The sequence below is a fragment of the Topomyia yanbarensis genome, chromosome 2 (genome assembly GCF_030247195.1).
Source record: "Topomyia yanbarensis strain Yona2022 chromosome 2, ASM3024719v1, whole genome shotgun sequence".
Lineage (NCBI taxonomy): Eukaryota > Metazoa > Arthropoda > Insecta > Diptera > Culicidae > Topomyia > Topomyia yanbarensis.
This window is the reverse complement of record NC_080671.1, coordinates 162370239-162913309: the sequence shown is the minus strand read 5'-3', so window position 1 is coordinate 162913309 and position 543071 is coordinate 162370239. Positions and strand designations below refer to the sequence as shown.

Below are 543071 nucleotides of genomic sequence, written 5' to 3'. Positions count from 1 at the left end.
GAGGTATTTACAGTATAGGATAAAACAGCGTCTGCTTCCTCTGTTGAAGCAACACGACGGCCATACGATCTTCTGGCCGAATCTGGTTTCGTGCCACTCTTCAAATATTGTCCTGGAGTGGTACGAAGCCAACGGTTTCACTTTCGTGCCTAAGGACATGAACCCTGCTTCCCCCTCGATACTGATACGGAGATACCACATTAAGAGACTTACTACGATCATGAAAAAAAATCTTTTTACTAAAAACCTGGCCAAAAGTCGAAAATTGGATGGTAGTACTTTGGGTTCTAGTACATATATTGTCCTTCAGATGATGCTGCCGCATGCTATTTCAAGTGAAACGTTCCAAAATTTCCATATTTGAGGTGTTGGTACACCCAAACAGTTTAAACCATCGCGTTTTGCTCATATTTTTAATCGATTGCTCGAAATAACAGTACAGGCCATATTCGGTTATCCGTAACTCGGTTATCCGTAGAAAATGATTCGATTATCCGTAGTACGACAATGCGAACAAATTGTTTCGATTATCGGCACATTATTTTTTCTCAAGCTACATCACACATTTATAATTTATTATTTGTTACCAACTACAGTTTCTGAAAGAATAAGTATTTTCTAAAATATAATGAAAGCTTCGTAGAAATACAGAAATTTTAATAATTTAACATATAAATTTGAACTCGATACGATGACTTACATATTTTCGTACACCAATCAATTACAGTTTTTGGAAGACCAGAATTTTATGTTCTCATAAAATATTCACAAAAATACGTAGAAATACAGAAATATCGCAGCTACGTAGAAATACAGAAATATCGCAGCTACAATTCCTGCCAGTCACAAAATTCTAAACTCCCGTAAAAATTACAATAATTTGGGAAAATAAAGAAATTTCATATAATCGATAAATTTTTCAATTCAGTGCAGTGTCCTATAAAATTTTATGCACCTAATAGATTGGCTACAAACTATAATTTCCTGTAGATGCCAGCTATAATTACTAGAAGAACAAAATTTTAAAATCTGTGATTTTTTCTATAATTTTTAGAATTGAAGATTGACAAAATCTGAATATATATGTTTCATATTGATTGGGACTATCTAAAGTATGATATAAAACCCCACTCAATTCTTCGGAAGCCTTTTATTGCATCAGTTAAAAAAATCGAAGCATTTTAATCACCTTAAGAACATCGACATTTTGAATTATTAGCACACTTAAGTGAAAGGCTTTTGCTTTAGTCCTAACATGTAACATAAGAGAATCAAACCACAAGACTTTGTCTTAAATGTGGCTGACAAAATCAGGTCAAAAAGCTATCAAATTCGGAGGCGGACAAACACGGGGTCTCATAAAATAGGATCTTCACTGTAGAACAGCGCTAATAATTCGTTACGAAGTAGATGCATTGAACATCCTTTAAGTGACTCGGCTACGTAGAACGCCGAACAATGGCCAAATGAAGATTATGGATGATGTTTTCACCAAGCAAACAAGCAGGGCCGGCGGAAAGCGTGGATAGTATGGGTAGTACCACCCACTCGAAAATAACCGAGTGGGTAATTATCCACTCGAAATTACAAACATTTGAAAACATCGATGTGCCACAATTCCATTAGCATAAATGAACGTGATTTAATGAGAATGTAATGTAAGCGTGCGCATTTCGAAAAGGGAAACAATCCTTACTAATGGACACCTCACCCTATGCTTTCTACCCACTCGGGCGTAATGTGTTTCGCCGCCCCTGCAAGCAAGAGAAAAAAGTTTACTGTGCGACGATGTATAACATGCTGAATCACTCAATGCGTTTGAACATATTTATAGCTAAAAATTTCCAAGAACCAAGAATCTAGTTTCTGAGAGGCTCTCCAAAGCCCTCCAAAGCGCATGACGACGATGATGATTATGCGGCTGATTGAACAACGTACGATCCTTGGCGTCGCGCATAAAAAAGTTTTTTTTACTTGTAACATGTGCAAAATCATCCTCTTAGAAATCCATGTTTTAAAATCGTCCAATGCTGGTCTTTCGTTGGACCAACGTTAAGCGACGCCCAACAGATCGTTCAGCAGGCGTACATTATTGGACCTGTTTTGGACGGCTTTGAAAGAAATTTTTAGGCTTCTCAGTGGAATTTCTTCGCCCTCGCTTTACGCTTAAGCCAGGTTTAAACGTAACGGTGAACCTGGTTTAAACGTTAAGCGAGGGTGAAGAAATCGGCCCATAGAGGATTCCCAAAGTTTTGTTGCTATATACAAACCAGTTGTGCGTAATCATAAATTCAGTTGTTATTTCTGTCTGAATTTACCGAAACCATCTTTATTGATTTTCATCTTTTTTCTGTTGGTTTAAACCAATTTGAAAATAAAGTTAAAACTAATTATTAGGTAACTTATTAGGTAACTTAAAAAATGATAATCCCAATCAATCGAACACAACACTTTAAAATAAAATAACTTGGCTATATAATGGGGCTGTTCATATATCACGTGGACAGAAATAGCTTGGTTTTTTGACCCCCACCTCCCCCTCTGTGGACAATCTCTATACCCCTACCCTCCTACCCACGATGTCCACGTGGACTTTTCCCATTTTTGTCCGGTAGTTTCATAAGAGTTTTAAATTCCAGATAATTGTGGATTTTTCATCTGTCCTGGGCTACTTTGATACTAAATGTGATCCTTAAAACTTATATTTCGTTTAAGCTTTGTCCACAGACTTTTTAGTTTTTTTAGTTTTGTAAAAATATCTTAATTTTAAACAAAATGAGTTATAAAAACTACAAGGGGCAGCCCTATGGGGTTGCACGAACTGTAGACGTAGGACTATACTTCTTAATGTAAAATATTTATTTTATTAGTACTTAGTGTGTGGGAAAAAACACCCGAACCGGTGAAGAAAAATTTTAGACAATATAATCACATCTCATGTATAGAACAAGCTTTCTAGTTGCTCTCAAACAGATCCTAAAAATTCAAACACATAGATTCATAGATAACCCCAAGTTTATAGATGTGTTTCGATGCCACAGGATTGTAAAATGGTTAATATTACGTCATAAAAATTCAATTCTTCCGTGACAATTTTTTGCCTGCAAAATGCCCTGTGTGTGTGCAAAGCTCATGATTTGTTGGGATATTAGCATTGATCGGAAAATGCTTTCCAACGCTGCGCATTGCATACATACAGGACATTTTGCAGGTCACCAGAAGCTGTTCATTTTACCACCGCCACATGTTCATTTTACCCACTCGCCATAAACATTTTGGACATGTTTAGAAATCAAGAAAACATTTTGGACATGTTTAGAAATCAAGAATCATGTTTGAAAAAATGTTTTCATGACGAAATGTTTTTACCAGATATGTACAAAACATGTCTAACAAGAAACATAAGGTGATTGTAATATCTCATTAGTTAGAAAATAATGACTTTGCTTAACGTGTTCATTTTACCGCCAGTTCCTCTACCTACCAACACATTCGCACCAATCATTGAACCCAAGCGTACAATGCAAAATGAGTCAACGCTGATGATGATGGGTAGAGCGAAAGAGACAACTAGTACCACCACGACACTATTAGCGCGTTTCACCAAAATTCCACGCGGCCTTTCCCGATTGAAAGGAACGGCCGCGCTTAGCCCATCTGTCATAATATCGTGATTTTGCATAGCGAAGGGCTGAATGATTTTGTTACAAGAAACAGCCCTGCGTTATGCAACACTTTGTGCAGGTTGATTATACCAGTTGCAAGTGGGGCCAAATTCACCAAGTTCCGTAAAATTCCTTTTAAATTACAGAATTGATAAAATTGCTTAGATAAGCTAAACTAATTAATCAAATCCTGTTTTAAAAACTGACCTTGCGTTTAAACCAAAATGGGAAGCTTATTACTACCACTACATTACTTAATTTCAAGCGCAAATAGCAAATACATGTGCTAGTTAAACCAAAAATTTACAGCGGCATTTAGGAAGCAGTTGGAGTGGTCGCCTGTTGGACGACACAAGGTAGCGTCCCTCCACAGCCAGTGTAACGGACTTCTAGCTCAGCTACACTGGCTGTAAAAAACACAGCGCAGTGATCTGCTTCGCCAGCCGTTCAACAGGGAACTGAGCGTGTCTGGCCAAGTCCGTTCTTTAAATAGTCGATGATGACGTCATTCATAGAAGCGTTGCGCGCTAGGTACACCAATTCGTCGTACAGGGCTTGGGAAGCGCTATCTTCTGTGTGTTAATGCGCGATATTTTGACAAGGTTGTATATTATTTAATTTTTTAATGCTATGATATCAAAAATCTTTGGATTTATCTATTGGAATCAATTCTTAGAAGTATTTCGGGGCGATTTGTTCAAAAAATTTGAAAATTTATCTTGAGATGGCTGAATTATATGCGTTTAAAATTGGACCACTTTTCGTTACATACCATTTTTGTAGAATTTGCAGAGTGCACCCCCATATCGAAAACAAAGACGTAGTCCTACGTCAAAAAGTTTTTAAAATTTTTGTGTCTGAAAGACACATTTTCGCATCCATTATAATGGCGCAAAATGGAAGTAACACAGGAATAGTTGAATTGCGTCGTGTAACAAGTTATCAAATCCAAAAAATCAAATATTTCTGAGAGCAAAATTATGTGATGTCCGTAAACAGCATGTGCGGTTTAAGTGTTTCTTACTATTGGAAAAAAAAATTGGAAGGAAAAAATCAAGCGCTTATGTAGATGATAGTACAAATTTGTTATACATTTCATTAAAGGAAAAAATATTCAAGAGTCCACGTGGACAATTATCATACCCCTCCCCCCTCTCCATGGACATTGACTTTCCCGTACCCCTACCCTCACTTAAACTATCCACGTGGTATATGGACGGCTCCTAACTTATTTTTCTTATTACATGTCTTATTATCACTTTATAGAATATAAAGTGATCGATATTCGTTATTAAAACGGCTTTATCAAAAAAATGTTCCATGGATCAAACATTCATGCATGTACCTTAGATACTGTTTTTCAACATATAACAAATATATTTCATGAAGAAAAAAAACATTTGTTTTGATTCGATTATCCGAAGCGAAATTTTTCTGCACCCTACGGATAATCGGCCTGTATTATTCAAGTGTAGCTAGATTTTGATAAAAGTGCCGGTTTCAAATTTGAACTAATGGAAAGTCATGATGACGGTATGTACATTATTTGTATGTATTGATGTCTTAAGATATTATTTTGTTTGTTTATAGAAAATATCAGCCACTTTCACGGTTTTGTAGCAGAAGGTTTCAACACACGTTTTTGCTAAACTCTTGAAATACTTTTTTTTGTCCACGTATATCCACTATGTTTCAAGGCTGTTTGTGTTCCTCTAAGGATTCTCCATTTGGAACACTATATAAAGCTTGCCCGAATTTGCTCGTTTTTGAGCAATCTTTGATTAAGTAGAGACGGTGACGGATTATAAGATTTTTAATTTAAAACTTGAACTAGTTCTTTTAATTATTGCTGCGCCTCCGACTGTTGTAAAGAGTCGCACAATACTGCATTTTGATCAGGAAGAATTATGTACTTAGTAGTGAAAATTTCATCGAGATGCATAAACATTAGGGCAATTTATACCTCTTTTTAAAAGAAATAACCTTAGTAAGGTACTGGGTCATTTTGGCCCCAAAATCCTCTATTTTGAATAATTTTTCTGCTTTGTGATGCAAATCATACATATTTTGCAGTTTTTCTTATGTGAAAAAATCTCAGAAATCGAACGGAACCTTTTTAACCTTTGTCCGAATACGAGAATTTGGGGTTAAAGGGCGTTTTGTCATTCATATTAAATTTTATCATTTTCTCGTGCATATACCTCTATTATTCTTCAATCAATTTTCATAAAATGTCACTTATTGAACGTAGAAAATTCTTAGGAATACAACAAAAATAGATTCGTTAGCGGTATAATTCAGAACCATCAAATTTTTTGACACTAACTCTACAAATCACATTTTTTTCATTAAATATCCTAATACCTCAACTTCCCCTTTTTTCCAGGAATGAAACTTTTCTCATATGATTTGTGAAATAAAAATTTTGTTGTTAAATAGAGTTAATATGTGCGATTTTTTGCTAAAAATGTGAAGTCGATACTATGTGTCAGATAATGTGATGTTTCTGAATTTTACCGAAAACGAATCTATTTTTATTTTGTTCCTAAAGATTTTCCACGTCAACAAGGTACAATTCATTAAAATTGAGTGAAGAATAATAAAGATATATGCACGAGAAAATGATAAATTTTAATATGAATGACAAAAGGCCCTTTAACCACAACTTCTCGTATTCGGACAAAGGTCAAAAAGGTTCCGTTCTATTTCTGAGATTTTTTTCACATTAGAAAAAAACTGCAAAATATGTATGATTAGCATTACGGAGCAGAAAAAGTATTCAAGATAGGGGATTTTAGGGGCCAAAATGGCCCAGTACCCAACTTTCACTTATTTTTCTAGAAACAGAAATATCTCCATTCAAATACTAAGGTCCTTTAAAAAGAGGTATAAATTGTAATTTTCTGATTGCTACTTCAAAAGTTATAGCATTTAATATATTTTTCCTCCATATTTTCCCATAGTACCCATAGTAATCATACAGAGTGAATAATAATTGTACAGAGAGTTTAAAAGTTTGTGTAACTATGTTGTATAATATATCAAAATAAATAGTTTGAAGTGACTAATGACATCAATTCCCATAAAAGCTTGTAGCTTCTAGAGACTTATACAATTTACTTATATTTGGATTTAAATGTCGGCCATTTTGTATCCACCATTTTGAATTTTGAAAATCAGACATCAAAATCGTAATCTGCACCCCAAAAAACCGTGATATGTACCTTAGTAGGTCAATCAAAACCATTTTCGACTTTTGACCAGGTTTTGAGGGAAATCCGCCACTGTGCACTGGACGATACAACTAATAGGAAAACGGTACCTAATATCAAAACCAAGATGTTTCAGAGGGTGGGGGCAGGGCCGTCGAGAGCCGCGTTGGGCTCCAAGGCTTGTATTACTGTCGGGCTCTTTTTAAACTTGAGCCTATAGTTCAGCTTGAGCTGGTACCTCTTCAGCCATGGGAATCTCGTAAGACCATATCCACAGATATCGTGCCAAACATGTGAATTTCGACAGGTTTCTTTTTTTGCCTTTATTATAGACGCTTTAATCAAATATTGATTAGTGAAAAATTTCCAGGACCATAATATCGTACATTTCATTCGGAATAATCACTAACTTAAATATAATATTTTAAATTTCATCCATTTATTTCGTTTCTTTAAGAAAGTCCAACAGTTTGGAAATTTCTCTTTCGTCATTTCCCAATACCACGCTCTTAGAGTTATTAGGGTTATATTTGTTTCTCTCTTGATCATACTCCCGACAGTCTATGAGAATATGTTGAACAGACAGCGGAATACCACAGGTCGTGCACATCGAACAGTCAAGTCCTCCCATCAAATGGCCATGTGTTATTCGAGTGTGCCCAATGCGCAACCGGGTCAAAACTACCTGTTCCCAGCGATTCAGCCGATTGGATGTAATCCACCTACAAGTGGTCGGTTTGATTCTTCTTAATTTTTGTTCGCTATGCCACCATTCTTCTTCTCAAAAAAAGACGAAATTTCCGCTTAATTTCAGCACAGACTTCTTTCCACGGGAGTTGAGTACACAGGACTACGTCGTGTTTGGTGGCGGTTCCGGCTTCTTCATCAGCAGTTTCATTTCCAATTATACCAACGGGTGCTGGGACCCAACATTGCACGATGTTTCTATTTTGACGACATAAGGAGGCTATTTCTTTAATCAGAGGGTGTTCTGGTCTTCCATTCATCATCGCTTGTAGAACACTCATCGAATCAGTAAATATCACAGCTTTATCATCCGATTCAATTGCGTTTTCAATTGCCCAGTAGATGTCTTGTGCTTCGGCGGAAAAAATAGAAGATTCGTCTGGCAGTTTCGCTCCTTTGTTCCATTGCTGAGAAACTGCGCTGAAACCAACTCCTAGCGAGGACTTTGAACCGTCTGTGAAATATTCTTTACAGTTTTTAAATTTCGTTTGTCTTATCTCGATGAATTTTATTCTGGATTCCGTTGCGCTTCTATTTTTAATATGAGGATTCCGTAGATCAAGGCATACTCTTGGTTCCGAAAATTTCCATAGATTATCATCTAAGCTTCTGCGTGCAACTTGCTGAACTGAAGTCGTCGTGTCAAACTGATGTTTTGTGCTCTCTTTATCACGTGGCTAGTGGTAGAAACAAATGTCATAGGACATGCTTTGCTCTTTACTTCAAAGCAAATCCACTTGATTTCCATTTGCAGTCGCAAAAGAAGCACTCCTGCGTCGACAAATACGCTGGTTATGCACCCATGGTAGATTGCTATGCGCGAATTCTGAAAAAAGACTCTGCACCACGGAAAACATTGTACAAAAGCAGCCAAGAAAAGCCCGCCTACTATAACCGTAAACATCACCCCATTATCTTATGCCAAACAACTAACGGCTACAAAACCAATATCTACGGATCGGACAGGAACAAGTATTCACTCAACAACAATCGCTCCCAGTGTCTCCAATCCAACAACCGGCACCACCAGCAAAGTATCGAACGTAGAAGACGACGGATGCGTTTGTCCGCGTTTGTTTCGATTTCGCGTTGGACAGCTGCGCTCGTTCAATTTTTTAGCTTTGCACATCTCAGGAAGTTATAAGAAAAATTGGGTCGGGAATTCGAAACGAACTTCGAAGGGGTACCGACCATTGGATAACGCTTACCAAAAATGTATATAAAACATGATATGTTGGGGTTCCTATATTTTGAGACCAACAATGCGAGACTCCTCAGCGAAGAGCAAGTAAAAGTAATTTAGGAAGCTACCGAGGGTAGTAAAAGAGCATTGGATTGTTATTTTGATGTATCGGGAGCTTGGATATATCCTCGGAAAGATGTATAGTACAAAACGGTGTACACGTATCGTTAGGCTACAAGAAGTCATGAAAAGGACAAAAAATTGATGCCATTTCCAATAAGTAAAGTGTTAACAACAGACCATACGACTGGTAACATTCATATATTCGTACTAAAAATTTTGTGTCGTATTAGAATGAGGTCGAATGGAGAATCATATAGAATTATTCGAACGATTACCTCAAATTTAGCAATGGCTGGAACTAATGCACTATGTATGAAGTTCAACTCACTCCGTAAGCACTGTTCAATATTTATATGCCTGTGCTCAGTGAACAAGACTACTGAGGATTAGGATACTGTCGTAAAACTTGTGATAATTCACCTTTGTGCATCGCATGTAGCTAAAATGTTATACGCTTTTATTAATAATTATAAAACTGATGTAAATGATCCTGGCAGAATGCGATGCGTTGCCTTCTATCAGTTATGCATGATATTAGAGATTGCAACGAAGTGTTCGTTCTTTTTCGGGATACCAAATTGTCGAAAGAGTCGACGAGAAAAAGAATATGAATATAACACTTCAAAGCTATTTCAAAAACTATAATGAAATAACAGTATATGTAAACACCGGCGGGTTAGTTGAGGCTGAAGTGGATAATAATACCTCAGAAGCCGAAAATGAAAAATCAGTTTACAATTTACTCACAAAGTCCGTTCTACCAGAGAGGATATAATGAATTCAAATCAATTGCAGAACAAAAATCAAGCTCCATATCCGTACTATAATTAAGGATATCAAAAAACGAGGCAAACTCTCAAAAAGAGTTCACTTAAAAGTGAAACCGATGGTCTCAAAAACAAAAGAACAAAATACCGAAGGGATCTTTTAGCTGCGAAAGACATGGAAACATATTTTGAGACAAACGTAACAACTGAAAATTTCCCGTCATCGAGGCTTTGTTCTAGTTGTGATAAGTCCGATAACCGAGTCAACACCAGCCTGTCTCATTCGAAAACGAAATGGACTATTCACTACGGCAGATGAAAAATGTATCAGATGATACCACTAAACATCGGTTGTCTACAATGGCCGAAAAGGCACTGAAATATTGTCAAATATTGTCGCATCACATGAAATGGTTGAAAAACGTAATGTTTTCGTTTAAGCGCAGCACAGTCCGCTTAAATCGAAAATTACATTTGTTGAATCAGACTACGATAAAAGTACTATTCCTTTTGATGATATATTCGAGGGGCTCGATTCGGTCGCATTTAAAGGATTTAGTAGTATTCTAGAAAATAATCTCTTTGCTGATACACTTTATTAAACCAGAGAGCGATCAAGTAATTGTGATGGTTCTGTGGATTTTGTTAAAAAGTAACATGGTGATTAGAAAACACTTTGGTAAAACAAGTGGACCTAAAAAAAGTAGTTAAAATGTACAATTATTTTGCTCGAGATTACGCATAATTTTTTGACGCAAGAAAACAGCTCTGCTAGCTCAAGATGTAAGAGGTACAATCAGGGTTACCAAAAATACAGAATAATCTGTATTTATACAGATTTTTCAGCCATTTTCAGACCAAGAATTTGTGTGTACAGATATACAGATTTTTCCGTGTATGTACAGATTTACAGATTTTTGAGAAATGATGTTACAAAAACTATTTTTAGAAATATGTTTTAAGTTTCAGTAATACTTCCTCTCTGTCTCTCTCAGCTTAGCCCTCTTTATTAAAATATATTTTCACTTTTGAGATTGGTCGCTCACTCTGAAAGGTAAAGGTTTGCAATACACTCAGGTTAGCACCCAGAAAACGCCTGGCTGAAAGCTACTTCCAGAAATGTTAATTGTAATGCTCTGTGACTTTATTTTTTATTTTTTTCCGAAAATTCGACAGCTACATTGGTCGACTAAATGTTTATAATATTATATATCAACAAAAGTCATTAAATGAAGAAGAAAATTATTTTTCCATTGTGCACATCGATAAAGTTCAAGTTTCTGGATGTAAAATATCAGAACGACTTGTAGACGGCGCCGGTGGTTGAGTGGTAAGCGTTACCGCAACTCATTCCAGTTGTCTGGGTTCAATTCCAGCCGAGGTCGTTGAGATTTTTCTGAGGTGAAAAAGTCTGTGGTCACGTCTTCCTTCGGAAGGGAAGTAAAGCCGTTGGTCCCCGGTCTATGAGTTTGGTGGATCGATATCTAGTCCAGATAGTGAAGTCACCTCTCTGGCGTCGTTAAGGAAGAAGTAGATCCAACTTCTATACACTTACTAACAAAAACATCCTCCTCCTATGATACTTGTGGAGTGCGCAGTAGTATATTCGGCCTCTAACAAAAGCAAGTATCGGACTAACCATTCCTTCCCTTTCCTTCCGCGATCTACGGTCGGGCTTGGCCGGCGCCGGTATTGAACAATAAACACTTTAGGATTATCAGGAGTTGCACATTGAAAGATATTTCGCTACTCCCAAGCATAATTATCTACTTATTCTCTGTTCAACTTCAGCTAGTCAAGATCGATAACGGAGTAGCAGCCAAAGGTGGTCGCACAAGCTCAAGTTCAATATCAGAACGACTTGTAGTGTTTTTTTATGAAAATGTAAACAGTCCTTGCTTGACTGATTTAAACCACAAGAATTAATCGATAGATAATCCAGCAAAAGGTTAAACGACTCAACTGATTCGATACAGATATCGACACAGAATTTTCGAAGAGTAAATACAGATGAAAAGATTTTTCAGGACAAAAATACAGATTTAATATTGGCAACCCTGGGTACAATTTGTGTTCCTGAGGTAACCCCTAGTCAAGCGTGATGTCCCGCAAGAAAAGGAGTTCTGATGAAGCTGTTAGGAATGCACAAATTTTTCGAATCTGAACTCAAAGCTCATACAGTGACACAATCTCATATTCGTACACCTCTAGTGTTTATGCTTAATATTATTTCCTAAATGTTTGCGCTATTTAATATAGGTATTGTTTTGCAAATGTGGTAGTAGAATCATCATCTGTCATTTTCTTATCATTTGTAATCTAAAGTGTGCAAGTTTCCGTACACTACACATAAAAAATCATGACTTGGTGTGAAAATGGCACAATTTCATATTCGTACACTTTTTAAAAGTCAATTAATTTGTCAATTTTAAGGCCTGTTATTTCTTTATTTTTTGTTTTACTTAGAAAAATAGATTTTATGACTACAGAAATGTGTTCATTGGCACAGTTTCCTCTACACTAGTTTAAAAAATTCCCCCAAGTTAACGTAATGGTTAAAAAAGTAAAGTAGCTGCCATTATGGGAGAAAAACTAATTATTACTCACCAAAATGAAGGTAAACCACTTCATGAAATCTTTGAAATTGTTCAAAGGCTGCGTCCCACTATTTAAAATGTCGTTAACAGCTTTGATGTGGTGAAACGTAGAGCAGATATTGCGAAAAACTTGAACTGTAAACAATTTACGATGAGGGATAAACGATTTTTAATTTGAAAAATTTGGGAAAATCGAGTAATTAATGTTATATACATGATAAATAAATTGAATCATAGCATTTGAGTATAAGTCTGCACTGGTACGGATCGTAATGTATGGAGAACGGACAATTACAATGCCTGTGTTCTGATCAAGAAGCTATCAATGAGAAAAACAAAGAATTAATTTTTTATTTACTAAACAACATTGAAACATTTTATCGGAATATTGCAAAGATTGTAAACTTTGTCTACGAGTCCAAATTCAACATCTTTGACTCAAATGGCTGTTGTTTCAAGTGGAGAAAATCAAACTCAGACCTGGACGTAATAGTCTTATAACAGCAACCAAGCGCAGAGACAGTGGATTTTTTTGTATGGGGTATTATATGTCCACTAGAAGTGCTATAAATATGGTCTTCATTGATGGAATGATGGATCAGAATGTGTATTTTAATATGAATATCTTAAAATAAATTTTAAAGCAAAGCTTCCATAAAATGGTACTTTTACTAAGAAATGGTGGATATTGGAAATTCGATCAGGAGAAGAACCTAAAGCATAAGGCGTGCAAAAAGCGTTTAGATTAAATTTATAATTGTTTGAATGTTATGGATTCTCCACTGCGGAACCCGTTTATTAACTGATTAGAAAAATAAATGGGAGTATTTGGACAAAAAGTGCGAAACTATCCGGATTATAAAGAGAATGATCTTAGAAACTAACTATTTAGAAGAATGGGATAAAATTTAAGTTGAATACACACAAAAACTAGTGGTTAGCATTCCAATACGATGGAAAACTGTAATTACAAATAAAAACTAGCACATTGAATATTTATTATATAAATTTCAATTGATTTTTGAAAAAATATGTGTGCTGTACGAATATGAGATTGCGTGTATATTTGACTATCTTTAGAATTATGATTATTTTTTAAAAAATGAGCATTTGTAGTACAAAGATAATTATTGTATCATTCCTATGCTGTCTAGTAAACTATTCTACATATATAAAATGTCTCGTAAACTTAATTTGGACTTGTAAAATGCATATAAGTATTCCACATAGCGGTGTACGAAAATGAAGATGTGTCACTGTATTTATTTGTTCTTTTGACCTCCATGTGCAAACCACACAATGCATGTTAATTGAATGTCATTTGACAATGTACAACAAGAAAACATTGCTCAGAACCCTTCATCAATAACTGCTCATATTCTGTAGCTGTAGGGGAAAATCGGCTAATACGGACACTGTGGGTAAGACCGACACCTTGCGTTACTCACAAACTGCAAAATTAAATAAAAATTTAATGATACGGTAAAATTTCTAAAAGATTGCAAATGCTTCTGAAGGATACTGCAGTAATCAAGGAAGAGAAGTATAAGATATACGAGCAAAACAATTTGATTTTTCGACAGCGTGGTAATGGACATCATTTTTGACAGTAGAAAATAACGATCAAAACCTGAAAATCGTTGATCTCGGGAAATATTTCTAAGTGGGCATGAGATACTGGGTATTTAACACTGGATTGGCGAAAATACAGATACTTTACATAATCATTCCGAATATAGACACATTTTTTAAAAATTGTTTTCATGTTGGGTATGACGGACACAGTAGGGCAGGGAAAAATGTACATACAGTTAACTCTCTCTATGTCGATATCTTTCTCTATCTCGATTATTTCATAGGTCCCTTCAGATCGCACGTACACCTGTGTGCAAAATAATAGCACCACTGCTAGGTTAAATGAAGTTTTTAGTACAAATTACAATTTTATCATATTTTCTTTTTATTCTCTACTGATTTTTGACTATTTCAACTTGCTGAGTTCATTGTTATTTTATTTTGTTGTTTATAGTTACGTTGTTGTTAAATAATTTGTTTAATCTGAAACAATGTTATTTTTTTGCTGTGCAAAAAAATAGCACCAAACGGGAAATCAGAATATTTTAAATCCATATGAGCGAAACGCATCATGCAAACCACGAAGAAAGTTTAATAGTTTATTGTATAACCTTTTCCGGTTATTACCGCTGCGCATTGTCTTGGCATTGAATCGACAAGGGCCTGGCATCGTTTTACAGGAATAGAGTACCATAAATCGCGCACTACCGTCCAGAGTTGCTGGACAGTTGATGGTTTTGCTTTGAAAACAGCCTGTTTAATATCAGTCCATAGGTTTTCAATAGGATTTAAGTCAGGGGACTGAGCAGGCCATTCCATAAGTTCAACATTGTTTGAAGAAAACCAAGACTTCGCGAGCTTACTGGTATGCTTCGGGTCATTGTCTTGCATCATTACCCATTTTAGTGGCATCTCTTCTTCAGCATAAGGCAGCATGATGTTCTCCATTATTTCTACATACACTTTCGCATTCATTATTGGTTTTATCCAGTAAATCGGACCAACACCGTAGTATGAAAAACCAGCCCAAACATTAATTTTTGCTCCTCCATGTTTTACCGTTTTCACGGTGTACCGTGGATCATATGCAGCATTTTCTGGCCTTCGAATATATTGCCTTCGTCCAGACGACCCAAAAAGAACCACCTTAGATTCATCCGTCCAAAGAATGTTGCGCCATTTTTCAATTGGCCAGTTGAGATGTTCTTTGGCAAATTTCAAGCGATTTTGCAGGTGCCGCGGTTGCAATAAAGGTGTTTTCCGTGGACTTCTACCGAAAAGCTGAGCTTCGCACAGTCTTCTTCGGATCGTAGAAGTACTGACAGGAAGCACCAGTTCTTGTTTTATACGAACAGACGTTGCAAAAGGGTCGTTTTTGGAAAACCTCGTCAGCTTTCTCACTTCATATGAACTACACGCAGAAAATTTTAGCATATTTAAAATAAACATATTTGTTTTCAATTCAATCGATTTCTATTTATTACTTTAAACGAATAAAAAAATTGTGCCAAAAATATTTTTTTATTAAAACAAAAATAAATGATTCATTTTAATATAATTTATTATTGAGAAGGTAGCGAAAATAATTAGTGTGTATTTTGTTTTTTTGCGTGTACACCTTATACGAAAGACATTCTGTCGGCCATTTTAAAGTGGAAAAAATGTGTTCGAAGCAGGAAGCGGAGTTGTCGGACCTAACCGTCGAAGCGGAGGTTTTAGATACGGAAGAAGTGGCCGTGGTAGACCTTCTCACCTCATTTGGATTATCGTTAGATGTTATTGGTTTGTTCATAGGTGAGTAAAATACCTTTTCTGTGAATAATACATTCAGCACAAAAAAATCCACCATTTTCAGATAACCGCTACACTCTCGAGTCGTTGAAAATTGTGGAAAGGAAGGAGCTGGAGGAATTAATCCAATCTCCACATCTGGCTGAAAGATCCAAGTGCATTTTTGGGTTAAATTCTTGGCGAGAGAAACAGGTAAGAAGTAGGAGAAATTTAATTAACTATTTTGTGATTTTTGATGTCACCATATAAAACACTATCCGTATCCGTTTATTAATTAATCGATTTTATATAGGGAATTCATCCTGTCACATGCATAAAATGTCAGCATTCGTCAACGTCTGCTGCAGCTGACCTTCCACCGGAAATATCTCGTGAAAAGTGCACAGCCACTTATTTGTTGAACACGTCTTCAAAAGGTCGCGGGATTATTGAAAATTATAAACAAACTGGTTATCTGACCCGGACGAACAAGAAGGCTATCACTCACATCATCATTGACGAATTCAAGGATCGGTTTTCAAAATTAACACCAGTTGAACTCTTGGGCAGGTCATTGGAACTGAGCCAGATATTCCCGAGTGAACCACAGGTAATGAAAATTGTAATGTACTTGATACAATAACATTGAACTAGAAATACTGCCTCCATGAACATCGTTGTACCCTCTCTAGATAATATAATCTCATGGATTTACTTCCCAGTAAGTCCAGCCGGAAAATGAGCCGAAACTCTGGCTGGTATCAGTTAGTATTCCAGCTCCAGTGACACAACCGATTGTAATTAGAATCGGTTGAGTCATTGGAGTCGGAATACTACTTAGGACCAGCCAGGATTTCGACTCATTTTCCGGCTGAACTTTACTGGGTTAAAGAAACTAAAAATAACCAAGTGAAGACGTTTTATTCAGATTTCTAATTCAGCTGTTAAACTGAATTAGCTTCATGCGGAAGTGTCGATAAAACTATTTGAATATATTTTCATGATTCAGAATTTCGGTTGCTTTCTGTTCGAACTCCGGCTCAAATACAACAATCAATTTCGACCCGCCGGAAGCTGTTCTTTTCTTTAAACCGGAACTCTGGCAGATATCAACTGGCTGGAGTAACCCGGTCAAACCATTCGGAATTTGATTCGGAAACCTGTATGGAGTCAGTATGGATTCCAAATCAAATGCAACAACCGATTCTGAGTCGGAATCGGTTGTTGCATTTGATTTGGAATCCATAATGACTCCATTAAGAAATCCGAACCGGTTCCGGAATGAGTTTAACTGGGAATGAATGAATTTCACCTCAAATGCAACAACCGATTCCGATTGAGTCTAATTGCATTTAAGCTGGAATCAGGATTCCAACCCGATTCTGCAACGGATTTAACTGTGTTTGCCCCACATTACCACGGCAGATGGCTAGCTAATGGGAGGCGTGATGCCCCACTTACCAACACCACTTGCCGCAATACATGCAGGCCAGTAACAGGCGACCGAAATGCAAGCTCAGATGCAACAACCAGGCGGGTGGCTACATTCTTTCCCAGTTAAACTCATTCCGGAACCGGTTCGGATTTCTGAATGGAGTCATCATGGATTCCAAATCAAATGCAACAACCGATTCCGACTCAGAATCGCTTGTTGCATTTGATTTGGAATCCATGCTGACTCCATTCAGGATTCCGAATGGTTTGACCGGGTTGCTATGAATATTGGCCACGCCATTTGCATTCGTATGCCATCCGGTCAATAATCAATAAGTTTTTGATTGAAGAATTCAAAATCCAATGATTAAATCAAAACATTCTAGAAATCAAACATATAAAAATTCATTCATTTAATTTAAAAATTTAATGATTTTACAACTAAAAAAGTATAAAATTCAAAATTCAACTATTTAACAATTGGGTCATTAAGCCATATGCTGTTTTTATTTTTTCCGGTGCAGCTGATATTAAAGATACCTTGACGAACTTTTTTTTCCCATTTTTTATGCAAAATAACAAATAAATATTTTACAAAAGTGAATTTTTTCGACCACACCTTGCATTGAACTACCTTGATCCCTATCCTTTTGCTGGGATAACTATTGACCATCTATCACAACCACCCTTATTCGTAGTAAGCCCATTTGAATTAACTGTCGTAGACGGGAATACAAAGCACTTTCGAACGAATCTCTCATTCGTCGTAAAAATGAATAAAGCCAAACTAGAAAAGCGATGAAAAACAATCTTATAGAAAATTGACGATTGCAGCTGCATTGACGAAATCGGTTGCAATTCAACCGGCTTATTTGTTTCAACTAAATCGAGTGTCGCTGATAATTGTTTTTCCTCAGTATATCAATCGGCGAATTGAATTAGAGATGATCCCCAAAACAAACAACTCAATTCACTCGATTGTGCCGACTCGAATGGAAATCGGTTTTTTTTTATTTTCAACGGAAAAATATACAAAATTTTAATTTGACGTTCAACGTTTTAGTTGAGAACAGAAATAAACGCCTACCGTAATGTGAAAATTGAAACTCATCGACAGCTTGTCAAAATTGACAAGACTGATTATTTGTCAAAATTGACATTGGACGGACGACTTGCCAAAGTGGGGTGCGGATTTGGGAACGCAGCCTCCAATAAAAAGCTGAATACAAAAATACAATAATATAAAAATAAAATAAAACAATATAAAGAATTCTAAAATTCAAAAAGCAAAAAATTCAGAAATTCAAAAACATAAAATTCAGGAATTGAAAAATTAACAAATACTCAAATTCTAAAATTTAAAAACTGGGAGATTCTAAGCTTCAAAAATTCAGAAATTTAAAAATTCAGGAAATCTGAAATTCCATACCTCAAAGATTCAAAAATACGAAATACAAAAACATAAAAATAAAACATAAAAATGCAAGAAGAACAAAAATATAAAAATACAAACAAAAAATATAAAAATACCAATTGAATAATATAAAAAAATGCAGAAATACAAAAATACAAAACTATAAAAAGACAAAAATACAATAATGCAAAAATGCTAAAAAACAAAAATATAAAAATCCAAAAATTTTAAAATACTAAAATACAAAAATGCTTAAATATAAAAATACAAGAAGTACAAAAATGCTAAAATACGAGAATATAAAAATAAAAATTCAAGAAATACAAAAAAAAACAAAAATACAGAAATACAAAAATAAAATAATGCTAAAATATAAAAATATAAAAACTACCAACTACCCCGTAAACCCATTCCTGAACCGGTTCGGAATCCTGAATAGATTCAGCATAGATTCCAGCTTAGATGCAACAATTCCGACTCAATTGGTTATTATATTTGAGCTAGAATCCATTCAGAATTCCGAACCGGTTCCGAAATGATTTGGCTGGGTAGAGGTATAATTTTGTCGGCCTTTTAGAAATCTCTATGTGATTCGTTGTCAATTCAGCCGAACTCAGCCACTAACAGAAATGGCGACAGTAGCGCACCGGTGAAGATTTTCCAACTACCCTTAAAAACGTTTGCGAATTTTACATAACTTGAATGCTAGAGATGGACGTCTGCTCTCTGTGGTTGTATCTTATAACAGTATAAAAAAATTTGAATCCTATATCTTTCTGGTTGGTAGACACTAAAATAATGCATACGCCCAATTTGCCTTCCAGTCGTGATTTTACCCTTTTTCTTAAATTGTTATAGGATACTTGGTACCAGCCTGCATCAAAATATAGCAACGGTCAGACAATCAAAAAACGCAAGGTGGCTAGAGGTTGCTTGTACGATCGGAACGTGAACTATAAAGGGTGTTCCAAACACTTGGCTTCGTTGACTGAGAGTGAAGGTTCCTCATCACGGGTAACTAACGAATCCATCGAGATTTTTTCGGAAAATCAATGTAAGAACATTTTTAACTTGATAAAAAAGACACTAATATAAAGATTATAACAGGTGCGGAATACGAGAATGTTAAAAAATGGTTTTTGCATAACATCGATGAATGGGAGGAGTTAAAAAAAAGATGGAAGTCAACTAGTGCGATTCGATTGTGGGAACTACTCAAGCTATCAATCCGGACATGCGAAACCATTTTGGCAGAATATCCTACTCTCAATAACAGTTGTGGATATCAATTGGTTCAAATCGATTTCGAGCATAAGCATCCGAATAAAGTGACACTTCTTTTTGAGCGGTGGGCGAGTTTTCTAGAGGGGATTCGGCCAATATTTGATCTTGAAATCTCCGATGCAGATGGAAGAGCATTGTTGGATTCAATAGATAAGGGGGAGTTATCAGAAGGTTAGTGATATAGGTCCGATCTGTTACTGGAGTTTTGCAAAATAATATGCTGATATCTAATATCACATGCTAGAACATGACATTCGATTTTAATAATCCTAACTTTTGAAATTTCAGATGCAAGAGACGTCGCATTTGTTCAGTTGTTGGCACACCTGTTACCATGCATGCACATTTCTGGAAAAGCATTCGGCAAAAAAAGGTGGAAACCTTCTGTTCTAGAAGCGAAAGAGAGCATTGCAATCAATATTACTAATTTTGTACAGTTGGATGAAACACTGGCTCGGTTGTCGAATAGCTGGTACGAGAAGAACTTGTCGCCAACTCCAATTATCATCGTACACGGAACAACATTACAGAGTCTAACTGAATTCACTGTGTGGCATAAGTCTGTATCGTACAAGTTTCCCAGCTTCGTTAAATCTTTGGACATATGTATAAAGCTTTTTAAAGTGTACGGAATACATTTTCCACCTCAATCGCACTTAGTTTGGGAATTCATTGCGTCATTCATGTTCGACTTCAAGCCAAGTGCTGATCACGCAAAAATAGTTACTCTGTGCTCTGCAATTCGTTCTAATCTAAAATGATCATTAAATGCATAGTAAGTGGATGTAAATGGTCGAGCCCGGAGCCAGTCCGGTTGTATGAACACATCAACAGATTTCACAAATCATTAGACGTATACGCTTGTAACATTGGTCGATGCATGAGAAGATTTAGCATACGATCATCATTTTTCAGACATTTGAAAAAGCATTTCACGCAAGATCATGCAGACATTCGAAACGAGTGTAGTAACGATAATTCAAATCCTTGTACGAGTAAGGTACATTCAGATCTAATTGAATATGCTCATGTATCCGACAATTCATATAAATCGACGGAAAACGAAATTGAACGTCATGATTCCAGTGACATTAGCTCTATTATTAATAAGTTTAATGAAGTCTCTCTAAGTGGCATCAATCTTTCACTCAAATGGTTAAATGCTAACACATTACCCAGAAAAACAGTGTTCTCTGTTCAACATGATATTCAAAAACACATATTTAACCCATTAAATGAAATGCTTTCAAGCCTAGAGAACACAGGAAGTATAAGCGAAGAGATAAAACTAATGCTCAGCAAATTATTCAATGTATTTGATGGATTACACTCCGAATATACTTTTATGCAAACATTAAAAACAGCCGATTTATATGAACAACCGCAAGAATATACGATACCGATTACGAAACATCTCACTGAATCTAATCTTCTAGACGAGAATAACCAAGTAATGAATACAATCAAAGGTACACTCTAATCAAATGATGTTATACAAAGATCTTAACATTCATTTCCTTCTGTAGGGGTTTTAATGCCGATCAAGTTTCACCTGAGGAAATATTTGGAATGCAACGATGTCCTAAAAACAATAATTGATCATCTGGCGCCATCTCGGGATGGCATTATACGTAGTATCGTAGACGGCACGATATGGCAACAGAGAATATTTGGCATGTCATCGAAAATCATCATCCCATTGAATTTGTTTTGTGACGATTTTAATACTGGAGATACCGTTTCACCACATTCTTCTGAAACGTCGATTTGTGGTATTTACTATTATATACCATGTTTACCAAGTTATGTTCTTGGTAAATTAGTAAATATTCTCGTGGCAGGCTATATTCTCACACAGGATAGAAAAACGTTAGAAAATGAAGATTTGTATAACAATTTGATAAATATTTTTATTGATCTTGAGGAAAACGGTCTTGAAGTTCATTACGAAGGCAAACTAATAACGGTATATTTCATGATAGGCTTCATAACAGGTGATAACTTGGGTCTATCCAGCATCTTGGATTTTGCAGAATCAGCTCGAGCAAATTATTACTGCCGAATTTGCAAACGAAATAGATTGGAGAGAGAAAAAGACACAATTGAATTTAAGGATAGTTATAGGACTACAGAAAACTATGCCGAAGATGTAGATTTACAGGATGTATCACGCACTGGCTTGAAAAGAGAAAGTGTTTTTAACAAAATTCCTTCTTTCCATGTTACTTATAATTTTTACTTCGACGTTATGCACGACCTATGGGAGGGCGTTTGTATATATGGACTCGTACATTGTTTAAATTATTTTGTTTTAAAAAAAAAATATTTTACTCTAGGCGAGTTTAACACCAGAAAAAATTCGTTCATCTTCGGGAATTTAAATTCCGACAATATTCCAACTGATATAAAAGACGTCAATCTGATTAAAAGCAAAATAAAAATGACAGCGAACGAAGTAAAAAATATAATATTATTTTTACCTCTTATAGTAGGAGATCGTATTCCACTATGTGACGAAGTTTGGGAATATTTCTGTACTTTGTTGAAGATATGTCACATACTCATGTTACGTGAGATTTCGCAGAAAGTAGTTGAAACGTTAAAGTGCCTAATTCATACACATCATTCAAGGTATCAATCTCTATTCGATGATTGCCTAAAACCAAAACATCATCATCTTGTACATTATGCATCATTCGTTGTATATTCAGGTACACCACGGCACCAGTGGGCCATGCGGTGTGAGGCCAAACATCGGGATGCTAAGCAATATTGTAGAACTAATAACAATAAAACAAATATATGTAAATCATTAGGAATTAAAACAGCATATAAGTTTGCATTTAATATTGCTAACAATGTTTTTGTTCAACCTATTGTAGACCTTGGCGACTCAATAGCTACAGTTAAACCGCTTACTCTAGAATTAGATTCTCTTAACGAAAAATTTCAAGATCATAACGCTATTCAATTCATAAGCAGTGTAATCATAAAAAATGTTTTATACACGGCTAATACAATTTTCTTTGTAGGTATTGAGTTGGTTAAAATATTCGAGTTGAATTCAATTGCCAGGGATAAAAATAATGATATAACACTAATTTGTAAGAAAATTCGATACATTACCTTCAATGCCCATCTGCAATCGTTTCAAGTTTCAAGAACAGATGAAATTATCGCTTTGAACAATATTGATAAGTTACAAATGCAAGTTATTAATCTGCATACATTCAATGGAAAGGAATATTTCAGATACTGTAATTTCATTCGCATAGATTAAAATTAATTACTATAATTACTATAGTGTAATAAAATTACAACAAATACAATAAAGTTGATTCTTATTCCGAAAATTTCCGAATATGTATCTAAATCTATTAATCTATCAATATATAAACCAATAATTTATTTTTGTTTATAAATAACTATATTATTGTTTTGATCAGCGCTTCATTATTATATCAATAAAAAGTATTATTGTTTTGCTCGACAGCTTCTTTTATTGCACAAAAAATACTATTATTTTGATAAGGACACCATTATTATATCAATAAAAATATTGTAAAATCAATAAAAATAATGATTTTAGAAACAATAATATTTTAAATAAAAACAATAAGTTTGTTTTATTAAATTCAATAAAAAATATTATTGGTCGGGAAACAATAATTTTTTTTATTGAATCCAATCCATAATTTTATTAAACCTATAATTCTTTTTTCTGCGTGTAAGCTTCCTTTTACGCCCGCGTGTTTCTTCTTTGTCACTCCATTTCTTTGCGTTGCTAATCATTTTATTAGAACATCCAAGAGTTTCACCGATGAATCGATAAGATTTTCCTTCGGAAAGTAGTTTAAGAATAATGTCTCGTTCTTTTGCAGTGCAATGAGCTGCACGACCCATTTTCTACAAATAAAAATAAAAATCATGCTTAATTTTGTTTGGAATTACATCACACAACATTTTACAATGTGTTTTTCAGTTAATATGCTTTAATTTGCAAAGAAACAACTAAATGATCACACTTTTTTAAAACGGTGCTATTATTTTGCTACGCAAGAAAACGTATTTTGATCACACACGAACGATTGACGTTTAGTGATTTGTGAAAGTATTGAAATATATACTTTAATTTTGACTAGCAGATGTTGCTTCATCATAATTCGGCACTAGTTAACATGTGTACTGTTCACATGAGAATTATAAGCTATCATATTATTTTAATTACGACCGGTGCTATTATTTTGCACACAGGTGTATAAAAACTCCTCTATGTCGATATTTTCTCTATCTCGATATCTCCCTATCTCGATGTACCTAGCTTTATATTTGCCTGCATTATTCTCTCTCTATGTCGATGTGTTTTTTTTTCTCTCAGGACATCACAAAACATATACATAATGAAATGAAAATTGGCGATCAGGGCGCTAAGTCCTATATCAATATTCTGCATGTAGGAACAGAAAAGACATGATTTGGGATGAAGTGGATATTCAATGTTTTCCCACGAGACTTTGTAAAACGAATTCATCTTAATCTGCAACTATCGAGGTTTTCTAGAAATTATGCATTTTTAGGTTCAAAATTTTAACTTTAATGTGCTATAAAAATATTCAAAATGCAGCCATCTGTAGCACGGAAATCATTCTTTCGTGGTCAAAACAATTTTTAAATTAGGGTAACATGGAGAGACTTGACCAAGCGCAGAATTCTATTATTGGCTATGACGTGTTCTATTAGGTTCTTAAAAAAATTTCAAAAATATTTTTATACTAGTTTCGGTCCGTCAAGGTAATTTTAAAAGTTTGGAATGAAAAATGCTTTCCTTATAGAAAAGATTCCGTATTTAATAAATTTGCGTTAAATGATGTAATTTTGTATCAAACTTTGTATGGACATAGACTACTCGTCTAATAATTACTTCTAAAGTACTCATACATTATTTTATACTCTATGAACTAGTGAAATGATTTTACATAAATCGGAACATTGAAATAGTTATTACTAAAATTTGCACGAGATTGAACGAAATTGTTGTAATGTTGGGGAGACTTGACCAAGATTTTATGGGGAGACATGACCAAGTGGCAATAAGCCGAAGAAAGATAAAAAAATTCTGATATTTACTATGCTGTCGTACCTACTGTTAGTTAATCACGTCACAAAAAAAATCCCACATCAAACATCAGTCTATATGTTTTTGTACTAGTAAACAATGTAGGTAGGAATATGGCTGATTTCGTGACGTGTTAATATGCAATGTAAGCAGTACAGTTAATCCTTAAAAGGAAATGCATTAAACACAGTCGAAATTTATGAAATTCAACCCTTTTATATTTTTACTACTACCTAATGACCTCGACAATATGGAAAAAAGGATTACAGTATTATTTATGTCATTATTTTTTGTTCTGATTTTTCAAAATTCTCTTGGTCAAGTCTCCCCAGGCCTTGGTCAAGTCTCCCCACAGTGGGGAGATTTTACAAAAAAAAAACGATCTCAGACAAACTTTTATAACTTTTGAAAAAGTAAGTTAAAAATTCCGCAAAAAATTATGAACACGAGTAATACCTTTATACATTATATCTCAATGACTTTGGAAGGATTGAAAACTTTTTTAGAGATTTATGCAGGTTTATCTGAAAACCTGGTCAAGTCTCCCCATGGTCCCCTACATGTGCGGCAGAATGATAAACAGCAAATAAGGGATTCCTTCTCAAACATCAAACTTGATATTTTACAGTGCGAGTGCACTTTACCTCGTCGTCTGCTACCCTACTCCCCCCAATACGAGCATCTATATTCATTTCCCGATATGTATTATGATGTCCTGAAGGAAAAGTTGTCTCAAAGAAAATCATTGTGTTCTATATGTCGATCTCTCCCTATGTCGATGGTCCCTTCAATATCAACATAGAGAGAGTTAACTGTATTTCTTATGCCAATAGAAAACAGAATGACGTCAAATTGCATACCCTTGGGCTATTTTTGTTATCGCTACACTGTGATGTACTGACAGTAAACAACATTTGTTGGTCGAGAAGCGTCTCACTCTCCCCTTATCCTATGTCCATCTTTACCAATGCTGCATGTTCATCTTAACCACCCCAGGTTTCCATCTTTTCCATACCACTTTTATAATGACGATTTTGGGCCTCTTTTTCAAAACCATTTTAAATATATTTCTGTTGGAAATTTTATTAGTATAAGTTCTTATATTAATTTGGCTGAAAATCACAAGTTAAGCTAATTTTGAGGTGCTGAGCTCATTTTTGATGTCAAATATTAAAAATGTATAAATCCATTGTATAACGTGTTGGTTTACTGTAGATTGTCTAATTATCTTACACAAAACACCATGCGTCTCCATTTCAGTAACAAAACTTTTAAATCTCCTTAACCGTTGTGTGTCCAACAAAAAAAAACACCTTTAACAGGCCGACGTGGATACCCGGATACCCACAAATTGAAATGTTCATAACTATGGCTCTCTTCAACCAATTTGGACACTTTTAGATGTTTTGGATTCAGAAACTTGTTCATTTTTCGATTATGTGAAATTGAACCGGATGAATGGATCTGCACACTTAATTTTTTCTGCCGAATCTCAGCTTTTTTCTCATCTTTTGCCGAAATCTCAACAGCTGAGATCTCAGTAAACAATTTTTTGGCTGAGATCTCAGTAAAAGTGACGTTTCATAGCTGGATACTCGGAAAATATTTCACTGAAAATCAGCTAACAAATCTCACTTTACTGAGGTATCAGTTTCTAAATTTGCTGATTACACGGCTGTTGGGAAATTGCCGAGCCGAATTGAGTGTGTGGTTCTTGGCAGTGCGGATTTTCCGGAGTAATGTTCCATTACTAGGGTATAATTGTAACTAATATCTTAGCAATATGAGTATCAAAATGCTTCAAATTGTCTCGGAAGTCTGTTATTTATTGTTACGGGACCCTATGCTAATTTGATAAACGGAATTGGAATGGAATGGCCACTCGCGGCCCCACGGGAACCCGCTCCGGAATGTCCGCTACGGGGTCAAATCACCAAATGGCCCCAAAACCACGATATATAGCCTGCTGATGCAATTCCAAGATTTTTGGTACCCATATTGCCAGAATTCCATTGAAATTCACAAATAGTATCTTGTTGTTATGAAACCACCTGAGAATTGAATTCGGAACGGTCATTCCGGAACAGATTGGCGTAGGGTCTATAAGCTATAAACGGGTTTAAATGAAACTATAGAAATATGCATAAAAATTCTTGATTTTTTTAGGAAAACTTTTCAACTTTATGGGACCCGGAATGTTCATTCCGGAACAGATTCCGTAAGTAGAATCCATTTACTTATTTGAATAGAACCTTAGCTATATGTGTGACAAAAAACACAACCTTTCGATTGGAAATAGTATGCATTTCAACAGATCATTTTGGGCATGTATGTGTGTAACCGCAATATTATGATTTTGTTTGACAGTCGTATTAGAAGTTCATTGGAGATAAAACGAGAATTATTTCGAAAATCCTGCAAACATGGAAAAACTCGAGCTCAGTAGACGCAGACAGTGAACAATGAAGCGGATGATGATGCATTTGATGTTGCACATGATTTGGAACTTGTTTCAAAGGACGATGAACAATACGATTCTGATGAGTTTCATGATGAAGTACAGATGATCTTCGACATCACAACAAAGGACGGAACGCAGTGGAGTTCAAACCCGTTACCAACTTCCCAAACACGAATGCAAAACATTCTTCGGCAGAGAGGAGGAGCTCCTAAATTCTCAAATATGTACACGGTAACGGAAGTTTTCAAAACTATTATTACACCGGAAATGATTTCAATCATTTTGATAGAAACTAATAAAAAGGCTTCACAAGTGTTGAATAGAAACGAGGATCAGAAAAATCACGTTCCATTTACAGAAGAAGAGGTAGATGCTTTTTTGTCGTGACTAACGACTTACCTTTCAATATAGGGACCCCTTTTCAAAATTTCGGAAGAAAAATGTTGTAAGATTTTGAACGCTTATATCTTTTGTTGTACTGAATGGATTTAATCAATTTCTTCGGCATTTTGTCGAAAATATTTGTACCAATGTTGTATTAAATTTTGGAATATGTAGGACATTCATTATCAATGGAAAAATAGTGTTTTGAAAAATCTTTCGAAAAGGACTCGGAAAAGTGAAAATTTTCAGCCCATCCCGCACAGAGCCGTCAATATGGTGCACCAACCGAACAATAAAATAATGAAAAGTTTATATATAGGTCCACTACATATTTGTTCCTATGATTATTCGTATTGGGTTGCTTGACGAGAGCAGTTGGTGGGGGAAAGCCGGCATATTAGTTTTGGTTATGCCATTAGAAGCCGGACGGAAAGGAAAGGCTCATGCACGCCACGAGAACGAGCGAGAAAGCGATAGTAGTGCATATTGGCGAAAGCGTTACGTACATTTTGAGCCTTAATAACTTTTCTTCTACTAAACGGATAGACAATCTTGTTTTATAAATCGGAAGGAAAACGTTCAAAGCTTGCTACCGATACGTTGTTTGCTATACAAAATTTGTTTAAATAGTTCAAAAACTACTTTAAATGAGAATCAACATTAATGATAAAACCTATAAATAGGGGTGTCGCAGCTTTTCTCAAAGCCATACGTGTGTAAGACGCAGTGCATAACAGACGTGCGTGGTCGTGAGAAGCTGCATCGGACGACCAATCAAATCGGCTACCACCGGAGAGAAGAAAAACGTTGGTGGAGGTGGTGGCGGTGAGAAGGCCAAATAGCCAAAGGCTATTTTTTTAAGGCCACGCAGTCCCTGAAAAGGCGGTAGTAACTGCCACTAAAAATGCCACCAAAACATCGAAGGCTGCAAAGCGTACTCATTCGGTGTGAGCTGTGAAAGGGGAAAGATCGTATGTATGTACGCAGTAATCGTCGGCAAGGTTTGAATTGTTTCAAAAGATTCTCGTCTTGTATCAACATAGTTATCTACAAACCGTCCTTATTAGGACGAATGAAAAATGGAAAAAGATGGGTTGGTAATGTATATGACATAACAGGGGTGTCGTGACCACACTTCGAAGTTATTTCAAATCTCGCAAAGCATAAATTGACATAATTTAAATGATTGTTCCTATATGAATGAAATGACAAATTTTCAGGTTAACATGGCAATAACTTTGCAATTTATAGAACAATTTTATATTTTTAGTTATCATATAATAACTGTCATCTCTTCCAAACAACTTAACCCTCTGCTGCCAACCCCGTGGTTTTGCAGGGTTAAGGAGAATCATTGTAAAATGTCCAATACACGATTATGTGTTGTTGCCACCACTAAAACCACTTCAAAACACTCCCACCTGTCATACAAGTACATTGTCTGCTTGTTGAAATCACCTGTATTCAATGCGGAGAACTCGGTAATAAAATTGTTTTACTGAATAGATTAACGAGCGGGAACCCCAGGAAAATTTTGCTGAGCCCGGTGAATCGAACTTAATGCGTAAAATTTAGCACTTTGAAAGAGATACAAGCAGAATTTTAAGAATTTTAAGAATATGATCATCGCGGTTATGTCCCGGACATTAGTCGCCCCTAGTTTTTCGCTAAGCGTGATTCATTTCTGTACGCTAGGACAAAGATTCCGATGGTTGTTTCGAGAGATTTTAGCATTGACATTTCAAAGCAAGAAAATATGAAATTTGTTCATTTCATGAATGAATGTCTCAACGAGCTTAGAATCCAGCGCATCCCCTATCAACGCAGACGCCAACAACAAAGGTTCTTTTCAGAACCATTATAATTATTGTAAAGAATAACTTGAAACATTCCCATATATTTCATTGAGTATCATTCGATTTAAATTACAAGCCAAACGAGTAGTCACGACACTCCGCTTATGTCCTAGACATTACCCATCCATCTTTTTCAAAATCTTTGCAATACTTACAGATTATCTTTGGTCAGAAAGAAGCTCAAATATGGTCTAATCGAGTTCAATGTTTTTAATCGGGAAATCGGAATCTGAATCTTTTCAGGAGAGTTTATTTATGCCCGGGCCTAGAGCCCACAGGATAGTAATGCAAACATAGACATGTTTAAAGACATTCTTTAAACCTTTACATCTGAAGTCTCTCTTCGGGGGATTCATGTTCACCGCGGCCTATTTGCTGACAATACTACAATGGCTTTGTGGCCACCGCCAAAGAAGAGCGGAGCCATTTCCACGTACACACGTTATAATCGGTCATGATCCCAGGAGTTACCTGATCAATGTTTTTCATTGCCCGTATTCGAACAGAAGCTAGGCACAGTAGTTAACTGGAACTAGTCAGCTGGACAAAATATTCGTTTTGTTGGATAAGCGGTAGAAACGGCCAGCGAACATCACCTTTGCGAACAGAAGCAACATCCGGCAAGGATCAGCATTTCGAGAAAAAACGGCGTTCCAAGAAAATGGGGAGGTGGAGGATCTACCCCGAGGGATACTTTCGAGGATAGAAGAGGTTGTGGTTACGAGAGCAGATCTCTCGAGCGCACCGTGCCAACGACGGCATCCTTCGATGGTTTTAACTGCGGATAGGTATTCGACGGTCTGGATTCGGGGTTCTCCGCCTGAAAATAGTGCATGGAATATCATCTAACGCAGATGAGACTCCAGCACACGTTGTTTCGAACGACCGAAGAATACTTCTACCACCCAGTAGAAGGGGCCTCGAAAGAGCTAGAAAGTGCCAGAAAGGAGAAGCTCAGGAAATGGCTGGGTGAGGATATCAAATTGAAGCTTAAAAATAATGAGGCTCTTAATTGATATATACCAGAATGCTGGTACTGCCACCATGGTGAACATGCGGGATCGAATGTACACCATAAAATACGAGAATAACGAGAAATCGTCACAGATCTTCGACGAGTACGATCTCCTCATTCGCCAGCTGGATCATGTGGGATCGAAAATGACAGCCTTGGAAAAAGTCCACGCTCTCTATTGATCTCCATGCCAGACAAGTATCGACACGTCCAAGGTGTTATGTTGATTTACCGATTGAAGAACTCTGTGCAAAGCCGATCATGAAGATTTAAAGAATATTCATCGATTCTAAAGCAGAGACACAGGCAGAGACGAAAAACGTTGCGTTGTTTTCTAAGTTTAAGCCAAGGAGAGAGGTAACCCGATGCTTCACTTGCAACGAAACTGAATATTTTGAGAACAAATGCCCGCTGATGAAACGAAATTTTTTTGAAGCATTGAAAGATGAGGCCAAAAAAATCATCAAGAGAATTAGATCGGCTATTGACTCGGGGTACCATGTGGTACCATATAACGACGTTCAAGAATGGGAGAGGCCGATCACCAACGCGACGACGAAAGCAGATCAGAATCTAAAGGCTACGAAGATTGGTTTAAAGACGTTGCGGATAACAATGCAATAAACGACTTGGAAAGTCAAAGATTTTTAAGCTACGGCCACATCTTTCTATGCAAGACGTATTTTCAATGCTAACTGGTGACAATGTAGGAGAGGACATATGAGTAAGGAATTTCAAGGTCATTGCAAAAAAAAAGAAATACGAATTACATTCACAATACTGATTACCAAGAATGGGAACACGCTATTCGAGAAGAGTTTGGTGCAGTATATCTAAATGGCACTTGGACAGTGATGAACTATTTGCCAGAAGGAGTGAAACCAAGACATTCAAAATGGGTTTCCTTCAATGAAAGAAGATGGAAGATATAATGGACGATTGGTGGCAAAAAGGTCCTGGATTCGATTACTATGAAACATTTCTCGACAAACATGTGATTACGGCCTAAAAGCCAGCTGTCCACTTTGAATGGAAATTCCAGACAAACCGTTACTAGTCGAACACAGTTCACAACAGTTTATGAAAGAGGAAACTTTTCTCTTTCGTTTACTACCAACATCTGTGATTGGCGTGTAACGGTTTGTCCGAAATTTCCATTCAAAGTGGATTTTGACAGTTGGCTTTTAGGCCGTAATCATATGTTTGTCGAGATTTGCACCTGTCGCCAAACTGGAGTGTTCGGTTAGCCCTAGTGCTTGCAAACGAGCATAAGTTGTTAGTACTTCATGTCGATTAATTATGGAGATCCGTTTCGGCTGAATCCGACAGCTTAGTATCAGTACCAAACTAGCACCAGATTGACGCTAACTTCAAAAACGGAGACTCAACTTGCGTTACTGGGCAAACAACTAGTTATGCGTGATGTCCGGCAAGAAAAGAAATTTTGTTAAAGTTGATGAGACCAGTGAAAACGATACATGGTTCTGCGTAGCAAGATAATACCAACCGTTATACACTGAAGTTTTTTATGCGACTTTTTTATGCGGATTTTCAAAGTTATTCGATTCTTTTTATGCAGCCTACTTTCAATTTTTAGAGCATCACCTGAAGCGAATTTTATGAATGCACATGCGCAAACAAAAGACATAAAATGGTCATATTTTTATTTTAGATCATTAATTACTAGTCTTTGGGTTAAGGATATGGGGAGCATTCATGATGTCAGTGAAAATAAAAACAGAAAAAGACTGAAAACAATTTTACCTTTCTTTTAATAAAGGTTATGTAATCGGTTGTAGTTTTGACTTTTTAGCCGAGGCCCACAGGGCCGAATATTTTATACCATTCAACTCAGTTCGGCGAGATCAGAAAAGTCTATGTGTGTGTGTGTATTTTTTACTTGGTGATAAAGCGCCAACCCAGCACACGTTCAGTGGTTAGACCATACTACCGATTTCGTCCATCGTGTGCCAGAGTGAGGGACTCTGAACAGAGAAAATAACTCTGAACCCTACTCCTCTAAACTCCACCAAGAAATCCGACATTTGCCTGTTCCCCCGAACTCCATTTGAAATGACTACTTCGGGGGGAGGCGTGCTAATACACTTCACTTGATTCCAGGTCTAGCTGGTCGTGCTAGATTTCGCTGGTCTCATAACCACCATATCAATCCTGCACGGCATGATATTCTACATGCCCTCCTCTCTACGTTGACCAGTTGGATGCCGTGGTCGATCCAGCGATTCCGATTGGAGGGTGGCTTCTGGTTCACTGGTGCCCCGACGACCCTATACTGGTGGTTTGTCGCGTTCGGTGCTACTCGGCGTAGTCCCCGACGGTGGAGAGTTCCCCGACAAAAAAATGTCTCCCGCAACCGGTGACGGACGCGTTATTCTTCCTTCGATGCAGTCCGGCAGAATGCCGAGGTAAGCCCACCGATTCCGGGTGGAGGATTGCGTCCGGTTCACTGGTGCCCCGACGATTCAAGCCGGCGATTCGCTACGGACTACTCATAATAGTTTCAAACGGTGGACCTTTCCTACTCCGACGAAGAGTTCCCCGGCAGTGGAAGATCTTCCAAAACCGATACTTCCCGGGCAGATGCCTAGGTCGATCATGCGATTCTGGATGGAGGGTGATTTCCAGTTAACAGGCACCCCGACAACCATTAGCCGGTGCTACTTCCCGATCTACTCGAACTAGTCCCCGGTGGTGGGCCTAGTCTACTCCGACGGAGAAATTTCCCGACGTTGAAATTTCTCTCGAAATCGTTATTTCGATGCTGGTCGGTTAGGTGCCGAGGTCAGTCCTGCGATTCCGGGGAGTCACTTTGACTGTCCAGGCATGCCGCTGACTCAGGTGATTCGCATTTAATGCCAAAAGATCCTTACTCCTGCGTTACAGAAGACAAAGAGTTAAGTAGGCGGGAAACTCTAAGCTTGCCCATATGAGCCTACTCCACGCTTTTCTAAACTTTCTTACTTCAAATCCTTGCTGTTCCTTGAGTACTATGGCTCTTAATATTGAAAAATATTTCACACCTTATGTGTTTTTATACGGATTTTCAAAATTATGCGGATTTTCAAAGATATGAGGTTTTTTATGCGGATTTTCAAAGTTATGCGTTTTTTTGCGGTACGTATCCCCCGCATAAAAAAAACTTCAGCGTATTTCTCGCCAAGCGGAAAGATTTGGGTGAAAACCAATTTCCCCTAAAGAGAAAATTGGGGAGCGTTTATCTACGTAAGCAGATAAAGAATGGTTGAATTTTTGGATTGCCAAAATTGAATTTCTACTGATTGTCCGATCAATTTCGTATAGCAAATATACACTCTTCTCGTGCTTTTAAGGTATTTTTTTCATTTTGTTTAATTTCTATAGTTTCGCAGCGAAAATATTTTTAGAAATGTTGAAATAAACGTACTAGTAATTAAATATATAAAAAGAGTTTCAACACGTGTTGATCTCACTCTTTTTTCTGAAATGATATTGATTGTCTCATCAATTATGCACCACAGTACATCTATAACGCATATTTTACGAATCATTTATTCTTTTTATATGAAATCGTCTGTGCACATTTGTGACACATTATACATATTTTATCATCAATACACACCATTGACAAGCATGCGAGCAACTTTAGTTTACATTTTAAGAAAATACTGTCGATATAGCCAACCGATCTTCACATAAATCGAGAGATTCCCGCATAAATGGGTACCATATGCCAACCATTGCATCAAACGTTTAAAAACCTTTTCCAATATGGTTAGTTCAACAATATATTCATCATTGCTTGGTACAATAACTAACATAACCATTATCGTTTTCCCATTCTTGACCATACAAACAACGGGTTGTTAAGAACGGTCACCATACCAAAATATGTTCTTTTCCATATACATTTTGACAACATACCATTCAACAACCATACAGTTTTTGGTGACATGCATATTTTTGATCTAGCGATGCTTAAAATATTAAGTGGAGAAAAAAATCTCTTCCTTTCATCTTTTCGATTCTATCGATTCATGAAGTTTTATTTCGCTACACACCATCTTCTGAAGAAAGTTAGCTACGATGATACTAAGCGGGCTGACACTCTATCCAATTGAGCTATGGCCACAATATTGTAAGACGAGGATATTTGATCATGTTAAACTACAGCTTTTTTGAGTAGGGTGAACAGATATACGAATAACAGAGACCACCAAAACAATACTAACGTCTGACACAAAGGACAATGTAGTATACAAATCTTCAACATAGAATACACGGAAGATATTGAGAATGGTAACCAAAATCAGTGAGTGAGATCCGAGTGGAGTACTCGGATATTGTATCAGCAGCATCCAAGTTCAAAGCATCGTCATCTCTCGGGCCAGATGGTGTCCCTGCTTGAAAAAGTGTATATCTGGTTTGGTGGAACCACTCTGTCAACTATTCAAAATGTCACTGACAACCGCGATTTTTCCTTAATTGTGGAAAGCAGCTTTCATCTTTCCTGTCCACAAAAAAGATGGGTGGGTAATGTCTAGGACATAACCGGAGTGTCGTGACTACTCGTTTGACTTGTAATTCAAATCGAATGATACTCAATGAAATATGTGAGAATTTTTCAAGTTATTCTTTATAAAAATTATGGTGGTTCTGAAAAGAACCTTTGTTGTTGGCATCTGCGTTGATAGAGGATGCGCTGGATTCTAAGCTCGTTGAGACATTCATTCATGAAATGACCAAATTTCATATTTTCTTGCTTTGAAATATTTTTTTTATTCAAATCGTTTATTTGATAAGGCACGTTGCGTTAGCTTAAAGGTGCCAATTTTGTTTTGTTTTACATTTTAAATTGCTTAAAACTAGGGGATTACATATTGATTTTTTAAAAATGAAACTAATGCGATTTTATAGCTATCTTATATATCTACACAAGGGGATAATATTGTTTTCGTAAGATTAGGGGGGTCATTTAGTTTTTGTGGCAATATGGTTTGACATTTTTATCAGTGAGATTATTGGAGCAAATAATGTTTAATTAAGGGGGACAATTTTTTACGACTAACTTAAAACTAGGAATAACTAGAGGGCATGATTGAATTTTGTAAAGATTCGTAATTATAGTTATTTTTGTGGGTAGTAGAGTTGGGCAATTTCAACGAGATTATATAATATAATAGTTAAAACTAGAAGAGACAAGAAGAGCTAAATGCTTCGTGATGATATTGGGGGGGGGTAGGGGTGTTACTTCTGGGTATAAGAGTCAGGGGAGGGAGGGTAGACAAAGATGGCAGGGAGAGAAAATTATTTCAGTTTCAGGCATCGTGAGATCAACGGATGGATTACAAACTCGGGTGGCCTTCATCAGGGGAATCATGTATTGGGACGCCGGGTGGTCCTCCTCAAGATGGCAGGGGTTTTTCCAGACGATTTCGTAGTACGGCTCAGATGTGGATCGGCTACATTTCGAGTTAAGCGTGTTATGTTCGTGCCGTAGGTCCCGTGTTTGTTGGCTCATTCGATACAGATGGTTTGATACAGGTGGAAGAGCGTTCTGAGAATGATAAGGAGATAACAAGGGGCAGTTAGACTTGTATATTGATGGTTTTCACAAAGGTGTATATAAGGGACATATAGAGAACATCGCGGCTTGCCAGCACATCTCGAACCGGGACGTTGGTTGGTCTTCCTCGGGCCCGCAGGGTATCCATTAGCCGAGACCTAGCGGAACTGTACTCGGTGCACGCCCAGACAATGTGCTCGATGTCGTGATAGCCGTCGCCACAAGCGCAGATACCACTATCCACGAGCCCAATACGCCGGAGATGTGCATCCAGCGTGTAATGGTTTGCCATGAGTCGGGACATCACACGAATGAAGTCACGACCCACATCCATCCCCTTGAACCAAGGTTTCGTCGATACCTTAGGGATTATCGAATGTAGCCACCTTCCCAGCTCTCCACTGCTCCACGAAGTTTGCCAACTTTCGAGGGTTCTCTGATGAGTAATACTGAAAAATTCGCTGAAGCAAATTGGTCTTTCGTAAACGTCTCCTTCTAAGGCACCCACCTTAGCTAAGGAGTCTGCCTTCTCATTGCCCGGAATGGAGCAATGAGAAGGGACCCATACCAAGGTAATCTGGAAAGAGTTGTCAGATAAAGCACTCAGTAGCTCCCGTATTTTCCCCAAAAAATACGAGGAGTGCTTGCCTTGTTTCATCGAGCGAATAGCGTCAATGGAACTGAGGCTATCCGAAACGATGAAGTAATGGTCTGCGGGTAATGTTTCAATGACTCCAAGGGTATACTGAATGGCAGCTAGTTCTGCGGCGTAAACTGAAGCAGGGTCACTGAGTTTGTAGGAGGCGGTGAACTTTTGATTGAAAATACCGAAGCCAGTGGATCCTTCGAGGTTTGATCCGTCAGTATAAAACATCTTAGAACAGTCGACTTCTCGGAATTTATTATAAAAAATGTTTGGAACCACTTGTGGGCGTATGTGGTCCGGAATTCCACTAATCTCGTCTTTCATGGATGTGTCGAAGAAAACAGTAGATTCAGAAGTATTTATGAAATGCACACGGTTGGGATTGTAAGAAGAAGGGTTAATATTCTGCGCCATGTAGTCAAAGTACAGGGACATGAAACGGGTCTGAGAATTGAGCTCAACAAGCCTTTCGAAATTTTCAATCACGACCGGGTTCAAGATATCGCATCGAATGAGCAATCGATATGAGAGTTCCCAAAATCGATTTTTCAACGGGAGAACGCCCGACAGCACTTCGAGACTCATCGTATGGGTCAACTGCATGCACCCTAAGGCGATACGCAAACAACGATACTGAATTCTTTCGAGTTTGATGAAATGTATGTTCGCGGCGGAGCGAAAGCAGAAGCATCCGTATTCCATTACCGACAGTATCGTTGTTTGATACAACCTAATTAGGTCTCCTGGGTGGGCACCCCACCATGTTCCGGTTATTGTACGAAGAAAGTTGATCCTTTGTTGGCATTTCTGTTTCAGATACCGAATATGGCATCCCCAAGTACCTTTCGAGTCGAACCAGACCCCTAGATATTTTACTGTGAAGACCTGAGCGATAGTTTGACCCATTAATAGAAGCTGTAGTTGTGCTGGTTCACGCTTCCTTGAAAATACAACTAGCTCAGTTTTCTCCGTGGAGAATTCGATACCCAGCTTAATAGCCCAAGCAGACAAATTGTCCAGGGTATTCTGTAATGGTCCTTGTAGATCGACAGCTTTGGGTCCCGTAACAGACACCACGCCATCGTCTGCAAGTTGCCTTAACGTGCAGGAATTGTCAAGACATTCATCAATGTCGTTGACATAGAAATTGTATAAAAGGGGGCTTAGACATGAGCCCTGGGGAAGGCCCATGTAGCTAAATCGTGATGTCGATAAGTCACCATGCGAAAAATGCATGTGCTTTTCCGACAACAAGTTTAGTAAAAAGTTGTTTAAAGTCGCTGAAAGACCATGCTGGTGCAGCTTCTCTGAAAGAATGTTGATCGAAACTGAATCAAAAGCCCCCTTAATATCTAGGAACACTGATGCCATCTGCTCTTTGCTAGCATAGGCCATTTGAATTTCAGTTGAGAGCAACGCAAGACAATCGTTCGTCCCTTTGCCTTTGCGAAAGCCAAATTGTGTATCTGACAGTAAGCCATTTGCTTCGACCCAATTGTCGAGGCGGGATAGGATCATTTTCTCGAACAACTTCCGGATACAGGATAGCATTGCGATCGGACGGTACGAATTGTGGTCGGAGGCGGGTTTTCCTGGTTTTTGGATGGCGATGACCTTCACTTGTCTCCAATCGAGTGGGACAATGTTAGCCTCGAGAAACTTATTAAATAAGTTCAACAAGCGTCTCTTGGCAGAGTCAGGCAGATTCTTCAACAAGTTGAATTTGATTCTGTCTGGCCCCGGAGCTTTATTGTTACACGACAAGAGAGCAAGTGAGAACTCCACCATCGAAAAAGGTGTTTCGTTCGCGCTATCGTGAGGAGACGCGGCGCGGTAAATCTTCTGTGCCGGGGCGGAATCCGGACAAACCTTCTTGGCGAAATCGAATATCCAACGGTTTGAATATTCCACGCTCTCATTAGTACTGTTTCGATTTCGCATACGTCGGGCTGTTCCCCAAAGAGTGCTCATCGATGTTTCTCTCGTTAATCCGTCGACGAACCGGCGCCAATAATCGCGTTTTTTGGCTTTCATCAAACTCTTCATTCGCTTGTCTAACGTCGCGTACTGTCGAAAACTGGCGGGTAACCCGTCGTTCCGGAAGGTCTTAAACGCGGCGGCCTTCTCTGCGTACACATCTGAGCACTCTTTATCCCACCAGGGATTGGGAGAACGTTTTTGTATGTTCGCGCCGGGTACTGGCCTAGTCTGAGCTTGATTCGCGCTGTCGAGAATCAAGCCAGCCAAAAAGCTGTACTCTTCCTCCGGAGGAAGTTCTTGGGTAGATTCGATGTTGTCGGATATCGCGGCAGCATAGCTCTTCCAATCGATATTTCGTGTGAGGTCATACGAAATATTGATTGATTTCAATGGCCTTGAACCGTTATTGATTGAGACTACAATCGGCAAATGGTCGCTGCCGTGGGGATCAGGAATTACCTTCCACGTGCAATTTAACCGCAGCGATGTTGAGCAAAGGGACAAGTCTAAGGCGCTCGGGCGCGCTGGAGGAGCAGGAATCCGTGTCATTTCACCCGTGTTTAAAATTGTCAAATTGAAGTTATCGCAAAGATCCTGAATTAAGGAAGACCGGTTATCATCATAGAGGCAACCCCATGCTGTACCGTGAGAGTTAAAGTCTCCTAAAACTAGTCGCGGTGCTGGCAGGGATTCTAAGATGTCTTGTAGCCGTCGGTGCCCAACCGCGGTGTTGGGGGGAATATATATGGAAGCTATGCAAAGGCTTTTGCCTTTGATTGTTACTTGACAAACGACAACTTCAATACCTGTTATCGAGGGAAGGTTAATTCTGTAGAAGGAATAGCACTTTTTGATCCCCAAAAGCACTCCTCCATAGGGGGTGTCTCGATCCAGGCGAATAATATTAAAGTCATGGAAGTTGAGATCTATGTCGGAAGTTAACCAAGTTTCACATAATGCAAATGCATCGCAACTCAAATTATTTATTAAAATTTTGAAGGAATTGATTTTCGGGATGATACTTCTGCAATTCCACTGTAGAACAGTGATCAAATCCGTGACCTCGTTCGATGAGTTAGCCATCGAAGGATACAATCGCTAAGAGGAGGGGCCATTTAGCAGTCAACTGCTTCAAAAATGTTCTCACTGTAGGGAGAAAAGCTAACATAAGACTTTTAATAGGATCAGTAATATTGAAAGTTTTTATTATCCAGTCCACTATGTCCGAGAGTTTTATAATTCCAGTGCTGTGATTACTCTCGAACTGAAACAAAGGAACACTTGGGATTTTTGATGTTCCTGGAAGTGCTGGGAACTCCTTCTCTGAGCTTAATCCTCCGAGACCAGGAGCTAATTGCTTCGGTTTGGTTGCAACACTTCCAACAGATGTGACTTTCGGAGCCCCCTCAAGGGACACCTTCTGGCCTTTACAAGGAACTTTACGAGAGGAAGTGTTCCTCCTCTTCCTATAAATTCTAGGCACCCTAGTAGATGTTCCCTCTTGTGGGTTACCAGCCTCGCCCTCGTCAGGAGGCAAGTGAGTATAGATGTTTGCTGAGGATGGTGGCGTAGCATTCTTTAACATTTCTGCGAAAGAATGTTTGGATCGTCCCGCAAGGGAACGTTTCAGTTTATCCCCGCGTAGTTTGTATGCGGGACATGCCGAGACATCATGCAGACTCTCCGCACAGTAAGGACACTTTTCGGCTTGCTTACTGCACGAATCATCTAGATGATTCTCCCCGCATTTTCCACAGCGGGCCTTATTGCTACAATGGGTGGCTGTGTGACCCAGTTGTTTACACTTTGTGCAATTCATGACCCGCGGCACAAACAGACGCACAGGCAGACGAACCTTGTGCAAGAGGACGAAATTTGGCAAAGCGGTACCAGCGAAGGTCACCCGATAAGAGTTTGATTGGAGGTACGTTTTTGAACCATCCCCCGCAACTACTACTGAGTGCAAACGTTTGCACTCAAGTATTTTAACTGGCTGAAGTAAGCGGTCTCTGAATCGGCCAACCCCGTACTTCAGCAGATCCTCGCACGTCAAACTCTCATCGGTTACGATGCCTTCGGATTGTACTCTTACAGCCGGAATATACACGTTATAATCCCGCGTAAAGTGCTCACAGCAAGCAATATCGTTTGCCTGCTTTGAGTTGGCTAGCAACACCCTTATCTTGTCCGAGCGGACCTTTGAAATTTCGGTCACAGCCGAGAACCGTTCCGTCAGGTCTCTAGAAATCTGAAGAAGATTCAGTGATTTAGTCTTGGGCCGAAAGAAGACCACAAATGGACCAGTTGAGAGTTCTGGATAGCATTTGGGCCGGGGGGGAGCCTTAGAAGTTGAACCCGATTCAACTTCCATTTGACCATCCGGAGAGGGAACCATAGAAAACGTCAACGCACGGGGTCAGCGCCCGCGCAGACGGAAGAAAGCAATAAATGTGTTACAAAAGACAAAAACCACTTAGCTTTAAACTGGTGTCCAACGACGAACCGATCCAGCTTATACAGCTGGCTATTGTTTAATCCTCACACGCGAACAAAAGACTGAGGACCGAACCGAACTGGCAAAATAACCTTGAATGCGGATTAAAACTATTCTTTATCGCCTCACACAGCACTACGGACTAGAAAAAACAACCTCTGTCTCGATGGAGAGCTCGAAAACGAATGAGGCTTGCTTTGAAATATCAATGTTAAAATCTCTCGAAACGACCATCTAAATCTTTTTCCTAGCGTAAAGAAATGAATCACGCTTAGCGAAAAACTGGGGGCGGGTAATGGGCGGGACATAACCGCGATGATCATATTCTTCAAATTCTGCTTGTATCTCTTTCAAATGGCTCAATTTTACGCATTAAGTTTGATTTCGGGCTCAGCGAAATTTTCCGGGAGATCCCGTTCGTTAATCTATTCAGTAAAACAATTTTATTAACGAGTTCTCCGCATTGAATACAGGTCAATAATTTCATATAATGATTTCAACAAGCAGACAATGTACTTGTATGACAGGTGGGAGTGTTTTGAAGTGGTTTTAGTGGAGATAACAACATAAAATCGTGTATTGGACATTTTACAATGATTCTCCTTAACCCTGCAAAATCACGGGGTTGGCAGCAGAGGGTTGTGTTGTTTGGAACAGATGACAGTTATTATATGATAACTAAAATATAAAATTGTTCTATAAATTGCAAAGTTATTGCCATGTTAACCTGAAAATTTGTCATTTCATTTATATAGGAACAATCATTGAAATTATGTCAATTTATGCTTTGCAAGATTTGAAATAACTTCGAAGTGTGGTCACGACACCCCTGTTATGTCGTATACATTACCTACCCATTTTTTCCATTCAGTACAACGGCAGATATTCACGTTTAAAAAATCGGGTAAATTTCCGGCAGAAAATTTTGAAACGGGATTCTATATTGAAACGTGAGTATTCTACTTCAAAACATTTTCTTATGATTTACTGGTAAAAGTACAGAATTAACAAGCGCAAACTTAATACTAGTTAATAAAAGAAACTTTCTAATTAAATTCTTGTTCCATTTTGCATTCGTCCTAATAAGGACGGTTTGTAGATAACTATGGTGATACAAGACGAGAATCTTTTGAAACGATTCAAACCTTGTCAACGATTTTTTTCTATTGCGTACATACAAACGAACATTCACCTTTCGCAGCTCACACCGAATGAGTACGCTTTGCATCAAGGCATTCCTATTTATTAACTTTTCGTTGCAAATGGAAGGCCATCCTTTTGTGCGATAAATGAAAATATTTTCATCATTCGTTTTGGTGTAGCTTTCGCTTAGTGGCAGAGTTGCCACATTCACTGATTTTCTTGGAAGGATTTGCATAAATCTTCAGGTTTGTAGATTAATTTGAAAAATATTTTCTTATATAATTATTTTTAATTATACAAATCAATAAAAGGAACTTCCTAATAAAATTCTTTTCCCATTATATATTCATCCTAAGGACGGTTTGCATATAACTATAACATAAATCCATCTACAATTAACAGCGCTAATGGAAAATAAGCACCACTAATTCTTTACAAGTATTTTGTTAGACCTGAAAAGGACTGTTGGCAACATTAGAGACGCGTAAATTAACTTATCTTCTTCGGACAGTTTTCTTGGTAGGTTTGGCGGCCTTCTTTGGCTTTGGGGTCTTCGGCTTGCTCGCTGCAGCCTTCTATGTTTTGGTGGCATTTTTAGTGGCAGTTACTACCGCCTTTTCAGTGACTGCGTTTCTTATCCTTTGGCTTTTTGGCCTTCTCACCGCCACCAACTCCACCAACGTTTTTCTTCTCTCCGGTAGTAGCCGATTTGATTGGTCGTCCGATGCAGCTTCTCACTACCACGCACGTCTGTTATGCACTGCGTCTTACATACGTCTGGCTTTGAGAAAAGCTGCGACACCCCTATTTATAGGTTTTATCATTAATGTTGATTCTCATTTAAAGTAGTTTTTGAACTATTTAAACAAATTTTATATAGCAAACAACGTATCGGTAGCAAGCATTGAACGTTTTCCTTCCGATTTATGAAACAAGATTGGCAATCCGTTTAGTAGAAGAAAAGTTATTAAGGTTCAAAATGTACGTAACACTTTCGCTAATATGCACTACTATCGCTTTCTCGCTCGTTCTCGTGGCGTGCATGACCCTTTCCTTTCCGTCCAACTTCTAATGGCATAACCAAAACTAATAGGCCGGCTTTCCCCCACCAACTAATCTCGTCAAGCAACCCAATACGAGTAATCATAGGAACAAACATGTAGTGGACCTATATATAAAATTTTCATTATTTTATTGTTCGGTTGGTGCACCATATTGACGGCTCTGTGCGGTATGGGCTGAAAATTTTCACTTTTCCGAATCGTTTTCGAAAGATTTTTCAAAACACTATTTTCCGTTGATAATGAATGTCCTACATATTCCAAAATTTAATACAACATTGGTACAAATATTTTCGACAAAATGCCGAAGAAATTTATTAAATCCATTCAGTACAACAAAAGATATTAGCGTTCAAAGTCTTACATCATTTTTCTTCCGAAATTTTGAAAAGCGGCCCCTATATTGAAAGGTAAGTCGTTAGTCACGAAAAAGGAAAGGAAAAAGGATAAGAGGAACCTTGACAATTATCGAGGAATTTCGGCGCTCTGTGCCATTTCCAAGCTCTTTGAGTTAGTCGTAGTGGAGTCAGTGTTTTTTCACTGTAAGGAATATATTTCTAAAGACCAATACGGATTCATGCCGAATCGATCGACGTCGACGAATCTACTATATCTAACCTCTTTTGTGTCCGAAGGGTTCGATGCGAATCAACAAACTGATGTTATGTATACTGTACTTATCTGCAGCTTTCGACAAAATCAATCACGATATCGAAATCGCTAAATTGGAAAAACTTAGCTTCAGTGGATCACTCCTGCGATGGTTCCAATCCTATCTCGTTGGCCGTCAACTCAGTATAAACATAAGTGATGCATACTCGAAACTGTTCTCCGCAACGTCTGGTATTCCGCAAGGAAGTCATCTCGGACCATTCCCGATCAGAACGACATAACAGAAAGCTAACAAATTTATATCTCATGTTGATATTTATTACTCGCTGTGTTATTTTTGTGATATCCCAATCAGCAAGGCAAGCAAACTTATATCAAGATTATATCTTCTGGTGATATCATTGAACGGCTAATATGATTTTAATGTATGCATATAACGATGATGTTATAATATATTACATATTCTTTCACAATTATCATTGAACGCTAACTGTAAACTGTAAAGCGGGCAAAGGACCAGTTGGTTAAAGCCCCAATAAACAAATCAATCAATCAACTGTGAATGATTGTTATATTACACAAATGACTGTCTATTTGCTAATACGCTGAAGCCTCTTTTTATGCGTATATTTATTCAACTTTTTAAAGCAAATTTTCGAAGTTTTTATTGATTTCCTTATATTTGCGTTTTCCACAATTTTGAGAATAGATAAGTTTTAGGAAAACTTGAAAGTAAGGTGTTTAACTTACTTGGTTGCATTTTGATTAAGAGATTATCTATGTTCTGGGACACTTGTCTGACACACAATTTCGAATATGTGGCATATGATTTCAATGTTGAAACCTTTATTCAAAAAGTTTTGGAATCGTAAAGTTATCAACAAGCTATTCTAAAAATTATAATTTTCATATAAAACTTATTTTAAAGAAGATACATGAAGTATCAAGCACTCCAAATGAAATAAAGATAAGCGGATTCAAATAAAAAAGCATGTTTTAAACTATTTGTTATAGTTTAGTCATATGATTATATAAATAATTTTCATTTAATTAATTATGCATATTGCGAAAACGAATTTTCAGGACTTAAAAAACTGATATATACTGATTTCCAAAATACCCTTATGAATTTTGAGGATCTTCGAGGATCTTTAGTCCGATTTCTCCAATTTATGCGGGTTTTTCATAAACAACCGACACTTGTCCAGTTTGTGGGTATCTGATTTTGTGCGTTCTCCGAATTACCAAAGCATTGAATTTTTTTTATTTAAACCCCCGCATAAAAATAGTTGAGGTTGAGATTGTTGTATCTTTTCATTCCACCTAAGACAGTTTGACATTTACAATGAACTTTGAATGCGCATATGTACTAATGATTCCGTTGTATTCGATAGTGCTTCGTTCGTTTAAAAAAAAACATCGAACTAACAAATTTTCGTAATAATCAAGATTCATTTTGTAGAAAGTTAGAAAAAGGAATAATGCGACCTGTTCAAATTGTTGAAAGATTAATATTTGTGAGTATGCTGCATAACGCTATCAATATTTCGAAATGGCCTAGAAATCTCTGAATATGTACATATCCCAGCTGGTATTATTGTTTGCTGTTACAATTTAAATATGTGTTTTAGATAGTGCTTGAAATAGCTAAAAATGTTAATGTAAAAATATTGAATAGTTTCCTCCTTAAAACTAAATAAAATTTAGAAAAGAAAATGTATTTTAGAAAACATGAAATATTCCAAAATTCGTCACACCGAAGAATCCTCAACAATTTCTTGAATTTTATGATTATCTGTTATAATATTCGCAGTTCATAGATTGAACTATTGTAAATAATTGTATTTGTTCGAATTTTTTAGATGTGAGATAATTGTACTGGTTCGCTTGATCTTCCCCATATTAAAAATGCCAATAACAAAACCCCGAAAGCGACTTTACTTGAAATCTCAAAATGCAAGCCTCAAAACTTTTATATTTGTTTCTTTGAATCTATTCAGAATCATAAGTAACATTTGTCGTATTCTTCGTAAAATAATGTAAGTAAATTATCCGCACAATGTTACCATATCGCATCGACATTATTTCTAAAAATCGTGTAAATCATGTTAACGTACAAGAGAAGCACCGAAGCGCACTATTCAGAATCTAAAAATAGCTCCACTTCCTAATCTGAAAAGATGTTATAAAGCTATTCAGTCTATCGTAATATAGGCAGCTGTAATAGTGAGCAAAACTGCAATGAAAACAAAGCGTATTATACAAGGAAAACAAACAGTCCTTAGGCTTTGGAAAAGTTCAATGTGTGCGTTCTGAAAACATCTTCTTCATCTATAATCGTTTTGTCCTTGATGAATGCGTAGAATATTATGCTAACATTAAACATCGGTCGAAAGCAACGTCGTTGGTTCATGCAGGAAGCTTCCCCATAAAACTCAGAATACCCCGGTTCAAATCGCTATATCCACAAATAACAACAAAAGCGTGTCATATATTCATAATAACAATCAGCCAGCATGTATGCAATCATTTGACAAAACTATAAAAAGCTTTTGCTACATGAAGCTTTTTGCTTCCAAACGAAAAACGCCTTAATGTATGTTATATTTTTCTATTCTATTCTATTTTTAGACTTGCACGCTAAATTCGTTGTTACTATACAATAGGTAATAAAAGCTAGATTGGCCGTGGGGGAACCTAACAAAATTTGTTATAATTCTGATAGAAGCCTATCACAGGTTGCCATATTTTTGATACATACTAGAAGATTTTCTGTTATGTTTTCTGTTATTTTACCAACTAACGAGACCAAAGTTATAACACAACTTGTTATCATAACAAAGTAGCTCAGCCTGTAATAATTCTGTTATTTCTTTCTGATCGGGTTCATATTCACTCTCTATTTCAACGATGTAAACTATCAGCTGAAAGGGCCACGGTTGTTGTATGCAGATGATCTAAAAATTTTCAACAGAATTAAGAGACGAACGGATGCACTTTATTTGCAGCAGCAATTTGACACTTGCAGCAGATGGTGTGAAAACAACCGAATGATTCTGAATCCGACGAATTGTTCTGTGAGATCGTTCTCCAGAAAAAAAAAGATCCCATTGAGTTTGAATATAACTTGTCTGGAGCTCTTGTTTCCCGGGTGAGCTGCATTAAGGATCTTGGAGTGCTGTTAGATTCGAAACTTACATTTAAGAATCACATTTCGTATGTTGTTGGTAAAGCATCCCGATCAGAAAGAAATAACAAAATTATTACAGACTGAGTTACTTTGTTATGATAACAAGTTGTGTTATAACTTTGGTCTCGTTAGTTGGTAAAATAACAGAAAACATAACAGAAATTCTTCTAGTATATATCAAAAATATGACAACCTGTGATAGGTTTCTATCAGAATTATAACAAATTTTGTTAGGTTCCTCCAGGGCCAATATAGCTTTTATTACCTATTGTATAGTATCAACGAATTTAGCGTGCAAGTCTAAAAATAGAATAAAATAGAAAAATATAACATACATAAGGGCGTTTTTCGTTTGGAAGCAAAAAGCTTCATGTAGCAAAAGCTTTTTATAGGTTTGTCAAATGATTGCCATACATGCTGGCTGATTGTTATTATGAATATACGACACGCTGATTGTTATTTGTGGATATAGCGATTTGAACCTGGGTATTCTGAGTGTTATGGGGATGTTTCCTGCATGAACCAACGACGTTGCTTTCGACCCATGTTTAATGTTAGCATAATATTCTACGCATTCGTCAAGGGCAAAACGATTATAGATGCAGAAGATGTTTCCGAAACGCACACATTGAACTTTGCCAAATCCTAATGACTGTTTGTTTTCCTTGTATAATACGCTTTGTTTTCATAAAGTTTTACTCACTACTACAGCTGCCTTATTACGATAGACTGAATAGCTTTATAATATCTTTCAGATTAGGAATGTAGGGCTATTTTTAGATTCTGAATAGTGCGCTTCGGTGCTTTTCTTGTACGTTAACGTGTTTTACACGATTTTTAGAAATAATGTCGATGCGATATGGTAACATTGAACGGATAATTTACCTACATAATTTAACGGAGAATACGACAAATGTTACTTATGATTTCGAATAGATTCAAAGAAACAAATACTAAAGTTTTGAGGTTTGCATTTTGAGATTTCAAGTAAAGTCGCTTTCGGGGTTTTGTTATTGGCATTTTTAATATGGGGAAGATTAAGCAAACCAGTACAATTATCTCACATCTAATAAAAACGCAGAAATACAATTTTTACAATAGTTCAATCTATCAACTGCGAATATTATAACAGATAATCATAAAATTCGAGAAATTGTTGAGGATTCTTCGGTGTGACAAATTTTGGAATATTTCATGTTTTCTAAAATACATTTTCTTTTCCAAATTTTATTTAGTTTTAAGGAGGAAATTATTCAATATTTTTACATTAAAGTTTTTAGCTATTTCAAGCACTATCTAAAACACATATTTAAATTGTAACAGCAAACAATAATACCAGCTGGAATATGTATATTAGAGTGGGACATGGTTATATGAAAAAAATAAAATTTTGCTCCGAGTAACTTTTTGGGTCCTATTTAGCTCCCAGAAGAACTCTGCACGTTTTTAGCTCGATCGGATTTCGCAAATTCTTTTGCAAATTAATTCTTTCAAGAGTCACCCGTTACCTCCTAAAAATAAGTAGATGTCTTATTTTAATAGGAAATTTGTCAAGGAAGCAAAGTCTAGAAGACCGCGAAACGATGTGATGCTTGTAGAAAAAGTTATTAAGCAAAAGCCGATTGATGCCACAATATATACACATTTTTTAACTTTCTCTCATTATGTACAAAAGAAGATTCAATTTATCCCTCAAAACTCTTGCGAAGTGGCCAAACAGTATAGATAAATGATTTAGACACATTATGAGAAGATTAAAACAAAATTTCGTATAATTAGACAACCAACAGCAGTGGTGCTAGAAAACATGAATATTTTATTAATCGTCAGAGCATCAATCGGTTTCTCCTTAATAACTTTTTTCTCAAGCATCAGATCGTTTCGTGGATTTCGAGACCTTGTTTCTTTGTCAAATTGTCTATAAAAACCCCATAACGATTTATTTTTAGGAAGTAATGGGCGACTCCTAAAGGAATTATTTTGCGAATGTTAATTTTTCCATACAAAATCTCATGTAAACTTTAAACAGTGGGCGCAAAAATATAGTTTCAGGGATCAAACTAAGAATTTGCACAGTTGTTCTAGGACCAAAATGGGACCTAAAAAGTTGTTCGGAGCTTGAATCTATTTTTGTCCCACTCTAGAATATATTCAGAGATTTCTAGGCCATTTTGAAATATTGATAGCTTTATGCAGCATATTAATCTTTCAACAATTTGAACAGGTCGCATTATTCCTTTTTTAACTTTCTACAAAATGAATTAGGTATCTTGATTATTACGAAAATTTGTTAGTTCGATGTTTTTTTTTTTAAACGAACGAAGCACCATCGAATACAACGGAAACATTAGTACATATGCGCATTCAAAGTAATTGTCAGTTCATTGTAAATGTCAAACTGTCTTAGGTGGAATGAAAAGATACAACAATCTCAAACTCAACTATTTTTATGCGGGGGTTTAAATAAAAACAATACAATGCTTTGGTAATTCGGAGAACGCACAAAATCAGATACTCACAAACTGGACAAGTTTCGGTTGTTTACGAAAAACCCGCATAAATTAGTAAAATCGGACTGAAGATCCTCGAAGGTCCTCCAAATTCATAATGGTATTGTGGAAATCAGTATATATCAAACAGTTTTTTAAGTTCTGTAAATTCGTTTTTGCAATATGCACAATTAATTAAAAGAAATTTAATTGACTAAACCATAACAAATAGTTTAAAAATGCTTTTTTATTTGAATCCGCGTTTCTTTATTTCATCTGGAGTGCTTGATACTTCCTGCATCTTCTTTAAAATAAGTTTTATATGAAAATTGTATTCTTTAGAATAGCTTGTTGATAACTTTGCGATTCCAAAACCTTTTGAATGAAGGCTTCAACATTGAAATCATATGCCACATATTCGAAATTGTGTGTCAGACGAGTGTCTCAGAAAATAGGCATTCTCTTAATCAAAATGCAAGCAAGTAAGTTAAACACCTTACTTTCAAGTTTTCCGACCACTTGGATCTAAAACTTATCTATTCTCAAAATCATGGAACTTTGAATATCTATGTGGAAAACGCAAGTATAAGGAAATCATTAAAAGCTTCGAAAATTTGCTTTAAAAAGTTGAATAAATACGCATAGAAAGAGGCTTCAGCGTATTAGCAAATAGACAGTCATTTGTGTAATATAACAATCATTTACAGTTGATTGATTGATTTGTTTATTGGGGCTTTAACCAACTGGTCCTTTGCCCGCTTTACAGTTTACAGTTAGAGATCAATGATAATTGTGAAAGAATATGTAATATATCATAACATCATCGTAATATACGTACATTAAAATTTTATTAGCAGTTCAATGATATCACCAGAAGATGTAGTCTTGGTATAAATTTGCTTGCCTTGCTGATTGAGATATCACAAAAATAACACAGTGAGTAATAAATATCAACATGAGATATAAATTTGATAGTTTTCTGTTATGTCGTTCTGATCGGGATCGCGAAGTCTGTTGCTTCATTGTTCGTACGGCTAAATCCTTCACAGACATGTATTGTCTCAAAAGCCTCTACTGCTCTTTAGTGCGCTCCACGCTGGAGTATTGTTCGGCAGTCTGGAACCCGAATTACATGAACAGCAGCGATCGAATTGAAGGCGTTCAACGAAAATTTATACGGTATGCTCTTCGACGCCTGCCTTGGCGCGATCCTGTTCGTCTACCAAGCTACGAGAGTCGGTGTCAACTCATCTAGCTCGATACCCTTCAGCGTCGTAGAGAAATTGCAACAGCCTTATTCATCTCTGATCTTCTGTCAGGACGCATCGATTCTCCAGATTTACTAGAGCGAGTCAACATCCAAGCAAGGTCCAGAACGTTACGCGGAAACGTTCTTCTGAGAGTGCCGATTCGACGAACTATTCAAACAGCTAATGCCGCTGTCACGGGACTACAACGGCTCTTCGATCGTGTGTCGCACCTGTTCGACTTTCATTTGTCTCGGATATCTTTAAGAAAGAGATTTCTGCAGTTTTTAGATGTAATTAGTTAAAGTTTCCATCATTGGGCAGAGTGCGGCCTGTTGATGTGTACGATAAATAAATAAATAAATAACCCTCATTAACAGAAGACAAAGATTAAGCCCGCATAATATTAAGCCTGTTCTAATGACCCTGCCACTTCTAGTTTTCCGATCTGTTTACTTCACATCCTTGCTCTCACTTGAGTACTATGGCTCTAATTTTCATAACTTTCCTTCCCAGTAATCTCTAGCTAATTGAATGTCGTTAAAATGTAATAAATAAATAAATAAATAAATAAATAAATAAATAAATAAATAAATAAATAAATAAATAAATAAATAAATAAATAAATAAATAAATAAATAAATAAATAAATAAATAAATAAATAAATAAATAAATAAAATAATAAATAAATAAATAAATAAATAAATAAATAAATAAAAAATTAGTATGTAGTTTAATAGTTGAATTATAATGAGGGAATATATCAGTAGCATTCCAAATACGGTGAGTATTATATGAATAGTTTAGAAATTGGTCGACAATGACTGGGCAGTGCGTAAGCCTCTTGTACCTGAAGGCATAAAATAGACCCCACTTGCGGTCCTTAGCTTCCTGCCCAGTAACTCGTAGCCCTGGCCTCCTCGTGGCGTCGACTGGGATATGAGTAACCTTAGTGAAGATCGGGTAACCAACCCCGGTGGGAACTTTGGTCGTATGCTGGCAGGGAAGGGGGGTTACCCTTCTTCGGAAGGTGTAAACCTGTCCTGGTGTCCAGGTGGGACCTTAAGTAGTCCTGGCACGACGGCCCACCGGCGAGACAGGTGGTTGGCGTAGGCCCTATAAGCCGCCCCTTAAAAAACCCACATAACGAACAATACAGAAGAGAATACGACCCAGAACAATCGGCAACGACCCAGGCGACAAATAAAGGATCACGATTGGAAACTCGGAACATGGAACTGCAGATCGCTCGGCTTCGCAGGATGTGACAGGATAATCCACGACGAGCTACACCCCCGCATCTTCGATATCGTGGCGCTGCAGGAACTCTGCTGGACGGGACAGAAGGTGTGGAAAAGCGGGCATCGAGCGGCTACCTTCTACCAGAGCTGTGGTACAACCAACGAGCTGGGAACCGGCTTCATAGTGCTGGGCAAGATGCGCCAACGTGTGATCGGGTGGCAGCCGATCAACGCAAGGATGTGCAAGTTGAGGATCAAAGGCCGTTTCTTCAACTACAGCATCATCAACGTGCACTGCCCACACGAGGGGAGACCCGACGACGAGAAAGAAGCGTTCTACATGCAGCTGGCGCAGACATACGACGGTTGCCCTCTGCGAGACGTGAAAATTGTCATCGGCGACATGAACGCACAGGTAGGAAGGGAGGCAATGTACAGACCGGTGATCGGGCCTAACAGCCTGCATCCCGTATCAAATGACAACGGCCAACGATGTGTGAACTTCGCAGCCTCCCGTGGAATGGTAATCCGAAGCACCTTCTTCCCTCGCAAAGATATCCACAAAGTCACCTGGAGATCACCGGACCAAGTAACAAAAAATCAAATCGACCACGTTCTAATCGACGGTAGATTCTTCTCGAACATCACAAACGTCCGCACTTATCGCAGTGCGAATATAGATTCGGACCACCACCTGGTTGTAGTATGCTTACGCTCAAAACTTTCGACAGTGCATAGCTCTCGTCTAAGCCGAACGCCGCGGCTAAACATCGAGCGGCTACAAGATGGCAGAGTGGCTCAAGAATACGCGCAGCAGCTGGAAGTGGCACTACCAACGGAAGAGCAGCTAGGCGCAGTTGCCCTTGAAGATGGCTGGAGAGATATCCGATCCGCCATAGGTAGCACCGCAGCCACTGCACTAGGTACGGTGGGCCCGGACGGAAGAAGCGACTGGTACGACGGCGAATGCGAGCAGTTAGTCGAAGAGAAGAATGCAGCATGGGCGAGAATGCTGCAACACCGCACGAGGGCGAACGAGGCGCGATATAAACAGGCACGGAACAGGCAGAACTCGGTTTTCCGGACCAAAAAGCGCCAGCAGGAAGACCGAGATCGCGAAGCGATGGAGCAGCTGTACCGCGCTAAAGACACACGGAAATTCTACGAGAAGTTGAACCGCTCGCGCACGGGCCACAGGCCGACATGTGCAGAGATACAAACGGGAATCTTCTCACGGACCAGTGTGAGGTGATCCAGAGGTGGCGGCAGCACTACGAAGAACACCTGAACGGCGATGCAGCAGACGACGAGGATGGAAATGCCGCGAGTACAATGTGCCCACACATCATTTGTTCATCGACTTCAAAGCCGCATACGACACTATCGATCGAGATCAGCTATGGCAGATTATGCACGAGTACGGATTCCCGGACAAACTTACGCGATTAGTGAAGGCGACGATGGATTGGGTGATGTGCGTAGTACGTGTCTCAGGGACGCTCTCGAGTCCCTTCGAATCACGCAGAGGGTTACGGCAAGGTGATGGTCTCTCGTGTCTGTTATTCAACATCGCGCTGGAAGGTGTAATAAGAAGAGCAGGAATCGACACGAGTGGTACGATTTTCACAAAGTCCGTTCAGCTACTTGGCTTCGCCGATGACGTTGATATTATTGCACGAAACTTTGAGAAGATGGAGGAAGCCTACATCAGACTGAAAAGAGAAGCCAAGCGCGTCGGACTTGCCATCAACACGTCGAAGACAAAGTACATGATAGGAAGAGGTTCACGAGAAGAGAATGAGAACCGCCCGCTTCGAGTTTGCATCGGTGGCGACGAAATCGAGGTGGTTGAAGAGTTCGTGTACTTGGGCTCACTGGTGACCGCCGACAATGATACCAGCAGAGAGATTCGTAGACGCATCGTGGCAGGAAATCGTGCTTACTTTGGCCTCCGCAAGACACTTCGGTCGAACAGAGTTCGCCGTCGTACGAAGTTGACCATCTACAAGACGCTGATTAGACCGGTAGTTCTCTACGGGCACGAGACCTGGACCATGCTCGTGGAGGACCAACGCGCACTTGGTGTCTTCGAACGGAAAGTGCTGCGTACCATCTACGGTGGAGTGCAGATGGAAGACGGCACATGGAGACGGCGAATGAACCATGAGTTGCATCAGCGGTTGGGGGAGCCGTCCATCTGTCATACCGCGAAAATCGGACGACTACGGTGGGCCGGGCACGTAGCCAGAATGTCGGACAATAGCCCGGTGAAAACGGTTCTCAATTGCAATCCGACCGGTACAAGAAGACGTGGCGCGCGCGAGCACGATGGATCGACCAGGTGGAAGACGATTTGCGGACCCTTCGCAGACTGCGTGGCTGGCGACGCGCGGCCATGGACCGAGTGGAATGGAGAAATCTTTTGTATACGGCACAGGCCACTTCGGCCTTAATCTGTTAATAAATAAAAAAACTTTAGAAATCGTATTTCTCTAAAAGTGCTAAATGGCGCTTGTCATAAGATAGTACAACAGCGACGAGTTGATCTGACTGCTTTAATGAGTGTGTAACATACCTGTGTAACAATCTTAAATATTGCCAAGAAAAATAGTGGGAGAATGTCTATCATTTTCCAGGATCATTTCATGTACTAGCTGTTCATGTTTAGACAGGACTAGATTAAACCATTTTTAAAATGGTAAAAATCGATGAAAATAATGGAAAAATTGTGGGCAATCATGAATGATTTTGCAGAATTTAAATAATCATCACTATTTTTACTAAATTGATAAGACACACTTTACAGGCATATGATGAATTAACTGTACCTATTAACGAAAATACATCACTTTAAAAATACGCCTAAAATAAAACAAAATCATAACATTCTACTGGGGTGGTGAATACTACTGAGGAGCGAAGAATAGTGTTTTTCTACTATTTTACACAAAGTGACTGCAAGTCTATAAGCAATCATTTATATTCACGGTGAAGCGCATCTGATTTTGATTTTAAGATAAGCTCCTTGGAGGTAATTTTTCATGTTCCTCACTAATTTAGAAATATTTCAAAAATCAATGTCTGTAGCAACCTATTAATATCTTCCCAAAAAGTAATCATCCATCCGCCACCAAAAAACCGATAAGGCAAAAGCTACTTAGCAAACAACAAATACCGTACGAACCACTTCCCCTTGCCCTTCCTTGTTAGGTGCTGTTTATTGCCTGCCGCAGCCAGCAGCATCTAGGAATTTCAAGTTGACGACGAGTAGCGGAGCAGTTAACTGACTGTTTGAATGACTTTATTAACTTTCCCGGAGATGACTAGGGTTAGTATCGGATGGTACAGGATCGGACCAGCAAGGGCCAAGGACGAATGGCTGGCGCACAATTTATTGCTCGGGGATGAATCAGCCGAATAGACTTCATTGGGTGGGTGGGTGGTATGGTTGCTGACGGTGTTTGCCAGCCGCATCCAACCGATTCACCCACTTTGGTGCAGCTCATCGGCTTCGCCCGGGTGTAACGATGGGTGGAAATTCATATTCTATGTGGACTTGGGATAAAGTTTCGAGATAGGTATGAAGCATTTACGGTAGAGTGGCAATCAGCAAACACTCGACGGCGCTTGGAACGCGTGTCGGTTGCGCGATGAAGAGAGGAAGCGATCCGAGAAAAAAACTTTATTTTGCGATGTCTAATCACTCATTATTATACAAAATAATGAGAAAACTCAGACGTTGGTTCCAATGGCCGTAGGAGCTTATTGGGAAACGATACCAGCATGATATAACGAAACTGGAAAATTTTGTTTTGATTTACCAAATAATAAGCTTATGAGATTTATTTAAGTAGAATTCTAATTGAAGAAACTGCATGTACACATTTTTAATCACATAGATTTTATACACAGGTATTAGATACGTTTTTCGTCTTCAAATGTACAAGTCGTTTGATGAAAGATTGTAACCTTTGCCTCCCTTCAATGTCATGCATGCATCAATTTCGATACTCAATCGAAAATCAGTTTTACAATTTTTAACAGATTTTAGCCATAGCACCTGCAAATGATCGGAAATTTATTGAAATTTCATTGGCTGTATATGTTCATCAGATAATCCCATCGGATATGGAACCTGAGTAAGTGTGCAAAGTAGCCTCCAGCTAGTCCATATAATATTTTAAAACGCTATATGAACAACTTTTTTATTTGTGAACCAATTCTGCTCATATTTGGCATAAACAATACATACACGATGACGATAAGTCTGTGCTGATATGATACAAATCCATCGATCATTAAAGGAGTTATAATTCGTCAAAATAGAAAAGAAGCCTCGCACGACGGTAATAGGCAATATTCTGGATATATTTCACCTGGAGATCCCTCAGCTAGATGGATTACAAAACTCCATTGCTGGATTTGAAAATTGCGATTTCTTCGAAAGCACTCAAATACTACGGTCCCGGTTTCGTTGCCACATTTAGTAGACTTCACATTCAAGCTGCGCCTTCTCCGGATTGATTAAATCTTTTGTTCTCCTGATTGGGAGACTTCTTGCTAATATCCAGTTTTCAGTTTCAACAGCAATCTTTACGGACCTTTTCATGTTAATCCTGTATTGTTGTGATTGTGGTTTGCTTTTGCATAAAAGTTTGATTTATTTCTCAGCGAAAGAGTATCTTTCATCAAGTGATCCGGTAGAAGTGAAGAGGCTGGTAAAAAGCGTCGTTTTGGATGTTAAGATCTGATTAGAAATGAGGTATTTTCAGTTTTCGAGCTCATTTAACATTCCTCACTCATAAATGAATTTAAAACATAATCTTCACAAAAAACCTTTTTATTTTATTTTTTTTATAAAGAATGCTGTCTTAACATATAATCTTGAATATTCATCATAACATTTACTAAGGTAGGAAAAATTGGAAAAGAACGCCATTAGTTGCATATTCTAGGAAACTTCTTCTCTCTCGCAATATCGTAGTGTCTCGCGCCGTTTTGTGCCAACCTTGATCAGTAACTATTTTTCGTCAGAGGTTTGATAAAATACCAAGAGAAGCAAGGATGTATTGCGATTAAACTGCAATAAGTTGCTTTGATTATAAGTGGCGGTTTACCCACTACATAATCGGGCTCTTATTTACCCGACAGACCCTTTTGTCAGGGCGGCCTAGGCGCTCCTACCGAAATTTCGGGTTTTCGTATGTAAATAAACAAAATTAACTAAATTCACTGATTTTTATATTCTCCAAATCTCCTTTGATTCACGCTGCTCGGCGATCTTCTGCTGTTGGCGAGAAGGCGACAGTTTCGTCGGACCGAACGGGACAACAAAGGCCGCGTTCTCCTTTGGTCGTCGGCTGCTTCGGTAGCGGTCCTTAACAATTAGCCAGGGAGGTGAGCTTTGTTCCTTCGTCGGAACCTCCCTAGCGACAGTGGTGACGAATCATCGGATTGTTTGCTCCCCGCAGAGAATTCCGGAAGACACCTCAGTGTTCTTCTCAGGCGAAGCCGTTGCTCTGCCTGCTTCCCTCTCCTTGACTTTTAGCTGTAGAGGAGAACAAGGCGACTTATCCTCTACAGCGAGAGGGGCGGGTGCTTCGGATCCTTTACGGTTAGCTAGGGAAACGAAAACTCCTTTATAATTAGTTTCCCCCGACGGCGATCCCGCACTACAAACACTATGAGTGCCCAAACCACGGGCCGGCACTATCCAACGGATCTCTTCCGTCACACGTGCACTTCGCACAATTGCTGTTGTGGCTGTTAACTGTCCTGGAACGGCTTATCGAGGACGTCTTGTCTTTACTGTGGTCTGTCACTAACTAAAAGTGTACAATGGCCGCCTTCTGCACTCCACTAAAGCAAACACATACCAGCCTAATCACATCTGTCATCGCCGATGCGCAGTATTATCAGCACACATTTTCCAGTAAAAGGAAAGCGATGACCTATCTAATCCCTATGTTACTTAATCACGAAAAATAAAACAAAATTATCTAACCTATCTGCACGAGAAAAACCGTTCACAAACGCGAAGATGTACACAAATTTACAACTAAATGTGAACGGTACCGACCAGCTGTGAGCATAATTTTACGTAAACAAATACACTCTACAGAGTGTTTACCCAAAAAATTGTAATTTCCACTCAGTGCTAAATTTTTACCCTGACGAGTTACACGATACGATCTAGGGTACAGTATCCGACCGCATCAAGAAATCTATTATGCATTTTACTTAGCAGGATTGCCAAAATGAAATCTGTAGTTTGTCCTAAAAAATCTTTTCATCTGTATTTACTCTTTGAAAAATCTGTGGCGATACCTGTATCGAATCAGTTGAGTCGTTTAACCTTTTGCTGGATTATCTATTGAAGATGTTAATTCCTGTGGTTTAAATCAGTCAAACAAGGACCTGTTTACATTTTCTTTAAAAAACGCTAAAAATCATTCTGATATTTTGCATCCAGAAACTTGAACTCTACCGATGTGCACAATGGAAAAACAATTTTCTTCTTCATTTAATGACTTTTGTTGATATATAATGTTATATACATTAAGTCGACCAATGTAGCTGTCTAATTTTCGGACAAAAAATTGAGAATTAACAAAGTCACAGAGCATTACAATTAACGTTTCTGGAAGTAGACTTCAGCCAGACGTGTGCTGGGTGCTAACCTGAGTGCATTACAAACCTTTACCTTTCAGAATGAGCGACCAAAAGTGAAAATATATTTTAATTAGACTGTGCACGCAGACGAAGTCGACATAAATAATGACTTTTGCTGTGAGCCGTAATGTAACACTGCCATTAAACTGTGAAGCAATGTTTGTAAACACGGCTCACAATAAAAGTTATTTTTAAGTCGATTTGGTCAGCGTGCACAGCCTAATATAGCGTGAGGAGAGAGGAAGTATTACTGAAACTAAAAAAAATATTTCTGAAATAGGTTTTGTAACATCACTTCTCAAAAATCTGTATATCTGTACATACACGCAAAAATCTGTATATCTGCACATACAAATTCTTGGTCTTAAACTTGCTGAAAAACCTGTATAAATACAGATTATTCTGTATTTTTGGTAACCCTGTTACTTAGTATGTTGAAAAATCGCACAATAAATATGTTTAGATATGTTTCCAATAAAATAATAACAGAAGATGAAACGCATCTATGACCAATAATAGTTTTTGAAACTAATCAATATTTCGAGGCAGTCGAGGGAGTTCGTGGTAATGATCGAGTATGTTTGTTACAACATACCGACGACCGTGCACAAGTTACTATTACATGGTCATTACAATCTAAAAATGTCAATTTTCCACGAATTATTTACAATTGATATAAAATAAAAATTCATTGCACCGCCGACTAACCCCGCTCTCCTCTTCAGAAGTTTCTCGTTAAAATCACTAGTAATTTTTTAAATAACTACCCTCCAAGAGTGTGTGCACATTTCTGTTAACTAAGAGTAAATAACGTTTCCACGATGTAGCAAGCAATCACGGTGCAAACTGTGTGACTCTGTAGAAAACTAACAAATTCCTTCGATTGTTGAAATAGTTGAGATTGAAACAAGCATCTATACCCGTTTTAGCATGTGGCTTCTTCCAGTGAACTTCCGTGAATGCAGTGCACCGTAAAGTCATCGCAGGAATGGCACGTTCGGAATGTGATCGGTGATTCAAACGGCGGCCCTTGTTCGAGTGCTATATAAAAACTGCGAACCGTACGATTCGGTTTAGTTTACATATACTTTCAAAAACAACCATTTTTTTCTATCAACAATGAAAGGTAAATCATTCGTCCCAATGGGGTGTTAAGTTTGTCGTTCTAATAATGTCAATTTTTTGTCTTTCTCAGGTGTATGGTTGAGCAGTTTTTGTCTGTGCTTACTGCTGATACTCGCTAATGGTCAGATTCTTGACGAGCACGCCGAGGACACACCAACAGGAGATAAGGTTGAGCTAAGTGAAGCATTCATCTTGAATCCTCCGACACCAATGCCAAATTCTGATGCTTCCAAGTCTCCGGTAAGTGAAAACTGGATAACGTCTCCTGAACCCAGAATCCTGGCAGTACCGCAGCCAGTTGTTCCCGTTTCTGGTCCCGTAGAACCCAAAATATGCTCACCGGTACAGGTGTTGTACCAGAAGATCCAAGAACAACTGGCAATAATTATTCAGGAAATCGAAAAACTACAGGAAGAAGGCCGACAGAAAATAGCGGAGAGCGAGAGGAAACAGCAGGCCAACACCGTTGGGCTGTTCCAGCTGTGGACTTTAGCTCAGCAATTGCAAAACTCCCGTTTGTCGCCCGGGCAAAGCATGCAGCCACCGATGGGAGCCAATATGGGGAATGTTCCATGAAAGATGGTTGCAATAATGGAAAATAATGTGCGACGCATGGAGTGAAAAATCTACCACCCGAGCGGAATGAAGAGATATCCTTGGCAATAAAATTAAAAGATGAACTATTGGATGGGCGTGTAGTCTCAGCGGTACTGTTTACCATTGTTTTCTTGGTTAGTGATGAATCTGTTTTATTATAAAACATTCCCGCTTAGAGTGCAAAAGGAAATATTTAAGCAGTCGTGCAAATTATTACCTCCAACATGTGCAAATAAAAAGAGAGCCTTGGATGATAACGAAAATGATACTGACGCCTGTTTGGAGATGACGTTTCTAGTTCAGCATTCCTGGTTATTGGCTGTAATCCCACCAAATAGTTTGTTAAACGTTTTATTTTCTCAGTCAAAATTATGTTCCGTTTTAGACTTCTCCAGTTATCCATTTATCAAAAAGCTTTAAACATTGAAAATGTCTAATGGGACTAGCTTGGGTTAGACGCTATTCTAAAACCTATCGGTGAGACCTATTTGCGGCACGCTTTTCAACACTGCTTCCTCCGCTATTTATTCGTAGATTTTCGTCGTGTGCCGTCGTGTAAAACTAAAAAAGAAATCACTGTTAGACAAAAAACGACTGTTGTGACCGCTTTCGTAAAGTAGAAGGAAATTGAAGAAAAATGGCAATTCCTGTTTGTCTCTTAATTTTAAAAATAATTTTGTTACAAATCACCCTAGAAGTAATAGTAGAAAAATAGCTGTTCGGAGACTTGCTGTCTTTATCAAAGTTATTGGGAATAGAGTTGTAAACAACTTTGTTGAAGACATGAGTGCTATATGTCTTCAGGGCATCGAAATATATTAGGTTATTTGCGAAAAACGCCAACCTTCTGCAAAGTTTTATAGAATAACGGAATATTTATTTATATCCATGGAATGAGTATTCAAAATTTACTATAAAGTAGTTATAATGAAGAAAATTGGATTTAATTAAATTTCATAAATATTTTCTATATATATAGAGCTCTTGTGTCTTCGGCAAAGTTCTCCCCGTCCCTATTGTATTTGGTTAAAATCAAATCTTTTTTTGGAGAATTGTTAATCACTAACATTGGGGTCACCGAAGGATGAAGGCGCACAAGAGAAAGAAGCAAAACGGTTTTTAACTCCATCAATTAACTATTTCTATTTGTATCTCCAGATACTGCAACAGTAATACTTTGTCCCCTGCCTGTACCCCACATTACCTTGAGTTTAGTTAACGCAGTTTCGAAACGAATCCAAGAATAAAATGAGGAAACTGCCCAACGGTGGGTTCAAATGGGTAATTGTCAATGTTACAGCAACAATGGCTTTACTGGAAGAGACTGTCACAAACTTCTAAAGAATAGATTTATGATACCAGCAGATGGATCGTTTGGAATGCTTTGAACTGTGAATAATTTTACTGCTTGTTGCATTATCAGATTGAATAAAATTTTAATATTCCAGGTGCTGGACCGGTTTCATGTTGTTTTTTTAAACATTTTTCCAGGAAGAATTGTTTCAACAATACTCTGATAACCATAAAGATTTTGCTACAAGCTGGGTTAGAAACAAATCTACCCAATTAGTCGAAATTTCATATTTTGAAGTGTCATGTACAAGAGTTTGGCGAAGAAACGAATTCGGCATTGGGAAAGCTTGTCGAGCAAGCAAGGGAACCCTCTTACCACTCCCCCCTTTATCACTACTCCCCTTGGACCACCCTCACACCCGCATTCCCTTCATCCACGCCGGGTACTGAAATAAAATAAAGGATTTCTGACGCATCCTCCACTCTCACTTTACTATCCAAATTTCAAAATATGATCACATGTAGATAACATTGAACTCATGCTGATTGAGCTAATTAAATATTATATTTTTTTTGTTTAGTGTGTCAGTGTCGACTTTTGCGGTAGTCATGCGATACGTGCCAAGTATAATAAGAATGTGATAGCTATTTTTACAATTATATTGAACACAACCAGCTAATGAATCATAGTTTGGATAAATGAGAAAGGTACATTTTGGCACATTTCTTCTTTGTCTTTGGTTCCCCTTGTTCAGATGTAAAAAGGTGTGAGCTTTATTTGCCTCTTTAGGAAATACTATATCAGGACAGCTAGACACTTTGTAATGAATGAGTTTGTAGCGTAGAGAGTAAAGCGGTACGCATTCCCAGAATAAAGAAAATAAGTTGTAGCTCTGATTCGATCATATTATTTTGCTATTAAAGTCGGAGTTGTCGATAAATAAGACATACGCGCAACAGTACATCATCTTATTAGAACAGCGCAGTGGCATATAACCTTTGAATTCCCATTAGGGCGGACTTTGAATGTAGTAGACATTTTTGTGGTGGTAACTTTACAGTAGCAATAATACATGCATAATTTAGCGTTTTTATTTTATTCTGAGTTCGTTACAAATCGACTGCGTCGAATTATGTCAAATATTGTTCCAGGCTGGTTCTGAGACAAACATTGTCTCAGAAAATCATAAAATTGAAACAAAATATTACAGTCCACGTTTTGGATGTATAGTTTTAAAAAGCAGTAAAAGATGTCTGTAAAGTCACACTTTTCCTGATCCAAGAGAGCAGAATGATTTTTGTTAATGAGTGGCGTAGCTCTTTCTAGTATTTCTGCAAAAGAGTGCTTAGGCGTCTTTGAAGGAAACGCTACCGATTCTTCGGACACTGTTTGTATACGGGATATGGTAATACAGCATGTAAACTCTCCCCACAATACGTACACTTTTCAACAATCTCAATGCAAAAGTTATCCTCGCGGTTATCTGCGCAATTGACACTCTGGACCTTATTGTTAAAATGGCACATTTTCTTGTTGTATTTAGTACAATATGGTAATGCATGACGCGCGGTATGAGCAACCGAAGAGGTAGACGATCCTTTTTTGCCTTTCCCATATAGAAAGGTTATGCAATCACTCTGAAAATCGTTAACCTAATCCCGGCCCGGAGGGCCGAGTGTCATATCCCATTCGACTCAGTTCGTCGAGATCGGAAAAAGTCTGTATGTGTGTGTGTGTATGTGTGTATGTATGTGTGTGTATGTGTGTGTATGTGTGTGTGTATGTATGTGCGTATGTGTCAAATAATGTCACTCATTTTTCTCAGAGATGGCTGGACCGATTTGCCCAAACTTAGTCTCAAATGAAAGGTGCAACCTTCCCATCGGCTGCTATTGAATTTTGGATCGATCGGAATTCTGGTTCCGGAATTACGGGTTTCAGAGTGCGGCCACACAGAAATTTCGCATAAAAATTATAGGAAAAATTAAAAATAGAATTTTTATTTTTGATGCTAAATGTATTCAATGTGCATAAAACGTCGAGATTTGATGCAAACACGAAAAAAAATTGACGAAGATTCACTTTTTTGGATTTTGCACATTTTTGCCTTTCTCATATAGAAAGGTTATGCAATCACTCTGAAAATCGTCAACCTAATCCCGGCCCGGAGGGCCGAGTGTCATATCCCATTCGACTCAGTTCGTCGAGATCGGAAAAAGTCTGTATGTGTGTGTGTATGTGTGTATGTGTGTATGTATGTGTGTGTATGTGTGTGTGTATGTGTGTATGTGTGTGTATGTATGTGCGTATGTGTCAAATAATGTCACTCATTTTTCTCAGAGATGGCTGGACCGATTTGCCCAAACTTAGTCTCAAATGAAAGGTGCAACCTTCCCATCGGCTGCTATTGAATTTTGGATCGATCGGAATTCTGGTTCCGGAATTACGGGTTTCAGAGTGCGGCCACACAGAAATTTCTCATATAAACTATAGGAAAAATTAAAAATAGAATTTTTATTTTTGATGCTAAATGTGTTCAAGGTGCATAAAACGTCGAGATTTGATGCAAACACGAAAAAAAATTTGACGACGATTCACTTTCTTGGATATTGGCACATTTTTGCCTTTCTCATATAGAAAGGTTATGCAATCACTCTGAAAAACGTCAACCTAATCCCGGCCCGGTAAATTTTTTTTTCGACTCGCATAAGGTTTCTGGATTTTAACAGGGGCGTAGTTGATAGTTTACGGAGAGGGGTTACACCCCCCCCCTCTACTGTTCACTCCCCTCCTTTAAAAATCTCCTTAAATCAGCCCTCAGACCACCACCCCATCCAGCCCTCATACCCCTCCCTTTCAACCCCATCATCTTTAAACCACCACTATCACAAAGCATACCAATTTAAGCTGGGGAGTCGTTCGTTCATGGGACTTTCGTCCTTCTCACATACCCACCCCCGCATGACAAAATGAGTTAGCAAGCAGATAACATTGATCTAATGCTGATTAGGCTAATGGAGTATGATATTTTTTTTGTTTCAAGTGTTTCACCGTCGACACGTAGCTCATCAAGTTCGTGGCTGGCATGCCATTGTGTATAAGTGCAAAGTGTACTAAGAATGTAATGGACATTTCCACAAGTATGTTGAACATAAAAAGCCTCCGTGCCATAGTTTAGAGAAATGAGAAAGGCACAATTGCACCGCTAGGTGGATTAAAACAGGTTTTTATTTCGATTATGGAGGTTTTAACCTTAAGGTCATTTGCCTCTTCGGGTTAGAAAAATCTCTTATGAAAAATTTCTAACCCTATGTGCGGGCTTGGGACACGAACGTAGATGCGCTGCATACAAGGCAATCGATTTACCAACTACGCTACGCCCACCCCTAGAGACGATCCTTTTCGAAGATGACGTAATTAAGGGGATCCTGGATTCGGCAGAAAATAAAGCAATATGTGAGATTTTTTTTGCGAAAAACCGAAAAGACATACGAGCTTCTGCTTTTGATCTTTAATTTGTTATTTATCGATAATTAGAAAATGATTTTTTTTTCGAAAATTCAAAATGGCAGTTCTCGTTGGCCTTTGCAAGTGCAGGGCCTCTCGTAGTTAACTGATATGAGAAATGAATATAATTTATCAAAATAGATAAAATTTCTTTATCTTGATTCAACCTTCCATAACTCGAACTAATTTTGGATTTGATTTGGATTTATGTTAGGGACCATTCATATACTACGTGGACCAAAATACCTTCATTTTGACCCCCTCCTCCCCTTGCGTGGACATACCACTCACCCCATAATGTCCACGTGGACTTTACCGAATTTTTGTCAAGTAATATTATAAAGAAGGTTTCTAATGTTATGAATTCGTATTGTGTTCGACTGTTTTGATACTGGGTGCAATCTGAAAAATCGAATAAAAACATAATTCAAACGCTGTGAGTTTTCTTAGACATTTGTGAAAATCACAAAAATTAAAAATTTTATGCCTAAACGACACTTTTTTGCATCTATTGTTTAAGCAAACTTTGAACTTCAATTGGCCCATGTAAAATCAAACGGATGATTTAAAGTTCTAAAATAGCTGCTGAAAACCACGCGCCAAAAATCTGATTTTTATCGGTGACGTAATTCTAAATTTGCCACAATCCACCAAACTGTGATTGACAGAATGACGAAATATAATCATGTTCTGTTTAATTTTACATAAAAGATGTACTTTCCATGCGCAGTGCCATAAAATTACACCCTTCAACATTTTAAACAAACACCACATGTGGAGTAAAATTATTTGACTCGAAAATTTCAACGACATGTAGAATTAAATTCAAACGTAAAACTGTCATTTTTGATTGTATATGTCATGGTCAGGAGACGTAAATTTATTTTTTCTAGGTGTAGGGGAAGATGGGGTAAAACGCACCCCCGGGGCAAAATGCACCCCTTGCTTAAATCGAAAACTGCTGAAAAGTTTGATAACCGTACATCAAGAGCAGCTCGAGAAATTATCAAAAAACAATAACGTGCTCTTCTCATGTAATTATCGTGGCTCGTGTAACAAGGATTTTCAGCTCTTATAAATGCTGTTTTCCTATTATATTAGTGCATTACAGTTCCATTTATACCGTTGTCCATTATTCTGTCGCACTATATGTGAAAAATCTATTATTTAGTTAATTTTTTGCTAAATTAATATCTCTGTTTCATCGGGGGCAAAATACCCTCTTCTTTGATTTTGCTGATTTTTCAATCGAACACAGAAAAATTGTTCTGAAAACTTACGCATTGCATAACCTAAGGCTATTTAATGGCACACTTTTGTGAAATCTCGTCAGAAAACAAAACTACATGCTTGGTCACCGAGCATTCTGCCCCATTGTTTTGGTGCATTTTGCCCCCGCGTTTTGTCCCGCTTATTTTTAAAAAGGTGATTTTCAATGATTTTGAAAAATTGAGTATTTTTAATGTTTTTGAATATTTTACAAAGCGTTATGATTGTGATTACAGAGAACAATGTTGGCTAAACGATATCATTAATTAAATTCTTCAAATTGATGTTCCATATCTGAGTTATGATAATATTTCCCCCTAAGGTGCGTTTTACCCCATCTTCCCCTACATATAGAAGATTGAATCTAGTGTTTCTGGGAGCAACATTGTGCTCGGTGTTGATTTCCACTGAGAATGTGGTATGCACACACTATGCTATTAGGAGCTCTTTAAGTGTTGCACAGTTTTGGGATAATTTGTAGGAAAACATCAAACGCTTATGCCAATGATTCAAATTGGTTCTACGACTTCATTAGGACGAATTTCGCGCCAAATCGTATTCGGAGTTGGCAGCACCCTTTCAGATTCTAATGAAACTTTCTGTACATGAAGACATTGTCACAAAAAGCCACTTTGCATATTCTGTTTTTCCAAAAATGATCTAGACTGTTTTTTGAAAAGGGCCAAACTTTTTTTTACCAATTTTTTTCAAATGCCTATAGTCTAAAAATGACATATCCTACAAAAAAAATGTTGTAGGAGTGGTTTTTATATAATTAGTCAAATTTTCGAATAAAAATATTGAAAAAATTCTTCATTGACTCCTACACTGAAAAAAATCTATTTTAAAAATTTTAAGTCGATTTACAAAAAAAAAACATTTTTGATTTGGATGAAATTTTGTTCCAAGATAGATAATTATGTTCTCTATCTACCCTCAAAAATTCGAGTTGGGCACTTTCAAGATAAAAAAAAAATATTTGAAAAAAAATGTTCTTGTCCAAACTGATTTTTTTCAGTGTATTTTTATCGAAAACTAAACCAATGAAAGTCATAATCATCTCAGAATCCAATAAAACTCAGTTTGTGAGACGATATTGTCTAATTTAGCAGCTAAGCATAATTTTATTAAGGGGTTAACTACTTTTTCATTTTTCATGAAATCGAATTCATTTTATTACTTTTTCTGAAAGTAAAAATCCTTGAGAATGTTTTACCAAATTTTTGACGTAGGACTACGTTTTCGATATGGGGGTGCACTTTGCAAATTCTACAAAAATGGTATGTAACGAAAAGTGGTCCAATTTAAACGCATATAATTCAGCCATCTCACGATAAATTTTCAATTTGTTTGAACAAATCACCCCGAAATTGTTCTAAAAATTGATTCCAATATATAGGCCTAAAGATTTTTGATATCATGGCATTAAAAATTTAAATAATGTAAAACCTAGTCAAAATATTGCGCATTTACACACAGAAGATAGCGCTTCCCTAGTCCAGCACGACAAATTTGTGTACCTAGCGCGCCACGCTACTACGAATGACGTCATCATCGACTATTTAAAGAACGGATTTGGCCGAACAAGCTCAGTTGCCTGTTGAACGGCAGGCAGAGCAGATCACTGCGCTGTGTGTTTTCACAGCCAGTGTAGCTGAGTTAGAAGTCCGTTACACTGGCTGTGGAGGCACGCTACCTAGTGTCGTCAAAGACGCGACTGAGCTTGTCCGTTCAAATACTATGGTTTCTTTTGTGTTGTGCTCGTTTCCAGAACATTATTATGTACAATCTCGAACACAATTATTCGTACACAAAATCGCTTGTACATTCGAGTTCCATTCGCAAACACGGTTAACATAGTGTCATGCTACTAGCCGTCTCTTTCGCTCTACGCATCATCATCAGTGTTGACTAATTTTGCTTTGTGCGTTTGGGTTCAGGAATGCCATTATGCCAGATTTATCTGGCACAACCACAGTTTTTTGCAGCTTCCAGACAAAAATACAAACCTCTCAGCCTGCCAGATTTTTAAATTATAGAAGTGTTTGCACACACATTTCGGAAATTTGGGGCGTATTTTCCCAATTTTAACAAAAATCGATTGATAAGTTTCGATTACTTTGAGGTCGCTGTTAAGTGACAGATTTTGCCAGACATTTTTAGTTGATCTGCCAGATATTCTTTGAAAAATAGTGGCAACCCTGCTTGGGTTCAATGTTTGAGGAGAATGTGTAGGTAGGTATAATTTGTTAGCGGTTGTATGCGTATTAGATTGGTTCAATTTTTGACTTTTAGCTCCACCAGGCTTCATTGATTCCTTTTATGGCCCTTAGTAATTCTGCAAATTTTGATACGGATTGGTTGTGTCTACGGACCCTCCAAAAATTTCAAAGTTTATATGAATATTAGTATGGAAAATCGGTTAAAATTAAAAATAAATTCTCCTCATCAATCAATTCATGAGAAAACTATATATTTCTAAAGGTATTCTTCTACTGAACACATTCGTGGAACATTGTAAGTTTGTGAAAATTCTCTGAGAAAAGTTATTAACTAAAGAAGCAACATAGCCTCAAAAGAAGTGGATTTTATTATTAATCATAGCAACCCTGTTTTAATAGCTCCATCGTTATACAAGTGTAAACTAGGCTTGCCACCCACCGCTCCCGTATGGCAGATGCAGTTATTCAAACAGGGTTGCAATGATTAATAATAAAATCCACTTGTTTTGAAGCCATGCTGTTTTTAGTTAATAACTTTTCTCAGCGAATTTTCACAAACTTACAATGTTCCGCGAATGTGTTCAGTAGAAGAATACCTTTAGAAATATATAGTTTTCTGATGAATTGATTGATGAGGTGATTTTTAAGATTTTAATTTTAACCAATTTTCCATACTAATTTCCATATAAACATTGAAATTTTTGGAGGGTCCGTAAACACAACCGATCGGTACCAAAATTTGCAGATATACTAAGGGCCATAAAAGGAATCAATAAAGGCTGGTGGAGCTACTAGTCAAAAATTGAACCAGTCTAATGCGTATGCAGGATACGCAACCTGTGTTTTCGTTGCGCAAAGAGGAAAACTTTCTTAGCAACATATTTACGCGGATTGATGAAACCACAACGAAAGTTTATTATTTACGTTCGATCAATTCATTGATTCATTTCCACTTCGCTTCAGTCTATCCTATTTTGATTCTGCTATTAGCTACAAACTACAAAGCCCATTTATAAATGAATACACTGCCACTTGAAAAACTGTTGCAAAAACTATCTAAGTCCATATATAAAATTGAGTTCGATTCTTGTATATTTCTAGTTTCGATATATGATTAAGACTTTAGGAAAGTTACAATAATGGTAAAATATAACTAGAAAGCTTGGTCTATACTTGAAATGTGATTATATTGTCTAAAATTTGATTTTTCTTCACCGGTCCTGGTTTTTTATCACACACCATCGAAAAGTTTTTACAATTTTAAGAGCTGATCTTGTGCTGTAAAGATTTAGTTCCAGATATTAGCACGGTCACGGATTTCTGTCTTCTTTCTTCAGATCTTCTCAAATAAATTTAATAGGATTTGATCACCTACTACAAATGAAATGACCTGATAACCAAGAATGTTTGGTTCAATATGTAACATTCGATGTTGATTGGTTGTGCTTAACCCTCCAGAAGCCGCGCATATGACCCACTAAACGAGTAGCCGCTGATGCTCTGAGGCGATTTCGCTAGGGTTTCGGGAAAAAGCCATAACTCCGACAATTATCAATTTATTTTTATAAACTTATGCTTATGTTTATTTTATTGAAAAATATACTGTACCAAAATATTATAAGTTTGATGTAATGAAATCATTGCTTTATTCCTTTACATAAATTCAAACTTTCTTGACATTTTTATCACTAAAAGGTATGTAACCCCTTAATCAAGAATCCCATTAAAAAGAGTTTATGTCGTTAAACAAATATTCCATTATTACTTTTTTATTTTCTTGTTTAGTGCTGAAGAAGAATCATAGAAAGAAATAACCACCAAACATTATGTATTGAATTTTACATAATTATTTATTTATTTTTATATATTACATTTGTCTTAAAACTATCTTCGTGCATGCTATTTTGTATTATTTCTATACATTTGTTTCATCTTCTGAATTAGAATACCTTTTCGTCTCTACTTCGCCACTAGGAATAGGCACAAATAGGTGGAATTTTTAAGTTCCAGATATTGTTTTGAAGTTATTATACAGCTCTTCGAGTTCTTCTGACATTTTGTTGTACTGTTCAGTGAATATGCAGCAGAAAATTAATTTTGTGATATTTTTATCAGTTTGTTATATAACTCTCGGGGACTTGTTATGGTATTTCCATAGTCGCGAGCAAGACTGACTCTTTTTGCCATTCGCTTGAGAGTGCCACCAATAGCATCACAGGGTCTTTTTCCATGGGATGCTGCAACAAGATGCCATTCTGCGCATAATTCATACTTGTATAACTATAAATATACAAGATTCGAAAACAATGTTATATATGGACTTAGATGCGTTATTGTAACGGTTTTTCGAAATGCAATAAATTCATTCATAAACAGGCTTTGTAGTATGTACCTATACTAAGAAACGCATGCAATCGCTAACAAACAGGGATGCCACAGTGAAATTTTTGTTTCGGTCAAAAATATCTTTTTACCATCTGTGATAACTGAAACAGGAAAAAATCTGTGAAAAAATTCCGAAAAATCACAATATTTCCAAAAATCTGTGGAATGTTCATCAAAATGCCAAAAATCTACCATCTGCGAAAAAGAATCTGTGATGAAAAATCTGTGAATATGGTAACCCTGCTAACAAAGTCGATATACCTACCAACACATTCACCTCAAACATTGAACCCAAGCGCACAAAGCAAAATGAGTAAACGCTGATGATGATGTGTAGAGTTAAAGAGACAACTAGTACCACGACATTATGTTAACCGTGTTTGCAAATGGAACTCGAATGTACAAGCGATTGTGTTCGAGCTGAGTCGCGTGTTGGACAGCACTAGGTAGCCTACCTCCACAGCCAGTGTAACGGACTTCTCACTCAGCTACATTGACTGTGAAAACACACAGCGCAGTGATCTGCTCCGCTTTCCGTTCAACAGGCAACTGAGCTTGTCCGGCCAAAACCGTTCTTTAAGGTGAAGCGATGCCAAAATGACAACAAAGGTTCGGTTATGTTCGGGTATGTTCGGGTTACGTTCAGCATCTGTGTGCGTCTAGAACGTACTATGGAGATAGGAGATGGCACGCACACAAGCGTATCGTTCAGCAATCAGCTGACTGGTTTTTGTACCACATGTTTCATTTGTTTTGAAAAATAAAAAGGTTCAAATTTTCCAAACAAATTAAAATTCCGCGAAGAGAATCTATTCATCTGCATGTGCTAACATGCTTACATGCAGTGATACAATGTATAAGCAAACTGAGATAAGACATTTAAGTTACAAACGATTTTGTCTTGCGCGCCAATGCAATGTTTTGATTTTGACGATGAAATAAAAAGAAGAAGCAAAAACGACGGTATCCATTTTAGCTGCCACCTTGTGACTCTATTCAGCATGTACTTAAATAGTCGATGATGACGTCATTCATAGAAGCGTAGCGCGCTAGGCACACAAATATGTCGTGCCGGACTTGAGAAGCGCTATCGTCTGTGTGTAAATGCGCGATATTTTGACAAGGTTGAGCATTATTTAAATTTTTAATGCAATGATATCAAAAAATCTTTGGGTTTATCTATTGGAATCTATTCTTAGAAGTATTTCGGGGCGATATGTGCAAAAAAATTGAAAATTTATCATGAGATGGCTGAATTATATGCGCTTAAAATTGGACCACTTTTCGTTACATTCCATTTTTGTAGAATTTGCAAAGTGCACCCCCATATCGAAAACAAAGACGTAGTCCTACATCAAAAATTGGTAAAAAAAGTTTGGCCCTTTTCAAAAGACAGTCTAGATCATTTTTGGAAAAACAAAGTATGACAAAGTTCTCATGTACAGAAAGTTTCATTAAAATCTGAGAGGGTGCTGCCAAGATTTGTTCGAGTTGGCGCGAAATTCGTCTACGAAACACCGAGCAGACAGAAAAACTAACTGCGTTATACACATACACGCACGAGCCGCAGCACAATGCGCTTGGATCGTTCACCCTCAAGCGAAACTTATGTACGCAACTTTGCAGTCACGTTGTTATGTGTCGCTTTAGCTCAGTCAGTAAGGGGGTGTCTTTGGTGAGTCAATGATTTTCGGTTCAAATCTTGGTATTATTTAATGCGTTTTTATTTTTGATGTCAGTATGGTCACCAACACATACGTGTTATTTTAGTATGATTTGTGACCAATAGTAAATTAATCATACGCATAATTTTACACTATTGTTCGCGTTCCCTTTATGTGCAGTATAGTTAACATAATTTTACATAAATTTTTTATCTGTGCGTTTTATAAAACTGAGCATCTTGTTAGCTTTGTGAATAATTGAGTTATAATGATCAATAAAATTTAACTTCGAATCTAATATAACTCCTAAATCCCTGATTCTTCCATATTTTACTACAGTCTGATTTCCTAAGGTAATCTCAACATTCGGTGTTTGTCGTTTTCGGCTAAAGGTTGTTGAATAACATTTTTTCACGTTTAGTTGTAAGAGGCTTTTTTGACACCACGTGTGGAAAATTTGTACGTCGTTTTGAAATGTATTAATATTCTCGGCGTTTCCAAGTAAAGTTTCATATCGTCCGCATAAATTAATATTTTCAGCATTTTGAGAATGATGGAGATATCGTTCACGTATAAACCTTGTGCAACTCCTGAGGTGACTTCAATTGGATTAGATTGCTTTCCTTTAAATTTAATTATTTGCTGACGGTTGGAGATATGATTCTAACCATGTAAGTAGCCAAGCTCAATTTCTACCTTTTTCCATTTATAAAGTAACATTGGGATGTCTATGCGATCAAATGCTTTACTAAAGTCTGAGAGATAACGCGAATGAGAGATAACAGTATTGTAACGTTTCGAAAGAACACAAAATTGCCTAGAAGGATACTACTGACTTTTATCGAATTTTTTCAGTGGAACCTAGTCGGAATAAAATAGTTAACAACAAAAATCAAACAATGATTTATTGGACAAAAATATTTACGGTTCCTAAAAAACTAATCAGTTCAGTTTGAGTTGATTTATTTCATTAATATACAAAATTGTTTGAACGGTTTGAAACGATACATGTGAGTTGTATCATTTTCAATTTGAATTTGAGTTCATAAAAGGTACATTAAATGACGAAATAATCGTTCTCGATAGATGCTGAATATGTTCTGTTTTTGTTTCGGTGATTTTTTACAGGGAAACAACTTTTCGAACATTTTTAGGAAAATAATTGAAATAATTTTTTTATGGATTATTCGACAAACATATTTACGATTGCTAAAAAAACTGATTGTTGAGTTTTAGTAAATTGATGTCATGGTTATGAACAGATCGAAGAAATGCAGGAAAGTTGTGTAATTTTGAATTCAACATTGTGTTCATAAAAGGTACATTAAATCTCCCAGTAATCGTTGCCGATAGATGCTGTACCTGTTTCGAATAGACTTGATTATTGTTTAGATGATATTGTCAGAGGAAATCATCTTATCGTACGTTACTGAAAAAACTCATATGATTATAGTTACCCCGCTGGTCAAAAATGTCAATTTTTTAACACATGTAACACTTTTAATTATAATATGCACCAATTTATGCGCAGCATCACTTCCACATCCGCGAAATGTTCAAAGAATTGAAATACATCCAATATTACAGGAGTTTAATTCCTCAAAACATGAAAATACAAAAAAATGAGAAAGAAGCCCAACACAAAAATACAGAGAGAAAATAAAGCTCTTGAAATAACCGTCAGATTGTCGGATCTAGACATAACATAGATTATGTCGCCGTCTACGAATACAACTCAGCCTAAAATATGTTTTCCGCTGAAACTATGGAAGCTTGTTTCTAAAATCGACTGCGTGACGAGATGACGGGATAAAAAAACTCCCACGATTATTATGTAATCGTTACCAATTGCGGAAAAATCTGAAAAATCGATAAAAGTCTCACCCTCGGAAGCTAAGCAACAGAAAATGAACTTCTGTCTCTGGCAACAAAAGCGAACTTTCTACCACCCACCACTTTTCCCACTCAGCTTCAACTTCCCCAATACTCTCACGGTAGCAATGGAAACTGAACTGGATACAGTTGCTAGTAGTGGACGGAAATTTGTGTAAACATAATATACACAAGTGAAAATCGTCGTTGCGTAGGTGTTTTGGGGCGGAGCTAAAAACTTTGAAATGGAGTGAGTGAATGTTCGGAGTTGGGGCTTATGTAGAAAACCAGGTGCCCTTGCTCGAAAGAATCGCCCACCCAGCGCGTGTCCTTGCTTTGCCCCATCAGTAGATACGTAGTGCATTAATTTCTGCAAGGATGGTTTCACAGGATTTGCGCTAATTTTGTCTATTTATAGCTTAAGTTGTACTGCAGGAGAGAGGGTGATAGACGACCCCCAAGAAAATATCGCCCTTGCTGGAATTGTGCAGCCAATAAACTTTACGTTTGATTTTTGTTAATAAGCTCAACCAACGTTGTTTAACTTTACAATAAACGCTAGAATAAATCGATTTTAAGAATAATTGAAAAATTCAAATATAATACACAAATATGAACACGCGAGGAAATTCATTGTGCAAAATTTTAAGTAATCGAATGGAGCTGACTTTGCGAAGATCACTTGATTCACAGCTTTCAAAAATCGATTTTTTTTTCCTCCAATCGATAACTATACTATCCAAAAAATATAATCCTGAAATTTGAAAGTCGAACTGAGAATAATTTCGGAGTATGCGTCCGGGAAGCAGATCGCGGGCTGCAGCGCTAGGTGCTTGTGGCGCGCCTCTCGTGCGGTGACGTCGGTTTCTCCCGTCGCACCTCTCGTGGGGTGACGGGAATAAAATTTAGAGCGCGTTTTATCGAAACCACTTTGTTCAGTCGGTAAACACGATTGCGAACTATAGGTACGCTACACTTATTAAGCTCAACATACATTAATTTTTTAGATTAAACTCACCGCTTGTGTTACTATGAAGGTTTTAGACTACTTTGGCTGTGGAATGTATTTAACTCATACAAATTTTTTGTGTACCCGAATTTTACACTGATAGTTCTCGGTCGACAATTTTTTGCCTTAATTTTCCGTTTAAAGCGACCACAAAATTCTAGATCCTTTTTCATATTACCTAAATTGGAGGAATATCGTTGTCGTTAGGTATACGGGTCGGAGAAACTGATCGCTTTGTTCTTGCATAGAACTATTGTGAACCCCCTTAATTGTGATACCAGTGGCGTAGTAGCGGGGAGTGTTTTGAGGACAAAACTCCCCCCGAAATATTCTATCCATTGAAAAATATAATATGTTCGTCAAACATGTGCCAATTTTTTTAAATAGAATTCTCTAAGTTACTTTTGAAACAGTTTTCTTTTAAGAATATTTTATAAGTTACTTGTAGTGAAAATTTGCGCCAGGCCTCGTCACCTACCGGTAAGCCCGTTGAGAAGGCTAGGTCCACGGGCATTAGTATCGGGGGAAATTCCGCCACCGGGGAACTATCAATCGGAGTAAGGTGAGTTCACCTCCGGGGACTATCCGAATAGATCTCGACATAGCTGGGATCTAAATATCTAACATATTAGTGTACTTTCGACAGTTCTAGTGATCATTTATGATTGCAAGACCTGCGTTTCAGTCAATAAAAATCAAGAACACTCGTTGCTCTCTTTCTCCAACGTTTCGGTCCTTATTGGAACTTTTTCAAAGAATCTGTAATAATTTATTACGTCATTTTCTAAATTTTGTACCAATTCTTAACTTTACCGAGAATTAGGGTAAAAGAGTATAATACGCCCCACCGGGGCAAAATGCCCCTCTTCGATTCCCAGGATTCCTGAATTATCTAAAAAGTAAAAATGACTGATAACAGTATCGTTTCATGAAATCAACGTACTCGGTTAGTTTGGTATTTTTAATGTTGCAAAACACAAAAGTTTCAAAAGTGCTACTTTAATGTAAGCCCACTTTTTCCAATAGCATTACATCCAATTAGAAACAGTCGAATTCGATAGAACTATTTCAAGTAGCTTACTATCATATTATAGTTACTATCTTAGTTTATGGCTTGGCTTAAAACAATGTGTGTGTAGAATTATTCATGTATTCACAACAGCTCATCATCGGCCAAAACGCCCCACCCATTGTTGTGGGGCATACTCACCGATTGCTACGGGGAATACCGTCCTCTTGTTGTGGGGCATATTACACTTTCACTGGGGTCATTTTGCCCTGTGTGAAAGAAAAAACTAGAATTTAGGCATCTTTGAAAAATGTTTAATAGTGCTTGTATCAGGATGTTTTTAATAAAAAAATGAAACGGATACTTATTTCTAACTAATATAACAATAAATTAGAGTAGTTAGTAAGAAGATGATAGTGTCGAATGGTGAAATATAGCTAGTTTTGCTTAAGGGGGGCGTATTAGACCTGTTTACCCTATTTTGTGTTGTTTTGTCGTTTTGTTCATGCTAAACAATATAGACCACACACACTAACTACACCAAATAGCAACACGACAGGCACAGACACAGAATGAGAGTGAACGGTCAGCGGAATTGCATTGTAACGCGGAGAGTGAGAACTGGCTAGCGGAAGAGGAAAATAAAGGACTTCAACTTCGGCTTGTTTGTGGAAATACTTCGTGCTGAAAGCCTCGATCCAACTTTCAATGGCGATGAGCTGTCGGAAACATTAGCGAGGGCGAGTTAAGCAACAATGCCGAGGAACTGCCGGTATCCGGTATTGGTGGAACGAAAGGCTCAGCCTCCTCCATGCTGCCTGCCTGAAAGCCAGAAGACGCGATCAGAGAGCGAGATTGAGCCAGTCAGAGAAGACTGTAAGGTGACATTCCGGGCAACTAAAACCCCTGGGGCAACGCTTACTGTGTCGTGATGGCCAAGATCAACAGTCCAACGACGGCAGCTGAAATGTGCGCAGAAAACTTGAAAATCATAGTGGAGGACGACCCAACCGCATGGCACGTTGATGCAGACAGTGGAAATGCTGGCAACAATCGAGTCTCCACCCAAGTAACATTTAATGTTTTATAGCACGCTACAAGTGCAATTTAAGTTTTAAGTGACTCCTCAAGAGTGTCTTAAAACCCAAATTATTATTTGGGCAACGACGAGCTCGTTATAGTGGCGAAAGACTGAAAGCAAAGAAAACTCTTAGTCAGGACGGTATCCCCAGCGTGGCACTGAAGACCGCCACCCTGGTGTTTCGGACATTTACAGAATAGTTCTAAAAAGGCCTGGTCGAAGGCTATTTGCCGGATAGATAAAAAATCCAGAAGCTGGTGTTGGTGCCAAAACCAGGGAAGCCACCAAGAGATCCAGCATCGTATCGGCCTATATGCCTGCTGGATACTCGTGGTAATCTTCTGGAAAGGGTCATCCTCAACAGGCTGACGAATTACGCTGAAAGTAAGAATGGACTATCGCAGGGGCAGTTCGGATTCCGGAAAGGGATTTTTACGGTGGACGCCATCCACACAGTCATCGCGAGCGCGGAGAAAGCATTGAAGCGAAAGAAAACGCATAAACGTTACTGCGCCGTGGATACGATCGAAGTGAAGAACGCGCTCCATAGCGCTAGCTGGGTGGCTATCGCTGTAGCGCTACATTGAATGCGGATACCAACAGTCTGTACAGGGTCTCAAAAGTTACTTTCAAAACCGAGTACTGGTCTACGAGACGAACATAGGGTAAAGGTCGATTAGAATCACAGTTGGAGTACATTTGGATTCTGTACTCGGTCCAACGCTCTGTAATATAATATACGTAACGGAATGTTCATACTGCAGCTGATCAAGAGAGTCGGAGGAGCTTAGCAGGTGACGGAAGTGTCATCGAGACGAAACCCGCAAGGAAGTGGAGATGTTGACGACAGAGACAATAGGCATCGTGGAAACCAGAATGACTGATGTCATGTTGCCGCTGGTTCACCACAGGATGGAGGTAGTGCTGGCCAACAACCGAAAAAAAAATTCTGCGTGTTGTGATCAACGTCGGCGGACTCCATCGATGCGTGTACTGAGTCACCTGGGTGTGATAGTCAACGATCGGTTAAATTACAACAGCTATGTCGACTATTAATGCGAAAATGGCGTAACGGCCTAGGCTGCTGCGCTAAACTCAAAGTGGAACCGTACGAAGTTGACAAGCACGTTTCGCCTAATGGCTGTTCGTGTCGCTAGTGCGAACAAAAGTAAATTACGTGAAATTATCATACTGAGTCAACGGCAACGTATATTCTTTTGTCTCCACGCATCGCCTTGATAGCAAACTGCTGACACAGCTATTATCTCATCGGTTGAATTTTTGACATACGATCGCCCTTGAAGGGATGCTTATGGCATGCGGGAAGTGTAAACTTACCCTTGAAAAGGCAAATTTAGTTATATGTGACGGTTTTTGGCGACGGCTGTCGTGTGTTCCACAAGCAATGCACTGGGGTAACTGGTGATGAGTTTTACGCTTGCACTAACTCGAACATTTTTTGGATGTGCGATAGGTGCGTTGATGTGCTGGAAAATGCAAGATTTCGTAACTCAATAAGTTCACTCGTAGCCGTGCACGCCATTCGGAAAAAGAACGCGATAAGGAGATCGAAAACTTAAGAACCAGTATCGATCTGATAAATGCGTCAGTAAGAAACTTTGTTGACGTCGCCAAACCTAGTCAACGACCACTAAAACATGCTGAAAATGATTCTGCGCAAGATACAGCTGATCCCCTGTCATCGACTATGAGAGAAGCTCCACCAGCAAGTTTTCCGAATACCGAGGACAGCTTGAGTTGTTTTTGACAAATATATTGTATTGCATTGTCTTCTATTAAAAAAAAGTTACATCGCACAGACTTAGACTAAACACTAACTTATACTTATTTTTAATTTAAACGATTCTTTACTAATATGAAAATCAAACAAATGATAGACACTGTTGAAGCGTTGACATCAAACATCCAAAGGATTATTCTGGCCGTACTGCGTGCGATGTGTTGAGGTTGAGGTCAAGTTTTGCCAGAAGCGCAGGAGAGTCTATGTTGTCTGTCAGAAGGTCTAAAATGAAAAGTCGTTGCAGAAAGATCCGTCTGTTTTGCAGCGTAGGAAGATTGATGAGGATACAGCGATCTTCATGTGGAGGAAGCTGGAAATGATTTTGCCAGGGTAACCGACAAAGTGCAAACCTGATAAAGTTCTTCTGTACCCTTTCGATACGATTAATGTGTATGGTGTGACAGTTTTTAGACAATACACATCATTGAAATCACGAGTGTTGTGTTTGATGAGTCCAAGTACAGCGTAGGCCTTAGTTATAACGGAAGAGTAATTTGCGATAAAGCGTAGCTTACAGTCGAGAATGGCACCAAGGTCCTTGACGGATACGATTCGTTGTACAGGAACAGAACACATTGGGTATTTGAACTTAATAGGAGTATGTACTCGTGTAAAAGTGATTGTGCTGCATTTTTAAATATTCACACTCATTCCGTTTCTGTCGCTCCAGTCAATGATCCTATCGACGTCCATTTGCAATGCACAACAGTCTAATTTCAGATCATCAGCGCACATGACTTTAGAAGACGATAATTCACTGCAGAGGTCGTTCACGAAGGGCACAGATAGAAGAGGTCAGAGATGACTCCCTTGAGGAACGCCCGATGAAATGTGGAAAGGATCCGAGAGTGTAGTTCCAAGTTGCACCGAGGCGCTACGGTTCGCAAGGTACGAGGAGAACCAATTAGTCAGCCAGTCCGGCAGTCCAGTCCGCCTTAGCTTTTCCACAGCAAGCCGATGAGGAACACGATCGAAAGCTTTCGAGAAGTCGATGTACACCGCATCGATCTGTTGTCGTTTTTCCAATTTATCAATTATGTTGTCGTTTTTCCAATTTATCAATCAGCGACGACACGTAGCTCATCAGATTTGTAGTTGTCGTGCACTTTTTTACAAAACCATGCTGGTCCAAAGTGATGATGTGTTTTAACGCGGGGTAGATAACATCTAACAACATACTCTCGACAATTTTAGGGAGACAGCTTAAGATTGAAACTCCTCTATAATTGGTGACATCACGTACGTTGGCTGTTTTGTGGATTGGAGTTATCAAATATCGGTAGCGATGTCAACGAAGAACAGGTGCCTGATCTTGTGACTACATACCTTATTACTAGAATGTCAAGATCAGTGAAAAAACTGGTGCCGGAGTGGCAGGATGCATCGACTCTCGACTACGTTTCTTTCAAAGTTGAATTGGATGCAACTTTGAAAGGTTATCTCCAAGAACATGGCCCCGCAGCATACCGTTTCACGAGGTATCGTCCCGCACTTCCTTGAATTCCACGTCAGCACGGAAATACATTGACTGTCTTAAGAAACTAGTGAAAATAATTTTATGCGGAAAACGTATAACTACTTTGTTTGTTTAAATGTATTGTGATATTATCTTATGTCAAACAGCTATGTGTATTTGTATCTGTATTAATATTAATTAGTTGTAAGTAATTTCAATAAGACACTCCGTCAGTTGGAAAAATCAATAAAATCAAATCAAATCAAAACGATATAATCGGAGGTGGCATGCGTAACTGCCGCAATAATCCCCATCTAAATCACTCTGGCTGAAGGTATGGAATACTACCAGAAGAGAAATACACGAAATACAAGAATACTGGCCAGAGCGGACTCGTTGGTTAAGTAGCTGCAAGAGTTGAACAACGCGGAGAAAGGAGATAGACCCACCGACTCATCTCAAATATGTCCATGTTTATCCATTTAACGCAGTTTTTGTCCGGGCACAGATGCTTACGGAAACACCTGCGTCGGTTTGGACATGCTTTGTGACCCCTTTTCCCAGAGTGTTTGAACGTGCAAGAGACACCAGAACACGCGGTCTTCGAATGCCCTAGGTTTGAAGAAGTCTAAAGGGGTATGCTCGACAATATCGTCGAAAAGATGTGTGACAACGAGCATATCTGGGATGCTGTCAACAGAGTAATTACGAATATACTTTCCGAGTTGTAGAGAATGTAGCCAAGGTACCAACAAAGTAGCGCCATTCGTTGGAAAGCCGCCGTAAAACCAAATCGGATTTCGGGAGAAATTCCGCCACCGGGTAACTCTCCGCCAGTGTAGACTAAGTCCACGCCAAGGGCCAGTTGAGTAGTACGCGAACTACCGAGTTCGGGTCGTCGGGCGCCAGCGAACCAGACGCCATGCTTCACCGGAATTGCCGGACCGACCTCGACCCCCTACCGGGTCGCTCGTGATTAGGGTAGATCCACCGAAAGGGAAGAAGCAGGGAGCTAAATGACATACGGAAACATCGGTAACGAAATAAATCTACCGCCAGGGAATTCACAGTAGGGTAGATTCATCGCTGTGGACTACCCGGCTATTTTGCGTTAAAAATGGGTGCTAATTGGCTCACAAAATAGGTATCGGTACCGAGAGAAATTCTGCTACCAAGGAACTTGCAGTCGGAGTAGGGTGATCTTGATAAACCTGGGAGTGCCATGGCTCAAGGAAGCGGGTATCGGTGTTGGGAGAAATGCTTCCATCAGGAAACTCTCACTCGGAGTAGGGATCGTGATAAGAATGGGAGCTGAATGACTCTCGGGAACAGGAGCTAAATAGGGAATCAGCTTCTAAACTAAATCTATGCGGCTCACTGGGTTGAGAGTTAAATGGTGACGTAATAGATGGAGACAAGAAACAAGAGAACAGTCGAGTGTAAAATTAGTTCGAATCCTGAAATACCTCATTTCTAGTCGGATCTGTACATCCTAAGAATACTTGGAAATCTTAAAACATCAAAATTTATTGCAGGGCAGTAATTCGCCCATTTTGAGCCAGAAGGAAAAAAATTGTGATGAATATTGATTTTCGTTTTTGAAATTTTTTCTAGCTTAGCATCACTGTTCTCTGGGGCGATTTTTTCACATAATTGCTTTCGTTTAGTGTAATATTTCGATCTGCGCTTTTTCGTCGAATACTAACAAGGCTCTTAAATGCACTACTGTAACCCCAGCAACACCGTTTGTTGACTGGCAGTTTCTGTAACATAATTCGTTGATAAAAAGCGTACATAAACCATTATTCAACGGATTAGCAACCAAAAAAGCGCACCAGCAAAAGTTTATAGTTATGCAACAATCCGCGGCCATTACATGTTGCAAGTGTTGCTTGGGAAAGTAATTTACTAATAGTTTTAATTTATGCGAAAACTTCAAGAAGTGTGATAATTTCTGTAATTGCACTTCTTTAAAATATTTACCTTACAACTTTCAACTTTTTCACATTTTGATGATTCTAAGTTGATAAACGAACAGCTATTAAGCTATTTATTAAGCGCATTTATCCAAAATTTCACGCTGCCTTTCTCAATCGAAAGGAACGGACACGCTTCGTGAAACACAGCGCTTAGGCAATCTGTCATAATATCGCGTATTTGCAGAACAAAAGGCAGAACAAAAGACATGTTGTTCCAAAAATCAGCCTTGCGTTATGCAAGGTTTTGTCCAGGTTGAGTATACCAGGTGCAAGTGGTACCAAATTTACCACCGTCACCAAAATTCAGAAAATCTTTTGAGATAGCAAAATTGATAAAATTGGTTCAATAAGCTAAACTTATCAATCAAAATCGACCTTACTTTTTTTTATATTAACAGATTGAGGCCGAAGTGGCCTGTGCCGTATACAAAAGATTCCTCCATTCCACTCGGTCCATGGCCGCGCGTCGCCAGCCACGCAGTCTGCGAAGGCTCAATCCATCGTGCTCGCTGCGCGCCACGTCTTCTTGTACCGGTCGGATTGCAATTGAGAACCGTTTTCACCGGGCTATTGTCCGACATTCTGGCTACGTGCCCGGCCCACCGTAGTCGTCCGATTTTCGCGGTATGACAGATGGGCGGCTCCCCCAACAGCTGATGCAACTCATGGTTCATTCGCCGTCTCCATGTGCCGTCTTCCATCTGCACTCCACCGTAGATGGTACGCAGGACTTTCCGTTCGAAGACACCAAGTGCGCGTTGATCCTCCACGAGTATGGTCCAGGTCTCGTGCCCGTAGAGAACTACCGGTCTAATCAGCGTCTTGTAGATGGTCAACTTCTTACGACGGCGAACTCTGTTCGACCGAAGTGTCTTGCGGAGGCCAAAGTAAGCACGATTTCCTGCCACGATGCGTCTACGAATCTCTCTGCTGGTATCATTGTCGGCGGTCACCAGTGAGCCCAAGTACACGAACTCTTCAACCACCTCGATTTCGTCGACACCGATGCAAACTCGAAACGGGCGGTTCTCATTCTCTTCTCGTGAACCTCTTCCTATCATGTACTTTGTCTTCGACGTGTTGATGGCAAGTCCGACGCGCTTGGCTTCTCTTTTCAGTCTGATGTAGGCTTCCTCCATCTTCTCAAAGTTTCGTGCAATAATATCAACGTCATCGGCGAAGCCAAGTAGCTGAACGGACTTTGTGAAAATCGTACCACTCGTGTCGATCCCTGATCTTCTTATTACACCTTCCAGCGCGATGTTGAAGAACAGACACGAGAGACCATCACCTTGCCGTAACCCTCTGCGTGATTCGAAGGGACTCGAGAGCGTCCCTGAGACACGTACTACGCACATCACCCGATCCATCGTCGCCTTCACTAATCGCGTCAGTTTGTCCGGGAATCCGTACTCGTGCATAAAATCGACCTTACGTTCAAAGTAAATTGGAGGCTCATTACTACCATTACAAATATTTTCAAGCAGCAATCGCAAATATACTAAATACTAAGTACTAAATACACTAAAAACTTGCTGGCAACCTTACAGTGGCATTTAGTTAGCAGTTGGTGCTGTTTGAACGTTTCGGTGAATGTCTCAATATTCTACATTATCTACTTAAAAACATTGAACGTAGGGGAACTGGTGGTAAACTGCACACCTTCTAGTGACTTGCAAAATGTTCTGTATGTATGCAATGCTTAGCGTTCAAAAGAATTTTCCGAGCAATGCTGATGTCCCAGCGGCTCATTAGCATTGCATACACACAGGGCATTTTGTAGGCAAAAAAACTTGCCACGGAAAAATTAAATTTTCTTGTATAACAAACCAATTTACAGTTCTGTGACATCGAAACACATCTACAAACTTGGGGTTATCCATAGGTGTTTAAACTTTAAGGATCTGTTGGAGAATAGTGAAGATATAGCAATTTGAACTTAGCGATTAATTTGGAGGCTTGGTACTTGGAGTAGCAAGATGGTTCATATTACCCCCACTACAACTTGTTCATTTTACCCCCTAAGACATTTTATTTTCAAACTTGTCCTGATCCCTACTTATTGCTGTGAAATATCTGCAAGAGGTTCAAATACTGTCATGTAACACCATTTTCATAATAAAATTAAAATTTCATTACAAAAGACTCTATATTCTACATGCCGAAATTAACATCAGCGACAAACATGAGTGCCGATTTTGGTTTTCATCATATTTATTTCACATTCGACAGCTTTTTATCAAAAGAAATGATTTCAATATCCGTTGAATACTTGGCAGAGCACGTTTCTGTGAAGTTTGTTCTAAATTTAACTAACATTGACTTGATTTGGCTACCTGTTCATTTTACCCCACTGTTCATTTTACCCACAATTCCCCTACCGATGATCGCAAAACTTTGACAATAGGGGAAAGTCTGCCACCAGTAACACCAGTCGGAAATCCGTCATAGTAAACATACACTGCCAAAGTTTGATAACCGTACATCAATAGCAGCTCGGAAAATTGACAAAAATCAATTACGTGATCTTCTCATGTAATTATTGTGGCTCGAGCAACAAGGATTTTCAACTACTATAAATGCTGTTTTACTATTATATCAGTGCATTCCAGTTATATTTATTCCGTTGTTCATTATTCTGTCGCACTATATATGAAAAATCTACTAAATAGTTCACTTTTTGCTAAATTTATATTTCTGCTCCATCGGTGGCAAAATGCCATCTTCTTTGATTTTGCTGATTTTTTAATCGAAAACAGAAAAATCGTTCTGAAAACCTACTGATTGCATAACCTCAGGCTATCTAATGGCACAATTTTGTGAAATCCCGCCAGAAAACAAAACTACTTGTTTGTTCACCGAGCATTATGCCCCGTTGTTGCGGTGCATCCTGTCCCGTTCTTGTAGTGCATTATGCCCCGTTGTTGTGATGCATTTTGCTCCGCTTATTTTTCAAAAGGTAATTTTTATTGATTTTGAAGAATTGAATTATTTTCATGTTTTTGAATATTTTGCAAAACGTTATAATTGTGATTACAGAGGAAAATGTTGGCTAAACGATATCATTAATTAAATTCTCCCGATTCATATTCTATTGCTGATTTATTATCATATTCATAATCATTCCGAATATACACATTTTTTTAAAATTTGTATCATGTTGGGTATGACGGACACAGTAGGGTAGGGAAAGATCGACGTATTTCTTACGCCAATACAAATCAGAATGCTGTCAAATTGCATACCCTTGGGCTATTGTTCGTAATCGCTACATTGTGATGAATTGACAGAAAACAAAATTTATTGGTCGAGAAGCGTCTCAATCTACCTTTACTCTATGTCCATCTTTCCCATACCTCTTTTGAAATGACGATTTTGGGCCTCTTTTTCATAACTATTTTAAACATATTTCTGTATGAAATTTTATAAGTATAAGTTCTTATATTGATGTAATATGATCTCCAATCACGGTTTACGTGCAATTTGCGAGCAATGCATCCATGCATGAGTCAAGTATGCTATTTACCCTGAAGGTGTCCGTTTTAAGCACCGTTCCCCTATTGATGTGGGATGTCAAGAACTGGTTCTGTCCTGATTGATTTGAGCGTAACAAATTTTTTTAACTGCTTGACCCGTGTAAAATTCAATTTTGCACCGCAACGAAATCGACAGTGGTATTGCGCGCAAATATTCCTCTTGGGAACTATCTTGCCGATTCTTTGCGTAGATTATTTTCCTTTTTCTTTGGGTTCTCGATTAATTTTTCGCAGATTTTTAGCCTTAACTATAGATTTTTCAAAAGGGCTTACGCAATTACCTATAAATTAACTAAACTATATGTGAAAAGTACTCAGTGTAATTGGTTTAATTACCTGAATTCTGGGCTTCGAGCGGATTTTCTTGTTCTGAATCATCGAACTCCTCATCAGTCATAATAGTTCGGAAGTGCTCATAATATTCATAAATCAAAATGCCATTCAAATATGAAGGATCGCCAAAGAGTGCTCTGTTCGTTACGTCTACAATAGAATAATTTTTCGCGCTCTGCGTCGGATTTTCGAATATTAGCCAAACCAACTCGTTTTTGGTGGTGCCCACGAGCGAATAGTTTCATCCAATCTCATTAAATATTTCAACTTTGCACTCTCTTTCGGGTTTGATGTAACAGCTTTTAAAAAGAATAACTTAAGACTCGATGCGCTAACATGACGTTTCGTGTCAACGTTAATACCTTAGAAAACAATATAATCTATTATATATATTCTATAGAACTAACAAATGAAAATTAATTTTATTTCAGCTCACCAAATCGCACAGATTTCCCACTGCATGCTGAAATTGCACCAATTTTTTTTAAAATTCTCGACCAGTTCTATCGATAGGTGTCGAACCAGTATGTATTTTATTTATATTTGACGAACATGCGTTACTAATAGAAAGCTCTGAGCTCGAAGTGTAACCCCTTTGTGTAGCATATGGTTCTCCTCTTGGTGTACTTGCCGCGGAATTCATTCCCAGTGATCGCAGAGGAGGTCAAAATTTGGCACTATTTTTCAACGTCGACGATAATTCGAAACTTGAGTTCACATGTCATTCACGGTTCCGGTCTCTATGGGAACTTATAAAATTACATATTAAAATATATTTTGTAAATTATATTCCATCAAAAATTTACCATTACCACGTTGCATTAAGAGACTTTTTCCCGAAGAACTCCGATCGAGATACACACATCCACCGTCTTCCTCACTTGTAGTCAATTCAAGTCGACTGCTCGACATAAGACGAGCTGATATGTTTCGAGAATGAAACTGAAAACTCGATTGCTGTCAAAATGGACTGCTATGTTCGGTGACCTATTGTAACCACGAACATCTGATTTGTGTCGATAATGTATGGAAAAAGGCGTCGATGTTTCCACTTCCTCATAAAGTGCAACGGTCGGTTTCGAAGAAGGAGCTCTACTTATAAGACCAGTGGACTTTTAACAGTTATGTGTCCAACAAAAAAAACACCTTTAACAGGCCAACGAGGGTACCCGGGTACCCACAAATTGAAATGCTCATAACTATGGCTTCCTTTAACCGATTTGGACACTTTTAGATGTTTTGGATTCAGGAACTCGTCCACTTTTTGATTCTGTACATTAGAACCGGAATAATGGATCCGGTTTTTGGTAATCCGGATTAATGTTCCTGTACTAGGATATCAAAACTCTTCAAATTGTCTCGGAAGTCTGTTTTTTATTGTTAGGGTCCCTATGTCAATTTGAAAAATGGAATTGGAATGGAATGGCCACTCATGGCCCCACGGAACCTGCTCCGGAATGTCCTTTCCGGGGTCAAATCACCAAATGGTACCAAAACCACGAGATACAGCCTACTGATGCAAGTCCAAGAATTTTGATACCTATATTGCTAGTATTCCATTGAAGTTCGCAAATAGTACCCCTGCACAGGAACCTGCTTCCGGAAACCCGGATTCCCGGGAACCGAATGAAGTAACCCAATTCATTTTTACCAAGTCCAAAAGTGGATGAGTTCCTGAATCCAAAACGGCCAAAAGTATCGAAATCGGTTGGATATTACCTTAGTTATGGGCATTTTAGTTTTGTGGGTACCCGGGTACCCACGTCGGCCTTTTATGTAGTAAAAAAATTCAGGAGCTCCTCTTCACTCCCACCCTTACTATATCAACAATATTATTAACCCAAAAGCTTGACTTAGTGAAGTTCTAAGCTGTCACAAAGTTTCAATTTCCAGCTATGGATAAAACATAGGAATTCCATTAATTGAAACTTAAAAAGGTACCCGGGTACCGCCTCGGACACACAACGGTTAAAAAAGCAGTGCCATCTCCATTTGTTGAGCAGGACTCAGCAACAAATCAAATCCATTGCATACGATTAAGAAAACGAAACTGCAGAATAGTGTACGGATTTTTTCAACAGAGTTGGTCAGCTTAAGCATTACGGTGTACCTCAAATTAGTAAAATATTCAATATTTTCAAATCGCTTGGAATTTGTGGATCGGACAAGATCGGAAGAGTTCGAATATTTTTTGGATAGTTGGAATCTTGTTTTGTAATACTGCTTCAGGAACTTTGCTGGATCTCGCCGTTTAATATAACATTTTTATCATTCAGGTTTGGAACAAAATGTTCTAAACCCGTATTTTTTAAAGTAGTGCAATGCACAGCAACATTCAAGGGGCATGACACTTCCAATAAATTATAAAATATTATACATTTATAATGTTTTTGTAGAATTATAAGCAACATTATAATTTTATAGACTTTATGAGCATATATGCTTTCAGTATTTTCGAACTGGTTTTCGAAGTTAGTCTCAGTGTGCGGTGAATTTATGAGTTGCCATGTTTTGTTGTTTACATTTTCGTACGGTAATAATGAAAACTACAAAATGTAAATCTAATTATCAATGTTCGCTGTGCAAAACATTGAAGGCCTCTGGACCTGTGCTACAAAAAAGGAGTCCGGAACCTACATGCACCGCAGAAGAAATAATTACGGAGTAGTAGGTAGGGGAGGACAGCAAATATAGTAATCGTCAAACCACTTACTATTATTTTAGTCTTCCAAAATGTTGAACAAACTTTTAGAGGGTTTCGGAGGAGAGATTTTCTGCATGGAATTCCATGGAATTCGGCTAGTATGCCTGTAGTACTTACGGCGTGTGCTAAAACGTCGCTATGATCGCAGGGCTCTCGTTTAGAGCTGCAGTATAGACAAATCGTTTGGGACGTTCCAACTTGTACCAGAATTCGGAGAATGAAAGAACATTCATATTTTCTCAACGACTACAACGAAACAAGACGCGTGCCAATATCGATTTCATCTGAAGCACTCTGGTCGAGAGATAAGTGAAGTTATCAATGGAAAATAGCATACATTTGGAAAGAACTCGTTGTGTGTTGGCACGGCAGACCAGGCCAAAGAGTTCAAAATAAGTTTCGGTTCAGCGGATACGTTTGTGAATACTTTAGTAAAATCTCTAGCGTTATATAGAGTGTTCAATAGAATCTAAAAGGCTGTTTTACTACTAAACTGCTACACCTTTTTGAAGGAGTACAAAATATCGAAATGCCCAGGACAGTAAATATATATTTAGGTTGAAACTATCCGGAAAATCATTGCCTATCCTAAGTCGTTTTATCCTGCACATGTCTGGAAGTTATCAAGCACATATGAACCACACCGTGATACGAGGTGCTTGGTAAATAGTTCAATCAGCGCTCTAATCATTTGATCACCTTTCGATTCAACCTTTCATTCGCATCTCGTAAAAATTTTCAATCTGCAAAATATAAGCACAAATGTTATAACTGAAGGGCAACGATTGTTTATGTTTCATACCTCAAGTGCGGTATATCGCAGTTCACGTGAACTTCGAAATTGTGTGTCAGCTGCTGTTTAACTGACTGTACCTGTTAGTACGGTTGTACTACCCGTACCTCTATAAAGATGTTGAACCTAACAAGGGAAATGAATAAATTCGTGTTACAGTGCACACTCCAGTTGGTTCAGAAGATATATTACACCATCTTTTTGCGTCATTCATTGATTCCATGTATTAATACACACATAAAATACACCGTTTGAACAGTCCGTTGTCCATGTCAGTCGCCTGAGTACCGAACATTATCTGGTATCCAAATCCAATCCTAGTTAGATTCTTGCTCCACCTAAAAGGAATATTACTGTTAAATTTGAGCTGGGGTTCTGAAAGTACCGCTATGTAACACAGCCTATTTTGCTTGATAGTATTGTTTACACTCAAGTAGCGATGAGTAGACTTCGTTCAAGTGCTTGGCAGTAGAGCACCATTAAACACTACGTCTATCCAATCCGTTTCAATGACCGATCGGTACCACGCACGGACATCAAGATTCTTTCAGACATATTAAATACGAGCATTCACACTTGCCACATCGTGCAAGACATGCTCGCATATAAAATGAATGAAAGAATATTAAATTTTGTCCGTGCGCGGTACTGAACCGTCACTGAATCGGATCGGAAAGGTTTGAATTCGGCTTTAACCCAAATTTACACCTTTCCCATCCGATTCAATGATGATCATTCATCGGTTCTATGCTGTCGTCAAACCGGGTTCGATGAACAGCGAAGGAACCAACGGATTGTCGACAACAAAGTAAATTACGTATAAATATTCAGGTACTTACCATTTCTTGTTGATGCGACTCCATTTTTTGACATTAAAAATGTCTTACTCCACTATCTGGGGCTAGGTGTCATTCTAAAATCTAAACGATCTCCCATGTAACGAAACTATGTAAGGTTTGCACGCTTATAACTCCGATATTACTAGATAGATTTTAATCATTCATACACCAACCGATTCAGAAACACCTAACTTAAATATTGGTAATAATTTAATATCTCCCCAATAAAAGACGACTTTTAAAAATTGGTAAAATTAAAAAGTTCACGAAAAACGGGAAAATTACCATTCGTGATGCAGATTTCTCAGACACAGCCGTCATTAGAGGGTAGGTTAGTCGCTCAATCACACACGAAAAGTCATAAATAGAAGCAACGCATGTCCGTTTAAATCAGTTGTTGGTCTTATCCCATACGAGCAACATCTCGTACACACTCGCACTCGCACCTAAGTGACTAAACCATATACGGTTAGTTTATAAATAGAGGTGACGCGTACCCGTTTGAATCAGTTTTTGTTCTTATGTCGAACGGGTAAGATCATGGCTGCAGCGTCTAGGCACTACACTAAGCGGTAGACGCTATGCATTTTCGGCAGCGGTGGCCGTGTGCGGATTTTTCGGGTACCAGCACGGTATCACAGAATGATTTGCAAAGTGGGTGGGTGGGGTGGTTTGGATTTAATTCAATACGGTGTGTGCTGCTTAAGAGTGTTGCGTTTGAAAAAAATATATTTATTTTTATGCATGCGTGTGCATTGTAACTTGTTAATCCATGTTTACGGCGCTTTGTAGCTGCGTAGGGTAAAGAACCTATTGGTTTTCATGTTTCATATTTCGGTTATATGTTTTTTATGAGTAAGGCATCTGACAACGTGCTTCTGTAGTTATTGCACTGTTAAGCAGCGTAGTATTTTATATAGGAGAATACACTCAGGGTTTTTTACGCGGATTTTGAAATTTACGCGGTTTTCATTAACGCGTTTTTTTTTAAATTAACGCGGTTTTCATTTACACGGCCTGTATCCCCTGCGTGAAAAATCTGAGTGTAATTGTATCGGAAACAATCACATTTCCAGCAGAACTTTTTGTTTTCTAATTTCAAACACTTTTGTTTCGTACTGCACGCAACGGAAAATTTTAAAACAGAACTTACCGTCTTAGCAGCAGTTTAAGCGGGTGTTCTTTTTCGATTCAAATTCAAGCCATGTCTTAAGCGTTATTGGACTTAAAATTGTTTTCCCAGTTTATCCAGTCAGAATATCAGTCCTACCCTATGTATTTAAAACAGTTCTAATTGCGTTTTAAAGTATACAACAAATAGAACGGTTGGGTATACTAATCTGTTTTAAATTATGAAACAAACCGCTGTACTGAAGATATAATTATGTCAGTCCTATTACCACATAAAACACCTATATCACATAAAACGCTGCAGAATTCGTTTAATAATACAATGATTACACTACAGAGTTATAACACGTTTTAATAATTAGCAACAAGAAAAATGTCACCAAGATAGCATAAAAACCCGCTTTAACTGGTAGTGCGAACGTTGCATAACAATGTAATTTATCAAATTTCATTTTTTCCACCACTAATCGATCAAGAAATACTTAAACTTAAGATTGTTTACTTAAGTTCATTAGTCCATTATTGAAAATTTAAATGGAAAATGAAATTTCATATTTCATGGAAAATCTGTATATTTCCGTTGGCGGGCGTGGGCTTCCTCATCACAGCTCTCAATATGGAACTTTTCTGTTGAACAAGAACGTGAGTCGATATGTGTGATAGATAAAATTCATTTGCACGCTCTTGAAAAAAGCTGCATTTTTAATGTCACCGTGGTCGTGTCCTGTACACAACCCTTTAATTTTTCATTGTTTTTAATCATACGCGTAACTAAGGCTACTATGGTAACGGTTGTTCGATTTTTTTTTTCGAGCTTTCAACAATTCGAACACAGTTATAACTTTTATAGATAATTATAAACAAATATAAGGTGATATAAAAAATATAAAACCAGGTGAAATATTTTTATAAAAGAGTGTCACGCCCTCGAGTAGAATACTTCTAACGTTTCAATATAGGGGTCCCGTTTCAAAATTTTCTACCGGAATTTTACCCGATTTTTTAATCGTGAATATCTGCCGTTGTATTGAATGGAAAAATAAGATTATTATTTTGTATTTCACCCTTGAAGGTCTGTAAAACATCTATCTTTCGTCTTCAAGATTCAATATTATGAGAAGACTCTATTCAATTTGTTTACAAACAGATAAAAATGTTACATCAGGAAAAAATCCAAAATAATTTTTTGAGGTTTTGTCCGACTAAGAGACACTGTGCAATGGAGTAGTTTGTTTTCACAAAAGTGTACCATTAAATCGCCTTAAGTTATGCAATTGTTAGGTTTTCAGAACAGTTTTTCTGTTTTCGGTAAAAAAACAGCGAGAAAAACGTGATCCTTTGTAATAATATCGAAGTGTTTCATTGAATCGATGCACAACCTTTGGAAGAATTTGTGACAATGGAACGCCTCTTCTTTTTAAATAAAAAGTTTGTTGATTAATAAGTGAGATGCAATATTTATTTCTCGTACAATAAAACGGGCGAACATTAATCACTTTTGCTAAAGTTTTTCAAATAACTTTCTTCAAATCAGGTAGATGTAACTAAGCTGATTTTTAAAACAAATACTGGTACCCATAGATTGAAAATGTTGGGTATACTATTTCGTTTTGCTATAAAAATAAAATAACTTTGTTGTAAATTTTCATTCGTTGTTTTCGGGGTTACTTTAATCAACAAAATATGTGTACCGTAAAACGAGGTATCTTTGATCACCGGGGAAAGTTTGATCAAATGAGACTTTTTTCAGGAACGTACGATAAGATAATTTCCTCTAACAAAATCATCTACACAAAATACAAACAATATTCTAAACATGTTCAGCATCTACCAGCAACGATTATTTTGTCATTTAATGTTTTTTTATGAACACTAATTCAAATTGAAAATGATACAGCTTTCACGCATCGTTTCAATCTATTCAAAAATTTCCTTGTAGGGGTGGGCGTAGCGTAGTTGGTAAATCGATTGCCTTGTACGCAGCGCACCTGGGTTCGAGTCCCGACCCCGCACATTGGGTTAGAAATTTTTCATAAGAGATTTTTCTAACCCGAAGAGGTGAATGACCTTAAGGTTAAAACCTCTATAATCGAAACAAAAAAAATCCTTGTATATCAATGAAATCAATCAACTTCAACTCAACTGATCACTTTTTTAGAAACCGTAGATATTTTTATCCAATAATTTATTTTAAAAATCCTAGATTTTTATTGTTAACTATTTAAATTCAACTATTTTCCTGAAAAAGTTCGATAAAAGTCTATTGTATCCTAGACAATTTTGTTCTCTCTCGAGACGTCACAACATCGGGCCGTGAAATCGCCTATAGATATGCAATTTACACAACATTTGGAGTGTTATCTCTCATTTTGATACGCATAATTTGCTGATCAAAGTTACCCCGAAAACAACGAATGAAAATTTACAACTAATTTAGTTTATTTGTATAGTAAAACTAAATAAATTATTACCAAACAATTTGGACGCTTTCAATCTATGAGTACTAGTACTTGTTTTAAAAATACAAACAGTTAGATCTACATAAATCGATGAAAGTAATTTGAAAAACTGTTGAAAAATTGATCAATGTTCCCCCGTTTTACGGTATCCAAATGAGAAATAACGCTCGAAATCTCGTGTAAATTGCATATCGGTAGGCAATTTTCAGATCCGATATTATGGCGTCTCGAAAGAAAACAAAATTATCTAGAAGGATAGAGCTGACTTTTAGCGAACTTTTTCCGGGAAATAAACGAATTTGAATACCGAAAAATGGGGAAACATTGATCACTTTTTCAAAAGTTTTACGAATAACTATTCGTAATTAAATTCACGTAAATGTACCCGTTTGCATTTTTAAAACAAGTGCTGGTACCCATAGATTGAAAATGTTCAAATTTTTGTATATTTTATTTCGTTTTACTATAAAAATAAAATTACTTTGTTGTAAACTTTCATTCGTTGTTTTCGGGATAACTTTGATCAGCAAAATATGTGTATCGAAATGAGAGATCAATGTTCCCCCATTTTACGGTATGTGAAAAACTTAATCAGCAATTGTTCATAAAAGCATCTTTGTTTCATATGCTTTTGCAAAAAGATTAGTGGGTGCAGTCTGGAATATAACTGAAATGCTGTGACGGCCCTTGAACTGGTAATTCAAATTTAACAATGTGCACCGTAATCAACAATCCCCCAATCAGTTCCTAAAATTGTCTCCTCAGTACACTTGATATACGGTGCCAATATTTATTGTGTTCCTGAAGTTTCAAACCGGACACACCTCAAAAGTTTTGGTACCTCGAAAAAAAAAGTCCCCATGCAACATTTGAGCGTAATCGGTAAACAATGTCATGAAGCGTCGAGATCCTTCGCCATCGACTGATTTCATAAATATACAGTAAAAGATTTTACATGAAATGAACGACAGTCAAACATGAATTTAGTAGGAAGTATGTGTGCTATTTTCATGTACACAAATTATTGTTTGAAGGTCGAACTGAAAAAGAAAGCAAAGTAAACACCAAAGGGGCGCACAACTGAGACTTCGTCAAGCATGCCAAAAGACCACGCTACGATTTTGAAAACACCCTGCTTTCTATCTTTATAAGGTTTTAGATAAATTGAAGTGTTCGGTTATTCAGTAGGTAATACGCTGGTTTTATAAGCCAGTTGTTGTATGGTCGAGCCCTCACGAGAAAGGATTTTTAGTTTAAGTAAGAGGCACATAAGCCCTGAAATCGGTTTCAAAGTCTATCGACACAGAAGGTCAAGCTCTACAATGGAATGTAGTACCATGGTTTGGACCATCAATATAGACTGGTGACTGTTCGTGTATGCTAAGAACGAATTCACTCAAATAATTGGCCAATTGGGATGGCGAAATGTTGGATGATGCTAGCTCCGTGAATGAGTACTTTGTGGAAAGTTGCAGGCATGCAATACCATGAAAAAAGCATTACCAATCGTTTTGCAGTATCGATACAATATGAATCAAACTTTTCTACGTTGTCTTTGCAACCTGAGGTCAGCACCTGTAGAATAGCTCCACATCTTGGAACTACCACAACGTCAATACCTAATGAATTCAATCAAATATAATCCTGTTATCTCCGCAGACTTTTCCAAGTTATCGAAGAATCTTGTAGCAGTGCTTCCATTATTGGAGGAACCATACGATCGTGGTTGATCTACTTGTAACCCGAGTTCCACCATGAACCTTTCTTGGGTGTTCTTTTTGCATTATTTTACCTGGTCACTTTCAGATCTATCAACCCGCCATTTACGTGCGTCCAATCAATACGCGAAATGAAAAAATATTCAAAAAATCGAATTCGAGCATGCAGACTAAACAGCTCATACTAATACACATTGTGGTCTGGCTCCATATGCTGCATCAGAACTTTGAACGAAATTTGTTGAGTAGTGGATTTATATTATAAATTAACAAACTACATTTAAAATTATATACCTTTGGATTGGTATTCATCATTTTTTAACTTGCTCCACAAATGTAGCTTTTCTGCATCCAGGTACTACAATTCACAACATTGGCGGCTTCCTCCCAACAGAGTTAAATGCAGAGTGAAATTAACCTCAACACTGCGACCTTGGATATTTGCTTCGAAAGGGTTGCCTTTGATAATTTCTTTTCTTCTGTCAACACCTCCGCTGTTTCTTTAATCAGCTGTATACGCCATGGTCGACAATATCTCGTGGAGGATGGCACCGGGTTAATAAAGATGGGTTTCCCGAATAGGTACAATAGCTGTCAAAAAGTGTGAATCTCTACCGTCCATACCAGATGCAAATATTTGGTTGTAAATACTATGCTCGCTACACCCATCGAAACCCCATTTTAATGTCATCGTTATATCCGCTAGCTCCTGATCTCCTCTCTCCGTTGTCTTCGGCAATGTTTCTTGTGAGAGTATTTTACAAAACTTTTCCGAAGATACCATCACTTTATCTCTTCAGCTTCACAAAATATGTTTCATATCAAGATTTTAGACTAGAAAAACTTCTTCCTCAACTCTAGCTACCAGAGCCGTGGATACAACCGGATACAAATGATTCGTGCAGACGCTTATAGCATTTTTCTTTTACCTTTAAACGCACAATGAGTGGTTTGCCCGTTTTTGCCCATTCATATGTTATTAGAGAGCAAAGTAGGCCGTATTTCCAACAAAAAACGTCAATACATAACTCAAAAATGGCTCAACATATTTAGTGATTCACAAAAATGATGTATTATATTAGTTATAATGGTTATAATGAAAAAAATGATTTTTTGGTCTTTCCCAAAATAATGCTCGATACCTCAAAGACCATTAAAAATTTTAAATAAAACATTTTATTTTTCACGAAAAATTCCTCCTTTTTATGAGTAAAAACTCGCTTAATTGAAAAATTAGCTCAAAAACTCAACGTAGGTGTTAGGTATTTTTACATAGAATGTGTATGCAAGGTTTGAAAGAAATCGGGTAAGTACTTTTGGAATGGCAGGTGACGTTCTACAAAAAGCTTCACCGAGTCTTTTGTCGATATTTTTATGCATAAAAATTACAGAATGTTATTGATACACTATAACACTATTCACACAAAGTTCTAAAAACGCAAAAAAGTGTTTTTGTATCACGCTGAAACCATTAGATACCCCCGCCCACCTTAAAACTAATTTGAAAATGCATTACTGCAGCCGATTCCACTTGGCAGTGGTGGAACTATAAACCGTTGTCGATGGCATTGATCGACGGGTCGATTACCTACATATATCATGCAAGTTTGCTTAAAACTTTCATCATTTGGAAGGTATGTATGAAAATATTCATACATTGCTGCAAATACGCTACTAATGAAATAATAAGCAAACATCTACCCTGGTTGGGTGGAATTTACCACTGGGTATCAAATTTGCAAATTTAGGGTAGATATGAAGACGTGTGTACACGACGAAGCTTGAAGAGAGCTTTTACACGTGAAAAGCTGCAGTGTTCGTTCAAAAGCCCCTCGTCATATAGCTAAAAAGCTTCTCCATACAATCACTGTACTTTTATAGCAACTATGAAAAGCCGTTACAGCATTTCGGGCAATTTTGCATAAATACTAATCTGATTGACTATAAATAATTTGAAAGTAAAAATTAATCGTAGGTAAAAATGGGTCTAATTGTACTAGTTTCTCATACTAGAAGTAAAATCTTTTTTTCCAATGTACTGTTTTTAAATGATTATTAGAAGTAAGGGTATTCTCGGTAGTGTAAATCTAACCAACATCATGTGTTCTCAATAATCTTTCACACAATTCTTAAAAGTTATTAGTTATTTACTTTAGAATCAATAAATATAATAATATATCATATGAAGTGGACAGAGGACGTGTGTAAAAAAGTGTAGGGGAATTGGTGGTAAAATGTAAGTTTTTAAAATGGTAAACTTAGTCATTATTTTCTAAGTAATTAGTGATTAGAGATACTACAATCACTTTGTATACTTCTTGTTACACATGTTACTTCGACATTAACATATTTTTTCAACTATTATTGCTGACTTCAAAACTTGTTCAAAAATGAGCGTATACGTAAAATGATAGTGTGGTGGTGGTAAAGTGAATGACTGACAATGTTTTTCTACGTACGGAATGTCCTGTATGTATGCAACGCGCAATGTTGATTTGTATTTTTCGATCAGTGCTGATATCCCAGCGAAACATAAGCATTGCATACACACAGTATATATTCAGGGTAAAAAAATCGTCACGTGAAAATTAAATTTTCTTGCGTAATATTAACCGATTTTCAATCTAGTGGCATCTAAACACATCTACATAGGGTGAAGTGCCTATTTTCACCATACTAAGGAGGGCGCCTCACTGAATCATTAAATACTCGGTCTACAAACAATGGAATGCGTAAAAACTGGTATCAACAGCTTTGCTTCGTTGTTAAGTACCAAGATAATAACATACATGCGCTGAAAACAGTGAAATTCTTGTGTTTGAGCGCAACGAAAACACGAATCGAGTGCCCCCATTGTTGCGCTACCATTTGACTCAATGCGTTGAACAAAGATGGCAGACACTGCTCTAACCAACGGCTTCAAATGGGTAGCGTGATAATAGAAACATAGCGATAATGGACTCATCACCCTACTTGGTTATCCATGATTGTCAATTTTTTAGTATCTGTTGAAGAACATGAAGTTAGCGTTCCGACTAATTTTGAGGCTTGGTACATGGAGCGTTAAAATTTATCACTATTGCCCCCACTACAACCTATTCTTAAAACATTTTATTTTAAAACAGCCATGCCGAGTGAGCCATTTTGTTATGATGCCCTCTTTTTATGTTGAAATATCTGTAATAGGTTAAATTACTATGATGTTACTTCAAGTTCAGAAAAAAAAGTTAAAATTTCTCCTCAAAAGACCTTATATTCTTAATGCCTAATCAGTAGCGCAGTAGCGGTTGGTTTGGGGAAAAACCGCCCCCCCCCCAGGATATTTTGAAGAAATTTGAAACAATTGAATACGTTCAACAAAAATATGCATAATATTTTAAATGGAATTCTCAAAGTATCATTTGCATAAGCAGGCCCGTGCCCAAGAGAGGGGGGGGGGGGTTGGGTGTTCAAACCCCCCATGAAGGTTTTGAATTACTTTTAAAAATGTATTAACTTCCTATTCAGGAAAAAAATATACTGCAAACCGTTTTGATAAATAAAATGTCATTTGAGTTCGGTCACTCTAGAAACAAGTCAATGAATAAACCAAGGACGAAGCTATGCGAGGGTGGCTGGAAAGGAATGTATGTCAAGTTGGACGGCTTCTCTGAAGAATCGGTTCACGTTTCGACAAGCTTCGATATTAGCAACAGTCAGGGGCGGATCCAGAAAAAAATTTCGGGAGGGGTCTGAAATTTTGATTTTCAAATGAACGTTGCACAACTAGAAATACGTAATAACCTTATTCAATGAATATCAGTTATGTTGGACAAATTTGGTTTGAAATGATTTTGAAATAGGAACTTATATAAAATTAAATCTACTTTGAAATTTCTCAATAAATAATAACATTTCGGAGGGGGTCCGGACCCCCAGGACCCTCCCCCTGGATCCGCCACTGGCAACAGTAGTGAGTAGACAACAGATGTCGGTCAGCGGGCTAGCAACGGCAGCTAAGGAGGAAAAAACAACAAGGGGCAGCCCTATGGGGTTGCACGAACTGTGGACGTAGGACTATACCACTTATTGTAAAATATTTATTTTCTTAGTACATTTAGAGTAATAATAAATGAAATATATTTCTTACGTATAGTTTAAGCACAACCAATCAACATCAAATGTTACATATTGAACTAAACCTTCTTGGTTATCAGGTCATTTCATTTGTAGTAGGTGATCGAATTCGATTAAACTTATTTGATAAGATCTGAAGAAAGAAGACAGAAAACCGTGACCGAACTAATATCTGGAATCGATCCGGGTAAATTTGTTGCTAAGAAAGCTTTCGTCTTTGAGCAACGAAAGCACAGATTGCTATCATGCAGATTACGCATGCAACCGCTAACGAACAGGAATGCCACATTGAAATCTGTGTTTCAGTCAAATATATTTTTTTACCATCTGTGATAACTAAAACAGGAAAAACATCTGGAAAATTACAATATTTCCAAAAATGTGTGATATTTTCATCAAAATTCCAGGAACCTGCCATCTGTGAAAAAGAATCTGTTATCAAAAATTGTGAAAAAATCTGGGACATTACAGAAAAATCTGTGAATATGGTAACCCTGCTAACAAATTAGATATACCTACACGCACATTCGTTTGAAACATTGAACCCAAGTGCACGAATCAAAATAAGTCAACGCTAATGATGATGGGTAAAGCGAAAGAGACAACAAGCTACACTGGCTGTGAAAACACACAGCGCAGTGATCTGCTCCGTCTGCCGTTCAACAGGCAACTGAGTTTGTCTGGCCAAATCCGTTCTTTAAATAGTCGATGATGACGTCATTTATAGAAGCGTAGCGCGCTAGGTACACAAATCTGTCGTGCGGGACTTGGGAAGCGCTATCTTCTGTATGTGAATGCGCGATATTTTGACTAGGTTGCACATTATTTAAATTTTTAATGCCATGATATCAAAAATCTTTGGGTTTATCTATTGGAATCTATTCTTAAAAGTATTTCGGGGCGATATGTGCAAAAAATTTGAAAATTTATTGTGAGATGGTTTAATTATATGCGTTTTAAATTGGACATACCATTTTTGTAGAATTTGCAAAATGCACCCCCATATCGAAAACAAAGACGTAGTCCTACGTCAAAACACAAAGTTGGAGAAAATCGGGATATCGTTGTCTAGAGAAATTTTATCGCCGATTATTATTCCGTTGGAATGGCAGCGAAATGGATCGCGAAAATGGGCATCGCTATAGGGTGAAATACCGCCACCGAGAGGTTCTCAGCACCAGCTAGCAGATAAATAGGAACGACTAGCACCAAGAAGGGTAGGAAGTCCGGCGAAAATGGCTGTAAACAGATGTAAATCCTTTTGGTCGACACCTCCGGATCGGTTCATGCCTCAACAGTCTCAACAATAATTTTTTTAACTGACGGGGTAGAAAGTTGGTGTCTTCGACAAAGTTTCTAAAACACGTGATGAAGAATGAATGAATGATGAAAAGTTTCTAATGCACGTGATGAAGAATTTTATTGAACAACTGGAACTTGTAGGACTTAATGTTATCGATTTATAAAGCGTTTTCTAAAGTCCTCCACATTTGTTTGTAACATGGTTTGCACGAAAAGTCACAGTGGAAAAAGTTATATTAAAAAACTAAATTAAAGGGTGTTGCTATAGAAACCGCTTTATAAATCGATAACTTTAACTCCTACAACTTCAAGTTGTTCAACATGACCATCTTAAACACGGGAGAAATGACGCGGATTCCTACACCACCAGCACGCGCAAGCGCGTTGGATTTATCGCTTTGCTCGACATCGCTACAGTTAGATTGCATGTGGAAGGTGATCCCTGATCCCCACGGTAGCGATCATTTGCCTATCGTGATTTCAATTGCTAACGGTTCAAGACCATCGAAAACAATCAATGCCTCGTATGACCTCACACGGAACATTGATTGGAAGAGTTACGCGACCGCGATATCCGTTAAAATCGAATCCACTCAAGAACTTCCTCCGGAGGAAGAGTACAGGTTTTTGGCTGGCTTGATTCTCGACAGTGCGAATCAAGCTCAGACTAAACCAGTACCCAGCGCGAATACCCATGGACGGTCTCCCACACTGTGGTGGGATAAAGAGTGCTCAGAGCTGTACGCGGAGAAGTCCACTGCATATAAGGCCTTCCGGGAAGACGGGTTACCCGCTAGCTATCAACAGTACGCGTCGCTAGATAGGCGAATGAAGAGTTTAATGAAAGCCAAAAAACGCAGTTATTGGCGCCGGTTCGTCGACGGGTTAACGAGAGAAACAGCGATGAGCACTCTTTGGGGTACGGCTCGACGTATGCGTAACCGTAATAGTACCAACGAGAACGTGGAATATTCAAACCGTTGGATATTCGCTTTCGCCAAGAAGATCTGTCCGGACTCTGTCCCGGTACAGAAAACGTGCCGCGCCGCGTCTCCTCCCGATACCGCGAACGAAACACCGTTTTCGATGGTGGAGTTTTCACTTGCTCTCTTATCATGCAACAATAACGCCCCAGGGTTAGACAGAATCAAATTCAACTTGCTGAGGAATCTGCCTGACACTGCAAAAAGGCGCTTGCTGAACTTATTTAACAAGTTTCTTGAGGGTAACATTGTCCCTCATGACTGGAGGCAAGTGAAGGTCATCGCCATTCAAAAACCAGGAAAACCAGCCTCCGACCACAACTCGTATCGGCCGATTGCAATGCTGTCCTGTATTCGGAAGTTGTTCGAGAAAATGATCTTGTTTCGCCTCGACAATTGGGTTGAAGCAAATGGCTTACTGTCAGATACACAATTTGGCTTCCGCAAAGGCAAAGGGACGAACGATTGCCTTGCGTTGCTTTCTACAGAAATCCAAATGGCCTATGCTAACAAAGAGCAGATGGCATCAGTCTTCTTGGATATTAAGGGGGCTTTTGACTCAGTTTCTATCAACATTCTGTCAGAGAAGCTGCACCAGCATGGTCTTTCACCAATTTTAAATAACTTTTTGCTAAACCTGTTGTCTGAAAAGCACATGCACTTTTCGCATGGCGATTTAACAACATCGCGATTTAGCTACATGGGTCTTCCCCAGGGCTCATGTCTAAGTCCCCTGCTCTACAATTTTTACGTGAATGACATTGACGATTGTCTTGCCAATTCATGCACGCTAAGGCAACTTGCAGACGACGGGGTGGTCTCTGTTACAGGACCCAAAGCTGCCGACTTGCAAGGACCATTACAAAATACCTTGGACAATTTGTCTGCTTGGGCTCTTCAGCTGGGTATTGAGTTCTCCACGGAGAAAACTGAGTTGGTTGTTTTTTCTAGGAAGCGTGAGCCGGCGCAACTCCAGCTTCTATTAATGGGTGCAACGATCAACCAGGTTTTCACATTTAAATATCTCGGGGTCTGGTTCGACTCTAAAGGTACCTGGGGATGTCACATTAGGTATCTGAAACAGAAATGCCAACAAAGGATCAATTTTCTCCGAACAATAACTGGAACCTGGTGGGGTGCTCACCCAGGAGACCTGATCAGGTTGTAAAAAACAACGATATTGTCGGTGATGGAGTACGGGTGTTTCTGTTTCCGCTCCGCTGCGAACATACACTTCATCAAACTGGAGAGAATCCAGTATCGTTGCTTGCGCATTGCCTTGGGTTGCATGCACTCGACCCATACGATGAGTCTCGAAGTGCTGGCGGGCGTTCTTCCGCTAAAAAATCGATTTTGGGAACTCTCATATCGATTGCTCATCCGATGCGACATTCTGAACCCGTTGGTGATTGAAAACTTCGAGAGGCTCGTCGAGCTTAATTCTCAAACCCGATTTATGTCCTTGTACTTCGACTACATGGCACAGAGCATTAATCCTTCTACGTATACTCCCAACCGTGTTCGTTTCCTAGATACTTCTGATTCTACTGTATTCTTCGACACATCCATGAAGGAAGAGATTCGTGGAATCCCGGACCATATACGCCCTCAAGTGATCCCCAATATATTTTATAATAAATTCCGAGAAGTCGACTGTGACAAAATGTTCTACACTGACGGATCAAATCTCGATGGGTCCACTGGCTTCGGTATCTTCAACAATACTATCACCGCTTCATTCAAGCTCAATGATCCTGCTTCAGTTTACGTCGCAGAGTTAGCTGCAATTCAGTACACCCTTGGGATCATCGACACTCTGCCCACAGATCACTACTTCATCATTTCGGACAGCCTCAGCTCTATCGAGGCTCTTCGTGCGGTGAAACCTAAAAAGCAATTCCCGTATTTTCTGGGGAAGATACAGGAGTCCTTGTGTACGTTATCTGAAAAATCTTATCAGATTACCTTTGTTTGGGTCCCCTCTCATTGTTCTATCCCGGGCAATGAAAAGGCCGACTCATTAGCAAAGGTGGGCGCATTAAATGGTGACATATACGAAAGACCAATCTGCTTCAACGAATTTTTTAGTATTTGTCGTCAGAGGACACTCAACAGTTGGCAAACCTCGTGGAGCAATGGTGAACTTGGACGATGGCTACATTCGATTATCCCAAAGGTATCAACGAAACCTTGGTTCAGGGGGATGGATGTGGGTCGGGATTTTATTCGTGTAATGTCCCGACTTATGTCCAACCACTACACCTTAGATGCACATTTGCGGCGTATTGGGCTTGCGGAGAGTAGTCTGTGCGCTTGTGACGAGGGCTATCATGACATCGAGCACGTTGTCTGGGTATGCGCCGGGTATTTGGACGCCAGGTCTCAGTTAAAGGATTCCCTTCGGGCCCGAGGTAGACCACCCAATGTCCCAGTTCGAGATATGCTGGCAAATCGTGATTTCCCCTATATGTCCCTTATTTATACTTTCATAAAAACGATAAATATCCCAATTTAGCCCCTCTCTTTTTATTTCTCGTTTTTAGAAGTTTCCTCTTGCCGTGTGGAACCGATATGCTTCAGACTGCCACTATATAACCGCCGTCGCCCTTATCACTACGGAATCTGAAGCGAGAGCGACTCGAGGTCCGAAGGATTCCCCGCGGGTCCGAAGAATACCATCCACCAATCCGACCTACTAGACTGAGGCGCAAATTTGTTTCGCTGATCTCCCGTTTGCCCGAAAGTTGCAAGTTTTGCTCTTCTCTACCGGTCACCATCTACGCCTTCTCTCCCCTGTCCTTGATACAACTACTTCTACACCGATTTTGGAAATGACCAAGCATAAGTATCCGATAAAAAATCAAATTTGTATTCCGTATTCCTAGTTTTAAGATAGTTGTAATTTCTACTCTTTGTTAAAACTATTGTCCCCCATCTTGTAAATAGAATTGTATCCCTAGTTTTAAAACATCTGTGAAATTTTTCATAAATATTTGTTCCCCCTTTTGTGTACCAAACTATATTGTTAGTTTTAAGATAACTGTAAATATTTCCTAAAAAACTATTACTATTGAATTCCTTGTTTTAAAATTTTTCATAAAAAAAATCCTTTGCCCCCTCTCTTATATATAGAATTTTTTTTTTCTAGTCTTAAGATAGCTGTAAATTTTTTCTCTTTTATAAAAAAAATATTTCAACATTGTAACCTCCTAGTTTTAAGATATTCAAAATGTAAAAACAAAAGAATTCGGCACCGCCAAGCTAACGCATTTGTGCCTATCAAATAAACGAAATGAAAAAAAAAAAAAAAAAACTTCAAGTTGTTCAACAAAATTCTTCATTACGAGCATTTCTAAAACTTGTTACTATGTTTTTAATTGCCGCAAGGTTCTACTGTATCGATTTTGTTGGCTATTTTCGGCAAATTTGAGACTAAGAGAAACGAAAGCAATGAAATTGAAAGACGGATAGGTATTCTAGAGCGAATCAGTTATAAACTTAGAACGGAAAACTAGAACTAGGCAGGCTCATATGGGCATGATCGAAAGGAAATGTGAAGAATTTTTTGCCTTCTGCATAGTAGGAGTTGGGCGTTCTCTGACTTTGGCAACTAAAAAAAAACTTTGTCGAAGACACAAACTTTCTACCCCGTCAGTTCAAAAAGTTATTTTTTTAGTTTGATCGTAGTAAGCCATGCCTAATTTTGTTTTTTATCAGTTTTTGGGGAATATTCTCACAAACAATTCGTCCAAAGATACCATGTGAATATATTCGATGGTTTGACCTTGTAAGTAGCGGTTTACCCACTACTCGGGTTCTGATTGCCTGGCGAACCCTTCTTTTTAGGGCGGCCTAGGTGCCTCTACAGAATTTCGGATTTTCGTAACAACAAAAAAAAGTGAACAAATAAATAAATTACTTTTACAGTGTATTCTTCCTCAACACTTCACTGGTCGTTTGTTACGGTCCGCTGTTGGTGACGATGGCGGGAAGGCGGACGATTGCTTCCGACCGGCCAGGACTATAACGGCCGCGTTCTCCTGTGGTCGTTGGCTGCTCCGGCAGCGGTCCTTCGCAATTAGCCAGGGAGGTGAGCTTTGCCCCTTTCTCGGAACCTCCCTAGTGACGGTGTGGCGAATCACCGGATTCTTTGCTCCCCGCAAAAAATCCCGGAAGATACCGCAGTGTTCTTCCCAGGGGGAGCCGCTGTTCACCCTGCTTCGCCCTCCTTGGATATTAGCTGGGAAGGAGACCAAGGCTCGTTCGGCTTATCCTTCCCAGCGAGGGCGGAATGGTGCGTCCGGATCGGCACTTTCCGACGAATATCTTTCGTCGCACACGCGCACTTCATACAATTGCTGTTGTGGCTGTTAACTGTCCTGGTACGGCTTATCGAGGACGTCTTGCATATGCCGCGGTCTGTCTCTAACTAAACTATCACCGCGATGGCCGCCTACCACCCGACCAAAACAAAACCGACAAACCGTCTCGGTTCATAGCTGTCATCGCCCTTGTAGTATATCCAGCAAACAATTGATCAGCAAAAGGAGAACGGCGACCTAACTAATCCCTATGTTATTTATCTACAAACATAAAACAAAAATTATCTAACCTAGCTCCACGAACAAAACCGTTCACATACGCGAAAATGAATAAAATTTTCATGAAAAAGTGAACGGTATCGAACAGCGGTGAGCATAAAAATGTCACAAATACAGTCTACGGAGTGTATACCCACAAATAGGTATATTTCCACCCCGTGCTAAATGGGAGATCAAGCTTAGCAAACCAGTTTACCATATATTTTTACCATTTTTTGTTAACCATTTTTGTTAACGACCTATTGAGTCAATTTGTCAACAGTTGTTACGGCATTTAATTAGCAAGGGACTGGAAGGTGAAGTATATTTTTCAATATTTAGAAGCATAGTACTCAAGGGAGAGCAAGGAGTTGAAGGGAGAAAGTTTAGAAAAGCGTGGAAGGGTCATATATGCAAGCTTAGAACTCACCGGCGACTTAACTTTTTGTCTGCTACCGTAGGAGTCAGGGTCTTTTGGCATGTCACAAATACAGTCTACGGAGTGTATACCCACAAATAGGTATATTTCCACCCCGTGCTAAATGGGAGATCAAGCTTAGCAAACCAGTTTACCATATATTTTTACCATTTTTTGTTAACCATTTTTGTTAACGACCTATTGAGTCAATTTGTCAACAGTTGTTACGGCATTTAATTAGCAAGGGACTGGAAGGTGAAGTATATTTTTCAATATTTAGAAGCATAGTACTCAAGGGAGAGCAAGGAGTTGAAGGGAGAAAGTTTAGAAAAGCGTGGAAGGGTCATATATGCAAGCTTAGAACTCACCGGCGACTTAACTTTTTGTCTGCTACCGTAGGAGTCAGGGTCTTTTGGCATTAGAAATGCGAATCACCTGAGTCTACGGCATGTCCGGACAAGCGTAAAGTAACTTGAAGATGAGGGCCTATCGACACCAGCTGAAAGTCCGGGTAAGCTAAAGATAATCGTTAAGGGTATCTTCCCGAAGCACGATCCAACTACGTGGTCCCCGGCGCCATACGGCGAAGAAGAAGAAGGTGCAAACACAGCCGAGTTACAAGCGACAAACGACGAGCGCAAAGAAGCGTCGATGCGACTAAAATCAAAGAAAGATCCCGATTCAGATGGTATACCAAACGTGGTGCTGAAAACTGCGATCCCAGCATATCCGGACATGTTCAGGATTCTACTGCAGAAGTGTTTAGATGATGGCAATTTCCACGTAATGTGGAAGATACAGAAGCTGGTGTTGTTGCCAAAGTCAGAGAAGTCACCGGGCCATCCAGCATCGTATAGGCCAATACTGCAGCGCTGCACAGAAAAAAGAGACAGATCCTGAAGAGCTACTTCAAGATAGAGTGCGACTGTATGAGACAAACTTAGGGCAGAAGTCAATGCGAGTCACAACTGGTGTTCCTCAGGGCTCCATTATCGGTCCAACTCTTTGGAACGGGATGTACAATGGAATCTTACCACTGCGGCTGTCCGGGAAAGTGAAAATCGTGCGTTTCGTGGACGACGTGTCACTAACGGTGATGAGTGAGACACTTAGAGAAGTGGAGGTGTCGGTGACGGAAACAATAGACGTGATCGGTAGCTGGATGAACGGGGTCAAGCTGCAAATAGCTCACCACAAGATGGATGTGTTGTTGGTCAGCAACTGCAAAATGGATCACGGTCAAAGGGCACGTGATTGCATCAAAGCGTGCACTGAAGCAATTGGGAATGATAATCGACGACCGATTGAGCTTTAACAACCATGTTGATTGCACCTGCGAAAAGTCGGTCTGTTATCTAGTGTTTCGTCATCGATACTGTGATATGGGGTTCATGTCTGGGGTGCGGCGCTGACAACCAAGCGGAACCGCGAAAAGCTGAATAGGAAGTTCCGGCTGGTGGACGTACGAGTTGGGATTGCGTTCAGAATAATATCTTCGGATGCAGTATGCGATATCACCGAGATGATCCACATCTGCATCATCCTGGCGGAGGATATCAAGCGCTACAATCAATGAAACGTCAGAAACGTGAGGAAGATGAGAATCGATTCGATGGTGACGTGGCAACAGGAATGGGACAATACGGAGAAAGGACCTACCGGCTCCTCCCAAACCTGTCGATGTTGGTCAATATAACGCACGGAGAGATGACTTTCCACCTGAAACAGCTCCTGTCAGGTCACGGCTGCTTCAGGAAGTATCTTCTTTGGTGCGAGTACGCAACGTCACCATTGTGCCCGGAGTGTGAAAACATCGAAGAGACACCGGAGCATGTTGTCTTCGAATGTCCGAGATTTGAAGAGACGTGCAGGGAGCTACTTAAAACGGGAGAACCGGACATCAACCCGGATAATGTAGCCTACAGAATGACGGCATCGCTTGTCAACAGAGTTATTATGTAGGTTTCGAGAGAGAAATCACCGCCAGGGAACTCTCCGCAGGAATAAGCTCGATCCACCGCCTAGAACTAGTCGAGTAGACTCCAACTGAGCACCGATACCCCCTTCCGGTTATTCCAATAGAAATAAAGCGAAAACCAAAGAAGAATCGGTGTTGGGAGAACTTCTTTCGCCATGGAACTCTCCGTCAGCGTAAGCGAGATTCACCGCTGGGGACTAGACTGAGTAGACCGCGACAAGACAGCACTAGTCGCGAGTCATCGAGACACCAGTAAACTGGACGCCCTGCTTCACCACAATCGCCGAACTGACCGCGGCTCCTAGCTGATTGGCTCGTTTCTCTCGTCGGGGGACTCTCTGTCGGAGTAGGTCAGGTACATCGTCGGAACGAGATCATCAAGGAAGTAGTGCTAAATGGCACAAAACGAGAACTGACGGGTTTAAAGGAGTTGCGGTGTTAAATGCCACCGGACACGGAGCCAAAGGGCTCAAGAAGTTATGGTACTGAAACTAAAGAAGAATCGGTATCGGGAGAATTTCTTTCGCCGAGGAACTCTCCGTCTGCGTACAGTCAGATTCTCCACCGGAAACTAGACTGCATAGACAGCGACGAGACACCACCAGTCCCGTCGGGGTTCCTGCAAACCGGACGCCTTACTCTACCGGAATCGCCGAACTGATCTCGGCACCTGGCTGGTTGGATCGCTTTCGAACTACTCAAGCCGGGGAACTCTGCATCGCTCACAGTTAGCTTTCCTAGTATCATGCAGAAATTTCCACGTTGTGTGGATGGTCGAAAACTGGTAATGTGTCGAGGATGGGTGATGTAACCCTACTAAAAGAACTAACTGCTAATGTTTTCGTGGGGAGCTTTCCTGTTCCGATTTTTGGTAGCGCGTGGAGCTACTGTTCCGAAAGATCCAGTGAAAGTGATGTGTTGTATTCCAATTGATTTACTGATTTGTACTGAGGTTTCCTTTTGTTTACCGTTCCCTAGTTATACACCCGGAAAGTAGTTGAGTGCGGTATGCAACTTGTCTGTTCAAAACAACCTAATCCCATTAAGGGGGAGTATGGCATACTTTCAAGATGGGCCTTTGGGTTTTTATATGTATTTTGGATATAGATTCTGAGGGTGATACCATATTTCTGGGTCTATTTATAATGCAGAAACATTACACTTTCACTGGACTTTCGAAAAATGCGCTCAACAATATCTCTTCGCACAAGAAATATATTTTAGATATAAAATAACCATGCATCTCAAGTATTTGAGCGGCACTCACGTTACCGATATATGAGATGCAACCAAACTCTTCTAGATGGCGAATTGATAGACTACTTTTTCATAAAACGAACGAGCAATCTCGAGTTTCCATAAGACGCAAGGTGGGGTTACCCCATTTCTGACGCCAGCTAGTATTGGGATTAGCGCCATGGTTTCATCTTTTATTGCTAAAGCTAAGAAACTAAAAGTGACTTTCGAATTTCTCAAATGGCAGTACACGTGGATTAATTACAACTTTTAAAAAATACAAAAAAAAAGTTTTTCCCGGAAAAAATGTGGGTTAACCCCTTTTGGACGCCAGTCATTCAAGTGATTGAAAAGTGAAAGAACAGCAGTATACGCGTTAGGGACCATTCATAAATTGTGTGACGCAAAAATTTCGCAAAATCGACTTCCCCTTCCTCCATTTAACAAATTGTTACAAATTTCTCTATCCCCCTCCACTATTACGTAACAAATTCTTTGAAAAAAAATTTCTTCGGTAAAAACATGTTACGTGACGTACTAGCTTACTCCCCCTCGCCCATATGTCCCCATATGTAACTCGGCCCCAAAGCGGTTCCGTGGTGGTGTCCGGAGGTAAAAGCAGCTATTAAAAAACGGAGAAAAGAACTCAGGGCACTGAAGCGTATACCAGCAGAGGACCCACGTAAAGCGGATGCACTGAAAAGCTTTCAGGAATCATGGGCGGCAGCGAGAAAGTATATCCATGACGCCAAGAAAAAATCATGGGAAGACTTCGTCGCGAAGATATCTCCAAGTTCAACTGCATCGGAGATGTGGCAGACAGTGAATACGTTGAGAGGGAAACGCCAACACCACCCAACTGTCCTCAAGCGGTCCAGTGGTTACACGGATAAGCCAGAAGAAAAAGCTGAGGAACTGGCGCAACACTACAGCGAAAGATCCGCAACCTTCAGCTATTCGTCATTGTTCCAGAGGAAGAAAAAAAGGCCGAACGAAACCGCATAAATTTCTCGCCAGATACCAATGATATTTACAATTCTTACTTCACTCTGAATGAGTTGCTGTGGGCACTCGACAGAGGACGAAGTGGCTCTTCAGGACCGGACTGCATTGGTTATCCAACGCTTCAGCGACTGCCATTGTCTGTAAAAACTGCTATGTTGGAACTCTTCAACAAAATATGGTGCAGTGGTGTATTCCTACCCTGTTGGCGAACTGGAATCATCGAACCAATTCCAAAGCCAAGCTCGGATGACGCGGGTCCAACTCCTTTCCGTTTAATCACCTTAACTAGTTGTATGGCGAAGGTTTTCGAGCGAATAGTCAACCGACGGTTGACCACCGAACGGGCGTCTCGACAAACGACAACATGCCTTCAGGTCTGGTCGGGGCACTGATACGTACTTTGCGGAGTTGGAGAGGTCATTACCCGACCGTGACGAGCACTGTCTGATAGCGTCCCTAGACTTGACCAAGGCGTACGACACCACTTGGAGATATGGCATCCTACGAACACTGCAGAAATGAAAAATACGCGGAAGGATGCCAAACATTGTCAACAGTTTTCTGGCAGAGAGAACGTTCCAGGTCAACGTAGAGGAGCATTTGTCGCCAGCACATCCGCTGGAAAACGGTGTGCCGCAGGGCTCAGTGCTCTGTTACACTATTTCTCGGGGCTATCCAACCCATCTTCCACGTGGTTCCGAACTCCGTACAAGTGTTGCTGTACGCCGATGATATTATGCTTCTTATGTGGGGGAAGAAAGACCACTCGCTCCTCCGAAAACTTCAGGCCGTAGTAAAAGCCGTCGATAAATGGTCGAGAAGTGTTGGATTTACGATATCTGCAACGAACTCCAGCATCTTCTATTGCAGCCCTAACGTACGCCGTGAACCCATGCAGGCGATAAAGATAGATGGTGTAGCCGTTCCGACACAAACGCTGCTGAGAACCCTCGGTGTCACTCTCGACCGATCGCTCAACTTTAAAGCGCATTGTAAATTGACGAAGAGGACGTGTGAATCAAGGCTGCGTATCTTGAAGATGATCGGTGGTAAGTTGCCCCGTGGTCAACGCGCTTCTTTACTTCAAATCGGGTCCGCAATTGTTACCTCGCGACTCCTCTACGGCATGGGACTTGTAAGCAGAGGAGGAGATGCCGTCACCCAAGCGCTTGCTCCTACATACAATAGGATGATAAGGTTCGCACTTGGTGCATACGTCACGAGTCCAATTCTAGCAAATATGGCAGAAGCAGGAACCCTGCCATTCGACCTACTCGTTCTTCAAAATATGGCCCGGTTGGCCATCCATACGTTGGGAAAAAGCAAGGATAATGCCGATCTCCCCCTGGTACATCGAGCATCCGAACGTCTGACAGAGTTGATCGGAATCCCTCTTCCAGATATTTGCACTCGTACGCGTTTCGCTGTACGAAGATGGTACGAACCCAAGCGCCAGACTTGTGAAAGCTGGAGACCCCCCAGAAATTGTTCGACCTGCTTTTCAGGAGCTCCTAGCAGGTCGTTTCAACAGTTCGACTGTCGTCAGGCCCGACGAGAGGGGGGGTCAGGGGGGGCAACTACCCTGGGGCCCGGGTCTGTTTTGGGGGCCCGCATTTTTAACTGAATTTAATTTATTTTAATTTAATTGTTGAAGTTTATTGTTTCTGTTGGTACTGCAAATATACCACAATCAACTACGTTCCAGTCGTTCCAATGGTTTTCTGAAGTACGTGAACGTAACCCTATTAGATTCATTGAACAGTGCAATTGAACCATTCTTGTTTCATTTATCGTAAATATTTTTGAACGCGTTCGTAAAAAAAGTTTGAATACGCACAGTACAGTACAAAGTTGTATACAATTTAACATATTCTTAGCTAACTGGAAGAACGACCACTTTGTTTTCAACAGATGGAGATGGCTTTTGGTCACGGTTTTAGCCAATATTATTTTATTTGGTCTATCGCCTACGTTTCCAAGGTCTACGCCTTCATCTTCAGGGCAAAATTATTGTAACCGTTTTTTGCCCTGAAGATGAAGGCGTAGACCTTCGAAACGTAGGCGATAGACCAAATAAAATAATATTGGCTAAAACCGTGACCAAAAGCCATCTCCATCTGTTCATATTCTTAGCTAACTGTTACTAATGAAAGTTGGATATTTTCGGAATGGGGTTGACGAGTAGATGACAAAAATCAATGTATGAAGCCATATTGAAAACCAAGATGGCGAATTCCAGTTAAGATATCTGTATAACATAAAATATTGACATTTTCGAAATAAGATAATCATAGAATAGATATAGACATAGTGATTTGTGATGCGGATGATATGATTATAGAAAACTTTTCTCAACCAGAAGACACTATCTTGGCCTCCAAAAGGGCATCGCTCATTTACTCGTCAAATCCGCTAAAAATACCCTCATAGTTTATACAGAAATCGTTAGAAATAGCTCCAAGCTACCATTTCTATCATTTACTCGTCAAGCCCATTTCAAAAATTCCCAATTTTTTTTAACCCTATATGCTGGGGTCGGGACTCAAACCCAGGTGCGCTGCGTACAAGGCAATCGATGTACCAACTACGCTACGCCCACCCCAACTCCCAAATTGTTAGGGTTATCGAGATTATTGTTCAATCGGAAGTATCCATCCTGGATTTCAAAAAGGTACCAAATATTAATTTTCATCATGTACTTGTCAAGCCCGTTTCGGAAATACCAATATTGTTAGGGTTAACGATAATGTTGCTCAAACAATGAATTTTAGTAAGAATGTAAAGCGAACTTTTTTACCCATGGCTTAGTTCGTAAATGGAGGTTCCAGTGTACACATTTTATGAAGAAAAATATGGGAATTTAACTGGATACTTTTTCTACCCATTAGTTTTCACCAAAAGCTGAAACTCTTTCTCTCACAACTCTTTGTCTCAGTCTTTTTAACAGCAGACTTCGCTGTAGGATCCCAGTCATCGTCACCCTCTGAATGTCAGCGCAAATGTAACAAGCGATTCCAAAACCGATTATACCATGTTCAGAAACCGGTAAAGAAAATTCGTTCAGGTCATAGTGACAAGTGCAATAGCTGCATCTAGTACCTCAAAATCAACAGCATGTACCAACAACAAGAAACAAGCCAGCATCAGTGGTGCGAAATTTCACATTTACTTACTTATTTCTGATTAATTTGCTGAAAACAATATTCAGTTTCAACGCTCCCCTCATTCATTCACTTCCAAACTGACTGAAATTTTATGAAGAATAGAATGGTTGAGTGTACAGGAAATATAAATTCATTCACCAACCAAAGCATTCATTTGTTATTATGTGGACAGTTTGAAGGCAGAAGTTCTTTTATATTTTCGAGCATAGCTGAATTGTGTAATTTATATCTGGTGCACTTTGCTTGATAATCCCTCTCAGAGCTAGCATAGAAACAAGGTTCAGTTTGCTTCTGAAACCGAACATATGCGGACATAAATGCTTTGCGTTGCGTTGCGTTGCGAAGCACGGTGCTATTCGTAGATTGCATACTAACGATTATCATGTTGCCTATAGGTAGCTCAACTCATCTTACTTGTGAGATAAATGATCGGGAATGAACTTTATCTCTTATGAGTTCAGTAAACCAATAGCATGAGAATAGTTATTGCCGGCCACGACCATCTTCACCGATACTTAGGATAGGGTAGGAAATGTTGATGTAATACCTACTTAAGGAAGGCCCCCGACTCAGCGACGCTCCCATAGGTATTACGGAGTTGGATTGAAGGACAGGTACAGGTCTAGGATTCGCCACAAGCAGGCAATGCGACCACAAAATGAATATGTTTTATGCGGTGGGATAGTTAATCTCCGAGTACACGTATACTCAGAGCAAAAATGTCTTTAGTTATGATTTTTCTTGTGTTTAAACTCTGGATAGCCGGCCATCGAGAGTGATTTAGTTTCTTCCTAAACTACAGCAATTTCAACTCCAAACAGCCGGCCGTAGGAGTATTGCTAAAAGTGCGAGCTAGTCTGATATCAATATTCGTTTGATAATTGGGCTGTAAGAACACAAGATAAGAGTATTTTTAATATGCACTTTTAAATAAAGCCACAACTTAGTCTTTTCTCATATCGAGTCATAGCCCCCGCGGGCTGTACCTACCTCCAACCTCTAAGGCAAAGTTTCGCCGGACCACCGATCGCGATCTACTTTCAAATATCCAGTGTATGCACATATATACACACATGCACACATGTATGCATGCCTGCATACATACATATGAAAAGAGGCATGTATATATGTATACATACACACTCATGCACACATTCACATACATATATTCGCACACACCTATGTGCACATATACATATATCCACATTTATACCCACACGCGTTTAACAGCGCCAGCTGAGGGGCCATCACCGCAGCGCTGTACAGAATTAGGGTCCTCGATCTATGCGCGATCCTGAAGAGCTATTAATTGTATAACGGCACGTGAACGATTAACTTTCACCTTTTTTTTATACACGACATTCAAAGAACCGTAAAGCACAACGGAAAGCGACTACTTCTTCTGTCTCATGAGTTTTTTTAACTAAATAGTATCCACGTAGTTAAAGTCCTCGTAATACAGGTAATACAACAATAATCGCACGCGTCGCTATGCTAACCAGAATGCATCCTGCGAGGTATAAAATAAGTATAACCGATGTGTCTGAACCGAGCGACCCTGTATGTCGGACACACAACTGACGACACACGCATGTTTTATTTCTCAGCCTACTACTAGAAATAGAAACAAAACTAGAGACAAGAAGAACGACAAGAAACCAATTTGCCAATTAAAAGTGAGCATAAAGGGACCGCCAGTGTCGTACTACCTCACTACTGACCAGAACCAAACGAGATTGCAAAAATGTTCCCTGAAGCAACAACTTGAGTACATCCTGCTGATCTGCATAGTGCAATCTGTATGGATGCATATATACTGATCAATATCGACGCAGCCACAGTCCAAGATTTTTGAGTGTTGCCTTTTGCATAAAGCAGAGCGTCATTGATACATGCAACAATATAATCCAAGTTCTCACTTAAGGTTGCACAGAGAATGCGCAAAACTCGCAAACGAAAAAAGCAGCGCTCCCCCACACCGCATGTCAGATCTTCACAAAAATCAATCAGTAGTACTGTAACAACATTCTACATACGCTGATTGATTCCTATGAAGATCCGACACACGGTGCGGAAAAAAACCGCTTCCCCCGTCCGCGAATTCTGCGCACTCTCTGTGCAACCTTAATACTCAGAAACCCGGCATAGCGAATGCTCAAATGAAATATCCGGCAGTATACGCAGAAATCGCAATCACATTTAAATAGACAGTTAGAAATCCGGCTCCAATTACCATAGACTTTTCTTTGCAAATAAACACCATAAAAGGGTACCCTCCCAAGCTCCGTGCCCATAGACTTTTCTACGGCTCATGCACGCACACGTCACACGACACAAACACCACATCACCGGCTGGTGGACAAGACGGCAAAAGCAAATGGGACCGCGCTCAACCTAGAAACCGCACCAGTACCAACAAGAACTCAATTCAAAATAGGGATGCCAAGTGTTTTTCCAAGAAATCTAATAATTTTTGAAAAAGCTTGAGGATTGAATTTGAGGCTTTCAGCATCTTGGATTGTTGAAATTTCCATCTGATGCAAACTTAACAAAATTTATTCGCTTTTAGCGAACAAAAACCTTGCCATTTGTGTTTCCAGCTATTCTAAAAAGTTACAAAACTTTTCAAAATCGTAGCTCGAAAAGGTTGTTTAAAAATCAACGATGCATTCTTGTATCTCATTTTGTTATTTTTGAAATCGTCTGGATAAATCTGGACAAATTTTCTGAAATCTGGATCAGAAAAACATAAATCTGTATGTCTGGACAACGCTTAAAAATCTGGAAGAATCCAGATAAATCTTGAAGGTTGGCACCCCTGATGCAAAACCCAAATTCACACACACACATACATTTGGACGCGAAATGCGGGCCTAAAAAGAGCACAGAATTCGAGCGAACACCCCCCGCGGTGCTCACCTACAAAGCCTGAAAAAAGTTCGATTCTTCGTTCCGCATCCCTAAACATGAACATTGCACACGAATACATTAAAGAAAAATACTCCCTTCGATATTCTGTCTCCGTATACATCAGCCGTGTAATACTGTTTCATCAGCTGACTTCGTTCACGTGATCACAAACACTTATAGATGAAAGCTTTCATTTTTTTCTCTATTTCTTCCAAAGTACCTTTTGTATACGACGATACAAAAGCAGCAATTCACTTAAGTACACTAACTCATTCGAGTACTGCCATGTACTCAGAACAACCACTTAAACTTTCCCGTATTAATCGAATTGGACACTGAAAGCTTCTCAATTTCACGCGCGTCAGATGGCTTGAGGCGATGTAGCTGTGTAACAACCGAGTATAGGGGACAAACGATAGCACCAACACCAGCATCACCAGCGAAAAAGCTCTTGTAATGGCCTCACATTCTACCAATTATAATTGTTAATATTACAGATAAATCTCACGGACACAACATGCACTTCACTCAATTTCGCATGTAATCACACTTCACGTCACAATTATACAGTTTCTATCGATAAATTTCACGAAAATTCACCCGAAAATTTAACTTTTGTAGACAACTAAAATTCGCGTGCAACCCGCAACAACAGTGCTCTATCACCCCCATATGCGGACATAAATGCTTTGTACCGAAAAAGCGAAGGACGAGGGAAACAAACCAAACATTCGATTCATCGCGGCGGGCATGAATTGAATTTTGTTTCTCTTTCAAGCTCACGCAGGGATGTCAATTTTTCTAAGCTCTGATTGTGGGCAGCATTAACGATGGTAGCATTAACGTGAGTCAAGGGAGCATGAGCGATGGCGATATGGACTGTATGGCAACGCCGCAAAAAAGGATTCCAATTGCAATGGCAAGTCGGACGTAAGTCATTCTGATGGCCAGCCACAAATATTCTTTTATAAATTTTTATTTTTTCCATCTATTATATGTTTAAAATCTATTACATGTTTGAGCTAACGCATTGAATCGTGTCAAATCAACAATTTTCATAAAAAAATAGCTTAATTGAAACAATTGCATCCGTATAATTTCTCTAATCGGTATTGAAATAAGATGACTATGATAGGGCCCGTCAGTACTTCAAACCCCGAGGCCCGGCGCGGCTCTCGACGGCCCTGACTGTCGTCTACACGGATGACTCGAAAGATGACAATGCAGTAGGTGCGGGAGTGTATGGAGAATACTTCCAACAATCGGTTGGTCTTCCATCGCAATGCAGCGTCTTCTCGACAGAAGCGTTTGCAATCTGTCAATATGTCTGACTCGGCCAGTTGCTTATCGGCATTAGAAGCTGGCAAATCGCAACACCCGTGGATTCAGCAGATTGAAAATATGTTACGAGGCCATCCAATCAAGCTATGCTGGATTCCAGGGCACGCTGGCATTCGCGATAACGAAGAAGCAGACCGACTCGCAGGAGAACCCAGGGTCAATGCTCCACTTGACATATCCGTTCAAGGAGCAGCCGCTGTCAACCAGATAAAACGAAACATACGAAACCAATGGTGCCAGCGGTGGTCAGCGTCCACTGAGGTAAAACTGCGCGAAATAAAATTCGACACGAATAAGTGGACTGACCGCGAGAACTCGGCTGATCAGCGAGTGCTTACCCGGCTGCGAAAAGGGCACACCAGATTAACGCACGAGTTTCTACTAAGGAAGACGGCCCCACCTGTGTGCGACTGCTGCGGAGTCACCATGGATGTACGCCATATAACCCAAGTAACCATAAGCATTAAGCCATTGCACTATATTGGCTATATATTTGCACTAATGTTGCATTGAAACTCCATTACAGCATTAACAATGCAATGAAGGTCTTTATTAGCATCAATAATACATAACTGCACAGCCGACATATAGCATTATCGCTTGCTCTATATGCGTATATAAAGCTGATATAATGCGTACATGCTTCAAGGATCTTTAAAGCATGTAAGCTTTACAAGTGCATTTAGTGCCATTATAGAGCAAATAAAAAGCCGATATAATGCTATTGTAATGCTGTGGGTTTATTTGTTATGCAACTCTTCTTGAAGGTACCTCAGTTCGAGACTGACTAAAGGTAATTTTTGTAAAACATTCATATTATGTGAGAACGAAAACCCATTAAGGATATTCATTACAATGCATTAAAAGAGAGACAATTACGGTTTTAAACAGAACATCTTATTTTAATTTTTTTCCTTTTTGCTCATCATACCGAAAGGAAACATAAGAAATGGTTTCAAAACCATGGCGGACAATGACAGCCAACTAAAACTTTTTAATAGCATTAGTATTGCCAATATAAGGCTTTCAAAATTGACATTTGTGCGCTGGTGCTATATAATAGCATTAGTACTGCAGAAACGAGCTGTCAATCTCAGCACAGTAATAGCACTATATTTCGCCTTTTCTGGCATAATATCAGCATTATATCAGTATTTAGGGCTTCACGGCTCTTTAAGACAGCTTTATATGTGGATCTAAAGCAGATACTAGGCTACGTTATAATGCTTATTGGTTACTTGGGAATCCTTCACTGCAGGAAATACGACGAAGCCAGAGCAAAGTACGATTTCGAGCCGACGAGTTTACGAGCGGCACTCGGCAACGACAACGAAACGAAATTATTAGGCTATCTCAAAGAAATAGATTTAATGAAAAAATTGTAAAATGAAATGTAAGATACCATGAATCACTATTTTTAAAAATCTTCCTTTCGACACGAATGCACCATTTTCGGTGTAAAGTGTCGCTAATAAACAACAACAACCATATGTAACAATTTACCACACCCCCCCCCCCCCCCCCGTAACGTAATTTATGGATGTCCTCTTATTTGCAAAATCTCTCCAGTCGTTCTCGAAAAATTGACAAAGATTGGAACGGTCGAATGAGATTTACAAAACGTAGTCGCGGTTATTTTTATTCTGTAAAATCCACCAAATTACATCTAATCCAATAAATCGCAGGTACATTATGATTACCTTTACTATCAATTTAGAGTAAGTTATCCCGTATATCTTCATTCTCCACAATTCAGTCATGTAACAGAGCATGAACTAGATTTCAACCTCTTCTATTCTCCTAGACTCCGATTACAAGGTCAAGTGCACTGCACATAATACTCATGAAGCTTTCGTTCCTGCCATGTTCAGGAAGCGAAGGATAATTGAAATTTATGGAGTTTGGCACAAAATCAACAGGGATCATTACCACTGGCTTTCATAATTCCTATCCTGCATTATATATGATCCTTGAAAGTGAAGTACCTAGTTATTGACAAGTTTGCTCATCGCAGCTAGAGTCCAGTCCAATCACACTTTCAATCGCTGTTGGCTGCTGGTTGACAAAAGTTTCCAGCTTCCGATGCATTTGCTCGTTCCAAGTTCGCTTACGTTTAGGCACTAGCAAACTGTTTGAGTTTTATGTGGTTTTTGTTTGAGGCGAAACTGAGTCAGAATCTAACCTAAACTGCTGTGAAAATGGAGGACGGACGTGATTTGACTTCGGGGTCAAGCAAAACTGGCATTATTTCTTCCTGTTCATGTTGGATCGAAGCAACCACCGTTTTATGTTTGTCGCTTCAAATCAACTATAAATTGCAGATTCGGTCTAAATTTCAGCTTCAAATTTTGATTGCAGATTTTCAAAATTCAAATGGTAACTATCAGCAACATCAATATGGCTAAAGCTAGTTACTAATCGCCAAATTTATTCGAACCATTAGGACAAAATCAGCCTCACCGATTTGAGACTGCGATTCTTCGGTCCGACGTTGGACGAAAGTGTTTTCTACGGGATCGACTGTTTGTTGGATTTTTTCGGAACTAAATATAATCGTTTTTCAGAAGAAGAATTCAAATTAGCAGCAGCCGAAAGGAGCGGCACCAAGAAAGCTGTCAGCGATTTGAATCTGTACAAATCTTGCCACGATGTGAGCATTAACGCCTCAAGCTCTGGTACTGCTCCACCATCACATGAGACTCTTAGCTCGCCTAAAACTAGCAGCTCTGTGAGGTCATTTGAAAAAGATACGCTGAATAAGGTGGAAAATTCGATGTTGAGCAGCTCAGATGGTGTCAGTAGTCCTAGAATTTCTGGAACCTCCAGGGATAAGATAATTAATTCAAAGGACTCCTCGAGGAGATCGTCCAAAGAAGAGAAGATGCTGACGTTAAATGATTCGAGAAAATCGTCCAAAGAATCCTCAATATTACACACTGCCAACGGCGGCTCTAATCCGGTTCAGGAATCCAGAAGATCTTCGGAATCTTTCCGTTTAGCAAAAATGCAGGTAGATCCAACTAACTCTTCCGGGGAGAAAATAGGTTCCGAAGTCTCCAAAGATAGGATTATGATTTCCAAAGAAAAGGTTATCGATTCGAAGAACTCCTCGAGGAGATCGTCTAATGATGAAAAGATGTCTATTAAGAAGCGGTGAGTAATATCATTGGTAAGAAATCTTTTTAATCGGTTAAACTGGTTTGTGGCAATTAGAACCTTATGCAAAAATATTCCATTGTATTTAATTACTATAGGAATACGATGATTCTATAAATTATTGTTATTTAATGCAACTAACATTCAAACTGCTTTAATCTTTTCCAAATTTATAGAAGTTAAATAATTTATAATTTAAGGATTTTAAATAATTATTTACGGTTCAACTGTTTAAAAATGGTTGTAAGCACGATTTCCTGCAAAAAAATTCACACGAGCAAAAGTAAATTGTAAAGTCGCTAAACGAATGCTTTGGGGTCATAAAATTTTAAGTAAGAATCAAATTACAACAGAACATGTTATTTAATCAATTGACATATGTAGCGTTTAGAAAGAAACGTCAAAAATATCGATAAGTAGGACAATTCAATCCCAACTCCAATGAAAAATACTAATTTTACTGCGTTTTATGAAATTTCAGAATACAAACATCACCGCCATTCTCCAAGGAAGCTTTCAAACCATTTCGTTCGCCTAAACTTTCAACCACAGCAGGTAACAACAGCAGAACAAACTCGTTCTCCAATAGTAAAGGTGATTTCTTCTCTGATGTTGAAAGCTGTTACCTGTATTAAACTAATCTTCTCCTATAGTTCTAGATAAGATAAAAAAAGAACTTGTGAACAACTCCATCGCCAACATGAAAATCAGTCCTTCTGTTGCTGGTAGCACAGTTCCGAATTCTCCCCCCAGAAAACGAACGTTATCCTCCAGTTCCAACAATCGATACAATACCCCATCAAAGTTACCGGCCCAACGTCCCAAGCAAATCTTAAGCAGGTGGGCTCTGGCACGGGTGAACGAGTTTGATGATGGTGCCAAAACGTACGACATTGTCCTTGATGAGACATTGGAACAGAAACTGCCGAAGCTGTTATCGGAGTGCCCTGTTCCCGAGATTGTTTTTGCAACGCTACCGGACGGCTGTACGATCTCCTATCGATTTGAGAAGGAAAAATCAAAATGCTGAGACGGATTTCATGAAGTCTGCTGGCAGCTAAATAAAAAAATGCGTCTAAATACACTGCCTTGTATACCGAATCGTAGCGTGGTCTATTGGCACCATATACAAGGTTCCCCTGGTATCCCTTGATATTCAACTAGTCTTGCTTTTGACATTTTAAGAAAGTCAAGTTTTTTCTGTAATGTCACAGATTTATTGAACAATTTTTGGTCACAGATTCTTTTTCACAGATGACAGATTTTTGCCATTGTCATGAAATTTTCACAGCTTTTTACAGGTTTTTTGAAAATGATCTGATGTTTCATTGATTTTTGAGAAATTTTATAGTTTTTTTCCTTGATCGGTGGATCACAGACGGTAATTTTTTTTGTTTTGTTTGAAACACAGATTTCAATGTGGCATGCCTGACGCCGGGTGGTCCTCCCCGAGCCTGCAGGGACAGACGATTTCGTTGTACGGCTCAGATGCGGATCGGCAGCACGCTGCGTTACGCTTGTAATGTTTGTCGTGTAGGTCCCGTGTTTGTTGACTCAGTTGACAGAGATGTTTCGTGTCAGTTTGAAGTCGCATCAAACCATCGTTAGGACAGACGAAAGACGGTACTTCTGAGAATGATAAGAAAAATAATGGGGACGGATAAATCTGTATATTGATGGTATTTGGGAAGTTGTAAACGAGAGACATATAGAGGAGATCGCGGCTTGCCAGTACATCTCTAACCGGAACATACCGGTGATCTTCCTGGGGTCTGGGTTCCCTTTAGTGAGATCTGGCAGAACAGTACTCGGCGCATGCCCAGACAATATGTTCGATATTGTGAAAACCATTGTTACAAGTGCAGATATCGCTATTCGCAAGCGCAATGCGTCGGAGATGAGCATATAACGTGTAGTGCTTGGAGATGAACCGAGACTCTAAGGGATGATCCATGAATGACGTAGCATTTTTTGAGTGATTTTCATCACCCCCCTCCCCCTCGTAGCATTTCGTCACAAACTTCTTAATACCCCCTGGTAATTACGTAGCTTGACGGTAACTCTCCCCCCCCCTTGTCCCCGTAAATTTTTGTTAAAAATGCTATTCTATTCCCCTTTAAAAAAGCTACGTAGCATGACTTGACCCCCTACCCCCTGTCGTCACACATCATCACAAAATACAAAACTACCCCTCCCCCATATAATGCTACGTCATTTATGGATGATCCCTAATCCATTCCTCTGATATAGGTTTCGTTGATACCTTCGGGATAATAGAATGTAACCATGTTCTAACTCTCCATTACTTCAAGATGTCTGCCAACTGTCCAGCGTACTCTGAGAGAGATATTGAAAAATTCATGGAAGCAGGTTGGTCTTTCGTAGATGTCGCCTTCTAAAGAGCCCGCTTCTTCACTACCTGGAATTGAGCAATGTGAGAGAACCCAAACTAAGGTAATCTTTTACGATCTCACAGACAAAGCATGCAGGAGCTCCCAGATTTTCCCCAGAATATATGGAATGCGTTTTCTAGGTTTCACCGAACGAAAAGCTTCTACTGAGCTGAGACTGTCCGAAACAATAAGGTGATGATCGGTGGGAAAAGTATCCATAACCCCAGGGATATACTGAATAGTAGCGAATTATGCGACATAAACTGAAGCAGGATCATTGAGTTTGGAAGAGGCGATGAAGTTCTGATTGAATATACCGAAACTAGTGGACGCATGTGATCCGGGATTCTACGAATCTCATCTCTCATAGACGTGTCGATCAATACGGTTGAATCAGAAGTATGAGGGAGATTGACACGGTTTATACCATGTAATCGTAATACAAGGACATAAAACGGATTTGAGAATTTAGCTCGACAAGCCACTCGAAACTTGCAATTACTAACGGGTTCGAGATATCGCATCGGAAGAGAAATCGATATGAGAGGTCTCAAAATCGATTTTTCAGCTGAGGGACGCCCGCCAGCACTTCTAGGGACATCGTATGGGTCGAGTGCATGCAAGTCAAAGCAATACGCAAACAACAATATTGGATTCGCTCCAGTTTGATAAAATGTATGTTCGCAGCGGAGCAGATACAGAAACTCCCGTACTCCATTACTGACAATATCGTTGTTTGGTACAGCCTGATCAGGTTTTCTTGGTGGGCACACCACCATGTTCTGGTTATTGATCCTTTGTTGGCAAATCTGTTTCATATACCTAATGTGACATCCCCCGGTACCTTTAGAATCGAACAAGACCTCAAGATATTTGATAGTTAAAACCTGAGCAATAGTTGGACCCATTAATTGAAGCTGTAGTTGTACTGATGCACGGTTCCTTGAAAATACGACTAGCTCAGTTTTCTCCGTGGAGAATTCGATACCCAGCTGGAGTGTTTGGAACCTGTAATAGAGACCACACCGTCATCAGCAAGTTTCCTTAGCGCGCAGGAATTGACAAGACATTCGTAATGTCGATAAATCACCATGCAAAAAATGCCATGCGAAAAATGTATTATTCAGACAACAAGTTTAGTAAAAAGTTATTTAAAATCGGTGAGACAATGCTGGTGCAGCTTCTCAGAAAGAATGTTAATGGAAACTGAATCGAAAGCCCCCTTAATAACTAAGAAAACTCATGACATCTGCTCTTTGATAGCATAGGCCATTTGAATTTCTGTTGAGAGCAACGCAAGCAATCGTTTATCCCTTTGCCTTTGCGGAAGCCAAATTGTGTATCTGACAGTAAGCCATTCGCTTCGACCCGATTGTCGAGACGAGACAAGATCATTTTCTCGAACAACTACCGGATGCAAGACATCATTGCAATCGGTCGATACAAGTTGTGGTCGAAGGCTGATTTTCCTGGTTTTTGGATGGCGATGACCTTTACTTACCTTCAATCATGAGGGACAATGTTATTCTCAAGAAACTTATTAAATAAACTCAACAAGCGTCGGCAGATTTCTCAACAAGTTCAATTTGATTCTGTCTGTCTGTAGGGATTTATTGTTACATAAGGGGAAGAGGTGCGGTAGATCTACTGTGCCAAAGCGGATCTGGACAAACCTTTTTGGCGAAATATAATATCCAGCGGTTTGAATGTTCCACGCTTTCGTTAGTACTGTTTCGGTTTCGCATACGTCGATTGAGTGCTCATCGATGTTTCTCTCGTTAATCCGCCAACGAACCGGTGTTAGTAACTATGTTTCTTGGCGTTCATCAATCTTTTCATTCGCTTTTCCACTTTCGTACTGTCGATAGCTAGTGGAAACCCGTCGTTCCACAGGATCTTGTACGCGGTGGCCTGCTCCGCGTACACGTCTGAATTCTCTTTATTCCACGATAGGTTGAGATGCCGTCCACGAGAGTTCGCGTCTGGTGTTTAGTATGAGCCTTAATCGCGGTACCGAGAATCAAGCCAGCCAGGAACCCGTACTCTTCCTCCGGAGGAAGCTCTTGTGTGGACTTGATTTTACCAAAAAAAACGCAGACGCGTAGCTCTTCCAATCAATATTTTGTGTGAAGTTTGCAGTGTTTAGAAATGAGGGATTCCAAGAGAAGCCGGCTGACGATACGTTGTGTTCGGTTTATGAATTACCATGATTTTCTCTAACAATTGCAATATTTTTATACAAGAGCCATTTTTCAAAAGGGCGTAGATATTTCTACGTGCGTTAAATTCGATTTTTTCGTTCGATTACTGTATTTTATACAGCAAAATTTTCTGTGAACGAGTTACAGGAGATAAATATTCCTGTACGAAAAGCATATACACTGAAAATAATATTGTGCCATTTTTCACAAAAATTTGTGTTAAAAATTTAAATTGCACCCATTTTTCTAATTTTTATATTTTGCCAACAAAAATCTAAAGTGAAAAGAAGCAATTTTAATGTGATTGTATGATGGAGAACTTATCGGTAAAAAAGTTTTTCTAACATACTTTATACATGTTTTTAAATTTCATACTAACTGACATACAAAACTGTAATTTTATTACAGAATATAATTCTAAGTATCATTTTAAATCAAAATGCATTTAACAAAAATTTTCCAAAATACTATCGTTATCGAAATATTTGGAATTTTGTTCCAACAACAACAGATAATTCGACTGATTATGCACTTTTTAAAAGTTATTCGCGTTACCCCATCGTAGCATGTCGAAAATTTAATGTTTATCGTTTTAAAGACGTAAAAGAAACTTTTTCAGTGTATTTGGATCATGGAGAAGCTTTCAATAAAAAAGTTTTCCCAACAACTATTTATGACAAATTTTTATAATTAATGCTATTTGCAGTTAAAAATACAATGTTTTCGAATATGATTCTAAACGTCATTTTAAATCAAAATGCCAATAACAACAATAATCTGAAATGTAGTAGTTCTCGAGATATGTTAAATTTTGGTTTAACAACACAATTCTTTTGTTTTATTACAACCTTTTCAGAAGTACGCCATTTGAAATCTATACGAAAACAATCAAAATACTATTCAACTAAGGGGCCATGCATAAATGACGTAGCATTTTGGGGGGTAGGGAGGGTATACCAAATTTGTGACGAAGTGTGACGAGGGGGAGGGTAGGGTCAGAAGTTGTGCGACGTAGCATTAAGTTTAAAACCCATTGTTTAGAGAAAACAACTTAATGATCCTCCATTCCCAAGAGAAATAAATTTAAATTTAAACAAGTTACTTTTGACGCGGTTTTTCATGAGGTAAATTTTACGTTTAGCGGAATTACAAGTTCGCAAAAATACGAAAAGATTTTGTATGCGGATTTAACTTGCTACATTGGTTAGCTAATGTTGCCAGCTAGCAGACTTAGTTTGGTAGCTGAATTAAATTTTCACTTCGGATTCAACCAAACAAAATTTAGTAATTTAATTAAGATGAACGTATGCTTCTTAGAATCATTGGCGGCAGCAGGATTGTGAACTGAGAGAACTTCTCTTCATGCTCCCCTTGCCATATAAAATTTAAAAAAATTATTAACACTATATTTGTCATTGAATGGGCTTATTTTGAACGCAATTTGCCTTTTTAATGAAAATGTTGATAGTCAAACATGTATTTCAAATAATTGAAAAACATATGTAATTTTTTTTCATCCCCCGGCCGCTTTGCACGGGACGAGGGGGAGGGCGTAGGTAAATGCTACGTTATTTACGAGGGGGAGGTTAGAATTTTGTGACCAAATGCTACGAGGGGGGAGGGAGGGGTCAAAAATCGCCGAAAAAAGCTACGTCATTTGTGTATGGCCCCTAAAGGGTCTGATGATCAAACTAAATTGTTCGATCACATTTTGGTTGTTTTCATGCAGCTTTCAAATGGGTTACTATATCGCCTTGATGTCAAAGAAGAAGTTACAGGAAATGTTATGGGCCTTTTGGAAAACCTTTTGTTGTTGATGGAGAAACGCAAATAACTTATGAAAAGGTCGAAAGAAAATACATTTCAGCAAAAATTTGTTTAAGCATTTTGAACTATTTTATTAAAAGCTTCTCCATGATCCAAATACACTGAAAATGTTTCCGGTATGTCTTTTTTTTGCGATTTAAATTTTTAACACAAATTTTGGTTTTTTTGAAAAATGACATAACTTTTTTGACATTAAAAATGTCTTACTCCACTATCTGGGGCTAGGTGTCATTCTAAAATCTAAACTATCTCCCATGTAACGAAACTATGTAAGGTTTGCACGCTTATAACTCCGATATTACTAGATGGATTTTAATCATTCATACACCAACCGATTCAGAAACACCTAACTTAAATATTGGTAATAATTTAATATCTCCCCAATAAAAGTAGACTTTTGGAAATTGGTAAAATTAAAAAGTTCACAAAAAACGGGAAAAATACCATTCGTGAGGCAGATTTCTCAGACGCAGCCGTCAAAAGAGGGCAGGTTAGTTGCTCAATGAAACACGAAAAGTCATAAATAGAAGCAACGCATGTCCGTTTAAATCAGTTGTTGCTCTTATCCCACACGAGCAACGTCGTCTCCGGGCGATGCAATAAGCGCTATCGATTTTCGGTAACGTTGGCATTTGCACACACTCGCACCTAAGTGACTAAACCATATACGGTTAGTTTATAAATAGAGGTGACGCGTACCCGTTTGAATCAGTTTTTGTTCTTATGTCGAACGGGTAAGATCATGGCTGCAGCGTCTGGGCACTACAATAAGCGGTAGACGCTATGCATTTTCGGCAGCGGTGGCCGTGTGCGGATTTGTCGGGTACCAGCATGGTGTCACAGAATGATTTGCAAAGTGGGTGGGCGGGGTGGTTTGGATTTAATTCAATACGGTGTGTGCTGCTTAAGAATGTTGCGTTTGAAAAAAATATATTTATTTTTATGCATGCGTGTGCGTTGTAACTTGTTAATCCATGTTTACGGCGTTTCATATTTCGGTTATATGTTTTTTTATCAGTAAGGCATCTGACAACGTGCTTCTGTAGTTATTGCACTGTTCAGCAGCGTAGTATTTTATATAGGAGAGTACACTCAGGTTTTTTACGCGGATTTTGAAATTTACGCGGTTTTCATTAACGCGTTTTTTTTTAAATTTACGCGGTTTTCATTTACACGGCCTGTATCCCCTGCGTGAAAAATCTGAGTGTAATTGCATCGGAAACAATCACATTCTCAGCAGAACTTTTTGTTTTCTAATTTCAAACACTTTTGTTTCGTACTGCAAACAACGGAAAATTTTAAAACAGAACTTACCCTCCCAGCAGCAGTTGAAGCGGGTGTTCTTTTTCGATTCAAATTCTAGCCATGTCTTAAGCGTTACTGGACTTAAAATTGTTTTCCCAGTTTAACCAGTCAGAATATCTGTCCTACCCTATGTATTTAAAACACAGTTCTAATTGCGTTTTAAGGTATACAACAAATACGGTTGGGTATACTAATTTAAATTTTAAAATAAATCTGTTTTAAATTATGAAACAAACCGCTGTACTGAAGATATAATTATGTCAGTCCTATTACCACATAAAACACCTATATAACATAAAACGCTGCAGAATTGGTTTAATAATACAACGTTTACACTACAGAGTTATAACACGTTTTAATAATTAGCTACAAGAAAAATGTCACCAAGATAGCATAAAAACCCGTTTTAACTGGTAGTGCGAACGTTGCATAACAATGTAATTTATCAAATAATTTCATTTTTCCACCACTAATCGATCAAAAAATACTTACACTTAAGATTGTTTACTTAAGTTCATTAGTACATTATTGAAAATTTAAATGGAAAATGAAATTTCATATTTTATGGAGAATCTGTATATTTCCGTTGGCGGGCGTGGGTTTCCTCATCACAGCTCTCAATATGGAACTTTTCTTTTGAATATATTTTCTGGACAGACCAGCCTATTTTTACTAGATGGATCAGCCAAATAATGCCAATCACCTAGTGAGATACTTGATTAATTAATAGATTACCGTTAAAAGACCTTCAATAAATTATGTTTTAATGGAGAGGGTATATAGCGAATTGTAACATATGAAAACAGGCGAGTGAACAAGAACGTGTGTCGATATGTGTGATAGATAAAAAAGCTATATTTTTAATGTCACCGTGGTCGTGTCCTGTACACAACCCTTTAATTTTTTCAGTGCATATGTTTTCGTACAGAAATTTACATTCCCTGTAACTCATACTCAGAAAGTTTTGCTGTAATACAGTAACCGAACAAAAAATTTTGAAATTATGTTACGTAGAAATGTCTACACCGTTTTAAAAAATTGCTCAAAATAACCTTAGGGGAACTGTGGGTAAGACAGACAGGTGAGGTAAGACGGACACATGGTTATTTTAGGGATATAACATTAAAACTTCAATTGTATTGTATGTGTACCCTATCATTATGGGTAACCTTGAACTATGAAACACTTAGTAGGCCTTGAATACTGCTAAACGTGTACAATTAAGGCAAATATTGAAAATCAGTAGTACAGCTTCGTGCGGATGTAATTTTCAAGTTTCCGATCTTAAGGTTTATTGATGAAAAAATAATTTTATTCGCGGATTTTTTCCTTTATTTCGATAAAGTAACTCTTAAGTGACATATTCGTGGAAAATAACAGGTAAGTTGATTTATGCGTGATGAAGTACAAACGTTTAAAAAATATGTGTACCACTGGGGCAAGACGGTCAGTTTTGGTTAATTCTATTGATTCATCCTTATATGAACGGAATTCTAGCAGTCAAACGTAGAGAACAACCCTGTCAGCTGTAGTCTCACATGCAGTAGACTGTGGGATGTATGTTGATGTGACCGAGGCTAAATACGGAATTCCTAGAACCTAGAAAAGGTAGACGACTTTGTGCAGGTCCCATAATCTGACTGTGTGTAATCAGATGTTACCAATTATGCATTTAATATATAACTTTCCACTTTTGTGACTGATCATTGGAACTGATTGTATAATCTTTATGACAACGGCAACAACGATATCAGAAAATACATCATTTGCCTCAACTCTAAATCGAACCCCAAAACGTTATTTTTCACCTCGAATTGAACATATATATTAAGAAGAACCACAATCTGTTCAAGACATCCGTTGGAAACAGTAAACTTTAATATTTGATGTTGTGATCATCTTTTCTGCAACATGTCCGTCTTATCCCCACCATATGTCCGTTTCACCCGCAGTTTTGAAAAAGAGCAGATATTTAATCGTTTTCAAGTTCTTTAAAAATGATACTGATTTATTTTTTGTAACATAATCCCTCTGGGCACTCGAAAGCCAACATATGGAGCTACAACATAGAGTATTACATGTTGACAAAAACATGCTCTTACTATGTTATATTTCAGTATAGCATTAATATGTCCGTCTTATCCCTAGTTCTCCTACTGATTGTGAAAAATGTTTAGTCTTTCATGCCGGTGAAACGTGTAAAGTTTCATATGAATCTAAAATGGTCGGTCACGATTTCAAATATTTTCGAACGGATCTTCGTGGAACTTCTCAAATATAATAAAGTTGGCTAAGAAATGGATTGCTAATAAATCAGTATTCGGTTAGTCTCTCTCGCTTGTATATGACGTTTTGAGTCTGGGCTATTACAAAGCCATACGAAATATTGATTGTATTCGGTGACCCTGAAACGTTATCAATAGTAATTTCGTTTGGCAGAAGGTCGCTGTCATGAGGACCAGGGATTACCAGGCAACAACTTAGAGGTTTTTTAATTCATTAAAAATATACAAAACGATCACAGAAAACCGAAGAAATCAAGAATTTTTACTCATTCAGCCAATATCTTTTAAATTAACGCAATGACATTTTTCCAATGAAACTCAAAAACATTCTTCATTAATAGAAACCTGCATTGATTGCAGTCGATTGATGTATAAATATGCGCGAAGTGATCAAGACATGTGTAATCGCTTTCACCTTCACCTTCACGGATTTGAACCAATTTTAGAGGAATTGTTCATTTATGGCTAATATAACAAAATTCAAAATTTTTGTCCCGATTAAACCACCCCTCGGGCCATGGAAACACCCCCCGTTTTGACAAATCGCAAAAACCTTTGATTTTCTTTTAATTGTATCTTCGATTCTATTTACTCAAAAATCAAACCGCAAGTTGCTTTTTGAAGGAAATTGTTCAAGGGGTCTAGAAAAAATATTAGATTTTAATGGCAGTGCTGCCAACTATGCGATTTTTCCAGTTCAAAATTAAAGTTCATTTTTCTCGCAACACATAAGTTTTAATTTAATTCCATCGTATTCCTCAGACATTTTTACATAAAAACCAACTTAATCCACCTAGCAGTGAGATGAGACATTTTTTACACATATCACTGTCGGATCATTTATTAGTTTGCAGAACTCATGCGAAGTAGGAACACAACAGTTTCTAGTCCTGCACGAATAAAACCTCGGATAAACTGAATAAATTATAGAAAATCCACAAAACGAACGAAATAAAAAAAATAAGCGGAATAAAAAAATGTGTAGAATGATTAACCCATTCATGCCCATGTTGTTTGTGGACAACAACGTTTTAAAACAGCTATAACTTTTGATTGAGGCGAGATTTGCTCACAAAAACAAGTAAGGCTCATTAATGTGATTATTGCCTTTAATTTGAGTATTAACAGTTACAACGATCAGCTCTAGAACTGAAGTTATTGCAATTAGTCTGATTGGATTCCGATAGAGCAGTGCTGCCAGGGATAGTTTACGTTGACGACGGAAAATGATTTTTTCATATATCTTCGTTATGGTGCAATATTATTGAAAACTGATAAAATTTATCAATTTAGACTGTCGTTGGCTACGTTTACTACGTAATTGGACTATTGTAATTATTCTAGGAGAATTGCATTGACCATTAGAAGGAAAAAATTGACCAGCTTCTAGCACTGCCATGGAAGCACCTATCTTTATGAAAATAGGCTTATCGTGTTTCTTGACCCAACCGTTTTCAAGGAAAAATAGTTTTGAAACCCTAAATGCACTAGAAAAAAGTTGGGCATGAAAGGGTTAATATAAACATAATAATAAAATACATAAATCAAATTAGATTAGCTCATTAAATGAAAAAATTGGCAATATTTCAAAATAGATATCAAATTACTAGAAAAAAATAATTGACTCAAACTAACAAATTGAATGAAATAGATAAGTGGAATGAAATGAATAAAATTAAAGAAATGAACAAAATGAATCAAATGAATCAAAGGAATCAAAGTAATCGAAGGAATCAAAGGAATCAAAGGAATCAAAGGAATCAAAGGAATCAAAGGAGTCAAATGAATCAAATGAATCAAATGAATCAAATGAATCAAATGAATCAAATGAATCAAATGAATCAAATGAATCAAACGAATCAAATGAATAAAATGAATCAAATGAATCAAATGAATCAAATTAGGTTCTTTATGGGCACTGTTAACCTCACTTTTCTTGACAGTTCACTTGTACTGTTTTCAGGGACTAAGAAAAAATTGTGGACGACTAGATTTACTCAAAGCAAATCGTAAAGAATTTTCCTAAACCTATGTAAACAGTACAAGCGAACTGTCAAAAATGAACACTCAGTTCATTTGTGACGTCACGGTAAAGTATTCAATGAATCAAATGAATCAAATGAATCAAATGAATCAAATGAATCAAATGAATCAAATGAATCAAATTAATCAAATGAATCAAATGAATCAAATGAATCAAATGAATGAAATGAATCAAATGAATCAAATGAATCAAATGAATCAAATGAATCAAATTAATCAAATGAATCAAATGAATGAAACGAATCCAGTGAATACAATGAAACAAATGAACATAATGGGCAAAATGAATAAAAGGATTGGAATGAATGAAACGAATAAAATTAACCCATTATAACCCAACTATGTTCAAACTTTTGGTAATTTATAAAATACTTCGTGAGCCCTCATATTATGCCGAATTGAGTATAAGGAAAACAAAATAACCAGTTTGGAACGTTTTGTTGCGAAAAAAAACTAACGTATGAAATTTGATACGCTGGGCTGATATGGTATCAAACATTATTACAGAGAAAATTCGGCTCATATCCTTATATTTAGCATAAAATCGAATAATATCTTCAACCTTACGAGAAAATTCGTTCGGCAGCTTTTTTAAATGATTTTAACACTTCTCTCCTCTCTCGTGCCGTTTTGTCTCATGATTGGTTCGTTACATCAAACCATCTTTCCCTCAAACTTTGTAATTATTTTAAGAAAAAGAACATTGTCTTATGAGAATTTACATAAAAAATATTCTAGTTAGAGTCAGTCATAATTTGCAACGTATTAAGCCTTTGTTACCCTTGAATAAACTGAATCAACGAGATAGTTGTGAATCCATTTTTCGCACTGAGCCACATTTTTCACACTTTTCATGGCCATTCGTTTTCAATCCGAAACAAGAAATATTGATTTAGAAGAGAAATTTAATAATATGTGTTGTTCATATTTTGGTTTGAATTTTGTCCAACTTTGACATTCGAAAACACAATGAAATTTTGGAAAAGAAAAGAATAATGAGCATACACATTATAAATTATAGGGTATTATTTAACGTTCATAGAAGTTCGAACACGCCTTTATTGTATAACAAGTATGATTCGGAAATGTAGTTTCATACGCTGGGTCATAATTAGTTAACCAGACACCGCATTGTCTGACAATGGCACTATAACAAAAATCCGGATGCCTTTTTTCCTTGAAAAAGGCCTAAACCAAATGCCGAAACGTAGGGTAAAAAGCAAATTTTTGTTTAACTTCAAACAAGACTGAGACAGCCATTCAAAAAACGCTAAGAACTAATAAAATTAAAAAAATGAATAAATAAAACAATCAAATCAAACAAACAAAGCGAATAGAATTGATAAATGAATAAAAAGAAGAATAAAATGAGCAGAATAAAATGAATTGATTAAAATGAAAAACTAAGCGATGTTAAAATGTTTAAAAATAATAGAAAAACAATAAATTGTGTCAAAAAATCAAAATAATCTTTGAAGAGCATAAAATTAGTTATGGAATTTGCGTTTCACTTTCGTCTTATTAGAATCCGACACCAACTTAGTGACAGTTCTAAGCTAGCACCGGATCGACATTAGCTTCAAAAAGCGGAGACACAACTTGTGTTCCTCGTGTGGCCCAGTTGAGAAATTTTTATTCTATATAATATTCACAATGATAAATAGCTATTGCGATAAGAGAATTTTATTTTTAATTTTATTTATGCTTTCTCAATATGCAAAACTTTAACCTGAGCGGCAGCCGAACGGATCCCAACACATCTACGACGAGTTCACGTCACAAGAACAGAATCTTGAATTTGCGAGGAAAAAAAACTATAGCCTTTAGTAGCACGACAACCGACGGTGATGTTGTTTGTTCAGATACTGTGAGGAATCTGTCTGGAGCCAGTCAGATGACTAGCCAGTCCTGGGGCAAGCGCCCCTCACGGACGGTGCCAGTCAGTCAGCCAGCCAGTCAGAGCTGCAGTTCTCGTACAATCGACCTTGTGTAGACCGGCTGCCAAAAAAACATCATTGTGATTCTCCAAGGTACCTTATGGATACTATTCAAGCACGGATGTACACACAATGGGTACAGGGGAAGGGAAATCACGTCTGTTGCAGGATGGCTTGTGCTAAGACAATACATACTGGCTTCGAGAGCCATCACCAAAGGCTGCTGTACGGGAAGCGCAGGAATGATTACCATTCCAGCAATAAATCAAAGCTGTCAAAACAAAATACAAGTTCATCTCAACGGCTAAAGCTTCGACTAAATCGATGAGTGATTTTGTGTTGTTTTTCTCTGACAAGAGGCGCCATCAGAGAAACATATCATTACGGGCACAGTGAATATGAAATAAGTATGAAACGACTTGCATATAACTCAATATGTTTGTAATTAACTGATGTGTGAAAAAAGGGTATTGTGTGATGTAATGTATCGTTAAATTGAGTTGATTTGCCTATCGTAGGCCTTTTAGGGAGGATTTTGCACTATTTCATGGCCTACAGGCGACGGATTGCACATAAGTTTAGCTCAGCAGCTTTACTTAACTTCTAAGAAACTAAGGCGACTAAATTTCATGGATATTTTCCAACAATTAGTCAACTAGACGATTTAGATAACGTAGTGGATACGACCAACTCATTCATAGTAGCATCCTACGAAGAAGTTTGTCCACTTCGTACTGTTAAAACGACTAGGGAAACCCCGTGGTGGAGGGCTGAGCTTCAAATATTGAAGATGGATATGAGAAGAGCTTGGAACCGGCGTCAGCGTGATGATTCCAGGGCTTTCAGGTCAGCTCGTAGTGCATATAAGAAATGTCTTAGATCTGTAGAGCGAGCTGGATGGCAAAACCTATGCACTAATGTCTCTAGTCTGAACGAGGCTAGCAGGTTAAATAAAATTCTCTCGAAATCGAAAGATTTTCAGATGAACTCCTTAAAAACCAGAGATGGTGTTTATGTTACGGACGTAAAAGATGTTCTTAATTGTCTCTTCGACGCACACTTTCCAGGTTTTATCGATCCGGAGTTGAACAATGTTCACAGATCTCATTCTGGTAATTCGGACTCGTGGGCGTTAGCACGCACATTGGTTACCACTGAATCGGTCAAGTGGGCAGTTGACAGCTTTGCTCCATACAAATCACTCAGAAAAGATAAAATACTTCCCATGCTACTGCAAAAGGGGTTTGGTATTCTCAAACATGTCTTGAAAATGATCATGCTTTCCAGTCTTGCTACCGGGTATATACCGAATGCATGGCGAGAAATAACTGTTAGATTTATTCCCAAAGGGGGCGCTCAAGCTATGAAGAAGCCAAGAGTTTTAGGCCTATCAGCTTAAGTTCTTTTCTTCTAAAAGCTTTGGAACGGATAATCGATCATCACATCAGGAACGTTAGTTTAGTTGAATATCTACTGCACAAAATGCAACATGCATATCAGTGTGGGAAATCCACGATCACTCTGCTTCACGATGGTGTTTACAACATTCAGAAAGTCTTCTCACTCAAGCAATCTAGCTTAGGTGTATTCCTAGATATTGATGGTGCTTTTGACAATGTCCTGTCTATTCTGGAAGCGACGAGCGGTCATGGGATATCTACATGTATCTCGGGTTGGATAAACGCAATGCTTAGTAACCGCATTCGTTACTCGTCACTGCGACAGGCTGAAATACGGATGTTGAGTATTTGCGGTTATCCTTAGGGTGGCACTCTGTCATCTTTGTTATGGAACTTGGTTGCCGACGGCTTGTTGAAGAAACTCAATGAGCTTGGATTTCCAACCTACGGGTTTGCTGCCGATTAGCAAATACTAATTACTGGACATTGCATCGGAACAATCTTTGACCTAATGCGACAAACATTAAGGGCTGTCGAACACTGGTGACGACAAGTTAAACTATCAGTAAACCCAAGCAAAACAATGGTTCTTTTCACGAAAAAGCGAATATAAACAGGGGTTCGTTCCTTGCAGTTCTTTGATTCTGAGCTACTGTGTGCAGATCAAGTCAAAAACGTTGGAGTTATATTGGATTCTAAACTGAATTGGTCTGCTCACGTTGAGTTCAGAGTCAAGGAAGCGTGCATGGCCTTCGGGCAGTGCAGACGAATTTTTGGAAAGCCCTGGGGTCTCAAACCTAAATGCATCTGTTTGATATACACGGCAATTGTCCGTCCAATACTGTCATACGGATGCCTTGTGTGGTGACAGAGGGGAGAGGTGGTGACGGTTCAGTCAAAGCTGAACCATCTGCAAAGAATGGTACTTATGGCGCTGACTGGTGCATTTACCACGACTCCGACTGCTGCTCTTGAGGCACTTCTAAATATCAAACCATTACACATACACATACATGATAAGACACGAACTATAATTATCCCAAGAACGTTGCACTGGTGTACAAATGTACCCCACGCCTTCTTTGGAGCCGTGTGAAGACGAGAATTCGACAATTATCGACCTGGGGCCCTAACCATAATGCAATTTAGAGTTTCTAGTAAGTAGTCATATTGGTAGTGGTAGTAGTAGTGGTAGCATGTGAGTTGTTCATGGTCGCGATTCAACGAAGATTTTTGGCTAGTAATATTTTCTCAAGCAACGCTACCCTTCGATTTTTGAACTCATTAAGTGAAAATCTACCCGGATAATGATGCTATTAGCAGGTTGCCAAAATCAAACGACCTTATTCTCACTGGGTTACCATACCAGCCCACGGAGAACGTAGCCATTGTGATGCAGAATATTGCTGCGGCTCTTGGATACGGCGATGCTGATGTTCCTCTTGTTTACACCAAGCGATTGGCTCGAGCACCTATTGTTGCGGGTGCGACACTACCGATTCTGATCCAGTTTGCCTTCAGAGCATCCCGAGATGATTTTTTTCACCGCTACATCGCAAAGAAGAATTTGAATCTGAAACAACTTGGATGCTATGTGGACAAGCGCGTCTTCCTCGATGAAAATCTGCTCGTCATACCAAAGGGATTGCCTTAAAGCTGAAACATAGTGGGAGAATTCATCATGTTTTCACCAAGGATGGAATTGTTTTTGTGAAGCCGCGTGACGATGTTCCTGCGCTGCTGATTTACCATGTGGATCAATTAGTGGAGTACGGATGGAGCAAACACCGTGAAAGTAGTTAATACCCTTTCCTAAGAAATTCGTATATTCCTTCATTTATATTCCCATCATTCCGTTCCTATAGTTATCCTTGTTATCTTTCTTCCTAAAAGTCGAACATCGTTGGATCGTGATCGTGTCAATAAAATTTAAAACCGCCCTTTCCTATGAAAATCGTTTATTCCTTCCTTAGTGTGTCCATGATTCCGTTCCTTTAAGTTATCCTTGATATCATCCCTCCTAAAAGTCATACATCGCCGAACCCTGATGAATCGATTAAGCTATTGCTGTTGCTGCCGAGTTGCTGTTGGTGCTAAGTTGCTGTTGTTCCTGTTGCCCTTCTACACCATCATCGCCGAAGCAATCATTGTTGCATTTTGCTGTCTTCAATTGAATATGTGATCGAAAACCACATTTAGATGAGTATAATATTAACGAAATCTTTTGAAACATATGCTGTTTGGATCCTCAATTTAGTGCTCTCTCCATTCCCTTCCTCCATTCTATTTCCCCGGTTCATGCTCTCATTGTTGACCTTGTTTTTGTTCATCGATGTCGGTTGATCAGATAAATATTGCACGAGCAGGACAAGATATTGCCAATATACCACGAGCGGTTATGAATGTGGCATTACTTGATGATTAGGTAAGCATCTGTCATATGAATGTACAAAGTTTGTGTGCTCGTCAGTTAAGTAAATTCAACGAATTTAAGAACTGTTTTGCTAATAATAAAGTTGACATTATTTGCCTATCTGAAACTTGGCTGAATGAAAGTATAGATGATAATCTTATTGCCTTAGACGGTTACCGAGTGTTAAGGAACCATCGTGAATACAGTAGAGGTGGCGGTATCAGTATTTATCATAAACATCAAGTTTGCAAGGATAATCGAGGTTTCTGAACCGTTAATTGAACTGGAAGAGTGTAATCGAACTGAATACATCTTTATTGAAGTTCGAGCGAACAATAAAAAGTTTCTCCTAGAAACAATTTATTCTCCGCCTAGAGTCGATTGCTCCGGTATATTAGATGATAAGCTATCGGAACTATCACTTAGTTATTCCAATGTCATTCTAATCGGTGATTTTAATACTGATCTGAATAACAAGCGCTAGAACTTCGCGCTTTTGTAATATTTTGGAGAACTTTAGGTTTAATTTTATCAACAGTGAACCAACACACTTTTATTCTGGTGGAAGTTCATTGCTTGATTTACTGATAACCAACGATACCGAATTAGTTTTAAATTTCAATCAAGTTCCTGCTCCTGGTTTTTCACAGCACGATATCATTTTTTCATCACTGAACATATTACGTAGCATCCTAGATCAGCCTAGATCGTTTGGAGATTATAATCGTATTGATTACCCTCTTTTGCAAAACACGTTGACTGATTTCAATTGGTCTGAATTATATAGTATTACCGATTCCGACCTAGCACTTGAGTTCTTCAACATGCACATAGTTAATCTTTTTGAAAATTTCTTTCCTTTTGCGACAGATACGGCCTAGTCGCAATACGTTGTGGTTCAATTATGAAATACAGAATGCTATGATTAATAGAGACATTGCGTACCGGCTTTGGACTTTCACTAGAAATGAATCTGACCATAATCAGTTCAAAAGGCTTCGTAACCGAGTAACCAGCTTGATAAACAAAGCAAAATCTAAGCTTTTGGACAATAACTTAGGGGCTGCTAACTCTAGTAAAGAGCTTTGGAGGAAATTTAAACATCTGAATGTAGCCACTTAGCGTAAAAATGTCAAATACCAGTGATGAAGTGAATGCGTTTTTGGTGAAAATCCTGAGTTACCTACGATCCCTCCACTAAATTCTGGCGGTTTTCGTTTTTCCCCATGTACTGAATTGGATATTTCAACTGCAATTTTGTCAATTTCATCTAACGCTATTGGTATGGATGGTGTTCCTTTGAAGTTCATTAAGATGATCTTACCCTTTATAATAAGACCAATGTCCTACCTGTTTAATCCAGTTTTCCACGAGCATGGAAAACTGCAAAAGTCATTCCAATTACAAGTTTGAATAATTTGCGTCCAATCAGCATCTTATGCTCTATGTCGAAAGCCTTTGAAAAGATCCTCAAATGTCAGATCCAAGAATATGTTCATCGATTCAATCTGCTCAGTCCTTACCAATCTGGTTTTCGGTCTGGGCACAGCACAACCTCTTCTCTGCTTAAGGTGCATGATGATATACACGAGGTCATTGATAAAAAGGGCGTTGCTTTTTTACTTTTGGTTGATTTTTCAAAAGCTTTTGACAGGGTCTCGCATTTCAAACTACTGAAAAAATATCTCATCAATTTGGATTCTGTCGTGAGGATGGTTCCCTAATCAATTCGTACTTAAGTAGTCGTACCCAAGTGGTTGATATCGAAGGTAATGTTTCTGCTCCCATTAGTATTTTGTCAGGTGTACCCCAAGGATCAGTACTCGGTCCGCTGTTGTTCTCATTATTCATTAATGATCTTCCATCAGTACTTCAAGTCTGCATGATCCACATGTTCGCAGATGATGTTCAATTGTACCTCTGTTCAATTGATGCATCTTTAGAGGAAATGGCTCGTCTAATAAACAATGATTTAAGAAATTCGCAATGGTCATCTAGAAATCTTCTTCTTGGATTTATCCATCTAAAATGAAAGCTATGTTTATATCTAGACGACAAATACGCATGCAACCACCTAATCTAATAATAAATAACGATATAATCGAATATGTTGACAAAGCACCAAATTTCGGTATAATATTTTAAAATAATTTAGAGTGGGACTCTCAAGTAAATTCTCAATGCGGAAAAATTTATACTGAACTTCGTCATTTGAGACTAAGGGCGGTGTTACGCCCTTTGGGGAAGGCTCCTCATTCTTTGCCAGCGTTACGGACACACCCGGGGCCAACAAGAGGATTGTGACTGATTGACAGCTGAAGGACTGCTAACACGCGAGACAGGATCATTATTCTTCATTCTACAACAAATGTGTATCAAATTTAAAGCTATCTAAAATTTATTATTTTTCTACTTAAAACTACACTTAAAGCTAATGTGAATTTCTACCAACGGATTGAGTTGAAGATTATTTTCACGAGCTTGATAACTAATACTAAATCAAACTCGTTAAACTATCAGGTAACTATTTCTAAAGATTTAAACCTAGTAGCTAAATTAAACTAAATCTTAATTAAAACTAGTATTGATGATTAAAATAAGGAGCTACTCCTGCAGATCGAAATCCGGATAAGCGAGAACGTTGAATACTAAACGTGAGTTGATAAACCTAACCTCAATTATTAAAAATACTCCTAACAAATATGTACAATTGTAGGAAAAATTTAACAACGCCTGCTGGAAATATAATTGTTAAAATTTCGGAAAACTTGTTATTGATCTATTCATAACAAATTAAATTTTTCGTTTATCTTCCGGAGTACGATATCTTCTGAAACGTAGCTAGAATGCCTAAACGATCGAAAGGTGGAAAGATAATTAGTGACTCCCCTGGTGAAAACGGGGCCAGTTGTGGAGAGTGTCGAAAGCTGGACCACAGTCGGATGGTCCAATGTGATGACTGCGACGAGTGGTTCCACTACGAATGCGTCCATGTTACTGACGATATAGAGAACATGGATTGGAATTGTAGACGGTGCATTAAAAAATCGCTCGACGAAGGAAAGCGTATTCTCCAAGCAAAGGAACAACAACTTCAGCAGCAGCAGAAGAACAAGCAACAACTGCAGCAACCATCGGTTGAGCAGCAGCAGCAAGGGCTACAGCGGCAGCAGACTAGAAAAGTTGTGACAGACCAAGAATTGAAAGCACTAACCGAAGTCGGCACTCGTTCGACGTCAGGCGTTACGTCTACTCCAATATCCAAAATGAGTATAATGGAACAAAATATCCTTAGCCAAGCTATAGCTACTGAGCAGCAACGACTGCGTGAAGAAATGGATAAATCCAATCAGGAAATGCGGGAACAGCTGCAGCAGATTACTCAAGCTCTCATGAGCGAGCGAACAAAACACAAGCAACAAATTCTCACTCTCGTGCAGCAGTATGAGAATCGTATGAAACTACCGCCGATCTCGTCGTCACTCGAAGCCGGCATGTCACAGCAAAATCACACTGGCGCAATCAAGAAAAACTACAATAGTTTCCAAGATGTTGCTAGAGAGAACCAAACTCAAGGAGGAAATTTTGAAACGAAGAGTAAGGCGTCGTCCAGGGCTTCCAGAAACTCTGCTAGGTTGTATGAGCTTCAACGTAAGGCGCTGGAGGAAAAACAAGCTCTGGAGAGAAGACAGCTCGAGGAAAGATTAGCTTTGCAGCAGGAGCAAATAGAGCAAAGTGACGGAGATTCGGTAGAGGACGTTGGAGATGTATCGAAAATAGCTGATTGGCTTGAAAAGGTCAATCTCGGAGAGCATCCTAAAGAGTATTCGGCCGCGATCGACGAGTCACCGGTAGCTGAAAATCATAGAAACTCTCATTCGTCGCTGGCATCGGTATTTAGTTTACATCCTCGGCAAGGATTGGAGCCGCTGGATACCCGACACCTAGCCGCTCGACAGACTGTTAAGGATCTTCCAAGGTTTGGAGGCGACCCAGAGGACTGGCCTCGTTTCATTGCAGCGTATGAAAGAACAACACGAATGTGTGCATTTCGAAACGATGAGCTGTTGGATCGACTGGAAAGATGTCTCCACGATCGAGCTTTCAGCGCCGTTAAGAGCCTGCTATTGCACCCAGAAAATGTACCCGTGATAATCAAACGGCTGAGGACGCTATTTGGAAATCCTGAGTCAATAGTAGAAACACTAGTTAAACGGATTAGAGCGATGCCAGCACCTAAAACGGACTGGATGGAAACAATAATTGATTTTGGGGTTGCAGTACAAAACCTTTGTGCTACTGTGCAGGCATGTGAAATGGACGAGTGTCTGTATAACGTAGCTCTACTGCAAGAATTGGTAGATCATTTGCCTCCCACCATTAAAGTGAACTGGGCACTTTTTCGCCAATCCAAGCGATCCGCCTCTCTCGTCGATTTTAGTGAATGGATTGGAAACTTAGTAGATGCGCTGAGCAAAGTTACGAGACCTGCCTTTGTCGGTTCCAAGTGTAACCGGCCGATCGAGAAGCGAGGCCGGAGAGACGACGCATATCTGAATACTCATACAGATGAAAGGAAACCGAGTCTGAAAGCTTGTTTTGCATGCGGAAAGTCTTGCAAAGCGCTGGATAAATGCGAAGGATTCCTAAAGATGTGCCCAAAATAGCGATGGGCGATTGTAAAAAATAATAAAGTGTGTAGAAAATGCTTGAAGAAACATTTTAATTCTTGCGCAGTAAACAATCCCTGCAGAAAGAACGGGTGTCTGTACCTACACCACCCACTTCTCCACGATGATGAGCGGCATAAGCAACAAAGCAATGCTTCCGCGAATCAGCACAGCCCTTTGACCAGGTACACACCATCATGCAATACTCATTACTGTTGTCTTGGTACAGTTATGCTCAAATACGTAAAGGTTACAATACATGGAAGAGAGAGATCGGTAACCACATATGCCTTCCTGGATGATGGGTCGACTTGTTCACTCATGGAGCACGATCTATTGGAAGAGCTCAATATTTCGGGAGAAAATTACCCTTTATGTATCAATTTTTTTTATTCATTTCGTTTATTTGATAGGCACAAATACGTTAGCTTGGCGGTGCCAAATTCTTTTGTTTTTACATTTTGTATATTTTAAAACTAGGAGGTTACAATGTTGAAATATTTTTTTAAAAAAGAAAAATTTTACAGCTATCTTAAGACTAGAAATAAGATTCTATATACAAGAGAGGGGGCGAAAGATTTTTTTTATGAAAAAATTTTAAAACAAGGAATTCAATAGTAATAATTTTTAGGAAATATTTACAGTTATCTTAAAACTAACAATATAGTTTGGTACACAAAAGGGGGAACAAATATTTATGAGAAAATTCGCAGGTGTTTTAAGACTAGGGATACAATTCTATTTACAAGATGGGGGAAAATAGTTTTAACAAAGAGGTAAAATTACAACTATCTTAAAACTAGGAATACAGAATACAAATTTGAACTTTTTTAGCGGAGACTTATGCTTGGTCAAGATATTCAGAGGGGGGCTGTAGAAGCAGTTGTATCAAGGACAGGGGAGAGAAAGCGTAGATGGTGACCGGGAGAGAAGAGCAAAACTTGCAACTTTCGCTCAAACGGGAGGTCAGCGAAAGATTACCGCCTCAGTCTAGTAGGTCGGATTGGCGGATGGTATTCTTCGGACCCGCGGGGAATCCTTCAAAAGTCATCGGACCTTGAGTCGCTCTCGCTTCAGTTTCCGTAGTGGTAAGTGCGACGGCGGTTACATAGTTGCAGTCTGGAGCTGATCGGTCCCACAAGGCAAGAGAAAGCTTCTAAAACGAGAAATAAAAAGAGAGGGGATAAATTGGGATATTTGTCGTTTTTATGAAAGTATAAATAAGGGACATATAGGGGAAATCGCGATTTGCCAGTATATCTCGGACTGGGACATTGGGTGGTCTACCTCGGGCCCGAAGGGAATCCTTTAACTGAGACCTGGCGTCCAAGTACCCGGCGCATACCCAGACAACGTGCTCGATGTCGTGATAGCCCTCGTCACAAGCGCACAGACTACTCTCCGCAAGCCCAATACGCCGCAGATGCGCATCCAAGGTGTAGTGGTTGGACATAAGTCGGGACATTACACGAATAAAATCCCGACCCACATCCATCCCCCTGAACCAAGGCTTCGTTGATACCTTTGGGATAATGGAATGTAGCCATCGTCCAAGTTCACCATTGCTCCACGAGGTTTGCCAACTGTTGAGTGTCCTCTGACGACAAATACTAAAAAATTCGTTGAAGCAGATTGGTCTTTCGTATATATCACCATTTAATGCGCCCACCTTTGCTAATGAGTCGGCCTTTTCATTGCCCGGGATAGAGCAATGAGAGGGGACCCAAACAAAGGTAATTTGATAAGATTTTTCAGATAACGTACACAAGGACTCCCGTATCTTCCCCAGGAAATATGGGAAATGCTTTTTGGGCTTCATCGCACGAAGAGCCTCGATGGAGCTGAGGCTGTCCGAAATGATGAAGTAGTGATCTGTGGGCAGAGTGTCGATGATCCCAAGGGTGTACTGAATTGCAGCTAACTCTGCGACGTAAACTGAAGCGGGATCATTGAGCTTGAATGAAGCGGTGATAGTATTGTTGAAGATACCGAAGCCAGTGGACCCATCGAGATTTGATCCGTCAGTGTAGAACATTTTGTCACAGTCGACTTCTCGGAATTTATTATAAAATATATTGGGGATCACTTGCGGGCGTATATGGTCCGGGATTCCACGAATCTCTTCCTTCATGGATGTGTCGAAGAATACAGTAGAATCAGAAGTATCTAGGAAACGAACACGGCTGGGAGTATATGAAGAAGGATCAATGCTCTGTGCCATGTAGTCGAAGTACAAGGCCATAAATCGGGTTTGAGAATTAAGCTCGACGAGCCTCTCGAAGTTTTCAATCACCAACGGGTTCAGAATGTCGCATCGGATGAGCAATCGATATGAGAGTTCCCAAAATCGATTTTTTAGCGGAAGAACGCCCGCCAGCACTTCGAGACTCATCGTATGGGTCGAGTGCATGCAACCCAAGGCAATGCGCAAGCAACGATACTGGATTCTCTCCAGTTTGATGAAGTGTATGTTCGCAGCGGAGCGGAAACAGAAACACCCGTACTCCATCACCGACAATATCGTTGTTTGGTACAACCTGATCAGGTCTCCTGGGTGAGCACCCCACCATGTTCCAGTTATTGTCCGGAGAAAATTGATCCTTTGTTGGCATTTCTGTTTCAGATACCTAATGTGACATCCCCAGGTACCTTTAGAGTCGAACCAGACCCCGAGATATTTAAATGTGAAAACCTGGTTGATCGTTGCACCCATTAATAAAAGCTGGAGTTGCGCCGGCTCACGCTTCCTAGAAAAAACAACCAACTCAGTTTTCTCCGTGGAGAACTCAATACCCAGCTGAAGAGCCCAAGCAGACAAATTGTCCAAGGTATTTTGTAATGGTCCTTGCAAGTCGGCAGCTTTGGGCCCTGTAACAGAGACCACCCCGTCGTCTGCAAGTTGCCTTAGCGTGCATGAATTGGCAAGACAATCGTCAATGTCATTCACGTAGAAATTGTAGAGCAGGGGACTTAGACATGAGCCCTGGGGAAGACCCATGTAGCTAAATCGCGATGTTGTTAAATCGCCATGCGAAAAGTGCATGTGCTTTTCAGACAACAGGTTTAGCAAAAAGTTATTTAAAATTGGCGAAAGACCATGCTGGTGCAGCTTCTCTGACAGAATGTAGATAGAAACTGAGTCAAAAGCCCCCTTAATATCCAAGAAGACTGATGCCATCTGCTCTTTGTTAGCATAGGCCATTTGGATTTCTGTAGAAAGCAACGCAAGGCAATCGTTCGTCCCTTTGCCTTTGCGGAAGCCAAATTGTGTATCTGACAGTAAGCCATTTGCTTCAACCCAATTGTCGAGGCGAAACAAGATCATTTTCTCGAACAACTTCCGAATACAGGACAGCATTGCAATCGGCCGATATGAGTTGTGGTCGGAGGCTGGTTTTCCTGGTTTTTGGATGGCGATGACCTTCACTTGCCTCCAGTCATGAGGGACAATGTTACCCTCAAGAAACTTGTTACATAAATTCAACAAGCGCCTTTTTGCAGTGTCAGGTAGATTCTTCAGCAAGTTGAATTTGATTCTGTCTAACCCTGGGGCGTTATTGTTGCATGATACGAGAGCAAGTGAGAACTCCACCATCGAAAACGGTGTTTCGTTCGCGGTATTGTGAGGAGACGCGGCGCGGTACGTTTTCTGTACCGGGACAGAGTCCGGACAGATCTTCTTGGCGAAAGCAAATATCCAACGGTTTGAATATTCCACGTTCTCGTTGGTACTATTACGGTTACGCATACGTCGAGCCGTACCCCAAAGAGTGCTCATCGCTGTTTCTCTCGTTAACCCGTCGACGAACCGGCGCCAATAACTACGTTTTTTGGCTTTCATTAGACTCTTCATTCGCCTTTCTAACGACGCGTACTGTAGATAGCTAGCGGGTAACCCGTCTTCCCGGAAGGCCTTATATGCAGTGGACTTTTCCGCGTACAGCTCTGAGCACTCTTTATCCCACCACAGGGTGGGAGACCGTCCATGGGTATTCGCGCTGGGTACTGGTTTAGTCTGAGCTTGATTCGCACTGTCGAGAATCAAGCCAGCCAAAAACCTGTACTCTTCCTCCGGAGGAAGTTCTTGAGTGGATTCGATTTTAACGGATATCGCGGTCGCGTAACTCTTCCAATCAATGTTCCGTGTGAGGTCATACGATACATTGATTGTTTCCGATGGTCTTGAACCGTTAGCAATTGAAATCACGATAGGCAAATGGTCGCTACCGTGGGGATCAGGGATCACCTTCCACATGCAATCTAACTGTAGCGAAGTCGAGCATAGAGATAAATCCAACGCGCTTGCGCGTGCTGGTGGTGTAGGAATCCGCGTCATTTCTCCCGTGTTTAAGATGGTCATGTTGAAATTATCGCAAAGATCTTGGATTAATGTTGATCTATTATCATCATGAAGACAGCCCCATACCGTACCGTGCGAGTTAAAGTCTCCCAGAACTAGCCGCGGTGCCGGTAAGGATTCCGTGATATTACAAAGCATTCGGTGCCCTACCGAGGCTCTAGGAGGAATGTAGATGGAAGCAATGCAAAGGTCTTTACCTTTGATTAAAACTTGACAAGCGACAATTTCAATGCCTGGTGTCGAAGGGAGGTTAATTCGGTTGAAAGAATAGCACTTTTTGATCCCCAAAAGTACTCCTCCATAGGGGTTTTCTCGATCCAGACGAATTATATTAAAGTCGTGGAAGTTGAGATTTATATCGGAAGTTAACCAAGTTTCACATAATGCGAAAGCATCACATTTTAAACTATTTAGTAAAAATTTAAAGGAATCGATTTTCGGGAGGATACTTCTGCTATTCCACTGTAGAACAGTGATCGAATCGGTGACCTCGTTCGATGACTTAGCCATCGAAGGATACGATCGCTGCAAGGAGGGGCCATTTAGTAGTCAACTGCTTCAAAAATGTTTGCACTATAGGGAGAAAACGTATCAGAAGGCTTTTAAGAGGATCAGTAACATTGAAAGCTGTGAAAATTAAGTCCACTATGTCAGAAAATTTCATTAGTCCGCTACTGGACTGAGTATCTGTTTGAAAAAAGGGGACACTTGGGGTTTTTGGTGTCCCTGGAAGTGGTGGGTACTCCTTGTTAGAATTAATATTTCCAAGTCCTGGAGCAAATTGCTTCGGCTTTTGTGCATCACTTCCGTTGGATTTATTGGTTGTAGATGGCGCACTCTGAGTGGACGACACCTTGGCACCCTTACGAGGCAATGTAGGGGAGGCTAGATTTCTCCTCTTCCTGGATTCCCCTGGGTTAACCAATGATGTTCCCTCTTGTGGGTCGTCAGATTCTTGCTCAACGCCAGCCAAAAGAGCAAAGGAATTTTCGGAAGGGACAGATGGCGAAGCATTCTTTAGCATTTCTGCATAAGAGTGCCTCGAGCGATCCTTAAGGGAGCGCTTAATTTTATCCCCGCGCTGCTTGTACGCCGGGCATGACTTAAGAGCATGCGGAGGGCCCCCGCAGTAAATACACTTCTCAGTTTCTCCACCGCAAGCGTCATCCTCATGCTCTCCCTCGCATTTGCCGCACCGTTTTTTATTGCCACAATAAGTGGCTGTGTGGCCCAGTTGCTTGCAATTGCTGCAGTTCATTACCCGCGGTACAAATAGGCGAACAGGTAGGCGAACCTTATCCAGGAGGACATAGTTGGGAAGAGCAGATCCGGAGAAAGTCACCCGAATCGAGTCTGACGGAGAATAAGTTGTCTTATCATCTTCAGTTTTTGCGGAATACAATTGCTTGCATTCCAGAATTTTCACCTTTTGAAGTGAAGGGTCCTTAAAGCAGCCAACCCCGTACTTCAACAGGTCTTCGCACTTTAGACCCGGTTCGGCGACGACCCCATCGATCTCCACAACTCTACAAGGCACATACACTTTGAATTGCTTCGTAAAACGCTCGCTACGAGCAATCTGGTTTGCCTGGTCGAGGTCATTTACTATAACGCGTATCTTATTAGCTCGAACACGTGTTATCTGAGCCACGGACGGGTAGTTGGCAGTCAGCTCCCGTGAGATTTCTAGAATATTGGGCGATTTCGTGTTGGGCCGGAAATACACCACCCAGGGTCCAGTCGAACTGGCTGGGTATGTTTTAATACGGGGAGGACTGGGGGAATCAGGGGAGGGAGTAATTTCGGGTTTATCCGGTATATCCATGGGAATATCATTCCCATCCAATGTTACTTCGCCCTCGGCCATTTAGGCACGAGGATAACACGTGGTGTAAACGAGAGATGAAACTTATATTCAGGGGAAAGGGCAGAAGTAGAGACCGATCGGGGAAAGGGAAATGAAAGAAAAAAAAATACTTAGCTTATATAGCGGCGATTCCGGCTATTCTGGTATTCACTTCACCAGCCTGGGCACCGGCGAACAAAGACTGCCTCGAACAATGGTTGACCTTCACTGACAATTTATTCTTGTTCACTTTATGCACAGCACCAGAAAACGAACTGCTTCGATCGAGAGCTCGGAGAGTTATGATGATTTATGTATCAATTGGACTGGTGGACAGGCTAGATATGAATCAAACTCGGTCAAGTGCGTCGTAGAGATATCAGGGGTGAATGATTCCAGTGGCCGGACCAGTCTTTGCAAGGTTCACATGGTAGAAAGTCTTCAGTTACCGTCGCAAACGATGTCTGTTGAGGATATTTCAAAGCATTATCGACACCTCCGGGGAATCTCGATAGAATCTTATGTAGATATCAGACCTCGTGTTCTCTTAGGGATGGACAACATCCGGCTGGGACACCCGTTAAACTCGAGAGAAGGGGAAGAAAATCAACCAGTTGCAGCTTTGACGAGACTAGGATGGATCGTTTACGGTCCATGTTCTATTGCTAACGCCGACCAGCGAAAACAACACGATGAGACCTATAGTTTTCACATCTGTCAGTGCGAAACCCTTCATGCAATGGTTAAGGAGTTTTTCTCACTAGACAGCCTTGGAATCCAGACTTCCAGCGGTTCCCTAATGTCTAAAGACGATGAGCGTGCAATGGAGCTACTCATGTCCAACACTTTACTGAAAGAGACTCGGTACGAAACATCCCTACTATGGAAATTTGATGAGGTCAAACTGCCAGAAAGCAAAACGATGGCTCTAAAAAGATTTCACTGTATGGAGAAACGTATGGCACGTGAACCTGAGATGGCTACAGCATTGCGAATTATGATTCGGGACTATGAGACTAAAGGCTATATAAGGAAATTATCATCTGAGGAGGAAAATGTGCCGAGAGATCGTGCTTGGTATTTGCCAATATTCCCTGTGACGAATCCTAATAAACCAACGAAATTGCGAATCGTCTGGGATGCGGCAGCCAAAGCCCATGGAGTATCGCTAAATACTTTTCTACTTAAAGGACCCGACCAGTTAACATCCTTACCTGGAGTCCTCCATCGCTTCCGGGAGTATCGAATAGCGGTTTCAGGAGACATATGTGAGATGTTCCACCAGGTACAAATTAACAATGATGATCAGCACTGCCAGCGGTTTTTATGGAAAAGTGGACCTCAAGATCAAACACCATCGGTGTACGTGATGACTGTTATGACGTTTGGTGCAACATGCTCTCCTAGCTGTGCCCAATACGTGAAAAACAAGAATGCTGAACGTTTCGTGCACAAGATGCCTGCGGCTGTCGATGCCATCATTAACGAACACTATGTGGACGATATGCTATCCAGCGTGGAGACGGAAAAGGAAGCTGTTGATCTTGCAACAAATGTCCGCTTCATTCATGCACAAGCGGGATTCGAGATACGTGGATGGCTTTCTAATTCCAATGAAGTGCTAGCTGCTTTAAACGGACCACAAACTTCGGAGAAGGATCTGAACGTAAATTCTCAGATGGCAACCGAAAAGATTCTTGGGCTGTGGTGGAATACAAAGACCGACACTTTCACCTTCAGATTTCCCAAGAGAGCAGATGTGAAATTGTTATCCGGCCAGACAATCCCTACGAAGCGTGAAGTCTTGCGAGTCCTGATGTCCATCTTCGATCCACTAGGATTTCTCGCCAACGTACTAATGTACTTAAAAGTTCTTCTACAGGAGATATGGCGTGCCGGTACGGCATGGGATGAGCCAATAGCTAATGATCAATTCGTGAAATGGCGTACGTGGCTTGGAGTTTTGACGAAGGTGGACACCGTTTCTATTCCGAGGTGCTATCGTGTCAAAACTTCATCAATGGAATCAAATAAACTGCAACTCCATATCTTCGTCGACGCGAGTGAAAATGGATTTGCAGCTGTCGGCTATTTTCGATTTGAAGAGCAAGGAGTAATTGAGTGTGCATTCGTGGCTGCGAAAACACGCGTTGCACCCCTGAAATATGTTTCCATACCTCGACTGGAATTGCAGGCTGCGGTGATTGGAGCGCGGTTGGTAAAGACGATAGCGGAACGTCATCGCGTGACAATCAATGAACGATTTTTTTGGACAGACTCGCGGGACGTACTCTGTTGGCTAAATTCGGACCATCGTCGCTATAGCCAATTCGTTGCATTTCGTATAGGAGAGATTTTGGAGAATACGGACGTTTCTGAATGGCACTGGTTATCAACGCAGATGAATGTGGCAGACGAAGGTACTAAGTGGCAAAAATTACCAGATCTTTCTCCGTCCAGTAGATGGTTCCGTGGTTCGTCGTTTATCTGGATGCATAAGCACGAGTGGCCAGATCTGCGAGGACATGTGGGATCGACGTCAGTAGAACAGAGACACTCAGTGAATCTCCATCAACATGAAGCAGTATTGGTGAACTTTTCGGATTTTTCCAATTGGAAACGACTACTACGTTTGGTTGCTCTCGTGTTTCGTTTCACGCACAACTTAAAAGCCAAACTTAATGGAACGTCACCAACTGTTAAAGCACTGCGAACCGAAGAACTTCAAATTGCAGAAAGTTATATTTTTCGGCTATAGTGGCAAAGTCAGCCGAAACGAGCCGATTTAAGTTGCCGTCGAATAGTACAATATGTGGCTTGTCGCTATACTTGGACGATCGAGGGCTATTGCGAATACGAGGAAGAGGTAAACATTGCGCGTTTGCAGGCCCATACGCAACCAATACCATTTTACTTCCAAGAGACCACCCTGTTACTACACTTATCGTACGCTCGGTACACGATCGATATCACCACCTTAACCATGAAACTGTCGTGAACGAGCTTCGACAAAAATATCGGATCCCCAGATTGCGTAGACTCTGCAACAAGATTCACAAGGAGTGTCAAACTTGCAAGAACAGCAGAGCAAAACCGGAACCTCCAATGATGGCAGATTTACCCTTAGCCAGGCTGGCTGCTTATACCAAACCCTTCTCATATACAGGTGTGGATTATTTCGGTCCACTGTTCGTAGTTGTGGGTCGACGAGTAGAGAAACGATGGGGCGTTCTTCTTACGTGCATGACGGTTCGAGCTATCCACATCGAAATAGCACACACACTAAACACTGACTCATGTATAATGGCTATACGGAACTTCATGGCGCGTCGTGGAACACCGTTACAAATTTTCAGCGATAGAGGAACCAACTTCATCGGCGCTAGTCGTGAGCTACAAGAAGCGCTGCAGAAAATCGACCACGAGAAACTATTCAGCGAATTTGTATCGTCAGAACTAAAATGGTCGTTTAATCCGCCAAACTCTCCACATTTCGGAGGCTGTTGGGAGAGATTAGTACAATCCGTTAAAAAAATTCTCAACCAGATGCATCTTCCACGTCATCCTACAGATGAAGTCCTGAGAAATACACTGGTGGAAATTGAGAACACCGTAAATTCTAGACCGCTCACATATATTCCTATCGATGATGAGTCTGCACCGGCTATAACACCGAACCATTTTTTAGTTGGTTCTTCCAGTGGCTGCAAGCCTCTGGTCATTTTTGACGACAAGCCCGCAACGTTACGCAATAATTGGAAAACTTCACAGATTTACGCAAACCATTTTTGGCAAAGATGGGTTCGCGAATACCTGCCAACAATTTGTCGTCGAACTAAGTGGCACCAACCAGTGAGACCAATCCAAGTAGGTGATATTGTTGTCATCGTTGATCCGGACTTACCACGAAACATGTGGCCCAAAGGTCGAATTGTTGCGACTAAGAACAAGGACGGCCAAGTTCGAAGAGCAACGGTGCAAACCATGCACGGTATCTACGAGCGTCCAGTCGTTAAGCTGGCAGTTCTAGACCTCGGAGCAAATGAGAGTAAGCAGGATACGACATCCAGCGTACAGGGGGGGAGTGTTACGCCCTTTGGGGAAGGCTCCTCATTCTTTGCCAGCGTTACGGACACACCCGGGGCCAACAAGAGGATTGTGACTGATTGACAGCTGAAGGACTGCTAACACGCGAGACAGGATCAGAGTTAAAAATATTCAAATTCATTGAATGAAAATTGATCATATTCAGCCGCTTTCACTTTCAATATTCAGTGACGCAGCTGAAAATTTCAAACGAACAAGCCGCCCATTCATCCATGCAGATTTTCATTCGTCTCCGATTATTGCACGAAGCGACCATGCGGCAACGAATCAAATGCATCAAAGTAGGCCCTGGCGCAATGTAAGCGATGATGATTGTTGTTTCATATGCTTTACCGGCATTTGAAAACATTTTCCTAGATAATTAATGAAATGAATATATTGTACGATATTCAACTGAATGAATAACATGGATATTTGAATGAATATTTTTTCTATTCACCGTGAGTCACATCAGGTTCATTTTCAGCCGTCAAAAAAGAGCTTCGATTATTTTTAACTCTGGACAGGATCATTATTCTTCATTCTACAACAAATGTGTATCAAATTTAAAGCTATCTAAAATTTATTATTTTTCTACTTAAAACTACACTTAAAGCTAATGTGAATTTCTACCAACGGATTGAGTTGAAGATTATTTTCACGAGCTTGATAACTAATACTAAATCAAACTCGTTAAACTATCAGGTAACTATTTCTAAAGATTTAAACCTAGTAGCTAAATTAAACTAAATCTTAATTAAAACTAGTATTGATGATTAAAATAAGGAGCTACTCCTGCAGATCGAAATCCGGATAAGCGAGAACGTTGAATACTAAACGTGAGTTTATAAACCTAACCTCAATTATTAAAAATACTCCTAACAAATATGTACAATTGTAGGAAAAATTTAACAACGCCTGCTGGAAATATAATTGTTAAAATTTCGGAAAACTTGTTATTGATCTATTCATAACAGGCGGGTGTGTTACCAGTATCATCTAAAATCAAGCTCTTAATGCTCTCTTGAGGCCACACTTTTCCTATGGACTTGAATTGATTTTGAACGCATCTGCGTACGATGGGTCTTTAATTTATCAAGGTACGCCAGAGTAACACATTTACAACAGCAGCTTTTAGGCTGCTCTTTTTATGAATTCTTTAAACTAAGAAGCTGTATTACCTTATTCAAAATTATCCACCTGGGTCTCAACTATCTGCTTGAAAAACTACGGCCATTTAGGAGCGCTAGAGTAAGACACTATGTTGTACCGCAGCATAACTCCTTTCATTACGGTAGTACCTTCTTCGTTCGTGCAATAATTCTATTTTATCTACTGCAAGATTCTACCGTCAGTACTTGAATCGTTCTGTTTTGCTGATTTTGATTGTTGTATTGTTTATTTTTTCTAGTTTTTCAAAACAATGGCTCGCAAGTATAATTTGCTCACAGTAACTGCTGTAATAGTAACGTTGCGTGTTACCACTGTATTACTGGTTAAAAATATTTTTTTCCTTCCAATTTCCACCCCGTTTTGTGGTATTTTCCGAAACCCGATTTTTAATCTTTCGCTCTTTCAAACAATTGCACTTTTTTAAAAATATTGAAATTCGATTTTATACCATTTCTAGACCATTATTTCAACTTTTAGAATCATTTGATTTTTTTCAAACCGGTTGAAAATTCGCAGTTATAGTAATTTTTGTGAAAAAAGCAAAAAAACCGCGATTTTTTCACTTATTTTTGTTAAAACCAATTTATGTATCATTGATTAAATAATCTCCGTTCTTTCACTTACACGCCTGGTTTTGCAATTAAAAAAACAAAGAAAATGATGTACTATATATTTCTTTTGTTTGCATTTTTACCTGCGAAAATTGCGATCAAAGCGTGGGGTACATTTGTACCCCAGTGCAACGTTCTAGGGTGAAAAATGCAAGTGCAACGTTCTAGGGTTAAACGATGAGCTGGTTTTCGCTTCAAAACATACAACTAATGCTCTGGTATCCCTGAAACCCCTTTGTAAAAATATTTCCTAATGACTAGTCATCATGATTTGCCACGACGAAATACGACGAAAACTTTTACATGGTTTTATCCATATTTTCGAAAAAAAAACCTTTAAAAGTAACGTATTGATTTCTGCATTTATTTCTGGTACATACTGTAGACATACGGAATCCGGGCACGGGTTCGATGGAGACAGCTGGCAGCAATTTGGAAATCAATTAGAACGCCTATTAAATCAGAAACAATTAGCTGTCCGATGAGGTCCACGAGACAGGGAGCGGGGCAATTAAACACCATTTGTTTATACTTTCTCTGTGTATTGAGAGCTTTTATTGGACTTTTTTTGTTGTTTCTTTCCACTACCAATCTTGTATTAGCTCGTGTTTTCGTTCTTTTGCATTGACTGGCTAGAAAAAAAGCATAAAGAACGATTACAAAGCACTTTTTTCTAATACAAAATTCTACTTAGTCATGGTCTACGCTTTTTTAATAGATCACACCTCTCGTAATTCGTAATTATGGTCATGTTTGGCTAGTCACCAATTATGTTTACGGACTAAAAAGATGCGCCACTGGTTGTTTGTTGCTACATTTAAAGGGTCTATGGTTTTAAGAAATTAAAGTCGATACAAATAAATTACAAACTGCGTAAAATCTATTTACTCTTGACTTAATTTTACATTTTAATAGGAACATTTGTTTTAGAGCTTTTCCGTTTGTTTAATAAATAACAATTATATTTAGCTGTGCAAGAAGCTGGCCACCGTCAGCGGTTATTATTATGCAACATGAAATGCTTATGTTCAACGCTTAGAAACAAAAGAATATTTTTTTAAAGCATCCTACCAACTAAGAACCCCTTCTCGTAGGGACAGAGGGTTATAGCGATTACAATTGGTTATTCTAATGGCCACCAAGTATTCGTTAATCTCAGCTTATGAACATAATTTGATTATTTTATTTTTTTTCTTGTGTCGTTTCGTTCGTAGTGGTATTTTTTCTTTTATATTTTTTACAAAAATAATGTTCGACTATTCTGTTACTTCTATGTCCTACGGGGTCGCCTGTAGTTTTATAATAAATACGTTATTTCTTATCATTGAAGGTGGATACGGTTTCATGAGTGTGATTGGGGCTTACAGATCTAAATAAACTCGTGCACTGCTATTTGGCTGTCTGGTTCCGAGCCTTATTGGATCAATGAATTAATGGGTTGTAAACAGTTGGAGCACATATAGATAATTATTGAAAACACCGTTAAATACCATTGAAAGAGTTAATTCTGACACGAAATGTTCATGTTCAATAAAAAAAAGTCGTGTACCTAAAAACAAAATATTAATTGAATTTATTCATTTTTCCCAGATTCCATGTTTAAAATACGCAAAGGAACAGAGTAGACCGCCAAAGTGACCATCGGTTAGAAACTCAGCTGTCCATCACACCTTCCATATATAAGCTGCATATACTACATATATAGCAGAACCGAACCACCCGCAAACTAATCTACACGCGATGACATATTTTGCGGTGGTTTGACTCATCGCTTCCGCGCGGTGGCCTGCAATAGTGCCATAAAGTCTCAAAAAAGCGTCGTCGGGAGATCGGGCGTGCAAAAATTAATTCACAACGCAGGCTCCATTTTTTCGTAAGCGACGGTTTTTATTGATAATTTTTATAACTTCTCAAAGCTCTTTTTTCATCGCCAGCCCATGCGACTATGGTCATTATGGTCCATAACCTGTTTCGGGTGGTGTTGACCGGCACGGATGAGTCACTTGCGCAGATTTACTTAACTTTGGGGGCTGGTCTGTTCCCAACGTTTGTATATTTTGAGCTTTCCTCGCGTGTTTTGTTTCCGAAACACAGAAAAATCAAAGTAAAAATAAACTGTGTTCAATAATTTACACCCCTTGGTCGGGGAGGTCTATAATTTATTCAATATCGCTATTTACTGTCACTTCTGCTGGCTGGCATTATCTCATTCCCGCGGATGGGCGGCGTCCGGCGATAGAAGAGTATTTGACGGGGTGAAAACGGTGCCAGGAATCAGGTTACCTACCTGACGTTCCGTCGTAGACAGTCAAGCGGCAACGACGACCACGACAACGCACAGCGACTTTGGAGCGTGACTCACCGCGTTGATTAGCACCTGTTTACATACAATAATAAGATGGCGGCAAAAAGCACGCTACGCCAGCTCCAATTCGGATAGATAATCCGCTAACAAATGGCAAACGATTGATTATTGTAATGTGACATTCGATGCCACTAATCCGATAAATCTGCGCGTTGTTGATTTTTGTGCGCATCCAAGGTGAAGAAGGTGTGCCTTGGAGCAGCTTCTGTTCCGGTGAACTATGAATCAGCACCGTCGTTGTTGGTTGGTTATGTGGTTCTTTCGAATTCAACAGCGGTACAAATCGTAGACATTCCGACTATAGACAATTCAAGCATCTGCGAATCTTCAAGAAGAGATAAATCGGTACAGTATACGATTGTAGTCTTCATCGTATGTATCGTGCAGAAGCGACAGAGCTTCGTTCCCGGCATTGCAGAAAATTCTCATTTCTTAAACCTCAAAGCCCCGTTTTTATATAGTAACAAAATGTCAAATGCTCCAAATTTTACATAAATGAAACAACTTTTGATCACCGCCCAGGTAAATGCGAAGGAAAATTTCTACTCTGTTCCTCAAAATTATACATTTTACACATATTTCTTCATTTTCAACAATTCGCTGGACAATAAACAACATAAAAATATGCTCTGCAAGCATATAAAATTCCAACTCCAAACTGTGCCTTTCTCTTCCCCTTGTATTTCTTAGTCCAACTGACACATTGCTCCAAAGACAGCCTCCGACACCAGTACACGAGCACTCAATGATATCTCAAATCTTAAAACAAAACAAGACTATTAAACAGAACTAAAAACTTAAAACAAAAAAAAACAAAATAAAACCTACTCTCAATCCCACAGTTGTGCGCTGGGCCGCACTAAGACTGTCACTTTCGCGCACCTCAAACATCCCACTCGCAAAACAGCCCGCATACGCATTCCACTTTCACGTCCCATCCTTAGCAACAGCACTAATAATAGCATTAATAATAATAATAACAACAACTCTAATTCAATGGCTCGGCAATGCATTTACACTGCTTGATGCGTTGGATGCGCTTCCGGCGCAGCTGTGGCACCAGCGAGGGGCACCGCAGCGTCACCGTGATCCAAGTGAACTTTTTAGGCTTACAGAAAGCACACGAGCGAAACGCTGGCCCCGTCAAATCTTCATCCTCGAAATCCAAATCCACCTCTCGCCGACCACCACCACCACCACCACCGTGATGGCCACCGTGATGACCGTTTCGGCCGGCCGCATTGGATCCACCACCGCCATGCCGCCTACGCCTGGGCGACTTTGGAATGTAGAACGAATTGCACTGTCCGTAGCAAAAGCGATTGATGATCGTCCGACTCAGGCAGCCCTCCTCCCGAATCCGTTGCACCAGTGGTTCTGTTTTGCACCAATCCTTCTTCAGGTACTCCTTCCGCGTCACCACCAGTGCATTTTTGCTCGACTTGAGCAACTTGTCCCCTCGGTACGCTTGTAAATCAGCCAAAATATCCGCATTCGGGGAGGATCCCGCCGAGGGCTGATACTGAAAACTACCGCCGCCACCGCCAGGGCCACCACTCTCGTTGAAAGCTGGCGTTACCAAGGCGGACTGCCGCCGCCCGTTGAAATCGAAATCGATCGCTACCTCCGGCGTTTGGTACACATCACCGGTACTGTCCTCCGTCGCTTCCTCGTCCATCAGCTCGTTCTGCACCAGGTATCGTCTCTCGTCCCGTGACGCGTTCATTCTTCGCTCCGCCAGGACCCGCTCCACGTGCCGGGTGTTGATGATGTCCAGAATGGAGTCCGACAGTTGTATCCGATGACCGGATGAATAAATCAGCAGGAATGAGAACAGAATCAGCAGTTTCATTGTCAGATTCATCTGGAATGGTGGGAAAGGAGAAAAATAAAAGTGACTGTTAGTAATGGTGCAGTTAACACAAATAAACGCATGTCAAACTGGCCAACGGGCGAGTCCATTGAGAATATATTCACGCAACATTCGCGAGAGAACATGGGAAATCTAGTTCGAAGCGAAAGATCACTACGGTATTGGAATCAAATCAAGGAATTGTCGCTTTGAACAATTTTCATGGAGAAAAAACACTAACTCGCATTTTCGCCGCTAGGGGGCTGTATGCGTCGTATTATTATTGAAAGTGAAAATAAGAAATATAATTTAATTGCCTGCAACTTTGTCGAAGACTGCTAGTGAATCCGGCTTTGTTAAAAGAAGTTATTAAATTTTTAATGAAGTGATGTCTGAGTCAGTTTTGCATGGGGCCTAGCAGTGCATGGTTGTGTATCAGTACTCGATTCCCACCAACTATACATTTTTGTGAGATAATGGTTAGATTTAGCTGTATAGTATATTCACAAAAATTGTAGAACATAATAGGAGTTATGTTTTGGTTATAAAATTTTAGTTCCACCTGTGACCGCATAGAGGGCGCCAACACTAACTTTTCATAGAAGTGAGATAGAATATCAAGGTGTTCGGAGAAATTATTTAAAAAATCTTGATCTACAACTTTATGGAAGACACCTAATCTCTATCTCTTTCCGTTGAAAAGTTAGTGTTGGCGCCCTCTATGCGGTAAAATGTGGAACTAATATTTTCTAACCAAAACATGACTCGTATTACTTACTATAAATCTTCTGAACATACTATTGACCTAAACCTAACCATTATTACACAAAATGTTTAACTCGTGCGTATCAAGTACTGATCCACATCCATGCACCGCTAGGCCCCATGCAAAACTGACTCAGACATCACTTCATTAAAAGTTTAATAACTTCTTTTAACAAAGCCGGATCCACTAGCAGTTTTCGAAAAAGTTTTAGGCAATTAAATTATCTTTCTTACTTTCACTTACAGTGATAAAACGATGCACACAGTGCCGCCTAGCGGCGAAAGTGCGAGTTAGTGGGTTTTCTCCATGTAAATTGTCGAAAAATCCCATACAAACTGCAAGCACGTTGATCCGGTAGCCAGTGTTGCTAAAAGAGCGAGAAGCCAACACATCCTCCTCGTTCGCCTGCGAGCGCGAGACTCACACTGTATGCTCCCTGCTGCTGTACACACGTTTTCGAAGAACTCTCAAATATGTGACAGTTAGCACGAGCGGCAATTACGTTTGATCCATATGAGTTATCTGCCTTCGCTATAAGCTCGTGTGTCACTCGCACTCTTGTCGGCTCGCTAGATATCAGCTCTAACGAAGAGTGGGTTCCCATGACGGGACTCCTCAGCTGCGAGTTTTTGCTGCATGCCACCCACTCCCGTGTGCTAAGCACTCTTTACAGTTCTGAATATGTTTATTAGAACAGCACGTATACACTCTTTTAGCAACTGGGAGCGCTCATAAAGGAGCGAAGGGATTAGGTACGGCATTCTGATGAAATCCTAAAACAGCGCAAGCAAAAACTAACTAAACTAACAGTGCGCGCGTTCGCATTAAATTGTCATTGCATACATACGTTATCTGTCTATACAAATTTATGCCGGTCGTATTTAAAGAACAAATTAAATATATTGTTTTTTCATATTTTTTTTATTTTGATGTTTACAAGTTTGAAAATGAAAATCAACCGTTTCGCTTCAAATTAGTTATACTGTCTACATTATGGTCTTAACGCAATCGCTTAGGAAATATGCAAACATGGCGGCCACAAGGACGAGCGATCTAATTTATTATTTTGCAGATATATGAGCCACCAGAAATTTTTTTTTTCTCTGTCGGTATGGATAAACATAAGCAGCATATGTGTATGCCATGTTTAATTATTTTAACAAGCCTGCTTCTGCAATTTGACAAATAGCTCAGAGTGCGCGGAATTCAAAACTGGGCGGAATTATGTGCCTTCATGGTATTTGACAATAAAAACTGGATGTTCCTGTCATTTCATTATTCCACAAAAAAACTCAATCTTCAATATAGGTATTTTTGCGTTTTAAAGCGACCGCATTTCATTCGGATGCGTTTATGACTTCATTGTACAACAAGTGAACCGATGAATGGAGAATTTCCCGCGCAATTTCCTTTTCCGCTATACCAGTGTCATATCAACCTCAATCCATACGATACATCAGCTTCCATCAACGTAAATGTCCGCCAACGCCACGTCATCGTTCCATTAAGTTAAGTTGAATGCGTCTCTCGTTCACTCTTTCCGTACGTCAAAGCATTCCGTGCTGTTGATAATGTATGTGAATACCTCCATTTAACTGCATATAACTAATTTTGATGTTCCCTGACATGCTGTACCGGTGACGAAAGCCAGAAGTATTGTGCAATTCGATCTTCAAACAGCCGCGGCTTGGACTTTGTACATAAAATATCCGAATAAATTCATTTGCAGCATTCTTGGTCTACCACCGAAGAACGAAATGCGAGACGGAACGAGAGCGCTGGCGACTGCAAGAGTGCGAGTGAAGGCGAACGCCTTTAAGAGTGCGTGTGGATACGAGTGGGTTAAAGAGCGCGAGTGGCTACGAGTGGGAGTACGGACGAGTGGGAGCATGGGCGAGTGGGAGCTTAGGCGAGTGAGAGCAGGGACGAGTGGTAGCAGCAGTAGGAGTGAGCGCCAGTGGGTGGGTGCGAACGAAAGAGTGGGTTTCAATATGTGCAATTTGAGTGGCTTTTGACCGACTGGAACTCGCAGAAATTCTACCCGGCTGGGGAGCGAACGAAAGAAAACCATGTATGGAGAACACTCGGATACGAGTGTTGGTCGCAATGAGAACACGCGAATGAGAAATATAAGAGTTATTTTTACGAGTTCAGCAACACTTCCGGTAGCTAGACTTTTCCGATTTGCTTCAAGTTTGGAGCAAGTACTCCTGGTGGGACTAGGAATCGACTCAGGCATGGGCCGATAGGGGTAATTTTTTTCCTGTCACTCTATTGATCACGGGTCAATACGTATTGAAAATTTGCCGCGTCTGTTTTTATGAACCTAATTTCAAGCTCCGTTATTGCTAACAAGCCCGTGCATCAGGTTAACAATCCTTTATATTTCCCTTCAGTGTTCGTTATTATCGCTCGTATACTTGTATTCCACAATCTGATATGGAAAATAAGAAATACTTTCCTTAATTTATAACATCTCGCGCTATTTTTGCCTGTATAATGTGTTATCACCCGGTAGTTTTCAAGCCAATAAATATATCGTAGACAAGAAGTAGCGAATTCTGTCCAAATACTGTTACAATAAATAGTGATCCGGCCCATTACGCAGATAAGATTAGCTTTTCTAGGCAATACTCCCACGGTCGGCCGTGTGGAGTTCAAATTGCTTTTGTTTAGGGAACATAGTATACTCTCGGTAGCAGGCTGCCCAGAGTTTAAAAAGAACCAAAAACTAAACAAGATCTCTTTTTCGAGTGATCGTGCACTCGAAGACTAACTAAACAACTACCTAATAAAATATGCTTTACAATTCGCATCGCTTGCTTGGAGCGAATCCTAGACCTGATACCCTTCCAAACTACCAACTCCGCGACACCTATGGAAGAGTCTGATGAATCGTCGTCTTTTCATTAAGTAGGTGGAGCATCAACACTTCCTGTCTACCTTATCCTTTATCCTTCCCCGTGAACGATGGAGATGGGGGCGGCCGGCAATGATAGCTATCATGCTGTTGAGGTTTTAATATGGGTCGGATTGGTATGAATTCCTACTTACCATTTCCTAAGCAACTTTTATTAGATAATCAAACATGATGAAGTCAGTGTGCAATCCGCCAAAATCATCGTCACACAACGCAACGCAAGGCAGCGCAAATAATAAAAATTCGATTTCTAGAAATCCCTTGAATACATTGCGTTGTAAGTAGTACACGCAGCTCTATAAGTGATTTGTATTCTCATCTACTAGAATTCACTCACTGCTTCAAATTTAGTAATCTAATAAAGAAAAATTGGATTTTTGTTTTTAGTATTGCACTCGTCAGTAACTGACACCAACTTGCTGTCAGTTAGACGAGACATCCAAACTGTCAGCAAACTGGCGTCAGTTGGAAACAAAATCCAAACAGTTTACATAACCTATGTAAACACCTAAAATTGTATGTCTACTAAAGGTTCTTTTTCAGTATACTCATTTGTCGCTACTAAAAGGAATAAAACCCAATAAAGTGCTTCTACTATTTTTATCCAATCTTTTTATTTAGTTGCACGTTGCGCTAGCTTCAGGGTGCCATATTTTCACTTTTTAAAATTTAAAGTTTTTTGAGACTAGTAGCTAACAATTCAAAATTGTTTTAATTTTTTTTATAAATTAGACAAGGAATATAGATTGGTATTGCCAGATATATAACCCGAGCGAAGTAAAATACACTATAACCTGTTAACTCGAATGCAACGAATTTTATCATCTTCTGCGTGCTGATTGCATTGCAGGTTGGTAAATGACTGAGTAATGCGTAATATTGACCCTATGGTTCGCCACAGTGGCCCTTAGCCTCTTGTCCAGTAACTCCTATCCCTACCCCTGCGGTGCCAGCTTGGGTACGAGTAACCTTAGGAAAGATCAGGCAACCAACCCACGGTGGGACCATGGTCGTATGCTGACAGGGAAGGGGGACTCCTCTTTTCGGAGGGAGAGTCCATACGAGCGTCTGTTCCCCAGGTTAGGGGTGTCTCAAAACAGCGTGTGTTCTTCATGTTAGGGGCGGCTGATGTATCGTCCTGGAAAAGCGGGCATTGAGCGGCTACTTTCTACCAGAGCTGTGGCACCACCAACGAGCTGGAAACCGGCTTTGTAGTGCTGGGTAGGATGCGTCAACGCGTGATTGGATGGACTCCGATCATCAACGCAAGAGTGTGTAAGTTGAGGATCAAAGGCCGTTTCTTCAACTACAGCATCATCAACGTACATTGCCCACACGATGGGAGACCCGACGACGAGAAGGAAGCTGAAGGAGGTGTACGACAGCTGTTCGCAACGGGACGTGAAAATCGTCATCGGTGATATGAACGCTCAGGTAGGACGGAAGGTAATGTTTAGACCGGTAATCGGGCCAAACAGCTTGCACACTCTATCGAATGACAACGGCCAACGATGCGTGAACTTCGCAGCCTCCCGTGGCATGGTAGTCCGAAGTACCTTCTTCCCCCGCAAAGATATCCACAAAGCCACTTGGAGATCACCTGACCAACGCACCGAAAACCAAATCGATCACGTTACAATCGACGGGTGATTCTTCTCTGATATCACCAACGTTCGTACCTACCGCAGTGCGAATATAGATTCGGACCATTACCTAGTTGCAGTATGTATGCGCTCAAAACTCTCGACGGTGTACAACACTCATCGTAGTCGGACGCCAAGGCCCAACATCGCGCAAATTCAGGACGCCGGGGTTTCCCAAGAATACCCACAGCGGCTGGAAGCAGCACTACCCACGGAAGAATAGCTGGGCGCAGCTACTCGTGAAGATGGCTGGAGGGAGATCCGTTCCGCCATAGGAAGTACTGCTATAGCGGCACTAGGTGCAGCGATTCAGAATCGAGGAAACGACTGGTTCGATGACAAATTTAAGCAATTAATAGAGGAGAAGAATGCAGCACGAGCGAGGATGCTGCAGCACAGAACGAGACAGAATGTGGAGCGATACACACAAGCACGGAACAGGCAAACCTCGGTCCTCCGAAGAAAGAAGCGCCAACAGGAGGAACGAGATCGCGAAGCGATGGAACAACTGTACCGCGTAAACGACACACGAAAGTTCTACGAGAAGCTGAACAGTTCGCACAAAGGCTACGTTCCGTAAGCCGATATGTGCAGGAACTTAGACGGCAACCTTCTTACGAACGAGTGTAATGATTGAGAGGTGGAAGCAGTACTATAATGAGCACCTCAACGGTGAGGCAGCAGAGGACGAAGGCGGTACGGCAATGGATCTTGGAGCATGCGCAGAAGACAATAGGCTGCCGGCCCTCTGATCTCCAAGAAGTCAAGGAAGAGATCGGTCGGCTGAAAACCAACAAAGCTGCCGGTGTATATCAACTACGAATGCAACTAGGAATAGAATCTAGAGAATGTGGCAGTACTCTCATGCATTCTATACGAATAACTGTGAAGTTTGATTGGCGCTCGGTATTGTGTGGAACTCCTTTACAATGCCTCCTGGAACCGTATCTAAAAGCAAAACAAAGTTTTGATACTACGTTTTGGAACATGACCTTCTTTTTCACGAACGGGGCTAATGCTACGATGCTTCTGATCACTATAAATCCTTCCTGGATGAAATCCGCAAATATGAGCCCAGCACCTTATCCTCTAAACCGCCAAAGCATTTCTAGTTAGGTTTCTCAAAACTAGCTAATATGTATCCGAATTTATTTAGAAGGTTGACATTTACGATATTAATTTATACTTAGGTTATGCTAAGAAACACTTGAGGAATTCCACGAAGGTCCGTCCGAAATTACACTTTACACTATTTTATACAGTAAAACTATCTGAGAACGAGTTACAGGTAATGAATACTTCTGCACGAAAAAAATATACACCGAAAAAAATGCTGTGTCATTTTTCACAAAAACAAAAATTTATGATAAAAATTTAAATTACAAAAAACCCATTTTTTTCTAATTTTTTTATATTTTGTCAACAAAAATCTAAAGAGAAAGGAAACATTTTGAATGTGGTTTCATGATGGAGAAATAATCAGCAAAAAAGTTTTTCTAACAATAACTTTATACATATTTTTAAATTTCATACTAATTGACAAACAAAACTGTAATTTTATTACAGAATATGATTCTAAGTATCATTTCAAATCAAAATGCATTTAACAAATATCTTCCAAAATGCGACAGTTTTCGAGATATTTGGAATTTTGCTCCAACAAAAACAATTAATTTATGTAATTATGTTCTTTTTAAAAGTTATTCGCGTTACCCCATCATAAATTGTCAAAAGTCTAATGTTTATCGTTTTAAAGATATAAAAGAAGCTTTTTCAGTGTATTTGGTTCATGGAGAAGCTTTTAATAAAAAAGTTTTCCTAACAACAACTTTTGACAAATTTTTATAATTCATACTATTTGCAGTCAAAAGTACAATTTTATTTTTGAATAAGGACAGAGGGTTGTTTTCATATAGCTTTCAAATGGTCGCCTTGATGTCAATGAGAAAGTTATAGGAATTATTATGGGCGTTGCGAAAAACTAATTGTTGTCGATAGGGAAATGCGAATAACTTCTGAAAAGGTCGTAATAAAACAAAATAATTGTGCTGTTAAAAAAAAAAATTTAAAATATCTCGATAACTACGACATTTCAGAAAAATTTCGATATAAGCATTTTAATTTAAAATGGCGTTTAGAATCATATTAAAAAATAAATTTGTACTTTTGACTGCAAATAGTATGAATTATAAAAATTTGTCAAAATTTGTTGTTAGGAAAACTTTTTTATTAAAAGCTTCTCCATGATCCAAATACACTGAAAAAGCTTCTTTTATGCCTTTGAAACGATAAACATTAGACTTCTGACAATTTGTGATGGAGTAACGCGAATAACTTTTAAAAAGAGCATAATTACATGAATTAATTGTTTTTGTTGGAGCGAAATTCCAAATATCTCGAAAGCTGTCGCATTTTGGAAGATATTTGTTAAATGTATTTTGATTTAAAATGATACTTAGATTTATATTCTGTAATAAAATTACAGTTTTGTATGTCAATTAGTATGAAATTGAAAAATATGTATAAAGGTATGGTTAGAAAAACTTTTTTGCTGATTATTTCTCCACCATGAAACCACATTCAAAATATTTCCTTTCTCTTTAGATTTTTGTTGAAAAAATATAAAAAATTAGAAAAAAATGTTTTTTGGCAATTTAAATTTTTATCATAAAGTTTTGGTTTTGTGAAAAATGACACAACATTTTTTTCAGTGTATATTTTTTTCGTGCAGAAGTATTCATTACCTGTAACTCGTTCTCAGATCGTTTTACTGTATAAAATAGTGTAATCGAACAAAAAATTGAATTTATTGCGCGTAGAAACGTCTACGCCTTTTTGAAAAATTGCTCTTGTATCAGAATATTTAAATTGCCAGAAAAAAATCATGGAGATTCATAACCAATGTAAAGTTTCGTTTGAATAGACGATGGTCATATTTTGCGGTCGGCCGGTTTCTCATGGAATCCCTCATTTGTATGTTAGATGGGAATGATTCAGTAGGGTTGACAACACAAAAAGCCTACTTTTACAAAGCATCTACTCATCCGCGACTTTCATTCTCGTCCGCAATTTAACTATTAAATAAAACGATGTTTCTATCCCGGCATCCAACGATCACCGATTATACTGATCTAGTATTAGAGATACGCATTTTTTACATGATTACAATCGAGCTCGGGAATGAAATCATCACGTCATCGGGTCACCATAACCAGCTGAAGATGGCGTTTACAAGCGTATCACGACGTGAGCTCCAGACCGTATCCCTCCTCCTCTGGCTTAAATTGACACCACATCCGAGCAAAGCAAGCATCTCTACGGCGCTTATTCGCTTCGCATCGTAGCTTCCCACCCACCGCAAGTTTCACCGAGAAGTGGTTGTTGGCGGTTGTATTTAATTGCTGCTCCATCCAGTGTGGTGCCCTCCCCGAAAAAAGGAGGTTTATTACTGACTTGAACGCTTATTTGCTTACAAACAAATCGCGAAACGGCGGCTCCGAAGACGAGTGTGCAGCTGGCTGCTGATGTGGTGGTAGTTACTTCCAAAGGCGTATGTTTTATTCGTACTCTAGCGGCCCCGGCAATCGAGGATTCGTGATCAAGCCGCGTCGCTATGAGGTAGTCTAATTACAGTATTTTAACACCTTGATGTGTTGAAATATATAGACACACTCCGATAAGTGCAATTTGGTCTAATAGTCAATCAATGAGGTGCTTGTGTGCGACGTACTCAACTTAGTTGGTCGACTCTATTGATCCCACGTAGTCGTGACAGTTAGGTTCCGCTCGTTTGGGATTCTGCGGTGCACCGCGCATCATCACCATCAGCATCATCATCAACATCTCCACTTGTCCCTATACAGTGGTGTGTAGTAATTTCGGGCAGCCGCGCGAGTGTAAAACAAACCTCGGAAAGCACGTGGGTAACGCGCCGTAATCGTACAATGATGACTCTCCCACACAGTTTGATGGTGATGCTGTCGGTGGCGATAGTTGCCGGTAGGTATATGTAGAGACAGTCGGAATACGATAGAACGTCGCTCGGTCGAAGCGCGCGCGGTATCCATCACAATAATATTCAGTTTAATGGCTTACTTTTTCATTTGTGGTGCGATAATAGAAACTCATTGAGAATGATTGGGTAGCAATACCACCGCACTGTGATTTTTTTGATTATTTTGTGGCATTTTCGTTTTTGACATTGCACTACATCCGTGAAGTCGGTGTTACACTCATTCAAACATTTTTGTTTTTTTTTTGGTGCTACGCACAAAAAAATAATGAAATTTAAACGACATGTAAATCAATACGAATGTAAACATACAAAGCTTGAATCAAAAATTTGATTGAAAATTAAGTTGAATTAGATGCACTCAATGGGAGCATCAAAAAGCATATGATTTTACTCTTTCGTTTGTGGAATATTACTAGTCGCTTATTTTACAGCAATATAGGATTAAACATACATAATAGTGCATTGGATTGCTGTAATTTTCAATCAACGTGTAAAATTATAATAAAATTCAATAAAATAAAAACAAGTTGTGTGTATTTGTGGTGGAACCTAATTTTACATTTACATTCATGCTCCAAATATGTGCATGAAAATAAATTTAAAATTGCAAAATATTTTTTTCTGTGTACCGGTGTAGTGCAAAAAAGGAGCAGTTTGAGCACCGACTACCCATCGTTAGTGCCCAGTCAAAAACGAAAGAATTGTATCTGTTTTTTACACAGCATCGGTGCAGCACTATGTGACAACGAAAACGCTATTGGAAGACGAGCATTCATTTAGTACGAAACGACCAAGTCCGTCTGCCAAATGTTGATGAGACGAAATTTAAATGTGATTCCAAGTCTTACTGAAATTTTGGGCATAGGCCCTTTATATTCAAAATGGTTTTAATTCAGTTTTCAGAAGTGAGGCAAAAGTTTAGATAAGCAGGGAAGAGAACCATATGAGCGAGCTTAGACTCAACGCTTTGTCTTCTACCGCAGGTGTGAAGTTGTGTTGGTATTTTTTTAATTATTCGCACCTGCGTCTACGGCATGTCTAGATAATGTAACATAACTTTGGGCCGATTTCTTCACCCTCGCTTAACTTTTAAACCAGGTTCACCAGTACGCTTAAACCTGGAATATGCGTAAGCGAGGGTAATCCAATTAGCTAGAGATTACTGGGTAGGGAAAGTTATGAAAATTAGAGCCATAGTACTCAAGTGAGAGCCAGGATGTGAAGTAAACAGATCGGAAAACTAGAAGTGGCAGGGTCATTAGACAAGGCTTAATATCGTACGGACTTAATCTTTGTCTTCTGTTAATGAGGGTCGACCCTCATTAACAGAAGACAAAGATTAAGCCCGTTCGATATTAAGCCTGTTCTAATGACCCTGCCACTTCTAGTTTTCCGATCTGTTTACTTCACATGCTTGCTCTCACTTGAGTACTACGGCTCTAAGTTTCATAACTTTCCCTACCCAGTAATCTTTAGCTAATTGAATGTCGTTAAAGTGTAAAAAAAATGTGACTAACATAGTCGAAATAAAAAAAGGATAAAAAATACAAGTTTCAGCGCATTAAAAGTTATATTCCTTTTTAGAATTCCGTAGGGAGGATTATTTACTAACGAAAAAAATAAGACTCAAAGTTTGTTAATTCGTCATTAGACAGGCGCTTTCCATGTTGGACTGGTGTAAAAAATCATGATTTTACTAATAGTTATATTTTGAAAAAAAAAAGCTTTTGAACATTTGAGTGAACCATTTTCTATTGTTAACTCTTCAACTGTACAACGAATATAATGAATAAAATTATTAACATATATAAAATCAATATAATAAATAAAATTAATATAATTAATGCTTAAAAAAATAATCACTTTAATCATATTAATCAAATTAATGAAATTAATAAAATCAAAAAAATTTATTAAATAATAAAAGAAATAAAATTAATAAAATGTATAGGGGAGAGTAGTTGGTTAATCGATTACCTTGCACGCAGCTCACCGGAATTCGGTTCGCAATATATAGAGATAGAAACTTATCTGAAGAGATTTGTCTAACCCTAAAAATGAGACGACTGACTCTAAGATTAAAATGAAGTTTCGAGATAAAAAATAAAATTGTTAAAACAAATAACATAAATAAAATGAAAAAAATATACTAAAATAAATTAAATGATTAAAATGACTATGAAAAAAGAATGAAATGAATAAAAGAACGAAAATAATTAAAATGAGTAATGAACAAGATAGGCATAAGCAAAAACATTAAAGTTCGCCCATAGTTGCTACTCCGTTGTTGACCAGATTCAATTAAAATTGGGAATAACATGAAAAGTTAGATCTGAATACCTGAGGAAAAGTAGGCCTTGTCTAAATCTGACGCGAGAATTTTCATCATGAAAAAATAGAGGATATTTCGAATCTTCAATATCTGCAAAAGATTAATTGCTCAGTGAACTGACCCACTATGGAGTGGCTAGAACAAAATAGGGACAAAAAATTTAAACATTTTAATCAAACTATATTTTTAAAATATTCTTCAATATTTTCTACATCATGTACCATTGAAATAATAACTAAAAACTTTGATCTGAACTTGTGACACACGGCCAAACATTATTTAAGGGGTTATATATATATATATATATATATATATATATATATATATATATATATATATATATATATATATATATATATATATATATATATATATATATATATATATATATATATATATATATATATATATATATATATATATATATATATATATATATATATATATATATATATATATATATATATATATATATATATATATATATATATATATATATATATATATATATATATATATATATATATATATATATATATATTGAGGTCAGCCAAAAAATCGAAATTTTTTATTCTTCTATCGTAAAGGTTCTTAAGAATGTTACCTCAAATTTTTATAGAGATCGGAGCAGTGGACGCAAAGTTATAGCGTTTTTCATCTTGCTCCCTTATGGAGGTGTTGCTTATACTTGAAACTTTAAACGCGATTATCTCGAAATCATGATTCCCAAAAGCGACTTTGCAGAGACTACAATTGCCGGAAAAGTTTTCAACCGATCTCAAAACTTTTTTTTACTTGTTCGTAATTTAACTGCCGTGTCCTTGAACGATTCCATTTTTTCGTCAAAATTTTCATATTATTGTTATGATTTTTTAATAATTTTTTTCAGGTGAAAATAGTGATTTTTTTTGGAAAAATCGTCCCCGTTTCCAAAAAGAAGTAATTTTTTTTTTTAAATCGATCGTTCAAAGACACCACAGGTACATATACTAATGTTTTTTTAGTTTGGTGGTTTCTGTTGAGCTGTTGGACTGGAATCGTAGTCACGGCAAACCTCTTTGAAAAAAACGCGTTTTGCGGAAATTGCTATACTGCCATTATAAGCATATATGTCCCATGTTCTATGGGATTCCCTATATACATGGGACAATTATGCATAGAACGGCAGTATAGCTTCGACTATTATTAATATTTTTTTTATTTTCTCAAGTGGATTTTGCAAATTGGACATTGTATTACGCTAAACGTATAACAAGTATTTCATGAAAATATGGCTACACTGCCCATGATCGCATACTTGTCCCGTTTTCTATGGGATTTCCTATCTTTATGGGACTGATATGCGATCATAGGTAGTACATACCTTTATAAAAATTCAAACTTTTCCCTTTTTTCCCGCATCTCAACATATATAACCCCTTGAAATGAACACGTTTTTTCCTACTAAATCAGGCAATAAGAAACAGTCTCTACTAAAATTGAACAATTGAATCAACGAAGCATTATTATACTAGATACGTTGTTATTGGCCTATTCTAACACCTCTTAAACTGGACATATCGAAATAATAAAGTTAAACTATTTTGTTTTGGTAAATAAAGGTCCCTGTTTATTTTATGATTTTAGTACAATTTGCCGATTAAAAAGTTAATAAATTAAGAGAAATTACGTCAAAAGGTTTAAAGCATTCGCATCTATAGGATATTGTCAGTCTATCGTCGGCGGATACTCATCCGACCGTTCATTTGCGAGCTATTTGAAAATTGCAGTTTTTACATAATTTTAGTCCTTTTTCTCAAACTTTATAAGCAACTATAAGTCTTATTTCACTGGATCGCCTGCTATGATTTCTTATCAGTTTAGTTAATAGTTAGATATAGTTGTGCTATAGTTGTCATATATTTTCGATCTATCACTATCTACAAACCCTCACCTCCCGCCCTCCTCGCCTTAACAAACCAGCGGTAGAACTTGAAGAGATTTGGTACAAAGACTCATCGAGGAATGTTAACGTTACACACTTTTCTTGAGTAAACAGTAGAACTACTTAAAAGAACTTGTTTATGCTTTTGTTCGCAGTTGACGAATTGAAAGCTTTTGTTTATTTTACTATTTACCAAGAGAATGAGATTCTCCTAGTAATTTTCCTTGAACGTCGATAGAAATATTTTCTTTAGGCAGTCATTTACATTTTCACCTCAATCTTTGGACAAAATACACAATGACGTCTAGCCTTATTAGAATCTACGTATTTAGTTAAAGTTCACACCTTTAAAAATACTACTTTTTGCTTTGATAAATATAATATAACAAGGTTTGGAATGGTGATCAATCAAACGAGGTAGTTTATGTATTGTCCCCAATAACTAGACAAATATGAAAATTTAACTATAGCTACCAATCCAAATTTTTTCAGATAGATTAGTTTTTTTTTTAACTATTAGAAGAAAACAAAATTCTTACTGTTAGGTTAGGTTAGGTTAGGTTGTAAGGTTGTTTTTTATTGAAAATGTGCTCAACATCAATTTTTTTAGTTTCCCTTGATTTATAAATGTGACATACTACATAAAACAGCTTTTGGCCTAGTAACCCCATAGTGCGGCCGTCATTTTCAAACCAAACAACCTGATAGGTTGTTCCGTAGAAGGTAGATGCTACCAATGTTAGCATATCCGTCAAAGTTTCTCGCTCCCGCCAATTTCCCGCTGAGGACGTAATTCTATCGGTTGCCGTGCTAGAAAGAGTATATTTGTTTCACAAAGCGATGAGAAGGGTATCTTACGTCATACAGTGATGCTGTTTTCTGGGGATCATTGGTCGTCGCAAGCCCATAATACTCCGACCATAGCTAATTTTTTTAAGTCCCTTCAGTCAACCTCAGCTTTCGACACGACGAGATACCTCAACACAGAGACGCCTCCTATTGTAAGTCGCCTCTTACGACATGGTAGCAGATATCCAGTGGGTATATTCTTTGCTCAAATACTTCGAGAAATTTCAGCTCGCCGTTCACCATACGGCTTTAAAATAAGTCCAATACATTAAGTGAATAAAATAAATCAATAAATTGAATAAAATAAATGGGATTAAAAAAAATAATAAAATTAGTAACATTAATAAAATTAATATAATAAATAAAATTAATAATTTTTATATCATTAATAAAAATAATAAAATGAATCGGGGCATAGAGTAATTCGTAAATCGATTGCCTTGTACGCAGCTCACCTGGGTTCGCAGCTCACCCAACCACGTATATAGGGATAGAAATTCATCTGAAGAGATTTTTCTAACCCTAAAAGGAGGCAATTGACCCTATGGTTAAAACATCTATACTCGAAATAAAAAAAATTAAATTGATAAAACAAATAAAACAAATAATATGAAAAAAAAATTAATAAAATATATTAAATGAATCGATGAACAAAATGAAGAAAATAAATAAAAAGAATTGTTTTATTTTTTATTATAGAGGTTTTAACTTTAGGGTCATTCTCTAACCCTTTGTATGTGCGGGGTTGGGATTTGAACCCAGGTGAGCTGCGTCCAAGGCAATCTATTTACCAACTACGCTATGCCCGTCCCCTAAAAGAATAAAATTAACAAAATAAAAAAAAACAATGAAATAAATGAAATGGATAAAATAAATAAAAGGAAGAAAATAATTAAAACAAATTGAATGAACAAAATATTAAATAAATAAAATGAATAAAATTAATAAAAAGGATGAAATTAAAAAAGAATAAAATGAATTAAGGGATTAAAATGGATGAATTAATAAAATACAATACGAATAAAACGAAGAAAATAATAAATAAAAGAAATTAATAAAGCGAATGAAACGATCAAAATTAATCAATGAATAACATAACTGAATCGAATAAAAAGGATAAAATTATCAAAATAAATTAAACGAATAAAATGAATCAAATTAATAAAGTGAACAAATGAATAAGTTTAATATAGTGAATAAAACAACCACAATTAAATACATGTATAAAATGAACAATATAATTAATAAATAAAATGAATAAAATAAATGAAAAACGAAATGAGTAAAATTAAAAATATAGATAAAATTATTGACATCAATCAAATGAATGGAAGACTAAAATAAACAAAATTAATACAATTGAAGAATGAGAAAAAAGAAGCAAAATATAAACAGAATAAAATGAACTCGATGATTAAAATGAAAAATTAAACAGAATTAAAGAAGCATTGAAAATAGCGGAAATAATTAAATTATATCAAATTAATAATTTGAATTAAAGAAATAAAACGAATGACTGAAAAAATCGTTAGATTATTAAAATGAAAACAAAACTAATTAAAATTAATAACCTGGAAAATGAATGAATGGTATAAAATGAAAACAGTGAATAAGTTGTATGAATGATATTAATAAAATGCCTGAAATGAATAAACTGATCTGAAAGAATATAATGAATACAACAAATAAAATATATAAAATGAACTCAAATGAACAAAATGAATAGTAAGAATGCTGACTGAAATAAATGAAAAAAATGAAACGATCATATATTTAAAATTAAGATTATTTCACTGCTTACAATTTTGTCAAAGACTGCGAATAAATTCAGCTTTAGTAGGAGACGTTATTAAAACGACGCGATGTCTGAGTCAATCTCATCAGAATTTGACAGGACTAAGCTAGCACCGGATTAATTCCGTTACTAAGTTAGTGTCGGATTCTCAAGAGAAGCAGTCGAAATGCAAATTCCATAACTAATTCAATTGTAGGTTGTCTGCCCTTTGCGCGCAAATATGGTTTTAATCAATTTTCTCCTAAGTACCGAAAAAATAGTTTTACCTGATATATTCCCCTCAGAGAGAAATATAGCAATGTGACTATTGCATTGACCTGCTAAGACTATCAGCACCGGGCTTGGGTATAAGCAATTTACTAACCGTCATCATAACACGACACCGCACCGGCGGTTGGTAAACAGGTTGGGAAATGGAAACTTATCGTTTCGGTTTACAGCGAGTGTCTATATTTGCTAACTTCTTCCAACCGACGCCAACGTTGCTATTTGCAGAAAGGATGCAAAACAAAAGAAAATGTAAAAAATAGGATCTCGCGATAAATGTTATGCAGAAGTGTTCTGCGTGAATTTTGATTCGACTCGTGAAAGATTTTTATTTTAAATAAAATTATGGATTGAGCTCAATAAATAAAACTATCGGCTGTGAGACAATAAATTATTTAATTGAATTCAATAACATTTTTTTAAAGTTTACAGAAATTAAAACAATTATTGAAATTAAAAGTTTATTGTAACTTTAATGAAAATATACTTTCAAACCTCGATTCACACCAATTATTTTGTCGTTTGATACAATGAACAGTATTTGTTTGTATTCAATTACCCACAGTTTTGATTATGCTGTATGTTTTCTGCGTGGAAGTAAAAATTAGTGCATCTAAGCAGCTTGGATTGAACTAGAAGATGTAGCATTATGTCAAGCTGGGCATGATGTGTCCCAAGATCCGATTGATGGGATGCTAGCAAGAAGCGGAATTTCATTGGCTTTGAAGCTTGTAAAAGCCCGAAAAATTTTATATGTGGAGACCAATACGAAAGCTAATGATAGTGTCCAACGAAAATCGAAAATCGCTGCGAACAAATGGTGATGATTGTGTGGACTGTGGGAAGTAAAATTCGAGAAGAAAAAAAATGCGTGTATTTTTCCCGCGCAAAGTTTTTAATTCAGAACCAGTAGTAAAAAGAAGATCACAACGATAATGGTTTATCACACACTCTGCAGCGCTTAGTTCAAAAACGCTGGATTTAATTGCTAATAGGTACGCATGGCAGGACACAGATCACACCTGTTACATCATCACCATCTCATTTCATCCGGTGGTTCATCATATTTTCGAGGGATAATATTGTGTTGTGGTGTACAGTCGTGATTCGCTGGTTGGACACTTTTTAACTGGACCGCTTTTTAGTTGGACCTCCGCTAGTTGGACCATTGTCCAACTAAAAGGCATCTGAACGTCAAAATCTCGTGCCAAATTTACTTTGACAATCAATCTGACAATAATTAGAGATAACAACAGATGCATTTACACTGCCAACATCTCCTTTGGAGAGTTTTTGACATTTGTCAGTCGGTCCAACTAGCGAATCAAATTCGTTAGTTGGACAAGGCTGTGGCCCAACCAGCGAATCACGACTGTATACTACCCAAGATCGCTTATTTGCCCCGTTTTCTGTGGGATTTCCTATCTTCATGGCACTGACTTGCGATCATAGGGAGTATAGTGAAATGCATGAACGTGAATGCACTTGGAATTCAATTCACTTAGTCTGTAAATAAGGGGAGGGCGGGAGTAGACGGGGTTGGGTGGTTGTACTTAACTTATAAAAATGATATTTTTAATACATTTTAACATTTCTAATATTGTTCTTAGAAACAGTAACACGAAATGTTAATTAACTTTACAATTTATTGTTGGACAATGAACAATGAAATTGCTTGTTTCAAGACGTTTATTATAAATTTACTAGAAGTATTCCGCGTCGAACAATGGGGAAATGTCCTATAATTCTAGGATAGCCACTTTTGTTAATTCGTTGCAATAGTTTTTGACTTACTCCGACAATTTTATGCAAACTGTGGATACATGGATGTGGATTTGATGACCAATTCAAAAATTTTCGAACGTTCCACTGTTTAACCTACCTATGATTAAGACCCGTGTTAGGCCATGGCAAACACCTGATGATGCTTTGGCTCGTTCTAAGCACAGACAAACAAATATAACAATTCGAAGACTGATTTGGGAAATACATCGATGATATTCAAAAGAGCACATCTGAACATTACATTACATTATTGTCGCTTCAGCTCATCGCATCGATGCTAATCCATTTGACAGGCGAAGAATTTCAAATTGTTTGAGTTAAAGGTTGGAGACACAGTACGCTACTTCGAATTATGAAAAAATCTTATCGCTGACGCTAGGAATTTGGCACTACCCCGCAGGACCGTTGTTTGAAAGCAAGATTCCGTGTTATGTCATTTGCCATACTGATAAATTGGAATCAAATTTATAATTTTTGAGCAATAACCCATTATTTGATTCCATCTTTGGAATTACCGTATCGACGACTAAATGTTGAATTCAGTTAATATATATATATATATATATATATATATATATATATATATATATATATATATATATATATATATATATATATATATATATATATATATATATATATATATATATATATATATATATATATATATATATATATATATATATATATATATATATATATATATATATATATATATATATATATATATATATATATATATATATATATATATATATATATATATATATATATATATATATATATATATATATATATATATATATATATATATATATCTGTATTAACTTGCCACAAATTCGTGTGTACCAATTTGCTCGAGGGTGCGCACTTAATGTTTATTTCTTGGAGTGGATGTAGTTGTAGTTAGTATTTCAGCTCCAGCGATACAACCGATTGTAATTGGAATTAGTTGTGTTATTGGCGCCGGAATACTACACAGTTAAGCTTTTTCGGAAAATCAGCCGGAATACGAATTACGAATACGAATTAGAACCAACCAGAATTTCCGATTGAACTTTACTTTACCCATAGGTGCACGCAAAGTTCATATATCGATAACTGGAAGCCTATTGGCCGATAGTAGCGCCGGCTAGCGGCTACTTGTTGCCAAAGGCCTTGTTTATGTTATAAAGGCTCGCACAGAGTGAACCCAAATCTACCTATCGAACAATTAGATGGCTACCTATCGTGCAAAGTAAACAAATATTCTTCTTTCGAAGAACGTGCAAGAAATGTATTAGTTAGTTAATATCATGGCGAAATATTTCAATCGTCGAAACAAGACACTGTATTCAGTTTATTATGCTTTTTTGTAACAATGTAAAATAAATTACATGGAATAGTATCAAGAATAAAGTGCTATAAGCCACGAAACAGTGGGTTTTCAATTCACTCCATATTAATTTATTGTGTAACTCGGTTGAAGTCACTCAAAGTTACAGCAAAAATTATGGGTACCAGAAACAAAGAAGATGGCATCATTTTAGGCAGCGTTGCGCACTCCTCTGTACGGGACTCTATAGTACCACAGACACTAATTGTTGTTTGCTTAAAAATGATAGTTATATGTTTTACACATACAATCTGAATTGGATGTCATTTATTAATAGCAAAAGTAAAATTACTTTACTAATTATTACTGGGTCAAAATCCACATTGAGAGGAAATTCCGGAGAAACTATTGTTGGTTCAGCGCAATTCACAGCAGTCACGAAAGAGTTGACGATACTCCTTTTGTTCACGAGCACTAGATGTGTTTGGTGAATATTGGTTTGGAAATTCCTCTCAACGTGACTTTTGATAATCGTCTTTTAAGCACAAATCTCCGATCAACATGGGGAACGTGCTATTTGAACCAGTCGCTACTGGTTCCTGATTCTAGTTCTAGGTTAGTTAGATGAGATATGATTACTATAACAACGTGCTCCGTGTATCAACCTAGGAAAACAACGCATTTTACGCAAGTTAATATTATTATTGAAGCCGCACATAAAATACTATCACTTAATTATTTTTATTTTACTGTATACTGTTCTGCCCAAGTTGTACAGTAATGTTTTCATTTCGAATGGTTGCAGTCCAGCGTACCAAGTATTCATGAGTAAGCCCACTATTCTGCGATTCAAAATTGAATATACTTAAAACCCAGATATGTTTACCCGGCTATGCTGTCTACAATATGACCACAGCTGATGGACATTTAGGCTACAAAATTTATGTAAAATCAGTGTAAACGTCTATTACCTGGGGTATGGCAGTATTCTCACATACATTAACGCGCAATTTTTCTCCCATCCGAATATATTTGACTGCAGCGTCTGAAGGACGTACGTCAGATGGCTTCCGTATAATTTGGTAAAACCCAACTTTCTCTGGCTTTTCAATATAGTATTAGCTCCTCTTCAAAGGCTTCTAAATACATAAAAACGAAAGCGTATTCGAAACTGATCGTTCGTATAAACTGTTTCCGCAAAACAATCGTTGAATGGTCGTAAAGGTTCCTTCTCCGAAAGTTTGTTTGTAGAGATCCTTTTCATTACACTCCTGATTCAGAGCGGCCCACAGTGGCCGGAGGCTGGCCAAAACCTCAAAAATTTATTTTTGAAAAATTGGTATTTTATATTTTTCCTAAATTTCTCATGTATTGATTGATGTATATTCATATATATATATATATATATATATATATATATATATATATATATATATATATATATATATATATATATATATATATATATATATATATATATATATATATATATATATATATATATATATATATATATATATATATATATATATATATATATATATATATATGTACGGCCGCGGCCGTATTATGTGCTTCAGACAATAACTTCTGGGTAAACATTAGTTATTAGAATTCGTTGTACGTTCCGAACCCATAACATTAATTAAAATGGTATTAATGGTATGAGCATTTTTTTCATTGAAACAATAATTAACTTTTAATCTCAATAAACATTTCCAGTTTGAATAATTTTACAATCATTGCAATCAAATATTTGTAGAAAAGAGAACGATGTTTGTTACTGAAATGGTTTTATTGAATACAATAAATAAATATATATTCTTTCTAGCAATATTTTTTTCACTGAATAAAGTCCATATCATTTAAAAAAACGATTATTTTATTGCATGATTGCAAAAAATGTGACGTAACTATAATAACAACTACCGGTGTAAAAACTGATTATTATTTTGGCAACCTATTTACCAACGACCGGTACGAAAACGGGTGTCTAAATAAAATATTATCGTTTAGCGTAATCAAAATACACAAGCATTTGCTTACGCACCGGTGCTGATAGTCTAAGCCAAACCAAGTTTCAATTTCATTAATTCTCCTCAACTTAAACAGAACTCCTGTTTATGCTGGCCATCACAGGGTTTGCTCAGAAACACAAATAGTGTTTTTGATCGTTAGTGTCGGATTCTGATGAGACGAGGTCGAAACTCAAATTCAATGACTAACACAATTAACTAAAAAATATGTTCAAACAAATAGCAACAGAATCCATCTGCCTTCCTAAATACTCGTCTGCGGGTTTGTGATGTTTGGTGAGCTGCAATTGCTAGACCCGTTGTATATACCTGGAGTGCCCAACTGGCAAAAAAAAACTTTAAGCCGTTGGCACCAACCGACTATTTCCCGTCGTACACCTATTAAGCCCATATACGCGATGAGAATAACATCCGACGGTTGCGGCTACACCCCATGCTTACAAATGGTTTGTGATCATCGCTACAGTTGTATTAGGTTTCATTCATTTCTTCGAAAACATCCATCATGGCAGTTCGGGGGAAAAAGAAGGAGATCAAAGTTTGGCGCCTTCTAAGTTTCCACTCGCGTGAGATCAATCTGTCGCCATTCATAACGACGCGACGTCTTCTCGTTACCGAAGGCGACGGGGAAATACCATTAGCATTATCAACCGGACAGAGTAGGATTTTTATTTCCGACGGTGTCACGTGGTGGTGAACTATGGCAGCGAGTGGTGGAACTTTTCGATTCCATTGTTACATACAATGTTGAGGTTAATTGAAGCGACACATTCGCAGATCTCTTCCCCGAGTCATAGGCTGAATTCCCCACACATTCGATTCAATGTAGATCAAGTGCACTGACTCGTTAGTATTTTCCGCAATTGTGACAATGCTGATTGCCAGTGACAACACTCAGCAGCTCATTAACCGTAGCACTTCACCCACCATGACTGTAGACGGAAAAAAATCTAGAAATAATTTGCTAGATTCTTTCCGTAGTATTTTTTTTATTTATTGATTATCATAATTCGTAAATCAGTAACATGCTGTTGTTAATTTATGTCAGCAAAAAATGTTAAAATCGAAAATAACGGAATTATTTATATTCCGAGTAAATAAATGGATTTGCTACAATTATCGCTTTACCGGATTGAACAGATCCGGATATTTTTTATGTTTTTGATTTTGAACATTCACCTCTAAACTCAAGTGCGGGATGCGAGGCCATGTGAACTGCGTACAAGAGAATCGCTTAACCAATTACGCTATACCCTTCTCCAAGCACTCGAATCTTTCAACACAAAACTTTCCGTGTCCATTACGGTGAGCAGGTTGTCACCGAAGTCATACCGATTTTCCATAAATTTTTACGACACATTGCTACAGTAAAGACCCAGTTCGGCAAACCTATCCACCGAAGGTACTCTGCATTATCGCAATCTGTCTCAATTATCGCTCGTGGAATTTTAATTGCAGGTCCGCACCTAACAATGGCAATATGAGCATTCGAACAAATAAAGATATGTATATTAAAATGAGTATGCATGTAAATCTGTCGTTTATCTCCCGCATCAGTCCGCGGTCGCCATGGTGCCAGACAAAAGACCGACTGACAGACAGAGCAGCATCACCTCATCAGGTTCCAGGTGCCAGCCGGCGCAAAATCGCATTCCAGGCATATTTTTGCAATGCTCGCTCTCCGATGGTTACCGCGCAAACATCAACAAAACAAGAGCTACGCTGAGAAATGGTCCTATAAATACCGGTATGATTCGCGCCTCATTCCATGGTGTCGAATGCGTGCTAATGCGTCGGGGAGTAATTAGTGAAAGGAATAATAATATCTAAATGGACCACATTAGGAGGCAAAAAAGAAACTGTTCTTTCTTTAGAAGAGAAATAAAAAACCTAAATTTTCATAAATTTAGACACATTTGGACACAAGTTTGAAGAGCCAAAAAAGGGGGAAACTATCGTAAAATGGCGGACTCACGATTCATTCAATGAAGCGGTTCATGATTGGAGTATCTGTCATTGTAGCACATATTGTTCAAAACAAAGTAACCAAACAAGTTTCCAATTTACATAATTATATTTCGGTCGATGCAACAAGAACTCCAAGAACTGGAAAAATTATGATTATTGGAGGCTTTCTGGAAAAAAACGCGTTTTCGGAATAAAAGATCGTCTTGACTCAAACTAGTTTAATCTGTAGCGAGAAAACATTTCAGTTTCTCTTCCCGCTGTACGTACGCGGCACATGTCAAAAGCTCATGTGACCTCTCCTTACAGTAGGCAAATTTTTCAGCATTACCACCACAAGAACCAACGCCATAATCCCTCCGCTTTTCCAAGCCAAGCTCTATTGCAACAATGGGTGACAATGTGGTCCAATTGCTTACAGACCCGGCAAAAGTTACCGGATTCGAGTCCAAATGAACGGATGTTTTTTCGCCCTCCGTCAAGTCAACAGCCATGCTCCAGCAGATCTACGCATGACAAACTCAATTCGGTGACTACGCCGTCTATCTCTACTTTGTAGGTTGGTACACAGACCCGACTCTCCTTCGTAAGTGTCGTCATTTTCTTGCTTTAGACTGAAAACCACAAGTCTGGGCAGAATGGAAATCTACTGCGTTAAAACGGATAAAGTTGTGGCATTTTGGAATAAAAATTAACATTTTAGTAAATGCGGGACACTTTCCGAGACGTTATACCGTGCGGATTCCGGGACTATCCCACCTAGCCTGGAACGTCTGGTCATTGTGAACATGTTTGGGACTTGATAATGTCTGTACACATTGTACAAACGTTTGAATCAGTGGCGTAGCCAGGGGGGTCAGGGTATTCCGGTAGAAGAGATTGTATCAAGCGAGATGACCTGAAATGAATATCATGAGTTCACTCTTCAGCGCATCTGTACGGCTGTCAAAAGAAGGCTCTTCTATTCGATAAGTGGAGCGTTTGATGAAGGACAAAATGGGTATCGCCGAATATATAACAAAATGTATGAAATGTTGTAATGATAGAATTCAATAGTTCCAGTGCAGTAGAAATCGTTGTTTCACGCAATAACATGAAGCACACGGTATGAATAGTAGAGTCGAAATCCCCATCTATTATGAAGATACACCCAAAACTCGGCCGTAATACTTTTACGGTAATAAGAAAAAAATGCTCTAATAGTTTAATACTAAAACGGTCGCAACAAAAAATTCCCCAAACGGGAATACCAACACATTCAAATCTTTTCTGCATCGCACTCATGTTTCATCAATTCTTTTACAATAAATATTAACGCGTAGGATTGTCTGAACGTGTGTAGCACTTCGCTTGTCATTGTATTGCGCATCAAGCGAAACAAACACAATGCAGATAAAGGCGAGTTTCGATTTTCTCTACACGACGCATTCCGTAGCTGAAGATCGGCTCACTCACAGCTAGCTTCAAAGTACAGTCAGAAAAAAACCGACTCGCAATTGGCGATTCTACGTTGAAACCGCTCACAGATAGCGCTGGAAGCAAAGTGTTGCTGATTTGATTCTGTTCTGTCATAGTGCATATATTTTCTGTAAACATTGGTAAAAAAATAACTTTTAAACACCAAATCACCGATCAATTTGTCTATAATTGTTTATGAAAATGATGGAAAACCATCATTTTATAAGATGATGAGAAAACATCTTGCGAAAAGCGTGTAAAACATAGTGGTTTCTAATATTATTCGCAGAGCTATATGTGTGCTGTTCCGAAATGCAATTAGTTGAGCACAGTACCTGCCGCACATCATTTACCGTTCCTCCTAAGTTAAGATAAACTTTCATGAGATGGTGTAAATTCATGAAACTCTCCAGATCACGCGAGGAAAGAATATATCCGGCTAATAGGAAAGTGTCAGCTTTGTATCATACACAGCCGATCCTTCTCTCTGATAGTCATCACTGAATCTCCTACGTAGTCCAAAATATGAAGGAGTTTGACATTGGTACTGATTGGGTGTCGGTTTCGAGATGGAACTTCATTTATGGACCGATTTTTTTTAACCACAATAATACCCCGATAACAAATCGAAGAAGTGTATGAACCAAATGGTTGCAAATGGCTGTAATTTCAGAATAATCGCAAATAAAACTAAATTTCTTACTCGTTTCATTCATATTTTGGCAGTGGTAAGCTTTTTCCGAGAAGAAAATGAAGTTTTTGTTGTAAGCTACGACTCACTTGCGGGTGAAAAAAGCAAACTGTTTCACTTTGCCAGTTCATGAGCTGAATCATAGGTGTCGCATGACTAATTTTGGTTTTGCCGCAAATCGCCAATAGTGGTGGGCTATTTCGGTGGGTGTTAAATTAAAATTTCTATCACGGACGCCAACAGCAACTAACACAGTCCTTCCCGTCATGTACGGGAAGCAAGACCTACGGTTTGGATCCACGCATCCGAACCGAGGGTCCGGATCCAGACACTTGTCTGAATCTAAACGCCAAGTCTGGGCCTAGTACAGGTCCGGACCTGGTAAGGGGAAAAGGGTTGGGCTGGATCCAGGGACTGGTCCGGATCCGGGAGCTGGTCCAGATCCGGGTACTGGTTCAGATCCGGGTGCTGGTCCAGTAAAAATATTCCGGCTGATTTCTGCCAATATTGAGGCAGATTCCAGCTTGAACTTGGACAGAAATTCGCCACCGTTTTTGGTTGGCTTGACCCGATACTAACACTATCATAGAAATCGACCGAATTATCCTACATGCGAACAGCGTCGAGGTTAACACATACTGAAAAAGTCTTTGGTTGTGGGATACACATACATGAACAGCAACCGAAATTCGTCATTCCACCGTTTACTACCATTGCTGGAATATGTGTTTAATACCGCAATGCGCAATTGCGTGGTCTGTTACCGAAAAGACAATAGAATCTTATCCAAAAGTAATAGAAACATACCCATCGGATTTTGGGTGTAGAGCAATGAAACGACAAGATCTGTCTCTGAGATGATCCTATGCTGGTATTAAAAATAAAAGTCGCCATATGGCGCAGTCCTCCCTGCAAAGGACGAGAAATTGAGATCTACGGTAAACGGTGTTCGAGTGATGAGAATACAGTTGAAACACCTTATCTCTTCCTTCGTTACCCTGGATATGCCTATTCCCAAACCACAGGCAAACACAGAAACATTAGCAACAACGAGTTTACAGGAAACAAGGAATATGTTTTTACGACTGTATTCCGAAAACATGTAACCCGTCAGGGTGACAATTTAGCACTCGGTGGAAATATACCTATTTTTGGCTATACACTCCGTAGAGTGTATTTGTTTACGTAAATTATGCTCACCGCTGTTTTGTACCGTTCACGTTTAGTTATAAATTTTTGTTAATCTTCGTATTTGTAAACGGTTATTTTTGTGCAGTGCAGATAGGTTTTGTAAATTTTGTTGAACATTTGTGTAGGGTAGAGTGGGGCAAATCCGACCGTTGGGTAAACCCGACCCCCCTCTGTTACCAAAAATCAGAAGCACTACGCGAACTAATATCAATGTTGTCGTGTAGAGCATCGAATATAATCATAATGGTGGTATGACAGTATTTTATTAGTCTACATTTTGATGCTCATACGACAAAATGTGTGTTTTTACAACTTTTGATTTGACTTTTGTGCATCATTTACTACAGGATACTTCTGGTTGTTAAAGTGATTACATAATAAATGTAAATGGATTTAAATTCTTTGATTTAAGTCCTACAAAGTGCATAGATGAATTTAGTTCAACCTTTTTCATATATTTTTTATTTGCATCGTAATGAAAAATGACGCGGTGGGGCAAATCCGACCTCTAAATAGTGGGGTAAATCCGACCGCTTTTTTGCTAAGAATATTTTTATTTATCAAATTGAAATATATTTTTTTTTGTTAATATTTATTATTTTTATGCAAAATGGTTCATAATTACAAACGAAAGACACAAAAACGTGATGATTATAGCATTCGTCGAGCAGTTGCTCCGATGCAAATGAGAATATCATTACGTGCTACTGCTCGTGATTTTAGCATTCCAAGATTGATATTGAGCTCCATTTTCTTCATGTTACAATTCAATAACACAACATTCATTGATTTATCATTGAAAAACCATAAAATTTGAGTAATGTCTGCACTAAATCAACCAAAAACATAGGGGGTCGGGTTTACCCCACCATTTTTAAAAACTGCAAAAATGAACATTTTTGTAAAAAACTTGTATATCAAGATATTCAGATGATCCAAATAAAATGCTATATACCGAAAGTTGCCCAGGAGTCAAACCTTTAATTTGGTATATAAAACGACTTGATCCGATGTAAATTGAGCATTTTGCAGCCAAAACCATTTACTAGGTCGGATTTGCCCCACCTTACCCTATAATTAGCATAGGGTTTAGTTAGGCTACCGCCCTCCTCTTGCGAAAATACGTGTGCTCATCGTTGACAGCATGCGACAAGGCGGTTGGTGTTTGTTATGGTCGAGTGCGGAAGGCGGCCATCGTGAAAACGGCAGTTAGTGAAAGACCACGAAGAAATACAAACGTTCTCGATACGCCATTTCGGGATAGTTTCCAGCCACAATAGCCATAGCGCGAAATGCGCGTGTGTGACGGAAAGTTACCCGTCGTAAAATGCCGTCCCGTGGTTTGGGCGCTCGATTATTTTGTGGTGCTGGATCGCCGTCGGGGGAAGCTTATCATCAAGGAGTTTTCGCTTCCCCGCCTAACCACAAAGGATCCAGACGCACCAATCCGACCTTACTGGGAAGGATAAGCCGAACAAGCCTTGCTCTCCTTCCCAGCTAATAGCCAAGGAGGGCGAAACAGGGTGGACAACGGCTCCCCCTGGGAAGAACACTACGGTGTCTTCTGGGATTCTTTGCGGGGAGCATCTAGCTTAGTGTCACTACTCAAATGTCGATTTGGAGTGCTACGAAGCCAACGGGGTCACTTTCGTACCCAAGGACATGAACCCCCCCACAACGCACCGGAACTAAGTTCCATACTGGGAAGTTATGAAGCAGATACTAAGGAAGCATCGCAAGGAGGTCAAATCTGAAGAAGACATGAAGAAAAAGCTGGTTTCATTATAGAAGAAGCTGCAGCATAAGCATAAGCATATGCGAGCGTACTGTTATGGTGTTGAAGTTGAAATAAATATGCCAAAAGCTTACTAATGGGTTATATTTTAATGTCGGATCGGTCCACTAGGTAATTTTCTACTTCATTTTTCCGTAATGTAATTTGGGACACTCTTCACTTCGACCAGCAATACAAAAACAAGTTTTTGCTGTCCAGCTTTTCGAAACAAGATAGCATCTGACCTCATCTTTTCGGGGTACCTATAATATGAAATGAGATTTTTGCGCTTAATATAAATTTGTAGAGTAACAAAAAAAGTAAAAATCAAATACAAGGCCGAAAAATAATAACTATAATGCGATATATTCAATGTTTCCCGGCACTTTCGTTTATCACGAAGTTCAAAGCTGTGAAATTATTAAATTAGACTCAATTGTTCAATTGCCATTTTCAGCAATTTCTCGAATGGTGAAAAGTTATGTATTCTTACAACAAGGGAAGAATAAAATGTGTGATATTATGTCTCTCTTAAGGCGATCCTCTACGAATAACGCTTTTTAAGCCTTTTTGAAGATGGATTGAAGGAGAATTGCGCATTAATGCACATGGGATGGCAATTTCGGTTCGAATTGTTTATTATTTAACTTTTAACAGGAATTTTTGTTCGATGTTGTGTGACCTTGAATGAATCTCTCCCAAAAATGTAAGGTCAAACGGTTGACAGGATTTCGGTGATGCAAATCATCTGAAACAGAAAATTCAAAACGAGTTTTTTTAATCCCCTTGGCTACTATCTGACACACGGTTTTTCCAAAATCAAAGTTGTCCGGATTGTCCCGTGCTTTTGGTTAGAAAAAAAGCTGTAAGTTTTGTAGAAATGCAAAATTGATATTTGCTGTTGTCAGACGATTGCGGTTCGTTTTTCGATCATTTCTATAGTTGTTCCAAGTCTCTGAGATATCTCGCCAACCAATTTCAAAAACACGACTTTTGGGAAACCTGAAGACGCGAGTTATAGGGGCAGCGTGCAGCTCAAAGCTCCCGGAAAACTAAACGAATCCGTTAAAACCTTTTAGGAATGTATATGTAACATGTTTTAAAGTATAAAAATGCAGAAAAAGTTATTTATACTACCTTTCAAAAAGTTCTAGTACCGACAAACTAGGTGTATTATTGAAAAAAGCAACGTAATTTTTCAAAGATCGAACAATAAGCTATTGTGTGCTATTCGTATATTAACTCGCAAAGATGTTTAATTCTATCAATACACCAATCCAAGTGTACCCACATTCCACATCACATGCATGTAAGCAAAACAGATGTCTCTCGACAATTTTGTCTGATTTATATCCGCTTAAATGCCATGAATCCAAATAAGTAATTCTCAGAAACCCCTAAACGCCAACTTGAGAGCAGGGCAAACGCAAAAGAATTAGACTTTTGCCCAATCACTCCATCCTGAGTGACACATTATTACTGTGAAGTGAAAAATCCCGTATAAAACAATGCAAAATATCACACTCAAACGACAGAAGAAAAAAAACTTGAGGAGGCGCAGCAGCGCTATAAACGAAACCGTCGAAACTTCGCAGCGAGTGCCGCCCAACAACCCGAACTAAATGTAAAATTACGCAATCCGTTTGTTGTGGACATTGACTGTGCCACCGACCGTCGCTGGCCGTTTGGACGACGACCGACAGTCTACAACCTACCCGTTTTCCGTACGTGTTTGCTTACTGGCTAACAGCACCAACTGGAGCCAGGCAACAGCTACAAATGTGAGTACTTCTTTGGTCCTCCCAGCCAGGTACGGGGTAGATTCTGAGTAATCATGGAATACAGACCTAACAAGCCACACTGTAACATTCGTATTGGTTTACATCGAATCCACCGCCCAAATGATGCAAGGCTTTCAAACGTCTCTATATTGAATGGAAACCGATCAGTTTAAGACACTTCCAGAAAGTAACTATGTACCTCAAATTTGGAAGAAAATGCAAGCGATGTCAATTTTTACTGTTTGACTGAGTTCGTGAGCCAAATTTCTATTTTTATTTGATGTGCATAAATAGTTGGATGGTTCTCCATGCCATTCTAATAGCATTTTCATTTTTGACAGTGCACTGGTGTAATCGGTGCTCTACTCATTCAAACTTGGAGTCTATCATTTTTTTTGGACTACACAGATGTAGCACCGAGTAAAAGCGAAAACGCTATAAGACTCTTCTAATTTTGAACCAAGTAGGCCAAAAAATCAGGCATGTTGGAAAAAATCATGAAAATATATACAATTTATGAAAATGCACAATTTTGATTCCATAAGACGCTTATGCATTTCATAAGCACTACATGAATTTCATAAGTTCATCTTATGTAATTCATATGCGTGTGTTAAGTTTTTTATAAGGAATAATATGGTGAAAATACCATAATTCAAGACAACTTGGTTGGAGTTGCTTCAAATTAGCGCTTGTTTGCAAAGAAGTGGAGGATAAAGGTAAGCTTTTGTTTTAGCTTATTCAACACAAAACTCTTTTTTTGTATATTTTGCAGTACCTCGGATATCCTGTAACATGAAGCTCTGCCATAGTCGATTCATAGCACTCTTGGAACTATCGGGCTTCCAAGCAGAATTTATTTTGAACAGATTTTTCATCGAATATGCATGTACGTAAATTTAATCCTATTGAAAATCAGTATGTCGAGTGAAATGAAATAAAAAGTGTGTTTATATTTATGTATTGAACTAAGTGCACATTATATATTTGTGAACCTCATAAGAATTCCTATTTAAATTGCATATTTTGGCACAATCACTAATATAAGTATTATCCATAAAAAACCATAAAAATAAATTCATAAGTCTGACTTATAAAATTCGTAAGTGGTTCGATGGCCTACTTCCCCTCTAACTCATAAGACAGACTTATGATTTCTATACGCAATACTTGTGGCGCAAATTCATAAGTGATTCTTATGGATTTCAATAGGTTTTTTCCTCGTTGTAGAGAATAAACCATGGTTATAGATTCTACCACCAGGTTTTATTGGCAAAACTCATAGCGAAATTCATAAGATTTATCTTATGATGAATAGAAAAGTAACAAAACTATGTTTTCATAAGATTAATATGAAAAACATACGACTTGTATGATTACCTTAACATTTAATAAGTTATTGCATATGCCAGACGTTCGAATTTCATACGAGCATCTTATGATTCTCATAAACATAAGAGAAATGTATAATATTGTCTTATGATAATTCAAAGATGCCTTATGGAACATGAAATCATAGCAAACCGATTTGACCAAATAAATGCCGTTTCATAAGATAATCTTATGATTTACATACGTGCTACTTGTGGCTAAAAAGTATACGATATTCCTATGAAATTCGCTGTATTTTTTGCCGCGGAATTACCGCACTCGGAAGTCGGAGTTAAATCAAAATTAATTAAAATTAATCCTCGTTTACTAATTTATGAGCGTATGCGTTTAGAATAGTTATAAAAGATAACAAGGTGGATCTTAAAGTGTTTGAAAGAATGCCTTAAATTTTTGTGTTATTGGTTTTTTTATTTATAGTTATCGCCAAAGCTATTGAAAGATGACAGGTTTATTTGATTTTAATGAAGATCTCAAATCATGCCCTACTATGCTCTATTCACAGCTTCTCATACGATGCATACTGCAGCTAACCCGCTCAATACTTTTCCATTGATTTTCAATTCCAATGATGATATGAATATCTCTCCTTGTGGGAACTGACTTTGTTTTTTGTACGAAAGCATCCTGAGCATACTTTGCACTGCATGTGTATGCTTTGAAATAGAGACATGAGCGTTTTTGCATGAAACTCTCATCAATTTGAAAGTGAATTATTGAGGGAGATTTTGAATTTGATTGTTGATTGTAATACATTCAATAGGGAGTTTGCACTTGAAAATAAATGTTGCATTACTGGCCAATAACTAAAAATCGGGTAGAAAAGAACACTTCCCACACTCACGTGTTAACCTTACATCGGTCACCAGTAAAGCTAACAACCAACACCTACTAAAGAAATAGTATTCATGGAAAGATATGATAATAGTTGCAGTTAGTTTGCCTCGTTGGCTTGTATTTATTTGAATTTTTCTATACTGCAGATAACTGTGAAAATGTAGAAACACGAATCATAGTTGCAAGACGGTTAAGGCGTACTTATATTTATATCAAGGAAATAGCCCCAAACCCTGAATTTACAAGCAGCGTTCAGAAAAAGAAATCCACCGGTGAATAATAATGCAAAACTTCATGAAATCAAAAAATACCATGCGTCTCCATGAAAAAACTAATTTTGCAAATATCCAAATATCAACCTTCGGCGCAAGACCGCATTATGATTTTTGAAAACTAGATAAAATTCTACGTCAGTTGTACTAGATGAGATCCTTCAACACGCTTTTACCGATAAAGAGATGACTCTCTGAATGTAAATAAGTCCGCGTTAAACAACATAGTTATATTGATTTTATTGGTAACTTTTGAAATACTCATTATTTCTCAAATCGGAATAAACCATTGAGTTTCTGAGATGATTTTCTATTAGAAACACCTTCATGTGTAGTTAAATTATCATTGTAGTACTTATTAAAGCGAGATGAATTAGAATGAACAAAAACTTTTTGTCACTCAAATTCTTGCAGATTTTGAAGACCTTGTACGGTTCAAAAAATGTAGCACTTATATTTTTCAATCGATTAACTCAAAAATTTGGCGAATACAGCTTTGGGTAATGTACATTTAGAAAAAAAATATAAACGGTGTGAAAATCGACAATAAATTTTGGAGGTTTTGACCGGCCCGGCCCCACAGTGCCGAGGGGCCCCACGATGTATTACCTGAGTATAAAAAAGTTAATGTTTGAAATCCATTGGAGTTCACTGATATTATGTATAGTACACTGAAATTTTATATTTATGTACCAGTTTTTAGCTCTAGTTGTTTGTAGTGACAATGAAGAAAGAAAAATGTAGAGTTTTTTATACTTTGGGTGTTTTAATACCTCTTCGACAATTTTGGTGACTTTGAAAAGCGCCATTTTTGTCAATAGTATTTATAAAAGTAAGGAAATGGAAAGATTAAAAATGTAGTAATTACAAAAATTAAAAATATATAAACAGCGATTAACGGCAAAAGATAAAAAACTATAGAAAAACTAAATATTAAAAGAATGTACAAAAGAGCTAAAACAAAACAACAAAATCAACCAAATAATCAAATTAATGTCCACCGTCAAAAATGTTAAATCGGGAAAAATTAAAACAAAACCTATAAAAAAAATTGACAAAAGAAAACAGGAAACTAGAAAAACATATTGCGAAGTCCATAGCATAGTGCTTTCGCATAGGCCTGCTAAGCCAAGACAAGTTTCGGCTTCACTTGTGTCTCATCGGCATAAACAGAACTTCTGCTCGAACGGGACATCACGTTTGATCAGTCGTTTGATTGAAACACATAGTGTGTTTTAGTTTTAAGGGATTTGCGTCAAGCCGGCGCTAATCTATTCCGACAATACGTTAGTGTCGGTTTCTGAAGAGGCGAAGCCGAAACGCAACATAGTATGAAATAAGGATTTGTGCCCTCCTGTACAAAGACTGGTTTTTACCAACAAATTTTCACCCTAGTGAGAAATTTTGGTTTTTACCAAATTTTCCTCCTTAGGGTGAAATATAGCATAGTGATATTGCGAAGATTAAAAAATGTCGAACATTGTTGAACAAATGGTGAAAATAATGAAAAATCGATTGGAAAGTAGGAAAAATTTCAAGAATCAATGAAAATGAAAAAAAAACTACTAAAAAGAATACAAACATTAATATGAAAAATGCATAAAACTGAAAAACTCGATAAATCAAGAATAATAAAAATTTATTTTACATTAAAAACAGGTAATATTTAAAGCAATAGAAAAAGTAAATAGAACGTTAAGAATGCATAAAATTAGAGGAGTATATATAAAAGACAAGAATAAAATAACCATAGAGAAATTAAAAAAAATGGACGATCAGGAAAATTTTGAAAAACTGGAAAATTGGAATGATGAAAAGATAAAAAAGTAAAGAAAATTGGAAGTATTGAACAAAATCGGAGCAAACAGACAAAATGGAAAACAAAAAATAGTAGAAAAATGCCACCATGTTGGCTATAGAAACAGAAAAAGAGAAATTAACACGGAGAAAATGAATAAAATAAATTAAATGATTTAAAGAACAGAAAAATCACTAGAAATGAAATTTGAAATGAATTTAAACAACGAACTAAATGTAAAATGAAGAAAAAGTGCGCATAGTGTCAAAAAAAGATAAATCAAATGTTTTTTAGGAATATAAAAATAAAATTCAATGTAAATGTGTAGGAAAATGGTCAACAGAAAAAGTACTTTCAAAATAGGTTAAAAAGAAACAATGAAAAAATAACAATAACGAATTAAATCTTAAGAAAAAAAATATAAAAAATTAAAAAAATTATATTAAATGAACAAAACTACGAGAAACTAAAAACTAGAAAATAAGGAAGAAAATAGGAGAACGGCAAAAAATTAAATAATAAGACAATTGGAATTGATTTGAATAAGTGCAAAGTGGAAATGCAAAAAAAAATGAATAAAAGGAAATAGAAATGGGCTTTGATAAGAATAAATGTAGTAAATAGACAAATTTTAAGAAAAATAAAATAAAGAAAGCAGAATTTTCTCGAAAAATAGCGAATAAAATGAAATAACAGAGAAAAAACTATAAATTAAAGTGATAGCAATAGCAATAGAAAATAAAACAAAAGTAAGGAACGTAAAAAGATGGATAAAATAAAAGTATGGAAATAGATAAAAATGCAGAATCTTAAAATTGTAGAAATACAAATACAATCCACTACTTGAAAAAATAGATCAATGAAATTTTAACAAAATAAAAAAATATCCATGCAGGAATAAAAAATGGAAAAAAAATTAGAAACATGGATCAAATTGCAAATAAGGGTTGTGGTTGGATTATACGCTATGCTGGTTTCGAAAACATTCATTATCCTATAAAAACATGAATGATTCTTTTATTTGTGTTGGTGTGTTAGCACACCTTAAAATATTTTACAAGAATGTTGTAACTGATTTCTAGTAAATAGCTCAAAAATAAAAATAAAATCGTTACGTCCAACGTTCAAAATCTCACGCTCACTCCTCCAAAACGAAAAGATTTTGTATGCGGATTTAACTTGCTACATTAGTTAGCTAATCTTGCTAACTAGTTGATTTGGTTTGGTAGCAGAGTTAAATTTTCTCTTCGAGATCCATCAAACACAATTTAGTAATTTAATGAACGCATACTTTTTAGAATCATTGGCAGCTGCAGGATTGTAAATATTCTCTTCATGCTCCATGACATATAAAACTCAAAACAAAACTATTACCACTATACTATTATTTTTTGTGGATTTTGTAACAATGAACGGAAAACCAAATATATTAAATTTTAATTTTAAATTTTGCGATAAATTTTTGGATAAAATTCGAATTCTTTTGGTATATCAAGAGTTTTTGATGACTCATTTGAACCCGCCTCTAGTAGTACTTTGCCCACCACAGTTTTACTGAGCAGGGGATAAACTTCAAATGACACATGGGCATTAGAGTGGGACATGGTTATATGAAAAAAAAATAAAATTTTGCCCCGAGTAATTTTTTGGGTCCGATTTAGTTCCCAGAACAACTCTGTAAATTTTTAGCTCTATCGGTGAACCTATATTTTTGCGTCCACGGTTTAAAGTTTACATGTGATTTCGTATGGGAAAATTGTCTTTTGTAAATTAATTCCAAGAGTCGCCCGTTACCTCCTAAAAATAAATAGATGTCTGATTATAGGAAATATGTCAAGGAAACAAAATCTAGAAGACCACGAAACGATCTGATGCTTGTGGAAAAAGTTATTAAGCAAAAACCGATTGATGCCCTGAAAATTGATGAAAATTTAACTTTTCATAGCATCACTGCTACTGAGGGGAGAACTATATACAAAATCTTTAACTTTTTCTTAGTATGCACAAAAGAAGCCTCAATTTATCCCTCAAAACTCTTGCAAAGTGGTCAAACAGTATAAATAAATGATTTAGATAAATTAAGAGAAGATCAAAACAAAATTGCGTATAATTGGACAACCAACAGCAAGGGTGCTAGAAAAAATGCTTAATAACTTTTTCTTAAGCGTCAGATCATTTCGTAGTTTTCGAGATATTGTTTCTTTGTTAAATTGCCTTTAAAAGCCACATAACGATTTATTTTTAGTGGTAATCGGATCTTCATAATTGCATGACGTTGTTTGAGGACGAAAAGTACCTTGGCCAAGGAGAAATGACAAAGTAGGGCAGGTCCACAATTCGAACGTTGCTTAATACAGAAAAAAACATTGCTCAAACGCAAAGTCCCTTTAAACAAGGTCCTAGCATGCGTCAAAATGGTTAGTGCTAGTGAACAGAGACAGCCTATAAAACGCGGTATTGATGACGTAGACGCTACCATTTGCCTTAGAAACTGTCACACATACGAGCACAGAGGCAATTAAAATAAAGTTATGTATCAGTGCAATGTTCAATATATTTGTGCCGGAATAACGAGATATGAGGCGGTAAATGCTGGCTAAAAAGTGTTTATTTTGCTAAGTGCGTTCTGTTTTGGTTTACTACGTGAGTGAGGCGGATTAGCAGATATTTCAATAAGGTAGTTTTGTTATAATTAAAAGCTGGATTTAGAGGATAGTTCTAATTACATATGTGCACAACAAATAAAGAATATAATTTGAGCTTATTTTTGCACCCCAGTTTTAGCCAAATCGATATTGTCATTATCTCATATGCTTGGTTCGAAACCAAGGGGCACGAAATAGGTTCACAATAGGCTCTACTGCCATAATAGGCACATCACCCTAATGTTTATTTTAAGTTTGCATAACTCCTCGAGGTTCATTCATGTACCACACTCCGCAGTAGGACTAGAAATAACAGCTTTTTGAACTATTTTAACCAGCCTCCTGGCAACTCTATTCCAGCATATGGAGTTTGACAGCGTACAACATGTATGGGGCATTATAGCTATAAAGCCCCAAACAAGAAGTGTTTTTCTTCTCATTGTTTTTCTTGTTTTGATTTAAAAGTTTTGTTTTCGTTGCAGCAGTCGTATTTTATTTTTAACTTTTTATAATTACGTACATAACCATCGATTTTAAGCATTTTAAGTGCTCTTTACGTGTTGCACAAGAAGCTTTTCTGGCGAATGCAGCTGCTCGCACCAGTGAAATGTTTAGTTGGATGAAAACTGAGAGTCAATAACCGGCATAGTGGAAATAGTTGATTGCGAATTTGTGGTTTTTTCATGTTGTTTACCGTACCGGTGCTGGTGGTTATGAGGGTTTCGATTGCTCAAGATAACCAATAACAAAATGACTTCAGTTTGGCAAAAGTCTTGGCAAAGACAACCAAAAACGAGGACTTCGTGAACAACAGCTGATCCAAAATATATTAGTCGCCTTTTCCTAGTGGGATTGGAATCTGCTGCAACATCATGTTCAGATATTGTGCAAGGAGTTATAATAAATAAATAAATAAATAAATATTGTGCAAGGAGTTATCCATCGAGATATGAAAAACAAATGTATATAATAATAAATACAAATAAAAAATATAATTCAATAACAAACATTAATTTCCTTCGAAGAGGTTTAACTTAGTGAGTTTTTGGCGATTGCTGGGTTTATATGGTATCATAGTCTTTGCGTATTCGGTGATCCTGATGTCCAAATAATGCGTGATTATTTGTTTGAGCTGGTGCATTTGATGTTCTAAATCTGTAGCAAAGTCTTCGTGGAACATGTGATCGAATATATTTTTATTAATTCGTTCTGCAGATGTCTCAATACTCGACATTAATCCTTTGTAATATTTCTCAATATTGAAGTCGTGTTTTCCCTGTACAAGTGTCTGAAAATGTATGTACCTGAGAATAAGACTAATTGCAACGGTGTTTCTTACATTCAAATGAAACTCGCTGATTACACAGACATTCAAAATGTATTTCAAATTGTCGTTTGTGATGTTATGTATGCATATCGGGCATTTCAGGCAAAGAAGTAGCTTTCTCTGTACATTCATGGAATAAGTGGTAACAGCGGTAAAAATAAATTTGTCTTCTGTGATTGCACTGAAATCTACACATTCAGGAAGTGCAATTTTGATAGCTTCTAGATGACTGGATGCAGGATGGTTTTGCTTCACAATGCTGCAATCTGGTACATCAAATTCTTTGGTTGAAGGATGATTAGAGTGATGCGACTGTGATGTTCTATTGGTTTGATGAATATTCTCACATGCAGTCAATACGGGTGTATTATTCAAATCTACGTAATTAGCATTCGCTGAGCTTACGATGTTGTTACATTTAAGAAATCGCTTGTAACTCGCTTTAAATTGGCTTGCATTTGGGTTATCGTTTGACCCACCTTTAGCTCTTAGCGCACCAAAAAAGGTTTCAACGTGATCCTGGCTTAGCCTCTACGTATAAAGAGCATCGATCTGGTACGACTCGTGGTCTTGGCGATAGTCGTCTTCGCAGTCCTCTGTCTCTTCTTTTTCCTACAATAATCGATATAGAGATTACGAATACTTGTTATGTTAACTAAGAATCCCAGAAATCCAGTTTGATTACGTGAGTCTAGAATCTTAATACTGTTTTCCAGTCGTATGGATCTGATGTAACTTTCTGCATATTGAAAAGCATGGTGATATATGTCGAAATTTGTGCAAGAGAGTGGCTTCTTAAAACCCTGTGATTCATCACTCATACTGTTGAAGATATCAAAAAGGTCATTAAAAAGACTTAAAAATTCAACAGTTGCCGAGCAATCGAAAAAAGCTGGATCGAATGTTTGTAGATGCTCCAAAGCTGCAGCAACACTAATGCTAATTAGCTGGACAGCCAAAATGACTTTCATTTTTGAGTCTTGAAACTGAATATGTTTGTTGGTCAATTATCCCGCCAGTTTTATATACTGCAAATTTTGAAAATCATTTAATTAGACAATATATTCCCATTTTACAGTGCCATTTTGCGTCAGCAATACTTTTTGGGAGTAAAGCGTATTTCGAATTAATTTTACCATATGTACAGCATCGAAAATAACGTAAATGTTGTAACCGGCAACTGGATGTTTAAAATACGTTTTGAGAGCAGCATCAGTATTTGTGCGAAGATGAAAAAAAATCGCTGCTGTCATTTTTTAGTTTTGTGATTTTTCGTCGTTTGTCGTTCTCTGGAATTATATATACATCTTGCTGCCGATATTTGAAAAGGTGGTTCCTATTGCTCGTGGAAATACCGAGCGCGTCGTAAATGTGAACAAATCTGTGAATCCGGCTGCAAGCCTGTACTCCAAGCATCATCACACGTTCAGGACTTCAGGAGCGTAGGTCTCGAATAGTGCGGAATACTCAGATATAGCGGGACTGAAAGGCTTTTGGTCGGCAGAGATTGGTTGAGGAGAAATCTCTATCAAACTATCTGGAATTGTTAACACCGGATTACTATTTGTGCGTTTGAATACTGTTCTTGAGGCATGAACAAGGATAGCAGATCTACGGTCGACGTATGCTGCGCATCACCTTGAAAATAATGGTTAAAGCACTACCAGTGGAACACACAGGGCGGTTGTACCCGAAGACTGTTTCCTTTGCAGGGTATTCAAGAAAATTTGGTGAGATCAATCCAGTTTATTGTTATTTTATTATTCATTATATAGTTCATACCATACCATAATTATTATATCCACATATCCTCTACCCATTTCCCTTCCTTACTAACAAACTCCTCCATCCGTAATACCTATGAAGATTGCGTGGGTTCCCCGCATCTTTTATAAAGTAGGTATTCAACTAACATTTCCTTCCCTTCAGCGATCGTAAGGACATGGCCAGGTGTGCGGTGAACTATACCACATTTAGTATAAGTCACTGTATCAGCCACCCATGATGAGTGCGGTCGTTTTTGCTATGCTATGCTATGCTATGCTAGCATCAGTATTTGTGCGAAGATTGCAGCCAAGAGAATTTGCTGTAGCGATATTTGTTCTCGTTCCGTCGAATGTTAGAGAAACGATGTTCACTCCAACGTCTTGAAGAGCTTTGAGTACATCATTGATGACCTCATGCTTCTCTTTAGTTTTCATGCCATCAATCAGATAGTACTTTCCAGTTGTCTTCAAGACCTGTCACCAAAAAAACAAGAGCTTCGCGGGCAGCTGGCAAGTGATCAACATTTCCGTCTCGGTTTTGCACCACGCCTTCAAACACTTTTTTATGTTGATTCCATAGAATCTGCTTGCGAACGGCCATTTCGTCCATCATGAGACATCCAAACAATAGTTTCTTTTGAGCGACCATATCCTTGGCTCTAGCTTCAAGGGCGGCTAGCGCTTCCTTTGTAATCCCAGGTTCTCCGTCGATTTTGGTGTACCACCGGATGAGCGTCCTTTGATGTGGCAAACTATTGCCAAAATGTTGCCTTACGAATCTATACGCATTTGGACTATAAAAATGCAATATTGTTGCGAAACTTCGCAATCGGTCGCTAAACGGATCATTTGCTTTCCTATGCTGTAATTCTGAGAGAAGAGTGACATTTCCTGTGAATTTCTAAAACGTTCAGAACTATCTTGATTTGTATATTACATACGTGTTATACTACGTTCACACTACGAGTTAAAACGTGTTTTAACGCTATCTTGATGACATTTTTCTTGTTGCTAATCATTATAACGTGTTTTAACTCTGTAGTGTCAACATGGTATTATGCTCTGAAAGATACCTGCAATAGAGTGCTACCTGCTTCCGATAGGAGTTGGTTCTTTTTAAGTCGATAATAATCTAATAATAATAATATCTTCCATTCCGATCACTTTACCTTGTAGCCGTTTATATTTAGCACGGAGCAACTTAAGCGCCTTTTGCGAACGCGAAAGTTGAACAGTCAGCTTCGAAATAGCTGATATTGCTTCATTTGGAGCAATATTCTCCAAATCTATATCACAAGCATATCTTATTGTCCTTGAAGATGAATATAAAAAATACATTTATTCGTTTCTTAAGTACAAGTCCGTAAGTACAAGAAATTTTTACCTTTTACGGTAACTGTTGGGATGATTCTTCTGAACTGGCTCTTCCACAATCAAGCGTTCAGAATCGATCATTTCCTGGGGTCCAAAAATAGAAGGAACTGCCCCGTGTTTCAACCGCATCCGGCTTTTAGGTGTAGGACTGCTAAAACAATCTTTGGCGAAGTAAAGCGAGCATATTTGAAGCGTTTTGAAGTTTAGTGAACCGGTATCATACTCCATATTTTCGGCACTCGCGATGATTTGCAACCATTTCATTGGCCATTCCCATTGGCTGGCGAACGATTGTGAAAATCGGAACTACACGACGCAATAAAACACTTCATTATGATTTAATTTATATATTCCAACGGATCAAGAGCATCTATTTTTATTTACAAATATTTTTATTCTTCTTAGTTTCATTTTTACTTTTTATGTCAATGATGTTGGTTGCGCAAAGATGGCTTCCTTGACAGGGGGCTGATTTTAACAAGACTCGGCATCGTATCACAAACTACGAGTGAACCAGAAAGGTCCGATGTAAAAAATTCCCCAGCCTCGAGACGTTGAAGAAAGCCACACTTAATTTTGTTCTACCGAATCCCAGCTTTTTTCGCAACATTTGCCGAGTTTTACTCAGCTAACAAAGTTTTTACCGGGATCTCAGTAGAAGTGACGTTTGTTTTGCCGAAACTCGGAAAATATATCACCGAAAATCAGTAAATTAAAGCCACTTAGCTGAACTATTAGTAGAAAATTTTTGCTGACTGTTCAGCTGTGCTGAATTGAGTGTACACTGCATGGTCCGTGAGTAGGTCAAAATTTCAACAAGCCATATTCGTGTAGCTCGCGATTCACTTTTAACCATCTCAAGGCCATAGTCCAGGTAAAAGATTGTCATATCGAGCAAAAGTGGAAAATTACGCATCGAGTGCCGGACCCTGTAGCGTCTTCATCAATGAAATACTTTGAGTGACCTCATCCAATTCATTGGAAAATACTTAGTAACCCACTTTTTCCGTCCGGCTCGAGTTTGTAGTTTTGGGGTTACGATATGCTACACAAATTTGTAAAACTTTAAAATGACCAAAGAAGATGTATTTAAGATAAGATAATGATGCCCATGCGATCTCAAGAAATCGATCGAAATTTGACAAAGTCCAATTATAGCGTAATACTCGCAACGTTTGTGAGGAACACGTTTACAATTGATTCGGTTTCAACAGATTAAAGTCACATTCGTAGTTAAATGATCTTCTTCAGGTAACTAACCAGCAACGCAATGTTTGGTCTGATTACGCTGTGCTTCAGTACCGCCGCCGATCCGATCGGCCCTGGTCGTATTTATCCACCTGCGTGCACTCCGAAGAGGTTGTAAACACGCGAAATTATATCATCGCCATTTCTAGTCACATTACTATGAATATTTATGGTAAGTGGGGGGGTTGGGCCGACCGATCGTCTCTCAAGTACAGCCAACAGTGCGGTTCAACTCTGCAAGTACTCAACTCAGCCAGCGGTGGAATTGTCTCGTGACCGATTTGTGTGAGTGTCACTTCCGTCCGGTGACTCAACCAAACTTGTGGCGGTGATTCTTTTCACTTTGCAGGGGAAGGGAAGAGGCTAGTGTGGTTGGGATTCTACGCTAACGTGACTGGAATGCTCAAAGCAAGAACGAAACACTAACAATTTCAAAAATTGATATCCGCAAATTAAAAATGTATGTGTTTCAAATTGGCTATCTACCAAAATTCAGCGTTGATACAATTAAGTGAGAAGGAGCCTTTTCCCGCATTCAGAAGGTTTTTCGTATAAATTTCCCATTACCACCCTACCCCTTTGGAACCGAAGGTTGCAGCCACATCGGTCATCTTTGGTTGCGTTATCTTTGTTATTATACTAAGAAATAGTAGATACAGAACACTAGATTAGGATTGTCGCTGGCATCAGTGGTAGGAACAGCATTGCTTTGATTCCGGGATATTCCTGTCACATGGGCCAAATAAAATAAAAGCAAAAAAATAATCCTCTTTTCATAGCGACTAATCATTTTTGTTTCTTTTGGCCAGCAATACAATGGCCATTCTTGGCTGATGTATTTTCACTAATTAGAATGCACAAATTGTCTAAACCTGTACTGAATTTTGACGAATTTTCATTTCCTTGTGCGGTATATACAAACTGTTTCATTTCATAACAATAACAGTCGAAAATCTACACCTAGAAAATTCGTTATATTGAATATATTGATTTCACACATAATTTTTTCCAATTTGTAGTAGCACATAAAAATTATCTGTCACGCATAGATATCATGTGAAAACTAATGAAATTAGAATTGTATGCCACATAGAAAATTGTTTCATAGTAGATATCACATCATTTTTATGTTTGCCTATCGTTTATTCTACTGTAAATTTTATGCATTGGACATTTTCGGTGTTGAATGCATAAAATCACGGCAGAATAAACGAGACTGGAATGAAAAAGGTGAACTCTGCATTTTACTAATTTGAAGTTCAACCAAACGGTTTGTGGTTATAAGCAGGCCATGTTTTTGTGCATGTACCAAAAGTGCGGACCAAAGACTTACTAGAGAGACTTTCGATACTTTGACAGATATATACCGAAAGCAAAACAAACATGTTCCGAGACGAAAACAATGGGAACGCCAGCAACAATCCTAATCTACTGTTCTGTATCTACTAAAGATATCGATGCCAATTTCTACGCATTCTATCGATTGCTCATTACCCTACTTAAAAATCTGATTGACATTCGTTATTGAAAGAACACCCAGCTGTTTCAACACATTTGTCCCACCAAGCACACATTTATGAACAAATGCTATTCTCGGAATTTGGTGTAAAGCAACAATCCAATAATCCAAATTACAGATCTAACACCACGTTCCTCCCTCTCCAATTCTTCATTCAAACAAGATCAAGTAATTCGATGGAACCATATACCCATTGTCGCACCACGTATACAAAAAAAGGACAAGAAATTCCGCAGCGGCTTAAGCCAGTTTAGCCTAATACACAAAACAAACTACGTGTACACAAAGTACCCTACCGACAACCAATTTTACGACAAGGGAGCACCTCATCGGGAAACGTGTTTTCGATTTATCCCTTCGTACATTTTTTTTTCATTCATGTATTTACCTGCCCACTACGCTGAGTCCTACCGTGCGACCACAGGGAACCATAAACTAACAAGGCCGATTCAACTGCACTAGATATAGGACAAAGAAAACAATCCGGAAACTTCCGGTAAATTCTGCTGTGATGAGACTTCAATAAGGATCTTTTATACAGATCACTGCGCCGGTTACTGTGTACGATGTAAGAATGGTGAAATATTGCGCTGCACAGTGTCGCCTAGCTGGTCAAAACCTCAAAATTTTATTTTGTGATGTTCTTTTTTTTTTCAACTGTATCATGGGGGTCATTTATATCTCTGTCGTCGTCGCACATGTCCGGGTTATCATCGGGGTTACTGCCTTGATGCTCGTACAGGTTTAATAAAGTCTTTTCAGTATATTAAGTCTTAAGGGGGCGTCTGGTGTAGTGGGAAAAAATCGACTCCTTTTTTATCCGCTTAATATTACGTATTGAGCATCTAGAATAGTCTCCCGCAATCTCGGTGGCCAAGCTGAACTTCTTTTATTTTAAGCAGCCAGTTATTTCTCGCGCATATTTGCTATAGACCATTTACCATTTGTTTACATGGACCTAGAATTCGAACCAAGTTTTTTGTACCGGGTGGAATCAAAAATTTTCTAACACCATGTAAACAAGCTCGCTGAACTGTCATTTTTTCGAGAATTTTTACTCATATGACGTCATCTTGCAATGTCCCATAACACGCGCAGATTTCAATCTATAGGCAACAATTTTCGAAAAACTGACAGCGATAAAAATACAGTGTAAACAATACACTCTAAACTATTTCTACCCAATGGGTCATTTTCTACAGCGTTTTTTGTGATGCAATTTGATGTGGGACACTCTTTAATAGCGTTTTTCTCGAAACCCTGTTTTTCAAATTGGCGAACACGATAACTGAAAAATTAATCAATGATTTTTTTATGAGGATGTCCAGTATGTGTAGCCTGTCGATGAACGACAGAAAACTGAATAAAAAAAATTCCCCCTATTATTTTGAAGAAAAATGAGCAAATATTACAGTAAAGTATGAGATTTTTCGGTTTCCAAGAAACCAGTTTCCAAAACTCAAACGTTTTTATATTTTTATTGGTTCATCGAGTAATTACAAGTCTAAGCTTTACAAATCTTATACAATTTCCTGAGTCAGACAATTTTATTAAGAGTTATCGTGTTCGCCGCGGCGCTCTTCGACGTAGAAATGGTTGGAACTCTAGTCTTGGAACGCTCATATGTATGGCTCTGCATGACTGAAAATATTTTTTTTCGTGTACAATGAATGTATAAAGCGATCTTAACATTACACAAACGATCCATTGTTGCCTTGCCTTCAAAATTGTAAACCAAAATAACCTGCTTGGTCGACAATGACAGTGCGTAAGCCTCTTGTACCTGAAGGCATAAAATAGACCCCACTTGCGGTCCTTAGCTTCCTGCCCAGTAACTCCTAGCCCTGGCCTCCTCGTGGCGTCGACTGGAATACGAGTAACCTTAGTGAAGATCGGGTAACCAACCCCGGTGGGAACTTTGGTCGTATGCTGGCAGGGAAGGGGGGGGGGCACAGTGGGACGACTTAGAACAAAAGGTGGACTAAAGTCCAAACTTTGCCGTATCGGTTTAAATAGGACGATTTTATGTAATTTTGGTACGCTGAATTCGTTTTTGATATTAAAAAATTTCAAAAATAAGCGTTTACTATTCATTAGGGTGTCTCAAAAAATTTTTTTTTTCGATGTCCTTCTTAAAATTTGTGTATATTAATTTTCGTGTACTAAATCATTTTTGATATTAACACATGTAAAAAAAAATCATTATACGTTAGGGTGGCTAGATACAAATTTTTTTTTAAAAAAGTTTTCGTGCGCTAAATTTCTATTTTAATTATAAAAATAGAAATTAGCTTTACTACTTATTAGAGTGGATCAAAAGTAAGTATTTTGTCTTTTATAATGATTTTTTTCAATAGTAATTTTGGAATTTATTTTCCATATTGAAATGAATTAATTGACAAATAATAAGAGATGGCGTTTGGTCACGGATTTCTTACAATCCGTGACCAAACGCCATCTCTTATTACTGAAAACAAAGTGGTCGTTCATCTTTCTATCGATTAATTGACAAGTCTTTATGGGGCTTCAGAAATGACTATTTCGTTTTTATGAATCAAATAAGAAGTGTTCGACTAATTTTGGACTATTTATTTCGTTAGTGGGTTACTTGATATGAAAGCTACATTTTCTATCATTTTCAAAACAAACATTCTGAGCATCTTAGTGGAATGTTTAATTACATTCACTAATCAACAAGGTTATTAACGATTTTTTTTCGTAGGTGTGTTTTAAGTTACTTAGATTGCTTATTTCATATCATAAATGAAAATAAATCCAAAACCCTTTTTCGTGTATATGGTTCATTTTAAAATGGCCTTATTTTATTTGGATATTATCGCATACCTTTAAGCTATATCAGTGCTATGCAAATTCGGATCAAAATAGTCTCACCAAATGACTAGAACGCAACTGTGTGCACTCTATTTGACAGTTGCGCAAGTTAGCAAGAAAAAGTTCCAGAAACATTTTATACCCTATTTCAGATGGTTGATAATATTTGCTGATTTTCAATCAGTCTTAATACCTCTACCATCTAAAAACATACTTCCCACTCGGCTCCTTAGTCCTGATCACTAGTAAAACCCTTGTAGATCATGCTCTCAATGCTATTTGAAAGTTGTGCATTAGAGTGGGACATGGTTATATGAAAAAAATAAAATTTGGCTCCGAGTAACTTTTTGAGTCCCATTTAGCTCCCAGAAGAACTCTACAAATTTTCAGCTCGATCGGTGAAACTATATTTTTGCGCCCGCGGTTTAAAGTTTACATGGGATTTCGTATGGGGAAATTGTCTTCTGCAAATTAATTCTTCCAAGAGTTGCCCCTTACCTCTTAAAAATAAATAGATGTCTGATTTTTATAAGAAATTTGTCCAGGAAACAAAGTCTAGAAGACTGCAAAACGATTTGATGCTTGTGGAAAAAGTTATTAAACAAAAACCGATTGATGTTTTGAAGATTGATGAAAATTTCACTTTTCATAGCATCACTGCTTCTGACAGTCTAATTATATACAAAAAGTTTCAACTTTCTCTTCTTATGTACAAAAGAAGCCTCAATTTATCCCTCCAAACCTTGCGATGTGGCCAAATAGTGTAGATAAACGATTTAGACACATTAAGGGTGGATTAAAACAAAATTGCTTATAATTGGACAACCAACAGCAGTGGTGCTAGAAAAAATGAATATTTTATCAATCCTCAGAGCATCAATCAGTTTCTGCTTAATAACTTTTTTCTCAAGCGTCAGATCGTTTTGTGGTTTTCGAGACTTTGTTTCTTTGTTAAATTTCCTTTAAAAGTCATTTAACGATTTATTTTTAGGAAGTAATGGGCGACTCCTGGAGGAATTATTTTGTAAAAGTTAATTTTCCCATACAAAATCCTATGTAAACTTTAAACAGTGGGCGCGAAAATATAGTTTCACCGATCGAGCTAAGAATTTGCACAGTTGTTCTAGGACCCAAATGGTACCTAAAAAGTTGCTCGGAGCTGGAATCTAATTTTTGTCCCACCCTATTGTGCATGTATTCGTGTCATTATTCTAGTTATAAAGTGATTATTCAAATTCAATATCAGTAATAACCATACGTCTCCATTCAGTTTTTTAAAATTTTGACTGCTTATCGCAAGTTTTCGCAAAACTAGCATATACTCATTTGAAAGAGAAAATTAAAAACTTTCGAATGAGTATAGTGTCATCGCGGGCATGCACGGGCGTCGTTGTTGTTATCGCATTTGAAGTTTGAATTCAATAAAAATTCATGACAAACTGTTATCTAAACACTAACAAAAGTAACTAGTGACTTATTTCTGCCAATTTTATGATGTAATTTTATCACACCGATAATTTTGGTAAAGTAATGCAATGCATAAAATCAACCATTTCTTTGAAAAACGAAAATAACCGGATGTAGTTCCTATGGTCAAATGATGCAAAAAACACTTGAATTACGCCCTTAAAAAAGCTACCAAAAAATCATTTTACGTTCAAATCACTTAAAGATTCGCAAAAATATCTCTGATGGCCCAGCCGATAGGAGAAAAATACTAGCGAAAATATCGCATAACATTCATATATAGACTTAAGTCCGGGCTCGTCCCACTGTGGGGGGGGGTTACCCTTGTTCGGAAGGTGTAAACCTGTCCTGGTGCCCAGGTGGGACCTTAAGCAGTCCTGGCACGATGACCCACCGGCGAGACAGGTGGTTGGCGTAGGCCCTATAAGCCGCCCCTTAAAAACCCACATAACGAACAATACAGAAGAGAATACGACCCAGAACAATCGGCAACGACCCAGGCGACGAATAAAGGATCACGATTGGAAACTCGGAACATGGAACTGCAGATCGCTCGGCTTCGCAGGATGTGACAGGATAATCTACGACCAGCTACACCCCCGCAACTTCGATATCGTGGCGCTGCAGGAACTTTGCTGGACGGGACAGAAGGTGTGGAAAAGCGAGCATCGAGCGGCTACCTTCTGCCAGAGCTGTGGTACAACCAACGAGCTGGGAACCGGCTTCATAGTGCTGGGCAAGATGCGCCAACGTGTGATCGGGTGGCAGCCGATCAACGCAAGGATGTGCACGTTGAGGATCAAAGGCCGTTTCTTCAACTACAGCATCATCAACGTGCACTGCCCACACGAAGGGAGACCCGACGACGAGAAAGAAGCGTCCTACATGCAGCTGGAGCAGACATACGACGGTTGCCCTCTGCGAGACGTGAAAATTGTCATCGGCGACATGAACGCACAGGTAGGAAGGGAGGCAATGTACAGACCGGTGATCGGGCCTAACAGCCTGCATTCCGTATCAAATGACAACGGCCAACGATGTGTGAACTTCGCAGCCTCCCGTGGAATGGTAATCCGAAGCACCTTCTTCCCTCGCAAAGATATCCACAAAGTCACCTGGAGATCACCGGACCAAGTAACAAAAAATCAAATCGACCACGTTCTAATCGACGGTAGATTCTTCTCGGACATCACAAACGTCCGCACTTATCGCAGTGCGAATATAGATTCGGACCACCACCTGGTTGCAGTATGCTTGCGCTCAAAACTTTCGACAGTGCATAGCTCTCGTCGAAGCCGAACGCCGCGGCTAAACATCGAGCGGCTACAAGATGGCAGAGTGGCTCAAGAATACGCGCAGCAGTTGGAAGTGGCACTACCAACGGAAGAGCAGCTAGGCGCAGTTGCCCTTGAAGATGGCTGGAGAGATATCCGATCCGCCATAGGTAGCACCGCAGCCACTGCACTAGGTACGGTGGGCCCGGACCGAAGAAGCGACTGGTACGACGGCGAATGCGAGCAGTTAGTCGAAGAGAAGAATGCAGCATGGGCGAGAATGCTGCAACACCGCACGAGGGCGAACGAGACGCGATATAAACAGGCACGGAACAGGCAGAACTCGGTTTTCCGGACCAAAAAGCGCCAGCAGGAAGACCGAGATCGCGAAGCGATGGAGCAGCTGTACCGCGCTAAAGACACACGGAAATTCTACGAGAAGTTGAACCGCTCGCGCAGGGGTCACGTACCACAGGCCGACATGTGCAGAGATACAAACGGGAATCTTCTCACGGACCAGTGTGAGGTGATCCAGAGGTGGCGGCAGCACTACGAAGAACACCTGAACGGCGATGCAGCAGACGACGAGGATGGCACGGTAACGCACCTGGGAGCACGCGCGGAAGACATTACACTACCGGCTCCGGATCTCCAAGAAATCCAGGAGGAGATTAGCCGGCTCAAAAATAATAAAGCCGCTGGGGTTGACCAAATACCAAGCGAGCTACTAAAACACGGTGGCGAGCCACTGGCTAAAGCGCTGCACTGGGTGATTACCAAGATTTGGGAGGAGGAGATTTTACCGGAGGAGTGGATGAAAGGTGTCGTGTGTCCTATCTACAAAAAGGGCGACAAGCTGGATTGCTGTAATTACCGAGCAATCACTGTGCCCACACATCATTTGTTCATCGACTTCAAAGCCGCATACGACAGTATCGATCGAGATCAGCTATGGCAGATTATGCACGAGTACGGATTCCCGGACAAACTGACGCGATTAGTGAAGGCGACGATGGATCGGGTGATGTGCGTAGTACGTGTCTCAGGGACGCTCTCGAGACCCTTCGAATCACGCAGAGGGTTACGGCAAGGTGATGGTCTCTCGTGTCTGTTATTCAACATCGCGCTGGAAGGTGTAATAAGAAGAGCAGGGATCGACACGAGTGGTACGATTTTCACAAAGTCCGTTCAGCTACTTGGCTTCGCCGATGACGTTGATATTATTGCACGAAACTTTGAGAAGATGGAGGAAGCCTACATCAGACTGAAAAGAGAAGCCAAGCGCGTCGGACTTGCCATCAACACGTCGAAGACAAAGTACATGATAGGAAGAGGTTCACGAGAAGAGAATGAGAACCGCCCGCTTCGAGTTTGCATCGGTGTCGACGAAATCGAGGTGGTTGAAGAGTTCGTGTACTTGGGCTCACTGGTGACCGCCGACAATGATACCAGCAGAGAGATTCGTAGACGCATCGTGGCAGGAAATCGTGCTTACTTTGGCCTCCGCAAGACACTTCGGTCGAACAGAGTTCGCCGTCGTACGAAGTTGACCATCTACAAGACGCTGATTAGACCGGTAGTTCTCTACGGGCACGAGACCTGGACCATGCTCGTGGAGGACCAACGCGCAGTTGGTGTCTTCGAACGGAAAGTGCTGCGTAGCATCTACGGTGGAGTGCAGATGGAAGACGGCACATGGAGACGGCGAATGAACCATGAGTTGCATCAGCTGTTATGGGAGCCGCCCATCTGTCATACCGCGAAAATCGGACGACTACGGTGGGCCGGGCACGTAGCCAGAATGTCGGACAATATCCCGGTGAAAACGGTTCTCAATTGCAATCCGACCGGTACAAGAAGACGTGGCGCGCAGCGAGCACGATGGATCGACCAGGTGGAAGACGATTTGCGGACCCTTCGCAGACTGCATGGCTGGCGACCCGCGGCCATGGACCGAGTGGAATGGAGGAATCTTTTGTATACGGCACAGGCCACTTCGGCCTTAATCTGTTAATAAATTAAAAAAATAACCTTCGGTTTGAGCACCTTGCACCAGACACTCCCCTTAAGGACGAAAGTTTTATTTTCTACAGAACTTCAAAGGTGAAATAGATGATAAATTCTGAAAAAACGCTATTCAAATTTATTTATATGAATTTATCTTTTTAGTTAAGATTCCGATTAGGGTCGGGTCGGTTTCATTTGAAAGGTTACTCGCTGGACTTATACTTGTCATAAGAGTCCCATATTGAAAAACAGCAAGCCGAGAAAAACACTATTGAAGATATACATTCTTATTGAGCCTTATGGATGGGACAACCATGTTTTGGTATTTTTTTCGGTATTTTCATAACAAACCTGGTAATCTTATTTGTTCATTGTGATTCAGTGGTGATACAGAATACAATCCATCAGATAACTCATTTTCGTCAAAAATCCATATGGGACTCTCATGCTTTTATGGGCAGTTTAGTCGATACAAGCCTTTCTTCTTGTTTATACATAAAAAACAAATAATAAATCGTGCACATAATTAAAGTTGCAATGTTCAAAGTGGCTGTATTTTTTTAATCATAAATGTCACTCAGCATTATCAACAATTGAAAAAAAAATTACTACACCTAATTTTTTTATATTCGTAAATGTTAAATTTTCGAACCACCCTAAGCGCCAAAATATTGAGGTAATAAATTTAAAATAAACATCAAATATTAATTCAGCGTCACAAAATTAACTTAATGTGTAGTTTTTATCAAATTCGGACAACTTTGGAAATTTTGTCCGACTTTTGTATGGAGGTGACCACTGTGCGCTGGTTAAATTCAGATCATTTGCCATTGACATAATCGGGTAAGAGAGATCGAATATATGCCTGAAGGAAAATCCGGATCTCTCTCTCCGGGCCATTATCAAGAAGCTGAAAATGGTCCAATCTACTGTAACTCGTGTTTCGAAAGGAAAAAAAGTGGCCAAAATTAATATCAGTATAGTGTGAAGGATCATAAGCGGGTACTCGAAGCTTTCAAGAGGAATTCCAATAGTTTAGTGAGTGACGTGGCGTGGCGTCAGGCATAATGCTTAAAATGTGTTTTAGTACGAAGATTTTTATGAAAAAAATGTTTTTGAATAAAATTGTTAAGCACGTTAATTTTGCCAATTCCCTTACTGGACTTTGCAGCTTCCTAAAAATATTGTTGGTATGTTGGTCAGGTGAACAAGAAAGATTAGTTATCAGAGCCAAAATAGACTAGCTTTACTCACACGAACCAATAAGAGACGATCAAGCTATCACTCGGCGACACCTCGAAGCCTCACCGGGCGGGCTCTCACCAAACGAAAACAGAAAACGTGAAACCAAGAACACAAGAACACCAAAGGTGCTAAATCCTCCGTGGAATGTTATTGTTTTGGAATGGGACTTCCGGTTTGGCGATGGACGTGCTTCCTTGGCCTCTTTTCCACACTCTCATTCAGAAGGGTAAAGGACACGTCTAGGAGATTACATTTCAGATACCGCATCAACTGTCAGGAACACATTGGTGGATTAGCAAAGTTTACACATTTCCGATCTTCAGAGAATTTGGTTTAAATTGAAAGTTGAAAGCTACCACAAATCGTGACGCAACTAATTGATTATCCGTCACTAATTTCACTTTACGTCATGAATTCATGTCTGATGGCGCAGTATTCTACCACGCGGGCAAATGTTCAAACGGAACGTGGAACGGCAGCGGTAGCGGTTATCTCGAAAGTGAATTGTTCGCTGTTTCATTCTGGTATATAAGTGGAGTCTCGTAATAAGCAAGCTCGGGAGTATCAAATAGAACATGTTTTCATATGGTTGTCGAATACAATTATGTAAAAATTAACAGAGCTACGACTGTTGCCTTGAAAAGGTACTTGTTTATCAAGCATTTGCGATGTATACGATATTAGTACATCCAATAGACCAATCAATCAATTGCTTGTTACTATAATAACTAGTTCGTCAACGTAAGAATTTGAATTAACATAAGGTTTGTTCCTATTCATGCTAAAAAAAACTCTATTTCAGATACAAAATAAGTCGTATTTGGAAAAATCGTCACCATCGTTGCAATGTTATTTCCCAAAATGGAAAATTGGATTAAACCAATTTACGCATTAAGGGCACAAAACCTAACTTAAATTAAGTTTGCTTTTTTGTATTTCGAATTCATCTCATCAGTAACTAGCACCAACTGGGTATCTAGTTGGACGATGTATCTAAACTAGTACCCAAATTCAGAGCCGTAGCGTGCGGTTGGCCAGGTTGGCCCCCGCCAATAGCGCCAACCTTAGAGGGGCGTTAAAATCTTAACCTTGCTTTTTAAAATAAGTGAGGTTATGTCATGAAATTAATCAGGATAGGAGTATCAATCCTAGGTACACATAAAATTATTATTTGAAAGTCGAACTGAAAACAAAAAAGCCAAAGCAGACAGCAAAAAGCCGCATAACTGAGACTCTACTAAAGGCGGAAGAAGATTATGCTACGGTCCTGTTATTCCAGAATAAACAACAAAGACTTCAAATTTCGACAAAAATATCAAAAATTATTGCAAACTTTCTCCGCTCGTTTTCTTAGTTTCAAAGAAGCAAGGGGAATGTGGTCATGGGCAGTAAAGCAGGCCGCCTTTTTAAAGCTGTAGCAAAGATCGTAGAGTAAGCTAGATTAATTATCATCGACGTATCGTGAAAACTGAAGACACTTCGATGCCGGGAGGAGTTACGCAATATCACAAAGTTGCCGGTTCCCAACCTAGATCTGACCAATCCTGTACTAAATTGAATTTCTGGTTGAAATGTCACATGGTTTTTGGTGTTTCTGGAAGCGTTGGAAACTGTGTAAATAGCGCAGTACTGCATGCATGACGCGCGGCACAAACGACCGATCATGCGGACGATCCTTGTCGAAAGCTTCTCGCCGCGAGGTCATCCGACACTAGTTTGAAGGTCCGGTGCGATTGTCACTCAAAATCTTCGCCCACTGGGACAAGGGGTCATTGAAACAGGCAATCCTGTCCTTTAGTAGATCTACGCATGCCAAGTTCAAATCGATAACTACACTATCTATCTCAACATTGTGAGCGGGTATGTAAACGCGTCAATTCTTCATGAAAGTCTTGTCGCCAGTAGCATCATTTGTTTGCTTTAGACAAAATATCACAATCCTGAGCTTATCTGGACGAACTTTCGAAATACCTGGCACAGCTGAATATTTCTGTGTTTCAGAATATTAGAATACGTTTTGCAGAATAATCGGATACAGTCGAACCCAGTTCATTATGTTTGATTTTAAATGGAAGCTCGGACCTTTGGCGACGAATCTAGTTCGACATCCATTTTAGGATCATTTGGGTCAATTGAGAGCACACTTAATATACGATAGCGTGCCAATGTTAATGGTCTTCTTGAAATTTCAAATCGGACACACCTCAATAGTATTGGTACCTCGAAAAAGTCCCCATGCAAAATTTGAGCGCAATTGAAAAACAGTGTCATGAAGTGTCGAGATCTGGTGTAATATTTAAAAAATGTCATTGTGATACAAGGAATATTTTTCAATTCAATTTATGGGACTTGAGTTTGGTAATGCAGTTTTTATTTTTTTTCGCATGTTAATTTTTTTTAGAAATCAACGAAATGTCAAAATCTGGTGCAAATTCAAAAAAAGCAAGATTTTTGATTTTTATTTGAAAAACTCAGTTTAAAAATTAAAAGCACCAACTTTTGTAAAAAAAAACATTTTTATGGGAAGATAAAAAATCCGTTGTTTCATGCAGTTCTAGGACATTTGGCATAGAAAATAAATTAAAAGCAGCCTTTTCAAACCCCCGTATCAACTCAAATCCAGAATTTTCCAAGTTTCTATCTATCTTAAAACAAAATTTGGGGTGGCATTAGATCTCGACGTTTCATTACATCTTAAGCCATTTAACATAACAAATTCGAATTCAACTACGCTACTGCTCTGGTTCAAGTATGCAGGAAAAAAATATTACTTATTCAACTAATCGTTAAGGTACAATGATGTTAGTTGATCTGTTGGACTTCCATCGTGATTACCGCAATATTCTTAAATGAAAAATTCTTTCGGGGGAAAAGCCATAACTCCACCAATTCTCAATGTATTTTTATAAACTATCCTTGAAGAAGGAAAAAATGATGGGTGGGTAATGTCTGCGACATAACCGGAGAGATGTAGAATACATAAGGAACACGTTCTTCAAATATGTTGATACTCATTGGAATTTTCGGACAAAAGGTGATTTGGGCGAGGAATATTTCAAATTATTCTTTACAAAAATGGATGGTGGTCCTGAAAAGGACCGTTTTTGTTGGCGTTGTTGGCCTTGGGGGGAGGGGGATTGCTAACGATGAAATGAATTGTTAGCATGAGCAAGGCGCATAGTACTGATTCCTGAAAATTATTTTTTCTTTATTCGTGTAAATTATACACACTTACAAATCGAATAGAAGATTTCTGGTCATATTTCTGAATCATTAGTGCGAACAGTACAATGAAAGTTACAAATTTTCCAAACTCGACCTTCTGTTCCTTCCGAAATATTGAAATGGGGTGTCTATATTGAACCGTTAGTCGTAGTCACAATAAAAAAAATCTAATTGGGGATTCTTTTCCATTGCCAACTATTTCTCTTTTTTTCGAATCTGCAGCATTCTTTGAAAAGATTGTTGAATGTTATTGATGAAAAACTGAAAATGCGTTTGACAACACTGCTCACTAAATGGATGGTGGGAAAACGCACATTCGTTTTGATTATGCTAGTATTAGTAGCAGAAAGAAATGAAAAGGCACATGGCCCGAAAACGAGCGAGCGAGAGAGCGATAGTAGTGCGTATTCGCTCTACTAAACTAAAAAATTGTCGGTCGGTTTTTGTCATCATTCGTGTGGCCATCGTTGGAAGTACTACCCAGCAGAACAGCAGGAATTTTTGCGCCATGGCCCGTACCAAACAGAACGTCCGCAAGCAGTTAGCAAGGAAGGCCATCCGCAAACGTACCCCAACCCTTGGTGGCGTTGAGAAGCCAAGTGCTACGAAATAGGAACTGTCGCTACTACGGAACTACTATTCCGCAAGCTGCCCTTCCAACGTATGGTCCGTGAAATCGATGTAAAAAATATTTTTTCCCATTTTTTGTGGTTTTTGCTGAATGACAGTGTGGCCATTTACACTGCTTTTTTGCAATATAAGATTTTTTCGATTTTTTACTCTAGTATTTATCACAATTTGAATAGGTTCACACTGCTCGAGCTAGAAACATGAGAAAAAGCATTAACAGAAAACTTTCACTAACTCTTCACCCGATTTTGTTAGTCCTGAAAAGGACTGTTTTGGATACATTTGGGACGCGCGAATTTACTTCTTTCTGGCGGTGATCTTTGGGGCAGCATTCTTGATAGGTGCGCTGTGGTCTTTTTTCGCTGCAGGCTTCTTATTTCCAGTCGGTTTCTTATCCTCGACCGTCACCTTCAACGATCTGGAAGCGCTAGTACTCGTGGTTTGTGATTTTTTTTCCTTTTTGGCACCCGCATTAAAATCCTTCCTGCCTGAGAAACGAAGCCAGCCTGGCGATGTCACACATGTAGTTAGCGGCGGGTGTACTTTTGGCACGTCTGCGCTTTCCAAGCTGCTAGTTTTCTGCTGCCGCTGCATTTTCAAGCTGCTCCTTTTTTGCTTCGATTTTTTTGCTACCCCTGCTGTCGGCACTTCGGCAGCAGGTAAACGAATGACGAAAAATTCAAACAGGCCTTGTGCCTTATAATCGTTGGATTGTTTGACGTCGTAAAAAAGGCGTGGCCAACGATGAAATGAAATGTTCCCTTCGAATCACGCAGAGGGTTACGGCAAGGTGATGGTCTCTCGTGTCTGTTATTCAAAATCGCGCTGGAAGGTGTAATAAGAAGAGCACGGATCGACACGAGTGGTACGATTTTCACAAAGTCCGTTCAGCTACTTGGCTTCGCCGATGACGTTGATATTATTGCACGAAACTTTGAGAAGATGGAGGAAGCCTACATCAGACTGAAAAGAGAAGCCAAGCGCGTCGGACTTGCCATCAACACGTCGAAGACAAAGTACATGATAGGAAGAGGTTCACGAGAAGAGAATGAGAACCGCCCGCTTCGAGTTTGCATCGGTGGCGACGAAATCGAGGTGGTTGAAGAGTTCGTGTACTTGGGCTCACTGGTGACCGCCGACAATGATACCAGCAGAGAGATTCGTAGACGCATCGTGGCAGGAAATCGTGCTTACTTTGGCCTCCGCAAGACACTTCGGTCGAACAGAGTTCGCCGTCGTACGAAGTTGACCATCTACAAGACGCTGATTAGACCGGTAGTTCTCTACGGGCACGAGACCTGGACCATGCTCGTGGAGGACCAACGCGCACTTTGTGTCTTCGAACGGAAAGTGCTGCGTACCATCTACGGTGGAGTGCAGATGGAAGACGGCACATGGAGACGGCGAATGAACCATGAGTTGCATCAGCTGTTGGGGGAGCCGCCCATCTGTCATACCGCGAAAATCGGACGACTACGGTGGGCCGGGCACGTAGCCAGAATGTCGGACAATAGCCCGGTGAAAACGGTTCTCAATTGCAATCCGACCGGTACAAGAAGACGTGGCGCGCAGCGAGCACGATGGATCGACCAGGTGGAAGACGATTTGCGGACCCTTCGCAGACTGCGTGGTTGGCGACGCGCGGCCATGGACCGAGTGGAATGGAGGAATCTTTTGTATACGGCACAGGCCACTTCGGCCTTAATCTGTTAATAAATAAATAAAAAAAACGATGAAACGATGAGCATGAACATGTCGCCAATGACAGAACAGATAATATTTGGTTCCTGAAAACCAATTTTTCTTTATTCATGTAAATATTACATACTTACAAATCTAATAGAAGATTCCTGGTCACATTTCTGAATTATTAGTGCGAGAATTGTGTAATTTGGTTAAGTACATTGAAAGTTACAAGCTTTCAAAACTCGACCTTCTGTTCTATTTCTTTCGAAATATTGAAATGGGGTGCCTATATTGAACCGTTAGTCGTAGTCACAATAATAGTTGATGAAGGAAAATATTTTCAAATTTATTTCATTCGAGAGATTTGATAGCGCTGAAAGGGGCTAATTTGTTTGCCAAAGCAAATGTTCTCCAGGTGGGAGATTTTTGTTCCAATTGGCCCTGATTACTAGCATGGAGCTGCACAAATTAATACACGAAGATGAATCCTAATAATGACCTTCTCTTCCGGTGTTGACATACAGTCTTCGGACATTTGACAAGACTTGCTGTAACCGAATGAAATCACAATTCCTTCTGAGATTTGCGGCTCGGTGTATTAAATTAGCGGAATCTAATCACCAATGAGCTTCGGTCAGATGATTGAAAATCGGTTCTTTCGTGTGTCTGTGAGTGTATGCTATCTTCCAACCATCGAAAATAAAAATGATAGCTTCTGCAAGTAGCACGTAATGACCAAAACTCATCCACCAGCCTTGTACAGCTCACACATATTTTCTTCTCGGTATTGTACAGTCCTCCGTTCACCCCAAGCAGCCAAATACGAATGATAATAGAAACGAATCTGTAGCGGACTTATATTTAAAACTTTTCATCGGTGAAGTGTTCGGTTGGTGCACCATATAGTCGGCTCTGATCGAGATGCTCTGAAAAGTTTCACCATTTCCGAGTAGTTTTCGAAAGATTTTTCAAAACACATTTTTTGTTATTAGTGCATGTTATACATACTTCAAATTTTAATACTGCATAGAGGAACATATTTTCAACAAATTGGCCTAAAAATCAAATCATTCTGTTAAGTATGATGGAAGTTATTAACGTTCAAAATCTGACGCGGCGCCACAGCCGATATTTTGAAACGGGACCCCTATATTGAAAGCATAAATGTATTCTACATTAAAACAAAGACTCACGTCGAAATAAGGAATATATAAACTAGTGCTTGTTTTTTCATTGAAAAATGTATGTATTATGAAAATACTACAATGTTGATGTAATAAAATCACTACTTTACGCCTTTATACAAATTCAAACTTTCTTCGAATTTTTCTCGCAAAGGAGTATGTGTAAACATGGATAAGACAACTGTCATCAATATAATAAAATTGTTCGAGGAGCCAGTTCGAGTTTAAAGCCGGCCAGTGGTGAGTGGGGCATTGAGTGTCGGACGCCCTCAAGGGTGCATGCTGTCACCATTTTCATGGAATCTTGTCACCGATGGCTTGTTGGAAATATTAAATGAGCTTGGATTTCCGACATGTGGTTTCGCTGATGATTATGATTTCGTGCAGTAAGATTTTACCTTTTACCATTTTACCTTGCAATAGCGTTTGTTAAAATGTTGATAGGTAGAAATTTATTTTTTATTTTTTGCCTTTCTCCTATAGAAAGGTTATGCAATCACTATGTACATCGTCAACTCAATCCCGGCCCGGTGGGCCGTGCGTCGTATACCATTCGACTCAGTTCGTCGAATTAAGCAAATGTCTGTGTATGTGCGTATGTGTGTATGAAAGATACAACGCTGCTCCCATAAGCTGCTATTGGATTTCATTTAATTCCGACTTCCGGTTCCGCAGTTATGGGTTGAAGAGTGTAGCCACACAGCAAATTCACATTTTTGCCTTTCTCCTAGAGAAAGGTTATGTAATCACTCTGAACAACAATTTTATTTGACTAATATAGGTTTTCTGTATTTTGACAGAGGCGTAGCTAGAGGTATGCGGTGAGAGGTTAGGACCCCCCACACGCACACATGACATACCACCCTTCCCTAAACCTCCCTTTCCCCATCAAATCCCGTCCCATCAACTCCCCTCCCCATTCAAATTTCCTAGTGCCTCTAGAATAAATTTGAATTTTGAAATGAACGTATTACGTAATACGCAATAACCGAATTTAATAAAAACCAGTGTAAAATTTAATTTGAAATAATTTTGAGTTGAATATTTTTGGCGGGGTCCGGACCCCTCGAACTCTTCTCCTGGATCCGCCACTGGTTTCAAGTGTTTCAACGTCGACAGATAGCATCTCATGTTCGCGGCTGTCGATCCATTGTATGTATGAGCGAATCGTACTGAATATGTAATATTTTTGAGGAATTCCACGAAGGTCCGTCCGAAAATATTTAAAATCATCACCGACCATCTTAGATTCCTATGAAAATTTACACATTTCACCGGCATTGAAGACTAAGCGAAAAGAAACATTATGAATGTAATTTCATGATGGAGAAATTATCAGCAAAAAAGTTTCTCTAACAATAACTTTATACATGTTCTTAAATTTCATACTAATTGATATACCAAACTGTAATTTAATTACAGAATATATTTCTAAGTATCATTTTAAATCGAAATGCATTTAACAAAAATCTTCTAAAATGCGATAGTTTCCGAGATATTTGGGATTTTGTTCTAACAAAAACAGTTAATTCGTGTGATTATGTCCTTTTTAAAAGTTATTCACATTACCCCACAATAAAATGTCAAAAGTCAAATGTTTATTGTTTTAAAGACGTAAAAGAAACTTTTTCAGTATATTTAGATCATGGAAAAGCTTTCAACAAAAAAGTTTTCGTAACAACAACTTTTGACATATTTTTATAATTCATACTATTTGCAGTCAAAAATACAATTTTATTTTTAAATATGATTCTAAACGCTATTTTATATCAAAATGCTCATAACAAAAATTTTCTGAAATGTAGTAGTTCTCGAGATATTTTAAATTTTGTTTTAACAACACGATTCTTTTGTTTTATTACGACCTTTTCAGAAGTTTTTCGCGTTTCTCCATCAACAACACTAAGTTTTTCAGAAGGCCCATGACATTTCCTGTAACCTTCTCTTTGACATCAAGGTGATATAGTAAACCATTTAAAAACTATACGAAAACAACCAAAATACTATTCAACCATAGGGTCTTATGATTACACTAAATATTTCGATCATATTTTGGTTATTTTCATGTAACTTTCAAATAGGTTCTAATACCGCCTTGAAATCAAAAGAGAAGTTACAGGAAATGTTATGGGACTTTTGAAAAACCTATTGTTGTTGATGGAGCAATGCGAATAACTTCTGAAAAGGTCGCAATAAAACAAAAGAATTGCGCTGTTTAATCAAAATTTAAAATATCTCGTGAACCACTACATTTCAGAAATTTTTTGTTATAAGCATTTTGATTTAAAATAGGGGTTACGCGAATAACTTTAAAAAAGGCATAATCACACAATTATCTCAAAAACTATCACATTTTGGAAAATTTTTGATAAATGCATTTCGATTTTAAGTGATACATAGAATAATATTCTGTAATAAAATCACAGTTTTGTACGTCAATTAGTATGAAATTTAAAAACATGTACAAAGTTATTGTTAGAAAAACTTTTTTACCGATAAGTTCTCCATCATACAATCACATTCGAAATGTTTCTTTTCTATTTCGATTTTCGTTGACAAAATATAAAAAATTAGAAAAAATGGGTGTTTTTGCAATTTAAATTTTTAACACAAATTTTTGTTTTTGTTAATTATTTTCAGTGTATGTTTTTCGTACATAAATATTTATTCCCTGAAGCTCGTTCTCAGAAAGTTATGCTGTATAAAAAAGAGTAATCGAACAAAAAAAAATTGAAATTAAGACACGTAGAAATGTTTACGCCCTTTTGAAAAATTGCTCTTGTATCAAAATATTGCAATTGTCAGAGAAAATCATGGAGATTCTTACACCGAACACAACTTCAAAGTTTCGTTCGAATCGACGATGGTCATATTTTGGGGTCGGCCGATTTCTCATGGAATCCCTCATTCCTACCATTATATTGAACATAACCGGCCATGGGACCGTAGTTTGGACAAATGAGAAAGGCACAATTGCACCACTAGGTCTACCTACAGGTTTTTATTTTGTGTCAAGTTTGTAATATCGTCCAAGATAAAATCCTATTTTTTGGTGTGTAGTTTCATCTTAGTGTCAAAATTGTCAAATTTAAAATAATTTTACAATCACAAAGATAATACACCGAGCCATATCGAATTAACGAACTGAATAAAAAAAATGCTTTTCGCTGAACGAAGAATAACAACCGGAGCTCGTCCGTTGCAGTTCATGGACTCATGAAAGGGTGCTAGGGTAATTGATTCAAAACTCAATCAGTCTGATTACATCGATTTTAGAATCCATTGAGCTGCAGCCTTCGATCATCTTCATATCTCGACAAACATATGATTACGGCCTAAAAGCCAACTGTCAAAATCTAGTCCAGCACAGTTCACAACAGTTTATGAAAGAGAAAACTTTTCTCTTTCATTTACTACCAACATCTGCGATTGGCGTGTAACGGTTTGTCCGGAATTTCTATTCAAAGTGGATTTTGACAGTTGGCTTTTAGGCCGTAATCATATGTTTGTCGAGATATAATCTTTTATGTAACTGCCCTAGGACTAAATATTAAGAATAATTCCTAACCTAATGTAGTGGAGAGCTAGAGGCTTCATCAGTTGGGTTCATCATTCCGTCGGGGTCGACGAGTGCAGGCTATTAAATGTTTTGTAATTTCATTGTATTACGCTGTCATTTTACATTTTCCTATCTTTTTCTTTTATCTCCCTTTCCATTCCAGTCAAAAAAGTGAAGAGACGATAGGGTAAAGTATAAATCTTCGAATATCATGGGGTAGCAGCTCGTCACTGTTGTGCTATCTTATGAAAAACGCCATTTTGGGGTAAACTAAGTTAGATATGCCACATTACTTGTCTGAACAATCGCTACAAAGTGGTGTTTTCAAAATTTTGAAATTGTGCTTGGTTACTTAGATATAGCGAGAAACACGATGAGAAATAGTCAGTTTTTTGCTTCAAATCACTGTATCTAGGGATTTGCTCAAGTTATATTGAAGTGTTAGAAGTTTTTATATGTAAAAATGTCCGAGGAACGCAATGGCATAAAAAGTTTCAAAAGAAAAATACACGAGTTGTGAGAAAAACGCAGTTTACGGTTTAAACTGAAAATATAGCATATTTGGCAACACTGAAACCAAAAATAATTATTTTTCCTAGATTCCCTGATTCATTTCCTTCAAAATGCATCTCACAGATTGTTTATAGACCAAATGAACCCAAAGATATGAATAAGAGTTAAAAATTGATGATTTTTATCTATGGAAAATTTTCCATGCACGATTATGACACGTCATACAAATTTTGTCATCAATACACGCCTATGACACGTGTGAGTGCGTCTTTTGTTTACATTCATAGTAAAAACTCGCAACGTAGTAAACCGACCTTCGAAATATTTGAGAGATTAATGCAGAATAGATAGAAGCATCAATTGTCTTCTTTGGATTGTTTATACTATAAGTTTGAAAATATTCAATCTCAAACTTTAAAAATCATTTTCCTCGAAATGTGCTAAATGGCGCTTGTCATAAGATAGCACAACAGCGACGAGCTGTCAATCGAGTCAATTTATTCTGACTCTTATTTCGATCTGCAGCATTATGATTCAACGAAGAATTCATAACACGCATTGATTCAGCAAATGCTTTTGCATCCAAACTAATCTCCAATACGATCGCTTCCACCTGTCTGATCACGGGATTCCGAACTTTGGAATCGATCTTGACCTCGAACCCACATTTTCACGAAGGTTGTAAATGCTTACGTATGATTGTGATGAGCATCAATTTTCTTCCCAGACGTGGGTTCAGCGTATAAACAATAGCCGAAATAGTGATTTTCTTAATTCCTGAAATACCCAACTGACAGTTTGAAAACGTTATTTTTAGCCTGATCGGCAGGAATAGAACATCGTTGGCTGAGCGTGCGTAAGCGCCAGGAAATGATTTAGCCAAGAATGTTTAGTGGTCTACCATTTGTTGGTGGAATGTTGCTTGGGATGGGTTCGATTAAAAAATCGTGCATCATCCATAGTCACGTGCTACGAGCAAGAACGTCTGGCATTCAATTTTGTGAATGTGTGTTCGTTGACATATATATATATATATATATATATATATATATATATATATATATATATATATATATATATATATATATATATATATATATATATATATATATATATATATATATATATATATATATATATATATATATATATATATATATATATATATATATATATATATATATATATATATATATATATATATATATATATATATATATATATATATATATATATATATATATATATATATATATATATATATATATATATATATATATATATATATATATATATATATATATATATATATATATATATATATGAAGTGTTTACCGTAGACTAATGGCTATTCCCAAAAATTGTTTAATAAATAAAATATACTAACCCTTCCAACTTTTTACTCGTTATAAACAAAAACTGCGTTTATCGGTTGTAACTCAATACTCAAGTATGAATTTAAATAAATTCCGTTTCCGACCAGACTTTGTCTGCGGTTCACCAAAGCAACTGCTTACCTTTTTATTACCGAAACCATCGAACCCGATATCATCTGTGATTTGCAAAGGCGGCGACAAAGCTAACTACACGCGCTGGAACGGATGACCGTGGTTTCGTGCTTACGGTACCCGCCGAAACCATGAGGCACGGGCGACGGAAATGGTTCGAATCAAATTTCAAGATGATTTTTCATCGCTATATTCAATCCAAGTCGACTTCTTTTTGGGACGAGCCTAATTTAGGATGGGCGGCAGCACGCTCGCATAAAGAAGCAATGCACTCCGCCTAGCGCCACCCCGGGTACAACGGCAAGGTCCAGTTGGAAATTGTGTCAACCAATTGTCTTGGATTCGTTTCAGTGCGGTAGCTTACATTTCCACCATACCTATATGCAAAAGTAGCAACGGAACAGCTATACGAAAGACTTTTAAAGCCTGAGGAGCATAAACGAATTATTTTTTTTGTTTGGTTAATGGAAGAAACGACGGATGGCAGCTGATGCCGAATTGGAGATACAGTCAACGCACCGCTCGTAAAGGTAAAATATTGAGACATTTGCGAGACGCCAGTACGCCCGGCTGGGCAGCAGCGCCAGTAACAACCTCAGAGTCCCGAAAGGTTGGTGGGCGCCAAGTCTAAAGTTTTGTTTTATCGAGTGACGTTGACTGGGCAGCACCGTAGCTTTTCGGTGGATTCGCGCTGAAAGTTTGCTTCTTTGGATGTGTCGTGTATTGCTACCAGCACCTGAACTGTTTTTTGGCATTTAATTAACATGACATGCGAGAATGGAGAAACTGGTGCTATTGAGATATCATTTAGATTACTCTGCACTGTGCGGTGTTGAGTTTGTCAAAAGGTTTTTTTTTATCGAACTTAATACTGTTTGTTTAAGCATTTGCATCCGTTTATTTAGCACGGCACACTACGATTGCTTGAAGCTGCCAATTTTGTATTTTTCACATTAGAGCGACCGAAAATTAAGGGTACAAAAACAGAACATGCTTCGTAAAACCCGCTTCTAATATATTAAAATGTAAAAATCGGATATAAACTTCAAGTGTAAAAATAGGATGACAATAGGAATATCAAAGTTTTTGGATTAACTATTTTAGATCAAATTAATTTTAGAAAAACGTTTATAAAAACAACTAGATACTCCCATCGTTGCATTTCTGCAACTGGCCAACCACACTAACCCAATCACTCGTCAGCTAATCACACCGGAAAAGATCCCGGCAGTCTCTTTTCCACTTGAATAAACTCATCACAGCCACACCAGAACGTCGCATCTTCCTCGACATAAACCAATTTTCTTTCATTAACCTCACCCCCGACCGCCTCCGAGTTGCCATCAGCAGCCAGCGTAAAGGCAACAAACAACTCTCTCGATCATCGCCTACCCGCGCCACATCCCTACAGCAAAGCTTTTGACACCTTATAAAAACAAATCGGCTTTGTGTCGTTTCGGTTCGGTTCACATTCGTCGGCCCACCTTTGGGTTTTCGTGCTATTTACAACTGCTAAATAGGTACAACGTAAATACTCTTACCCATGGGGTCCGTCCGCCTAGCCGCTCGTCATCCTACCTAAAACGCGTCCCTCGGGTGACGCGACGCATCGCGTCAATATGGTTGAGCTGCTTCACGACATCCAACGCGTGACAAACCGTGGGCCCGCGAAGGCAGGAAAGATTAATCAACAAAGTTCAACTGGCGATGAGAACACATATTAACTGACACCATGACATCGTCTGTGTCGGAGGAAAGGGAGCTTCAGTACAACCGAGTTGTTAAACAATGCGAATATCACCAGGAAAACTGTCGCTTGAAAAAACTGTTACCTACCCCTTGCGACAATTTGTGAGCGTTTCAGTTTGACATTTCAGATAGCTTGATGATGTTTTTTGAAGATATTGTTCCCTAGAGTAGAATTTGCATCATTCCAAGCTCTAGCGGAAGTGGTTTGTGACGCGGTAGGAGAACAGCTGCGCGATGGCGCTCGTTGGTTCAGACGCATCACGTCGAGATTTAGCGGCGGCGCCTTATTAAGCTGCTCACACACAGACACAAGTGCACGTTTAACATACGAAAAAAAAAGTAAACAAGCCATAAAATCACCATTATTACCGACTCTTCATCATCGGAAAGATCAGCTCTAATGATATGCCTACGTCTAGATTATTTAGTCGTTTTGAGACGGCGGGCGGCGATATGCAGTTACCGAGGACGTAAGCAGAAGTACGACTCATCGGAGATGGTTTATAGATGACTATGTATATTGTTAGGGAGTGAGTATTGGATCATAACCGAAAATTCACGAATATGAATGCTGTATAGGGTTGGTAACGAATTTGTTGTAAGGGATTGTTGGATTGTTAATACTACTGGACTTTGGATTTTGTTAGATTCTGGAACAACTATTATACAACATACATACATACAATTATGCAACTGTTTTAACACGTCTACTATACATGGTGTTTGGGTCATGCCTAAGAAACTCTCGAGTAGCGATAGAGGATCATACTTGCGACATAAAATCATTCTACATATACTATCAAATCTCTACCGTTACAGAGCTATTGAATTGTTCATGTAAGTAACCTTTTTGGGTTAAACCTTGAACTCAAAAAATATAGTATGTATTTTGAATCTTTTAGTTCCATTCGAAAAGTGAAGGTGAAAAGGTGAAATTCCCAATTAAACGGTGTCCTCATATCTCTTAGCTAATAGGTTTAAGTAACAGCATATTTTAGAAGTAAAGTATTTAAAAGTTGGCGAGTTTTTGTCAATTTCTCGAAGACAAAATAACTAACTTCATCATTTATATAATTCAGATTGCTCGTCTGAAAAGCTGCATGATTTGATCTTTGACGTGATACACTTATCTCTTACAAAGTTACTTTAGTACTATATACGCCTTTAATCCATCTAAGAGTGTGATTTTCTTTTTTTTTATTTTAGTTATAAAGGTTTTAATCCCACGGTCATCCACCTCATTTTTCGGGTTAGAAAAATCTCTTTGGAAAAAGAGAAAAAGATTATTATATAGTTTTGAGGAACAAAATGTTTTTTTCAAGGCGAAAGCCAAAACTGTTATATGGTCGATATTGTTTAGTTGTGGCCTTAGTTCGTTTCCACTCTTATTTTTTTCTGTTTGAGATTTTTTGTTACTTTTCCTTTTGCTGGTTTTCTTCTGTAGGAATAATGTTTGAATTAACCGTATTATATAAATAAATTCTATTCTGTAGTACTGTCAACTATCTTATGTTTTAATACTTCTTTAGTCTTTACTTGGCATAAACAGTAGTGATCATAACAATAAATAAATCGCTCGCGGAAGTGATTGCTTAGAATCATCATTCTGTTATACTAATGCTACGGAAATAACTCAGTATTCCATTCCTGTTTTCATATTACTTTTACAATTTAATATTAATGAAAGTCCTTCTTACTACGAAACCATCATACATGTGAAGTGCTACCTATCTACAAGAATAGTAACTGACACAGGAAAAAATTAAGACGCACACAAGTACCTCTTGTACAAGGCTCCGCATTTTATTCAAACGATTGTCGGGTAAAATCAGCACCGACACAAAAGAAACCACGAAAAACTCGTCGCGTGATGGAAAGGTGAACATTACCGCTTATTAAAATATACGCAAAGCTCCTCACATTCGTCCATCCGGAGTTCAAGTTCGTATTAATACTTGTTGTAACACAGTTCATAGATGCGCAAAGTGGTGGAGCAGCTCGATTCAATAATCGAGTTCACTAGCGCAGAGCAAAACATAAGCAAGGAGTTGAAGCAGAGCCTCCTGGTGCTCCGGAAAGCTGTTCGTGTCACAAGACAGGAACAGCAGGCTTATGCCAAGAGGGTGGAATGTCGGGAGAAGTCTGACAGAGAAACCCAGACAGTGGCCTCCAAGAGGGAGGGAAGAGAGACGGTCGATACAGGTACTCAGACAATGGCCTTCACCTTCTATGGAGCAGCCATGTCGCTCGGAGCGGCGGCCGAGTTCCCCTCGAAGGAAAAAGGCAAGGCAATCGTAAGACGGCGCCGAACGCGAAGCGCCCTAGGAAGTCGCCAGGCGAGGGTGCAAAAACTGACACCACACGGCGTGCAACCGTTAAGGTCAGACGCCGTTTGGTCGAGGTAAGCGAGGGCGAGAGTGACCTCGCTGGGCAGAGCGATGGTACCAGCAATCCGGCACGACCGGGGCAGGGGGGCGTAAACCCCTGGACGCTGGTCACCAAGAAGAAGTCGGCACCGACACCGGAGGTACCGCGGCCCGCGAAGAAGGCCAAGGACAGAGGTGAGGCCTTGTGGTTAAAAACCGACAAGGACAAAAACGCCGACGTCCTAAAGTCGATGAAGGCGGCCGAAAGCCTCTCGGCCCTTGGGCAAGATGTGCGTAGCGTGAGACGCACCAACACGGGAGAAATGCTTCTGGTGCTGAAGCGAGGCGCACAATCTAGTGCAGTGTACAAGGCCTTGGCCCAAGAGGGCCTTGGTGAAGGCGCCCAGATCAGGTCGCTAGGGGCGGAAATGACTCTCCAGTGCAAGCGTCTGGACGAGTTCACGACCGCAGAAGAAGTCGTCGCAGCCATTAAGGAGCAATGCGACGTGACAATCGAGCGGGCCTCTGTGCGTTTTAGAGAGGGACCCTCTGGCACCCAAGTAGCCTACCTCAGGCTACTGAAGGCGGATGCCAAAAAGATAACCAAGAAAGGTAAGCTGAAGATCGGCTGGTCGGTATGCCCAATTAGCATACCCCAGCCGCCTTCAGTGGATAGGTGCTATCGGTGCCTTGAGTCCGGCCACAAATCCTACGAGTGCAAGGGCATAGACAGGAGCAAACTATGTCGTCGCTGCGACGAGAAGGGGCATAAGGAGCGGGGTTGCACCAAGGCGCACAAGTGCCTTATCTGCACCGCTAAGAAGCCAGCCCATAAACATGCTATGGGCGGACCTTCGTGTCCCTTCGGTGAGGTAAATAAGAAGAAGCCGTGAACGTCACACAGATAAATCATAACCATTGTGCAGCAGCTCAACAGCTGCTGTGGCAGTGGGTCTCGGAGTCGAGGACAGATGTCGCCCTCCTATCAGACCCGTACAACATCCCTGCCGGCAACGGCAATTGGGTGTCGAACGGGTCTGGAATGGTGGCAATCTGTACAACGGGACGGTTCCCGGTTCAAGAGGTAATACACTCATCCGCCGAGGGTGTTGCGATTGCCAAGATCAATGGTGTGTTCTACTGCAGCTGCTACGCTCCACCAAGGTGGCCCATAGAACAGTTCAACCAGATGATCGACAGGCTCTCGTCAGACCTAGTGGGCCGGAAACCGGTAGTCATAGCGGGAGGCTTTAACACTTGGGCAGTGGAGTGGGGCAGCCGCTGTACAAATAGCAGGCGCTTGCGAAACTCGATACTGCGCTAGCTAATAATGGCTCCGCTAGTACATTCCGTAGAAACGGGGTGGAGGCGTGGATTGACGTAACATTTGCCAGCCCGAGTCTGGTTCCAGGCATGGTATGGAGGGTAGACGAAGGCTACACCCATAGCGATCACTTAGCAATCCGCTTTAGGATCAACTATGGTGTGCAGCATCCGAGGGCGGGAGATCCCTGTCAGGTACGCGGGTGGAAGTCCAATCACTTCGACAGCGAAGCTTTCACCGCGGCCCTGGGACTGGAGGCCAACACCGACAGTCTAAGCGGGGACACGCTGCTAGCTGTTCTATCACGCGCGTGCGACGCCACTATGCCGAGAAAAACCCTGCCAAGAAACGGCAGATGTCCGATATACTGATGGAGTGCCGAGATTGCAGCTCTACGATCAGCCTGCCTCAGAGCTAGACGTAGGATGTAAAGAGCTCGCACCGAGGATGCAAGAGAGAACCGCCGTGAAGTGTTTCGAGCTGCGAAATTGGCCCTTAACAAGGCCATTAAAAGCAGCAAGAGGGCGTGTTTCGACAACCTGTGTGAGAGTGCCAACGCGAATCCGTGGGGTGACGCCTACAGGATTGTGATGGCCAAGACCAAAGGGGCTCTTCACCCCCAGAACGGTCTCCGGACCGGTTGGCAACGATTATCGAAGTACTCTTCCCGTCTCGAGCCACAAGCCCCTGGCCACCTGCACTACGAGACAGTGCGGGCACGGCCGAAACGGTGGCTCCGGTGACGAATGAAGAAGTATTCGCAGTGGTTAAATCCCTAGCAATGAACAAAGCTCCAGGGCCGGATGGAGTTCCAAACAGCGCTCTCAAGGCAGCGATCATAGCGAACCCGTACATGTTCAGGCTAGCTATGCAGAGATGCCTTGACGAGTGCCGTTTCCCCGATAGATGGAAAAGGCAGAAATTGGTGCCCGGGAAGCCGCCAGGCGACCCATCGGCGTACAGACCAATCTGTCTGATCGACACGACTGGCAAACTGCTTGAGAGGATTATCCTCAACAGGCTAACCCCGTACGCGGAAGGTACGGACGGCCTGTCAAGCAACCAGTTTGGCTTTCGGAAGGGTAAGTCCACAGTGGACGCTCTCAACTCAGTGATAAAGACTGTCGAGATAGCGATCCAACGAAAAAGGCGAGGCATTCGATACTGCGCGTTAGTGACCCTTGACGTGAAGAACGCATTCAACAGCGCAAGCTGGGATGCCATCGCGCTCTCGTTACACCGGCTTAGCCTACCGGTGGATCTGTACCGGATCCTGGAAAGTTACTTCCAGAACCGCGTACTGCTATACGAGACCGATGCCGGTCAGAAAAGGATTCCGATTACCGTCGGAGTCCCACAGGGCTCGATTCTAAGCCCGGTGCTATGGAACCTCATGTTTGACGGGGTTATGAGACTGAAGTTCCCTCCTGGGGTCAAGATCGACGTAACCTTGAAGGTCTATGGGGAGTCAATCCCTGAGGTAGAACTAACTGCAGAACACGCGATCAACACGGTGGAGGAATGGATGAGCGCGAGAGGCCTGGAGCTCGCTCAGCATAAGACGGAGGTAGTTATCGTCAACAACCGCAAGTCGGCACAACATGCAGTTATCCATGTGGGAGAAGTCGTGATCACCTCATAGCGGAGCCAGAAGTCTATTGGAGTCATTATAGACGACAAGCTGACCTTCGGCAGCCACGTCGACTATACGTGCAAGAGAGCGTCGACTGCTGTTGCGGCATTATCGAGGATGATGTCCAACAGCTCAAAGGTGTGCGCCAGTAGACGTAGGCTACTGGCAGGCGTTGCCGTATCTATCCTCAGGTACGGCGGCCCATCATGGTCAAGAGCACTGAAGGTAACCAGTTACCTGCGGAAATTGGAGAGCACCTACCGCGTGATGTGCTTCAGAGTGATATCTGCCTACCGCACGGTATCACACGATGCATCCTGCGTGATAGCGAGCATGATGCCAGTCGGGCTGGTCATCCGGGAAGATGAGGAGTGCTTCGAGCTACGTGACAATAGAGGAGCCCGCGAGCGCACCAGGGTGACATCGGTCGCCAGATGGCAGCGTGAGTGGGAGAACTCCTCGAAAGGTAGGTGGACCCACCGGCTGATACCTAACATATCGAGCTGGGTGGGAAGACCCCATCTGATACAATTCCTGTCAGACCATGGCTGCTTCCGACAGTACCTCCACAGGTTCGGGCACGCGGAGGTCCCCTCCTGCCCTGACTGCCCAGGTGTAGACGAAACTGCCGAACACATACTGTTCGTATGTCCTCGTTTCGACGTCGAAGGAAGAGCAATGCTTGACGTTTGCGCCTGGGACACAACCCCTGATACCCTTATTCAGCGGATGTGTCAATCGGTGGAGAAGTGGAACGCAGTCTCGACTGCAACCACCCAGATTGCCTGTAGGCTACAGGGAATTTGGCGCACCGAGCAACAGACGACGGGCACGACTAACTAGTTATTGGTTAGTTGGAGCGAAATAGGCCGAGCGCAAAAAAGGGAGTGAATGCCAAGATGGGATGGCCGTAGCGTAGTATGTTGGGCCTTAGCTATCGATGCCTCGTGGCGTGGCAGAGGAGCGAAAGGGTGAGCATCCAAGTCAGTCTCACACGGTATGTTAAGGGTGAGCACAAAAGTCAGCCTCACATGGTGTGTTAAAGGTGAGCACAAAAGTCAGCCTCACAAGGTATGGAAACGGTGAGCACCCAAGTAAGCCTCACATGGTATGCCAGAAGTGGGGCCTAAGAAAAATGTCCAACATGGGATGCCAGGGGGAGCGACAGGGGTGTAATAGAGTGGTACGATTGAGAGTGAACCAGGTGATAGGGTGAGCATCCAAGTCAACCTTACATGGTATGTTAGAGGCTAGCACAAAAGTAAGCCTAGCAAGGCATGAAAAAGGCGAGGACACAAGTCAGCCTCGCAAGGAACGAAAAAGGTGAGCACAAAAGTGAGAGTGAATCAAGGTGTGACAGAGAGAGTACCCAAGTAAGCCTCATACAGGACGTATGAACGCGTGAGAGAGAGTGAATGAGTACATCAAGTACAGCCATCCCCCCAGAAGTAATGCCGAGAGGTAGTCCCTGGGGGGAACAATAGCGGAGCCCAATGGAGTTTAGTCGGTATTAATGGCTGCGTCACCATTACAGCCCAACACACCCCCAGTACACCCCGTGTGGTAGCTTGGCATCTACTAATAGCAAGTGTAGTGGGCTAGTACGTAAATGTATTCTCCATTGTAAAAAAGACACTACCTAGTAAAAGCTAGATCATTTAAAAACGTGATCCAGAACAATTTTATTTTAGCTGGATTTCTACAGACAATGCGAACGGAGCCATTCGAAAATGCTTGTGTATAAAACTGATACCGGGCAGTAGGTTTAGATACAGAACAACACGATCAATCGCCATCACACCTCTTAATCGTGGTCAGTGAAGTACTAATGCAATAATTTATCCAGGCAGCATTGATATGATAAAGATTGTACCATTACGGTCAATGGTGAAAAAACACTAACGAACAACAACATTCAACACTGCAGGCGGAAGCTGAGAAAAGGGTTAGACGTGATCACAACCGACTACCGACGAGAATAAAAGTCAATTAGATTCAATCATAATCTCGCGCGCACCCCGAGTCACGCATGCGAGTCTGTTAGCAATCGTGGCAATTGATCGACCAACATGATAGAACAGCTGGATAGGACAGCAATCGATCAAAATTTCAGCAACAAATTATGTTCTTGTAGTTTTTTTCGGGTCCATATAAAAATAACAAAAATTCTCTCTACAGGGGGTAGACAAAGACTGGAAGTCTGTTTTTTACCGATTTATAAACATCACTACCACTGTGCTGTGAATCAGCTTCTATCACTGGACGGGATTTATTAGTGAAACCATTATCCAATGAAGGAAAAATGTCATACCAGCTGTAAAATAACACAGGAAGACATGAACCCAGAACTGGGACAACTTGTGCTGACTGATCCACGGTCGATGGCAATAGTCTGACAGTGCAGTGGTTGAACTTGTTTAATTTGATTTTTGCCCACAGACTCCCATATCTACATACTAAAGCACTTGCGTCCGCGCAGTGCAAGGGTCGTGATTTGGAATATTCAAATTGGCAATAAATCACTGTGCAGCAGTCACAGGCCGCACCAGTCGCAATCGACCATGTCAGAAGATACTGAAATTAGTGCGGTCGTGTAGAATAGACGTGCAGAACGCAGACTGCACGACTTTTTGTATCACACTGTGTGTGTGTGCGCCTATCAGCACAGAACCGGATAACAGATCGGAGGAATTGCAAATGACTGTCACTGGTCAAAACTGTACCCCCGGGAAATTGTCATAAATAAAATATTGATAAACTTTGCTATCGGTGGCAATTATTGAATCTATTTGGAATGCTAGTAGCCTGTTTCATCTATGGAATCATTTCTATTTTTTCTTCTGTGATGTTTGTTGAACAGAATGCGGTTTCGAGCATACAGTCATCGATAGGAACGAATTTGCAATAGTGACCTGTGGTGTTCACCGCTAACCTGATGTTTAACATAGCGCTCGAAGGTGCGATACAAAGATCCGGTGTGCAGTGAATCGGAACCATCATCTAGAACTCTCATATGCTTCTTGCCTTTACGGACAACATCGCCATCGATGGCGTTGAGCGTAAAGTAGTGGATGAGGTGGTTGTACCTTCTAACATGGAGGCAGCGAAAATCGGTGTGACGATTTGACAATTCAAAGTACATGCTAACTGGTAGAGAATGAGATATTCTCATGGTTGTTGGTTCCAAAGTGGAAATGGATGAGGTACGACCCAGACAAGAAAAAGGCGGACGAACATTGTCAGGTGAGTTGAACATTTAGACGTTCTACTCTACTCGCCGTGGCTAATTGCACCTAGAAACAAATGCCATTTGCGAAAGCTATTCGAAATCGAGACTAAATGTCAGAAAATTTGATGTTTATGATTTTTTCTGGTACCGTAAACCGGGGTGACTTTGATCACTCGAAACTTTTTTCGTAGATCGCTTATTAAACCAGAATAGTCTACCGAATCATTTTAATTTGAATTGATTTTTACTCTAAGCTTATAAAATACTGATTTGTTACACTTTTTGAGTATACTGTTCGGTTTTTGGGTACAAAAACTACAAAAAATCGAAATTTGACTTCACCTGATTTTTACGAAGCTTCGTAAAGTGTCTATTTTTTATAAAACAAAAAAATCTCAGATTTGAGCAAGAGTAATAAATTACAAGCGAGTTTTTATTTTCCTTTAGATTGGGATATGCTAAATTTAGTTTTAAGAGTTTGTTTATTTTTAATACATTTTTTGTGAAACTAGTTGCCAATAATTTCAAGTTATTTTAAGCTAAAACTCGAAACATTTTTTTTATTGTTCTATATTCCAACGTGTTAAAATGGATGAAACTTTTTGTACATTGATAAAACACTGAAACAAAACAATTTCAGCAGTTTTAAAAGTTTTCAGAATCTTTTATTCTAGTTGGACACAAATTATACGAATTTTAGTATCTTTCCAGAATCAGTTTAAACAAACATTTGAATGAAAAGCATTGACATCAATAACTTAATGTGGATGAACATGCAGGTTATCAAAGTCACCCCGGAACACGAAAACGGATTTCAACTTGAAATCATTTTTGAAAAAATAGCTGTAAACGGACAATTTTAGGTAAAACCATCCAATATTGTTCTCCATACATCAGTACATGGTTTAAAAATATTAAACTGGAAAAAAATGCTTTTCGTCTAAAAATATGTAATGATTACTTCGAAAAGTGATCAATGTCACCCCGGTTTACGGTAACGAATCTATTTTTATAGTGTTTTTGAGGATTTTCCACGTTCAACAAGGTACAGTTTATTAAAATTGAGTGAAGAATAATAGCGAAATATCCACGAGAAAATGATAAAATTTAATATGAATGACAAAAAGCCCTATAAGCCAAACTTCTCGTATTCGGACAAAGGTCGAGAAGATTCCGTTCAATTTCTGAGATTTTTTCGCATTAGAAAAAATGCAAAATATGTATGATTTACATCACGGAGCTGAATTTTTTTTTAAATGGAGGATTTTGGGGACAAAACTACCCAGTACCCCACTTTCTCGTATTCAAATACTAAGGTTACTTCGTTTGAAAGGAGGTATGAATTGTAATTTTCTTAGTGCTACATCAAAAGTTAAAGCATTTAATATATTTTTCCTCCATATTTTCCCATAGCACCAAGTTCAAAAATTTTAATCGAAGTGGGCGGGGGCGTAAAATTTTCCAAATTATGTGAAATTTGGCATCTGAGCTTACTTTGACATTTGTCACAATATGAGAGGGGGGGGGGCCTTGAAAATTAAAAAAAGTTTTTTTTTTACAATGCCCTAGCCACCAGTAAGAAACTGCAAAAGATTACGTCGATTATGAATTCCTAGCCGTCCGTACGAAAAATACTACCGACGCCCTCATTGTCCGTAGGATTTCGGCGTAACCCTCTCAGCACATAAACAAAATCCTGCCATTGTTGGCATGCTTCATCAAAATCCTAGTGGAGATGCCACCAGAGTTCTGAGCAGGATGCCATGAGCTGGATAACTAGGGTGAGTATTTAGGGCGAGTAAAAATCCAGGACAGTCGAAAGGGGACTGGCTCCCCTCGATACTTCTAAATCGTTTGCGCCTTCTCCACAGCGAGAAAGAGCTGTGCCAGAAAGTCTTTCATAGGGTTTCGATCGCCGAGCACTTTTTTCAGATGGATCGGTGAGAAGTTTTCAGCACTATACACACGTCATTTAAGAAAAACAGAAACATCAACGATTCCAAGTAGCGCTATATCTGGCAATCTCCACTGACAACCATTATCTCTCGATCTGAAAGCAAGGATCGAAATAGCTTCAAAACCTACCGTTGAGTCAAATTTCTTCATTCTATCGATTGTTATATGAAAACTGGCGTATAGGTTGGTGTAAATAATATCGTTTGAGTTTGAGCGCAACATTCCATACTCCCTGTTCTCTGTAGTATAGCCATCGGATCCTGTGTACTTCTTCTTTCTTATTGGAGATCCGTCAGCTGCAATGCCTGCTGTTACTTAGGTATGACATAGTCCGTGCTGTCTTTGATATTGATGTCGTATGGGTTTTATGATATTGATGTTGTTTGTGGAACCGACGGGTCACGATCATGCATCTGCTTTTTGTCATTTACTCTATTGTCGGTGGTGCTGGCAGTTGATTGGGAAGTAGTAAGCGAATCACAATTATCGGACAGTTCTGTTGTTCGTGCATTCGTTGGCGCCTGAACTGCAACTCCGATTGTTTGTGATTTAGTTGGTGTTGATGAGGGCTGTGTATTGGGTTTGCTTGCAGTTGATGTTATTTCGTTAGAGGTTCGTGTGCATGGTTCTCCGTAGTGAATCTTCTTGTTACAGAACTGGGGTCTGTCCTTCATATGTGCACAGCGTTATTTGAGCCTTCAACTTCGTAGTGAAAGTTCAGATATGAAGGAATAGGTTTTGTCACTCGCATTCTCACGACCTGAGCCAAAAATTCTCATACCTATTCAATGAACGACGAAATTCAGAGAATTCATTTTCGTCCTTTCCCTGCCTCTCTCGTCGCTAACTGCATGAAAAAATAAAACAATAAAGGCGATGTCCCCTCCTCTCTCGATTCTATGAAAACGAGTAGCAGCAGCAGCGACTTTCGTTTTCCTATGACAATCCGAAGTTGCAACTTCGGTTTGATGCATGGTCAGTAATTTGCGATTCTCATTCATTAAATGAAATTAATGCAATGTGCATCTAATAATACAACTAGAACATAGTTAAAATGAGAAATATGCACACCGATCAGGCTTCCGTCTTACAATACCATCATTAGCTCGCAAATCTACAGAATCGAGCATCGACAAATAAATATCATTGCTAGTGTATTTTCGTTTCCCCAGCAGTAAGGTCAATATCGAAGTTACCAATATCATTATGAATCTCAAAGCGAAAACGAGCATGCGGAGAGAATAATGAAAACGCTCTGCTACATGCTTGCTTTGTCCTAGCCCGTTGTCTCATTTTCGATTTCGCGAAGTGCTAGTGGTATGGAAAGAAGCTTCGTTCTTTCGTCTTTTTCGCCTGATTTTGGCAAATGAAAAAAACATTTTCCGACTCTGCTCACGCAACGAACATCGTTGGTAACACCTGGAAAAAAAATTCTACAGGTTTAAAACCTAACGGATTACACCATTGCGTATGCCCGCATGATGGTTGTAATGAATTTATTGGTAGTACGCGGGAATAGATCGTGGAGACGCACATCAATCTTATCGTCGTCAATTTAAACCGGTTTGCTTTCTTTTAGCACTGGCGCGGTACATATAGATAACAGACTGAAGGTAGAATCGTTCATTTGATTTAATGCACTGTTAACAAATGGATAGGGTGATTATAAATACATGGCGAAAATATGCTCATCACTCCAAAACGAGGTGATATTCATATGTAATTGGAAATTTTAGTCCGTGGTATTTCTTATGATGGTGATGTGCTTTTCACGCAATAATGGTCGCATCAATTCTATTCGAAAGCCACATTTCCCAAACTCGATTAGATATTGAAATGACAAACGTGCGCATTTCATATGTTTGAGGCTTGAATCAATTCAATAATTTTCAACACGATGTTAACGTGTTCAGTTTCTTCAGTGTACTGAACAGAATTCCGGCAAATGACATTTTATGGGTCAAAACGACTCGCAGTAGAAAGATTTCTCTGATTACAGAGAAATTTTCGGAGGTATATAGTTAAAAATTCTCATGGAAGATGTGGTATGGAGTTTACCCTCTGTGCAAAGGCCTGCTGATTGCCAATTCACCTGCTTCCCTGTTTTCCAGATTCTACCAACAACCAGCCGGGTGCTGTAGAAATAGCATAGAATAAGAGCTGCAAAATACTGTGGCAAATACTATTCAAATGATCTATTTATTTACTTCATTTAGAGTGTGTGCATCGAGTTTGTTTTAAATTTAGTAAACAATAATTACCAATCAGACAGAATTGCTGGTGTTCGATTTTCTATAGGTAGATCATATAGCTACTTATTGGATTGCAGAAGAATGTCCATTGTTTACCTGAAAATATAAAAGCGTCGATTAAAAATAGAACAGAATCCATATACAAAACGAATATTACAACTAGTTTTCTTATTTTTTCTACTCTCATTCATTCTTCTCGCAGCGGCATATCAATAACACGATGGTACAGTAATTTTGAACTTTTCGGGTAACCTGGTTTGGATTGTAGCTCTCATCAAATCCAACACAAAACTATGTTTAAAAAATGTCGTATACCCTCAAAATCTTGATTTATAGCAGAAAAACAATTTTTTTGACGATTGGAGCTGAAAAATTAGCTTTGCTGTAATTTTCAGCCGATTTTGGACAATAATTCTAAGTAGATGAATGGACATTTCCAACTGTATGCTGTGTTTTATTCTTTTGTTAGAAATATTATTTTGGGCTATACAGGCAAAAAAAATTGCTCCCAAAACCGTGAATAAAGTACTATGAATTCTGGAAGAAGTTTGGTGCGTTTTTGTTTGGTATAGCCGTCTTCTTTCTTCTTTATTTCTTCCCTAAGTATGTTAACCAGGGCCGGCATTACACTTTTAACCCGAATGGGTAGTAAGACAAGCATAAAGTGAGTGGTTTAGTACTGGGGATTTGTCGCATTTTTGTAATACACAGACACACGCTTGCATTACACTTACATAAAATCGCTTGTGGCGTGTTTGTACAAATGGAATCGTAGTACATCGAAATTTAATAAGTCCATAATTTAGAGTGGGTAATGACCCACTCGATAATTTTCGAGTGGATAGTACTACCTATACTACCCACATTATCCGCCGGCCCTGAAGTTAACTACTGGCTTGGAAATACTTGGAAATACCGAGGAAGCAGACTGAATACTCGTAATTGTATTCATCGATTTAGGAACATTCTTCAGAGTCCGGATATGCGACGTGAACTTATTCATGCTTTATTAAAACCTGCACATTATCAGGTTTTCGTGGTTGTGAATTAGTTTACAAAATCAAAACTACTAGTTTATGATTCAATATCTGTTCTCGTGAAACAGTTCACAGGATCATAAAATATTATTCATGTATTAGTGAATTGATTCATGATTCCTAGAATAATCGCAAGTCAGTCCAATGTTCCATGTGCTTCCCTAACTACATGGAACTGACTTACGATTACAGGCAGTCTATTAGTCACAGCTCACCATTCGTCAAAATGAAATAGTTTACAAAATCGTAAAATTTATTCATGGATTCGTGAGCTGTTTCATGATTCCTAGTACATGTTTCACGATACCTTCTAAATCTTCTAAATATCACAATCAACCAAGATAAGTGCTTATGATATTTAGAAGATATCCATATTCATTATTAATTTTATGCAGCTCTGCACATGGTCATGAAATATTCACATAAACCATTTCACTAAATTTGAAATTTTTCATGAAATGTATAGTTATGTCCGGCTTCTAGCGAGTAGTAATAGGTGCAAACAGCAGATATACAACGACTAATTGGACCTCGAACATCGTTATTCAATTGATAAGATTCAATGTGATGTCCAGATAAAAAACGAAAACTACGCAATGCACCAAAAGTACATTATAGAGTTCGTGATATAGTTCATGTAACAAGAACTCACGAATCAGTCAGACTTTTATGATCCAGTTCACATTATCACGCTACTTCGATTAAAAATCCTTATTCCACATATAAAATTCGAGAATGAAGTACCACGATATCGTGCAAAAAATTACGAAAATCGTGACTAAGATCCTGAAATCATGAACACAAATCACTCTACTTATGATTAAACTATCACGGCAACATAAACAGAAACTACGAAAATCGTGAATAGGGTCCTGAAATCATGAGAATAAATCACCATAGTAAACTCATGAATATCACAGTAACGTGATGAGATAGTACGAAGATCGCGACAAAGCTCCTGAAATCATGAATATCGTTTAAATGTCTATTCTTTCAGTTGATATACTTTATACAAAAAAGGTGCATCCCCAAATTACAAACAAGAATTAAAACCAAAACGACACATTGTCCAAGAAAAAACCACAGTAACCAATTGCTGAATTGCTAAACATTTTTATAAAGGATAGAAAATGATTGTTGTAATAAAAATTTGGAGTGTGAATTTGATTCCCCGTCTAACAACCTGTCAATCATACAAGTCGGTTAAAAATTTCGGAGTTATTAAATTTTCTCAAATTTGAAACTTTCTCACGTGAACTCTTAACCTTTTATAAGACCCAGAGTTTGGGGCTATTAATGAATGTATTATTAATAGAAACACGATTTTTTCGCTTAGTTTAGAGTATATTTACATTTATTTCGTAATAAAAACTGTTTTGCAAATATACTTGCTACCGCCCGTTAGAAAATGTCAGTCTTCATAATGTTTGATGTACTTCCAACGAGATTGGTGCTAACATAAAGACAAATCGAGCTGCATCATAAATTCAGAAAGAAATTAAGGTGAGTTACTGGTTATCACCTGATTAACAGTAAATAATCCCTGGATTCTATGTTGAAAAATGAGACCACAGATTACAGACGTTCATTTATTCATTTTTTTCTTTGCAATTTTCACCATTCATAAACCAAATTTTCGGATTAAAAATAGTTGTTTTTACGAGTTTGCATCACCATCTTATAGTGTCTAGAGTATTTTTTCCAAAATCGAGCCAATTTTATTGTCCAAAAGGAAATTGTCGTATTTTTTTCAAAAAAACTCTTCACTAATCTGACACTTTTCACTGTATCTCAATAAAAAGTAATAAGAAGAGTTGCCAGACTTATAACAAGTAGATTTCATAAGATTGGAACACTTCTCACTTCATATTCCCGCGGTATGAACGAAATGAAAAGGTGGCAATATAGTTGTCACCACCTTATAAATGGTCAAGGAGTTAGTCTGCCTTTGTCGTACATGATGGGATTCTATAATTACATCTGCCGTTACGTAGATTCGTTAATACCTCCGGAATTTTAAACCCGATTTTGATGATTAACAGATCGTTCAATGCGAAATCAAATATTCTGTCTAAATTTTTGTTGAAATAAAGATAAAACGGTTGAGTAATTCACATATTTCATGAGAAAATCGCAAAATGTTGGTTATTTGCACGTTGTTGTCTCGAAATCGCATAGTATTTTTAACAAAAAACATAACATAGCATACAGTTGGAAACTCTATTCTCCTTCGTTCCAGAGCAAAAAAAAAAAATAAAAATACAGAAACATGCAAGCGTACCTAATTTTTTAGTGCCATGTGTGTGTTAACCTTCTAAATTCTAATGGCCGACAGCAATATTACGAAAAAAGTTTTCTGCATATGATTCAATCACCCCATGCAAACAACTTTATATCGGCTTTTCGGTCTTTTAAATCATAACGAGTATTGTATACTGCCCGACGTTTCGGCCACTGGTTTTGGCTTTTTTCAAGGGAACATATTTCCCTTGAAAAAGACCAAAACCAGTGACCGAAGCGTCGAGCAGAATACAAAACCGGTTCTGATTTGAAAGACCGAAAAGCCGAGGAATTAAAAACAAAATTAGTAGGTGTTAGCTCTACCGATTTTCCAATGACCAATTTCAGAATGACAGAGACCTAGCGGTACATTCCGAGGCCATTTTCCCTTCGGCAAGCCCCGCTCAGTTATAATAGTTTACCAATATTATACCTGTATTATAACCAAACTCTCGATTTCGTTGCCACGAGTACGTGTGCAATGAATTGACACGTATTTAGTGCATCATAAATTTATTTACTTGGGTTCAATACTTGAAATCGTTAGGTATCTCACCTTTTTACCTTATACATACCTGGATTTAATATTAATAACGGCTGCTCAGGAAAAAGATTCAAAAAGCCAGGTCCATAATTCTAATTACTATACCATACCACCGATTCCGACTCACAGAATTTCCGCAAACGTGCTACTAATGAGATAAATAAGGCGGTTTCTACCCTATTTCTTCTCTGCTTCCAAGTTTTGGGCAAATGCAATCTGCCTTCTAGGTCTTAATAGGCTTGGCGCAATATGTGAATATTATATATTACATCAAAGCATGGCTTGTAACAACTGCTCGAAAGTGGTTAATGATTCTGATCGAATCACATGTCGTGGATACTGCGGAAATTCGTTCCACATGATATGCGTCAAGATGGATTATGATGTTCGTGACGTCCTGGGAACCCACCCACGGAATTTATTCTGGATGTGTAATGGCTGTGCTGATTTATTCTCGAATGATAATTTCCGTAGAATGGCTTCGCGTTGTTGCGATATAGTGCCTGACGACAATTCTCTGAAATCTATAAAGAACGACATAGCTGATTTGAAAGATGTCGTCAAAGCACTCTCGGTTAAAGTTGACTCTAAACCGCTATCCCCAATTATAACGCCTTGGAATCGAATTGCTGAATATAATCCAGTTTCAAACACGCCTAAGCGCAAACGCGAAGATGATTCGCCCAAAACAAAAATTCCTAATATTCGTGGATCCAAAGCTGCGTTTGAAACAATAAAAACAATTTCACCACCTGAGGAGCTGTTATGGGTTTACTTGTCAGCATTCGATCCCAGCACGACGGATGACGAAGTTTCTACCCTTGTGAAAGATTGTCTGGGGGAGAATCTGCAACCGAGAATAGTTCGTCTAGTTCCTAAGGACAAGGATCTCTCATCTTTGAGCTTCATTACTTTCAAAGTTGGCGTTAGCAAATCATACAGGGATAAGGCTCTGTCCAAAGATTCTTGGCCGGAGAACATCTACTTCCGTGAATTTGTGACCAATTCAAAAATCCAACGACCTATCATCAGGATTGCGGCGGAGAAGAATCCATCTGGTGGTGGACAGTAGCGCCAAGCTGTTCCGGATAAACTCATCTGTCCAACTTCTTGTATCCCGGCGAGCGATTCAGGTCTACCTGGCGAATCGGCGACTTCTTCTGTGTCAGGTAAAGCCAAGAATGGTATATGTCCTTCCGAAGCAATACAAGATGCTGCACCCCCTCAATGTAAATTTCACTTACAGTCTGCTGATGAACACAACTCTACCGCCGCTGTGAATCTTCAATGTCAAAAACAAAATTTGGATCCCATCGTAACGAGCTCGTCTCTTCACAGCACACTCGGCTCTACAACGATCACAGAAGGACTAAGCACTCTATGCTATGCTGGTATGACTCATCGCACCCTGGGACGCACTGCAGCTAGCACTATGGAAGCCCTTGATCCCCCTGCCACAGTCGAGCCATTGCAGCCAGCGTTCACCAGTCGTCACGGTCCTGTGTGCAGGAGTGGTGAAGGGGTCTTCCAAATCGATACCAACGACAATCAATCGCGGCATTCAAACCTACAAATATATTACCAGAATGCCGGTGGTATGAATTCAGTAATCGAAGATTATCTGGTAGCAAGTTCAGATGAATGCTTCGACATAATCGCCCTCACAGAGACGTGGCTTAGCGATAGCACTCTGTCAGTGCAAGCATTTGGTGCCAACTACGATGTTTTCCGAACTGATCGCAGCTCACGCAACAGTCTCAAGGCTACCGGCGGCGGGGTACTTGTGGCTATCCATCGTCGATTGAAAGCGCAACTGATTGACGATACTTTGGGGGTCTGTGTCGAGCAGGTGTGGGTGCGAATCAAACTGGCTGGCTACGCACTTTTTCTTTGCGTGGTTTATCTTCCACCGGACCGCACTCGCGATTCGACATTGATTGATTCACATACTGAGTCACTGGAACGGATTTCCGCTCAAGCAAGCCCGGTTGATGAGATCCTGATTGTTGGTGATTTCAATTTCTCCGGATTAAAATGGCGCTCTGCTTCTGATGGATTTATGTTCGCTGATCCCGAAATGTCATCTTTTCATGCTGGTATCACCAGTTTGCTTGACTGCTACAGTCTAAATCTGCTGCGCCAAACGAATAATGTGGTGAACGAGAACAACAGAATCCTTGATCTCTGTTTTTCGAGCAAATCTGACTACGCGCCAAAAGTTACCGCAGCACCGTTCCCCCTGGTAAAGACTGTTAGACACCACCCTCCCCTGCATATATTGCTTGAAGCCATTCGAGTGAAGCATGACTGCAATGCTTCTGACACCGTCAGCTATAATTTTAGAAAAGCCAACTATAATAGCATTATTGACTTCCTGTCGAATATCCACTGGACTGAAATTCTCGACAATGATGATGTCAACGTTGCAGTGCAGACCTTCTCCAATGTTATGAGCTATGCTATCGATCGCTATGTACCCAAAAGAAGTGGCCTTCAATCTAAGCACCCAGCGTGGCACACTGCCGAGCTGAGACGGTTAAAAGCGACTAAAAGAGCCGCTCTGAAGAAGTACTCCAAGTTTGGGGGCTACGTGCTGCGACATCACTACGTTCATGTTAACCAAGTCTATAAAAAGACATCGAAGCGTTGCCATGCCGATTACTTGCGAAACGTGCAACGTAAGTTGAAGTCCGAACCTAAAACATTCTGGAAGCATGTAAACGAGCAAAGAAAGGAATCCGGGTTGCCTTCAACGATGAGCTATGGAGGACGTATGAGCTCTAGTTTACAGGAGATCTGCCAACTATTCTCTGAAAAGTTCGCGAGTGTTTTCTCCAACGAGAAGTTGACACCGACCCAGGCTTCACGCGCGGCTCTCAATATACCTCAATCATACCAGTCTTTGAACTCTATCAATATCGACAATAATATGGTACAACTGGCGGTTAGGAAAATGAAGGCTTCAACCTCGGCAGGCCCAGATGGTATACCAACTATTATTCTAAAAAAATGCTCTGCCGGTCTAATTGAACCTCTTTGTCATCTGTTTCAATTGTCGCTAACAACCGGAGTATTTCCCGAACTCTGGAAATCCTCCTTCATGTTTCCAGTTCACAAAAAAGGTGATAAAAAGGTAGTTGACAACTACCGTGGTATTACAACGCTAAGCGCAGTTCCTAAGCTGTTTGAAATGGCTGTGTTGGAACCCATCTCCAGCCACTGCAAACAGTATATCTCCGAGACTCAGCATGGATTTATGCCGAAACGTTCAACATCTACGAATCTTCTGTCGTTCACAACATATGTTACAGATGCTATGTCGGACGGCCTTCAAACTGACGTTATCTACACGGACCTTTCAGCTGCTTTTGACAAGATAAATCACGCTATTGCAGTGGCAAAATTGGATAGACTCGGCTTTGGTACTAATATTCTCCGTTGGATGCAATCGTATCTCAGTGATCGTCGTCTAGCAGTCAAGATAGGTGATTGTGTATCCGAAGAGTTCTGTGCTTCATCTGGTATTCCGCAAGGCAGCCATCTCGGTCCATTGATTTTTCTTCTGTATTTCAACGACGTTAACTTTTGTTTAGAAGGACCACGGTTGTCTTTCGCCGACGACCTCAAGTTATACCATAGAATCCGGAATACTCATGATGCAGCTTTCCTTCAACGCCAACTGGAAACCTTTGCGGAATGGTGCGAGATCAACCGAATGACCCTAAACCCCAAGAAATGTACGGTCATTACGTTCTCGAGGAAAAAAACACCAATTCGATTCGATTACTGTCTAGCTGAATCCACAATTGACAGAGCGAATTGCGTCAAAGATCTCGGAGTTTTTCTCGATGAACAACTGACGTTTAAACAGCATATCAGCTATATTGTCGCAAAGGCATCACGCTGTTTGGGGTTCATAATGAGAATATCTAAGCACTTTTCAGATATTTACTGCTTGAAATCTCTCTACTGCTCACTCGTTCGATCAACTCTGGAATATTGTTCAGTTGTGTGGAACCCTCATTATCTCAACGGCGTCCATCGAATTGAGGCAGTACAGCGCAGATTTGTTCGGTTTGCCCTTCGTCGATTGCCTTGGAGCAACCCTCACCAGCTGCCAAGTTATGAAAGCCGGGGTTTGCTTATTGGACTCGATACATTGCAAGTGCGACGGGATCTATTCCGTGCTATGACGATTTCGGATATTTTGCAAGATCGAATTGACTGCCCCGAGCTTCTCAGTGCGATAAACATGAACGTTCGCCCTCGCGCCCTTCGCAATAATTTATTCCTCCGATTACCTCTTCGCCGGACTAACTATGGAGTGAACGGTGCCATCATTGGTTTGCAGCGGACTTTCAACAGAGTTTCATCCGAGTTCGATCTTCACATTCCACGTAGCAGATTACAATTTGACTTTTTAAATAGATTAAGAAATTATCATTAGGACCACACTGTGTCTGTTGATATTAATTATAAAATAAATATTTCGTAATTATAAAATAAATATGTTTGGAGAATACTTTGAGAAATTTCACGCGGCTGGCACGGACTGTTTTCCGGTAAAACATAGTTTTGACTTGCGCAGCAAAATCCAGTCAACCGGTCGTAAACAACGTCTACTTCGCTAATTTTTTAGTGCCATGAGTCCAAAAAAAGGGTCAAAATTTTCATGGTATATTAAAATGATCAAACTTGGTTTTGTTTTGCATCAGACCAACAATCTTTACCAGATCACTTTAGAAGTTCATTCAATTCTTCTTATTTTGTAGCACCGTACCGTGTAGTACTTATAATAGGAATAGTGCGAGTACTTTCAGATCGGGGTTCCAATATTTTACAAATTGCGTATGAGACCTGCACCTTGCAACTGTATAACAAGACCAAAGATTCTCCTAAAATTTATTCATCCATGGTATTCTACAGTCGAGCTTTCTAATTTAATAACAATTCTTGTTGCACTCGCTTAAAATGTTGTGTACAGCGACTCATATGTCTTTAACCTGAAAAACTTACTAACAAACATCTTAATCTCAGCGCCATGAAACACACAACCATCAAAACAGATCAAAAATGGTTTTATCACTTATTTTTACTTCCCAGTTATTAACAGCATCTTCTCGACCGTCCGAAAGTCGCCGTTGCCGCTAACCTCATCCTAACCATATGCAAGAGAAACAATCGAGCTCCGATGATGATGAAAATGCCGCCTTCATAGAGCTGCTCGCCAGGAACATCTGCTACCACCGGCGGCAGACTCAGTTCAGATAATTCATGAGGACCCAAAGCATCACTCATTTCAATTCGTACGAGTAACTTCTCAAGTTAGTAAAACCGTCATCATCATCATTATCAGCCGATTTGATTTGCTTCTCATCTTACACGGCTCATACCAGCAACACCTCCTGACCAGCAGCAGCAGTAGTTCCGCATACATTTACATTATTTATTTGTAAAATAATTGTATCGAAAATGAAAAATTAATTTCTGATATCATACTCATAAATACACTCTGGTTACATGTATGTGAAAGCCGGCGGCGTCGTCGTCGCCACGGCAAGTCACGCTGCGTCAAAGCCGCGCCACGATTCTCCCGCGCACTCCCTTTTATTAATATTATTGTTATTACGGTCCGCCAGTCTCCAGATACGGTTCCCCGGATGCTGCACACAGTGGGCCCGACGCACCCAATTGATGACAGAATCAAACCCCGGCGCAGACTACGACCGCTCGCGATGACTGCGCTAGCCGGCCAACCAACTAAGTCACTGGCGACGTTATCTCGTGCGCGCCAGATATACGGACCGGCAGCAGTGAAGACTGAAGAGGCCTGGCAGCCAGCCACTGTCCAAATGTGAGTACGACGCCAGCCAGTCAGCCGACTGGCTAAATAGGTATATCGGGACCACCAAAACCAACAACTGGCCTGGCTGCTGATGAGGAGACGATCTTCCCCAACGTTGAATGGCATCGGGTAACGTATGTATATACAACCTACTAGTGAACTACAGGAGAAACAAGAGCAGATTTTCGCCGTCCGGTGAACCGAGGAGGTCACATCAGGGATATCACCGTTCGGAATGAGGAGGGTGTATCCGCCGAAGGAACCCCTTCAAGCGCCACCACACATGGTCGTACGGTGACTTTACTCTCGTTTTTGGAGTGATCGAGGCGTGCGTGTAAGAGAGAGAGATCTTCAGGAATTGGTTTACCTAGCAGATAGCTTAAGCGAACATTGTCCACAAAATAAAAAAACCGGCACTGCTATCTACTATATAATAGTTAATTACTAGGCCCATCACCAGGTCATAGGATGCCATACCACTTAGTTCATCATTAAAGGTACTTCCGAACTGTACATCAACTTTTCGAAGCGTCACATATAAGATCGACGCACCAAAACAAATATGAGCGGATATCAGTACTATTCCTTATCCCTTCGATATTTTATTACCACATGTAGCTCACCCCGTCAGACACCACCAGCTGGCCACTAACCGCACGCAACGACCCAACGACCGCAAAGCGCCGTAAAGTAAGAAGGCAGCAGAAAGACAGTGATTAAAAGTTCAAAACGATCCAAAAGGAAACACCAGACAAAAATAAACTCCGCCACGAGAACGGACCCAGGAAGAGTGAATAAGAATATGCATCGAAAACAACTTGTTAAGCGCCACCGGACCCGATGGTATCGCTGCTGTGCGTGGTGGAGCACCGTGGTCAGTTTCCCCGCAACACCAGGCGATCCGGGCGCACGCTGGCAGAGGTTTAATCAAATTGCATATGATGGGAAATAAATGCTTTTCGGTTCCAGTCAGTCATCGCATCGGTGCGGTGGATCGGTTCTCGATCGTGGACGCAGCGCGCTGCACTGAGTGACGGTGCGGAATGTATGTCGACGTGGATATGTACCTGCAAACTTCCACTGCACTGCACTGACTGACTGACTGACTTGACTGACGGATGGGAAGTTGATGAGAAGATGATACACGCAAACTGCACACAACCCCACTCGATACTCGAAAGAACTGTGTGCACCGATCCATTCGACGGTAATAAATTTGACGAGGATGATTGGGTGGATTTCTGCGATTTTCTCATGACAACTTGTTGACATTTCAGGGCAAATTTAGCGTAAAGGTAACAGGAAAGGCAGTCAGAAACTTGTCCTTCCGAGACGTGATGGACTGGTGGTGGGAAAATTTTATCATGCTGCAACCCGAGCACTTTGTGTGGAATTAATGACATATGTCTAAAATAGATATTGAGCTGGAAAGGGACCGCTGAACGCGGAAACCAACTAAGTTTCACTGGAAACTAGAGGATGAGACAAATTTTCGTTCAGATTCCAGTTTTTATTAGGATTGGTCGTTTCGAGAACTTGGAGTATATTTAATGATTTACTTGATATGACAAAAATTTAGGGAATCTATTAATTATTATCTTTTAACCCGCACTTGACCTATCTCTATTTATACTCCAAGATACTTTTTTCCTTGCAAGAATTCTCTGGCGTGTGATGCTTCTGAAAACAAAGGCTTTCAGTTGTTATTTTTTCCGTTATCAACAATAAATAAAAGACACAAATGCGACATTTTTATAATAATGTTAGTTATTTTGACACGGCTTAACTGAGCCGCGGGTCTTTTATGCTTTAAAACATTTAAAAATCAACTTCCAAATTCACTTCTATAAGTCTTCAAAGCAAAATAAAATGTATCATAAACGCATCGCAGAATGTGTTTCATATTAAAGCACACATTCGAAGACATCGCCACATGTATAACACAAACGAAGAAAAAAGGTATTGCTTGCATACCTCTACCCAGTGTTGCCAATGTTTCAGATTTATCTGAAATCTTTCAGATTTTTCTCAATTTAACAGACATCCGGTGAAGCCAGATATTTTGCACGATTTTTTTTCGATTTTGCCAGATTTTACAGACATTTTGAATTCTATTGTTCTTTCACCCCTGTTCCACTAGAGATCGATCAGACTCTCAGAATCTTTTCTCGAATTATTGAAGCCATTCATGCCCATGTTGTTTGTGGACAACAACGTTTCACCTTTCTCATATAGAAAGGCTATGCGATCGCTCTAAAAACCGTCAACCTAAGCCCGGCCACATGCCATTCGACTCAGTTCGTCGAGATCGGAAAATATCTGTGTGTGTATGTGTACTGAATATGTAATATACATTTCCACCATTTTAGTGAACATAATGAGCCACGGAATCGTAGTTTGGACAAATGAGAAAGGCACAATTGCACCACTAGGTGGATTAAAACAGGTTTTTAAACAGTTATAACTTTTGATTGAGGCAAGATTTACTCACAAAAACAAGTAAGGCTAATAAATGTGAATATTGCCTTTCATTTGAGTATTAACAGTTACAAGGATCACCTCTAGAACTGGACTTATTGCAATTAGTCTGATTGGATTTCGATGGAGCAGTGCAGCCAGGGACAGTTTACTTTGGCGACGGAAAATGAATTTTTCATATATCTTTATGTTGTAATATTATTGAAAACTGAGAAAGTTAATCAATTTAGACTGTCTTTGGCCACGTTTTCCACGCAACTGGAGTATTGGAAATATTCTAGGAGGATTATATTGAGCATTGGAAGGTAAATATTGAACAGCTTGTAACACTGCGAGGGAAACACTTATATTTATGAAAAAAGGCTTTTCTTGTTTCTTGACCCCACTAAACCAGCTAAACCTGAGTAAATCTCTAAAAAACTTTTCAATCCTTCATTGAAATATACACCCAGGTTTTTTTTACGCGGGGAAATTGGAAATTGGAAAATCCACGTAAAAAAACTGCGTTAAATGGAAAATCCGCGTAAAAAAAACCGCGTTAATTGGAAAATCCGCGTAAAAACCGCGTTAATTCGAAAATCCGCGCAAAAAAAAACTCTCAGCAAAAGACTTAGAATATTTTTGGAAGTTTTTTTGCGCGGATTTCGCAATTAACACGGTTTTTAAATATTCTAAGTCCTTTTGAATGCAAAAGACTTAGAAGATTTTCGGAAAGATGGAAGAGACGGGTCTGGAAGATTCCTTATGGCCCGCACCCCAACAATATGGGTATTTTCGGAATGGTCTTGAAGAATAGGTGCCAGAAATTGATTTTTGGCGTCATTTTGAAATCCAAGATGGCGACTTCCGGTTCAGTGAAATTCACTATAACCCAATCAATATGGGTATTTTCGGAATGGCTTGGAAATTGATTTTTGACGCCGTTTTGAAATCAAAGGTTTGCCGTTTTGAAAGGTCCGGTTTTGCTAAATTCGCTATAACCCAATCAATATGGGTATTTTCGGAATGGTCTTGAAGAGTAGGTGCCGGAAATTGATTTTTGGTGTCATTTTGAAATCAAAGATGGCGACTTCCGGTTCAGTAGAATTCGCTATAACCCAATCAATATGGGTATTTTCGGAATGGTCTTGAAGAGTAGGTGCCAGAAATTGATTTTTGGCGTCATTTTGAAATCAAAGATGGCAACTTCCGGTTTAGCGAAATTCGCTATAACCCAACCAATATGGGTATTTTTGGAATGGTCTTTTAAAATTTTAAAATTCTAGATGGCAACATCCGGTTTACCGAAATTCTTGCATGAAAAATTTGGGCAATCATCTAAATCACCCTCAAATATAAGATCTAATCATAAACCAGCAAAATGAAAAAATATTTTTATGTGTTCATCCAGGAAAGTGCGGTGAGAATGGAAGAGAGAGAAGAAAGAGACGTATGTGAGTTGAGGGTTTGAATTTATTCAAATTAAACATATTGCTTAAATTTAAGACTATTTGTACTACAACTCCAACTTCCAAAAATATCAATATTGATTGGGTTATAGCGAATTTCGCGAAATCGGAAATCGCCATCTTGAATTTAAAAATGGCGTCAAAAATCAATTTTTGAAACCTACTCGTTAAGATCATTCCAAAAACACTCATTGACTGGGTTATAGTGAATGTGGATAACCCGGAAGTCGCCATCTTGGAATTCAAAATGGCGTCAAACGGGTGCCTTTTAGTTTTAAGACCATTCCGAAAACACCCATATTGATTGGGTTATAGCGAATTTCATTAAACCGGAAGTAGCCATCTTTGATTTCAAAATGGCGCCAAAAATCTATTTCTGGCACCTACCCTTCAAGTCCATTCCGACAATACCCATATTGACTGGGTTGTAGGGAATTTCCGCTAAACCGGATGTCGCCATCTTGGATTTCAAAATGGCGTCAAACATAAATTTCTAGCACCTACTTGTCAATACCATTCCGAAAATACCCATATTGACTGGGTTGTAGGGAATTTCCGCTAAACCGGGTGTCGCCATCTTGTATTTCAAAATGGCGTCAAACATAAATTTCTAGCACCTACTTACCCACCGAAAATACCCATATTAATTGGGTTATAGCGAATTTCGCTAAACCGGAAGTCGCCATTTTTGATTTCAAAATGGCGTCAAAAATCAACTTCTGGCGCCTACTCTTCAAGAACATTCCGAAAATACCCATATTTATTGAGTTATAGCGAATTTCACTAAACCGGAAATCGCCATCTTTGATTTCATAATGGCGTCAAAAATCAATTTCTAGCGCCTATTCTTCAAGACCATTCCGAAAATACCCATATTGATTGGGTTATAGCGAATTTCACTAAACCGGAAGTCGGAATCGTTGATTTCAAAATGGCGTCAAAAATCAATTTCTGGCACCTACTCTTCAAGACCATTCCAAAAATACCCATATTAATTGGGTCATAGCGAATTTAGCAAAACCGGAAGTCGCCATCTTTGATTTCAAAATGGCGCCAAAAATCAATTTCTGGCACCAACTCTTCAAGACGATTCCAAAAATACCCATATTGATTGGGTTATAGCGAATTTCACTGAACCGGAAGTCGCCATCTTTGATTTTAAAATGGCGTCAAAATCAACTTCTGGCGCCTACTCAACAAGACCGTTCCGAAAATACCCATATTGATTGGGTTATAGCGAATTTCACTAAAGCGGAAATCGCCATCTTTGATTTCAAAATGGCGTCAATAATCAATTTCTGGAACCTACTCTTCAAGACCATTCCGAAAATACAAATATTGATTGGGTTATAGCGAATTTCACTGAACCGGAAGTCGCCATCTTTGATTTCAGAATAGCGTCAAAAATCAATTTCTGGAACCTACTCTTCAAGACCATTCCGTATGCACCCATATTGTTGGTATGCGGGCCATAAGGAATCTTCTAGACCCGTCTCTTCCATCTTTCCGAAAATCTTCTAAGTCTTTTGTATTCAAAAGGACTTAGAATATTTTTTGCCAAAACCGTGTTAATGGCGAAATCCGCGCAAAATAAAAACTGCCAAAATTCTTCTAAGTTTTTTGCATTTAAAAGGACTTAGAAATTTTTTTCAGAAAATAGTCTAAGTCTTTTGCAATTCAAAAGGACTTAGAATATTTTTGCAATAACCGCGTTAATTGGAAAATCCGCGTAAAAAAACCGCATTAATTGGAAAATCCGCGTAAAAAAAACCTCGTAAAAAAACCGCGCAAAAAAAACCGCGTAAAAAAACCTGGGTGTAATGTGCAAAGGTTTTGCGCGTGTTCATGATTTTTTGCCGAAATTTGAATTTACTTTTTCAAAAATTATAAATGTTTTTCTGTGAACGCTTTTTTTTTGGTCAAGTCTCCTCATAGTGGGAAGACTTGACCAAGGCATGGGGAGACTTGACCAAGAGAATTTTGAAAAATCAAAACAAAAAAATAATGACATAAACATGCTATCTTCATATTTTTCGATATTATCAAGATCCTTAGGTGGCAGTAAAAAATATAAAAGGGTTGCATTTCACAAATTTCGACTAATGCATATCTTTTTAAGGATTAACTGTAGGGTAAGGTGGGGCAAATCCGACCTAGTAAATGGTTTTGGCTGTAAAATTCTCATTTTACATCGAATCAAGGCGTTTTATATACCAAATTAAAGGTTAGACTCCTGTGCAACTTTCTGTATATAGCATATTATTTGGATCTTCGGAATATCTTGAGATACAAGCGTTTTACAAAAATCTTCATTTTTGCTGTTTTCAAAAATGGTGGGGTAAACCCGACCCCCTATGTTTTTGGTTGATTTAGTGCAGATATTACTCAAATTTTATGGGTTTTCAATGATAAATCAATCAATGTTGTGTTATTGTATTGTAACATGAAGAAAATGAAGCTCAATATCAATCTTAGAATGCTAAAATCACGAGCAGTAGCACGTAATGATATTCCCATTTGCATCGGAGCAATTGCTTGACGAATACTATAATCATCACGTTTTTGTGTCTTTCGTTTGTAATTATGAACTATTTTGCATGAAAATAATAAATAATAACAATAAAAATATATTTCAATTTGATAAATAAAAATTTTCTTAGCAAAAAAGCGGTCGGATTTACCCCAATATTTAGAGGTCGGATTTGCCCCACCGCGTCATTTTTCATTACGATGCAATTAAAAAATATATGAAAAAGGTTGAACTAAATTCATCTATGCACTTTGTAGGACTTAAATAAAAGAATTTAAATCCACTTACATTTATTATGCAGTCACTTTAACAATCAGAAATATCCTGTAGTTAATAATGCACAAAAGTCAAATCAAAAGTTGTAAAAACACACTTTTTGTCGTATGAGCATCTCAATGTATACTAATAAAATGCTGTCATACCACCATTAAGATTATTTTCGATGCTCTACACGACAACATTGATATTAGTTTGCGTAGTGCTTCTGATTTTCGGTAACAGAGGGGGGTCGGGTTTACCCAACGGTCGGATTTGCCCCACCTTACCCTACTGCTTACATTTCATGTTCACACATCACGAAATCAGACATATTACTGCTAACTTTGTTTACTAGTACAAAAAGATATAGGCTGCTGTTTGAGGTGGAATTTTTTTGTGACGTGATTACCATTAACAGTAGTTACCACAGGATAGTAAATGTCAAAAAAATTTAATCTTTCTTCAGTTTATTTCCACTTGGTCAAGTCTCCCCAAAATTAGTTATTGTGAGAAATTTTGTGAAAATTTTAGTAATAACTATTCCAATGTTTCGATTTATGTAAAATAATCTCTCCACTTCATAAGGAATAAGATGATATATGAGTACTTAAAAAGTAATTATTATTCCAGTAGATATGTCCATACAAAGTTTGATAAAAAATACATCATTTAACGCAAAATTATAATTTACAGAATATTTTCTATTAAAAAAGTATTTTTCATTTCAAACTTTAAAAATTACTTTAAGGGATTGAAACAAGTATGAAAACATTTTTGAAATTTTCTTAAGAACCTCATAGAACACGTCATAGCCAATAATAGAATTTTGCGCTTGGTCATGTCTCCCCATGCTCAGTTGCTAGCGACCAGTAATAGGTATGAGCAGAAAATATAAAAAAAACCTGTTTTAATCCACCTAGTGGTACAATTGTGCCTTTCTCATTTCTCCAAACTATGACTCCATGGCTGGTTATGTTTAATATAATTGTGGAAATGCCTATTATATTTTGAGTATACATTGCACTTATAAACAATGCCAGCCACGAACTTGATGATCTACGCGTGGACGGTGAAACACTTGAAACAAAAAAATATAATCTTTAATTTGCACCCATTTTAATTGGTGGCATCGTTCGTTTTTGAGCGCTCAGTCGAGACACAAGTGTTTCATTGCCATTCCGTGTAGCAGTGTTTAGTGACAAAGAGTCATGCTAATACGCGTTCAAGGTTATCTTGCGCACCCACCGCCTCGACGAGGTTTCAGTATTTTTTCCCTTCGTTTGTGTTTCTGTTTCTGAGTACCGCTAGCCGGCCAGTGATCAGTGAAGCAGAATTTTTCTAGTAAGCCATCTGGATACCGTTACACACACAGTTAAGTACAGTTATTTTATACATTTCCCCTTCTTGGGCAATAGGCCCATGCACCCCTGACGGCGGTTCATCTCAAGGTGAGACGGACGTCGAAACAAAATCGGCTCCCCGACCAAAGACAAAAAGTGTTTGAATCTACTGCAGATTTCTCGAGTTCTGACGAATCGATATTCGGCCATGACAGAAATATCGTAAATTCGCCCTGATAAGCTTCGGTGATTGTTAACAGTTTAAATCAGGCAAATGGGTGTATATTCCAGCTAACAGGGTTGAAGTCAGTGGGGTCATTTCCGATTCGAGTCTGAGTTGCGAAGACCTGCTGAAATATGGGACTGGCTGTTCCAAAGACGCCATGTTTAAACCAGTAAAGATACTAGAGTGCAAACGTTTCCATTCAGCATTAGTCGCAGCTGACGGGAAGAAAATATACGTCAACTCAGAATCAGACCTTCGCCGGATCTGCTCTACCCAACTACCTTCTCTTTGACAAGGTTCGTCTACCTGTTCGCCCCTTTGTGCCGCGGGTCATGAACTGCACTAATTGCAAACAATTGGGACACACAGCCTCCCTTTGTAGCAATAAAGCCCGTTGTGGGAATTGCGGTGGGAATCATGCGGATGATTCCTGTGGAAGGGATGTCGAAAAGTGTTTCTACTGTGGGGGAAACCTACATGATCTCCCTTTATGTCCCGCGTACAAACAGCGCGAGGAGAATCTTAAGCGTACCCTTCAGGGACGCTCTACGCGATCTTTTGCAGAAATGCTTAAGATAGATACGCCACCTATCTCGACGAACATCTATAACAACTTGTCTACTGACGAAGGCGACTGTGATGAACCACATGAGGGAACTTCTTTATAATTTTTACGTGAATGACATTGATGAATGCCTTGTCAATTCCTGCACGCTAAGGCAGCTTGAAGATGATGGTGTGGTCTCTATTACAGGACCCAACTCCGTCGATCTGCAAGGACCATTGCAAGATACCTTGGACAATTTATCTGCTTGGGTTCTCCAGCTAGGTATCGAGTTCTCCACGGAGAAAACTGAGCTAGTCGTATTTTCACGGAAGCGTGAACCTACAGCTTCAATTAATGGGTCAAACTATTGCTCAGGTTTAAACTTTCAAATATCTCGGGGTCGGGTTCGACTCTAAAGGAACCTGGGGATGTCACATTAGGTATCTGAAACAGAAGTGCCAACAAACGATCAACTTTCTCCGTACAATAACCGGAACATGGTGGGGAGCCCACCCAGGAGACCTGATCAGGCTGTACCAAACAACAATATTGTCGGTGTTGAAGTATGGGAGTTCTGCTGGCGGGTGTTCTTCCGCTGAAAAATCGATTTTGGGATCTCTTACATCGATTGCTCATCCGATGCGATATCTTGAACCCATTAGTAATTGCAAATTTCGAGAGGCTTGTTGAGCTCAATTCTCAAACCCGATTTATAAGGACATAAATCGGGTTTGAGAATTGAGCTCAACAAGCCTCTCGATTACATGGCACAAAATATCAATCCTTCTTCATATTATCCTAACCGCGTCAATCTCCCTCATGCTTCTGATTCAACTATATTCTTCGATACATCCATGAAAGACGAGATTCGTGGAATTCCGGATCACATACGTCCGCAAGTGATCCCAAGCATCTTTCATAGTAAGTTTCGAGATGTCGACTGCAACAAGATGTTTTATAGCGACGGGTCTAGTCTCAATGGTTCCACTGGCTTCGGTTTATTCAATCAAAACCTCACCGCCTCATTCAAATTCAATGATCCTGCTTCAGTTTACGTCGCAGAGCTTGCTGCTATTCCGTATACCCTTGGGATCATTGATACTTTGCCCACCGATCATTACTTTATTGTCTCGGATAGCCTCAGCTCAATCCAAGCTCTCCATTCAATGCAACCTAGAAAGCACATTCCATATTTTCTGGAGAAAATCTGGGAGCGCCTGCGTGCTTAGTATGTAAGATCGTACAAGATTACCTTAGTTTGGGTTCCCTCGCATTGCTCCATTCCTGGTAATGAAGAAGCGGACTCTTTAGCTAAGGCGGGCTCTTTAGAAGGTGACTTATATGAAAGACCAATTTACTTCAGCGAATTTTTCAGTATTACTCATCAGAGAACCCTCGAAAGTTGGCAAACTTCATGGAGCAATGGGGAATTAGGAAGGTGTCTAACCCCCCCCCCCCCCTCCCCCCTGTCAGTTTTGTCCTCCGTTTCTCACCTGTCTCTGATACACAGATGTAGGACTTCGCCCCCCCCCCTCCCCTTTAAATATCTTCCCAAAATTTATGTGCCCCTTGTCTTCTAGTTTTAGTTGATCAATATATAATCTCGTAAAGAAATGCCTAACATTACCAATACTTAAAAATATCCCTAATTAATCCCCCTAATCTTAATACAAAATTAAACCACCCCTTCTAGTTATTTCTAGTTTTAATATGTCTGTAAAAATTTCTGCTTAGTTAATAATTAATTACTCCAATAATATTTCTTCTATAAATCCTAAAGTGCATTACTATACAAAAACACACAAAATGCCCCCCCCCCCAAAAATCTTTCGAATATTACATTGTCCCCTCATGTATATGGATAAGTTAGCAGTAAAATTTCTTTAGTTTCATTATATAAAATAAAATTATATTTAAATGTGTAACCCCCTAGTTTAAAATAATTCAAAATGTAAAACAAAGAAAAAATGGCACCTTTAAGCTAACGCAAACGTGCCTTATCAAATAAACGAATCGTACAAAAAAATCACTATCCACACGACATTTGTTTTGTTATAAACTTATCTGAAGGACCGAACTTTTTAGGTAGTCAAGATCACTTGATTGAAAAAGTTTATAAAGCCTAATTACACATATACACTAGCGCCACGTAGCAGCAGTGTACTGAACTAAAAGCTAACTAGACAGTGATTTACACGGCCATTTCCTTTTGAACAACTTTGCTGAAGACACGAACTATGTACGCCGTAAGGGAAACGAGATAAAACAAACAAGTTAAAATGCACAAATTCACATGCACACTAGTGCCACGTAGTGACAAAGTTCTGATGCGAACCGTGACCTTTATAGCAACTTTGTTGAAGAGAGTAGCTTGAGGATCTTGAGATATTGCATCCTGAATATATCCTTTTAAGGTGATGCTAAACTTTTCGAGGTGTTCCGATATTCAGTATGGGTGTTGCAATACTTATTGAAGCGATCCCAAACTTTTGACTGGTAGTGTATGAGAAAATTTTGCTAAAAAATGGTAGTTTCCATAAACCACTATTCTACAATTCTATACGGAACCTCTAGCTGATTTTTTAGAAAATTTATTTGATTAACAAAAATGCCTCAAATATTCATCTTTCATTCTATATTTCATTTTGAACGATTGATTTTGGTCTGCCTAATTATTATGAACTATATTGGAAAGCTGCGCTCTCACTACTAGGCGAATTAAATATTCATATTCCATCATTCATCAAACGCACGGTTGAACGCAATTCCTAATACAGGGGACAAATACAAAGTTTGGCAAAGTTCTATATCTTTGAAATGAACTAACAAACCACTTTCTGAACAATAGGCCAATCATTATTTATTAAATTCACAAAATGTTTATGCATTTGAATCCTTTGAATTGATAGTGACAAGGTTGTTTTAATTATGATTTGCCTAAGACAGATTAGTTAATATCAGTACACAAACCTGTCTGAACCACACATCACATATCTGTCAAGATGGCTGTCGAAACTATAAACAGAAACAATATAGAAGTGGATAAATATGCTCGTTAATCTAATTTTTTATCCGTGTTTCTTAAGGATTTGGCGATTCCAAAGGCGAGTATTTCTATGTTTCGTTGGTTCATCTTGAAATCTTGAAATGGTACATCTGCAACCATTCAATAGTCAAGTCAGTTCAATTAAAGCTTTTTGCACACAAGGCGACAAGACACACGCCACGTTGTTGCTGTTGCCGCGTTGGAATAGTTAGAGTAAAATCCATAGTGAATAGTGTGGCGTGTGTCCTGTAGCAGTTCTATTCAGAATAAGTTTGACAAGTTTTGATTAAATTTTGAAACCACGGAATTCGAAAACTTCAAAATAAAATGTTGAAAAAAAAATAATTCTTGTAAACAGGCAATTCCATCACCAACCATTGAATTAAGTTTTACAAAGAAAATTAAACAGATTAAATATTTTCAACATGGTAAAGTAAACATGTGTTATGTCTAAAAAAAATCAATTAATGCATAAAAAAGTGATCGAGGGCACCTCTGGTGACAGCACGATTCGGGTGCACAATTCAATTAATTGCCAGCGGGAAACGATACCATCTAACAAGCTACTAAATACCACCTGTCAGCTTTGTCTGGCTCACGCTTCTTTTGCCGCCACCCCTACCCAAGCTGCAGCATCGAATAACTTCATCGCCTTCACAATCTATCAAAGCGTAAAAAATGAGTCAAATGTTGTCCCGAAATCCAATTACAGCTGCAGAACGAATCACGGTTCTTGGCGATTCAAATGATCTCTCGATAAGTCCGTCCATCAGTCTCCATGATCCTCGCGCCAATCACGCATAAAGAATAGACCTGTTAATCCAAGACCTCCTCCTTGCCCCTTTTTTTGAAATCCGACCGACCGACGTCCAATCATCGTGGATGTCGTGGATCGTATTTTATAGGCAAAAAACTGATCGCGATTAAATCCCTACTTCGCCGCGACGGTCATTACCGAAAAAGCCGCACCGCACCATTCGACCAAACCAAAACCGCAGAAGCATAGGCGCACGGGAGAAGTGTGATGGCGCCATCAAGAGATTTGCCCAGCGCGCACACACACACACCGCTCATGATGTGATGGTTGTAAGGTACAATACAATAAAAAATATGAGAGAAAACATGACTGAATGTTTAAATATCATGAAAAGTCAATCAAACTAAGCGCCATGGAGTGAGCTGACACGCGGGATGGGGTGGCGGTAGACGGCGGCGAAAGAGAGCGGGTTTAAAAGGAAGACAAGCTCTAACATCAGCGTGCGGCATGGAGACGCCACTGACTCTGTTGCAGTTCGAGATTTCATCGTCGTCGCCATCGTCGCAACCACCGCCACCACACACCGCTGACAGCTGTGGTGATGTGTCAAGTACCGAGTGTGAAATTGGTGACGCGATCGTGTAAAATACTTGTCGCCCTTTTAGGTTGGTAAGTGAAATATCACTGAACTCAATGACTTCATGCTAATCTGTTTGGAATAGATAGGTGCATATAGAATGGGTTAATTATTGCAAAAAGTAATTAAATTAAAATGTTGGTTAAAATTGCTTTTAAATCTCGGAGACAGTATCTGTACATTTCGTTTAGGTTCCTGTAATAAAGAAAATAATATTGGTGGCGTGTGATTTACATCACACCGAGTACGACGCCGGTGACTACGGAAACAGCTAGTGCTTTGCGTATATTCTACGCACTTCTTTCTTGCAAGGCTTCACAATTGAATTGAAAATCTCATCAATCATTCCCCATTAATTCTTAACACCGGACAGCAATTGATATCTTAATACGGCTATCATTAATATTCTGTCGCACTGTTTTCCGTTCGATTCGCTGGTCGTCACTAGAAGCACCATAATAAAGTTTGCGTTTGTTATTCTTACTCGCTCCCAGCGTCTAAAAATTTGCGGTTAAAAAACGCTACACCGCTGAGAGAAGCCATAAACGCCATCGGTAACCCATCATTGAAACTAAAACTTACGCATACGCAGGATTATGGGACGATCCATAAATGACGTAGAATTTTTTGAGTGATTTTTAACACCCCCCCCCCTCCCCCATCGTAGCATTTCTTCACAAACCTCTAGATACCCCCAGGTAATTACGTAGCTTGACGGTAATTCTCCCCCCCCCCCCCCTGTCACCGTAAAATTCAAAAACAAAACGATTTTAGTTATTCTCCTTTAATACAGCTACGTAGCATGACATGACCCCATACCCCCCTGTCGTCACACATCATCACAAAATACAAAACTCCCCCCTCCCCCATATAATGCTACGTCATTTATGGATCATCCCTATGAGGTAATGCTTTGCGGTTTGTTATGCGCCTCCACAAGGTCCGGATAAGGCAGTTTTATTATCTGCTTCACCGACCAACACCGGACTTTGTGATGAATTAGGGTGGAGAAGAAACCTGCGCTTGAAGCGTTAGTGTTCGCATTTGATGTGTTGGTGTACGAAACTATTTTAGGTCAATTATAGTTAACATTTCAACATTTAATGCCCGAATCAAACTACTTTCTGTGAAATTCACCACCAAAGTTCGTTTGGTCGTTTGGTTTGGTCATACCTACATCTAAAATATCCATCTATTGTATACCTTACGGTGACGTCACAAATGAACTGAGTGTTCATTTTTGACAGTTCGCTTGTACTGTTTCCATGGACTTAGAAAAATTCTTTACGTTTTGCTTCGAGCGAATCTAGTCGTCCACAAATTTTTCTAAGTCCATGTAAACAGTACAAGCGAACTGTCAAAAAAGTGAGGTTAACTGTGTCAGTAAAGAACATAATACCTGTGCACAAATCCATCTAGAATAAGCCTTAAGCTTGATAATTAATTTTCCGTGTCTATGAAATAGTTAGGTAATTTAATTGAATTTTAGTAAAAAAATAACTTATCATGTTTATTTTATTAATTTACGTTATTGGTTTAAGTTATTGGCAATAAGTACACCATTATGGTAAAAGTTCGGAATGTATTGGCTTGGTTGGCACGTTCCACCATATTATTCAGAGATTTGGTTTTTGGAATAAAGGGCGAACACGAAATTATTGCGACACCGAAAATGTCAAGCCAATTTTCTTATAATGTTTAAAATCAAACCAAAATTTTAGGGTAGTTTTATACATATATTTACTTCAAAAATCAAAAGAAAAGTTAATCGATGGAGCCTTGAGTGTAAAATTGAACGCATTTTCGCTTGATGCCCTCCATCAAAGTCTTTCAGTGCCATCCGGTACCAGTTTCTCAGTTTTTTTTTCATTTTCTTAACATGTCCTTCTCGTCTTTGACTGTCTTCTTGCTCTTCCGAAGTTCCCGCTTCATCATTGCCCAGTACTGCTCCACCGGGCGCAGCTCCGGACAGTTTGGCGGATTCATGCTCTTTGGAACAAAATGGACAGAATTAGCCTCATACCATTCCAGGACACTTTTAGAATAGTGGCATGATGCCAAATCTGGCCAAAATAGCGGAGCTTCGTCGTGCTGCTGCAAGAACGGCAAAAGGCGCTTCTCGAGGCACTCAGATTTGTAGATCTCGCCATTTACTGTGCCCTTTGTCACGAAAGGCTCACTCCTCAGTCCGCAAGAGCAGATGGCCTGCCAAATGAGATATTTGAAGGCGAATTTCGACATTTTCTTCTTCTTAAATTTGTCGTCCACATAGAACTTTGTCTTACCGGTGAAAAACTCCAACCCCGGAATTTGCTTAAAATCGGCTTTTAATACGTTTCGTCGTCCATCACTCAGCAGCCATATTTTGTCAGGATCTTCTCGTAGAGCTTCCGTGCCCGAGTTTTAGCCGTCGATTGTTGCCGCTCATCGCGGTTTGGGAAGTTCTGTACCTTGTATGTATGTAGTCCAGCTCTCTTCTTTGCATTCTGGACGTAGCTCTGCGACATGCCGATCTTTTTAGCCAAATCACGGCTTGAGACGTTGGGATTTGCTTTAATCATCCGCTTCACCTTTCCCTCCGTCTTTTTGTTCTCCGGTCCCGGTTTTCTTCCAGATCCTTTGCCGTGGGCCAACGTCAACCGCTCCTGGAACCGCTTCAACACTCTGGAGACGGTTGAATGGTGAATGTTCAACATTTTTTTTCCAACTGCCGGTGCGACAGGTCAGGAAATTCCAAGTACTTGGAAAGAATTTGTTCTCTCGACTCGCGTTGGTTCACCTTCATTTTCGTTGAATCGAAAAACACGACTTCGAGTTTGACAGCATGTAAACAATACACATCAATGAGAAAGTGTACAAAATTTGGTTAATTTTTACCCAATGGTAAAAAAGTTATGCCCTGTTGAATGTGTCGCAATAATTTCGTGTTCGCCCTTTACTTTCGTATTCGTCTTGTGATAGTAACAAATGTCTGCTTACAACTAGCGAAGGCAACGGTCATGATTTTGATTAAACGTTTTACTACTGTCAGCGCGCTACCAATGACAGCGAACAGTCACTTCGATCTAGTGTGCATAGTGTGAAAAACAAAAGAAACCGAATGTTACTGTAACAACCGTTGTTATGAAGACCGTGCATACCTCTGTTTATCGGGTCCGCGACGTTTGGCATAAATACATTAGGCATAAGTATGTTAGGCATACATATGTTAGGCATAAGTACATTAGGCATAATGGACGTTAGGTATAATGGTCGATTGGCATAATTCACAAAAGTAAAAAAAAATATCGCATGACTTTCACTATTATAGAGATTTCAACCTTACGCTTGTTTTTTCGGGTTAGAAAAAAGAGACTGCAAAATGAAAAATAGCAAACGAGATATTTATTCATTGTAGTGAGAAAAAATCAATATAGAAGCAACAATATTCGTATATTCGTTGAATGAATAATAAAATTCATCATTCTTTCTGTCATGGGTTGATCTTCAAGGTTATATATTTTCTTCTTGGACAATTACAACATGCATGCATGTAGGATCTAATCTAAGTTAACCCTTTCATTCCCAAATTGTTTCTAACGTTCATGGGGTTTAAGAAAAAAAGGAAAAACCCGTTCTGAAAACCCGTGCTGGAGGCTGCTCAATAGTGTGTTTAGCTTATTTTAGTCATGTGCAATTTATCGGTTGTTCGCAAAGACATAAACGCAAGCTCAGGTTCCCTATGCCAAGCTTTCGTTATGCATCTTTTATATGAGTGAAGATTTCTTCAAGTATATACAATAGAATAAAATGTTGATCGAATTTGATCAGCTTTTAGAGTAATTCTACAACATCAAAGATTTCAAACATTTGTGCTATTACGGCCCGAGGCTGTCAACGCCAAAAGTGATTTCTTAACAATTATACTTCAATTGATATTGATATAATTTGTGCCTAACGTCCTTTATGCCAATCGTCCATTATGCCTAACGTCTATTATGCCTTGCGTATATTATGCTTAATGTCCATTATGCCAAATGTCCGTATGCCTAACTATTATCTATTATACAGGGTTCCAAAACTATTTTTACTTAGAACTGTTAGGGTCATGAAACACGAAAAACTTGGTTTGATCGCTTCGCCGCCATCACCGGAACGCCGTCCCGGCCCTGCGTTCGTGAAGGGTCTTCCAAACTTGCTTTACATGACAGGTCGCTTTCTAAAAATCACCATACCAAGCGTGCTACAAGTCCAAACGGATTGGCTTTATCACTTTTCAATAATATTGCAAAACAACGAAGGTTTATTGAATTTTATAATTTGAACTGTCCTTGGCAGCACTTCTGCAACGGAATCCAACCAATTCCATTGCAATAACCTTAGTTCTATCGACATTACTAACAATTGTGAGTGCTCAAATGAAAACTTACTTGTTTTTGAAAACAAATCTTGTGGAAATCAAAAGTTAGAGCTGTTTAAAGTTATGGTGCTCTACAGACACCATAAGTGGGAAAGAGTTTTCTGAAGCCCCACATTAAAGCAGCTGAAAATTATGCCGTTTTGCTTGACCCCGAAACTGAGTCAGGTTCTAACTCCAACCGCTGTAAGTTCATACATTTTGACAGCAGTGGGGGTTGAACCTGACTCACTTTCGCTTCAAGCAAAAACGACATTAGTGTAAAATGATGATAACCAACAAAACGTTTATTCCAAACAGTCAGAATAAAAATATAATTTTTATTCCGTATCCGTATCGGGGTTTGGAAGACTACGTCACTGCCCTTCACACGCGAAAAAAGAAAGCAACGCAGGCAGCAGATTCCACTTCAGCAAATCAGTTGAACAGATCGGATGGGAATAAAAACCCAATAAAAAGTGTCTGGGCCAGCAGAAAACTGAGCGCCGAGCGTGTACGTCAGAATAGATAATAAACAAATTTCCAAGCGCTACCAGACATCGGAGGGCTTGCAGAACAGAAACAGCAAGAGTAATTACTTTTTGATTGTGCCTAGTAGCTAGTTGCTGCTGCAAAAAGTAAAACTAAGAACCATCATCGTCACCACGGCTGGCCTTATGTGATGTTGGAATATTTAGGAGTCGCGAGTTTCGTTGGTTTTTGCTGATTTGAGTAAGCATAGTTCCGAGGAACACGTACGCAAATACTTTTCATCTGTTGTTCATTTCAATTTTTTCCGACCATCAAATCTGTTGGCTTATTTGGAACCCCATTTTCATGCGAATTTATGAGGTTCTGTTTATCGTGCCCAGTAGTTAGTCTATACTGATTTTTTCAACAGTCATTTTGAGGACAGAACACCGACTAAACATTGAACTTCACAATTATGAATTAAGTGATAAATATTGCACACTCTATACAACCTCTAAATGGTGTACACAATCGTTCCCAGTTAGGCGATGCCAGGATCTCTGAATCAGGATCGGATCTATGAAAAAAATCGGAAGGGACGGGGTCGGAACTTTCGAGATGAACATTGTACACTATGTAAAACGTAACCAAAATCCGTGAAAAATTTGGTTTGAAATGATTTTGAATTTTAAACTAATTTAAAATTAAAACTAATTTAAAAGTTCCCAACAAGTTGAAAAGTGTTCAGATTCTGACTCCCAGGACCCTTCCCCTGGATCCACTCCTGGTCTGAATCAAGGACAAGACGTCTAAACATTAATTAGGCTTTCTTTTCAGCAAGAAACCGAATGGTAAATATACAGGAAGCTTTAGACGGATCGAGTAAACCGCTTCGCCGATATCAGTATTCGGTTCTCCGGTTGCGGAAAACAGAGGTGCAGACGACAAAAAAGTCACAGTTTTTCCCCTCTTTGTCTGAACTTGTCCGAGCGGACAGTTCGAGGTCATGACCGATATATTCTAGCTCAAAACATAGACGACGCTGCTGGTTTTGCGCGAATTCTCGAATAATATTAAGTTCACTCCCGATTACGTCGTGTCTCGGTCGTCGTCGACTGCTGGCTGGCTGGGGCGACAGACAGACTCGTTTCCTTCCGTTCCGGTTTCTATGGTTTGTTTATTTGTTTTCATTATTTTCGTCACTGTGCGGCGCTTTTACTGTAGACTTCATACCGTAGTAATAAATCTATGATGACCGGAAGCGCGTTTTAGGATCCTGTAGCATAACTATATAGTGTAGTAAACTAGTTGATCTACTTAATAGTGTATCACTAAATTAAAGAGATCAGATGATTTGAGCTATAATGTGGGACGTGAATTCCATTGTATAAATCTGAAAGTATTTTATCGGGAAAATAACAAACTTGGTTTTTGTTGTTAGATGCGTAACAAAACGAACCTATACAAATGCTGAGTATGTTTTTTACGGATTAACACGCAATTTTGGGATTTTAAGGTCTAAACATTGCTGACAACTAAAAGTACTCGTTCAGTGAATTCTTCTAAAGTTAAACCCACCTATCCACAATTTGGGTGTATTTTCCGTTCGCAATTGTATTTTTCTTGACGTCTCAATTAAATCCCTTGAGTTAAAAAAATTTGGTTGGAACTATTTATTTATTTGTTGTATCGTCATCAACATACCCCCTTTGGCCCCAATGGTTTTGCTTGAATTAATTATGTTTAACACTAGAGCGTTCCAGTGGGGTACAAATTTACCCCACGCTATCTTTGGAGTCGTGAAAAGACGAGAATTCGGAATTTACCGACCTGGGACCCTAACGAATTCTATTTTGAGTTCATAGAAGAGCTTGAGCTTGTGCGACCCACCCCTGGGCTGCTACTCCGTTATCGATCTGGACTAGCTGAAGTTTCATAGGGGGAATCAGTAGATAATAATGCTTGGGAGTAGCGAAAACATCTTTCAATGTGCAACTACTGGTAATCCTAAAGTGTTTATTGATCAATTCCGGCGCTGGCCAGGCGCGAACGTAGATCGCGGAAGGAAAAGGAAAGAATAGTTAGTCCGCTACTTGCTTTTGCCAGAGGCCGTATATACTACTGCGCACTCCACAAGTATCACGGGAGAAGGATATTTAGTTAGTAAGTATAGAAGTTGGATTCTAGTTCTTCTTTACCGACGCCAGAGAGGTGACTCTACTATCTGGACTAGATATCGATCCATCAACTCATGGACCGGGGACCAACGGCTTCTTTTCCCTGCCGAAGGAATACGTGACCACAGATTTTCTCACCTCAGAACAATCTCAGCGACCTCGGCTGGAATTGAGCCCAGGACAACTGGAATGAGTGGCGGTCACGCTTACCACTCAACCACCGGCGCCATCTCAATTTTGAATTCATAGCAAGAGTAGAAAAAGGTGGTAGAGCCAGTTTGCTTTTGGCCTTTGTGTAAGCAGGAGCCAAGTTGGCGTGAGGTACATTTGTACCCCATTGTACGGTTGCCGTAAGTGTTTTGTTCTTTCAGTGGAAATGTTGCTCAAGTCAATTTATGTACCATTGTTTCAATTAATTCCGTACTTTCACCTACGCGGGATTCGGTTTAAGCAAACTTCTGCCAACGAAGGTCCAATTCGTTGGGCATTTGGCCTAATCCTTCACTGGGTTGAAAATATTACACCCGATTTGGATGCTTTTGAAACATTTCGTGCAGTTAGATTTCTACGGAATATTCGCTTAAACCGCATTACGGCTAACGTTAGGGCATACCTCACTTAAAATATATCCGATCGTATTGTTAAATGTACCTTACTGGGTTTATATATGCATATATGCATAATTGTCGCATGTTTCTTAAGAAGGTCTCATTTACCGCCGAAACCGACACCGAATATGTGAGAACTTGCGCGAAGAAGTAGAAAACTACGAGTTACGAGAACATTGAACTGGACCAGGGCATCAGTTATGGTATTTGCAACTTTGTCACTATCATTAGCTTCCAAAGTGAATGCTTATCTTGCAAGTCCTGCAGCGGAGAGGAGCAGGATAAGCCTTAAAACTCATGGTGAAGTGCCAGTGCAACACACGGTATGTGAGTTCGAGTCCCACTATCGGCAGTTCGTATGAAGAAAACCGCCATACTTTGCACATACTTTCACCTACACAGCTGTTTTCGCAATTAAACAACAAAGAAAATGATATATTATTAATTTGTTTTATTTACATTTTTACCTGCGAAAATTGCGATCAAACGCGTGGGGTACGTTTGTACCCCAGTGTAACGTTCTAAGGTAGAAAAAGTAAGTGTAACGTTCTAGATATAAGAATTGACAGTATTTTAACTTTTATCGAATTCTTCCTCAAGTGGAAGTCAAAGACCGTCACCACACTGAACGCTGAAGTCCGGTAACAGCGCTTAGGCGACTATAGTTTACAGAAGTTTGGCTCTCATGCCAAAAGACAAGGTTCGTTTCCCTATACTCGTCAGCGACTCAGAGCTTCTGTGCTTGATTAACCGAGACATAACTTGTTACCAGCCAGTTGCTTTAGGCGTTTACATATGTTGTGTGAACACTGTGAAGAAACTCGGCAATGGTTTTATCCCGTATTTGTCGAAAATTATTCATATCGACGGTGAAAGAGAGACGGGGTCCTGGTAATTTGAAATATACGTCATTAACCCATTCATGCCCATGTTGTTTGTGAACAACAACGTTTTTAAACAGCTATAACCTTTGAATGAGGCAAGATTTGCTCGCTAAAACAAATAAGGCTAATTCATTTGAGTATTCACAGTTACAAGGATTAGCTCTAAAACTGAAATTATTGCAATTAGTCTGATTGGATTCCGATGGAGCAGTGCTGCCAGGGACAGTTTACGTTGACGACGGAAAATGATTTTTTCATGTATCTTTGTTATGGTGCAATATTTTTGAAAATTGATAAAACTTATCAATTTAGACTGTTTTTGGCTATGTTTTCCACGCAATTGGACTATTCTAGGTATTCTAGAAGAATTGTATTGAGCACTGGAAGGCAAAAATTGAGGTGCTTCTAGCACTGCAAGGGAAGCACCTATCTTTATAAAAAAAAGCCTTTTGGTGTTTTTTGATCTCTACGTTTTCAAGGAAAAATAGTTTTGAAACCCTACTTGCACTAGAAAAAAGTTGGGCATGAAAGGCTTAAAGTAGAGGAGGAATATTACTGGACCGAGGTGGCTTCCTTGTGGGATGCCGGATGTAGCGAAGAATGGTGCAGATAGACAGTCTTCCCTATTTCCTATAAACCTTGGGGATCGACTACTGATTCACCACCATGTGCTGTTTGGCCTCATGCAAAACTGACTCAGACAAGACTTCAAAAAAGTTTAATCACTTCTCCCAAGGAAGTTGGATTGAGTATCCAGAACCGATGGAGGTTCTTGAAGGACCTATAAAATATTCAAAACACGATTGTATGTTTTCACCACTATGAAAACCTCTTCACAACATTCCCATTAATCATACCAATACATTGTTTGCATTTTGAAATCACTGTGTTGAGTAGATTCAACGTTGAAAGTTGAGCATTTGAGGAAAACGAGAAAAAACTATTTTGTGCATGGCATGCTTTTTTAAAATTTTTAGGGGGAAATGAAAAAATATTTTTAAGTTGCTAGCTTGTAGTACTCCTCTGTAGCTATTATTTTGTGAACGATGCGGAATTATTAGCAAAAAAACTTGACTCATAACATGGCCATGTTCGACATTTTTAGGGTTAAATCGTGTTAATGTAAATCGCAGTGGCGTAGTAGCGGGGGGGGGGGGTTTGGGGACGAAACCCCCCCCGAAATATTTTGGTGAAATTTGAGAAAATTGAATATGTTGAACAAAAAAATGCCTAATATTTTAAATGAAATTCTCAAAGTTTCATTTGCAAAAGTTATCTTGTGAAAATATTTCCTTGTAGTGAAAATTGGCTGCAGACTCGATACTTTCCTTTCGGCACGTTGTGGAGGCTAGCTCAACCGCCGAGGACTATAACGAGTAGATCGCGGCGAAGCGAGGATCTAGGAGCTTAATGGTTCACGAAACGGATATCGGTACCGAGAGAAATTTCGCCACATTCTGTAGTCCTTGACTGACGGCGAACATGGACTGGAGAGTGTGAGAGAAGTATCCCCATAGAGACCCCCAGGCGATTCGCTACCGCATCGGCCAATGGAACCCTGCTGCAGCACGAAGAAAGACGGGCGGCAAGCTAAAGTGGAAGACGAACGCCTTTAACGAAAACCTCTTTGTTGAGTTACTTCGGCGAACAACGGAATCAAGTACGTTGATACGGCTGACGGCTAACAAGAAGGATTGCGACGGCTTGTGACGTTACAATGTCACGAAAACTAGGGCCATGCAGTAGACGGCGTGCAGCTTACTGATTAAATGAGTAACTCAGTACGCTACACGCTGCTTGTCTTAGAGCCAGAAGGCGGGCTCAGAGCGCAAGATCGGAGACTGAGATAGGAGCGCATCTAGAAGGTAGGGACTCTTTAAAACGGGAGATCAAGCTTAGCAAGCCAATTGCCATAAGTATCTGTGCTGAGAAATAAACGTCAATCCCTGGGGGACGCGTACTGAGTCGTCATGACGAAGACGAGGGTTCGTCGACACCAGTTGAAACATGCCCGGGTAAGCTAAAGATAATCGTTGAGGGTCTCTTCCCGAATCACGATACAAATACCTGGTCACCGACACCGTACGGCGAAGAAGAAGGAGGTAACACAGTCGAGTGGCAAGTGACTAACGACGAGCTCAAAGACACGTTGATGTGACTAAAATCAAAGAAAACCCCCGGTCCGGATGGAATACCAACCATGGCGGAAGTCACCGGGCCATTCAGCCTCGAATAGACCAATGCGCGTGGCATAAAAGAATGTGGCATCCTGAAGAGCTACTTCCAGAGTAGAGCACTGCTATACCAGACGAACAAAAGGGCAGAAGGCGATGCGAGTCGCAGCGGGCGTTACTCAGGGCTCCATTCTCTGTCCAACACTTTGGAATGGGATGCACTGATAATATAAATTCGTGAATATAATGAATCATGTAATGCACGAATTCATGCGTCGTTTTCTGCACCGAAGTATTTTCGTGCCTTGTAAATAGTAAGTTTCGTTCATTTTATGAATAAGAATGGCCGTATGGTGAACGAAAGCTTTCGTAAATTTTACACATTTAATGTATGTACACTGCACGAATGTTATCGTTGATAACGACATTATTTTTCGTGAATGAAATGAAATGTTTTTTTTATTATAATAAACGTTTGTGTATATTACGAACGATTTCGTTGGTCGCACGAAATTTTTTCGTTTATCTTAGAAGTTTTCGTATTTATTAGCCTCTTATTGTTCTTTTGGGATCGATGTTTGACAAAATCGTTTTTTTTTATTTAAAAAAATCGATGTTGCCAAATCGATTTTATTGTGGTACGAAGAAATGGCCGCTTGATGAACGAAAGTTTTCGTAAATTTTACTTATTTAGTTTTCATTGCACGAAAGTTATCGACATTATATTTCGTGAAAGAAACGAAATGTTTCGTTTATTTTAATAAACGTTTATGTATATTACAAACGATTTCGTTGGTCGCATTCGATCTTTTAGGATCGATGTTTGACAGCACCGATATTGCTCCGGCAGAGAAAAACTCAAAATTGTTCATACAAAATCAACGAGCAGTTCGCGACGGCTCAATCGATTCTGTACTGCTCCAGGTTCTGAATCAACTGGAAGCGAAAGAGGTTCAAGGAATCTTCCTGCAACCGGCGGACACGGATACGACTACTAAATAGTCAGACAACAACAATTATCTGACGAATATCAACAATGGCTCCATATTGCTCTTTTGACGTGGACTGTTTGATGAATGGTGCTCGTAAATATTATAAAGATATTCGTATATAACAGCGAACGACTCGTTTGCTGAATGAAGCTGTTTCATAATAAGCCAACGAAAGTCATTTCGTAGTTTTCACGAAAAACTCGTAATACAAAATAAAAGAGTTTCGATGGAACTACGAACGGTTCATCATATGTACGAAAAATTCGTATATTTTATGAAAGTTGTTTGTACGAAATTAATTCCTAGCGATTTACGAATATATTCTATTAGTGTGGGGTCTTAACACTGCGGCTGCCCAGGAAATTGAAACTCGTTGGTTTCGTGGACGATGTGTCAATAACGGTGAGACACTTGAAGAAATGGAGGTGTCGGTGACGGAGACAATAGATGCGATCGAGAGCTGGATGAACGGGTCAGGCTGCAAATAGCTCACTATAAGACGGATTTGTTGTTGGACAGCTACTGCAAAGCGGTTCAGCGGATACAGATCACCATCGAAGGGCATGTGAATGCATCGAAGCGTGCACTGAAGCAATTGGGAGTGATAATCGACGACTGATTGAGCTTAAACAACCACGTTGATTACACATGCGAAATGTCGGGTCTTTATCTAGTGTTTCGTCATCGATACTGCGATATGGGGCTCCTGCTTGGGGTGCGGCGCTAAAAACCAAGTGAAACCGCGAAAAGCTGAACAGGACTCTTCGACTGCTGGTCGTACGAGTTGCGATTGCGTACCGGAGGCAGTATGCCTTGACGCCGAGATGATTCCCATCTGCATTACCCTGACGGAGGATATCAAGTGCTACAATCGATGAAACGCCAGAAACGTGAGGAAGATGATGAGAATCGATTCGATGGTGACGTAGCAGCAGGAATGGGATAATACGGAGAAAGGAAAGTGGACCAACCGGCTCATCCAATCCTGTCGACGTGGGTCAATAGAAAGCACGGAGAGATAACCTTCCACCTGAAACAGCTCCTACCGAGCCACAGATGCTTAAGGAGTATCTTCATCGGTGTGGGTACGCAACGTCAACACTGTGCCGGGAGTGTGAGAACGTCGAGGAGACACCGGAGCGTCTTTGAATGTCCGAGGTTTGAAGTCTTTGAATGTCCGAGCAGAGTCTTTGAATGTCCGAGGTTTGAAGTGACGTGCAGGGAGCTACTTAAAACGGGAGGACCGGACATCAACCCGGATAATGTAGCCTACAGAATTACAAGCGACGTAGGGACGTGGAACGCAGTAAACAGAGATATGATGTAGATCAGTGCTTCTCAACCTGGGGTCCGCGGGCCCCTAGGGGGCCGCGAAGTCATTGCTGGGAGTCCGCGAAGAGAAATATATTTTCCGAGTGCATATTGAATTTCAAATCTTGTTTCCTAACAAATTGAAAATAACATATTGATAGCATACAAAATTTATGTTTATCTGTGGGGGTCCACAGCAACCCAGTGTGATATCTAAGGAGTCCGTGGTAAGAAAAAGGTTGAGAACCGCTGATGTAGATCGACACCGTCTTACAGCGGAATGGACATCGAACAACGGTTTCGGGAGAGCAATCACCGCCAGGAAACTCTCCGCAGGTATAAGCTAGATCCACCGCCGAGGACTAGTCGAATAGACTGCAACAGAGCAGCGAGTATGAGTCGTCGAAACGCCAGCGAACCGGACGTCACGCTCCATGCGGATTCGCCCGACCGACCACGGCACCCCACCGGTTGTTCCGATAGAAAAATAGCGAAAACCAAAGAAGAATCGATATTGGGAAAACTTTTTTCGCCAGGGAACTCTCCGTTAGCGTACGCTAGATTCACCGCTGGGGACTAGACTGAGTAGACAGCGACGAGACACCACTAGTCGCGGGTCATCGGCGCACCAGTGCATCAGATACCCTGCTTCACCAGAATCGCCGAACTGACCTCGGCATCTAGCTGATTAGCTCGATCTCGGGAGAACTTCTCTCGCCGGGGAATTCTCTGTCGGAGTAGGTCAGGTCCATCGTCGGGGACTAGACCGAGTTGTTCGCGAACAAGTCGAGGACTGAATGGACCATCAAGGAAGTAGTGCTAAATGGCCCAAGAAGAGAACTAAATGGCTTAAAGGAGTTGCGTTGCTAAATGGCACCGGTTACGGAGTCAAAGGGATCAAGAAGTTGTGGTACTGAAACCAAATAAGAATCGGTATCGGGAGAACTTCTTTCGTCTGGGACCTCTCCGTCAGCTTACAGTCAGATTCACCGCCGGGAACGAGACCGCGTGGACCGCGACGATACACCACCAGTCGCGCCGGGGATCCAGCAAACCGGATGCCCTACTCTACCGGAATCGCCGAACTGACCGCAGCACCTGGCTGGTTGGCTCGAACTTCTCTCGCCGGGGAACTTTTCGTCGGAGTAGGCTAGATCTAGCGTCGAAAACTAGACCGAGTAGTTCGCGAACCAGGCGGAAGCTCAACGAGGAAGTGGTACTGAATGGCACAAGGGAACTGAAGGGCTCAGTAAATTAGACAGTCTGAAGTTTGCCGCCCAGATTGTCCTCGTAGAGGAAGAGCATTTATTCTATACCAACAGCTAGCTTTCCTACCTTGACTACCCAAACCCGTTCCCTGAGTTGTTGGTTTTTGAACATTTTTTTCTCCTGCTCAGAATATTTTTGAACATTTTTTCAAAGATATAAAAAAATTTCATTTTCCCCCCCCCCCAAAAAAATTTTCTTACTACGCCACTGGTAAATCGGGTTAATCTTTCGTAAGCTGGCAATATATTTTTCGACTTTCTTATTATAAAAACAATCTACACTAGCTTTTTTAAGCAAAACAAAAGTCAGAGTTAAGTTTAATGCAACCTTCTCACTTTCTAGTAAGCTCGTAGGTAGGTAGGTCAAAATTCGTTGGAACAATTTAACAAGTTACATATTTGTTTTAAAGTCCTGCCGATATACATTTTTTTAAATTAGGGGATCTGTAAACATGGACCAAATTTAGCAATTACAACGGAAAAGGAATCAGTAATGCTTGGTGGCACTTATATTCAAAAGTTAAACCAAATTAATATGCATAGTTTAATCGAACCAACTCACTGAACGTACCTCTTATATTGATTGGATCTTTTCGCTGGAATCAGCCGAGAAATTCAAATCCCGTACAGTTTAGCGTGTCAATAAACCGAATCTGCGGGGCGAATCGTAGTCGTCGTGTGCCCCCTCAATATTTTTTTTTATTCCATCCATACAAATTCGTATATACCGGGTGCCTCTTTCTATATACGCCTAGTCGAAAACTGACAGATCGAGCCAAGTGCGGTGATGACAAGAATAGGTAACGGAACACGGGGGGGGGGAGAAGGAACCGGTAGTGTATATTGCGGTTGATCGTGCGGGGCGGCAAAAAGGAGTGGGAGACTGTTAAGTGTACCACACATAAACCATTTGTCTCGTGATCACTTTTATGAATGAATGAACCACGGACTCTGTTTACACTTTTCCCCCCGCCTTGTCGCGCTAACCACTGTGAAAATGTGGTCACAATTTTATTTGCACTCCGCAAGCTGGCGACCGATTTTTTTCCAGATTTTTTAACCGTGTCGACGATTAATCGGGTTGGTGCAATCTCCGCAGTATCCGCGTGCTAGTAATAAATGGGTGAATGTTGACCCGATGACGCGCCACGACGCAGTGGGATTCGGTTTAAGCAAACTTCTGCCAACGAAGGTCCAACTCGTTGGGCGTTTGGCCTAATCCTTCAGCGGGCCGCAAATATTGGACCCGTTTTGTTTGATTTTGAAACATTTCGTTGAGCAATATTTCTACGGAATATTTACAAGGGGGGGGATTGGGTTTGAGCGTGAAAAAACACTTTTTTGCGATTTTTTTTAAACCATTGCGTGAAGCGAATTGATCAAAACTTTTGTACATTATAGTGTATCATTACAATAACATGCTGTGATTTTTCTATGTAAAATATCGACGAGCTACTCGATGATGAAGCTTCTTGTAGAATACCTCTGAAAAAACTTGAATTGCGGTGTTACCTGCCATTCAAAAACTACTTAACCGATTTCTTTCAAACTTTGCATACACATTCTATGTAAAAAAATACCTAACTCCTACGTCGAGTTTTCGAGATAATTTTTTGATAAAGGGGGTGTTGAAGGCAGAATTTTTCGTGAAAAATAGAATTTATAGAATATTTAAAATGAGTAAAAAAAACCCTTAGGAAAACTTCAAAATGATATTAACTAGCGGGCACAGCACTTTTTAAGTTCCCTTTGTGGTCTCAAATGCCTGTGCAAAATTTGGTAGCGGTTGGTTGCTTCCCGGGTTTGAGCATTGCATTCAAAGTTTGTATGGGATTTTGTATTGGAAAATCAATTATTTTGCGTTTACGTAAATAAAGATACCTATTTCACTGTATATGAAAAACCAGCTCTATAAAACTATAGTTCCAACCTTGGTTAACAATTTTATCGAAGACCGTAACTAGCTACGAGTTTTCAAAAAATAATTATAACGATTTTAAAACTTATGGTAAAACCCAAATGCAGAAATTGATTGATTACAAATATGAATCATACTACAATCTTTGTTGTGGGAAATAACATTTACAATATTTAGGATTGACACCTACAAATTGATGTGTTGTTTTTGCTTGAGGCAAAAACTAACTCAGGTCTGGAAATCGCGTTGGGTTCTAACCTGAAGTATATTTCTGGTTCGCTAATATCACCTCTGTTTTGCGTGAACCTAACTCAATTTCATAAAAAAAACGCTTGTTTGAAGTAACTATCCTGGTTTCGTTACTAGATTCTCAAACGAAAATGTCAATAGAAACAATTCCGAGACTTCAAGGAATCTAAAAATATGCATTTTTTAAAATTCTGACTATGAACGGCTAAGAAATAGGATTTTAAAATATGTAAAATAAACCGTTGTACGATTTTAAATGAGATGACAGTAGAGCCCTTAAATAGTAGCACTCAAACTTTTTGATTCGGCGGTATAAACCAGCGTTGAAGGTGTTTTCCTTATGTTATGCTAAACTATCTAAACAGGGAACTGGGGAGTACACAAGCCACACCCCCTCTTCTTTTCATTTTCTGAATACGTTTATGTTATTCAGCAATTCATTCTGAAGCTGAACATTTCACTCAAAGGTAGCAAGTCTCTACGATGGCTATATTCTCATTTATTTAAGTTTAAAGTATCGGTGTCGTGGTGTACTGACAGTGTGGGAAGAAATAATGAATTTCTGCATTTGAATTGAACCATAAGTTTTAAAATCGTCATAACTATTTTTTGAAAACTCGTAGCTAGTTACCGTCTTCGACAAAGATGTAATAGGGATGTAAAAGTTGAAATAGGGATCTTTATTAACGTAAATGCAAAATAATTAATTTCCCCATATAAAATCCCATACCAACATTGAACGCAATGCGCAAACCCAGGAAGTCGTGGTTTGACTCAGCTTGGTTTCAGCGTTTCATCTCAATTTACGAACAAATTTGGATCCCCACCAGGTATCAAAACGTGACCACTACTGTGCTGTTCTTCAATGATGCTGCTTTTTTGATGAATGTTGGAAGAAAACTGGTTACCGCTGTTGATTTGAAGTTGTACATTTGTTGCCTGGAAGCGTAGCAATTCTGTTTAATTATTAGCACTGTATAGTCAATTTGACTACCAACTGGATGGACACAGGCTCAATAGAGTTGATCATGTTTGCGAACACGACGTTTTGATCCTAAATTAATCTTAAATCGACATCATTCAGTCTTAATTTCGAAATTAACACGACAACGAAGCTATATTTTGAAAATTGGTTCAATAGTTGTTTCGACCACTAGTTATTTACTAGAAAATGTCTATCTGATTTGGAGTTCTCATCGGGTCGTTTGGAATCTATGTGCGAAGAAAAGATTTGTTCGACTCGCGCTACGGGATCTTCACCGGCGAAGGCCTTTGGATCTATTTACCACCGTACCCTGATGTATATCATCTGAACGGTCCTGATTCATCGGAACGACGTTGGAAAATTTAACAAGCAGTAAATATCCTGTCACATTTTGGTTTTGCGCCTTGCAATGACTTCTACGCTTGACTATCTCGATTTAATCGTACGACGTTTGTATGCGAATTTTCTCCACAGTCGAGGATCTGTTCGATTTAACACATTGGCACAAAAAGCTCCATATATTCATTTGGATCGTGCTTTTACAAAATATAAAAATAAAAAATAACACTATGTTTCTTCCAATAGTTTAGTGAGTGACATGGTGAAAAAACTGCATTGAAGCAAAACCATTGTGCACGTATAAAGTCGAAAAGGCCCCGAAGATCGTTGAATGGCAGGTTACGGTGGGTAAATATCGTTTGTGGAAGTTGTACGATCGTCTGTCACAAAACCACATTGTCTCTTCATGAATGAAGAGACTTATGTGAAGGCAGATTACCAACAGCTTCCTCAGCTCCTTTTCTTCACTGCAAAATCTCCAAGTTTGCCAAAATATACATGGTTTGGCAAGCAATTTACTCATGTAGAAAGCAGAGCACCCCGTAAATGACAACCGGATCGGTCAATTGGTATAGGTATACTCGAGAGAATGCTTCTAAAAGCGTCTACACTCCCTTCTGAGGGAGATCACGATTGAATATTGCTGCATCACTTCTTTCAAAATCTTAAAATAATTATCGGATTATCTTTAAATAAGAATTAAATGAGAACGTTTCCCAATTAATTCCTACAGGTGGTATTTATTGAATTGAACATATACGTATCTTATCAACTTCTTTCCGATCTGTTTACATTATCTTTGATATGAAAAAAGACAAGAACGAGTTCAATATGTATAATTTTGAACGTGAGTAGGAGTCTTCCCATCAGCTGTGTCTTTTTCGGGAGATATCATTTATGCACAGGCCTAGAGCCCGGCGCAAAGCGAAAACCTAAAGAATACGAAGACTGCAACAGAAATTACGGGAGATAGGGTTACTGCCCCCTAATTCATCTTAGCTCCTCTATTCATCCCACCCATTTGAACACATTAGTTAGAGCAGTATCTGCTATCTCTATTCAACGCATTAGCTCAAATGGTTGGATGAATAAGGGTACGTTCTACTCGACTTTTCGCTTCGCTCAAACGCGAGCATTTTACATTTTCCAAGTAAAAATTTTAACTGTATTGCTTCTTAGGAACGAAGCAAAGATACCTATTTAAGCGCAATCCAGCCACTCTAAGTCGAGTTATCAACGAAATAGTGTGACATTCTGACTAATGAGATGAATAAGGGCTCGTCTACCCTATAAAGACGAAAAACAAGTGAGGGGATAGAAAAATGAAAATGTAGTCGACTGATGGATGGCTGGATGCTACCGATTTTCATAACAACTGGTACTAGTAATTCAAATATAATGATATGCACCGTTATCAACAATCCCCCAACCAAGTCACAACTCCTAAAAGTTGTCTCCTTAGTATACTGGTATTGATATACAGTCTCCTGGATAGATGCTCCGTCCGTCGCCTTCAAACACCTAGCATCAACTGATTGCTCATCCAGTTTGTGTCATTGGAATGATATATAAATTTGGTTGTATTCACATGTTAAAATGCTCTTTTTATAAATCTCAAATCATTCTACAGGGACTACAACGTCATTACTTTCCAGTTGGATTGTCTTATAAACACTTAACTTCACATTCACCGCGGCATACTCGCTGACAATACTGCTGGCCTTGTCAAATACCAACACTAAGTGAATACACTAACATGAAAATAGTTGTAAAATAAGTATACCATTTTCAAGTACATACTAAATTATTGTTCGCAAGTCGAACTGAAATTGCAAGCCCAAACATACACCATAGGGGCCCCTAATTCAGACTCCGCCAAGGGCACCAGTTGACCACGAGACGGCCCTGGAAGCAGGCACTTCGGAATCATCCTAAGGAAGTAGATTCGGAAGCAAAATTGAGTAAAAAATGGATTTATACTCAAAAGCAAGTTGCCCCAAAGTTGTACAAGATATGGCTTTCCATAAATTCCATAAATTCGGTAAATAGAACATGGATATGGATATGACATTTGGATATGGCTATGAAATTCCATAAATAGAACACGGAAAGAGTTTAATAATGTTTTATTTTATTATGTGAAAGTTTAAAAACGATCAGTAGAATGGGTGAATTTTAATGAACTTTTTTGTGATGCAGTTTGATTCCGTACACCCTGTAAATGGATCCATTAACAACATTCTGAGAAAATGCCTAGACTGCATTTAATTTGACGAACTAATTCGCAATCATGACAACAAAATCACGATCAACGTGCAATGAATCATGAATCTGTTCACGGCGTTTAGTCGAACCGCAAACAATGATTTTAAATCTATGAATAAAATCACGATTCTACATTTGCTTTATAAATAATATTCATAAAGTTATGATGAAATCTACCAACAGAAAAACGTTATGGACATAACGAAAACAGCACCTAAAATTCACAAAAAGCAACTATCTCGATACATAAAAGTTTTATGAATGGGTTACGGATGAAAACAAGTGATTTTTGTTCTCGGTGAATTCATTGCTCTTCATTATGTCTCTTTTGAGCATGAGCGGAATTGCACAGACAATCAACGAATAGGGCCTGAGAGTAGCTATCTATTTTAAATGTGCACGTTCAGAGAGGTCTACCCGAATAGAAATGTACAGTAATGAAACCATGATTTTTACTGTGATAGTACAGTAATTTTACAATAATTTACAGTAAGTTTTATGCTACAATACAAAAACAATAAACTTTAGCGTTTTTACAGTAAATTTCAATGAAAAATAGACTTTTACAGTAAAAAGGGGGGTAGTTATGTATCTTAACCTTAAAAAAATCAGTTTTTCTCCATACATTTTTTTTCTCGAAAACAGTAAAATTTAATGTGAATTTATTGTATCAGTTTTTCGCTGAACAATAAAATTTACTGTTACATGAAATTTTATTGTAAATTTACTGTGACAACTTTGAATCGAACAATGTTGAAACAGTAATAACTATAATATTTATTGTTTTATGATTGTTTGTAGGGTAAATGCTATTGTAAAATTCTATCCGGGTATACTTCGCAATAATAATAACAGTGCGGGCCACGTCCTTACAGTCATTGGGGAAGGAAAGAAATGTTGGTGTAACGAATGTTGTTATCAACCCTCCCGCAAATTGACGTTTAGCCTAAGTTGCATGAAACCACCGTGTTTCGAATGATGTCGCCACCATAGAATGCCGTCCGCAAATTGCGATACTGTAAATTTGTATGCGAGAAAATAATTCCGTGGCGTCTTTTACGAACATGTTTTCTTTATTTACATTCGGAAGCGGTAATCAAGATGATCATTTCAAAACAGCGTAATAATTTAATGTAAATACAAACAAGTTAATTCGTCATTTTAGAGTTTCATAAAAGGATTACAAATTGTGCCGAATGTAAAATGTAAAATGCATGATTTGATTTGAGTGCACTTCTAGTGTGAACTTTTTCTACTCCCGTCGCCCTTGAAATGTCTTTCGCATATGACAATTCTCGAAAGTTTGTCGTTAATGTTAAATACATTTAGTTTTGTGATTATCATTTTTCACTTCGTATTTAACAAAGGCAGGATTGACTTCGATTGATTATTTCTGACAGCATGCGCCATTTACGGTGTAGAGGTTTCCACAAAATTCAGAAGTGATAACAGCTCATTTTCTATCGGAGAGGGAGAAAAACAGTCCAGTATCATTGTGTGTGTTGTTTACATTGCAATGCAAATATTACTACCTAATATCTTAAAACTAAATGAATATGCTCACTAACTAGCATAAGCGCCGCTTGTTTGTATGCCGATGATTCCAAAAAATCATGAATCATTTAAAAATAATGCATCGGAATAAAGATGCATTATTTTTATAATAAAACAACACCAAACCCAAAAAGTCTTCAAAAATGAATTATCGGAAGTAAAAAATATGAACAAGAAAATTTTCACTGTAAACAAGTTTAGGCTTTTTTTTTAGAAATTGCTCTTGAATAAAGATTGATCCGCCATTTTAGACCCACAGACCCAAAAAAGTGGTTTCAACGATTTGTATAGGAGCTGTCAAGTTGTTCCCCCTCAGGTTGTTATGGAGTACGTGGATTCATCTTGATATGGTCGGTGTTAAGTCAGACCGGACAAAGTCGCAAAATATCAAAAAATGAGATAATGATATCACTGGATAAAGAATTTTGTCAGCTACATTTGACTGTTGCCAGATTTGATATATGTAACAATAAACACGAATTATGCCAAACATTAATTTCTAATCATAATGTAAAGGATGCTGCGATTCAAACTTTATACTCGTTTTTCTCGAAATTAATATGTTGTCATTTAGTCCTTAACTTAGACTTAACACCGACCTTATGTGATACGATCCATTCAACTCTCAGAAATGTTATCATGTGTTTATTGACCAGTCAGCTGCCGAGAATTGATGATAGACTTATCGTTTGTTGAATTAATTTGGAAATGCTCGGTTTGTGAAAAAAGTAACTTTGCTCCGGAAAACTGACAGTTGGGAATGTCGCATATGTTTAATTGAATCGAACGGAACGTGAACGATTTTGTTATTTATTTGTTTCTTTATTCCGGAAAAACACGACATTCCATAAATATTACAATATAATAAAAAGCGATTACCTTTAATGTCTCAAGACCTTTGTCGAAATAGATATGCTGCTGTTTAATTGAAATTTTCGTAATACAAGTATTATTTATGTTACTATGTTTTAATTGCCGCAAGGTTCTACTGTATCGATTTTGTTGGCTTTTTTTGGGCAAATTTGAGACTAAGAGAAACGAAAGCAATGAAATTGAAAGACGGATACGTATTCTAGAGCGAATCAGTAATAAACTTAGATCGGAAAACTAGGACTAGGCAGGCTCATATGGACATGATAGAAAGGAAATGTGAAGAATTCTTTGCCTTCTGCTAAGTAGGAGTTGGGCGTTGCACCAAAGTCTACCGCATGGTCTATGGTAGAACATAACTCATCATCATGTTTTAGCGCCGACGCCGGCCTAGTCCTAGTTTTCCATTCTAAGTTTATAACTGATTCGCTCTAGAATACCTATCCGTCTTTCAATTTCATTGCTTTCATTTCTTTTAGTCTCAAATTTGCCGAAAATAGCCAACAAAATCGATACAAGTATTATTTATCGTATATTAATTTTGGTATTAATAAAGGAAATGAAATGACAATTATGTATTGGTTCATTTCTCCGCGAATGAAAGAATAACATGCTGATTCTTATGTTATCATTATTTGCGCGCGTTGGTATATTAACTGAAGTGCATTTTAATCGGTATAAAACTACTGAAATACCTGAAACGACGAACTTTGTATGTCGAATATACATTTGATGACATGCGCGCAGTTTTTATGCTAATTTCTAAAATATGATTGGAGACAATAATAACGAAAAAAGACGTGTGCGCAGACAATGCAGTAGAGGCATGAAACAAAGAAGAAACTCCTGGTTTTATTGCCTCTTACGTTAATAATCCAGCTATAATATTTTTTACTCATGAAAAATATGGTTAACATTCAAGGAGACCAATAAATATAATTGATTGATGATTTAAAGGACCAAAGGTAAACCAATGAATGTTTTATTATCATATTAGTATTCTTCGTGCTAAAATGACTGGCTCAAATTAGTAGCTGTTTTTCGATTCAATTCGCGCATCGTCAATTCTCAACCCTCATACATGATTCATCCGTCATCATTTCACTCAGACAAGACCATGCGTATTTTCCACAAACGCATTAAATGCCTAGTGGATTAATTCCCTAGTTGGTCAAATAAACACTAAACAAGCAAAGAAATTAGTTTGCTCAGTCCAAATAAATGTCAATTCGATTAGCGTCACCCGGCGAATACGTGTTCCCTACAATGCCATCGAATCAAAGAGCATTTAATCCTACATACGAATTAATATGTGTAATTTGGAATATAATAAAATGTAGACTACATAGTTATTTGCTATAAAATAGGATAGAAAAAATAGTTGCATAACCAAAATGGTTCATTTTCAAAGATAGCACGGTTAATAAATCACCTTGTAAAAATAGATGATAAGGATCGCGGACAAAAATAGCTGACCACCGCTATTGTTCTTTATTAGGTATCTTTTAATAAAAAAAATCGGATGACGACTTCTTTTACGCGTTCTCAAATGCAGTGAAAGTGCATCGAAGAAGGACATCTAGAGTAAGATGGACACCCTTAGAGTTTTCGTAAAAAGCATGTTTTTAAAATAATTTGCCCAACACAGTTTAGTAACTAGCAATACACAAACCCTTCTGAAGGACACATCACCTATCTGTAATAGCTAGCAACGGTCAAAAATATCAACAAAAAACAGTACAAAAGTACATAGCAAAAGTAGCATAGTACAAAAGTGGATAAACACGCTCGTAGATCTAATGTTTTATCCGAGAGTTAAAAATTAATGGAGCTCTTCGTGCAATAATCAGAGACGAATGAAAATGTGCATTGAATGAATGGGTCACCGAATATTGAAAATGAACGCGCTGAATATGATCAATTTTCACTCGATGAATTTTATGATGTGTAGCTCTGGTACTTCTATATTCCTCGCTAACCGGCTGAAAAACGATGGAACATCTACAACCACTAACTATCAGTTAACTTAAAAAGTGTTCATTGCGAGTAAGCTAAATACTCCATTGTTGGAGACGATTTTTCAGCATTAACTTATGGAAATTGTAAACATTATCGTAAGCTGCTGCAAGCGATATCAATCAATAGGACATTCAAATTTCAGGTTCCTACAAAAAGTTGTATATTAACAATATTTTCAATCAAAACGACTATGAGAAGCTAGGTTACAAATTTATTGAAATTAATACCAAACTTTTTTAAAAGCCATGTTTATGTTTTGATTGACCCCTAAGGGATTTTCTTGAAGAAACAATATCAAAAGTAAACGGAATTTCTAGTACTAGGAATAATTTCTACTTATGTTTAATGAACACTAATAGAACAATGATTCTATTGTGATGAAAATACTAATAATACCTTATAACGCGCGGAAAAGGTTCCTTCACCCTTACCCGTCGGTAACCTATTAAACACAATAAACTCACTACCAATATATTTAAATATTTTGAAATACAATAAAATCGATTCTTACCTTATCGTATTGTCTGATCCAATAAACCGAAACTGAGGTAAACTGTTTCCACTAATTATAGTGATTAAAAGCCTTCGAACTAAACTTTCAAATCCTGCTCACTGTGTAAACAAGAACTATTGAGGACAATGCAATATTGCAGATTTTACTAAATACCAGCAAAATATGTTTCATATATGCACCACAAAAAACACCGACGGTTCGCAAATGAAGATATTCTGCAACAGTCTTCGATTACAAAGTCGATCGTATTTTCCGAAATCGTTTTTTTTTGCTTCACCTCGTCTCAGCGTCTTTTTCGTTCGGAAAATGATTGAAGTTTCAATTTGATTTATTTATGTTTTTCAATAAATAACAAATTAACACTGGTCATGGATTAACAATTTCACGTTCCCCGCGCGTGACTGCCTTCGTATAGTTGTTATTGTTGTTTTTATTATTCTTCTTCCGGGCTCGATAGGATTTCAATTTGGCGCGTTTGCGTTTCTTTTCATCTGTTTCCCGAATCTAACCATCACACCGGCACGAGTTTCCCAACGCACATTTGAGTTTCCACTAGAACGTCGGCGCTGTTATCGATGGGTCAGCGCATATACCGCGGTAGAATAAACTGACTGCGATTTCGGCCCTGCTTGAAATTGGAAGTTAATAAGCAAAATATTTTTTTGCACTGTCCATTAAAACGATCCACACTAGGGCCCGCTTTTCCAGCGAGAGGAAAACGAGCGACGGGCGCAGGTTCGTTTCATCCCGGTCGGCCGCATGGGGTTTTATTTATTTTGGTTCAATTACCACTCTTCCTTTCAACTAGCGGCGTACGCATATGAATGTACCGCCGGCGGCGCCTCGAAACGGCCGTTTTACCGTAGACACAATTTCCCGTATGATTGGTTTTTCACACAGCACATCACCCATCAATGGGGAGGGAATAAAGTACACATCCGATGTAGCGAAACTTTGATCATCGACAAATTCGGCCAAAATCAGAAACGCACTCCAAGTATCAGCTCCAAAAGACAACACCAATAGCAGCTCAACGAGCACAGAACCCGAGAACGGTGCTTGCGGTTCCAACGTCGGAACACAAATGATCCGAAGGAGCCAGCGGTGATTCTGTTTTTCCATGCTTTGATTCACACTCTTGCTGCCGTTCGCCTCTTTGGTACACATGCACACATACAACCCGGTCGCACATTCTCACAAATGCGATGATCTTGTGGATGATGGAATCCTTTCGCTATCTTATACGTTACGACGTCTGCGAGGGCGGTGAGCCGACTCTAAACGCTGGGTGAGCTGATCGTAGTTCCGCGCTGCATCGAGTAGCCGGCTCACGTTCATTCTTCTCACCATTTCTATCTCTCCCTTCGCATATTGCGTTCCCTTTAGCTCACAGCTGCCACGTGTGATCAGCATCCTTTAGTGTCTCGCGTGGTGTTTATGCTGGAACATAAACACTTGCTGTGCGCATATATTCCATCGGTGGTTTGCATCTTTGCACTGCCTCCATGGAGCGAAGAGGGCATGGTTAATAAGAGACCGGGAACGCAATACTACCGGGCTATTGTTCGAAACATTTTCCGCGAATTCCAATTCATTGAGTAGTGATGGTTGGCAAATAAGAATGATTTTAGAAAGACGCAATTGAAATAAAATCCTCATTTAATCATTCTAATGTGAGATGGTACCTTCTTATATCACAATTTATTAATATTCTTGATAATGTCAAATAAAATTGTTTTCAAAGTTTATGCTTGCCAGAAAAAATTACGAAGGTGTAAATGAACCAATACTTCAGCCATAAGAGGTAATTTTTATCTCTATTGCTTGCTTAACTTGATTATTAAGGATTAACACTTCAAGCATCAAGCAGTGGCGTAGTAGTGGGTTGGTGACAAACCCCCCGCCCCCGAAATATTATGAAGTATTTTGAAAAAATTTAAAAAAATCAACAAAAATATGTCTAATATTTTAAACAGAATTCTCTAAGTATCATTTGCAAAAGTTATCTTGTGAGAATATTATGACTACAACGAGTTGATCGTGGCGAAGTGGGGAGCTAAATGGCTCCTGGTATCGTGACAAAACTGGGAGCTTCTTGGTTCACGAAACGGACATCAGTACCGAGAGAAAATCCGCCACATTCTGCAGACCTTGACTGACGGAGAACATTGACTGAAGTGTGTGTTAGAAGTATCCGCTAGCTACCGCAAAAGTGGAAAACAAAAGCCTTTAACAAAAACCTTTGAGTCACTTCGGCGAACAGCGGAATCAAGTACGTTGATGCGGCTTATTTAACAAGAAGGATTGTAGCGGCTGCAGTAGGGTGTCCCAAAATGACATCATGTTAAAAAGTCATTGGCCTCACTTCTTAAATGAAAGGTTAGGGTATTAGAAGCACTTTCTTCTTCGGAGTGAATTTGCTAAAACGCTTCCTACTGGTGGCGAATTTTAATCTTTTGAAAAATGGGCCGATTTTTGATAAAATTTCAAATTTATGCCTGTTGAAGTGGTCCTGCACTGTAATAGATTTTTTTTCAGCAATTTTTATTATTCTGGAGATCCAAATTAAGAAGTTTGGTTAGTTAGTTTGCACAAATTTTGAATTATAAGAGCGGAAGAACCACTAAAACTTAGTAAAAGGTGAAATTTTTGGTGTTTTTCAGTATTTTTTCTTCAAAACTGGGTATCTACAAAATTTTAAAAGTATAGAAAACACTTTATATAGTTGAGCTGAATAAAGGGGCGTAATTTTGCTGAAGAAAATGTGTAGCTACGGCTAATGGGGTATGAGTTATTTAAGTTTTTGTTAGATAATCTTTGACATTTTTAGTAATTCATAAAAAATAATGCTGTTCCAAAAAGTACAGTTCAAATGTGCTTTGACCACACATTGTTTTTCGGAAAATAGAAGGAAAATGATGAAAAATGAACTTTTCTGTACGTCTTTTGTATGGCAGGGCGAGGTTTAATGAGCATCTTATGATTTTTTTGTAACTTAAATTATAAAAATAATGATAACTTTGCTAATGATGCCAAGTCTCTAATTATTCTTTGAAAAGTTAATTCTCCATAATTACTTCTAGGAGGAATCTTCAACAAAATAATTGTGTCGAAAGATGCGGTGTATTCTGTTGTAAAACTTTTTCGAGGATATTTGCCCCAAATTTGACTATTTTGGAATTATGTGATCTAAACAGTAAATATCAGTTTTTCAACACTCACCTCACTCTTCTGCATTTTTCTCTACTTTAAAGTTGCTAACAGGGAAATATAACCGTATATATAAAATGTGAATACGCCAATCAATTAAGCCTTCAAATATACGCCATAACTTGCCATTAACTCGACATATTTGGTTTGATTTTAGCAGTGTTCAAAACCGCTAGGGTGCTATTAGCACAAAATATTTTTTTAAAAAACCTCAATCTCAAATGCTCATAAAAACCGATTGTGATGTACTAGAGATAAGCGAAAAACGCCATTTTTCATCATTTTTATTATATTTTCCGAAAAATAATATGCGGACTAAGCACACTTAAATTGTTTTATTTTGTAGAACAGTGTTATTTTTGATGAATATCATAAAATGTCAAAAGGTTAAATAACTCATACCCCATTGGCCGTAGCTATACACTTTCTTCAGCAAAATTACGCCCCTTTATTCGGCTCAACTATATAAAGTGTTTTCTATACTTTTAAAATTTTGTAGATACCCAGTTTTGAAGAAAAAATACTGAAAAACGCCCAAAATTTCACTTTTTACTAAGTTTTAATGGTTCTGCCGCTCTTGTAATTCAAAATTTGTGCAAACTAACTAACCAAACTTCTCCATTTGGATCTCCAGAATAATAAAAAATGCTGAAAAAAATCTATGACAGTGCAGGACCACTTCAACAGGAATAAATTTAAACTTTTATCAAAATTCGGCCCATTTTTCAAAAGATTAAAATTCGCCACCAGTAGGGAGCATTTTAGCAAATTCACTCCGAAGAAGAAAGTGCTCCTAATACCCTAACCTTTCATTTAAGAAGTGAGCCCGATGACTTTTTTAACATGATGTCATTTTGGGATATCCTAGGCTGCATTCATGCAGTAGACTGCGTGCAGCTTTTTGGTTAAATGAGTACCGTAAACCGGGGTGACATTGATCACTTTTCGAAGTAATCATTACATATTTTTAGACGCAACGATTTTTTTTCTAGTTTAATATTTTTAAACCATGTACTGATGTATGGAGAACAAGATTGGATGGTTTTAACTAAAATTGTCCGTTTTCAGCTATTTTTTCAAAAATGATTTCATGTTGAAGTCCGTTTTCGTGTTCCGGGGTGACTTTGATAACCTGCATGTTCACCCACCTTAAGTTATTAATGTCAATGCTTTTCATTCAAATGTTTGTTTAAACTAATTCTGGAAAGATGCTCATTGTTAAATAGATGTTATTTAGTATTATACAAACTATTTCAATGTACTGTAAAATTCGAGTAACCAAAATTCGTATAATTTGTGTCCAACTAGAATTGAAGATTCTGAAAACTTTTAAAGCTGCTAAAATTGTTTTGTTTCAGTGTTTTATCAATGTACCAAAAGCTTCATCCATTTTAACACGTTGGAATATTGAACAATAAAAAAATGTTGCGAATTTTAGCTTAAAATAATTTGAAATTATTGCCAACTAATTTCACAAAAAAATGTATTAGTAATAAACAAACTCTTAAAACTAAATTTAGCATATCCCAATCTAAAGGAAAATAAAAACTCGCTTGTAATTTATTACTCTTGCTCAAATCTGAGATTTATTTGTTTTATAAAAAATAGACACTTTACGAAGCTTCGTAAAAATCAGGTGAAGTCAAATTTCGGTTTTTTGTAGTTTTTGTACCCAAAAACCGAAAAATATACTCAAAAAGTATAACAAATCAATATTTTATAAGTTTAGAGTAAAAATCAATTCAAATTAAAATGATTCGGTAGACTATTCTGGTTAAATAAGCGATCTACGAAAAAAGTTTCGAGTGATCAAATTCACCCCGATGATCAAATTCACCCCGGTTTACGGTAGTTCAGTACGCGACACGCTGCTTGTCTTAGAGCCAGAAGGCGGGCTCAGAGAGCATGATCGGAGATTGAGAGAGGAGCGGAAGCGACGTTTCGAAAAGTTAGGGACGGTTTAAAACGGGGGATCAAGCTTAGCCAGCCAAGGTTGTCATACGTAGCTGTGCTGAGAAGTAGACGACATTCCCTAGGGGACGCGTACTGAGTCTTCATGACGAAGATGAGGGCCCGTCGACACCAGCAGAAATATGCCAGGGTAAGCTAAAGAAAATCGTTGAGGGCGACTGACGACGAGCTCAAATAAGCGTCGATGTGACTAAAATCAAAGAAAGCTTCCGATCCGAATGGAATACCAAGCGTGGCATTCTGACATATCCGAACATGTTCAGGATGCTACTGCAGAAGTATTTAGATGATGTCAATTTCCCCGAAATATTGAAGGTACAGAAGCTGGTGTTGCTGCCAAAGTAGGGGAAATCACCGGGCCATCCAGTCTCGTATAGGCCAATGCCGCAGCACTGCACAGAAGAATGAGCCAGATCTTGAAGACCTACTTCCAGAGTAGAGTACTGCTGTACAAGACGAACGAGGGACAGAAGTCAATGCGAGTCGCTGCGAGCGTCCTTCGGGACTCCATTCTTTTTGGAACGCACAGTGATGCTACTCATAACAAAAGTTGGCCAAAATCTCTAAATCTATCGAAATCATTAAACTAGGTTATTTTAGTACCCTGTATTCCATTCGGTACATACGGTTTCATAAAAAATGGTTTTGGATTGATTAGGGTTGTCCCTACACACAAATAGGAAATTTCCTACCAACATTGAAAAGTTTAGTTTTGGCTGTAGTGTTACAATCTTGTTGGACGGCATATTCTTCAAAACCAATAAATTTCAGGCATTTTCCTGATCTTTGCAAAAATCGTTTGTGCCACTTCCATTTTTTCGTCTGTGTTAGATATATTATATACGTCTTGTAAAACATCTCTTCTTTTGAAGAAAATTTCTATCTAATCAAGTAAACAAATGATTCATCAAAGCAAGCTTTGAAGAAGTGAAGAAAATTAATATAACTTCGGAAGAAGGAATTGCGGTTCCCGACCAGGACCGAAAGAAGAAGAAGAAGTGAAGAACGAGAGGAGTTAATTTCCGATTTTTTTCTCCTTGAAGGAAGGAAGTCAGACAGTTCCAGGACCAGACAAGCACTATTCGAAGTTCTTGAATCTTGAAGAAGAAGCATTCAAAAGAAAAGGATAAGTATTATTTTGCTATATTTTTATTTTTATTGATCACGTATTTTTTAAATTTATTTATTTTTTATTTTTATTGATTGCGTATTTTTTGTGTTTAAAATTATTCCGATCCGTTAAATATTTCTCACATAGACGGTGATCCTCTTGAGCTTATTGATTCTCAATATGATTTACCTAATGGTCAAAATTTGGAACCACGTATAAAAAATATCCTCTATCAGCTAAAGGTCCATTTTCGGTATATTTCAGAAAAAAGGAGAAACCTATAAATGTTCTCCTTATTTCGGAAGAAATATACAAACAATTTAAATCTGTAAAGGAAATTTAAAAAATTTCTTTGGACACACTAAGAATTATTTTTTCTGATTGTGATGAGGCAAATTTGTTAGTCACATCTAAGCTTTCTGCTAATATATACCGTGTTTATATTCCATGCGATCTCGTTGAGATTGATGGAGTAATTTTTGATGAAACTATTGATTGTAATGATATCATTAATTTTGGTTCAGGAGAGTATGAAAACAAAAAAAAATTCTTCAGTTCAAATATTACATAGCGAACGTCTATTTAAAAAAGCAAACGATGATATTAATCAAAATTTTATTCCTTCTAATGCAGTGCGTGTCACTTTTGAAGGTTCTGCCCTCCCTGATTTCCTGTATGTGAATAATGTAATTTATAATGTTCGAATTTTCACTCCTGTGATGCATTGGGAGACACAGAAAATTTTTGCTCTAACAGAATCAAATGTGGTAATTGTAGTGGTGACCATAGTACAGTTTCGTGTAAGAAAATCACAGAAAATTGTATTTACTGTCACGGTAAACATACTAAAATAAATGAATGTCCTTCATATAAAGATTGCAAAACTAGATTTTACCAAAAAACATTAAATAGAAGTAAATATTAATATGCTGAATTATTGAAACAGAAAATTCATTCGATATTCTTGATGATACTGATGATTTAACTGTTCCTTCTGACTCTCAACCTGGTTGTAGTTATCATCCTCCAATTAAAAGAAGAAGAAGTAATTCAAAATATAAAACAAAAGAAAATTTTGAAACTTTGAGACATAACTTTAATAATCGGAATGAATTTCCTTCACTTAAACCAACTTCTGAAATTCAAGGTTTTCAAAAAATTAATACGGAAGAAAAATCTACTGATTCATCGCAGAACCCTTCAAAATCTATTATTAGTGAAATTATTGAAAATATTTCTAATTTTTTAGGTTTAAGTGACTTTTGGAAAAACTTTATTATAAAAATTGTTCCCTTTATAACATCTCTTCTTAGTAAAATTAATTCATTTATGCCCCTCCTTGTGCAACTATTATCAAACGTTTAATGGCTGGCAACTTATCAAAAAATAATTTGAAATTTCTTTAATGGAACAGTAGAAGCATCTTACCAAAGATTGATAGACTGAAAGCGTTAATTATAAATAATAATATAGATATACTTTGTATCAGAGAAACTTGGTTAAACGAATCGATTTTTTTTTTTGTATTCCTAGTTTCAATATTTTTAGGAAAGACCGGAATGATTCATGTGGTGGTGTTATGATTGGAATTCGTCAAAATATTGAGTATTGTACTTTAAATATTCATACATCAAATTCCATTGAATGTGTAGGCTTATCAATTAAATTAAATAAAATCAAATATTCCATTTTATCTATTTATATCCCACCAAACGGTAATCTTTTATCTTCTGAATTTAATAGAATAATAGCTAATGTTCCTGAACCATATTTTATCTTTGGAGATTTCAATGCTCATAGCTCTTCCTGGGAATGGTAGAGGTGTTCTTCTTTTAGATATGATTGATAAGTTCAATTTAGCTATATGAAATGATGGCTCACCAACTAGAATTGCAGCCGTCCAGCAACAAATTCGGCTGTTGATTTAACCTTATGTTCAAGAAACTTGAATCTAAATTGTTCTTGGACTGTAGTTGAAGATTTGAATGCTACTGACCATTTACAAATCCTAATCAATTTTCAATTTTCTTCTATTTTATACAATTCTGTATAATACATATCAACAGATTTAACTAAAAATATCGATTGGTCAAAATTTTCAAATTCGATATCTATAGATATCAGTAAATTTGATAGATCGTTAAGTGCTCTTGATAATTATAAATGGTTTTGCGACACTATACTACAATGTTTACTACAAGCTCAAACCAAAAAAGTTATATGCAAAAGAATACAAAAAAATCCTACATTTTGGTGGGATACAGAATGTTCCACCCTTCTAGAATCTAAATATTTGGCTTACGTTCAACTGATTTACAAAAAGATTATCTACACTATCGCAAAATGGAAGCTATGTTTACACGGAAAACAAAATTAAAGAAATGTTTTTATTGGAGAATTTTTATTAAAAATTTAGATAGGAACAGTTCAATGTCCACATTATGGTCCACTGCTAGAAGACTTCGTAATTATAACTCTTCTGATACATCAAATTCTGAAAATTGGATTGATCAATTTGCTTCAAAAATTTGTCCCGATTTCGTTCCTAACAATTGTCAAACATTTTCGCAAACATCTTCCAGTCCTTTTCCTCACCTGGGTTCTGCTCTTTCACTAGAGGAAATAAATTTTGCTTTGAATTCTTGTAAAAATACGTACCCTGGTTTAGATAAAATAAAATTTATTGTTCTATCTAACTTACCTGATACAGGTAAAATTCATTTATTAAATTTATTTAATCATTTCATATCACAAAATATTCTTCCATATGAGTGGCGCGAAATTAAGGTTATGAGATTTCTAAAACCAGGCAAAAATCCATCATTAGTTGATAGTAGATTAGAAAAAGCTATTCTCAATCGATTAGAAATATGGGCAGAACGGGAGAACATATTATCTAATTCCCAATATGGTTTCAGAAAACGAAGAAGTACCAGAGGTTGCACAGCTCTGCTGGCATCTCAAATTCAATTATATGTCAATCAAAAACAAGACATGATTACAACATTTTTAGACATTTCAGGAGCTTATGATTCAGTATTGATTAATATACTTTCCCAAAAAACGTTTCAATTAGGAATTCCTGCTATACTTGTTAATTTTCTTTTTTCTTTCAAAATTATGCATTTTTATTTAAATGATTCAATCAAATTATCCCGACATAGTCATTTTGGATCTTGTTTAAGTCCATTTTTATACAATATTCACACTAGTGATATTATGCAAATTATTCCTAATGGCTGCATCTTCTATCAATTTGCTGATGATAAGGTCCTTTCAGTTGTTGGAAAAGATAGATACGCTATTCAAAATTCCATGCAATCTGCCTTAGATAGATTAAAAAGTTGGTCTCTAGAGAATGGATTCACTTTTTCGATTACTAAAACTCAATATATAATCTTTACACGTAAAAGATCAATTTGGAATTTTAATCTTTATCTTAATAATCAGGAAATCATGAAAGTTAATGAATATAAATATTTGGGTATTTGGTTTGATAGCAAACTTACTTGGAAAAACCTGTTTTAATCCACCTAGAGGTGCAATTGTGCCTTTCTAATTTCTGCAAACTATGATTTAATAGCTGGTTCGTACAATATAACATTATCGAAATGTCTTTCATTCTTGTTACACTTGGTAAGTATATATAAGAGCACCTTTTTGCATTCATCGCGGTATCGGTTTGAATCGGAGTTTTCTATGTGATCGCACTCCACAACCCGTAACTCCGGAGCCGGACGTCGGATGGAGATGGAATTTAATATCAGTTTCCGGGGACGCAACACCTTTCATTTGAGACTAAGTTGATCAAATCGGTCTAGCCATTTTCGAGAAACCCATATAACCGTTATTCCGAATTTGGATGCTTCCGGATCCGTCGATGGTGGCCAGTGTGGCCAAAGAGACTTTGAATGACTGTTGGTGACCTAGATCTACAAATTCAACAGTTGTGTTTACATTTTGGAAAAAAATTCACCTTTTTACATTCATCGCAAAATTCATTAGAATCGGGATTTGCTGCGTGATCGTACGTATCACCCTGTAGTTCAGGAACCAGAACTCGGATCCACACAAAATTCAACAGCAGCTGATGGACCTTTCATTTAAAATCAAGTTTGTCAAAATCGGATCAGAAAATTCCGACAAACCGATGTGGACAAATCAACAAATTTTGTTTTGTAAACATACTCTTCAACTCGTAATCCGGAACAAGATGTCGGTTGAAAATGAAATTCAATAGCAACCTATGGTAATATTATACCTTTCATTTAAAACTTAGTTTGTAAGAATCGGTTCAGCCCTCTCCGAGAAACCGATGTGGACATTTTGTTAACAAATCCGCACATACACACACATACATACATACATACATACATACATACATACATACATACATACATACATACATACATACATACATACATACATACATAAATACATACATACATACATACATACATACATACATACATACATACATACATACATGCATACATACACACATACATACACACAGATATTTTGCGATCTCGGCGAACTGAGTCGAATGTTATATGAGACTCGGCCCTCTGGCCCTTGGTTAGAAAGTCGGTTTTTGGATCAATTGCATAACCTTTCTATATGAGAAAGGCAAAAGAATAATATTTAATTAGCTTAATCAGCATGAGTTCAATGTTATCTTCATGTGATTATATTTTGAAATGTTGGTGGAATGGGTTTGATAGTGGAGGGAATGGGGGGTTAGTAGAGTGGGAGTGGAGGATGCGTCAGAAATCCTTCATCTTATTTCGGTATACGGGGTGGATGAAGGAAATGCGGGCGTGAGGGTGGTCCAAGGGGAGGGGAGTGATGAAGGAGGGAGGTGTAAGGGCAAGGCGGAGGGAAGGGGCGGTGACGCAATACTCAACTGCATATTTTGCCTTCCATTTGAGACTTGGTTTGAGAAAATCGGTTCAGTCATCACCGAAGAACCGATATGAATTTAATTGTGGAATATGCCCGGAATTCCGGACTTCCGGAATCGTCGATAGTGGACAATATATTCAAAGAATGTTTGATTGGCAATCAGTGATCTAGATCTGCGATTAGAAGTAATTTGGTGACCATTTCAATAGTTTTTAGCCTCTGAGGTATTACGATTGTACCGATTTATATGGGAAATTCCAATGTATCCATACTAACACCCCTGTAACTCCTGAAGCAAGAGTCAGAACCGAATGAAATTCAGCAGCAGTCAATGGTATTACTGTATCTTTCATTTGAAATCAAGTTTGTAAAAATCGGTAGAGAAATCGTTGGGGAATGGGTGTGATATTATCTTAGGAACTTGGCGGGTTCCCCGGAAGCGTCATGAACCGTCATAGGTGACCAAAGTGGTCAAAGCTGCTTTGATTGATCATTAGTGATCCAGACCCGCAAACTAGAGTAATGTTACATCTATTTTAATATGTTTTACATCATTTGAACATCATGGTGGTACCAGTTTATATGGGAATTTGCTATGTGACCGCACTCTTCAACCCGTAACTCCGGAACCGGAAGTCGGATCAACTAAAAATTCAATAACAGCTTATGGGAGCATTATACTTTTCAGATGAAACTAAGTTTGCGAAAATCGGTTCAGCCATCTCTGAGAAAATACACACACATACACACACACATTCATACACACACAGACATTTGCCGATCTCGACGCACTGAATCGAATGGTGTATGACACTCGGCCCTCCGGGCCTCGGTTAAAAAGTCGATTTTTACAGTGATTGCATAGCCTTTCTTTATATGAGAAAGGCAAAAATATATTGATTACCTTATTAAAACTTGTAATAGAATTAATTCTCTAAGAAGTATCACTGGCACGTGGTGGGGTGCTTCTCCTTCTAATTTAAATAACACTTTATAAAACGACTATTTCTTCAGTTTTAGAATATGGTTGTTATACTCTTGGATCAGCTTCAAATTCTCATCTTTTAAAATTGGATTAAAATTCAAAATCGCTGTTTAATAATATGTTCGGTTTGAATGCAATCAACACATACTAAATCTATTGAAGTTATTTTTTCTGTTCTTCCTTTAAAACTGAGATATCATGAACTAAATTGCAGGTTTTAAACACATTGTTTTTCTACTGCTCATCCAATAGTTCCTATTCTTGATTCATTATTTGAAATCAATCCTTCAAGTAGAATTTTAAGGCCTTACATATCATGTCTCACAGAAGAAATAGCCAAATCTCCTACCCATGTTTACTGTTCTTTCAATATTAATGTTCATTGTACAAAACCCATGATAGATACTTCTATGGTATGGTTTTCACTTTTTTGTAGTAACCGGAGGTCACCATATTGGTTTTCGAAAATGGAGTGAAAAATCACTTTATGACTACCCCTTTCATGATACCCATATTGATGATAGTTTCCGCTATTTTGCAGTAACAGGAAACCGCAAACTTGGTTTTCAAAACTGCATAAATAATCAATTTCGGACTTATTCTTTTTTGGAAACCGGAAGCCGCCATCTTGGTTTTCAAAATGGCGTCAATCATCAATTTCCGTCTCCTGCTGATCATCCCCTTTCAAATGACACCCATATTGATGACGGTTTTCACTGTTTCTTTGGAACAGGAATCCGCCATTTTGGTTTTCGAATTGGCGTCAAAAAACCAATTTCCGACATTTGCTGACCGCTAGCGCTTTACAATGACGCCATTATTGGTGGTGGTTTGCACTGCACTGCGATAACCGGAAGCCGCCATCTTGGTTTTGAAAATGGCGTCAAAAATCAATTTCTGTCTTCTATTGACCACTCCCTATCGAATGACACCCATATTGATGATGCTTTTCACTGTTTTGTGGTAACCGGAAATCGCCATCTTGGTTTTGAAAATGGCGTCAATTATAGATTTCGGACTTTTCAAATAACACCCATATTGATGGTGGTTTTCACTGTTTTGTGGTAACCGGAAGCCGCCATCTTGGTTTTCAAAATGGCGTCAAATGTCCATCCGTCCGGAACCGGTGCCGGAATAACCATAGCTTGAGGGAACTGTAGAACCGTATGATTGAAATAACTTCGCATTTCGTATAGCTATGAACCCCAATCGCTGGAATGATAGAAAGATATATACATTTTCTTAGGTTGTCCCGGAACAGTTCTCCGGTGGCAAAGATTGGTCCAATTCATGTCTATTGTGAAGGATAAATTGGAAATAGTCGTATGTAGCACATTTCAAAACACAATTACTTAAATTTATGGGATATTTCTTCAAAACTCATCCGCCATCCCACTGCAGTGCACTGGGATGCCGGATATACCCCACGGAAATTCGGATTAATTTCGGAACCGGTCCATGGATTTCAATGCTACTCAGTACATAGTACAACTGGACTAAATTCCATATCTTTTAAAGCCGGTTTCATCCAATTCGGTCAAAAATTCACGAAATGAGAGCAACATTAAAACATAATTTTCAGAAAAGTTTTAACCTGGTACTGTAAAGGTTAATTACTCAGTTAAACAATATTCCTTCACATCATCTGTTACAATTCGCCAAGCTAATTTTTCATCAAAAATGAGTTAATATTGATGAAAAATATTTCTTTTTTACTGATGGATCGATGATTGATGAAAAATCCGGTTTTGGTATTTATAACAAGGAAATCATTTATTTTTTTTCGTTTACATTTACCATGTTCTATTTTTGTAGCAGAATTAACGGCTCTATTCTTTGTATTCACAATAATAAGAACATTATAACCTCAATCTTATTATATTTGTTCTGATAGTCTAAGTTCTCTATTAGAATCACAAAATACGAACAACAAAACTCATCATTTGATATAGTAAATTCGAGATATAATAAATAAACTAAGCACAGAAGGTTTTTCAATTACTTTTATTTGGGTGCCCGCTCATTGTGATAGGGTGATGAGCTTATTTTGGCACCATTAGGGAGAGAGTCGCACTATTTTTTGAACAACTTTAAAAGAAGCCATATTATCTATAACCTTTCTCAGAATAAAGTATCAGTGTACTGTTTCTTAAACATCTATATAATGCTTATTTAGCAGAATTGCCTCAATTTTCAGCATAAATGAAAATAAATGTTCCATTCTGTGCATCTATTCCCACCTCAACGATCCAATTATCGCCTCATGGGTGTGCCAATTTCCACCTCATCGAAAAACAATCTAGTTGAAACGCAATGCCTCATATTCCATTTGCGTCGATTCTACACACCTAGAAAAAATAGTGTAAATTTACGTCTCCTGACCATGACATATACGAGCATCAAAAATGACTTAGTTTTACGTTTGATTTTAATTTTACATGAGGTTTAATTTCGTAAATCATGTAAAATTACTCCACATACAGCGTTTGTTCTGAATGGTAGGAAGTGTAATTTTATGTCATTGCGCATGTAAAGTATATGTAGCATGTAAAATTAAACGGAACACGGTAATGTTTCGTCATTTCATGAATTACTAGTTGTTGAATTGTGTCATGTTTGCCATTACGTCAACGATAAAATTCAGATTTTTTTGGTGTGTAACTAGGTATCCAGATCATGGACGCCAACGTGTGATTTGTAAAACTTCTTCTTCTTCTTCGCTTCTGTTTGGCTTGTTTGTGAAACAAAGCCCAAAATGGCACAGCATATAAAGCTATATTGCCAGTTAATTTTCGTTTATAGTCCAATGGACTTTACTTTTTGTGACTAACCGACGATAAACTCGCAGCGCCATAAAATTGGTCCACCACAGCACGAGTAATTCGCCCAATCAAGGTGAAAAAAGCGAATTATCTAGCACTCGGTGAAAACCAACATGTCGACACGTTGAAATTTTCACCGGAAGTCGATTTGTAAAACGAATCATTCTGCTTTTTTCAGCCGATCAAAACAAACGTAAACATCACGCACATCAATGAAACTCATCAGCTGTTAGTAGAAGAGCGCCCAGAATTGCGCACGCAGAAAAAAACCATTCGAAGGTTAGCAACTGGAATGACAAGTTTCACATCACACATTGCTTTCTGCCGATCCGAATTGTATGTGCAGATGAAAAAAAAATATCTGCAATCAACAATTAGTTGAATAACTTGAAGTAATTGATTACTTATACCTGAAATTACATTACATTATATTTACAAGTTCATGTTTTGGTTTGGCCGCACTGGTGATTCTTTTCTGTATGATGGATACAAAAAGTTGGTTTTGATTGTGGTAGTGTATCAGCAAAACATGCCAATAATAGGAATCCCCGTATTTAGTTTTATCCTATTATAACACTAGGCCTATTCTAGTGTTTGACGAGTGATTTTAAAGTGAAATTATCGTAAAAAGGTTCTCCAGCTAAAATAAAGGTATGTATCAGTGCAATGTTTAGTATATTTGTGCTGGAATAACGAGATATGAGGCGGTAAATGCTGGCTCGTAAAAGTTTATTTTGCTAAGCGCCGTTGCATCCAGTTTCGGTTCACTACGTGAGTGAGGCGGATTAGTAGGTATTTCAATAAGGTGATTTTGTTTTAATTAAAAGTTGGATTTAGAGGATAGTTCTAAATACATATGTGCACAACAAATAAAGAATAAAACTTGAGCTTATTTTTTCTCACCTGTTTTAGCCAAATCGATAGTGTCATTATCTCATATGCTTGGTTCGAAACCAAGGGGTACGAAATAGGGTCACAATAGGCTCTACTGCCATAATAGGCACATCACCCTATATACGGGCATGAGCAACAGATAGGTTAGCGAAATTAGGAGCATTATGAGCTTCGTTAGTAGATGGTTGCATTTCTGTAAATTTATCTTTAAGGCTGATTATGAATTAACTCCTAAAAGTTGTGGTGGTGCATTATTGAAATGAATTGTGTTTCTTAGGTTCGAGTAAATTAGATGTGTCGCTATATTTATTTGTTTACATAACAGTGAAGGTATCGAACATTTCTCGAGTACTTTTTCAAATGGACGTAAGTAACATTGAGAGCCTCTCTTTGTTTACTTTCTCTTTCGTTTATTACGACGTCATTACAACACTTTGTACAAATTTTCCAGTACATATCGAAAGCCGACGGTTTTTACTACAATATTATGCAAAGAGTAGAGTAGTAAATGTTGAAATGGCCGAGTAATGAACAGAAGAGAAAGACCTCAAAGAGAATCTCTCATTGTTACTTACGTCCATTTGAAAAAGTACTCGAGATTTGTACTTTCAAAACGTGAAAAGGCTTATTATTATTATTTATTTTTTTCCTTCGGTCTCGTTCACCGACACCAGAGAGGCGACTCTACCACCAAAACTCTGGATTTGCCACTTAGCTACCAGCGCCGTCTTTGAGATACTAATTCGTTGAATGTGAAAATATTAATACTTATTACTTATAATGTACTTCTTTGCAATCTTCGCCTCTCAGAACCGTTCACTATAAAAGAAAGCACAAAACTTCTGTCAGAATATATAACAAAAATCCACCTCACCAACAATTTGTGCATGAAGAGACATTTTTTAAAGAATCGTTCCATTCCTGCAACGAAAAATCCGAATATCTAACATGAATAAACCTAGAATCGCGCACTTCGATTCGACATAATATCGATTGATTTCAATGGCTGCAATATTCAATATTGTCATCTGTAAATGTAGTTCAATATGACTTTTTTGTATTGCTGGTAATTAACTTTTTCCAGCTGCATATCAGGAACACTAAGAAATTGAGAAAAGAATTGTATGAATCAATGTAACTTTTGTAAATCACGTAGTTGTCATCTATTAACAAGTTGAATTTTATTGGTAAATTGAAATATTGTAATGAATCGACATTGTAGTGTTGACGTTTAACCCGCCTTAATCCATCATTACTCATTTTTGACGAAGGCACTCTTCAGCCTCAAACAACATCTTACAATTATGATGGTCAGATTATAGTATATGGGGAGGGAATAGCTCAGCTAGTAAGTCCATTACACTGTACGCAGCTCACCTGAGTTCGAACTCCCACAACCGCATATAGTGTGTTATACCCTTTGCCACATTCGATAATATCTATTCAAGATCTATCAAAATCTTCCGTTTTTCGACGGTACCTGGACATTCACAATGTCACCTATAGTGATGGAAATCTAAAGATCATCCTACTCTACAGCAGTTTATGCTTGTTTAATTATAGGGGCCCTTGAGCACAGTTGTGCCCAGGGGCCTCGAGTGGTATTAAGACGGCTCTGAGTCGAGCTCGATATTTTATTGCGAAATAATGAGATCCGGGATTATTTTTGTATTGTTGAGGTTAGGATGGTTGTTTTAAATATGGAAAATGTTTACCTAGAAATTCGATTTATCAGTAGATAACCTCAACTGTGAATATCTGAACTCTTTAATCCAGTGATTTTTGCATACTATTGTGTTTTTATCGAGAATTCAATCTTTGAATTTTAATTTACTATAAACTGAAACCAGAACATCAAATTCTTAATGATGTTACAAGAAATATTTACCATCTAGATATTAGATGGATATTAGATAGAGGTAGGAAACATTTCTTTCATCACTATTACTTTTCATTAAAAGAAATAACATTTAATTAAAACATTGATTTAGCCCATGCAATTCAAAATTTTGCAAGAAATGAGAAGGCGGACTCTTTAGCCAAGGTGGGCGCATTAAAAGGCGACACTTACGAAAGACTAATTTGCTTCAATGAATTTATCAGTATCTCTCGTCAGAGGACGCTCGATAAGTGGCTACATTCCATTATCCCGAAGGGATCAACGAATGCTTGGTTTAAGGGCTTGGATGTGAACCGGGACTTTATTCGTACGATGTCAAGGCTCATGTCCAACCATTACACATTTGATGCGCATCTTTGTCGTATAGGACTTGCTGAAAGCAATCATTGTGTTTGTGAGAACGGCTATCGCGACATCGAGCATGTTGTTTGGCTGTGCGCAGAGTACTGTGTTACCAGGTCCCAACTAATAGATTCCCTTCGGGCCAAAGGTAGATCACCCTATGTGAAAGTCCGAGACGTCCTGGCAAGCCGTGACCACCCCTATATTTTTCTTATTTATATCTTTTTGAAAACTATTGATTTTCAAGTTTAATAAATTTCCCCTCTCTCATTCACAGTAGAACCTCATCAACCAATCCCTGTATCTACAATATGGCATTGCTGCACGAGTCTTCGATGCATGCCCTTCTTGATAAGCGTCTATCCAGAACATCATGACATACCTCACATGCAGATGATATAGAGAACATCATGACAGCATCGGAGTGCCAATAATTATCCGAAATATCGACCCTCCCCTCGCCCCTGCGATTACAGACTGGAAACAACTACAACAAAGTGTGCATATCCGCCACAATGATCAACCAGCCAACGACAATGTCAATACACAATATGTATCCCATTTCCTAACTTTTTCCTTTACTAACAGCCGCCCCTGAATACGGCATTCCCTAGCCCCACTAACATGTGCCATGTACTTGAAAAAAAAAATGAATTATCGGCCTCGTTAAGCTACCGCATTTGGGCCTAAATAAATGTATTTAAGATAAAAAAAAATCATAAATTACTTTTAGATGCGTTTCGATAGATGAAAATAAAAACATCATGCCATCTTGCGGTCTACATTCAACTTTAGATCGCAAACCTGAACGCGCAAAGTCGACATGTTTTTTTCAGTTGAATTCCCGCATTGCAAAAGAACGGCTTCAATTTTCAAAATATTGATACCACATTAAAAGTAAATTCTTGCTCTTTTGCGTAATATCGCACTTTCTCAGTTTTGAACGGTGTTTAAGTAGTTCCGAAGTGGTATGAGGTAAGGCAGTCATACGTGCCGGAAATGTGAGCCACAACAGGCATATCCCCCGCCACTTGCCGTTTACTGTAAAAATAGTGAGATCCCCCTAAGAACGGGTGGTTTCAAAATCGTCTAACGAAGGACGTTTGTTATACCATAACGTTGGACGACGTTCAAATTACCGTTCAATAGACGTCCATCGTGGGACCCGTGTTGAACAATTTTGAAACATTTGTTGGGCTTCTCAGTGGGATCTATTCCCAATAAACAACGAAGACTGAACAAGTCTTTATTACGAGGAAATAAGCTGAACAATAACTGTTTTAACCATTATCCACCTAAATTGTGTGTTGGGTTATGCACTAATTATTATCAACCAAGAAATCTGTGCACCACATACACCAATGTGAACGAAATCGCACCTTTATTGGGTCTATTTTTAAGCGCCATTGGCGATATAACCAGAGAATATCAAGTCAAACCAAATATTTATCGAATTATTTAACATTACCGTCTGTTCTCTGTGGGATATGTCCCTACTGAAACTCCTCCGCTTCAGTACACGTTACGCACGTTACTAACGCACATTGCTTTCTAACGTCAACATGACATCTCGTCATACTAACGCTTCCCTAGCTGTCAATGTCAGTAATGTCAGCTTCCATCTGACAGTTCCAAACACGCCTTCGCGCAAGAAGCCAACGAACCAGTAGACAGCAAAAGACGGAAAAGCTTGCGATCGTTTTACTCCACCGCCCTAGTCGTTGTCGTCGTCGAAGTGAAGTGAAGTCAGTTCAGTTCCATTTTAAACCGTGTCGCAGCCGCTTCATTCAGTTGCCGTAAATCTGTGCAAAATAGGGAGCAAAAAAGTGTAACAGTGTCCGAGTTCATCATCCGTGCGTGTGCTGGGTTAGTGGAGGTTTCGGAGCGATTCCTGCTTATCGCCATCCATTATCGTGAATTGTTCCTCCCGCTGCTGAATAGCATTTTCGCGTGGCGATTGAATTCTTGTGGATGGTCCGAAAAAATGATGCTCTAATTCGGTGCAAAACAGATGCAGGAAGATGTGTGTGCTGGCTGGTGTTTGCCCATCCGTACCGCGCGATAGCGTGAGCCAGAAAGAGAACGAGTGTCAGAGTGTGGTGTGGAAAATGAAGAAAATCCTCGAAATCGAGTGCTTTTGACTGCACTACGGGGCAGTCCGTGCGAAGGAGGAAAAGAGAGCGAGTATTTCGTCGAAAAGTTGAAAAATTTCACCTTTGCATTTCCAAATTTTGGACGAAGAGCCACTGCTCGTCGTAGTGTTTTGGTGTGTTTAGAAAAAATATGAATATTCGACAGAATACGACAGTTTCTCAGTATGTATAGTTGCTTTGTTTGAATAGTAAAGGAGCGAAATTGCTGCAGGATTGAACAAGCAGACGGGATCAGAACGGCAGACATAAGAGCCGTGGTTCATGGGAAGACGCACGTACGTCGTCTACTGTGGGGTAAGCGGGAGAAGAACGGGAGAGATGAACGGCAGCATAAAAAAATAGGCAGCATACTCCCTTCAGACCAGTGCTGCTAGTTGAGTGATGCGATGGTAGCTAAGTCGGTAGACTTTTAATCTTGTCGAATGGTATCGACTGGACTGGTTTCACCATAACTCAGTGGAATAATGCATCATTGATAAAGATTTGACTTGTAATTTGTAATTTTATTGAATACAAACAATTGCTAATACAACTGCCAATCAGGTCAAGAAAGATCCTTTATTGTGCTTGTATTGCTTTCAAATATATTAAATGCTATATGTAGAATTTTATAATTTTTATTGCAAATTTTAATATTGAATATTAAAATTCATTTATATTTTGGGAACATTTTTTATACTTTTTTGTATCTTTAGTTTAGTAAATTACAAATTACTGAAATATCGAAACAAAACAACCAAGCGCAGTGATTACTTATTTTTATCAGTCTCTTGATGCATTTAGACTGACAAAACAAGGACATTGATGAAATCAAGGCAGGTTTTATTTCTTTCATACTAACAAACCGAAACTTAAAATATTCTCTACTCCCTAGGCATAGCCTCATAACTCTTTCTGATTATTTAGCATAAATTTGCCCTAAGAGTATCTTACGGTGCAAAATTCAAAAAATATATATTCATTGTCGGGAGTAGACAGCTGGTAAAATTGTGTCTTCACTGTATTTTAAAGCTGTAAAATCAACACTTATTGGCAAAGAGCGATACGAGCAGCAGCACCGTTCTAAAAAACACATCAATGACTATTTCCGTGTTTTGTTTTGATATTTATTTTAAATCTATTGTTTTCTTTTGTATAGTGCAACAAAAAGATTGTGTCAACTATGTGGGGATTTGATTTCCCGAGTTATATTTTCTGAGTTAGTCTTTTTAAGGATTTCAAGCCATCTAGAGAAAACGTTAATGATTTAATTACAAAAAAAAATAAAAAGAGATAAGACTACGATGTTAAGGAACGAATTAAAAATTTGCATATTTGAATATTAATAATTGTATTTATATTGGTATTTGTTTTTTGACAACATTACGACAATTTGTCAGCATATGCTTTAACCAAATACAAATATATTTGAATTTGCTTCAACTCAGGTTAAGCACAGTACATTTTTGATTGCACATCTAGATTGTTGCTTAAATTTATTGGGTTAACTAATCTTAAGGAAAAATAAGTATTTGAGTTAATGCTAATTAATGTAAGCAAGTAGACTTTGAACTAAGCTTTTGGTTTTTACTAAATTTCTAATAGTAAACTATTCCAGTGTGAGGCTCCAGGTATCAGGACTTTGGATGAAGTGGCGAGCTCGCTCCTGTTGCCAACGTTGCATTTTTTCCAGAATGTAGTTAGGTTGATCCCCGTAGAATGCTTGCTTCGTAAAGCTACCGATTCGTAGTTGGTAGTTAAACGGTAAATCGTGCCCCATAATCGAGTTTCGAACGACTACTACAGTCGAGTCTCGACAACGGAGGCTGAACGCAGAGCCAGCTTTTACCATCGATATAGTTGCTCTTTAAGGCTGGTTTCAAATTCGAGATAGTAGACATCAGTATCCGTAAAAATAGGCAGTGTCAGGCCATTTGGCATAAGCTCGTTTGGCATACAGTTAAAGTCAACTGGCATAATGGTTATTATTAAGAAGATCTTACTGTCTCTATAAATTCCAGAAGTACCCTGAACCCTACAGTATAGGTAACTATCAAGTAGTAGTTTTAGCGCTCAAGTCCTGTAACGTTAAGATGGCACTTTGTTTACAACGACGCGTACACCTTCACCCTCGTGAAACGGGCTTTTATTTATAGCGAGTTAGCAATTGATTGATAACCAGCGGTGGCTGTTTTGCAACAGCTTCAAGAATTTCCAACTTCTCTTCTATGCTGCTGACCAGAGCAATTTCAACTATTACATATAATGTCCTGCTGATTGCCCCTGATGACCTTGCAGTGGATCCGATCAATCTGCTTCTGCCGTATTGTTTAGATAGATCTTTGACAGTTTTCCACAGTATGAATATCTCATCAATGCCAGAAGGTGTATTCGATCCGAACAATTTTCTCAGAGAAACGTGTAACTCTGAACATCGTCGATCATTGGATCGCTAATCTGAATGCTGTTCAAATGATACACGAGATCGTCGGATACCGGAAATGCGAAAGAAGAACTAAAAATTTAGAAAAAAAATTTGCTCACCGCTAAATTTGAGGCGGCTCAGATATCAATTTTAGAGACACCGAATTGATGGAATACTTAAGCAGTACAAATCTGCATATAATTAAGGTAGGAAATCGCCCAACACTTTCACGATCTGACAGGGAAGAGGTGTTAGATGTAACTCTCTGCTCTGACAGTATTCGCATGAGTTAGCGAACTTTCGTTTTCTGATCGTAAGTACATCGTCTTTGATCATTCAAACATCTCGCTAGATGTCATCACATATCGTAATCCAAAAGCTACGAACTAGGACCTCTACGAAGTGGGCTTTGCGACCAGGTTTCACGGGCATTTTTCAACGATTGAATCTCCAAGTGACTTTGATGAGTTCATGCATAAAACAAACTCATTCATAGTAGCAGAATACCAAGACGCTTTTCAGCTTCGAGTTTTGCGTGTTTCTAGAGAAAACACTGAACTTGTTGGACTCAGAAAGTTATGTAGAAGAGCTTGGACTCGCAGGCGCATGGACGCATTGGAGAAGTTTAAGCTATCTCTGCACAAAAATGTCACAAGTCTCAACGAGACTAGCAGATTAAATAAGTTACTTTCGAAATCGAAAGACTTTAATGTCAATTCGATAAGAACTGCTAATGGTGAATACTCAACTGACAAAGATGTAGTACTCAACTGTCTTTTTGACACACAAACTGTACGGAGTCAGCACTGCCGATTGTCTCCAAGTTCTTTTCAGGTAGTTCTGAGAATTGTGACAAACGAATCGATCTAATGGGCGATTGAAAGTTTTGCTCCGTATGCGTCTCCGGGGCAAGACGAAATCATTCCAGTTCTACTTCAAATAGGATATGAAAACTCGATCTTATTTGCGATTTTAGCGGCCTAAAATGAGCAACAACTGCACCGAAAGCGTGTCGTTTGTTCCCCTTCCTTGTCAACATACGAGCCAAGCTCCAACCCCAGCCGCTGTCAAAATATACGAACTGACAGCGGTTGGTGCCAGAGCCCGAGCCATCCCCGGGCAAAAACGCATAGGGTAGCTCGTACTCCAGTTGGCTCCGCGGGGAAGTAACGGAAAGGAGCTCTGTATCAGAGGTGAATGGCGACATAGTTTGGCCTCATGTTGCACAACCAGTTTACCCTCCGGAATTCGCGCCAAAGGCCGCAGCTGCTCTAAGACGATTACGCTAGATTTTCAGAACAGTGTGCACTCAGTGCACTAGCGCGACTTCCGGAAGGTTAAATACATTGGCGTAATTATTGGCTCAAAACTAAATTGGTACACTCACATCGCTTTCAGAATCAAAAAAGCTTGCATGGTCTTCGACCAATGTAGACGAGCTTTCGGCAAATCTCGGGGACTCAAACCCAAGTATATTCTACATAGCAATTGTTAGACCAATACTGGCATACGGGTACTTTATTTGGTGGTAGAAGGGTGAATTCACAACAATCCAATCGAAGTTAAACCATCTTCAAAGGATGGTCTTGATGGCGATGACTGGTGCGTTCACGACAATATTCACTACTGCTCTAGAGGCACCCTTGAACATAAAATGACTATGTATTCTTGAAACAAGAAGCACTTTCTTGTGCATATCGCTTTAAAGGGCACTAGGCTCTGGAACAGTAACTCAAAACGCACAAAAACTATGGCCCCAAATGGGTATGTACTTACTTCCAGTGACCTTTACCTGACATGCTTTCCTTTTAAAACTTCCAATGTGATAATTCCTCCTAGCGATGAATGGCTGTCTGGCTGTATGGAGCGACAACTAGAAGAATACGTAGTTCTTTGTTGGAGGGCCGAACCGATGCTGGTGTCTATTATCGTGAAATAAGATTAAACCAATCTTTTTCGCTTGGTAAATACTGTACCGTATTCCAGGCACAAGAATTTGCGGTAAAATAATCTATATTTGCTCTGACAGTCAGGCTGCTCTGAAAGCACTTAGTTTGGCAGATTCGAAACTAGTAATCGCATGTCGAACTCAAATCGAATAACTTCGCATTTCAAATACTATCTCCCTTCTATGTGTACCCGGTCATACCGGGATTACTGAAAATGAATGGGCGGACGAATTGGCTAGAGCTAGCGCTGCGACTGACTTTGTTGGTCCAGAATCTGTTCTACGACTGTCGAATGTCGATAAGTTGGATAAAGCACAAAATTCACATATGGGCTGCATCCGAACACGCCAACCATTGTCGTAGCATGATAACTTGCGCTCAAACAAAGACTTTTCTGACGGATGTGAATCTGAAAATGTCAAAGAAGTTGCTGCCTTTTCCAAACACAATTGCAATACTCTAGTCAGGGCACAGACTGGATATTGCAAAATCAATTACCACGTGGCCACTACTCAGCGTGCTGAGTATTATACGTGTGATCTTTGTGAATCCGATTACGGAACTTTATATCATTTGATATGTAACTAAACTTACCACAGGGAAATGATGAAAAGACAAACCATGGCAAGGCATACATCTCCAATCAACATGGTGAACGTGCCATTTGACGCTACTCTATGGTTTGTCTTTTTGTTTGTTTCATACAGATGAATTTTCGAAGTGATTGGTACAGACCTTCAATTTTGGCATAGTTGTGCCTCACTCATCATCAAAATTTATCGCGAACAATTTACACATAAATCTAGATAGATATGTCAAATGGATCTAAGCGTAAATGAGAGAAGACTGATTTCAACAACTAGCATACTATGCCATGAGTTAAGGAACAAACGTTATAGTGGCCGAGTTACAAACGAAAGAAAATGTAAACAAAGAGTGGCAATCATTCGCACTTAAGACCTTTTCATATGTTTGTCTAGAAACAGAGAAATGGATGAGGTTGAATGGTCCCGCAGAATGTATTCGTTTTTCAAGAAAAGTAAATATCACCCATCCATTAAGCGAAATTATCAATAGAAAAAGAAATTACAAAAATTCAGAAGGATCGGGGGTTTCAACGTAACAGTCAAGGTATCTATTTTTAAGTAAACAAATTTACAAACTGTGCTACCAGATTGGTATAAATAAACAAAACGATTGTAGCTGTTCAATTTGTTTCGCTTTCTATGGTTACCTGTGTATGCCTTCGTAAGTTCTCGTGACGTTCCAGTCGCTCAAAATAACTGATATTGTTAGCTGAAACGATGGCTGGCGCCTTCTACTTATACACACGAATGAACAATTTGAAAATAGCCTTTCATGAAGTGACCAGACTGCACCGCTGGCATATAGAGAGTGCATACCAAACCCGACTACTAGCGAAGACACCACGTGCAGTAGTCCTACGTCAAAAGATACCAATCTGCCATCACTTCTCAGTTGTCTCCCGCTGAACGATGAACGACTTGCTTCGCTCCGCACATCTCATGGCAGTGACGACGACGACAACGACGGCGGTGGTGGAAGTAGCCGATGCGAACGGCAACGAAGAAGAGTACCAACGACCACGGCTCTTCTGGTTTGGTGGGACGAAGAGAGGAATGCCACTATTCCTGTTCTTTTGCGACTTTCGTGTCGGAGACGTTGCTCGAGGATGAACAATGTGTTTGGGATTGCACTGCTAGGCATACTAAATAGGCTGCTTCTTCAAGCGGATACTAATTCCTGGTTCACAACACAGATGTTTAGCTGGATGATATAGTTAATGAAGCTTTTGTTAAATGAATGTTCTAGCGCATTTAACTTTCAAAGTGTTTTCTCAAATCAATTCGTCGTATTCTATGCTGCAATTTTTCCTTAGTCTATGTGGTTAGGCATGCAAATTAACAGCTAGAAAGGCAACGTTAGGAATAGCAGGACAGGCCTCTGCTAATGGTTCGGACGATGGTCGATCCGTCAATTCTAGTGAAGAATCAATTTCCGCAACCGCTGCTGCTGCGCCTTTTTTTGCGCTTTCCTCCTGCGATGATGGACAGCGCAAAGGTTTGAAGCACTTACAACTGACGGACGGTGATACTGCTGATGATTATATGCCAATGATCATGGCAGGATGGCGATGACGGTGATGTACTTCTGCGACGCAGTGGAAGATTCCGATCCATCGAAATCAAATTGAACCAACCGGAGTGGAAGTTGAAAGGATCGGGAACCTGTAACCGGGATGAGAGAGAGAGAGCGGAGGTCGAGTGGCGTTGTCAGCAGTACACATTCCTTACGTGGTTGATTCCCCTTTCTTCGGGGTTCTGCTTAATTTTAGGTTTTTGTTAAATCAATGGACCACACTATGGGTAGGATGAGTTGAATTGTGGCTTTTATTCGAGCGATATTCAGGTTTCTCGAAATTATTTCGAAACTTTGACGATTTTGCTGGGGGTGTAAAAAGATTTTTGCCTTTCTCATACAAAGAAAGGCTATGCAATCACTCCAAAAATCGATTTTTCAACCAAGGCCCGGAGGGTCGAGTGTCATATCCCATTCGATTCAGTTCGTCGAGATCGCAAAATGTCTGTGTGAGTATGTATGTGTGTATGTATTAAGGTGGGGCAAAATGATCGTTTTTTCGGAATAGCACTTTTTTGGTTCCTTTCGGGGTTCCAAACAACTGTGCAAAAATTGGAGTCGATTGGTGTTGACCCGGCGTAGCGCATTGCGTTTGAAATTTGTATGGAGATTAGTATGGGAAAACCTGCATTTTTGCATTATAACGCTCCCATAAGACGCTATTGAATTTTTAGTTGATCGGACTTCCGGTTCCGGAGTTACGGGTTGAAGAGTGTGGTCACACAGCAAATTCCCATATAAACTGGTAACCCTATGATGTCCGAATGATGTAATACATATACAAATACGTTCAACATTACTTGGATTTGCGGATCAAGATCACTAATGACCAACTAAAGTAGTTCTGACCACATTGGTCACCTATGACGGAACTTGATGCCCCCTGGGAACTCGCCAAGTTCCCGAGCTAATGTCACACCTATTTTATAGCACACCCTTAACCGATGTTTACAAACTTGATTGCGAATGAAAGATATGATACTCCTATTGACTGCTGTTGAATTTCATTCAGTTCTGACTTTCGGTTCCGGAGTTACAGGTTGGTTATTGCGGTCTCATACGAATTTCTCATGTAAACCGGTACAAACATAATACCTCATAGGTTTAAAATCTATTGAAAAGAACATCAAATTACTTCGATTCGCAGGCCTAGATTACTGATGGCGAATCAAAAATTATTGGAATGTATTGTCCACTATCGATAATTCCGGAAGTCCCGGGGTTCCGGGTAAATTCCAGATCTAAAGCCACTTCGGTGACGACTGAATCAAATTTCACTAACCTAGTCTCAAATGGAAGGTATAATATGAAGTTCGGTGTTGAACTCTTCATCTACCTCTCCACCTCTTACCTCTCAACCCGGTCCCCCTGTGCCACCCCCGCCCTCTCAGACCAACCTCCCACATGCATTCCCTTCATCCACCCCGTATACTAAAATAAGTTATATGATTTCCGACGCATCCTCCCCTTTCCACTAATTATATCCTTTCCCTTCTCCACCATGAAGCATAAACACAACATTGAACTCACGCTGATTAAGCTATATAAATATTATATTTTTGTTTGTTTCAAGTGTGTCAGTATCGACATATTGCTTATCAGGTTCGTGACAGTCGTGCACTTATATATGCTCATCAAGTGTAATAAGAATGAAATAGATATTTTCACAATGTTATATTGAACATAACCAGCCATTAAATCATAGTTTGGATAAATGAGAAAGGCACAATTGCACCACTAGATGGATTAAAACAGGTTTTTTATTTGTGTCTCCCTAACTATTGTTATAGTGACCATAGATGTGGTGTGTGGACGTAAACACCGACGAGAAATGTTTGTGTTTGATTTTTTTTACTGGAACTCGATTTGAACCCGAGGATTCCAAATTCGACCGACCCGAAACCGAAAGCTTAAAAAATTTAAAAACCCGACCTGGAACCGACAGATTTAAAGTATCCGAATCTGAACCCGACGGGTTTCAAAAACACGAACCCGACCATCTGTAGTCCACATCAGACGGTTTTCGAAAAACACTGACATCGTAGCACAGTGATCGGAAACCACAAAAACGTGAACTTAATTCACTAGAGGACAAACCACCGAATATATTCATAGGGTGTCTTTAGACCAATTGTTAGTATGAATATTCCCCCACAACCTGATAAAAATTAAAATTAGGCATAGCTTGCTATGATCGAACTAAAAAAATTAACTTTTTATGCTGACGAGGTAGAAAGTTGGTGTCTTCGACAAAGATTTGAAATGCTCGTATTCAAGAATTTTGTTGAACAACTTGAGCTTGTAGGACTAAAGGTTATCGATTGGTTAAGGCATTTCTATGGCAACTCCCTTAAATTTTGTTTTTTTAAATAACTTTTTATTGTGACTTATCGTTCAAGCGATGTTCCAGAAAAATGTGAAGGCATGAAAACCACATAATATTGTTGAAGGCTGTGCTTAAAAATACTACTTATTCGTATTAAGGTTATTAAAGATTTTAACATATTTACACCAACTTCAACGACGTTAAAGAAAGAAAAGTCAAAACAAAAATGCATGAGCAGGTACTTTTTTCAATGTCTAGACTATACACTAAAAATATAAGAAAGTTTAATTTGTGGCACTTTAGAACCCTATGAATAGGGTAAGCCCTTTATCATGTTTTTTTTTATTTTTGTCATACAAAGATCAACAAAAAAAAATTTCAATTTTTTTCGCAAATTTTTGTAATTCTTAGTTAGATATTTAACTGCAAAAATAATATTCACTTGTACGTGATTATTTCCGATTTTATAAATGTGGGAGAAAATCCCAAACTGATATATACTCAAATACACATGTCATAATGAATTAATCGCTAACAACTTCGATTTTGGTTTGCACCTTCCTTTTTTATAAGTAGTTGAAGTTGGTGTATTTTTTTTATGAAGTCTTCAACAATATTATGTGGTTTTAATACCGAAACGTTTGTCCGGAACATCGTTTGCACAAAAAATCGCAGTGAGAAAAGTTATATTTAAAAAAAATGATTTAAGGGTTTTGCCATAGAAAACGCTTTTTAATTCTCAAAAAGGCACGAGGGTCTTCCAGGTCCAGCGGGTATCAATTTCTTAGCTACACAGCGTTATGCATGCAGTAAGAACTTGGGCATGGAAATTTCATTAACTGACACCAAAATTAATTAGAAAAGTAAGATAATATGGAAATATGATGTGTTTCATAGGTTCGTATAAACTTTTTACATGCACAAAAAGGCAAGGGGCCTATCAGGCCCGCTAGCCATTCTGATATGAACTGTGCATACTGGTGCATATATGGTGATGCAAATAATATTCCTGGCACGTATGTTTGCATCTAAAAATCAATTTTGATGAATTCATTTCAGTTTTTACTAATGTTCTCTAAGTTTTGACGATGTCATGTAATTTTTCACACTTATACGCTTTCCTATGCACCCAGAACAGTGCACGCAAACTAGACCGGCAACTTTTTTAAACTTTTTTTGGAACACTTCTAAATCAAGTGTTAATTAGCTCTACAAACCATATGGCAGTTATGAGCATTTTTCAATAGCTCTAGTTCAATAACAATTCCCACAGTTACTCTGCATACCTCAAAACTTCAGGTGATGTAACTTTTTTAATAACCTACAACTTTGTTAAAAGTTGTATAATGAATGGAGTTTGCCGGACAAAGTTATTTAACTTCGAAGATTAGAAGAATTTTTGAAAATGTCCTATTCTAAGCATGTCCGAGAAAGAGAGACAGCATTTAACAGTATTTGCAATATCTTTTTACCATAAAGTCGGATTAATTTGCAGTCTTCTGCAACGGTAATTTTTGCATATTCAGCTGTACATCTAAGGATTTTAGGCTACATAAGATGATACTGATTTTTTACTGAATTTATTGTTTTCATTGCCGATATTTTATATATCTGTGCATACAAACTTAAAAATTCTTGTGAGTAACATTCGATTGAGTGCTGTTGATTCAAAGTTTGGGTAAAATAATGTCAATATACTAGCACACTAACTGCCTATGATCGTAAATCAGTCCCATAAAGATTGAAAATCCCATAGAAAACGGGACAAATATACGATCATGGGCAGTACAGAAGTTTGAGACATGCGTTTTGAAGAGCAAAATTTTGCTCGGCAATTCTTTTGCTCCAGAGCGAAAGTCGTCAAAAATGTACATTGCCATAATATTGAATTTTTTCTTGCCAAAAAATGGAGTGAACGAATGTTTTCCAAGGACAAAGTTCTCTATTTTTAGCCTATAGTAAAACAAGATATAGCTCGACACATTCGAAAAGTGGTAATTATTTATTTACATATTTTAGCTTTTGGCTTCAACTAATGCTTACTCTAGCTAATCCCAAGGGTGAGTATTCATCGGGGATTCGTATTTTTATGAGAATTTGACTTTATTAGTATATAGCATAGCAAGTAACTAGTGTGAGCTTTAATTGAGCGACCGAAAATAAAAGTCGCAAGGATAGAACATGCTTCGCAAAACCCGTTTCAAATATATTAGAATATAAAAATCGGAAATAAACCTCAAGCATAAAAATCGGACAGAAATCCTTCAGCAAAAGAATCGCTTAAAAAGTTCTCACCCGTAAAACTCGGCAAGGATGAACCTCCAGTATAAAAATCATTTAAAAATAAATAAATCGCTCGTAGGAGCATCCGTATATCTTGATGTTCAAGATTGAAAGTCGGCTAACAAAAACTACTGTGTAAGAATCGGATGTTTTTCTTTCCGGTTTTTTTACTGAAGGTTTTTTTACCCGATTCTTACAAAGGAATGTCCCAGTCCGATTTTTATGCTTGAAGTTCATATCCGGTTTTTATATTCTAATATATTTGAAACGGGTTTTACGAAGCATGTTCTGTCCTTCCGACTTTTACTTTCGGTCGCTCAATTTTGACTCTTAAAATATCCTGAAACAATCTAGTAGTCTTTCATTTCTCGCTTATATGCTGTTTTTCACAGTCTATTCTATATTGTTTATAAATTCGAATAGAGAAATCATTCAAGCAATCGAAAAGTTTGTATTTCTGAATAAAATTGATCAATGTGCTTTGGATTTTTCATGCTTTTATTGTAAGAGGGTATAAAAGTTTACCGGGCCTTAGAGGATTTTAGCTTGCCTTCACAAGGGTTAAATCGATAACCTTTATTCCTACAAGTTCAAGCTCTTTAACAGAATTCTTCGGTATGAGCATTTCTATAACTTTGTCGAAGACACCATCTTTCTACCTCGTCAATTTAAAAAGTTATTTTTACTAGTTCTAGTTCAGTAGTAAACCATAACTTATTTTTATCGGTTTGTTGGAAATATTCATACGAACAATTCCTCCAAAGACATCCTGTGAATATATTCGATGGTTTGGTATCTAGTGAATTAAGTTCACGTTTTTGGAATTTCCGACCTGTTCATAGAGCCAAGGTTATCGTCGAAATTTTGCATTTAGAACCACCTCAGTGCGAGTGCGTACGTCAAGTATTAGTGCGTACGTCGCATGCAAATTTGTAAGTGCGTGTGGCTGTGTTTGACCGTGCATTTCCGATTTTGAATGAGCAAGCGGGTTTGAATAATCACTTTAGATCCAGTAACAATATTCCAAATTGTGTATAATAGTTCACGCGAAATTATTGAGATCCATGGGCTGATTTGCTTGAATTATGAGCAAGATCTTCGTAATTTGCCAACGTATTCACGGCCACATAAAACTGATCGTGATTAATATACATAAAACAAGAACTAGTTCTCGAATCAAAACTGGTTCAATAAGGAATATTCTGAGTTCTGTGAAATATTTTACGTGAAAATATTAAGATCATGCACGAAATTGCATACTATATGAACTATACAATTAAAGTACTTTTGTGAACTACTTAACAAACACGAATGTTGAATCGTAACTAAGACACTATGTATTCAGAACCAGCTCATGAGGCAATAATCCTCGAATAATATTCCGAAATTGAATAGTGCACGGTGTCTTTTTTTAACAACTTTATGCAAAAAAATTCAGCATCTCTGAAACTTCAGGATATGAAAGAATGGGTTTTCCCCTTTCATTTGAAACCAAAATCAAAATAATCCGTCGGGGGGTCTAGAGCAACTTTTTTTTTGAAGTTTTTTTTCGTGAAAACATAGATTTTACAATGGAACTAGTTCATATTTCTGCTCCTAGATGGTGCTTTAGACATTCGAACAACACTAAAAGTGAGAATCTGATAGATTATTTAATTGTCTACAACTTTGTTACCAACTAAAAACCGAGTTGAAATTATTCCGAAAAGTAGTTTAATATTTTAACGAATTCTAAGTCTAAGTTAATTTCATAGAAGACCTAGTGGTTTGTCAATTCACAAGCACTTTTTTTATTTGCCAAATAGTTGTATTTAGTTCAATAGTGAATTCAGCCGAATTTGAGAGCTTGGAAAGTCATCTTTTAGCTAAAAATTATAATTCCCTGATACAGGCCACCATTCATATTTTTGGGATGAGAAGTTTTAGATAAGTGTTGACCAAACTAGTATGATATTAATATTCTTTTTCATGATGGTAAGTGATTCCTCCCGCAGAAACAGCCTTTTCAATTATGTATGCTTTCTTTTTCATTTTTTCGATTGTTCTCAGGGATGACTGATAACTATTCTTACATGAATCTCCTACTCTGTTAGCATCTTCGTATAAAATTGACTTGTCCTGAACTTCAACCTTTATATTTGAACAAACTCAATGAAACTTTTAACGCACCATTGCAATATTTCGCGGATTTCATTGGTTAAAAACGCTGATTATCCGTTTTCAAAATTAACTCAATGTGACAAACAGTGAACAAAAAAGTGAGTTTTTGGATGAAGATAATTTTTTTGGGATATATTAGAGGACTTCTATGTATATAAGGTTATTGTTGTACTCAAATCATATTTTGTTTTGAAAAGTAATACATATCGCATAATCTAGGATCAATTTAGTAACGATATCTCGCATAATTGATAGGAAATCGCCGTAAAATCCAACTGCCACAATATGCTTTGCGGAGAATATTTGAATAAATCATTTCACACTAACCACTAATTTGGACAGTTACTGCTGTGGTTTGCGTTAAATTAGAAACGGTGTGTCCCAACATTTCGTCTTGAACGGAATTATAATAGCTGACTTAAGCGATCATAACCTAAATTATACAACGTATGGTCCTTTCTAAAACACCCGTGTAACAAAACATAAATGTAAGCAAACCCTTGTAACCAAGCAATACCTTCCGATGAATGGTAGTCCCTTCGAGCCTATCGAGAAAGATTACAAACCAAAAGCACAAATAGTTTTCTGACTCTGTCAAACATCCCAATTTTCAGAAGTTCAATTAGAATTGTCAACGTAATGAATCCCGTCTAATATTTTCATGCCACCAAACCCAATTTTTTTTTTTTGGTAATGTAATAAGTGCGAGAAAACATATTTCCAAACCACTAGGCCTTGTGTGAAGCTATCTTAGATATAACTTTGTTAAAATCTTAACCAACTTTTTCGGATGATTTCAGATCAGTTTTTAGTGGTCAACAAACTTGTAGACAATTAAATTTTCTATCAAATTCTCACTTTTAGTGTTGTCCGAATGTATAAAGCACCATCTAGGGACAGAAATATGAACTATCCCCAGTAGTAAAACCTATATTGTTACGAAAAAAACTTCAAAAAAAAAGTTGCTCTGGACCCCCCGACGGATTATTTTGATCTTAGTTTCAAATGAAAGGGGAAAGCCCATTCTTTCATATTCCGAAGTTTCAGAGATGCTGAATTTTTTTGCATAAAATTGTTCTAATAAATACACCGTGTAGTGGACATGTAATTAGAACCTTGCACAAAAATGCAGGTGGAATTGATCGACGTTGTGAACTATTTTACGAAGCGGAATATTAAATCTTGATCAATACACTATAAATCATGAATATGTTTACAAAGCAAAATTAAATCCAGGAATAATATTTTGAATTCGGGAACTTAGTCACAAGAACGTAAAAGAGATCGTGACTAATATACTATATAAAATAATCAACACAAAGCACAAATAATCAGAACACGAATAATATTTCGGGGTTCTGTGAAATTCTTCACGTAAAAGCGTTAGGACTGTGCACAAAATTGCTATATGATGAAAGTGAAAATGAGATTATGTTGCGGGTTCGTGAAATGTTTCACATGCACCAATTTTTAATCATGCCCAATATATTATGAATCTTGAGCATCATTTCGGGTATAAAGTCAACATGAAAATGTTGTTTGTGTTTCCAACGCAGATTATTAAGGAAGCGTTGACACACAACACAGATTATTGAGGAAGCGTGACGAAAAATTTCATTGCCTTTAAAAATTCCTATAGTTACCAATTATTTAACTTAAACAATAGGGGGAAGAAATGTTAGTCAGATATTTGCTTCTGCTAAAGGTCGTATATACTAGCGCACATTCGACAAGTATCACGGGAGGAGGATATTTGTTAGTAACTAGATATCGACCCATCAACTCAGGGACCGGGGACTAACGGCTTTACTTCGCTTCCGAAGGACGACGTGACCACAGATTTTTTCACCTTAGGAAAATATCAACGACCTCGGCTGGGATTGAACCCAGACCTACTGGGATGGGTGGCGATCACGCATACCCCTCAACCACCGGCGCCGTCTTGAAAGCCTAGATATCCTAGCCACTAGACCATATGGGATATTGCTGGGTGTGTTATTTGGCGATGAAACATGGTTCAAAAAGTGAATTCAACAATAAAAAAAATCTTAAAATAACAATCTAGTTTTCCTAATAAAGAAGCTCAAAAATTAAATCTTGCTCCTGCCCACAGTCCAGTTATATGTGCACTGTAACTCACCCATCATCTCCACCCACTGCCCTCCCCACACACACACAATTCGAGCGCAGCAGACCATTGTGTTGTGCGGAACACGCTGGGTGGAAGAATCTACTAAACTCCGAAGAATCTTTCCTCTGTTTTTGCAACTCTCGCAAACCTAGTTATTGCGGCGCGCGAACGAAACAAGGCACTTTCGCGCGAGCTCTCGCTCTCTTTTCCTCGCGTTTGCAACCTGCATGGACTACCAGCGGCACATCACAGACACGCAAGAGTGGACCGGCATCAGCAGCGAACACAGAAGTGCCGATTTAACCTTGGATTGCTGTGTGTTTCTGTATGTTTCTACACCGTTCGTTTCCTCTCTTTCTTCGATATTAGTGAATTAATTTCCGTACGTTTTAATCAAATCATCGACTGCTGAAAAGAGAGATCGAAGGAAAAGTGAATTCAGTGAGTGAAAAGGAGAAGGAGAAAAGCGCCGAAAGAATTTCGAATGTTCGTCGTCGTCGTCGATGGTAGTTTAGTAATACCAACAATAAATAGCTAGTCCTTCGTTTGATGGTGCAGGTGTTTGTGTGACGACAAGTGATAAACAAACGCCAAAGGAGAGGAGCAGCAAGAAGAAAGGCCATACGATTACTTTTTCACCGAGAAAGGTGTCCGGTTGTTCCTACCAATCTCGCCAGATTGCATACTCGGATAGGTGAATAAGAGTTCAGCGGTGCAACTTGATGTTCCCGTTCGCAGTGGGTGCTAATGTTTGAGTGAATTGTTCGCTTGGTCGGAGGGAGAACGGTAATCCTGGACGGCAAAGCTGTGATCTGTTGTGCACTGTGGGAAGAGCGAGCAATCCCGGAAAAGGCGGTGTGTCGATCGCCTCGTCTTCACCGCTCATCAGTCATTATTACCATCGTTAGTGTAGAGTGTAACTGTGTGGGGTTCTCTGTAGATTCAAAGTTCTTATCATCTGGTGTATTGGTGGATTACTTCGACCGGAATACAATCGAACTCTCAATGGAAGAGTGGTGCCTGAAAACAGGAGCTCAGTTAGGGTGAGTATTGTCACTTTTTTCCTGGTTTATACTGACTATCAATTTATTCCATTATTTGAGAAATGACAACTAATTCATCAATGTAATTTCGAAATTTCACTGAAACCCGTTTAATGTTTAATAGCGGAAAAAAAAACTTATTCATTGATTTGCTAATCAAACATTTCACTAAAATAAACGGGAAATACTTTAACCGACTTACTGTAACTTTCATCGACATGGACACATTCTAGAAAGCTGATGGAAAATACCGAAGAAATTAACATCAACAAACAGATACATGTGGCATACGCCTGTGCGGCAAAGTGCACTGCAAATACACCCATACAAGCAGCCATGCGGCGGCTCCCCATCGACTGTCCAGTTGGACGATGCACGAACCAGTCGAGCCTATGGGTGGGGTGCGTTTAGTAACACTTCAATTCAGTCACAATTTAGACTACTTTTATTTTTCGGGTCGAGGCAATGTCATAGTGTCGTACTACAGTGTAGAATTGTTTCTATCAGCCCCTTAATGAATTTTAAGCAGACAAAACGGGGACATTGACAAAATCGGAACATATAATTTTTCATTATTTTTAATAAACTTAAAATATCCTTCAGTCCCTAGACGTAACATCATAACCCTTTCTGATCATTTAGTGAAAATTTCCAAAATATGTTTTTTTTGCATATTTTGTTTCTCTAAGATAAGAAAAGTATGCTCAAGAATGGATTTACTCGAATGACTTGGTTCCTCTGCTAAAGCCCATCAAGCGGGGTTCCATATTAGTCTGACAAAATTGGGTCAAAAAGATATGGAAAAGGTTTTTGAGATCAAAACTAGATGTGCTTTTTCCATCTTTCAAGTCTTTTCCCGAAGAAAAGTAATGCTGCAATGAAAATGACATTCAGTGGTGAAGTTAAGCAAAAAAAATCACAATAGGGAAGCGAAGCCATCGGCCTCTGTCCTCGACTTGTTTGCAGTAGCAGGTTCTGTTTTCGCAGTAAATACCCACCAACAAACGATGCCACCGTCTTGATCAATACATGGACATTACCGGTCGGAGAAATCGAACGAAGGGAACATTTGGATTTGGTGAGATCATTTTAATATATCCTTACTGCTCATACTTTGATATTTTGATTGTACTAAATACACGTCAGAACTTTAACCCATAACCAGACCCTATATCCAAAAATGTCACACATCTTACGTGTACGTCGAAATACCTGGTCGGCACTGATGTCCCGGTGGTACAGAAGTTCAGATTTTTACTGATGACTGAAGTGAATCGAAATTTTTTTGGCTAATATGCCAATACAGTGAAGACCCGATTTTATCAGCCCCCGATTTTGTCTACCCCCGATTTAATTAGCTTTTTGAACCGATTTTGTCAGTCTCATATGAAAGTTAATAATTGGTAGTTTGATGAGCTCTAGCAGACGAATGCTGTAGTTGTTGGTTTAAATAGTTTGAAATGGGCACAGAATATGTTATTATTGTATTATCATTTTGTTTCGAATGGTATAAGGTGAGGAACAATTGTATTTGTTCAGGGTTCTTTTTCTGTCCACTTCTTGTTATATCGAGTTGTATGTGCGTATAAAGTCTAGAAACTATGCATAAATGCTCGAAATCGTTGACAATTCGGACGGTTCGGATTGTGAAGCCTAGAGGAATGCTCTTCGGTCTTGTAGAGAAAGCCGTTGGATAGGTCTATATGCAAATGTCACTAGCCTAGGGGAGTTCGGACCAATCTCCGACACCTGTTCCTAGTTCCTTTACGGGATGTTATGACTCTTATTAGCTCGTAATATCATGATGACTGAATCGAGCGAATGGGCGGTTGGAAATTTGGCTCCGTAAAAGCTGCCGGGCAAAGATGGAATCTTTTCAATTTTACTCCAAAAATGGTAGTCATGTAACAAGATGTATTCTAGGAGCGTAGCAGGAAATAAATATTAAATTTCTTGATGAAGATGATTGTGGTACCTTTTTATGAAATAATGTAAAGTGGATCACTAAATACGGGATGTCAGCTTGAGAAACGTGAATATCATTGAGGGAAGTCTATCGTCAAAATTTTTCACATAAGCATCTAGCTTAGGAATTTTTCTTGCCATAGTAGGCACTTTTGACATCTCTCTCGAATCCGTTTAGATACATGCACTGCTTAACAATCAACATCTATGCTCATCGTTAAAATAAATAGAGATCGGGAAACTGAGTGTCTGTCTGCGGATGAAAAGCGAAGCCTGTGTACATATTCATAGAGATCCATTGTACCAAACATAGTATTTGGCCCGACAGCATTTCGATATACCTCAAATTAGTAAAAATGTCAATATTTGGGAATCGCTTGTAATTTGTAGATCGGACAAGTTCGGAAGACTGGGCAGTGCGTAAGCCCTTTTGTACCTGAAGGCATAAAATAGACCCCACTTGCGGTCCTTAGCTTCCTGCCCAGTAACTCCTAGCCCTGGCCTCCTCGTGGCGTCGGCTGGGATACGAGTAACCTTAGTGAAGATCGGGTAACCAACCCCGGTGGGAACTTTGGTCGTATGCTGGCAGGGAAGGGGGGGGTTACCCTTCTTCGGAAGGTGTAAACCTGTCCTGGTGTCCAGGTGGGACCTTAAGCAGTCCTGGCACGATGGCCCACTGGCGAGACAGGTGGTTGGCGTAGGCCCTATAAGCCGCCCCTTAAAAAACCCACATAACGAGCAATACAGAAGAGAATACGACCCAGAACAATCGGCAACGACCCAGGCGACGAATAAAGGATCACGATTGGAAACTCGGAACATGGAACTGCAGATCGCTCGGCTTCGCAGGATGTGACAGGATAATCTACGACGAGCTACACCCCCGCAACTTCAATATCGTGGCGCTGCAGGAACTTTGCTGGACGCGACAGAAGGTGTGGAAAAGCGGGCATCGAGCGGCTACCTTCTACCAGAGCTGTGGTACAACCAACGAGCTGGGAACCGGCTTCATAGTGCTGGGCAAGATGCGCCAACGTGTGATCGGGTGGCAGCCGATCAACGCAAGGATGTGCAAGTTGAGGATCAAAGGCCGTTTCTTCAACTACAGCATCATCAACGTGCACTGCCCACACGAGGGGAGATCCGACGACGAGAAAGAAGCGTTCTACATGCAGCTGGCGCAGACATACGACGGTTGCCCTCTGCGAGACGTGAAAATTGTCATCGGCGACATGAACGCACAGGTAGGAAGGGAGGCAATGTACAGACCGGTGATCGGGCCTAACAGCCTGCATCCCGTATCAAATGACAACGGCCAACGATGTGTGAACTTCGCAGCCTCCCGTGGAATGGTAATCCGAAGCACCTTCTTCCCTCGCAAAGATATCCACAAAGTCACCTGGAGATCACCGGACCAAGTAACAAAAAATCAAATCGACCACGTTCTAATCGACGGTAGATTTTTCTCGGACATCACAAACGTCCGCACTTATCGCAGTGCGAATATAGATTCGGACCACCACCTGGTTGCAGTATGCTTGCGCTCAAAACTTTCGACAGTGCATAGCTCTCGTCGAAGCCGAACGCCGCGGCTAAACATCGAGCGGCTACAAGATGGCAGAGTGGCTCAAGAATACGCGCAGCAGTTGGAAGTGGCACTACCAACGGAAGAGCAGCCAGGCGCAGTTACCCTTGAAGATGGCTGGAGAGATATCCGATCCGCCATAGGTAGCACCGCAGCCACTGCACTAGGTACGGTGGGCCCGGACCGAAGAAGCGACTGGTACGACGGCGAATGCGAACAGTTAGTCGAAGAGAAGAATGCAGCATGGGCGAGAATGCTGCAACACCGCACGAGGGCGAACGAGGCGCGATATAAACAGGCCCGGAACAGGCAGAACTCGGTTTTCCGGACCAAAAAGCGCCAGCAGGAAGACCGAGATCGCGAAGCGATGGAGCAGCTGTACCGCGCTAAAGACACACGGAAATTCTACGAGAAGTTGAACCGCTCGCGCAGGGGCCACGTACCACAGGCCGACATGTGCAGAGATACAAACGGGAATCTTCTCACGGACCTGTGTGAGGTGATCGTGAGGTGGCGGCAGCACTACGAAGAACACCTGAACGGCGATGCAGCAGACGACGAGGATGGCACGGTAACGCACCTGGGAGCACGCGCGGAAGACATTACACTACCGGCTCCGAATCTCCAAGAAATCCAGGAGGAGATTAGCCGGCTCAAAAATAATAAAGCCGCTGGGGTTGACCAAATACCAAGCGAGCTACTAAAACACGGTGGCGAGCCACTGGCTAAAGCGCTGCACTGGGTGATTACCAAGATTTGGGAGGAGGAGATTTTACCGGAGGAGTGGATGGAAGGTGTCGTGTGTCCTATCTACAAAAAGGGCGACAAGCTGGATTGCTGCAATTACCGAGCAATCACCCTGCTGAACGCCGCCTACAAGGTACTCTCCCAAATACTATGCCGTCGACTATCACCAATTGCAAGAGAGTTCGTGGGGCAGTACCGAGTCCCTTCGAATCACGCAGAGGGTTACGGCAAGGTGATGGTCTCTCGTGTCTGTTATTCAACATCGCGCTGGAAGGTGTAATAAGAAGAGGAGGGATCGACACGAGTTGTACGATTTTCACAAAGTCCCATCAGCTACTTGGCTTCGCCGATGGTGTTGATATTATTGCACGAAACTTTGAGAAGATGGAGGAAGCCTACATCAGACTGAAAAGAGAAGCCAAGCGCGTCGGACTTGCCATCAACACGTCGAAGACAAAGTACATGATAGGAAGAGGTTCACGAGAAGAGAATGAGAACCGCCCGCTTCGAGTTTGCATCGGTGGCGACGAAATCGAGGTGGTTGAAGAGTTCGTGTACTTGGGCTCACTGGTGACCGCCGACAATGATACCAGCAGAGAGATTCGTAGACGCATCGTGGCAGGAAATCGTGCTTACTTTGGCCTCCGCAAGACACTTCGGTCGAACAGAGTTCGCCGTCGTACTAAGTTGACCATCTACAAGACGCTGATTAGACCGGTAGTTCTCTACGGGCACGAGACCTGGACCATGCTCGTGGAGGACCAACGCGCACTTGGTGTCTTCGAACGGAAAGTGCTGCGTACCATCTACGGTAGAGTGCAGATGGAAGACGGCACATGGAGACGGCGAATGAACCATGAGTTGCATCAGCTGTTGGGGGAGCCGCCCATCTGTCATACCGCGAAAATCGGACGACTACGGTGGGCCGGGCACTTAGCCAGAATGGACAATAGCCCGGTGAAAACGGTTCTCAATTGCAATCCGACCGGTACAAGAAGACGTGGCGCGCAGCGAGCACGATGGATCGACCAGGTGGAAGACGATTTGCGGACCCTTCGCAGACTGCGTGGCTGGCGACGCGCGGCCATGGACCGAGTGGAATGGAGGAATCTTTTGTATACGGCACAGGCCACTTCGGCCTTAATCTGTTAATAAATAGATAAACAAGTTCGGAAGAACTAAATTTAGAAATATAAAATCGAAAAAAAAAATATTTTGGTTATTGGCCAGGAATTTTGTTCTAGTTACTCCTTTGTGCATTGGTTTGCTGAGGTAATTTAATTAGTTTTTGAGTTTTGCGTGCGATTTAACAAAGGTGTCTTCAAGTTGTGTTATCAGTTAATCCAAACAAAATCTCTATGGTACATTTCACTCATCGTAGGATTAGAACTGGGTCTCGTTCATTGCAGTTCTTTAAGGTTCAACTGAGAAAGCTCAGAAAAGCGGCCATCTCGGAAAACGAAAAAAGCAGTTTTTCTCACACTATTGGAAAAATCATCATGAAAATGAATCAATGAGTGGAATGCTGCTGATTGATTTTCATGAAGATTTTTCCAACGGCGTTAGAAAAAAAGCTGCTTTTTTGGTTTTTCAAGATGGCCACTTTTCCAAGCTTTCTCCTTGAACCTTGATGTTAAAATAATAGTCTCAGACAAGGTAAAATGCGTAACAGTAATTTTTAAGTCAAAATTCAGTTGGTTTGCTCACATCGATTTCATACTCAAGATAGCTTGCATGGCCAGTAGAGTGGCTCGAATATGACAATTTTCAGTACAGCACTTTTTTAATTCCTTTTGTGGTCCTTAATGCCTGTGCAAAGTTTGGGAGCGGTCGGTTGCTCCCCGGGTTTGCGCATTGCGTTCAATGTTTGTATGGGATTTTATATGGGGAAATCAATTATTTTGCATTTACGTTAATAAAGATCCCTATTTCATTCAATATGAAAAACCAGCTTTATAAAACTATAGTCCAAACCTTGGTTAACAACTTTGTCGAAGACGGTAACTAGCTACGAGTTTTCAAAAAATAGTTATAACGATTTTAAAACTTATGGTTAAATCCAAATGCAGAAATTCATTATTTCTTCCAACACTGTCAGTACACCACGACACCCATATTTTAAACTTAAATAAATGAGAATATAGTCATTGCAGAGACTTGGTACCTTTGAATGAAATGTTCAGAATGAATTACTGAATAACATAGACGTAGTCAGAAAATGAAAAGTAGAGGGGGTGTGGCTTGTGTACTCCCCAGTTCCCTGTTTAGATAGTTTAGCAAAATATAAGGAGCACACCTTCAACGCAAGTTTATACCGCCGAATCAAAAATTAATCTTACGTGTTTGAGTGCTACTATTTAAGGGCTCTACTGTTATCTCATTTAAAATGGTACATCGGTTTATAACTTTTACATATTTTAAAACCCTATTTCTTAGCCGTTCAGAGTCAGAATTTAAAAAAATGCATATCCTTAGATTCCTGGAAGTCTCGGAATTGTTTCTATTGACATTTTCGTTCGAGAATCTAGGAACGAAATCAGGATAGTTATTTCAAACAAGCGTTTTTTATGAAATTGAGTTAGGTTCACGCAAAACAGAGGTGATGTTGATGAACCAGAAATATACTTCAGGTTAGAACCCAACGCGATTTCCATACCTGAGCTAGTTATTGCCTCAAGCAAAAACAACACATAAATTTGTATGTGTCAATCCTAAATATTGTAAATGTTATTTCCCACAACAAAGATTGTAGTATGATTCATATTTGGGTTTATCAAAATATTAAGAAATTTCAGTCGTTGACATTTAAAAGGACGTAATGATTCTATGTCTTATACAAAACAATCTAAAAAGGGACTGGGGGTACACAAGCCCCCTCCCCCCATCTCTTCTTTTCATTTTCTTAGTACGTCTATGTTATTATGCAACTCATTCTGAACATTTCATTCAAAGGTACCAAGTCTCTGCGATGAATATATTCTCATTTATTTAAGTTTTTAATGTCGATGTCGGTGGTGCACCGGCAGTGTTGGAAAAATAATCAATTTCTGCATTTGGATTTTACCATAAGTTTTAACTATTTTTTGAAATCTCGTAGCTAGTTACGGTTTTTGACAAAGTTGTAAACCAAGGTTTGAACTATAGTTTTTAGAGCTGATTTTTCATATATGTACAGTGAAATAGCGATCTTTATTTACGTAAACGTAAAATAATTGATTTTTCCATATAAAATCCCATGCAAACTTTGAATGTATTACGCAAACCCGGGAAGCAACCAACCGCTACCAAATTTTCAACAGGTATTTTGGACCTCAAAAGGAACTCAAAAAGTGCTGTGCTCACTAGTTGATATCATTTTGAAGTTTTTCCATACAACTATGAGCCACTCTAATGGCCAGGTCATGTTTATGCGTTAATTAATGGAACAATGGGTGTTTACAGAATCGCCTGCTATTTCGTCTTCGTTTCCGACTTTGATGTGGATGCCCAAAATCAAATTTATTTTTTCGGCTTCCATCTGGCTTTTTAAACTAAGCAAAGTGTTCAGCACTAGTCATAATGGCGGCGCCGGTGGTGGTGTGGTAAGCGTGACCGGCACCCATCCTAGTTGGTCTGGGTTCCATCCCAACCGAGGTCGTTGCGATTTTTCTAAGATGAAAAAATTTGTGGTCATGTCTTCCTTCGGAACTGAAGTAAAGCCCTTGATCCCCGGTCCATGAGTTGATAAGTCGAGATCTAGTCCAGACACGGTGTGTATATAAAATGACCTTTTAACAAAAAATAAGCATCGCTGAATCTTTCGCCATTCGATAACAGACCTTTATACCTTTCATGTAAAACTTTTCTAAAATAATCCACCGAGGGTTGACGAACATTTTTATTTTTTAACTCAATGAGGGTGGCCTAAGTTAATACCATTAATCCAATAACACGGTATGGCTAGAAATGTCAAACTAGGTCGGACTATTATTTCATTTTTCATTATTTTCTATTTAAATAGCAAAACCCTTGCTAGGCTAGCAAACATTTCTTTTTCTATAGCCGTTACTTCATATGATTCGCTCAGCCGTCATTGGCGTTAGCATAAAGTACGTCTAAATCGACTTCTTTTGCTATTGGATAGAAATGCTTCCAGAAAAAATAGTCCACTTCGATTTGATTTCGACTTCGCAATTATTATCGCACAGTGTAATAATTTTGGCATGTTCCTTTTTAGATCACCGTAGGCTTATTGTGTTCAGTGCCTTGAAAAGTGAGTTTGAGAATCATTTCCGAAAAAGAAAGACAAACCACCAAAGAACGATACTTGCCCGATATTGACAGCAAAAACTGGTTTTATCCGACGCACAAATGTTCATTTTGTTCCTAAAAATTGCACTGTCTATCATTCACCCTCTCGCAGGTTGATGGGATTGACGGTATTGTAAACATCATCAAGCCACAATAGATTCAATAGAGTTATCTAAATATAAGGACCTTCGCTCTTTTTAGTTTTTATTTGCACCAAGTTCTAGTACTAGAGGTTAATTAGTTCTCATGTTAATAATCCACCAAACATTATGACTACTGAGGATTTGATTTATATAAGAAGCCCGCGTCAAGATGTTGATTACAGTACGCCTCGATAGTGATGTATCGAGGAGGCCGGGAGGGCTGATATGAGCCTTTTATCTGTCCTATACCTTTCCTCTATTTACCAGCTCATAACCAACAATCAACCAGTAACAAATAGATAATTGAGAAAGGATGTGCTATGTGTGGTGATTGGCTATTCAAGTATTAGTAGTGTTTGAAGTACTAATGTATGTCTCATGTGATGATCATAACTTCAGCTGTATCTTGTACCTATCTAATCCATTACGTCTCTCATATATTGTCTTTTATTTCTTCTTTTCGAGTCCTATAATGCCATTTTACACCCGCCTTCAGCTGGGTCAACAAAGATGGTGATAGTGAACGTCTTAACACTCACACATTCTCAAACGCGGTCTCAGCGGGAACCTACGTCTGTTCTAAGGGGAACCTAAGTCTGTTCTTGATCCTAGAAGCCTAGGTCCATGCCTTCAGCTGGACCAATTAAGAAAATACGCCCATACCTATTAGACAACACGTCTCATGGCGACATGACCGGGAACCCTATCGATATAAACGATCCCACTCTCTGCCAGAATTCTAACCGCGCACCGAAAATTTAATATCAGACTCACGGTTCGCGCGACTATTCAAGAACACACGTTACAAAATCACGTCAGCGCACAAACCTTAGAGCCCCTCGCGATTTTCCAAGCAACCTACGAACTCGCAAACATGATTACACCCCGGTGATAAGGTGAAAATCTCAGCACTCATAAACTTACCAACACGATCTCAAGCGTTAACCTACAAACTCCCGCGCTCGCGCCATCATGAATCGGGATCGTCCGGAAGTCTCTATCCTCGGTACAAACAATCTAGGTCCTTGTTAATTAATAAAAAAATAATACAATTGAAAAATAACTCCCATATCCACTAGACAAAACGTTCCATGGCGACATGACCGGAAACTCTAGTGATATGGGGTAACTCTCTCCCTGTCAGAATGTGATCCGTACACCGAAAGCTAAAGATAAGAATGACGGTCCTCGAATATATGAATGGTCGCAGGGTTTCAAAATCGAATTTATACACGCGAAGTCACATACACGCGAGCACACGCGACAAAAACGCCAACATACGAACGCTTTAGCCCTTCGCGATCATCTACGCACACCTATGCCCGCGATCGCGTAAACTTGATAACACTCCGGCAATTGTGTGAACGTTTTAGTACTTGCGAAGTTACAAACGCGGTCTCAAACGCGAACCCGCAAACGCGCGCGATCATGAGTCGGTCACGTCCGGAAATCTTTAGCCTTCATTCTAGCAATTTAGGTCCATACATTCAGTTGGACCAATCCAAAAAAAATAAAGCTCATATCCACTAGGCCACGCGTTCTACGGCGACATGAATGGGAATTCTAATGATATGTAAGAACCCACTTTCTTCTGGAATCTGAACCGTACACAAAAAATTAAGTATCAGATTCACGGTCCGCGCGCGATCATTCTAGAACACACGCGAATACGCGAAAGGCACACGGTTATGAAATAGAATTTATACACGCGAAGTTCATACACGTTAGCACACGCGACATAGAAACGCGATCGAGCACGTTAACGTACAAATGTTCGAGCCCTTCGCGATGATACACGCGATCGCGTGTCCCTACGCCCGCACATGCCTGAACCGTACAATGAATATCACATTCAGAATCACGGCCCACTACAATTGGCCTATTGCAGTGTTTTATTGGGCGACATTGCCTGTCTCGTCTGCAAATTGTAGTATGTGATTCTGACGGGGAGCCCTTCCGAGAACCTAGCTCTACAGCTCCAGTAGGACAACTCTCGAAAAAAAAAAATTGCACTGTCTATCATTCAGAAAAGAACCTTCGAAAGTTCCAGAGATAGAAGGAATCCTTTAAAGTGCAATGGTGTTAGGAAAATATTGCTACTAGTGGCTGTTCCTGGAATACCGTAAAAGTATACAAATATATCCCAAATATGGATAACTTTGATGGAGCTAAACTCAGTAGAAACTATGGTCTCATGTAACCTGAATATAGTTAACCTACTACTTGTAATAATGGGTTACAGGTCGTCTTACCCCTGCCCATATTGTTACGCTCCCAGAAACAGCTTGTCGGATAGGTCCAAGATTTCCATAACATTAGCAAGCTACCGCGAAAATGTATCAAAATGGCAGCAGAGTGGAGCAAACGAGAAGCTAGCAGTGAATATCGTGAACGCCATTTATAAAGGCGTGGAAAGCATTGATGGGGATGTAGCCGGATTGCAGGTCACGATGAGTAATAGTACAAGGCACAGCCAATTTGGACCCACAGGAACAAATTGTCATCAACTAATAGAACACCCTTCAATTTTCTGTTTGGACGGATCTCTTGAAATATTAAAGGTATTGAATTCTATAACATAGAAACCACACTGAAGTAAATTTACATATTTTCAGGCTCGTGCCAGTTTCATTAACTGTATCAGTCTTGTTTCAAAGAGATCCTACACCCAGTACGAGAAAGACACTGAATGTTTTGCAGAAAGTTGGACAAAAGTGAAACTTCCCAATAGTTCAAAGTTTCATATTTTAAGATTCCATACGTCACAGCTCTGTGAAACTATGCAATCAGCAAAATTCAGTAATCAAGCTACCGAGTCTGTTCATTTGGACTTTTCTACGGCTTGGGAGGTTCCCGAATCATATGAAAATTATTCAAACGCATTATTACATTCTGTTGCATTATATAATTCTTGAAATATATAAATATTTTGAAACGAATTGGCAAATGTTGAAGTTTTTTCTTATGTAATGCACACTCAATCGTGTTTATAGATAATGCTACTTTGGACTCTGTAGGACCTCGATTGGACTCAATGTTTTGAATGATCCGTGATAGTTAGAACACGTATATAGTAAGATTCATAACTCATGATATTTGAACTTGAAAAAAAAAAATGTTCAGAATCCCTTGGTGGATTATTTCTGAATTGGTTTCAAATTGAAGGTAAAAGTTTCCTTAATCCAATAGTGAACAATTCAGCGATACTTTTTTTGCCATAATATTGTTCTATTATACACACCGTGCAGATAGTGGAAAGTCACCTCCCTGGTGTCGGTTTGGCTATACTTACTAACAAATATCCTCCTTCCAAGATAGTTGTGGAGTGCGCAGTAGTATATACGGCCTCTAGCAATAGCAAGTATCGGACTAACATACCTTCCCTTTCCTTCCGCGATCTACGTTCGGGACTGACCGGTTTCTGTATTGATCAATAAACACTTTAGGGAGTTGAATGATGTTTCGCTGCTCCCAAGTATAATTATCTACTGCTTCACTGTGCAACTTCAGTTAGTCCAGATGGATAACGGAGTAGCAGCCAGGGGTGGTTACACAAGCTCAGCTAAGCGAAGCGTTCAGCACTAGTCATAAATATCTAGAACCAGCCACTAAATACACTTCTGTAAAATAAATTGATTGTGGGGACCCAAAGTGAAGTCTACCTTCGTATCCTCGAACTATCTAATCGGTGTTCGGTGGTTCCAAACGGGCCAAATGGGTCGAAACCGTTTGGCCGAAAGCCTGGTGAGAGTGGTTCTGTTTTTATTCCGTTTAGTGCGTGAATTTTAATGTATTAACATTGGACCACACAGTTGATGTCCAAGTGACCGTCATAATTATATTGGCATATGCTAGTATGGTGGCCGTAGTGTTCTAGCGGATATTTGTTCAAATGGCGAAAGTTCAAAGTATTTTAATCTTGATTGTTCCAACCTGGATGTCTGTTCTCTGTGACAGTTGTAACGTATTAAAATTTTAAATTATTTCTGACTATCAAACAAAACAATCTTTAATATACTCTAAAACAAGAACAATAAATGGCAGAATAATTTCAGGGAAATCAGCATTCATGGATATTACAGTTACCAGTGTCAGTTGGATCTACTTAATAGTCGATTGATCCGCTTCAGATTCTGGGCCCAAGAGGAGATCAGGAAGAAGACAGAAGTGAAATTAATGCGAACTTTTGATTGCATCACTGACGATTGTTAGGTGCATGATACCTTGGGCTAGACAAAATACAGGACTTGACGTACACATTTCGAGACAAACAGGCGCAAAGTTTACTCCTCCTCCTGAGGACCGTTATTTACTCGGCAGACAGTCGCCACTTCGTCCAATTTTGCAAATTTTATCTCGCGGGTCGGACCGAGATTCCCTAAGCTATAAGCTGCAATCCTATTAGTTGAAACAAATTCATAAAGGTAATACCGATGAATACCGATTTTTAATTTATTGTTAAACTGATATCATATAACACCATCTGACAACACTGTTCCGGAATCCCTAATAACAACTAGTCAGAATCAAATAATCTACAGTTTCTGTTGATATTATGGTGAATCAGTTTTCCGTGCTGAACACTTATGTGAGTTCTCAAGATTATCTTAAATTATAGCTTCTAACAAAACTTCCTTTGCATAGTCGTCGTATACCAGTAGAAAGTTAATTCAAACCGCACTCCACTAAACGTACCCGGTGCGAACTCCACTCGAAAAAGCAGACCGGTCTATGAACACAACCACACAAATACAACCATCCAGCAGTTTTGCAGTGTATCGATGCGTGCGAGAATGCTCGCTTTTTTATTTGCTTCGCATCAGCAGAGATTCTAACCTCCTATCATAAACCCCGCACCGCATGATAAAAAGATCGCGGATCGGCGAAAAATGAAGCTAAGGCGTGAAGGAAAGAACACGACCGAAAGAAGACACCACAAAATTCGCACATGCGAAAGGCATCAAAAGTTCGATGGATCGCAAATCTCGGCACCGGGTGGAAGACGAAGAAGAAAATTCGCACAAAATTAGATGATTTGGCAAAAACCTAAAAGAAGCGAAAGGCAAAGTCGCGAATCACAACGGGCTAGCGATTTTTTTGCTGCTTGGAAGAAATTAAAAAAAAAAATCGACACCATCCAAGCGAAACTGTTAAAGATTAGGATTTGTGCGATAGGCAACAAAGGGAAGTATCGTGAGGTAGGTTCCTGTTTTCTGATAGGCTAGAAAAAGACCAATGCAAGAGAAAAACCACCGATAGGACCATCCGTGTGTTGATTGGACTAGACGACGACGACGACGCGACCATTGGGTGAATGGAGTGGTTCCATGTGCGCGCACCACCCACCGTCGCCATCCCTACCGCTCGACCATAGCGCGCATTTCATTCATGCGGCTCCAATCTTGGCCCCCAAGCATCCGACTGACCGCTCGGTTAACTTGCGTGTGTCGGCGATGAAATTAAATGTACGGACCCTTCCCTTTTCGACTAGACCGAGATGTGAGCTGGTGGAATCGGAACATGAAGCTTTGCGTTTGTATTTAGTTAATTGTGCGACAACTTCATTCGAGGGATTAACCGCCAAGTAAGGTTGTAGCAGTTTTATTTATTTATGATTCATACTTCATATATGAAAACAATTCATAGTAAAATGCGTGACGAATGTTATTTCTGTATTTTTCTAATAAATACAAACGACTATGTGGGAAATGTTTGAGAAGGCCTTGTCGCAAAAAATAAGTTGCTCGTGCTCCATACTATCACCGGGTTTTACTCAGCCAGCGACCAACGCGTAAATGCCGTACAGAAAATGATAAAACTGAACAATAGCTGCATCACCACTGCGACTAACTCATATTTCGGCGAATCGATTTGCTACCCACAAGTGCTTCCTTTGAACCGCAAAAGAAATTTCATTCACTATGAACTAAATTAGCAATTATCGATAAGGCGATGCTTAATTTTCGCAACAAGTTCCATTCCGCCGCTCTACAAACCGCATGGGTAACGTTGGTCGGTATGAGTGTTGGTGAGTCATCATCACCAGTCTTACACGGCCCCTTGTAGTTCAGGTCGACCGGTAGGTGAATCAGTAAACTTCCACAACTTTTCTTACTTTGTATAGACAGAGGCGAACATCGTTTTCGGTAGTGCGGTCCATTTGTATGCAAAACCGCGATTGTACGGAACAATCGATTATCACCATAGTTGGGGCACGTATTTACAAGGAGAATACAATGAACGCATTCATTCAGTGTAGACCTCGCCAATGCACTATGGTCTCAAAATCCTATTTAGGAAGACAAAAACTGTTTGTGCCTAAACCGTTGGTTTTTGATTTATGGTATCTTTGGAAAACTTTCTTAGTATTTTATGGCTGTTTTTTCATAATAACTGAGTTAGGGTGGTCCTAGTGGTTCTGGTGCTTAAAGTTTTGATAAAAAATTAAACCTTTCTGAAATTAAATTATTTTTTAAAGAGAGTTTTTTTTATAAATATGTCATGAAGGTTTGAACTTTTAAAAGCAATTTACAGCTTAAAAAAACTATCTATAATTATTGGACATATAGATTTGAAGAAAACCGGTTTTGTTATGCAAATGGCTTCTAACTATCCAAAGTTCTAAAGATCTCTAGAACAGAGCATTTGCGAGAACACATGAACACATAAAATATATCGTTAAGCATGCTGTTTCAAATGGTGACAAACGTAAACAGACCGAGTTTTTAACAGTACAGCATGTGATTATTGCATAGCTACCGTACCGAAAACCATATTCCATTAATATATTCAACAAAATAACAAGCAATATATAAATAATCGAAAAATTTGCATGATCCTGTTTTGGAATTTTACGCTTGAAATCATATAATTTCATTGGAAATATGCGTGAACTATTTCAAAACTTCTTTAGCTGTTCATAGACGTCTTGCAAAATCACCATACAATTCATTTCATTCTATGTTAGACACACGACATTTAGGCACTAATTAAATCGGCCTAATCATCAAAACAAAACTAACTATTTTATTCTATTCATGTGTCTTATTTTCTAAGTTAAATTGGGAATGTAAAATTTATTATTGACTATTATCTAATTGAAAACCTCACGTATTCTGAAGAAACATTGAATGATTTTAACACTGCCAGCGTTTAGTTGGTTAATATAAACTAAAGTTTATCAATTATTTTCTACAAGATATCGTTTGAAACCATTGCTAATATTTGCGATCGTAATATAGAACATTCACAGTCCGATGCTTATTTTGCTGACAAACGTCTTATACGCGGCGTAATTTGGCTCTCGAAATATATGTGAAAGATCCTATAAGTTAAAAAAGGAAACATCATGGTAAACGACTTTAAAACTAGATTAACACCAAACAAATAATATATTTAGTATTGAAGAATTAAAGAGCATAGCCCAAGGCTATATTGGCATAATTGCTCCATTTGAAGAAATTAATTCTCATATTGGTGTTTGTTTTAGGTCCATCAAACTTGAACCTCGTTTTTTCAATTCGAGGCTAAGGTCACTTAGAACCTTTTCAATAAGTCTTGATAAACGAAAATTGATTTTTCAAGAGCCACCTTACAAAGTTTACCGAAGACACCATATATCTAAAACTAACAGTTGGGGTGCGTACAGTTTTGTCCTCCTAAATCCGACTTTCGGACCATAGTGCAGCGGTCGTGTGACTTCCTTTTCCATCCGCTACTTTTCGCACTAGTGCTGAATAGTTGATACAACCAAAATGCGAACGTCTAATGGGAACTAATGTGAATGGAAATGAAACACGGTGGTTTCCCGTTGGAGTTGTTAATTGTTGATGTGATTTGAGAACTGCGCAGCAACTCTACTAAATGTGCAGCTACCAGACTCTGTTCGGGTACTTAGATCGATGTTTTTTTTTTACGAAATGCTTCATAATTTAACATAACAATAAAAAAATATGGCCAATATTACCTTATCAGTGTTTTACTAGTTTTAGCTGATTCGAAGCCCTAGAAATAATAATTCGATACCGTTTTCGGTCATTAAAAATATTCCATTTAGTTTGGGAAGCATAATTTTTGTCCTTGATGTGCTCAAACACGTAGGCGAAAAAATATTTTCAAATTAAAATTATCTTAGGATATGCAAGCTTTTTAGAGCGTTTTGTTGTTACAATCGGTCAATGTTTTCACAGTAACTTGATTCCGAGATATTCATCATGCAGGCAGAGAAAAGAAGAATATTGTGCAGATTACATCCGACATCGACCAGCGTCAACTCGAACAACAGTCAATGGCCAGAATCCTGAAGAAACTCGATAGATGTGTCTTGTTCGACGATGAAACCTCCAATTCAACAAGGGTTCTACTCGCGGCAGTTCCTGGCAGATACAAATCTGTTTTCGCGAAAAAAATATGATTTGGCAAGAAGTCTGTTGTTGTGTCAAAAATGCAGTGTTTTGTGACGGATAAGTCTATGAAATAATTCTCGTTATGGACTTATGTCTGCAACTAGCGAGCATGGAAATTTTCCTCCCCAAGGTTGAGTGGTTTGGCGGTATTGCAAACATCATCAGTTATATTGCGTGCATCAGCGCTAAAGAACAACTGCTTATAGATGGTTATTGCATTACGTCTCGATAGTGGTGCATCGAGGAGACCGAGAGAGCTTATGCGCCTTTTTTATGTTCTATGTTTCTTCATATTCTGCACCTGCGCATACAAACACTCAACCACTGGTCTGTGTGCGGTGATGTGTCCGACTGGCGAGTCGACGTGCATTGACTTTTGCTGTGTGTCGTGTTTGCAAATATTGTTCCACAATTTGATGGCGGTATTCGTGGACGGGGCTCACACTGGGAGTCTAGAAACATTTTTTTTATTCTAAAAATATTTTTCTTCCGCAACCGTGTGTAACGGTTTAGTTGGAGTAACTTAATTAGGAGAACTATTTATTTATATGTTTGTACGAGCGCTATATATTTTTGTGTTGGGAGGGGTCTTTAAAAGCAGTTTTTGGTTTATCTCCCAACAATGAATTTATACAACTTAGTTTTGTTCTCGAAAGATTCATTTTGAAAAAGCATCAATTCGTTGAAATTTTCGTTTTTATTCCAGTGTTGACATCACTACAAATCAATGCATTCACAAAAATTAGTACCTGAAACTTTAAAGAATGAACCGAAGTAACTAATACTTAGATACTAGATAAAAAGACTCATAATCATAATGTCACTGTTTTAGCTCCATCAGTCTGTGGATATACCTTATTAAGAACCTATACTTGACGCAAATAATCATTTAATGACGTTCCGAGGTGAAAAAATACATTTTAGCTACGCATCCTTCGCAATCGAGTGCGGCATCTCACCCGCAATTTTGATCCGCAATTGTAGAGGAGAAATGCCCCACGACGACATTTTCTTCTGAAATTATGGATGACGGTACTCATGATCAGAATACCTTCTAAAAAATCCCAGCTATTCAACTGATAACCGATTTTCCGAAAAATATTAAATAATTTAAAAAACAAAATTTTAATGCGGCGCTGAAAAATTTTCGGCACTCCGTGATAAAAATGAACGCACATAATCATTAATAAAATTTTCGTGAGTTAATAATGATTATTTTACATCTCCAGTGTTGTAATTCTTCGAAACACAAACTCACAATATCATAATACCGTTTAAAAGTGACCCTATATACGAGATATAGAAAGTGCAACATCTCACCCGCCGCGGCATCTCTCCCAAAATTATCGAAAAAGTGATGATCCGGGCTGCACTCGAGGAACTGGTGTGATCCTCCGTAACATTTCCGTAAGGTTGGTCAGATTAGTCCACTCCAAGTTTACCACGGTCAAACTCCGATTACCACTTCATTTGGCTCCAATCTCGGAATAAAGAGCATCTTCAAAGGAGTTACTTTCGCCTTACCACCCACCAATACAACTTTGATCACGACGCCGCGGAACCCATGCGGACGCGTCCTCGCTAACGTCGACAAATATGTGCAGAGGCATGACTTCATAAGTAGAATCAAGGAACGCGTATCTGGTCAAGATATTGGAGCAAAGCGGAACATCGTATCCATTTTACATTCAGTTTCGACGGTATCTGCTGGTTCCATTCGGCTTTTGCTCTCCATACCTATTGAATCAGGATCATATCGTGGATGTAGAAAAAAAATAATAGTTCAGACTTCTTGTTCTAGCTTTCATTACATACCAAGCACCCGTTCCATGGAGTAGTTTTTGTCCTGTTGAATGCATTTCTCGGAATCTGGGTTGCCCCCATTGTGTCCCGGGCGAGAACCTCTTTTCGACAACCAGTTTCGCAGTTAAACCTCTTCAAGAGAGTGCACGTGCCTAACTTTCAACGCAATTCTTACCGCTTCCTCCGCGCTTTCTGCGCTGCCCAGTTAATCGTCGAAATGTTTCTGGATTATAGCATCCGCAGCTACTGGAAACTCGTGACCATGTTCTTCAGCATTCCATTTCTTCAGATGTTCTAACGAGCATGCTGAACCTCCTGTCCAATATTAACTTGGTAGAACATTCTTCTACATCTGTGCAGAGTTACCCGTCTTTCCCGGAATCCGAAGAGAGTCTAGGAGATCTGGTCCCTTCAACAGTACCTTGTTCAAGAAAATGCCATTCACTTTGGCTGCGGCATCACAAAATATACGGAACTTCGAAGATATCTTCAAATTTGGAACGACACCCAATGGGCGGAACTGAGTTCGTCGGGGATTCGCCTTTTCCGGTGCTTCCGGCCAATCACTGTGCCATGTAGGATTCGCCGCTCCAAGCACTGTAACCGACAAACTGCTTTCGGATAGCTATCAGATAACTCAAAGCAATTATATCGCTACAGCAGTTCCGTCTCGAGCCGCCGAACAACGCGTTTCGTTATTTTCTGAAGAATATTGTTCGCACGCTGTACTTGGTGGAAAGGAGGAATGGGGTTGCCACATGATATGTATAACAAACACAAAAATGTGACACAAGATATCACTGTATTTTAGACTATTTTTTCTGTGCGACATTGTTTATGAAAGGCCCCCAAACAAACATTATTCCGCAACGAATATCACGTAAAACCGATGACAGAGCAGTGGGATTAAGGTTAAGTTCCCTCTGGGACGTGCAAAACTGAAAGTCAACTTCGATTTAGGCACAGAGAACAGACGTCCATCTCAAGCGTAAAAGTTGAGTAAAAACTTTATGGCACATTGTTACCATAAGAGTTTTGCTGAATTGACAGTGGACCACACAATTGATGTTTCGGTATTTACCAAATGCCGGTGGTATTGTATGAAAAAAAGTTGATTCTTCAAACCTAAACCATAAAATTGCATATGGATAGTCACTGCGTAGGATCTTTATCAAACCCATCGCGTTCGAATCGAAACCGCTTCAAATTTCGTGGATTACAACGCCCACCAGAAGTGATTTTCTTCTTCATTCGAGTATCGGATGTTGTTATCGTTCTTCCCGACATACCACACCTACACCCCACATCAGCTGGTGGTGGTGTTTGCCAGTGGAGGGAACAAACTTGCGATTTTACTGCGCGGTACCGCGAGGCCGGACAGCGGCCCCAGACTAAACAAATAAATCAACGGGATTCGTTTGATTTTCACATGCAATAAAGTCTACACAAACGACATACGACTCACTGCACAGCAAAATATTGAATTAGCAGTCTCATTGTGGAGTTTCAAATTGACGCTGACGTAGCAATTAATAAATGAATAAATAGTTTTATAGAGCAAAGGTTATTTATTTTTAGCGCTATCCAATGTTTTACTCATTAGGTAATATTTGCTATATCAATTGTTCACTTTCAGCATCCTGCATTATTTATTAGCCAGATTAACAGAGATGACCCGATTCCAATTTTTTTGAGTATCAAATCAGTAACTTTCTAACAAATAACTGTTTTTGTTAATTTCAATAGTTAGAACGAGTTATTTTCACCATAAATTGGAACCATCTCAAACTTTACCAGATGTCAAAGCTAACGTTCAGTCTCGTTCTTCTACGACGTATTGTATTCAGAAGATAAATTATCATCTCGTTTCCATGTGACAAGGTTCAAAATGTACAATAATTATGCTTGACAAACATCTGCATGTGCAAACTTCTAGGAAAACCGTTCCCGCCAGCAACGTGTGACATAAGTTCATCCGTTCGAACCATAAATATTTACTTCATTACCAACTGCAACCATTCAGGTATAACACGGAAACTTTCCCTATCCAGCATACAGTAACTCCCACACGTATTTATACTTTCACATATATGCAATGTGCATAGATGGCGAGTAAATGTTTCTACACTACACCAACGCTCATTGAATTGCCCAGAGTGTTTGAATGCAGTCGATATTAGAAACATAATTTATATTGAAAACGCTTCTGGTTACCATATGTCAATTTCGCCATACGATTCTGCATAATGTTGTATCTTACCCCACTTGCATGATTATTGATTAAGCGCTAGGGAAATACACATATTAATGGGTATATACTTTTGAAATTGGGAAAATACAGAGTTTAAACTTTGTCTCATTCGTTGCAGAGCGCCTGGGCTGAACAACTGATGTCTCGGGAAGTATAAAAGTTTTGCTTTGCTGGTGAGACAGCTAAATTGAAAACCTGTTTCCTGCTAGCGAATTACCGCACTGCTCTCTGCCCAGTTTCTCCCTAAGGTGCTTTATTCATGACTTACCTTAGTCCAAATTTCTAAATAGAAATGTTCATGTGTGATTGAGTGAGATCCTGTTTAATATCATAATAAGCTCTTGTTATCTGATCTTTCTTTTCTCTAATTTTAATAATTTGTAATCGTAATTTTGATTCCTACTTTTAATGGTTTTTTGTGCCTCAACTTACTTGATACTTGATGGGCAACAATTCGCTTCGTTGAATCTACGCCGATTGAAGAATTCTCTTCCACTGGACCCGGTCCTGGGCCAATCTCTTCCAGTCACCCTGGATATTGAGTGCTTTTAGGTCCTCTTCCACTGCAAACAGCCATCGTGTACGCAGCCTGCCACGGAGTCGTCGGCCTCTTCCCGGTTCTCTACTGAATATTATCTTCGCCTGTCGTTCTTCCGGCATTCGTGCCACATAACCAGCCCACCGCAGCCTGCCGTTTTTTATTAGCTTGACAATATCCACTCCTTTGTATACTTGGTATAACTCGTGATTCATGCGACGCCGCCAGATGCTATTTTCTTCTTTACCGCCGAGTATTGTTCGCAGCACCTTACGTGCGAAGATACCGAGCGCTCTACGATCAACTTAAACGCCCACGTTTCATGACCGTACAAGGCAACCGGAACTATCAATGTCTTGCACAACGCAAATTTTGTCTTCGTCTGCAAACTACGAGACTTCAGCTGGCTCCGTAAAAAGCCCTATTTTTTTCACACAAATTCTTCCACTACTTCAAATTTATCACCACCTAACACTACTTCACCACCAGCATCACTATTGGACCCAAATATTCTTCCAAGTATCATATACTTCGTGTTGCTGGTGTTGATTGTGAGACCAATTCTTGCTGTATCCCTTTTAAGACACGAATGCCTCTTCCACGGCTCGGCGGTCGATTCCAATGATATCAATATCGTCCGCAAATCCTAGAAGCATATGCGACCGAGTGACGATGGTACCGTTCATTTGCACGACTGCTCTCCTGATGGCACCTTCAAGAGCAATGTTGAACAGCAAGTTTGACAGCGCATCACCCTGATTCAATCTGTCTAAGGTTACGAAGGACGTCGAAATTTCATCCGCAACCCGAACACTTGATTCCGATCCATCCAGCGTTGCACGAATCAGCCTAATCAGTTTCGTCGGAAAACAATGTTCTACCATTATCTGCCATAACTTGTTTCTTTTCACTGAATCGTACGCCGCTTTCAAATCAATAAACAGATGGTGTGTCTGCAAGTTGTATTCCCGGAATTTATCTAGGATCTGTCGCAGGGTAAACATTTCATCAGTTGTTGATCGGCCTTCACGAAAACCACCTTGGTATTCGCCGACGAAAGACTCCTCCAACGGTCTGAATCTGTTGAACAGAATACGTGACATAATTTTGTACGCCGAATTGAAGAGCGATATTCCTCGATAATTGGCGCACTCCAGTCTGTGTCCCTTTTTGCCTCTACAAACCTGCAAAATGTGAAAGACCTATAAGGCTTCGCCTCAGCATATTCTTCATCTAGATAATAAGAAATAACAATTGAACAAATGAAAACACTTTTTTTAAAATCACGCAAAAACGCTGAATTTTACCGGATTTGCGGGTATATAACCTGTCCGCTCATAAACATTAGACTACACGGAAGAAAATCCGTTCATAAATTCATGAAAACAAGATCCCGATTTCGTGAACTGAAGGATTTACGAAAACCGTGGCTAAGTTCCTGAAATTAAGAACAATAAACCTCGCATTTTTTAAACTATTTGTGTTTCCAAAAAACTAGTTCGTGTCGATTATATACATGGCGTTACATTCGAATGTTTGGTAGAATAACTGTGGTCGTTCCCTGAACATGTTTAGTTTTGTTGTGATCCTTGTTCACAATTTGGGAATATACAGACAATTTAATGATGTTCATGATTGCAGGAGCTTATTCGCGACTTTTGTGATTTCTCATCAAGTTATCGTGATATTTTATTCATGAGTTTGCTATTAAATTTTTCTGATAGAATAGCGTGAGTTATGTTCATGATTTCAGGATCTTTGTTACGATTTTCATAATTTCTATTCACGTTATCGTGATATTTTAGTCACGAGTAAAGTCATTTATGTTCATGAAATCAAGATCTTAGTCACGATTTTTGATAATTTAATTACGAGTAATGTGTGTTATATTCAAGATTTCAGGATCTTAGTAACGATTTTCGTAATTTTTATTCACGTTATCATGATATTTTAGTCATGAGTAGAGCGATTAATGTTCATGATTTCAGGATCTTAGTTACGATTTTTGTCATAAATAGTATGATTTATGTTCTTGATTTTAGGATCTTAGTCACGATTTTCGTAATTTATTTGCATAAAATGTTATCATGATATTTTATTCTAGCTTACTTTAGTAATTTCTTTTCGCCTTGTTGGATTCTGTTATTTTTTGGTTATTATCGGTTTTTGTATTCATAGTATCGCGACAATGTGAAAGGAACCTAAATGTGTGACTAATAAGCGGAATCTTATTCCATGAACTATATCACGAACACGTTTTGTGACTATAATATATTTTTGGTGCTCAGCGCAGTTTTCTTTTTCTATTGAGACATTACACTGAACCTATTCAAATGAATATTGATGTTCTAGGTTCTAATAGTTTTCTTATATGTACTGCTCGTGCCTCTAGCTGGTCGCTAGCAGCTGCAATATATGACATTTCATGGAATAGTGCATGGATCAAAAATGATTCTATCATTAATACTCTAGATTTCATTAAATAGTTCCTATGAAAATTTCATGACCATGCTGTATGAAATTGAAAATGTCTGGCTATATCTTCTAAATATCACAAGAATCATGAACTAGTTCACGAACCCAAGAATAATATTTCATGATTTTCTGAAATCTCTACGCGCACGAATGGTCAGTCGTGACTATTGTACTAGGAATCATGAACCAGTTCACGAATACATGAATAATATTTGATGATTTCGTGAACTATTTCACGAGCACGAATAGTATATCCTGACTATACTTGGAATCATGAACCAGTTCATGAATACATGAAAAATATTTTATGATTTCGCGAACTATTTCACGAGCATGAATTGTAAATCGTGACTTTTAGTTCATGAATACATTTCTTTGATTTCGTGAAGTATTTCACGACCACGAATGGTAAATCGTGGCTATTATACTAGGAATCATGAACCAGTTCACGAACACTTGAATAATGCACGATTTCGTGAAATATTTCACGTACGTGATTAGTATACTAGGGATCATGAATCAATTCACGGGTACATTAATAATATTTTATGGTTTCGTGACTATTTCACGACTACGAACGGTAAATTGAGACTATCATACTTAGAATCATGTTCCAGTTGAATTTGTATAATTCAGATTCATCCGATGACAATCAGCTGTCTGAGAGGTTCACATAAAGAATTGTGGACAGATAGGATCCATATGTTCTGGAAACTAAACAACTTGGGATTGTTTTATACGTGCTTCAAACTGCCTAAGATTTAAAAATGAAATTCACAAATTTTAATCGATTGTTACAAAAAATACCAATAGATGTTACCGGCACGGTATAAGATAAGACCAGATGTTAACTGCAATTTCACAGCTATATGTTCATAAACCCATCAAGTGTTTTATAACATTCCCATGCTGTTTCTTGGGTACGACGCAAAGATATTGATAACACTTCACGCGCCAGTCATAGATTGTAGGCCGAAGAATTACCGCCATCCTGCATAATAAAACCAAATACACTATCACCCTATCAGATTGTGTTTCAGCTGCAACGCTAATTGCGGAAGATATGGTATCAGTTTATTGGGTTACATATTATATCTGTTTGGATTTGCATATGCGTTTCGTTATAACGTTAAGATATAAATCCTAAAAAATTGTTGGATGCTGTGGTTAGTTATTCGATACTAGAACAGAAGAAACGATTGAGAATTTTCTAAAGCAAAACTTTCCCTGGTGCGACGGGAGAGGTTCACGCACCGGAAATCGTTGCATTCAATTTGTCAAGAACATCCGCATTGTAGATTGAGCCGGAAGCCATGACGCTTACTTTCAGTAATATCATAAGACTCTGCTTTGCAATATTCACACGTAAAAGTAACTCAACGTTAAGCAGGACCGCGTAGCTAACGACCGCTCTTCAACCACCAAAACAAACTCGCTCTGCGGTGTCAGCTCAGCAGCCGATTACGTGCACAATCTAGATATCTACCTACTGCAACCAGCTACACGGTCAAGTATACGGAAGGAGGGCCTTGTCTGTGTTCCTTCCTGTTTAGTCAAAATCTGACTCTTCACGTTTTTTGCGGAGTCTACCAAAACCTTCAACTCTGAAGCACTGTTTACCTCCGTCATCCACAAAAACCAAACAAACAAAAACAACATTAAACTCCCACACTAACTAATAGACGAATTTGTGTACCCGCTGGTTGCCTGATAGGAGCGGGGCATTCTGGTACAGCTTGGTAGGATAACTGCGACGTGCATCGTGCAAAACTCATTGCAGACGAATTTCACATTTGCGTCCACCGCCGGAGATGAAGGCAGCCTTGACCAGATGGCCTTCATTGCCGTTAGAAACGTGCCTGCCGGGTTGCACAAAATTAGTCCATTCAACTGACCGAAGCGAAATTGTGCTTTTCTGAGGAATAGAATTCAGATAAAAATTTGTCATGAACGTGCCTGCCCGGCACCGGTGGCAAATAGATGTTTGATTTATGCCATCGTGCAGAACCAATAACAATGAATGGTTTGAACTTTCCTGGAAAAAAGTACACATGGTAACATTTTGGATGCGAGTTGGAAATCATCAAACGTCGATTATCTTCGTCTAGAAGCAGTAAAGCAAATCGAAAACTTGTGTCAGATGTCGATGCTTGTTGTGGTGAATGTTACATATGTGGATCTTTGTGCCGAGAACATAGTAGCTATTGTGTTTTCCCTGGTCTGACGGTACAAAAGGTAAGATGCTAATCTCATTAATCAGTTGCCGTATGTTCGAGCCCCAACCTAGAAAGATTCTTAGTGTTAGTGGGATTATAGAACTAACCCCGCAATCGTCTTGTATGAAAACCCTAAGAATTGACTGCGAAGTCTGTTGAAACAAATGATGAACATTCTGTTATTGAATCGTAGTGCCATATGTTTTTATGGGGTTATATACAAAGTTGTAGCTCAGAAATCAAAAAACAAATGTATTGCATATTCTGAAAGTACATACGAAAATATCTGTGTGAAATTTCATCCAAACCGGAGCACTAGATTTGCTAGAAAATTGATGACTTTTTAAGCCGCACGAACAAATTGCCTGCCACATAAAAAAAAATTGTCCAAATGTTTCCACCTGGATCGACTTCTCGAGGTTAGTAACATCCTCATCAATGACCTTCTTATAAAAATGCGGCCCTGGAAACGTTCTGGAATCCTCTTTCACATACGCTTCGTCATCCATCAAAATACACGAAGACGGTAGTATCAAAATCCCGTTAAATAACTTCCCTGGTTTTTGCTCTAGATTTTTTCTCAGCGCTTTTTGTTCTTTCTGCTTCTTATATGTCCTTATGTTGTAACCGTTTTTGATCCTTTAGACCATTCTTACATTTGTTCCAAGCTTTTCCGCCAAATCACGAATCGACATCGATTTATTTCGATAGATGAGTTTGACTGTCTTTCGGTCCAAATTTAGGTGAGGTTCGCCGAATTTGTTAATAGTTGCGAGCTGGATATCGAAGCACTTTGCTAAATTTTTCATCGTGATACCCCTCTCACGTAGCCATGTGTCCACGATTAGCATTTTAGTCTCCTTTAGAATTCGCGACATTTTTTTAAAACAATAAAAATAAAACAATAAAACAGTTTCTGATTCGGTTTTAACAAAAACATTTTGAATGCTGGTGAGCAGCTTTACATGTGTACGAATAGGAGTGTTATAAGTGGTTTCAACTTATTTTCGATACACTCCTTAGACACTTTTTTTCATTGAACTATATTGGATAGTGTCCGTGATTGAATTCGTTCGGGTGATGTTAATTGTTGTGGTCTAATTAAATCAATTTTCGATCAGGAAAAAGATCAATTACCGCCGCAAAATTGACACCAGCGGGTGCGCGGAAAAGTTTTCTGTAAGGTGATACGGTTTGATTAACGTTTAAAGTGCAATCGACTTAACTAATGCGATAAAACGCTTTGCTATTGCTACCGGTCAGACACAACAAAAGCCAACCAGTGATCAGTGGCTTATTATTGCTTCGTTGGCCCGTCGCGGGGCGAAGCAAAGAAGAGCGTGAAACACCGATAGTCAGATATGACTACTGTGCTGTGCAGTGCGTGTGCCTTGAAAATTTCGTCAGCAAGTGATCGTGTGTATTGTTTCGGCGGCTGCGATCACATCTTACATGAGAAATGTGCGGATCTCAATACCGCTAGTGCAAGTGCCCTTAAAAGCAATAATGCGCTACGATATGTGTGTTTTGACTGTCGTAAAAAACAGTCTTGCCTGAATGATGTGCTGAAAAAATGCGGGGAACTACAGAGCGCGGTTGCTGAACTGCAGTAGGCACAACATGAGCTGACCAACAAGTTGTTGAATGAATGCGTGAGTAGAATCGAAAGCGGGATCAAGCAGCAACTTGCGGACCTTTTCCAGTCTAGCAAACAAGGGTCCGTGAATGTAAACTCAGATGAAAACTTAAATGTTCGTTCATATGCTGACGTCGTTCAAGCCAATGTGGGCCACCCCGCATCAATTAGAAAGAGGAAAGCTGCCGTCATGACTGCAGGTGATCTTCCGGTGCACAAACAGTCAAACTCTAATTGCGACTCCATGGAAGTAGGTCAACTTCGGTCGGGCAAACGTCGATTTTTGACTGTTCCACCTAGCAGTGATAACCTTGGCAATGAGAATACGCCCAAAAGCGCACCCCTGTGTAACTTTGCAGAAACACATCCAGCTAAGTCCAATGCAATTGTGAAGCGAGAGCGAACAGTCATCATTAAACCAATCGAGCAGCAAGTTGCGACTGTTACAAAGCAGGAAATTCAAGGCAAGCTTGACCCAGTTTCATTGGGTGTCAAAGAAGTATATTACCGACCCAATAGAGAAGCAACTGTTAGATGTGACTCCCGTGAATCAGCGCTTAAATTGCTCAGTACAGTGAAAGCGAATCTGTCTGAGAAGTATAACGCCGACGTCCAGAAAGCTCTAAAACCCAGAGTAAAAGTTGCTGGTTTTACTGACGACATCACTGCGGAAAACTTCGTGGAAAAACTAATTCAGCAAAATAATTTTCCTCAGCCTGCCAACCTGACGGTGATACGAATTGTGCGAAACGAAAAACACACAGATAATCCGATGTCTGCCATTATTGAAATTGATGCCAAAACATTCGAAAAGCTGATGCAACTACAACATGTCAACTTGGGTTGGATGCGCTGCAAGATCTCTGAATGTGTAAACGTGCTCCGCTGTTATCGCTGCTCGGAGTACGGCCATAGAGCTGCCACATGCAAGAAGTCCCCATGCTGTCCGATTTGCGCCGAAGGGCATGAGCACAAAGAGTGTGTCTCAGATATCCAAAAATGCATTAATTGTCACAATGCAAATGTGACAAGAAATCCTGAAGATCAAACGCCAACTGATCATGCTTCCTGGAGTTCTGAGTGCCCCCTGTATCAAACTCGACTTAGGAAGTCACGCCGTATTATTGACTACAGTACATAGCAACTAGCGCAACACGGCGAAGCCGCCCAGTTTTCCGACCGATGTAATCAGCAAGAATCTGCCACCGACGCCCATATGATTGACACGGAACATAGATGTTATAGCAGCGACCTTTCCCGGTCAGGTAAAGCTAAAGAGGGTATATGTCCTCCCGAAGCTATTCGAGATACTGCGCGCCCTGAATCTGGTCTACAATTGCAGTTTGCCAGCGAACGGAAACAGCTTGACTCCATCACCGACTCCCATCTGTTTGCCATGGAATTCGGATGTTATGGCGGCGACCTTTCCCGGTCAGGTAAAGCTACGGAGGGTATATGTCCTCCCGAAGCTATTCGAGATACTGCGCGCCCTGAATTTGGTCTACAATTGCAGCTTGCCAACGAACGAAATCAGCTTGACTCCACCACCGACTCCCATCTGTTTGCCATGGAACTTGGATGTTATGGCGGAGACCTTTCCCGGTCAGGTAAAGCTAAAGAGGGTATATGTCCTCCCGAAGCTACTCGAGATACTGCGCCCCCTGAGTTTGATCCACCATTGCAGCCTGCCAACATACGTAATCAGGTCAACTCCGTCACCGACACCCACCCGTCTACCACAGCACTTGAAGGACACGACATCAACCTTTTCCGATCAGATAACAACGCTCTAAACGAGTCAGACCAACTCGAAGGACATGGAATTCCTGTATCCGTTTCCTCAGGTAAATACAATGAATGTATATGTCCTTCCGAAGTAGGACATACAGATGCTGCCCCCGTTGAAAGCCCACCACATTTACAGGCATTTCCTTCCACAATCACTCGATCTACCACCGTTCAACCGTCAGGAGAAAACTTGCAGGGACATCTTAAAATCTACTATCAGAACGTGAGAGGGCTACGCACAAAAATTGATGAGATGTTCGTCGCTGCTTCGGATGTTGATCATGATATTATTGTTCTGACCGAAACGTGGCTGAATGATCAAATTAACTCGCTCCAATTATTTGGCTCAAGGTACTCTGTATATCGTAACGATCGCGATCCTAATAGTGCAGGGAAGAAACGTGGTGGTGGTGTGCTCATTGCAGTTTCCAACCGACTCTCATCCAAACACAAAAATGACACTCACAATCTCGAACAACTCTGGGTAAATATCCGTAGCCCCTATACTAATCTCTGTGTGGGTGTTGTATATATTCCCCCCGATTCCGCAAGTGATGTAGAAATTATTCAGAAGCACATAGACTCCGCACTTGACATTGCAACTTCCATTGAACCCAACACGGCACATCTACTATTTGGTGATTACAACCAGCCTGGACTTCTTTGGAAGAGCACTCCCTCCGGGTATGCTTTCCCAGACCCTTCTGAATCAACCTTTTCGAGGGCGAGTACTATCTTACTGGACGGAATGTCTGTACTGAACATGCGACAAATGTCTACAGTGAATAATAGGCGAAATCGAATCCTGGACCTCCTGTTTATAAATGAAGAAGCTTCAATGAACTGTACCGTATCCGAGGCACTTGAGCCTTTAGTTGCTGTAGACGCACATCATCTTCCACTTCTGGTAACGCAGATTTGTCCGCAGCTGGTTCTCTATGACGAGATGGAGGATGTAAGGGAGCTCACTTCTCTAGTCTTCATAACTCACTACAAACAATCGACTGGGAGACTTTCTTGAATTTCGCGATCGATGTAGATGCTGCCGTAGAAAAACTCTCACTGGTGTTAAAACTGCTTTTCAGTATACATGTGCCTGCACCTCGTCCCCGAACAAAACCACCATGGTCCAACAACCGGCTACGTAAACTGAAAAGATTGCGAGCTGCTGCGCTTCGACATTACACTATTCGAAGAAACCCAATCACTGTAGCCAGTAACAGCTACAAAACATATAACCGTTTTCTCTACTCAAGACACGTAGCACAAACCCAATCGAACCTAAAACGAAACCCAAATCAGTTTTGGTCCTTTGTAAATGGGAAACGTAAAGAAAATGGGCTTCCTTCCAGTATGTTCCTCGCAGGTGAGACGTCCAATACTCCCAGCGGTATCTGTAATTTGTTCGCAAAACATTTCTCGAGTGTGTTTAAAAATGAATCGGCTAGCTCAACTCAGGTGGACTGTGGCCTTCAAGATGTCCCTCGCGATGTAATCAATTTTGGAAACATTCAATTTACTGACGAAGACATTATGGCTGCCATAAGCAAGTTAAAGTCCTCTACATCGGTGGGGCCAGATGGGATTCCTTCCATTATACTGAAAAAATGCGCAAGCGCATTGTGTACACCTTTACGACTAATCTTCAACCAATCACTGTCGCAATCAGTGTTTCCCGTGTGTTGGAAAAAATCAGTAATGTTTCCCGTTTTTAAAAAAGGTGATAAGCAAAATGTTGCGAACTATCGTGGTATAACCTCGCTCTGCGCTGGATCAAAGTTGTTTGAGATCCTAGTAGGAAATATGCTCTTTCGTGAGACCAAAGCATACATATCGAAGGACCAACATGGTTTTTTTGCAGGCAGGTCAACAACCACCAATCTAGCCCAATTTACATCGTACTGTATTAAAAACATCGAAGATGGATCACAAGTAGACACTATATACACTGATCTTAAAGCTGCCTTCGATCGTGTAGACCACTCTCTTCTTCTGGCAAAGATCGAGCGACTGGGTGCTCCATCAAATTTTACAGGATGGCTTAAATCATATCTCGTAGATCGTTCTCTGTCTGTTAAATTAGGAAGTAACGTGTCATATAGCTTCATCAATTTGTCAGGTGTACCTCAAGGGAGCAATCTCGGACCGTTGTTTTTTTCTTTATTCTTCAACGACGTCTGCTATGTTATACCCCCAGGGTGCAAACTCATATATGCTGATGATCTCAAACTCTTTCTCATTGTGCGGTCAATAGAGGACTGCATCGAACTTCAGCGACATCTAGATGCTTTCTGTAACTGGTGTAATCGCAACTTGTTGGCTCTCAGTGTGTCCAAATGCTCTATAATATCTTTCACGCGCAGAAAAAATCCAATTCTCTGGAGCTACAACATCGCCGGCCAATTGCTAGAGAGAGTGTCAGTTATCAGAGACCTTGGTGTACTCCTGGACTCGCAACTGACATTCAGAAACCATTACTCTCACGTTATAGCGCAGGGAAATAGAAACCTTGGCTTTATAATAAGAATCGCCAACGAGTTTACTGATCCATATTGTCTGCGGGCATTGTATTTTTCACTTGTTCGGTCTGTCCTGGAAGCTTCCGCAGCCATTAGGTGTCCTTATACGAGCATTTGGACTAACAGAATTGAAGCAGTACAAGCAAGATTCCTCCGTTTTGCTCTTAGAACTTTGCCGTGGCGTAACCCAATAGAGCTACCACCATACATTGATCGCTGTCGTCTGCTCGATATGGAAACTCTGGCAAAAAGGCGAAATACATCCAGAGCGATATTTGTTGGGAAAATATTGACTGGCCAAATGGATGCCCCAGATATTCTCTCACAAATCAACATTAACGTACCCCTCAGAAACCTTAGATCGCGTAACTTTTTAAGACTAGACTTTCAGCGCACCGAGTACGGTCAGAACGAACCCATAAGGGCGATGTGTAATGTTTTCAATAGTGTGTATGACCATTTCGATTTTTATGTTTCTAGTGATGTTTTCAAGAATAGACTTAGGAGATTGACTTAGCTTATAAGATTATGTGAAAATATTTCTGTAATGTTATTGAAATGCTGTATACCTTGTATGTAATTTTGTTAATTTGTAATGTCAGTTCATTGTTATTGTAGGAAAAACATGCGAAAAGATTATGGGTTTTTACGCGCATTCGAGGTCTGCTTCTGAAGTGAACCTTGAAATGGGCTTTTCCCATACAACAACATTAAATTTCATGTAGACCAACATGGGTCAGATGAAAAATGGAAATAAATAAAATAAATAAATAAATCATTTGAGAGATATTTACGCGGAAAACCACGTTCTCTTGGAATCCGGGACACCAACTGAAAAAAATCTCGACTCTGCGCGATAATATATACCAAATGAACGAATATATTTTACGAAAAAAAATTATTTATTTATAACAAAGTCTTCAAAATGAACAAAGTTTGAGTCTTTAACATGGAAACATTTTTTTAGAACCACGTGCAAAGATTCAGTATGATTTTGTCTGTTTACGTGCTAACCCCCCATAAGGCAGTGTTTTAGTGAATTACATTACCCGTCTCGTCTGCAATTGTAGTGAGTGATTTTGACAGTAAGACTTCCGAGAACCAAATTCTACAGCTCCAGTAAGACAACTTTAAAAATAGATGTCTTCAACAAAGTTAATCGCAAAAGTAAGAGCTACATTTTACTGATCGTCATCGGGCATCATCTCTATATAATCACTCAAAATAAAATTAATGAAATAGTTTCGCGTATAGGGGGATTAATAAGTGAAAACACAATATCAACTAAAATGGACTTATTGCATCCAGTAAAATCTTCGAAAATGCTATTATCCCAAAATTAGCCGTTTTGGCGCACATATTTGATCGCATGTTTTGGTCATATGCTTAGATATTGGAAAACGGTAAAAATCCATCGTCAGTATTTAATGTTTAATATCGCTTTTGATAATAGTTTGATTTCAGCAAACGATAGCTCGTTTGAACGATATTCGTGTAAGCTTACTGTAAATGAATAGACGGTTTGTCTGTATTATCAATTTTGACAGTTAATCTCAAAGAACTGCAATCTAAGTTTTTTGCACATATAGACATCCATCTCTTGGGGATAAACAACAGAATCAAAATCAAATTAATAAAATAAATTTCATTTGAAATTGGTTTGAATAAGATCGGTTCAGCCATTGCTGAGAAACGGTTTCGTGTAAGCTAGCACACACGGCATACAAACGTCTACGCGTTTAAACACGATAACATACAAACGTTCGAAACTTCGCGATCATACACGCCCATCTACGCGCTCCATCTCGTAAAAACGTCCCGATGATTAAGTGAATGTTCTGGTACTTATAAATTTATAAGCGCAGTCTCAAGCGCGATCATGAAGTTTTCACGCCTCCATATCTGAACCGTAACTCAATGTCAGAATTAGAATTATGGACCAGTGTTTTAGTGGTAGACATTTCCTACCTCGTCTGCATGTAGTGAGTGATGCTGACAGGGAGCCCTTCCGAAAACCATGCTCTCTAACAAAAAAAAACTATTTCGGATCCCGAGACTTGGGATCAACCCAAATTAGGTCGAGGTGTCAAGTGCTTTTTATGTAAAAAAAAAGGGAAGCATGATGAAATAGGAACGTTTTAAATCAATGTATCGTGATTGAGCAGTTTTATGGTTCCAACATATTTGGCAACGTTTCATCAATTCTTATACAAACGTGTGCTTCGGATTTCCAAAAAGTGTGTAGAGTTTAACTTGTCAGTGTATTGCGCATCTTGTGAAGTGTACATACGGAATCGTTTTTCACTACATTCCACTTCTCGTCAGACGATTTGGATTTACATATCCGAACCGAGGTTCCGGGTCCAGACACTTCTCTGGATCTAGGCACCAAGCCTTGGCTTGATTAGAGTCCGGATCTGGTATGGGTAAAGTGGATGGTGTAGATCCAGAAACTGGTCCGGATCCGGGAACTGGTACTGATCCCCTGGATTAGTGCGGAGCAATGGACTACCACGGATACGTAGTCTGGAGACGAAACGATTATTAATTTTTTTTGTGCCATCCCCCTACCCAAAAAATCCGGAATTTAGGTTGGTTTGACTCGGTATTATAATTACAATCGCAGGAATCGACCTAATTATCCCTCATTCAAACAGGTGGAGAAACAATTTAATTACCTAAAACTTTGTCGAAGACCGTAAGTCAATCTGACCTTGTTCGAAAAAGTTATGAAGCTTTTAACGAAGTGATGTCTGATTCAGTTTTACATGGAGCCTGGCAGTACATCAGTCCTCGATTCCCATGAACTTTTCATTTTTACGAAATAATAGGTTTAGCTCGATAGTATGTTTAGACGAATTATAGTAAACAGGGTGTTTGGTTCATGATTAAGAACCTCTTAAAGGGTGATTGTTTGTCATATTTGGAGACAAAAATCATTCTACACATACCATCACATCTAAACCGTTACAGAGTAGTTATTGAACTTTTTGCGTAAAACTTATTTTTCTTAAAATACCTCTAACTTAAAAAATATACTTCGTATTTTAAACCTTTTAGTTCCGTTGGAAAGGTGAGAAAATTTCCTATTGAATGGTCTTCTGATATCTTTTAGATAATTAGTTTTAATAGTCTTTTAGTTGTAAAGTAGCTAAAAGCTAGTGTTTTTGATGAGGTTTTTGTTAATTTTCTCAAAATCATGAATTATGATTATAGCAATATCTATTATCCAAAAGTTGGGTTTTAGGACGATTAATAATTTGTTCTTCATCATCATATTCCTATCTCTTCTCGTTTCTTTGTAATTTCATTACAATTATTACTTTTCTTGTAATCGACTTGCAAATATTTAAGACTCTAATCTAAAAAATATGCTTTGTATCGTTATTTTCAAGGCCTTATTGGAAAGCTGAGAAAATTTCCTTTCAATGTATGTACAAATATCCTTTAGCTAAGTGTACTAAATGACGTTTTACTAGTAAAATAACTCAGAATTAGCGTTTTTAGAGAGTTTTGTAATTATTCTAATTATTGATCAACTAAATTTATCGTTACTATTGTTCACTTGGAGCCCCTAAACATTCTCTATAACTTGTTATGTGAGACTTTATCCCTATCGCTTTTCATTTCGCTGCAATTTAATTAGTTAACACAGCCTGACCTCACCTCAAATGTAATGGGTTCGAAATAGTTGTTTTGCATATGAAACGAAGTGATAAAAATGATTTTGCGTCGAAACCAAAACAAATAATTGAATGGAGTGAAAGAAAGAATTGTAGAACTGGCTGAGATGCATTAATTCCGTGATAATGATGGTGATGTTTATTATTTTAAGAAAATTAACGAAAATGCTAATACAGTAGGATTCCGTTTTTGGCAACAATATTTTTTTCAGTTGCCAAAACTGGAACCGTGCCAAAAATGGAACCTTGCCTTGAAAGTTTTTATTTTCAATTTGTGACATCATAAATGTTACAAGAACATTAATTATATAAGAATATGTGAAATGGAATGAAATAATAGAAAAAATCAACAAATTTAACTTTATTCGCTATGCCCGCCCCCATAAAATATAGTAAATATGACTCCTATGTTTGGAAATAAATTCAAATGCGATATCCATTACAGTAATGGTTCGATTGTATCACGCTTATATATCCATAGAGATGCTCGGGTTTAAATTTTTTCGAGCCCAAACCCGACCCGAACCCGAGAGCATGAAAATTTAAAAACCCGAACCCGACCCGAGCCCGAAATTATAAAATTTGAAAAACCCGAACCCGACCCGAGCCCGAACATTTTAAAGCTCAAAAACCCCAACCCGACCCATACCCGATAATAAAATTTTTGTAAAACCCGAACCCGACCCGACCCGAACCCGAAAATTTAAAATTCCAGAAGCCCGATCTGAATCCAACTTGCTAATACGGAGAATCAACCAAAGATCTCGAAGATTTTTAATTCCTGGCACCCGAGCTGGACCCTAGGTTCATCTAAGAATAGTACAATCACTCGAATCTGAAGTAGCACCATACACATTGAGTTATATCTGCTTATGGCAAAACAAATCACTGCCGAGTAGAATCCGCATTTATATTTACTATTATTGAACGTCGAATTTATAATGACCTGAGAAACTTATAAATCGTCGATATCTTAGCCGGAAATTAAGTAAAATCGGCGGCTGACTCATGGGGAGACAGAAAGCTTAATGGTCACAGTTTCCAACAACCTTGCCCGTCGAACTTAACCAAAATTTCTAATTTTTTATCAGAAACCATTCCTGCAAGGTAGTTTCATATAATTTGTTACATGTATTAAATTAAGTTATGGCAATTGGCAATTCGTATTCAACAGTTTACATGACGTCACCCACGTTACTGGTTGGAACGATCAAACCTGTATCGAAGGGTACCAATCAAGATTTTCTGACGTGTTCTTGATGTCCCATCATTAGCGTTAGTACGATCTATGATTGGGTATCTAAGTTATTTTATGCTTCCCATTACACGGTAAGCGCGCCAATAGAGATGCTTCGACATCTCCAATGGAGCTCTCGGAACGACTCCAAACTTTAAAAAATCCGTTAATGGCTTCAACAGAACACACAAAATTTTGCAATCAATTCCTTAAGTTCGTGGAAATTCATGTATTTTCATGAAGGAATCCGGATCATGCAACACCTCAGCCCGGGAACAATCTGACTGAAAGTGCTTGTATATATGTACCACTGATTTGATAGTGGTACTATTATGCCATCACCATATGAGTGGCATGAACAACGAAACCTGGCGGAAGTGAAGCTAGGTTTAGGTCTGATGGAACAAAGAGAGTCTCTAGAACATAAATTTGGCCTAAACTATCTGCTTTTAAAAAATAATGTGCCCTTTTTAAATTTGAGCCGCCATAATGACACCAAAGTACCACCAAATTTGTGAGTTCAAATCCTTATTTTTCCATTACAATTTATTTTAATTGCAAGCAATCTTTATCATAAACCAATTTGATTATTAAACTTCCGTTCAAGCAGGTACAACCTGTTTGTTTCATTTGACCAACTTAACAGTGCTCGCTTAAATTTTGTTTGGGGTATAAATGTACCCCAAAAACCGTTTGCGTTAGTTTTGTCATGTGTACATAATTCAAAAAAAATATTAAAATTGTATTAGTTCCAACTCTGCCGAATAATAGTATCTGTTATTTGATATAACAAAGCACTATAGCAAAGTAACTAGAAAATGCGTTTGGATCGGTATCGTAATTTTTGCTTTTGCGGATGAAAGAGTCAAAACACATTCGTGAATATGATTTGTATATAGTATGCAAGACGCATCATTCGATTCGTTATCTTCTGCAGCCCGGGCTCTGGAACATACTTACTTTTATACACGTACAATGCAACGGCTCTACCTGTTCCTTCGACGCTTTCCTGTTTCATCTCCGTTACTGCATATTGCTGTATTTTTGACGTTTGCATTGGCGTTTGGTTTTCAAAAAAACATCGGAATAAATACACTTTTTGACCGGTTTTTGAAAAAAAATGTTCAAAAGGAAATTTAATAAGCTTTACAACGACGTATAAATGGTCAAAATCGATTTGAAACTACCGGAGTTATAGCAATATGAAGAAAAATGGGAATTTTGACGTATTTTAACAACTTGTTCTATACAAAATTAAATATTACATAATTAAATAGTCAAAGCACGAATATTTTTAAACAGGTTACTTTACGAATGATTTTAGAATGAAACTATCCAATTCACTTATGAATTTAATAAAAAGTAGACATATTAGAGCGATTTTAGTTCTGGGGTACGAATGTACCCCACAAAACCGTTTACGTAAAGGAAAGACGCCGCGGCCTAAGTATCGGTGTTAAAGTACCTGTCGAAATTTATATTCCAATATAGAAAGTTGAACCGATATTTTCCGATAAATTCCTTTTGACATGGTTTATTACTAATTATCATGAAAAATAAATCACAAAGAGATTTTAGATGTGAAACACATATTGTTGAATGCTCTCTCATGAGTGTTTGTTCAAAAAATTAAAAAATTCAGGCAACTTGCAAATCTGAAGAGACGGAATTTTATGCAAGAATGAAAAAATACAATATTTGAGCACCAGAAAATACGACGAATTCTAGCGATTCAGAGATGCTAACATTTGGTACGGTTATATGTGTCATCCATTCGTATCACGAAGTATAATTCACTACTACAAAAAAGACTGCATTTTGTGTATAGACGCAAACAGTGTCATGAAATGGTTAGGTTGTTTTGTTCAAAACCCGAACCCGACCCGACCCCGATAATTTATACACTCAGGTTTTTTTTACGCGGGGGATACGAGCCGCGTAAATGAAAACCGCGTAAATGAAAACCGCGTAAATGAAAACCGCGTAAATTTCAAAATCCGCGTAAATGAAAACCGCGTAAATTTCAAAATCCGCGTAAATGAAAACCGCGTAAATTTCAAAATCCGCGTAAATGAAGACCACTTAAATTTAAGAATCCGCGATAAAGGGAACCTCATTAAACCGCGTAAATTCCAAAATCCGCGTAAATGAAAACCGCGTAAATTTCAAAAACCGCGTAAATGAAAACCGCGTAAATTTCAAAATCCGCGTAAATGAAAACCGCGTAAATTTCAAAATCCGCGTAAATGAAAACCGTGTAAATTTCAAAATCCGCGTAAAAAAAACCGCGTAAAAAATACCGCGCAAAAAAAAACCGCGTAAAAAAAACTTGAGTGTAATTTGAAAAACCCGAACCCGACTCGAGCCCGAAAGTTCAAAATTTCAAACACCCGGACCCGACCCGAACCCGAGAATTTCAAATTTGAAAACCCGGAATCCGACCCGAACCCAAGAAGCTTAAATTTACAGAACCCGACCCGAAACCCGTCGGGTTCGGGTCAGGTCCGGGTTTCGGGTCCAAAAACTCGAACCCGACCATCTCTAATATGTATGCACGTATCTGTGTATATACACATGTATATGTACGTATCTTAGTATGCATATTTAAGTCAGTATGTATATATTTAAATGACTATATATGCATGTACTTACATACTGTATTACTTCTGTCTACTTCCATCACTACATATAAAACTAGGCGTGATATAATCGAAACATTACTGTATTACAACAAAATGATTATTGATCATTTTTCAAAAGATTTACTATAAGCAAAAATAATGTTGCCAAAAACGGAACCTATTTGTTGCCAAAAATGGAGCATGCCAAAAACGGAACGTACCAAAAATGGAATCTTACTGTAATAACATTAACTTTAAACTAATTTATTTCTAAAAGACTACTAAATTGACCTAACTGAAAGGTATTAATATATTTTTCTCTGCAAAATTTTCCTGGCTTTCGAATGAAAAGAAGAAAAGGTACAATAAGTGCCATACTTTTTAAATTAGAGCTAGTATTAGTGAAAATAGGATAAAAACATCCAAGTTCAATAACACAAATACATGAAAGCAAGAACAGATAATTGTATCATGTCAAAGAACAAATTATGCATCTCTTCAACACTAACAATCTGAATTATTAAAATGATGATGTTAACAATTAAGATTTTAGAGAAATGAACGAAAAATCGATCAAAATTGTTAAATTTTAATTAAATTACTTTGAAAAGGTTACTTAACCTCATAGGCTGAAGCATGTAAGGACATCACTCAATGGGAAATTTTCTCACCTATTCAATGGACCTAAAAGATTTGAAATACAAGGTAAACTTTTTGAGTTAAAGGTATTTTAAGACAAATAAGTTGTTAACACAAAAAGTTCAATAACTTAATAACGGTTGAGATTTGATGGTATGTGTAAACGATTTTTTCTCCAAATATGACAGTCAATCACCCCTCGAGAGGTTCTTAATCATGAACCACACACCCTGTATAATAGGAGTCATGTTTTGATTAGAAACTTTTAGTTCCACATATTACCACATAGAGGGCGCCAACATTAACTTTTCAATGGAAATATATAAATTGGATTCGACAAACTTGCAGAACAAGCATTTTGCAGTAATACTTCTGAACATGTCCTGATTTCATCTTTCTTCCTTGAAAAGTTAGTGTTGGCTCCCTCTATGCGATAACATGCCCGATCAGAAGGGCATAACTGATTTATAACACCTGGAGTTATTTATTTCAAAAATATTTTGAAACAGAGCCTGTTATAAATCCGGCTGGTTAGTTGTTAAAATAACAAAAAATAAAACAAAAACCTGGCTAATGATAACAAAATTGTAACAAAATTTGACATGATTTTATCAAAGCTAAAACTAAACGAGATATAATTTTTTTTCCAAAAGTATATACGTCCTCTGTAAGAGAACTGTATTAGATATAATCATCTAATGACAGTGACCTAGTAAAAAACGATCAATTCATAAATTGATGGTCTCATAATAGATTTTGTTATAATATCGATAGTATAGAAAGCTGTCCGCAATCTACTTTCAATTCAGTTATCTGAATATAACTCCAGTTGTTATAAATATCAACCATAGTTATAATAGTGTTATTGTTTTGTTATGCTCTTCTGATAGGGTGTGAACTCAAATTTTCTAACCAAAACTTGTCTTGTATGCTAAAATTTTTCTAAAAATACTTTTGAGCTAAACCTGACCATTTTTTCATAAAAATCTTTAGTTCGTGGGAATAGACTACTGATACACAACCATGCACTGCTAGGCCCCATGGAAAACTAACTTAGACATCGTAAAAACCCTTACAAAATTCAATCGCGTTGATCTGGTTGCTAGTCTTATCCGATTTACTTCAAATTAAGAGCAGTAGTAAAATGGGACTGGGAATCGACTTAGGGGTGGGCCGAATGCTTTTTCAAAAATTCATTATTTTTCTTAGCAGTGTAATGTACAGTTTTCGATGTTCGTCATTGCACAGTTTACTGTCTTTGAATAGAATTTAATATCGGGAGTTAATAATCCACAATCGCATGGCTTATTACAAAAAAAATAATAGAATCCTTTTGGTAATAAACTATAACATGGCTTCGGGGCCCGCATATAGAGCTTGAAATGTTTCTAACCGGAAAAGGAAGTCATATTATCGAATAAAAAATAGTTCCTTCACAATTGATCGAAATCCACGAATATTGATAGAAATTCGATTTTTTCTTGGTCATATTCATATGAAGGAAAAAAGAATGCGTTTTTTATTTCATCATCGATTGCCAACCAAATTTTTATGTATGGATACAAAATTGTATAGAAATGTACTGTATGTCACAGAAGAGTGTGTGCAAAGAAATCAAAATACATAAGCAATGGACCCGCCCGAGACCGATTTAGCTATAATTTGAAGAAGATAATTGGCCCAATGCAGAATTTTGTTGTATATGTTTATTCAGAATTGAAAGTTTATTTGTCAATTACCTGCCGTTACAAATTAATTTTTATACATGTTAACAATACATATTTGCCTTTTTGTACGCAGTTTCAGCATTCGTATTTCGTGTGGCGATTATGGCGCTCGTGTCCGGAAAGATAACTATTTCAATTAACCTCATCTGAAAACAGGTTAATTATATTCGATTAAATAATGATGCTACAAAACTTTGATAGCTTCTTAGTTTCAATTAAAGGTCTCATTTCATAAATTGTTAAAAAGGGTTCGTGCTATCTATATATTCAAAAATGATGCTGTGCCATGTATCACACCGAACGTCTTTTCATGTATACATTTAAACCCTACCCGACTTTTGCACATCCATAAGAGCGAACTCCCTACGGTGGCACCCGAATTGTATCCATACATACATGTAGATTGAAGATATATAGAAACCGGCCCGCTGTGGTCATGAATTTCAATCATTAATCACCGGAAATTGTTAGCCAAGGTCAATTCAGTCTCGGTCGTTCTGATAAACGATGACCAAAGCACCGCCACCGCTAGATGAACAGATGATGAAGGCGATTATTTTTCGAAGTGCGTCGTAACCTAATTCGGAAATATTATTTTAGTGGGTGGTTTTTGTGTTCATGATGTAAGTCCTCCTCCGATTAATGAAATGGGCAGCGTTTTCCGTTGAATTGGAACGAGACAATGTGTTATTGCAATACAAAATTGCTTTTAGCATTTTCTCATCGTTTCATTGACGCGATTGTGTATTTCCGGATCAATTCCGAAAATCGGTAAAACATTTAGACGGATTCCATAAACCCTGTAAATCGCTCTGCAAATGCAGTAAATGACATTAGATTCCATTTTCACTCGGTCAAAAATACTTGTTATTTAATCGAATTTCAATATCACGCAGGCCTTTCTCTCAATTCACTATCGAATTTGTTCTACACGGATTTTTAATGCCGCACAACAAGTCTCCTCTATTTAATTTCATACCCGCTAAAGTGAATCACTTTCTGCTCCATGAGATGCGACAATTCCATCTCATTAGCTCTCTCCCTGGAATGCGGTACTAAATGCAGATTGATGTAACCAGAGCCAGATGACGGCATGACGCTGACACACTCCCTGCGCCTTTTGGAAAATTTGGTTAGAGTTTCGCTGTGGAATGCTGACCTGTCCGATGATTCATCGGTTTGGTGTGAAAAAGTTGTTACTTGGTAGACAGTAACAACTACCTACTCACATGGAATACGGAGATTGGAAGTTGGCGTTAGGTAGCATGTGCTTTCTCGTAGACATTTAATATGTGAATAAAATATACTCGTCTTCAGTCTTCTCCGAGTGTTATATTTGTTGACTTTTTGGCACATGAATAATTTATATTGAATTTATTGAGAAATAATTAAACCAATACTTGTTGCAACCATTTTATTTCCAATTTTCCATGACTTTTACCAGATCTTTTTGATCTTCAATCGCTTCGGAATGAAACCGTTATATATAACCAATACCAATACCTCAAATATAGACGCGCAGATTCCAGTCGCTCGTGCCCACCTTCAATTAATTCAATTTGCGATTATTACTTTTTTGCCTTTTAGTAATTCTTTTCACTGCCCCGCGATTCCAGTCGGTGTAGCTATATTATGCATGTGTGTTGGAGTGTTTTTTTTTTAATTTTTTTTGGCGATATCTGCCCCAGTCGGCGTGTGTATTTCGATCCATTCTCCAAGCTAATTTCCTCCATGCGCCGCAGATTTGAAGCATACCGCTCTATAATCAGTGTGTGTTTTATTTTAAAGAAACAATCACAATAACAACTATCGAAGTAGTGCCAAAACGAACCCGAAATGATAATGGTTTTAAAATAGGGGCGGGAAGGAAGAGAAGTAGGAGTACGTTTTTGCTATATTCCATAACAAGTAAAAATATCACGTTGTTCCATCAGTTAATAAATCCTGCTGTCTCATTGGGGCAAAGACTGTGGTACTCTCAAACTTAAATGCACAGGTCACGTAACATCCGAGATTATGCCGCTCAAGTACCGGCTAATTGTATCTTCTTATCTACCAGCAATCGAGTTCAGTTTATCTAACGGACGCCATTTTTCCTTCTTTTTGTGCCTTCATTTCAGATACTAATTAAAATATCCTCGACGCTCGGTCGAGGTCCGACCGACTAATTTCCACCCAGTAGCCGCAATTCTGCCATGCCGGGTAGCCGTTCCAGTAATAACGATACCGAGCACAACAAGTCCCCTAGAGAGAGCGGCGAGGATTCAGAGGATGAAAGTGAAATTCTAGAGGAAAGTCCGTGCGGAAGATGGCTGAAACGAAAAGAAGAGGTAAGTTTTGTTTGCATCTTTCGCCTCATTTACATTGTTGCAATCTTTCGCACCCATTCAACAACTTGTTCAAGAAGTACCCCTTTGTAGAAATGCTTCGTTAAGGAATAATGTAATATCGCTTAGAGTTATACAAAAAATCAACTACGTCTCCTTGGTAGGTTATAGACATTGCCCTGTTTTGTTTGTGTGAGGTATATTTAAAGAAAGCTTTGACTTCTATGGAATTTGAAATATATTGCAGTTTAAAATCACTTTAAAATATTTTATAACATGTCAACGCCAATTTTCATTTTCTAAAAAAAACTCGAATAAAGTTACAATTTCATAAAAATTGTCTATTTTTTAAGTTCATGTAGAACTTATTGAAGTTTGAAATCTTTTTGAAAATTTCCACACCAATTAGGTAGGTACTACATTGATGAAGTGCCTCACTGTTCGACCCACAAGTCGGTCATATTGTGACAAATTTCAACAACAAAATATATTTGAGCTGTTCAAATAGGTATGCAAATATATTGCAAATTTTAAAAAACTTTAAACTTTTTTCTCTTTGAAATAAATGCGTTATACAATCTCGTTTACGTCTTATAAAGCATATCAATGCAGGCCTGAATTAGTGGAACCAACAACAGAACCATTATTCTTATTTCTACTGCGAATATCGGTTAAATCGAGCTAATTAAATTTGAATACTGAAATGTTTTATTGTGTTACAAACTATTAAAATCCATTATGCATACCGTTGTTGCAGGGATGCCATATGATTTCTTCAAATGTCAAATTAAAAAAGATTACAATTTTGAGGACATAACTCGAATACAACGTTGAACACAATTAAATGATCTATGGACAATGTGAACTCCAGTATTTTAACTATTTATATTTATTTATATTATATTATTTTGATAAATAGTCTGGTGCTAATTCAAATCTCTGTTCATGTTTGGATCTGACCGCATGTCTGTATGTCTATCCAACGTTCATAAAAACAGACTGCCTTGTTTAATGACAAACCCGATTTTGTTAGGACCATTCTGGACTGACAACATCGGGACGCTGACAAAACCGGAACATTTTTTTTATTGGGTGCATTAACTACTGCTACCAGTGCATAGTGGTCCAGGAAGCAAAATTAGCGGGAAAAAATTTTACGCTTTCATCTTTAGATATAGAGATTCCTTTTAAGATATCCATATTTGAAAAGGGCGCATTTTTCAATGAAAATTATGTATAACTTTTGAATCAGTCAAGATAAAATTTTTCTTCTTTCAGCAAAAGTTGCTCCTAATCATACTTTAAAAGTTCGCTGAAAAGTACTTTGGTGAGAAAAATCACACTAAAAAATGCACGGAGAAAACAGTTTTTTTGAGAGACACCCTAAGTTATGACATGGAACTCATGGACTTATGACATGGAACTATAAAGTGAAAAATGTTTGAGATACAAAGTTAAAATCTTCAGCAAAGTTGCTCAGAATTGATTGTTCTAGAATATTACAGAAGAAAGTATCATTCTATCTCGACTAAAATTTGAAATAATTTCTACAACTTTGACATATTTAGGACCACCCTAAAACCGTTTCAGCCAAAAGATACAGTTTGTCACGCACAATAAATGTTTCTAAGACATCGAATCTCGAATTCTTTTTAATAAATATTCCTCTGAGATAAAATAACAATACCTAGTCTTCAGTCTACTTTCTTCTTCTGCCTGAGCCAGACCTACAACCGAGTACAGTGAACGACAACTACCATTATCTCGAGACCACAGGAAACGTATTTATTACTGCCATAATGAGTAAAGTTGGCGATCGTTGACTTTAAGTATTGATCTATACGACTGAGTTTTCATGAAGCGGAACATTTTCTAAATGTGAAAATGCAGCTTTCGGTAGTCGCCTATTTTCAGGGTCATCACATGCGCAATGCAACACTGATATCATTCACCATGTTAGACCAGGCAGACATATTCGTTTTTCCGAACAACCTTAAACGCGTGGTTGAAAGTGACAGCATAGGGATTAAGATTCCCGTATATATGAAAATTGATTATATAGAGGTAAGACGACATGACCGCATACCCCTTCTAAGCTGTAAAATGCATGTCGCAATACGAAGAAGTAGAATCTGCTATACAAGATACTTGGAGAAACTTATTTATGCTGAAAATGCGGACCCTACTTGACTATACAACTCAAAAATCACGGAACTATAGGGCGAAAACGAAATTGTTGCGACACATTCAACAGGGCATAACTTTTTTACCATTGGGTAAAAATCAACCAAATTTTGCACACTTTCTCATTGATGTGTATTGTTTACATGCTGTCAAACTCGAAGTCGTGTTTTTCGATTCAACGAAAATGGAGGTGAACCAACGCGATTCGAGAGAACAAATTCTTTCCAAACACCTGGAGTTTCCTTACCTGTCGCACCGGCAGTTGGGAAAAATGTTGAACATTCACCATTCAACCGTCTCCAGAGTGTTGAAGCGGTTCCAGGAGCGGTTGACGTTGGACCACGGCAAAGGAGCTGGAAGAAAACCGGGACCGGAGAACAAAAAGATGGAGGGAAAGGTGAAGCGGATGATTAAAGCAAATCCCAAAGTCTCAATCCGTGATTTGGCTGAAAAGATCGGCATGTCGCAGAGCTACGTCCAGAATGCAAAGAAGAGAGCTGGACCACATACATACAAGGTACAGAACTTCCCAAACCGCGATGAGCGGCAACAATCGACGGCTAAATCTCGGGCACGGAAGCTCTACGAGAAGATGCTGACAAAATATGGCTGCTGTGTGGTGGACGACGAAACGTATATAAACGCCGATTTTAAGCAAATTCCGGGGTTGGAGTTTTTCACCGGCAAGAGCAAGTTCTATGTGGACGACAAATTTAAGAAGAAGAAACTGTCGAAGTTCGCCTCCAAATATCTCATTTGGCAGGCCATCTGCTCTTGCGGACTGAGGAGTGAGCTTTTCGCGTCAAAGGGCACAGTAAATGGCGAGATCTACAAATCTGAGTGCCTCGAGAAGCACCTTTTGCCGTTCTCGCAACAGCACGACGATGCTCCGCTATTTTGGCCAGATTTGGCATCGTGCCACTATTCTACAAGAGCCCTGGAGTGGTATGAGGCCAATTCTGTCTATTTTGTTCCAAAGGACATGAATTCGCCAAACTGTCCGGAGCTGCGCCCGGTGGAGCAGTACTCGGCAATGATGAAGCGGGAACTTCGGAACAGCAAGAAGACAGTCAAAGACGAGAAGGACATGTTAAGAAAATGGAAAAAAAACTGAGAAACTGGTACCGGATGACACTGTAAAGACTTTGATGGAACGCATCAAGCGAAAATGCGTTCAATTTTACACTTAAGGCTCCATCGATAAACTTTTCTTTTGATTTTGAAGTAAATATATGTATAAAACTACCCTAACATTTTGGTTTTATTTTAAACATTATAAGAAAATTGGCATGACATTTTCGGTGTCGCAATAATTTCGTGTTCGGCCTTTATTAAATAAACCACGCTATGCGCTCAAAACATACACATTTATACGTGCGATTCAAACGAATTCATATACCGATTCGACTTTGATAATGAACGTAAGTCATTGAAAAGCTTCGGAATAAATTTGGAGTACCGTCGATTCTCGCATGGCTCTGTTCATTTCTCGGCAAACATATGATTACGGCCTAAAAGCCAACTGTCATAATCCACTTTGAATGGAAATTCCGGACAAACCGTTACATGTCAATCACAGATGTTGGTAGTAAATGAAAGAAAAAAGTTTTCTCTTTCATAAACTGTTGTGAACTGTGTTCAGCTAGTAACGGTTTGTCCGGAATTTCCATTAAAAGTGGATTTTGGCAGTTGGTTTTTAGGCCGTAATCATATGTTTGTCGAGATTTATTGGTAAAGCATCAGCATTGTTACTGTTTGAAGAGTGTTACGCAAACAAAAACGTTGTTTTTCATAACGTATATTATAGGACTTTTCGTAACATGTTTTACAATTGGCAATCGAAAATTGAAAAAGCTAGAGCCAAATAAACACATAAACTTTAAAGTCATAAGTACTTCGAAGACGCAAATTTTTTCCCCCAGCTACCCAACACCGCCTTTTGGCGGGGTAAGTTCTTTAGCCCATAAGTTTAGTTTCTAACTAAACTAACTTACCAATAATTTTTATTTTTTGGAAAGCTCCAAAATGTGAGATAATTTTCCAATTGAATTGTATTACCACATGCAAAATATTTTTTTTTCTCGTTTTCCTCAAATTTGCAACTTTCAACTCAAATATCATTTTATATCATGATTTCAACAAGCAGATAACGAATTTGTATGATAGGTGGGACTGTTTTGAAGAGGTTTTAGTTGAATTGACAACACAAAATCGTGTATTGTATGTTTTACAGCGATTCTACTAAACCCCGTCAAAAGACGGGATTGGTCAGCAAAGGGTTGATAACAGATGTGGATTTAAGCCTTGCTGAAATAAAGAAATAGAAATTAAAAGGACGTTTTCTGGGCTACTCTGATCGTTTGATACACTGCACTCAATTGTTTGCCCACTAGACCTCTCCACATTTTGAAAAAGTTTTGAAATATGCATCGGTCAGCTCAAATTCTTGTTCTAGGTGTGAATTTAAGAACTTTCGCCAAAAATGGCTTAATTTGGACATGATTTAGAGGTGTCTCCAATCAAAAATCGTGTTTTTGATATGTTTCTATAGAAAGATCACTTACATTCTGATTTAATAGGCCATACATGCCCACATATCATCAAAGGTTGTTCCTTAGACATATCTTAACATGTTTTAACAGGTGAACATAGCTCTAATCGCACTAGAAAATTTGTTAACTGGATTTTCATATAGGAAAGTATTACAAAACCAAGGAAAATTAGGCAATGCCCACGTATCTCGTTAAAAAAGATTCTTAGTATGAAAAAATAACAAAATGGCGCGGCTTCTCATACAGGTTAAACATCGAATCGCTTTCGAACAGTAGGCTAATATGTTTCGATTGCGGCAAAGTTCTACTGTATCGATTTTGTAGGCTTTGTCGGCAAAGAGAAACAAAAGATATGAAAATTGAAAGGCGGATGAATTTTCTAGAGAGAATCAGTTGTAAACTTATAGAAAACCTCCCAAGCAAAGTCCAACATCAAAATTACAGCAAATAGACAACATATGTTGATATCAAGCATCAAATTGAAAACTTATTTTGATATCAGTTTAAACTTTTTCAGATATGACATCATAGTTTGATCTCATTTTGATGTGCTTACATTTTTAGAAAAAAAATGTTTGTTTCTATTTCTTTGACAAACATCAAATTGATTACTTATTTTGTTATCAATGAAATATTTCACCATCTCAATGAGTTTTTAATTTGCTTTCACTGATAGCATGAATAGTTTTCTGTTTGATGTCATAGTGCAATTTTTCTGCTTTCGATTTTGATCTTTTAACCGTTAAAACGACCAAAATGATAACAACCTGAGCAATCATTCCCTACTACATCACAACATCAAGTTTAGTTCTCGATCTGTTATCAGACTCTGTTCGGGCTTCCATCATGCCGATATGAGTAGGTCTAGCACTAGTTTTCCGTTCCAAGTTTCATTTCGGTAGACTTTGCAGCCAGGTTTTTTGAATGTGCCGGGCTATTGCATGGCTAGTGTTACGAGGCTACTGACTACTAAGAATCCTTCCTGCTGGGGGCTCGAACATACGACGGGGGGCTTATAAGATCAACGCCTTACCCTCTGAACCGCCTTGCTTGCATGCAAATTTGGGTAGAATGGTGATTCACAGTGACATCACTCGTGCAGTATTGTATCTAATTCCGCATTAGCCAAATATTTTCTTGTACTGCTCCACTGATACAACTTGTTTCTTTAACTACTGAGAATTCGACAGTGGGAAGTATTATGGTGTACACAGACTGATTGTTGATTGCTGCAATCCGGATGACTCTGCGAGTAGGAAGTCAGAAAAAGTCCTTTCCAATTCATTAATCATATCATATTAGAAAAAAAAATAAATGATCAAAATAAGTGTACTATATTGCAAGTAATTGTTGCTAAACCTCTTAATACCTCTTACCGACCTATTCGGCTGATATTCGCTTGTCCAGAGGTACAGTATATAAATTCACAGTTCATAAGTAAACCGCTCGCAGACATGGCGACAGTTGAATTGCTTGCGGGATTGCCGTGCAGTTCGAAAGCACCTTTGTTTCAATTAATCGAGACATTTCCATTGTGTGATCAAATTTTGTCAAATTCGATAGGTTGACCAAATCGGGTCTTAACTGTGCTGTCGCTTGAAAAATACATTTAGGACATCATAGTCCACGTCAAATTCGATGAGTCAGTCATGCAATAATCCATGAATAACGGCCGACAGTGATAATGGCAGTGTCAATCCTGTTCAGGGCAAAACGCGGGCAATAAAATTAAAACTTGTCACACCGTATTTTCATTCTACTGTCGGGTCGGGTAATATTGTGCAACCGACATTGAAAAAAAGTTGGAAGAGAGCATCAGTGACTCAGAAAGAGTCTGAAATGAGCTGTATGGATGTTGCATTAGGGAGTGAATTATTGTTTCTAATAAATAGATTGAATGTTTTGCAAGGCACGTATTATGCTGTGGCTAAATGCTATTTAAAGTAAGAAGAAATGAGTTTGAATCAAATTCTTGCGGGATGAAGCAAAAGCTGTGATACCGTAAAACGAAGTATTTTTAATCTACGGGTTAACCCTGAACACAGAAGCGAAAAAATTTCCATTACGCTTTTCATTATAACTTGAGGTAAGACAATTTATTATTAATATTGTTTCGTATAGCTTAATTTAAAAGTAGTGAAATGTATTAGTTCCTTCAGGTGGAAGTAGATATTAAATTGATTAAGTAAACACTAAGGTATGACCTGTCAAAGTACGTCATTCTACTTCTTTCCCCCTTCGGTATTCCACGCAACTTTTTATCCTCTTAGTATTTCGATTGTTAATCAAAAACAATCTGAATCTCAAAGAACGATGGAAATCGTTTGCAAAAATGCTATCGTACATTTACAATCAACTCGCATGATTGTAAATGTTCGTGCTTGATCGTTTCAGTTCCTTAACTTGAACGAAAATTGATTTTCGAACTCGGATTGAAACCCATAATGCGAACCAGGGTCAATTCGATAAAATTTTATCGAATTGAGTTGGGTCTGATTCAAAAAAACAACTGTTATGCCTTAGCTATCTTTCTGAAATATAATTGTCATTTCATTAAACGTGACGGCGGTTGAGTGGTAAGCGTAACCGCCATTCATTCCAATTGGCCTGTGTTCAATTCCAGCCGAAGTCGTTGAGATTTTTTTGAGGTGAAAAAATCTGTGGACACGTCTTCCTTCGGAAGGGAAGTAAAGCCGTTGGTCCCCGGTCCACGAGCTGATGGATCGATATCTAGTCCAGATATAGTGGAGTCACCACTCTGACGTCGGTAAAGAAGAAGTAGAATCCAACTTCTATACTTAGCTTACTAATCGTCGCTGTTGTGCTATCTTATGACAAGTGCTAACACATTTCGAGAAAAACGATTTTTAAAGTTTGAGAATGAATGTCTTGAAATTTACAAATTGTATAAAGAATTGAAAGAAAACAATTGATGCTTCTAACTATTCTGTATTATTCTCTCAAATATTACGAAGATCAGTTGACTATGTTGCAATTTTTTACTAAAAATGTAAACAAAAAACACGTACTCACACGTGTCATAGGTGTGTTTTGATGGCAATATTTGTATGGCGTGTCATAATCGTGCGTGGAAAATTTTCCATAGAAAAAAAGCATCCGTTTTTAATTTTTATTCATATCTTTGGCTTGATTTGGCCTATAAACAATCGGTGAGGTGCATTGTAAAGGAAATGTGCCAGGGAATCTAAAAAATGGTAATTTTTGTTTACAGTGTTGCCAAATATGCTATATTTCCAGTTTAAAATTTAAACTGTGTTTTTCTCACAATTCGTGAATTTTTGTTTTGAAAATGATTATGCCATTGCGTTTCTCAGATAGTTTTACACATAAAAATATCTTATACATCAAGGTAACTTGAGCCAATCCCCAGACACAGTCATTTGAAGCAAAAAATTAAAATTTCCTCAACATTTTCTCGCTATTTCTCAGTAACCAAGCAGAATGTCAAAATTCTGAAAACGCCACTTTGTAGAGATTTTTCAGACAAGTAATTTGGCATATCCAACTCAGTTTACCCCAAAATGGCGTTTTTCATAAGATAGCACAACAGCGACGAAATATTCTCCTCCCGTGATACTTGTGGAGTGCGCAGTAGTATATATGGCCTCTTGAAAAAGCAAGTATCGGACTAATCATTCCTTCTCTTTCCTTCCGCGATCTACGTTCGGGCCTGGCAGGCGCTGCTATTTATCAATAAACACATTAGGATTCCTTGTGCAACTTCAACTAGTCAAGATCGATAACGGAGAGCTATAATTGTCATTTCATTAAACGTGCTTGAGTTCCAGCAATAACAATACTTGTCAATGTCAGCATTCAAAAAGTATTTTCTCTGCATAGCCTTCAATCCTGGTCTCACATTTTTGAAAATGAGCAGAATTACTCCAGTTAACGGTATCAACTGCGGAGCAATATAAGTAATAGGTTCTAATTTATAGCATTTAACAGTGTATGTCAAACAACTGGGCTTATTTCACGAATATTAGGGTGGCTCAATATTTATGTCTTACGAACAGGCCAATTGACGATAACCGATAATCATCACATCGAATATGTTTGTTTCAAAATTTAGAATTGGTGTATTCCACCTTTCACCGGGAAGTTTCCAAAATTTCTCGTACATGTTCGCGAGGCACGCTAACAGCACATCTGTCTCGTATTTTGCACGCACTGCTAGCGATGACAAAAATAAGAGCGCGGATCCGCCTGACAACCTCTTGAGTTATGACGCGAAGACCTTTTCACTACTCCGTACCGTACACTCGGATGACAGTTTGACTGCACGCAACGTTTATGCTCTGGTGAGTCAATCGACCGGGAATGCGAGTATGACAGAACACGATATGCTTAAAATAATTTAGAAATGCATTCACACCTTTTCTCATAGTCACCCGGCTTGATGTCACTGTTTGTGATGCCACATACGAAAGGTCGTTTGTTTTAGCGGTCCGGCTATGGGAAGATTAATTGCCCGCGTGTCAATTCGCTTTAGCACGAAATGGTAGAGGCTCCACCTACCAACAATTTGCATCACACAGGTGATCGCGCCATGGATGCGTGGTTTTGCTACAGTCTGTGCTGTCGTCAATGACTCATTAGTTATTGTCACGATCATCACACGCACGTGATTTTTTAATGTTCCGATTGTATAATGTTGTGAACAACTTGTATCAAGCATAATTTACTTATGTCGGTCAACTAATTGCCTGCGGCGTAAGTAGCTATTATATACGCATTTCCAATGCATATTTTATTTTTCCATCTTGCTGGTATCGATTGATGGCATAATTATTTGAAAGATTCCCAAGTTCGTGTTTAAAATTTCTACCATCCAGTCGAAGATTAATGGCCAATTGTACCATTTCCAATTCAGCAAACACATTTCACGGCTCCAATAATATTTTTTTGGTTTTAGACTTAGATTTTTTGAAGTTCGACATGTTTCAGAAAATTGTTGGAATATTGAAAATACAGGTCGGACTCGATTATCCGGGGATTCGATTATCCGGGGATTCGATTATCCGTGATTCGATTATCCGGGTGTTTTGAAAAAATTCAAATTTCAACTATAATGTCTTATTATAGTGCTAATTCGACCATTGAAGTCAATAGAACATTTTTTCGGGCAATTTGGGGGTCTAGGGTTAACCTCCTGTCAAATTTTAACCTACTTCAAAAATGGCTTATATATGGGTTATTCCGCGCAAAGTGACCTAAAAAAACAAAACTTGGAATCGACCTTCATGGATTGGAACCAGTTTTGAAGAAATTGTTCATTTAGAGCCAATATATAATAACCTAAATTGTTGTGTCGTTTAAACAGCCTCAGTCCATGGGAACACTCTTAACCGTTATGTGTCCGACGTGGTACCCGAATACCTTTTTAGGTTACAAATAATGAAATTCCGATGTTTTATCCGTAGCTGGAAATTGAAACTTTGTGACATCTTAGAACTTCACTAAATCATGCTTTTGGAGTAATAATGTTTTTGATGTAGTAAGAAGGGTGTGAGGAGGGGCTCCTGAATTTTTTACTACGTCACAGGCCGACGTGGATACCCGGGTACCCCCAAAACTGAAATGCCAATAACTAAGGTAATTTCCAACCGATTTTGATGCTTTAGGGTGTTTTGGATTCAAGCACTCATCCACTTTTAGACTTAGTAAAAATGAATCGGGTTATTTCAACCGGTTCCCGGGAATCCGGATTTCCGGAAGCATGTTCCAGTGCTTGGATACTATTTGTGAATTTCAATGGAATACTATCAATATGGGTATCAAAATTCTTGGCATAGCATCAATAGGCTGTATCTCGTGGTATTGGAACCATTCGGTGATTTCACCACGGAACGGACATTCCGGAGCAGGTTACCGTAGGGCCGTGAATGGCCATTCCATTCCAATTCTATTTTTCAAACTACCATAGGGTCCCGTAACAATAAATAATAGACTTCCGAGACAATTTGAAGAGTTTTGATACTCATTGTGCTAGAGCATTATTTAAATTTACAAGTCATACCCTAGTACTGAAACATTACTCAGGAAAATCCGGATTACCAAGAACCAGATCCATTCATCCGGTTCAATGTTACAGAATCCAAAAGTGGACGAGTTCCTGAATCTAAAACATCTCAAAGTGTCAAAATCGGTTAAAGGAAGCCATAGTTATGAGCATTTTAATTTGTGGGTACCCGGGTACCCTCGTTGGCCTGTTATAGGTGTTTTTTGTTGGACACATAACGGTTAATTTTATCAAATTGTTTAAAAAATGTTTTTCTTCGGATTATATCTCTGGTACTGTTTGCACTAGAATCAATCAGTGAGATATTTTTTTTAATGATTTGTTTAGGGATTCCAAAAAATGAAAAGTTTTTAATGCCAATATTTCCAAATATGCAACTTTTTAATTTTACACTAAAAGTACATTTTTCTCGTAATACATCGGTTACTGTACGCCGCATAAAACGTCATTATACCTACATTGCTCGGTCGGTTTCTGGTTATCTCTTGGGATAATGATGACATGCTTCTTAGGATTCTGTTTGGATACTTTTCAAGATACTGATCGAAGTTTTCTTAGCATCCCAATGGAATCTATTTCAGAACTTCAATTCAATATTTATCCGTATTTCTACGGTTTTTTCTCTGAATTTTGATGCAGGATTCTAGAGAAAAGCTTCTTAAATGTCTAGTGGAATATTTCTCAAGATAAAATTCTGCTGAAGATTATGCTTTATTCCAGATACTGACAGAATCATGGTCCTATTATCATTGGAATCCGGTGTGATGCTCTGATGAATATCCTGCTTTGAATTCCAGTGGACTTTGACACAAACAATATTGCTCTTATCCCATTATCCCCTTCAATAATTGATTCCTGCTCAGAATTCCAATAGCATCTTTAACCCGTTCGTGCCCTTCTGGTTGATGAACAACCACGTTTCTATATGACTATATCATTTGGTTTACACAACGTCAAGTAAGGCTAATAACTGCGACTAAGATCTTTCATTTGAGCACTAAAAGTTATAAATATTAGCATTAGAACAGAAGTTATTACAATTAATCTGATTGGGTTCCGCTGAAGCAGTGCTACCAGGGATAGTTTCTGTTAATGGCGAAAATGAAATTTTGGAATATTTTCTTAGCCTGTGAATATTATTGAAAACTGCTAAAACTTTCTAATTTAGATTGCCCTCAATTACCATTTTCATGCAATTGGACTAGATCGGAAGGTAAATATTGAGCAGCTGCAAAAGAAGCACCTATCTTTCTTAAACCAGGTTTTTCGTATTTCTTGACGCCAACAGTGTTAAGGAAAAATAGTTTTGGGACCCTATACGCGGTAGAAAAAAGTTGGTCAAGAAATGGTTAACGAGGTTCTGAAAAGATCCCCGGCCGTCACTGGCGGTGATTTCAATTCTTGGGTAGCTCAAGCATGGATGGATGATAGGCTATGTAAAGAGGGCGCCAGCAGTACTTCTCGCTGAGGCGCCTGCGAACCTGATAGTCCTTCGCTAGCGACAAGTGTGAGTGGGACAGTTTGCGAAGACTACACGCGTAGTTATTACCTGACAATCCATTGTTGGTCAACTAAATGATGCTACAAGGACAAGGATCTCTTTGTGGGTGCGCAACACGCACTCTTCTAATTAGAATGACTAGACATGTTAGCTGTGATATGTGACACTCCACGTAAATTAAACTGGAGCCAAGAAACAGACGACCCCCAGTTTACTTACTAACTTTATTTTTTCTGGTATTCGAGTAATCGAATCAGTTACCTCGGAAAATCTAAGCCCTGGGTAATCGAGTTTGACTTGTATTGCAAAAGACACACCTTATTAAAAAGTTTATCTTAGAATTCTTGTACAAATAACTATAAATAACTGATACATATCGTTAACTCGTTACCAATATGAATAATAAATGAAAACCAACTGAAAATATAAATCACACCCTGAAAGTCTGAAAAATCGACTAGGGCCAAAATAGGTACATTTATATTTACCATAATAGGAAAATTTGCCCTGGTCATTTTATTTCCAATTTCTCCACGAATGAAGCTTAAATTCGTGAAATAACGCAAAAAAAAGTTTGATTCGATTATCCGGGTGATTCGATTATCCGGGGTGAGATTTTTTTCAAATCCCCGGATAATCGAGTCCGACCTTTATTTGATTTCCCCTTCCCTAGCTTGACGGATTTGATGGTATTGCAAACATCATCAAGCATATTTGTACAACAGTTTTAAAGAATCTTTGACAGACAATTGGTTTAAGAAGGTTATTGCATTACGCCTCGAGAGTGGTGCATCGAGGAGACCGATCTTCTTTTATTTTCTGTGTTTTTTCATATTCTGCACCAGCCCAAAACATTGTTCTTCCGCTTTATGGCAGTGTTGATGGGCACGGCTCGCAGTTGGGGATATTAACCCACGGCTCGCGTGATCATGCATCGGTCACGTCCGGAAGTCTCTACCCTCGGTGCTAGCAGCCTAGGCTCATGCCTTTAGTTGGACGAATCAAAAAATGACGCTCACATTCACTAGACAACACGTACCATGGCAACATGACCGGGAACTCTAGTGATATGGGGGAACTCTTTTCTAGTATCTGAACAGTACACTGATAATTGGGTGTCAGATTCACGGTCCGAGCAATCATTCAAGAACACACGCGAATATGCGATTGGCTACACAATTATATAATCGAATTTATCCCCTTGAAGTTACATACTTGCTAGCGCAAGCGACAAACACGTTAACACACAAACGTTCAAGCCCTTCGCGGTCATCTACACATATAAATTCACGAACGCTGATACAAGAGTGAGCCTACAAACGCCAGTATTTGCGCTATCATACCGAAAATTAAATATCAGATTCACGGTCCGCGCGATCATCCAAGAACATACGCGAATATACGAATAGACGCACAGTTATAAAAAAACATATTTATACACGCGTAGTTACATACACGTTAGCATACGCGACATACAAACGACCACGCGATCGAGTACGATAAAGTACAAACGTTCGAGTCCTTCGCGATGATACACGCGATCGCGAAGCCTCTACGCCCGCACATATCTGAACCGTACAATGCATATCACATTCAGAATTCGGCCCGCTGCAATTGGCATTACGTTTTAGTGGGTGACATTTCCCGTCTCGCTTGCAATTGTAGTAAGTGATTCTGACGAGGAGCCCTGTCGAGACTCTAGCTCTACAGCTCCAGTAGCACTCTCGGAAAAAATTATGAAAATACTTGATTTGATTGGAAACAATATTTCTAGTTAATTTGTTTCTTAATGAAATTTTAAATCGGCAAATACGGACAGATGGACCTATATGAGTTGCAACAATTTTTCACTCTAGTTGCACAGATGATCTGGGCTCAGCTATTGCAAATTCTCTCATAGAAGAATCGTTAATTTTAAGATGAGAATTATTGGAGGGAAAATTAACATAATCACGAAAGAAATAAAAAAAAGTATTATTTTAATCCTTACAACAGAAAATAATTCCGCGTGTGTGTGACGCTACACTCCATTCTACGATTTTTAATGCTCAGAGATTTATAGTGTGGAGCTGGGGATCTCTAGAATCTATTAGCCCAACATAACGGTGCGTGCTTCCGGCGGCAGTTAGAAGTAAAGGGATACCCTGACGACCACAGATTCAAATATTTTTGTTGCCAATATTCAACCTTATCTAGACCGAGTATCCTATGGTTGTTACATATAGCCTAAATTAAATATCATTCAATTTGCACAAATAGGGAACAAATTAATCCAAATATTCAAAATATGCCTAGATATTTTGAAGAACTATCATCCACGCGAAACAAACAGATAAATAAAGTTGCCTCGACGAGAAAGCTTGAACTTACTGCACAATTCTTTTACCGTAAATCTCCATTAAATTCTACCTCTCCACTAGGCTAATTGTATTGTCGGTATTTCAAACATCTTTAAGCAATGTTGCATGTGTCATTTTGAATAAATTTAATGCAACAATTATTAACACTTAATAATAGTTTATTTCTAAACCTCCATTTAAAGTCTCCACTTTGAAAATGACCATTCATATTTTACTAAACATAGTTGTAGCTTTTCATATTGACTAACAGAAAGTTGTTTTAATATGATGATTGCAATTCGCCTCGTTAGTGATACATCGAAAAGGCCTTGAGGAGTCATTGAACCTTTTTTGTTGCGGAAGGACTAAAGTTCAGTCATTCTAATAATTATATGGTGTTTGGAATTCTAATGCTCATTTTTGTGTGTTATTTGTTTTTGCCTTTTTCACTTTTCACTTCTTTTGTTTTTGTCCAGCTCTACGCATGATTGTCACACTAACTAAGGCCTCTGCATATTGTAGTATACGAGTCGTATGTCCATCTAACCTTTACAGAATGAATGTCTAATCAATCTGTTGTCTTCTCCTTTGCTATTTATTTTTCGGCGACACTCAAAAACTGGCGCGTATGTGGAATGACAAAGACGCTAGTAAATGTGACATGCAAACGCCCACACTTTAAAAATCCACAATAACATACAAACGCTCGAGTTTTTCGCGATAGTATAAACCAGGTCGCAAATAAGATCATTTACGCTCAGAATCTCGCAATCATGTGAACGTTCTGCCGATTAAGTCAAAGTGGTAACACTTGCGAATTCATAGACGCAGTCTCATGTGCCAACTTACAAACGTCAGACTCCAGGTCCACGCTAATGTGCTAAGAACAACACAGTTATACAGTCGAATTTATTTACGTGAAGTTTCATACAAACACGACATACAAACGCCCACGCGATCAACACTGTAAAATATAATCACTCGAATCCTTCGCGATCACCTTCACACTCCTAGGCTCGCAAACATGAAAACGATCCCTTAAATTATTGAACGCTTTAGCACTTATAAACTTAGAAATGCGATCTCAAGCGCTTAACTAGAGACACGCGAAAATGTTGGAAACACGAATAATAGATAAATAATAATAAATCGAACATATACACGCGATATACAAACACCCACGCGATCGAGCACATACAAACGCTCGAACCGCCATGATATACAAAAACGAGCATGCAAGCGCGATCGTCTACGCACGACTACGCCCAAGTTTTTGCAACAACAAAATGCCCCGATGATTTGGTGAAAGCTATAGCACTTATAATTTGATCAACGCGACCTCAAGCGCGAACATATAAACGCTCATTGCCACACGATCGTGAAATCTCCACCTGAACCGAACAACCAATATCACAATCAGAATCACGGTCTTAAAGGGTGTACCACATCAAATTACATCTCGGAAAAATGCTGTATAAAATAACCCATTGGGTATTTTCTCTTGAAAATTTTTGTAGAAGTAATTTAGAGTTTGTTGTTTACACTGTATCTTCATTGTTGTCAGTTTTTTGGAAAAAAAATCCGAAAAGCAAGCGAATTGATTTTGCGCAAATCACCTGGAAAATCCTCAACTCTTTCATTGGGACATCGGGAAACCATTAGGAGGTAATTAAACGTTATTACCAAACTCTGAGCATCGAACAGAAGGAGAAATGCAGTCAGAATGGTTGTTCTGTTATGGATCAGGATCACAAGCATGCAGTGAAAGCGTTTAAGCGGAATCCCAATGCTTCGATCAGGGATGTGGTCAAAAAATTGAATCTGGCCAAGTCTTTCGTTCAGAGAGCCAAGGACCGGGAGGGACTGCATACGTACAAACTGCAGAAGGCTCCAAATCGTGACGAACGGCAAAAACGGTGGTAGAGTCACTGCCCCGGAACCTGTACAATGTACACCCAGATACTGACGAAGCCTTATTGTCTCATCATGGATGATGAATCGCGGACTTCCGGCAGCTTCCGAGGCTACAGTTCTTCACCGCCCAGCAGAAGTTTGATGTCCCGTAGGAAGTACGGAAGCAGAAACTTCCAAAGTTGGCCAATAAATACATGATTTGGCAAATAATCTGTTCATGTGGTAAACGGAGTGCGCCCTACGTGTCTACCGGGACTGTAAACGGAGAGATCTACGTCAAGGAGTGTCTACAGAAGTGTCTGCTTTCTGCGTTGAAGTAACATGAGGGCCCTACGATCTTTTAGTCGGATCTAGCTTTGTGTCACTATTCAAATGTTGTACAAGAGTGGTATGAAGCCACCCCCCCCCCCCCCCCTCACAACGCACCATAACTAAGACCCATCGAAAAATACTGGGCAATCATGCAGCAGGCACTACGGAAGCATCCCAAGGAGGTCAAATATGAAAAAAAACTTGAAGGAATAGTGGGTTTCCGTACAGAAGAAGCTACAGCCAGATGTTGTGCAGAACCTACTGAGTGGAGTTAAGCGTAAGGTGCGAGCGTACGGTTATGATATTGAAGTTGAATGGAATTATTATGCCAAAAGCTTACTAATGGGTTATATGTTATTGTCTGAAAGTATGAAAAGGATTGGCCACTCGGTAATTTTCAACAGCCTTTTTTTCGTTATATGCAATTCGTGGGACACCCAATAAGCACATTCCACGGACGTGTACACCAGCAGGATGTTTTTGTTTTGTCTTATTTTGGTATCACAAAATTTTTTTCTCGTTTCGGTAGTGTTTAAACCATTGAAAAATTATGTAATAAAATTTATGACATTTCTACAAATAGTTGAAAAATATATAGAGAAGTAAGTTGAATTTCGCGGAAAAATGGTTTCTGAATTATTGACCTCTACAAAAAGTTCTATTTCATGAAACTATTATTGAAATTTTAATTTGTTTAAAGTAATTTGTTCGTTATCGAGTGTAGAATAATAAAACTAGAAAGATTTTCACTCATATTTGACTACTAAATTTTTTTGAACTAATAGAAGTTTTGATAGTTTCTGTGTAGTAACGTCTCGAAAAATGCCTTTTTATACAGTTTATCAAAAAATTACAATTTTGTTCAAATTTATATTCTGGACTCTCTTTGTATTCAAAAATACTTTTCCAAAAAGCCTCCAACTTCTTTTATTGGATGTGCGGAATTGAAAGTTACAACAGGATACACTTTGCGTTGTAACGTCACCTAAATCAACTTTTATCAGTCGCTTAAATGATTTATCAGATATAGTGTTAAAGCTTGCTTAATGGTTTATTAAAACGCTTTCAAGTTGTTTCATAAACAGGAAATTATACTAGCGTGATATTTATAAATTCAGAATGTATACCCTATGCTTAAGGGGTTATATACCATCAACACACGCTCAAACTATATGAAAAGTCTGTAGACGAAATTATTTTGAGAGACGAAGATATAAAATGTCATAGATATGGGGTAAAATTTAAGTACACATCGACACACCCCCTTAAGGGAGATTGTCAGCACTGTCGAATCGCTCGGTCGTGTCTTTGGTTTTTCATGTTTTTTTTAAGTTTTTAAGTGACAGAGAGTATAATCAGTTGAAAGTTGCAGCACCATCTGAATATGGCTGGCTGGTTCATCGCTTTGGTTGATCGATGTTACAACGATTTGACCTTCATTCTATAAATCTGTTATAGCTTTTTCAATTGAAATCCTTCATCAAACCTAACTATAGATTCAGAACATAAACAAATTTTTATATAAGATTCGATCTACAAAACTCGAATGCACTGGGCGAGGTATTTTTAATAAACGATTGTACAACGTCACATTTTATTTAATTAAAGTTCAATGTCACATTATATTTCAGTTAAAGTCCTCGACGCTGGCTGGTCATATGATACGTTTCGATGCAATCGCGCTAACATCAACGTAGTCCAGGACATGCGTTGGAAGGTTGTGAGGGAATTTCCGAGTTTTGTGCTTGGGGTAGTATTTGGGTATGAATATCAAATCGTTCCCTGAATACTTTTTTCCTCCCAGCAATCAACCATTTCACACTTCGCTATCTTCGACGAGCCGCCTGTTATAAGGTTGTCCGCAACCACCGTTGTAGTCGCACGTGCTGTCAGTCAGTCACCAACCAATTCTTCCGTTACAAACCGATATACATCGTTGAAGCAGCTACATCATCGAATCGCCTGTGGTATTAAATCCGATATGGATGATTATCTATTCGAATTTACGGGGGATTGCAATGCAATAGTTGGGGCTACAGAGATCTTTCTGGTTGACCACACTAAATCGTCTCAATTGCTTAGAGTAGGATAAAAAGGCTTTGACTGTGGTCATGGTCTCAAATGAGCACGAAAAAGAATGGAATATGTTATAAAACCTATACTATTCCGGCTCCGTTAAACTACCATATTAAGCCGCATCAAATAAATAAATGTGTCAAATGGCTCAAATCTATCTATAACAGATATGAAAGAAAAAATTCTTGGTTTGATCGTGATTTTTGGACAACCCCATATGTTTATTCGAGTGAAATATCAATAACATGACTAAATGTAATAAATATTTGAAATTTCACTCAAAACAATAGCACCAGCGTGATTTACAGAGTTATAGAAAAGTTGAAGATGTTCGTGACGTTACAACGCAATGAGATATCGCGTTTCCTGAGAAAGGGGCGTTGTAACGCCACGAAAGTAAAAGATTCTTAAAAAGAAACAAAACAATAAACTTAATATTTAATGACACCTAATTATTCGTAAGTTATTTAGAAATACTTCATAGAAGATTGGTTCTTGATAAAAAAATCTTATAGAGCAGATATTTTGACTTTTAATGAAATACACTGAAGGTTCTAATTTGTGAAGCGTTGTAACGTTACGTTACATTATTGGTCATGAAACAATCCTCTTCCAGTATATTCAGTTTATGTCGATTGAATCTTTGGTGAAATTTTGTCTACTTTCTGAATATGTAATAAGTTTTGATGTAGGCGTTCATTTGATAAGCTAATAACATATTTATGGAATGAAGATTCGTCAAATTGTTGTAACGTCACGAAAGAATGTGTCATATGTCCTGATTCTAAGTGAATCTGACTTTATGTTAAGCGAACGTTTCCTAGTAATTCAAGGTTATACACCGGATATTTCATGAAATGAACAATATAATATAAAAAGTGTTTTATGCTAAGGATGTATCTGTGTATCTTATGCATTGTAATCAACCAATCGATTGCGCTTGAACTTAAGAGCTGCTATTGGCTGATGCAGCATTGTACTTGAAGTGAACCTAAACTGTAAATCAAGAGACCAGTCCCGCGGTCTTTGTACATATACATAATGAAATGCATTTTCCATCATATCACGTCTACTGCAGTTACCGACTTGTTAAAGCCAGTTTTACCTATCCGTAGTCCGTACGTGAAAAGAGCGGAATGATGATAATAGAGACAAGGAAAGTCTAAGATTGCAATATTGAGTGGAGCATTATCTCATATTTTGTTAATAGGTTTTTATTTCATCCTTCTGAACAGTGACGTACGTCATTTTATAGAGCAATAGATTATATAACATAACACAATAATGGAAGGACACGAAATGTCCTATGTCATCCACTCTATTTCAGAGTTTATCCCTCAATTTGTGCTTCATGCATTGCTTTACTATGGGAAACAGCAAAATTCAATTTCGCCAAGCTTTGTCTTCCCTGATGCAAAGTTTCATTCGTATCACAATTTACATCTCAATCCGGTGACTTGCAAAACTTCTGAACAGAGCAAACAGGTAAACTCCATAATCGGCATTGCGGCTGAAAGGGTCTGCTAGAAGTTTGTTGACTTGTTTGCACGAAAGGAATAGGCGGATCGTGTGGATGTGCGGGGCCGGAATTCGCGGGAGAAAGGATTGTATTACTGTTGCTTACGGCACCGTTGTCACTGTCGTCTGAAAGAAAGATAAACAAATGACGAGACCGGAGACAAGGCCAACTGGAAGTGAAAAGGATAGTTCTATCGCGAGCTGGGGGTGTCTGTGTGCAGCTGCGGGTAGACACATGCGTTCACAAAAGTCCACAGACGACAAGGCTGAAGAACACTTTTATTCGGCTGAGAATGGAAATATGGTTTGTTAGTTTTGCTAATGCCTTCCGCTGATGGGAATAGTTTACCGAAAATAGCATTTGAAGGTTGTTTGAATGAGTTTTTGTAAGCGAATCGACTTGCCTATGCGTTCATAGTTAGAATTTGTGCAAAATTAAACAATAATTTGGATTCCCACAGCTTCTCACCAAAATTCACGGGTTTCTGCAATAACTTTGTAACCGATGTCTGTAGGACCGAATCTCACTTATCATTCTCTATCGTTAGAACGGCGTCATTCATGAATCCGACTAACTCGACTACAATAGACAACATTAGCGTTAAAATTTGTGTTCCTGAGTAAACCTAAACCTAACCTCTAAGTTAGTGTCCTGGCTTTAAGTTAATGTCGGATTCTGATGAGACGGTGGATTAATATGGATAGATCTAGTTTCTTCACTCTTACTCACACTACGATAATTGATTGTTTTTGACGTGTATATTTCTTCATAACATTGGTAACGTTGGTTGTTTAACAAAAACCGCCGTGTGATTCATTGATTTGCAGGTTGCCAGCGTTTGTTGAGCGTAAGGAATGTCTTGCCCAAAACAATGAACGACGGAATAGGTTTAAAGAAACATACTTCTAATATATGAACATTATCATAAATACTTGTTTACCAGCCATAAGTACATTTTTAGACCTCAGTTAATCCAAATCTTCAGGCTTCGACATATTTAACGCTCTCATATTAGTGTTGATTTGTAGCTAATATGTATTACATATGAACAGCCAAAACTAAGCATCATTAACCATTAAACAGTTTCTCCTAATCTAAAATAAATCAATTAGTCCAAACTAAGTTCGCTTCGGGCAAAGTGTAAACAATTAACGCACGTTTCCTGGTACTTCGAAGCGTACCAGAGGTAATTAGCTCAACAACATACCTTAAAACAAAGCGTATTTATACGTTTAAACTGGAGCCATATAAAAAGGTCACACTTGAATAACGGAAGCCGTAGCTACACATTCTTCATTGATCCGCGTGTTCATCGGATGCATTTGTTTTCTAAGGAATTGTGGGCGGCCAATTTCAAGCTTCTAATCCATAGAAAATCCAAGCGCTGATGGACATAAGTGATAACATGTTTCGGCAAATTCCGACAAAGGCGAGTGGGTGTCAGTTTATCAGTGACCTCTAATCTTTGCAAAATCTGCACCGCGATATTCGCACGCGTTTTGGCGCCCCAGTAGAATGATAGCAAAAGACAAGGGGCTTTAGTGACACGTATAGAAATAAGCTATGCAATTTTCGTATTTACGCACGGTGCTACTGCACTTGATACGGCAGTTCCCCTCCAACCTGAAATACAGCACATTGACGGACTATTAATAGCCGAACGCTAATCAGGTGTTCGTGCTACTGTTATTTATCCGTCTCTACCAGTAGCTGACTTGGACAAAGCACACGCGCAAATTGCAACGGATTCAGGTGAATAAAACATAGGCTTTTCTTCTTACACTCCACGTGCGCATCCCGAGGCGCGAAATCGTGCAACAAATGTATTGCACTTGCACCGTAATTGGTCCATTTACAGTCACCGGCAGCGGTGTTCAGCTGGGTTAGCCATTCCGCATCACCAACTCATCCAACGTTCGTCGAGAGGAGGAGGGGTGGCAAAATTTAAGGTCAATTTAATTAATATTATTCTCTCGCTGTGTGTTCGCTTGCTTCTGCGATGCTGATGACACGTCCACTTTATCTCCGCCGTATTGCGAAGTTGGCAGCGGCCGAATCGAGCTTAGACACAGGTACCAGCGCGTGGATGTCGGACAGTCGCTGGTTTTGTAGGTCGGTGTATTAAATTTTCGCAAAAGATTAATTCCATCAAATTAAAGCTAATCCAGCGAGATCTAGGGATAAATTTGGGTATGACTTTTCACTCTTTTTCGACACAGCTGTGCCTGGTCGTGAAACCGGGATGTTGTTTAATGGGATCTATTTTGTTTGCGGCGGTCTCGTTAATTAACATGCATAGAGCATCGACAAAACCGACTGTGGTTCGCCGCCGATCTGAATCTTCCATGGCACTTGATCAATTTTCTTGGTCAAACAGCGTATGGAATTTATTCAAGTGATATAGTCCATAACTCTATATGAATTAAACACGGCTTCAAATTTGTATTACACTAAAACCACCATTTACGAACTCTTTTTTACGTAATAACGTAACTTTTTTTTCGAAATAACGAACTTTTTTTACGAACCAAGTTCGTAAAAAAAGTTTGGATACGTGCAGTACAGAATGAAGTTGTATAGAATTTAACATATTCTTAGCTAACTGTTACTAATAGAAGTTGGGTATTTTCGGAATGGGGTTGACGACAGCATGACGGGAATCGATATGGTTATCACCAATATTCCTCAACCGGAAGTCGCCAACTTGGATTTGAAAAAGGTTCATATTATCCATTTTCATGATCAACTTATCAAACCCGTACAAAAATGACCATATTGTTATGGTTATCGAGAAAATTGTTCAACCGGAAGTCGCCATCTTGAATTTCAAAAAATTCCAATTGACGAATTTCGCGCCAACTCGAACAAATGTTGGCAGCACCCTCTCAGATTTTAATGAAACTTTCTGTACATGAGAACTTTGTCACAAAAAGCCACTTTGCATACTTTGTTTTTCCAAAAATGATCGACTGTCTTTTGAAAAGTGCCAAACTTTTTTTACCAATTTTTTTCAAATGGCTATAGTTTAAAAATGACAAATCCTACAAAAAATGTTATAGGAGTGATTTTTACAAAATTAGTCAAATGTTTGAATAAAAATGTTGAAAAAATTCTTCATTGACTCTTACACTGAAAAACATCCATTTAAAGAAATTTAAAGTCGATTAACAAAAAAAAAACATTTTTGAACTGACTGAAAAATTGAAAGATTGGAAGACTAAAAGACTGGAAAACTGGAAGACTGTAATGCTAGAAGACTGGAAGACAAGAAGACTGCAAGACTTGAAGACTGCAGTTCATTTGGTCGGTGTTAGGTCAGACCGGACTAAGTGACAGTGCATTGATTTCGAGATAACCGCGTTTAAAGTTTGAATCGCAGCATCCTTTACATTATAATTGGAAAATAATTTTTACCATAATTCTTGTTTATTGTTTCATATTTCAAATCTGGTAAAAGAGGAATGTAGATGAAGAAATTCTTTATCCAGTGCTATCATTAACTCATTTTTTGATGTTTTGCGACTTGGTCCGGTCTGACTTAACACCGACCATTTGTTCCTCTCAAAACTGATAAATTTTATGAAACAATTGACAAACTTTTCTAATTTTTTTTTATGCCTGATGGAGCAGCAGCACAATACAAAAATAAGAAAAACTTTGCAAGCTTGTGTAGATTCCAGTCAAAGTATGAATTAAGCGCAGAATAGCATTTTGTTGCAGCATCCCATGGAAAAGGACCCTGTGATGCTATTGGTGGCACTCTCAAGCGAATGGCAAAAAGAGCCAGTCTTGCTCGCGACTATGGAAATACCATAACAAGTCCCCGAGAGTTATATAACTGGGCAGTTGAACAAACTGATAAAAATGTCACAAAATTAATATTCTGCTACATATTCACTGAAAAGTACAACAAAATGTCAGAAGAACTCTGAGAGCTGTATAATAACGCCAAAACAATATCTGGAACTCAAAAATTCTGCAGTTTTGGGGACAGTTCCTGGGGACAAAGTAGAGACGAAAAGATATTCTAATTCAGAAGTTGAACCAGAAATATTTTCCTTGTATAGAAATACTAAAAAAAGCATGCATGAAGACAAATTTAAGACAAATGTAATATATAAAAATAAATAACAATTATGTAACATTCAATACATAATGTTGTGGGGGTTATTTCTTTCTTTGATTCTTCCTCAGCACTAAACAAGAAAATAAAAAAGTAATAATGGAATATTTTTGTTTAACGACAAACTCTTTTCAATGGGATGTTTGATTAAGAGGTTACATACCTTTTAGTGATAAAAATGTTAAGAAAGTTTGAATTTACGTAAAAGAATAAAGCAATGATTTCATTACTTCAAACTTATAATATTTTGGTAGTACATTTTTCAGTAAAATAAACATGCATAAGTTTATAAAAATAAATTGATAATTGGCAGAGTTATGGCTTTTTCCCCGAAACCCTTTTTTATTTAAGAGGTTTCCGGTGATCACGATTGGAGACCAATAGATCATCTAAAATCACAAAACTCAAAAAATTCCATTAGTATATGAGTATTCATCGCCCCTTAACGATTAGTTGAATAAATAATAATTTTTTCCTGCATTCAAGAACGCTTTTAGTAAAAAATCGCTGTCTTAAGCTCTAAAAATTGTATTAAAAAATTCTTATCCATGGAACAATTTATGAATAAAAATGGAATCTTTAAAGTATGAGATAAATTAATTACGATCAATTGAAAAAAATAAGAAAATTGAGTAGTTTTTCGGCAATTGTGATCACGGAAAAACCATTTTTAGTGAAACGACATTTCGAGATAATCGAATTTAATACTATATTCACACTACAGAGTTAAAACACGTTGTAATAATTAGCAACAAGAAAAATGTCATCAAGATAGCATTAAAACACGTTTTAACTCGTAGTGTGAACGTAGTATAAAATTTAAAATTACCACTGCTCTTAGTGGACGAATCGCGATTGGAAGCGCTATAGCTTTCGATCTATTTCTTATCTTTATAAAAATTTTGGAAAACATTCTCAAGGAGTTGTACTTAATCTTAAGTAATAGTAATAAAAAAATTTCGATTTCATGAAAATTGAAAAAAGTAGTTACTCTCTTAATAAAAATATGATTAGTTGCTAAATTAGACAATATTTTCTCACAAACTGGGTTTTATTGGATTCTGAGATGATTATGACTTTCATTGGTTTAGTTTTCGATAAAAATACACTGAAAAAAATCAGTTCTGAGGGTAGGTAGGGAACATAATTATCTAGCTTGAAACAAAATTTCATCCAAATCAAAAATGGGGTTTTTTTTTGTAAATCGACTTTAAATTTTTAAAATCGAATTTTTTCAGTGTAGGAGTCAATGAAGAATTTTTTCACTATTTTTATTCGAAAATTTGACTAATTTTGTTAAAACCACCCCCAACATTTTTTGTAGGATTTGTCATTTTTAGACTATAGCCATTTGAAAAAAATTGATAAATAAGTTTGGCCCTTTTCAAAAGACAGTCTAGATCATTTTTGGGAAAACAAAATATGCAAAATGGCTTTTTGTGACAAAGTCTTCATGTACAGAAAGTTTCATTCGAATCAGAACGGGTGCTGCCAACTCTGAATACGATTTGGCGCGAAAATCGTCAATTGTCTATTTTCATCCTCTAACTGTCAAACCCGTTCCGAAAATACCCATATTATGGTGATTACACAACCAACGAATTTAAATAGGAATGTGAAGCACACTTTTTTCTACGAACTAAATCCCAAATAACGAATACTTTCAATTTACGAACCCCCGGTTTGGTTCGTAACTGGAGGTTTCAGTGTACTTGTAATTCACACAGTAGCTCAGATGCTAAGAGATTTTCGTAAAATCTGTTTTTCTTAACAAAAATCGATGTCATAATTCATATAACACCGTGAAAAAGAAACAGAAATCACAAAATAATGTCCAGTTTCCACGAGGATTTTTTTTTAATTTGAATAAAATAGTTAATTTGAACATTTTGATGTTTGGTGTTTCAATATTTTATACATAATTAACTAAACGACAGGAAAATGTACAATTCCTGAATTGAAATTGGGGGAACTGTTCGATTTAAATGATGCCTACGAAACTCTCAAATTTCATTAATAACGTTTTATGTGCTAATTTAAGGCTTACTTTTGATTATTTTCTTTACTGACATTGTTATTTCCTCCCAATTAATATGTTCTGATTTTTTTTTTCGTTACAGGTGAGGATACTTTCTTTGTACCATATAAATATCAGTAAGTAATATTAGTTTTCTGACGTAACAAATTTGTATTTATGTTTACCGTATTCCAACTGACCTATAGGGTCTTATTGAAAATTTACCTAATTTACAGATTGTACGGCAATTGATATACACAATTTTATTCACAAACAGCAATTTAAACCACATAACTACATAGTACACCGTAGACCCGTTTTTATCAGCCCCTTTGGTGAATCTTTGGTTGACAAAATGAGTGCAACGCCAGCACATATTTATTTTTTTTCCTTTAACAGACCAAAGCTGTTAAAAAATTCAACATTATTCCGTAGACATAGTCTCATAACCCTGCCTGGCTGACGAAATCGGATCAAAAAGCTGACAAAATTGGGGGCTGATAAAAACGGGTTTTCACTGTATTCTAGTACATAAATACATTGAAGCCAAGCTCATTTTCAAGTTAACATCATATTACATTTCGGGTAGACGTCTGTCGGTGGAATAATCTCACGTTTCGACGTTTCACGGCGAACAAATTCTTGGAAACTTATTCCACTAGACCATGGTGCGCACTAGTTTGACCGTTTCGATGTCGTCGACGCTTTCGATACCAAGTGAATTAGACACCCTAAGCGAAATTTCATTTTCCGACACGAGATGACTTCCCTGAGGGACCCCAAAGGTCACTTCGAATGGCATGGTTGTGCAATCTCCAATTTTCACAGTCATGTCACGCCCAGTCAGATATGACTGGATCCAATTCAGAAGAGAACCATTGTACCTGAGCCTGTCAAACTTGGCAATTGCTATCTGGGGATTTGTTCTTAACAGCGCAGAAATCGGTATATATGGTTTCAACCTAAAGTCGGGCTTGTAAGGACTCGATGATGAATTGAAGCACAAAAATATCAAATAGCTTAGGTATTGCACATAAAGCAGCTATCCCGCGATAGTTTGATATAAGGCATCCTTTTTTAACACGGGAAAATTAAAAAAAACCTGTTTTAAATAACTAAAATACCGCCAACTAGCCCCGGTCTCCCCTATTTCCGGAAATGGAAGCTATTGGGTTCCATTCCCGATTCTATCAAGTGTTTTCCCGAAATGATGGACTGTGGTGTTTGGCGTAGCATTCGAAATGTTACATTACAGCTACGTTCTTTTGAAAGAAATGCCTGCAAATTGAACCAGTCCGCGTTTTTATGAACTAGTTTTGTCACGAATCAAGATATTAATTATCTTCTAGATAAATCGTTCAGCTCGCATCTTTGTGAGGGTATGAGGCGCGACCATCATCATAAAAATCAGTCGATCCATTCTCACTTTGATCAGTCGTGTCAGATTGCTCGAGATCGCGTATTCGTTCATTTTATGCCACCGTTGATTTCAGTCGATTGTATCATATTCGGATTTTTTTGTTTATTGTTATAAACATGAATTTAAATGACATACTAAAAATAGCTGTATACCTCTTATAGTATACAATATACATTAATTGAGTTTTTTATGAAACCTAAAAATCAATCTTTTCATGAAACGTCACACTATTTTTTTTGAGGATTGTTTATGTATTAAAAATACATAATTTGGTAAACTCTGGCCATTGGAAAAATCTTGACAGTTTGAGCGATTTTTAAATATTTGCTATTTGAGAAAGGTAACTCCTATAACAAAAATAACGTAAATACTCATTTCATTGCGGACAATATGAATCTTTGAATCACACGCCATGCAATTGTCATCATGTCATTTGATCTTACTCTCAATCGACACTACAATCCTCGCGCTGAATTTTTGTATTCAGACTTTGCAGGCGATTTTTTATCAAACATAACAATTACATGGTTAGTGCTACGATTCTACTGACAATGAAGTTCCTTTCCGCCCTGGGCTCGAACATACGACGATTGGCTTAGAAGACCGTTGACATGCCCTCTGTACGGCCAGCTTTAATTATTACCACTTACGCTTACAGGTGCTGCTTCGACTCACAGGTTCAAATTGACAAAGAAATAATCTGTAAGAACATTGTGAAATTTGGGATCATAGCACTAAAAATGCGTTTCGAAATCGATTTAGTTTTTAACAACAGCTGTAAACAGCACGAGTGTCCTAAATTGTTTCGTTCGATTGCCCACCATCCTAGACGTCGTTGATGTGCAATCAACTATCTACAGCAATTTACTCGGTTGTACTTGGTACAGTACGAAAGTCAACGGTTCGCCGATGCGTAGTAATTTTTATTTACACCACTTTCCCCTCCCCCACAACGGGGATGATTTATTCACCTTCACATTGGCAGTGAAGAAGCTAGTTCGGAACAAAGCACTAGAGCCAGCAGAGCAAGACCCCATCTAGACACAGATAGTGTTAGATTACACAAATTCCTCAATGGTTAAACAAAAACAACCTTACGCCGACGTCGACGTCGGCGCAGGGGGTTGTGGAGGTAAAAATAGTGCCCTTTGTAATAATTGTCCGGAAATTGCAGATACCTAACAGAAGGCTGTGTTCCTTTGTAGAATTGATCTAAGGAATGGTTAAGACGAAACCATTCGGAATTATTAATCACAAAAAAATCAAAAAGTTGTCAGTACCAACAAAAACCAATTTATTGAACTCATATGGTCGTTCGAAAAAAGCAAAGTATGATTTTGCATTTGTGTCCACATACCCTATCGTCTAACGAAAACGAAGATTTACCCATGTACCCAAAGCAACTGAAAACATTTCCAACCCAAGAAAACTCATTTGGCGTCCAGCCAAACATCTTGTTTGTGGATATTGTACCTAATATTTCCACGGAGAGTGAATATTACCCCGCCATCCCCTACCAACGCTCTTTAGGAATTTTTATTACGCATCATATAAATCGGCGCTGCCGGGTTAGCTTTCGCGTTTGCGGACGCCAACGATCCACCAAGCGTCTACTCTGCTACACATGATGAGGCGCATACGCACATACACATACAGAATACCTCGAATAACAATGAACACGATTGCCCGCATCTGGGTGGCGCTAGACAAACAGAGCCGTTTTGTTTGCACTGATCTTGCAAATCATCCGATCCCCACTGCGGTAGGTTCAAGATTGTGAACAAACGCATCTTGTTATGTTTTGGAGGGGATGGTCCCATTGTAGTCTGAGTATGCATTTTGTTCATTGAATTAGAGAACTAAAAACTTCAATGCGATGTTGAAGACAGTAGATTTAGGGGGAATAAATTACAAATACTACCAACAATATATGTTATTCTTTGAGAACCCTTGCATCAATTCAGTTGTAATAGTTAATAACAATTTGACATTGTTTTGAATACGGATGTGAATGTCACAGTCTTTATATTCGTTCGACTTTTAAACCATGCACGGAATATAGCCAAAAAAGTATATCTAATATTATTAGTTGTATACTTTTCAAGACTTCATTTTTGCCTAAACCAATCAGTGAAAAAAAAACAAACTCGGTTCAACAGATCCAAAATTGAATCAAATACCCCATGTGTTGTTAGTAAACATACTAAGTATATGCCGGCATACTATAATACAATAGTGGAATTTAATTTTTTGATCTGATAAGAAAATGCTGATCTCTCCCCATGATCATCGGAAATTGCAGGCTGTCTGATCCAGTAACAATGACAGTGTGAGCAGCTCTTTCGCCTACCTGAAGGTTAATTTTTGTATTCAATTAAAATTAATGTTTTCTGCAACACATTTTTAAAATTGCGATTGGACATGTTTCAGTCTTACAATTGCAAGGGAAGTGCAATCTGCCATCAATAAAAACTAACTGTAGACGGCTAGTGTGACCTCACGCTCGAATGGGTGAGCCACTGTTTCGAAAACAATGCATGGTGGACGAAATCACATCCCCAGTAGTATGCTTTGTTGTTGCAACTGATTGTGCAACTCATCCAGCATGTGTAAGTAACTATTTTGTCAACAACTGTGTTACGAAAAAGTGCACTTTGAACAAAATTATCGACATTGATACAAATTGACAAATGTTAAACATTGTGTGAAGTTGTATATATTGCTCAAGCAGTAACATTCTTTTGGTAAAAAATTCAATCCAATAGGCAGATAATTAAGCCATTATGTATGACCCAGCTTTTATTCTTGGAAATTCAATTGTCGTGTCGCTTGAAAGGTCATTCTAATCAAAATGTCTCGAACTAGCTGTTAAAATTAGGAATATTTGTTCAAAGCTTCAGTCTGCTACCACTAGATGGTCCCTCCCCAAGGTTTAGGGGTTTGACGGTATTGCAAATATCATCAAGCATCAATCGCTTTAAGATGGGTATTGCATTACGCCTCGATAGTGGTGCATCGAGGAGACCGAGAGGGCTTATGCGCCTTTTTTATGTTATATGTCTTTTCATACTCTGCACCAGCGCATACCAACGCTAAACCACTGGTCTATGCGCGGTGGCGTGGCCGACTGGCGGATCGACGTAGATTGACTTTTGCTGTGTGCCATGTTTGCAAATATTGATCTATTGGTGGTATTCGTGGACGGGGCTCACGGAGGGAGTCATTGTGTGTCCATTTATCGGTCGACTTCGTCATCGTGCATATACTAATTAAATTAATTTAATAATTAAATTAATTTAATAAAGTAGAATAAGTAGAAACCTATTAGTTGTAGCTTTGTGATAATCGTAGTTTTTCGTACTAGTGTACAACTGTTATGTGCTAGTCGTATGTGTATCTATGTATGTATTCGTCTGTGTATTTGTGACAGTTGGGTCAGGGAATGGATGCAGAACTGACGCATATGATAGAATAGTGGCTAATACTTCTGGTGATCAATCTGAGCATTTGGTTCTATTCATTGGGGAAAGTCGGGCTGGATAAATTAGGGTAAAATAAATTTACCGACGCACGTGAGTCATCCATTCCTGGCCAGCATAGCATGATGAAAGTCTAACAGCATGCAATTTTCGATAATGATAAATATACAACATTTGCTGCATTTTGACGAGTTTGATTGCATGTTACATGTGTTTTTCTATTCTACTTCATTGGTCTGTTTCTTTTGTGCATCTTTTAGTTGGCTTTTCCATTATTTATGTATACCAAAATAGTATTGTTCAATTTATACATTTCTAGTCAAGCTATTTGCGTCTTTTTTTCTTTATTCAGCATGTTATGATTCCTTTTATTAGTATATCTCTACTATACGCTATCTATACTCATAGGTACAAACGCTCGTAACCTTCGCGATAACACAGGCCTGGCCACGGGCGCGACCATGCAGTTGCAATAATTCACATATACTTGCGCCCGCGATTTCGCCTACATGAAAACACCCCGGTAGTTAAGTAAACGTGGCATCTTTAAACTTCCAAACGCGGTTTCAAACATTAACCCACCATTCGCGCGTTCATGAAACGGTCACGTCCGAAAGTTTTACCAGTCTGGACTAATGCCTTCAGTTTAACCAATCAAAAAAGTGACGCCCATATTCACTAAACAACACGTTCCATGGTGACATGACCTGGAACTCAAGTTTCCCCATAGGGAACGGACTGCCATCTGTACCATACACTAAAAATTAAGCATCAGATTCACGGTCCGCGCGCGATCAAACAAGAATACACGCTACATCATTATAAAATCAAAATTATACACGCGAAGTCACACATACGTGACAATCACGTTAATATACAAATGCTTGAGCCATTCACGACCATCCCCCGGCACCTACACCCGCGATCTCGTAAACATGATAACATCTCGGTGATAAAGTGAATGTCTCAGCTCCTATGAATTTTCAAACTCAAGCGTGAACCTAAAAACTCCCGCACTCGCACGATCATGAATCGGTCACTTCCGGATGTTTCTATCCTTGATATCAGCAAACTAGGCGCATGCCTTCAATTGAATCAATAAAAAAAAGAAAGCTTTCATATCCACTGGACACCACGTTACATGGCGACATGACTGAGGACTCTAGTGATATGGGGTAACTTACTCCCTGTCAGAATGTGAATTGTACACCAAAATCCAACTATCAGAATGAAGGTCCGCGTGACCATCCAAGAACGCACTCGTATATAGGAAATGCCACACGGTTACAAAATCCAGTCTTGTACACGCGAAGTCACATGAACGCGAGCACACGTGACAAACACGTTAACGTACGAACGCTTAAGCCCTTCGCGATTAACAACGCACACCTACGTTCGCGATCGCGCAAACTTAATAACAACCCGGTAATAAGGAGAACGTTTTAGCACTCACGAAGTTTCAAACGCTGTCTCAAACACGAACCTACAAACGTCCGTTTTCGCGCGCTCATGAATCTGTCACGTCCTGAAACCATTACTCTCTGTCCTAAAAACTTAGGTCCATACATTCAGTGGGACCAATCAAAAAATAAAGCAAATATCCACTAGACAACGCGTTCCATAGCGACGTCACCGGGCACTGTAGTGATATGGAGGATCTCACACTCTTGTAGCATCTTAGCAGTACACCAAAAAATAAAGTATTAAATTCAAGGTCCGCGCGATTATCCAAGAACACACGCGAATATGCGAAAGGCACACGGTTATAGAATGGAATTCATACACGCGAAGTTACATACACGTTAGCACACGCGATCGAACACGTTAACGTACAAATGCTCGAGCTCTTCGCGATGATACACGCGATCGCGAGTCCCTACGCCCGCACATACCTGATCCGTACAATGAATATCACATTCAGTATCACGGCCCGCTACAATTGGCCTAATGCAGTGTTTTAGTGGGCGACATTGCCAGTCTCGTCTGCAAATTGTAGTATGTGATTCTGACGGGGAGCCCTTCCGAGAACCTAGCTCTACAGCTCCAGTAGGACAACTCCCGAAAAAAAAGCTTCAGTCCGCTACCACTAGATGGCGATGCACAACTTTCGATTTAAGCGGATTGCACCGACCGTTGAATTCGATTGTCTCGGAAACGTATATTTTTTGAACAGCACCTTTGCGACGACCTGGATATCTCAAGAATCAATTCATGACCAGCTGGAATTCAACTTGTAGTTCTCCGATTTTGGAGTTTTACTAAACGAATGTGCTAATAATAAAAAAATAAAATTGTTACTTCTTAAGCTGTACGCTCACGAGGCGACAAGACACACGCCACAAAAAATATTCACTGTGTCCTGTCGCCTCGTGAGCGAACAGCTTTAAAGGAAGTCAAAACAAAATATAAACGCCTATCTGGCTACTCTAACGTCTGAATTTAGTCATAAAAAATATCGTTAAATCGTTAAAAATGCGTGTCTCTCAGAAAAAATATTGGTCATTTATCTAAACAATATTTGAATAGTTATATTTTAACTCGTCAAATTCTTAATTTTCCATCCAAAATATTTACTTGAAATTTAGAATTAACATTTTCAACATTTGTAACGCTATCCATCATCAACATTATGATATTGATGATTCATTATTTTAAATAGAAATTAGATATGGAATTTATGTTTTGACTTCGTCTTATCAGAATCCGACACTAACTTAGCGACAGGACTGACGTTAGCTACAAAAAAACGGAGATACAACTTGTGTTACCCCTAGTCAAGCGTGATGACCCATAACAAAAGAAGTTGGATACAAATTTGGTATATACTAATTTTTCTCCTCGCACTGAATAGAAATAATTATCCGAAATCTTATTCCTTTAGCTTTAGCTCCTGTATCTGAGAGATTATGTTAAAATTTCAATCGGATAGTTTTAGTCGTTTATTAGAAATCTCGGTCACCGACTTGAAAAAGATGGATAGCCTTTGAAGTTTCGTAAGAAGTTTACGATATTTGTTTTTACCTAAAAGGAGTCATCTATGCCAGATCCATAAAATTGACCATTTGTAGCATCAGCAGCTTCTAATACATCGAGTTGATGTTGTCGTTTTTTAAGTATTCCAACTGCGTAAGTAATACGAATCCGGACTTATTAAACATGGAGAATCTCCCAACATTAACACGGTGTGGGAGAGAAGAGGTGTTAGATGTAACTCTCTTCTCCGATAGAATTTTATATATATGGCGAACTGGCTTGTTTCATACAAGCTCGAACCATCAGATATCGTCTTTGATCGTTTGAATGTTTTCTTAGATATCGTCATATATCCCCAAATTGAAGAACAGAAACCTATACAAAGAGGGGTTAGCGACCGGATGTAATGGGTATTTTCCCACTAATGAACCTCCAAGTGATTTGAATGAGGGCGCAAATGCGACAAACTCGCTCATAGTAGCAGCATACAAAGAGGCCCGTTCACTTCGAATTGAACGTGTTTCTAGAGAAGCTCTCTGGTGAGATATCGAATTTCTAGACTCGCTAAACTATGCAGAAAAGCTAAACATCGCTGACAATTCGGGCGATGCGGATCTTAAAGCCTACAGGAATGCTCTTCAATATTTTGAGGGAAACGGTTGGATAGACGTATGTGTAAATGTCTTGCTGAGTACGGATCAATCTCCAACAACTATCCCTAAGCTCTTTACGGGAAGTGCTGACTCTTGGGCATTAGCTCTTAATATCATGACGACTGAATTGAGCGAAAGGGCGTTCGAAATTTTGCTCTGCATAAGTCACCGGACAAATGTGAAATCTTTTCAATTTTACTCTACAGGTTATGAACAGTTCAAACATAGTTCAGATAAAATTCTCACGTGTATTGTAATGTAAAAAGATTTATTCTAAAAGCGTGGCAGAAAAAATGCTTTTGACAAAACATCTTTCGAAGTGCTTTTGATAAAATATCTTTCGAATCCATGTCGTCACATGCAATACTTAACAATCAACCTGTGCTCATCGTTAAAATAACTAGAGATTAGGAAACTGAGTGAGAGTGGATACTCCTAAGGAGATGCACTGTCACCACTTTTATGGATTATCTTGTCACCGTTGGCTTGAGATTGATTACTTTCCAGTATTTCCATAAATACATTTTTTGAGTCTTGCGTGCGATTTAACAGTTGTGTCTTCATGTTGCGTTATCAGTTAATCCGAACAAAATCTCAATGGTGCATTTCACTCATCGTAGAACTAGGACTCGTTCATTGAAGTTTAATATAGACATTATAGTCACAGACAAGGTAAAATACGTCGGAGTAATTCTTAACTCAACATTGAATTAGCCTGCTCACATGAATTTCAAAATCAAGATAGCTTGCTTTTGAAATCGAATAATGAGCGTTTACAGGTTCTTTTACTTCGTCTCTACTGATCCCTTATCAGATTAGAGGTTTCCAAGCAAATGTTTTCGAGAACTTGCTAGATATCTCCTTGAATCATGACCATACGGAGCTGTTACCTGTCGTTTCGTCATACATAAATAAAGCCAAATTCATTTGGCTGAAAGTGTCAGTTAGACGAATGTTCATTCTATTTGACGGAATTACAGTAATAGAGAAATACAGGAATACGAACTAGCTAGTAACGAATAATTTTATTTATCTTAAATTGAATACTATTTATTCTTGATTTTAGAATATTTCACTATACAAACATTCTTCGGATGTTTCCTTTCTTTTAACATGAGCTGTTCTTTCTATACATTTGAATAATATATGTATACCAGTAAGATGTGAAATATTTTTCAAATTTCGCATACAGCTTGGTTAGGTTTAAGTTCAGTAGAAAGAGAGAAGTATTAATAAACGACATGTTAACATTTCTTGTTTATAAGTAGGGAAATAACCCGGGGCTAATCGGACCTACCTAAGCAAATCACCCTTTTAGGTGGAAAGATTTTTCCGTAAATATAACTTTTTTAATTCTTAAATGCTAGAAAACATAACTTGTTATGTCAATCTGTTCTTGTCAGTCATACGAATAGAAATGTCAAATGAGGTTAGTATAACTTAGAAGTCTAAATGAAAAAATAAAACGGGGAAAAGTTAGAACACGGCGAAATTCGCCATTCTGTTAGTCGACAAATAGTTGATTTGTAGTTTCTTCAGAAGACCTATAATTCCATGATCTCTGCTTATTCCATCTAATAATAGTATACGACATCGTATTTCGCCATTATAACGCCGAAACCCGCCTTAGAAGCTCGGATGGCCCCGAAGTTCTCATGTATGCTAAAAATTGGTTGAGAAGCTGGTCATGTTTAAAGCCTAAATGTAGTACAATTCCAACTAACGTCGCCTTTGAAAAATGATTAAAGGATAATCATTACGTTTTATATCAAATACAAGAGTAAATTTTGTATTTCGCTTACGATTATATATTTTCTTCTTTACAGCATGAACTGTTTGTAGAACACTAGCTTAGAAACAACTATGCTTTTATTTTCAAAATACTTTTTGAATTGAAATTATTGGCTTCCACCCGATATTGATAGAATTTTAAACCCACCGATACAACACATTCAAAGAACGTGTGTATTCCAATAACAAACAAAAATAAATGACATTTGGCTGAATGACCCATTTGCCCAAATAGCTTTCAGCTAATTGCACTGGAACTTCAAAACATGGCGTTTTATACTCGTTTATTGGGTTATTCTTTATTCTAGGCAGAATTTCCAACAAGATATTTACTTGATCGCACTATCACAGATATTTTTAGAAATTCCAAGCTAGTTTAAAATAGTATTGAATAATTCAGCTCTGTACCGCATTATGAACTATCAATATATTATCTTGCGAAGAACGAATCCCACCAGTTCACTTACTGTTGGGTAGATAACTTGTATATCACATACATAGCCATTCCATTTTTGTTTGGCAATTCGCTTGAAACTTCTGCCGACGTGACAATCATCAGCTACAGAGAACAGTGGGAAAATATAGGCGGCAGCTTCGTAGCTAGATTCATATGCCCGAAGGTCAAATCAATTGCAAAAATCGGTTTCGTTATCACTATAGTGTACTGCCTCGAATTGCCTATGAAGGCTTTGAGATAAACTTTTCGCCGCTCAATAAAGCCGATTTATTGCATCTTCAGTGGAACTTATATTGCTTAAAGGCCAAATGCAATGCAGCGGAACAACGGCTGATTTTGACAATTATCTCCTTATATTGTTTGCTAAAACCTGTCATTAACACTGTAGTTCCGCTATATTGCGTTTTATCCAATACTTGCTTAGTTGAATCGAAGACTATGACACCCACTAATGGGCAATTACCCAATCACTGCCCAAGTAATTGATGAAACGATATGACACCCCTTTATTAATAGCTATACAAGAGGATCGTCACCCTATCGTTTACCTAGGAACTCTTCGCGCAATTTATTAATACTCCGTTTTGTTTACATTAGATTTCGCGGTTTTCACGACAAGTGTAACCAAACACTCTGAAAAAAATATACTCGGCTAGTTTACACAGTCGCAAACTTGCGTGACGGCCGCAGTTGAACTTCCCGTATGTACTAATTAACAGTTGTGATGCTAGACTGAGTGAGCAACAGCTGCGCTTTTGCCACATTTTTCACAGTGTTAGATCCATCATCAGCGTGGGTGTGACATGGTTGCACGATGATTAAGTGGCATCACTTGTTCCAGCGGAGCGGACGATGATGGAAAGATTAATTTAATAGACAATTTATTGACTGCGATTCATTGAACTAATCCGGAACAAAATGCTTTCTGCGCTAAGTGGATGCGACAAGTGGATCGGTTCGGGAGAATGTCTTTGAAGATGTTTTATCTAATGTCTTCAAAAGCTTTGTAGATATTACACATTTTACTATCAAATGGAGTTTTTAGAAACAAGGTGAATGTTATAGACGCACGGAAACATCTATATTAAAAAACAGTTATTCCGACTGCATCCAGTAGGGAGGGAGGGGGTGATCTACCTCGGGCCCGAAGGGAATCTATTAGTTGGGACCTGGCAAAACAGTACTCTGCGCATAGCCAAACAACACGCTCGATGTCGTGATAGCCGTTCTCACAAACACAATGATTACTGTCAGCAACCCCTATACGACGGAGATGCGCATCAAACGTGTAATGGTTGGGCATGAGCCTTGACATCGTACGAATAAAGTCCCGGTTCACATCCAAGCCCTTAAACCAAGCATTCGTTGATACCTTCGGGATAATGGAATGTAGCCGCCGTCCCAGATGCCCATTGCTCCATGAAGTTTGCCAACCATCGAGCGTCCTCTGATGAGAGATACTGAAAAATTCGTTGAAGCAAATTGGTCTTTCGTAAGTGTCGCCTTCTAATGCGCCCACCTTGGCTAAAGAGTCCGCCTTCTCATTGCACGCTGTTCTATTGCGTGACGGGACCCAAACCAAGGTAATGTGGTAAGATTTTTCAGATAAAGCACTCAGACATTCCCGTATTTTCCACAGGAAATATGGTGAGTGCTTTCCAGGCATTGGGTAAAAATCAACCAAATTTTGCACACTTTCTCATTGATGTGTATTGTTCACATGCTGTCAAACTCGAAGTTGTTTTTCGATTCAACGAAAATGGAGGTGAACCAACGCGAGTCGAGAGAACAAATTCTTTCCAAACGCCTGGAATTTCCTGACCTGTCGCACCGGCAGTTGGGAAAAATGTTAAACATTCACCATTCAACCGTCTCCAGAGTGTTGAAGCGATTCCTGGAGCGGTTGACGTTGGACCACGGCAAAGGAGCTGGAAGAAAACCGAAACCGGAGAACAAAAAAGCTACGTCCAGAATGCAAAGAAGAGAGCTGGACTACATACATACAAGGTACAGAACTTCCCAAACCGCGATGAGCGACAACAATCGACGGCTAAAACTCGGGCACGGAAGCTCTACGAGAAGATGCTGACAAAATATGGCTGCTATGTGATGGACGACGAAACGTATATAAAAGCCGATTTTAAGCAAATTCCGAGGTTGGAGTTTTTCACCGGCAAGAGCAAGTTCTATGTGGACGACAAATTTAAGAAGAAGAAAATGTCGAAGTTCGCCTCCAAATATCTCATTTGGCAGGCCATCTGCTCTTGCACAGTAAATGGCGAGATCTACAAATCTGAGTGCCTCGAGAAGCGCCTTTTGCCGTCAGCACGACGAAGCTCCGCTATTTTGGCTAGATTATCATGCCACTATTCTAAAAGTGTCCTGGAGTGGTATGAGGCCAATTCTGTCCATTTTGTAATCGAAGTGAATCGGGTCTGAGAATTAAGCTCGACAAGCCTTTCGAAATTTCAAAGGGGTTCCAAATATCGCATCGAATGAGCAATCGATACGGGAGGTCCCAAAATCGATTTTTAGTGGAGGGGCAGCACTTCCAAACTCAACGTATGGGTCGAGTGCATGCAACCCAAGGCAATACGCAAACAGCGATACTGGACTCTCTCTAGTTTGATGAAATGTATGCTCGCAACGGAGCGAAAGCAGAAACATCCGTACTCCATCACTGATAATATCGTTGTTTGGTACAGCCTGATTAGGTCTCCTGAGTGGGCACTCCACCATGTTCCGGTTATTGTACGGAGAAAGTTGATCCTTTGTTGGCACTTCTGTTTCAGATACCTAATGTGACATCCCCAGGTACCTTTAGAGTCGAACCAGACCCCGAGCTATTTGAATGTTGAAACTTGAGCAATAGTTTTATCCATTAACTGAAGCTGTAGTTTCGCTGGTTCACGCTTCCTAGAAAATACGACTAGCTCAGTTTTCTCCGTAGAGAACTCGATACCCAGCTGGAGAGCCCAAGCAGACAAATTGTCCAAGGTATTTGCTGTCAAAGCTGCCTTAACGTGCAGGAATTGACAAGACATTCGTCAATGTCATTCACGGAAAAATTGTAGAGAAGAGGGCTTAGACATGAGCCCTGGGGAAGGCCCATGTAGCTAAATCGTGATGTCGATAAATCACCATGCGAGAAATGCATTTGTTTTTCAGACAACAGGTTTAGCAAAAAGTTGTTTAAAATTGGCGAAAGACCATGCTGGTGCAACTTCTCATAAAGAATGTTGATAGAAACTGAACCGAAAGCTCCCGTAATATCCAAGAATACCAATGCCAACTGCTCATTGTTAGCATATATATGCTATTTGAATTTCTGTTGAGTGCAACACAAGGCAATCGTTCGTCTCTTTGCCTTTGCGGAAGCCAAATTGTGTATCTGACAGTAAGCCATTTGCTTCGACCCATATATTATTTTCCGTATACACATCTCGACCACTCTACAACATATTCGCACAATCTCAGATGAACTTTTGATACGAGAATTATCACGATCATAACACCGCGTGCACTGCAATGTAGCTGCCGGTGTATCAATAACTGTCATTTGGCGCCGTCGCGGCGTAAACCGGTAAGCAGTTTCTGCAGTTACTAACTGAAAATGCGAATGCTGCGACAAACAAACAAGATAATTGCTGTTCACACTGCATCAATTCGGGAGGCTCATCACGTGAAAAGTTGTGACGAGAAGAGTATCTCGCGCTCGAAGTTATACAGCGAGAAAATAGGCATGCAAACCATTTTGCTAAATTTGGCCAGCTTGCCAGTTGTCGAAAACAGCAACTGTCACATGATGAATCCCGGCCTAAAGAAAACATCTATGGGTTGCTAGGCGGCCGTTTGCAGTTGAAATGTTTTCATAGTGAAATTGGCATTCATGCATAAGTTTCGTCGAATGATTATAGAAATTAAACATTACTTTCAGTTCACTAAATCTATAGCAGAAATAAGATCGATGCAAGGACATACATACAAGGTTCTGCTAGTATGATGTCCCTTCCCACTTTTCAACGTGATTTTTAATTATAAATGAATTGAATGCTTTCTACTTTTTCTTTTATGTTCATTATTTGGAACAAAAATTCTTAAAAGTTGCTTAACCGATTTTATTTTGGTAACTTACATTTATAGTCCTAGCACACGAAATTCTTCCATTCATGCTTCAGATAATTGCTTGAAACTGAAACTTTTTAAGTTCAATCAAACTCAAACATTAAAGGGTTAGTTGCTGAGCGCGAATCATCGAATCCGACTCATTCACTAGCATTCTTCGATGGACCATTATAGATGTAGCTTTGTTCTCCATGGCGGTAATAAATGTACCCTCGCAGTAGTGGATTAGAACGTACATACTAGTTCACAACTATGAACAATGGTGAACATTCTGAACACAACTAGTTCGTGGGCTACAGTAGTACAATATTTGCTACTTACTTAACAGGTGCTAGTGTACTATAAACTTCCGTTTATAAATAAATAACTCAACACTAATGTACAACTGACGTTGCGTTAGTAATGCAGCAATACAATAAAGAAATAAAAACCTCACCGGTAAACTATTCATAAAACTGTTACCGGCAAAATAAATAACATCACAGTCACGATGTGCGGCTTCATCTCCACATTCGTTTCCTCATCTCGCTCGCTTTTGTTATTCTTTTAGGCACTTATAAATTCATTTGAGGGTCGACAACCGACACAGTTGAGATAACATAGCGTCAATTCGGCTATTTTCGGATACTTTTATCTTATTTCATAAGAGATTTCTTCATGCGATTTGGTGCGTAGTTTTAACTCCTATTAATTTTTGAAGCAAAATGCATATCTAATGTTTTATTATAAATAATGGTGTATAGGGTGAAGTGCTTATTTTCACCATACTAAGCAAGGTGCCTCATTAATTCGTTAATTTCTCGCCCTACAATCAATGGAATACGTAAAAATTAACATCAACAGCTTTGCTTCGTAGTTAAGAACCAATATAATAACACAAATGCACTGAAAACAGTGAAATTCTCGTGTTTGAGCACAACGAAAACTCAAATCGAGTGTCACTATTGTTGCGCTACCATTTGACTCAATGCGTTAAACAAAGATGGCAGACACTGCTCTAACCAACGGCTTCAAATGGGTAGGGTGATAATAGAAACATGGCGCAAATAGGCTCATCACCCTATCATAATTTGATTTATCCAGAATGAACGGTTCTTTTCAAAATTAAAGAAATGTGAAAATTCAGTAATTCAGAAGAATCGCGAACATTAAAAAATGCACTAATTCAGGATTGACCCAAATTTAGCTTCCTACACGGAAAAAATTCTTTCATAAATTCATAAACAAAAAATCACGATTTCGTGAACTGAGCAATTTACGAAAATCTTGACCAAGTTCCTGAAATTATGGATAATAATCCTCGTATTCATGAAACTATGTATGTTTTAAAAAACTAGTTCGCGCAAAAATATACTTGGCGTTACATTGCAATTTTTGGTTGGGTTACTGTGGTTGTTCCCTGGATATGCTTAGTTTTTGTTCACACTTTGGTTTGTAGTATATCAACTAAAACGACGGTCATGATTTCAGGAGCTTAATCGTGTTATCAGTAATTTCTCATCACGTTACTGTGATATTTTATTCATGACTTTAATAGCGGATTTTTCTGGCAGAGTTGCACGATTTATGTTCATGATATAAGGACATATTCCAGTGTTAGGGGACAACGTTTGCACGCATTATGCAACTGTTAACAGCTTGTCGTTTGAAAAATCCTGCGATGTACGCTCAAAACACTCAATTGAATACTTTAAAAGTCCTAACACAACGTTAATGTTATGGGTTAGATATTTTTCAGGTTGTCATTTCATTCTGAGAGGTGAAAATGTCGCGTTAGGGGACAACAGAGCAAAATATTGATTTTCCAACCTACACTTGTATTTATCAAAAAACCTGCTCTATCTCAAACTTTAGAGCATCCATTTGTTCTAGGAATTTGATCATCGATAGTCACAGAACAATACTGAATACTTAAATTTTCATGCTTTCATGAAATTTTTTTCACAACCGTTGCAAACGCTGCGTTAGGGGACAACACCAAAACGAACACAAACGGTCGCATATGAAGTGTTGTCCCCTAACGCGACCGAAGTGTTTGTTGAAGCCCAAACAAAGCGAAGTATATTACCTCTAGACAAGTAAATAACTCAAAACAAAGATTTGAAATGCCAAACTACACACTCAATTCAGTTCGGTACTTTCCGCACAGCTGAACAGTCAGTAAAATTTTTCAACTGATAGGTCAGCAAAGTGGCGTTAATTTACTGATTTTCAGCGATATATTTACCGAGTTTATTCAAAACAAACGTCACTTCTACTGAGATCTCGGTAAAAGCTTTGTTAGCTGAGTACTCGGCTGTGCAAAACTCGGTAAAAGTAGCGAAAAAAGCTGGGATTCGGTAGAACAAGATTAAGTGTGTAGATGTATTTCTAGTTTCACCTTTATGTGTATTTGACAAATGATATTTAGAAATCAAATTAATGTGGATTGAGAACAGGCCACACCGCATACCACAGTGTGGCTCGGTATAGAAGAGATTGTAGACCACAATCGCCACTTTCTAATGGTTCGAAAAAGGTGGTTTCAAGTAGCTTTGGTAAGTTGAATACATTATTGACATCTGAAATATATTAAATAAAATTAACTGTTTATTAGAGTGACTCAACAATTTTTTATTTTGACCAAATAAGTTTTTTCAAGCAATTTTAATGCGCTGACTTTGTTTTTTGACATTATAAAATCTTGAAAATAAAATTGACTGTTGATTAGGGCAAATCAAAACACGTCATCAGGGTGGTTCAATATTTATTTTCTTGATGCGTTAAAAATAAACAAATGTGACACTGAAGCAACTCAGCAAAGGTAAGACTGTCAAACGATTATACTCAGTCAAGCAGTTATGATATTTACATATTGTATATAATATCGCGAAAAACTAGTAATACGGTTGAAGTAAAGATTTCGAAATAGAATATCGCCCTTCCAGTTCAAGCTCTGGTGTCTATTCAACCGTTTCTACTCATAGATCTGCAAGAAGACACTTAATAGTTATGATTGCGGAAATTAATCAAAATGCAGCCGTTTTACGCGATTTTTGGAAAAGAAGGGAAGGACGCCGCTTTTTGAAAATTTAGATATATTACAGTATGAAAAAATTGTTAAAAATGTGCACACATTTGCGGTCTTATGGGTCAGCTGGCCGGCTTGTCATTGAATTATCTAAATGATAGAAAACTGGAGAATTTCGTGAAATTGTATCTTTTATTTGCGAATTCTGTGAAATGCGTATCCTCGATAAAATTTTGACTTTAACGTGCTATAAAAACATTAAAAAGCTATGTTAATCTACGATGTTTGGTTAATGTAGAAGAAAATCAATTTCGAAAAAACAAACCGTGGTTTGTTCCAAGTGGTCAATAATTATAAACGGAGTAGTCCCGTTCCATTTTTTTTTTTTTTTCAAAAATTTCTCCACCGTGATTTAGTTGAAAACGTAAATCTCCGCCATCTTTTTATTTGTTATGCTCCCAAGCCCAATACGTTGGAAAATTCGATCAAAAATGTCCATTTTCACTTAAAAGATGCAAATTTTCAAAAATTTCGCAAAACTTTGGTTTTAAACTCCATTTTTTTTTTTTTTTCAAAAATTCCTTCACGGTGATTTAGTTGGAACCCCAAATCCCTGTCATCTTTGTATTTGTGTGCTGCTATCAAGCCTAGTTCGATGAGAAATTTTTTTGTCAATCGTAGGGCATTACAGTAAAATTTTTGATTTTCGAATCATTTTTTCAAAAATTTCCAAGTCCTTGGATCTAAAAAATTTTTATAATTTGTTTTCAGCGGTTTTCGTTTGTTTTGAGACTAGATGCTGATGTTTCATGCTATTTTAAGACATATTTCGACAATTTTTTTTTTCAATTTTCAACATTTCATGTATTTCATTTTTTCTTATATTATGAAAACAATATTCAAACGCCGCACCCTCTTAATGATGTCCGATTGCGCTAAAAACTTTCATAAATTACTTTTTCGATGTAATAAGCATTTTATGTAAGACTTTATGCGAAAATTTAAGATGATCATTTTTATTGATATCCTGCCTCTTGAACACCCCTAGTTCTCCATACAAATTTTGGTTTTAAACTGTGAAGCCCGGTTCCAATGTTTTTCAAAAATTTCTTCACCAGGGGTTTCCTGGGACCCAAAACTTTCGCCATTTTTTTCGTTCTGCTCTCCGATCGCGTGTTGAACAGTGTTATCCCGTCAATTTGAAAGAATATTTAAAGAGGACAAGTGAGTGTTATTCCCTATGACCAAATTCTTCCGTGCGCTCTCATACTTGTTTGGCATATTGCGTTCCATTCCATATCTTTGAACCCTGTTCTCAAATTGTTGATTTATCCTTAGATAGTTTATCCATTGATAGATGTAAGAAAAACTCTATTATTTTGCGATATTTTAAGGTAGGCCCCCTTAATGACATAACCCATCTTCCTCTCCCCGCCCCTGAGACCCCTCATACCACTGCATGGCTGCGCTATTGCTGAAATAAGTTGGTTATATCTTTTATGTCTATATACTGTTCTGTAGGCTCTCAAAGTAACTCTGCAGAAAGATTTATCGTATTGCAACGGAAGGCGTTAGGGGACAACACTTCAGTGCACCCCTATGAAAGAACGATTTCAAAGTTTGTTATATACAAATAGTACATTTTTAGAAAGGTATTGATGAGTACTAATAGCTTCTGAAAATATTTCATAGATGGTCAATTTTTGTCCCCCTTTTATCCGGCAATCCATTCACTCAAAAAATCTGCGTCCAAAGATGAAATCTATGTACAATATGTATACAATAAAATGGCATTTAAGATTACTGCAAATTAATTTTACTACGAACATACCGGTGCGGTACGGGAAAATATATTCAATTATTAAAAACGAGTCTTAAATGTATTACTGGTTTTTATTGCCGAGCGTCATAAAATTCTTTCAAAAAATTTCTATATTTCTATATCTATATTTCTATTCACGTTATCGTGATATTTTAGTCACACGTAGAGTGATTTGTGTTCATGATCAAGTTTGGGAAGTGATTGAACGATCGATCGTGAATCGATCGTTCGCGCTTCACAAGCAAGCTTTCTTCTGCTGTGATGCATTTTGTTAGCTTCGAAAATGATACCTAGCAACCTATCGCTACGAACACACGCGAGCCAAAGCTATAACAACCAACGAAGAAGCACATCAGTTGAGTCTTTATTCTATCCTTCCCCAATGCGGATGCGAAGCTCTTCTCGAGCAATTCGCGGTTTGCATAGGATTTTCATTGTACAGTTTTATTTCATTTTCATATTCGCACAATATAATTGATACTTTGAAAGCCATCTACCATTTTAAAACCAACTGATAATCAATATTTTTCAAAATTTGAAACAATGCCCCGCTAACAAATGAGCCGCAAAGAACTTCAGTAGATCAAATTGCTTGTATTGTATCACAAAACTACCCATAACGCGCTCTACCAGAAAAAAAATTCCAGTGAAAAAATAGGTAGTATGTTTTGTTCACGCATCAAGAAACCTTTGTGAGTTTTGCGAAGCTACGTGACAAACATTCACGAACGAAGAATTCACGCTGCTCTTAATTTTTTTAAGTTTTACTATTTTTTTTTATTCATTTCGTTTATTTGATAGGCACAAATGCGTTATCTTGGCGCTGCCAAATTCTTTCATTTTTACATCTTGGATATTTTAAAACTAGGAGGTTACAATGTTGAAATATTTTTTTTTAAAGAGAAAAATTTTACAGCTATCTTAAGACTAGAAATAAGATTATATACAAGAGAGGGAGCAAAAGATTTTTTTATGAAAAACTTTAAAACAAGGAATTCAATAGTAATAGTTTTTTAGGAAATATTTACAGTTATCTTAAAAGTAACAATATAGTTTGGTACACAAAAGGGGGGACAAATATTTATGAAAAATTTCAAATTTCAAATTTCAAAGAGGTAAAATTACAACTGTCTTAAAACTAGGAATACGGAATACAAATTTAAACTTTTTTACCGGAGACTTATGCTTGGTCAAGATATTCAGAGGGGGCCTATTACTTTGTGATCCATGGTTAGCAACAGTCGCGCGAGTGAGCGAATTTTCCCATGCCTGTTCATGATTACAGGATCATAGTCACGATTCTAGATATTTTAATCACGAGTAGTGTAATTTATGTTCATGATTTCAGGATTTATATGCACGTTATCATGATATTTTATTTTTAAGCTTATTTTCGAATTTGAAACGTGCAGTAATGTGACTACTGTGCATGTTTAATCACTGTTGGATTTTTCACTCGAAGTAATGTGACAATATGAATTGGTTCATAAAACCGTAAATGGTTCGCGGTTTCATGTTTTGTGAACTACATAACGAACAAGATTCGTGGCTCTATAATATATTTTTGATACAAAGCGCAGTTTTCGTTTTCTTTCCAGACATCACATTGAACCTTATCGAATGAATAATGATGTTCGAGGTCCTAATAGTTTTCTTATATCTGCTGCTCGCACCTATTACTAGTCGCTGTAGGCTGTACATAAAAATATGACATTTAACGCCAAACCCAAATTTTGTGAAATAGTTTACGTGAAAATTTCCATGTCCAGAGTTGTATGAAATAGAAAATGATTACGGATGTCTTCTTAATATCACAAACACTCAAGATAGATCGTGAATCATGTACTACGAGTCATGAGCCAGTTCACAAATCCATGAATAAAATTTTATGATTTTGTGAACTATTTTACTAGCACGAATGGTCAGTCGTGAAAATTATACTAGGAATCCTGAACTAGTTAACGAACACATGAACGATAGTTTATTATTTTGTGAACTAGTTCACGGCAACATATGGTGTGACCATTATATTAGGAATCACGAACTGAAGTTCACGTTTCTATGAATAAGATTTCATGATTTTGTGGACAAGAGCACGACTGGTCAGTCGCTAGGAATCATAAATCAGGTGTCTCAGTCTATACAATGATTATATCTATCCCATGTTTTCTGAGGAATACAAGGTGGTTTGCCATTGATAAATATCTTTGCAACAAAATGGAAACAGAACAGTGCTCGAGAGTTAAAGACTCAGATAAATTTAATTTTCAACAATACTGAAAACACTTAAGAATTATACTTAGAATGACTTCTGAGCACAAACTCCCAGCCTCTTGCTATATTTGGAGAAATTGTACATTGTCGTTGTACCTTTTCGAATTGGCGTTGCACATATTTTAGAACACATAGGAACGTGACTAACTCATTTTTAAACTTGTTAAATGTTTACCCTTGCTAAATCCCATATAAACGTTAAACAATTTGTGTTTAAATCTAGTGCCATCTATTTCATTTATTTCAGTTCCACCTATTCAATCGACGTTTTGCAAACCGTTCTAGATCAGTTCTACTGAGTTTTAAAATGTATTCATTGAAGTCATATTAGAGAACGACATATTCGGAAATTTTTATTTTTTATTGCTGGCTCTATAAGTAGAGTTGGGGTCAAAAGAATGTTTTAAACAATAATATGGCTTTATCATTTAACTGAATAATCAAACATGAGCACGTTATATGCTAGATTATAGATTGGGATGACAGAAATGAATAATCAAACATGAGCACGTTATATGCTAGATTACAAATTGGGATGACAGAAATGATATGACACAACAATGACGTAGTACAATTTGTTTTATAACCTTCCAAATATATGCTTCGACCGATTGACAAATGTCGGATAATCATCTGCCCAAATCAGACGTACAATCGAACCAAGTGAACAACAACTAGCAACCTCTCGATGTAGTGTGCATTGTCTCGAGAACAAAGGAAACATTTAATTTAGTCTTGTCATCATGAGAAAGGTTGACGAAAAAACCCTGCTCCGACCCAACACGACGGTCGTTGACTTTAAATGCTGTCCAATACTATTGAGTTCTCGTGAATTGGAATACCTGCTGAAGGTGAAGATACAGCCTAGACTCAAGAAAGTTATATATCTTCAGTATCATCATCTTCGCAATGTAGTGCTCATATCGTTCAACACGTTAACCCAAACCGAACGTATCGTTTTGCTGAACAACTTGAAGTACGTGGCTGAAAGTAATAAAGTTGGAATAAAGATTCCCGTGTATATAGATAATGACTATGTAGATGTAAAGCTACATGACCTATCACCACGTACCCCTCCTGATCTAATCGCAGAATACATGTCGCAATACGGAGAAATAGAATCTGTTACACCTGATACGTGGAGAAATTTCTTCCAAGGTACACCTAACAATGTTCTTGTGGTGAGGATGCGGATCGAAACCCTAGAATATGTACATTCATATCGTACAAAACACTCATAAAAAGTTTTGAGTAGTGCTCGTCCGCTTCGAATAGCGTGGGGATTGCAAAATAAACCCATTTATTATGATTCTCAAAAGCTGGTACAAAAGTTCTGCAAATGCCTGGGAAACGTATATCTTTATTCGGCTTCTTGATAGCGTTCCATATTCATCTCAAAAACGATCGCTACAGGCTGAGAAAAAATATAGTTATAGCTCAACTTGCCTCAAGCTCTTCAATACTGCACCAGCCCAAAATTTCAAGGAAGTGCTGAGAATATCAGCATTTCCTTGGATTTGCCATACTGCCCATAAAAGCATAAGAGTCCCATATTGAAAAACAGCAAGCCGATAAAAACGCTGTTGATGGTTTACATTTTCATTAAAACCATGTTTTGGTATTTTTTCGATATTTTCCAAACAAAGCTGGTAATCTTATTTGTGCATTGTGATTCAGTGGTGATACAGAATACAATCCAACAGATAACTCATTTTTGGCAAAAATCCATATGGGACTCTCATGCATTTATGGGCAGTTTAAATAGCATGCAGTTTAGCAATCCAATTCGATCATCATTGGAAATGATGATGACCATTGAACGCAAGAATCTCTATTCTGCTAGGAAAGTAAGAAGAATCATTCAACTGAATTTCACATCGCAATAACAGTACGGACTCAAAGTCAGTCGTGCTTTGTTATGATGATACAGTGTTATGATGAGACAGTGGAAAGTGTCTCGCTTGACCGAGACCAGAAATAGTGAACATTTTTTTATTTATAAACGCCTCGCCTAGTATTTCACCTTTATGGCGTCTTGTAGACACGCTAATTTTACAGACAACAAGTTTACAACCGAGCTTTGATGTCCCTGTCCAATAAGAACCTTACTCGCAAAATGCATTTGAAGTCGTTGCCGACGGAACAGCTTGAGGAGCCATCTTTCACGTTTCATTTGCACACATATCCTAGTGCCATTATCAAGAACTCTATCTGTCTTACTATTTGCAAAGTCGTTAACTGACATCGCCAACGCCCATTGCATTCGGCATCAGTTGAGAAGGTAGTTATTGTAATGTCGCTTTCATTTTGGCAGTAGCACTTTACCGGTTTTCGCTACGTTCGCTCAAACATCTTTATCACTTTTTCTCACTACATAAAACGGTGAAGAAACGTTGCAAATATTTCAACGTAGTGCCTGTGTGGAAAATAACACGTCTGGTTATCTGTAGTAGCCGCATAGATGATATAGTGTTTGAAGCTCCACTCGTATAGAGTCAGAGTCGGTTACAAACAAACAAATTAGACGCCACAGGACGGATCAAAGTTCGACCTAAGTAGAAACTAGTGGGCATCACTGTGAAATATTAATCGCGAAAATGGTCACAACTTCTCAATGTTGATTACGTTACACCAGTGAACAGTGCGGAACATGTATTATTTCAGTACGAATTTCGAACCGCCTCAAAATAATTTAATTAAGCTGCCTCAACTCACTGTCCCGCCACGAGATGTGCAAAAAATATGGATAACACCACCAGTTATGTGTGTGATTGACTGGGCGGAAAATACTGACGGTAAGAATAAACAAACAAACCGTCACACGGCATCGTAAACAAACTGCTTTCCTCTGCTAGTTAGCGTTCTTGGTCGCAATAGAAAGTAGTACATCCTTCCGTGCTCACGCAGTTTGAGACTGATATCCGTTTAGGGAAGATCGGTTATTCAGAAAGTTGAAAACAGGTGTATTTTGCATATTTCGATGGTTATCGAGTACTACTTGGCCATTTCCGTTGTAGATTTTTGTGGCGTTCTAGAAGCATACCGGGTTCGGGTCTGGTTCGGGTTATGTAAGTGTAATCTTCTCGGGTCGGGTTCTGGGTTTTCAAATTTAATATTCACTGGCTCGAGTCGGGTCCGGGTTATCGAAATTTCAAACTTTCGGGTTCGGGTCGGGTACTGGTTTCTCGAATTTGGAATTTTCGGGTCCGGGTAGGGTTCGGGTTTTGAACAAATCAAACCCAACCATTGCTTGAACCGTCTTATTGTGACAATTAACTTTAGCTCGTGATACGAATGGATGACACATATAACCTTGGTCCAAAAATTTTTCCCACTTGGGAATTTTGCATAGTTCCAGGCGTTTGGTATTTATACCAAAAGACAGTTTCGGTTCATATTCCATCTTCAGCATTCAACTTGTGGAAAATCTCTAACGGTTTCGAAGGTAGTTGGGATATCCAAACCAGGTGCGCTACTGTCATCATGTTTTTTGTGGCTGAGTTTGACAGAATTGACAGCGGTTATTCCTCTGCCCAGTCAAACTAGTCCGGAACCGGTTCGGACTTCCAGCATGAATTCCAGCTCAAATGCATCAACCGATAGAGTCGGAATCGGTTGTTTTCTTTGAGCAAGATTCCATGCTGAATCCATTCAGAATTTCGAACCGGTTCCGGAATGGATTTGACGGATAGTTGGGATAGGTTGGTGTGGTGGCGCTAGTGTTTATCGAATATTAATTCAAATGTTTAAACACGTTTTTTAAATATTTTTGTTCGATCATGGATGTCTGTTCTCTGTGGTATAAGCCAGTGGTTTAGTGTTCACGCAAGATGTGTGACTTTTTGGAATTTAGTGTCTAACTAGTGCGAATTTGGGTACTAGTTTAGATACATAGTCTAACTAGACACCCAGATGGTGCTAGTTACTGACGAGAAGAATCCGAAACACTAAAACAAAAAACCATACATATAACCTTACTAAATTTTACCACACTTGAATCGCTAGAAAACCATAGCATATACGATTGCACAAATCGTGGGTGGCTGTACAATGATCAGCTAATATTTAACAAGATATCCACCATACCGTGTCGCAAGAAAAAACATTTGGGATTAACGCTTTTTCTTCATAGTGGAAAAGCATCACAGTGTACACCTGGCCACGTCCTTACAATCGTCGAGGAAGGGAAGGAACGTTAGTTCAACACCTACTTGCGAAAGTGCAGGGAACCCATACTACTTTCATAGATGTTTCAGGTATAGGAGTTTGGGTTAGTAGGATAGGTTATTTATGAGGAGCTTATTCAACAACATTTCAATGCAAAATGAATGTAACTTACCTTGTCTAGCCCATATTTACAGTAAGAAAATTATTTGGATAAAAAATATAAACATTGAAAAAATAACATAAAACAATTACGATTGCATAAATAACATAAAACAATTTCATCTGCTCTCAATTAATTGGGGTACATGAATCCTCTTCCATCATCAGTAAAATCGTTGCATCAACTAGTCATTTATAGATGGCGCTACGCGGAACGAGCGGGTGTATTTTTGGCGGCTAGATTCACGCGCGTGCATTGCAAAGTTATCAGAATGTGATGAAAAAAATCACTACGTACAATCTCTCTATTCTCACGATATTCACACCTATTAACATTTAACTGTACAGAAGAAATGACTATGTGAAGGATTGCTTTCGATTATCCACAAAACACATTATATACTATAGGGAAACTTTGGAAAATATCGGACGAACAGAAAGAACAGCGATTCGGCATTGCTTCCCATTCTCACCACATTTCATATAAGTATAAAATCTCTTCTCTTCAGATTCGCAAACTTCCCGAACTACTTTATTTGTAAAACGAGCACTCGAGAGAGCATTCAACAATAAGTTTTAACATTTAAAATCTCTTTGCGATATATTTCTCATGGTAATCATCAATAAACCTAGTCAAAGGAGATTTGTCGGAAAATATTGATTCAGCTTTTCATTATAGAATTTCGACATACTTTGAAACCGATACTTCGGCTGCGGTCGAAGTAAACGCGTGAAACTCGGCTAAAGCGTACAGCAAATCAAAGCGAATAGAAATCTACTTAAGGTTGGACAGAGAATGTGCAAAATTCGCAAACGAATGTAGAATGTTGTTACAGTACTGCTGATTGATTTTTATGAAGATCTGACATACGGTGTGGAAAAAAAACTGCTTTTTTCGTTTGCGAATTTTACCCTTTCTCTGTCCAACCTTAAAGTAGAGACCATACAAAACTATCCATTGGTCCGCTCCTGATTGGTCGTTTTGACAGTCGCAAGTATTCGAAAAAATTTCAAAAGTGTCGCGAGTGCTTTGAATAGCAGTACTTTTTGATACATATTGAATTAAAATTGTGTATTAAGATTTAACTATGTATACTGTAAACAGAAACATGAATTAAATAATAATTAAATTTAAAAGAAACACGATACATTCTTAGCATAGTTGCGATACACGAGATGCTTTTAAACCATGGATTACAAAGATCGTTGCAATTTGACAATTCCGGGGACAATTTGACAATTCCCATATATTGAAATTACAAATTTGGTTGAGTAACATTTCAAGAAGGCAGATTATCTTATTTATTTTTTTTAAAGCAGATAATTCGAGTAGTTTTATCTCAGCATTTATTTTCTGGAAGCTGTCTTTGTTCCATCAAACTTAAACAGAAAACATAGTAGATTTCATTTTGAATAAAAAACCTAAAATAAAATAAATCGATGTAATAAGTGACTTTGAATTTGAACCAACATCTTCCCAGGCACCGAACAATTTCGCCAATGGCTTGGACAGAACACACAGTATTTTTGCGATCAATTTCTTAGATCGTGTAAATTTAAATATTTTCAAGAAGCAATCCGGATAATACAACGGCCCAGGCCTGGGACAATCTGACAGAAACCTACAACTTTTCGGTGTAGATATCGACGATTTAAAAGTTTCTCAAGAACATTATGAATTCGGCATTCAATAATAGTAAATTTAAATGTGAATTCCACTCGCCAGTAATTCGTTTCGCCATAGGCAGACATAACTGGACGCGTGTTAACTCAGGTTAAAGTGATTCGATCATTCTTAGACGAGCCTAGGATCCAGCGCAGGTGCCCAAATTTAAAAATCTTCGGCATCTTTGGTTGATTCTCCATAATAACAAGTCGGGTTCCTTAAATTTTAAATTTTCGGGTTCGGGTCGGGTTCGGGTTTTCAAATTTTAAACTTCTCAGGTTCGGGTCGGGTTCGGGTTTTACAAAATTTTCATTGTCGGGTTTGGGTTTTTCTAATTTTACAATTTCGGGCTCGGGTCGGATTCGGGTTCGGGTCGGATTGGTGTTCGAAAAAATTGAAACCCGGCCATCTCTATAGCATACCTCTTGTTTTTTTGGGTATATGGCAAATGTCGCTTGGCTGGTGATATATTTATGAATTCATCCCGCCTGCGGCACGAAGAAAAAGCTTCTATAGCTTTAATTAAAGAATCGTATTAAAAAAAAAATTAATATTGAATATTAGTTAATCCTTTTTCATTGCTTTCAATAAAAACTGCATCACAAATCCACGTGTATTGTCTCGTACAAGCATACTTGTAAATAGACGAATTTCGTGCTAAATCATATTCAGAGTTGGCAGCAACCTCTCAGATTTTAATGACACTTTCTGTACATAAAGACTTTGTTACAAAAAGCCACTTCCCGATCAGAATGAAATAACAAGATTATAACAGAACACAATTTTTGTAACATATTGTGTTAAAAATTTGGTCTCGTTAGTAGTTAAAATAACAGAAATTTATAACAAGTAACAATCCGAGATATTGTTTTGAAATATTTCTGTTATGTGCTTCTGATCGGGTTTGCATACTTTGTTTTTTTCCAAAAATGATCTAGACTGTCTTTTGAAAAGGGTCAAACTTTTTTACACATCAAATGGCCGTAGTCTAAAAATGACAAATCCTACAAAAAAAATGTTATAGGAGTGATGTTTACAAAATTACTCAAATTTTTTAATAAAAATATTGAAAAAATTCTTCATCGACTCCTACGTCAAAAAACCGATTTTAAAAATTTTAAGTCGATTTACAAAAAAACCATCTTTGATTTGAATGGAATTTTGTTCTAGGATAGGTAATTATGTTCCCTACCTACTGTCAAAAATTCATGTTGGGTACTTTCAAGGAAAAAAAGTTATTCAAAAAAAAAGAAAATTTTGGTCCAAGCTGAATTTTTTTTCAGTGTATTTTTGTCGAAAACTAAACCAATGAAAGTCGAAATTCGTCAATATTGTTATTAACTGTGAGTACTTCCCAAGCAAATCAGATTCATTAAGAAGGAAAAGGCGATTGAAGGTTTTGTGATGTATTTGTCTTCGGGGAAAAATATAGATTTGGACACTTCAAACGTAGATGAAATATCCTAACTTGTAGTCGTTTAACAGGATAGATACAGATTTTGAGATTTCAAAGAAAGAAATGCAACTTTAAGGACGTCTTTTGTGGCAATAGTAGAGTCATCGTGTCCCTATTTCAACCAGGTAGATAAAGTTAGGAAAATTACATGTTTCTGCTACTTTGTTAGATGATCTCTTGAGAAACGTTCATGGTTGTCATTTTTTTATGTCAATTTATTATCGAATAATAAAGCCTCGATCATATTAAGGTGATCCTTTTTCTATTCCATGGGAAGTTAAGCACTGTCTAAAGATAATTTATGTTTTGACGAAGGCTGGGCAATTTAAACTTTTAACTTTTAATAAATATTTTGAAAAAAAAATCAACGCGGTTTCAAGAAGCCACAGTGAAGTATTCAACCCCAAATCTCTTAAAACACATATAAACTACAATATTCGAGCTGGTTGTCTTAGACCCTCTTTTCTTTCACTGCAAACACTACATTGCAGACGACCAACACGGTTCTATGCCTAAACGATCAACAACGACCAACCTGCTCTCGTTCACAACATATGTACTCGATGGATTCGCTGACGGATTGCAAACCGATGCTATTTACATGGATTTTTCTGCGGCCTTCGTCAAAACCAATCATGATATCGCAAGAGCGAAGCTGGACAAACTCGGTATTCATGGACAACTACTGCGCTGGTTTCGTTCCTACCTCGATGGAAGGCAACTCCAAATCAGCATTAAGGACTGTCTATTTACACCATTCTTCGCTACATCCGGCATCCCACAAGGAAGCCATCTCGGTCCACTGATATTCCTCCTCTACTTTAATGACAACATTAAATTACAAGGACCCAGCCTTTGTTTTGCTGACGACATGAAAATTTTTCGAGAAATACGGAATAAAATCGATGCCGAGTTTCTTCAGAGAGCTGTAGTACGTGGTGTGATCTAAACAGAATGGTTTTAAACCTGAGTAAATGCTCAACCGTTACGTTCACGCGGAAACGCCATCCGATTCAATTTAACTACCATCTCTTCGACTTGAGTATTCCAAGACACTCTAACGTCAGGGATCTCGAAGTCATCATGGATTCGGCACTAACGTTCAAACCACATTCATCATCCATTGTGGATAAGGCATCAAGACAGCTTGGGTTCATCTTCCGAATAGCGAAAAACTTAAAGTACGTATACTGTTTAAAATCTCTCTATTGTGCGTTGGTTCGCTCAACACTGGCAGGGGTGCCACATTGAAATCTGTGTTTCGGCCAAAAAAATCTTTTTACCATCTGTGATGACTAAAACAGGGAAAAATCTGTGAAAATCTGTGATAAATTTCCAAAAAATCTGTGAAAAATCACAATACTTCCAAAAATCTGTGAAAATCTGTGAAATTTTTATCAAAATGCCAAAAATCTGTCATCTGTGAAAAAGAATCTGTGATCAAAAGTTGTGAAAAAAAATCTGTGACATTACAGAAAAATCTGTGAATATGGTAACCCTGTTTGGAATATTGCTCTGCTGTTTGGAACCCTTACTACCAGGACGGCGTCGACAGAATCGAGGCCGTCCAACGCCGGTTCATACGCTTTGCAATCCGACATGTTCCTTGGCAAAACAGATCTCAGCTGCCGAGCTACGAAAACCGTTGTCAGTTAATACAGCTCGATACTCTAAGCATCCGGAGGGACGGCTCTCGAGCCCTGTTCGAGTCGGACTTACTGTCTGCCAGGGTGGATTGCCCTTCAATCCTCGGACGTCTCGATCTTCAAGCCAGGGTTACCATATTCACAGATTTTTCTGTAATGTCACAGATTTTTTTCACAATTTTTGATCACAGATGACAGATTTTTGGCATTTTGATAAAAATTTCACAGATTTTCACAGATTTTTGGAAGTATTGTGATTTTTCACAGATTTTTTGGAAATTTATCACAGATTTTCACAGATTTTTTTTCTTGTTTTAGTCATCACAGATGGTAAAAAGATTTTTTTGGCCGAAACACAGATTTCAATGTGGCATCCCTGCTTCAAGCTCGCGTTCGAGCTCTGCGCAATAACTCTCTTCTGCGAGTCCCGTTCAGGAGAACTAACTATGGGCGCCAGAGCGCTGTTACCGGACTCCAGTGTGTGTTTAACAGTGTGGCGACGGCTTTCGATTTCAACCTGACAAGGAATTCGATAAAAACTAAAATAATGTGTGTTCTGAAATGTAATTAGTTTAAGTAACCACCATTAGGGCCAAGGGGTCTGTTGGTGACGATACAACAAATAAACAAATATCTCTATGAAGGTTTCAGCGATCGAAAGGAACGTTGTTGCAGAATCTATGATGGCCTTATTTTTTCGGAGAATATCTCATCGGTTATCATGTTAATAAGCCTGAATTAAACAACAACGTTCGTATCGTAAACCGGGGTTTCAATTATTTCAGTTATTTAGAATTTTCTAGCGGATCTACTGCCATGCAAATATCTACCTTTCAGCATCACGTAGTGGCGATATCAGTTTGTTGAGATAAGGAACAAAACTTTTAACGGACAGAAACGCGTTGACTTGTGAATGCAAATTTGCCAGAAGTGATATCTCTTTGCACATCTTGCCGGTGTTTCGAGATAACATCATCTACGTCAAAGCTTTCACCGCAAACCATCCGGCATATGACAGCAAACTGAGTGAGGAAACATATTTTTAGACATTTGTATTTTTTTCACGGTCACGCTCTGTATCAGTGCGGATAGCCGTAATACATGTGACAGCCGAGGTGAAGAGTTCAATTACCTATGAACACAATTTGCCACCTTTTCACAGCATGTAATGTCTATATGTGTCAGGCAGTGTAACAGCTTTTGTAACTAATTTCAACAGTAGGTGTCGTCCCATAATTTCGCGATTATCCCATAATTTGACTTAATTGCCATCGTCGTGAAATTTTACGGGACGCTCAATTTCCCGAGAGCTCAAGATAGACTGAGAAATCAACGTTCCCCACAAACATTTCTTTCATCGCAGACATTTTTCTAGCTGGCTGACCGCTGCTAGCGCCAATGATTGATGTGGATAATTTTCGGCTGGCAAGCGACTGCCACCGCTGGTGCAGAAATTTTCAACTTGGCCTAGTTTCAAGAAGCTTCTATACTTCACCTATATATGTAACGATATTATCTAAGCGTTTCGTTTCACCACAACAAAACTAAAACGACCAAATGAAATTTGAGAATTTCGGTACAATATCAGAGGGTTACAAACACCACTAGAATAAGCTGCCGTCATATGACAAGAGGAAGTTCATCATGAATTATTTTTTCTCGGATTACTGCGGAGAGTCTCACTAGACGCCACAGATTGTGTATTGCATCAAATGTTGAACGTTTTGGGAAAGCATATCAACTGAAAATGTGTTAAATGGGCTTGAAAGCAACGAATGTTCATCCCGTAAACGTAAACAAACCTTCGAGAATTTTGTCAAAATTCATCTCTTTCATTTTGTGACCATATCTGGTAGATCAGACTGCTCAAACATTGGTTTTATTAATCGTTTATTTGACACTTTTCGATGCGCGAGCTTAACAGAGCCATGGTTCTTTTAAACATTTATTTGTTACGGATCGTTCTAAAATATGTATAAACATATAGAACAGAGTTCATTGATTAAAATCCTAAGTTAGGTTAATTAAATTTATTTCTCGTCAATTATCAAACGGAATAAACGTAAAATTGGCTTCGACCCACGGGATTGAGCATCCCTGTTGCAGAAGTTCACACCAAAACGATGTTGACGACGATGACGGTTCCGCGTTGCGCGAACTCAAAACGTGTTAATGTATATCAAAACATGGCATCCAATTAAAAATTTGCGAATTTCTCGCTCTGTCTGTTCTGATCGATGTGAATATTCTGTAGGTAGTACAGTCTTGCACTACATCGCAAACTGGAGCAAAACTTTCAGATACAGCATGACGGGTGCCTTTTAGTTTTAAGATTATTTTAGAGTCTGTAAACCCCTCACCTAGGTTGACGGGTTTGACGGTATTGCAAACATCATCAAGCGGCACCTGACAGACAACTGCTTTAAGATGGTTATTGCATTACGCCTCGATAGTGGTGCATCGAGGAGACCGAGAGGGCTTATGGGCCTTTTTTATGTTTTGTGTTTTTTCATACTCCGCATACAGCCCAAACTAACAGTCAGCCAACAGCCTGTGCACATTAGCGAGGCAGGCTGGTGGATCGCCGTGGATTGGCCTTTTCTGTGGTCTGTGTTTGCAAACCTTGTTCAACAGCTTAATGGTAGTGTTTGTGGGCACAGCTTGCAGTGTGGGTCATTGCGTGTCGATTTATTGGTCAGCCTCGTCATCGTGCACAGATCAATAAAATAAAGAAATGCAGAAGTATAAACCTATTAGTTAGTTTTTAGTACTAATGTACAATGGTTATGATTCTATTCATTCGGGAAGATTGGATTGGTAAATTAGGGTACAATTAGTTTACCGACGCACGTGAATCATCCATTCCCGGTCAGCACAGCATGATGAAATCCTGTTTTTGTTGTAGTTCTATTAGTTTGATTTTCCACTACTGATGTATACCAAAAATAATATCGGTCAATTTATACACTTCTAGTTAATCTCTTTGCATCTTATTTCTTTATTCAGCATGTTATGAACCCTTTTATTACAATATCCTAAATTAGATTCATACTACCCTCTCGCAGGTTGATGGGATTGACGCTATTGTAAACATCATCAAGCCACAATAGATTCAATAGAGTTATCCAAATATAAGGACCTTCGCTCTTTTTAGTTTCTTTTTGCACCAAGTTCTACTACTAGAGATAAATTTGTTCTCCTGCTAATAGTCCACCAATCATTATGACTACTCAGCATTTGATTTATATAAAAAGGCCGCTTCAAGATGTTGAATACAATACGCCCCGATAGTAGTGCATCGAGGAGGCCGGGAGGGCTGATGTGAGCCTTTTTTTCTGTTCTATACTTTTCCTCTAGTTATCAGCTCACAAGCAACAATCAACTAATTACAAATAGATAATTGAGAAAGCTATGTGCTATGTGTGGTGGTTGGCTATTCAAGTATTAGTAGCGTTTGAAGTACTAATGTATATTTGTCATGTGATCATCATAACTTCAGCTGTATCTTGAACCTGTTTAATCTAATCTATTATCTCATCTATTGTCTTTTATCTCTTCTTTTCGATTCTTATACTGCCATTCTACCCCCGCCTTCAGCTGGGTCAGTCAATGATGACGCTCATATCCACCAGATAACATGGCGACATGACCGGGAACTACAGTTGATACGAGAGAACTTTCTCCCTTCCAGCATTTAAACCGCACACTGAAATTTAGTATCAGATTCACGGCTCGCGCGATCATTCAGGACTACACGCAAATATGTGAATGTTGAAAGAATCGAGTGTATACACGCGAAGTCACATACACGCTAGTACACGCGAAAAACACGTTAACATACAAACGCTTGAGCTCTTCGCGACCACCCCACACACCTACGCCCGCGATCTCGCAAACATGATTACACCTCGGTGATAGTGAATGTCTTAACACTCATAAAATCTCAAACGCGGTCTCAAGCGGGAACCTACAAAAATGCCCTCGAGCACAGTTATAACAAAGCTCATCCACTAGACAAAGCGTCCCAAGGCGACATGGATGGGAGCTCTAGTGATATGGAAGAACCCACTTTCTTCTAAAATCTAAACCGTACACGAAAAATTAAGTATCAGATTCAAGATCCGCGCGCGATCATTCTAGAACACACGCGAATATGCGAAAGGCACACGGTTTTAATATAAAATTTATGCTCGCGAAGTTACATACGCGTTAGCACACGCGACATACAAACGCATACGCGATCGAACACGTTAACGTACAAATGCTCGAGTCCTTCGCGATGGTACACGAGATCGCGAAGTCCTTACGCCCGCACATACCTCAACCGTAAAACGAATATTACATTCAGAATCACGGCCCGCTACAATTGGCCTAAATTAGTGTTTTAGTGGGCGCCACTGCCTGTCTCGTCTGCAATTGTAGTGTATGATTCTGAAGGGGGGTCCTTTCGAGAACCTAGCTCTATAGCTGCAGCAGGACAATTCTCGAAAAAAATCTTATTTAAGAGTGTCAACTAGTGAATAGACCTTCATAGTCAGCATAATTGTTTTGCTTCATATTGATATCTAACAGAAAGTTGCTTTAAGGGAGGTTGAGTTGATTTGGTAAAATAGGGACACATTTTTAGTTGTAGCGATTCTGAAAGTGTTAATATATTCATTCAATTTCCATGTAATGCCACATTTGAAGAATATTTTCTCTAATTTGTTAAAATACTGAAAATTGAGCGAGTGACAGTTAATCTCCGGAGGCGCCTCTTCTAAAACTTATTTTGCGGTGTGCATCATAACTCAAAATGGACTAAACCAATCGTTTTGAAATTTTGCACAGTTCTTTTTCACAATATTCCTCAGGTAACGACGGGAGAACTTTCACATTTTCTGTAACGCCAAAATTCGTGAACGATATTTTTTCACCGAAAATACTACACGGTTATTTAGAAACACATTAGTGCACGCCAAATTACAAACGTGTTAACATGCGCCGACGCAATCGAACACGTTAACATACAAACACTCGAGCCCTTCACGATACTACAAACCTGGTCACAAACGCGCATGTTAAATCTCGGTTATTCACGCAAACCTACGCACGCGATCTTAGTTATACAAACGCTCGGTCCCACGCGATCAATAACTTAGCAACCTAGGACAATACATTCAGTTGGATCATTGCCTACAGCTCCAGTTGGACCACTCTCAAAAAATATTGGGCTTGTTTAAAACAAGTTCATTTGGCTTTATTTCGGGTTAGAAAAATATTTAATCCTATTTGCAAGACTGGGAATCGAACCCAAGTGAACTGTGTACAAGCCAATCGACTTACCAACCACGCATCGTAAAAATTGTTATATTAAATTGGTTTTGTTTCTGTACGAATTGTTAGCTGGTTTTTTTTATATTTTTACATTGGTGCGAAGTGTGTGCATCTTCAACGATGTTTGAAGGCGGAAAAGGGATAGTCTTAATTTCTGATAGACAACTATGTAACATAAAGTGGAAATATAAGTTGGCAGGCTCTCCGTAACGCAAATATATTATTCGAACAATAATGTTCACAATTGGTTTTCGATGTGAGCGTATGCACAAACGAAAAGGAACAAAATGCCATTTTCGTGACAGATCATATTTTAGACAAGTTACCTCTTTTCCATGTGAGAACGATACTTTACCCCTATATACATATGTAGTTGCAAATATAAGTTACCTTGTTTTTTTCTCTTCTTTTCCACAGGTCGAACAACGCGATGTCCCTGGCATCGACTGTGCACATCTGGCGATGGACACCGAGGAAGGTGTCGAAGTTGTCTGGAACGAAGTACAGTTTTCCGAGAGGAAGAATTTCAAATCTCAAGAAGAAAAAATACAATTAGTATTCGAAAACCTAACTCAGTTAGAGCATCCAAATATAGTCAAATTTCATCGTTATTGGACGGATACGCATAACGATAAACCTAGGGTATGTTCTGTTCAGTAAGGTATGCGGTAAAAAATGTTGATTTTTGAAAAGTACTGGATAGAACACGTTATATAAAAACATGCGAATTTTTTGTTGCTTACAAATAATGTAAGTAATAAACGATTTCAAAGACTGATTCACACAACTTCTGACAGTTTTACATCGGTTAGTTAACTGGGTTATAAAAATTTTGGGGTATTTTTGCGTTTTCGTCTTTTGCATGAACTGTTTTACTTTAATTACCATATAGTTACTCAATTTTTCAAAAAGCATTTGGATTTGGACTCAGAGAATATTGAAAGTGTTGGAGTTCTCTGGTATCACATGTATCAAAAATACCTTCAATCAATTCAACCTTTTCGTCCGTGAACAGTCAGCTCGTCAATCGCAGGGCTCTTTCGAATGAATCTGAGTACTCCTGCTTCTAGCTTGCCTTTACGCGTTCTGCCGTTTTAATTGTTCTAAGCTACTGACTCAAGTAACGATAAAACATATTTCCTTTAGTTCTTTTTCGCTGAACTTTAGAGTTCTTTAAATCGATTTTTCTGATTCAGTAAACATTTAATTAAAAAAAATAGTTTATTTACTGCAACCCGAAACAAAGTTCTGCATAACGAATGTCTTTATTCAGAAGGGTAAATCCAAAAACGAACAAATTATGCCCCAATCTTTCCATCGGTTTTTTCATAAGTTCACCAATAATTTCTCGTATTTTCAATGTTGCAATGTAAACAGAAAACATGTTGACGAATGAAAAGACATTTTAGTATTAAATACTAGATGTTATCACCATCCCCGTAAAATTCTTTTTTACCGCATACGCTTGACGATTTCCCAAACCACCAATTGAACTCTCGAATTCCAGGTAATATTTATAACGGAATATATGTCCTCTGGTTCCCTGAAACAGTTTCTCAAACGTACCAAGAAAAACGTTAAGAAACTACCACTGCAAGCATGGAAGCGGTGGTGTACTCAAATTTTATCAGCACTTAGGTGAGGCACCAGCCCGGGGAACCCGGCCGCAAACACACTTTTCACCCCTTTTAATTTTCTCTATTTCTTCTACTATTTCACTCTCTCCTACGGCAGTTATTTGCATTCCTGTTCGCCGCCAGTAATTCACGGCAACTTAACCTGTGATACAATATTTATTCAACATAATGGTCTAGTTAAAATTGGTAGTGTAGCTCCAGATGCCATTCATCATCATGTAAAAACGTGTAGGGAAAATATGAAAAATATGCATTTTTTAGCACCAGAGTATGGATGTAAGTTACTGGTTCCGAGGGGTTCCGTACACTGCTTTAATTGCGATTTGTTCTTTTCACCTATATTTAGCAGCCGCATCGACGACCGCCATCGATATCTACTCGTTTGGCATTTGCGCGCTGGAGATGGCGGCACTGGAAATCCAAGGGAACGGAGATTCGGGTACGCTAGTCACAGAAGAGCAAATCAAACGCACTGTCGAGAGTCTTGAAGATGCCCAGCAGAAAGACTTCATCATCAAGTGCCTCAGTCATGACCCTGCCAAAAGGCCTACCGCTAGGGAATTACTATTTCACACGCTACTATTCGAGGTGCATCCGCTGAAGCTGCTAGCCGCCCACTGTCTGGTGAACACCTCATGTAAGTCGGTACATCTAACTTCCACTCGGTTGCAGCGTACGGAACAGGCAACCAGGCGTATGAATTTGTTGTGCAAGAAGAACACCTACCCTCTAATTACATAGCAATGTAGTGCAAATTTTGATTTGGTAATAAGATTATCACGGATCTGCTGAACAAACTCTAGAGTTTTTGACATATAACACAGATATTACCGTGCTGGTGTTATAAACATCAGAATGTACTTTTAAATCCTAAATTCAGCTTGATAAGATAGAAATCTCGCATTTCAATAATAGCGGATCGATTGTTTTTATGGTCTATTTAATTGATATGACACGGCACGTTAGCTTCAAGGTGCCACGATTATGTGAAACTTATTCATTTTGAAAACAAAATGCAATTTGAGTGCAAGATAAACTTTGCAGCTATACCTTCTGTCGTCCTTGAACGTATTCCAAAAGTTAAAATCAAAAACTTTAGGATATAAAAGTCCTTTCTTTCATATCCTGAAGTTTTATAACTCTTTTTGTCGAATAATGTTATTGAAAAAGACATCGTGATTTTTGTTTTATTTGGTACAAATTTCCATATGTTCGTAAAAAAGTGTTAAAAATTTAATACGTCTTAGAATCGTGGTAAAAAGACGAAACAACGGACGTACTCTATGCCGTAGCACGTGGTGGTACGAATATCGACAGCCATAAACAATCTAGCTAACTTGTAAAAGCCAGCGAGCATGACTTCCAGCAAAAAAAAAATTGGCGCAATTTGATTTCGATTAATCAAATATTGTTGCGCTTTGTAAGTAGCGTACAAATAACCTTATCAAATTTATCTTGTAATGTGCAGAAAATTTCAGAAAGCATAGAATGTCATAGAAAGCATAGTAATGTCCAGAAAACAAAGAAAGCATCAATTGATATGGTGGTTTCACAATCTATAATAATGATTAATATTGTAGGTTTTGCAACCACTCTTCGAAAGATTCTTCTGAGTCTTTCTTAGCTGCAGGGTGAGGCTTGTAGCCAAAAGTCATATTGCGCTACTGCTAGGAAGTCATCCGAATTTCAAATATGGTTTTTTAATTTTAATTTTAATTAAAATATCTCCCAATTCGCCACCAGCTTCAAACGCTGTTCGACAAAAGGAGTTGTATAGTTACTGACGTTGTATTGATAAATATTTTATGAAATACTGCTGTGGCAGCTCATTAAAACATTGAATCAAATTAAATCCATATTAGTGTAGTACGACTCCCTTGTACTACTCGTTATTCTCAATCAAGCACCGTCGAACCAAAGTAAGTAACGTAGAAAAGAACAACAAACAAAACAAGAATTCATCGTCTACGTCCGCAGCCTGTTCCGCAAAACTAGGAAACACAATGAAAAGAAATTAATGCACTTATTCGATTGCTTCATCAATATTAATCTCAACTTGATTCTTTTCTCACACTGCTCGCCCCGCCACTCTTTGTTATTGGATGGATGAAAATTAACCTGCCCATACGATTGATCGATTACACTGTGATCCTTACCTACCAACGAACGGGCTAACACACAATCAATCTGTCGGTGACCACGGCGGGCGCTTATCATCAAACCATCTCCGTTGCCTCTACTACACGTGCCATACCTTTTCTGGTTCAAAAAAAAAACAACATCAACTAAACTAAAACTACAGCGAACTACGACGAAATGTTGCAGAAGCTGAACAAATCGGACATCGTGTACGCCGAAGTACGGGCGGTCGAGTTTCACCTGGGCGATGTCCCCGGAACGGAAAAGCTGGAGAAGTTCGTAGAAGATGTGAAGTAAGTAGTGCGTGTGCATTGTGTGAATTCTGTCGAAACAGTAGGATTAAATTGTTTTTTTTTCTTTTCTACTTCTAGATATGGCATTTATCCACTGACTGCCTTTTCGGCACAAAAACCACCCGCTTCCCGACCACGAGCAATATCGCCCGAGACTGCAGAATCGGTAAAATCCGCCACGCCAGAGCCGTTAGATATTGAAACTAGGAGAGTTGTGAATATGATATGTAGTGTTAAGCCGCGAGAAGAAAATTGTGAATTATTTGTGAGTATATCTTGATTCCCTTTGTCATCTGTGGAGGTCACATGAACATATGAATGGCAGGCGTCCAAAAGGGGCTAACCCATATTTTTCCGAAATCGACATTTTTGCATTTTTGATAGTTCTAAGTAATCCACGTGTACTGCCTTTTAAGAATTTTGAAAATAATTTTTAAATTTTTTGCGATTAGCAGTCAAAGTGGACCATGGAGGTAACTTTAATACTAGCTGGCGTCCTAAAGGGGCTAACCCTACATTGAGTCTTATAGAAATTCAAGTTTTCTCGTTCGTTTTCCGGGGTTTTAAGAAAAAATAGTCAATCGATACACAATTCCATATCAACATTTGAATAGGGCTAATAAGATTTGTAAACAAACATTTGTTTTGCTGATTTCTCTTAATTTGTTATAATTTCAACACAAAAGACATTTGAAATCGATTCTACAAAGGGTAAAGATGTTGATTCATGTGTATCTTTTATGAAATTCAACTCGACAGCGGAATAATGAGCGAAATAAGTTTATTTACAAAAATCTCATTAGCCCTTTTAAAGAATTGATATTGAATTGGTAAATTTTGTGTTGTAGCTCACATATCGGTGAACTCGATATAATACTGTTTTTAGTTGGATTGCATTGTACGTTGACGTTTCGGCCCACACAGTCGTTCCTGAAAGTAAGGGCCGCTCATACACTTGCTATGTATGGCTATTTTCTAACTAATATATATTTCTTGCATAAATGTATATTATTGAGCATATTTTTTTGAAAATTCCAGTGAAGGTGTCATGTCACTACATTGCAAGTTCACTGAGCAATAGGGGATTACGAGAAAAACGGTACATTGTGGCCGGAAAGTTAAAAAACGTGGAATCAATTATTATCTTTCGTTATAAAGTTATGGTGTCTTCGGAAGAGTTGCTGTATGGCACTTAGCGCTTTATTTCGTTGAATCACACTAGTTTGGAATTCAGTCGCTGGGGCGGCGCTGTTATCAAGAATATGTTCAGAAGATATGTTTAAAATGATAGCACCTACAACTTTCTCGAAGACACCATCTTTCTATCTCGTTCCATTAAAAAGTTGATAACAGCGCCGAGAGACTGAATTCCGAACTAATATGAAATGATCAAATGAAGCGCTAGATGTCACACAACAACTTTGGCAAAGATACCATAACTGTAAAACGAAAGAGAAGGAAAGGATGTGTGAATTGCGGGTTAGCCCCTTTTGGACTCTAGGAACCCATGCCCCCCCCCCAATTACGAAAATACTTGTGAATTGAAAAGTAGTACATGCAATGATCTTATTTTTTCTTGACAACATGGGTCAATGAACTACTAATAAAATAATGTATTTTTACATTAAAAATAGTGTTAATTTGGAAATGCGGAAGTTTTTTTTTCCATTTTCTGTAAAAAATGCAAAATGTGGGTTAGCCCCTTTTGGACGCCGGCCATTCATATTATCTCTCCCTCCCCTCCACTAGCGCGTAACGACATTTTTTTAATCTTTTGTTACGTTACGTTCTAGCTAACTCCATATCCCCCACATACCGCACAATGTAACGGCTCTACATCATTTGGCATAATGGCCATATGGCATAATTTGAGCTATACTATACTGGAATGTATAAATGAGATTTTTCTCCTTTTAGCACTGAGATAGTTCGTGCCTAATAAACAGAATAATCTATTAAGCCAAATTCACATCTTTCTGATGCAATTTAATGACAGTTCAGTACCGTGCACGGGCACCAATATTGTTTCATATCTTATGATAAACATGTGTAAAGGGCATATCGCAAATGAGAGCATCTCTGTGTTTACTTTCTCTTCCGTCAATAACTATGCCGCTTTTACGTTTGTTTCATAACTCTTAGCATAATATGCTTGACGACATCAGTATCTTTCGATATTTATTGAAACAATATTGGAATGTTTTATGATGACGCCGTAATAATCGAAAGAGAAAGTAAACACAGAGAGACTCTCATTTGCGATATGCCCTTTTCACATGTTTATCGAGATATTTTCTAATGTTTGTATGTATGTGATTTATGAACTCCCAAACGGCTTAACCAATTGCCGTAAAAATTTATACATAGTAGGCATTTGTGATAGAGCGTGTTTGTGTGCTATTGGTTGGATGGGTATTAGCTAGTATTTTATATGCGAGAATTCACACTTGTACGGCACAGTGAAGTACTCGCATTTTCAAGTGTATGGCGGTACTGAACCGACACTGAAACGGATAGGTGTAAATAGTGCCTTATGTGTTGTTGATCATTGCCTGCTACTGATTACATTTCGAGTGAATACTTTTTGTCGGGAATTTTGCCATTTAACATGTTCCAGATGTAATAAAGTACCTAGAACACCTGAATGCTCTCCAACTGATTTTAATTGCGTAATTTACACGAAAAAAGAATAATGATCGTTAAATAAATTTGGATGGAACAATCCGGCATTTAGTAAGCAGTGTTCAGTATATCGGGGACTGCTAAAATCCAAAAAAGCAGCATTTTGTCCAGTGCATACCAAATATCAAAAGGGACGCTGTCTGAAATATTACATTTAAATACAGCCATATTACTGTGATATCTGGGATTTCATAAAAAAACAGGTCTTCACTTTATGACGGCCGTTCACTAAAAGAGACCTTCTTTAATTCGCATATGAACTATATAGTAATTTCTATACACTCCTACACTACATATGGCGGTTATCTAATGACATTTCTCAATCTCAGAGGGTTCGGACCGACTGATCGAATATGTCGACTCCTACAACTCTTCACCCTTTAGTTCTTGTTATGCATTTAGAAAGCCAAATTATTATTCATGACCAAACTAGCTTATTACTAATTCAATATTAAAAATTAATTCGAAAGTTCAAAAGACCAATAACAAATCTCGAACACACTAATTATGAATGTAATCTTCGCAGCGGTTGATTTTCTTAGTTCTTGTAGATCTCCTTATCGTGGGCCTAGAAACACCTCCAATCCGGACCTCTTGATGTATTCCAGATTGTAATTGGTTCAGATCTTGCATCCGATGATCTATACATAAAGAGTCCTCCGTTCCACCTGGTTGGGAAAACCCACCAAATAGGAATGAATCTGATGCGGACCCGTAAAAATCATCCTGCGAGCTTTCTCGTTCAGAATCAATTTCTGATTTATGATGCTGTTGTGGCTCGTTCATCTCGTTAATGCTGTGGATTGATAGACGGGCAGGCGACACTCGGTCCAAAAGTAATCTGGTACGTGGACGACGAGTTTCTTTCGCCAAACGTAACTGCTCTCTTTGTGCTGTAAAGGTCCGGCCGCCAAGTGAAACCTTTTTGAAGAAAATGGCGATTCCTGTCAACACTACCAAAAGTCTCACATGGCAAATTCCGGTCCCTATAGTTACACCAAAAAAACAACAGCAACAAAAATCAGCAAACGTGCTTTTATCCAGATTCCAACAAAATAGTCACGGCAAAAAACCTGCCGTGCTCTGCTTGGATAAAACAATCGTAAAGAAATCGAATAAAAATTGGGTTCAGCTTCAAGAAATCGACTAAACAAAAACCCACAGTTCCGTAAAAGAAAATGGCTCTTCGCACACAAAAAAAACGGATTCTTGGAATTTGCTTGATTAAAAATTACGTGGATTGATATAATCGGCGTCTAGCGAGAACTTTATCCCGGACAGCATTCCAGCTAAAACTCTTCTCCGTTTTCACTAACTTTTTCACTTGAAAGTAAAAAACTTATTCCACTCGTCGCCACTGTGATATCTGGGATTTCATAAAAAGCAGGTCTTCACTTTATGACGGTCATTCACTAAAAGAGACCTTCTTTAATTCGCATTCGAACTATATAGCAATTTCTATACACTCCTACACTACATATGACGGTTATCTAATGACACTTCTCAATCTCAGAGGGTTCGGACCGACTGATCGAATATGTCGACTCCTACAATTACATCTACTAATTTTGTTGTAATGCGACATCATGTAGAAAAAATTCGAATGTACAAGCTTATTATAAAATTTCAGACCATGAGACGATTTCAATTTTGCTGGCTAACGAACCAAGCCATGGGAATGAAAAAATTAAAATTGAATGATGGAAAAAATATTCGAAACAAGCCATGTCACAACTTGTTTCTGGAAACCTGGATTTCATAGAATTGAACGGGAATTTAGATAACAAGGCAGTTGTTCTAATTAACGTGTTTACTAGTTTCTGAAAAGTATATTAATTTGGAAGGAATTTTGTAGAGCTAATAATGAACGTGTTTAGAATGGGCACACACACGAAAAAAACCAAATATAAACATCCAAACGAAGATCGATCAACATCAAAATAACAGCAAAGAATTATGGAAAATCCTGAAGAAATAATAAAACTTTAAAGCTGCTCGCAGTCCTTAACTTTTAACGATGTAGAAGAGCAATCTAAACCAACAATAGCTGAAAAATTGAACAGTTATTTCGTTAACACAGTACAATTGACCAACCAATGTAATGAACTGGTCAGTGAACCTGTGGAAATAACACAGTCGATTGATAATAACTGTAGATTTAATGAATTTTACTCAATCACTTTTGAACATTTTTCTTAAATTCGTTTATTTGGCACGGCTCAAGGCGTTAGCTTCACGGAGCCGTGGGCTTTTAATATATTTACATGATGTAAACAATAAAAATAATGAACAATTAATACTAAGAACGATCCCGTACGCGCGACTTTCCATTGCCACAAATTTGGCAACTGTTTGTGGCTCAGGGCATGAAATTGGAGACTGAGTGTTGGTATTTCTTTCTGTAGATAAGCTTTTCTTAGCAGTTTCTGGGCAGGGTTGTCCGTAATGTGCCGTTTGTTCACAGAACTGGCACGTGTTAGTTTGTCCTTGATATGTACATAGAGTTCGCTGTATAATGGTATCACCTCCTTCTGTTGCGTACTGCAGGGTAAGGTAGGAGGGGATGGGTTTGTCTACCCGCATTCTCACCACAAAAACACCATTTGAAATACCTGGAAAGTAGCTCCTCCACGTATCCTCCGTAATGGATTCCACTTCTCCGAAATACGACATGAATCTTTCAATGGCCAATGGCTTTGCACTTTGCGACGGTGAATATGAAGTTAAGTATTTGTAAGACAATCTAACCGGAGAAAAATGTATATTTCAATATCCCTGAAGGACTTCAGGTCTAAAGAACTGACACAAATTGGTTGAACAGATATTTCACATCAATAATACAATGTGGTATTATTGATGTGAAATATAACAATATAAGAGTAACAATGTTATTGTTGAGTTGAGATTTGCGTTTGGAAAGCCAGCTTTAAATTTTTTTGATGTCAAATGTTTTTAATATGCATGACACATCCGATCTTCTTTCATCTCGTATTTTTTTAGTGAAGTCTCTGGTGCTTATAGTTTTAAACTATGATTTTCAAAGAAAAAGATCCATGTATTTTTTCCAATTACTACCAAATCTCTACATTTCGTGCATTTCTCTAACATTGTGTGCAAGGAGTTTTTATTCTCAGGTGATACGATCCTCAAAAACGCCGGTTGGTGTTGGTTTTAGAAACGACAGCTAATAACATTGTTTACTAGTTCTCTCCACATGTTTGCTTGGATTGCAGTGGGTAAACAAAGTTGTTAGCTGTCATTTTTCTTCCCCGCGGTCTGCTGCGCGCTTACCTCACTCCTCACCTAGTTACTGGCAAAGACGAATCACCTTAGAATTCTAAGCACCTTGATTGTGCGTTTATACGCATTACATTAAAAATTGCGTTTCCAAACTCAAGTCTCATCTCAGCTAATTTCTATCTCTTTCTTCGCGTTCTTCCAATTTTCACTTTGTGCCGGGCAGGCACGTGCATATATAAACTCTCCCAAAAAGACCTACCTGGTGGTAAATTGGATGTCGAACAAGATTTCCCATTTAAAACCATATACATTGAACACGGTCAAACCATATGTGGTGTTGTTTCGGATCAAAGATAATCCGCTAATGATTGCAAAGGAACTGGCTCAAAAAGATTCAGTCGTGACAGATATCTCACAAGTTCGACCAGATAGACTTAGATTTATGATATTCTATATAGGGTGATGAGCCCATTCTCGCCATGTTTCTATTATCACCCACCCATTTGAAGCCGTTGGTTAGAGTAGTGTCTGCCATCTTTGTTTAACGCATTGAGTCAAATGGTAGCGCAACAATAGGAGCACTCGATTCAAGTTTTCGTTGCGCTCAAAACCGAGAATTCCATTGTTTTCAGCGCATTTGTGTTATTATATTGCTTCTTGACAACGAAGCAAAGCTGTTGATATCAATTTTTACGCATTCCATTGATTGTAGGCCGAGAAATTAATGAATTAGTGAGGCATCCTACATTGTATGTTGAAAATAGGCACTTTATCCTAAAGCAAGTAAATGAAGTTACTGGTGAAAAACCGTATACATTCCCGCTCACAAAGTTAAGTGCGACGGTGTAATCACTGATTCGAGTTTGTCATGCGTGGGTCTATTGAAGCACGGGGTGGCTTTTTCATGGACCGCTTGTGAGCAAAGATTTTGAATCGTAATCGAATTGGATGGGAATATATAGGTATCTCTTTTAAAACTTGTGTCGGGTGACCTTTAGAGAGACTGCCTTGCGTTTAATTACGTCTTCTTCGGCAAGAATTGTCTACCTGTTCGGCTGTCTGTGCAAATGGGCCATTGTAGTAGTAAGGTTCGGAGTGACAATTGCGCAGAAAACCATGAGAATAATTCTTGCATAGGGAGTGCTTAAGAGTGTGCCTATTGCGGGGAGAGTCCACATGGCCTATTACCATGTCCCGCTAGACAATTACAGAAATACTAAAAAAGAGCTTCGTAACTCACCACCACAAATCATTATGCTCTCTTGACTCTGGTGTGGCTCTGGTGAGCCCCATATAGGGATATCTTTTACTGCTTAGCTTAGGTAGACTGCCCGTAGTTGCACTTCGTGATTACCTATATGATATATATCAGGCAAATGAGATTCTTGTAAAAGCTTCAATTTTTCCCTTGAGAGACTGTCAAATATACCAGCTCGAGGAAGCTCTAACAGCTCCTGGTCTTTAGGAATCATATATTGGCTCAAATGGCACGGTCCCCGTATGTGGTCTGGATTTGTTCTTTGCCGAGTATTATCATCATTTCCTGAGCGGAAGGAAAGGAGAAGGAGGAGGGTGGAAATAGAATTGGAAGTTTGGGAAAAATAACTGCACAAAAACAAACAGCTGGTAAATTAAACTCACAAGTAGTTCAAATGGAATCAGTCCTTGAAACACGGCGGCCGAAAACTCGAAATCGCAATTGTGCTACTGCTGGGCAGTTGCATATCAGATGATGTGAGGTTCCGCAGTCAAATTTACAAAGATCACTTGAAAATGACTCAGCGCGTAAGAGATTTTTCGAAATCACGGTTGTTCTAGAAACGCCTTTGTTTGGTAACAAGTTGGTAGATTTCTCCAATAACTGCGATGCTCGGACGAAGCCCAGCACGTCCCTCCATCAGAGAGCCGTCAATATAACATGCCACTTTCGTTTGTTGTTGTCTCTCCATGTAGCCAGACAACCACTCCTTTCGGGAGTGAATTTTAGAATATCCTGTAAGGAAAACTATATGTGCATGTAATATCGTTGGAAGCAATTTTTTTTTCTCCCCATGTAACCATTTGTGACCATAGTCGTGTATGACTGGAAGATCGATATGGTTATTTTATGTGGATTAACTGACAATTTAATTTGTCGATCAACGGTGCATTCTCTACATTGTTTGCCTATTAATAAGTTCAAGGATGTTTAACGTTTTGTGAAACTTAAAAATATTATAAACAAGTTTTTTTTATACTAATCAAGTTATAACTTTTGAACTATTGGCAAACAAGATTAGAGAGAATGATTAGAGTTGAACACTTTTTTCGAATTTCTATCAATCAGTTCAATTAGGAGAAACTAATATATTTAAAGTGTACATAACGCTTCAAAGGTATATCAAATTGAGACCTGTGTCAGAAAATTTCTGCCTAGAAACAGGTTGCGGCAGAGAGTTGGACATTTTTTTTAAATAGCCAGGGCGGGATAACAGCTCTGTGTTCATCTAATTTCCAGTCTAACTGCAAATTGTTATGGATACGGCAAACACATTCAGACTCACTTTAATGTAAATGCCAAGGTACGAGGAAATAGAAGTGAACGAGTTGACTGACGAGTTGGCGAACAGCAACGCGTTTCAAAGATCCCCCGTAATGCAGAATTTGGACCTAACCGCCTTTTACCTTAATGAAAAGTTCGATGAAAGCAAGGAATAAAGGGCATTTTGATGCCATAGCACCACATTCTCAATCCCTAACGTAAACCGCAACTAAAAATAATAACTGATTTATTAACATGCAATTGCTTACTCAGAGCATTACAGGTCAAGTTAGGAAAAACTCAAAATAGTGTCTGCAAGTGATGCTATCAAGTGAGGGAGACATCCAGACACATGCTAAACGATTTCCCAGCCCTTACTAGAACCGGAATGAGGTCAGCGATCTTTGGAAATGGATTTGGAGAGCATAGATATTAGGGTTCCTTGGGTACCGTAACTTGGTGGATGACTAATCATTATCGAATGTTGGGATTCGCGCTCTATGTAGAAACGAAATGATTGGGGTTTCCGCCCCGTGTACTTAACAGTAACACAAAATAATTGAACATTCCGAATTCAACAAGATTTTCCTGCATGGCTAAACATCTCGAATAGTGTTCCACATCATGCGACATTCAATTATTTAATTCTAACAAACTTACAAAAAAAAGTCAAAGAAACTGGAACATTTATTCTTTACTAGTTCTGAAAATATGCGTCTTTCGTTCACTTTAAAATTGCTACTTTTATCGATGCAATTCATTGTGCAGTCAGTGTTCGTATGGATCCTCTATCTATTTTAGCCAAACCATATCCAAACCAAACCATTAACGTAACTCACATTATCTTTTGCAGATGACAATACTATTAAGGATGGAAGATAAGATGAATCGACAGTTAACATGTCCCATCTCGCCGGACGATTCAGCCGTCGCGCTTTCGCATGAACTAGTACATTTAGGATTTATTCATGAAGTAAGGCGAAGTCTAAACCGAGAACCTAATTAAAACGCACACACGTACACCTTTTACACTATTCTTCCTTTTTTTACTCGTAGACGGATCGTGAAAAGCTAGCAACAATGATCGAGGACACACTTAGGAATAAACAACAGCAACTGCTGGGTGCGGCGGCAAAAATGCAATCGGCGGCAGCCCAAGCCGGTGAGAGGCTAGTAGCCTCCGACGGTAGTGGCATATCCGGGTCGGACACGATGGCGTCCAACAGCAATCATCTTCACCATCATGTTCCTGTAAATTCGGCCAGTTAGTAACTCTTCATTCTACTACTCCAAACCTGTCGCTCAAATAGTTGTCGTGTGTTTTGTCATGTTTTATAATTTTCGTTGTCGTCTGTTGCGCCCATGTTTTTTTCTTTTGTCTTTTCTATGTATCATTTTTATCGGTTCCCGTTCCTGTACGATTTTTTCCAGTTGTGTTCTAATTGACTCCGGCTCAGCCACCTGCAATAGCTAGTAGTACTGCCAGCACATCCCAAATGCTAATACTATCTAGAGCGCCCTGATCGGCACATTTGCTCATGCTGCAACGGCCCGCTGCGCACGTAAAACCAGTGATCGAGAACATGCTATCAGCACACAGTTTGGATGGTATCGCATATTAATCTATGCTTACCATATGCAAATTCCCGAGTGTGAAATAATGCTAACACGTTGCTGTCGCTTGGTGGCGCGCCCCGTACGTCGACCAAGTAGCTATGATTTTTATTGAAATGAAGAATAAATATTATCGAGCCACACGAAACGATTCCCAGAGATTCACTGCGACCAATAATTGTGTGAGAATAAGTAAAAGTATCTATTGGCATTGACTATGCATATCAGAACAGAGAAAAGTTGTAAAAAAGGCATATTTTCAATATAATGAAATACAGCAAATGCGGCGAGAAAAGCGATAGACGAAAAGAAAGACATGCAGAAGAAATATACACGATTATATTTATATTTTTTAAATTTCGTCTCTTTTATTACTACTCAATTTGGTTCTGGTTCACCTGCGTTAAGTGTAATTTTGGTTTGGGCATTTTTATGTGTTTCTGTTGATTTTCTACAGTGTTCACGAAACCCCTGAGAAACACGTTGTTACACATAATTGGTTGCATGTTTTCTTTTCAGCAAATTGAATAACTAGAAGGGTTTTGCCTGGTTTACCTATAACAACAATTTGCATTCGCAATGAACAAGTGTCGTGTACGCACCGGCCAAATGGAACACTAAACCACTATATTTTTACCCCACAGGTCTGGAACGTGGCTGGAAGGTAGCGGATACGGATTCGCTACTAGTCACAATGCCGGTCATTATGGAAACATCCGGTATTAGTGTAAATAGCTTAGATGCGGCTCTGTTTGCTAGCTTGGACGATGCCGAGGAAGCTCGTGAACAGCATGACGAGGAACTCGAAGCATTGGAAGCGGCAACGGCCGAAGAGGATGATGACGAACGGTGCCCCGAGCCAACGCTGGACTACGAAGGCAGCAATGTCGTATTTGTGATGCATCCCACGCATCGATCACTAACCTCAAGAAGCACTTCCATTATCCCGGAAGCCGAGCTGTGTCCTAGTGAGACGATTGAATCGTACGAGGCTACTGAGTAATGATCACAGGGCGTAATAGTTCTGAGAGCACTCCTACCACGTAAGCATTATTTCTATTTTGTTGTACATTATTGAAATGCGACAAAAATATCAATTGAATTGCTATGTAATTACATAAAACAACAATTAAATGGGATAAACCGCTGACATACGTACACACTTAATCATGCCACTGAAGGAAGTAAATAGACGACAGTAAACGGAAATGATCTTTATTGTTTTTGTAAACAAGTAAAGAATTAACAAAGTAAAACACCGCTTGTGGTTTTGTTTGTTGTGCTTTAGAATTCTATTTCTTTCAGAATTCTTAAACAATAGCCACACACACACAAAATTGACAAACCTTAGGGAACTCATATAACGAAAAAATGAACCTCTAATCAATCATCATAGTCAATCGTCTCAGTCGGATCAGAAGCAAAACTTATTCTCGTGTAATTACTAATAATGTCTAATCAAAGTCATCATCAGCATTAAAATAGCAGTGCAGCCATTTTAACAGAAAATAAGACTCAACAAAACGCTGAATAGTAAGCTTTTTTAAGTGGTATATAAAATAACTTCATAGCGCAAGTATCCTACTTCTGGGTGGAGTACATTAGTGCAATGTGAAGAACTAGCTGCGTGATTGTGAGACCGAAGTGTAACACATCGGACAAATGTATGAAAGAGAAATAAGTGCGGTCAGTTATTTAAATATAGTCATATAACTATAAAAACAGTGAAAAAGTCAGCTTGTCAGCAGCAACAAAGCGCGTGAATTTAATATGCAAATAAAAAAAAAACAACCAAAAAGGCGAAAAATAGTGTATAATCTCAAATTACTTCTGCAAATTCTCGAACGAACATCATATTGGGAAATACAGGAGAACAGTATCAAGAAGAAAAACGCAAAAATATATTACACTGAACCGGGCACAAGTAGCGTGATTTAAGAGGTTTAATTGACTAACTAATCGTCACCAGTACGGACGAGTGGTTTCAATTTAATTTATCACATCCATTCCCTTATCTGAAAAGTTCGATAGGACAATTGTTGATTAGGACATTGCAAAAAAAAGTTTTTTTGAATTCTCAAAGGCCCCTCTCATATTGTGACAAATGTCAAAGTAAGCTCAGATGCCAAATTTCACATCATTTGGACAATTCTAGACCCCCGCCCACTTCGCTTGAAATTTTTAAAATTGATGAAAAATATATTAAATGCTATAACTTTTGAAACAGCACTCAGGAAATTACAATTCATACCTTTAAAGGGAATAACCTTATTATTTGAATGGAGATATTTTTGTTTCTCGAAAAATACGGGAAAGTTGGGTACTTGGCCATTTTGTCCCCAAAATCCACTATTTTCAATAATTTTTCTGCTCCGTGATGCAACTCATACATATTTTGCAGTTTTTCTATTGTGAGAAAATCTCAGAAATCGAACGGTACCTTTTTGATCTTTGTCCGAATACGGGAAGTTGGGGTTATAGGGCCTTTTGTCATTCATATTAAATTTTATCATTTTCTATTGCATATATCTCTATTATTCTTCACTCAATTTTAGTGAACTGTACCTTGTTGAACGTGGAAAAATCTTAGGAATAAAATAAAAATAGATTCGTTACCGGTAAAGTTCATAAACATCAAATTTTCTGACATTTACTCTCGATTTCACAATTTTATCATTATATCGCTCATATCAACTCCATTTAACAATAAATTATTATTTACTTTGCCAGTTTTAGTGTAAAATATTCTTAGGAATCACATGAAAAAAGTTTCATTCCTGGGAAAATAGGGGAAGTTGAGGCATTAGGACAAAAAATGAAAAAAAAATGTGATTTGTGGAGTTAATGTCAAAAATTTTTATGTTTCTGAATTTTACCGGTAGCGAATCTATTTTAATTTATTCCTAAGAATTTTTACGTTCAACAAGATACATTTTATGAAAATTGGTAGAAGAATGCTAGAGATACATGAACGAGAAAATGATCAAATTTAATATGAATGACAAAAGGCTCTATAACCCCAGCTTCTCGTATTCGGACAAAGGTCAAAAAGGCTCAGCTCGATCCCTGAGATTTTTTCACATTAGAAAAACTGCAAAATATGTATGAATTGCATCACGGAGCAGAAAAAATATTAAAAATAGGGGATTTTGGGGACAAAATGACCCAGTACCCCACCTTCCCGTATTTTTCGATAAACAGAAAAATCTCCATTCAAATTCTAAGGTTATTTCCTTTAAAAAGAGGTATGAATTGTAGTTTTCTGAGTGCTACTTCAAAGGTTATAGCACTTAATATATTTTCCTCCATTTTTTCCCATAGTATCAATTTCAAAAATTTCAAGCGAGGTGGGCGGGGGTCTAGAATTATCCAAATGATGTGAAATTTGGCATCTGAGCTTACTTTGACATTTGTCACAATATCAGAGGGGGGGGGGGGTCTTTGAGAATTTAAAAAAAAACTTTTTGCCTTTCTCATATAGAAAGGTTATGCAATCACTCTGAAAAACGTCAACCTAATCCCGGCCCGGAGGGCCGGGTGTCATATCCCATTCGACTCAGTTCGTCGAGATCGGAAAAAGTCTGTATGTGTGTGTGTGTATGTATGTATGTGTGTGTGTATGTGTGTGTGTGTATGAATGTGCGTATGTGTCAAATAATGTCACTCATTTTTCTCAGAGATGGCTGGACCGATTTGCCCAAACTTAGTCTCAAATGAAAGGTGCAACCTTCCCATCGGCTGCTATTGAATTTTGGATCGATCGGAATACTGGTTCCGGAATTACGGGTTTCAGAGTGCGGCCACACAGAAATTTCTCATATAAACTATAGGAAAAATTAAAAATAGAATTTTTATTTTTGATGTTAAATGTGTTCAAGGTGCATGAAACGTCGAGATTTGATGCAAACTCGAAAAAAAATTTGACGACGATTCACTTTTTTGGATTTTGGCACATTTTTGCCTTTCTCATATAGAAAGGTTATGCAATCACTCTGAAAAACGTCAACCTAATCCCGGCCCGGAGGGCCGAGTGTCATATCCCATTCGACTCAGTTCGTCGAGATCGGAAAAAGTCTGTATGTGTGTGTGTATGTATGTATGTGTGTGTATGTGTGTGTGTGTATGTATGTGCGTATGTGTCAAATAATGTCACTCATTTTTCTCAGAGATGGCTAGACCGATTTGCCCAAACTTAGTCTCAAATGAAAGGTGCAACCTTCCCATCGGCTGCTATTGAATTTTGGATCGATCGGAATACTGGTTCCGGAATTACGGGTTTCAGAGTGCGGCCACACAGAAATTTCTCATATAAACTATAGGAAAAATTAAAAATAGAATTTTTATTTTTGATGTTAGATGTGTTCAAGGTGCATGAAACGTCGAGATTTGATGCAAACTCGAAAAAAAATTTGACGACGATTCACTTTTTTGGATTTTGGCACATTTTTGCCTTTCTCATATAGAAAGGTTATGCAATCACTCTGAAAAACGTCAACCTAATCCAAAATTTTTTTTCGACTCTCATAAGGTTTCTGGATTTTAACAGGGGCGTAGTTGATTGTTTACGGAGAGGGGTTACACCCCCCCCCCTCTACTGTTCACTTCCCTCCTTTAAAAATCTCCTTAAATCACCCCTCAAACCACCACCCCATCCAGCCCTCATACCCCTCCCTTTCAACCCCATCATCTTTAAACCACCACTATATCACAAAGCATACCAATTTAAGCTCGGGAGTCGTTCGTTCATGGGACTTTCGCGCTCCTCACATACCCACCCCCGCATGACAAAATGAGTTAGCAAGCAGATAACATTGATCTAATGTTGATTAGGCTAATGGAGTATTATATTTTTTTATTTCAAGTGTTTCACCGTCAACTCAAGTTCGTGGCTGGCATGCCATTGTGTATAAGTGCAAAGTGTACTAAGAATGTAATGGACATTTCCACAATTATGTTGAACATAAAAAGCCTCCGTGCCATAGTTTAGAGAAATGAGAAAGGCACAATTGCACCGCTAGGTGGATTAAAACAGGTTTTTTGCAATGCCCTACTGTTGATAATTGATTACTTACTTTACCATAACGTCTAAAACCGTGAAGTCCACGTCTGTGTCAAAAAGTCATAGCATATCTTCTGCTAGACCTATCCGTTTTGTCGAAGTGCTCTATTTTCTTCTTTCTGTTAGATCAGTTTCCAGAGTTTTAAACTTATACCGGGATTTCAAACCTCATTTTGACGACTGACTCAGCTCACCGTATGCGCACTCCGCTGTACTGCCGCTAGAAACATAATTTGTTCCATGAGTATAGGGATTCCCATAGCACATGAGACAGTTATGCTTCTAGCGGCAGTGTAGGTGGTTCGCAGTATCTTCCGTTCGAAAACAGCAAGAGCGCGTTCTTTCTTTGCCATTTTAGCTCAGGTTGTAGCCGTACAGGAATACCGGTCTGATGATCGTTTTCTAGATAGTTGAATTGATGTATTGACGTAGTTTGTTCGACTAAAGAATGTGTAGCCTAAAGTAAGCACAGTTTTCTATCAATATTCGTCTCTGGATTTTATTACTGTTGCTATTGGGAGCACGTCGTTTGGCATAAAATTTGGCGTTATAGCAAGTGACACATGCTTTCGTTTGGCTTGGTGTTCATTTGGCATAATGATCGTTTGACGTAATGGTCGTTTGGCATAATTTGAAATATACATTAAATTCTCTGGTATATTAGGCGTTGACGCCTAATGTGGCTACGCCACGTCGTTTTAAGTTTGGTACAGTCCGACATCACTCCGCTCGCTTAAACTAATTCACAACCCCTATGTTTGAGAAATCCGGGCAAACGAGTGGATCGCAGATTTGCTTGCGAGGGCTATTTGGTATACAAATTCAAAGAACTGCTATTGTTTGAAAGAATGAATCAACCATTATACTTCGCCCAGCTGTCTCGGTTCTACGACAAAGCCAAGGGTTATTTGGTATAAAGATTCAATGAGCTGCTCCCAGCAAACCAGCAATCGTATATAAAAGTTTACAATAAATTACAAATAATGACAGACTAAATCAAAATTACAAATAGTGCAAGCAAAAATTATGTTTTGTTGTAAAAAATTCACATAAAATGCATATCTGTGATCGAAATACAATGTTGATTTGAAGTTATTTATTAGTCCACTACAACTTAAAACAAAATTGTACATGCGGAATAATAAAGACAATTTTGAAACATTGTATAGAAATTAATTTGCAATTGGATTAAACTGTAAAATTGTTCAAAAAATAGTCACCTCCTTATAGCACTTCGCAAATTCTTTGCCAGACTAGTTCAATATTTGAGCAATAAAAAATGGCTTGAGTACAGAATGTAGGTTTTGATTTGACAGGTATAGAAGGTATCATTGGAGTGCCATATTTAGGTTGGATTATGGTATTTTTAGATCGCAATCACAAAGCGATTAAAATGATCAAATATAATCTTTGCTTGACAGTGTATAAATAGATGAGTACATAACGGCTATGCTGGGAATACGAAGATCTCAGGTTCGAAACTGGAAGTAAATCGTAGCAGGTGATTTTAATAATTGATGTGCCAGTAACTCCAACCTCACCCATGAAAAACATATCTACCAGTGTGGACGTAACTGTGTCTTATAACAGAATTATGGAAATTTCATCCTGATTTTTTATTTTCATAACATTATTTTTTAAAAAATACTTCTTGTTACCACATTGGGGACATTAAGCTACATAAACCTTCAAGGGTGAATGTAAAGTTGATCATACATTAACTCAAAATGATAAGCTAGATGATTGTATAATGCTTCTGATGAGATCAAAATTCGTCGTAAATCACATAGCTCTACTATACCGATTTGTTGTACGTATATGGCCTCCACTTTTGTACACATAGAAGAGATCTGTGCATTTTATACAATCAATTCATATCGTTGAAGAGTACAGTTAATCAAATTGCAACTTATTACAGTGAATCAAAATGTTGGCTGGGCTGGTTTGAAAAAAGAGCTAACCATTATGTTTAAGTAAACCGGGAAAACGAGCAGATCAACAGTTTGCTTGCAGATTTAAAGAACTGCTCATATTTGAAATAAGTAATCAACCCCTAAGCTTGAATAAACCGGGCAAATCAGTGGATCACCAGTTTACTTGCGAGGGCTATTTGGTATATAAATTCATAGAACTGCTCATGTTTGAAAGAATGAATCAACCCTTATGTTTCAGGCAAACGGCTGTTGATGTCGATACAGCGAACAAATGGTGTGTGTTAACCTTCTAAATCCCACTGGCTGGCAGTGGTATTATAATAAGTTTTCTGCATATGGTCCAATCACCCATGCAAATAACTTAGTCTCGGGATTTAGTAGATGTTAGCTCTGACGATTTTCCAATGACCCATTTCAGAATGACAAAGAGCTAGCGGTATATGCCAAGACCATTTTCCCGTTAGCGAGCCCTGCTCAGCTATAATATGTGTATCATTATTATACCAGTATTATAATGAAACTTTCGAATCCTTTCCACGAACGTGTATGCAAGGAGTTGACTATTTATTCCGTCATAATTTTATTTACTTGGGTTCAATATTTAAATGGATTAGGTTTCTCAGCTTGTTACCTTATGCATACCTTGATTAACTATTAAAAATGGCTGCTTAGGACCTTTGGCTTACCGGTTTGTTCGACCAAAATTGTCCGAGTCGCACCCGAATCTTCATCATTTAAAACGAAATAGGACAGCAAGCCGTTTCTGCCAAGCACTGTCTTTGGGCATTCAAACCACTTCATAAGACGAGCACTGCTGACAACGATATGAAGAATCAGACTACAAACTCCCAAATCATCCCACTTCTCTAGTTCAACTCCTCTTCAGTCCAGTTGTAGCACAAATTTGTTATTTTCTACAACAAATCTCACTCACGCGCGACTTCAAATTAGCATGATAATAAGTTATTTATTTAAAAAATAGTAGAAAAATATAATCCTAAATTTTCCATTTTTTTTTTGGAAATGCATGTCGATACCGCGAACAAATGGTGTTTCAAAAAGGACGTGGTGATGTTGTATTTTGCTCTCAGTCGACAGCAACCAGGAAATCACAGCAGACTACAATGATGATGATGATGTACTCAATGCCCACACTCTGTGATGGGACATTCAGGAATCCTTTTGTTGGAATTGTAGCAATAGTAAATGGCCTTATAAGCATAGGGTCACTTTCCGTTGCATTTGATTTTATATTTGGTTTGAGTGAATGCTGTATTCGGGCTTATGGCATTCGGGTAAAGAGTCTATTCTGGTTAATGACATTCGGATAAAGGTAAAATGGTTTTCAGGCGAACATCATTCGGGCAAATGTCTTTTGAGCGAATGACATTGGGGTGAATATTATAGAAGCCTATTATTATTATTGCACACAAATTCCATGCTGAATGATTGAATGATAATATACACACGTATTTATAATTATGCCAAACGACCTTTATACCAAATGACCATGAGCCAAATGAACTACTGCCAAATAAACTTATGATAAACGAGGTCTCCCGTTGGTTTTATTGTCGACGAACACTAGTGTACCCGATTTATTGTCTAGTCTAATCCACATTTACTCTTGGTCGGAATACCTAAACCGTCGGTGAAGTCAAAAATCTACAAAATCCGCGATTAATCTATCCACTGCATCTTATTCGTTTTTAGAAAGCTCATGTGGTATTTACTTGTTGCTAGTGCCTTTGTCGTTCCTCAGTCGTTTGGTTTTATTGAGATTTTTTTAAAACTTACAGCTCCTCTATCGCATCGCTATCATGATCTTTCTGATGATGATTTTTCCTCTGATGTTTTTTTCTGTATCACTTTTACACGATGCCTCAGCCTTCTCGCCCTGTCTATATTTCTAGCATACGCTATTAAACCAATCACTCGCTTTCGTGTCTGGTACCGTCTCTGCAGCACTACCTATAATGAATGATATTACACATTATTACGGGCTATGGAAGCGTTATGTTATTCGGTTGATTTGAGCAATTCGGTTTAGCCATCTCTGAGAAGCTGGGAGCTAAATGGCTCAAAGAAACGGGCATCTATATCGGGAGAAATTCCGCCGCCGTGGAACTCTCAGTCGGTTTAAGGTATTGCGAATCTTTTCCTAAATCCACTTTGCGACTTTTCAGTCATTCGCCACCGGGCCTTACGTAAAATTACGCGCCCGTTCAATTTGTATCAGTGTGAATGTGAAAACGCTTTAACGTTTTTTTTTTGTTCGCGCTTCGTTTCCCATATAGTAACAACTCGGCGAAATGATAGATTATCTCGAGATACACAATAGCTTCACCATCGAGGAATATCCGAGTAGATCGCAACAAAGCTGGGAGCTCAATGGTGCAACGAAACCAAGGTAGGAAAAAAATGGCTCAACGAACGCAAACGAGTCAAGGGGTTCGAGGAGAGAAGGTGCAAGAGCACAATCCCTCCTGAAGTAATACCCAATGCACTATGGTCCCAAAGCTGTATTTAGGAAGACAAAACTGTTTGCGCCTAAACCATTGGTTTTAGATATATAGTATCTTCGGCAAACTTTCTTAGAACTTTCTTTCCGATTTTTTTATATTAGTAGAATTAGGGTGGTCCTTGTCGTTATGGTGTTCAAATGGTGTTATAAATCAATTAAATTTAAGCAACTTTTCTAAAGAAACTATGTGACTATCTCTAATGGTTCATGTGCTATGATTTTTGCAATATTTAAGGTAGGGTGGCTCTTTAAAAATTGGTTTTCTATTAATATCTTTTTCTTTGTTATTTCTCGCTAATGCTTTGTTCTAGAGATTTTTAGAACTTTTGTAAATACACATTTTTGCTGAAGCAATAAAGTTTCTATCTCTTTTGTTTGCATAGTTACAGGCGATTTTCAAAATATAAATGGTTTTTTTCAAAGCTGTTCCAACATTGCAAATGGATTTTCAATATTTTAATTTCATTTGAAAGATCGGAGCTTTTCTAGTTTTTGGTGAAAAAATTGCGAGAGCGTTATTTCTGTAAAATAATTAATTTTTGAAAATGGTGTATTTTTCAACAAAAATCGTTCATAACTTTTCAAATAGACGAGATAACCACTTTGTTACTTCAGCAAAAATAATAGTTCTAAAAGTGCTGCAAACAAACTATTTACGATAAATCAATGTCTGAAGTGACAAATAAGAAATAGTGATTTTAAGGGGTCACGTTTTCATCGCTCAATCTCTTATGGTACAATCAACTGAGAAATAGCTTTGTATGCCGTATGTCATGGCAATTCTATTGGATTTGTAAACGTTTTTCAAAGAACAGTCTATCGTACATCTAAATGGTACAGTGGATTAACAGTAGTTTTAGCTGCAAACTAACGTTAATTCAAAATCGGCCAACAAACGTTATCTATGCTCACTTAAGTAAATCCTTTTTGGTTTGGACTAGTGCTCAAAACGAGTGCTAGAAAGAAAATGCTTTAGTTCACATATTGTTATCTTAAAATAAAATCTTGAAACGAGTTTGTTATTCATAGCAGCGGAAATTATTGTATGCTTTTCCAACATTTATGCAATGTTCGAAACTATAAATTAATTATCGACTATAATGACGGCTGTGGGTAAGTTAAGGAAAGATTCTCAATTTTTTGTTACTTCAAAACAAATAAAAGTAAGAGGTCTGAAAATCGCTAACCGCGAACTGGTAAAATAACTCATAAAGCATAATTCCCCCCTATATAATGCATGGCGGTTGCTTCATTGGCCACGTAATAGATAACTTTTATTTAGAGTTTACTATAGTTCGCTTTTAACACTATTGTAAATTCACACTAACATATAGTTGTACGGTAGAATGTAGTGTCACATAGATGTCAATAGATTTTCTGTGATTTTTGGTATTATCACACACATTGACTATTTCTCAGTTGATTGTACCATAAGACGTGACCCCTTAAAACCACTATTTCTCATTTATCACTTCATACATTGATTTATCGTGAATACTTTGTTTGCAGCACTTTTAGAACTTTGTATGGCGAATATTTTTGCTGAAGTAACAAAGTTGTTATCTCGTCTATTTGAAAAGTTATGAACGATTTTTGTTGAAAAACACACCATTTTCAAAAATTAATTAATTATTTTACAGAAATAACGCTCTCGCAATTTTTTCACCAAAAACTAGAAAAGTTCCGATCTTTCAAATGAAATTAAAATATTGAAAATCCATTTGCAATGTTGGAACATATATAGCTTTGAAAAAAACCATTTATATTTTGAAAATCGCCTGTAACTATGCAAACAAAAGAGATAGACACTTTATTGCTTCAGCAAAAATGTGTATTTACAAAAGTTCTAAAAATCTCTAGAACAAAGCATTAGCGAGAAATAACAAAGAAAAAGATATTAATAGAAAACCAATTTTTAAAGACCCACCCTACCTTAAATATTGCAAAAATCATAGCACATGAACCATTAGAGATAGTCACATAGTTTCTTTAGAAAAGTTGCTTCAAGTTGATTGATTTATAACTTTGTAGAACATTATGTAGCTGAATTTTACATATATAAGAAGTTGATACTTTGAACACCCTAACCACAAGGACCACCCTAATTCAGCTAATATAAAAAAATCGGCAAGAAAGTTCTAAGAAAGTTTGCCGAAGATACTATATATCTAAAATCAACGGTTTAGACGCAAACAGTTTTGTCTTCCTAAATACAGCTTTGGGACCATAGTGCAATGGTAGTAGCGGGTGAACAAGAATATGGAGATATAAGAGGTTAAGGTTTAATTGATAGATGTACTGCAGAAAGAATAGTATGAATCCGACAGTACCACGTGCCAAATCGACAGTGGGATCCTTTGAAGACCCTCCCTCTTTTAAAAAAACACATTCATAGACATTTTCTGATTTCTACGAATTGAGTGGCATGGTAGATGACACATAGGGATATGTGGAATAGATTGTCGATTTTCAGAGTGATTGCATCATCTTTCTATATGCGAAAGGCAAAAACGTACGTTTCGGTATCATGGTATGATTAAAACGGGTCCTCGCTGTATCAGCATGCAGTAGTAAGCCATGTCATCTCCACAACACAACAATCAGTGCAAAGCTAATCGTCGCACACGTACTATCATTTGCCAGGAGATCACGAATCAAAACGCACACGCCAGTGTATACACTGCATTGGATTCTGGGGTGCACTCGTTAAAAAATTTATTTGGACCATAGCCAGGATTTCGCTTCGGCAAGGGCTTAAAAAATTAATGCATAAATTTATTCATTCTGATGACGAAATAATCAATGGAAATTGATCAAAATTTGGAAAGCAAAACCAATTACAAAAGAAAGGAACTAAAAATCCTATTTACGAGTGTTAAAACAATGGATATTCAAAAATTCAAACTACATATTCCGAACATAATAATCTCTGATTTTGCCAGTAAATGCAAAGTGCTTCTGACAAGGTTCCGAACGCGTTGCACCAACAGTTGCTGAGGTGATAAACTATAAAAAAAATTGGCTGTGTACTCCATGCGCGTCGGAATATCGAAGCATTCTGCGATAAAAAAACAGACTATATGGGCCATATTCTCACAGTCACGTCACGTAGTGACTAGAGCAAAACTTTCTTCTAGTCACTGGGTGACGTGACTGTGAGGATAGGGCCCCATATCTAACGCTGCACAGCGTTGCAAATAGGCAAAAACGTGATCAAAATTATTTTGATCACGAAAAAACGATTTTTGAGCTATAATGTTTTCAGTGAAGTTTGTTTATAAAATATTTAATAGAAGCATTAGTTTGGTGATTAATCTCCCTAAAACTGAGAAGTTAAATTTTGTTTGGTCAGTTATGAAAACAAAAAAAATTCTGCAAAGTTGTAGAGAATATCATAAGAAACAACTTTGCTGAAGAGAGTATGAGTCTATTTGTTGTTTTTAATAAAGTAATGTTTCGATTATATCACGGTCGTTCTGTATTTTAGCGTGATATATTTGAGGCGTGATACATTCAAAACAAAACAAAAAATTACATTTAAGCATCAACCCATGTATTTCTATAAACAAAAAGCCATAAAAGTTAAAGTTGATCAAAAAGAATTAATCATAGTAGGGTAATGATCCTATTGTTGCCATGTTTCTATATTCACACCACCTATTTGAAGCCGTTGGTTAGAACAGCGTCTGCCATCTTTGTTCAACGCATTGGGTCAAATGGTATGGCATCAGCGGATAATTTTTCCCAACACAACTTCACATTACGTATCCCGTACCTTTTCTTAAAATCATAAAAATAGACACATCTGCAATTCTTTTCCGAAAGAAAAGTATTCACATCAATTTAAGAGAAAATGCATATTTCGGCATACCTACCATATCTTGCGAATTTTGTTTTTCTCATTATTTTGGTAGATTTTCCTGCGGATAACTAACACTTAAGCGAATAAAATTTATACCAGGCGCCCGCTTTAGGACACGGCAAATGAGTTACGAAGAATTTAAAACAAAAAATGGAATCGGTCGAAAGATATTTCGACAGTCCTAGTGATTACAACAACGTTTTTGGTAAAACATGATTTCGAGATTATTCACGTTTAAAGTTTTACACCTAGGCCTACGCCCACGTAAAGGAATAAGATGAAAAGTGCTATAACTTTGCTCTGGAGGAATACCTAGTCGTGCCGATTCCACCAAGTTCTACAAAAAAAATCTTTTTGTAGTTGTGGAACATTGTCCCAGAGTGTGGTGGACATTGCACTCGATAATGCTTGCCACAACAATGGGGGAAGTACCACAAAATCCAGAAATGTTGCGCTCTTTGGTTAACCCATTCATGCCCATGTTGTTTGTGGACAACAACGTTTTTAAACAGCTATAACTTTTGATTGAGACGAGATTTGCTCACAAAAACAAGTAAGGCTCATTAATGTGATTATTGCCTTTGATTTGATTATTAACAGTTACAAGGATCAGCTCTAGAACCGAAGTTATTGCAATTAGTCTGATTAAATCCCGTGGGCCAGTGCTGCCAGGGACAGTTTACGTTGACGACGGAAGATGATTTTTTAATATACCTTCATTATGGTGCAATATTATTGAAGACTGTTAAAACTTATCAATTTAGACTGTCGTTGGCTACGTTTTCCATGTAATTGGACTATTGTAATTATTCTAGGAGAATTGCATTGAGCATTAGAAGGTAAAAAGTGACCAGCTTCTAGCACTGCCGTGGAAACACCTATCTTTATGAAAATAGGCTTTTCGTGTTTATTGACCCAACCGTTTTCAAGGAAAAAAAGTTTTGAAACCCTACATGCACTAGAAAAAAGTTGGGCATGAAAGGGTTAAATAAATGTTGGGTTGTCTATGACATATGAATTGGCTAAAGCTTTATCCATAATTCAAGACATGTCTCCTTAACGCGGCCGTAGGTCTTCCATTGCGAAGCGTGTAGGATAGTGCGTTGAACGAGAAACCTAGAAATATTACACTGTATTGATATTTAAATAAAAATATTTAATAACTCAATCCAAAAAAAGTTGTCACGATAGATCGTAGGGATTGTAGAATTATTATGTGGTATTCCACAAATTCAACATCATTTTTGAGGGCAGATTGTTCCGAAATTCGTGAAGATATACTACGACGGGGAAGGTAGGGGTATAGCATTTCCTTAGCGTGATTATAAGCTTATCTTATAGTTCTTTTGGAGTTGTAATACCGTTGGTCCACTCTTTGGTAAGAACAACTTCAATATGGCTTAAATTGTAATCGATCGTTTCGATGCTCGTACGGGTATAGTTGCGACATTTGTTTGGATCATTTAGCACATATTGGTACAGGGTGATACTCCCCGTATCCTCCTCTTTTCCTATTGATCGGATGAATTTAAAAATCTTTATGGTTTCTGAAAAAGAAATCGCGTACGCCTTCGGACATGAAATATTTTTCGTCTGAGCCTATTTTCACAGAAACTTTTCAACTCGCAATCCGTTCGACACGTCAAAACCACTTTTGTTTACGTATAACGCATATGGCCATTGCTTCCAGTCGCGTTCACTCTGGCTATCATTTCGCGGCGGAAATCGCGCGCAGTTCGCATCGCATCGCGTTGCCTGGCTGTATGTGCGTCTGTTAACAGCGACTCTAATTCATTGCGGATATATTCCTGACTTAACCCATCCTATTTTGAATCAACTTTCGTTCGTGAAAATAAGCAACTTGGTTATGTAAATATGTTTTCCGGTATTATTTTGTTGTAAATAAGTAATAGTCTTTATTTTATTATTTAACAAATTACACATATTTTGTCGTATGTAATTTTAATGTTCGATGATTTTATGGCATTGTAAGGGAACGCGTATCTGGCGGGTGATGTCAATTGGGTCATTAAGCTATATATAGTTTACCGTTCCATTCGATAAATTTTAGGTCCAATATACATAATATAACATTATTTCAAAAAAAATTTCGTTGTAATAAGTAAAAACGATTTTTTTGTTTTTTAAAATAAATCTTATGTAAACTTGGCAACCATACATAGGAAAACTGCGGTTGTTTACATCTGGCCTATCAGGACAACACCCAAAATGAAAAAAAAACTATATGCAATGGATGGTGTTTATGTTAAATAAAAATAACCCTGCGGGAAAACCGAGAAAAGTTATAAAGTTATAATTTTTTCTGACAGGGCATCATTTGTCGTGATATTCGATATAGTGTCCTATAGTGTCCTTCCTATAGTGTCAAATCCAGACTGTCAACATATTTCTTTATTTCTCACGTTTCCTGAGTTGGAAAAAAACATTGTTGCAATCACGAAAATCAGCTTTATCGATGTAAGTAATAAAAACGATTTTTTTCTCTCATTTAATGACCCAATAGACCTTTCTCGTCCGACCTAACCCCCTTTTTTCTTATTTTTATTCAAAAGACTACACATTTTTAAGAATATTTCCGCTGAAATGAGACTTTTTAGAGCTATCATGATTTTTTAATGATTTTTTTAAATTTGAAAAATGCAAGAATGTTGAGTATTTTTTTCACCTTTGCAAGAATGGTGGGACTCAAAATATGTGTTTGGGCAGCTCTGTTTTGTATATTTTTGGTTGGCTTCCTGGCAACGCGGCAAATGAAGTGGTGAGTCGCGGTACAAAGTTCATTGGTTATGTAAACAAACTAAAGTGAACCTCTCGGTGGAGAACGTTGCATGGTAATGTTTAACCTCACTTTTTGACAGTTCAAAGAGATTGTTTCAATGATCTTGGTATTTTTGTAGATTCGATCATAGTATGAGAAACTTGGTTTGGTTCGCTGCCAAATGTTAACACTTTCCCAACAAGGTCGCTCAGCTATATTTTTTAATTGATGTCGGCATCATACATTGTTCCGTTAAATTTAACATTTTTACTTTTCTTGTACGTGATTCATTGAAGAAGCAAGGAATTTCTAGCCAAACATTTGAAAAAGGCCTACTGCCAAATGCAAACAAATCGAATTTTGATGTTCTCTATTAAAATTCTGGGACAGAACCTGTGGATAGATGTTTTCTTTTTCTTTTTTCTGTTCATTTTATCTCTTGTCTTGCATAGCCACTCTTTCTTCCTCACATATTTTAAATGGACTGGCTACATTCGACAGTCCCCCCTGACTGCATTTGACGGTTCCCTTTGGCTGCATTTGACAGCTCCCCCTGGCTACAATTGACATTAGGTTTTTTCGTATCCACACGTTCCGTCCCAGTTAAAAACTATCTATCTGGCCATTTACATAAACATAACGCAACATTGGATTATGAAGAATTTTGATAATGATTTTATAACAAATTATAAAAGAGCCCGGCTGATATAATAGTCCTAACTAGCAATACACTTATTATAAAATGATTATAAAGGATTATTGTAACTGATTCCAAAAGGATTATAAAGGCAGTGAAATACGTACTCAATGAATTAAGGGGTGTGTCTGATGTAAAGAATATGCGCAATCAAACTAAATAAAACAGTATTCAATTTTTAAATAGAATTATAATGAATTCGACCAAAACTTCTTTTGCCTTTTTCTCATTTTCAAATGTTTGGGTAGAATTTAGATTATTTTATCGTTGTTGCGATCAATTTCGTTTGGTTTGTTTTGTTCACAATGTTAGTCGCGGAGCATTTTGGTGATCTATGGCAATTGATGACCTTTACACCTCATACTAGGTCCGCTCCTGTTGCAGCTGTTTCGCCCTATCCGGCACCGAGTCAATCGATGGTCCAACCTGCGCCGCACTCGTCTGTCGCTATGTCAATGGCAGGGACTTGGATTAAAGGCCAAAATTTCAGCTACAGTTGGTGGTGTTGCTGCAATCGGTTTGCCTTCGGCCACGTTGGACATTCGGCTAACGGGAATATTCAGCGATTCCGATTCGAAGGAAGCAGCGCCAGTAGCAGACTGCTTCGGTTCAGCAATACGCTCCGGTATCGGACGAAGCTAACACTCCGACAGGACGAAGGTTTCAAGGAGGGGCTCAGGCATAAGTAGCAGAGTCCTTGCACTTCCTGCTTGTCGAGTGAACAATTCCGACGAAACCACTGCCGCTCTCGCCAAGTTTGATCACTGTAATAAGTGCAACGTCAGCGGTATAGTGCCAGGATTAGTCGAGAACAGTGCCAGGACTGACATGCCAAGAGCTACAAGATTAAATAGCAATGCGTTTTTAAAGTGACCATAGTATAACGTAGAGGCTTTACCAAGATGATTTATTCAGCAGAATAAGATAGCAAAATTACCCAAAACATAAGACCTGGCTGCCGAAGTGAATCCACACACATCATCACCTACAGAGGCAAGCAATATTGGAACGCAGCGAAATTCCTCACAATGAATTGATCTCGTTAGGTGAAATTCCAGGAAGTACAATTTTCATAGCACAATTTAGTCGACCGAAATTGTAGTCCTCAGTCGAGAGAGAGAGACTGATAGAGTAGCAGCAGCTAGGAATTTTCTTTCGAAAGCTAGCAGCGGTTTCGCGTATCCTGCGCTAAGTAGAGAGCGTTAAGACAGATCTCCGAAACATGTCAAGTGCTATCAGATGAGAAAAAACGTCGCATCTATGACCAGTACGACAAGGACGTTCTGCTGACCAACGGTTCCGTCCGGTACCACCATAACACACGGCATCGGCGACACATATATATTCACAACATACTAATTACTTATCCTTCCGAAAAAGTAAATAAATTGACTATGCAATTTATCATTCGCTGCCTAGTTATTTCCTGCCAATTTGAACACGACAGCAGTTGCAGAAAGCTTTATTGCGGTGCAAAAATGATGGCAACTCGGGATATAATATAAATTTACATATAATTTCTCCTCCCTGCTCTGCATTCTTATCACTCCTATCAAATCCTTCTTACTCCTTATCGTCAGTGCCGAGCACTGTTTTGCATTTGCCGGCTAAATCAACGACAATGCGATAATCGTCAATCGACGAAACTTTTGCTGAAATGGAACTTGAACACGAATAATAAATAATTGTTCCATTCGAAAGCGATAACCTTGTACTCATGTTTGCAGCTATCATACGCTGGTAGGCATTCTGACCAATGGAAACGTTTTTCGGTATGGGCATTGAACGATCATTTCAACAACTTATCATCGACCAAATTCGTTACCTATAAAGTTCAGGTAAACTTCACCACCTAAAAATGAGTAATAAATCGGATCATCTTGTTAGGACTTAACCCACGAGCAAACAAACAAATGTGTACAAATCCTTATCCATCATCCAGAAAGCAATCGTTTTATAGCCCAATGCTTGATCTTACGATTCAGCATATGTCACCGGGTTTTGCATCGAGCGCCGCTTGGTCAATGTATGAACCAGGGGTGACATTACGCATCTCGAAACGAAAGGTTTATTGTATTCAAGCTTGTGTGAAAAGGTCGATTCTAATTGGTTGCATAATGTGGCACCAGGTTCCCATTGTTCCAATCCTCATCCCTCTTGAGTTGATAGTCTTTCAAAGAGCATCGAAAGTATTCAAGTAATGTAAATTTTAAAAGTCCATGTAAACAAGTCTTAGGTAAACAAGCACACTGAACTGTCAGAAAAGTGAGGTTATACATTTTCATGCAATGCTCTATGTTTTTGACAGGTATATGAATGAATCATTTCAGCATCAGTGATGCCAGGTCTATTCAAACAATAGCCTGCAGTGAAAATATAAAAGTCTGCAGATTGCTACAAAAATCTTCAATAAATTTGACATAGAAATGTAGTATGTATATATTTTAAATGATCAAAAATGTTGAAGGCTTGTGTATAAATTGGATGGCATAGGCTTTGTTCTGCTAAATATTTGTAATCTGCAAAACATCTGCAGTGAAAATGCAAAATCTGCAGATTTACTAATATATATGCAGATCTGGCATCCTTTTAGTATTCACCACAGGAAATTCATCCAAATGGTGTAAAAATGCGGGGAAACAAGGCAAGATAGGTATTCAGAATATGGGGTTAAATGAGCAGCTTGCACTATTTTTGATTTTTTCAATAGTTAGAGGTACCAAATCATCGCGGCAACCGGCAGTAACGAATTGGGGATAAAATAGGAAGCATCCTATCATATAAAATTTTTTGACGAGAAAGGTCTATTGAGCTGACATTTTTTTGTACTGAGCAAACTAATTTATATGTTTGTTTATTGTTTATTTGAGAAACTCTAGTGAATATATTAATTTGAGAAACTATAGTGAATCCAGCATTAAATGTGCATAGGGAAAACGCATGGTCTTGTCTGACTGAAACGATGACTTTAATAATGTATGACTTTTGAGAATTGACAATTCGCGAGAAGGATCGAAAACCAGTTACCAATTTCCTTCAGTCATGTTCATTAGTTTCCAAGCGTTTGGTTCCCTAGCCAAAAGACAAGCGTTCGTTTCCGTTTTCTCGTCAGCAAATCAGAGCTTCTGTCTTTGCTTCCCGGAGCATCACTCGGGATTTTCCAGTTGTAGAACGGTTTTGTGGGGTACATTTGTATTCCAGGGCTATTTGCAATCCCTGTTATTCCTTTACGGTTTATTTTGGCTGCAAGCAATCTTTATCATAAATCAATTTGAATATTAAATTTTCATTTAGGTAGGTGGAACCTATTTGTTCCACTTGACCAACTTAGCAGTGCTCGCTTAAAGTTTGTCTGGGGTTCAAATGCACCCCACAAAACCGTTTACGTTAGTGTTATGTCATGTGTACATAATTCTTATATTTTTTTAACAGCGAAATATCGATACATAATAAGCGAGAAACTTGTGTGAAATTGTATAAGTTTCAACATTGCTGAACAATAGTATTTGTTATTTGATATAATAAAGCTACTGTAGCAAAGTAACTAGAAAATGGGCTCGGATCTTTATCGTAATTTTTGCTTTTGTGGATGTATGAGGCAAAACGCATTCGTAAATATAACTTGTATATAAAATGTACTAAGCACCACTCGATTCATCGTCTGCTGTAGCCCTATCAATCCTTTCAACGCCTTCCTGTGTTATCTCCGTTACTGCATATTGCTGTATTGTTACTGTTTCTATTGGCGTTTGGTGTTCAAAAAAGCGTCGGAATAAATACACTTGTTGGCCAGTTTTTGAATAATTTGCTACTTGTTCGATAGAAAAAATTAACATTCTTCACAACGCCGTATAGATGACCAAAATCGGTTCGAAATTACCGGAGTTATAGCAATATTAAGGAAAAAAGGGAATTGACGTACAGTAGGATTCCGTTTTGGCAACAATTTTATTTTTTTCAGTTGCCAAAACCGGAACCGTGCCAAATATGGAACCTTATTTTTAAAGTTTGGATTTTAAATTTACGACTTCAAAAATGTTTCAAGGATTGTTAATCATATGTGAAATGAAATGAGATGAAAGAAAAAAATAAGAAAATTCAATTTTATTCATGACTTTATCAAATTCAGACGTCGTACAGTGGGGCAAGCTTTCGATGCTCAAAACCTCTACCGCCCTGGGTATATATCCTGCAGGAATAGTGTCTTTAGCAAAACATCTTAAATGGAAATGATCATTATTTTGACAACTTTGGTTTTAATCTAGATAAGTAGAAACTGATCTAGATCAGTTCTATCTTTTGATAGAGGTGTTCTATCAAAAAACTTTCTTCGGCAAAGTTGTTTGTTTTGATATTTCTAACACATGTACTGAAGACATTTCTCGACAAACATATGATTACGACCTAAAAGCCAACTGTCAAAATCCACTTTGAATGGAAATTCCGGACAAACCGCTACTAGTCGAACACAGTTCACAAGAGTTTATGAAAGAGAAAATTTTTCTCTTTCGTTTACTACCAACATTTGTGATTGGCGTGTAACGGTTTGTCCGGAATTTCCAATCAAAGTGGATTTTGACAGTTGGCTTTTAGGCCGTAATCATATGTTTGTCGAGATTTATACTTTATAACCTATTTAGATGGCGCTACATGATATTTAAAAAATACTCGAGAAAATGAATTTTAACATTTGTTTATGAAAAATATATCTAGAAATAAATGTTTTATTCCTAAATCTTCGAAAATATACAATAATAAAAATGCTTAAAAGAGTCATAAATGTTATCATGACATTTTAAGGTTGTTTTCATCAAAAATATTAAAAAAAATATGTTCCACAAAATTTGTAATAACCCACGAAGCGGCAGATGGCGGCAGCTGGAATTTTATTTGTGACTAGTAAAAACCTTTAACTTTATAACCACGAAGAGAAAAAAGTGGGGCAAGGTGGGCCTTTTGCAGATAAATGAAATGAGGAAAAAAATATAATTCAAGTTAAATAGTTCCTACTTCGCTAGAGAATTTTTGAGTAAACTAAAATATATGCATATATTTTCTTGTTTTCGAACTCAAATATAATATTTCGAACTGAGAATAAATTTATTAAGTAATTTATAAAGTAATCTTATTTAAATCGCTGCTGTGTCTAGTCCTTTCTGCAGTTTTCCGAATTGTAGTTCAGTCATAAGGCTGTGCTTATTCTTTGCAAGAAACGTTTATCAATCAGTTGTCAAAATAATGCTCATTTTCATCCAAGATACTTTTCCGAAGACACAAATCCTTCAGGATACATACCCAGGGCGCTAGAGGATTTGAGCGTCGAAAATAGCATTCTGCCCACTGTGCCGTCCTGTAGAATTCTCACAATCTTCGCGCACTTCTCGAGTGCAATTTCCCTCATTACGAATATGTAAAATAGCATTTAATTCGAATCGCTTTTCTTCGGCCCACTGAACGTCAAAACTTGAACAAATCACTGAATGGTAGTGTTGATTTCGCTGCTGGGGCTGTTATGTCTTCTTTCTGAAAATTATTGAACAATTTTGTTGAAAAATCACAGCTCTTTTAAAAAATTAATAAGTTAATAAATTAATAAATTAATTGCTTCTCCATAACTAACCCATCGTTGATCTTTCAAATGGAATTGATAGATTGAAAATCGAACTGCAATGCTTGAAGATATTTAGGTTTGAAGATAACCATTTTTGTTGTAAAAATCACTTGCAACTTGTCCATATTATAGGGGAAAGTCGTTAGTTGCCGGCACTGGTCGGTTGTCGGCACCCCTATGTAGCTTTTGAAAGAAACCAGATATGGACATTCTGATAAATATTATTTGTGTTATATATTACCGCGCTCTTTTTGTGCCGATTGCTGAAACAGACTCGAATATTCTGTTCTACAACCAATATATTTTTTGAACAAGTGAAACTCCACTCAAAAGTTTTTTTGATGATTTGCTTAGTGTTACAGAAAGAAGTAAAACGATCGAAAAAGTATACGCATTGAATATTTACGATGTGAATTTATTCTATTTTGTGATTCAACGTTGAATAATGCCGAAATGTTTGCCACAAGTTTTCTTTTGATCAGTTTTCAAAAAGATTACTAAAATCGGTTGTCGGTACCCAAACATGGTCGGTTGTCGGCACCCAATTTTTTGTGGCAAATGCTCTCAATAACCTAATCAATATGGGTATTTTGGAACGGGCTTTACGAATAGATACCAGAGATCGATCTTTAGCACCATTCTGAAAACCAGGAAGGCGACTTCCGGTTTAGCGTTTTACATTTACATTAAGAAAGCCCACCTTGTCGTGTTTTCACCGCTAGGTAACACCGTATATACCAGATTGTCACGACCAGATAATTTGGTAGGGGGGGGGGGCTCGGGGTTACCCTGTAGTCCGTCTCCCGTTTTGACTGACTTCTATCTGATCTGTCTGAAGCTTTGGTAAAAAACTGAGTGCCTGAAACTAACTCAATGGCAATGAATGCGATCCGTCAGTGCATTAGCAGTGCGTAATATTCGCACTAGTTTTTCACATACACATATTGTGGTTCTGATGAAAAATGATGTTCATAATGACTTTGATGGGTATTGAACTGAATAAATTTCCTTTTCTCTTTGAAACGTGATGATCATCATTCACATTTTTCCATTTTTAGTAATTTTTTTTAGGGTGCCGACAACCGACCACATTTTACAAAGTGGTAAACAGTTATCATTTTACTAAATTTTTAATAACTTTTTTTAAGTTAACAAATGAAATTAAATTCTTCGATAAGTTATTAGCTAAGGCCTCTAGCTTTCTATTGGTATGCTTATTCCCATATATTGTTTAATTGGAGTAATGTTGTGAGCCAAAAACAAAAGTGTTCCGACAACCGAACACATTCCCCTACAAACATGCATCTCTACACTTATTGTAATGATTAAATAAAAACGTATAGTGTAAAATATAGGTAACCCTTAAATACATAACACTGTTTTAACACAACATTGCGAAAAACATCTCAAAATTATCACAGTAATGTATTGAAGCTATGAGACAATTTTCACAATATTAAAAAAATTGATTTGCGCAAATGAGGGTTAATATGTCTCCCGTGTTTGGAAATGAAGTCAATTTATATCACATTTATAAACTGATACAAAAAATTTCTTTTGCACATTTCTAAAAGACTTGTTATGACCAACAAAAATGTTGCCAAAAACGGAACCCATTTGTTGCCAAAATCGGAGTGTGCCAAAAAGGGAGCATGTCAAAAACGGAACGTGCCAAAAACGGAATCTTACTGTATTTTAAAGACTTGTTCTATAAAAAAATACAACATTACTTGATAAAATCGACAAAACACGAATATTTTTGAACAGGCTTCTTTACGAATTGTTTTAGAATAAAACTATCCAATTTAATAATAAATTCAATAAAAATTAGGCATATTAGCGAGATTTTAGTGCTGGGGTACGAATGTACCTTACAAAACCGTTACGCATAGAAAAAGTCACGAAACCGTTGTGGGGTTAAGGTGCTGGTTTAGATACATCGTCTAACTTGGCCCCAAGTTGGTGCTAGTTACTGACGAGATGTATTCGAAACACAAAAATATAACTTAATTTGAAGTTAGGCCTTTGTGGGGTTAAGGTGCTGGTTTAGATACATCGTCTAACTTAGCCCCAAGTTGGTGCTAGTTACTGACGAGATGTATTCGAAACACAAAAATACAACTTAATTTGAAGTTAGGCCTTGTGCCTTTAATGCACAAATAGGTTTAATCCATTTTTTGCCCTTTGGAAATACATATTACACACTCTTTTTCTATTCTATTTTTTGTTTCTTTTACTTTTACTAGTTTGTCTTCTGTAAAAATAATATTTGAATTAAGTAGACATTGTCTCGCTATTCGGCATTACGATATTCCTAAAACGTTATGCACCTAATGAGTCTCCTGATAGCCGGGGAGCCCAGAATCCCAAAATCGTACACGAACTCCAGCACAATTTCGAATCACTATCATTATTAACAATCTCCCGTGACACGTGGAGTGCGTAGTAGTACAACTTCCCTTCCCTTTTCTACTGCGAGTTACGCTCGCACCTAAATAGTACAGTAACAAAACCATAATTTTTACTGTGACAGTATAGTAATTTTACAATAATTTACGATAAAGTCTATTGCTCACTGCAATACAGAAACAATAAACTTTAACGTTTCCGCTTTTTTTTGACTAGACTCAAGCTCTAATTTGAGTTGCCTAAATTGAGCGACCGAAAATAAAAGTCGCAAGGACAGAACATTCGTCGTAAACCACTTCAAATATATTAGAATATTAAAATCGGATATAAACTTCAAGCGTAACATCTTTTGCCTCAACTTAGATAAATTAAATTTTGATTGCTTAAAAAAATTAAAATGTTTCCAATATGTGACCAATACTGGAATATCTACCCTATTTCATTCATACCCAGTTAAGCTCAGCCGGAAATGAACTGGAATTCCGGCTGGTTCCAGTTCGCATTCCGGCTCCAGTGACACAACCGATTCTACTTAGAATCGGTTGTGTCACTGGAGCCGGAATACGAACTGGAACCAGCCAGAATTCCAGTTCAGTTCCGGCTGAACCTTACTGGGTAATTTAGACTGCTTGTAGAATAAATCCCGTTGTGTCACATTGATGACGAATACAAAGAAAAAAACTCCGTTAATATGACGGGTTGCTGCATGGGTTTACTACAAAAGAAAATGTCAAAAATACATGTTCGCTTTTTTGCTTGTCCTCCCTTTTTTCATTCATCCCAGCAGCGATGCCAACCTTCCAGTTTAAACTGGATTCTTCCAGGTTTTTTTACAACATCCAGTCAAACAGACAATCGGAAAAATCTACCAGTTTTTTGAAATTTGAGCCAGTTTTATCCAGTTTTTTTAAATATACATTTATTTAGTTTTTTTTTCTCAAAAATTGTAACTTGATTCATAGATTTTTCAAGCAAGTGATGGGATGATATCGTAAAAGTAAAAAGTAGTGAGTAAAACGGTTCGATTCGATTTCAAATGAATTTCACTCAAACATAAAGGTGGAAGTACATTGTGTCAAATAGTTTGATGAATTCTCAGCTAGTTGCTGTAGTGGTATCATAAGAAAGGTTTAAGCGTATCGTCAAGCTTAGCAAATGGTCTTAAATTTAGAATTTTGTGAATGTGTAGATTGAAACCTTCAAAACAGTAAAATTCGACTGTAACTATTACAATTACAATCGAATTCAAATGTTTAAATATTTTTGCCTTTCTCAATAGAAAGGTATTGCAATTGCTCTGAAAACCGAATTTTTAACGGAGGCCCGGAGGGCCGAGTGATATATACCATTCGATTCAGTTCGTCGAGTTCGGCAAATGTCTCTGCGTATGTATGTGTGTGTGCGTCTGTGTGTGTATGCGAACATAATCTCACTCACTTTTCTCAGAGTTAAATGAACCAATTTTCACAAACTTAGTCCCAAATGAAAGGTGCAATGTTCCCATAGGCTGCTATTGAATTTCTAATGGATCCAACTTCTGGTTCCGGAATTACGGGGTGATGAGTACGATCACGCAGAAAATGTCGATTTTAATAAATTCTGCAATGAATGTATAAAGGTGAAAATTTTTCCAAAATGTGACCACAACTACTTCGAGATTTGCAGTATTAGGTCACTAACAGCCATTCAAAGTCGCTTTGGCCACATTGGCCACCATCATCGGTTCCGGAAACCCCGGCGTAAGTATCTAAATTCAGAATAACAGTCACATCGGTTTCTCGGAGATGGCTAAACCGATTTAACCAAACTTAGTCTCAAATGAAAGGTGTTGCGCCCCCGTAAATGGCTATTGAATTTCATCCCGATCCGACTTACAGCTCCGGAGATATGCGTTGTGGCGTGCAAGCAGAGCAAAATGCGCGATTCAAACCGATACTCCGATGAAAGCAAAAAACATAAAAAATTCGCTAAAATGTCTTTCAAACAACCTAAATTTGCAGTTCTAGATCAACGACGGCCAACCAAACTTTCGTTGACTGCATTAACCACCATACACGATTCCGGAAGTGCCCGGTATAAGCGGCCATCTTTCAAAATTAACGAACTCACATCAGTTTCCCGAAAATGGTTGGGCCGATTTTCACAAACTTAGTCCCAAATGATTGCACGGTGTTCCTAAAACCGTTATTAACAAAAAAATGACCATAAATTTGCCTTACGGCATTCGAAAGATACAGTATCCAAGCATCTTCTCAGTGAATTTCAAAATGATCCATCGAGGGATTCGAGAGAAATTGCAATCTGAAGTTTTATTAAACTTTGTTTGTAGAGATAGGACCAAACCAGTGGGTGTTTGCTGGTAGCCTTATGAAACGTGTCATAAAACTTCAAATTGCAATTTATCTCGAATCCCTCGATGGATCATTTTGAAATTCACAGAGAAGATGCTTGGATACTGTATCTTTCGAATGCCGTATGACAAATTTATGGTCATTTTTTTTGTTAATAACGGTTTTAGGAACACCGTGATAGCTATAAAATTCCTACAAATTTGTAGTGATCGCTTATATGGCTCCGTAAATATAGACTAAACCGTCCAGTCACATATAAAACTCCCATATAAGCCGGAACTCATTTTTTTTTTCGAATTCATATTTTTGATTCCAAACATCTTTAAAATGCATGAATCGTAGAGATTTTATGCTACCTCAAAAAATTTTTTTTATTGAAATTGACTTTTTGGGACTTTGCCAATTTCACACCTTTTTTCAATGCAATACTACCGTGGCTGGCCGACTCAAATTTTCAGTAAAAGGTATGGAACATACTAGTTTACTTAAAGTTACGTTCATAGAATCGTTGACTTAAACATTACAAGGGAAAAGTAAGTTTTTTTGAGCATCCAGTTTTTTCCAGTTTTTTTTCACGAAAGTTCCAGTTTTTTTGAAAAAAAATGTTGGCAACGCTGCATCCCAGTCAGAATCAAAAGACAGCTCAGAAGGTTTCGTAACTCCGAGTGTTGTGTCGTGCTTCGCCAGTCGCCTCGATGCATAACAAACTAGGGAATAACGTAGAAACGGATTCATAGCGAGAAAACTCGGTGGGGGAGTTAAGTTTACATCCCGATACCGTTTCGTGAGATCGTGTGTATTCTTTGTGAATTCATTTTGCAGTAAATATACTGATATTCCAACCAGAAAATTTGCCGATTTTGTGATCTTCAACGGCGTTCAACTGGTGAAGTGATTGTACGATTGAAAATCCGCTATGTAAAGAAAACGGGACACGAGAATTGTATGTAGATTTTTTTTTGCTGCGAGACCAGTGATATCAAACATTGACCCCCAACGAATAGACGCGACCCAAGATCGTGGGAGCCTGACTAGTTGATTGTTTTCGGTAAGAGGAAAGAACCTCTTCGGAGTAATTGCTGACACTTTTGGTAGGGGAAAACGAAAATTTTCGGCGATTGATTGTGTAAGTTTTTTTTGTTGATTTCTTTCGCACCTTTATCTTATCGCAAAATAATGTTTTATGTCATTTAGCGTTTCTTCTATAAATGTAAGTACGGGTTAGTTATTAGAATCAGTTGCTAGATTCAGCACCGAAATGGTGGCGTGGTCTTCGTCTCATAAACGACACGTCCGCATTCTGCTAGTTGGAGACCAAGGTGTCGGAAAAACTTCACTCATTTTGTCACTGGTCAGTGAGGAATTCCCGGAAGATGTTCCAACCAAAGCGGAAGAGATTACCATCCCGGCAGATGTCACACCGGAGCAAGTACCCACGAATATTGTGGACTATTGCGGTGAGTTATTGGTTTAAAATGGTATCTTTTCAAGAGATAACGTTCATCAGTAGTTTCGGGATGGATAATTGTTATATGGTAATCTTATGTATTAGAAGTTTTTCTTTCACACAATGCTATTATAGTTATTAGTACATATTATATTTGCACCTGATTCGCAAAAGTTTGTTGCCCTTGAATTTACTAAAAATGTAATCTACGACAATTTGAGGCAATTAAAGCGTTTTTCATGTAATTGTCATCGTAGTTAGTTCCGGCAATATGATTTATATATATTTTTTTCAACAGCTACTGAACAATCCGATGATGTGCTCACGGAGGAAATCCAGAAAGCTCACGTAGTTTGTATCGTCTACTCGGTGGAATGTGAGGAATCGTTGGAACGTATTACCTCACACTGGTTGCCTGTAATTCGGGAATGTTCCGGTGATCAGCGAAAACCGGTGGTACTGGTGGGCAACAAAATCGATTTAATCGATTACTCGACCATAGATGTAAGTAATAGGCCGTAATCAATAAGAGGAAATATTAGTCAAGCGATCAGTATTAAATATGATAATTTAAACTAATCTGTAATACATTTCAGCATGTGCTGTCGATAATGGAAGATTTTCCGGAGGTGGAAAGCTGCGTCGAGTGTTCAGCAAAAACTCTTCACAACATATCGGAAATGTTCTACTATGCACAGAAAGCAGTTCTACATCCAACGGCGCCACTTTATATCATGGAGGATCAAGACGTGAGTGCCGAATCATCCTAATCAAGTAATTTTAATAAGTGCAATAATCCTCATTTTAGCTTACCGAACCATGCAAAAAAGCACTGATACGAATATTCAAGGTGTGTGACATAGATGGTGATGGTTTGCTGAATGACTACGAGTTGAATCACTTCCAACGCCGGTGTTTCAACGCTCCGCTTCAGCCGCAGGTGCTGGACGAGGTCAAAGCGGTATTAATGAAAAATACTCCTGATGGCATCCGGAACGACTCGGTAACGCTAAAGGGCTTCCTTTTCCTACACTGCTTGTTCATTCAGCGGGGGAGGAACGAGACCACATGGGCCGTCTTGCGACGTTTTGGTTACAATGAAAGTCTTGAAATGAGCCGAGAATATCTATATCCGACAGTGAAAATCCCTCCCGGAAGTAGTACGGAACTGTCCCACCGCGGTCAACAGTTTCTAATTTCGCTTTTCGAGCGAAGCGACCGAGATGGGGATGGTGCTTTATCACCGGAAGAGTTTCGGGTGGTGTTCAGTGCTTGCCCTTGTCCTCCTTTTTCGACAGATATCAAGCGAACTGTTCCGACCAATGAAAATGGGTGGCCAACACTGCACGGATGGATGTGTCGCTGGACATTGATGACTCTAGTCGATCTAAATAAAACGTTAGAATACTTAGCATATTTAGGCTTCAGTGTTCACGAAAATGAATCGCAACTGGCTGCAATACATATAACCCGGGAACGAAGAATCGATTTGGCAAAGAAACAGAACAGCCGATCCGTTTATATGTGCCACGTGATTGGCCCCAAGGGATCCGGCAAAACTTCTTTCTGTCGAGCTTTTCTGGCTGAAGATATGCGAGTAAGTCCAGGTTATCTTACATGTTTCTAGTGTTTGTAAACGCGTCATTTTTTCACAGAAACTAACGGATAAAGAAATTCGTGGCTCCAACCAGTTCGCCATCAACACTGTTCAGGTATACGGACAGGAGAAGTATCTTGTCCTTCGGGATATAGACGTTCGCCAAGTACTGGATCCGCTGCAGCCAAGCGAAGTCAACTGCGATGTGGCCTGTTTGGTGTACGACGTCAGCGATCCCAAATCGTTCGAGTACATCGCCCGGATATACATAAAATACTTTGCGGAGAGCAAAATTCCCGTACTGATTGTGGGAGCCAAGGCTGACACGGAGGAGATTAGACAGGAGTATCTGCTGCAGGCACCGGACTTTTGTCACAAGTATAAACTACTCCCGCCCCAGTACTTCAGCGTCAAACATAATAAAAAGGATATCTACACAAAACTAGCAACGATGGCGGCATTCCCGTGAGTATTGCTTATCGGTTTTAGTATAGACGTAGGATCGTAGCACTAGCCCTGTAATTATCCTGCACGTTAAGAATTAGGTTTCGAAGTGTATTGAAACAGAAGGCGAAAATTTCTCAAAAGGATGTAGTGTCAGGGCTTGGTTTTCACTTGTAGTTGTTTGCAGATTTTTTATTAGCGAGAGCAAATCTTTCAGAAGGTTATAAAACATTCACCCGAATGTCATCCGCCCGAAAGCCATTTACCCGAATGACGTTCGCCTGGAAGCCGAATGGATCATTTACCCGAATGCCATAAACCCGAAAAGACCGCTTGCCGAAAACCGCATTCACTCAAACATAATATAAAATAAGATCCCACCAAAGGTAACACTATGCTTATGAGAGCATTTACCATTGTTACAATTCCAACAAAAGGAAAACGAAATAGCAATACTAGTGTTCAACAAGCAAACATGCATCTATAGCCATTCTCTCAGTTTTCGTTTGGTTAGTTCATAAAATATGGGATTATGTTCCGATCGGAGGAAAAAGCAATAGACTGTAGAGCTTCCGTCGAAAGAAGCTCGAAGGGCAAAGGAATTAGGATTCCTGGAGCATGCCTCGCTTCTTTGGACTGACTGTTACAGATTCAAGGGGAGTGTCCAGAGGAGGAGAAACGCGGTTTCCTAGGTACTCTGCCGTTGACCAGAGTGACAAGTTACTTCTGGTTTGTCACCACTGCTGCTACTGCTGAGAAAATTTTAGTATCGAAAAGTACTTTTAATTCTTTACTGGTTTGCTGCTGATTGAAAGCTTCTTTTTTCTTCAATTATTTATTCACCTTTGCCAATTTATAAAGGAATGCCTTTCCTCATACATGTGCCCAAGGATGCAAAATGCCTACCTTTTCTGCGGCTGTAATTTTTCTGCCTACATTCTCATTTCTCTCTCGATGCTGCTGTCATTCGCTAGTGCAGGACGCCCAGCGCTGTACGGCTGCCTGTGTGCAAAGCAGTAACATGACAAAAAACTACTGTCCCCAGTACAGCCACCAGACGCGAGCGGTACAGCTTCTCTTTCCTTATTTTACATTTTTTAATATTTTCAATCTTTTTAATGTTTTTATTCAAAAATGACTACAATGAATGTGGCTCATTTACGCCACGGCCAGCATCAACGCTTTCGTGTGCGGGCCTCTCCCTTTGACTATGCAGAGAAAAATGTACAAAGCGAGAGAACAAACTTTACTACGCCACACTCTCACCGAGCAGTCGGAGTACAGCAGCAAAACAAAAATGTATTCTACTGCTGTACGGGAAAATGTACTCGGTTTGGCTACCGTTCTGGCAAGAGCTGTAGTGATGCGTCGCTGTAGCGGGCTGTACGGCTTGTGCAAATGTAAATATACCGAAAAAAATGTAGTTTATCGGTACCGTTGGCATCCCTGCATGTGCCACTGAAGAAATAAATTTTTCGAAAATCAACAAATGCTTATGAAATTTTGAACGAATTTAATACGGATTTCATACGACTGCATCATGATAGCATCTACTTTCGATATAATATGATTTTTGCCAAATATCCTTATGGATGTCATAAACGCATCGTATGAAAATGTTATGATTTTTAGCATAAATATCATATTACAATCGTATGAATAATGAAGCAGTGCAATATAACATTTATTAGGATCTATTATAAACTTCTTATATCTATCTATCTATTAACTTCAATTCCTTTCAGTTGCATTATTTCTTCTTTTCAAAGTCTACTGAACAGGATTATTATCTTTTCTAATAGTTTATCAACTCCTGAAGTTTGAATAGTTATTTTCCGTATGATCCCAGCGACAAAAATGTTACACATTTTGGATGCATGTTCTTCTGGTAGTAATATGCCCTCTCCTAGGTTGACGGGTTTGACGGTACTGCAAACATCTTCAAGCATATTTGAGCAGACAACTGCTTTGAGATGGTTATTGCATTACGCCTCGATAGTGGTGCATCGAGGAGACCGAGAGGGCTTATGGGCCTTTTTATGTTTTGTCAGCTAAGAGCCTGTGCACACTGGCGTGGATGATTGGCGGGTCGCCGTGGATTGACTTTTTCTGTGGGCTCTGTTTGCAGACATTGTTCAACAACAGCTTAACGACTGCAGTGGGAGTCACTGTCATTGAGCACGGCTCGCAGTGGGAGTCATTGTGTGTCGATTTATCGGTCGACCTCGTCAACGTGCCCAAGCGCGTTGAAAAAAATAATTAAATATTAGTTGTGTTGTGTTGTAATAATTGTAGTTTACTAGTGTAAAATTGTTATGTGCTAGTCGTATGTCTATCTGTGTATGTGTTTGTCTGAGTACTTGTGACATATGGATCAGGGAATGGATGCAGAACTGGCTTATATGATAGAATAGTGGGTAATCCTTCTTGGGATCACCGGTGTTCAATTCGTGCATTCGATTCGATTCATTCAGATTGGATAAACGAAGGTACGATTAATTTACCGACGCACGTCAATCATCCATTCCCGGTCATCATAGCATGAAAAACTTCTAACGGAGTGCAATTGTTGTTAATGGTAAATATATATCATTTTCTGGCATTTAGACGATTCCAAGTAGTTTTATTGCATGTTACATGTGTGTTGTTCAATTAACCTTCCGGCAGTCGCGCTAGTGCACTGAGTGCACGCTGCTGTGAAAATCTAGCGAAATCGTCTTAGGGCACCAGCGGCAGCTCGTTCAGTGTGCCATAAGCGCGACTTCCGGAGGGTTAATACTCAATAACAATAATAACTCTTCTCCGTGGGCTTGGCGGTGGACTCCAGACTGCAAATTTTTATGCTGAGGGATTCGTAGCTTGGAGACCTTGGATTATGTTGGTCCCTAAAATCTAATAGCAACACGGTGCGTGATTCAGTTGGTGAATAGAAGCGAAGGGATACCCTGACGACTGGAAGGTTGAATTATTTTTGCTATCTATTCAACTAGATCCAGACCGACGCAGTATCCTACAGTTGATGGTTCATTACATATAATCTAAATTAAATATCATTCAATTTGCACAATGCATTAAAACTTAAGGCAATTAGCCAAAGTACTCGGATCATACCAATTTAGACCCAAATCTAAAGAAGAACATGATTCAATTGCGCAATGTATTGAATTTAAAATTTAAGTGAACTATCCAAAGTATTTGGATCATATCAAGTCAAATGTTCAAAATGTGCCTAGTAATTTTGAAGAACCATCATCCACGCGAACCAAACCGTCAAATAAAGTGGCTATGTTCCCAAATATAAGCAACTTAGAATACGTCCCTCCCGTTCTTTTCTTCTATTTCATTTGTCTGTTTTTGTTTTTCTTCTATTAGTTCGCTTTTCCACTACTCATGTAAACCAAAAAAATCAGTCAATTTATACGCTTCTACTTAATGTCTTCATTTTTTTTCTTTTAATTCGGTATGTTTTTTTTTCTTAATTTAGATTCATTATAACACTCACTAACACAATCAATTGCATATTCTCTCATATATACTCATAATATCTCATTCAAAACGTAAAAACGCCGCTAGCCTTCGCGATAACACAAACCGGGTCACAAACGCGATCATGCAATTGTAATTACCCACACATACTCGCGATCTCGCCAACAACCCACCGCTCGCGCGATCATGAGGCGGTCATTCATTAGACAACACATTCCATTAAAACGTGACAGGGAACTCTAGTGTTATGGGGGAATTATCTTCTAGTACCTGAACCGTACACTAAAAACTAAGCAACAAACTCACGGTCCGCGCGATCATTCAAGAACACACGCGAATATGCATATGGCCACACAGTTACAAAATCGAATTTATACACGCGAAATCACATATGTTCTGGCATACGCGACAAACACGTGAACATACAAGCGCTTGAGCTTTTCGCGATCTTCCACGCACATCTACGGTTGCGGTCTCACAAACTTGATAAAACCGCGGGATAAAATGAACTTTTTAACACTTATAAATTGGCATCACATAATCACAAAATACATACATAAATTAGCTATCAAACCTTATGGAGAAACATATTGTATTTATTTCTGAACAGCCAACAGTAGTACTGTTCAATGCACCTTTTCATCACATTCTGCAGCGCAATTATTCGTCAAGTATACATCAATCCATTAACCCTACACCAACCCACACCCTGTTCCTCTCCCATGGCGTTTTGGTGGTCCGCATAGACTATTCTGCCATTACCCCTCCGATCATCGGCCTTGGACTGACTTGCGCTCTCATTGCCCCACCAAACGCTGCAAAATGAAATGAAAATGAAATGTTCTTCTGGTAGTAATATAATGTCTAATTGTTTCTACACACCGAATCAACTTTGTTGTGAGGCCCTTGTGCATCATTTATTTTAAATTCGTCAGCGTATATCCAGAGTGGGATAAGATTACTATTGTCTTGCTTACTAGAATATTTTTCCTTGATTGCTTTCTATACTCTACTATTTACGTAATGAGTTATTTTAGATGACTGCTCTAATGATTTCATTAGTTCGATGGTTCTGTCTAATAAATCTGATGTTTCGAAAAACTTTTTGATTTGAAACATGATTCATTTTAATACCAGGTAAGGCTTGCGACTTTCTTTCTCAGGGTCATCAACGTTTTTGCATTCAACTTCGTTTAGTTCGATTACTGTCGGTAAATCAAATATACCTCTACGGTTCAATAATTTAAAAAAACTTATAATCGCTGTTTATTGAAACGATGATTTCATAGAATTTAAGCAAGTTTCCAAATAAAAGTCTGTATCAGAATTGTCCAATTTAACGTTCAATGATTGAGTATATTCAGCAAACTTTGTGTACATTTCTTGAGTTACTTCTTGTATTTCGCGAACATCTTGTCTAGAAAAATTTTCTTTTTGTGAAAGTTAAGAGTGAATGTATTCTTTGATTTCTTGGCAATTTACTCTAACATTTTGGAATACATTAATATTATTATTTCTGTCCGGAACTTTTAGTTTTTTCCGATTGCTCTATCTTATCTAGTTTGTTCGACTGTATAGCTTGCCGCCTTCAGAATATAATACGTATCCTATCAAAACGAATAAAATGATAGTTGCGTTGCGTTGCGTTGCGAAGCACGGTGCTATTCGTAGATTGCATACTAACGATTATCATGTTGCCTATAGGTAGCTCAACTCATCTTGCTTGTGAGATAAATGATCGGAAATGAACTTTATCTCTTATGAGTTCAGAAAACCAATAGCATGAGAATCGTTATTGCCGGCCACGACCATCTTCACCGATACTTAGGATAGGGTAGGAAATGTTGATGTAATACCTACTTAAGGAAGGCCCCCGACTCAGCGACGCTTCCATAGGTATTACGGAGTTGGATTGAAGGACAGGTACAGGTCTAGGATTCGCCACAAGCAGGCAATGCGACCACAAAATGAATTTGTTTTATGCGGTGGGATGGTTAATCTCCGAGTACACGTATACTCAGAGCAAAAAGATATTTAGTTATGATTTTTCTTGTATTTAAACTCTGGATAGCCGGCCATCGAGAGTGATTTAGGTTTTCCCTAAACTACAGCAATTTGAACTCCAAACAGCCGGCCGTAGGAGTATTGCTAAAAGCGCGAGCTAGTCTGATATCAATATTCGTTTGAGAATTGTTTAGTAGGAACAAAAGTCAAGAGTATTTTTAATATGCACTTTCATTGCTGTTTCTCTACTAACGATTGAATAAAATGCCAACTCTTATGCGATCAATGTTTGCGCGAACTATTATGCTGACTGAACTACACTTTGAGCGGTATAAAATAAGCACTACCCAAGTACCCAAAACAAACCGAGTTTGTACGTCGGACATACAATCAACTACGCACGCATATAGTTTTTACGCTAATAGATTTTTTTAATTTTTTTTTTCGTGTCATGACAGCGTTTTTGCACATAACATGTTAATCTTCTAGATTTGGGGTTATATGCACTTGTTTCCGCGCGCGATTCAGGTGTTTATTGCAATTCGACGGTCTGACACATATCTTGGTAAGAGAAATAAATCTCAGCTTCAGATGCCTACGGCGGAATATGGCCAAAATTCGACAAAAAAGAAAAAAAATATCTACAAAGCATATGTTATGTGGCGTCATACTCGATCAAAACGAATAAAATGATAGTATAAACTAAGTGATATTGGCACATTGAATACCTTTTGTTCTTTTCTAAATAGCTTGATAATTGTTGACGCATACTCTGACAATTGCTCCGTTGTTGTCTTCCGCTTTCTCGACAGGTGGTATTTCGCTACAACGTCCGTGACAAATGTTTACCCTTCTGCTGATAATTCCAAATCATCCGCTTTATGGAGTAACTTCGTCCCAAAAACTGACTGTTTAAGACGACTCTTAAAATCTTTCGGCGATAACACCCTTGCTTCTTCCAAGTCGTTGGCCGTTGCTTCTCTGACCTGTCCTTCATTGTGGCTATCGGTAGTAAGGTCTTCTTCGGTGAACTTCTCTTCAGACTCAGATGCATCCGGTTCGCTATTTTGGATTGCAGTTCTTGTCTTGTTATCACCACTGCATTCACCTTCGGAATGAATCACTTTTTTAGATTTCGCTTGCGTCAGAGTTATCAGATACGTTTTCAGCAACTGTCCCAGTTTCTACGCCAAGATTGCAAGCCGCTTCAGTAGCGTCGATCTCGTTGGTATCCGCATCGACGTCTTCGTCCCCAATCGAATGCCTTCCAGTAAGCACTATTAACTTTTAGAGATTCTATGGAAAACATAGAACAATTAGATGAATTAAACATAATAAATTGCTTAACTTGCGTTTCATTGACACCACTCCGATATTATGTCCATATGACGTCGAATTTCCAATCAATTTCGGCACGCGACAACGCTTGGCAAATTTTCTCTTGTGACCAAGTAATCAAAGCAACAGTATCTAAACCGCACTCTGTATACAAATATATCAGCTGAATATTTAAATATTATTTCAAATTAAATTACCTCTAAATACAGATAAAGCTTCTATCGGCGCAGGAAGATCAGCGAGCAGCTTCCGTTTAAAAGCCATTTTGTTTTGATTTGAAAGATGTCAAACGCTTGGTTCATACAGTAAGCGTATGATTTTTTTTTTCACACAAGACTTCGTATGTTCAGTTTCCTCAGCAGCGATGCCAACCTTCCAGTTTAAACTGGATTCTTCCAGTTTTTTTACAACATCCAGTCAAACAGACAATCGGAAAAATCTTTCAGTTTTTTTTAAATTTGAGCCAGTTTTTCCTGTTTTTTGGATAAATATTGATTTTAGTTTTTTTTCTCACAAATTGTAACTTGAGTCATAGAATTTTCAAGCAAGCGATGGGATGATGCCGAGTGCCCCAGAATAAGATTTTAATCCTATCACTTAACCGTTTTACGGTTCGGAAATGTACATTTTGATTCGATTTCAAATAAATTTTACTCAAGCATAAAGGTGGCAGTACATTGTGTCAACAGGGATGCCAAGTATTTTTCCAAGAAGTCTGGAAAAATTTTGGTAAAAGTCTGGATTTATCCGGATGGCAAAATTTTTTTTTATTGAGTTTACATCTATGAGCTGTATTTTTTGCAAATTACTAATGAGCGACCGAAAATAAAAGTCGCAAGGATAGAATATGCTTCGTAAAACGTTCCGTTCCAAATTCATTAGAATATAAAAATAGGAAATAAACTTCAAGCGTAAAAATCGGACGGAGATTCTTCAGCAGAATCGCTTAAAAAATGTTCACCCGCAAGAATGAGCCTCCAATATAAAAACCGGTTAAAAATAAATAAAGCGTTCGCAGGAGCTACAGATGCTCGTGATTTTCAAGATTAAAGGCTAACAAAAACTTCTTTGTAAGAATCGGACATATTTTCTTCCGGTTTTTATACTGAAGGTTTTTTTATCCGACTCTTGCAGAGGAAAGTCCCAGTCTGATTTTTATGCTTGAAGTTTATATCCGGTTTTTATATTTTAATATATTTGAAACGGGTTTTACGAAGCATGTTGTCCTTGCGACTTTTATATTCGGTCGCTCTAATAAAATGTTAACAATATATCTCGGCTTTCTGAAAATTCATTAGTTGCGCCGCCAATCTGACCAATTTAAATGTTTAATTTACATCATAAAGCATATGAATTAAATTTGAGTCTCTGAGCTTTCAGTATCTTGCATTACTGAACTCGAAGCTGATTAAAACTCAACAAAATTTATTCACATTTAGCGAAAAAAAAACTTTGGTACGTTGTGTTTCCAGTATTTTTAAAAAGTTTTGCTTTAGAAATCGTAGGTCAAAAAGCAGTTCAAAAATAAACTATGCATTCTTGTAACTCATTTTATTTTCGAAATTGTCTTGATAAATCTGGACAAATTTTCAGAATTCTGGATCAGGCAAACATAAATTTGTATGTCTGGACGACACTTAAAAATCTGGATGAATCCAGATAAATCTGGAAAGTTGGCACCCTTGGGTCAAATATTTTGATGAACATTTGTTGAATTCTCAGCTAGTTGCTATAGTGGTATCGTAAGAAAGGTTTAAGCGCATCCTCAAGTTTAGCAAATGATCTTAAATTTAGGATTTTGTGGATGTGTAGATTGCAACCTTCACAACAGTAAAATTCGACAGTAAGTATTACAATTACAGTCAAATTCAAATGTTTTAATATTTTTTTTATTTGGACAGCAATAGCAAAAAACCGACTCAAATTTTCAGTATGGAACATACGTGTTTACTTGAAATTACGTTCATTGAATCGTTGACTTAAACGTTACAAGGGTAAAGTTGGTTTTTTCGAACTTCCAGTTTATTCCAGTTTTTTTTTTCAAGAAAGGTTGCAGTTTTTTTGAAAAAAATGTTGGCAACGCTGTTCCTCAGTGTAGTGATGCACACAAGTTACCTTTCTGTTGATGGTATGCGTATAGTTGTATATGTGCATCCAATGCGCTGACCGCACAACGCACGCTGTATTTGTGCGATCCTTTAACACGAAACTTCCTTCTGTGGATTTCCAAATTTAGTTCTAGCGATGGATATTGTGCATGAAAATATTACTTCCGAATGGAACGGATAGTGAATCGATTTTTCGGGATTTTAAAAACGAAAAATTGAATATCGAACCGTGTTGCTCATATCACTACCATTGAAAAAATCAAACTTCACCGTGCGCCTATCTTCATCACGCTCTGTATTAACGCCGCCATTGCGAGTTCGGAAACCACGTGGGATCAGAAAATTTTTGGCGACATCATCATCTCCATCGTTCAAACCACCGCCAGTTAAATCTCAAAAGAAGTTTGATGCCCAGAAAACACTTTTGAGCATAATGATTGACGCATTCTGCATCATTCCCGTCACCGACTCTGGGTTTTGATTGAAATTTGCTGTGCTTGCTGTCGGCAAAAGTCCACACGATTGGCTCCGTTGTCTTTGGAACAACAATCGTTCGCGGCATTAACATCAACAGCCGTTTTCCAGTAATATAAGAGTTGATTCCATCTTTAAAACATGAGCAGTTCTTTGAATCTATATACTAAATAGCTCTCGTAAGTAAACTGGTGGTCTACTCGTTTGCCTGGTTTACTCAAACTTAGCAGCTCTTTGAATCTGTATGCCAAATGAGTTCACAAGCAAACTGTAAATTCACTCGTTTCCCCGGTTTACTTACACTTAGGGGTTGATTCTTCTGTACCAAATAGCCCTCAACCTCAACTAAACTGGTAATCTTCTCGTTTGCCCGGTTTACTCAAACAAGGGTTTAAGTAAACAAGAAGAATTCTTTGAATCTTTATACCAAATATCTCTCGCAAGCAAACTGGTAATACACTCGTTTCCCCAGCTTACTCAAACTTGCAGGTTGATTCCTTCTATCAAACATTTCTATGAATCTGTAAATCAAATAAAAATTCTATTTCAGTTTAACCTTCCGGCAGTCGCGCTAGTGCACTGAGTGCACGCTGCTCTGAAAATCTAACGAAATCGTCTTAAAGCAGCTGCGGCTGCTCGCTCAGTGAGCCATTTGCGCGACTTTCGGAGGGTTACTAAATTTTATTTCCTGCAGTGTATTTTCATTTCGATATGCTTTTCGGGTAAATGGGATTCCGGCGAATGGCATTCGAGCGAATGTCTTTCGGGTGTACGTGGTATACAGGCAAATGTCATACGGGCAAATGTTATAGAATCCTTTCAGAGTACCTATTAAATTCGAATCCAATGGCGCCTTCGTTGAATTTGGCCTGAATTAAATCAAACTATAGCGTGATCGATTTTAGAAAATTAAGAAATATTTGAATATTATTATTAGGTATCACTGTGTTACTTTTGACAAACTTTACGCAAACATACATAAATAGAAAGCAGGATTTTTTCGTTGAATGGATAAAGTTGAGTTTTTTTACTGGGGAATTATAGCGGCCCATAATCGGAAGTTATGTTCTATGGGATTCCTTATCTACATGGGACTGACTTACGATTATAGGCATTGCACACTCGATATAAAGAATTCAAGATTGCAATTGTTCATATGCTTGAGAAATACGTTCTTGAGATACAACGCAGTTATGACAAAAATAGGCCAACTAAAATGTTTGTTCAATAACTGTGTAACTGGTAAATAGAAATATTATACTTTTTCTCTGCTGCAAGTACTTTCAAGAAGTAACTACCTAAACGCCCACTAGATGAAAAATAAGCACAAAAATTCCTAACTTGCATAAATTCAGAGAGCGGTGGATGCTTTCTTGTTGGTGCCAGAATTAGTTCATGTTTGTCTAATTATATTAAACAGTAGATACTAGTAGTAGACGTGTATCGATCTAGTAGCAATAATCAATGTTTTTATTTTATTATTTAACTGTAGTGTCAATCGTCTAAGTGCACTTTTTTCTTTATCCTAGTCGTTTTCAAGCCGCGTGGATTCTTTTCTATAAGCATAGATTGGTACAACTGTGGGAGCAAACGTAAGTTTTTAGCTGGAAAGAGATTTTGTAAATAATAGTGTGTATAGTAACAAATTCTACATATCAGTATTAGTATCTATTTCTGTCACCTACTAACAAAAGATCTTTTCGATAAGGAATACCTATATCTTAGACGTGTTTTAATTGCAGTTAAAAGATAAGAGTGCTTACATCAATCTGCCTATAATCGCAAGTCAGTCCAATGTAGACAGGGGATCTCATGAGAATGTGAAACATATGACGGACCTGCGATTATTACGATGGGTAGTAATCTGGTCAATGAATTTCAACTGAACGTCGGATATAAGATATATAGATGGCCTGATGAAGCATCATACTAATTCCTTGCTTATACAGAGGACCGGACCATTTGGTATAAGGTTATTTGGCATAGTTGACTTTTAACATAACGCACATTGGGAACTACTAACATTTAGCATAATTTAGAGAAACGGTCATGCTAAAGTTCATTTGACATAACGAACATTTCTATCGTCAGAAAATGAACATTTGTAATAACTTTTTTTATTAACGACTTAGAGTGAATCAATATTTTGCCTTTTTTATATTGTAAAGACATTTAATTAGCAAGGGACTGGAAGGAGAAATATTTTTCAAATATAAAGTGCCATAGTACTCAAGGAAGAGAAAGAATTTGAGGTAAGAAAGTTTAGAAAAGCGTGGAGTAGGGTCAATGAGCAAGCTTAGAGTTTTCCGGCTACGTAACTCTTTGTCTTCTGCAACGCAGGAGTCAGGATCTTTTGGCATTAAATGCGAATCACCTGAGTCTGCGGCATGTCCGGACAAAAGTAAAGTCACTTTTTTTAATGATTTATGCTGTCGGAACCGACGAAAAGTTAAGTCACGGAATACTTCCATCCTAAGCATTTTGCGACGATGAAGCTCATTGAATGAGCTAGTTTTTGCCCTCACTAATTGCCTGCCGGGGTGTTTTATTTCATCGACTATTGTGGACTCTAAGCTTGCTCATTGAACCAACTCCACGCTTTTCTAAACTTTATTACTTCAAATCCTTGCTGTTCCTTGAGTACTATGGATCTACGGCATCGATTATAGACTCGGACGGCCTTCATCAGGAAGCATTAGCAGGGGCGCCAGGCGGTCCTCCACGAGCCGGCAGTGGTTCCACACTGAGTTGCGCGTTTGATTTTCGTATTGTATTGCCTTGTTTGTTAAATCATAGAATAGAGATGTTTCGTGTCCCTTCAAGTCGCATCAAACCTTCGATGGTGTACAGACAGAGGAGTGTGAGTCGAGTGAATGCAACCCAAAGCAATACGCAAACTACAATATTGGATTCGCTCTAGTTTGATGGAATGTAAGTTCTCAGCGGAGCGGAAACAGATACTCCCATATTCCATCACCGACAATATCGTTTTTATACAGCCTGATCAAGTCTCCTGGGTGGGCCCCCTACCATTTTCCGGCTATTGTACGGAGAAAACTGATCATTTTTTGGCGCTTCTGTTCTGAATACCTAATGTAACTTCCCCAGGTGCCTTAAGAATCAAACCAGACTCCGAGATACTTGAAAGTTAAAACCTGAGCAGTAGTATGATCCATTAATTGAAGCTGTATTTGCGCTGGTTCACGCTTCCTAGAAAATACTGCAAGCTTCGATACCGAGATACCCAGCTGGAGAGACCAAGCAGACAAATTGTCCCAGGTATATTTCAATGGTCTTTGAAAATCGACAATTCATTCTTTGGAATATGTAATAGAGACCACACCGTCATCTGAAAACTGTCTTCACGTGCAGGAATTGACAAGACATTCGTAGATTTAGTTCACGTAAAAGTTGTGGAGTAGAGGGATAAGACATAAGCCCCGTTGAAGACCCATGTAGCTAATTCATTATGTTGATAAATCACCATGCGAGAAATGCATGTGTTCTTCAGACAACAAGTTTAGCAAAAAGTTTAAAATCGGTGAAAGAGCATGCTGGCGCAGCTTCTCAGAAATAATGTTAATAGAAACTGAATTAAAAGCCCCCTTGGCCTTTGTGGAAGCCGAATTGTGTATTTGACAGTAAGCCATCGACCCAATTGTCGAGCCGAAACAAGATCATTTTCTCGAACAACCTCCGGATACAGGACAGCGTAGCAATCGGTCGATACGAGTTGTGGCCGGAGACTGGTTGGATGGCGAAGCCCTTCTCTTACCTCCAGTCAAGATGGACAATGTTACCCTCAAGAATCTCAACAAGCGCCTCTTGGCGCAGTCTGGCGGATTCTTCAACAAGTTTAATTTGATTCTGTCCGGCCCTGGGGTTTTATTATTACATGATTAGAGAGCAAATGAGAACTCCATCATCGAAAAAGGTGTTTCGTTCGTATTATCATGAGGGGACGCGGCCCGGTAGATCTTCTGTACCGGGCGGAATCCGGGCAAATCTTGGCGAAATCGAATATCTTTCTCGTTAGTACTGTTATGGTTTCTTATACGCCGGGACGTGCCCCAAAGAGTGTTTATCGACGTTTCTCTCGTTAGTCCGACAGCGAACCGGCGCCAGTAACTACTTCATCAAACTCTTCATACGCCTTTCTAACGCCGCGTACTGTCGATATCTAGCGGGTAACCCGTCATCCCGGAAGGTTTTATACACGGCGACCTTCTTCGCGTATACGTCTGAGCATTCTTTGTCTCACCATAGGTTGGGAGGACGTCCGCGATAGTTCGCGTCTGGTACGCGTTTAGTCGTACTATTCATCCTGAGGAAGCTCTTGTGTGAACTTAATTTTGCCGCATATCGCAATCTTTCGTGTGAGGTCATATGAAACATTAATTGTATTCGGTTACCCCGAACCATTAGCATTAGTAATTACGATTGGCAGATGTTCGCTACAGTGGAAATCAGGGATTACCTTCCACATGCAATCTTACCGCAGCGATATCGAGCAGAGGGACGCACTGGAAGGGACAGGAAGCCGTGTCATTTTACACGTGTTCAAAATGTCGTATTGAAGTTGTCGCAAAGTTCGTGGAGTGAGGTAGATCGATTATCATCATGAAGGCAACCCCATGCCGTACAGTGTGTGTGTGTGTATGTGTGTGTGTGTGTGTGCGCGCGTGTGTGTGTGTGCAATCTATTTCCCACTTACCGGCAGTGCTTTTATGGAAGAAATTTGTCTGCATCTATGTAATGATATATTTGTTTTCATAAATATATGTACACACGTTTAGCCCTGGAAATGAAAGGCGATAGATCTACTATACATCCAACGACCCATTTCAAGAATGCCTGTTCCTACACGTACATGCTGAAGCCGCCTTCATATACAATAAGCCCCGCGAGAATACATCCACGTATCAATTGTACATTTGCAATATGATCCCACTTCCAGAATGAAAAATATTTTTAATTCTGGCACGTATTTACAAAAAGATAAATATTTATGAAGGTTACAATCATTGAAAAATGACATGAAATTATCTCACCAGCTCTGAATAAATAAATTCATGAGATTTCTGTGAAGAATTCTCCTCCATCCGTGAAATTGTTGCATCAGCTACTCAGGTCAAGACGGCGCTGCATGCGCTAACCGGAACGAACGTGTGTATTTTTCGCGACTTGCTACACATACTTCAATGACAAAGTTGTGACGATAAATCACTATGCAAAATCACCCCTTTCTCGCGATATTTCAACCTACTAACACGTAACTCAACAGGAAAAACTACCTACTAAACGAATTACTTCATTTTCCTCTTGAATATACTGTATGTCACTGCAAAACTTTGAAAAATATTGGATGTCGACAATACGTCCGGGCGAGTCGCCAGTGCTGCCATTTCTCGGCAACCCCATGCCGTACAATGGGAGTAAAAATCACCTAAAGCTGGCCTCGGTGCAGGGAGCAGTTTCGCAGTATCGCAAAGCAGTCGGTGGCCAACTGAAGCTCTCGGGGAAATGTAGGTGGAAGCAATGCAAAGGTCTTTAATTTTAGTTTGGCAAGCGACAACTGTCTGGTGTCGAGGGGAGGTTGATTCTATTGAATGAATGGCACGTTTTGATCCCCATCAGTACTCCGTAAGAGTTTTCTCGAACCAAGCGAATAATATTGAAATCGCCAAAGTTGAATGCATCGCATTTCAAGTTATTTAGTATCATGTGAAAAGAATCGATTTTTGGGATAATGCTTCTGCAATTCCATTGTAGAACAATGCTCAAATCCCTGACGATGTATTAGCCATCGAAGGATATAACCGTTGAAAGGAAGAGCCGTTTTGCAGTTAACTGCATCAAGAGTGTTTTTACTGCGAGGAGAAAGCTTATGAGGATACTTTTAAGAGGGTTAGAAATACTTAAAGCTGTAAAAATACGGTCCACAATATCATAGAATTTTATTAAGCCAGCGCTGGTTTCTCTCTCTTATGGCGAGATATGGGAACACTTTGGGTTTTTGATGTCCCAGAAAGTGCTGGGAACTTTTTTTTCTGTGCTCAGATTTCTGAAACCAGGAGCTACTTGCTTCAGTTTTGCACCAGTACTTCCTCGAGCAATTATTTTTGAAGGACCTTTAAGAGACACCTTCTGGCCTTTACAACGAAGCTTAGGAGAGGAAATGTTCCTCCTTTTTCTATTACTTCTAGGCTCAGCAGAAGATGTTCCCACCAGGGATTATCACAATCGCGTTCGCCACTAGACAAGTTAGTATATATCTGGAGAGACACGTGGCGTAGCTATCTTTAGTATTTCTACAAAAGATCGTTAAGGGCGTCCCTGAAAAAACAATTCAGTTTCGCCTCGCGCTGTTTGTACCCGGGACATGTCGGGTGGTTGTGTGGATTTCCCCCACAGTAGAGACACTTTACAACTTCACTTCCACAGGAATCATCGACATGATTCCCCCCACATTTCCCACAACGAACTTTGTTGCTACAATGGGAAGCTGTATGTCCTAGTTGTTTGCAATTAGTACAGTTCCATACTAAATTTACAAAAGCGCGAATAAGATTTGTAAACAAATTTACATTAACGCACATTTTTCATGAAATTCCACTCTACAGCAGACGAATGAGCGAAACAAGTTTGTTTACAAAAAACACTTTCGCCCTTTTGACGAATTAATATAGAGTTAATGACCCGCGGCACGAAAAGACGAACAAGTAGACGAACCTTTACAAAGAGAGGCAGTTAGGTAGAGCAGACCCAGCGAAGGTCACCCGATCGAAGTCTGAGTTGACATATGAAGACTTTTTATTCATTAGAACCAATCTGCAAATGAGAGCCCACTTTTTTCGCTTTCTCTTTCGTTTATTACTGAAAAACCATAAAACCATTTTTATAATTTATCAGTATGTTTCGAAAGACCAAGGTTTTTACTAGCTTATTACGCAATTAGTTGAAAGAAAATCTGAAAGGTGACCGAGTAATTCGCAGTAAACAAAGAGAGGCCCTCTTTTGTATTGGACCTATACAAAAGAAAGTCTTCGTATGTCCTCTTCCCGTCAGCTGCGTCATGTTTTAACCAGACAATCTTTAAAACAGCCAACCCCATATGTCAGCAGATCCGCGCAATTGAAACTCAAATCGGAAACGACCTCATAGATTTCCACCCGATTTACTGGTACGTATACTCTGTACCCCTTCGTAAAGGGCCCACAGCTAGTTATATCATTTGCCTGTTTCAAGCTATTTACCATCACTCGAAGCTTATCCGGGCGAATTTACGATATTTCCGGGATTAATGATGATTGTGTTTAGTAGGGGAGACCGGGGCTGGTTGGCCGAGTTGTGCCTTCGGATTTCCTGTACTCTTTCTTGTTAGACTTTTTAATAAACGGTTTGTGCTGTCATGAAGATTCAACCCTTGAGCAAATATGTAAAAATTTCATTCATAAAACAAAATCAGGAAAAAAGTTATTAACAATCAAAGGCGGAAATAAAAATCGGCCAACCAACCCCAGGGCCGGTTGTCATGGTAAAGATAGGTACGTCTACCTTTATCAGGACACATGATAGTGCACTCGGGTGATTCGTAGTTATTCTGCCTAAGCTCGACCCTCATTATCAGAAGGCAAAAATTAAGCCCGCATGATATTAAGCCTGTTCTAATCACCCTGCCACTTCTAGCTTTCCGATCTGTTTACTTCACATCCTTGCTCTCACTTGAGTACTATGGCTCTAAGTTTCATAACTTTCCCTACCCAGTAATCTCTAGCTAATTGAATGTCGTTAAAACGTAAGAAAAAAAAATTCAAGTGCACTCAAGTTTTTTTTTACGCGGTTTTTTTTTGCGCGGTATTTTTTACGCGGTTTTTTTTTACGCGGATTTTGAAATTTACGCGGTTTTCATTTACGCGGATTTTGAAATTTACGCGGTTTTCATTTACGCGGATTTTGAAATTTACGCGGTTTTCATTTACGCGGTTTTTGAAATTTACGCGGTTTTCATTTACGCGGATTTTGGAATTTACGCGGTATCCATCAATGGGGTTCCCTTTATCGCGGATTCTTAAATTTAAGTGGTCTTCATTTACGCGGATTTTGAAATTTACGCGGTTTTCATTTACGCGGATTTTGAAATTTACGCGGTTTTTATTTACGCGGATTTTGAAATTTACGCGGTTTTCATTTACGCGGATTTTGAAATTTACGCGGTTTTCATTTACGCGGATTTTGAAATTTACGCGGTTTTCATTTACGCGGTTTTCATTTACGCGGCTCGTATCCCCCGCGTAAAAAAAACCTCAGTGTATATCAAGGTGCACGTTGCTCTACGCTAAAGGCTGAACAACTCGGCCAACCAGCCCCGCACAAAATTCGGCCAACCTACCCCAATGCATGTTGTCGAGAACAATCACGATTTACAAAAACAAAAGTAAGGTTACACTGGAAACCGGTATACCATTTTGTTGGGATTTGAATACCCTTTCCAGCGGTACCATATTTTTGGAAATCGCATGTAAACTGATTCGCGTTACACATATTACTTTACACAAACAAAAATTTACTCATCAGCGCCGGAAAAAGAACAAATGTGCTCCTGTACAAACGACAACACAAAATCACCTGAAACTACGTCGGTATATGCGCGACCTAATACCCCACCAAAATTGCTATAGATGTCGCTACTGCGCATAATAGCCTTTTAATAAAAGGCACTCGGCCAACCAGCCCCGGTCACCCCTAGTCCTAATTCGGTGATGTCGGAGGGGTTTTCTGTTGGTTGCGGAGTTTCATGACCCTCTCCCTCTATTACAAATTCCCGCAAGGGCGTTTCCCGCATCTGCCCGGCATGTAATACAGCTGTGTAGAAAGTATCCCTTTCGCCCGCAATGACAACAGAAACGGATCATCTGTGGCTTTGCATAATCCATGAAACGATGTCCATACTCATCGCAGTTCCAGCAAATCCTCCCCGTCCGTCTCTGATCTAGCGGTTCCAGTTAACAAATTTTCTACTGCGATTAGAGCTATGTTCACCTGTTAAAACATGTTAAGATATGTGTAAGGAACAACCTTTGATGATATGTGGGCATGTAGGGCCTATCAAATCAGAGTGTAAGTGATTTTCCTATGAAAACATAGCAAAAACACGATTTTTGATTGGAGACACCTCCAAATCATGTCCAAATGAGGCAATTTTTGGCGAAAGTTCTTAAATTCACACCTAGAACAAAAATTTGAGCTGGCCCATGTATATTTCAAAACTTTTTCAAAATGTGGAGAGGTCTACTGTTCAATCTTCAGCTCCCAGTATCCTTCATCGTTTTGCGAACGCGTTTCTTTTTCCTGAAGCGACGAATTTTGTCAGTCGACCAGCTTTACTGTGTGTACCCTGCCGAACCGTGGTTGTTGTGGCATTGTCGGTGCTGGTGCGAAACTGGGCTCTAAAAGCGCACTGTGATGAATTGGAATCCTGCGTTGCCTGTTCAGAGGCATCCTCATTTCTTCGTAGCTGGTGCAGATTTCCACCATTTCCTGTATAGTGTGTGATCTGGCTGCGGTCACGATCGCTGCATAATCGGCGTTCATGTTTTTCACAATGAAAAATCACTCTTCCTCGCACATCGGTGGCGTAACGAACCGGAATAGTGCTGCGATGTCCCGATAATATTTCGAAAATGCCTCGTTGGGTCCTTCGAATCGGTAGCAAGCCTCACGGCGGCGTAAAATCTGCGCATATCCGCTGTGCAATAGCTCGTGCGTACCAATCCAGGAATCTGATTCTGATTCCTGAGAATTCCAGAGCATTTCCCTGTAACAGATGCTTCATTGATGCCAATAAGTTGTCGTCGTTCAGCCCTTCCATCTGGCGAATAATTCAACTCGGTCCAGGAACATGTTCAGCGACGCTGTGTCCTCTCCCCGAAACTTGAATGGCCAGTTGTATACTGCTTTCGTTGTGCGCCTATCGTCACCTTGCCGGTCTGATGTCTCGCCGCAGTAGATGTTGCAATAAATCGTCGCGCTGTTGGTCGTATTATTCCCACGCGTTTCGGTTTCCTCTCGTTCACGTCGCTCGTTTAGTCTCGACCTGCGAATTCCAGCTGGCTCTCTCTTCTTCTTGCTGTCTTGCTGATCCTCGAAGCGCGAATTGTCCTACCGCTCGTGATTGTGGAGACTTCTTGGAATCAGTGGAAGTGTCTGCCGGAGAAGTTCAATTCGAGCACACCTTTCCTTCGACTCGCAGATAGTAATGAATTGGATGCCGGAAGTGTAGTGTGCTGAGTGTTTCTTGTGCTATTGTCTCTCGACGCGTCCTGTCCAGTCGCCCCGGCGCCGTCTTGGTCTTGAGTCGGATCGTCCCCGTCTGCTGGCAGCTGCCGATTGGTCTTTGGCACCAACCCTCCTGGACTCCCATAGCCTGCCGCAGTCACTGCATTGGTTGAAGCACTGTTCACGTTACTATTTAACACTGTGCCAAGCGCGTCGAGCGATTTTTGCGCGTTTGCGAGGAAACCCGGTGCCCTAAGACATGCCAACCTGTTCCTGTAATGTACGAGTCGCGACTGTAATTGACATAAATTTTGTTTGTCGGTGCTCTGAAGAGCAGGTCCGACAGCTTTCTCTAGTTCATAAATAGCTACTATAGCAACTTTTGCTGATAACTCTTGAAAAAATTGTCTGAGTTGTTTGAAACATGAAATTCATATGATTTTTAAAATTAGGCTTGTAGTTACTCGATGAACCAAAAAAATTAGAAAAAAGTGAATTCCGGAAAAGGGCATATAAAACCCTAAAAATCTCATATTTTTATGTAAAATTCTCCCAGTTTTCTTCAAAATAATAGGGAGACTGATTGTTTTTATGCAGTTCTCGAACCAATTCGTTGAAGAGAGTTTTGATTTATCGTGTCCGCCAATTCGAAAAATACGATCTTGAGAAAAAGTAGCCGATAGATTGAATTCATTGAAACGCATAGCGGTTTAAATCAAAAGAAGGTCAGCGTGGCCACCGAGATTGTGCGACTTTTCTAGAGGTTCAATACTAACAATTAAGTATTAAGCAAATAAAAATATCGATTTAAATGCATCGATATGTTTAAAAGTGTTGGAGCCATTTAAATACTTATAACAGGATGCTCGTTTTCTAATACTGCTCTCGTTTTCTCATACTGCTCATAGTACAAAGTAACTTATTGAGCTTCAAAAACATACTTTTGCGTAATTCTAGATCAAACCTCGAAAAGAGTGTAAGATCATGTCCATAGAGTATGATTTTAATTTGAAACCATCATCACCACTATCGATTGATACTACATCTTAAGTATAGGTATAGAATACGGTTTTTCATAAGCTTACTAAAACTTCCTATTGCCAAATATGTTCCTTAACAACCATATTAAATAATATCCATTAACAAATTCGTTTATCTGCTTTCAGCCATTTGAAACAATTCGGACTCATTACCAGCGATCCGCTTCTCTGGTGGAAGGCTGGCCTCGGTATAGCAGCAGTGACCATCGTCGGCTTTTTTGTGGCGAAAGCGTTTCACGGTTCCAGTTCGCACGCACGATGAATCAACTAGCTTACGAACGGCGGAAAATATCACATCCTACTCAGCGGCTCGCTGGCGTATATCGCTGATCGCGCAATATTCGAATTAAATAGTTTTACAGAACCGTACTTTTGGGCTTTTGTCCGCGTAGAATTTGACAGGCTGTTCCTTATCAAACTAAACATTGTGTTAGTGCATAAATATATTCGCATTGAACTGCGACGAAGGTTCTCGTGTCACACCTTGCCTCGGTTTTCAATATTACTGAACTAATGTATATATATATATTTAGCGCAGATAGTAGGTGTCTGCGAGCAATGCTATAGGTTCTAGATTATGCGTAGCAGAACACTGCTAAAATTTACAAATCCCAAAGTTTAGACGCTGTTTGCGCTTCATGGCATGTCCTATGTATAAGTAATTATCCCTAAAGGAAGAATTTTATATTTTATTGATACAGCTTCGTTTAGTTTGAAATATTTCCGCGACGTAATTTGATTGGCACATTATCGCCAATGAACATTTCCTTCATAAGGGGTATACAATAGGGATCACATTACAGCTATTGGCTTCGTGCCAGAATATGCTCCGGATATCTATCGCTGATAAAGATGTGAATGCGATGAATCTTTCGTACTAAACAAATAAACAACATCAAAGTCTAATAAATACCATATGTAATTAGTTCAAAATTAAATATATAAGAATCGAATTTATTGATTGTTTACGCTTTGCCAACAAATTCCCTGTGCGGTATGAAATGTTGAATGGGTACCCGATCAGAAACACATAACAGAAATATTTCAAAACTATATCTCGCAACAAGTAACATTGTTATAAATTTCTGTTATTTTAGCTACTAACGAGATCTAATTTATAACACAATATTTTACAAAAATTGTGTCCTGTTATAGTCTTGTTATTTCATTCTGATCGGGTAAGGCCACCATGCGCGGTCAAAAAAAGGACAACTTCAGGAATTCTTTTCGGGAGTATAGTAAAACCTATCAAAAATTATCTTTTAAAGTTCTTAATGAAATGTATTTTAACGAACTTTTTTTATTTTTGATGAAAGATTTACTTTCAGGATCTATGGTTCTACGTTGAGTTTTTTTGCATTCCTAAATGGACGAACCGTTTTAACAATTCAATGGGCTGCTTAACGGAATGTTTTCATATACCCCGTAAAGTCTGTTTTAGGTAGACGAAGCTCGATTTATTCACCCCCGTTCAACCCTAGAACGTTGTACTGGGGTACAAATGTACCCCACGTGCCGTGAGAAGACTAGAATTCGGTATTTACCATAATTACCTAATAAGAGTAGGAAAAGGTGCTATAACCAGTTTGCTTATAGCCTTCGTGGATGCAGGTGTCAAAGTTGGCGTAGGGTACATTTGCATCCCAGTGTATGGTTGCCGTTAGTATTTCGTCAGGTTTCGTGCTGTTAGTGCAAATGTGATTCGTGACAGTACCAGTTTAAATACTTGTTACTACGTAAGTAACAATTAGTATTGTATAATCGTTTTTAATCATTTATTCAATCAATTTAGTTTAATTTTGAAGAAAAATCATTCTCATTTTTGCTGATTTTTATTGTTTTATTGTTTATGGGTTTTCAAAACAATGGCTCGCTAGTATAATTTGCGCACAGTAACTGCTGTAACAATTTCCACCCCTTTCGCGGTATTTTCCAAAACCCGATTTTTAAACTTTCACTCTTCTAAATAATTGCACTTTTTCAAAAATATCGAAGTTCCACTTCAGATCGTTTCTAGACCATTCTTTCAACTTTTAGAATCATTTGAATTTTTTTTCAAATCGGTTGAAAATTCGTAAAGTTATAGTAATTTTATGGAAAAAGTCAAAGCCGCGATTTTTTCACTTTTTTTTGTTCAAACCAATTTATGTATCATTGGTTCAATAAATTCCGTACTTTCACTTACACAGCTGTTTTCGCAATTAAAAAACGAAGAAAATGATGTATTATAGATTTATTTTGTTTGCATTTTTACCTGCGAACGTACGCATTGGGTATGTTTGTACCCCAGTGCAACGTTCTAGGGTGGAAAACGCAAGTGAAACGTTCTAGGGTTAAAACGTGCCCAAAGTCCTCGTAGTCTTTCCATATATTCTTTATAGCAATGAGAACGGGGTTTTCGTATCGAGGAAACGACGGTTAGTGGCATAAAAGGGCACACTATAGACGAAAACGTGTGACGCGGACAACCTGCCGACCTACCCCGGGCCCAGATGAGTTGGCGGTGCTTATGGATACACTAGAAAATAAGGAATCAAATGGAGATTTAATTACATCAAGGGTCCTTATGGAACGTGCTTAATGTCTTTTAATAAAAAGAGTATATCAACCGACATTTGACATTATATTTCAGTCCCAATACCCCGGCATTTTGACTTTGACTCGTACTCCACATTCAAAAGCAAAGTTTCGAAATTCTTCAGGCGATTACCTGAAGTAAATATCCTCTGCATTCATTGACGAGATTCACAGTAAACAGATTTACTTACTTTGGTATGAATTCCGAAACACAAATATTTGATAAATATTTGTGAGTTAGTGAACTTGCCCTGCGTGCGTCGCCGCCAACTTACCCCAAAATTTAAAAATTTATAAATTATAAATTTATTTAAAAATATGAAAGGGCTCCCCATCAGAATCACACACTAAAATTACAGATAAGACCGGCAATGTCGCCCACTAAAATACTGCTTAAGGCCAATTGCAGCGGGTCGTGATTCTGAATGTAATATTCATTGTATGGATGTGCGGGCGTAGAGACTTAGCGATCACGTGTATCATCGCGTAGAGCTCAAGCATTTGTACGTTATCGTGTTCAGTCGCGTGTACTAAGGTGTATGTAACTTCAGGTATATAAATTCTATTTTATAACCGTTTGCATTTCGCATATTTGCGTGTGTTCATGGCTAATCCCTCGCGGACCGTGAATCTAATACTTAATTTGTGGTGTGCGGCTGAGATGCTAGAAAAAATTAAAAACTTCCATGTCACTAGAGTTCCCGGTCATGTAGCCGTGGAAGGGGTTGTCTAGAGAGGATATGAGCTTTATTTCAAAGTATCGCAGACCTTCTTTCCACCATCGATTGGGAAAATATTCTAGACCCCGAAGATGTCGAAGCTGCAGTTCAAACTTTTTCCAACGTTCTGGCATACGTTATTGACAGGAACGTTCCGAAGAAAGTTCACCATCGACAAGCCGGCCCTCCATGGCTTACGAGTACGCTGCGACGACTCAAGCGATCAAGCCTAGAATATTGCTCTGAAGTTTGGAGTCCAAACTTCAATAAGGGCGTTGAGAGAATAGAGTCCGTTCAGCGTCGCTTTTTACGTTTTACGCTTCGTAGATTGCCGTGGAGAGATCCTTCCCGACTACCTCGCTATGAAAACCGATGTCAGCTATAATTCAACTAGAGCCCCTACATGTTCGAAGGAATACTGCAAGAGCTTTGTTCATCGCTGACACTCTACAAAGTCGTATAGATGCCCCTGCTATTTTGGAACAAATCAACATAAACGTCGCACCTCCAGCACTACGCAACAACATTATGTTCAGATTACCATTCCGATGCACTAACTATAGTATGTATGGAGCCATCACTGGTCTGCAACGAATTTTTAACCAGGCAGCTTCAGCATTCGATTTCAACGTCTCGACAAACTTTGCGTATTTGTTTTTCCAGACTATTTAATCAATTAGCTAACAACACTTGACCTTTTTATTCATTGTTTTTAATTATTGTATGACTATTGTTTTTGTGTACTTAGTCGTTAGAAGTAAGATTAGTATTCAGGCCAACATCATTGGGGCTTTGATATGCCTGTTGATGTATCAAACAAATAAACAAATTTTTTGATTGGTCCATCTGAATGTATGGACCGAGGTTGCTAGGACGGAGGGTAATGATTTCCGGACGTAACCGATTCATGATCGCGCGAGCACAGACGTTTGAAGATTCGCGTTTCAGACCGCAGTTGAAACATAGTAAGTAGTAAAACGCTCACCTTATTAACGGGGTATTACAGTTAAGACCTGTTTTTATCAGCCCCATGGCGAATTTTAAGCTGATAAAACAGGGACATTGATAAAATCGGGACGTATATCAACCGAAGCTCTTAAAATATTCCTCTTTGGTCCTTGGATATAGCCCCGCAACCTTTTCTAATTATTTACTTTAAGTTCCCTTTAAGGGGGTCTGACAGCGCAAAATTTAAAAAAAAAATATTTTGCATTTTTAGGATCTCTAAGATAAGAAATATATGCCTTAGAAAGGATTTACTCGAATTCAACTTGGTTCGTCTGCTAGAGCCCATCAAACTACCAACTAACAACTTTCATATGAAGCTGATAAAATCGGGTCAAAAAGCTAATAAAATAGGGGTAGATAAAATCGGGTGCTGATAAAATCGGGTCTCCACTGTATCAAGATTGCGCGATCGCGGGCGTAGGTGTGCGTTGTTGATCGCGAAGGGCTTAAGGGTTCGTATGTTGCCGTGCTTGTCGCGTGTGCTCGCGTGCATGTGACTTCGCGTGTATAAATTGAATTTTGTAACCGTGTAGTCATACATAAACTCGCGTGGGTTCTTGTCTTGGATGGTCACGCAGACCGTCATTCTGGTATTTATAGTTTTCGGTGTACAATTCTCATTCTGACAGGGAGTGAGTTACCCCATATCACTAGAGTTCCCGGTCATGTTGCCATGGAACGTGTTGTCCAGTGGATATGAGAACTTTTTTTTAATTAGTCTTGAAGACATGGACCTAGTCTGCTGATACCGAGGATAGAAACTTCCGGAAGTCACCGAATCATGATCAAGTGAGCGCGGGAGTTTTTAGGTTCACGATTGAGACCGCGCTTGAAAATTTATATGCGCTGAGACGTTCACCTTATCATCGCGATGTTATCAGGGCCCTATTCTCGCAGTCACGTCACTTGGTGACTAGAAGAAAATTGCCTTCTAGTCACTAGGTGACGTGACTTTGAGAATAGGGCCCTATATTTACGAGATCGCAGGTGTAGATACCGTGGATGGTGGCGAATGGCTCAAGCATTTGTATGTCAACGGGTTTGTCAGATGTATTAGACTTCGCGTATATAATTTCGATTTTATAATCATGTGGCGTATATTCTGGAATGATCGTGCGTGGACCGTGAAACCGATGATTAATTTTTAGTGTATGGTTTCAGCTGGCAGAAAAGAGTCAGTTTTCCCATATCACTGGAGTCATGTCGCCCTGAAACGTGTTGTCTAGTGAATACGAGCGTCATTTTTTTGATTGGTTCAACTGAAGGCATGAGTCTAGGCTGCTAGGACCGAGGTTAGACTTCCGGACGTGTCCGTTTCATGATCGCGCGATCGGTAGGTTGATGCTTGAGCTACAACGTTTACTCAACTGCTGGGGTGTTTTAATGTTGGCAAAATCGCAGCGTAAGTATGTGTAGATGATTGCAACTGCATCGTCGCGATTGTAACCAGGTTTGTGTTATCGCGAAGACCACGAGCGTTTATATGTTTGTAGCTATATGAGTATAAATATATGTATAGAGATATAGTAATAAAAGGAATCATAACATGCCGAATAAAGAGCAAACGATGCAAAGAGATTGATTAGAAGTGTATAAATTGCCTATACTATTTATAAATACAAATACAAATATTTTGATATACTTGAGTAATGGAAAAGCAAATGAATTGAAGTACAAAAAAAGGGTGGGCGTAGCGTAGTTGGTAAATCGATTGCCTTGTACGCAGCGCACCTGGGTTCGAGTCCCGACCACGCACATAGGGTTGGAAATTTTTCATTAGATTTTTCTAACCCGAAGAGGCGAATGACCTTAAGGTTAAAACCTCTATAATCGACAAAAAGAAACAAAAGAAACATTAGTAGAATAGAAAATCACATGTAACATGCAATCAAACTACTTTAACTCGTCTAAATGCAGCAAATGTTGTTTATTTATCATTAACGACAATTGCATTCTGTTAGAATTTCATCATGATATGCTGACCGGGTATGGATGATTCACGTGCGTCGGTAAATTGTACCTTAATTTATACAATCCGACCATCCTGAATGAATAGAATCGAATGCATCAACACACCGGAAGTATTAGCCACTATTCTATCATCTACGCCAGTTCTACATCCATTCCCTGACCCAACTGACACAAATACTCAGATGAACTACTATTATTACACAACTACTATTATTACAAAACGACCACTTAGGCTTAGGTTGTTATCTTTTTTGATTAGCTTGTGTACGATGACGATACCGACCGATACATGGACACACAATAACCCCCACTGTGAGCCCCGCCCACCAACACTGCCATTAAACTGTGGAACAATGTCTGCAAACACGGCGCACAGCAAAAGTCAATCCACGTCGATCCGCCAGTCGGCCACGCCAGCGCCCGCGCCTGTGATTGATCGTTGGTATGGGCAGGTGCAGAGCATGAAAAAATACAAAACATAAAAAAAGGTCTTTAAGCTCTCTCGGTCTATTCGATGTACCACTATCGAGGCATAATGCAATAACCATCTTGAAGCAAATGTCTGTCAGAGGTCCTTTAGCACTGATGCACGCAATATGCTTGATGATGTTTGTAATACCATCAAATCCCTCATCCTAGAGGAGGGAACTTCTACAAAACAAAATGCTTTGCAACAAAAGCACATTGGATAATGGGTTTCACATAACTTGTGATGCAAATGTGTAATTGAAATGGAGAAAAAGAGATTCCGCCAACTAGCCCCGGGCTTCCCTACTGAGAGGCTGACGAAGAACAGCTACGAACCGAGTGAACTGGAACTGACGTCTTAATATATAAAAATAACGTGGGGGCTCTGGGGTAGCAGGGACAAAAGTACAGGAGCTCAGGGGCTTAACGAGTCTTGCTAGGATATAATGGGTCAAGGCTATGTAGGGCTCTGCTAAACCTTTATAAAAAGTCATAAATCCGAAAACAGCTCAATCGAAACGAGTCAGTGCCGCTTCCACTAAGGTTTTACCGAAGAATTTAGCATAAAGCACCATAACCCAACTGAGTGCCAAACTGCCAACCGGCACATTGGGATCGATACCAGTAAGATCTTGATTACGGTATACTGGCGACAGAAAACGGATGCAAATAAGGATTTTATCGAAATTGATCAAGGGACCTTGGCCGGTGAAAGTAGGCTCAGTTGACCGTTCCTGACTAGCGCGGATCCGACTCTGAATACGGTACCCCATGAAGGACCAAGTCAACTATCGCATGCGACCTCACTGTTTGCAAAGGCAGCCATAGGATCATATAGAGGCGATTACTTATTACGGGCGTAGATAGCGGCTTGGAGTTAAGACCTAAAAAGCATGGAAGAAGACAAAGGCAACAAAAATAAAAAAAAAAACGGAGAAAATGTTGTGAACCCGTTCGCCAAAGGTGGGCTAGCGAGGTCGCCGTCCCAGTAAAACGACCAAATGTAGCAGAAGCAGCAGCGAGAGCAGTCTAGGGAGGTCATACCGAGCACGAGCGGTGACAAACCAATGGGGGCGCACGCCGCAATAACAAGCATTACCCAAGAAGACCAGCAGTCTGGGTTGCCTAACGTGATGAAGCTGAGCCAAAAAAGCTCTACGAATTCGTGAAAAGGAAGGGCGACGTGCACGGACAGATCAGGGATCTAGTGATTAGCATCAAAGCCGCCGGAACAGCCACCGAACGCGAACAGATAGCGTCAATGAAGAGAGAGCTGAAAACGCCGAAAAGACACTGAAGACCACGGAGAGAGCGAAAGTAGAAGACGCGGAAGGGTGAAATGTGATGGAAACACCAGGAGAGTAGGAGGAACCGAAGAAATCCAAGAAAGTCGGTGTAAGACAGCGAAACAACCGACAAATGGAGAGTGAATGGTGAACTGCAAAAGAAAGGAAAAAACTGAAAGAATTGGATGAAAAAAAGAAAGAAGACCCTCGGCCGCGCTAGGATAGGTATAGGGGAGAAGCTCTACTCGTCAAAGTAAACGACGGCGTGACGTACTCTGTGATCCTTAAAGAGAGGATCTCAAGCTGAAGGGGCTTGGGGAGAACATAATAAGAAGCAGGCGCATTCAGATGCTATTCAAGCTGAAGAAAGATTCATTGCTCAAGAGCTCGACCTATCGGGAACTAGTAGAAGAAGCAGTGGGAGGAGAAGCGAACTGTGATAGCTTAAGTTCAGGAAGCACTGGTTGAGTGCGGGAATTTTTACGAGATAACAACGGAAGACGAAGTAAGGAGAGCGCTAATAGAGCAATGTAACCTGGAGAAAAAGCAGATATCAATCAGGTTGAGGGAGGCTTACAGTAGCGCAAACAGCAGCGATACGCTTATCGCCAACCGCAGCCAACCAGCTTATGTCGACCGGTAAGATTAAAGTTGGATGGTGGGTGTGCCCGTTAGGATTGATCCCTAGAGCAACTAAACCAACAAAGAGGTGTTTCAGGTGCCTGGGTTTCAGCAATCTGGCAAGAAACTGTAGAGGCCCGGACAGATCTGATCTGTGCAGAAAATATGGACAGAAGGAACACGTTGCTAGAGACTGCACAAAGAAACCGCAGTGCTTGCTCTATACAAATGATGGCGGAATTGACCACATGACGGGAAGCTTCTTATGTCAGGAGTACAAAAAGGCAAATGCAGGCCAATGGTGATGATGACAACCCAGCTTAATCTCAATCATTACGACATCGCACAGCAAGAACAGCAGTTTCAATTATTGCAAAGTCGTATCGTGTTCCTCCCGATAACGGCAACTGGGTGGTGAACAGTGCAAGGATGGCGGCAATCCAAGAGATGGCGGTTTCCCTTTCAAAGAGGTGGTGTTATCATACGAGGGCTTCGTGATCGCCAGGAACAACGGCGTATACGTCTGCAGCTGTTATGTTCCCCCACGATGGACACCCGAGCAGTACAATCGGATGCTGAAAAACGAATTGACTCGTTAGTCGGACGAACGCCGGAGCCCTGGCGAAGCTAGACTGTGCAATGAAGGTGCCGCTAGCATATTCCGTAAAAACGGCCGGGAATGCATCATCGACGTAACATTCTGCAGCGAGTCGTTGATGGATAACATGAATTGATGAGTTAGTGAACAGTACACACATAGCGACCACCAGGCGATCCACTACACCATTGGGCGGCGAAATTGCATTGTAACCCGAAGAATAAGAACTAATGGGCGGAAGTGCAAAGGACGGCAAGGACCTTTTTGTGGAACCACTTCGTTCTGACAGCCTCTCTCCAATTTCGAATGTCGATGAGCTGTCGGAAACATTAGCGAGGGCATGTGACGTAACAATGCCGAGGAAAAAGGTATCCCGGCGTATTAGTGGAACGAAAAGCTCAGCATCCTCCGTGCTGCCTGGCTGAATGCCAGAAGACGCATTTAGAGAACAAGATCTGTGGCAATCAGAGAAGAGTGTAAGGTAACATTCCGAGCGGCTTGGGCCGCTTTTAAACGCGAGAGAGTGCTTATGAAGTTCACCTGCTATAAGGAGCTGTGTAGAGAAGTAGACGCTAGCCCCAGGGGCAACGCTTACCGTGTCGTGATGGCCAAGATCAAAGGACCAACGACGGCAGCTGAAATGTGCCCTGACAAATTGAAAATTATCGTGGAGGGTCTTTTTCCCGAAGCGCGACTCAGCCGCATGGCTGCCTACACCGTTCAGCGATGCAGGCGGTGGAAAGTCTCCAACGACAAACTCCTTATAATGAAAAAAGGGCTGGGTTTGGCCTAATAAGTGCTCGTGCTGCGAGCGCGTACAGAACGATATGCCTCATTGCAGGGTTGATTCCCATTTGCATCACTCTGGCTGAGGACGTGGAATGCTACCAGCGGAGGAATACACGAAATGCAAGGAGACTGGTCAAAGCGAACTCGTTGGCTAAGTGGCAGCAAGAGTGGGACAACGCGGAGAAAGGAAGGTGGACCCACCGACTCATCCCAAATGTGTCGAGGTGCGAGGTGAATTTCCATTTGACGTAGTTTTTATCCGGGCACGGATGCTTCCGGGAGTACCTACATCGGTTTGGACACCCCTTTACCCGAAGTGCGTGAACGTACAAGAGACACCGGAAAACGTGCCTGGTGTGACAGTTGCAATGTGGTCGAAGAGATATGCTACGACGAGCTATCAATAGAGTGATTCAGAGAATACTCTCCGATCTACGGAGAAAGTCAAAGTAGCGCCATCGCCTAGAAATCCATCGCGAAACCAAAAATCGAGTTTCGAGAGAAATTCCGTCGGCGGAGAGCTCTCCGACGGGGTAGATTAGGTCGACCGCCGGGAATCAATTGAGCAGTACGCGATGTAGCACCGGATTCGGGCCGTCGGAGCGCAAGTGAACCGGACGGCAGACTTCACTGGACCGTCCTCAACACCATACCGAGTAGCTCGTGAGTAGGCTAGACCCACCGCCGGCGATTAGAGCGAGTAGACCGCGTCGAATAGTTAGCAGTGGGTCATTGGGGCGCTTGTGGGCCGGAATTTACGCTCCACCCGAAATCGCTGGGCAGATTCTAGCACCTACTAGCTCTTAAACGAAGTAGGGTAGTTCACCGCCGGATAATATCCGAGTCGATCTCGATAAAGCTGGGGACTAAATGGCTCAAGGAACTAGGTATCGGTGTCGGGAAGTAGAGTGAGTTCACCGTCGGGGATTATCCGAGTAGATCGTGGTAAGGCTGGGAGCTGTATGACTCACAGAAACAGGAGCTAAATTAATCATAGAATCAGCATCTAAACTGCTCATGGGGATGAGAGCTACATTGTGACGTAATAGATGGAGACAAGAAGCAAGAGAAAAGTAGAGAGTTAAATCAAAGCTCAAAGGTCGAGCCATTTCATGAATTAAGTGAGGCTTCGAGGTGGGAAAGTTCCGTGAAGAAGAAGGGTGAAAAAATAATAAGGAGTGTCCGTAGTGGTTAGGCACGATCGCATGCAAGTGAGCAAGGATGCAAAATGCCTACCTTTTCTGCGGCTGTAATTTTTCTGCCTACATTCTCATTTCCCTCTCGATGCTGCTGTCATTCGCTGGTGCAGGACGCCCAGCGCTGAACGGCTGCCTGTGTGCAAAGCAGTAACATGACAAAAAACTACTGTCCCCAGTACAGCCACCAGACGCGAGCGGTACAGCTTCTCTTTCCTTATTTTACATTTTTTAATATTTTCAATCTTTTTAATATTTTTATTCAAAAATGACAATGAATGCGGCTCATTTACGCCACGGCCGGCATCAACGCTTTCGTGTGCGGGCCTCTCCCTTTGGCTATGCAGAGAAAAATGTACAAAGCGAGAGAACAAACTTTACTACGCCACACTCTCACCGAGCAGTCAGAGTACAGCAGCAAAACAAAAATGTATTCTACTGCTGTCCGGGAAAATATACTCGGTTTGGCTGTAGCGGGCTGTACGGCTTGTGCAAATGTAAATATACCGAAAAAAATGTAGTTTATCGGTACCGTTGGCATCCCTGGTCGTGAGTCCCACACAGTGCCAATACACTACCGGCCAGGCCTTCCAAGCTTTTTAAACCTTACTATACTGCGGTGATCCGCATAACAGTCCCTTTTGATATGGGTTTCCTATGCAGGTGGGACTGTTATGCGTATCAAGGCTGTATAAAAAAAACAAAGAAAAGGACGCGTCGGGACTCTGGGTTGAACGACCCAATTTGTACAAGTCACAGTTTGGATCAGAATTTCCATTTATTACGAGTTCAGTTTGTCATTATAAAACAGGCGTTACTATATTTGTATACTTTCCTCCTGAATGTGCAACAAACTACTGTGCGCTAAATATACAATATCTTGCAATAATTGCAAACAAATATATTGTGACAGAGCTAACACAAGCTTTAATTAACAGTAAAGGGCAGTACAACAATAGTGTAGCAAACGCAGTAGCAGACCATCCTACTATAGCTACAGCAGTCATAGGCTCGTTGAAAACCGCGCCACCTGCTAGCAGTGGATTCGATTCAGCTTAGACTGCGTATCGCGAAGATTATCCACGTGTGCCTGGCCATCCGGTTTGGTGTACAGTATGCTTAAACAAGCGGATATGAGGTCCTGCGATTTGGCTATCACCTTCCGGCGATCTTTTAGCGGCACCAAATTCGGCTGGGAGGCTACTATCGACAGTAGTTTTGCTGTTGATCGAACTAGATATAGTTCATCTTCGTCCGTGACCCAAACGCGCTCGTTCATTGAGATAAGTCTGTAAAGTTAGAAAGTATGTTTATACTGTATCCACACGATCATATCGTATACTCTATCTGACACTATCATACCTTGAGTAAATATTGAGCAACGCATCAATGTCCAAATTCATCTCGATTAACGCTTCCGGGACAGGAGACTCAAATAACTTCAAGCGAAAGCATCTAAGCTCGAGCTCCCGTACGATGAACGACAACGGAAAGCAGTGACCAGAACTTTCATATTCCAGCGCTAGACTTTTTACTTTGGACAGCAGTCTGCGACAACGTTCGGTGTTACTGTCCGGCTTTTCCAGCTCTTTGTCCAGAATGTGCGTCCAAACGGATTCGATCAGTAGCGGATCGTTATGATGCGAACAGTTCAAGATGGTCAGTTTACACTCCCATAGCTCGAAACGTTCGGCGAAATCCGAATACAGCTGAGTCAGGTTGTACAATGTGGAATTGAGCATCCGCAATGCCGCCTGTGTTAAGCTTTTATCAGGAATTATGGACATGGCGTCGAAAATTTGCTTCTGTATTTGAGCAACTTCCAGCTTATCCTCTAGATCCTTAAGCAAAACGCCATTGTGAGCCGAATAACCGACGGTGTCACTTCGCATACACATAACAGCACGGGCAAGATACTCAATTCGTTGCTGTAAGGATATTGATTCGCTCGGAATGTTTGCTAGCTTATCGAGAATTTTCGCAGCAGCTGCATGCTGACCGTTGCGTTCATGGTACTTCCAGAGCAAATCTGCTAGCACCAGGTTATCTGGCGTTCGGTTTACCGCTCTCCCAAGGAAGGCTCCTAACGAAGGTTCGCCTATTTCAAGTAATTCTCCTAAAAGATTACGGGACAGCAGCCACTCGTATACGGCAATGTGCAGCAATTGATCCTGGCATTGTAGTGATAGGCTAATTATTGAAATCAGCTGGAAGATAAATATAGGTTTAAAAATGGTTTAATACTAAACAAACTGTTGAATACAAGCCTACCTGAGTATTAGCCAGCTTGTCCCGGTCGACACTCTCCAGCGAAGGATAGATGCTGGTCGTTTTACTATTGCACACATTAGAGTAAACATGCTCGAGCATAAGTTTAATCTCCTTGTAGCAATTCATTCGGCCTTGGAACGCCATGAAACCTTCCTGATCTTCAACAGGTTCATTGTTCCGGTAGAAATGTAACGCAGCATCGTTCGAGTCACTCTTCGCAGCGCAAATCGAACAAAGCTCGATAACACCAGTGTAGAATCCAGCAATGGTGAATTGTTGACAAATGGAAGATAATGGTAGATTTGGCGCAGCACTTTTGCATAACTGCAGGGCAGTTTTGAGACGTTCGTCCTTCTCGTCAGGATCATTGCAGGTCTTTGAGAGCAGCAAAATTTCGGCTGCTTTGTGTGAAACAGCGTCCTCATGGCGGTACAAATTTGGACAAACTTCACGCAGCTTTGATGAAATTGATCCCACGCTAGCATTGTCATTCAGATAAGAGTTGATCAATGTGACAATTAGTAGCCCGCACAGATCCGAGCGTGATAGGATTAGATCTCGGAAGGTGCAGGACTGCAGTACTGATTGTTGTTCTTTACTCAGCTTGGATATCAACAAATGACACTGGTGTTCGCAGAGAATCTTCCATAAAGCCAAAACTTCACAAGAGTGCTCTGCAAAAGAAACTTGTTTAGAATCAGTATCGCAAGGCGATTTGTGAAACTTACTAATCAAACGAATTAATGCATCCAAAGATTTTTTCTCTTCAGCCAATGCTTCTTCGACCGTATTCTTCTGTTGAACCGAGCCCCCGGAGAATATATTCTGGCTACCATATTGTTGCTGACCGTACGAACCTTGCATCCCGCTGCCGAGGCCCGGAGATAACATAGACATGGCATGTTGATGCTGCTGTTGTTGTTGTTGCTGTTGAAGGTAGCCTCCGGGTGGGCATCCTACAGTGCCAGCATTGGTTACGTTTTTTCCGATCAGTCCAACTAGATTGGATAATGTAATTGATTCCAGGAATCGCTTGATGGCATACAAATCCTCCAGAATTTGGGCACAATCCTGTTGACTGATTGTGGTGTGTAACTTTTCGTCGATGCAGCGCTTTCGCCAAATGGACCGAAGCAACCGAGACATGTGCAGATATAAGCCGGCATGTTTTGCGGAATAATGAAAATTAGACGAATCTGTTGACATGGGTAGGTTATTGTTGAAACTGTGGCTCATTGGAGAAGACACTGAAATAATGATTCATTGGTTAGAGGAAAAAGCAGCAATTAGGTTAATTGGTAATACTCGAGCCACCAGGGTACTGCGTTTGTTGCATTATATTCGGCTGAACTGATGATGTTGGCCTAGCTGCAGAAAACGGCGTTGACATGTACATCCGGGGTCCACCGGGCTGCGACTCTAAAAAAGAAAAACAGCGGTGTTTCATGCGTAAAGAAAACGATGTTAACAGTTCCAAAACTATATCAAAACATATTTTATAAGTGTGTGTTATTTTCTTACCAACAAATCCACTTGCCGGCGAATTAAAGCTCAGCGGCCTTGTAGCCGTTGAATGTCCACCCATATAAGCTCCGACCTCGAAATACGGTTCACCGCCATACAAAATAAAAGCCTGTGTGGCCCAGTCTCCAAGTTCAGTTCCCTTAAAAGTTTCGATACATGCCAAAAGTAGACTAGTAGCACATGCTTGTGGTTCAGTTTGCACTTGAAAGTACGCTTTGACCGCTTCGTTGTGCGGACCATGGCAAGAAAGCAACAGTTGCTGGAGAATATCCACTGATTTGAGCAGAGAAACAATGTGTACGCCTTGATTTGTCAACAGTGCAACCTTGTTGGGAACTTGAGCAGCGCGGAGTGGTGTCTCTACTGTTACTTTATCTTTAGGCTTTACTTCCGCAATTGCCCAAACCTGCCCATCCATGGTCATTACGGTCGATGATTCCACTAGGTTCTGTCTGGATGGAAACGGTTCTGAGCTGAGCGACCAGAGTAAATCTTGATCAGCTTGCGGAGTCGACACCATTAGTAAAGATCCTTGACTGTAAAAAGCAGAATGTACTTGTTTTGGCTTCCCGACGGTTGTGTTCGGTGTATAACCCGGTGGAAGACGAACGTGTAATAAGTAGAGCCCTTGTGGTCGCTGCTCAAACACTGGTGATCCTGGCTGTTGCTGTTGTTGTTGGACACCGAACAAAACAGGAACCGTAGAAAAATAGAAGCGTACACCCGTTTGTGTTATGGCTATTAGATGAAACTGTGGAGAATCTTCCATCGAAAGTGGACACAAGGCGGTGACAGGCTTGAAAATAGATGGTTCAATGGTACGCAGAATATTTGCCGCACTGGAAGCGATATCGTTTTGGGAAATCCTAGCGATTCGTCTAACGGAGTTGGTATCCACTCCAACATCCCAGGCTTCTATAGCTCCTTTTTCGGTTAAAGTGTATAACAGTTTGCGTGAGTTGTCAATAGTAATTTTTGAAATAGAATCATTCTCTGAAAAAACCTTGAATATTCCAGGAACTAGATGGGACATAAGCCCTTGAGAATGGTTCACCTTTTTGCAACGTTTTCCAAACCAATTCGATTCAGCTTGATAAGAAATCTCATACAAACAACCATCCCGACCACCCAGAAATATCCGACCGTCTGCGTTTCCTTCGATACAGGTAATGGCAATGTTATCCGTATTCAGCACAAATATTGGTTTATTAAGTAACTGCATCTCTTCGGTGGAAGACATGATTGAACGATTGGGGGAAGCATTAGAATCACCAAAAGTCACCCCCAGAATAACGATCTCAATTGGTGTAGTCAGCACCAACAAATATTTCACGTCGGCAATAAAAACGCCCGACTTGGGTGTCACCAAACCCACGCTCACAATCAGATGGGATAACCCGTCGAAATAAGCAACGTCTCTGCTTTGCTCGTACGTCCAAATCTGTAAGTGCAAAAATTGGTTGATTACTCTGTGTGCAATACTACCTAGCTGGTTCACTTGCATAAATATCTGAGTCAATGGTCAACCAAGCCCGTCCAATTTCCGGAAATAACCCCATCATACAGTGGCATTTTATATCTGTGGACGAGGAACAATAATTAGAAAAAATCTTGAATATTTAGATCAAACAAATTGTGCTCGCGCACCATGAAATATTTCAATCAACATTCACTCACGTTTGAAATGTTCCATTATCTCTGGAGGAATTGGGATCTTATTCGCCGTCGATAGTTGGTTTAAATTTTTCAACCCCAAGGACAGACTGGACAAATTCTGATAGTCAAAATCATTTAGTCCGCTTGCTGTTGCAACGCCTGACTGCCGTATACCAGTTACCTAAAATGACAACACAAAATGTGGTGACTTGATACATGCTAGAGGTTAGACGTTATGAATCCTTTACAGCTTGTTAACGGATTACAATAAACATTATCAGGTAATAAAAATCACAATGAATAATTGGACTATTTACTTCCAACAGACCAGGCGTTGAACAGTCCGCAATGTCATGACGCTCCAGCATGGTACCGGCAAACTCTAGCGAGTCAACCAAGGCGGTAGACTCCGATAGACTCATTGCAGACTATTTTCTATTTGTCCCAAGAAAATGCACACACAATCACTACACTCAGTACAAGTACTGATATCTGTTCACACGCTGTTGAATTTCGTCACTATTTAAAGTAGTTCGCTACTAAATTCTTCACTAATGGCGATTTCGCTTGAACCTGAAACTGAGTCAGGTTCTAACCCCAACCGCTGTCAGTTCATACATTTTGACAGCAGTTGGGGTTAGGAACTGACTCAGTTTCGCCTCAAACGAAAACCACATAAAAAACGAATTCTTCTCTTCTAACTCGCACTTAGATCTTTGAAATGACAGCTGCCGCAGTGAAATCGAAAAATCAACGAGCAATCGGCGGGCTACGGCAGTGGCGGACTGTCACTTCCACACGCTACCGAAAAAGTACGGAATATAAAATTTCACCCATTACGGTAAAAAAAACTTTACCCATTTTATGCATTCAAATTGCCCATTTTAGGGAGTTATTCGAGCTGTCAAAATGGGTATTTTATTGTTTCTAACAATGAGTACTTTTTATCCATTTCACAACTACTCGATGAGTTAATGTAATGGGTATAATGATCTTAACAATGGGTGAAAAATCTTTAAGAATTATTTGAAGCGAGATAACCTGCAAACTAAGGATCGTAGCAGAACCTGCAAATTATCGGCCTGTATCGGAGTCCGTGGCGAAAACGGAACATTTTGGCAATGCTCCGAAAACAACGGCCGTTTAGACTACTGAGGATGTTGCAAATATGCACCAGTTTGGCATTTTTAGAGCAGCCAAAAGATCCAGCCATCAAAAATATATCCAGTTGGCGGTTTTATTTTCTTAAGGAGTTTTTGAATAGGATCTCTATCTAAATTCCTATTGGTGATTCTACGTTGAAACCGCTCGCAGATAGCGCTGGAAGGAAAGTGTTGCTGATTTTATTCTGTTCTGTCATAGTGCATATATTTTCTGTAAACATTGGTAAACAATGACTTTTAAACACCAAATTACCGATCAATTTGTTGATAATTGTTTATGATAATGAAGGAAAACCATCATTTTATAAGATGATAAGTAAACATCTTGCGAAAAGAGTGTAAAACATAGTGGTTTCTAATATTATTCGCAGAGCTATATGCGCGCTGTTTCGAAATGTAATTTGTTGAGCACCGTAGCCGCCGCAACAGCATTTCCCGTTCGTCCTAAGTTAAGCTAAACCTTCATGAGATGGTGTAAATTCATGAAACTCTCCAGATCAGGCGAGGAAAGAATATATCCGGCTAATAGGAAAGAGTCAGCTTTGTATCATGCACAGCCGATCCTTCTCTCCGATAGTCTTCACTGAATCTCCTACGTAGTTCAAAATATGAAGGAGTTTGACATTGGTACTGATTGGGTCTCGGTTTCGAGTTGGAACTTTATTTATGGAACGATTTTTCATAACCACAATAATACCCCAATTACATTTCGAAGAAATGTATGAGTGAAATAGTTGCAAATGGCTGTAATTTCAGAATAATTGCAAATAAAACTAAATTTCTTACTCGTTTCATTCATATTTTGGCAGTGGTAAGCTTTTTCCGAGAAGATAATGAAGATTTTGTTGTAAGCTACGACTCACTTACGGGTGAAAAAAAGCAAACTATCACTTTGCCAGTACATGAGCTGAATCATAGGTGTCGCATGACTAATTTTGGCTTTGCCGCAAATCGCCAATACTTTTATAAGGAGACAATAATGTGAAATGAATGTTATTTTATGTTTTTTTTTTTGAATTCAGAAATAATTCAATTGACAGTATTTTTCACTCTGGCGCGATTTTTTACGTACGTATTTTTTACTCATTTTGTTGTAACAGTTCTGCGAAAAATAATGGGTAAAACATACCCTAATAAAAAATATTATACACGAACTTTAACCCATATAGTCCAACGATTCCACATATTGTTAGGATGATACCCTGAACAGGTCGTTAGGCTCTTGAATGATAAGACGTTTATTAGGGTACCTACTAGGGTGGGGCATTGTTATATGGAAAAACTTAATCATAACCTAAACAACCGAGCACAGCACTTTTTTGGTTTCATTTGGGGTCCCAAACAACTGTGCAAAATTTGGGGTCGATTGGATTTGACCCGGCGTAGCGCATTGCGTTTGAAATTTGTATGGAAATTAGTATGGGAAAACCTACTTTTTTGCATTTTCAATTTTACAGACTACAATTCTTCCTGCAGTATACCAACAATTAGACAGAAGTGGTCGGTGTTAAGTCAGACCGGACTAAGTCGCAAAACATCAAAAAATGAGATAATGACAATACTGGATAAAGAATTTCTTCAGCTACATTCAACTTTTACCAGACTTGAAATATGTAACCATAAACAAGAATTATGGCAAAAAATAATTTCCAATTATAACGTAGAGGATGCTGGAATTCAAACTTTAAACTCGTTTTTCTCGAAATCAATATTTTGTCACTTAGTCCGGTCTGACTTAACACCGACCAAGTGTAGTCCAGAATATGCTGAACAACTTTGCCGAAGGATGCATGGTGCTAGAATGTCTCTACAAGAAGTTATAGCTGTACCAAGTTCGATAGATCGAATTAATTGCCAAAAATCATTTGTTTTGCCAACACTACGGGTGTACCAATGATATTTCATATAGCATACCAAAATAACATCATATACATTAGATTTACCACATTGGTATGTTTGGATGAATTATTCAAAAACCTTAGCTCAATTTCATGGGCGTAGGTAGCTTCGCAATAGGGTGTAGTGAGGGGAGAGGGAAGGGGGAGGCTTCAACATATAGAAATTCTAACTGAAATCTTATCGAGTTGAAATGTTCAGATGAATTATTTTAAAACATTAGCACAATGTCCTATGCATAATAGTAACGATGAAACGAAACATACTGTATCTCTCTGCATTGACTTTATATCAATGGAAGTAAAGTTGCAGACTAAATCAACTGATGTCGAGTTGATATGTCAGATTATATTTCGTTTAATACGCACTATGATTTGATAGGATACTCTTTTCGATGTTGTTCGATCACCTGAATTAAAAATTTTGCTGTTGAACTGGGGCTCTTAGGGATTGTATAAATGTTGTAAAATAATTCATCTGAACATTCCAACTCGATAAGATTTCAGTTATTTCAGTTCAAATTTCCATATTTAAAAGTCTCCCCCCCCCCTCTCCCCTCACTACGCCCTATTGCTAAACTACCTATGCCCATGAATATACTATATCAGTCTACTTTCACTCTTGCTCCGAAAATTAAAGACATCTTTTTAGTGATATTCATTATATTTAATGTTTGTACGCTAAATGTTAAGTTAATTTCTATTCGAGACGACTTCAAATCATAACATCAAACCAAATATTTACAAACTTATATTTGATCGAAACCATTTTCCTCTATTCGAGCAAGAGGCCAATTGACTTATTTGACGTCTAGGACAACAACACAGTTGCAATGTGTATAGACAACATACATATAACGCTATGTTTTCAATTCGCCATCTGATTTAACCTATTTGGCAAAAAAAACTACCCGATTTAACATCAATCTCGCACCAACACAACTCCACATAGATTAGTCAATAGGGCCTTTTGCAAAATTACCTGAGTTATACACTTTTTACATGAAATAGAGTCGTTATGGTTACTTATTGTATACTAATTTTGAATGTGCGTGTAAACTTCATCTGTCGATGCTGTGAGTGGAAAAAAAATTGCAACTCACATTTTGCTTCGTATATTCTGCATTTTCTTTCGAAATAATACATTTTCAATCCCTCGTTTAGAAATAAAAAGCAGGCGATATAATTGCTCTGAAGGTTTTGTGATAAAACTAATAGAAACCTCTCGTACCTGTGCTTTACGGAGAGAGTGGTGGTAGTGGTATAATGAATGTTGCTGATCCATGGAGTAGCAGTAGTGATTTTCCTAATCAAATCCAGCAGCAGCAAGAAGGTGAAGCAGAATACAGACGTCTGCAATTTGAAGACGACTTTGAAGCTGTGAGCATCGCGGAAGTCGATAACGGTCACAATTCTCGGCAGCCGCGGGATAATCGACTGCCTGATTCCGATAACTACTTGGCTGTATTAGGTAACTATTATTTTTTTCCTTGTGCTTCCATTTTATGATCATCTGAGAGCAAGTTTGCTATTGTGACCTTTTACTTTTAAATAGGATGTAAATCCTAGCAATAGTAATTGTACACGACTATAAATTTATCAGCAATAAGGTTGACCTCACGGGATTATTTTTGGTCTTATCATTTACAGAGCGAAAGTTGAAAAGGTTGAAAACAAGCCCAACAGTGTTACAACAGTTAGTTGAGAGAAGGGAAGTTTGTATGCAATACCTGCTCAACGACACAGACAGATCATCTTATTGCGCTGACTTAGAGCTAAACGAACCGATCAACAACTACGAGCTACTGCGTTTCATTAAACCTGAACAGGCTCAGTCTGTAGCTGAACGAGTGAATTTGATAAAGTACGATCATCTAGAACCGGAACGAGCCGAAAAAGATTTGGATACTGGTAACAAGGAGGGTGAGGAAAGTGGTACCGAAAGCTCAACCAGTCGTTAGTAATTAGCGCAGGTAAGTGTATTGGACATCATTCATTAATTAGTGTTAGATTAGCATCGAGAATAAACGTTGTATCATCGTTTAATTTATGATGCACATGATCACATCATTTATTGCGATGAATCGGCACGAACGGTATTCAGTGCTGGTTTAGTCACGATTTTTTTGCTGCGCTGAGATCCTGTTTCCTATCCGTTTATTCGTAGAAAATGACCAGCACAAAAATTAACCTTGACCAGATCGCGTACTTTCTGATCACCGGTGCATCTAGGGGCATAGGTCAACGGATGGCCATCGAAACGACGCGCAAGTTTAAACCCGGTTCGATCGTTGTTCTGTTGGCACGTTCAGCTTCCGGATTAGAATCCACCAGGGAACAGATCTTGTACGCAAATCCCCACATCAGCGTCGTTACAAGCTCAGTTGACTTGAACAATGCTCCAAAGCAGTTACTGGAAGATATAATTGAAAAGTCACTGGCCAAGACTCCCGTCGCCAACTTTGAGCTAGCAGCAATCATTCACAATGTGGGCACGATTGGTAATGTTGAACGTAAGGCAATCGATATGAGTGATCGCCAAGAATGGGAGGAGTATTTCGCTACCAACTTATTTACGGTGGCAGTTTTGAATAGTTGCTTCCTGAATAAGTTTCAGGAGTGTTCTAAAAAGTTGGTTGTTAATGTGACATCGAAAGCATGTGCTGTACCATTCAAAAGTATGGGGTTTTATTGTGCCGGTAAAGCGGCCCGCGAAATGTATTTCAAAGTACTGGCGGATGAGGAAAGCGATCTGATAGTACTGAACTACTCTCCCGGTCCCGTGGACACTGACATGACGGTGGATATTCAAGGTCGTTCCAATGCAGAGGAAATTCGAAATTATTTTCAAGGACTTCGTGAAACAACCACGATGCTCACAACTCAGCAGACAACTGACAAGTTTCTGTGCATCTTGGAGGCTGGCCAGTTCAAGTCTGGTGACCACGTCGACTTTTATGATTGAAACATTCCGTTATAATTTTAGTATATATAGATATATACTACTCATTACATATAATTATATCAAATAAACATGTATTGTTATAGCTTAAAGCAAGTAATACGTGTTTCGTTTCCTTCTTGTCGTTCCAGATCAATCAAAAACTATCCGAAGCCCTCTAGCCTATCCAGTCAGCATACATCATGAGCTCTACCTTCGGTAAAACATTTCTTTTTCTCACAAACCTGGCTTGGAAAAGTCGGGTGACTCTCCCAGTTCTCATTACGGTCGGTTTTATGATCCTGAACTTCCGTTGGGAGTTGGAGATAAATATTCACGCTGAGCGTATAGCCATTCAAGGCGTTGACGATGGAAGGGGTGGTCGGGGAGCAGGTGGTGTGGCTGCCATTGACTATCTAGAAGAATCGTGGGAGACACTTGACAGCGACTATGACGACGAAGAAACCGATTACGAGGAAACAGATGATGATGATGACGATGATGTAGAGGGCGATGGTGATACGACAGAAGAAATTGAGAGAATAACATTAATGAATTGCTAGAAAATTTGAAAATGTTTGTTTTCGTTAATTTCTAAATAACCGATTTCAATGAGATTATGAACTATGAATGCACTCCTTTGGTTCCAAAAAAAAATCCAATCTGCAATGTGAGCATCAGACTTTTAGGTGCATGCAATACATAACGGAGTGGGTATTTGGACAACAGTGAGGCTGGTCAACTCCTACTCGACAGTTTCCACGAGGTCACACGCGTGTCGGTTTGGTAAGGCCGAACTGGTGTCGACAGCGGTCGTGTGATATACTTTTAATGCCAACATCATTAGAATTTCGGTTAAAAATCGGCAGACAGCCTTGGTTGCTTATTAGAATAGAAAGTCTATCTACCGCGGGGTTGTTTCATTTTCGTTTCAGATACCTAGTAGGAAACTGCTACATACAAAGGTACATGGATAAACCCATTCTTTTAACACGGAAATCGGTTGTGGTTGTATACCATTCCCCAGAATGTCATTTCCCAGAAAGCCAATCCCCAAAATTTCATCCCCCAGAATGTACCGTTCCCCAGAAAAATATTGCCAACAATGTATCATTCTCTAAAAAGCCATTATCCAGAATGCTCCATTCCCCAGAAAGTCATAACCCAGAATGCCCCATTCCCCAAAAAAGTTAATGTTCTTAATCATTTTTGTGGTGAAGCCTATGGTCTGCGCATTGCCTAATTCAAGGAACAGATGCGGTATAAATCTGCTGACATGCCGCCGAATGTGGCTGCCTCTCGCAAGCAAGCCTGCTATCCACTCGTATAACTGGTTTACTCGATCATAGGGACTGGTTCCTTCTTTCAATCATGAGCAGTTTTTTAATTTTATATGCCAAATAACTCTTGCACGCAAATTTGTGATATTTTCGTCTGAACGATTTATTCAAACATAGGTGTTAATTCCTTCTTTTGAATATTCCTTGAATCTATATTAAAATCGAAATGAATGCTCATTTTGACAAACGGTTTGGTGTGTTTTAGAGCATTTCTCGACAAACATGACAGCACAGTTCATAGCATTTAATGAAAGAGAAAACTTTTCTCTTTTGTTTACTACCAACATCTGTTGTTGGAGAGTAACGGTTTGTCCAGAATTTCCGCTAAAAGTGACAGTTGGCTTTAATCATATGTTTGTCGAGATTTATCTTTCTCTTGCATTGGAAACCCAGTAAAGTTCAGCCGGAACTGAACTGGAATTCTGGCTGGTTCCAGTTCGCATTCCGGCTCCAGTGACACAACCGATTCTAACTAGAATCGGTTGTGTCACTGGAGCCGGAATGCGAACTGGAACCAGCCGGAATTCCAGTTCATTTCCGGCTGAGCTTAACTGGGAATGCGCAAATGTACGTGGCTTGAATATTTGTTTTTCCCACGTTTATTTTGTCGCATCTTCGCGTTGGCTAGACATGACGTTGCCTCGTGTTCGTTATTTCTATTTCCATCTGTTCGTTCTAATCTCTGCAAGAGACTAGGCTTCGATGGATTATTGAACTGATCGGCATAGTACGCCCTTAGCCTCGAGTAGCCAAAAGCCATTCGATATGCACTGGTCGATAGCGTCATGGAGTTGAGCTCGAACAAACCAAGACCCAGGTTCAGGAAGGCGCTATATTGGGCGCATTACATTGAGTATTTTCCCGACAGCATCGACAGGTCGGATGGAAGCATTCTCCGCTTGGTTCAGAACCAGAACAACAATTTCTGCACAAAAAGAAGCACATTCCCCAAAAGAGTAGAGCCTCGATTCGCGGTGGATGAGGTTTCAGTAAACCTGAGAAACTCCCTGCACAATCGGCTTAACAACGTGTTTAAGAACGCCAGAATGTGCCAGTTGTAGGGAGCTCCGATCTTCAACGAACGCGGTGCATCTGCAAACCTGAACGAGCTTCTGTTTTCCAGGCTAGGAGCGGCCCACAGCAGCGTCTGTTCCTCATGTTAGAGGCGGCTGATTATCGTCCGAGTGCTAGTGTGGGACTCTAAGCAAAACTGTGCACAAACAGCGTCTGTTCTGGTATCCAGCGGCTGAACGTGAAATACTCTCCCCGGAGCTATATCCAAGATGGCAGCCCCATCACGGTGTGATAGGGAACTTTAGGCTAACCACCTACTGTTTCCGAAATTCAAAAACCGTTATAGAAACCGAAAAAGAAAGATTTCAAACTAATTTAACGGACTTTTAGCATGAAACAACGGACACGAATTGGAACTTGGAATGTATTAACCCTAGCCCAGCAGGGTAAATTGGCACAACTTATCAATGAGGCATGCCGCATGAAGCTTGAGATCCTAGGACTGAGCGAAGTCCGTTGGCCGAACTTTGGAGAACACAGATTGCCGTCGGGTCAAATTCTGCTATACTCTGGTCTACGAGGTGAACACGCTCCTCGTCACCGTGGAGTTGGTTTCCTGCTCAGTGAGCACGCCTACACTGCGCTAATGAAGCTTTCGCCACGATCTGCAATGTCGTAGACCCGCTTATTTCCACACACCTGGCTACGTCCTTACAAGCGTTTTTATGTTGATAATAGTCCAATCATCTACTTATTGAAAACGCTCGGAACCGAAACAGTTTTCATAGATGACGGAGAAAACAAAAGGCGAATCAAATGTATATAAACATATATTGGAAGTCAATATAATCAAAATAACATGGAAAAATCTCACCGGGAACTCCGTGGTGCCTACACGACTTCCGAACTGCCGTCTGGGTTTCACACCAGCACGCAGAAACAGTCCCAAAAGCCGGCAGATCAAACATCAACTAATAGTCTCTTGTTGGCATCACGTGGGTAACTATCTTCCCGGGAACGCTGCGTCTAATGATTCACTGATGATTCACTATCAGAATTACGGCACCGAGAGTGAAAAAAACTGTTTTTTTTTCTATCAAAATACACTGCAGAAAACTGACAGCGAAAAAAGCGCTCTACTCTAGACGAGAGCTCGCCTACTTCTCCTTGATGTGCGTAACAAGCGTAGCGCCGATATAGCGTCCGACCACCATCTCCTAATCGGCGAGATTCGGCTGCGTATTGCAAGGAGTCATCGACAGGAGGAGAAGATCGGGCGTCGGTTTAACACACATCATCTGGAAGATGCTGCGGTAAGAAGGTCCGTCGTCGAGAAGCTGGAGAACCATGCTGCAGATAATCCGGAAGATGGAAGCGTAGAAGATCAATGGACGGCCATCAAGAACGCCTTCATCGCCACCGGCGAGAATAATCTGGGTGAGTTACGTACCCAGAGAAAACAGTGGACTACAGATGACACCTGGAAGAAGATAGAGGAACGAAGGGACGCCAACGCCGCGATTGAGCGAGCTAAAACACGAGGAGCCAAAGCCGCAGCCCGTCAGCGCTATTCGGCTCTAGAGAAGGAAGTGAAACGCTCATGTATACGGGACAAAAGAGCGTGGGCAGACTCCCTAGCTGACGAAGGTGAGAAAGCCGCAAACACTGGCGACATCCGTCTCCTCTACGATACCTCACGCCGCCTTACTGGGACAAAGATTAATGCTACGATGCCCGTAAAAGACACGTCTGGACAGTTGTTAACCGACCGCGCTGACCAGCTGAAACGCTGATTCGAACACTTTGAAACCCTTTTTCAAGTGTCGGCCACGCCACTAACAACTCGGCATGATCCGCCAAGAGTTCGACGTATTACCCGCGTCAACACCACAGCTCCATCATTGCAAGAGATAGAAGCAGCCATCCGGAGCATGAAATCGAACAGAGCCACAGGGGTCGATCGCATATCAGCAGAGATGCTCAAAGCTGACCCCGTAGTATCTGCACAACTGTTGCATCAATTATTCTACAATATCTGGGACACCGTGACTTTTCCGGCCGACTGGATGCAAGGCGTCTTAGTGAAGGTACCCAAAAAGGGTGACCTGACTGTATGCGATAATTGGCGGGGCATCATGTTACTGTGTATCGTTCTCAATGTTCTCTGCCAAGTGATCCTGAACCGGATACAGGAGAAGATTGACGCAAGTCTCCGACGGCAGCAAGCAATATTCTGTGCAGGAAGATCCTGTGCGGACCGTATTGTCACGCTCCGTATCATCCCGGAGCAAGTCAATGAATTCCAACTATCTCTACTTAGTGTTCATCGACTACAAAGCTTTCGACCTTCTCAATCACGAAAATATGTGGGGAGCCCTGAGACGCAAGGGAGTCCCTGAGAAAATCATCGGTCTAATTTAAGCACAGTACGAGGCATTTTCGTGCAGAATATTGCACGATGGTGTCCTGTTTGACCCCATCCGAGTCGTGGCTGGTGTTAGGCAAGGATGTATTCTATCACCGCTACTGTTCCTCAACATAATCGACGAGATCCTGGTAGGAGCGATTGACCGTGAACCAAATCGTGGGTTGCTGTGGCAACCTATTACTATGGAGCATCTGAATGACTTCGAATTGGCTGATGACTTTGCTCTCCTAGCACAACGGCGCTCTGACATGCAGAGTAAGCTTGATGATCTTGCCGATCGCTCCCCAGCGGCAGGTCTCAAAATCAACGTCAATAAGACCAAATCGTTGGATATAAACACGGTCAACCCTTCCAGCGTTACGGTAGCTGGGCAAGCAGTGGAGAATGTCGAAAACTTCCAATATCTTGGAAGCCAAATGGCATGATGACACACCAAAATCCGAATATTCTACTCGAACGTGAAATCTGTACTACTATATGACAGTGAAACCTGGTGCGTATCAGTGGAGAACACGCAACGGCTGCAGGTTTTCATCAATAGATGCCTACGGTACATAACTCGTGCATGGTGGCCTCACAACTGGATCTCTAATGTTGAGCTCCATCGTCGATGTCACCAGAAGCCGATAGCGACAGAATTTCGGGAACCAAAGTGGAGGTGGGTCGGCCACACTGTGCGCAGGGGCAGAAAAGAAATCTGCAACCAAGCGTTAGACTGAAACCCAGCAGTACATCGCAGCAGAGGCAGACCCAGAGGCTCATGGCGGCGCAGCCTCAACAAGGAAATAAAAGAAGTCGACGAAAGTTTGACCTGGCAGCAGGTCAAGGCGATGGCGGGCAATCGCCCAGGATGGCGATCTTTCACAACGGCCCTTTGCACCACCAGGGGTGCGCAGGAATAAAAGTAAGTAAGTTTGTAAGCTTCCTGAGCCATTTTACGAGCCATACGCTGGAAGAGCAGCCTGCGGATTAGTAGCTCCGTCGACTTTTACTTGCGGCGAATTTCTGGCAGGGGGCTTCCACCAGTGGCTGGTTGTCGTTGCCAATTGTTTGCGGGGAGCTTTCCCTCTGCTGGATTATTTGCTACGGGTAGTGCTGATGCTGGCAGTACAACGGTGAGAAAAATCGGACAACCGTAACTTTTATCTTTAATTTTCGTGCCATGTGCCTTTTCAATCCGTTCGGTTACTGTTACTATTATTAGCATAACCAAAACGAATGTTTTTCCCCACCATCCGCTATTGTAGTCCTTCGAAGAGATGCTCTGTTCGCTTCAAGCTGCTCATTACGAATGATAATAGAAACAAGTTAATACTTGTGATCCTATATTGAAAGGTAAGTCGTTAGTCATGACAAAAGAATAAAATTTAAGAAAAAATTTAAAATACACAATCTCCGCACACAGTTTTATTCAACTTTTTAAGCATGGCATGTTTAGCATGTATCGAATTCCCTAATAATAAATGAGCAGTATTATGCAAAAACAATTTCCCATTTACACGCCAAACTAATAAATTATGAGATCAGCCTACCTTCACAATAATATTAAGTACTTTTCTAGCCAAACAAATAAATAATGAGCATAATCAGCTTGTAAAAGCAAATAAACTACATCTCCGTACAGGGCAACAATGTAAGATAAAACTCTTGTGCATTCGTGGACAGTTATATACACATGCATTAAATAACTTTACATCTAGACGAGACTCTCAGTTGGGGGTAAAACCGACATTGGCGAGGGTGGAAGTGATGATGGTAGATTACATCCAACCTGGCGGATCACTTTGCCGGCTATTTTACTGCCGTATCTAATACAGTCCAAGAGCGTAGGAGAATCGCCATTCATGTATTTGTACAGGAATCCAGCAACAAACGAATCTCCGGCACCTAAAACAGGATTGTTTGATTAGTTTTTATAAATATATTCAATAGAAGTCGACTCACCAGTCGTATCAATGACCGCTTTTTGCGGAATGACCGGGACCTGATGTGTTTCTGCGTAGAATGTACTACCATTACCATGATAGAAACGTACACAACGGCTGGCATCTGTCGATACGATTATCTTCTCCCGATTGAGTTTAAGATATTTTCGTATCAAATATTTGGTTAGTTCATCAACGCTATCGCACTGATAAATTTCCGCAAGAGCAACAAACTCTGTTAAATTTCCAAATACCAAATCCGATTGTTCCACCAAATACTTCATCTCTTTGGTAAAGTTCTGCAAAATGTAGGTGGCATTCAGGTTTGTAACGAACAGGTTTGCCGTTCCCTTGCAATATTTCTCGTAGATGTATTTGCAAATGTTAAACTTCTCCGGAATGAAATATCCCTCAACGTAGAACACTCGAACGTCTTCATCTATATCGTCGTGAACTGCTGAATTGCAGCTGCCAATCTTGCTCTGACACCAACGGGACGTAACAAATTCTTTTTTGAAGTGCAGTGAAGCGCCAATGTTTGCATTGAGGCTGCGCTTGTCACCGCTTATCAGACATATACAGGTACCAGTTGAATGCTCCGGAAGTGTTTGTATGCTGAAAATGAAGAAATAACACTGAATTTAATCTGATCTAACAATTTAGATAATATATTAGATGCAATGATGATTTTAAGTTTGCACTCTTATGTGTAATGATACACTGAGGATTTTGCACGTTTGAAAATCGTACAAATACACATTGATTTACCAATACCATGAGTTTTTCTTGAAAATATCTTCGAAATATGAATGGTAATTTTTGGGCTATTAATATACTTTTCATACAATTTCATATAAAAATATTACTATTGAAATATAAAAATCTTTCTTTTTATACCAACAACTTCTCCTTTTCTCCTTTGAACTCTCCTTTAACTTTGAATTTCATTATACTCGTCTTTGGATTGCATACTTCTCTCGTATCAAGTTTATATCACGAAGTTAATGTCGTTATCATGGAAAACATGACCGCTATGAAATTGTTTGAAATCTGAACGTGGATTAGTTAACAATTTCCGGTTAATTATATTCTTGAGTGCCGAATCCACAGTGTACTCACAATAACAGATTCAATATTAGATTTATATTCCTGTTGTTACAATAACAGCCAAAGAGCAAACGTTACACAAATAATAAAACACTTACCATGTGTTGAGTGAACTGTCCTTCAAAATTTGCATCAATATCTCGCCATTCTCATCTGCTCCAACAGCTCCACAGAACATTACATTCTTCTCGCCTAGGGCGCGCAGTATTCGGCACGTGTTCAACGCCGACCCTCCAGGGTTATATTTGGGAGTTCCGCACCTAGAACGCAATATACAAAACTCTAAACTGTATGCACATAATCACATGCTGTTTACTCATTGAAGCAACTTACTGTCTACGTACTACTAGCATCAGCAGTGCTAACTGCTATTTACAACTGATTTGCTATTAAGCTAGTGCAGGTAGGTATATTAGTCGACGAAAAGAAAGAGCGCAGCGATTTTATATCGACCCATCATACTTACGTTTCCACGGCGACATTCACCAAACGGGCCAGTTTGTCTGCTGGAATTTCCCGCTGGTCATCCTCCTTCAGGTCAAAGTCATGGAGAATTTTCCCTTCGCGAAGATCGACGCTAATGTCCAGAAGCACGTTTCCGAAGGCCACCAGCCTGGGGCAACGATCGCTTTAGAACATGATTGTGAATAATTACAATTGTTCATTAGTATTTTATTTTCGTATAGTTACATACCAGCTGATGATAGTTGAGTCGTTGATCATACTATTGCCCTGCATTAATGCTATATCAAAATGCAAATACGTTAATTCGTATTTGGCTGTATGGTATCTAGTTACACAACACAATATTGCAATCAAATCGTCAACATTTCCAGGATCCTGCCACCAATTATGAGCTTATAATCTATCAATACAGAGGCTTCGCGTATTAATTGTATAAATACTACAAATACTAGCAATTCAAAATAAAGAGGCGGCAGCACACAACATACTGAAGTGCAAATGAATTACTCACATCAATAATACTCGCGATTTTACCAAGAAAACCCGAGAGTTTCATCACTTCAAGGACGTAGCCGTCAAAAACTGTCGTTGATGATATCATGACGGGTGAAACAAACTACCAAAAAATCTACGCACGTTTACTAGCCGTTACCAAATTTAGAGTAGAAGCAAAGATGATAAAGTACAAGATATTCCACCAGCGATGCCACATGTTTTTGTGAAATGTCTGTATCAGAATAATTAAAATGTCTGTAAAAGTCTGTAGATGGTTGTGTAAATCCTATTTACACTAGGTTATCACTTTAAACGTAGCTTGAAATTAGACAACTATTGTGAAGGAATCGCTCGAATTCGGATACAATAGACCTTTCTCGTCCGACCTAACCCCCTTTTTTCTTATTTTTATTCAAAAGACTACACATTTTTAAGAATATTTCCGCTGAAATGAGACTTTTTAGAGCTATCGAGATTTTTTAATGAATTTTTTAAATTTAAAAAATGCAAGAATGTTGAGTATTTTTTTCACTTTTGCAAGAATGGTGGGACTCAAAATATGTGTTTGGGCAGCACTGTTTTGTATATTTTTGCTTGACTTCCTGGCAACGCGGCAAATGAAGTGGTGAGTCGCGGTGCAAAGTTCATTGGTTATGTAAACAAACTAAAGTGAACCTCTCGGTGGAGAACGTTGCATGGTAATGTTTAACCTCACTTTTTTGACAGTTCAAAGAGATTGTTTACATGATCTTGGTATTTTTGTTGATTCGATCATAGTATGAGAAACTTGGTTTGGTTCGCTGCCAAATGTTAACACTTTCCCAACAAGGTCGCTCAGCTGTATTTTTAATTGATGTCGGCATCATACATTGTTCCGTTAAATTTAACATTTTTACTTTTCTTGTACATGATTCATTGAAGAAGCAAGGAATTTCTAGCCAAACATTTGAAAAAGGCCTACTGCCAAATGCAAACAAATCGAATTTTGATGTTCTCTATTAAAATTCTGGGACAGAACCTGTGGATAGATGTTTTCTTTTTCTTTTTTCTGTTCATTTTATCTCTTTTCTTGCATAGCCACTCTTTCTTCCTCACATATTTTAAATGGACTGGCTACATTCGACAGTCCCCCCTGACTGCATTTGACGGTTCCCTTTGGCTGCATTTGACAGCTCCCCCTGGCTACAATTGACATTAAGTTTTTTCGTATCCACACGTTCCGTCCCAGTTAAAAACTATCTATCTGGCCATGTACATAAACATAACGCAACAATGGATTATGAAGAATTTTGATAATGATTTTATAACAAATTATAAAAGAGCCCGGCTGATATAAAAGTCCTAACTAGCAATACACTTATTATAAAATGATTATAAAGGATTATTGTAACTGATTCCAAAAGGATTATAAAGGCAGTGAAATACGTACTCAATGAATTAAGGGGTGTGTCTGATGTAAACAATATGCGCAATCAAACTAAATAAAACAGTATTCAATTTTTTTAAATAGAATTATAATGAATTCGACCAAAACTTCTTTTGCCTTTTTCTCATTTTCAAATGTTTGGGTAGAATTTAGATTATTTTATCGTTGTTGCGATCAATTTCGTTTGGTTTGTTTTGTTCACAATGTTAGTCGCAGAGCATTTTGGTGATCTATGGCAATTGATGACCTTTACACCCCATACTAGGTCCGCTCCTGTTGCAGCTGTTTCGCCCTGTCCGGCACCGAGTCAACCGATAGTCCAACCTGCGCAGCACTCGTCTGTCGCTATGTCAATGGCAGGGACTTGGAATAAAGGCCAAAATTTCAGCTACGGTTGGTGGTGTTGCTGCAATCGGTTTGCCTTCGGCCACGTTGGACATTCGGCTAACGGGAATATTCAGCGATTCCGATACGCTCCGGTATCGGACGAAGCTAACACTCCGACAGGACGAAGGTTTCAACGAGGGGCTCAGGCATAAGTAGCAGAGTTCTTGCACTTCCTGCTTATCGAGTGAACAATTCCGACGAAACCACTGCCGCTCTCGCCAAGTTTGATCACCGTAATAAGTGCAACGTCAGCGGTATAGTGCCAGGATTAGTCGAGAACAGTGCCAGGACTGACTTGCCAAGAGCTACAAGATTAAATAGCAATGCGTTTTTAAAGTGACCATAGTATAACGTAGAGGCTTTACCAAGATGATTTATTCAGCAGAATAAGATAGCAAAATTACCCAAAACATAAGACCTGGCTGCCGAAGTGAATCCACACACATCATCACCTACAGATGCAAGCAATATTGGAACGCAGCGAAATTCCTCACAATGAATTGATCTCGTTAGGTGAAATTCTAGGAAGTACAATTTTCATAGCACAATTTAGTGGACCGAAATTGTAGTCCTCAGTCGAGAGAGAGAGACTGATAGAGTAGCAGCAGCTAGGAATTTTCTTTCGAAAGCTAGCAGCGATTTCGCGTATCCTGCGCTAAGTAGAGAGCGTTAAGACAGATCTCCGAAACATGTCAAGTGCTATCAGATGAGAAAAAACGTCGCATCTATGACCAGTACGACAAGGACGGTCTGCTGACCAACGGTTCCGTCCGGTACCACCATAACACACGGCACCGGCGACATATATATATTCACAACATACTAATTACTTATCCTTCCGAAAAAGTAAATAAATTGACTATGCAATTTATCATTCGCTGCCTAGTTATTTCCTGCCAATTTGAACACGACAGCAGTTGCAGAAAGCTTTATTGCGGTGCAAAAATGATGGCAACTCGGGATATAATATAAATTTACATATAATTTCTCCTCCCTGCTCTGCATTCTTATCACTCCTATCAAATCCTTCTTACTCCTTATCGTCAGTGCCGAACACTGTTTTGCATTTGCCGGCTAAATCAACGACAATGCGATAATCGTCAATCGACGAAACTTTTGCTGAAATGGAACTTGAACACGAATAATAAATAATTGTTCCATTCGAAAGCGATAACCTTGTTGTCCTCATGTTTGCAGTTATCATACGCTGGTAGGCATTCTGACCAATGGAAACGTTTTTCGGTATGGGTATTGAACGATCATTTCAACAACTTATCATCGACCGAATTCGTTACCTATAAAGTTCAGGTAAACTTCACCACCTAAAAATGAGTAATAAATCGGATCATCTTGTTAGGACTTAACCCACGAGCAAAACAAATGTGTACAAATCCTTATCCATCATCCAGAAAGCAATCGTTTTATAGCCCAATGCTTGATCTTACGATTCAGCATATGCCACCGGGTTTTGCATCGAGCGCCGATTGGTCAATGTATGAACCAGGGGTGACATTACGCATCTCGAAACGAAAGGTTTATTGTATTCAAGCTTGTGTGAAAAGGTCGATTCGAATTGGTTGCATAATGTGGCACCAGGTTCCCATTGTTCGAATCCTCATCCCTCTTGAGTTGATAGTCTTTCAAAGAGCATCGAAAGTATTCAAGTAATGTAAATTTTAAAAGTCCATGTAAACAAGTCTTAGGTAAACAAGCACACTGATCTGTCAGAAAAGTGAGGTTATACATTTTCATGCAATGCTCCATGTTTTTGACAGGTATATGAATGAATCATTTCAGCATCAGTGATGCCAGGTCTATTCAAACAATAGTCTGCAGTGAAAATATAAAAGTCTGCAGATTGCTACAAAAATCTTCAATAAATTTGACATAGAAATGTAGTATGTATATATTTTAAATGATCGAAAATGTTGAAGACTTGTGTATAAATTGGCTGGCATAGGCTTTGTTCTGCTAAATATTTGTAATCTGCTAAACATCTGCAGTGAAAATGCAAAATCTGCAGATTTACTAATATATATGCGGATCTGGCATCCTTTTAATATTCCCCACAGGAAATTCATCCAAATGGTGTAAAAATGCGGGGAAACAAGGCAAGATATGTATTCAGAATATGGGGTTAAATGAGCAGCTTGCACTATTTTTGATTTTTTCAATAGTTAGAGGTACCAAATCATCGCGGCAATCGGCAGTAACGAATTGGGGATAAATAAGGAAGCATGCTATCATATAAAATTTTTTGTCGAGAAAGGTCTATTGTTCTAGTGCAATTTTGTTAAACACTGTTACTCTTTTAAAAGTCTGTAGATTTCTGATTATGTCTGTAGGAGACCATCAGAAGTCTGTAAAATACAGAAATATCTGTAAATCTGGCATCGCTGGATATTCCACTGTCAAATTCCACGAACAAACATTCGACAACATCATTTTTGGTGATTCCAACACCATCTTTTGAGTTCTCATTCAACCAGCAGAACGCACTTGTATTAGTTTCTTTAAGCGTGCAATTGCGCGAGCATGTCAGATGCTTTCGGAAGTGTGGTTCTTTTCTCACCATAATGAGAGTGAGAAGAATGGTAAATGGAATGAAACGATCAATCCATTTACACTCTTGATCGCGGCTAAATTCGGGTAGCACCTATGAGGCTTGCGTTTGTGAGAATCGTATTCTAATAAACGATATCTTGAATATTATATTCATGTAATGTTGAGTGCAGAAATTACGATTTTCAAATACTACTACTTTTTTTGGTAAATATATTGTACTAATGATTTTTGTTTGTTTCTATCATTCATAAAATCTTCGAGCATATCGGTAATAGTGAACATTTCTAAAGGAAATTAAATCCAAAATAGGCCAAGGCTATTAAAGTGCTACAGATTTTATGTAAAAAAAAAATAATGCGCACACCGGACGACTGACTTTTTTGACATTAAAAATGTCTTACTCCACTATCTGGGGCTAGGTGTCATTCTAAAATCTAAACTATCTCCCATGTAACGAAACTATGTAAGGTTTGCACGCTTATAACTCCGATATTACTAGATGGATTTCAATCATTCATATACCAACCGATTAAGAAACACCTAACTTAAATATTGGTAATAATTTAATATCTCCCCAATAAAAGTAGACTTTTGGAAATTGGTAAAATTAAAAAGTTCACGAAAAACGGGAAAATTACCATTCGTGAGGCAGATTTCTCAGACACAGCCGTCTGAAAAGGGCAGCTTAGTTGCTCAATGAAACACGAAAAGTCATAAATAGAAGCAACGCACGTCCGTTTAAATCAGTTGTTGCTCTTATCCCATACGAGCAACATCGTCTCCGGGCGATGCAATAAGCGCTATCGATTTTCGGTAACGTTGGCATTTGCACACACTCGCACCTAAGTGACTAAACCATATACGGTTAGTTTATAAATAGAGGTGACGCGTACCCGTTTGAATCAGTTTTTGTTCTTATGTCGAACGGGTAAGATCATGGCTGCAGCGTCTGGGCACTACAATAAGCGGTAGACGCTATGCATTTTCGGCAGCGGTGGCCGTATGCGGATTTTTTGGGTACCAGCACGGTGTCACAGAATGATTTGCAAAGTGGGTGGGCGGGGTGGTTTGGATTTAATTCAATACGGTGTGTGCTGCTTAAGAGTGTTGCGTTTGAAAAAAATATATTTATTTTTATGCATGCGTGTGCGTTGTAACTTGTTAATCCATGTTTACGGCGCTTTGTTGCTGCGTAGGGTAAAGAGCCTATGGTTTTCATGTTTCATATTTCGGTTATATGTTTTTTATCAGTAAGGCATCTGACAACGTGTTTCTGTAGTTATTGCACAGTTCAGCAGCGTGGTGTTTTATATATTTATATTTTATTTTTTTATGCGGATTTTTTATGCGGTTTTCATTAACGCGTTTTTTTAAATTTACGCGGTTTTCATTTACGCGGCCTGTATCCCCTGCGTGAAAAATCTGAGTGTAATTGCATCGGAAACAATCACATTCCCAGCAGAACTTTTTGTTTTCTAATTTCAAACACTTTTGTTTCGTACTGCACACAACGGAAAATTTTAAAACAGAACTTACCGTCCCAGCAGCAGTTTAAGCGGGTGTTCTTTTTCGATTCAAATTCAAGCCATGTCTTAGGCGTTACTGGACTTAAATTTGTTTTCCCAGCTTATCCAGTCCGAATATCTGTCCTACCCTATGTATTTAAAACACAGTTCTAATTGCGTTTTAAAGCATACAACAAATAGAACGGTTGGGTATACTAATTTAAATTTTAAAATAAATCTGTTTTAAATTATGAAACATCGCTGTACTGAAGATATAATTATGTCAGTCCTATTACCACATAAAACACCTATATAACATAAAACGCTGCAGAAATGGTTTAATAATACAATGTTTACACTACAGAGTTATAACACGTTTTAATAATTAGCAACAAGAAAAGTGTCACCAAGATAGCATAAAAACCCATTTTAACGGGTAGTGCGAACGTTGCATAACAATGTAATTTATCAAATAATTTCATTTTTTCCACCACTAATCGATCAAGAAATACTTAAACTTAGGTTCATAATTACATTATTGAAAATTTAAATGGAAAATGAAATTTCATATTTCATGGAGAATCTGTATATTTCCGTTGGCGGGCGTGGGCTTCCTCATCACAGCTCTCAATATGGAACTTTTCTTTTGAATATACTTTCTGGACAGACCAGCCTATTTTTACTAGATGGATCAGCCAAATAATGCCAATCACCTAGTGAGATACTTGATTAATTAATAGATTACCGTTAAAAGACCTTTAATAAATTATGTTTTGATGGGGAGGGTATATAGCAAATTGTAACATATGAAAACAGGCGAGTGAACAAGAACGTGAGTCGATATGTGTGATAGATAAAATTCATTTGCACGCTCTTGAAAAAAGCTACATTTTTAATGTCACCGTGGTAGTGTCCTGTACACAACCCTTTAATTTTTTCTATCGATCTCTCAAATCTGTAGTGGCAGCCACAGGATGAAAACGAGAACCGAAAAGTACTTTTCAAACAGACACTTTCAGTATACTTTTTCCAATTGCTACCCGCCATTCTTTACCGCTTCAGAAGGATGTGCTCCTTTCTCTTTGATGATTTCGTTTTATCTGCCCTTCTTTTCGCTCTCATGTTTGTGCGAGCAGAACGATATTCTCAAACGTGTGCATTGAAGCGAAGAACAGAGAAAAGACAGTGCGCGCGCATTGCGATACTCTGTAGTAGTGTGAGTGTGCGAAATGGGCATATGATTAGTTCTATGTGAACTCGTTCGATGGCGTTACTGAACTGAAGACTGAATTTTGTCAAAGTGACCCAGTAAAGCTCAGCCGGAAATGAACTGGAATTCTGGCTGGTTCCAGTTCGTATTCCGGCTCCAGTGACACAACCGATTCTAACTAGAATCGGTTGTGTCACTGAAGCCGGAATACGAACTGGAGCCAGCCAGAATTCCGGTTCATTTCCGGCTGAGCTTAACTGGGGAACAGGGTCTGGTAGAAGCCTACCCAGAATGAACTAATACCCAGTAAAGTTCAGCCGGAAATGAACCGGAGTTCTGACTGGGTCCAGCTCGCATTCCGGCTCCAGTGACACAACAGATTCTAACTAGAATCGGTTGTATCACAGGAGTCCCGGTCAGCGTAGCAAGCAGAAAGTTAGCAAAAGTTGAGCAAAGCGAAATTGATGCTGGCAGAGTTTCTGCGAGCATTTTGCGCGATTTGTGCGAGAAATCTGGCAACCAATTCGCTCAAATGCAACAACAGTTTCTGACAGAAGCGGTTAAACCAACCGATGCTGCACACTTTTATCCAGAATCCAGTCAGAAATGTACGCCCAAGATCTCTGCACGCTTCCTGCCACATCTTTGTCAGATGTTTTGTTCGATTCGCGCTAAATTCTACCAGGTAGGAATAGCCAGGATCTTTGCACAGTTTATGTCCGAGTTATGCCAGGATTTTGCTCGGTTCCTGTCAAAATTTGCCAGAAAATGCGAGCGAAACCGAGTTCGCCCTAGCTCAACTAACCCGACAGGATACACGCAGAAATCTGACAGGGCTGCCAAACCAAGACATACAGAAATCTAGCAGTGCGGTCTCTGCCAGAAAATTTGCTCACATGGTTCATTCCTCCAATATCTACAACGGAAAAACAATGTAAATCGATGTTTTTGATATCAGAATGTATAGGAAAAATCAATTTCTTCACTGTTACATTCCTTAACGACCCCCCTTTTTCCTTGTAAAAATCTGGTTTACAATGAAATTGGATGTAGAAACAACAAATGTAACAATAAAAAATGCTGTAATACGGTTGTGCATTTCTATTCAAGTGGAACCAGCCGGAATTCCGATTCATTTCCGGTTGAGCTTAACTGTAGAATGCTGATAAGCTTAACTATAGAATGCTGATAAGTTTATGTGAGTAGATATTGAATCCGAAAGTATTATTTCAACGCTTTTTCTTGAAAAGAGCGATACCAGCAGTGACATCATTCAATGAAAATCAACAGTGAATATTGTGTTTTTTGCATTTTAGATTGCATGATTCAGTGATCGAAACTCAAAGCTTCATAAAGCATTTAAAATTATTAAATTAAATTTTGTTTTTGCCATATAAAAAAATGATAGCATCGTCCTTTCGGCGATTGTTTACTTTATCGGTTACACCACAGATAACAGATGTTTAGGCTAGAACAAAATTTCTTCAAAAACCTGTGTAAACTTTCAAATTGATAAACGTTGGAAATCCGTGTTTCACTATTGCCATCTCCGCAACTGTTTGCTACACGTGTTTGACAGCTCCACTCTAACTGCATTGTATCGATCACTGCGCCGTCTACAAACGTTTGCCAAACGTCTGATTTATTGGGAATTTCAGTAGCAGGTATTTACACACGATTTAAATCGAGCCTAAACGTCTGTTAACTGTGGTTACACGTATCACCATTGAAGTATCGCCCTCACGCTTTTAAACTATAACTTCCATTTTACACCATCGATTTTGTCCGGATTTATTCAATAGTGATCATTGTTACTATTTACAGCTGGTATCAGCTTAATAATCGTTAAAAAAATACGAAAACAGTTTCGCCCAGTTTAGCAAAAAAGTATTAACAACTTTACAATTTGGCGGCATACGCCTTACCCTTCCACAGTCGCGCTGGTGCACGCTGCTCTGAAAAGCTAGCGAATCGTCTTTGGGCACTCGAGGCTGCTTGTTGAGTGGGCCATATACATGCATATACTAATGAAATTAATTTAATAATTAAATTAATTTAATAGAGTAGAACAAGTAGAAACCTATTAGTTGTAGCTTTGTGATAATCGTAGTTTTTCGTACTAGTGTACAACGGTTATGTGCTAGTCGTACGTCTATCTATGTCTGTATTCGTCTGAGTATTTGTGACAGTTGGGTCAGGGAATGGATGCAGAACTGACGTATATGATAGAATAGTGACTAATACTTCTGGTGATCAATCTGAGCATTTGGTTCTATTCATTCGGGAAAGTCGGGTTGGATAAATTAGGGTTAAATAAATTTACCGACGCACGTCAGTCATTCATTCCCGGCCAGCATAGAATGATGAAAGTCTAACAGCATGCAATTGTCGTTAATGATAAATATACAACATTTGCTGCATTTAGACGAGTTTGATTGCATGTTACATGTGTTTTTCTATTCTACTTCATTAGTATGTTTCTTTTGTACATCTATTAGTTTGCTTTTCCATTCTTTATGTATACCAAAATAGTATTGTTCAATTTATACACTTCTAATCAAGCTCTTTGCATCTTTTTTTCTTTATTCGGCATGTTTTGATTCCTTTTATTGGTGTATCTCTACTATACGCTATCTATACTCATATAGGTACAAACACTCGTTGGCTTCGCGATAACACAAACCTGGCCACAAACGCGGCCATGCAATTGCAATAATCCACACGTCCGCGATTTCGCCTACATGAAAACACCCCGGTAGTTAAGTAAACGTGGCATCTTTAAACTTCCAAACGCGGTCTCAAACATTAACCCACCACTCGCGCGATCATGAAACGGTCACGTCCGAAAGTTTTACCAGTCTGGACTAATGCCTTCAGTTGAACCAATCAAAAAAGTGACGCTCATATTCGCTAAACAACACGTTCCATGGTGACATGACCTGGAACTCAAGTTTCTCCAGGGGAACGGGGGATGGTAGGGAAACGGACTACCATCTGTTCCGATTCAGATTCACGGTCCGCGCGCGATCAAACAAGAATATACACGCGAAGTTACATACACGTGACAAACACGTTAATATACAAATGCTTGAGCCCTTCGCGACCATCCCCGGCACCTACACCCGCGATCTCGTAAACATGATGGCATCCCGGTGATAAAGTGAATGTCTCAGCTCCTATAAATTTTCAAACGCGGTCTCAAGCGTGAACCTAAAAACTGCCGCACTTGCACTATCATGAATCGGTCACTTCCGGATGTTTCTATCCTTGATATAAGCAGACTAGGTCCATGCCTTCAATTGGATCAATTAAAAAAAAGAAAGCTCTCGTATCCACTGGACATCACGTTACATGGCGACATGACCGAGGACTCTAGTGATATGGGGTAACTTACTCCCTGTTAGAATGTGAATTGTACACCAAAAACTAACTATCAGAATGAAGGTCCGCTTGACCATCCAAGAACGCACGCGTATATAGGAAATGCCACGGTTAAAAAATCCAGTCTTGTACACGCGAAGTCACATGAACGCGAGCACACGTGACAAACACGTTAACGTACGAACGCTTAAGCCCTTCGCGATTAACAACGTATACCTACGTTCGCGATCGCGCAAACTTAATAACACCCCGGTAGTAAGGAGAACGTTTTAGCATTCACGAAGTTTCAAACGCTGTCTCAAACACGAACCTACAAACATCCCTTTTTTCGCGCTCATGAATCGGTCACGTCCGGAAACCATTACTCTCTGTCCTAATAACTTAGGTCCATACATTCAGTAGGCCCAATCAAAAAATAAAGCACATATCCACCAGACAATACATTCCATGGCGACATCACCGGGCACTCTAGTGATATGGAAGATCTCACACTCTTTTAGCATCTTAGCAGTACACCAAAAAATAAAGTATTAGACTCACGGTCCGCGCGCGATTATCCAAGAACACACGCGAATATGCGAAAGGCACACGGTTATAAAATAGAATTTATACACGCGAAGTTACATACACGTTAGCAGACGCGACATACACGCGATCAAACACGTTAACTACAAATGGTCGAGCTCTTCGCGATGATACACGCGATTGCGAGTCCCTACGCCCGCACATACCTGAACCGTACAATGAATATCACATTCAGAATCACGGCCCGCTACAATTAGCCTAATGCAGTGTTTTAGTGGGCGACATTGCCTGTCTCGTCTGCAAATTGTAGTATGTGATTCTGACAGGGAGCCCTTCCGAGAACCTAGCTCTACAGCTCCAGTAGGACAACTCTCGAAAAAAATCTATTTTTAAATTTCTTAACGGATCTTCCTCCTTGATTCACCGCTGGTTTCAAGCGATGTAGCACCTCAATCTGTATGTACTATGTGCAAATCGTACTGAATATGTAATATACATTTCCACCATTGTATTGAACATAATGAGCCATGGAATCGTAGTTTGGACAAATGAGAAAGGCACAATTGCACCATTAGGTGGATTAAAACAGGGTTTTCTTTATTCGGAGTGTAATTTTTCCTTTTATTACTAAATCTTAAATTAGATTCATACTAACGCTCAGTAACACAATCAATTGCATATCTCATTTACACTCACAATCTTATTCAAATCGTACAAGCGTTCGTGGCGTTCGCGATAATACAAACCTGGTCATAAATGCG

At 38.7% G+C, this 543071-nt stretch overlaps 11 protein-coding genes across 17 annotated transcripts; 8 read left to right on the top strand and 3 right to left on the bottom strand.

Moving 5' to 3' along the window:
• Positions 1-15483: 15483 nt before the first annotated feature.
• On the top strand, positions 15484-20231 carry LOC131678463 (uncharacterized). Its single transcript, XM_058958637.1, has 5 exons — positions 15484-15663; positions 15725-15852; positions 15953-16249; positions 19346-19541; positions 19595-20231. Exons 1-5 carry the CDS (start codon positions 15531-15533, stop codon positions 19945-19947), a joined length of 1107 nt encoding a protein of 368 aa, XP_058814620.1. The 5' UTR covers positions 15484-15530; the 3' UTR covers positions 19948-20231.
• Positions 20232-60003: 39772 nt separating this feature from the next.
• Positions 60004-60927, top strand: LOC131678460 (uncharacterized). Its single transcript, XM_058958635.1, has 2 exons — positions 60004-60068; positions 60138-60927. Exons 1-2 carry the CDS (start codon positions 60062-60064, stop codon positions 60641-60643), a joined length of 513 nt encoding a protein of 170 aa, XP_058814618.1. The 5' UTR covers positions 60004-60061; the 3' UTR covers positions 60644-60927.
• A 61109-nt stretch (positions 60928-122036) lies between these two features.
• On the top strand, positions 122037-123980 carry LOC131678447 (dentin sialophosphoprotein-like). Its single transcript, XM_058958611.1, has 4 exons — positions 122037-122134; positions 122202-122911; positions 123396-123508; positions 123568-123980. Exons 1-4 carry the CDS (start codon positions 122132-122134, stop codon positions 123942-123944), a joined length of 1203 nt encoding a protein of 400 aa, XP_058814594.1. The 5' UTR covers positions 122037-122131; the 3' UTR covers positions 123945-123980.
• Positions 123981-152147: 28167 nt separating this feature from the next.
• LOC131679870 (uncharacterized) lies at positions 152148-154352 on the top strand. The gene has a single exon (XM_058960619.1). It carries the CDS (start codon positions 152148-152150, stop codon positions 154350-154352), a length of 2205 nt encoding a protein of 734 aa, XP_058816602.1.
• Positions 154353-158008: 3656 nt separating this feature from the next.
• Positions 158009-291014, bottom strand: LOC131681952 (uncharacterized). 2 transcript variants are annotated; one of them, XM_058963066.1, is made up of 2 exons: positions 289946-291014; positions 158009-161693 (listed from the first exon to the last, which is right to left on the bottom strand). In XM_058963066.1, the coding sequence occupies exon 2, from the start codon at positions 161691-161693 to the stop codon at positions 160818-160820; it is 876 nt and encodes a 291-aa protein (XP_058819049.1). In that variant the 5' UTR covers positions 289946-291014; the 3' UTR covers positions 158009-160817. The 2 variants fall into 2 exon arrangements, with proteins under 2 accessions (XP_058819049.1, XP_058819050.1); XM_058963067.1 differs by lacking the exon at positions 289946-291014 and adding an exon at positions 242012-242038.
• LOC131681951 (nuclear receptor-binding protein homolog) lies at positions 237636-449562 on the top strand. Of its 4 annotated transcripts, none has more exons than XM_058963062.1 (12): positions 309747-309954; positions 326024-326697; positions 371086-371295; positions 434704-434928; positions 435794-435924; positions 436021-436199; positions 436270-436560; positions 438226-438355; positions 438434-438620; positions 447652-447771; positions 447855-448062; positions 449057-449562. In XM_058963062.1, the coding sequence occupies exons 3-12, from the start codon at positions 371161-371163 to the stop codon at positions 449413-449415; spliced, it is 1965 nt and encodes a 654-aa protein (XP_058819045.1). In that variant the 5' UTR covers positions 309747-309954; positions 326024-326697; positions 371086-371160; the 3' UTR covers positions 449416-449562. The 4 variants fall into 4 exon arrangements, with proteins under 4 accessions (XP_058819046.1, XP_058819045.1, XP_058819048.1 ...); XM_058963065.1 differs by lacking the exon at positions 449057-449562 and adding an exon at positions 448230-448769 and having other exon boundaries at positions 309748-309954; XM_058963063.1 differs by lacking the exons at positions 309747-309954; positions 326024-326697 and adding an exon at positions 237636-237808.
• Positions 449563-476263: 26701 nt separating this feature from the next.
• LOC131681946 (mitochondrial Rho GTPase) lies at positions 476264-500792 on the top strand. Of its 2 annotated transcripts, XM_058963055.1 has the most exons (8): positions 476264-476764; positions 476833-477095; positions 477384-477589; positions 477682-477834; positions 477894-478682; positions 478741-479147; positions 490066-490128; positions 499981-500792. In XM_058963055.1, the coding sequence occupies exons 2-8, from the start codon at positions 476897-476899 to the stop codon at positions 500114-500116; spliced, it is 1953 nt and encodes a 650-aa protein (XP_058819038.1). In that variant the 5' UTR covers positions 476264-476764; positions 476833-476896; the 3' UTR covers positions 500117-500792. The 2 variants fall into 2 exon arrangements, with proteins under 2 accessions (XP_058819038.1, XP_058819039.1); XM_058963056.1 differs by lacking the exon at positions 490066-490128.
• Positions 500793-511846: 11054 nt separating this feature from the next.
• On the bottom strand, positions 511847-517336 carry LOC131681944 (nuclear pore complex protein Nup154). The gene is made up of 10 exons (XM_058963046.1): positions 517214-517336; positions 516856-517089; positions 516560-516719; positions 516385-516461; positions 514880-516323; positions 514664-514777; positions 514087-514605; positions 513359-514032; positions 512450-513294; positions 511847-512376 (listed from the first exon to the last, which is right to left on the bottom strand). The coding sequence occupies exons 2-10, from the start codon at positions 516958-516960 to the stop codon at positions 512121-512123; spliced, it is 4194 nt and encodes a 1397-aa protein (XP_058819029.1). The 5' UTR covers positions 516961-517089; positions 517214-517336; the 3' UTR covers positions 511847-512120.
• Positions 517337-520638: 3302 nt separating this feature from the next.
• Positions 520639-522654, top strand: LOC131681949 (sepiapterin reductase). Its single transcript, XM_058963059.1, has 3 exons — positions 520639-521067; positions 521247-521569; positions 521764-522654. Exon 3 carries the CDS (start codon positions 521767-521769, stop codon positions 522559-522561), a length of 795 nt encoding a protein of 264 aa, XP_058819042.1. The 5' UTR covers positions 520639-521067; positions 521247-521569; positions 521764-521766; the 3' UTR covers positions 522562-522654.
• LOC131679868 (uncharacterized) lies at positions 520863-521557 on the top strand. The gene is made up of 2 exons (XM_058960618.1): positions 520863-521067; positions 521247-521557. The coding sequence occupies exons 1-2, from the start codon at positions 520863-520865 to the stop codon at positions 521555-521557; spliced, it is 516 nt and encodes a 171-aa protein (XP_058816601.1).
• A 6043-nt stretch (positions 522655-528697) lies between the features above and the next one.
• On the bottom strand, positions 528698-531424 carry LOC131681947 (adenosine kinase). Of its 2 annotated transcripts, XM_058963058.1 has the most exons (6): positions 531328-531424; positions 531046-531216; positions 530818-530979; positions 530450-530611; positions 529264-529859; positions 528698-529206 (listed from the first exon to the last, which is right to left on the bottom strand). In XM_058963058.1, the coding sequence occupies exons 2-6, from the start codon at positions 531087-531089 to the stop codon at positions 529016-529018; spliced, it is 1155 nt and encodes a 384-aa protein (XP_058819041.1). In that variant the 5' UTR covers positions 531090-531216; positions 531328-531424; the 3' UTR covers positions 528698-529015. The 2 variants fall into 2 exon arrangements, with proteins under 2 accessions (XP_058819041.1, XP_058819040.1); XM_058963057.1 differs by having other exon boundaries at positions 531046-531410.
• Positions 531425-543071: the final 11647 nt, after the last annotated feature.

Excerpts from the sequence above, each read along its gene's own strand:
- LOC131678463 (XM_058958637.1), top strand. The coding sequence starts at position 15,531 with ATGTGTTCGAAGCAGGAAGCGGAGTTGTCGGACCTAACCGTCGAAGCG. Across the intron at positions 15,664-15,724 it reads TGTTATTGGTTTGTTCATAG|ATAACCGCTACACTCTCGAG; the intron begins GTGAGTAAAATA and ends CACCATTTTCAG. Across the intron at positions 15,853-15,952 it reads ATTCTTGGCGAGAGAAACAG|GGAATTCATCCTGTCACATG; the intron begins GTAAGAAGTAGG and ends GATTTTATATAG.
- LOC131678447 (XM_058958611.1), top strand. Across the intron at positions 122,912-123,395 it reads AAGATGTCTATTAAGAAGCG|AATACAAACATCACCGCCAT; the intron begins GTGAGTAATATC and ends ATGAAATTTCAG. Across the intron at positions 123,509-123,567 it reads CTCGTTCTCCAATAGTAAAG|TTCTAGATAAGATAAAAAAA; the intron begins GTGATTTCTTCT and ends CTTCTCCTATAG.
- LOC131679870 (XM_058960619.1), top strand. The coding sequence starts at position 152,148 with ATGGACAACATCCGGCTGGGACACCCGTTAAACTCGAGAGAAGGGGAA.
- LOC131681952 (XM_058963066.1), bottom strand. The coding sequence starts at position 161,693 with ATGAATCTGACAATGAAACTGCTGATTCTGTTCTCATTCCTGCTGATT.
- LOC131681951 (XM_058963063.1), top strand. The coding sequence starts at position 371,161 with ATGCCGGGTAGCCGTTCCAGTAATAACGATACCGAGCACAACAAGTCC. Across the intron at positions 436,200-436,269 it reads TTTAGCACCAGAGTATGGAT|CAGCCGCATCGACGACCGCC; the intron begins GTAAGTTACTGG and ends ACCTATATTTAG. Across the intron at positions 447,772-447,854 it reads ATTTAGGATTTATTCATGAA|ACGGATCGTGAAAAGCTAGC; the intron begins GTAAGGCGAAGT and ends TTTTACTCGTAG.
- LOC131681946 (XM_058963055.1), top strand. The coding sequence starts at position 476,897 with ATGGTGGCGTGGTCTTCGTCTCATAAACGACACGTCCGCATTCTGCTA. Across the intron at positions 477,096-477,383 it reads GAATATTGTGGACTATTGCG|CTACTGAACAATCCGATGAT; the intron begins GTGAGTTATTGG and ends TTTTTTCAACAG. Across the intron at positions 490,129-499,980 it reads GTACAACTGTGGGAGCAAAC|CCATTTGAAACAATTCGGAC; the intron begins GTAAGTTTTTAG and ends ATCTGCTTTCAG.
- LOC131681944 (XM_058963046.1), bottom strand. The coding sequence starts at position 516,960 with ATGAGTCTATCGGAGTCTACCGCCTTGGTTGACTCGCTAGAGTTTGCC. Across the intron at positions 516,462-516,559 it reads GATAATGGAACATTTCAAAC|ATATAAAATGCCACTGTATG; the intron begins GTGAGTGAATGT and ends CCTCGTCCACAG. Across the intron at positions 516,324-516,384 it reads CCATTGACTCAGATATTTAT|ATTTGGACGTACGAGCAAAG; the intron begins GCAAGTGAACCA and ends TTGCACTTACAG.
- LOC131679868 (XM_058960618.1), top strand. The coding sequence starts at position 520,863 with ATGAATGTTGCTGATCCATGGAGTAGCAGTAGTGATTTTCCTAATCAA. Across the intron at positions 521,068-521,246 it reads TAACTACTTGGCTGTATTAG|AGCGAAAGTTGAAAAGGTTG; the intron begins GTAACTATTATT and ends TATCATTTACAG.
- LOC131681949 (XM_058963059.1), top strand. The coding sequence starts at position 521,767 with ATGACCAGCACAAAAATTAACCTTGACCAGATCGCGTACTTTCTGATC.
- LOC131681947 (XM_058963058.1), bottom strand. The coding sequence starts at position 531,089 with ATGCAGGGCAATAGTATGATCAACGACTCAACTATCATCAGCTG. Across the intron at positions 530,612-530,817 it reads GTGAATGTCGCCGTGGAAAC|GTGCGGAACTCCCAAATATA; the intron begins GTAAGTATGATG and ends ATTGCGTTCTAG. Across the intron at positions 529,860-530,449 it reads GACAGTTCACTCAACACATG|CATACAAACACTTCCGGAGC; the intron begins GTAAGTGTTTTA and ends CTTCATTTTCAG.